The sequence below is a fragment of the Amblyomma maculatum genome, chromosome 9, assembly GCF_055883805.1.
Source record: "Amblyomma maculatum isolate TAMU_Amacu chromosome 9, ASM5588380v1, whole genome shotgun sequence".
Lineage (NCBI taxonomy): Eukaryota > Metazoa > Arthropoda > Arachnida > Ixodida > Ixodidae > Amblyomma > Amblyomma maculatum.
Genome location: NC_139352.1, coordinates 57,362,228 through 57,769,727, shown reverse-complemented (window position 1 = coordinate 57,769,727; position 407,500 = coordinate 57,362,228). Strand labels below are relative to the sequence as shown.

The following is a 407,500-nucleotide window of genomic DNA, read 5'->3' as shown; positions in this document are numbered from 1 at the left end:
TCCCTTCTGTCAAATATGCTTAGAAATGTGTCCTCCTTCAAACATACTAAATTAATATGTCTAGCTTTTCGGGAGACAAGTATGTGCTAACTTCGTGATTATTCTTGAGCACAAGAAGAGGTCAATTAAAACACTGCGCTTTGAAGTAGCAAGAAATGCAGTGTTTGATTAAAATGCGCAAGCTTCACTTGTCCCCGGACGTCACTATATAGCACGTTTGCTACTTACTAGCTGAAGAGATTTTTCAGACTACAATCTATTTATCTCATTTAAGAGAGGAGCAGATTACCATTTTCCTTTTTCCCGTCTGAAAAACCTTAGAACGCGTGAGCTCCGAAAGCCACGAGTGCCATGAAAGCCACCTTGCGCGTTCTCGAACACCACGACAATAATTCACAGACCGCAGATTATTGAAAATAACTGGGTTCGTCCCTTGCAGACACCACCAGATACTGCAGAAAAGGAATACTTGCTGTGTAAGCAGACTATTACACGTATTTTGAAAGCTACAGCTGACACACCAGCAAAAATTCCACACATTTCCTGATTGCCCATGTAATGAGGTAACGAAGACATCAGACCTCAACTCTTAATATATCCCCAGCAAGCCATCTTAAAGAAAGCTCAAAGCGATGTGAGCACTCAGTTCACCCGAATCAGGTAACAGTCCATAATATATTTTCGGTTGCAATGCTTTGAAAATGGCTATACTTTCTCCTAACCTCACCTCGTGACTGTCATGAGTGACAAAGTTACAAAAGCAGCTCACACAGAATTTTTACCCCTCTACGCAACTGTTCCTTATGAAGCGATAAATGCTGCTACGAATAAAGTGCGGACTTATGTTTCACATTCTGCTAGTGCGTTGAGCTGTCAAGTGGTGACGAGTTTCGAGAATGTCCCAAGCCTTGTCTACACGACGTCTAGAAACGTCAGTTTAAATCAATATTCTTTCATTAATTAGACATAAATAAATGTGTTAGTCATTAATTAGTAATTGAGTATTAGGCATGAATAAATATAATTAGGCGTTATTTATTCAATTATTTGATTAGTCATTAGGTCAGTAATTAGTCATTATTTACATTATAAAGTCTTATTTTGGTAATTATAGCGGCCATTAGATAATAATTCGCCATTAATTATCCATTCGTTACTAGTCATTGTTAATTAATAATTAGTCACTGATTCAACTCATCAGTCATTAATTACTAATTGATCATTGATTGGCATATGGTCATATAAGACACGCATTCGCGCATACTGTGCGGGTGCTTTGTGATTGTTCGAGACCTCCATAATGTCATCCCGTCTCGACCAATCAGAGCCACCGCAAAAGCGGGACACATTTTGTCCACGACAGTATGAGCCATTCAAGTTTTTCGCCTTAAAAGTCTCATGTGCATTTAAGTAACCTCCCTGAGTGCTCTTTCGTATTTCTGTTGCCTCCAACGTCGAACGCCGCTTTTTGGGTGCACGTGGCAGCTGCTTCCTCGACGGAAGCACTCGGGAATCCGATATTGCTCGCCGGCCATAAACTTCCGTGGGCTTCCGCGAATACCACGGCCTGCATCCGGCTTACAACGAGCCGAAGCCTCATCTGCGTCGCTAAAAGCCCTCTTCTCGCGTTAGAGCCAAACAACTTCGGGAAGCAAAGCAAGTGCGCTCCTTTCTACTAAACGCCTGCAACATGGGTGGTGGCAGGAAACTTGTTGACAGAGCTCCTGCTATTTTTTTTCAAAGGGGAGGATAGTGTAGATGCAATAAAAAAAACTAGGCAAAAATCGGCAATATTTATCGCACGAATAAAAGGCATATGACTACATGCTATGAGGAGTAACAAAAAAAAAGTGTGATTTAAAATTCGTCAAGTATCAACACGTGAACTTGCTTGCACAAATATGTTTAACATAATAATTGCAATGCTTTAAAAGGCAAGATAGGATCATCACCGCAAAATAGAAATGTTCTCACATCTGCAAAAAACACCGTGTAATTCAAAGAAATTAAAGATAAAAAATGGGTACCAAATTCCTTCTTGAAGGAAGCCCTTCAATAAAAATATGCCTTTTAGAGCTCGCGAAAAATTCGGTGATCGCAGGCAGGAGCTGATGTTACCAGACCATAAATGAATACTATGCGTTTCAATGTTTTAATTCGTCCGCATGGCCACTTCTACAAACCTTCGTAGAAATGCTTCCCATACGCGTATCTTTATTTAAAACTCTTGAAGCAAATCGTGCCGCCAAAAATCTGGATAGGATCAGATGAGCAATCATTTTAGGAATTGTGAACTTCTATGACGCTCGATAGCCGGAGCGAATAATACTGCTTAGGATGCAGCCACTCTAATTATTAAGGCGGGGTAATTAAGAACCTAGAATGAAAAAGGATATTGTCTTGGGACAGAAAATCTGGTCATTGGCTGAAGGGAAGTGACATCAGAAGACCAGAAGTGGAGGCCACATATGCGGAAGGATTTAAATTAAAAAAGACGACCCTTAGAGGTACGTAGTTGTCTACAGACAGAAGCGAATACAGGGGCCGAAAGTGCAACCGCGAAGGAATGACAGGAACTATAGATGCAAAGACATTCGCAGCTTCAAATGCTATTGCACATCCAAAACATAACGAAAACAAGTATCCTTGTTCATTTTAGCAGTAACAACTGTAATAAAGACTTTCTTCTTGGTACGCGCATGGGCAGCGCATTGGTAAGCTGCAATCGAAAGCCTATGTGTTCACCCTCTAGCTGGCTAAAATATGATTCAGGTAATTTAATTCAATAATTATGCTAACAACGTTCATATCTATACCACATTTCTCATAAACTATTAATTTTAATGGCTAGATTAAGAGTGTAAAGTACAGGTGCTCCAGCACTACATATCCCTCTGTTATTGACGTCAAAGATTTTTTATTTGTGCCACATTCATTCAGTCTGTTGGTATTTTTCTTAAACCAAGCTCTTTTAACAAAAACTGTAAAAACAAACTTGTTAATTTATCGGGCCTTAAGCTTGTATGCCCTAGCGATATGTGAACTATTTATTCGGTAAAATTAGAGCAGTCATCGAGTGCAAAGCGAGCCTCAAACTGACCTGCATATCCAGGCAGGCACTGGCAGGTGTATTTGATGTCTGATTCGTTGATACATCGGGCGCCGTGCAGGCAGGGAGAGGAGAAGCACGGGTCGTACTGGTGGCACGTCTTCCCGTAGTACCCGTTCACGCACAAGCAGGTGAAGGTGTGCGAGGCGTTCGACCGGCATACGCCGTTGTGGAGGCAGGCCGAGGGCTTCAGTAGGCACGGGTTAAAGTCTGAGCAGTTGCGGCCCGAGAAGCCCGTGAAGCAGTCGCAGCGGTACTCTCCGTGGCTCGTGTTTACACACGTGCCGAACGTCTTGCATGGCTGCTCAGAGCATGGGTCGAAGTGCTCGCAGGCCTCGCCGTAGTAGCCCGGCTCGCACAGGCACCGGTACCCGGGACGTTCATCCATGGTCTCGCACGAACCGTGCTTGCACACGTTCTGCAGGCAGTCTGGGAGAACGGGGAATCATGTAGAGGGAGGGAGAAATTAAACGCACTTCGCTGTGGTGCTTAGACATTTGTAATCAAAGATGAGAACACTTGGGAGAGGAATATTTAGCTCAATTGAAACGCTTTTACTATGAAAATCCACTACAACCGCGTACGTAAGATTATTTCTGGGATCTACATGGTTAAAAAACAATATAAACGGATTATGAACAGTCTACATCGCTTTAAACTTCCCACAAAAAGCATCTGTTCGTATACAGGAACTAAATATATATGTATGGAATGGGACTGCAGTATGGTTAAAGGAAAAGAACGTCACGGGCTTGTCATCCGTTTCGCACTTTCTCAAGCTTAGTATTATCCAATAACTTCCACTAAATATTACCAAAACACCACCTATTCGGAAAGGTTCTGTCTTCACACGCCTTCAGTTTGGAAAGGAAAATGCACCATATTCGATGTGTGTGTGTGTGGCGTGTGCGTGTGCGTGTGCGTGTGCGTGCGTGCGTGTGTGTGTGTGTGTGTGTGTGTGTGTGTGTGTGTGTGTGTGTGTGTGTGTGTGTGTGTGTGTGTGTGTGTGTGTGTGTGTGTGTGTGTGTGTGTGTGTGTGTGTGTGTGTGTGTGTGTGTGTGTGTGTGTGTGTGTGTGTGTGTGTGTGTGTGTGTGTGTGTGTGTGTGTGTGTGTGTGTGTGTGTGTGCGTGTGCGTGCATGCGTGCGCGTGTGTGTGTGTGTGTGTTATCTCCTGCATTGAATTCTGAGCAAGAAAAAGTAGCGAGGGACGCGCTATTGGGACGCGCGATCTAATCCTCGTACCGCACGACTGTAAAAACATATACCAAGCAGCCGCCCACTGTCGAGCGGGTCTAAATGGGTCTAGATATGTTATCTCTGCCATCTCCGTGGAACAAACTGATATGGAAATGCCAATTTTATTCACCCAGAGCGCTAGGCTGATTGTCGATGAATAGCCCTTTCACAAATCAGTCGTCCGCTCAACGACTACCGCTATGTCCACTCGCACAAGGACGTTGCAGAGTAGTCCACACTTATCTGAACTACACGCGCGGGCATCATGCAACTCCTGTCAGTATCCTACAGACATTTCATGTTGCTCCTATCTCCGATGTGGGCTGTAATAGCAAGCAGTGCACTGTTCACTATATGAATGACACCATACGTGCCACAATTGTTTAGCGATCAGTTAACATACAGCTAGACTGAACGTGGTAGCTGTATTTTGATTAACGTCTCATACTTGTTAAATAAAAGAGAGCAGTTTCAGTTTCAGAGCACGGCCGACACAAAATAGTTTTTCAGGCATCTGAATGCTAAAGGACATCCGGTTGACTGACGCTAGCTGGGCTGAGCTGGCAAGACAGAGTTTTGTTAGTATCTCGTTACTGATAATTTACCTGTTACTGATAGAAGGAATGAGAACTCAGTAATTGAATCACAGTGCTTTGATTCAATAATCGATTAATCAATGAATAAATCTTCTTAGTGCATGAGACAGTAATTTATTTATGTACCGTCTTTGCCAAAAGTAACCAGGCTGCGGGTTGCAGTTCTCGGACGAGTTGGAGAGAATTCGTACCCCGTATGAAGCTAGAAATATGTGAAAAGTAAAGGTGAGCTCCTGTCCTCACTTATTAACAATTTGTGATCCTCTGAAATTAAATGTTGGCTTCAAAATACAAGCGAGAAGCAAAACATGCAGCCTGGTTACTTTTGGCAAAGACGGTACGTAGTGCTTGGCTGAGGAAAGGAACAGGTCAACTAAAATCAACTAATATAAATATTTCCTTATATCAAATACATATAAATCATTAATGATTTATTGATTGGTCCTCACAGTCGATGCGCGTGGCGAACCGGTCCACGGGACTTCCGATGCCCTCCTCTCGGCCGTTCCAAGCGTACACGCGGTACTCGTAGTCGGTCCAGGGTCTGAGGCCGTGCACCGGTACGCATTTGTCGGTGGCACCCGTGGTGACGTTGACAAAGGAGGTGACGTTCGCGGTCACCGCTCTGTACTTTACCACGTAGCCGGACACGTTGCCATACAGGGGCCGCTGCCAGCAGATGCGCACAGTCGTGTCGTTCACTACGACGGCACGGGGATTCTGAGGGTCTGCGATGAGAAAGAAAAAGAGAAGAGAAAAACGAAGAGACATCTGGGCGAGTTGGTACGGTGACATGATGAATAAACAGCGCTACAGACTAGGACGGAGGTCAAGAACAAGCAGGACGCGCGCCGACATTCGCAACTGAAGTTTATTGAAAAAACACAGTATAAATATCCCATCCAAGCCGCACCAAACCACACATGAAACAAAAACAAAATCATGATGACCCCACACACACCACGTTCAAGAAAACCAATCTCATTATCTCAGAAACCCAACCTCAGATAATGAGGTTGGGTTGCTTGAACGTGGTGTGTGTGTGGGATCATCATGGTTTGGGTTTTGTTTAATGTGTGGTTTGGTGCTGCTTGGCTGGAATATTTATATTGTGTTTTTTCAATAAGCTTCTGTTGCGAATGTCAGCGCGCGTCCTGTTTGTTCTTGACCTCCGTCCTAGTCTGTAGCGCTGTTTATTCATCATGTCCAAGAGAAAAAATGAGAGAGAGAGATATTGCTCCAATAGGTTCAGTACCATAGCTTTCATCACCCTTCCAAAGACATTCACAAGAGAAAGGGCTGTGCTAATAGCCTATTAGATCGCTGGAGTTTGGATGGACGTCGTACAGAAAACGGAGTAATCCATTGCCATCGCTGCCGTCTTCAGGTTTTCCAGGCAATTTGAGGTACGGCTGTATTCGCAGCAGTTACCGTGCTTACCGTATGACGGTGTCAGCGCGCTTTAATAAAGAGAAACCTGAACGTCGCACATGCTGGGAAACTGATTGACGTGCTTTAAAAGGAAATAGTAATAGCGGTAAGGCATTCGCTGTAAATGTTTTGTACTAAGCAGAAAATGAAACAACTATTATGCGTAACGATCCCTGAAATCTGGTCACATAAAACACGACGTCATGAGTTTCTAATGTGCACCGGGTTGTTGCAGTTGTATAACAGCAGAACAGCAACTCAGTGATAATTCTAAGCGACAAACAATACTGTGAGACCTCGCCATTCTAAAACCATGATATTAAGCTGTGCAGGGGTTTGGGAGCCGGCTCTGGTCATTTAGCTCAACAAACTGTACTGGCGTGGGAAGAGAGAGAGATAGAGGATCACTTTAATAAAATATGAAAATTTTGCCGCTGTTTAGAATTTGCTTAGAATTTGCTCTGAGTAGTAAAGGGAATTGGGGATAGAAAGGCGGAATGAGAGATGTGTGAAAAAAATAATTAAAGTAGCAATAATAGAATGTGGCCATTAAGTGCGCAGTGAGATGCGTCGTTGAGAAATATTAAACCATGAAGTGATCAGACGCGTAGTCTGACAGATTGGCTCACTAAAGGCTCACAACGTTAAACATGCCTGAGTGGCATGCACATGTACAAATTTTACAGCGTGAAAATGCATGAGGGTGGCGAGAAATATAAAATTATCAAGATGTCCAAGGTTTTCTTTTCTTTTTTTTTTTTAAATACGCAAATAAGAAGTTCATGCAAGACTCTGTTGCCTAGGGCAGGCTAAATGACTTCAAAGACTGTCTAGTGTTAAAGGCAATAGGGAGATGTTCCTCACGCGAAGTTCATAGTAAACGCGTTCGTAAGCATATACAGGATATTCAAGCAGATTATGTTCAACAGTTTAGATCGCGCTACACGTGCCACAGTCCAAATTGTTGCTTGGTCAAAACGCTATCGTAAGTCGTTTGTAAATGCAGAGTACAGGCGAAGTCTATGATATAGAGTTTCCAGACGGCGAGGAAATATGGGAAGGATCCTTGATCTTATAGATGCAGGTCTACTGTGTCAGGAAATTAGTAGTGATGTGTCATCAAGCTCCAGAGCCAACACAGAATACGTTGGGCCTGGTGTGGGAAAATAACTACACATCTGTGCTTAGCGCTTTAGTCGAAAGCCCATCCATCATTAATTTTCTGCATTGCAGTAAATGTGAGATTGAGTGAGTCAAATAATGAGTAGTGATGATAATAATGATGTGAGGGGGGTGCATGTAGGAAGTTATGTGTCATATGGTTTTCAAATCAAGGTAGACTTGAAATATACCTTTTTCATTCTTCTCAGTGTCGCAAGTAGTATAAAAGAGAATCTTCATCATTATCATCATCTTCAGCCTGACTATACACACTGCAGGGCGAAGGCCTCTCCCATATTTCTCCAATTTACCCGGTCCTGTGCGAGCTGCATACACTTGACCCCTCAAAGAGCATACCTGTTTTTGTTTTTTTCCGGTCTTTGCATCTTCGAGTTCTATATAAAGCACAGCAAACAATCTAAGAAGAGTACCCAGCCATTTGGTTTGGTTTCAGGCCTTTAACGTTCCTAAGCAACGTGGGCTATGCAGCACCCGCAATGGAGGCCTCCGGATAATTTCTCTAACATAGGGTTCGTTATGCATACTAATATTACACAGTACACGGGCGACTTGAGTTTCGCCAACATCAATTCGAGGCTTCTTGTGCCGGTATACAAACAGTGCCTGCCGGCCATTTCCAGTGCCCTGTTAACACTGAGTTACCTCGGCATAGCCTAAGCAGCAATTATCTCTTTTCGTTCAAGTCGAAAGGTGTACGAAAGTGTATTGTAACAGTAATTTGTTTGCGGTATTGAGAACAGAACTTTGACATATAACGGACTTGATTATAATAATACATGCTTTTTTTTCTCCCTTTGATCATATCAAACAGATAATAACAGTATCTGTTTGACAAGCTTTTAAAATTAATATAGCGCCAAACTTTCTCTTCATTCACCTGTACACAAGTTTCTCATTATTCACTTTTCTAAAGAGAGTTGTACTTGGCGCCTGATAGCCATATATACTAAGTACCATGAAACCCCCTATAAATAACTAAGATAAGCACAGATTAAATGAAGGAAATAAGTTATAGCCAGGCATAAATTTCTTATTCCCACAAACTAGTGATATTCCTAAACAGGCTTTAAATAGAGCCTAGGAAGAGACAACTGGCGCGTTGGTTGACCCTGCACATTTCGCTCGAGTGTCTTGAGCTTCAGCTGCTGGCTCCCTGCTCTTCTGCTATGTCCGCCGCTCATGCCCGGGTCATTTTAGAAAATCGGCTGAGATGAAGCATCTGTTGCTCCCGTTATTGCAGTGGTGTGTTCAGGAAACGTATGGACTGGCTTTCCATGGGGCATGCATATTCTGTGATATGGCCAAATACTTGTCTTCTTTTTTTTTGCATGCTTTCTCGCCGCATAGAAAGACATTTTACTTTAAGATTGGTTGCAGCACTACTTTCAAGTTCTATGTTCGACAGGTCCCATGGGACGCACGAAGCAAACATTTTTATAAATTTATAAATTTGAAGAGCTCATTTATTCTCATCTGCCACCTGATCGCAGGAGCCGCATTAAAATATTTTATGTTCCTAATATTTGGGACGATGCATAAAAAAATATTGAAATTCTATAATGCATATGTTCGAACGACATCAATATTGCAGGAGGGGGAGCTCAATCCGCTGAAACATTTGTAACCCATACGTCGTGAAGATGACTCAGAAAACAAAGGTTATAATTGCAATCACGTGGCAATCCTGGCAAAAGTGTGTCTTTAGAATGTGATTTGATTATTTAAGGCACACTCAAAAGAAATGGTGACTTAAAACGAGGCTCCCATGTGCTGTGCAATGTCACTGCATTTAAAGAACCTCACGCGGTCGCAATTTCCGGAGCCCTCCACTACGGCGTATTTCTCATAGCCTGAGTAGCTTGGGACGTTAAACCGCATGAGCGAAACCAAACCAAACTAAAGTTTACTGTGCTATTGCATATTCTTACAATTTGTTTACTTATTATATGCGCCGTTTGGACCAATGCCTCCCCGAAGAAAATGTGACTTTATGCTAAAGAAAAATGTAAACTTCCTCCGCCCCGGCCATGTCAATGACTTTGCTAATTACGACCACTTTTCTGACAAGAGCCCTGCACTTTTTTCTCCAATTGCCGTTGAGGACACTCCACACAATTCAGGAAACGTGAAGTACCACCTGTTTTGAAGATTGCGCCCGCCTCATGCACCGTAAAAGTTGAATAACCGGCGGCAAGATTCGGGGGGAAGTTTTCTGCTAATTAACCTAGTAGGAAAGTTGTCCTGAGTACAGGACTGCCACGATTACTGAAATAGTGAAATAATACAAAGACAGAGTTTTATAAATGCGCAGCGGTTAATAAATGCGGCCGCAATTAATTTCAAGATTGCGAACTTCCACACTGTTCATGGGCTGTGGGGAAGAGCTGTTTTAATGTATTTCTTTCAAAATTCAATGCGCGTTTTTTAAATCTCGAGGGAATTCACAAAACAAGGAGCATTGTTGCCAGATTTGCTCTGCTTCGAAATGTGGTACGGGAGAATTTTTTACCCAGCAAAAAAAAAAAAACCGCCTTATTAAGGTGAGAAAGTTGCTTTTGCGGAAGAGGCTTTATACTACAGTATTCTAGAAAGTAAAGGCAAAACTGTTTACAGCTTTCCAATACGCCAATATGTAGGGATGACATCGTTGAAAACCATGAAATATGTAAAATAAAAAAAGACGTCACGAAAGCGCGTTGCATTTCTCAACATCATTTATGCTGCTCGTTATTGCTACGCTGTTTCCTTCTTTGCTGCTTAAAGCCTTACTTAGTTTTCAATTATTCGAATCAAACCCAAAATTTCCTCCAACCACCATTGCACCATTTCGACTTTGCAGTTTGGAGGTACCATAAGTAAACGTTTTTCTTCAGCCGTTGTTGTAAGAGAAAGTGTCTCCAAAAAATTTTGTGATCCTGTTTTTCACATTGTTTAAACATAGTTCTAAACAAAATATCCACCGGAAGGGACATATTTGTTGCGCAACTTAACTGTCAGAATTATGAGGTTCTCATTATTGTTTTTGTTCTTTATTCTTCGTGCCTTCTTCCTTCATACTTTCCCCAACGCGATTTTGCAAAGTGAGATTCTTCAAAAGAAGTTTTGGCTATTAATGGCCTGGAAACAGAACGTTAGAAAAATTCTATACATTGGCAGCGGAATTCTAGTAGAAGAAAAATCTTTCGAACGTTTTAGAAAGCCTGACATGCCCGCCGCGCGTTCCGTATGCCAACGCTATATATGTGGCCAGCAAGTATGCTTAGATCTACAGCCTTCGTGTCATCAATAATCTGGTCAATCTCGCTGAACATATATGCTGTCATTGGGACAAAAATAAAAATCTGCAGTAAATCTGCAATCTGCAGGTTACCCCTCAATGGCTCGTTTTCTGATTCGGCATTCCTTAAATTTGTAATAAGAAGCCTACATCTTAAAATCTATAGTCAATCCCTATAAGCGAACTCACTATCCGTCTGCCCCATCCCTTTGCTTTTTTTTTTTACTTTTCAGATTCCACGCCTCAGCAAGCGGAGCTGGATGTGAATGCTGCATAGGCATAAACGACGGCCATATTGATGAGTATTATCCCAAGACAGTGGCATAATAGCTTCGTAATGTGTGCCGATTCCAATGGAAAAAACTTCTGAACTGTGACAAAAATGCGACAATTATTTAGTTTTGTCATAACGATATAAATTATCTGTAGTGTTGTAGTACTTTCCTGTAGTTCTTAATTTTTTTCTGTCGTACTTTTTTGTAGTCTGTAGTTCTGTAGTACTTTCCTGCAGTTCTTTAGTTTTTCTGTCGTACTTTTCTGTAGTCTGTAGTACTTTGATATTGTAAATACAGAAAATTCTGCCGTTATCAAAAAATTTGCTGTCACAACAAGTTTTCTTTTTAAAGCCATATAGAAATTCTGTTGTCGCAAATTAAAATTAGTTTTTTTCCGACTGGGTTGTGTCATGCTAATATTACTTGACGCGTGTGTGTGTTCTTTGCTGTATAGAAGTCCATAACTATGGCATCAATAACAGCTTTGCTGTGCAAATGCTGTCCGTTAACAGCAACCAAAGCTATCATCGAAACATTAGCACGCAGTGAAGCAGCCCCGCGCACGCTCTTGCACCTTTAACTATCGTTGGCAGAAAAAAAAAAGCTGTCATTTCAGAAATCGCAATGAACCAACGAACCGGACAAAGCGGACAATTTTGCCGCCGCACGCACGGCCGCTGCCGTTAAAGCTCTCAGCCAACATTAGCCACTTCCACACAATGGCGGAGGCAGGCTGAAAGACCATTCCCTACTGATAAATTCTGAAACGCAGATCCATCTAATACAGAAGGATAGGCAATTAGGCAGCTTTACCTAAGCTTTGGCAAGGACACACAGTAGCATTTTTATTACTAGCGAACACCAACACAAGCATTACTTAGCGGGTCCATACAAACAGACAGGCATGATCATTCGCGCTTTGGGCGCTTTTCTAGAGCGCATTGTTGCTGGTGTGCTGTTCTAAGGCCATTGCGAGATGTACGCAAAGTACGAAGCACAAAACATATATTTATACGGCCCTGTTAAGGTAGGAACAGTCGTACTCGAAATGCCGCGCGTTTTCACAGCATTTCCTCTAGTGCAGGCAATTATCACAGCAATCAGATGTACAAATCTGTAAACTAGTACTTCCGTATCAAATGAGAGAACTTCAAAACAAGTATTATCAAAGAAGGTATTGTGCGCCAATTCAAAAATAACACCAGGCATTCCAGAATTTCCAAGGATGAGAACGGGGCAAGCTAATCAATAGACGAGTTGCAAAACCTACGAGTCAGTTTTCCTGTGAGGCAGGAATTCATGCACAACAGCGACAGACCCTGACTCAGGGATAATAGTTAGGTGCAGTGCATGCATCTACTACAGTCCAGGCTGCCTCGGATGCAGTTCCCATCGCACACGCCATTGTGAGAGAACAGGCTTTTGGGCATTCTTGACGCGGGAATAAAGGGGGGAGCACTGTCACCCTGGAGGTGAAGAAAGAAAACTTAGAATATTGACCCTATTGCAACAAGTTATTAGTGGGGCGACAGTGAGCGCGCGCGGAATGCTGCGACGAATGGGCGAGGGGTGCGGTTATTACCCTACCCGCCAGGCGATGTGCCAGCACTGTACCCAACTATTACCCCAAATTAAGGCTGTACCCCCATTGTGCAGGAATTTCTGCCAAACAGGGAAGCTGATTTGTAGGTTTTGCAACTGGTTTATGACAAAATGTTTTTGCAGTAATGAAGACTAATGCTTGCAGATATGAACCTGTGCTAGGTTTAGCCCGCACGGAGATTTCATATTTGGAATAAATGTAACACATCATTTGGTTTGGTTGGTTTGGTTTGTGGGGTTTAACGTCCCAAAGCAACTCAGGCTATGAGAGACGCCGTAGTGGAGAACTCCGGAAATTTCGACCACCTGGGGTTCTTTAACGTGCACTGACATCGCACAGCACACGGGCGCCTTGCTTTTCGCCTCCATCGAAAAGCTGCCGCCGAGGCCGGGATTCGATCCCGCGTCCTTGGGAACAGTAGTCGAGCGCCGTAACCACTGCGCCACCCCGGCGGGGTGTAACACATCGTGATGCGTGTTTTGGACCTAGTCTTTTCTTCAGAACCTAACAAGCCACCTACGGCGCATGGAGACGCCAAGCATGGCACTTGTATGTCGACGTGTGCCAAGTTTGCATCGATCCTGTCGTGTAATATTAACACCAACAGAAGTACCTTACACGCATTCTGATATGTACACAGGCGTTTAAATAGACTGACTTGCCGGAGGGCGCCAACATAATCTTAACCCGTAAGCCCATAAGCCGCAAGCGGTCACTGCGATTGTGATATCTTAAGGCGAAAGCCTTTCTTAGGTTCATGGAACGAAATGCCGTCCGCGAGAGTTGTGCGCGCGAAGTCTGTCAATCCTTCCTATCAGGAAGCGTTGGATCTCTGCGCAAGATTCTGCGAGATGTGTTCTTGTATAGTGTTCCTGTCATCTGCAATTACAAACTTGAACACGCGCCAGAGAACACATTCGACAGGAGTGATAGTGTGTCATGTAAACTAACACTTTTTGGAGAAAGTGTGACTGATACTGCGCCTTTATTTTCCTGTACACAAATTATATAATTCTATGTAGCACTGCAACGAACACCGATAAGAGTAAAACGATGAGAGGCAAGGCTTTCGCCATTTTCCTCTTAAGAGACATCGAAGAGACCCTCCAAGTTCTATCGCTTGCTTGCCCGTAGAAGAAAAATGGGCGTCTGCGGAATACAGTGTCCCCGATAGCCATTTTTGGTTAGCAGACTGCAACACAGCAGTAGAGTTTCAAATGACATCAAAAGCACAAAATGTGCAATTCACACAGTGATGTCCTTCATGGGACCTGAATCACTGAATAATACCTGTCTCGGAGTTCATGCAGCTCCTCTACATGCGCACACCTGACCAAAAAAAAATTAAAACCGCATGATAGCTTTAATTTCAAGCTTGTATATTCGAGTGATTTAGAGAAAAGTGCGCCACGTGCAAGATTCTGACCGGCAGGAATCCCCCAGACTTCAATACATTTGCGCAAATACATCTTCTTACCCTCCTGACGAAGTTGCAATTACAGTAGGCAAACGCGCTCCTTCCCATCTAGTGTCGTTAAGGGGGAGAGTAACATTAAAAGAAAGACAGTATCTGTCATATTTCTCGCTGGACGCCTTAACCACATTATAAGGGAAATGAAGGAGGGGGATGACCTAAAGGGTCTGCGAGACGCCCTTTACTCGGCGTGGAAAGGCACTCCCGCTCCATGGCACTCCGTGGCCTCCTGCTGCTGATATCTCCAACTCATATATCAACTTATCAAGGCTCAGTACCCCCACATGTTGTGCGCCTGTCAGATGACGAGCGCAGCCGTTCCGTGCGCAAATTCCAAATATATTATGCATGGGTAGGGTAAAAACGCACTTAGTGATATATATTATCACACTCCGAGGCTATATATCGCTGGCAGGCGAGAGGAACAGTTGTTTTCGTTAAAATCACGAATGTTCTATTGTAACGTAAAGAGCACTAGCTGTCAAACTATTTAACTTTGAGTCATCTCTCCTGACACTGACAGCTTGAAAACCGAGTAAATTGGTCAGATTTATCAAGTCTAACAATATATTGAGGACATTTTCACGATTATCCCATTCATGGTTTGATTACAGCTAGCAACATAAATATTTTCATTAAAAGCGTGTTACAAAGAGGCCATTGACTCAGGAGTTACTTCTATATAAACTTTCGGCCGGAAAAACTAGTCTGGGGAGATTTGTTTGCAAGATATCAGGTTCCGGGCAGTCATAATATTGTGTTCCATCTCCTCCTAATTGTAACGAATGATGTGAATTCCGTTACAGATAACGAGTGTTCTTGTACATTATATTATATTATATTATATTATATTATATTATATTATATTATATTATATTATATTATATTATATTATATTATATTATATTATATTATATTATATTAAACTATATTATTAGTATATTACATTATATTATATTATATTATATTATATTATATTATATTATATTATATTATATTATATTATATTATATTATATTATATTATATTATATTATATTATATTATATTATATTTAAGCAGTGTTTTCAAGCCATTATTTTGAGCAACTTCTCCAGGTTGAGTCCAGCTATATCGCCAGTGGCATACGGGCACAATAAATACAAGAGAGACATGCGGGCTGCTTTCCATATCTTACCGATGTTTATTTGAATGAGTCAGAGGAAATCAAAGCTGAGCAGTTATGTGGCTATTCAACATTCAGATGTGTTCCATCTAGGGGGGCCCTTATTTGTTGCAGCTTCAGCATCCGCGCACAGATCTAGGTCACTATAAACAATAAATCGCGTGAGCGTGCCGTTGAACAATTCTATAGAACTGGCTATTGTCAAACGTTATCAGAACTCGAGTGAGGGAACGAAACCTATTTCAAGCCACAGAGCCAACCATTCGGCGTCATATCTGTACCATGTTTTTTTTTTCCTTACGACTCGAAAGGGAAGCAAGAGCGCTTGTCCTATACATTGCGTGCCGAGGAGCGGCGCTTACCTGTAAGTTACTCTATATAGATAACGATCATTCTGAGAGTCTATGTAGGTTATATACGCCTAAGGGTAAGGCTGAAGGATTTGATGGTAGCACATTAGGCAAGTCGCGTGTATCATTGCAATATGCAGCCAGTATGCTAGACCATACAGTGAATCAGTAGAGTCTCCTTCAAATAAGGACATTGTATATAACTTCATATACGTAGCCACGTCGTAATTGATGAATAAAACTCTTTCCGGTTCTGCATTCAAATCGTTGGCACACATACACGGCCACCGGACTATGTTGATATGTATGCGGCCCTTAATAACGATAAGTGTCAGTAAAATGTGTAAAACAACCTATAGCACTAAGTACAAAACGACAGCGGCTGCGTCTACAAAAATCACACGAGCACCTGCACACATACGCAAAAATACGAACTACGATAACGTATGAATTGTCACACAAGCGATAAGAGGACCAATTCAACTTCACCTGGTAAACGCCCGATTTTTTTAAATATGGTTAAATATGGATGTTTTACGTACAGATGAAGCGCCATGCCTGATACAAACATATAGTACATGAAATACTAAAACTTCCAAATTCTTTGAGCGATTCTGATAACAGTGTCAGCGAAGGCCTCGGTTCCCTGAAAATCGATAGTTACGGGTATACGTAGTCTGAGCACATTTCATAACTACCTCGCAATTCAGTGCAGTGTACGCCTGTGGAGAGCAGTGCATGCAGTGTTGTGCAGAGGAATACACTTCCCACATGACTGCAGTGATACTGTCGTAATAATAAATGTTGTGAGCTCCATTCATGCCTGTTCAACACTGTAGACATGCCTCCCAAGTCGATTTTAGTTTTCAAGGCTGGTCCCAGGCTTGTTCTAAATGTAAACCTCAGGTACGATTACAAGCCCTTTTCATTGTGGTTATTCTAAACGCTGCTCCGGCGATGAAGTAATGAAGGCAGGGCTGCTGGAGGGGCTCGTGCAGCGTGGTATTATTCAGCTCAGTTCAGTCGTTCAGTCGTGTCCAAATCTTCGTGACCCTATGGACCATATCACACCACGCTTTCCGGCGGTCTCTCACAATCTTTCGTATTATTATTATATACCCTCAAATGCGAGCGCAATACCCCCTCTAGTTGTATCTCAAGCAAATATGCAAGCGAGTGAGCGGTCTATAAACTCATACGTCGCTTAATATTTTGTTTTCTATTTATTTATTTTTTGCTGTTCGGACTTTAAAACTTGACAAGTTGTAACCATCTAGAAGAAGCGAGTTTTTTATGTGTCATTTATGGAGATCAGAGCTCAAGAATCGGTCGACACTAGGGGGCTAGGGGAGTTTGTGCGTTCGACTAGGAAAGTCCGCGTTGAGGATTCAGTCGTAAGAAATCGAAATTGCTTTTTGATGCGGTCAGAGAAACGTAAAACAAAAAATAAAAAGATTCCTGACTAGGGTTTCGTACCGCATATATTTTCTGCTGCCACACTTCTCATTTCCCCCAAGAGGCGGGCCCTTTTCGCTCTCCCCGTACGTGTCCCAATTTTGCGGCTGAAATAACGGCAAATACAGCGGGAAAAACTTTCTCTGGAAAACAGAGACCCTCCTGCTTAAGAAATCGAATGGGCCAGAAGCTTGTTCCACGGACGGTTGTGTGAAGCGTGGAATTTTGTAAGGCAAAGCGAGCGCTGGTGCGTATGATTAAGGGGAAAAGAAGCGACCCCCTGGCTTTTCGTCAGTTGCATTGCGAGCACCTATTTTCTCGCAGGCAGTTCTGCAATGACTAGCTAAACTAAAGAGCACGCTAGTAAATATTATGCGCGTTCGGTACTGAGCAATAACAATCAATTGCTACATAAAACTGAGCATAACTGAGTTATTTGCATTGACAGGAAATATGCAATCACCTTTGGACAGGGCAGCGTGCGTAAAAGGTAATGGAGGACGTCGCCTAAAATTACCAGAAGCATTTTGTTAGTAGGAAAGCATGACATACACAGACATTTTGGAGCTCACAGCCGACATATTTAGCCGAGAACAGCCCGTGGGTAAAGCTTAAGTAGTCTCGAAGAAATGTTTTGGAACAAGGAAAGGAGCTGCATGTGCTCTAATCGATGGAAAAAAATGGCGGAGGTTTAAGCATGGCTTTGATCTAGTCATAATAGCGAAAGCTCGCAAGTTTGTCTGGATTAGGTTCTATTTGCTTCGCCAAAGCAGCTTCTCGACTGGCTAAATCAGCTGGATAGTAAGACGCAGTAAGACGCGTTAGGTTTTTGCTAACTGCTGTAGTGTAAGGTTGAGGCAACGCTTCAACATTATCCTCATTCATGGCTACAAGCGGTGTGAGTACGAGCGCGCAGCGAGCTCCGTTTTATAGCACAGACCACATGGTATCAACGTTGCATGTGGCGTCACCAATGACGTCAAAGGTCATGTACGTGTCAAGACCAGGGTGCCCATTGGTCATATGACTATTATGGCAATCCTACACTACGCCAAATATTAATGCTAAACCAGACATATTATGGCTAGACATCGCGAAACAAATTTTCATTATGACATGCATGGCTTGCATGGCTGACGGTCGTTTGAGAAATGACCAGCAAAATCCGATGTTGTACCCTTAGTACTAGAACTCTCGCTCAAAAAATACAAACAAACGCAAGCAGCACAGATTAACGCGCACGCTAGATTTAATAATCCTTCAGTTGAGTATGAGGAAAGAAAACTAGCCTAAAGCGGGCATGTTGTGCCCAGGTTGGATGATCACTGTTACGACAGACAGGCAGTCGATTCACAAACGACGACGATATCTACGTTGACAGTGAGTAGGCACAAGGTAGCAAAGTTTCCTTGAAAAATGGAGGTAGCTGTCAGAGTATTTGGAGGCAGTGAAAAGAAACATTTAATTGAAGCAGTCACAATTTCAATGAGCATAATAAGGGTGACAAAAAGGGTGATGTTCATAGTTTTTAACTGTTACAACGGATAGACATTCGCTCAAAAATTATTTGAACCTTAAGATATGTCCGTCTCGCACACATGCCTACTATAAAATCCCCATCAATTATGTCTGGCACATGGAGCCCTAAAACCGGCTCACTAATTTACTCCGACGGCAGTGTGTGAATTATTCACATTCAAATCAATTCAATTCAGTTTTATTATATCCGTTCAATACATTCCAGCTTATACATACAGAAGGAGGTCCCAGAGTTAGCGACTGTATTGGGACCTCCAATAAATGACTGATAAAGATTAATATATATTGTTTATTACGGCTAAAATATGCTCTATAACTGCGCAAGCACTTTTGAGGCCCCTGTTATATACTTTGCTCGTCCCGAACTGACTCAGCAGTTGAATACGTGATCGAAAGGCAGTACGAAATAACTAATTTTTAAGGATTCCCTAAAAGCTATTCTGGAATACCCGTAATTTGGCTTGATGATTTCACTGTCTAGCAGAATCCCAGGACTTCAGAGCCCTCAAGTAAAGCGAGATCTATGTACCTGAACTCAATATATCGTCGTATTAGATGTTTAGAGCATACATGTCACTCGATAAAACTTCATATTTTACACCTCACCTCATTTCTTTTGTTTAAGATGTTAACTTTAAGGAAACAAAAACTTATTTCATTTCACTAAACCGTTAATCTCCCAATGAAGGAAAAAAGTCATGATAAGGCTTTTTTGTTCGCATTCCTTCTAGACAGCTACATAATGTCATGAATTACATTGAAAATAGAAGCATTCGTTTCACTTCGATTTCAAGCACAGTTCTTCAACGTCTCTCATAGCGTGAGCCGCTTTGGGACGTTAAACCCCACAAACCAAACAAAACCATCTTCGCTCCGCTACCTATCACACAAAAAAGAACACACATACCTTAAAGCAGGACACGCATATCTCGCAAAGTCCAATCTCGCTGCAGCTAAAATTTTCCTGATGAAATGCACACCAAGGGAGGAGTGGATATAGTGTAAAGATTACTCGAGGGTATCAACAGGCAGAAGCAAGAATTCAAAGAACTTATTGAACCTTGAAGAGGAGAAAAGGGGAAGCAAGGCGTAAAAAAAAAAGTAATTCACGAGGAAGATAATGAGAAAGGAAATTTACCAAAAGCCGATGAGACAGTGCTGATCAATTGAAACGAAGTAAAATCAACAACCTACTACTTGACGATAGAAAAAGAACTCGACAAACAATCATAGCAATGAGCAACATAGGACAAGGGAGAAAAGCAGGAACAGAAGAGAGAGCACCCATCTACCCTTCCTCCTACACACTTCACCGTCCAGTACACGCACGAGCAACTTCTCCCGGGGCGCAGGACGTCAAACCGTCTCTGTAAACAACATATTTTAGCGATCGGTACTCTGGAAAGGCGTAAAATGGCAGTCGGATTCGCCGTGGAAAACGCTTGGGGCTCAACGCGTTTCGTCTCCTCGATCGTTCCACGAAAACGCCGGCGTTTGAATTCTCGTTTGCGTTGCACGTTCGATACGCTGTGAGTACTTCGCCAAGCCTGTTCGTTTTCGGTTTACCTTTTTGCCGATGCTGTTGTTCCTCTTGCTACGTGTCTTAAACAAACAAACAAACTGCTGCAAGTTCTGCACTGTCAGTCACAGAAGCCCTCCGTCTGCTTCTGTTCTTTCCCGTACAGTTTTCAGTCAGTGCTTGCGTACGTGCTTCGTTTTCGATTATCTCGCTTCGTATTCAGCAGCGTAGAGTATACGTTGCTGCTGCTGTCATTTTCATTTGGTGGCAGACAGTGCTGTGAGCACCCCCTCGCACGAAGCTCTGACGCTGTTTTTCTTAAGGCTGAAACACGCCTGGTGAATATTCGATCTCTATCCCCTATCGTACAGCGGGTATTCTTTGTTTCAGCGTCCTCGCTGGTTCTTTTCTCATTTACATTCCCGTTTCCGTTTTGGACACTGTCATGCTTCCTTTCAAGGTGGAGTGTAGTGTTCCTTTTTCAAATCAGCATGCCAGAAACGGATATTTCCGGTTCGATACCTATGTTTCTGGAACCGTGAACGCCAGTATGACACAACAACAAAAATTAAAACTGCAAGATAAATTTTATACAGGAAGGTGGCAGCTTTAAATAAGTTGTCCACAAAAGAAATAAAACAGGAAAACACAGAGGGAAGGAATGACGTGATTTTATTTGGCCTTGCAGACGCCACTGTGCATGAATAGAGGCTGCGTGCGCTCAGCTAAGAAGCTGAATTTTACCATTGTTTCTTCATACTGAGCTTCATTGTGAAACCTCAGGCGAATACTAAATAATAAGCAAATCGAACGTGAAAGCGTGCAGGCACGGATTCGTGAAATATTCAGGCCTACTGACTACTTTGAGCATACGTAGCGAATCAATGCCGAACATAAAATCAAACAAGACAGTGAGTCTGGGACACTGCCGGACGATAGAATAATTGTTTTCGTCGGAATGGGACAGGTAAAAAGAACGGTCCCACATCTCAAGTCCAACGAATTCGTGCAATGGTGAAAGCACATAAAACAGCTTCGTTTAGGCTTTTCGATGTCTTGATTGATTGACTGATTGATTGATTGATTGATTGATTGATTGATTGATTGATTGATTGATTGATTGATTGATTGATTGATCGATTGATTGATCGATTGATTGATTGAAACTTTCAGTTCAGTTCAGTCGTTCAGTCGTGTCCGACTCTTCGACCATGTCACGCCACGCTTTCCGGTCTCTCACTATCTTCCTTACATCACATAACTTCATCTGCAGTGCCTCGAGGATGCCATCTAATCATCGCGTCCGCAGCCTACCCCTTCTCCGGCGACCTTCAACCCTTCCTAACATCAGATCTTTCTCCAGCGACTCCTCTCTTCTCATCAGATGACCAAAGTAGCTGAGCTTTAACTTTAGAATTTGACCCTCCAATGAGCCGTCAGGGTTTATGGTCGACAATATTGACTGATTTGATCTTCTGGCAGTCCTAGGAACTCTCAAGAGTCTTCGCCAGCACCACAATTCAAACTCATCAATTCTTCGGCGGTCAGCCTTTTTCACAGTCCAACTCTCGCATCCATACAACACAACTGGAAAGACCATAGCACGAGTTATACGGATCTTGGTTGGCAGACTAATGTCTCTGCTCTTTACTAGGCGGTCAAGGCTAACCATTGCTCTCTTTCCCAGAAGCAGGCGTCTCCTAATTTCATGGCTGCAGTCTCCTTCCGAGGTAATCTTGGAGCCCAAGAAGAGAAAATCTGTCACAGCTTCCACTTCTTGTCTCTTGATGCTCCAGGACTTGATAGGGCAAGACGCCATGATCTTTGTCTTTTTAATGTTCAGTTTAAGCCCAAACTTCTCACTCTCTTCTTGTAAGAGCATCAGAAGTCTCTTGAGTTCCGCTTCACTTTCTGCCATTAAAGTGGTATCATCCGCATATCTAAGGTTGTTGATACGTTTTCCAGCAATCTTCACTCCAGCTGAAGACTCGTCCAGACCGGCCTTCCTCATGATGCACTCTGCATATAGGTTAAATAGGCAGGGCGACAGTATGCAGCCTTGCCTCACTCCTTTCTCAATCGGAAACCAATCAGTAAGACCATGCCCAGTTCTGACTGTGGCCTCTTGCCCTTCATACAGGTTCCTGAGGAGACAGATGAAGTGAATTCGAACTCCCATCTCTTGGAGAGCTTGCCACAATCTGCTTTATTTTCCACCAATTTAGGAGCCCCCTACTCCCCGCTCCTGGCACGCAGGCCAGCAGGACGTCACTGAAGGATCTGGCGCTGTTTCAGCAGGAGGCCTCACACCATCATTTTTGTTTGTCTTTTTTATATATTTTTCAAGCATTCGTTTTCTTCTGGCAATATTCCAGGTGCTTGTACAGCTGTCGCCTTGTCATTACATTGGAGCCGAATTAGCCTAAGGTTAGAAAATGTCGTCCATGTCGTAATTCGGTAATCGCAAATGGGCCTATGTAAAGCACTCGGATAATTATATGTCGTCATAAATTTTTTACTTTCTGAATTAACGATATTCATAATTAATTATTTATTATTATTTAGTTATGAAAGGAGTGGTAACCACACTTGTTAGGGAAGAAAGCTACGACGAACCAATCACGTAGGACTTGCAAGGGAGGAACGCGCGGAAAAGCTTTTCAGAGCCCTTTGGAGCAGGTGATCACGTTGCATTAAGAAGGACAGGAATACTTGGGAATAAATTCCAATGGTAAATTCCAACAGGAATATTTGATTTATTAATGACATCGCCTAGCCACGTGATTCAGTGGCCAAATAAGAAAGTATGCTTGAGTACCTGTACAGACCAAGCAGAACGATTGGCCGAAAAATATGCACCACAGAATGTTGAACTTCTCCGAAAAATAAGGGCAGTTCCGGATAATCAGCGAAGCCATTGTTGTGTAAAGAAATATCTGCATAGGACAGGTAGCTGTCACAGGTGCGTACTACAACAAGGAAATAATTTAGAGATTAAGCACGTGGAGAAGCGCCTTGGTGAGCACTGTAAAGTTATGAACAGCCGTTTAGCAATATCCCTCAAAAACAATATATATACCAGCCTTGTCTAATTGGTACTAAAGCATGGTGCCTAAATGTGAGGAGGTCGAAAACAGCTGAAAAAAGAACTTCCGACAGCGCAGTGAGCCGTGAAAGGTTAAATTGCTCGGTGCAGTGTTATGAAAGAGGCAGAGAGGCCGAATGATCTAGGAAACAGATGCGACCTAATGCTGTCCTTGTCTAAATGATCCAGAAATAGGCGTTAGCTGATATTTTAATGCAAAAACAAGCTACCCATTGGCCCCTTAAGGTAATGGAGTAGATTCCAAGAGAAACCTGATTTAACAGAGGGTGGAGGAGAGTTAGGCAGGCGCCTGAGATGAAGTCTGCAGCGGTAAGGTGGTCACAGACAACTCTGTACATGGTTACTTGGAGTATTAATTGGAACAGAGCTTTTTCCTTCACCGAGTGCAGTTATTTCGTTAACGGTGATTATTAATAATTATAGTGCAATATTAATTAATGAAAGCTTAGTGCCCTTACGGAAGGTATGAGTTTAAAAACATAAATTAGGGCCTACGTTCTTCTAGTGGGCTGCATTATTAGCTTCAGAGTTCAAGACATCGCTCATAAACCCGAACAAACATTGAAAGACTATGACTCACCAATACGGATTTAATCAAGAGTTCGACAAAACATCGCCTGATCAGATGGTGACAGAAGGAGAATTATAGGATCACTGGCCAAGTCAAAGTTTAATGAAACCGTAATGACATTTTGGAAGCCTACGGCTTCCTTTTTCAGAATCTGTTGTTCACAATGTGAACAAGGAAGCCGTGGAGCTTCCGAAACTTCATTACGTTTTCATTAAACTTTGACTTGGTCAGTGACCCTATAATTTTCTTTATCAATACGGGTGTAGTTTTTGATTTCTATTCCTGTTTCTTTGAAGGCGTTCTGGACATCACTTACCTACTTTTACCAAGCCACAACATTTACAGCCGAAAAAAATCCGGCTCGGAAAGCTCGTAACGGCGTCTTCCACCAAGCGGCCGCGACGTTGAATAGCCGAAAAGAAAAGAAAATGCAGTACAAAGGATGCTTGAAAAAACGAAAACCTTAAGCGAACGAAAAGTGTCACCTTCACTTGCTTACGGAATTAGAGGTCCGAGTCCACAAAATGATGAACACTACATCTTGAAGCCAGTTTTGTCAAGCCTGCTTTAGCACTATGCACACGCATGCTCACAGACGTGTGTAACAGCAGGAGCGGACGACAATGAAACAAATGTGAAGTAGTGCTGCGTGCTCATATAAACTTAGATCGGGGCGGTGACTGCAGAAGTTAATGTTTAGGCCTCGAATCTATCGAGGCCCCGTACTGAATGTTTGCAGTTTTGAAAGAAGGTACGCTGACGTGAAGACGAATAAGAAGACAGGGATGCAATGGAGGAGCAAAAGGGGCCAGACGGTAAAAAAGATGTGATGTGCGGAAACGAATAACCAGAAATGGCGCTTGGAACGGAGCTCGTTGGGGACTGATATTGTAAAGGAAATGCCCTCGCCAAGTGAGAGGAACCCCGAACAACACTCTCGAGAGGAAAGAAAGGGGGGGAAGTGTGAGAAACGATAGATGCCTAAACGGAAAGGTTACAAACGAATGTACGAAAAGAGTGCTTTAGACAGACTTCCGGGAGGGGGAGTTCTTGAAATGCTCCTTATCGTGACGGAAACTGACGGAATAGCTATACGAAGAAGGAAACAAAGCGCCTCGCATCAAAACCGTTTTTCAAAATGCAACAGGAGCCTGGCAGGAGGAACGACGCAAAAGCAATGCAAATGGTTTGAGGCTTCATGTCGGGGACAGCAATACATTTGGCTGGGAAGGGGAGAGCAGGACTGATGCAGCATGCTATGTTATGTCCTTTGATGCTGAACATCGAGACAACAAAATTAAACGATACGTATAAGTAAAAGTTCTGAAGTTCAAAACGCATTTCGGCAAAGGTGGAAATGGAGAAGGTGTCACGTAGTATTCCCTTCTAGTCTGCATACCGACAAAGATGAGTTGTGGTGCCGTGCCCGAAAGGATTCATTGCTTTCCGATGGAAGGGTACCCAAAATTTATTGATGAAAGACTTCGTTGAAAGCTAGCGCTAGCTACTGCTTTTTCAGCTAGTAGTTGTTACGAAGCATTTTCATCAGCGATCGAAAGACGGACCAATATTCCTCCTCACCCCCCCTCCAAAACACACACACACACACACACACACACACACACACACACACACACACACACACACACACACACACACACACACACACACACACACACACACACACACACACACACACACACACACACACACACACACACGCACACGCACACGCACACGCACACGCACACGCACACACACACACACACACACACAAACACACACACACACACCTTCGATCCACAACCGGCTGTCGCATGCAACTAGGAAGCCGCTCGGCACAAACGATGTTCACACTTGCAAAGTCGACTCGTAAGTCGCTTTTCCAACTCGGGCTTGTTCGGAGCGAGATTCGCCGATCTTGACTGTTCGCCAGCAACAAAACTAACCTCCGTTCGCTTCAGCTGCGCCGCTGATTGGTTAACGGTTTACGATCAGTGGTTGCAGGGTTGAAAAGCCGAACAGTGCTCAACTAGCCGGCGACAGCTGCTTTTCGACCAATGGGACCATTTGCGACAGTCGCTTGTCAACCAAATTATCGTACAACGTCCGCGAGTCGCAAGTGTGAACAGGCTTTTAGCAGCCTGCATCGCGAATGTTAAACAGCCACTAGTTCTCGCGCTACGTGTGGCAGTTTTTATGAGCTTCCATTTGAGCGCAAGGCAATCCCAATACTCAAACACGCTGGAAATTGTACGTGAAAACCAGTATTTTAAAGTGTGCCGCATCGGCATCGGCAGCGCTAACGAATTGTTTTTATTTTTATTTTATTTTATTTATTTCAAATACAACAAAACCAACACATGGAACATTGCAACAAGCATCTGGATCCCTAGCTCGCAGGCTAGTTGGGATTCATGCACAAAATGTTCAAAATAAATTATTTAGTAGACAGCACCGACATTTGACAAAATTTCAAAAGGAGTAAGAGAGTTACAACCTACTGTAATAGTACGACTTTAGTAGTGCAGAGATGTTGGCAGTTTGCTTTATATTTATAGGGATTTCATTCCATATTGTAATCCCTACAGACAGAAGAGTTCTTTTTCCATACACATGTTTGCTAATAGGAATGAGAAAAGTGTTTCTCGCTGCGCTTCGTGATCTGTATTGTGAGGAGACCAAGTGAGATGAGGGTAAAGGATAGTTGCTGGTGATCGAACGGTGCACCATTATCGCAGTTTTATGCTGAATTATTAGATGAAGAGGAAGAATCTTTAAAGATTTGAAGAGAGGCGTCGTATGGGCACGGTTAACTGGAATATGATATGAACCGAATTGCTCTTTTTTGAATTTTGAAAAGTGATTCTAAATATGTCGGATAGGTATGGCCCCAAGATTCAACACAATATAACAGGTGACTGTGAAATAAAGAAAAGTATATTGTTCTTAGAGTCACAGAATCGAAGTACTGTTGACATTTTAACAGTGTGAAGCAGACACGGGATAACTTTTTGCAGAGAGATTCAATGTGAGGTTGCCAGTGTAATTGCTCATTAAGTATAATTCCTAAGTAAGTGATCTGATCTACTTGTTTAATGACAAAGCCTTGAATGTTAATATGCAGGTTCTGAGTTGGTGGCGGCTTGCATGAGGACATGAATAGAACGTACTTTGTTTTAGCAGAGTTAAGAGCCAACTTATGACTAGCAAACTAATGCGAGATAGAGTTAAGTTCAAGATTTGCACTTTCGATCACATCCTCATATCATTCACTAGCGCAAATCAAAGCAGTGTCGTCAGCATACATGAATGCTGTAAATTTATTTAATATTTTGGGGAGGTCATTTATGTACATGGAAAATAGAATAGGCCCAAGGACTGACCCCTGTGGCACGCCAGCACCAACAACCTTGTACTCTGATTTTAGATGCAGCAATTCAACACACTGTCTTCTTTTTCTTAAATAACTGCGAAAAAATTCGAGTGCTATACCGCGAAAGCCATAGCACTCTAATGTGCGAAGCAGGATGTCGTGATCCACCGAATCAAAGGTCTTTTTATTGTCTAACAACACGCCCAAAACAAATTTGTTATCGTTTAATAGCTGATTTATGAGGTTCGAAATTAGGAGGACCGCTGTGCCAGTTGATCGATTGCTTCTAAAGCCATGCTGACAGGTGGAGAGTATAGCTTCGCGTTCCACAAAAGCTGTTACTCGCGCCGCTAAAAGTTCCTCAAATAGAGTATTAATACTGCTGAGGATGGAAATGGGGCGATAATTTTCAAAAGCATTATGATCCCCACTTTTAAATATGGTTACACTAAGTCGTTTTTATGGGAACAAGCACGGGTAGGAGCCATGGCTGCCGTATACACTTCCGGCCCATATGCGGAGCTTTCAACTGATTCAGACATTTTTCCGCGGAAGATTAAAATCATCTAACGCCCACTGATGTGCTAAGCCACTAATCGCAGGTCCATTAGGTTTTATTTTCTTTTTCCTCTCTATCTCTTCCTTCATTTTGTTTATGATGGCGTCGCTTCATTTTGTTCCTCTATTTCCCATCTCCCTCTTATAACCGGCCGAATTTGACAGTGAACTCGCTGTCACATTTAAAAAAGGTTATTGAGAATGAAATTATTTATGTTTTTGACAGTGAAAAAAAAAATAAATTCCTTGCGATAACAACTTCACTCTCCCAAACCACCTAGAAAATTTGTTGTGACAATAGAAACTTCTTTGTTAAGATCAGAATTTTGTGTAGTTCGAACAGAAGAGTACTACAGAACTAGACTATGCAAATGTAGTACACAAAATCTACAGAACTCCAAAAAAGTATTACAGAAGTATAGAAAGGTTAGGTGTTGTACGACTGGGCTAAACAATATTTTTTGTCGTATTTTTGGCACTGTTATGCAGAATGTTTCGACTAGGTATTGTCCCAAATTTGGTAAACAAAGGCTCACTCAGGAGGACCTAATGGATAAAAATAAACATCCAGCAGTACTTTGTGAAGCGATTTAAAATTTAACGTGGCCCCGCCATGGTGGCTGAGTGGCTGAAATGGTCGACTAGTAAGGCGCTGGGCCCGAGTTAGAATTTGGCTGCGATACCCACATTTAGACGGCGGTAAAATACAAGGTGCGGATGTTCTGTGCAATGTCTTGCACTTCAAGATCTGCACCAATCCACAATGGCATCCCTCAATGTCTGAGTTAATTTGATACATCAAATCTCATACAAACCAATGCAAGAGTTCAGAATAAAGAAAAAAAAACTATCTTGAATACTTAATTCTTGCGTAAATATTTCAAAAGCTAATACGGTTTATATTATTTATTTTAGTCCACTAAAGATGATAAAGAGACCTTCTATAAAACTTTTTTTTTTTGTAAACAGGAGCGGATAGTTTGCATAGAATAACGTATGTTGGTATTGTGTTGAAAAGAAAAGGTCAACCGTTGTAGTCAAAATGGAGTTCCCTTATGTGCTATTGCAGAGGGCATGAAGTACTAAATATAGAAGGGATGAGACATAGAACTACGCTTTTAGCTTGTACAGGTGCCGTCAACGAAAGGGCAGAGCTGAGGGATGCTGTGTCAGGTTACGCAAGAAAAAAATTGATATTCTGAACGTAGAAGTCATTAGTGAGAATTACGTTCCACAGACAAAAAAACTATACAGTTTTTGGATTCAGACTTCAGCGTGCGTGCTTTTCCCGGGAGGTCTAGTGGCCTCAGATTCATGTCCAGCATTCATTAATGGCGTTAGTTCATTTTAGTTGGCTTCCTATTCCACAGCCCACATCTTCGGCGTCCGAAAAACACTGCAGCGATAAGCATATCGACCTACAACATCTATATAAATTTGTTAGAAACAGCTGTAAAAAAGGCTCGAAAGGTTTTAATAAGTAGTGCAATTCACTATGGCAGAAACAATAGCACTCATAAAATATTCTGTTGTAAACGGTGGATGGCGGTCGGTGTAGCATACACAGCTTCTGACGATATTTTCGCGCTAGCTAACGCTTGAGTTGGGACGTCATCACATAACAGATACACAGACAACAACATCATGATAAAAGACGCCCTGAACAGACTTAGCGGCCCCATCCTTGGCAATATAAGCTTTCACTGTTGTCATCGCACCAACAACCTTGCCAGTTCTCGCAAAGGTGCTCCTTCGTGGATTCATTCAAGCATTGCACGCTTTCTAATAGTTTACTATAAACAAAAACGAAAGTGAGAACTAACTAGTAAAAGCGAACGCAGGGACAGAAAAAAGTTTTAGGAGGTTGCGAGCACTCAGGAGAATATCAAATTCGTTTCTCTGTAGTGCTTAAACAACAGTAAAAGAGTTCATCATCTCCTTGGTGTTCTTTGCGAGAAAATAAACCAGGCTTTCGAAAAAACGCAAGAGAATTGCCAAGCTATGATGGCTGATTGCGTGTTTGAGCATGTCTCTGGGGGATTGATTACGCGTCGTCCAACGGAGAAGCATCAATCATGACTCTTCACTCGGCCGCCTCTCTACGCTCTGCGCTGACAGTGAAGGGTAGTGCGGAACTGCCCGGGCAACCGCGCTGCTTGCAAAGATGCTTGAGTCGAGGTGCAGAATTCTGACTCACGTGCAGCACATCGGCAGCGTTACTGCGTAGTCGATCGTTGTGTGTATATATATATATATATATATATATATATATATATATATGCATGCTCAATAGGCGGCGATGAACTCCGACTTATTACTTTTCCTACCATTATTACGGCGCTTGTTTCTTTCGCTGTTCTATGTTGCTGACAAAGCCTTTTTGGCACATGACGGTACTGTTATGGTTCTTTCTACACTTAGCTTCTGCTGTCGTTCCGTAATTACTCTTTTATTACGTTAGCGCAAGTTGAGTGTTCTGAAAACTTTGTAGACCACGGCGCAGTGCACAGACGTACAGCACCTTTCTGCCATTGAACAGGTCTAAGAACTAAGCTCACTTAAGTCTCGTCGTCATCAACATTGTGCTTGTGTATATCCGCATCCTCGACCAATTAAGGCATTTTAGTTCGGAAACACTACTTGACGATACCTAACCAGCTCACCACTCCCTGCGTTGTCGAAATGGCTGGCGCTGCAACTCGGACTTCACCACTGAGATGAAGGGGTGAGATCCGAATTCAGTTTTCCAGGACCCTTAAATTTTGAGTTCTACACTCTGCCCATAGCTTACGCAGGAAAGTTCATATGGCACAGTTAAAGCGCCGATGTATATCCATGTTGCACGTAACAATTTGACCAACTCACGTTAAGGTCAGCCTCAAGAACCTGTCTTAGGCTGTTGATGACGCATCAGTCACAACTACCATCTACCGAGATGAACTTCGCAAACTTACTGCTTTCGCTCTTTGTACTAGGTCTAGGTATGTTAAATATTCAGCGTTTTTGTTTTTACTTTTACATACGGTAAGCAAACTGTGTTTTATGCTCTCATTGATGCACTGTTCTCACATTTATATTTGTACTGCTGTATTTTTTATTTCTTAAGCATTTTCTAACAGTGTTGCTGCGGTACCGTATTTAAATACTTGTGTTTTCTTGCTTGAAGCCCGGAGCCTCGTACGGCAGAAATATCTTCCTTTAGTTCCGAGCTACAGGATGTTTCATCATCCGAAAAAGCAAAATTCCACTTCCAATTTAAATTTATTCACTTTAAATTCCTATTGGATATGTCCACGTGGATGTTCCTCCTAAGGGTGGTAGTCTGCAAAGCAGGTGTCCCGAGGTGCGCTGAATAATCAGCTTGTAATGTCACAAGACTGACCGCCTTGAGTGTCATAGCATACTGACTGCAATTACGAGCGCTGCGACGCAGAACAACAACGAGGGAGCAATGACAAGGACAGGACAGCGAAAGCGCCTCTCCTTTTCATTACTCTCCCGTTGTTGTTCTCCGTCGCAGCGCTCGTAATTTGCAATCATGTACCAACTAGCTCAACTTTCCGTATTACAGCATATTGACATGTAACTGAATCTGTTTTTCGAAAGCGAGGATTGCGACTGTGGGCTCGAAGGAGGCATATGTCTGTAGTCAAATGGAGTTGAACTTTAGAGCGCGCTCCACAAAACATGCAACGCTCATTAACGCGTCGACTCCGAACTTATTTAATTGTGGACGTTTACAAGAAATAACCGGGTATGAGAGTTCATTTCACACAGAGGGTTTCATTAATACAGACTCAATTTCACAGGCATACCTGGGGAAGGAAATTGTCCACACTTTCTATCAGTTTAGAGTTCATATCTGATCGTCACTTAAATTTTAAACTGATTGAGCAACTGTGAAACGGCTTACGGCGACAAAACTGTTTGCCAAAAAAAACGAATGGTAAGCGCCTGCATCCACGTATGACTTTTTAAGGGCTGTTAGGTACTCGTGACTATTTGGACTGCCCTATTTTTTTACGTCGATATTTTGTAGGTCTTCTCGACGATGGAATAAACAAACCAAAAGAGAGAAAGAGAGAAAGAGGCTGGGGCCCCACACGTAGGGTGCACTTGCTTTGGTGTCACAAGCATGAGGCTGCACAATCAGCCCCTCAGCTTATTTGGCGCATCTACTTTTTCCTCTACGCTTCTAAAGCTCTCTACATGCCCGTGGTGACTACTTGCATTAACTTGCACTGTACCTGTTCGTGCGTGTGCGTTGGTCATGTGTTCGGGAACAGCCGATGTGTACTTGCACGTAAAAAGACAAGGCATTGACAGCCGTTCCCGTCGCCCTGAAAACTGTGTTTCTCGCTTTCTATCCCCTCTGATTGTCGCACAAAAAGGCTCGCGAAGAGGCGTGAATGCCACTCGAGGCTACGGGAGTAGCGTGGGGTCGCTATAGAACAAGCTGAAGGCTAGATGAAAGTATTAGTTTAGTAAAAGGGAGTTAGTGCAAAGAAAAAAAAAATAAAATTCAGTGTACTGCGCGACGGTCGATTCAGCAAACGAAACCTGGACGCCCGCCAAGCCCAAACGCTTTATCCCCCAACCCACGCGTCTGCAACAGCCTACGGTGCCTTTGTTTCTTGTTACACTTTTACTCAACCATCTCTTCTCACCTTCAAACCGCTCGCCAACATCGTAACGCTCTCTCTTTACCTCGGGCATTTCCGCTTTGCTGCAGCTTTTCCACTCCTGCAGCACTTACGTGGGCTTGGGCGTGGAGGCGTGACCACTTGTTTGCTCTCCTGCTTCCACCTTTTTCATGCCCTATGCGCAGTAGTCCAAGCGCATTCTTATCAGGTGTTGCGTGAATGCTTCCCACGACTTCTTTTTTTTTTGCATTTTTCCTTCAAACGGTTTACCTCAAACATCGCAACCAGCGGGTTTCCACGGCAGCACAGTAAATCGTAGTATTGCAGCCTCACAGTAATCTAAGGTCAATTTTGGAGAGGAATGGAGGAGAGAAAAAGAAACGAGAAAATAAAGAAGCTGTGTGCGTGACACCTCCCCCTCCTCCCCCCCCCCCCAAAAAAAAAAAGAGAAACGCACTTCATTGCCGTGCAACAGATGTCCCGACAGGGGGCGTTCACGATGCGTACGACTGCGTGCTTAGAGCATCATCACTATGTTCGCCGGATGTCTGCAACGGGCCTTGTTGTAACGCGATTGTATTCATTTTTACATCGGGTTTAAGTCATTCGAGACTACCTGTTTGGAAAAATGGAGGTCATGTTTTGACTGCTTTATTTAAAGCATAGACCCATCACATTTTTCTTGCTGGAATTCTAAAACATTCTAAAAAATAAATTCAGTGAGAAAACTTTAATGTCCCTACACCAATAAAGAACGCCAAGTATATGATCTGATAAACCCTTCCATGGAAGCCAGCCTCCCCCTGAACCCAGGACCACTACTTTTCTGGGGCAGTCGCTCTTCAAACTGAAGAAACAATGACGTGCTGCAGGTGAGGTAGTAGGACGAGAGCGGATTGCTCAATAAATTTAAGCGCAAATGATGCTGGCCGAATATTTAGATAATCTTCCAAAGTGAAGTGACTTTTAGTAAAGGAGTAATTAGTCATTTACTTCCACCCAAGCACAGCCATCAGGCTACAAAGGAAATCTATACAGCTTTCTTAGCAACTTTGTAAAGAGAAAGTTGTCCTGGATCCGGGAGAGGAGGGAATCTACTTTGGGGGACTCCTGTAATATTCCACCGACATCAATCCCGCTTCGTGTTACTGAGCAATACGCTCTCGTCCTACCATATGATCTGCTGATCGTCCTGGTTGGCTCAGTTGGAATGACTGCCCCGGAAAGATGGTGACCCCGGTTGCGAACACCGGATCATAACAAATTTTATTTAACTTCGAAGTTTCTCAGAAAGCTTGACAGTTTTCCTTTGTAGCCGTTGTTATGATCGGCATTCCAGACGAGGTTCGCGCAGCTTCTGAAGCGGTAGAAGACTGAAGCTGAGTGGGTGCCGGCGAACATCTGACGCCCCTTGAGAAGTCCCGGTGCTGCACCGCATGGCACCAGCGCAATGAACCGAAGCATTGGCGCCGGGCAAGTCAGAACAAGCCCCAGATAGACTGGCGCCAATTCATACAGCTGGCGCTTTAGGGATGCCCCCTCCTTTCTCCATCTCGCGGCAGCCTATTCGAAACGAGGGACCGGCGAGCTCGCTACTGGACCTTTTAGGCCACTGCCTACTACTAACTCCAGATTGGACAATTCAAATGACAACAGGTTCCTGGCCAATATAAGAAAGAGCGTAGCCACTCGGAAGAGAGACCGTCGAGAGCGTTCGCCTAGTGTTGCGCGGCTCGCCTGGAGGGGATGTGACAGAATCTTCCTGGCCGTCGCTGTTCGAAGACAGTCGTGTTTAACCAGTAGCTTTCAGCCCCCGTGCCTATGTTGTTCTGTAATATACCATGACTGTAAAAAAACATAATCGCGTGGCATCGAAGCCTTAATACCTGGACCGGAATCGCGACAAAGTATGGCAGAGGTTGGGTGGATGCCGATGAGTTATTGCTCCCTTATTACTAATCTAGGTACTGAGCATGCGCGACATTCACTTCAGTACAGCTGCACCGGGCACTCGCTCCTTCGACTAGCAGAACCACAAGTGACGTCATTCTCGCAATCACGTGACCATCAGCTGCGCCGTACGATTATCCTCCGCCTCTCCACTGGTTACAACCGCTGCTCTCGCAGCGTCATGACAGCTGCTCAGAGAGGGCATTTAAGCTTCTTAACTGCGGCTCGCAAGTGTCAGGCTGAATCGAGCAATCCTGCTGATGTTGGCCAGCGCGACACCTACCTCGCTAGCCATGGAAAACTCAGTCGTGGTGGTTTGCAGCCGAGACTCTCATACAGTGATAACTCCGCCTGGCATGTGCTCGTTAACTAGGTTCAGCCTCGTTGAACAACACCAAATTTGTGTCTTTTTTTTTTTTTTGACAGAAACATGCTTCAGCCAGAACACTTCTATCTGTCTGGATATCATAAATGCAAAGCACTTAGGCTAGCTCTTAAGTTTGCACTAATTAAAACACCGAGTTTCAATGCATACACTATGTTCACCTTTTGCTATTAGTTGACGATCACAACGTTAGCGCAATAACGAATGACGAAGGAATAGGAACAATTGCGACGCTGAGGCGCGGCTAATCGGATGTCGCTTATGGAGGCCTTTCTCTTCAGTGACTATACATATGCCTATGTGATGAATAGGAGAACAATTTATACAAAAAGCAGGGTCGACATTTGCGGGAACAATAAAGCGATGAATGGGCTTGTCTCACACTTCTTTAGCTCAGATATCAATTAAGTCAAGGTTTGTGGACCTCGACGAATAGCAGGCTTTGGATATCTTAAGGCAGAATGGAGGGCAGTGCCGACTAAGCGGCTCAGAGGGTTCAGGCGGCCCGTTTGGAAGACTGCTAATTACACGACTTGACAGAAGAATGGCCTCGCCTGTTCCACCACAGAAGTGAGTGCGAACCAAAGAAGGAACGATGAGTCTCTAAGACAGAAACAGAAAATAATTACCCCGTGCTGAAAAGAAAACAAAACGAAGTAGAAAGAGTAATTCTTGGCAATCTACCTTCCCTAATTACGAACGGAGGGCGATGACAGTGGTCGCTCTCTCTTGTTGGGCCAAGGTGGTGGTCCTAATTTTATTTTGGCTGTTTGTTTTAAGTATTTTCCAGCACTTTATTTACCCATTACATGTGTTGTTGACAAAAATACTGGCCCCCTAAGGCCCACAAAAAGATTCTTCAGTCCCCCACCCCCTCTTCTTTTCCACTCTCTCTTAGCTTGGAAGCCCTGGTAACGGTACTGCCTCGTTTGGTTGCTGGTCTTGCGGTTGTGAGATGCCCTGTCCGCTTTGTTGTGAAGGGATTGCCTGTTCTAGCTAGTTCTGACTTAGAAGCTCATTACTGCCTGTCCAAAAATATTAAATAAAATAAAGTGCCCGTGAAGGGCAATGACCGCGAGCTGTTCCTTATGGCGAGTCTAGTCAATGTTTCTTTTCTGCGTGACATTGCAAACTTATGTATACTTCTGGATTTTATGGGTTACATTGGCCGATACTCTGTGACGTATCACAATATCATTAATGTCATTCTGAAAAATAATGAAAGTTTTGCTCGCGTTTAAACTAAACGATTTAAACAAGCTTCCAGCCGCATTGCAAGACGCTATGTGTCAAGTGGAGGACGTGAAAAACAAACCTTCGAGAATGAATTCTCATATCATTCTCGATGGAATGAGAATATCGCTAATCATTGAATTCAAAAGATCTCGAAATATATATTCTCAGACAAGTATTAAATTGAAGAAAATTGCAGGTAATTGGACGCATTTTGATATAGGGGTGTCCTTTAGACGCGGTACTGAAACAATCTTCTTCGACGCACACAGCCATCATTTGAACGAATGGCTGCCAGTAAAAGAGAAGCGCTTAAGCATTGGCACAATACGGGGAATAGGGACGAAGGCGGAGGTTTATGCGGAAGAGACGAAAGAGAAGGGAAAGTAAATGCTCCACCCAATGTATAATATTAGGGCGCAATACGCACAAACCATGAAAAAGCAAACTGCTGCTCATGAATTTCATAAAAGCAATAAATGTTCAGCACAAGAACAGACAAATAGCGGCCACATATGCGTAGGCTCTAAGATGCACTGAGAAGGCCGAAGCAGAGGGCAGTTAAAATAATTTACCGTTTCTGGTTTTTGTTACATAATTTGTGCTTAGTTATGGGGCTTGTGCACAAGCACTGATTTCAGATTGAATGACTTATGTCATCGTAAGCTTACTGGCTCATGTACAGTTTTGAGTACGCTAAGACTTAATTGTATTGCACAGTACGGACTCCCAAGTACATACCCGCCTTCATCACTTTAGTCTATACCCAGCGCATAATTTTGAGGCCTCGCACCAACGCATTGCATTGTGTGTTTTTGATGCCTCTCAATTGCTTCGCTTCGGCCTCCTGTGCCATCCTTGAGTTGTTTCTTCTTTTTTTTTTTTTTTTTTTTGCTCGCGCGTTCTATCACCCTGTCTTTACACTACCCAACAATGACGCTTTCGTTTGCAGCAGCGAGAGTGCATTTTCTCTTCACTCTCCGTGTGTTCGTACATAGAAGGGAGATTTAGAATAGGACGACCCTACTGGTTAGACGCATACGGTGAATGCAGGGTGACAATGAGCACGCGCGAAATGCTACGATTAATGAGTGGGAGGCGTGGTAATCACTCTTAGCACGCCCACTCGCCTCCCGCTAGTACACCATTCAAACTCCGTTCCCTAACCAATAGGTTCCTCTTATCTATTTTATCATTCTACCATCTCAAGTGCACCCTCCATTTAGGTGTGCCATTCTCAATGTTTTAAAGCGAAAGCATTACCCGCCCCAATGATGGAGAGCCCCGTCGGCGGTCTGCCACTTTTACCACTCGATCAGCAGCAGTACGATGGCAGCGGGTGTACGTGCAAAGGAGAATGCTCTCTTGGAAGTATGAGTGTGAGAGGAGTAGTGGCGAGACTGCAAGGTGTTCCTCCGGCGCTTGTGCGAAGGACGCCCTTTACAGGCGTGCTTGTGTGTCCGCCCTAAACCTCAAGAGTGTGTCTACATTGTGCAAGCAAAAACCTTTGGGAAACGTCAGCGATCAGACGCGGCTGATTATGATTCCGTGTTTGAATACTACTGCATCGATTATGCTGCAGGCCAGATATGCGAGCCGTCTCATGATATACACAATATGCTATGCTGAAAAAAGAGTAAATGCCAAACAGGAAGTTTATAGAGCACTGCATTACCAGTTACCGCATGACCATCAGGCCTTTGAGAATACGATCTGTATCATTCCAGCACGGTTCGTTTGAAACGCAGGAAAAAGCAAACCATGTGCTTGTTCATTCGCCGCAATGTAAGTGAATGTACGCGCATACCCGTAGAAATATGCTGACACAAAAGTATATTAATATGCCGTCAACGCACGAGGTATCTCTTCGTTTTTTGCAAGGCCTCAAAACCAATTTGAGCAACTTTAAAAGCGCAGGAAACCAGTGCTGCTGTCTTTTTTTACTTTCCAGGTGCGCTAATTATTTGGGAACACTATCCCTATCGTCCCAGATACCAACAGGCTCAGCCTATCTATCTGGCCGTGCAGATTTTTTTGTTTATTGATGCCTTATCATTCATACTGCATTGTTTGTTGCAAGATGGAATTGTACATGTTGACGCGTAAAATTAAATGCCATGATGTCCTCGGTGCCGCGGCCACGCACCACGGCGGCGTGGAAGTTGCCACCCTTTTTAATGTAACGAAGTCTTTTTTTATAAAGTGCGGAATGAAAAATGAGTGCTGTGGCGCCGTCGGGACAACAGTGGCAAAAGGATAAAAAACACAGTCAGTGATTAGATGGCTACGACGCTCCATCACTAAAGGTAGAGGTGCTCAACCTCAGGTAACCCTCGTTCTTTTATTGCCCATGTGGAGCCTTGGTTGCGTCGATGTAATGCAGTGCCTTAAGACTGTTGTATGGACATATTCGCAACAGTTCTTATTCCTAGACAAACTTCTAAAATTTCGTGCGCGAATGAAGCCGGCTACATTTATTGGTTCCAGTGTCTATGCGTGCGCTCCAACCGCCCTCTTACTATCGCCAAGGCAGATTATTTACAGGCGACGAGAACTTACTGCGGTGGAGGCGCTGCAATGACAACAAATGTGCATGAATCTCAGGAAACTGGTACACAGAGGCCCTCTGTGGTAGAATGATTTGGCTCAGAAGAACCACTGATTTGCAAAATAGTTCTACATTTTGCACTCAGTTTGCGTTTTCTGGACGGTACAATGCTAGTGACCTTTCAGGGTCCCCTTGTTACGTGTACGCGAGTAATACTGATCGCCGACTTCATACAGATAACAGTCCTGCTCTATCAAAGTTGATCCGTGTTATGGTCCTTTCAGGCAAAGTATAGAGCAGTGCAGCATCAAATTTAGGCAGAAGCTCGACGATCAGCAGAAAAGCATAATGGACGGCTCTAATGCCGTATTCGTTCAGATAGGCCTACCTATGTACCCGCATAATGCAATTTTGTTAGAGTTAGAGGCTTCAAGGCAGACTCAACCCAAAGGCATCCTGTCAAGTCGGATTGACTTCGAAGCTGTTTAAGCAAGAAAGCGCAGATTAAATATTCTGCATAAGCAAAGTTGTGAAATACATTTTCATACTCAGTCTGCGTCAGAAAGCCAAAGAATGGCTAGCCACACTCATTGCAACCCCTGTTGCATGGCACCTGCATTTTACGATGCCTAAATCGCGAAGGCGAATCAATATGCGCTAAACTCGATTTGCCCTCTCCAATGCGCCGCTCACATTAGAAGCCCGACATAGGATAGGCAAGCTGAGAAGCACTCACCTAAAGCGGATCAATAACTCTAAGCGAATTCAATTTCCTGCACCATTTTACATAAAGCCGCGCGCATACCTGGCTCTTCTCTTTTTTCGCACAGCAACGTGCATATAACCCGTGCCGCCGAAATCCAATTCGGAAATTCCCCAAGGCATAAAAATGTAAATCACGGTTTGAAAACAGACTGCAGCTTTGGAGGTTAGCATCCCACGTGCCGCTAGTGATAGCAGCAAATTGCTGAGCTTTGAATCAACACAGAGTGGTTATTTGATGGAACGTGACGCGAGAAGTGGCCTATCACCGTCTGAAAGCATCCTAGACTATCTAAAGTAGGACGGTATTTCGGGGTAGCTTTTATAAAATGGGCCGAGCTTGGTATATATATATTTTTTTTATATTCTACCTGCTTGCACTTTCGCCCATCAACTTCTTACTATCTCTCGCTGTTTCTCTCTGGATATAGTTTACCGACGGGGGAGAAACGACGCGGAAAATACGGAAGAAAATCCGATAAACGGCCTTTACACGTGCTTGAACTGCTCAGCGAAGGCCCAGTGGGGCTATGGCTTAAAGGGTGCCTGAATGTTTTCCAGACATGCAACATACGGTACAAAATGGTAAACATGCGGAAGGCAATATTTATAGCGTTTTACATCGTATTAAACATTCTGAACCGCACAACCTTCGGGGATGCCAGCAGATACTAGTATGCGTGCCCTTATTATTAAATTGTCCGAAATATACCGTGCGAAGGTGGCAAAGTGGAGCGAAGAGGGTGAAACGTCTAGATGAAAGGCAAAACCAGTAAAGAACTTTAAAGGTTACTTCATGATGGTGGATTCCGTCTTTAAGCTTTCTTCCGCAAGGACATTTCTTCAGTTCTTTCAAGCAAGCAGTCCCCGTGCGCTCAGTTTTTTCATCCAGTTCTTTTGATGTTGATAGTTCTGTTCGACCTTAATGCTGACGCACGCTCAACTACATGCAGCCTAAATGCTGCTGAGAAAGCTGTTCGTAATCTTAGAGCCATCGCAACCGCTCTAGCTATGCTAGCCCTGGCATTACATAAACGTTTATGCGTTCACGAACTCATCATGTATTGGCATTCATGACATGTTGCGCATGTGCTCAAAGATATAACCAGCGAAAATCAGCCAATCTTCGCTGCCGCGACAGCATCTTCTTGCATATTGGAGTCCATTCGCTTCGTTACTTATCCCGGTAAGATGTAGTATGCAGCCATTGTGAGAGTTGTTTCTTTCATAGCAAATATTAGGCTTTCTCAGCTCTGGAAATAGGTAAGGAAAATTAAAACCATGTGTAGTCCGCACACAAAATTCCAGATTTAAAGCATGACGCAAAATATCAGGTTCTGAACATATAAAGTCTGCTATATCCGGTAAATTAAGGTACCATAATCTCACTGCTATGCACTTTGCACGCTCCTTAGCTGCTGACGTTGGTTTATTGGTAATAATTTCAGCTAGTATATAACGCTTTTCACTGGGCCTCTAATACTTGATCATTATGTCATTTGCAACACGACCCTTCAACAATTTCTTTTCCATAGATTGCCTGGCTGTCTTTAGGTTGAAGTTTGATTCTTTCAGTTAGTCTGAGCTTGGGCAACGTAATCACAGACAAGGTGCACAGGATGGGTGATTTCTCTTTGGGGAATACTTCCCTGTCTCAACGTGGCAGTGCACGAGGACCAATATTGGCTTTATTATTTATACCGATCTAATTATTTACGCTATAGGGTTAACAGCCCCGTTAACCAGAAAGTCGGGTGTCGGTGTTGTGAGCGGAAAATCACAAGCATGGTATTAGCAGTAAATATACATCACGTGTCCGGGCACTGATTCTTTGATGTTTTGTGGTGCTTTGGAATACACGATATAAGAAAGTTGCGAGGAGCTGCCAACTCGGTTGTTTATTTGCGATGGGAAGTTGGAATAAAAATCAACCTTGAAATGCTCTTCGAGGCCGAATCAGGCACGCTACACCTAGGCTACGGAGGCATGTTGATACGGCTTGGATAAAGCGGGGCTTTACTAGCGTTGTAAGGTAAGCTATCGCGTCACACCTTTCAAGGAGGGGATGAAGTGTCCTCCATATCTTTTTCTCTTTAATTGGCTCAACACTCCTAGTATTACAGTGTGAAAGCGATGGCCATTGTGCGTTTCTCTGCAGCATTAGAGAGTGAAGTTTTCCTCTCGTAGACGCACCAGCCACCATTTACCTCCACTGCATCGTCATGTTAGACCGCCCACCTAAACGTCGCCTTGACAACGCGTAAGTTTGCGTGGCGTCACTAAGGGAGTGTCATAAATCAAAGCACGAAATCGAAGCCTAGTTTGTAACGCATTCCACTACACATCAATCGAATTGATCGCACCTGAATGTTTGAAAGGTATTGTATTCTGTACAAAGTAAGCGGTTTTGCAGGCAGGTTTAGTTATGAGGTAGTTGCGAATGAATGCGTTTAATTTCATAGCCATTTCTTTACTTGTTTGTTAGGCATTTTTGACATGATTCCTGCATGGCATTGTTACGGGGGTAGTTCAGTTTGAGGTTGCAGAGAGCGGAGACGGGAGACAAGGCTTTCACACAACAGACATTTCCTGCAAGCACCGGCCGACATTGCTCGAACGTCGTCGTCGTCTTCGCCAAAACTGCTTGATTCTTCTTTTTCCTTCTGATGCGCATATCAGCGCATGCATCGCCTAAAGTAACAATATTATATTTACTTTGCTTCTGTCTCTTGAAACCAGATTAAAAACCTCATTACTTTCGTCAGACGTACCGTCGCTACCACGTCCCGTTTTTTAGCTATTTACAGAGCTACAATTAAATCAACGTAACACTGAGTGCGTCTAATTTCGAGACGATTATGACTAAGTATCTATGGAGAGTATTCGATTTAAATGGCTTCAGAAAACTAATCTCATCAGTCTTATCTGCGGCGGTCCTGCCCTGCATGGACACGTCCATCAGGCTCTATTTTCGGCCTTCAGGCTGGTAAAAAGAGAAGTACAATTCTTATTTTAGCTAGAGAGACTCAGGTTTCGCGAATGTTTTTTTATGAAGGATTTGTTTCATTCCGTCGTGCCTAATCTATAGATGTTCCGCAATATGAAGATATTCGTTAGTGCCGCTCTTGCGGTATCCGAGTAGGGCGCATCAGGGACGTTTTGGGGGAACAATGTCAGTGCTAAGATAACAGTGCAATTAAAATAGAAGAGATGGCTATAACAGCACAAAAAAGCAGTGGCCAAGCGCTTAAGTTTCATCTAAAACAGACCTTGGAGAATACAACTGACCTATTGTATTCGGAGACAGCGTCGTTTAGTATTAATTGAAAAGCTACAGGAGTGGTGCGTCCGTAACTGTAATTCAGACAAAACAGTTTGGCCACACGTTGGTGACTATCGTCGCTCAGTAGTTAAGCCTCTGAGGGCTTTACTTACTAGCATAGAAGCAATAGAGAGGTTTAGCTTGCTGGAGAGGTATTATTTTTGAAGTATAACGGTTGATCGGATCCCTCTCACGCCGGCGCAGTAGCCGCGATTGCACCCACCCCTGTCAAGCGCATGTACACGAGGGGTACGCCCATGCTAGTACGTCTCCGGCAAGCTAAATCTATGGAATATAACCACAGAACATTCTGCAGAACCTTCACACAGTCACGTGGAAAGCTGGCACCGTCTATGTAGTTCTTTTTTTTTTGCATCTAGACGGGCTTAACAAAATTTATTTCGTCAAGAACACCATTTTCTCCATGACTTATATTCAAAGTTGACACTTGTGCCAGAAACACGCGTCAAACATTCTAAATTACAAACTTATGTTGTATGTTTCAAAAGAAGTCTAGTAACTGCAAGTAAAGACTGTATTGAGCTGCATAAAAAATTGCTTGTTTTGTGTCCGTAGCTTCCACTGCACTGCCAAGAAAAACAAAGTTTTCGTGTTGTACATTGACCGTCTTTTATATGCTATTTCGGCGCGTCTTGTGTTCTGTGTTGAATCGTGCCTTTGGGAACATGCCAGCTGATGAGTATTTCCCTTGTAAAAGATATCGCAATTGGTAGTGCAGGAAGGTTGAATGTGGGGCCGACAGGAGTGGAAATGCATCCCACACCGCAATTTGAACCGAGGGTAGCTGTAAGAAAATGCAATCTCTCCAAGCGCGGTATATCAAACCTAGGCTCGAACTATATAAACAAGTACAGTCGCCAACAAATTACAATCCTTCTTGCATCTAAACTATAGTTTTGCTGCGTTAAATCCGATATAATTCAACCTCGGTTGAAGCCTTTACAGCACTGCATAGATTTATTGAAACGAAGCTGAGGCCACAACTGTAGCGGCCATCCTTATTTTTCGTCTCGCCTCTTTCTTCCAGCGGAACTGAGGTGTGAGCCGTAGCCATGCATCCACGGAGCGCGTACATTACTCGTTGCTATAATACTCGCCGCATTTATTGGGTAACCGCGAAAGGAAAACGACAGTTAGCTATGTTTTGGGTGTTGCGGTTTTGTTTTTTGTTTTTTTTTTTGTGCCTAAATGTGGATAGTTTTGGTCTTACGTTTACGAAATGCACCCGGTCAAAAGACGGGGTTGCTGGAAGGAACGTTATGTCCCTGTACAGGGGTAGAAATAGATTCCTGAATTATAGATGACCGCGTACCCGTGCATAATCCACGGGGACGGCGAACTATTACGGGCGTTACCGCACGGCTTCCTCTATTAGGGCGCACCGCCTTGTGGGCCGTTTTATGTATGATATTACGAGTGGTTAGTTTGGTAATTAGGTCCGCCCGTGCGTGCAGCACAAACATGACATTTTAGTTTGGAACCTAGGCCTGTGAGAACGTGCATTTGTATCATTTAGAGTATTGGCCAACGTCCTTCACACGACATTGTATCGGTTTAGACAATGTGGCTGGAGCTATACCTTTGCATGCTGAGCCAATCCCTGCTACTATCGTTCGTCTATCTTGTCTGTTCCATGTAAATGTTTCAAAAGCAAATCAAGTCCCGTGAACACTACCGATAAAAGCTGTATTGTATGCGCACGAGGATACAACTGCGTTTGCGGTACTAAGCAGACAGCGGAATATTTAGGATGGAAATTAATCTATGCAATGACTTAGATGTTCATATCAAGGTGTCTATGTCAGTCGTATCATAGAATTCCTCATGTACTAGCTCTTAATTGCTGCTTTAATTTGACTAACGACGATACATCCTCAGGGCTTACCCAGAAGAATAAATTTCTCCCTGACAACAGTGATGGTTTCCAGTTTCTTTTGCATTATTGCTGCTTTTGTTCAGCGTGCGGTTGGAAATCGAAGTGTTGATATAGTCTACCCCCGTTATTATACAACTAAGAAAAGCGAAACAATGATAAGCATCTTGGTGCATCTTGCATGCCGGTGCCTAGTGCAGCAATCTGTGGATGCACATTATATTTTTCTATGTAGTAGAAATGGCGTTATGCCATTGCACAATATAATATAGACATATTGAACTGTACACGAGGTGCAGTTTGCAAAACAACATTTACGCCATTATTTTCATTCCTAATTAGGGTAGACGCTGGACTACACGTAGTATGCTTGCACTGAATATCCGGTGCTTAGAGCGTATCTTGAGCGATGGGCTAATTTCACGGAATAGATAGAGCACAATCTCTCCGTGAACAGTTCTACTCACCCGAGATGGTCTTGACGAGGATTTCGACTCTTGCTCTGGCCTCTTTCTTGGGCGACCCTCCATCTTCGGCGATAACGGTGAAGGCGATCGTGGAGTCGGCGACATCTGCCAGACTGCGGTTCAACATCACCTCCCCTGTGATGCCGTCCAAAGTGAGGTACCTAGAAGAAGGAAGCAGGGTAGGGTTACTGAAAGCCTACCGCAATGTATGGTTAATTCTAGACATATTTCAGACACATGAGCGGCGTTGAAGGTTAACGTTGACCTGCACTCACGCAAACAGAACGAGAAATTTTCGAAGCCAAGTGTATAGATAAAGAAGGCACAAACTGTGTCGGCACTTCATCTATAAGTCCATCTAAAAAAGAGATATCGTACTTTAGGCGTGGCATCCCCATTACACATGAGTGATTGGCAGCCCATTGAAAAGGCTTATATCCCATGTTTTTCTGAAAAAAAAAAAACAAACGGCCGGTGAAGGCTTTCCTGGAATTTCCATTGCACATGAGGGATAGCCAGCCCACTAAAAAGTCTTATATCCCACGTTTTTCTAAAGAAACGACAGTTGAAGGTTTCCTGGCCGTGTGTAGGTTCTTTTTTGCACTTGAGTTTTAAAGCGCTAGCAAATACGATTTGATAAAACGAAAAACGGCACGATTTACCTTAGTGCTCTGGCTGACTCCGGTCCTGCCTCTAGGCGGTAATAGACCTCTGCATTGTAGGGCACCGGGTCCGGGTCGTGGGCTCGCAACTGCAGCACCCGGTATCCGGGTCGCGTGCGTGTCTGGTGCACTTCGGCGCGGTACACCGGGTGCTCGAAATAGGGTGGATACTCGTTGGGCACAGTCACCTCGATCTGCATCGTCTTAACCTCGGTCACACCCTGGCTCACGGCGGCCACGATCACCTGCGCGACAATGAGAACAGAAATAAACGTGGATGTGATAAACATGCAACGCTGTTTTCTTTATTTTGCTCCTGAGCTTGTTACTTATTTCCAAAAATACTGTCTGGCATAGTTAAGTCGTTTATTACTTTCTTTACGTATTTATTAGGTTTTGAGATAGCCAATGTTCCTCAGAAAACGCATTTTAAAAGGAATTCATACTGAACTGACAAATAGTTTGGATAATCCACTTTTCAGCATGAACAGTAAAACAGTGTTCATTCCCGAGATAACAAAATATTGGTCAATATTTAAGGAAAAATCCCCAAGGCGGAGTAGATTTTTAAAAAGGGAGTAATTACCCGTTTACGTCCACCCAAGCGCAGCCATACGGCTGCAAAGGAAGGCTATATACAGCTTTCTCTTTCTTGGGTGGACTTCAACGAGTAATTCTTCGCTTATTAGATAACAAAATATTGAGGGAATAAATAAAGAATTTGAATCTGAGTCAAATAAGGCTCCCCTGCAAGCGTGTATTTTGATCCCATTGCTTTATCACTTTTTCATATTCCATTTTTGCATGGTATATTTTTTTAAAGAGTAGACAATAACTTCGTAACATATGCACTCAGTATCAAATTCGTATCGCATCAATATAATCCATTGCAAATGGTTAAAGAAACGTTGCCAGTATAACTGCACATTCTGCAAGACACACACTTGCGTAGCGGACGTACTGAAACAGAGGGCGTCGATCGAATCGAACGCATGGGCTTATGGTTACACGCAGTGCTACACCCTGCTGGAAAAAGAATAAAAAAATACCCGAACAAGTTGCCTCTCATCCTCCGAGCAATAGAACTAATTTCGAGAAGAAGTGAAGTGAACACGACGCCGAAAAAACAAGGGAAGGACAGCAATAGATCGTGGGCCATTCCGGCAAATAACGTACGCGGAAAGAAATTCCTGAAAACAAAATGCGCCGAATAAAGCATTCCCAACTGCCAAATAGAAACAAAGTCCACAATGGATGTTATAAAGAGTCCCGTAACCACTCTACAATCAAAGCCGATTGTCTCATGAGACATTATTGGTGAGCTAATTCTGCAATAGCTGGCTGCAGCATTATGTTTACATTTTTTTTTTCATTCTGTGCGCTTTCTAGCAGGAACTTTCAATTAGTACTGCTTGGTTTGCCTCAGTCGATAAGTGTAACTAAGGGTGCTAATGGGGCTCGGTAAAGAGTGCCTTTGAAAAAGGCGTACCGCAGAGGCATACTACTTCCTTTTGGACCAGAGCCTGTGGCGAACAGTTTAACATGTCTGTGTGCTGGACATTTTCGGGCGAGACGAACAATTTAGTATTTTTGTGGGAAAGCTCATCAAATACTATAACTGTTCGCCAAAACCTGCGTTGAAAGAATTCATGATCATTCGTTTAGAAGTCTCGCATAACGGCTGCCATAAATCAAGCAGCATTAACAAAACATAACTCGAAAACACATCAGATAAGATCATTTAAAGACTACTTAAAGCCAATGTTGCTGACAGAAATCGCAAATACAGCTGACCAACATCTAACACCAGACAGTGATGTTTGTTTATATTCTGGTTATAGGGAGAGTAAATGGCTTCTGTTTGGTTGTTCTTCTTTTATTTTGCAAATGGGAACAATTCTGCCTATTCCGCTTTTTTTACGGGGCCATTTTCCCCCAGAATATCCTTCCGTGGACATGATTTTCGGAACAACTTGACCTGTTCCTTTTTTTCTTTCGCTTTCTTTCCTTTTTTTTTTTTTGCCATCCTGTGTATTTCGGTGAATAGCTTTCATCTTGCACATTGTTTTCCCTTCTCGTAGTTATTTCCCTCTGGCGATGGAACAAAACTTGCTAAGGTATCATTGTTTAGGGTGATTCTTTTTCCTAGTAAGCTGTCGCGTCGAAGGAAAGTATAATCGCGCATAACCAATTTAGCTACCTCTATTTTATTCTGCCCAACATGTAAGTGTCTATCTTTCAGAATGTGTGGTCATAAAAAACACGAAAACTTCTATGAGCACAGCACTGCATCCTTATATGTTTCGCAAGGCTCTTTAGCTGCAATACTATATCAAATCTAAAGAAAGATGCCAGTGGCTTCTTCATTCGCAATTTGTTTTCTCCTAGCTCTCAGGTAAAATTCGAGATTTCGCTGGGAAAGACTAGGCGTTTTTATTTTTGTCTCCTTTTTAATGCGCACAGTGACATCTCTTGGCACTTTACGACGTAATAGAATGCATACTTGTACTGAAAGGCATGTCAAAATCTGTCTGAGGATCACTAGACTGTTTTGGTACAGCTTATGTTTCCATTAACAGAGCAGAGAAAACAGGAACAAAATCATGACAATTCTGCAGCGAATGCTTTCAACTACTTTTCCTGCAAGATCGAACGTCCAATGGACATTATAGTTCAAGTTATTAAACAAAGAAGGTATGTGCGACCTCTATAAATAATGGTCCTTAAAAGCGGCTGTGAGAGGGCAAGTGCTCACAGCTGCTTTTTCCAGTGGACACTTTTATGACATGAAGTGCACTGCATGAGCGCAATATGTATTCAAAACAAGGAAAGAAACGAGACCAGCTATATGGCCGCGTTGCCACTCGTGCGAATCAACTCTGCGCAATGTTCGTTGGGGCGTGCTTCAGAAACGCGGACCTTCGTGATTATATTCAACAGTGTGATCTGACAGTGCAAAATTTTTCTTGTGTACACGTATTTCTTTTTTCAATACAGGCCAATAAATAGCGCAAGATTGGTCAGGTGGGTCCCCTGAGAGTTCATTCTTTGAGGTTTTTTTTTTTTTTTTTTTTACTTGACGCCCTTTTGTGGCAGAAAACCCCTTTCTCGGGGACGCTTTTTGTGAGGACGCTTTTTCCTGGACAATACCTGCTTAGGACATTGTTCCCGGGGACGTATTATTTTCTTACAGCCAAAATTAAGGTATCTACCGACATTTTCATATGCCTCCTAAACACATGGTCACCCATCCCGGCCCCTTTATTCCTCTTCCCCCTTTCCCTACCGCAGAGCATGAGGCCAAATATTCATCTTACGGCCGGCTTTTTTTTTCTATCGAATAATAGAATCTACCTGTAACTGTGGGTGAGCCAAAATTAAAATCTATATATACAGCTGCGCCATCGCGAAAATACGCTGGCTTTTATCGACCTCCGCCGTAATCGCCTAGTCGTAAAGCACAAAACAATACCTCTAATACGTGTTCCGATTTCCCAGTACACCTAGCCACCAGATTATAAGGACATGTGTACCATTTTTGTTCCTTGATTTTTGCCCATATTAAAATTCTTGCAAATTTTGTTACCAAGCAGAAAGCTACATTCTTCTTTTCCCATGAGCGACAGTTTCGTATTCATGCATAGGCTAGTACCAAATCAACAAAACAATTGGACTGCGCAGAGGGCAGCACAGCACACAAAAGATGGGAAAGAGTAAGAACAAGATGAGGAATGCGAAACTAATTGGCTATCGCCAACTTCCCTCTGTTCTTACAATTGCGCACGGTCATCAAAGTCCATCAACGCCGCTCCCCGTAACCACGTTGTGGCGTGCGCAAGATGTAAATGAATGAGCAATGGAAGCAATGGTAAAAGTATTAGGTGCTGATTTGATTTGATAGTTGAGTCTGAATTAGAAAAAAAAAGCAATGACGCCAACGGGGTCAAAAAAACGCTTAACTAATCAAACCCAGTAAAGAATTTTGATCACAAGAGCAAAGCTTGGCTATAGCATGGCTTGAATTACTTTGTGTCGACAAGAGAATGAGTTGAGAATTCGAAAGAAGAGCCGAAGGGCGAAAACCTCCAGAAAAAAGAATTGCGCTGGAGAAGGAATTGTAGCAGCGAAATGGACACGGTGTCAATCAAGAAAGGACAAGATACAATAAAATAGGAAGCTACGATCAAAATCAGAATAGCTAAAACGCTGACGGCGTTTGAAAGAACAACTTGACTTGGGCTTTGCTAGGTTCCGCTCACTGAGGTGAAATGAAACTCTCAGGTGAAGCTATAAGATGGCAGGAGAGAACTTAGGGAGAAAAAGGTCGCGTAACCGTCTAAAAAAGGTATTTCTTGGGAGGAACCCCGCAAGGAGATTAGGTACACCTGTGGCGTCGAGGGGGAAAAGGCGGACAGAGCAGCTGGAGAATAAAAGACCTACGCCGGCGTGTGCCCTCAGTTCTGCGGCACTTCTTTCTTTGCTTAGTTTTCCATTCTTGTTCTGCTTGAAGTTTACGAAAAAATGACAAATGGACAAAGGAGAATAATAAAAACGACGAAATGGCACTGTGCCCAAGTTTAGAGAAATAGAGCATAAATGGCAGGACATGACAGAACGGGCTAAAAGGAGTGTAGAGTGTACAAAGCGTCCCAAGCGAAAAGAGCCGCAAGAATCACAAACCAAGAGGTGTCGCACGTTCATACAAGCTCCTCTGCGCGATGTAACTTCTTTAACTAACTGTCCATAAGAAGAAGAAACTTACAGGGCGCTGAAAAAACTGGGATTTGGTATTTATAACCAATTCTTTTTTTACGTTGTGGGCCACACGGTTAGCGCACGGTATTACCTAAGTCTTTATTGGTCCTGTTTTCACTTCCTTCCTTACCTACTGCGTTTACTTAAACGTTTTCTTGTCCTTACGTTTTTACTGACACTTTACTTAAACGTTTTCTTGAAAGTTAAAAGTTACGTAAAACGAGAGGCAGTGATGAGTTATCGTGGGTGTTGATTGAAGCGTTTCACATCAGAAAGGAGGGGTATGATTGTGTCAGTAGCCCTTCAATGAAACTGTACTGTAACGATTACAAGTTTTTACATAGGCTAATTTAACGAGAATGTGATCGAAAGCGCTTTGGCATGTGCGTATGTGCGCAGTCTCTGGAATGTGTGCAGCGTCAGTGTATAAAATGACTGTTTCTTCTGCTAATAAAGTTTAGTTGACAGTAGTGCTCTTTCGTGACTATGTGTTCTGACCTCGCCCTTTCATAGCTGTTTAAGGCTGAAGGTATCCCATTTCCTCGCAGAACGCAATGTTCCTGGACCGTTTTCTTGCCTAAAACCTCCCCCTGAAATGAGAACACCGAGTTAGCAGCCCCTACCAAATAGGCTGTCACATAGTCTCATGAGCTCGCATAATCGTACTGATAGTCACATTTCATGTCAGCTGTCAGCGCCACCTTCCTGAGGTGATTTTTCGCTCAATAGGTCGATGCTATCAACGAACACCGACACCTACGACGTCGCATTTCTAGAGAATGAGGCATTTAAAGTTACCCTCCTAAAGATCTAGTGTAAAGAAAGGAAACGCACGAACAACGCCTGCCCGCGTCCTCGTCTACGTCAATCGCGTTCTATTCACGCTGCAGTGGAATGAGACAGCAGAGGCTACCGGGGATTGATGGACACTATACCTCGAGTGTATGCTTTACGACAAGCATAGCTATGTGTTATTGTACAGCCTTTTAATGAAAGGAGTTTGGTGTAATGATCCTGTCGAGTGCATGATGGTGCACTCGACAGGATAATATCTCGAAATGCTTATATCTGCATTGCACGCGCAAAGAATGAGAGTTTATGCAATATCGCAGAGAAACAGCAACAGTAGCGGCGGTTTGGCATCAATCCTTCCAATGGACCTTTTTCCAGTAGCACACCCCTCTCGCGGCCGCTAGACGAATTACGATTGACGGGACGGGGTACCGAGAATTTGTGCAGAGTACTGGGCTTATTTTTCATACAAAAGTTGAGTGTAGAGTTTGTCTTGCCTAGTCTATGAAGAGATGCTTGAGTCATCTTTGAACATACCAAACATACCTTGATGCACTAACCCTTCTCCCCCCACCCCCTGTTAAACCATGACAATGACAACAGGAAGCTGGCGAACCTGGGCCTTTCTGTCCCGTTGAGGCAAGCTGGGGAGGTGGGGACAATATAATGCGTCCGTTCCGAAGGCCTAGACGATGCTAGCCCTCCACGGAATTATTGTGCAGCAGTTCGTGGCGTCGTTGAAGCGAGGGGTATCGTTTCCTGGAAAAGCACGTGCACTAAGTCCTCTCCCTATTTCCGCGTGGCATCCCGGCGAAAATGGTGGCCGAGGAGGCTTCACGCACGCGCAGTAGCACTACTGGAAAAAGGTCCATAGAAATGCGGCATGCCACAGAAAAAAAAATACCTGTCCTGACACACGGAACGGTTAAGGGAGTCAGCATCAGTCTAACTACCCGCACTGCAGAACGAAGGTCGCTCCCATGCTTCCCGGCGCAACAATGGTCTCAGGATTTATGTAAATTTGTTAATATATTCAGCCAATCTCACCCTCTGATTCACTGCCACGTTTCTCCTTTCTTGGAATCGAATCTGCTACCGTGATTCATTATTAATCACACCCAACAGAGTATCTTCGTATGCTACCGTGATAACACCATGGGCATCGATTCTAAACTTGATCAATGATTCATGTTTGTTGCCCGTCGCGGTGGCTTGTTGGTTAAGCCGCTCAACTACTGAACTCACAGACGCCCGCTCGATCTTAGCCATTGAGGTCATTTTCGATGAAGGTGTAAAGCCGGGCGACCATGCACTATGCGATATCAGTATACGTAGGAACATTAAGTCGTGGAAACTTCATGTACCTTCCACAGCGCTGTGCTTCATAGCATGAGTCACTTTGATCATTAAACCCTCTAAAGCAGTTAAACAAACTTTATTTCATTTTACTTTTTTTGCTTCTTTACGTCCCATGAGGTTTTCACGGTATGCGTAGTCGTGTGGTATAACTTCGACCGCAACAATTATGCTTTCATGTCTAGACTTCACAATGTCACTTTGAAAAAAACGTATGCATAAAGAGAAACAAAGGGCATCGGTTTTTGCTATTATCCATTAATGTTATTTTTTTTTGCAGACATGTAGGCCAACGAAGACGCACGAGGAGGCTGTTATCTCGAAACAAATTTGACATCACTGTAACTCAGCCTCAAGGCACTCTTGCAGCAGTTTCTTGATACTGCCCTGGGCACCTTTGGGCTGCTTTGTGCTGCGCGTCTCTGCCGCTGACAGGGAGCTGTTGTAAGCCGCGGGTCGACGTCAAGCGACCTTCGCTTACTTCTACGCACGTCGCGCCGCTGCGCACTAAGAAGAGCATGCAAATCTAAAACTAAAGAAGGTAGAAGATGCGTACACCTCGCCCTGATACATCGAAATAGGAGCATCTCTGCGGTTTGAATGACAAAGTAAAAAAATGCATCAAAGTACATAAACAGATGGTAATCAACAACCGCGGATGCATGAAAGAGCCCTGAGGTAACTGTCAAAAGATTGCATGTGTAGCAAAGAGCAAAGAACGCGGCGAACTTGCTGGTTCTTCCGGTCTTAGGGTTTACAATTCATTTGCCTATAGGCAACGGCACAGCTCTCGAAAAAATAATTGCTCTTTTCCGGCATGCACCACCAGTAAGAAATTTTACGACAGGAGCACAGATTTGAGCTCGGTGAACGCAGCTTCTGTTTCTCAATATTTTTTCCAAGTTTTCCATTCATCCCTTCGGTGATTTTGTCGTGTACTGCTTGTCACTGACAGGTAGGTGGGACTCGAGCAAAGAAATAAAAAAAGATGGAAATATATTCGGAACCTCACATTCGATCATTAAATTGTCGCCTGACATTTGTTTCATGCTTAACACTTTGACACGCATCGTGAACTCGCAGCTTAATCTGATAATCTCTGCACCTTGCACTGATTCTTTGTATTAGGAAAATTTCGCATTCTTAGTGTCGGAAAGAGTTCATTTATGGTCATTTAGCGAAAAGAGTAATGGTATTTTACAAAACATTCAGAGGGTACCACCTCATCCTCCTTTTTTCGCAGATATATTTAGTGACCAGCAGTGACGTTACCTTTTTTTGCAAGCTCTTGATTAAATTTGACTTCAAAATCTATCTCATTTGCACTATTATTACCATGTTGTATTATTGGTCTTGGCATTTTGATATTGCCACTGCACTAATTACGAAACGTTGTAGAAATATTGCACATCCCTGTAAAAAGGTAAACGTTACAATGGTGAGCTAGCAAACTAGCAAAAGGCTTTGTTTAGTCTAAATGTAGTATTTAAACTGAAAGCATTTACCTTGGATGGACATTAAAAGAAGCAAGCGCGTGAAAAAGCGTTATTGGGAAGTTTGAGAGCATCGTTCGTGGTATTCGCTTAAAACCTGTGCAGAAATGACGAAAACAGGGTTCAGTACTTGCACACGCTATCCTGAATAATTATTTACTTACAATTAGCATTACTTGCATATTGTCATAGCGCGCCCACTACAACGTTTTGCAACTTCCCCTTTAACAGTGATCGTTGTGCCGCATATTTCAAGATGTGAAAGTAGTTAGCTTATCTACAATATCCTTAACAATTTAGGAACAAGTCAAACATGTTCGGGCTGAAAGATAAACTAACACTTGCACCAGGTCCACTAGCAAGGTAATGAAAGGTTCATCGCATCTAAATTTCCTGGGAAGCAAATGACTTCTACACACTTTTACTTTATAGTATCTTTTTTAAGTTCAAGCTAAGTTAAAGAAATGCACGAACCGCCCACGGTCAACAGTGGCGGATGTAGAACCATGGCAGCAGAACTTTTGACAGCTGTCATACCTCCGCTGCTAGAGCACCGTGTACTTCAAAAAGAGGTTGCGGGCTCAGATCACTTTGACAGCATATGACTTGCTTCATATTGTCACCAAGTACCTTCCCAATGAGAAAATATGGAATCAGCATTCGCGCTTTGAAAAATACCACAAATATGTATGCTTCCCTTAGTTTAGATCACTATTCGCTTTCTTCAGATATATGCTATAAAGAGCCCCTCGTCGGGCAAGACTTGTCTTCTCAGTAAGGTATGGAGAAGAATTTTGGAAACGTTTCACGGAATCATACATGAGCTTAAGGCCAAATGAAAAAGACATGACGACGTTCGTAGACTGGGCAGTCATTGCGTAATAGCTGTGGCTTGAGAATATAAAATCCGAAATGTCACACAGAACAAGACGAGAACAGGCGATGAGGACCAATGAAAGGATATAAACCAGATGGGTGGAAAGAATGAAGGAGAGCTGAAAATTATAAAACACGCGTAAAGATAAATAGGGAAATATAAAGAGAGCTGGAAACTTTGTCAGGCCCTTGATGCCTTTAGTTTCAGTCTCTAGCAGTTATCTCCGCTGTGACAAAAAATAAGAATCAACCAATCAGTCAGTCAATCAATCAATGAATTATTTAATAAATACATAATAATAGTGTCTTCAAAGAATGAAGATAGAAAAAATAAAATCGCCGTAATTGTACTGATTCATCTATCCCATCACGCTATCGGGAACAAGCGATCACAGTTCAGGTCTCCCTCTGTTTGCCTTCGCGTTCACGCCCCTCGTTAGCGTTGAAGTCTCGGCCGTCCACTGGGACTATAATATTATAAGGCGTAAAATTATTAGGTCAACATCTAAAACTCTCTACCCTACTCCGGCTCTGATGCTAAACACAAGAAGACATGAACAAAAAACTATAATGTTCGCCTCTGCGCCAAACGAGGGAGCAACATTGCCTCGAACCTTCAGTTCTGTCGAGAATCTTGCAATCAGTGCGAGAACAAACTGTATTTTAATTGCAGCAAATGCGCCGAAGTTCAATGGCATTGCGATCTACAAAAGGCTTTTGGGGGACCGGAGAGTTTACTTATCAGTTTAGCTCATTTCGCGTTGCCCGGAGAAAAGTGTTTACCCACCACTTTGAAAGCGAAACCTCGGCTGCACTTCAGAAATACGCCGATGCCGAAAAAAGCGAGCTCTTAAGAGCGCTTAGTGCTGGGCTACGAACGACTAAATGTTCCGCGGATTTTCCGGAAAATGGCACAGCTCGGAAGAGATTGCAGAACTCTCACCAGCCGTCACCCAGCAGTCTTTCTCGGCACCGACGCCACGGCTTGCTGCACTCCGCGATAAGTTGAGCGAATGGTCGAGCTCTGATGCCAAATGCGGGCTATAGTGAAGCCTGTCGCAAACAGCTGGCGCGTAAAAGGATTCGGCAATGAGAAAGTGATAATACGCCGCCCTTATTTTGTAACTCCAAACTTCTCGAACTCAGCAGAAGTCTACGGCCCTGATAACGGCTGCGACTTGATCAATAAAGCTATAATTGAAGTGTTAAAGCATTAATCAAATACACATGCAATGTCTCCAGGGCTATTCAGCGCTTCCTCAGAGAGAATATTGAGAGAACTGAATATAGAACTGTTAAGAATGCAGGTGAATGGAAAATACTTTTCAAGTCTAGAGTTCGCTGATAATACCTTCCTGTATAACTAAGGGGACGAAATGCTAAGGACGATTAATTAGTTAAGCAAGCAAGACAGAGCGGCATGCCTAAAATTATTATTAAAAGTAACGCTCACCAGCTTTAAAAATGAACAGCAGTTTACGATAGGTAGGGAGGCCAGTACCGAAAATTTGAATAACTGGAAAACTAATATAAGAAGATAACAGATTCAGGAACATTTTTTAACTCATAAATGACAGCTTACTAGTATGCAGAGAGAGGTAAAGAATGTAATAGCTGCATTCAACCGATACTCGTTGGCAGGAACGTGGATCCTAACAAGAATTCAACTTTAGTTGAAGACAACACAGAAATCCATGCAATGCAAATTGAGAGATGTAACGTTAATATGTGGGATGCGTGCTGGGCAGGTCAGATAACCAACCCGATTTACCAATATTTTACTGGAAATCAAGAGCATTAAATTGGCATGAGCAGGTAACGTAATCTGCAAGGTAGCTAATGGTTGCTATGGGTACCAGAATGAATGTAAAGGGTAGGCAAGCGTAGCAAGGAGAGCTATAAAGTAATGTTGGTGCAGTAAATAACATTTGCTGAGATCAACTATATGCAGCTGGCAGGGGAAAGGATAAATTTGAGTGGTATGGGAGAGGCCTTTGCCGTGCGGCTGGTGTAGTTAGGCTGATTATGATGATATAGTTTTGTGGTGGCTTTTACGACATCCGATTCAGTATCTTATCGACAAATGGAACCAGCGAAAAACAAAGTAGGATCCAAAAAGGCGGCCCAAAGTACCACCGCCGGTTCGGCGTTTCAGCGATGACGCGCATGCTATAGTGTCAGCTACTATTGAATAGACCCAGCAGTTAAACCCCTTCTGAACGTTTTTCGTGGAATTGGCATAACAGTGACAGAGCACTCTTTTCATCTCAAGTACGTACAGTGCAAATCATAAAGTATTAATAATGATTAAGGGCCGTCTTTTTTGCACCATAGTTAACAATTTGCTTCTTCACTATTATTTCACTACTCTTTTGACATCAAGCCCGCCATTTTTTGTGCATTGACGGCTAACATTTTGGTAGAGTACCAGACTGTGACATTGATTACGAGATGAGCAAGCAATGGTTGGCGATGCCCGAGTGCAACTCTTTCCACCGTGTGCCTGTGTTTTTAAACTGCTTGCAGAAGGTCACCAGGATTACAGAAGCGGCATGAGAATGCGATAACCTTCAAGTTCTGTGCCACCCGCAGAGGCAGAATTTTATTCCTGAATCGTAAAGAAAGGTTCGGAAGTGAACTAAGTCCTCTGAAAAATTTATACGCCATGGCATCCGCTGATATCACATGCATCACGTGAACACCATGCATCACTCACCTTGTACTTGTCACCGACCTTCCGGGTGATGGGTCGCGCGGTCGTCATGTCCCCTGTAATGTGGTTCAGGTGGAAGTGGTTGGAGTCTTTCACGTCCAGCAGGCTGTAGGCGACCGGCTTTCCAGGCGCCGACTCGTCCATGGCGCGCACGGTGGTCACGAGCACACCCACCGGCGCACCCTCGTGGACGCGCGGATCGTGGAATGGGGACCAGAACACCAGCACGCCTGTGCGGCTCAATAGTAAGGGAAAGGGAAGAAGGTAGAAGAGAAAAGAAAAAAAAACGTGGTTGTTAGTTCGTTATTGTGACGCTTCGCATGCTGGTAATCCTTCTGCCCTGCTTCCAAAAATGACAATAACATCTAAAAATATTATTGCGAAGCATACTTGTAACCACACATCCTCTTTAGGAGTTCACGACTCTTTCTGTGGGATGTCGTTATATATGCGGTGTCTTTGATGTCGTTGTCGAATGTTTGTTTGCGCACATTCCCCACCGTAGCTGGATGGATCCTGAAACGCTTCTTGGAAACACGTCTTATTACGCTTCGCCAGACAGTCCTAACATTTCTTTTTTCTTTTTCTTCAGTTGTAAAATTTGTTACCCTGAGAGGTTACGAAGGAGCCCACAAGGGCGCAGTTCTTCATAGGAAATCGAAAGTGCTGAGTTGAGTGTTTCGCCTGTTCCATTGCTTCTCCTTATATACTTATTTTATATACTTACTTTATATGGAGATAAAGATTAAAATAACAAAAGACTGCAGGCGCAGCACATTAGACTCGGCTCAACAGTTATGCAAGACGCTTAGAAAAGCAGCGGGAAAGCAGCAGAACAAAGCAGAAGCCGACAGATGGGTCTCACTAGACGGAAAGTTCCCGAGGAAATAGACAAACGTTAAGGAACACAATACGTACACCACGAATATTTCTGCGGGCGGAAAGCAGAGGAAAAAAAAGCAGGACTAAACAGAGGAGAGAGCAAGTGTCGCAGATGATTAACAAAAAAAGTTACCAAGGAATCCAGAGTACAATTACAGCAGACACCCAGTGAAATAATGCGGGCTGAGCCGTTGCTAGGGACCACGACAGCAACATGTTCATTAGTTCGGCTCAAGCGTTGCTTGCGAGCGGAAAATGCAGGCAACTCTGCACAAAGGATGGGTCACAGCCCTTCTCTTCGTACCTTTGCACGCAGTTTCTGCTCACAAAGAAACTCTGCAGTTCGTTGAACGGACGCCCTCGTTTGTTACAAGGGCTCGTTATCATGGCAGCGCCCAGGTCTGCTAATAACGCCACCCATCAAAGGAACTGGGGCCAATATTTTCCTTTTTCTTATTTAGCGCAATAAACAACGGTACCAGTATGGCGAAGAACCTCCATCTAGTGCGCGATAAGAATAGTACCGACTAGACTTAAGGTAAAAAGTAAATACTCATGGCCAAACTGATATGAAGGTCATTCCGTTGGCATCTATGACCGGTACGCGTGAAGCTTTTAGCTGTTTTATACATTTCAATTTGTTTACGTTTCGGCTTTTTGCTTTGTACTGTGCCGATAAATAATCCCTGGTGAGCTTTTTTTTCTTACTGTGTCGCTGACAGAAGGTAGTTTGCTTTACTGACGCACGTTAACCAAACTAACTGACTTCGACGCCTGACCTCTAGTGAACAACACATGCCCAGTGAAGGCATATACTGCATAACAGTGACCTGCTCAAGTTATAGTAAGCAATAATCTTACAGCTTCGCGATAGAGTTCTGTGAGGCCGCACACAAACTTCCACCGCTAAAGCAAGCCTTGAAAACGTACATTGATTCTAGCAGGAATGCTGCGTTGAGGCACCACTTCAAGTAGCACTGCACGCTTTTAGAGAAACCTAACATAACCAAGTCGTTGTGCAAGCGTATAAGCGAACGACCTTTTTGTGTCTCATTGATCCAACGCCAAAGAGACCAAAAGCTTTTGTGTGAGACGTCACTGGACAGAGTAGTAAGGCCGTGCCGCATTGCCTCAAAGGCGTCAGCCCGATAAGGGGACAGAAAATATGCCACGTGCGGTGACAGATTGCGTTGATTGATAAAGCGCGGCGAAAAGAACGCTATGTGATCGTCTCGTTTTGAGTTATGCATTTAGCAGGAAAAATGAGGTCACATACAGATTGAGGTGTAGCTTTAGGAAAGCTCAGGGTAATTTGGCGACTTTTGTGTGGTTGATTTGCTCTAACGTTGTAGTGTTTGTACTAGCGTTGTAGTGGCGTACGCCAGACATTACAGTGAGAAGCAACAGTGGTGATGGTTTTTTAAATTGTGGTATTCAATTCAAGAAATGTTTCCTTTTTGGCGGAAGACATCAAAGTAGAGAAAGAACAGGAAGAGTAATGGTCCTTGCCATTGAAAGGTTTGCTCGCTACGGAATGCCATATATGTTATGATGTCGATTTTTCTCATCCTTCCTGCCCCTTTTTTACGAGAAATACAATTTTTGCTCGAAGCACGCACGGTATTTCCGGTAGCGGCAAATTTTTGGCAAGCCACATCACGAAGTCCGGTTTGAACGTCTCATATCCTTTCAAAAGAAGAGTCAAGTATACTTATGCTAGTGTCAACGTTACCATGAGCAACAAATGCAGTGTTTAGAGAAATGTTTGCTTTCTTAATTTCTTCCTTGCATTGTTTTTTGTAAGCACCTGGTAAAAAAGGAGGTGGATCCCGTGGATCACCCGTCTGCTCGTGCTGATTTGCTACGGAAACCGCTTTTTACTTTCTTCATCATCATCATCATCAGCCTGACTATACCCACTGCAGGGCGAATGCCTCTCCCATATTTCTCCACTCAACCCGGTTCTGTGCTAGCTGCATCCACTTGACCCCTGCGAACTTCTTAATCTCATCCGCCCACCTAACTTTCTGCCGCCCCCTGCTACGCTTTCCTTACCTTCGAATCCAGTTTGTTACCCTAAGCAACCATCGGTTATCCTCTCTTCGCACTACATGCCCTGCCCATGCCCATTTCTTCTTCTTAATTTCCACTAGAATGTCGGTAACTTGAGTTTTTTCTCTGACCCACTCTGCACGCTTCCTATCTCTTAATGTTACCCCTACCATTTTTCGTTCCATAGCCCTCTGGGTTGTTTACTTTCTTAATTAGGGCGAACGACTATAGAACTTCATACTTGCTCCACCCGGAAATTACTTACAGTAATCATAACGTTTTTAGGCGTAAAGGTTAAGTGTTCTATGAAATATACTTGAGTAAAATAAGGTACAAGTTGGTAACATTCTTTATTTATACCGGCAGCGATGAAACACAAACACAAAGTGTTTTGTGTGTTCCTTCTCTGTGTGTTCGTGCTTCTTCGCTGCCGGTATGAATCAGGAGTTTCATGAAACTTCTTTAACATCTCTTTCGAACACTAAACCATCTGCTTAAGTTTGGTTGTAAGTGACTAGTGAATTCTGTCTGGCAAGAACTGGATAGCACGTCACAAGCAATGATGTGGGCCGGTGTCGTATAAATAGGCCTATTAAATAAAACAACGCAAACGTTTTTCTTCACAATGGTGTTGAAAGAGGAAGCATTTCGTCGAGGATAACAAATATTACGGATAGCGATGATGAATGTTAAGCGCGACGACACCAACTTTTCTGTGCTCCTTTGCCGCAATAAATAAAGAAATACTAACAGCACTACCCCTTAGTTATTAGTGTTATTAGTTATTAGTTAGTTATTAGTTAGTTATTAGTTAATATTAGTGTTCGCGCCCCGGTTTTGCGAGTGCGATGTTTTACTCATAGGCAACAGTCATGTATGTGAGAAAGTAAGCCTTCCTTTCAACTAGCAACCATCTTCGCTTGAACAACGTGCCGTTCAAGGTCTACCTTCCGCATTATTGGTTATAACGAATAATAAAAATAAGGAATGCGCCTAAGCTTCGTTTTATGAAAAGATACAATACAGTGTGCACTCATTGTCTCAACTGTTGCTACTCCGATCATATCCGCTTTTTTTCCGAAATGAAACGACGTATGATCGTACCTCTGCATTTCGCCCTCGCTTCGAACGCGTAGCTCTCTCATATCGAGCGTTCTCCTCCGCCCTGTCTGCGTAGGTCTTCGAATTATCCCTGGGTGTCGAGAACCACGATCACGAGAAGACATATCCTCAAACTGAGTCACAGGAACCCATTCTACACCATTCATCATGCAAGATGGACTCAATTACAAAAAGAATTACTCGGCTGTTGGGGCAGGCGTGCTTTTGGTCGTCCCGTAAAATCTCCGCAATCATGGGCTGCACGCTATGCATGACGACCTCACGTCGGGTCACATTGGGTTCTCCCGTACATTGCACAGACTTCGCCAGCGCTTTTGCTGGCCGAAAATTATAAGACCACGAAACAATACTTCTCCAGCTGTGACCAATGTCAGCGCCTCAGGTCTCGCACCCCTTCCCCTACAGGCCTTCTGCAGACGGTAAGGCCACCATCGGTGCCTTTTGCAAAAGTTGGCATCAGTTTACTCGGCCCATTTCACAAATCTGCAGAAGGACGCCGCTGGGTTATAGTCTGCGTGGATTATTTGACACGGTATGTGGAGGCTGCAGCACTTGTATCCGCCAAGACAAGTGATGTATCGGCGCTTATGCTGCACTCTATTGTTCTCCGTCATGGTGCTCCCCGTGTTATCATCAGCGACCGCGGACGACAGTCCATTGCTGACCCCGCAGAGGAATTACTTCGCATGTGCGGCTCTATATACTGCCATTCCACGCCTTACCACCAACAGACCAACGGTCTTACTGAACGCCCAAACCGCACCCTCACCAACATGCTGCCCGCGTGTATGTCGCATCGCACCACCGGAACGACGACACCGTGTTGCCATTTGTGACATACGCCTACGATAACGCGAAGCATGAGATCATGTATTCCCCGTTCTATTTACTCTACGTCAGGATGCCACGCACATTTTTAGATACCATGTTCTCCGTCTCACCTTACGAAGATCCTTCTTTCTATCAGGTGGTATGTCGTGCTGAGGAAGCCTGTTGCCTAGCCCGCTTGCGCACTTTGTCCTCACAGCAGCACTCCAAAGACCACTATGACAAGCGCCATGTTGAGGCCACATATATGCTCCTGTGGATTTGGTGTGGCTTTGGACGCCCTTACGCTAGCGAGGCCAGAAGGTTTTGTTTTGGTACACTGGCCCCTTCATTGTGGTTACTCTGTTAAGCGAAGTAAGGTATGTAATCGCTAAAGTTACCGCTCCCAGTCGCCACTCCCGCACCACACAAGCAGCACATGTGGCTCGTCTAAACGCTGCGTGCGTCGTCCAATGTGATTTGTTCGAGAACGAGCTTCATCTGCAGCGGGGGAAATTGTCTCGCGCTATGCAGCGACTGACGGAAAAAAGTAAACGTGACGTGGTGCGAAGAAGAAGCTGACGAAGCGCGAGGGACGTTGGCCTGGCGACCTATTCTTCCTAGAGTTCACCCCGATAATCACTTTCACCTGTGAATAAACGCATCCCATTCGTAAAAATATTATACACATCCGGTACAATGGCAGATGACGTTACTGCGCTAGTACCAGCCCTAGGATCCATTACTCGTGTTCAAGCTCAGCAACACATGCGAAATTATTCGCCTACACATCGCGGGTTTCATTCACTAATCACCACTCACTAATCAATCAGTCAACCAATAGCACTATCAACTACCCCCAATCAATCAAACGCATGTATCATATGCACACAACAAGACATCCATCATTTTTCCGGCGTGTTTTTCGACTCGTTCTTGAAGGGTACGCGCAGTTTCCACTAGAACCCAGAGGCGACATCGATCTTGGCAAAAACGCCACTGGTCTGGACTTCCGGTGGGCACTGCATGACGGCGCCACTCAAAATGTTTTCGCTTAGAAGTTGCGCCGCGGCGCGGTGCAACACGTAGGCTCCCTAGCTTTCGCCGGCAGCTTCCTAAATCGCCCTTGAAAGCTCCCTTTCAAACCAGGATACTGAGGCGGCTTTGGTGCAGGACGAGCCCAGTTCACTTCGCGCAGAGTTGTAGACCTTTAATGTATATCAACTGAATAAGACGTACGAAAACTTTTACGCACAGACGGAAGATGATGGAGACGACGACATGAAATGCACAGCGCAAAAATGTGTTGCAGTGCTGCGAGCGGGGCTATCGGCAGCAGCGATATCAACGACCTTTCGTACTCGCTTCCAGCGGGAAATTCCTGGCTTCGAATCTGTACCCCCCCCCCCCCCCCCCCAACGTCTCTTTCTTTCGTACAAGATCGGTATATGCAAGCCGCAACATTCTAGGTCGAGTTTACCGTGTGAAGTAGCGCTTTATGGCTAAACTCATCCGTAATTTTACCGGGTTAGACCGGTCATATCCCTATAAGGAATACATAATATCGTTATAATTCAAAACATGGTTTGAATTACTCGCGCCAGGACACGTGGGCACTGACGTCACGATCTGACGGGCCAGTTAGGAGTGAGGCATAAGCAAGATTGTTAGGCGGCTTCGACGATCGTATCAGTGCTTTCTTGCTAAAACCAGCGAGCGTGCTTAGTTGCAATCTGGGCGGCCAGAAAAAGCGATTAGTGAACTCAATGTGAGGGCTGTCACAGTTTGCAGTTTTGTGCACTGGGAAACCAGGTGATCGAGTAGGTCGCCATTTTTTTTAATCTTGAAGATTTAATAAATAGAAGAGAAACCTAACATGCATTCCGTTGTCCATAGTAGAAAGAGGAAGAGAGATGGCATGCTTTACAAGCACTAGAAGAGATTGGCTTTCGTTCCACTTTTGTCACCGTGCTTTGTGACGCATCCTGAAAGATTTCTTCTTAATTTTCAACTGTAATCGTTTAGTGAAACGAAGCAAAGTTACGATGGCACCAAAAGAGGAAATATGAAGCAGTGGAACGTGCGTCGTTTTACAGCTATGAAGTAAACAAAGGGCCGGCAATTTGGCCCAAAAAGTCTTGTCAGGTAGAAAAAAAGACAAAAAAAACGGATTCGATACGGAAAGCAGACGAGGTGAAGTTACGGGCACGTCCCTAGCAGAATGTCCTTAGGTACCGAGGAATAAAGTTCATTAGGCACTACCAATGCACGGAAAAAGGGTGATCCCCAAGTATTTTACTTTGCGGCCTAGGCATTCCAGGAAATATAAAATAAAAGCAAAACGCAGGGCAATAATCGGCAATGAAAGTACAATTAGTTTGCCCTCTAGCGCATGATGCTTCGCATCTTTCTGCTCCCGAAAAAAATTTCTTGTACATGAAAGGACTGATATACATGCATGTCTACCAAAAGGATGAGGAAACATCTTGTTTTCGTTCATTCCTTTCAATTTCTTACACCTAACCAACCTACCACCATCAGTACGGACAGCATTCAGGTAAAAACGATTGGCATTTTGAGAAGTATAGAAGTATCCTTCTTTTAGATTTTTCGCTCCTCTAAATGATAGAAAGAATGGTTTGGAGGAAGGGTGGCTTTGCGATAGCACATTCTCCTGCGGGCCTACTCGGAGCGCCTCCCTAAATAGCGAGGGCTTAATAAGCAAGGAGAGCTAGGAAAAGAGACAGAACCAATGAAGAAGATGCTGTGTTTTTTCTTGCAGTTCTAAGGAGCCTAAGTTGGTCGAAGTGGGTGCCGCTCATCGGTATTGTACTCTCGCCCTCTTTAGTCGCGAATGCTGATCGCGGTGCGCATAATTCATGGCAGGGCCCAGTGCCTTCCGTCAGTGTTTGAATAAATAAGAAAGAGTGTCTCACTCTCGCTTACACAGCACGAAAACAAACAGTTGAGTATGTAGGCGGAGCGCCGTGCTGCCACCATGATGCTTCCTTCCGTTCATTGTTTTTTGTACGCAATTCCTTTCCTCCGCTCTCACTTCCTTTCAAGTTATTACACAATTACTGTTTTCTCCTTTTCCCCATTCTTGTCGTCTTCCCGACTGAGCCAGTCCTGGCCCGCCTGCATGCATCGGTTCAACAAAAAAAAAAAAAAAAACAGTTTCGGGAAACTAGCGCCTTATAACTCCCGCGCCGACCCTCTCCCTTTGTTTCTCTCGACACCAATACTTTTATGCTACCTTTTAGCATGTTGTGCCTTCTCCGCTGCCACGCGTTAGGGATTCTGAGTGCACGTTTGTCAGACGCGAGCGGGATGGAAACAGCAGCGATTCCTGAACGCAATGGTGAGCTTGCTTCGGCGCCACTGGTGTTTGTGACTTTCATGCTTGGAGGTTGACGCGATCTCGCGCCTTTCTTCAAGTGCTGCACGCGTCATTTGCTTGCCACCTCGAGATGCTTTTAAATCATGCTCGATACATTTTCGTTCCTGCGTTCTAGGACGACGAAACGCCTTCTTGTCTGATATGGTTCTATTTTCTCTAAGGAGCACAGGATGCAAACGAAACCAGAATATGTAAACAACCGAGAGTACGTAAGAGGGGGGGGGGGGGGGGGGGGGCAGACGCAGACTGCCCAGACCAGGTACAAATGGCGGCTACGAAGACGTGGGTGTGGCGCTGCCATGTTTTCGGCAAAGGTAGCATCTACAGAATTGTATATTCGCTGCATTCCTTTTGGGTTCGCAGGCTTACGCTCTCAGAACGAAAAGAAAACAAATAATAGTGTATGTGGGGTGGCAAGCGCCCTTCTTTCAGTGGAATCGATATGTTCTGTTTCGATTTTTTATTTTTGCAAGTCCGGGTGGTGTCTTCATTTCCAAGTCAGTGGGAAACGCCGTTATCTTGAGGCAGCGATAGTCAAGATAGGGTGCCTCAGGGTGTGAAAATAGCACACCGTCCTCCCTAATGTGCATGCGAAGGCGTGTTGAGTCGTTGCACCGTGTTGTATAGCCGCGGCGCTTCTTGGATGATCAGGAAACCAATGCGTTCAAGATCCAATTGCTGAAACTATCGCTCCAAAATATTTTTGTCATGTTCACCTTTATCCGCTTATATGTTTTTCTTTCTTTTAGTCGTTTCTTCAACATTATTTTCTACAATTCTATTCTGGCAACAAAGAGGCGACTTATTATGTAAAGAACATTTTATCCTTTAATTACATTCCCATCTCAAAGGCAGGAAAGCGACGAATGAATCTTAAGTTTAAGAAGCCGAGAAACGAGTTAAGCGTATTCGGGAGGTTGACGATGAAGGATACGGTTCCGTCAAGTTTGCATTTTAGAGATCCGAGTGATTTGTCACGGGTATTTGGCCACGACAGCCTGAGCTCAGCTTTTGGCGTCGGCCGTTTAAAGCACTGAGAGTTCCGCCGAGCACTCTCCTTCTCTGTCGTCATTTTCTGTCTTTCTTGTATAGTTTTGTTTCCTTTTTGACATCTTCGATATGTCACGGAAGGCGCTACGCCACATTTCGTCAAGGAATGCTCCATTAACTTTTCGGCTCAGTTAGCGCCTAGTTCGATGTTCAAAGCGACTCCCCAAATATTTGGTTGCATGTTTATGAGGAGAAACATAAGAGCAAATATGTTAAAATAAAAAAATTTTTTTTTGCAGTAGTTTGGCTATGAAATGCTGGTGGAACAAGAATATTTGGTTTAAAGCCTTCATTTTGAAGTGGTGCTGTCTTTTTTCTTGGTGGAACAATTAGGACCCAAATGTTAAGGATTTTGATGTAGTTAAGCCGGGTAAGACGTGTTAAATCTTTTCCGCCACGATGAAAGTTAATGGAGACTACGACGAACAACACCCATATCCAGACAGTGTCGCAGTTTACCACGCGGGTTGATCTGCTGTGGCAATACCCGCGAACGTCAGTACTGCTATTATTGGCAAGGTTCTAACTTTACTTTTTTGTTGGTGTGCTTAGTAACCTTTGACGCCATTAACAGCGGTAAAAAAAGTACTTGAAAATGCGATTTCATTTTGCAGGCTGTCCTATCTGAACCATTGTGTAAAATAACAATGCAGCCGGTGTGACGTAATCTTCCGGGCCATACCACGCTCCTTACCACACATCTTGCTTGAAGGGTGAATATGCAGATATGTTTCGAAAATGAGCTCAGCAGCTGCTGCAGCTCATTTTGCATAAGAGATTGAACCCTATGGTATCGGCAAGTCGACGTTAGCAAAGACCCGACTGAGCGACACTTGCAAAAGGGCACTCTTTATTTTTTTTTCTTTTCGCTTACCAGATTATTAACTCTGGTGATCAACGCGGGACGAATTTACCTTCCACGTATATAGTTCTATTCGTTCAAATTGTGCATATTTGTTTTCATTAAAATATTTTATTTATTCCAGCCTAGGAAACGTGGCTTAATTTATCGCTATTTTGGGTCAAGTTTAACCCACATATTGCGTCCACGTGCTTCTTAGTTCGCGCCAATGCGTGTGAACTCCATTCAAACATACTTCCCTCCCTCCAAACACCTTTTCATATGCATGCACAGTTCGAAGGATTATAAAAGGGAACGCGTTCTATACCATCCAGCCAATTATGTTGGTGCGCGAGCATTCAATTTGACATTTGTCATTTCAGAGCTCTGTCTTCCGTAAGTGTAGACACATGGTTCACCGCACGTTTTTTTTCAGCATTGATCCAGAAGAAAAAATAAGTTTGTCTCTTCAGTGCGGACTAGCTACCTGTTCTTTTTTTAAGGCAAAAAAAAATTTCTTCGTTCATTGGTGGTGCAGGGAAAGAAAGCGTGTCTGCAGAAAATGTTAACATGAACTGACACAAGGAAACAAAATTGATCTCAACCAGGAATCGAACCACTATCTATACTATCCCCAGTCAAGCGCACACGCCAGTACTCCACCCTGGGCATTTTGTTTTGCTTTACTTCGTGTGAAAACGCCTGAGGAAGAGAAACTAGAGCAGCTCATGCCTCAAATCATCAGCCTCAATAATGCAAGCCCGCTATAACCCCACGCAATAATACCCCACCATAACAAATTTCAAATTTCAGAGAGGCACGCAGAAGCATCGAGATGGGGTAGGCAACTAGGTTCAGTAGTACTTGCGAGCGGGCTAGTTGGCTATACGACTCCGAAGACCTCCAGCGCTGCATGGTTATACACACAAAAAAAAATACACACACAAGAGAATTGAACCAGGACGTTAACACAGATGATGCGCTCTTCTGTGTTAACGTCCTGGTTCAATTCTTGTGTGTGTGTGTGTGTGTGTGTGTGTACTGTTTTTTTTTGTGTGTATAACCATGCAGCGCCGGAGGTCTTCGGAGGCAACTAGGCTAGGCTAGGGTGTGTCTTTCTCTGACATTTATTTATTTTTTGTCATTTTGAGAGTTTACAATAAAGTAACTAGGCAGCTTTTTCGGGGCAGCATCCACTCTTCACACCAAAGCTCTCGAATGCAGACTTTTTTCATCGTGGTTAGCGAGCATGACGGTCAATCATTCGGCTTTTCCATAAACTAGACCGATAAATATAAATTAATCATAATGCACCAATACAAAAATGATTGAAATAATGCACTGCGTGCGAAAAAAGACAGACTAAAGACGTAAGGAACAGGACTAGCGCTCCTGTTGATTACGTGTTTAGTCTTCGTCTTTTTTATCGCGCATTGCGGTATTTTATTCAAGAGCGTTTTTAGACAGTCTACAACTTCTTTACCAACTTTCGGCAAATAATAGTCCTACGAGCGTACTTGATGGGCGACTGGGGAGAGACTGGTATGAGACTGAAGTGCACATGTGGCTACTGTAGCATTTAAGTTAAATATATTCTAAGGCCCACTTCACCACTGTATGAGCAATTAACGAAAATATCTAGTCACCAGCTGGCGGTGTACTCCCTTGAACTGCATATGGCGAATGTAGGAAGTGAATTACCATTAAATCCGGCTTTTCGCGAAAATCTAATTTTGTGTCGTAGAGCACGCCTCCAATTAAAGCTAACTCAAGGCTAAATGGAAATGTAATCCACAATCTGCTGCCGAATTTCTGCTTCGGAAAGGCTAAAAAAAGCTGGAAGCATTAGAAAGCCAACAGCAAAATCTTGAATAGACGATTACAAACGCATTAAGAGAAAACAAGTTGTATCTTCCGCTAAATACGATCGCGTCATTTACATCATCACGCTAAAAGCCCTGAACCAAACGCTAGCAGATCCGCAAAGTAAATGACAAATAACCAAAAGCGATTTTGCTGAATGTTCCGCCCAAAAGCCAGCGTTACTATCGCAGAGTTTGCGCTTTGTCTCAGTGTCTTTCATCAGATGAAATTGGAGCTGAGGAAGCAACATGGCTTCAGGCAAATAAAAAGGCAGAACCAAGAGAGTGAGATGTGAACACCGAGGGATGCAAATCGAGATCTCGCTCAAGCAGAGATTTCCGCTTTCTAGTCCGTCTGTAAGCGCTGCTTCGATGGAAAAGCTTTGGAAGCATAGTCATAGCGCTTTGCGAGAATGGTTGAAAGGAAAACTGCAGGAAGTGAAGAAGAGAATTAAGGAAAGCAGTCGAGGAATAAGCGCTGATGACTGTAAAGCAGGAACGGCAGCTGACGTTATTGAAGGAGCAAACAGAGCATTTGCGGCTGTCATTACCATTATAAAAGCGTCTCCCCAAATGAAGCTATACACAAAGCGTATATAAGAAGAAACAAAAGATAGTCATTCTCTTATAAATGAAAAGCTTCGGTGGTTAGAGGTAGAAGGAGCGAAAGTGTGAAACTAGGGGGGGGGGGGGGGGGGATCTGCAGGGCACGTTTTTGTTTTAAAACCCACTTAGTTTGTGTGTTTCTTCCACAGTTGCCGTTGCTCCGTCATCGACGTCGGCAGGGAAGCTGCACAACGACGGCACACGACGATTGTCACAGCAACGGACATCAAACAAATAAATAATCAAAATTAGAGTGACAGACACCTGTCGAGATAGGTTGCCTGGAAGGAAAGAGTAAACTGAAGGTAGTATAAATGAGAGTGAAGGGAGAGGGAAAAAAGGCGGATAATCATTACCGCTCTCAGTTTCTTTCATTCGGAGGTAATGGAGTCCTTCAGATAGAGCTCCAAATCGAGCCAATGCGGGAGTCGACACGGACATAAATGCGCCAATCATTCTCCCCTCTCTTTCCCTCAGACCTCTGCAGCCAGACAATGCAAGTATTTGGAGCGAATACGAGGACAATGCTAACTGTTGCCGTACGACTTGGATCTGCGTTTAAAGCGAAAGTTCTGTATACGGCCAGCAGCCGAGTAAGCGGCAAGGCAAGACCACCGAACACAGACGGAAAGTACGTTTTGCTTGAAGTAAAAGCCGGTGCCGCCTCTCTCTCTCTCTCTCTCTATGTCTTGTATAAGGGCGTGTCTAGAGCACTTATGCCGTCCTTTTGTCAGCCGAAAAGCTTTTAGGTGCTAGAGACAGCGGGGTACGACTCTTCCGCGGCTGTCCCAATGTCGTGTGGCGGACAGGCACACTGCGAGAATTGGGATGGACAGCAGCATCTTTTCGAGTTCGTGTTTGGTCGGCCGCCGCGCCGTGAAACACCGCCTGAGAAAAGGAAGGCGGCTTGCGGATGACTCTTTGAGAGGAGAGGAACCGTTAGTGCGACACCGATTCTTCTTTATTCAGTGCCGGTTTTTGTGGTTGGTCAGTGCAGTTGTTCAAGTCATTGGTTTACTTTAACTGTACTGATTCAGTTGCTGGAGCGTACTATTTTGGCACAGGAGTAGGACAGTAGACTATATTGCTGCTGCATGGAAAAAATAACTGTGCCGCAAGCGCCGAGTCAGTTGCATTGATGGCAGTGTGTTTATCATTTTCAACATGGTTTCCCTCGCTTTCTTCTCCCTTTCTTCGTCTATCTCAAGATACCTACTGGTGTTAGGATGATGGCCGCTGATATAAGAAACTGATGCCGTAAAACTGCTTTCTCTTTTCTTGTACCAAAGTCTCAAGACCCTTGTGGTGAAGACGACTTAAACCGTTCCTTCTTTAGAATGCTTTCACTGCTCAGGCTTTAAGATTTCTGTCGTTCTAGCAGAATGAAGTGGCTAAATTGCCTGCCCAAGGTTTTATAGCATGGACACTACCAGGGTGAGGGAGTAGAAATATTTTAGTGGGAGCTGCAAGCCTGCATTTCTTTCATCAATATAGCGTGCGAGAGAACTATGCCTGTTTTCGGCTTACTTTCGTCACGAACACCACTGCAACCTTTCGCACCACAAAAGCGATGAGACGCTCTTTTTTTTTTCGCTTTCTGTATACTTGTTCATCTTACGTCATAGGTTGCATTACATTAGTTAGTGTCATGCAGCCTACGCCTCTACTCCAACCGTTTATAAAGCGCTTTGAACGTCTTGCAGCCTTTGCTTAGCACGATACCCAACCACGGCAGCAAGAAGCCATCACGCTAAACGAAAGCCACTCACCGCAACACTGATGTATAAAAGAGAGGAACTGCGTAAAAATTGCTTTGATTAGTGAAACCTTCTTCCTCACCCTGGCTCTAAATTCTATCTGCTTCCACGCAGCCAAATTTTAAGGCATTGTGAAGCTGGCCCCAATAGGCCGCCTAACTACAGGGAATGCTGTTAGCGCAGTGTCTGTAACGTTTCTGAGGGCTGTGGAGAACGAGACATGGGTCTTCAAGGTGCGGGATGATGGGAATAACGTAGCTTAAGAGACACAGATAGGAGCTCAGTTTGTGCCAACTGTACGCGCCGCCATGTGTGCAGCTAGGTAACGTCACTCCCAAAGCTCGCACAAACGAAACCCCCAACACCATGTGCAAGCAAGAAAGATTGAAGATTCATAAGGCGAGCAAAGTCTGTAAATGAATGAACCGTATCTAGGAAAAACCAGCACCAAGAAGTAAACAAAAACATGGTATAAAAAGCTAGTCAACGCGCAAAAAACTCACAGTAGCAAAAGCAGTGTCGAGAGAATGAAATGTAAAAAAAAAAAACACACAAAATCAAAACCGCCAGGCAACAATGTTTCCGTGAGGCAAGTTAAGGATCCCACTGTGTTACGCAGCTTCTAGACACGTAATTGATATACGCCAGCGCGCGCATTTTCTAACTGAACTATGCGGGCGTGCAAACATCCACCCTTCGCAAATGCCCGTCATGTTTCACGGATTAAAATTCCTTTTTCTAAGTATTTTTACGAGGTTAAATGAATTTATCTGATTACTATATAATACCATATCAGATCCACGCTGCAGACATAGGCACAGTGTGTACACACAGCGATCACTTATTCACAATAATACATTGAAATACAAATTCGATCCCCGAGAGCAATTAATGAGTGAAATTCATTCCCAGATTTAGCCGCAACTTCTTCCTCCGTAAGCACTTTACATATTGTTTGGAAAGTGGTCTCTTTTCTGCTAACCTGGTTCCTTATAATGCATATTTCTTTGTGATTGATTGAAACACGTGTTTCAACCAATCGCAAGCGCATAAAGGTTTTGCGCCATCGCATATTTTCACACATCACATATTCTTCAAACCAGATTTTTCCAGCCCTAGTTTTTCCGCAGCAGACACACACTACCGGCTTTTCTCCTAGTGGTACTACTAACGCTTTGCCCGAAAAAAATCTGATTACCGAGCGATTTGGGTAGAATAATAGCTTTGCAACAGTGTTCTGGTCGTAGCTGCAGCTAAGGCAAAACAGGGGACTAGTTGGTCCTTACCCTTGGAGATATTGCTCCAAACTAAATAATATACAGGATATGAGGGAAACGACAGTCAAATGAATTGCGTATTTTACACTTTAGCAATAGCAGCAAGGGTTGTATTACATTTTCACTGCTTCTATTTCGCATATACGTGTGAATGACATTATGAGGGGAGTCTATGAGGGGCGTAAAGTGTCACTGTGTTGGGCTACTTGAAATGAGGAAGAAGCTAGTAATGATTAAAACCTGGCACTTGCTTCCTCCTGCCTAACATGCAGGGGCAGAAAAGCCAGTCGGGTAAATGGAAACATCGGCCTCAGAGAAATCTCGACTCCTGCTTTTGTGTGCCGTTATGACTTAGGTTGTGCGGGCCTTCGTATACAGTAAAAGGCCGACTGTCTTACGTTTTTCTTTTCATCGGCTCTTCACTCCGTGTTTCCTCTCCTCCTCGTGAGTATCTACATCGCAATACACATGTCTAGCATCCTGTCACGCTCTTGTTCCCTGTTTGATTTTCATTTCATGACTCCTTTCTCATAGGCAACAGATAGCCTCTTGTCTACACCACTCCTGAAAAATTTGCATCTAGACTGCTGTCTTCCAACTGCGCACTCAAAAGCGTGACGCGCTTACCTCGGGAGCAATGCAGAGAAAGAAAAACGCTGTCCATCTCCGGTATCACACACTCCTGTCTTCCTTTCCCCGTTCTCTGCATTCCCTTGTGGCCCCTTGTCCTCTGTGACAGCTGTCACAAAGTCTACCAAAGGAAGTCGGACCATCCGGACAGCTTTCCTCTTTTTCCCCAATTGTTTCCCTGTTAGGGAGGGACGAGAGACTCGCCATTCTTCCTTCCATTGATGCTATGTGATCTCTGAGAAAAAGTCTTCTTCACCAGTGACATCGCTCGTGATTGTGCGACCGTCTTTGTCGTTACACGATCGGCCGAGAGTCAAATTGGCCCTCGCAGCTTCTTGTTCGTGCGGTCCGCCCTTTTATTCCATATTCGTTCTTCCTCACTTTTCAACTTTAATCACCCCTCTAACATTTCCATCTCACTGTTTCTGCCATCTTTACTTGCATGTGTTTTGTTCACTCATTCGATTCTCTCCCAATAAAATATCCGTCAGGAAAACGCGTGGCGAAAGTTATATATGTTCCATACGCTATCCTTATTTGCTTCCCCGTTGTACGCATGCTGCGTTATATCTTATATGCCTTCTTTTTGTTTTCTTATATTTTTCTCTGGTAGCTAGGCGCCTTGTTCTGTGCATCTGGTAATAGTGACAGCATTTCATTATTACTTCAAGAAAGAGCTCGTCATCTTCAAGAAAGCTCATCGAAAAAAAAAAAAAAAACACGCAGTTCTTTCTTCAGTGCGATTATTTCAAAGAGGAACACAAGAGAGGAATGGCAAAATTAAATTGAAGCGATGTTCAGCAAATTGCATTGCCTTGGACTTACGGCATTGAAAAGAACTCTACAACAACAGTCTTTTCCGACAAAGTGTTTCTATAAGAAAAAAAGAGAGCAGTGTCGCTGTCGTATATATACTTGTAGCTTGCGCTAGTCATGGACGAACTTTTGCGGAAGAGGTGGTGGTGGTGGTGACTATGGTTTATTTTTGGGGAGGGGGTACTGGTCACGTCTTATGTTGGCCATCTTTGTGGCATCACTCTTGGTGACCAGGGGGAAGGGGAAGTTGGGTTTAGGGGAAGGTTGGGGAGGGGAAGGTTCCTGACGCCGCCTATGTCGCCGCCATTTCCGCACGAAGCACTATGGGCCCATGCAGGCCTACAGAACAGAGCTGAGGCCAGACTCCTCCAGATAAATCAGGAGGAGCCGGTGAGCAGAAAGTTGGTTCCGAGATGGGAAGAGCAATTGCCCTTCGGTATCAGCAGGGAGACCAAGATTCCGATAGCCATTCAGAAGTTTCTGGCGATGGCCAGCGGAGGCTGGACACACGAGGAGCAAGTGTCCCAGTGTGCCAGTATTGCCGCAAGAGGGACAGGCTGGGCTGGGAGCTCGGCCACAGGCATACATGCGGGACGGAGTCCACGTGCAGCCTATTCGAAGTCGTAGGAGGAGGGATTTGTCCTTCCGTGAAAGTTTGTCAGAGAGCCGTTGGAGATGTTCACCAGCGGCAATACGACGGTCAGGATGGAAAGACCTTATCGACCTTCTCAAGAGGGGTCTTGAAAAGTCAAAAGGTGTGACAGCCTCAGTGACTGGGGCGCCGTTGTCATGCGCCGCTTTGGCCAAGGCATCCGCCTCTTCATTGCCCTGGACTCCAGTATGTCCTGGAACCCAATGTAGGGCCAGTTGATACCCCGAGTCCTGAAGGGCTAGGAGACGGGCTCGGAGAATGTTCACCGAGAGGTTGGTGCCGTGGTAGATAGTCAGGAGCTGCAGAGCAGATCTGGAGTCGCACAGAACATTCACAGGTCCAGGAGGGACACTGGAAGCGATGAACTGTGCGGCTAGGTGTAGACCGGCCAGCTCAGCAGCTGTTGAACTGGCAGGGAATGACAGGCGGCAGGACCTAGACTGGTCTAGCTGCGGTGCTGTCATAGCAGCAGCTGCTTGGAAGGTAGCGGGTCGAACCGAGCCATCCGTAAATAGGAGTGTAGATTCTCTACACTCCTCAAGGAGGGCTGCAGTTGTCTGCTGGAAGGCAGCTACAGGGGTGTGACGTTTGGTGTGACCATCCGTATCCAAAAAGACAGGAATTGGGGGTCGATTGGGTGGAGGGGGTAGGACTGAGAAACCTGGGACAGGACCGATGATTTCTCTGTACACTGTATACAGCTTACCCATACGAGAATGGGATTTGCTGTGCAGCCGTGCTAGGAGTGAGGCACCATCTGGAGCATGGCTGAGACGATCAATGTGGGTCAGTCCCCTCTGGGCAAGGAGAAGATCCAGAGGGTAGATACCAGCTTCCGCAAGGGTAGCGGGAATCTGTGAGGATTGAGGGACTCCGAGGAATCTTCTAATCCAACGCCTTCGAATCGTGTCGAGACGAATGACTCGAGTCGACCGAAGGGAAACGAAGGGAAGGGCATATAGGATGACCGAAGTCGCCGCTGCCTCGAAGAGCTTGATTGCCCAAGTGGAGGAGCAACCATTGCCATTAGCAAGGAGACGCTGGACTGCTCTTCCCACACGATCGAGATGGGGAATGAGGGCTTTGTCAGCTGGGATCCAGGTGAGACGGTCGTCAATTGTGAGACCTAGGTATCTCACCTGGCGTTTCCATGGAAGAGGGGTTCCTTCGATATGCAAAGTTGCAAGACGGCGGGAACTCCGTGCTCCTCTGGGATGGTAGACGAGGGCCTCAGACTTAGTAGCCGAGAGGGTCAATCCTTTAGATGATAGGAAGTACTGGACGCCGTCCAGTGCCTGTTGCATAGCCTTCCTAGCGGAGACAATACGTCTCTTTGGAGCTCGGATCCAGAGGGCTATGTCATCTGCATAGATGGAGCAGGAAACTTTGTGGATTCTGATCTGCTGAACGAACTTCGGCAGGCCAGCTAGGACGAGGTTGAACAGCCAAGGACTGAGGACTGATCCTTGGGGAACCCCAGATGTAACAGGACGAGGAGAGCTAAGTGTTTGCCCAACTCGAACTTGGAAGGTGCGATTGGAGAGGAACGCCGAGACAAAGCTACGCAGTTTCCCAGTCACTCCAAGGGCATCCAGAGCCTGCTCAATGATGGTATGGGGCAGGTTGTCAAAAGCGGACTGGACATCCAGAAGGACCAGGAAGACAATATCGCCCGCATATTTGGCTTCCTCAAGGGTGGAGACCACATCTGCTATAGAGTCTGCAGTGCAGCGGTGCTTCCGAAATCCTGTCTGCATCTCTGGAAGGAAGTTGGATGCTCTGGCGATCCATGTAAGTCGTTCCAGGGCAATGAACTCCATGGTCTTGCAGGCTGCAGATGTAAGAGATACAGGACGGTAGGAGGATAGTTGTTTAGCCGGCTTACGGGGCTTAAGGATGGGAACAACGATGGCATTTCTCCAGTTGTCCGGTAGTATGCTGCTGTCCCATGTGTCGTTGAAGACTGCGAGGAGGCGCTTCTTCTCCGGGGCATAGAAGCGCCTCCTCGCAGTCTTCAACGACACATGGGACAGCAGCCGTCGGGACATCACCGGTACCTGCCGGGGAATTACCTGTAGCAGAGTAAGTCCGAGAGGAGTTATTCAATCCATTGTTAATGTTTAAAGCAATGCTTAGCTAGAAGCAAATGAAGATACTTTACACAAAATTACCGCTTTAAATAGAACACTGCACCAAAAGTCATACAATGATACCTAATACCTGAATGTTTGTTAAGGTTAGGGATTTCTGAAAATATTTTACCGTATTTAACAGGCGTTGTGAACAAGCAGATTATTTTAACACTAAAAGCCGTCAAGTTAATGCTAAGCAAGCAGCAATTGTCAAAAACTCGATTGCCAGAATGCACAGTTCTTTTCTATATATCTTGGAATGCTACCTTTTGTACTTAGGACCCCGATATTTGAACATATTTAATAACAACTAAAATTAACACTGCCGCTTTTACCATTATCTCACAGCAGGTACCGTAAAGCTATAATTATTTTGTGGCCATACGTGCCGATGTAACTCTTAGGCTACTATAAACTGACTTAAAGAGCTGAGACGCAGCGCATAATCAAATAAAAAAGCAGGTATAGATATGAAATATAGCCTACATAGCTATAGTTAATTCGGAGGACAGTTCCCGCGACTTAACCCGCGACTGAATTAGCATCCGCTGAATTTGTAACGATGCCAAAGATAGGTTGAGCGAACATAATTTACACCATATTCGCGCAAAAACTAGATTTTTTGGTGGCCCTTAGGAACACATATTTTTTCCGTCACATATTGCTTGTGGTGGCATACAAGGGACACTAAAACAAAAGTGGCTTTGAAACGCAGCAGGCAAATTTCGGCCATTCATGCATTTTTTTTTTTTAGATATGATATCACCATTGACACTCTATCTGTCTCCTCCTGATATAAGAGGAACGTTTAAGAATTCAGGGAGTAGCGGGCAATGTTCAGAAACAATGAAGTAAATGGAGAGCGGTTGGAAGGGAGGGTTTGTTGTAATATTGGGCGGCGGAAATGGCAGCATATCAACAGTTTCGGCCGCGTCCATGACTGATATCATCGCAGATAAATACGTATCCTTTTAGTGACACTACTGTTTGTTGCTATTAGCTCACTTTGTAAAAAGGATGCTTCGGCGCGAAGTATGCTTGCGCGTACGTATACGCCACGTGGAGCCACGGGTACCAGTCGTCTGTTACCTTTCATCTTCTAATCTCTACCAGCTTTTCTGAGCTTCTTTATCGATAGCAAAGTTTGTTTCCTCGCAAATGCACTCTCTTGTGTTCAGCGCATCATTCTGAGCGGCTAGATAGGACAAGCAGCGCGAAGCGTAAGGCCGGGCATGGAGCGCCTTTGGTAGCCCCTTCACACGCATTTCATAAGGCACGCACGAACATGAGGTAATCAACATCATTGAGGTTGAGTCAAGGGCGAGAATACGATCTTCCCACTCAAAAGGGGTCACAGCCGAAGCTTGAGAATCCGTCATAGAAACCTCAAGGCACTCGGCTAAAAAAATGGCCTAACAACGCAGGTATATATACTTCACCCCAACCTCTGTTAAGGACATTAGGAGGACTTTTAACGAAACAAAATGATGCGCATTAGTCCAGTTATGTTCACGCCCCTTTGTATGCGGTATGAGGCATCTTTGCACCACTACGAAAAGTATCGCAGATCTGAACTATCATGTTGAGTGCGCACAGCACGATTGTGTCCCTAGCGTAGCCCTACACATTAGTCGACAGGCGTTAAGGACATAATAATGCAGTTCATGTATTCCTAAATGGCCCAAGTCATCTTTAATGTTCGCGGTGCTGCAATGAACATAGAAAACAGAGAACTGACATTATGGTCCCACTTAGTTTTATGAGTGCGAGTGCGACGTGTGGTCCCAGGGCTGGCGTTCCAAGAGACAACGCTCCAATTTTCTCACTCAATTACAATGCAAATGACCGCTGCTTCATAGCTTAATAAGAAATGGGCAGTGCCAGTTGGTCAGCGCGAACTACTCGCATGCCTCGGCTCAACAGTGCTTATTGACTCGTTTGGCCAGCTTGCTCGGAGCTGTCGCATCTCCATGAAAGCAAGCATACTACCCTACTCCCATTTCTCCTTCTTTCCTCCACATCACGCGGTCTCTGAATACACCAGGTAATAACCTCGAAACCCTCTTCTCCACTGGGAGGTGATTACTCGCTAAGCAATGCCGCCTGTTGGGATCACCAAATGCATGGCTTAATCTTCCTGCCCAACCTGATCCCTAAATCAGCCTGAGGTGTTTTTTCGCACTACTTGTACTTGACGAGGTAAATGCCTTTCGCTTTGCAGAAGCTGCCATTTGCACTACGACCTTACGCGTCTAATTTCGAAATGTATCCTCTTCGCAGCCATATTCGAGCACCAGTTAAATAAAAAATATTCACAGGAGGAGAAAGGCGCAGTATCTGTCACATTTGTTTTTCTGGACAATTGAACAGCGTCGTAAGAGAAGGGAGGAAGCTGTAATTGATTGTTTTCCATTCCCATTATACGGATCGCATATCCTGAATAGTGCCACGCAGAGGCATCTACGAATCTGCTTTGGAGGCAGGAAAAACATATTAGCCCAGTTCGGTCGGTTGACATATATATATAACACTACAGAAAACAAAATGGCACAACACAGAACGAGCTGTGAAGCTGAGCTAAACCGGAGTGTAAATCTGTTTGTTGCATTATTTCGACCACTTAGTCGCTTATTTTATTCACACTCTGTTTCTAATAATGTCAACAAGTTGCCCTCTTGAAGCCTTCATTTTTGCAGCCTGTAGATGATAAAATCTGTCGCAGAAATTTAAAAGGCCACTAGAGTCACGAAGAACAAATAACTGTGCTATTCACAGGACTGCTCAGCGAATAGTTTTCTAACTCCTTCCGGCAAGGGCTTAGCTGAGATCGCAGATTAGCGAGATGTGCGAACCAAAAGCATAATTCTTTGCAGAAATCTTTACAACGCTATCCATAGCTGAAGTGAATAAGTACAAGGTACCAACAGCAGATATGGTCCGTACAGAAAATCGCTTTTCAAGTCTTAGAACGGCATGTTCAATCACAGAGCATGCACGTATTATGTATTTAAGGACGCGATATCGTGTTACAAGGCAGCCGAAAACGTTGTGTTGACGCGGCCGTACCTGCTTTCTGTGGCTTGTGAGAAACCATCGTGGCCGCATCAATTCATCCAGAAGCGCCGTGTATCAAGTAAGCAAGTAATAAAGCAACGAATTCTGAAAGATGTTTTATCGAATGTCTATTTCCATTTACAAGGGATGCTCAAAATTTATTTCATCTTGCTTTTTTTTTTTTTTTACAAGTATCGGCCCGCTGCCTTTCCTTTAAGTAAGTCTTACTTCTCCGAAAGTTGAGTCGCAGCCTGATAACAAAGGTGAATCGAGCGAACAAATAGAATGTTGAGTTCGTTTCTTGTTGGCTACTTCTCCGTCCCTGTTCATTCAGACTTAGTCTCTAGTCTCTGTTCGCTTTCTCTGTTGTCTCCTGTTTTTCATGTATTAAAAAAAGAATCACAGCCCATCATAAGAGAATCTCTTTGAGCATTAAACCTTATTCCAGTAGTTTTGCAGATCATTTATTCCAAGAATTAGACTATCTCTCCTACCCTCTCTGCACACAATAGGCTTCTCAGGAAAACTGTCATTAAAGGAGGCGGAGAAGTTTGTGAGCCTTTCACTGTCTTCGTCTCGCTTTTCCGATTCACGGAGATCGTCTGTAGCGATGAAATCTGAATTGAAGGCAGCTCAGAGTGGCATTGGACCTCCTTCCAATTAAAGGAAAGGCGAAGAACTTGGGTATTTGGTGGAAAGACCATCACAACCGCTTCAGAAGAAAAGGCGGAAGGCAAACGCTATGGTGAAAGGTAGCAGTCAGAAAAGTCCAAAACGTGAACTGTCTCGAGACAATTAGGGGAAATAAAGCGCTTTCTTAGAGCCCTGAGGTAGGCGAAACGCCGAAAGAAAAAGAGTTTCTTGCAATCTCCAGTACAACCTGTATTCAGCTGTTTTTTACATTTAATTCACAAAAACACGCCGAAATGAGAATAAACAAATCTCTTTGCGAATAAGAAGCAATTAAAAGCAATTAAGCAATTAAGGCGTTAACTAGAAGTGACTATTTTGTCTTCTAAACTGCGAGTTATCAGATATAGGAGGGAGGTTCAAGGGCCCAGTTCGCAAGATGGGAAGGGCTAATTGGATTAGTTTGAGAAAGAGAGCTTTAATTGCCCATTTTGTCTTACACGAGTGCTTCTGTGTCGGAGTCTGCATCAAAGGATTTTGCTTTATTGGATCAACTTTATCTGATCACTCACGGTGACCTCTTCCGCTTGACCCGTTTCCCAGCCCGTATAGGCTGCACAGCGTCCTTTGCAGCATCGCAATTCCTTTGTCACCACTGACCGTTTTCGTTCGACTTAGGTGCAGTTACTTGTTTCCTTTTTTTCCTTGCGTGCGCGCTCAGCCGACCGACTAATGACATCCGAAAAGATACGGGCACAAACGTCCAGATTAGGCCAGACTAGAGACTCGATTACTCGAGGAATCTCCATAATTGGTTATTTAGAAGGAAAGACAGAGGGGATTAAAGGCTGGTAACAAACCGAAATACTGTTAGTCGTAATTGCGTGAAAATGTCGAAACACTGCGTGTAAATTTTGTACGTCCTGGAAAGGTCGAAAAGGAAGGAAAGAAGTTTCAAAGTAACGCAGTATCCACGGCGTAATTGGATAACTAAGTCACTTTTGAGAGAATTTAAACTCGCAACAATCGTATTTGAAATGGCGGGCCGGTTTCAATAAACGGCATTATTCTCCCTCGGTATAACCAGCAAGTATATGCCTTTGAGTGAAACAAACTTGAAAAATTGACATTCTTTGAGCATACCCACAACTGTGACGTTAGAACTTTTCATGTGGCAAAATTCAATAGCAGAATAACCGCGTAAGCATTATCTATCTCTTATATCTGCGAGCGTTATTTCTATCTATATATACTGGTAAATGCATTACAGACAGTCATCTTAGGTTTTATTTAATGCTATTTGTTAGTGAAAACTTACGACGTAGCCACTGTCCACATAGCCTTTGAATATAGCCTGTCCACTGCTTGGTTGTAGACGCAAAAATTGAATGTTCTTCAAACGAGTCCTTACTGCGTTTTCAGCGAAATAATAAGTAACCATTCTTAGGCAGTGTTCACCGTCATGACTCCTCAACACGGTCTGCACGGGCGACTCACACATTGCCCTTGAGAGAAGAAAATATGATCTGAATTTTGTCCGCTTACTTTAAACTACTTTTTCACAGCGCATTTCGTTTTTTATGATGGATGTCCACGCAGTTTTTTGGCAAGACCGTTTCCGCCTTCTATTTTGTCTCTGCCACCTATCGCCTTCCGCTCAGGCGCGCAAAGCGGAAATGTAATTCTTTTTAACGCAAATAACGGGACAGTAAATTGACTGCGAACTCTTCATCGTATAAGGGCATTACAACCGGCGTGAACTCCGAAACACTGTTTGTTGATCCTTAAGGCTCATTTAGCTTGCACTTCACGTTTCTACGATGCTGTTATTTAGTTAACTAATTTCTGCGTGATGTGCCTTTCGACCCAAGAGATCAAAGCTCCGGCAATACTTTCTTCTTAAGGGCAGAGATTAAACCGAAGAGAACTGATCCTTGAAGGTCCTTGAAGGTAGACAATTTGCAATACACCTTCGTGGCGATGCCATAAGATCATTTGTCCCTCTTCGCGGCGTACCTTAGGGACCAGTATTGTCACCAACAATGTTTAATACCGCGTTTATCTCCTTTGCATGGCGGTTACATGAAATTTCTGAAGTTAAATTCTTAATATAAGCTCATGACATCACGGTTTGGAGCACACACAACGACCTACTGACTCAATCCGCTGCTCCGCAATCAGCTGTAGCTATTAAGTGTACATATGCATCTTCCATTGGGCTTGAACTAATTGAACCTTATTAGAACTCCTTGGAAATTATTGTATCGAGTGCTGGAACTAGCGTAAACAAATCCAAATTGTCAGTCATGGAACCGATCACGCACTGTCAGGTATGCGTTCGCCATCCATTAAATGCGGGGTCGCCCAGGCTGGAGTTCTGATGGTAGCTCAAATCAGTGGCAATGAAATCTGAAGCTGGCGCCATTAGATTCCTTTTCCCCCAATAAAACCATAGTTTTCAATCTTTAGAAGAAGCTTTGGAGCCGATTAACCTATTTCGTGCGCAAGGTATTTCATGCGCATATGTTTCTTTCTGGACACTGTCGAAAAGTTTCTTTATCTTTCAAGTCCCAGTTATCCTTTCTGCGTAAGAGTGTGAGTATGTTTTGAACGTTCAGGGGTATAAGCGAGACAACTAGTGACGTTTTTGATATTGGCTGATATAAATTTTGCATAGGGAGAAGCCCAATGTGAAGACGCGTCAGTGATACTTCGCTCGGTGCTTGTCAGTCGCATTTGTCGGTACTAACACTGCTCTCACAGTGGGCAGTAAATCTGCAGGAAACCTCAAACCGTTATTTTGAGCCAGAACTATGGTACGAAAAAAAAAACGAACCAGCGTTGTTCTTCAATAAGTGAGTCATAGTAATTATGTTGTTGTTGTTGTTGTGGCTATAGGAAGAAAGAAAAGAAAATGCACGAGCCTGCTACTGGCCCTGTACCAGAGCCATCTCCGCTGCCTCGTGCGGGCAGAAGAGAAAATAGACAAGAAAGAAAAAAAAAACAGGGAGAGAAAGATGCGCGCCGCAACCGCCATCATCCACCAGCGAAGAATGAGTGCAATGACGACCTACAACAGATAAAAATTCAGTGGCAGGCTGGCCCTCGCGGCAAGCGGCGGTAACCTACCTGTCCCAGTCTCATCAGGGCTGGGACATTTCTTGTCAACGTTGTCTCATTTCGGCGTTCAGTGAGGATATTTGGCAACATCAACCTCCATTTACAACTGCGTGCTTTCTAATGCGTGAGCATTGTATGACTCTGTTTGCGGTTTCGTGTCATCACGCGCTTGTGCGCCCAATTACGTTCGAACGAATGAGCTCACAAGAAAAAGAAAGGTTTCAACAGATAGAGCATCAAAAAGTCGGGTATTGGAAATCTGGAAGTGCATATGAGTTAGAGCCACTTAGGTAACTCAAACGTCGAAATCGCCGAGAGGGGTAATATCGACGTTCAAATGGCGTCACGTGGTACTCAACTTCCGGTGACGTAAGCCTAACTGCCGGTGGCGGGACATTTGGTGCCTTTAAAAGTCTACAAGCTAGAAAGGGCGTGATTTGCCTACACAAACGGGTGGAAATTGATAAAAAGTGTGTAAAAGGAGTTAATTAACCAACTGAAGTCTGGCAAATTTCAAGAGTGCAGAAATGCGAAAGTCGCTTGAGGTTGCTGCTGTACTTGGTACATCGCGCGCGCCTTGTCGAACACAACCATCGTTCCGTTGAACGCTGTTTTATAATCGATTTACAGGAAAGGAAAGGCGATGTATCTGCCACTCACGGAATCCCGCTGGCACATTTCGCGGAAACAAAGCAGTGCCTGAGCCTACGCATTTTTTCAGTGCAGATTCTGCAGTGATCTCGGAAACTTTCGTTATGAACGTCAACAGTTCCATTGGGTTATGCATCGGGTCATCGGTTCTTGCTAAGACCTCTCGCAGTGTCTTGATGTGGTCTAACGTGCGAATATAAAAATCAATTCTGATAACTCTTTCTATATTTCTTTGTTTCTTTCTTTGCTTTTTTTCTTGTTTGCATACAGACGCGGTTTCATTTTTAGCCTTCCTTTGTTGTTGCATCTTCTATATAAAACTTTTGAAAGGGGATCAGATTTCTTTTTGGATGTTAAAGCTAAAGCCTGAATCAAACATTTCACCAATTGATGCCAATATAGAGATGCACAAAGGACAGCAAAGTTAAATTGAGTATTATATGCCACAAGTCTTTGGTTTTGTAACCTGGTTTCTAGAAGCGAAGTCGAGCCTACGGGTCAGTAATTCTTTCTGCCATCGCTCGGTAGAAGCCACATCGCTAGAAGCCACACTGTAGAAGTCCACATCGCTCGGTAGAAGCCCATATGTGTTTTTTTTTCTTTGGTCCATGATCCTTTCTCCAAGCATTTCACCCCTGAAGAGACGAGCACCAGGCCAGGACAAATCATGTACTCATTGAAAACTGCGGTTAGTGCCCGGCGGCATCGGGCATCAAACCTGGTACCTCTCGAATGCGAGATGGGCGCTTTACCACAAGGCAACCAGCTTGTTCACCAGCTTGTCAATGGAACTATATTGACAAAGAGGTTAAATTAATTTTTACAGCATGGGTTCAGTCACGTTATTTATACTAGGATCGGTTCCCACGGAGAGCGAAAATCGCCATTTAAAATCGGATTTCCTTCCTAATTTACCCCTAATTGCTAACTGTCTTGAAGCTTCCTCCCTTATCGCATTGGTTTGATTTTTCTTTCGTCTTCTGAAAATTCCGCATGTCATTCACCTTCACTCACTGAGCGACGACTTCATACAGAACCCTGCGCTCATTACCCTATTTGCTTGCTGGTTCGCATTACCACTGCTCGCTCCATGAACGACGACACTTGTCCCGTTCCCCTTTCTTCGGCCACTCCCAACCCCTTCCACTCCAACTTCTTTTCCTTTAAGTGAGATATGTACGGAAATGGAAAACGGACGAGCGAAAGTAGCTGTCAGGTCAAGTTAGACGACGACCACCAGAACGATACTAACAGGAAACCAACACCGCCCAGGGGCCCCTTCTAACGCTCAGATAGAGAGTGTCGGCTCGGCTTAACATCCTGCCTTCTTCCGTGTTCCTCTTATGTCAGGCAGCGATCACCGAAAGTACGCGTCCACAGAAATGGGGGGAAAAGGGGAAGTGGTTCCGTAATGGGGACGGACATGGCGACATGCTCTTTTTTCATTTTCCTCTCACTTATTCACCATTTCTGTTGTCTGATGCAGCGTTCTGCTCTGTCGTCTAGGGAAACGAAAGTGAACCCCCCCCCCCCCCCCCTTCCCCTCTTCTTGCCTGAGGAGTCTTTGGGCCCGAGTTCTTGATGGGCTATACAGTACAAGATTTTCAATTCAGTTTCTTATATCCAGTTTCGCAAGTCCAAATGACTTTGACTGTGAAGCTTCTAGCCACGGCATGATTTCTAAGCCGGTAGGTAGGTGGGTAAGCTGCAGAAGCATGGTACAACTGCTCGAATGACGCAGGTCGTCCAGCTTTCATAGACATCTGGTTCGAGCGAACATTACCGCACATAACGAATCCAGGCTGTCATATATCGACATGCTTGGTGTTTGTGTGTGTGTGCTTCAGTGTGATGACAGAGAACATTGCAATTAAACAGCGCATCATCGTTCCCATAGATCCTGTAGTTTCGGATTTCTGCCCCAACAAAAGCGCAAAGCACTCAACCACCATTTCATTTTCAGATTTGAGTTGCATTTGAAGAATGCTTTGAGCAGCTCTATTTTATTTTGCCACTACGTTCAGATGGTCTGTCTGATTACAATTGGATGTAATCATAATTCAGTCTTTACAAAACCTTTGTCTTTATTTTTTTTCGTCTGCATGTGAAGCCTTTCAATCTTTGGAGAATTATTTCTTTGTGCGTTTTGAATAGTTTGGTCAATCGTTCCTCTAAAGCCTCATAATATGTGAACAGCCCAAGTGATGTTCCATATGTAGTTCCATTACGCAAGCTGAACTCCTTTTAGTACTCTTGACTTAAAGGCACTTTCAGCGGAACATTTTCGGCGGAGACAGTGGGTTACCTAGATTCCGCTCAATCCACTGAATTTAATTTATAATTTACGCATTTAGTTTATAAAGATCACTAGTAATAATAGAAGACATACGAGTAAAATACTAAATATACAAAAAATAGAAGAAAATGCTACTCATCGTATCGCCTGCTGTTATCGCAAGAGGCCATTTCAGATTATATGTCTTTAATCATTTCCGTGGTCGAAACCAAGACACAGTGCTTTAGCCACGAGGCAGTGCACGTGGTTCTACGGTAAATTTAAATCACGCTTCGCAGGCCTAAAGGAAAAAAGAAACCCGCATCAAATTTACGTCATAATGGCGAAGTAGCCTCAGTGTTAACCACACCGGCACGAGACCGCGAAGCCAAACAGCCTTCATTCAGTCCTTTATATGTTTGTGTAGCTCTTCGAACTCGGCCTCATATTCCATATGGCGTCGTCTCTATTATTCCGAAACGCTTCACGCAATCATTGAGAAATAATACAAGGCGAACATCGAAATGGTAGCCTAGGCAGCAGATATATCATCATTATTTTCAATCACAATTCTCTAGCTGCGTCAATGTTCGTGCTCTTGGCAATGACTGAGTTAAATTAAAATTGAATTTCAACCAACACGGAAGGCAAAAACAGAGAATGGCACTGTGACTGGAGTAAACTATACTGGCAATAAGAGAAACATCTAACTGGCTAAGCTATTACCGCAACCCGGAGTAATTAAACAATATAAACTACAGCTGAGAGATATTTGCACTTTTCGAACAAAGCCCACTGTAAGCAATTTTCTTGCTCCATGCCTCAAGGAAGGACTTAAACTGATTAAATGTGTTAGGGGACTCCAGATTATTTCAGCCATCTGCTCTTATAACAGATTATTTGCGCGGCTGTATTTAATGACAGATCCTAGCACTACTACTGCGCATTTATCGCCGTTCTCACCCTTAATTCGTGCCCATTTTAAAGGCGACGAGGGGGAGACCTCCGACCAATAAAACAAAATCGTGCGGGCTTGCCGAGGTGGTCACCGCCGAGGGGCGTAGCTAGGGAACGGCAATGGCAAAGAAATTAAAATGGCTCATTGATGCGCGCCTCTGGGGAGGAGCGGTATGCTTATTTCTCTCAGTAAATGACGTGTACTGACGGTGACACCTACCACAACTTTGGTGGCAGGGGAAGGAAAGAAAGTCTTAGCATTGGAAGATCCGAAGGTAAGAAAAAGAGAGTGAAAAAGCCACGGGAAAGGAGAGAGCAGGACGTACCAATTGGTGCGGATAAAGTAAATGAAAACAAACCCCCACAAAATATATACTCTGGCAGTGCTTTAGCGTACGTTGGGACAGAAACGAGGGTGTTTTTCGAGGTCGCCAGCGCAGATTAATATGGGCGTTTGCGACCGACGGAGCCACGCCCAGGAGAACCGCAGGAGTGAGGCTCATCATGGTAGGTTTTTACGTGCAAGAGCCGATGTATTAAATCTCGTGGGGTCGCGAAAGAAAGCTGTAATAGGACAAAAGTCGGTAACCGCACACGCAAAATCTCAGTGGCTTCGAGAAAGCAGCTAGGAAAAGAAATAATTTAGACGCATTCAAAGGCCGCCGGACATTCATGTTATTTATTACCTAGCAGGGAGGCTTTAAATATTCCAGAAGCGCAGGTGTCATTTCAAGGCCGTCTGTCGGCTGATGTCCACCCTTTAAAATATGGGGGCAAGAATATGTAGAGGGCCGATGAGCGTCACGTCATTTTGAAAATAGCCCGTTCTCGGCTAAGCCACGTGGCAGATATGTTCGTGGTTTCTCTCTTGTTTTATATCACTTTTGTAGAAAATGTGTTATGAGAAAATACGGCTGCCCTCCGGTAGAGTGCGGAGAGTCGAAGGTCTGATCTTAAACTCTGGAGTACGCTGCAGATATATAACGTTGCTTGCGTAATTCAGAAAGCTAACACGTGAAAAGCATAGTTGATATAAGAGGCGTCAAAAATGCACAGAATACGCATATAAAGAGAGTAAAATCGGCCATAGATCGGATGGGTAAAATCTCTAAGGCTGTTTGCAAGACGGTGCGACGTTCTCTAGAGACAAAGAAAATCCATGTCCCCGTCCCTCCAAACGTATAGAGCCCGGTTGTCAGAGAAGCCATCCTGAGTTAGCTGCATCTATTTGACCTCTGCAAACACCTCAACCTTACCCTTCCAAATAATCTTTTTCCGCCCCTGCCATGCTTTTCTTCCCTTGATATAGAATTTGTTACCATTAGCGATCATCGGTTATCCTCTTTTAGCGCTACAAGCCCTGACCATGCCGATTTCTTGTTTCACACCAGAATGTCATTACCTCGAGTCATTCCTGTGACCCATTCTGCACGCTTCCTATTTCTTAACTTTACAGCTACCATTTGCCATTCCATAGCTATCTGCGTTGTGCGGACCTAGAGCGTTTGCGCTAAGTCCGCCAACTTTCATGAAACGTCATCTACCATCGCCATCGGTCATGTTCTGTCTCCTTTCTTCACCGCCTTGCCGCCTTGTAACGTTTTCGTTGGAGGCGCGGGGTACGTCATCATCACTTGTCATCCAGGCCCGGAGCTTCGGCGCCCTGTGTCTTCTTGCGCCGTCGGCAGCGTGTTCCTGGGACGACGCATCGCCTGACAATTCTCCAGCCTGCCAGACCAGATATGACATCGCCGTTCTCCACCTCCCACTCAGTCCCCCGACCTGACCACAAGAGACGAAGACAGACAAGCAGTCCTAAGTTAAGACCCTACCGACCCGAGACGCCACGAACACGTGAGGACACATCACAAGACACAATGCATGAAAGGCCTGACCAAAGAGTCCGACCGACCCGAGAGGCCAACCAGACGAATCCACCGACCCGGTACAACACTAAAAATGAGGACATCACCTCCGCCTAAGCCGTTTGATGCGTGCCTGGGACCCAGCCGTCAAATCCTATCAACCGGCTCAGCGAAAGTTCCTGTCCTAGGCTTCGTCGGTTATCATGGCGGCCAGCCGCTACCTTATTTCACTTCCGAATTCACAAATCCACACTAGATCATTGTCTTGCCATAAATCTGATCAACTTTGACTTCTTCTTTGTTCACCGATCAGGACGATCGCTCGATGGCCCCAGGTAGTGTTATGGGCGAGGAAGAAGAAGCAGGCACTGGCGTGGGCAGGTGTGCTCGGGCTAGGTCCGCCATCTTTCATTAAACGTCATCTACCATCGCCAAACGGTCATGTTCTGTCCCCTATTTTCATCGACTTGCCGCCTCGTAACAATATCTCTGATCCAAAAGGCCTTTGAGGGTGAAAAATAAATATTTGCGCGCTAACTTGGCATTTCACTACAAGGTTTGTTTGACTATCCGATAGGCACTTACCCTGCACTGACCATGAAAAAAAAAAAAAAACTGAAAAGCACCGCTAATCCCATTCAACAGAGAAATACGCCTAACGGTGTCTATGGGCTATCGTAGCCGGACGTGAGGTATTTTTGCAATCATTCTCGCAGGAACTGCTTTTCGGACGGTTTTTTAACACGGACATGATCAGTCAAGCTGTCTTTCAACTCTCCGCTGAGATGACGTTTTACAAAGCCAGTTCGAAAACTACTAACCGACGCCACTTCACATGTGGGGACCATGAATCCCTTTCGCATAAAAGATGAATCGGTGACATAACTGAAAACCCTACTGAATCACTGTAAGAGACAGCGATCGCTGAGCACAAGTAGAAAAAGTGAAGTACATCAGGTGGCTGAGCGAAAACGCAGACAGCGGCTGGGCAGGCATAGAGTTCCTTACACTAACTAGAGGAAAAGCTGAGGGCGCCGCACTTCAGCCACCATGGGCGCGCTAAGAATCATGGGCCGGTGTGCTACTTGTTGCGGGACAGTCGGTTTCTCTCGAGTACGTGGAGTGGCGTTACTGCGATGTTTCTTTTTCGTCATCATCATCATTTGAAGGTGCGTACATAGACCGCGAAAGCTATAGTAGCGAAGGCGCAAAAGCAGACGTCGCCAATAAATGGTTTCTGTTTTCCGAAATGCCACTAAAAACTTCCTTAATTGATTGCACAACGATAAATAGTTTCATAACATTTTTTTTTATTTCCAAGTTTGCCTATTAAGTGCGAAATATTGGTATTTGTGCTGCTCAAAACTAAGCCAGTAGGAGAAAGAGCCATGTCTCATATTGGATAAATCTCACACTGGCATTCTGTTTCTCTCTCTTTTTGTAATTTATAGTCACAATATTCAATCTTAGGACACTATTTACGGTAGAACAATGTTTATCTTTGCATTAGTTTTGGCCAAAAGTTGTAGTTCTGCACTCTGTAGCTCTCCGACCCATGATGCTTTGAGCGCCCATGGTGGCTGAACTGGCCGTCTGGAAACTCCATGTAAACTCCCATAGACGGCAGCACAGCTTTCCCTCTAGGTAAGAGTAAGAAACTCTATGGGGGCAGGCTACATGCTACGTGAACAGAGCGTTGCCAAATGCAGTGCAGGCACTCGAAGTTAGCCGCCCTCTCGTTTTATGTAGGAAGAAAGCCAGCTGCAGTATTTCGCAACGTTGCGAATCCCATGAACAGTAAGAGCGCCTTTCGCAAGATGCCGACTGACCCTATTTCTTTTCTGCAAGCCCCTGCATTGGCGGACCGCTTTTCTTCTCAGCGGCGTGTAAAAGGACAGCGTGGAAACAAGGGCAAAAAACTGGATAGTTTTATGTTCCGATGCCCAGCTATAAAAAGCTGTCCATCCCGACCAGTCAGGGGCGTTCTCTATAGCCCTGTTGCTTCAAGGGCATGGCAGGGGTTTGTCGTCATTATGCCGCGATTCTTGTTTCTTAAGAAAACACTGCTTAAATATTACAGGATTTTACTTAACTTCACTTCAGAGAATATTAGCGAAAGCCATTCCTTTTGCATCTCTTATTTTTCTCAGTCTACCTGCTCTCTTCTTTCTCTACCTTCCATATTTGCGTACTTATAATTTCTTTACCTTCTTTTCTTTGGCTTCATTGTAAGAACCCACAGCGACGTCTTTACCGGGGAAATTATGTTGACGTCAGAAACTATACTGCGATGTTTCGCTAACACATCCTGCGCATTCTCGCAGAATCTCGCTGATACATTTCGCGAACACATCTCGCGGGATCTCGCGGACACAAATCGCAGACGCGAGATGTCCACTATGTGCCTAGAAAAGCTTTCACCCCAAAAAAAGTAGACCTGGCGTAGATGCGCTTTTTATCGACATACATTTCTACAGGGTCAGGATTCTTGGAGAACATTTAATACTGAGGCAACAGTGTGAAACTAAACAATGATGTTATTCTTTTCTGTAAACTTTTTCATTTTTTTCCTACACTCGCATCGAGTGCTATTCTTTCCTATGTGTGAAAAAGCTTGCTTTTGAATTTTTTTCCTGCCTTCGTATTAAGGCGTTAAAACTGTCACGTAAAACAACGAGTCACGTTTTTAAGTTATGTTTACTTAAGTGCGAATTATAGTAAGACGCATTCAAGAATATATTCACAGAAATCCCCCAAAAGTCGGATTCATCACAAAGCTTTGAGTCCTAAGTTAGCCTAACGCTCACAAGGAAACATTAAAAATATATTTAAAAACCAATGAGCCGCATTTGTGAAAACTGATATAAACAAGATGGCTCCGATGGGAGAACCATGGTTCAACCCGATCGAGGGAAAATCATTGAGGTCATCATTTTATAACTGTCTTAACAATCTCTCATGCGATGCCCTATGCCCGGGGTTTTTGAGATACAATATATAAAATAATATATTGATTATTACTACTAGGTTAAGAAATATGCTGTAGAAAAATTGTGCTTGAAAACTGCTTTTCAGAAAACTTCCGAAGTGTTTGGGTGTGAAGAAATACGTTGAAAGTTGTTTCCTGTCCTACCTGAGCAGGGATCTGACGACAAAAGTTCAAAAATGTAAAAGCAAGGCCACTTTTCAAAGACCTGTACACTGACACGTCCTGCGCGCGTGTGACATATACCTACCTGGTCTGCTCGTTTCGTATCGAGAAGTTCCAGGTTTTCGCAACATTTCAACTTTTAAAAGAACCAAGAAGGGCATTGTGTAATTACGTTAAATACATAGCGTTGCTCGGCAATAAGTTAGGCTTGTACCTGTCGCATCCAGCTTTCATATCAGCAGACCGGTCGGGCTGTTTTCGACCTATATACAAAATCGTCGTGCATGCGCTTTCACCAGGCAGGAAAAAGAGAATAATGATCAAGAAAAACGCCGTTCGACGTAGAAAGCTACTCTGTCGGTTAAGCTGCAAGCACATTAGCTACTATCATATGGACTATCCAAATGCATGTGGCTACTATTGATGTGAAATACAAATATACCGACGACATTGCGTGCCCGTTACCTGGACAGCCTCCTATGCGTCGCTCGACTTTGCTCGCTGTTGCAACGACGCAATATCAAGTAAGCCCATGCATCGACATACACGGGCGGGTAATTTAACGTTCTGGCAACGGTTTTGTGTGCTCGGGCGACCGCGATAAGTCGCAAAGTCGCAAGATCACCTCGAATGTGTGCTCCATAAGGGCACCAAAGGAAGTGGGGGCACCATATGGGCACCATTAGGGCACCAAGTGAACAGTAAAGTTTTACCTTCAGGATTATGGTTTTTGTTCATTTTGCATATTACTTTGTGCCACGGACCTTAACTTGTATTTCCTGCTCTTCTCTTTTTTTTGTTTTAGTAGATAAACGGACCTCGGTAGCCTATAGGGGTAGCGCGAGCGATTCGCAACCCAAACGTCCTGATTCGGCTTTTATGTCAACCAGATTTCGATCGTTTCTTTGCTTAAGTGATGAACCGATATACGCTCTTTTTCAACTTTGCATGTGGGGTGCGCCATCAGGGACGGTGACGTTGCTGCGGATGTAACTTCCACGAGAGGAGCCCAAGCCTGAGAGGGTATAGCGAATACTGGGCTACAGAAGGCTGCGGAAGAAACTGAAGCTTTATACAAGTAAGATTTCTAATATTCACTGCAGAGATACAGGATTCAACTGGCTAACAAATAAATATTCCCTTCTCGGCATAGCTTCAGATGTAAAGCATATAGAAGGGCAGAGTTGTCTCTTGGACTTTATTTTAAGACGAAAGACTTTGTCGGCACATGGGGTATAAAAATATCCGCACGAATTTCCCTCAGCAAATGTTCGCTGGAATTGTTCGCACAAAGTAACCGTTAACAAGGTCGATCTCTACTAGGAATCAAACCACTATCCCTCCGAACCACCACCGAGCGCACAAATGACTACACCACGCCGTGATCGTGAGAAACATATCGTTATTCCTCTTGTCTAGCGTGAGGATAGTATTAGCGATGACGATGCAGTCGTTGAGAACGATAACAATACTGCGATAGAAATTACGCTGCTTTCAGTTGATAATGATAACAGTAGCGATAGTGAGGATGATGGTGATGGTAGAAGGGATTACAATGACGATGCAGTTAGCGAAAGTTCTGTAAAGTGGATTTGACATTTCCGCTCAGACGTAACCGCAGTGCTGTAATATTTAAGCCCACGAGGTCCGGCTCTCATTTGAATAACGTCGAATTACCATGAACGTGAACAGGATTGAGTGGTGCCTGTTTACAGCTTCCCCTTCAAATTTAACAGTGCTAGGCCCTGTCGCCAGAGAACACACACACTCATAAAATAATAAAATGATTATAAAACTTGTCAAATATGAAGAACATTTAGCTAGTCATAGGACTGCCAAAACGCGAACCCCGTTCGTGTCTTCGGCGGTATAAATGAAACCTTCTGCCGAAAGAGGAAAGAAAAGAACACTAAGACGAAACGTCACAGGCTGCTCAGATTCAACTGTATCCTTTGGAACCTCAGAGTACCTGAGTGGAATCATTTCCCATGGGGAACCACCGCTGTATCGAACCCCTCACATCCCGAGAACATTTAAAGTTCGTGACCTCTTGCTAAGCGGTGTCGGGAAGAAATAAGCGGTCAAGTGGCCCTACCGCACTCGCCTGTCAATGCAAGCGCATCGCGTTTCCCCTCTGCCCGCCCACCGCTTCCCGCGGCTGTGCACGACTCCCGTTTGTCTAGACGCGGCTCTTGCTTGATTATACGTCCCACCTGCGTCGTTGTTTGCGCTCTGGCAGGCCGATGTACCGAAAGCCGCCAACATCGAGGATTCATTAACTGTCAGTCGGTAAGTAGCTCTCATCAGCTTGTACTCGACCTATCACTTTCCTGCCTGACAATTGTCACTTCCATTCGTACTAAAGAAAAAACTGACATGAAGTTCTTACTTTTCCAAGGCACCCGCGCTAGTCCACTGTGCCCTTCGGTCCCATACATTTTACCGTACCTAAAGTTTCATAGTTCGTAATGACCTTTCAGTAAAAGTGCAACCTTATATTCACAATCTGTCTTGCGTTTACTGTGACGTCACGGCCCTCTTCCGCATTCTGGATCTTTTTTCGAGACGGCGCTGCTGGCGGTTTCTCTGCTGTTGAGAACACTTCATTATCTGGCTTTTGAATTTTCACTTGACATTAGTGGGAATTTAGAGCCCCCCTACTTGTAGAGCCCGGATATTTGTCTGTTATAATTTTTTTTTATCTCTCTATCTCCTTTTGGCCTTTTCATCGCAGTCGCACGCACCATGGTGCGGCGCATGAGCTTCACTATACGGTTGGGCTTTCAGAGTACACACAGAAAAACATTCTTCTGGGTCCAGAGTAGTCGCAGTCATTGGAGCAGATTAGTCTCCCCTCGGATTCATAGTGTTTTAAAAAATTGTCGATAAATAAAGTTATCCTTTTTTTTTTTTTCGCGCTGCGCCTTCCTCTGTGTTCCTATACTGAGCCGTTTGGAATAGGGCTGTAGTACACAATCCGCACAGCGAGCTTTTTCCTCTTGATGTAAACACGGCGTATTCTCATCGGCCCGGCCCATCCCGTACTGAGGGGGGGGGGGGGGGTGTACGCACGCAATAGCTGTGGCGCCGTTCATATGTGAAAGCTCGACAGGTGCGTGAGAAACTTTCCTGTATGCTTCAACGCATCTGGACGCACCGCATGTTACTTGTCTCAAGGCCCTGTATGAACAGCAATAAATGCACGAAACAACAATTCTTTGACAGCACGCGATTTTTAAACCGGTTCTGTGTCCTGCTCAGAAGAATGAGACTGTAACGGAATACACGAAGAAGTGAGCGAAACACAACATGACCAAAAGAAATGGCATCGTATAAAACTCCGCTTGTAGGTTGTCACTTCTTTGTAAGTAATTAACATTCTAGGCATGAGCGTGGGAACCTTGATTATTAGAATCTATTTGTACCATTTATACTAAACTCCTACGAGCACGTATCCTCCGCAGACCTTCAAACAATACACGTATCTTCTTTTATCGCACCAGCGGTGAGGATACAAATATAACCAAGTTTCCACTTTGCTTCTTATCACCGAACCGAGGCTTAGAAATACGGCTCCGGCAAACCGAATGTACATTTCCACATTCTGTAAAAAACGATAAAATATACAAAGGCATCGTGTTACATCTAAAAATGAGTGAACAGAAAACTGTAGCTGTGCATCTTTAGCATTGGCTGAAGTCACACGTAAACGATGTTGATATTGAATTTTGGCCACCAACCACATGAGGTCCGAGTGTTTTTCCTTTCTGGTACTTTAAGTAGGGTTGCCTATTGTGCATAAAATCCCCCATTAACACTTATTTTCGCTTCGGTCATTCGCAGCCTCTTACATAGTCATTATGCTTGCTTCAGAACAACGTAACGCTATGCAAAATGCCAGTGTTATAAATCAGTTTTGGTTTTCTATAATTTATAGCTCGCGTGAATTGAAAATCGATTTTCGAATTCCCCCTTTCTCTAGCGCTAATTCTTTCAAGGTGAAACATGTTATTCTTTTGGCAATGGAAGCCGGTGCAGAAAGATTTAGTTTGTACTAATAACATGGAATTTGTCCGAGTACGCAATTACTAACCTGTAACCATGCGTCTGTGCTGGAACAATAGCCAGACCACATTTATTAAATTTTATAATAATAGCTCCTATTAAAAGCAGGAGCACAACATAAAGACGAAATTATGCAAGCGAACTGACTGCCTTTAATATACACTTCCTTCCTTTCTTTTGTGCTATCTCATCCGAGCATAACATGTTTTCGGACGCAGCATACATATTTTTTTTGCGTGTACATTTTGGAGAAAAAACATTTAGGAGGACATCCATACTTTACCTTCAGATGATGAGTCAATAGCAACCGCTGGCCCTCTTTATTACACACATAGCTATTAGCACACAGACGTAAGACACTACTTTACATGAGAGACCCCGCGACATCTACAAAACCCCTTTTCACCAAGCGTTATGAGCTTGCTTTTTGTAGTCAGGTGAAAGACGAAGGCGATGACCCGATATGGAGTCTCCCTGCGGTAATAGTTACTGTTGAGTTCTTACCCATCTGTTTGTTACGAAAATTGGTTTTAACTCCGTTGTTCTGCATGCCAAATCTGCAGGCGGTTCCTGTCATGCCTCAGACTTCGGAGAAGCCTTATGAGGCATGTTCGACCTAAGTGAAATGAGTTCTATTGCGCAGTCACGTGTTCGATGCTTGAGTGGTAACGAGGCCGAGGCTAAAGCGGCATTGATGACGTTCATGGCGACGGTCCGGCGCTGTGCGTGGGCCGGAAAAAGAAGAGGATGGTACCCCGGCTACGGTGTCGAATGGCGTCAGTACTGAAGTTCCTGACGTCACCGTAATGTGTACCATAAAGGGACATAATTGCCTATCTGGCAGCTCAGTCTCAGAGATCAACTTCAGATATGCCAGGTCGCAGCGTAGACTCGGAACCTGTTACGTTGCCGAATTCTACTTCCTCCGAAGAGGGCATCGTTCCTGCCAAGCATAAGTGCCACCTAAAGTATAACGAGGAAATATCTGCCTACTCTAGATCAGGGAAAAAGGCTGCCAGCTCTAGGAAAGCGTCACGTACCTGATTGGCGCCAGATATCACGGATACTTCGCTTGTTTGTAAGTTGCAATGGAGAGCGTCCAGCAGCTGATCGTCGCGTCCTTCAACGTACGTGCGTTCCGGTCTATGCAGAAACAACTACACCTGCGTCAGTTGTTTTCAGGCAGTCGACTATGCACTGTCGCTGTTCAATACACCAGATAGGAATTGAATTTGCACGGAAGCAGCCCTGCCGCCCTTCTTAACAAGCTGCAATTTTCTTATGTTGCACACGATGGCCTTTTTCGCAAGTTGCTTCATCTTAATTTTTTTTAATCGAGTCTTTCTTTTTCTAACTGTACCAGGTTCACACAGAAAGGCGCTTTGCATGTTGTGACTTTCGATTTTATGGTGAATTGTGGAGGTCCATCATCGTTCATACCTGAATGACTGAATAACTGGACGCAGTGAGTAACTTTTTCAACACTATTACAAATCTTTTGGACTGGTCGGTATGCGGCATTCATGAATGACTGCTTGTACGACTCATACAATCATACGGAGTCTGCTGGTAAGAGCCCTGGGATTTTATTAGCTGTCACTGAAAGCCAGAGTTTGGTTGATTTCAGACTGACATCCATCATCCCATATCTTCAAAGATCCTCACATTCTAGACAGATCAGGTATACTATATCAATCCCCGTATCGGATCCCCGGTCCGCCGAGCCCGTCTTTACAATATTGACACTTTTAAGGTAAGTTAAATAATTTGAGATATGCGGTGAGATTTATATTACTGTACAGATGTCTGAGTTTTGTCCCACGCGTGACGCCCCATTTCACTCAAGCGTGGCGGGCTATTTGAATTGCCCACTTGAGGTGGTGTGACTGGTACGTCAAAACTCTGTCGACAAATCGAGAGTTTCTTTCGAGGACGTCGGATATTGTGGCACAGTGCCGGATTTTACGCTCTGTCCGAGCCTTTAAGCCGTCGCTTTGAAAAGAAGAGAAGTTAAAATTGGGGAACAACACCGGCACCATTCACCGAAAACAGACGTTGAAGAAAAGTGCTTGCTTCAGCGCGTCTGAGCAAGCAATTTTCTTATTCTTCGTAATTGGTTTACGACAGCCAGACTTTTCGCACCAACTCTCACCAGAAAACCACAAATGGGCTCACGAAAACGCAAAGGCACTCACCTGCAGAAATATATCTCTATAAGTGGAAAAGGATACCGCAGTTAGAGAGCTTGCGATATAAAAAAAAGGAAAACTTTTTAAAGCTGCTGAAATGGCAGAACCTGTTTCTGAATGTATGGTTGAGCGCTTTGTTCTTTTTCGCAATAAAAAAAAACTAAGGTGTTAGTTCTTTTCCTCTTTCGCAATGAACAAAATTAGGTTCTTCGTTTCAAACCTCTGTCTTTTTTTAGTGCGGCGCACTTGTAAAGAAAAGTAACTTCTACGCCTAGTTGAGCAACTTGTTCCTGCCTGACGCTATTTTAGACCTACACAATATTTGTATTCTTTTATCTGGCATTCTTAGGGCCCTTTAGTTTTTTACTGCATTCTTGAGCACGTCGGAGTCTTTTTGCTGCGTTATTCTTGCATCCTGGCTGCCGTCCAATGACATGAGATAAATTTTCCGGACTAAATAAACAAGGCAAAAGTTATTGAAAAGGTGTTGAAATTCGCAGATTGTTCGCATGTTTCATTAAGCCCTATATAACGCAACACTTCACGTCTGGAATTCGCGAAAACATGTCACAATTTTCATTCTGTTTCGACATATCGTGGGATATTGGATGTGCGCGGCCTCAGTTCGCAGAGGAAATTTCGAATTCCCTGACGTCGGCTTTTTTTTAATCGGCGATTGGATTTAGTGTGCTTTTGGGAAATCGTTTTTCATCGCAATCTATTTCACAATGTTTAGCTTCGATAGCAAGTTCCACCCCGATGTAAAGTCTGGCAATTACAGTGTCTTAAATTTAGAACACTTGAGGTATGGCATGAAATGAGATTGGTGAGAAAAAAAGGAAAGATTGTGGAACCTAACACCTTTTAAAGTTAGCAAAAATTATTTGCTACCCAATTCTTGGCCGATCACCCTCTGTGGGTATGTGCCATAAGTTATTTGGACAACAACAACAACAACAGGCTCCAGTACATGGCAATCTGATTATTCGCTCTCTTTTTTAAGCGCGATGTGGATACTAGCAATTCTTAAGTTACTGCCATTTGCGTTCATCTCATGTTTGCTCACACCCTTTCGTTATATAATCAACTTCCGATATTTTTATCTGCCGAGGTAGCCTTTTGTGCAGGGTTCAGTAAGCAGCTCTACTTCCTCAAGAAAATGTTTTTCCTTCTCACAACAAAAATGTTTTCATGAGACAAGTGCTCTCATAAATATAATACGATCTAATGTCACTGGGAACTACAGCAGCGCTTCTGACCTCTCTCCATCGAAGGACATGCCGTTTGAATAAGGTTATTCTGAAAATATGTTTCAACGCAAATGATTGACTCAGAAGCAACGAAAGCGTAACCATTATGTCCACCTCAGAATAATGAACCGCCCAATGGTCCTATGAGACCATTTTATCGCTGGTACTGTATTGACGAAGAATGGTAACAGTAAAATGAAAAGTTAAGCCGGCAACAGACAAGCAACGGACAAAAAGCAATGAACAAGCAAGAAGACGAAATAAACATTTGTGTTCTGCGCTGTTCAACGAACCTAGAGAAAACATAAGTCTAATAATTTTTTTCAAGATCTGAAATTATGGTCAAAAACTGCTGGAGACAAAAGCCCTTGGAATGGTGCTGTAAGAATATTATGCAGAATCAAACCGACGGGTCTCATGCTAAGATATCGCAGAAGTGGCAAACCAAGGGTTGTGACTTGAGCAGCGCCGCATCTATTCTAGTTATTTTCCTACTAGAAAGACCGACCCCAAACCTGAAAGCTCGAAACGATAAAACACGAAAGAAACAAGTGGTGGATCAAAACTAATACACGGTATAAACGCCGAAACAGATTGATGAAGAACACATATATCAAGAACTTTGAGAAACTAAACCCACAGAATCTGGTAATCTGCACAGATTAACGCGCCGTAATCACATGCAACAGCCATGAAAGGAAACATTCCCCACAAAAAAAAAAAAAAAAACTAGCGGTGTGCGCTAAATGAACTATGAGCAAATGAACAAAATAGCCACGCGAGTTCGCTCACGCTGGGCGTTACAGCAATTAGTGGAACCATTAATGCGGATAATCACTCGCCGTGCATGTACATTTGTTCGGTCCCTCTCGACATGTCTCTCACATTCTTCTTGCGTTCGTTATAGCTTAGCTGTTAGCGCTCATTTTGCTTTGTCTCTCGCGTCTAATGCTTTTCTCCACATCGGCTTTAATGCTGCTTTGACTCTTGAGCTCCACCACGGCCTTAATGAAGCTGGCGAGCTCTGCCGAGGCTGCCACTGCCAATGCAACGAGGCTCGCGCCGACTTTTTCGTCAGATGACGTGTATGTGGAAGCCACCAAGTTTGAAAGAATTATGACTTTAGAAGGAAGCAAACGGGTACGGGGTGAGGAGGAGTGAAGAAAGAGTGCCAGCGCTGCGGAGGTCACCGATGGAAAGCGTGATACAACAGTACTATGTTTGAGAATTTATGATTTACACAGTTTACTACTTTCTGACAAAAACAAAAAAACTATACTATTAGGGGTTTTGTCACTTCACAATCATTTTACCGACATAAAAAGTTAACTGGTAAGGAAAAAAGTTGAAGAGAATTAGTGATAGAATGGTAACGTATGGAGAACGGACACAGTTCAGCTAATTTGGAGGAGATACAAACAAAGTGTGAACCTAAACGACTGTTGGAATAATGGCCTACTGAAGATATGTTTGTGAATGTGAGACGAACTCAGAGGTGAGTGTGAACTGCAGAAACTCATTGAAGCTAAGAAGTGTTCACTGGAACTATGCAATGATTATCTCAAACGCGCAAAGCGTTTCGCTAGGCATGTATAAAATATATTGCGTTTTATTCGGCCATTTTATTTAAAACAAAAGATAGAAGATGCACGACAAATACTGGATGTATGTAGGGAAACAGCCAAAATGCAGTTTCTAGCAAATGTTTGTTTCTACTTGAGGGCCTGGCTATTGAGTTCATTTAGTGCATGAGTGTTCTTAATTCGCTCAAACTCCTTAGCACTTATAACATTATAATCACTACAAGAAACAACTGCAACAAATGAATTCCGCCATATACTTGGAATTGTCTGAGAATAGCTGTCTTTCAACAATGTGTGAAAAGAACGATGCAACAAAGTCGGTCATTGAGAAGGTTCTTTTAGAGTACACATCAGGGTACAGGTTGAAGAGAGAGCCAACGATATACCTAAACCACGTTTGATACTTTTGACCTCGGAAAAAAGAAGCGGTCGATATTCAAACCACTTTTACAGAGAAAGTGAGTGTGATTCCACTTAGATACACTCTCCCCATTTAACTCCGGATCTAAAAAAATGAAAATTATGTTAACTTGTCGACCACCCTTCCAACTCACCTCCGCTATTTGTACATTTAATTTTATGCTACTTTCATCGGGGCTGATCTGCCAGCAGGCTAGCTGCTACATTATTTGTAGTCACATCCAATCCAAGCTCCCTGTTTGCCATGCTTTGCACACCAGGTGGATTACGCTCAGCAGTGCTAAAATAATGCTAGAGTAATGGCTCCGCTAGAGTGGGCTTCCCAGCGGGCTCAAAAGTCACTCTGTAAACCCGATTGCCGCCTCAGCGCTCTGCGCATGCGCAACGTCTTCCCGCTCACCCGCTCATATCTGTTGGCGGTAAACACGTTCAGCTAAAACTCTCTGATAATATAATACTTGGTTTATAGGAACGTCCGGCGCAGTATATCTGCCACTTTCTCTGTGGACACCTGAGCAGAGCTGTAAGGGAAGGGGGGAGTGAAAGTGCAAAGAAAAAACGAACTGCCGTAGTGTAGGGTTGTGAAGTAATTTTGACCACCTGGATACGTTACCATGCACTGATATCGTTACGCACACGGACGCCTCTCCGTTTCGCCACCATCAAAACAAAGCCAAAGGCGGTCACTATCGAACTCGGGTACTCGGTACAGTAAACTCGGTACTCGGTACACCACTGAACCTCCGCAGCTAAGGTTGAAGAACAAGGCAAATGTAGCGCAAACTCGGGGTCAATAATGCGAAAGGAAACATACAAAGAATGCAGCCAACCCGGGAGGAAGGACGTGGAGGGTGCGGAGTGACGAGTCATAAAACATACAAAAGACGAATGGCTCGGCGGGGGGGGGGGGGGGGGGACGCAGGCGTTGCGATGGTGACGCAGGGTATATTTAATCGATGGTTTTTGCATACTAATAGCAGCTAGTGTTGTGTTTTAGCCAGGCCCGAGCCAGTTAACTCACTAATGCATTTGTGGGTTTCAGGAGAATAATTTATCAGCCCACCCTCTGGCCTAGACTGCCATGTTCCTCTCACTCACCCTCCCTTACCCCATTGTCCTTCTTGACGGTGTTCTCCTGCACGAGCTCGCGCTTCTCGTCGCCGCGTCGTTTAGTGTTACGAAAGGCTCGCTCATCATCGGGTACATTTTGCTTAGATTTGTCGCATCGGCATCGCACAGAAACCAAAACACAGACAGTGCGGATGCGACGAGGTGGTGGTGGTGGCGGTTGTAGTAACGTATTTAGAGAATAATAATTTTAGAAAGATTTTAGAATGAAAAGAAAAGGATATTACCGACCGAGGCAATAGCTATCTACTATATTGATACGTGGCAAGGTAAGTCCACGAAGGTTAATCCAGGATAACATAGCACACAAAACACAAGCACAGCAGCGTCGACCTTCTTCCAGCTTCTCCTTCTTCTTCTTCTTCCTTGATATTTGGCACATACCCACGAAGGGGGATTGGCCAGGGTTCAGTGTGGACTGCTAAATGTCCTACACAAACTGAATTAGTGCATTAAAGTAATTGTCAACTAAACAAAAGCAAAAGATTTAAGATCACAAAAGTTATTGAATGAAAAATATGAAGCAAACATTTGGAGTTTTGTAAATTTGGAATGCAATTAGCAAGGGAATCTGTCCGTAGCTGTGATGTAGTTATGTAAGGAAGGTATGTAAGCTTCAACCGTTGCTACCTCTTTCTCTTTTTCTGTGTCACTGTTGCTGATCGTTGTCTTCCTCAATGTCCAGCGATGCAGGGAATATATGTCACAATATTATGCACCCGAGCTGAGGCTAGCGGAAAGAAAAGGGACACGTAGAGGATAGCGAGGAGGATTACAGATGGACGCGATCGCAAGGGGAAATGTCTACGTTATTTACAAAGGTAGACGAGATCTAGTCGCTTGTGCGCAAAGCTCAATTCAAAGTGGTGGAGAACCTTTAAGAAAACATTAGCCATCAAAATGGGCGGCCAACAAAGATCATAAGAGGGTATGCCGAGTCGAATTGGTGACCGTCGAGAGGTAGCGAATGGCGGCTGGTTGCAGGATATGAAGGAAAGGAAGATTTGTTAATTATCGCGTCTGTTTCTGTAATTACCATTTCTCGTCGCGATGTTGAAATGTCCATGGTAAGGTTGTGTGCAATTTGGTAGATAGTAGAAAGCAAGGTTCGAGTACTTCGGTCGGTTTTCACAGGAACTTTGACTTCCGACTCCGTTAAGACCACGCAGCTCCTGCCCGAATGAAGGGAGTCGTCCGCAGGTTTGCTTTCCAGCCACCTTCATAGTTGTTGTGTCCACAAATATCTTTTGGCTGGTAATCGACCAAGTATTCGGCGCAGCGAAGGATAAGTAAGGTGGCAAGGTTTGTAAATCTATGATCAAATATAACTCGCCTCACGTGTTTCTTTGCCAGCTCTTGAGAGTTGTACGTTGAAGATGCTGCGGCACGAGTAAGGGACGCATAAATTTGGTGATGCTTGGGTGATATCAGAACTGATAAATCGAAAATCCTTTGTCTTGAGCGAGAGTTTCTTGAAGTTGTGCTAGAGAGCTCATATGTTTTGCGTGATGCGTCGAGAATCTTGATGACCAAATCTGCAATTCTACGTCGGTATTTCTGAATCGCATACATAAACCCGAATATTGTTCAGGGAGAGGCAAAATTTACGCCAGCATGAAAGCTCTAAGCTGCATGACCGTATTTAATAAAAAGGCAATCATGCTTCACCGTTTCCAGCGTAAATATTAGGCGCATTTCATGGAAAGAAAGAAACTAATGACGAAAACGCTACTAATTAAGATGGTAAAGATCGAATAATTCTGGAAACATTAAGGTAACATAATTTAAATTTTATAATTAATACCAAAGAGAGAAAACGATTAGATGCTTTTGTGGTCAATCCGTACCTGAAAAGAGGAAACTTTCGTGACCTCTCCATCAGCGTACCTACTCTAATAAGACCGCAGTTGTGGCGCTGTAGTGATGAAATAAATTAGAAATGTTTTGCCAAATATTTTGTATTCCAATCCAGGTTACAGCCCATAATAAAGCTCTCGGCATTATGTGGTTTCGTTACGCGGTTTAAAGTAACACTATCGCTACAATTTTTGTACTCATTTATACAAGACTCTGCAGAAACACATTGGCAGACAAGATTTAATGTGGGTGCGATTTGAACATTTGCGACTGAGGAAATGATTCCGGATTGCAGTTTTATGGTTCAGCACGTGAGACGTTACCGCCGCATTTGGTCTCGTTTTTAGCTTTATTTTCTTTGCGCACGGTATAATTTTGGGTGAGATAAACGTTGCCCATATTCCAACCACGGTCGAAAACGACGGAAAGGGCATGTTTCAACACCCTCCTATTGCAGCCAGATAAAAATTGCATGTGAAGGAGCAAGAGCTTTCGTCATGTCATCTACAATCCTCCACTCTTCTATCGACTCCCCTTTATATAAATTCCGAAGCCCTACTTTAAGACCTATCTACAGGGTCTTGAATATTTGGGGGCTGGGATTTAAAAAATTCCTATGCAAAATCTAGTACACCATTCGAGCTGAAATAACGTTCACAAAGTAGAAAAATATAGTCTACGTTATCTGATAAGTGATTCAACATCGGCACTTGCCTAGACTTCCCGAAATCGAGAAAAAACTGCTCTCGGTGGCGTGCACAATTTTCACAGAAGAGAGTCGAAAAGATATTTTGACATGATACGTTATCTGTCGAGCAGTGAGACAAGCTCCATCCCGGCCGTTGGCGCGCTTGCCTCGCTGCCCGACAGAACGCACCATGTCAAAATAGCTTTCCGACTCTCTTCCGCGAAAATTGTGCACGCCTCCGAGAGCAGTTTTTTCTCGATTTCGGAAAATATAGGCAAATATCGATGTTGAATCACTTATCAGATAACGTAGACGATATTTTGCTACTTTGTGAACGTTATTTCAGCTCGAATGGAGTAGTAGATTTTGCATAGGAATTTTTTAAATCCCAGCTCCCAAATATTCAAGACCCTGTATAATGAAATGGCCACAAGGAAGCGGCTTGCGAGAACTGGCATTTGTGACTGCGAGGTTCGGAACGCAGCATACAGCGGCGTAGCCAAAATTCAGATACTCTCCTACACAGCCACACCTACAACAAGTCTCAGATGTGAGTCAAATAAACGGCACTAAACTGAATTAGTTTAGTGCCCTATAATTATGAGTTCCCATTGTATAACTGCAACTACCAGATATAATATATATCAAAATATATATAGGAAGGGTAGAGGAACGGCCAGAAAGTTGAGTATCTGGCCTGCTACCTTGCACCAGGTAAGGTAAAAATTAGACAAAAGAGTGTCGTGATGGTGGACCATAGGATAAGAAGAATGAAACAATAGGCAAAGTAAAGTTTCTCGCGGGCGCTTGTCAAGTCCCGTCCCACTCAAGAAAAATTAGATGGAAGGACTAGCAGCTTTTCCACAATAACCACGTAGCGAGTCATTTCACTGAATTTAGAGTCCGTGGGAACAAGCTGAATTCTTAATATTGAAGAGAGGTCGTTTTGTGCTGTTTTAAGGGAGTGGGGGTAATGGCAGGTGTCGCAGGGCTGGTAGGTGAAGGACGAATTTTTGTTGATGAAGATTTTGTGTATTTCACGGTAATAAAGACTTTTTTAGATATGTATGAAAGCAACAAAAACGAACCATAAGTCCGAATAAATGCTGTGAAGGTCATAAGGCTCGTGACAAGATGATGGTCGTGATCTGAGCTTGAGAGAGAGAGATCATAATTTCATTATCAGTAAGAACCGATGACCTATCCTCAAACCAGTGCATAGAAATAAAATAAAAGATTCGCCTCCATCATTACACGTCGTAAACCCAAGTAAGAAATGACAAAGAACGAGTTAAAGCGTTAAGTCATGGGCAAAAACCGAACATCGCCCTAGCACTTTACATATCGTTTGATGTCATCAGCGCTGCTTCGTTTTTGATCACATTATGACAAGGCAGACCTTATTTCAGCAACATTCGTATCCAACTTCGCGATGGTCAGCAAGAATGAAGCTGCCTAAGCTAAATGAATTTAATTGAAAAGACAAAAACAGTCAAATTTGACAAAGAAATAGTGGAAATGGCGTCTGTCGCATTGGGAATTAAAAATACGCAATTAAATAAACATATCTTGTGTGGATAGCCATCACGATAGCAAGAACCCAAACAGCTTTGAGTTCTTTGAATTGCCCAATAGACGTGTTGATCTCGCTTCGAAGGCCGCGCGAAACAGCCCTCAAAAAGCGTTCAAAAAAAAAAGTAATTAATACACCATAGATAGTTTGACAGAAAACAGGAGTGCCAGAAAATGACAGCAAAAGCCGAGACAGAAAAAAATAAGAAGTTTCAAAAAAGGAGAAAAGCAGGGAGAAAAGGGGAACGCGAAGGGCGGACTATACCCAGAACGGCTCCCGCAGTGTGACCGCAAACACAGCGCTCGCAGAGCTTGCGGGGTCGATGAAAGCTATTTCTTGCTGTTCGACGAGACGGAAGCAATTATGCAAAGCGCGTGGCGCTTTTCCTGCCGAGCTAGGCTGAGAAAAGGAAGGAAGCTGAGACCCTCCCTCCTCTCCGCACAAAAAAGGGATAAAGGGAGCATCCCGCCTAACCCCTCATTTAGTATTCTAGCTTATGTTTGTTTTTGTGGCACCCTGGGTCTGTTTTCGTTTGCAAGGGTTATATTTGCTTTTCTACTCTTCTTTCTATAACCAAATTAGTGCGAGGGAAGGCTGAAAGGTAAAAAAAAAAGAACTGGCAGAAAAGCAGACAGATAAGGGAGCGCGAAAGGGCCATTCCCGAGGGTGCATTCGCGCTAAAGGCAGCAAAAATACCACAACGCACCGACAAAATCGGAACGCCAGCAGTAGTACAGCCTTGCAGTGGCTTTCACACAGTTCGCGTTGCGTTGCTTTTTTCGGCCTCTTCGGCAAGCGGCATCATTATAAGGTCAATATGATTGAAACCTAAACTTTCAGAGACTGCATGTTGGAGCATTCCAGTCATAATTGGCTTCTGAACCGGTACCTAAAATTGCCATTAGCATCACCTGTATTCTACTGCAGCCTCGTAAGCATTCAGCACAAAGGGCGCTTCAAATTTATGAAATGAAATCTGCAAGAAATAACTGAGAGGAAAAACATGAAGTAATAAGTTCCACAAAAAATGCAGCCAGCACCTATGCAGTATACAAATTTCTTTCGTTTCAATGCACGCCTGTTGTTCAAACGTCTTTGAATGGTTTTAGAAGGGACGCTGAACCTGGCTTCAAGACGCTGCGGCCTTCTGTGTCCAGTACAGGTCAACCTGAATCTGAATACTGAAAAAAAAAAACAACTCAGTTTTCTGCTTGTTCGATTAGTCGTGCAAAATTAAACGTTACCTTTGTCATTGAAATTACAGAGGCGACAAGCTTTATCGAAGCAGCCGTTGTTAGGGCACTCACTCACTCAAGCTAAGAAACAAAAGTACAGAACTGCGCTTAAGTCAGCTTAAGAGCGCAAACGGCGGAAGCCACTTTACAGGATGGTTTTCACTAACTACATCATCATTGTCATCCCTACTATCATCACTATTACTATCCTAACAATCAATTAAATGCGTCAATATTGTCGTCGTTACTGCCATATCAATATCATTATCATTATGACTAACTGCAGCATCACTGCCATCGCTAATATCATCATTATCATCATCACTAACAGCATCGTCATTATCATCGCCACTATCATCCTCACTCTAGACAAGAAATACGATCTTCGAATTACAATTTCGAGCCCGCCGTGGTGTAGTGGTCAGCGCACTCTGCTGGAGATCCGAGGGATTGTGGTTCGATTCCCTATGAAGACAAAGTTTTTCTTTAAAGTGTTTAATGCAGTGGGCCCCCCGGCGACACAAGGCTGCATTCCAACCTCACCCAAGCATCTCAAACACAAAGTCCGGGTTAATAATGGCCACCAACTCGACTAGTGCACTGGTCTCGTGATGTGCGACAACCCGACGACGAATCAGTGCATGACCATGTGACCTACCAACTACTAGTTTCCACACCCATGACGACAACGTCAACGGCTGATTTTCTGGAGAGTGGTCAAAATGACGCTATTGCGTTAGAAAGGGAGCTTCTGTAAAAATAGACAATAAATAAACAAAGTCGACAAGATTCAACAGCAGAATTATATTGAGTTCATTATGCAAAGCGTTGAAAATAGACTGGGCTTTCGGGCGTGATGGAACTAGCTCCGAAAGCCATCCCGACATGCTTACGAAAGCTCATGGTACTGATAAAAATAAAATAAGGGAGAAATTTAGGAGGTCACCGAAAAGTGCCCCAAAGCCGTGAGCTCGCACATAACGAAAGTAAAGAAAGCAGGCAATAAATTCGACCGTCTCAGAAAGAAAAAAGCACTCCCGGCGAAGGGGGCCAATCCATGGAGCGAGAAAGGAGCCCGCTGTTGATTCTCTTGCCCCGAATAGTAAATGCAGATTCGAGCCTGCATTCGTAAGCGATAAGCAGCAGTCCCAAAAATGGTGGCACTGAACGCGAGGATGCACTGCTTCGCGACGCAAAAGAAAAAGCAACAAAAAATAAGACGCAGAAAAGAACAGGAAATGGTGGAAAGCTATGCAGATTCAGAGATTGGCTACCCTATAAGGCCTGTTGAATATACCGGAAAGCGCATCAGCTGCTGGCGTGTCGATACTGTTTGAGACCGCTGCTATCGCTTCCCGGTGACCCCTGCCACTTCCTCGATCCTCGCAACGTCTTCGCTGCCTTCCTTTTTTTTTTCCCCTAAACATGTCGGCTTGCTTGATTTCGAGTGCCAGAAGAGGCAACACTAGGTACAATTTTCGCCTTCGATGCTTCGTTACATTTTTAGCACTCTTTCTCCTCATCCTTGCTAGTTTCCATGGTTACGCCCTTAGGTTGACCTCAGGACCTAGTACCTTTTCCACTTCAATTTTTGAAGGTGGGCGAGTGAAGGGACGATTTGCCTCAATATGATTCCACGGATAGCGTCAGAAGTGGTTTACACTGGCTTCTTAGAAAGCAATGTCTCGATCGACATCGTATTATACGTGCAGTGGAAAATGTGACCACACAGAATCTGTGCTAAGGGCATTGAGCACTGCGATGTCAAGAAATGAATGTGACCACCAACACAACCAGGGTATTGTCATGAAACAAATATAAATTTTGCCGCAATGACAACTTCTTCGAATATGCGTGGACTAGAATTACGAGCTCATGGAACTCTCATGGAATTGGCACAAGCGCCTGCAAAGGAAATTTTGAGGTATGATCTATAGACATTAAGGTATTCATTAGAAGAACCTAGGAGGTGCAACGGAGCTGGAAGAGTATACGAATCAAACACAAAACGAAAAGTGAAAATTTCAACTGCTTTCGTTTTTTGTTAACGACAGTTAAAAGATCACGTCCCGTCAAATAGAGTAACATGTGATTTAGTCCGTAAAAAATATTTATAGACAAAGAATTTATTCGGATCCTCCCTTAGCCATCGATAACGCTGAATGGGGCGCGTGCAGAGACTATACCAAACCCCTGACCATTGCCGTCCAAACATTTCATCCACAATAAGTCAGCGCAGCACCGCAAAGGAAGGAAAAGACTATCTAACAGAGAGCGATACACCATCATTTCCTGCGGCTGACAAAGGCTGCATAGTAGCAGTGAAAGGCCGTGCGGTTACAATGTGAAGAGAGTGCACCTGGGCGACGTTCGTAACACGAGGACCGCGCAGCGCCTACACCGTAGGAAGTGTCGGCGCGAAGCAACCTTATTCATCACCAACACGTAACAACTAACAAGTTGTCGAATTAAGTAACGAGCTGGGCCGATTGTCTATTTTACTGGTAAATGTATCAAAGATAGGCACTGCTAGCATAAGCTGTCAGTAAGGAATGGTGCAAACATGCATCTTGTAGAACAGTGTAAGAATTGGTAACACTGCTTTGCAAAGTTTACAGATATAAATGTATTAGGGAGGAGTGGTGATCCGGCGCATAAGCTCATAGAAGCAATTCTATCCCAAGAGGGTACATAAATGCATCAGCGACACGTCAGTGTCCCTTGAAAAAGTAGGATAAATTTTCTCAATATGTGTGTAAGGTTCCTTTCTGCTTTATTGAGTGATTTATGAGACGTACATGCGTTCTTTTTGAATCAACACTCTTGAGTTAGTGCTTGCCTCGTCTATATTTAAGCTTTGTATGATGTCTTATAAAGTAACCGATTTAATTAAATCAAGGACGCACGAAAATAATGAAATCAATATACCTGAGAGGTAGGCCCCGCCTATGCGAGTCACAATCTCAATCAATTGGACACCTCGTTTAGTTTCCCCGTTGCTCTTCTCCCCAAATTCTGGTTGTATGCCGTTTGTGTAACTAGTAACGAGCTGAAAGACGAACCTCTACACCGGGCACCTGCAATTTCCTAACTATAACCATTATCCGGACCGGAGGGCTTTGATTATCAGAAACAAATCAATATACAGTACAACTTTCTAAAAAACAGACACACTTCTGTCACCGCACAACAGTTTTCTATTTGATCCAATCGTCTACTGCTCAAAATTCAACATGTTTTATGCACAAGGTTAGCATATCTGTACCATCACCGCGGCACATTTTGATTTTCCAACAGTAAAAAACACCACGCCAACTTATTTTACTGTCTGTTTGAATGTTTATCATTAAGGCAATCACCACATGGAGTGCCTGGCTCGCGTCGGACCAGTTACAAGGCCAGCTCGCTCTCTTACGGAAAGCCCGATGATAACACGGCGGCTAAAAAGCACCCGATAAAGTTTGTTCTCTCTCTTTTTTTATTCTGCTATTGCCTTTTCGCATCGAAAGTTCTCTTTCAAACCTTAAACAGCGCTTTCCGCGCGAAATTTTTTGTTCTTCTAAGAAATTATCATAACACTTGCATCCTCAAACTGCCGCAATATCAATCCGCTAAATTCCGTCTACCGCTACTCTCCGCCTTCCCAACAGTACATACATAAGCTACCGTCATGCACATCATATCGCCCTCTTCTTTGCCTCCTCAATATCTTAAGGAGCAATCTTCCCAGTGTTCATGTCAGGGCCCTCTCAACTTAAGGTACCGCTCTGTTCTGAACCACTCAGTCAGTTCCCTGCCATCGTTTATACCCTCCCCAAAACCCCTTCGCACTTGCGCATCCTACCGACTCCCCGCTTTTCGCAGATTTCTAAATCGATAGTCGGATGGATAGCCATCTTCCGTATGCATGGAATACCTTCAAAAATGCAAAATGATAACATCTCGAGGCATTTCCAATGCATCATCTCATTACCCCGGAGTCTGTGCTTTCTGAAAGGGCCTGTTTGCTTTTTAACAACGTAGGTTTGGTTTGCACTTCTTTATTTTACATACTCCCTTCTTTGTTGTGTTCCTTTTCCTTCCCTCTTATGCTTGCTATTTCCGCAGCGCGGGTTGTCTGCTATTTTGTGCTCAGCCAGCAAAAGCTTAACTTCCCGGTACGCCGATGGATGGGATCGCTGATCTAGAGGCGATTGGCTATTTGGGCAAGTGTTGGAATTAGGAAATATAGCTGTACAAAAATTACAAAAGCATAAGTGTTCGGACGTGACAATCTCCGTCTCCACGATCGGAACGTAGAAGCCTGAGTGTGAGCAAAGTCAGCACGTACTGAACAATGACCTATCCAGTTCAGATAACAGGCTACCACCATTTCACGGCGAAACCTGCACAGTAGCGAGTTGCACTTCCCTTTTCTTGGTTTGGGAAGGAATTAAGGAACGAAATAACTTCGGCCGACTAAGCACTGGCTTGGCGGCAATGGCTTCGAGGCTTGACGAGCGTTTTATCGGCGAATAACGTTCAAAGTGTAGCAACTACACGTGTATGAAACGGCCACGAGAATTGATATTCACGTGCAAATACTGCGTCATGCTTAAATATTTTGCAATTCCTTCATAATAACAACGATCATGATATGCCGCATAAACTGAGTTTCGCGTTACAACCCACTACTCGTGTACTGCTTTAAATGTTAAGAGCCCCCCCCCCCCCCCTTTCCAATATACTGTGTCGAAAAAAAATTGCACGCGCCATTTCGTGCTTAAAAGGCTTGTATAACAGCTGTTATGAATGTTAGACTTCTGAAAATACTTATCTGCCAGAATACAATGCGGAGTAACTCATTTATATAGAACTGAGGATATTTGTATTCTTAAGGATATCTGTATAAAAATGCATTGTATTCCGGAAATCTAACATGCGTGACTGAACCATAAGTGGGCTGTACTGACAGCCTGCTTCAGTTTACCCTAGTTCAAATGAGGCGCAAGACAGCCAATCACTTAAAAGGGTGCACGTTACTGCTAAATCAATTTTTCCTGTTGTGCAGGCTCAGTTATCATAAAATCATTTAAGCCATGATGTTGTTAACGGCACATGGTTTTTACAAGCATTGTTTTCGCGAAAAGGAGGTGTGCAACGGGGCATGCTTATGAGCCGGGCTGGTGACTACTTTCGCCAATCCTTAAGTTTGCTAAATTTGCTAGCTTCAAAAAAGCCTTTGTCCACACATTTGAATCTTCAGAATATTGTAAAGGCTCTACACTGCAGTTAAGAACTGCATATCGTTGCTTGGTTATTTCTGCCAAGGACCCTACTCACAAAACGAATTCATCAACTCTTTTTTTTTTGTTACCGTCGCACATAAAAATGATTCCACCCTAAAGAACTCACAAACTCCAGATCAAGGCTGCTCGGCAGCTTGGAATCCTTATCGACCAGGCGTACTTCCTGTGATCTGCGAACCTTTTTTTTTCTTTTTTTGTTTTTGCTTTTGCATGGTCGATGGTGCAAATTTACGAACAATGACTTCACCCGTTTTCATCGCTTTTTTTTTATTTGGTCCCTTGTGACCAGTGCTATGTTTAATGATGCAGCAAAGCTGAAGCGTGCAGTCTGAAGTATTTCTGAATTAAAATCTAGTAGCTGATGAGGCCAGGCGAACCTCCTTCCACCACAGCACTTTTCTTAATTTCTCGCCGTTTTTAGGTTTTCTTTTTCTGAATTTCCTATTACTTGACGTAACTAAAGTATCAGTGGGCTGGTTAGCCAAGTATCACTACTTGTAGATTAAAGTAATGATATCGTTTCACTCGTAGGAATGCCCAAATTTATTCCGAGGTCTGACTAAACATAGCCTAAAATGAATGCGCGAGAAGCTGGCATCAACCTGGCCAAAATAAAGTGAATAAATAAGGAAAGGGGGCCTGACCACTGTGCTGACGCATATCCTCTTGTCTTTATTTTTTGTGCTCTTATCACCCTTCCAAAAGAGTACAAAACCCCATTTTCAGTCTGCGTCACTTTAAAACGTTTAGCGCCCATGCTAAATCACCTTCCAAACACGCCTCGTGACTCGCTTCTACAGGTACTTTATTCCACCATAAATACAAGCTCAGTCGTGGTAGAGAAAGTAGGCTGTGATAAACTTCCTGAACGCACAAAGTTTGGACGCTGAGATACGGCTACCAAAAAAGGAATGCAATTCTGCCAATACGTTAGGGATAGCACGGCCGAATGATACACTGGGACGGACAGGGTGGTCTTCTGCTACGGCTCCACCGATTTAAGCAACGGTGTTGCGTCTAAGGAGGTGGGCGCACGCTTGTGTGTGTGCGCCCGCCTGCATCCGCTTAGAACTGGGTGGTGCCGCGACCAGCTTCCGCTTCCGGTTTTCCCTTCCGGAAGACGGAAGCCAGAAAAATATTGCTCTCATTGCTCGCATCATAAGGGAAGTCTGTAATACAAAAAAAGCCATTCACCGATTTCAAAAATGAAAGAAAAGCGCCCTGCACTCCAAATAGAACGTCGACACTGTCGTTTTTGTTTTGTTTTTTTTTTTTTGCTTTTGCTTTCGGTGGGTGCTGCAAGTTGCTTTTCAATCGCTATCGCAATGACTACGGGGAACTTATCAATCGATCGGAAAGCCTCCAGCATACGAAGAGCGTGTGAGAAAAAAGACCAGGAGAGCACAACAGAGAGTGAAAAATAACTGGGAAATGTTGGGGAAGAGTTGGTTGCTAACCGAGAGGAGGACACTAATGCTTGGGAACAGTGGCGAGGAGCTACTTTTCCAGCAACGTGGAAACGCAGTGGGGATGCTCCCGCATCCCGCTGTTGCGCCTCTCTTATTCGGGAGACAGGAAAAAAAGAAATAAGAAGAACATTCCCCTGCTTCTTAGCATCAATGGTTGCCATTGATGCATGTGGTCTCACTTTCTCTCATAGCTGATCTAAAATTACTCATTTCTCTATTAAGTCAATAGACATGCCCGATACTGCGATCTTATTGTGATACGTTAATATTGTAGTAAACATTGATTAAAATTTGGCATTGAAGCTAAGGTTGAGGAAATATGTTGAGTTGTTTTTGCAGACTGCACACTCTTTGCAAAAAAAAAATATTTAGAAGTTACTAAGAGCTTTTCGTCTTATACAACTGTGTCCAAAATATGGCGCCATTTGAATTCATTTTTGCGCAAATAACTCTAAACATCCAAAATGTATTAAAGTTTAGCACCATCTGTCCACCTGTAATCAATGCTATCTTTAGCAACGAAACAAGTTTTTGTTTCTTCATTTCTTCCAGAAGGCGTACAGATGTTTCGACTGACTTACTACAACTCCTTCATACAATGTAGACACTATTAGAAAGTTGCGGAAATATTGAGCCAGTCTGATCATCTTCATTGAATGTTACTACCATTAAAGAACCAGAAACCTTACCACAGTTGGGAATTGCACATTTCAAGAAGCACAGCTCTTGATTGCCCATCATCAGCATTCTTCAACCAGCCCTCATTATTATTTCGATCTTGGCATGGCATGCATTTAGGACACATGGCAGAAAGGAAGGTTATATATAAGGGAACAAAAATAAAAAGAGGTTGACATGATTGCAGTGAAGTTCTGACGCTCTAAACCTCGCTCTCGTAATCGCGCGCCAACCGAAATCAGTTAGCGTTGAGTGCCTTGGTCTTCAGCGCCCAAACACTGCAGTCCAGCGCGGCCACGAAGAAAGGGAATAAGCCTCATCGGCCTCGTCTACAAAACGACCACAGTTAAGGAACTAACCCATAAAGTGTAACGGCTGCGGATGCTCTCCCACTTTACACAAATCCATACAACAATAACAAAAAGCACTATACGATTACCAAGTGCTGGTACACTACCGAAATTTCTCGATTGTTACTCCTTATTGAAAGTGCATGCAGATTATCTTAAAATAAATATCTACATATAAGAAAGGATGCCACAAACCCCAAATAAAATGAAGAAGTACAGGTCTCCTCTTTTCTCTTTCAGTTCCCTTCAAGAACAAGATCGAGAATATTGACCGCAAAACAGTGCATGGTCACGCACCATTTCGACCTCCCAGAAATCACGAATACGGGACACGACAAGCCGCAACAGCCATGTCCCCTCCTCCTTGTGCTTTACAGCAACACACGACGCCACCTCTGTGTAGCCAGCTTCTCAGTCGCGGGTCTTCGAAACGCAACGCCTCCTTGGCTGCCCGAAACGCGGAACTCGATGCGTCTACCCCCCCCCCCCCCCCCCCCCTGCCTGGGTGTTCTTAGCCTATTTTCGCTTTGCAGATCGAAGGAATGAAGCGCGATCTACCTTTGATTCTATCGACCCACTAAATGGGGAAAGGTTCTTTCCAGAAAAACTGTTTAATGTCCTTTTGCGGGCATGGTTCGCGGGCACTGGGCAGTTGTCGTGCTTGTCGCGGTTTACGCACGTACACACACGGCATAAGCTCTCGCGGTGGAAAAGAAAAGCTCCTCGGTAATGAAAGTGTCGCAGGCTTAAAATTAAACCAGAAAATAATCATGAATTATTATTATAACACTGCGAAGAACACATGGATTCTTCTCCTTTTCCTACCTGTTCTATGTAGTTCATGGGAGAAGCAGGATCGAACCCCAATTTCAAGAACTGTCCTCCTCGTCAGATCACGTATCATGTGCACTTTTTATACTTTCTTGATTACTGCTTTGTATCCCTGGGCCTGAGTGGTGTCGCATGCTGTTTAGCTTGCGTGAAAATTGAAGTGAGGAGGTCAAACATATGGGATCAGTAGAAACAGGCCTACGTCGCTGACAGGCCCGACGTGTTTCCTCTTCTGTAACGCTTATCGCTGATGCATTTTCCAGTACATATTTGCTATTCATTTCAGTCTTATATCATGTCCTAAATGCCTCAACTTGACAAAATCAAGAAATGACTCCTAACTCTTAGTTGACTGGCCTCTTGCCGTCCATCTGCTACCGCTAGACACTGCCGTAGATAATGCTCCGTATATTACATCTCCCCTCACGTGTAGGGTGTCTCGGTTTCCTTTCTTCTCGTGGTGCAGCTATGGTGAAGCTCCAATGATTGCGAATGCAATTTAAGATGTGGCATAGTATCGGATTTATTGACCTGCCATTATATTTCACTCGTGCAGTGCAATTTATACACGACTACATCCAGACCTGTAACATTCCCATTGAAAAAAAAAATCCAGATCTGCTGTTCACTACTTCCTTTACCGATTTTTCTTTTTGTGTGTGTGTTACAGGAATGCTCTCCTCAATGTGCAGATAACTGAGCGGTTGAACCAAATGCAAGGGAGGCGTAGAGCCGGTAAAGACAAAATGGGAGAGAATTAAAATGCATTCTTCATTTTTACTTCCGCTAGGTACGTATAGCTGTAAGCAAACATCACAGCAGGTGATCCCATTTACTCAGTGAAATATGCGCTAGCAAGGTTCTTATGCTGCGTGTAAAGGGAGAGATTATTGAGCTTGCGGGAACAAATAACGTCGTTATCATAAACTGCTTTCGTTTCCCCATCCGCCCCAATCTTTCTTGGTCTTCCTGATTTTAGAGACGATCAATTTGATTTATGCGAGTTTTTCACTATATCAGAAATTTAGTAATATCGGGTTGTTCTGTACATTTGCACCTTAGACTACATAAATCTCCTTCCTTTTACCCAAGTCTTTTGCCTATCCCGCCCCTCCCCAACAAGAGGAAAGCGGAGATTGCTCTCAATATATTTGTCATGTGTAAACAATGACAGTAACCAGGATACGCTTCCCGTGTACCAACCGTAGCAAGCAGCTCCTTCCGCCGGCCAGGTGCCCAATAGCAGAAGCCTGAGTACGACAACGCTGATTTTTGATAGCAGACAGGTGCTCTAGAATCACGCCGATGTTCCGGTGGCCGTGAGATTCTTATATCTAGCGCGATAGAAAAAGGAAGCAGGAATTCTCCCTTCATCAAGTAGCAGCTGCAGCTCCAGACATTAAAGAGAAGCGCTTTGCCCCGGAGGCACCTAAATATGCAACGCCTACAATATTAGTACGTGGGGACGAACGCGCATCGAAGGAACGAAGATGAACGGTGCTCGCGTTGAGTCAGAGACAAGCCTCTAATGCGAAAAGCACGTCGGGTTAAATGTGTTTTCCGTCGCGCAAGGAGAAGCAGCGAACGAGCCCCCTTGTCCATTATAAATGTAGTGGACTAGCGAGCGACTCGGACGGTGCCATTGCTGCAGCTAATAATTAAATAAATAGCTCGCACACCACCGAGGCGTTGCTTACAGAAGGAGCCATAGCGCAAAGTGAACAGGGCCGCGGGAGCTTAGCGCTTTCTCATCCTAACAAGAGATTGAATGTGCTGATTAAGTTCTAAAATAAAAGCCTTCGCACGTCAAACAGACAAATATGAAGCAGACTAAGACCTTTGCTGCGTTAGTAAGACGGTACTGACTAGCTGCGTTGAATACCTCAAGACAAGAATTTAGTATTAGCAGGGACATAGAACAGGTAATGTGCTTGAATATACAAGACAATGTCTGTGTCCAGCCCTACAAATATAATATGGTGCACTGAAGAACAGGACAAGTGTTACGTTGCTGCAGTGCATGGAGCTAGGTTTCGACTTACAGCCAGGGTGTGGGCTTTCAGTGTTTTGCAAATGGCTATCCTCTCTCGTTTTAGACTGCATTGATAGTCGTTTTACTTAGTTTATTTGAACAGGTATGGCAAACCGGGAGCATGGTACTATATATAAACCGCCGGAGATTCGTAGGCTGCATGTCACAATCCTCGAATAATCTTTAAACACGACTAGCAAGTACGCAGCGCGGGGGATCTCACGCGCCGTCCTGAAGTAGAGGAATTTCGTCTGGCTGATATATAGTGCACCGGTATGCAACCCTCCAGCAAGAAAGAAGATGCAACAATTTTATCAAAAAAAAAAAGCGAAAACGTCTACTTTGAATGTGGCCTGCTGCAGTTCACGCAGTTCCTAATAAGCACTTACATTTTGGTTTTTATTCGAGTGTTCACGCCTTGCAAGACCCTATAAAACTGCGTTCGCGATACAAATGTGCCATTTGACTCAATACACTAAGCCTGAAATAAGCAGGAAATATGGCACTGGCGACTCAGAATAGCAGATGTCTGTAATATATCGGACATTGCGTGGTCGACATTGTAGTTCCTTATTTTTGTCACTGCGATAAATAAGAATTTCGGGACACCTACCGATAGTGTCGTCATGTACCCTCACGCCGGACTCTTTATGTTCGCGCGGCATTTTGTGTCGCATTATTAAAAGAGGCGCCCACATTCAACTGCGACAAGAAATATCTGCTTCTTTTCTAGGACATTCAGCATAACGCAATCAAAAATAGATCAAAACTGTAGCTTTCGCGTTTGTGAAACTGTATTGAACAAAGCGCATTATCGGCGATGGGCTTCTGCAACGAAAACACGTGTAACAAAAAGGAACAAGCAAGACAACCCCACCGCCAGAGCCATGAAACGTAGGCCCGATTTGTTTCGTTACACGGTGCTATCTCGAACTCGTCCTTAGGGAATATTGGACCACGGAAGACACGGAGGGTAAAAGGGAAACCTGAGCAATGAGTATTACAGCCAGGTCACGTAGGACGTTTCTCTAGGGAGAGAAGAAAAGAAACGTTAGCGATTAGCAGAGGAAGCGACCTGTTGTCATTGTCGTTCGGCTGACCCTGATGTGACTTTCGGAAGGCGTTCTTATGTGTACAGGGAAGAGAAAGGAACGCCTCGCCCTTCTCTGCCTCCTGTCTTCCTAGCCTCTTCGTCGTTACCACATCGCGTAAATCCCGCTTAGTGCCGGACAGCTCTTCCTACGAGTATCCTGCTTCCAGGAGATTCCCGAGCTGATTGTACGAGAAAAAGTAAAAGAAAATAAAGGTGGAAAAAGAAAAGAAGCTTTCTTCGATGAACCCTGAAGAAGGTTCGATTCGGTTGTGCAGGCTGGTCCATAGCAGTGCGGGTTTCACTCTGGTATCGCTTTGTTTTTCGCTCACTTTCGCAGGTTTTCGGAAGAGGCGTCTGGGGAGCTTAGAGCAGCTTGCCCAGAACCAATTAGTTTAAACAACGACCGATAGGGGCTCTCATTAATTCGTCTGCTTTCGTTTCGTATTGAATATTTATGGTGCACGTAGCGTAAGACCCGGACACTGGTGAGCGTTATCCAGAAAGCATAGTTACAAAGCAAAAACAACAGTCGACTCAAGCGATTATTTCACCAAGTTACCGTATGTGTCAGAGAAAGACAGACTACTGCAATTGCAGCAACTTACCGTGCGATGTGCCATGTCGACTATGGAAAGTACTAAGGCTACCGTCCTCTTACACAATATTTATTTCTCTGCACATGAAGCATTAATTCCGCTCAAAGGACGCTTTGCTCGAAAGGCTGTGCAGCCGAGCATTTCTATTGAGCCAGCACTAGTAAATGCTTTGGCTTGTCTATTTTTACAGCTCGCAACAAAAATTATATAAAAACCCTAGGTCGACAGAATTCTGTTCCAACTCCAGAAAAAACTACTGGTATCTATTGCGTTGATAAAAGGATAGCATATATACATAATATTGTTACGATGCGGCAAGCCGATGAAGACAGGAGACAGAACATGACCGATGACGATGGTAGATGACGTTTAATGAATGTTCGCAGGCCTAGCGCGAGCGCTCCTGCACGCGCCACTGCCCGCTTCTTCCTTGTCGTCCGTAACATGACCCGGGGCCACCGAGCGATCGCCCCGATCGTGGACGAGGAAGTTTAGCGATGTTAATGATTTTATGGCATGATGATGGGCGTGTCTGGATGCTTGAAGAAGAAGAGGAAGAAGGAAGAATAGAACGGCTTGCCGGTACGATGTCTGATGCGTGGGTGATCCGCCTCCCTTGGAGCTGTCAACCATCCCTCACCAGAGCCCATGGGACCGATGACTCGAGGTCACGTCAGGCAGCTTGGGCAGGGGTTGTGTGTTCGTGTCCATCGGTTCCTTCGGGTCTTTCGGGTCCTTCATCTCGGTTCTGATTGGTATGTCTGTTCTCCTTGTCTTCAGGTCCGGGCTGGGGGCTGGGCGGTGGTAGCTGTTCAGATCTGGGCTTCAAGGGCTGGGGCAAAGCTGCTCGGCGATGTCCTTGGGCCCTCGGTGATGGTCCCGGCTTGAAGATGGCGTCGAGGCTCCAAGGCGAGGATGGGCATGCCGTACGCCGCACCTCCAACCAAATGTTACGAGGCGGCAAGCCGATGAAGACAGGAGACAGAACATGACCGATGACGATGGTAGATGACGTTTAATGAATGTTCGCAGGCCTAGCGCGAGCGCTCCTGCACGCGCCACTGCCCGCTTCTTCCTTGTCGTCCGTAACATGACCCGGGGCCACCGAGCGATCGCCCCGATCGTGGACGAGGAAGTTTAGCGATGTTAATGATTTTATGGCATGATGATGGGCGTGTCTGGATGCTTGAAGAAGAAGAGGAAGAAGGAAGAATAGAACGGCTTGCCGGTACGATGTCTGATGCGTGGGTGATCCGCCTCCCTTGGAGCTGTCAACCATCCCTCACCAGAGCCCATGGGACCGATGACTCGAGGTCACGTCAGGCAGCTTGGGCAGGGGTTGTGTGTTCGTGTCCATCGGTTCCTTCGGGTCTTTCGGGTCCTTCATCTCGGTTCTGATTGGTATGTCTGTTCTCCTTGTCTTCAGGTCCGGGCTGGGGGCTGGGCGGTGGTAGCTGTTCAGATCTGGGCTTCAAGGGCTGGGGCAAAGCTGCTCGGCGATGTCCTTGGGCCCTCGGTGATGGTCCCGGCTTGAAGATGGCGTCGAGGCTCCAAGGCGAGGATGGGCATGCCGTACGCCGCACCTCCAACCAAATGTTACGAGGCGGCAAGCCGATGAAGACAGGAGACAGAACATGACCGATGACGATGGTAGATGACGTTTAATGAATGTTCGCAGGCCTAGCGCGAGCGCTCCTGCACGCGCCACTGCCCGCTTCTTCCTTGTCGTCCGTAACATGACCCGGGGCCACCGAGCGATCGCCCCGATCGTGGACGAGGAAGTTTAGCGATGTTAATGATTTTATGGCATGATGATGGGCGTGTCTGGATGCTTGAAGAAGAAGAGGAAGAAGGAAGAATAGAACGGCTTGCCGGTACGATGTCTGATGCGTGGGTGATCCGCCTCCCTTGGAGCTGTCAACCATCCCTCACCAGAGCCCATGGGACCGATGACTCGAGGTCACGTCAGGCAGCTTGGGCAGGGGTTGTGTGTTCGTGTCCATCGGTTCCTTCGGGTCTTTCGGGTCCTTCATCTCGGTTCTGATTGGTATGTCTGTTCTCCTTGTCTTCAGGTCCGGGCTGGGGGCTGGGCGGTGGTAGCTGTTCAGATCTGGGCTTCAAGGGCTGGGGCAAAGCTGCTCGGCGATGTCCTTGGGCCCTCGGTGATGGTCCCGGCTTGAAGATGGCGTCGAGGCTCCAAGGCGAGGATGGGCATGCCGTACGCCGCACCTCCAACCAAATGTTACGAGGCGGCAAGCCGATGAAGACAGGAGACAGAACATGACCGATGACGATGGTAGATGACGTTTAATGAATGTTCGCAGGCCTAGCGCGAGCACTCCTGCACGCGCCACTGCCCGCTTCTTCTTCCGTGTCGTCCGTAACAATATTTCGACAAACGTTTATTAGAAAATAAACTTTTCTGTTTACCTGAAGCTCTCTCTAATTTGCCCTAAGCCACAGAATTGAAGAATCTCGCAATTTTGTCTGAATTTGTCATTCATTCTTTTGAACACCTTCTATAGCACAGAGTACACCTGTCACCACGAAGTAATGGGGGACCCACAGGAGCACCTAATTCTACTTTTTTCGTTTGGCAACGGGATTCAGACATGACAGTAAGGCGACATGTGACTATACGCCAAAGAAATGCTTTCCCACGCACCACACAGTAATGGGGGACGCACAGGAGCCCCCAATTCTCGTTTTTCATTTCGTAACGGGATTCAGACATGACAGTAAGGCGACATGTTACTATGCGCAGAAGAAATCGTGCAAACCGCAAGCGTGCACGTCCAGGCGCAGGACGCAGACGTTTCTCCGTCCAGCATTTAAAGCGGCAAAGCTACTTTCGCAATGTTTCCACACAGCACAAACTCATTTTGCGACATGACGAAGTCTGATAACCGCATACTCTTTCGAAGCCTGTGTCGCGACGCTGAAGGAAAGTGCGTAGACAGTGGTGGGCAGTCGAAATGTGTAATGGTCCCGGTGATTTAAACCTCCCGACAAGAGTTTGTTTCCTAACGCCCTTCATAAAGCTTGTAATCTACACTAAACTTCAGGAAATATTATGTGGAAGACAGAAAAGCTAAGTTCTCTACATGTCGTCCTAAAAGTTTCAGCTTCTGTGCGTTGTACGTGTATGCTGTTAACAATTACTAGACGTTGAGACTGGCACAAGTATTTGATAATTTAAAGGATAGCCTGGGCATAAAAAACGTATCTTCTAGTTAAGTCCTGCGGACGTTCGCGCATTTGTATGCCTAAACTGACCACATGTGGGTTAAAATTGGTTGACTACTAAATATGTTAAAATGGCCTGTTTGGTTCTGACGGTTTAATAATGGAACTATTCATCAGGTAGGTCCCGCCGCTACATCGCACAGCGTCTCATTTGCTAAACATAGTGTAAAAAATATACCAATATTTTTAACGTACGATTTATTCCTGTTACTGTATTAATATGGAGTATGTAATGCCGTAGCAGTGAAGGTAACGATGATGCCTCTTACTAAGGATTGCATTGTTGTTTTTATGCTTCGGGTAGGTCCCCAAAGCGGAAAAAATTATTTGCTGGCATTATTCAGAGACAATAGAGGCACGCCGTGTTCACACAAATGCGAAGTTTATCACAGTGGTGTAACAATATAAAATTGCAGCAAGTTATAATAACAGATTCAGATGGAGAAGAGAAATAAAGTAAGAGAGGTTGAAAGAAGCACAGCTTCGACAAGGTGCAAGAATAACTGGAAGAGGGCAAAACATGATCGCATCCTTGGTGCCTCATTTGCTGAAAGCGAAAGAAAATAAGCTGAGACAGAGTGCAGGAGAAGTGAAAATAAAAAAGTGGCGTCAACATAATTAACTATTACTCTTCTATGCAGATCCGTATAAGCCTCCTTCGCTTCCTTTTCGTCCCCATGTACCTCTCCCAGAAACAAGTGCAAGCCGATGGAGGCAACCTCCCGGCCTCAAGCCTAGTCTGACCAGCCTTCATCACCTCCTCCCAACTTCTCCCCTTCTAATATATATAATGCCTGGTCCTCTTATATCCATTCCTACCTGCACGACAACGAAAGGCCGAGTGTTAAAGCCGGCGCGTCTTAATGAGGTATTCATTAGGAAGTGGAGTACCATCTATACAGGGTTGGGTCTCCTTCTATAGCACCGCTAAAATATTTCACTTTGCCTTTGATCGTGCTCGCTGGAGCTAGTATCACAGCTCACCTCCTTTTTTTTTTTTCTTCCGCTCTTGGTGCCTCGTCCTCCCCTCTGCGTGCTTTAAGACCTCCCATCATCTTTCCAAAGTCCACTCTTCCCCCTTTACATCCTCTCCTCTTGGCTGCTAAGCCAGTCTCGCGTGTATTCTCGGCGTCAGCGGTTAATAGATGACCCCCCATCGATGGCACGAACACCGAGGTGGGCGCGTAGGAGAGCTCTCCTGCGCCGAGACAGTGACCGGCCGAAAAATGAAAGCGGCCTCTCTATGCGGTGACAACTCAGTCATGGCGATACGGGTAAACACTAAATAACCTGTACTTTCCAAAAGCTAAAGCGAAGGGGAAATTGCTGACCTATGATTTCTTTTTCTTTCTTCCTTTTTTCCTTCTTTCTTTCTTTCTTTCTTTCTTTCTTTCTTTCTTTCTTTCTTTCTTTCTTTCTTTCTTTCTTTCTTTCTTTCTTTCTTTCTTTCTTTCTTTCTTTCTTTCTTTTTCTTGAAAATACAATAAAGATGTGTACTCAAAACAATCCCGGTAGACACGAGAAAGTTATATTTTCCAGTAGAAGCAGACATCTCGAAATAAATTAATTGCCGGAAAGAAGCGAGGACGACGTAATCAAGGTTTCCTTTTTCATCTTCTGGAAAAACTTCAAACTTTGAAGAAGGAAAAAAAAATTATCTGAAAACAATTGACGCAAGAATGAAAACAGTAAATTTGTACGAAGTTTACTTTCCTTTCGTGGGTTCTCTGCTTCCGCATCTTTCCTTCTCTAAAGTGTCCTAGAAACGAGCGTTCCAATGTGACCATTATGTCCACCGTGTGAACTCCGGATGTGTACCCAGGCAATGCGTTTGCAATGAGGTGTTGCCTCCATCTTCTCGCCTTTGGTAGTTTCTTCTTATATAATTACAACTTTCTTTGTTCCCCTTCGGCGCAGTGCTGCCCTTGTGTTTTTATAATGAGCCCCTTGCCGTCAGATGCTCCCGACGTCGCCATTGTTCCAGATCTCCGCGATTCTTCTGCTTGCTTTCTAAATATTTTTACCTCTCCTTTTATATCCTGAAACATCTGCCCGTACCTTACGTACCCATTGGCTATAGATTCATTTTTTCTTCCAAGAACTTTATGATATGTTGACCTCAATGGCAAAGTTCGTGTGGTCTTACGTTTTTTATTCCGCGTCTGGCGCAATTAGGAGGCATTCATTACATCTGGGTCGTGGTTATATCTGTACCATTTTGTGTCTAATCTTCCCCAGTGGTTCGTGCACACACCTTAACTACTTTGCAGCGTGAATAGCAAAACACAATATGATCTACAAAGATACATTTAAAGAAGGTGAATTTCTTTTTCGAACTCTGCAGTCCGCATTATTGCCATGAAACATAAAACTTTGCACCAAGAAATCTCTAAACGTTTATTGGATATGCTGATTTGGCAGCCTATGATAGAGATATTGAAAACAAAAAAAACGTTCAAGCAGTAAAACTGAGATCAAATGCAGACTTGGGAAGTAAATTGTTTATTTTGTAAAGTCACGTTCTAAATGAAGCTGAGCTTACTCGTAAGCACAGTATTTGCGCTTGATAACATAGTAAAAGTGATGTTAAAATACATTCTTACGCACAACCCGTACAACAACCCGCAAAGCTGCACAGAGGGAACACAACAACAATTTGTTGTCGCACAGCTCGAAGCTTGGCTACAGTAAATCACGAAAGCATACTAACGGAGCAAGCGTGGTTTTTATTCTCGGACTTTGCGCAAAACGCTTTTATTAGATTTTTGTTCCTCAGAGTGAGCTGCATATACGTACGTATAGAGTAGATTTGATATTCGATAGAGAAGGCTTTGCAAAATTGTGCGATTGTTTTATCTTTAAGAAGAGAGGATCTACTATATTGAACATTATAATTTGCAGCTTTCGTTTGAGAAATAAGTGGTGCGTTTAATATTATTGCGGAGGAAACTATAATTGAGTATGTCGAAGTAAGGTGGTTCATATATTAAAACCAAGTTTATCAAATTCTGTTCGCTATTGACCTAATAAAAGCAGCTATCATTAACTTTCGCAAACAGGAACTAAGCAACACTCAAGTTGTATCATATTTTTATTGAGATCAGTGGTGCTTCCTTCTGTCTAAGGCTGAAAAAAAAAAAGACCTTATTCCCGTTTACGGTAGCATCCGTCGAATAACCCGATGACATGTTACGTAACAACCTCTGCTTCTTATTCCAGTCCGACAGCTTTTAAAGAACCCTTCCCTAGGGCACAGGAAGCCGACATATTCCATCTTAAACCCAAATTCGAAATGCGAAATGGTGGCGATGGCTGTGAAACGAACGGAGCCTGACGTTTCCTCCTACGACTGACACAGAACCTGGCCGTGCTTGAAACTAAGGCACAGTCGCTTGGGAGACGATTCAGAGCAGAAGTCGAGTGTAGCTATGCTGAATGGGGCAAAAGTAGGCGTTCTTCTCGCCGGCGTTTCCAGAAGCATCGCTTCATCATTCATGTATGCGGCACGCAGCGGTCCCAGTCTGTGCAATCGTCACCGGTCGGGATTCGCTTTGCTAAGAAGTTACTCAAAGAGCAAGCATGAGAGACCAAGGAAAAAAAAAAACAGGAAATAAAAAAGGAAAGGCGTCCTTAAGTTTAGAAAAGGGGAAAAAGAAAAGGAGGTGACGTCTGAAAATCGTTTTTTTACGGAAATAAAAGCAAACATTTCTACCTGAGGCTGAAATAAGCAAGTGCGAAAGGGGATATATGGCTCCAGCAAGGTGATGCCGAGGCGTACCGCTCCCACGCCTGCATTTCCGAATAGGTATGCTCCTGGTAAAGGTCACGAATGTAAACAGAAAAGAAGAAAACGTCGCTTAGCGGAGGCAGCCAGGGTACGCATAGGCAAGAGGCCAGGGATGCAAACCGGAACGAGCGCTCGCACTTGCCCCCGCCTGCCTCACAGCAGCGGCACTATGAGGGCTAGCGCGTGCAGCATGCGCGATGGGAGTTTCTTCACGAAAGGGGCCGTTGCGCTCCCATCGCAGAGAAGAGAAATGGGCCGTTAGACCCAGCGGCCACCAGCTGTGAATGCTGAGAGGCGGTCGATTTGGCGGCCTAGGAAAGCCTGTCTAGTCGGCCGCTTGCGCATTTGCCGCTCTCTCTCCCTTTCTGAAGAAAAACCGAAAACGTGCCCCATGCGCGAGGCAGTGAGAGAAAAGTGCACTTGGTCTAAGCTCATTCCCTTAGGTCATAGCCTCTGTGCACTTTGTGTACTTGCCGAAAACGAAAAATGATTGAAGAAAAACCCAAACACTCTTACATAAAACTTCCCAAGCAGAAAAACATGCAGACAAGCATTAACTAGCCAAGAATACATTTGCAACCTATGAGCGTAGTCATTTCGCGCTGACTATTTCCCGCCTTGGCGTTTATGTTTACTAAGCTGCGCCAGTGGTGCGTTTACCCCTATTAACTACCTGTAGCATACTATGGCGGTAAGGTTTCGTTGAGTGTGCGGTTCTACTAGCGGATCTTCACATTTCGGCCGAGGGCTGCCGAAAACTCACCCTTCACCCAAGCTATTACGGCGGAACCAAATTCTCGGCCTATTGCATTAGAGATTTGGGATTTGGTTTAGGATTCTATGCGCTCTGCTCTAACTAGACTACTTCTTAGGGTACCTGTTTTTTATACTCGCAGGCATTCACTTATTGCAGTGGAAGGTCGGTCACCGGCATATTGGTAGCAGCAGAGCAGCACGTCTAATAAAGCAATAGTTGGGATATAAGCGAGCGACCAAAAAAGAATCCTTCCTTATTCGCTTCACGCCTTTGTAGGACAGAGTGGTAAGGGCTAAAAATTCGCCACCTACTCGAATGAAACGCGCTTGGAGATGACAGAGAATTAGAGATCAATGAGATTTGCCCTGACTGCCGACCCCCTTTGGTCACCTATACTTGGCAGTTTTTCTCTTGTGATAGATTGGTGAATATATTACTGAAAGGTTAGAAATGGCGGCCGGATAGATGAATCTCTGGCCTGCAAGTCTTCGCTAAGAAAGGGAATGAAAAAGAAAGAGGATCGTGATGAGTGAGGTTGTGGCGAGAAGAGAAATGAAAGAATCTGCAGGTACATCAGTGGGTATCAAAATCGCAAATCTAGACGCATGTATTTTACCATGTGATTTCCCTGTATTTCTCAGCTTCCGAATTTAAAAATTCTGAACGCCCTGCAGATTTGGCGCTGGAGATATGCGAAAGCCAAAGCGTTGCTGCTGTACGCGGTAATATCGCGTCCCATTGTAAAGCATTTGCTAGCATGGAAAGGGCTCGTGGCAAACAGTGGAAATTGCATTTCCTTGGCGCGCATTCGCTGCAGTGCTCCTGAAAGTGTGGAATTCCCGGTACGGCGTCGCTCGTAGCCGCGCCCCCTACGTTGCCATGGAGACGGCAGGAAGGCTAGAAAAGAAGAACCGATCTCGCGGAGTCTCGCGGACAGATTGCTCGCACAGATCTCGCTCACGCAAGATTTTCACGATGAGCAGAGCCAAGAACGTCTTTCGCCTTAAAAACGTGGGCGTGAAGTTCTTTCATCGACACATCCCAACTGGACTCCCACATAGGATCAGCAGAAGGCTTCATGTATAGATATAGGGAAGAAAAAGCAGCGACAACCGTGCATGAACGCACTTCAGGACAGGGAGGACTCTCCCGAGCAAAGAACTTCAGAACGAATCGGTCCGCTTGCAAAATATACGTCGAGTACGTGAGCAGTCGAACATCACTTGCGGAAAGGCATTCCAGGGGAAGAAGAAGGAAAAGCCGGCCGCGTAAAAGAAAATTGAGGAAATGGGGAAGTTGCTGGAACAGAAGGAAATATTGCCCCACAGAAGTGAAATGCGGCCGAGCAGTCACCCACAGTGGCAGCAATAGCCGGAAGCTCTTCGCGTTGGTAAGTGCAGAATGCGTTGCGGCAGGGGAGTGGGGAAAAGGAAACTTTTCATCCATTGTTGGAGAAACGTCATGTGCAGTAACAGCCTTGGCAGTAACGAAAGCAAGAACAAGGAGGCGGAGACGTAGAGAGCAGTTACGAAAAATTGATAGAAGGGCGCCTAGGGGGGAATCACGTGGAATGGCAACGACTGGCAACCACTGCTGCTGCCACAGGGAAAGCGGGGAATTAAGTCCTCCCTGACGCACAGTTGTCCCTAGGAATGGGCAGGCGAATTGGCATTTGCTGCTCCTTGGAGTGCCTGTGCATAGTCAGGTAATAATGTGCAACCGTTTTATTGTGGCGGCAACATTGAAAGGGTGCACAGTCACTCGCATGCAGTTCTTTGGCTCCAACACACTTTGCAGTGCGTTGACGTGCATGCGGCGAACTGTGCGTGTAAAGGGGCGAATATTACCGGTGCGTCTACGGTTGAATGCATTAGAGCAAAGGAATTAAACAGTGATTCCCGAAAAATACCGGGTTGAGCTGAGCCGGCGGTCGTCTCTGACGTGGAAAGGGTATGTATTGGGCACTGAAGCATGTCGGGTGGCTGTGCGAATCGCTCGTGAAACGAAGGTGTAAATAAGCATAACGTATGCATTCGGAAAGGCAGACTTAGATGTAGGCTGCGCTCCAAAAAATAGCGAGTTTCAGGCCTTCGTTGATTAGCAACAATATTGCACAGGTCGGAGCACTAGAGGAAGTGCTTTCCGACCGTTTGCCTAATAAAAGCAGACATAATTTAGTATTTAAAAAAGAGAAACACCAAACCATTGCACGAAATAAAAAAAGATTTTTAAGGGAGCCTTCAGTGACAGCATAGGCAAAATGCAGTGATTTTTGGGAGATCATTATTTGTATATCTATTTGCGCACTTGGCAAGGAGTCAACTGCTGATGCACAAGCTATTTTGGTGTCAGGGACTGAGCACGAAGCACAAAAAGGCCCTAACAGCACTACTGTGCAGGGGAGACATGCGAAAAGGAGTGGGCCGTTTTCATTTATGCCAGTCTAAAATAGTTCGAACTACAGTTGACGAAGACGCCACAAACAAGATTAGCTGTACATTATTCTTAACTAACTCCGTAAGAAAAGGGGTAATTCCAGGAAGCATGACGAAACGTTTGCAGACAGCTTTACCAAAAAAGCTATGACAACGTATACACGCAATTATTTCGCGTTCATAGAAACCACACCGGTCTATCTGGAAACGTTTCTTTCCACATTTTATATTTAAGCAGGTTACAATAAAAGCAGATCAATAAAGGAGCCTTACCTTCCACAGCTGACATATACTTATATGATACATATACTTATGTATAGTAACTTATATATTGTCCAAGACAGGCCCTAGGCGGTATTTCGCCTCTACAAAACAATAATTCAAGCATTAGAAAACAACACATATTGTGCGCATGTGGCCGAAGCTGATGGCTAAAATGCATATTCCTCACTCCACGAAGAACACCACAGAGAAGCACAAAGTACAGATGCTAAAGCTATTGAGACAGCCGTGGCGTCTTGCCAATTTTAATAACAATAAAGGGAAAGAAGATACTTATGTTTGACGCTGCCAGGAAAGTGAGACCTTCAATAGAATTACGAACGCTATAGTAATATCAACAGTTGCATACAATACATGAATGCATCTGGGGTTTAAAGTGGCGGAAGGAGGAGGGGGCGGCTTTTTATGCAGTGAAGATCAAGCTATGTATGCATCGGTTGAGATGCAGGGGATACTTTCGAAAACAGAAGAACAACATGTGACGTTGTGGCAGTATAACAACGCCAATGTGAATGACAACCAAGACCTTTGATTTTGTTTTGGTTTAGTTTTGTGGAGTAACTTCCCAAAGCAACTCAGGATATGGAAGACACCGTAGTGAAGAACTCTGGAAGTTTCGACCACCTGGGGTTCTGTAACGTGTACTGATATCGCACAGCACATGGGCGCCTTAACTTTCGCCTCCATCAAAAAGCGGCCGCGGCAGACGGGATTCAATCACGCAACCTTGGACACGGCAGACTAGCACCTTAAATACTGCACCGCCGCCGCGGGTTATTAAGACTTTCCAGAGCATGCTCAAGAATGATAGGAGGAATATTTGGAACAAAATTACGCGTGAATACGTAGGAAGTCGCGTTTTTGAGAGCATTAATATTAAATGTCACAAAAAAGTCGAACGCTACATAAAGGAGCAAAGGATCCCTGGCAAAAAGCCAAGTACCGCTTTTAATCAGATTGCACACATTTCTTGACATCAGTGGTACATTGGCCTCGATAAGAAAATTCTCCAATACGTACAAAAGTGTAATCTGATCTAGTGAAATGGTTCCAGTTGTTCTATAAACGTAGTAATTCTGAATTATAATTTTCCCGAGGCCAACTGTACGGCATTAAACGAAACCTTTCATTCGCACACGAAAGGACGCGCTGGACAAATGACAGTAGTGAATATCCACTTAAGAGTACATTAAAATTCTAGGCTTCTGGCAAAGTTCATGTTAGAAATTGCTTTATTCGTGCAGCTTTCTTGTTACTAAACATCTGGAGGCGATAGTACAAGACGAACCAAGCAGTGGTCAGATGGTGACAGCTGACATTAATCTTGTGCAGGACAAGCCATTACAGCGGTGACAGCAGAACGTGAGACACGCAAGTCTCAGCAAGGTGAAGGCGCGAATGGATAGGGAGAAGGAGGAAAATGGCGGAGGTGGTGGGACGGAAGGAGGAGTGACGAGCTAGCCCCACCTGAATCTTTGATGGCGATTCAGCGAGGCGTGGTCCACAAAATGGTTCCCAGAGGAGCGGCGGGTGAGAGGGTTGCGGGATGCCGGCGGTGAAGAAGACAAAGGATTCCTTTCCAACGACACGCCTCCACATACGATTGGGTCCGAGTAGCAGTTTCCGCGTTTCTGGGAAGCTGGCCGCCGCTTTCCCTTTTTCTATTATTTCGGGAAAGGGCTGTCAAGGAAATGGGGAATCGGAGAGTTCAAGCACCGCCATGCATGTGAACGGCGCGGAAAACCGTAACGCTGCTGCTGATCACAAACGTCGTTACTAAGTGCACGCTACGCAACCACATAGTCACCTTCGAAGGGAAACAATAGAAGGATTAGGGATAGTACGGCGGGAAAGCTCCCGAATACGAAATCGGAGCAAGATATTCTGCACGCCGATTGCGAATTTTTTTCCAGGAACACCCAGCATTGCTTCCACATAACTGCGTGATTCCTGGTAAAGTGGAGAAGATTGAAACTTCGTAAGCTCGTGAATTAGGAGTCTACTTTGCTCCCATTCTTCCCGTTTTACCGCAGTCTCCCAGGTTGTCGTCATTATTTTTCTTGTGGCTGTCTGAAGCTTCCTCGCAGCGTTGGAGCCAATAGGGATAAAGAAGAAATTAAAGCGGAGGACAAAGGAGAACGGAAAAGTGGGTCAGAAAATGCAACTCATTTTAGCAACGGCAGCATGCACCGTCCATGTTATTATGTCTGCTTTATCCGTGGTTAACGCTCAAAACAGCGTTAACCACGCATAAAGCCCTTTATTGTCTACGCTGCCCTATGAATGCATTGACAGTCTTGAAGTAAACGCACTGAGTCTTTTTTACTTGTCTTTTTATATTTCGTGCGAATATTATCTATCTACATCTATCCCCTTCAACCACATGAGCACATTTGACAGCTTTTTGTGATGGAGCTGCAATCGGACATGCTCAGAAAAATAGTAAGAGCCTTCGCGTAAAGCTCAGCACAGCTGAAGTAGCCGAAGCCTGAGACAGACTGGAAGCAAAGAAACTATCATGCCTTTTCTCTTTATTTACTTTTATGTTTTCTTTAGTTTTCTTTGAGAACATTTCGCGTCCAGTAAAATCACCGTCGCTAAAATATGAAGGCATAATCCCTGCGAGCGACAGGAGTTTCACAAATACATAATTATTCCGTAAATTCAACAACAATAATAGAAGGAAGAACCAGCAAGGGTTGTAAGAGGGTTCAAAACGCCTAAGCATGCTTTCAGCGGAAAAGTTTTCTTCTCCCTGCATCTACCTTTCTCGTTTGAGTTTTATAAAGAACAATAACCAAAGCCCTCGCTGCATTCCACATCACTCCAAGAAGCTGACGTTCAATAAAAAACTTATTAGAGAAATAAAAGGGCATACAGCAAAAGGAATAATTTACACTGGCTGACAGCGTAGCAGCAGAAACGCGAAAGAATGCAAGTATGTCAAAATACCGAGAGCGTTGCGTGCAATTCGTCTGTACTAAGTGGAAATTAATAGCGGTAACAAGGGTATTTTCTCCTTTGTTTCAAGCTTTCCATAGTCACAGTTGGGCTTTGAACGACGAGAAAGAAGAGCTTACTACCCATATTTATGGCTGCACAGGAAGTTTTATACCCACACCACGTCCGAAACATAAAACCGCCCAACTGACAGCTTAATGTATATCTGCCAGCCAAAGTAGTATTACTCCTTGTAAACCAAGTCCGTTCTTATTTTTTTGTTTGTTCGGAGTAATCTTTGGTAGAGTGCTAACCTATAATACCCCCTTGTAAGAAGTTGGTCGTGAAAACTTTACTGGTCAAAATAGTCGCTAAGTTTAAACTGCCTATTTGGCCAGATGATAGTTATATAACCCGGTGTCCTCTAAGCAGTCCCTTGAGGATGCCTGTCTCTGAAACAGGGGGACCTCATCAGCATGGGATCATACGTTGATCGTAATCTGGCCAGTCTAAAAATATATTGAGAACGTTCGGTTCTTGCAGCAAAAGTACTGTGCGGGGTTTGACATTGTACCTGTTGTAGAAGCAGCACTTCTGTAGTAACGTGAGATATTTTTTGTAGTTACGACGCAAATGTACTACAAAAGTATAGACTACAAAACGGTAAAACAAAAACTACGATAAAACTACCGAAAACGCATGATGTTACGGCAGAAGTATAGAATATTGTCTTATTTTGACATGCTTCTGTAGCTGTTTTCCACACAGACGTAGCGATGTCAACTTTACAAATTTCCATGCAAATATGAATGTGATTTTTTTATCCGCTGCTTTCTTCACCCAAGCAACCAGATTTACGTCGGTGGCTAATTTTTGCACTCAGACATAACTTCACACTGCGGTCGGGTTCCCTTGAGCCTGAACCTATAGCTAGTACTCCTAAAAGGAGATATGGAAAAAGGGGAGCTTAAGGAGAAACACGCAGCTATTTCCTTCTTTCCTGACACGGATATCAATCCGATGTAGAAAAGAAAATTAAGGCAAGAACCGGAACCTAGTTCCAAAATGTCACAAATATGAGTGAATGATCACCACAGATGGTGCAGGCGACAAGACTTTGGCAATCGGTGCAGAGCTTCTTCGCTAATAAAAGCAGTATATGAAAGTAAAAAAAAAATAAAGATACAAACCACCGGAAAGCTGTTTATAACGCTTTCTCTTCAGTGCTGTCTCCCTGTTTGCATTTGCAAAATGCAATTTCCGGTATTCTAGGACGGCGAGAGGCTTGTCTCCGAATTTCTACAAAACAAGTGCACCGAATTACAGCATGCTATCAACCACGAACCAGGCTTCTGCACGCTATAATCCCCGCTTTAAGATTTATGTTTGTTACTTATTCATTTCCTCACGCAAATCAAGATCTAGACAAAAGATTCTGGCTTCTATCCATGTACACCTTTGTACAGCCCAAGATATAGATAAAAATCCAAGGCCTTTCCGCGAAACCAGGTAATACGCATCCAGTGAAACGCGGCAAGCAGTGGCAGCGGAATCCGCAGCAGAGGATGCAACCGCAGCAGACTGACTAGAGACAAAAATGCCGGGTCATTTTCGCCCTGCCGTAGCCTCGCTATGCTTACTGCCGTCGTCTTCGGTCGACGGCAGTCTTCTAAGCCGATTACAGCCGCCAACAGTGCGGTCATATACGAACTAACCTCTGTGAGCCCCTTTTTAGGCTTATCTCATCTCTCCATTCTGCCTCAAACACACCTAGCACGTGTCGCTCCAAAAGCTGAAACACGCAGCTAAAGCGGTTGTCACACACGGGAAACGACGCTGTTATCGGACAGAACACACGATTATGTAGGTGAAGGAAAACTGAAAGACTGACTTGTGAAGGGGGGGGGGGGGGGGTTATGTCGTGAGCAGGCAGATCAGATGAAGCAAACATGCGGAAAACGTGCGCCGCGACATGGAAATACGAGTCGAATTCTTCGGCAGAAAACATATATTTAGCGTGCAATTATGACCTTTATCAAACTGGTTTGTCGTTTTATTTTGAATGTTGCTCGAAGCCAGTTCCACAATACTCTGCTCCCTTCCCCCTCCCCCCCTCCCCCCTCCCTATATAAAAGAAGTATATAGATTCCCTGTGTGCACACGTTGTTTCATCAGACTAACTTGTGTCATCACAACAAGTCATTAAATAGGTCGCCAAGATGTTAAACAGCTGCATAAACCAAGAATTAGTTTGTGTGCATTATATTTCGTTCGCTATTCACCAGCCTTCAGTAAACGAAGATTTGCATTTAACCTCAAGTGACAAACAGCACGAAACGTTAACGAATACATAATATTCAAAAATCAGCCCCCGTAATAAAAACATTGTAGCGTTCTTTTTTCTTGAAGGGCCCCCGGTTATACTAATTAACAGCTGAGCCCTTGCGTGGTGGTGCAGTTGCTTAAGGCGCTAGACTGCCTTGCCCAAGTTTGCGGGATTGACTTCCTGCCGCGGTGGCCCCTTTTTGATGGAGGCAAAAAGCAAGGCAGCCGTGTCCTGTTCGATATCAGTGCACGTTGAAGAACCCCAGATAACCAAAATTTCTGGAGCCCTCTTCTACAGCGTCTCTCACAGCCTGAGCCGCTTCGGGACGTTAAACTCCCCATACCAAACCAAGCCTCATCAACGTTTGCGTCAGACAACCATTTTCAAAGTTTGCTTGGCATTTGAAAATTGCATTTCATGCGAGCTGATAAGAGCTGATAAGAATTGAGCAGTGATTATTACAACAACTACAACCGATCTTTTTTATAAAATTTTAAACGTACAGGAACGGAATATAGCGGAACAAGAGCTCGGTAGCTTTATATTTACGGGTAAACTTTGAACACCACTGCGCATCAACAGCATGGTCTAGACTGCGGGAGTTAGTTAAATCGCATTTAAGGATTTGCAAAAGCTCCTGAATATCAAAGGTGACTAAATATTATGAGCTATTAGCGAACAATTATATGAGAGGAGTGCACAGCGACGTCATAATAGTTTGTTAACTCAATAACCTGCAGCTTACTTGGCATTCTTTTGAATTGTCTTCTAGTGCTTTGTTGATTGATCGAATACCCCCTTTAATGCGTCAGAATTTTCAGCCTATGGCTTGGGAATAATGAATTCCTAGAGGTTATCAGCAGCATTGATATTTAAATTCAGTATCTTCTGCATGCCAGCATCGCTTTCTTTCCTTCTTTTTTTTTAGCACATGGTAAAGTGCAGGGACTGTAAATGAAGCGCCCTGCGTTTCATTCACTCGGACAGAGTCTCGATTTCAGCGCTTGTCCATGCGTCACTTCTATTGCTGGAATGTCTTGGATGTAATTTAGGAAACCGTTTAATTAGTAAACGTTATCTGCTGGAGTTATTTTTTGCGTCTGCAATAGAACATCGGCGGATGAAGCTATATTCTTATCTATTCGGCCATGACTATTAACCGCCTAAATAACCGCAAAACCTGAATGTGCAGAATATTTCTCTTCAAAATTGAACAAGTCTAGGCGTACTGTCAGTTAAGGATAGGAAAGGGCGTAAACAGGTTCTGTGTTCGAGCAACAAAGTTCAATGCAGCCATGCGTGAAAAATGCGTGACTTCCTTTTCTCTGTGAAACGTCGACCGCGTGCAAATCATTTCCGCGACCAGCCAACCGAAACGGGTATACGTCAGGTGTATATCGCGAAAAACAACAAGCCAGTGAAAACTTCCCTCAGCTTCGGGAAAGCGGTCGCGCTAAATATTCATACCGCTCCTCTTCATTACGAACCAGGACGCTTTGGAAAACAAGGAAAACGAAACCATCGGTCACGTGATCTCTATTTAGGAACACGTAGAAAATACAAAATATCGCCCCCTCTCACTTCCGTACTCCCTACTCCTGTAATGAAATCACCTGACGTGATCGATGTTCCAAGAAGCGCTCACAAATGTGTGAGAGTGAGATGCTCATCATCAACTGTCTAAGAAGAGAGCGCAAACACGACAACTGAGGTGGACGTAGTAATTCGGCATACGAGCGACGGAGCAGAAAAAGTATGACACAGAGGAAGAAAAATTAATGTAAAGGAGAACTGATGCCGAATGTGTTGTCACGGCGTGTATCCTTGGCGAAAGCCACAGAACGAATTTGCTGTCGGTTCCAGCGTGGTAACATCCAAACCCGCATACGTGCCTGGGCGGTCTGTCGCCCGACGTATTACTCTGCACCCTCTTTGTTGTATTCCCTCCCCTTCCGAAACTGCATTCGTGTTTGACATGGGACGGCGCTCAAAACTCCGCGATCCGTGGAAGGCCGCAGCAGCCGTGACCACGAAAAATTGCTAATAGTTCCCCTTTCATGTTTTCGCAATATTTCCTTCGCCGTTTTTCTTTTCGTGTCTGTCGCCTTCGTTGTTTCTGTCTTTTCTGTCTCGGAGAATGGCACAGTTGCATAGCGTGGTCGATGTCATTAATCTGGGTCGGAACCATGGCCGCGTAGGTTTGCCTGCGTTTTCGTTTTTGGATCCCCTGTGAAAAGCGCGCGTGGCAACGCTCCTGCTGGTTTCTTGACGAGCTTTGACGGTCGGCTGGTGTTGTGCGTGTGCCACTGCGGAAGGTCGTTAATGATTCAGACAGGAGTTAAGCACTTGGTGCTGGCGAGCACGGACGGCTTGCACGGTTGGAGACGCGAAGGCTGTTTAGTGCACACGGCTCGAGCTCCGGAGACAGGTTGTAAAATCCAGTCGATTAAGGAAACTTGAGCACGTGGCATTAGTGCGACGGCCTATTTTGTTGATTAGGGGCCTTCCCCACTTGTATGCACAATGGCAATGGCAGACATATTTTGGCAGTCACAGGGATAACGAAAAAACAAAGGAACAACCAAGTTCCCGGTCATTAACAAAAAAACTGAAAAATATATAAATGTATGGAAGCTAAAGCAGGCACACGAGAGAAAGGTAGAAAGAACACAAATTTTTGTAACACGCTAAGGAAGCCTTTGAAAGCAAATAAAAACAAAGAGAGGTAATTGTGTAACACTTGGGTGCACACAGAATGAAAGTTAAAAATTCTTATTGTGGCAGCTATAAATGCAGGAAATAAAAATGGTGAACACGACTGGCTAGGTGCAATATATTCAAGGCAAGTCTTTGTCTGCATAGTAAAGCATGGGGGGGGGGGGGGGGAGGAGGGGGGGAATTATTAGAGGATTACACTTAGCTTCGCTTAGGAGCTGAATAACGAAAGCCGTTCCTCCTCTTTCTTTTCTTCCTCCTCAGTCTGCCTTCTTTCTTTTTACTCTATCTTGCGTGTGTATGTACTCGCTATAATTTCATTCTTTTCTTTTCTTTGCCTCCGCCGTCAAAACCTATTGCGATGTCTTTGCCGGGGAAATTAAACTGACGTCAGAACCTATTCCGACGTCTCGCTGACACATTTCGCGGAATCTCGTAAAATCTCGCGAATACATCTCGCGAATACATCTCGCGAATACATCTCGCGGACACATCGCGCAGATACGACATATTCCCCATGAGACTAATAAAGTGTTCGCCTTAATATTAAGCAACGAGTATTAAGTTTCACGCGTCAATATCATCTCATACCCGCTAAAATAATGCCAACTAGAGCACCTCAGCGGTCATAACTTAAATGAACGTGAGACTAGACATCGTCGCAACAGACAGTAGAGTAACACGCAAAGTACTCTCTAACCTGTCTCCCTTTATGACATTTTTTTCTTGCCAGTGTTGCCTTGAACATGTTTATATCTGGGGTATCGTAAACTGACAATATGATTGAATTCGCGAACTTCCTTTTCACATCATTATTTGGATTGCTATGGTATTAGTATGGTGTCGCCTGTAAAGCTACCTGTAGATCAGCTTGGAAAGTTGGTACTCAAGCCACTAACCTTACTCGTAGTATAAAATCGTATGTTAAGACAACGATTTCGCACAGAACCTTTTTAAACGTTACACTAGGTTTAACGTAGCCTTATCACCGTTTTCAGTGAAAAGAGGAACGTATTTTTTCCTTTGTGCAATGAGCACACTGATTTCATTCGAAGCGAGAACCGCTGATAACACACAGAAAGCTAGCAGATGCTCTTTTTGACTTAGTAAGAAAATAAAGATAATATATAATGCCCCGTCTGTTAAATGTAGGCTTGAATGTAGCTTCACCCGAAGCTGAGAAAGCAAATACGATGTTCGGCAAGGAATTAGACAACCAATAGAGATCATGGCTCTTCACAAGAAATGCCCCTCTACTAAGTCTGTCATGTCAAAAGTTATAGCCATTTTTCGCGGTTAGGCTTCGCGCCTGACGATGGCAGTTGTGCTAATGTGAACTATACACGTGCTCCCTATGGAGAGAATCCTATAGAGAGAATTGAAAAGGAGAGGTGCTTACATATGCAAGGGGAAACTGAAAATGGTGCCCTATGCTCTCGAGCACGGACTGATTTAGTTTTACTTTTTCCAATCAAGTAATACGGAATAAATGATTTATTCCACCAGTAGGTTTTATCCTATGTTTCTGCTTCAGGGTTACTGAATATTTTACTAGAAAAATTGGCACATTTCGTGGCATTTTTAGAAATTCTTTTTCAAAGAAGTAGAAGTGCCTTCTTTATCACTAAATATAAGGTCAGCAACATAGAACTGGGTAGTAAAGATGGAGCATTGCCTACTCCAAAAGACGTTAGTCGGCTTGCTTGTGTATCTCACCAATCTGCTTACTTGTGTATCTCATCCTCCTTACGTTGAAGTTAAATTATGATAAGGTTTAGTTTTAAAGCTTAAGAAACTGCAATTTTTTTTAGTTTCTTTCCGTTAGTATAAATACTCGCCAGCTCAGGTATTCTCAGAAAACCTAGTTTAAAATTAGAATTTCGCTCCGCGCAATAAATTGCGAAGAACACGGTGCATATACCTGAAATGTTTACGAATGTGAGACCCGTTTGTGCTTTTTCATGCCTCCCGCTAAGACTCGCAAAATGGCAGCTTAATATCGAGATGCCTATAGGGCAGAAGGAATGGTTGGTTGGTTTCTGGGGTTTAACGTCCCAAAGCAACTCAGGCTATGAGAGACGCCGTAGTGGAGGACTCCGGAAATTCCGACCACCTGGGGTTCTTTAACGTGCACTGACATCGCACAGCACACGGGCGCCTTGCTTTTCGCCTCCATCGAAAAGCTGCCGCCGAGGCCGGGATTCGATCCCGCGCCCTTGGGAACAGTAGTCGAGCGCCGTAACCACTGCGCCACCCCGGCGGGGTGCAGAAGGAATGCTTACTAAAAAGTATACAAGTTTTGGGATGTGACTAAGGGCGGAATTTCACGGAATACTCCTCCCTGCTTCAGAAAGAATAAAAGAGAGGAGAGGACGAAGTAGCACTTGAGTCGTGACCGGGTAAACACTAACGCAAACTGTTTCAGCAAATGTGTTATCACGACTACCAGAAAACGCTTTTTAGCCACTGCTCTCTATATGTATGTGACCTTACCGTCCATGGTAGCTTCGTCCGCAGAATAGTATGCACCTAAGAAGAATCAGTTATCGGTCTTAACGCAAGGGTAGGATGAACGCGCTGGATGAATTGCTGACTGACGTGTAACATAAGGTCATAATGTAGCTGTGCGAAAATTTGTCCGATCATCGCATGCTCGTGTCACGTCTACCTACACCCCTATGTCGCAAAACAAAATCATATGGTGCACGGAAGTAGAAAAATCGAGCTGAGACAGCCCTAAATTCAGCATCATCTGTTTTAAGATAGGAATATACACTGCTTCTAGCACTTAAAAAGCGGCTCGCGATTGGCAGGCGATATAGTGTTTTATGTGATCACATTAGCCAGTGATATCAGCCTTATGTTAAAGGCATCATAATAACGTGATGCTCATAATAATCTAAATTTACCGTTTCGCAGGAGTGGAAACGTTTACTGCCAATGGTGCCATGTTAAAATGGAAGTTCGCCATTTTTCATCTAACACATGCGATAAGTGGCAAAAGTAGCACACACGATCTTTAGAACATTCCTTCTGCTGGAGGAATGAAACAAGGGCTACGTTGATTGCAGTGAGTGCGTGCACAAGAATAAAGTTTTGTGGAGATGACGAGACGGCGCCTGGACTGGGATCGTTGTTGCCGCAGTAAGGTAAGATCAGTCCAGGGGCTGGTGCAAGGAATGCAATCGTGAAATGCCGGGTCATGAGAGCGTCTGTTCTGCCTCCATGTGAAGTATGAAGTATTTACTAGGAAAATAAAACTGGGATGCAACGCAATTGGAAAGTTCTCGCAGATGTTGAATAATAGCTCTGGAGGAAAGCATATAACAGTTGCATCTTACCGGTACTCACCTATGGGGCTGAAACATGAGAGCTAACGGAAAGGGTTCTACCGATGCTCCGGACAACGCGGAGAGCTATATAGAACGGAAAATGGCCGATGTAACGTTAAGAGATACGAAGCCCGCAGAGGGGGTCAGTGAAGTAACTCGAGTTTATGACATTCTAAGGCAAGTCAAGAAGAAGGAATAGGCGTAGGCAGGGCACATAACGTGAAGAAAGAATAACCGTTGGTCGCTAATGGTAACAAATTTGATTTTAGGGGAAAGAAAGCATAACATGGAGCGGCAGAAAATTAGGTAGAAGGACGAGGTTAGGAAGTCTGCAGGGATGAACTGGATGCAGCTTGCACAGAGACGGGTTAATTAGAGGAATATAGAAGTGGCCTACGCCTTACAGTAAGTATGGTCTGGATGATGATTATGGTCATCAAAGCCTCCCGCTAGTGCCGCGCAGAACGACGCTCACTATCCTTATTAAAGCAGACTGAATTCACCCGCCGTATAACGTCAGCTTGTACCGTTAAACCACGTGGTACATATGCCAGTACTGATGTCATACACTCGTTTAATGTAAGCAAACACAAGGAAAAGTAACTTTATCCAGGCCACGTCGCAGAAACCACCGACCAATGAGTGCACGCCCTCGTCTCCTAAGAACTACTAATTGCCAGACTAATCCTAAAATGTCGAAGGCTGCGGCTTCCGACATAGCTGAGATTTTTCTCATTTACACCGGAAATTAGTGCTCCGCAATAAAAGAAAAACAACTGACGAAATTGATGTTTTTCATCTATTGAATCCATGATTCATAAACAGGTCATAGGAAGAACAGAAAAAGTGGGGAAAATATAATAAAGGGCATAAAAAAATGAAATAAAACTTTGAATAGACGAGGGCTGCGCGAAGATGGCGCTTCTGGTATCCGGAAGCGGCAAGATATAGAAGCCCGTAGACAGTGTCATCATCATCATCAGCCTGATTATACCCACTGCAGGGCGAAGGCCTCTCCCATATTTCTCCACTTAACCCGGTTCTGTGCTAGCTGCATCCACTTGACCCATGCGAACTTCTTAATCTCATCCGCCCACCTAACTTTCTGCCGCCCCCTGCTACGCTTTCTTTCCCTTGGAATCCAGTTAGTTACCCTAAGCGGCCATCGGTTATCCTCTCTTCGCACTACTGCCCATGTCCATTTCTTCTTCTTTATTTCTACTAGAATGTCGGTAACTTGAGTTATTTCTCTGACCCACTCTGCACGCTTTCTATCCCTTAGAAAGACAGTGTATTCAAATGTTAAAGAATAGTACCCCGGTATGTGCTAAACAGTTTGGAGCGGAGTCAACTTTATTAGCAGAGCAGGCTGCGTGGGGAGCAACACCTCCTGCATTCGAAATTTCCCTTCGTCTCATTTGTTGGCCTTCCGTCAATGTTCGTCCGTAGACTGCTCTATTTGTTTCTGTGCTGTCTGCAGCAAGAGCCGCGTCGCTTCGATTCTTGCTTGCGCTTTAAAATATGGCAGCCATCGCGGTTTCTCAGAGCCTCCACCTCTCTCACTGCTCTTCGCTCTTAATCCATCTGCTCCTGCTATTCTGTTTCTTTCTTCACCCTCTTCTTGCGTAGTCATGTCACTACGCATTCTTCCTGGACTCCTGCTTCGAGATGCGCAATGGATCTGGACAGGCCTGGCAATACGTAGCTCGAGAAACATCAGCTGCTCAATTGACTTGACACCAAATAGAAGTGAAGGAGCTCTTGTACAGGCGTCCAAATGTTTCACCAGAGTGCGCGACGGTCGCCTTCTGTGTGCCCCTGCACCTTGGCGAGGATACAACTTAAGGAGAGGTGAATATAAGGCAAGACCTTGGCGACCCTCTGCTTAGATTTCATCTTTATGAAGGTTGTTCCGGTTCAACCCACAGAAAAAGAGGAACGGCGTCCTTTGTGTAACCTAGTTAAATATTTCGGCGGCTGTACATGGGGCTCTATTATGAGGAGATGTTCTTATCCTACCACGAGGCATAAGGCGGCTATGTCGTAAGTTCTAGCGCAGATTTCGCGTTTTCGCACAGCAATGCATATTCTGCTTCCGGAGCTCGCTGTTTACCTGGTTGAGTATACTTTAGATGTTAGATTATTCCCATGCACACTTATATCAGTTCGCTTGTTAGCGTTTTTTCTAAACGTATTTATTCAAATCTAAAAGAGACTTCAAAGCTGAAATGGCGCATAGAAAGGATAAGCCTGTGTTTCCAATTTATGCTTGTGATTACATTGATAATCGTGCCTGTAATCGGATGGTAGCTAAGGTAGTCAACCGTTAATACGCATTTGTCCCCAGCATTGCGGTTACTGCCCTTTGACTGACTAACCAAGATACCATCTTGTGAAGATTTCTATTTAGTTATCCGTATGACTGTAATAAAACTGAATTCATTTATTCATTGTGATTCTGACACCAAACACAAAATCAGGCGCAATATTTTTATAGACTTGCGGTGATTGGTATTAGTGCAGAAAATCTTAACATGCTGACTAGGTAACTGCACGAGACGCGACACGTACATTGGGAATACCACACCGCCTACAACAGCCTTGATATTTTATTTGGCCCTGAAAGTCATTGACAGCGGCGTTTGATTTAATCTTTACTGTTGTAACTCTGTGACGTATTGGCCTAAGAGATTGCGAGAAGTGGGCATGACAGCTGGTTAAATCTGATTAGTTGGATTTCTCGGTAGCAAATACTATTTAAGGAGTGACTTTGCAAAAGACGAGGGAATACAACAATGACATCGGTGTGGCTAAACACGCTTCTTTTTCATTCCAATTTTATTTACTCTTCTTAACTTAGTTATTTTCAAAACTAAACGTTAACTTTATCTTGCGACGCATAAAAGCCTCGTTTTCATGTGACAAAGAAAGTCTTACAATGCAAATTCAGTCTTTCTACTTATTCCAACTTTTAACATAATGAATACAGCTGCAAATGTGTGCCATTAACTTTCCATTACAAATTTAGGCTTCTGACCGTCTTGCTACTTCCAAAATATTTGATGTATCCACAAATTATTGCAACAATAAAATAAACACATTCCAGTCATTTGGACCTCTTCGAAAAAGGGATGGTATTGCGACAGTTGCAAGTCAAAGTCTCATACGATCTTTTCTGAGGACTAAACCTGCCGTGTGTCCTTAACTATCTCTTAAACAGGCCTTAAGGTCTTAAACGACGAACAGTCTTACGTAACCGCCTGCTGACACATGTCCGCTATCCATCATCTTTCCTCCAGCTCCGGCCTCCTCTGCGACCAAGGTATGATTAATTACATTTCATAATGCTTAACAGAACAATCGACACTGTCTATTTAAGGACACCGCTGGCGAGAGCTCAGAGAATTTCGACCACCTGTCGTTTTTCACGTGCACTGATATCGTACAGCAGGCGGATGCCTTGCATTCGGCTAGTACTGAAACGCGCTCGCACGGCTGGAATCTAACGCGCGTTACCTGGTTCAGGGGACGAATGCCCTGCCCGCTGAGGAAGCAGGCGGGGCCCAAGGTATCAGAGTAACATGTTTTTATTGATCTCGGGTCATTTAGAATACAAACAGAAACCATAGTATATGGCCAAAGGACTAATTCCTGCAACAATATTGTTATGTCAGAACAACGCAATGTTTTGTACTTGACACGCTACCTGTATTTGCAGGCAAAACTCAAAAAGAGGTCTCTACTTTTATGCTTTCGCTAGACGAAGAAAAAAAATAGCGTACTATTTTATGTATTCAAAAACATCAATTCAACACTTTCAAAAAATCCGCACCAATTTTTTAGATTAACAGAATAATTGTTAGAAAAACGCCTACATAATATTAACATCCAGAAATAGGCTTCGCTTCGATAAGCAACGGTACACAATAACTGGTATTCGGCTAAATCAAGGTTCATATCAGCCGATCATGGACTCTCAAAAGGAAGCCTCCAAAAGACGACCCCCTGGTTGCGTACGTACAGTCGACGTCACCCTTGTGTAGAGTGCTCAGGCAATGCTACTTCCAGCAATAAAAACTGAAATTAAAAATCAGCCCACCATTTGCGGACGAAGTGCTCATGCCCATCTTCTTCACATATCTGTGCGGATCTACTTCCGTACAAGCATTGCCTGTAAAAAGCAGAAACTGCAACGAGGTATCGATTTTTATGCAGGGAAGTGTGCCGATCGAGCGCTCTACACAAGGTTCATGTCGTATGTACATTGTTTTGTATACATAACAAAAAAACAAACACTAGCGGTACCTGAAATCTGGTTTTATTTTTTTTTTGTCTCATTCACAAAAAAAAAAAAAAAACAAGAAATCTTTTTCATATTTTTGGTCCCCAAGAAGGCACACGAGCGGAAGGCGACTGCGCACCATGGAAACGGATATAGCTCGTGCAAACCTCATCTTTATGCCAGAGCGCGCCGCAGACACCACCGCAGAGACTATAAAGCCCGAAGCCGCGTGCAGTCACCGTCGTTTTCGTCGTTGTTGTACGCTTCGCGCTCCTGCCATGCATAAGTCCACGTCATTTTAGCCGCGAGGACATATTGCCTCGGATCGCTTCGTTGGGCGCCTTCCGCCTTGGAGTCAATTGCGCGTGAGTCGTTGCGACACTCCTAGGAGACTCACTCTGGGCTCGTAACTCAATTCCCAAGAAGTATTTTTCTTAGGAACAAGCAGCCATTATAAGATGGCTGATACCCTTACGGTTGTTGGGTATGGTGGCAGATACCCTCGCCTTCCATGAATTCCCCGCTTCTCTTCTTAACCAGCTTCACCTCCCCTATAGTGTCGTCTTGTGCCGTGCCTATGCACATTTAAACACCTATTTCCAGATGTATATAAACGCGATGTTGCGGTGTGGCATTCTTACCCTTGTTGAGGCGTAGATGTTTATAATGTTAGTTTTTTTATTAGCTGACATTGAATAGCGCATTTTCTGAAAGACTGTGACCATAATACGCAATGGATTGGGAATACTGTCCCCTTCTTTTTAGAATAAATAAATTTACTGCAATACAAACAATGGGAGAGTATGTTCGGTATAGAGGTACACAAACCTAAACGGATTGCTTCTCGTCGTCGGTCCCTAAGAGAGCTATTTGGAACCGCTCTTATCAATTTCTTTATATATCGTGCTTATGTAAGCCCGGTATGAAAGAGCACTGAACAAGGGTAGGGGGAAGCGGGATCGAAGTTTTAGTTCGCAGGTCGAGCCAACGTTTTGCCAAATGGGCTTGTTTACTTCTAGGCGATATTTTTAGGTTTCTTTTTCGGTCTGCCTGATGTACGTTGCTAATCTGTTTACCTCGTAAGTGGACACCTAAAGTGTAGCCGAGAAATAGAGCCTCAAGCGAATGATTGGTATTCAGCTCTGCACACCTGTTAGAGTTGCTCTCGCACCACCTGTGGCGCTGAGTAAAAATCAACGTGCAGCTTGTCCAATGAGGGAACAAAATCTGCAACCAATATCTTTAATGAGAAACGGACGTATTGCGCACGCCCATCATCAAGTGAACGGATTCTTCCCCGCCTTCTTAGGAAATATACCCCAAAAACGTTAACTGTTGAGCTAGTTGGTGATAGTCCTAAAATTCATCTTGTTTAGTGCAAAAGGACAGGACACACGGTAATAAGACACGTACACTGCAAGCACTTACTCACAACTGATTTATTGAAGCCTAAAATAGTGCCTGTGGTGTTTGTGTTTTCTTACTGTGTGTCCTGTCCTTTTGCGCTAAAAGAAGATTAATTTTAAGACTACTTAAGAGCTTCGCTGGAGTCTTCTAAGATTCTCAATAAATCCTTCTTACTTTATTTCCAAGTCTGCCTCTCTCAACAACACCAAACAGAAGCCGAACAGTTCCGTCTGCTCTTCTGAATGTCGAATGTTGACTTTCAAGTGTTGCATAGAGTCTTGAAAATAAATTGAATTACTCAGAATACCTGGATTTCTTTCAAACGCATTAAAACATCAATACTCGAGAGACCTTACGTTTTTGCGTCCATTGGAATGCGATCACAGCGGCAAGGTTCCTCACAAGTTAGAATTTCTAATGGTAAAAGTTATTCTAAAACTATTCACTATACCACATCTATGGACGATCCAGGGGTTAGTTTTGCGCGTAAAAACTAACTGCGCGAAGCACGGCAGCTCGAGGTTTTTGTAGGGATTTTTATTCTACTTTGAAACGACGTGGAATGTCGTCTCAATTTAGAACAGAAACCACGTTGGCAGGTCATCGCTCCTATTGCAAGACCCAGGTCGGATACCAGTCAAACTCAAAGCCCGCCCTTCTCGCGTTCAACTAGCTCCGCGCGTGTACTGCAAAATAAACACCAGAAGCAGGTTGTGCGATGAATTTACGATATCGCTTTCGAAAGAAAACGCCCCGGACTGACTCGCAAACAGCGGCTGCCCCCCCGGTGTCTAAGAAGCCTGAGAGGGAAAAAATGCGCATCTGTTTACAGCCCGCAGTTCAAGTTGATAACCGCGAGAGCAGCGCGCGCAGCGGAAGTTGGTTCGAGCCGCCGAGTCCAGATGGGGCTTGAAGAGCGGAATTACTCCGGCGCCGGTCTGGTTGTAAACACGTGGCTGCTTCTTAGCATAAACCTGTTCATGACGGCTGCTAGGTGCTATAGGTTAGGCTGCGGGGCTTTTCCTTCGTCTTTGAGTTTTGTTTTCTGCTTCTGGGCTAAGCCGACCGCAGAATATTACGTGCAACTGTACCGTGCCCAAATTACAAAGTGGTCAGTGTGTACAGTCCCCGTAACTTATCGCTATATATGACACGTAGAGGTAAGAGAAGCAAAAGGTGACCGCGTACTTTAATAGGTGCTCGTTCGTTGTGTTTGCACAGAATATGACCGTTACGGCAGCGGCTGCGAGAGCAGTCTAATTTGTTTACCTGCAGGCAGAGACGACGGCTAAGTTGTCGCTGCTTACTTCTTTTGTTTATCAATGTTTTTTTTTTTTTTTTATAGTAACGCCTCTTGCTAACACTATAGCGAAGAAACGTTGGAGTAGCGCTAGCGCGTACAAACGTGCTAGAAATGAAACTAGAGAGAATGTTTTATTGAAGGTTGAATTTCAAAGCAACAAGCAATTTGAGAGCATTGCCACCCAAATTTTATTTGAAGACGCATACCTGCTCAGTCTCAACATCTACAGTTAGGTTAAGACACAACTGCTCTAAATGCTGGCAACAACGCCACTGTGAGATGAGTTATTTTATATTATTCTGTACTTTTTTGCTTTTCGTTTTGCTTTTCGAATACTGACGTCGCAGTAAGCACGACTAAGAGTATGTCAGATGCCACTGCGTCCTTGACTGACAAGCATTCCTTATATCGCAATATGCCGATATAAGGAGTAGTTTTTTATATTCTTTGCCGCAACATAGCTACCTATACGTGTCATGCCGACTAAAGCATTCTGTATTCACCGCGACACGAAGTCAATGGATTGGGGCATTAATTCTCTCTGGCATCCCAAGAATACATCAGCATTCCTCAACATCGTTGTTATTATCAGCATGTCAGGAGACTTGCCAACAAAACGTCTCTTCGCAGGACTAATAGTTACTGGCTTTACACCAGAAACCACTAAATGTTCCCAGTTTTTTCCTTCCCCCTAGATAAGTGGTGAACCGAAATTATGTTCGAATCGATCTCTTCTTGGCGCGGTACAAGGTTTGCGCCATGCAATGACTCTTTTTTGATTTCGAAAACATTTTTGCGGCGAATGTCTCCACGTATCCTGTGACGAAATGTACTTTCCCCACGCCTGAGAAAGTGCAGGTCCTGCAGCTTTGACATCTGCCTTGAAAAGCCCTCTGTGTAAAACTGCAAACTTCTAGGTTGTTGTTGTGGGAACGGTGTAGAAATCAGCTCAAAAGCACTATTTCTCAGTTAAACTAGAAATTATAGTGCTCTCGGCAAAATATAAACAAAACCAGCCCCGCACTTCTTGATGTACTTTTGTAATAAACTCGATTGCTTCAGCTTGCAGCGCCACGGATGGTCAACGCGTGGCCCTTCAACATTCACTCTTAATTTGGTTCCACATACGCGTTAAAAACCTTCTAGTTATAAGTGAATCTTCCACATAAGCAAGTGGAACTTCCACTTAAATAAGCGGAAGAAGTTCCACTTATAACTTCAACTTTTGACACTTAAGTGAAACGAGATTAAGTACGTTGTCTGGGTAACCACTGAAAGATGAATATATATAAAAATCCGAGAACCTTAAGGATAGTTATTAACAAAATACAGACATTCAAAACAGGTTGATTAGAAATCACAAGAAACTGCGTAGTCTAAGGAAACCGAACAAGTGCTGAGGGGGAACCATTGTTCGGTTTGCTTTCACTGTGTAACCAACTACACTTCAACACGCTCTGCCCAAGAAATTGCCAACTGACAAGAAATAATACTGCTGGACAACAACGTAAAACTATTTTTGTGTTTGTGCTTTCTATTGCGAATAATTAAACAATGGTCTCTCGAGAATGACTAACTCTAACTGCAGTCTTTTATACCGCTCTCCAGAAACGATGAGAATTCGTAAGGCGAACGTTTCCATTTAAGTGTTTTTTTTTTTTCCAAACGCAGGTTTTGTAACTTAGAAAGTCATTCCTACGCGCGTTTTTGAGGCAATAAATGCTAGTTGAAGTTTATACCTAGTACTTCTAAGGAGAGGGATTTCGTAATTACCTTGTTCAAGTTCTTTCACTAGAGTGTGGGAACTTGCACTGTCCTTATTGCGTCACAAAAATCACCGCGCAAATGAAGTAATTTGGAATACATAAAAAAAATGTTTTATTGGTTCCGTTAGAAAAGCCCAGTACGTGAGAGTCCATTTAATATTTCTAAAACAAACTACCATCTAGGTTAACTATGAAACAAAAACTGTCGACAAATACCATATGGATAAATCAGCTAGATAGGCAGCCGTGGTTTATCATACCATATCGCGTGCGCTATTGTTTTACGTCAGAATATGTCGGTAGATGCGCTCTCTAGTCGAAACCTTTGGTGATTTCACATTGTTTACGCCCGCATGTACGTACGTTTCGGTGGCATCTTATGCTACATTATCGTTTACCTCAATACGCTTCCAACAACCATTTGTTATACTGTTTACGTCCTTGATAACTGTAGGTAGCCAAGGTCCAGTCAGGTTAGATTGGCTGTCAAAATTGCCAATGCGGGCCTCGAATAAAGAAACTAAACTCATTCGCTTTCACGGATCGTGTTCCTAGATATGCAGTCATGCGTGCGAGAGATAACACAAAAGGATGACAGAGCCAGACATATAAGCAGCGAAGGAGTTGTGAAGAAAGCGCAGAAACAAAGAGAAAATAAAAAAGGCTTCCTTGGTGTCGAGTTCTCACCAGGCCTGCCATGACGCATCATCCTTAGGATTTCTCGTCGCGAAGGCATCGAGAAAGGCGGGGGTTGAATTGGACCCGCCAGGTCTCTCACAGACCTTCTGTGGTGCAGGTGGTCGACAAAATGGTGTGGCGGCAGTGGTAGCCCTAAGGAAGTAACGGTGGAAACGGAGCCAAGGAGTTGAGACCCTCGTAGCCACCATTGAAATGTTAGAACCTCAAACGTAAGGCACTCATTTTGTTTACCTAATAAAAATCTAATAAAACACGGCTCCTTCGGTTTGTTCTGGAGGCATGACGCTATTTTTTATATTCAGACCTACAGTAACTCCTTTCTTACCACTCTAAACGCACCTAGATTTCGTGTGCTGTAAAAATGTTTGATTCCGCAGTAATATTCATTTAAGTCTAAGTGGCGCATTAGAATTTCCCTGAAGAATATTCGGTAGGGGCTGTCATAATAGGGTTAATCAGCCAGCTGTGCCCCGCCATTTATCTGCCCCCAAAAATCTTATCAGTGAGTGACAAAGCTAAGTTCAAGAATCAATTTGCTGTCATAACTCAGCCCACCGGCTACGATAAACAACAACAAAAAAAAGCGTTTACGTAAGGAAACAGATAATCCTGTATGTCGTGACGTCTCCAAGATAAGTGTCTCTTCACAGACCTGCTTTTAACAGTTGGTCATTCTGTAAGAGAATCATCGCGAACAGATCAAGCATAGTAAAACATGTGAACAGAAAAGAAAGTACCTGTAGCGGGAGAGCTGGAAAATCGTCTCGCATGTTAGGATGGTAATGACGGAATCTTGATGAGTGTAAGCTAAGGTAGAGCAGCAAGTACCGTGTTTATGCAAGCAATAAAAATTCCAAGCCCCATCTCTCGACGACAATCGTTTGTAAGTAGTGCCACTCACCTCTTCTCGATAGGGCATTTCTGCACAGCAGCAGCAGCACGACGATCCGTAGCGTTGTCGTAAATCCAAATGGCAGCCACTTAACGCACGAAGACTCAGTCGTTACGTTCATTACAAGTTTGAATGGCAGGCAGCTTTCGTAGGATCAGATATCAAATAAAATAGTTGTTCGCAACAAGAGATCTTGCCGAAAATAGCCGGGCAAAGTTCACAGACAGGGGACCACACCAGCGAGGGATTCACATTATCAACAATTACACGGCCTTGCAAAACAAAAACTCACAGAGAACAAAAATGAACTTGAGGAGAGCACTCTCGGAATGAAGAGACGAATGAAGCCAGTCGTCACTAAGGGGATAACTGAACACGACCGCGACAGCGACCGCAGACGAGAACAAATAAGCTTCACAAGACGTCCACTTTGGCCTCCAGCGATGTCGTTGCCAAGCTGCAATCCAGGAACAGGAAAAAAAAGAACACGAGATAGTGAGGAGAAAAAAAAACGACCTGTAGCCAATCCAGTTGACGAGGAGTAATTTTTTCCAGAGCTTGTATGCTTTCTTTATCCGCCAGGAACACACACACCGTGTCTTTTTACGACCACGAGTAGTAGTGGCAATGCCGGCGCGAAGGAGGCGCGGACGCAAACACGAGCAGGAGTGAGAGACAAGGCGTGCGAGAGCGTGGCCGCACGGTTCGGACGCTCTTGCACTAAGGAGCAACACGACTGTGCCAGACGAGAACGGAGCGCGCTCTCCGATTGCGCCGGGCGAGCTTTTCGAGTTTGATGGCGGTGAGCGTGTGGGCGGGGATATTGAACGAAGGGTGAGAGAAAGTGAGAGAGAAGGCGAGAAAGCTCCGCCGTTGGAGCATGCGCACATCGATCCCTGCTGCGAGCGCTGGACGGATAAGTGAAGTAGCAGGGTGGAGAGTCTGGGCAAGCATGCGAACTCAGCGTCGACATGACGGTTCGGTCGGTTCGGGTTAGCAGTAATGGAAATAAGGAAAAAATTAAAGAAGGCTATGATATGAGCTCGCAGAAAAAAAAAAGGCGTGAGCATGCACCAATTAGTGATGGGCAGTGATTGATTGCGTATTAAGATCAACGCGAAGCAGTCGAAATAAACAAAACAAACGGATATGAATACAGAAGAATAGCGACAACTATGAACAAAACTGAGGGGGTAAATGTGGGAAAAAAAATGGAATCGAAGAAGAGAATAACAATACTCGGCCGATGAGTAAAGCACACACGAGCGCAAGATGGTGCTGCTTAAGGAAAATAAAAGGCGCGTGCGATTTCCGAAACGTCTTCTCGCTTTTTCCTGCTTTCTATATTATTCTCCTCTCGTTCGCTCTCTTCCTCTAAGAATTTCGGGTTTTCTGTTTCTGTCATTCAATCACCTCGGCGGCTGCGTCTGCTCCAGCCGTAGCAGTCTTTCATGTCGTGTTTTCTACCCTAAGGTACGTGTTTCATTACGAAATAACGTTTCCTCTTCAGCTCGCTGTAGGCAAGATATAAAATGGTTGTAATGAGAGGGCGAGAAGGAAGTGTATGTGGCGTACAGCCTTTTTTTTATATCAGAAAAAGAGCTCGATCGCCGTGCCGCCTTGACGTACATTTGGAGCAGATGAACACTGCCTTTACTTTCGAGCTTTTGCCAATAAACTTTCACGCATGTGAGCTTTGCTACGAACACGGAGGTTTCTTACGTCTTTAGTCTGGCACTTATCCGATCATCAAAATTTTAAAGCTCCATCTTTAGAAGCCCCATTGATATAAAGACCCGCGAGCGCCGTCCCACTTTCACTGTACCGTCGGGAGCTGTACGAAGAGAGCGGACGCATATTGAAAGAGAGGGATAGGGCTATGGTGACTAGTCACCATAATAGGGCCCTTCGAAGCAAGCGTAGGAAAGAGGTAGTGGCGAAAGTGTGAGGACATCATCCGGCGCTCGCTGCATGGGACACACTATATGCCTCTGATTGTGCGTTCCTCCGCACATTCACACGTCAGTGTGATTACGCGGATGTGGGTGGTCCGCATGGGAGCAACTATACAGCAAACGAGGCCTAGCCCACCATAAAAGCTGCTGCAAAACGCAGGTTCCATACAGTCTCATGGTGTAGTGCTTTCAGTTTCTGTCCAGCTATAGTCCCACCTCGCCCCAAAAGCGCAGCGTTCAACTCATGTACTTTTTAGAGTGATTTTGGGGGCGTTGAAGAGCCATTTGAACTCCAAGATGCTCGGGAAAGCGGCGTTGCAAAATAAATAAAATAACCTTAGAAAAGAAAGCTTTTGTGCTCTTTCGTCTACAGCCTCATTAAAAATGGATTATTTCTCAGGCAAATGCTCGTTTCAAGGCAATGTTCGTTTTGATGTCTCCTTGGCGTTTCAAAAATGACCTATTCCTTAAATGATTTCTCTTTCAAAGGTTCAGCTGCTAGAAGCACACTGGTACTGACTTCTCTCCAGCGCTTGCCAAATATCATGTGTCAGACAGAAAGAGAAAAAGTTTCTAAACTCATTCCTTCCTTCCCCTTCCTCCTCTTTCTTTGCGATGAGTGCATTTACCTTGTTCACAGGGTTATCAATGACACATATCAGGTGAACATGAAGATTTCAGGATGAGACATTCACAGACCTTGAAAGGACAGCGTTGCTGTGCGGATCTTATGTTTGCACTGTAAGGAAGGTGGTAAGTGTCTTGGGCGAGTTAGACCATTATGAGTAATTGCGTGCCATTTTCTCGTCACGATATGCCATTTTCCCGTCATTATATACTTGCGCAAAAGATTTTTGGAACGTTTTCAATTGAACCTCATACAGCCGATAAGTTGCCACATCTTCCCGGATATGACGGCTCCTTTATGTTTGAACATCATTCTATTCTTCCCTCTAGCATGGATTTGATCTTACAGGCGTGGAAACCCGTGTGACCTCCTTCTTTACTGAGTATCCGGTTTTCGCTCTCCTCCTGTTCCTTGTATCTCTCTCTTTATCGTAGCCCAGCCCTAGTTAGCGTTACACATTTGGAAAATAGATGTAATATAAAAGGAAGATCACCTGTGATGTGAATTAGGCGGGGAGGAATAAGCCTGTTTTGGTGAAGGCGTCCAAGCCCCGCGGCTGACCACATGTTATGTCTTTATTAACGCCAATTGGCGTAAGGAGATTCTGCCACAACGCGTCTAACTTTCGATACAGTGCAGAATTACACGGTTCGGTATCCCAAGCGAAAAGCGAAGCAATAAGTTATTTTGGATTCTCGTAATAACAATTTGGAGTGAAAAACTAGTTATAACACAGCGCGTTCATCTCGAAAGTTTGAGAATGAGTTTGCACACTAAATACTCCGCGGCGGGTACGAATTTCGGGTACAGATGCCGCGTTTTCATACCAGCTGTGAAGGCACCTGTATTTCTCAATGAGGTATAATGCGAGCAGTAAAGAACAGAGAATATCGTTTTGTTGAACCTATCCAGCATTGTCTCAAGTTTTAGGAATTAAAACACCACGAAGCATCAAATCAATAAATATCAAGGTCCGTGAATATAATAGACATCGTTTATTATCAAGTCTCCGCTCCTAAAGAAGGAGCAACATAAGATGCTAGGATACCCAAAAGGACATAAAGATGATGTATCACAGCGCCCGGAACTGATTCCAACCGACGGGATGACGCAACAAGTTTTTATAACACAACGAAGTGCTAAGGAAAGCAAACACAGAGGCGTAATATAGCAGGCAAAAAAGAACAACCTCAAGCACTATAAATGTTTATGTATTTCTGTTTTATTTTTTATTTACAGTGGGAGACGTTGAGAGCCGTATCTTACGATAGCAATGAGCCACCATCCAAATAGCGTTCTTTCAAATGGATTTGCGAACATGGCGTTTACATTTAGTAACCGCACATACTAGTTTGCGCGGAAACCTATTTCGTTGACGTTCCTTTATAATTCTTCATTGCGGTGCACCAGCGACGCTCCAGAAGAAAACAATAGGCTGGGGACCATTGCTCCTTTCTTAATAGCTCCTTTTTTTTTTTCAAAAAATGGTCTTCTTTGTACTTGTTTTTGACGTCACAAGAAGGTTTGCGCTTCTCGGCTTTTGCCCTCGACTGCTTTCATGCTCAGAGGGGTGGCATCGCTTAAGCTCAGGATGGTCTTATTGCGCTCGTACACAACCAACAAGCTGACCTCTAGTATGTAATGACCTACACCTTCCCTTCAGTTCCTTCCCCCCTTGCTATCTGTATTCTCTGCACCCTCTCTTTCAAGAAGTATCCCTTGATTAATTCAGACGTGCATAACAGGTAGGCACGTGTAAAATCGCCTATATATTAATACCGGCCACTACTGCTAACATTTTTACGTTTGCTCTTCGGTATCAGCTCTGTTTAATAAACCTTCCTAAATTTTCAGCCCTCTCAATTATTTTCTGGCCTGCTATTCTTCTTCTCACGTCCAAATTGTGAGCAAGCGCTTTTTGTAATGCCCATTATAAATTATTAACGGTTTTCTAGTTCAATAAGGACTGCCATACTGACCCACTCTTGTATTTTTTTTTACTTAATCGTTCGATTGATAATTGGAAACAGAACTTCAAATATTGTCTGACATTTTTATGTGTTCTGTTCCGTGACTAAAAATCCTACCGGGAATCGACAGCATTTTCAAATAAATAATGAAATAACTTAATTACAGCATAACATCAGCTGTGCAAGTATATGGTTTCTCTTTTTACTCTTTGTTCTTCCCCGTTTATGACGTATTTTTAATTTGCTTTTTTTTTGGGGGGGGGGGTACTTAAGGGTCGGACTCGTTCGTAATATATTCATTTTCTGACTCAACTGTCCCCCGTATAGCTTAGCGCTTCTCTTCTCTCAGCTCGTCGAAGCAGTCTTCGTAACTCTGCTGGTGCGTGGAGTAAATAATAGATTGAGAAACCTCCCCGAACGGCGGAAGAAAATGTTCTTAGTAATTAACTAACTTAATAGAGCAGTATTAAGGAAAGCTTTGCTCACTGAGTGCTTGCATGCGTTCCCACAGCCAACATACTCCATGTGTAGCTCCCATTAGTTGTATTTTCACATTTATGACTTTTTTTTTATAAATATGAACGCATTAGGAATCATAAAAGCCTATATAAAATTAAATATGCGTCATTTGAAATTACCAGGACAAATTCGGTGTCCTGGTCAGCAAGTGAACATCTTTTCCCCTTGGTGGATTTTGCATTAAGCACTGTGTCGAAAGGTTGAGCTCAGATGAGCAATAAACTGAGCTAGCTGCAATAGTGTTTCGAATTATTATGACAAAAATCAGAGGATTTGACTTTTTTCCACCCTTCAGAAATATCTAGAAACGTTCTTGTCAAAGTGTATATTTGCAGAAAGCATTGTGCAGAAATTTAGGTTTCCCGTTTCGTCATCGTTATTATCAGCCGGAATATACTCACTTCAAGTAAAATGCCTCTCCAATATACCTTCAATTTACCAGGTCCTGTGCTAGCTTCATTCACTTAATTGACCTGCGCGAACTTGTTATTCTCATCTACTCACCTAATGTTCTACCGTCCACTGCTACGCTTTCCTTCCATTGGAATTCAAATTGTTACCCTTAGCGACAACCAGCCTTCTTTCTTTCGCACTACAAGCCCTACCTATGACCATTCCTTCATAATTTAGACTATAATTTTATAAGCTCGAGTTGGTTCCCTGGCCCACTCTGCACGCTTCCTATCTCTTAACGTTACACGTGCGATTTTCTGTACCACAGCTCTCCGCCCTCAATTTAAGCAGAACTTAAACTAATCTATAGATATATATACAACTGGTATTCACGATCCTGTCTAGCGATACCAGTAAGCTGCAGTCAAGATCTGCTTGTACATTCCAAATGCTCTCATCCCTTATATGATTCTCCTAGTTATTTTCTTCTGTAACATGAATCTTTATAGACATATTTCCTTATCAGTTCCAGCGCCTCGCTACCTATTGTAAACTGTTTTTCCTTTCCAAAGCTGATGAAAATTGTTGCAGTCTTCTGCAAAGTATTTTTAGGCCTAGATTAATCTTTTACCTGTCTAGATAATTAATAAATTCTAGCAATTCGTTCCCTGAATTACTTAACAAGCCAATATCATCAGCAAATCTCCGATTACTGAGATATTCAGAATCTATTTTTTACCTGCGCTGTTCCCATTCCATGTCTCTGAATACTTCGTCTAATAAAACGGTCAAAGGCACCGGAGAGATACTCTCCAGAGCATTTCTCGTTCTCTCCTTTACTATGCAATTACCGAAGCGAAGCGCCAATTGTTTACCAAGGTTTCGGCCAACAATTTGCAATTTATTGAGGTTGAAAACGTCTATAACAATAAGAGGAGGACATTGGTTAAGCTAGAGCGATGTTCCAGGGAAACAATCTATATATACCCACATGCCAATTTTGATCATGCGATCAATTAAACCAGTGCAAATGCCAGCGGCAGGCACATTCTTGGTCTGTGGCCTAACAATGTTTTTCGGACTAGTGGAGATGAGGCTCGGCTTAGCGATGTATAAAGTATCACTGCAGAGTGAATGGCAGGAAGATTTGTCTTGTCTGTTATAATTAACAAGTACGGTACCTCCGATTGAGACGTAATTGGAATGTAATAGACCATTGACTACTAGTTGTGCAAAACGAGCGGGTACTCTAGAAAAATGGTGAGATAACTATAGGAAATTGTATACCAGCCTCATCCCTTTGCAGGACACTCGATTTGAAAATAGGCATTTCACGGTCTTTCCAGTATGCTTGATTCTGTATAATTTTTGACATTGAGATGATAAGTGCAAAATCTATCATCTAATTAAATCTTCAAGAAACAGAATCACCACTCTTCGACTTCACTTATTGCCGCTTACCGCCCTAAGTGTCCCGAACTAAGCTTTGCGCCTATATTTTGCCCTACTCTACCACGCTGCATTTTCTTGCGCAATTCTATTTTGTACCATAATAATCCATATTACACCACATGTTTTCCTCAACTGGATTGTCTAGTCGAGGATCTGAATATTATAAATATCCACTTTAAAATTAGGTGTTTTCAATGTGCTTTAGTAGGTCCTACCAGGCTATATAGTATATTGCTTCGCATACAAACACAAAAACAACGTTTGCAACCAGCGTCATATATCAGTAGACTATAGCTCGAAGAGGTGCTATACGTAACATAGGTCTTCATCCCATTTTATCACCTGACATCACGGGCAGAATTTCAAGGTGCAGCACACAGCCTCAGCAATGGAAATGTGAAGTGGTAGAGATAAGGAAATTAGATATGCACTGAGCCTTTAGCCGTTCTGCATGAACTACAGAATGACCACCCCTGCGACGTTGGTGCATAGCACTGGAGGGACCACTTTCTGCTTAAACTACCCCAGGCTACCCTGAGTCTGGCTGTGACAGCTGAAAGCGAGTCATCAGCCACACTTGAATTTGAGGTGCTTTAAGCTTAGTTTGTTGGACTTAAATTCGGTAAACAACTCAGGCGATGAAAGATGCCATAGTGGAGGCCTCCACAAATTGTGGCCACCTGGGTTTCTTTAACATGCACTGACATCGTACTGAGCTATGGAATGAATAATGGTGAGTGTAATGTTAAAAGATAAGAAGCGTGCAGTGTAGGTCAGATGAATAACTAGAGTTAATAATATTAAAGTGGAAACCAAAAAGAAGAAATGGGCATGACGAAGGCATGTAGTGTGAAAAGATGATAACCGATGGTCGCTAAGGGTAACAAACTGGATTCGAATGGAAAGAAAGTGCAGCAGGGGGCGACAGAAAGTTAGGTGGGCGGATGAGGTTAACAATATTGCAGGGGTCAAGTGGATGTAGCTAGCACATGACCTGGTTAACTGGAATGATATGGGTGTGGCCTTCGTCGTGCAGTGTAGTTCGGCTGATTATCATGGAGATGACAATGCTGACATCGTACAGCAGTCGGGCGTCTTGCTTTTCGCCTCCATCAAAGAGCGGCCGCCGCGGCCGCGATTTGCAGCCACATCCTTAGGCTCAGCAGTCTAGACGCCTAACCAAAGCACCACCACTGTGGGGCTTTTAGACGCTCTAGTAACCTTGATTTAAATTTGTGACCACCGACCGACATTTCCCTTTAAGACCAGCCAACATGCTTAACACGGTACTGGGCTCGCAGATAATGGTATAAGGCGGTCGTAATACATGATAAAAAAACAATGAAAGAAGAGCCTGCTATCTCTTGGCGGGTTTAACTTAACGCGCGAAAGATGTTTACTCAAAATACTCACGAGTGCCAGCTGTGCGCCAACATTCCACAGGGCTTGAAATAAAAATGTCTAACAATGCATATATAGCTGGTCAACCTGTCCCGTATTCACTGAAATAATATGGGACACCAAGAGAAAGTAGATAGATAGTGATACCTACTTACGCCAGCGCTTGCAAGGAAGGCTGTACCCGATAAGAAGCAGATGCCGGCCATTGCCAGTGGCCTGGTGTTAATAAAGCATACGAGGTCAGCAGTTAAAGGCAACGATCAGGCATTATGACATCTTCAGTGCAATGCCTGTCATCGCCGAAAGGTCATCGTGTGGCGCTAATCAGAGCTAATCATTCCCTCGACTTACTTGTGGGCGTGATCGCATGATGTCATCGCAATCTTCCAAGCAATCTCCCACAACACATTTCATGCAGAAAGTATATCACGATAGTGTACGCCGTATAGACGTCATAACAGATGCATTGTGTACATTCTGCAGCCCATCAGGTAGACAGCCTGCTTTTCCGCAAATGTGCCGGCCTATCCTCAACTCTGTAACTTGTTCCCCGTCGACAAATCAGTTTACGACCAGCTGTGCCAGGTGGCGCTGACTGCCTTGCGACCACCGCGCCACGTAGTGACTACGTCTTCGCTCTGGGAGCAGAGTTTTGATGCCGTGCAAGTTTTTTGTTTTTATACTTGGCGTTTTCTCCCCAGCGTTCATGTTAGATAAATGCGAAGCCATGTATCCCCTAACAGGTAAGTAAACAAACACCAGACCGGCTGTTCTGCTCATGTATCGTGTACGCGTGCCTGTTTGTGCCAGTGGGCGGGTGAGAAAGGAGGCTGCGTTCCTGCAGAGTGTTCGATAGTACGAGGCTCTTGCTTGCCCGCTAATAGCACAGCTTAGCCTACGCGACGCCCATAAATAACGGAAGGAAGGTCATTGTATGTTGTTGGGGCTGTGTGTCGCGGTTGTGGCAGCTAATCCTGAAAAAGAACAGCAACTAAAAGGCAGCGTAGAGGCTTCCGGGCTTCTACGTAAAGTGGTTGAGTGCTCTTAGCGAAAGTAACGGGCAGTGAACAATGCAAAAAAAAAAAAAAAAAAAACTCCTTGCATTTTGCGCCGACGTTCCCAGGGGATGACGTATATTTGGAAGTTGAAATGATTAAAATAATTCATTATGAATTAAGACGACAAGATGGCAATGTCGAAGCTAAAGATATAATTTAACTTCTACATTCTTTTCTTCTGTTTTGCTGCGCATGACGCGTTTAGCTTTGCAATAGAGCTCGAGTTCTAATCTGCGCACCTGCGCAAAGCTATCTCTAAAGCTCGGAATTTTCTACCACATATGTCAAGGCACCCGGAAGAGATGTGTCTTCAAAGAGGCATGCGGAATCAAGCGAATGTATTTCTTCACATTCAAGTCATGTCAAGTGACAGTCAAGTGATGATTTTCATCATTAACGGAAGCTTCTTATCATGGGCGCAACAAAATCATTTCCGTTACTGTTGACTTCTGAAACGCCATTCTGACTGACCAGGGTTCACTTAAGGCCGAAGTCATCTGTTGCTTCGCTCCCTGAAGCATTAAAATTTTCAGGGTTGCATTGAATCCTCCTTACGTGCGGAAGTGCCAAATCATTGCGAATCGCGTTGCTAGTGCTCTTATGGGCTCGTTCTGCGTTTCGTTATTGCTCATCCGACGTCTACAAATTTACTTGTACCTTACATACTTCTTTTATTTGTTTTTATGACTTTTTTCCTCTTTATTATTTGTCATTCGTTCTGTTCTGTTTGTTTTATTATTTATTTACCTTTATTCTTGTTTTTCTTTTTGTTCTATATTGTTGATGTTATTTTTTTCCCTAGTGCAGACGTTGACCTTTTCCTCAGTCTTCTCCAGTGTCCTCAGGCTACCCAAAGAGAATTATAGACACACTAAGGAATTCAGCGCATTCGGCAGGGAAACGAAAGGACGGTGTTTCGGATCCTGAAGTGCATGCAATTTACTTAATTTTTTTATTGAAAGCTCGCGAGGACCCGTCGTGGTGGCAAATCGTGTGCACGGTACTCATGAGGCAAGAGATTCTTTTGATTTTATAATGGCAGCCTTTGGCAGGTGAATAACGCAGGCAGCCATTTCAGCCTATACCCGCCTACACTCATTCAGGTGTCCTGTGAGACGCTTTGAAACCTTTTCGGTATCGCCTCACAGAGTTTTCATTCTAGTAATAAAGCGCAAGTATTTAATAACTTTTATAATACTATTTCATCAAAGCTATAGTTATTATACGGTGGGCACTTCTTGGCTAGGATAATTGCGATGGTTGATAAAGAGGTCTTCCCGCTACTTGCAGGCATTGAAATATTCTGTGTATACACGAGATAAGATTCGAGGAAGTCTTATTGCAGAATGGTTCGTGATACCTTAAATTATACAGGTTATGACATTGTGAGTTCAAAAAGTGATCGAATAGTTTCCCTAAAATGTCCTACCTCAAGGCAACTTCATGACGAACAGTTATTAAAAGGAGGCCAAGGACAACAAACACGCTGCACAAGCTGCAATAACTGTGAACATTCTTATAGAGACCCTCGCACAAACATACAGTGAGTGTTTCGTTCAACTCTCAGCCTATTATTTGAAAGTGTACGAAATTGAAATCGAAGACTCCGTAGATTTAAAGCAGAATGTTGGCAAACAAGAATAATTGATCTCCAAATAATTCAAACACTCTCTGTGGATAAAAGGCTAGTGGACATAAAATTAGCCGATTGCTTATCAATTCCGAACGTTTCCCCCATTACCATCTCTGAACACTTCGTGAAATTCCATCACGCTTATCTACTAAAAAACGGTAAGTCCTCCGCCAAATCAGACATCGAAGGGTGAACGCGTCTACCAAACACTCCAGCACCAAGCATTCAAAAAGCAATCCGTAATTTGTAATTGATTGTGTTCAGGTCAGGCATGTTCTCCGATTAGAAGCTTCACTTGGATTTCATGCGCAGACAGTACCGCTAGCGTACCGGTGCACTGCAGTTGACAGTACTCTAGCGTTCTCCCAGGCAGCTCTGATTGCATGACATTTATTCGCCGTGTCGGCTACAAGGCAACGAGCGGAAGTGCCGGCGTCGGAATGCAGCAGCCTCCCTCTCCTCACAGAGCTTTCGGATTGGATTGGCTAGCGAGCAATCCAGGGAAAGCAGTTACCGCCGGAAGCCAAGGCAATCGTCATGATTACTGCACCCATCGCGACGACAACGGCAATTGCCATTTTGCCTCTTAATGGCAGACGGAACACGGAACATTTTCTCTGCTCATTTTCGCCAAACCCACGTGCAGTACTGGAGAAACTGCGAAAGAGAGAAATGGCATTGAGAGTGCTCGTCATATGAGCACAGGGTGACACACACAATGCGGCACAGGCGTTAGAACACGTTCGAATGCTACTATGCATTGCTGCTGGTTGTTGAAGAAAAACTAATTACTGTATCACATTCAATACATAAAGATTTTTTTTACAATATTTATTGCCCCAGGGCATCAGTAGGGTATGAGATGAATAATGAGCTAATGATTAAATGAATGGAAAAAGGTTGGCTGATATTATGAAGTCCAAGAGTGAGCGATGATGTGGTCCCTGCGTCCAAGCGAGATACGAGGCAGGATACTTAGAGATAAGTAGACATTGTCTAAAGGATTGCAGGAAACGAAGGATTATGATGTGTACGTCGCATTAGGCGGCCGAACGTAACAAATAGATCTGCGTACTACATGCTGCTACCATGATAAAACTCGGTGCTCAATGCTAGGCATTTTCCACAGCGAGAATTTAGAGTTTCAAACTGACCACACTATTTATTCAAAATGATAAGATTTATAACATTTGCAGAGAGTTAAGATTATTCGGTTAGGAACATGTTACAGACACCGCGGAAGAAAATCGAAACCATGATACCTTAAAACTGATAATATTACTAGGATCGTTTCTCTCATAATTGGACAAAGCATGCGAAATGCTACATGTCAGTCTTAGGGAGGATTTTTCGTTAGCTAACATCGCCTGCAGCACCCGAATTATATTCGGCTTAGACATACCAACTGCAACTGCATCACTGCTGAAATTTCAGATTTTTGCCACAAACCTCTGGCACACAAAGCTGTTTTCATGTTTGCGGCTTCGTAAATTCCGGATTTTGATGCATAAATAAAATGCCTGCTTCATGAGAAATAAGAGTGCTATTTTTGCTGCCATCTTAAATTTCATCATAAAGACGGCTACGAATTTGCTGTTACTTTACGTGATATGACTGTGACGTGATGTGATGTGACATGTCTGTGATGTGACAGTACTAACTTCACCCATCCCCCTCTTACAACTTTTATATTCACCCACCCATTTACCCCAGTGCAGGGCAGCAAACCGGTTTCTTTTATGGGTTAACCTCCCTGCCTTCCCTCCTCATCTTCCTCCTCCTCCTCCTCCTTTCGATTTACATTTTTTTTAGACTACTCTTATTTAGATAAATCGAACCATCCCGTTAAGTTAAGGGTAATTATCGTAGGTAATTATTATCGCAGCTAATTTAAATGGTGTTTTTGTGGATTCCAAAGGGTAAATCTAAAAGCCTCTGTACACTCTTGATTAAATAACAACAGAGTCCGCAGAAAAGTGCAAATGCAGCTGAATGGAAACCACAAGCTTACACAATATCCGTCCGGTATGCTCGAAACACACGCAGATAAGAGCAGCAATGCGGTGGGAGTTCTCAACCATCATTAGCAAAAAATACTATGGCAAGGCACGATATCTGTTTTGTTACCATGCACTATAGGAAGGAGCACTCGGTGTAACAGAAGGTGCCACGTGAGAAGATAGTAATATGGTGGCACAACTATTTAATGATCCGTTTCGCTTAACCATAGTCAAAACAAAGTCACAGCTTGAAGCGTGGGTCAAGAGTACATAAGGCACATAAAGAAGACTTCTGGCTCCAATTCAACGCTTTTTTTTTTTGTAATTTGTGGACTTAACCTTGCACTGGCCCCTAGATTTCCTTCTGTTTCGGTGTTGTCGCAGCGAATAATATCTGAGGTATTCATGTTTGCAAAGAAGTTGGTCTACATCGAGCTTTGCAACTACATGTTCTTAAACTATCAGATAAATTTATTATATATAACCATTTGGTGGTCTGAGGTCTTTCATTATTTCAATTCACTTCAGTTCATCATTTTTCATCCTTCTATCATGTCAGTGAATATGATGAAGGCTGCGTCTCAGGTGACGTCAGTGAAGGAAAGAGCCTTTGTCTTAAGCTAAGGCCATGCACTCGTCGAACATTGATTAACGCGAAAGGCCTCTTTTTGGAGAAAATCTCCCATTCGACACAATCGAGCGGCCCAATATTGGAGAATGTTGGCAGTCCACTGGCTCTATGCAGACCCGGGCATTCCTAACACGCCCCCAATATCGAGCCAATTATTTCTGCTGCTTGGGCCAACGTCGGCCTTCTCAGCGTAGGCCTCTGCGTTGTAAGCAGAAAAAAATCGCGTACATGGCTCCAGCAGGTACCACTTGCCAGGTGGATTGATCGAGCGCTGACTGCTATTCGAGTAGGGTGGCGTCATAGGTCCACTTGACATGGCCGCGTTGGTGGCGTTGTAAACTGAGGGTTCGCTTTCAGAACAGAGGGTGAGATAAGAATGCAACGATTTATGACCCTTGGATCCGTATTTAGAAACGCTACCGTTTGACCACACAGGCACGGTAGTATGGATCAGTGAAAGCTGAGATATATACCTATGTAGGTGCATAGCCCTTCACATATTGTGGTATGTTACGACATCACGTTCATCAATATTCTTAAGATAACTGAGGGGCGTACAAAAGACATGAGTAAACGAGGCAAAGTGAATGAATGCGAACTAGGATCTGTTAGGAAAGGAGCCACACGAGAACCTTTAATAATCATTAGCTGAAAGGCGAAGTTACGTTGTCCTGAATTTATTAACGCGAAAGCAATTTTTGGCACGTGAGCTATATCCCTCCTATCCGCAGCCATATACGCTACCACTGCTTATCGCCGGTCTCGTGAGAAACCGGTCGTATTCAGCTGGTCTAGCGTGAGGATGATAGTAGCGATGGCAATGACGGTGAATTTAAATAATAATAATGAAAGGAGCGATGGTGATGATAATGGTGATGACAATGACAGCATTTAGTCGAAACAGACCTGGAAAGAGGCTTTCGCCATTTCTGCTCCTGTTTACAAACAAGAGAAATATTCGGTGAAGGTTTGGAGCACATTAGAATTGTTCTGGCCAACAAGTATTATTTTCTTTGAGGTTGTTAACAAGAAAAGAGTTAACGAAAGAGAGAAAAAAACGCAGAAGGCGTTCTGTTCTTTTTTTCTCGACCTAGGCGCGAAAACATTAAGGTGCAAGGGGTAAGCCAATGCGACCATCTCACGAAAAACATTCTTATAGAAGCACACTAGACACAAAACATGTAATGCTAGATTTGCATCATTAAGCACGGTCCCACTAACATGACCTATATTAGACAGGGGACAGCAATGAGTAAACTAGCTTTAGGGTTAACTTGGTAATGAGGAATTTTTTTGTCAAGCTGATGCACACAAGAGAGAGACAGGGAGATAAAACTTTATTTGTCAGCTATTTTAATTGTGTTTGCCTTGGGTTGTATTCAGCTGCACCAGGTGGCTGACAGTTTAACTCTGTCAGCGACCTTTTGCGCTCTTGCCGAGTCCCGGCACTAGACGTTTGGGTCCCGGCTGGCGAGAACAGCTTCCCAGTGTTCCAGCGAGGGAGATGGTACTAGATCTGCCGGAGGCGGATCCTCCGCGCAGTCTCAGATTATATGGTCTAAGGAGGCCGGCTCGCCGCACAGTTGGCAGTACGGATTTACTATGTTGGGAACGATTTTGGCATACGTCCAGGGGTTTGGCTGTGACCGCGTTTGCGGCCGCCGCCACGTGGTTGCCTGGTCTCGGCTGAGCGAAGCGTGCGGAGGAGGCCGCCTCGCCCTGAGCTCCTTGTAATAAGTGGTAATGGCCTGAAACGCATCTAGTGACTCACCCCGTCGAACTTAAGATACAAGTTTCTTAAAATACCACGCTCTCACTTGATTACAAGTACTTTAACGCGCCAAGTACCGGCGCTGTAATAACATGCAGTGACAGCACGACCAAGGATGTCTCAAAAAAACATGCTACTTACTGAATATATACAGTAGACAAGTCAAGCGCTTACCTGCAAATAGAAAAGAAAAAACAATATTACAAAACGCTATATATCCTATTCTTGTCAAAATACCTTGCGAAACCACATTTCCAATCAGCTTGTGCCGAAGCTGCATAATAAAATCCAGCTTATGATAGTATTGATCGGTTAGCAAGTTGGCCACTCATAAGCCACCGCCGGCTTCCACTTTATCACACAGTAAAATTTTCAATATAGGAAGAGACACAAGTATCAATATTACCGCAGATCTTTAGGGGCGCATTTTGACTGAATTATATCTGAAATGTAAGCCCCAAGTTTCTTTTCGATGATTTTTTTTTTTGTACGCAAACTTGCCATAAGGCATATTATATAAACTCATGTAAATGGTTTTCCATGAGGAACCGGAGCAGGCTCCCGCTCTTAGCGTTGTCGGTGATTATCGCAAAGCACAAATAAGCATCGCCACTCAAAGATTATCATACCTGGTCATTGCCATCGCATAGTTATCAGTAATTTAGAGTTAATGAACTTAAAGAGAACTTTTTATTGCCCAAAGGTACGCTTTTCTTTTAAAACGCATACCAGTCTGGTGTACTGAATCTGGCGGGCAATCCGCAAGGCTGTATTTTCACAACAGCCCCACGTGCCTTTTCTCGTTATCTTTCCCTTCTGGTCGTTGCACAAAGCAATGGCAAGAATTTACTTATCTTCAGTGGAATGCACCGGAAACACCAAGAGCAATTAACGATAAGCTGGAACCCACATTTCTTCAAATAATGCGCAACAAAAGCCCCCGCCAGGAGTCGAAGGAGTTTGCGCGAGCCCGCATGTATCGTAGAGGATGATATTACCTAATATAATGGTTGCTCTTATCGCAGTTAATTGGTTATTCTGCAATGTCAATAACACATCGTTTGCTTAAAAGCTAAATTCACAACAAGATTTGAAAGCGAGCAGCAATTCCGGACGTAAAAGCGAAGGATTGGTGGATTAGGAAGAAATCGAGAGAGAAAAAAATCAATCACTAACTTCATTTCTGCATTTGAAACGCGTCCTTTCCTCTACCCCTCAAATCATTTTTTTATGCAAGATACTTAAAAAAAAAGAAGAAATGATTAAAAAAAAAGAAAAAAACATTCTTTGCTTCCCAGTTCTTGGCTGATCCCCCGCTGTGGGTATGTGCCATAAGTTATTTGGGCAAAAACAACAACAACAACAACAAACGCGTAAAGGAAGCAATCCCAACAGTTTTCTTAACAAAGCACGTAAGAACTTTCTATGCGTGAGAAACATAAAAAGATAGTTAATACCTGTACGCATTCTAGCACTCGAAGGCCCACAAATTCAGTTTTGATTTATCTTCGAAAATCTCAGCGAATGCTTTCTTCTACTTTTTTTTTTTTCATGTAACTGAAGAGCACAATTTCGGCGTACATGCAAGCGCTTGGCGTTTATCCTGTGAAACAATTTCTGTTAACCATTTTTTGTTAACCCCTGGAATAAAATTGGTGCGTTGGAATTTATAATCATTTCTTGTCGTTTGTATTTACAACTTCGTTCTAGGGAGCATCGCACGTGGAAAAATTACATACTCTTCTCTTCGCATCCGCCCCTGTTGAGTGTAAAGGAAGCTTCGAGAAAAAGGAGCCAAGATTTTGTTTTTATTTCGGAATAGTCATTCTACAGATCTTTTAGCTCTAAAGCCGAATTCTAGAAACTAAGAATAAAAATAAGGCCTTCCATATTGTTCCTCAATGCTGCTCACGTAAGATCAAACATGAGTTCAAACACAAGAAAGAGAGAGAGAGTTCACGCATGCGCGGGAAAGAGAACGTGAGCCGCAAACGTTAACGCTGATTTTGTTAACGTGCACATGTCCCATATATCGTCCTAGATTCGCCCCTTGTTCTGCACGAAAGCAAATTGCGAGGCTTTCCATCCACGGCTTTGCATCCAGCTATCTCCTTCCCATCTGAACGCTGCCGAGAGATTACTTTAAAGTAGAGCCCTGTGGCTGCTCTGCGGATTCGTCGATGCATTAGTTTTACGCAGAACATGTGCTTTCCCTGTCGTGATTCTCAGCCTTTTAAGGAATGACAGATCGACTGATCTTTGTGTTCGTCCTTTTTATCTACTAAGCTCTATTGCAAGTATAATATGAATGATATGATGATATGAAGGATTGTCCAAAGTACTCTACAGCATTACGCGGCAAACTTGGCCTCAAGCATTGGGACACAGACCGAGATGCTTGTATCAGTCATGGAACAGCCTGCTGGTTTCATGCGTTTTCTTCGCATTGCCGTTTTCATTCCTAAAATGCAGTACATGTTAAAGGCAGTGTCTGCTGTCTGCCTATGTAACCAACGAGTACGTGTTTGCACTGTCCGTGCACGAACCGCTCTCATACGGTTAGTGGTGAGACTGACTAAACAACCTGCGTCTAGCGGCATAGGTTCTCCAGGAGTAAATGGCATTACTAGCAAGTAGGGCCATACCTGTGTGGTGTGACTGTCGCATTTGGAAGAACGCGGAGCTGTCGTGCCATGGCAACATGACTGCAAAGCAGACTGGAAGCTAGGCAAGTCGCAGCAGGTGTCGAATACTTCTGTTGAAGTATTCAGAACCTCGCTTCATGGTATATAATCACTCTCTTATCGCTCCTTTTGTTCTTTAAATAAAGTCTTGATTTGGAATATGGCCTCGTTGTTTACGCCCGTTGTGACAGCCGTAGGGGTGGGCTAGGCTCTTTTATTCTTCTTTATTTCCCCCGCATAGTCTAATGTGTGTCTCCCTTTTTTCTTCAACTGAGGTTCATTGAGGCGTTCCTGAATAAGACTACAAATAAAAATGCCTGTTGGACGCCAAATAGGTTTTTTCGTCCTTTTGTTTAGTTTAAAAAAATGATAGGAAAAATGCTAAAAAATGCGAATAGTAAGGAAACGGAGAGAGCACGAAAAGCAGATTGAAAGAAAGAAAGAAAGAAAGAAAGAAAGAAAGAAAGAAAGAAAGAAAGAAAGAAAGAAAGAAAGAAAGAAAGAAAGAAAGAAAGAAAGAAAGAAAGAAAGAAAGAAAGAAAGAAAGAAAGAAAGAAAGAAAGAAAGAAAGAAAGAAAGAAAGAAAGAAAGAAAGAAAGAAAGCTGCTGAGCTTGCACCTCGCGTTACTCTTAAAACAAGTCATTAACCTCTACTCGGTCGAAAAGTCATAATAGTAAACGCAGCATAGTATTTCTCCAAATCTGCAAGAACGGCCATCTAGCAAGTTTAAAATCTGCAGACCGCAATCACGCTACCAGGAATGGGACATACTGTCAGCTAAATATGGACAAATCATGTGTGGTGTCCTAACCAGTCACAATATTATCGCCTCCGTGTTGAGCATTGTTTGCTCGTGCTCAGATTTATAAGAGTGTAAAATAGTATTAGTAATGCTATTGGTGCTACCTGGTGGGAAATATAAACATGAAAAGCCTCCGTGATAAAGCAATTGCTAGAAAGCTTTCCAGCATTGTCCCACCTGAACGTAAAGCCAAAGTCGACGTGTAAAGGGCAGTGTTCACCAGGTGCCGTCCACCTGGATCTGGTATTTTTTCCTCCTTTTACTTACCGAAAGATTCTTAGCGCGTAAATTACAATTATTTCTAAATTTAACGTGTTTTAAATTCATGTGTTTAATTATCCGCCTCCATCACCACACTTAAATCGTCGACCGTCATATCCCTGGTTCACGTATACATGTTGCGATTAGGAAGTTTTTAGCTTCTGGAATAAAAAGACAAACGAAATATTTGTATCAAATTTAGCTTCAATCAAAATACCGTTTATTCGTGACTTCTTAACAGGTCGTAACATTTAATGAGGCAGATTGCATCGATATAACGTTCGTGAGTATAATCATAAACAACAGCGCCCGAAAAAATATCTTGATTATCCCTGGAAACAAAATATTGTTTGCAATGTTCTGCGTTTTGTATGTGAACTACAGCGATGTATATATTTGTAATTAACGCTTCTATTGTGAAAAATTGGATTTAGGCGTTGCTGTTGGTGGTTGCTTCTACAGGCGCATAAACACAAAATGATGTGCGCTATGGCATATTTGATTTTTAAAATATTTTAGCACTTTATCTACAGATGTGTTTTACACGTTTGACATTCTGGTATCGGAACTAATACGGGCATGTAAAAATACGCCACTGCTTAAGTTACCATTACTGCAGGCGTGAGAGCAGCTAGGCTTCACAACGTGTTTAGTTTACTTTATTTCGCCAATACATGTATTTACATTTACATCGTTGTAGGGCAAATACTTGAAATACGTTACTGACGCCCCATTTATTTTGTATGACTTTAATAAAGGTCTTTGCGAAACTGTGTGGAAATCTTTCGGGTTTGATCTAAGTAGAAACACATCAATAAAAGTGTGCAATAGTTCTATGTGATTTGTTGCTGGACCTGATTAAGACCGGATCGCTAAGCTATGAATGTGATTTGCGCTGAATTTCTTACGTTTCTATTTTGTGTTTTCTTAACTACGGATTTGAGTACGACTGTGTGCGAGACCATTACGTCGGATCATGACCCTTTCTCTTAATTCCAAATTTTGATAAGAGCCTATGAAGAGAAGTTCGGGTCGGAGACCCCGGAGTAAAAGACGAGTAAAGCGACATTTAAAATGGAAATAAGCTCCTATAGCAATGCTCACACACACTGAACAGCGATAACCAAACCACGCCGCGAGATAAATGTGAAGGAGAAAGCTGTTAGTCAAAGTTGGGTAATACTTATGGCAACAAACCAAGTAAAAATAAATTGCCGGTACAAAAAACGCAGCAAATCGTGCTAATATAAGGCCAGCTTAAATCAATGCGATTTGCGGTATCTTGAACCCAGCCGCCAGTGCTTGAATTATATCAGGAGAGTTTTCTCTTGTTTTCATTTTTTGCGGCCGACATGTGCGGACTTTCTTTTTTCTGTTTAAGTTATGCAACACAAAACACGCTGTATTTGCATGCGTCATTCAGGTTCATGGAGTTTTCAGTCAGAAAAAGAAAAAAGGTATTTAAGTTGTTTACCTATTGTCCTAACGGGGGTCATCATCATCATCATCATCAGCCTGAATATACCCACTGCAGGGCGAAGGCCTCTCTCATATTTCTCCACTTAACCCGGTTCGGTGCTAGCTACATCCACGTGACCCCTGCGAACTTCTTAATCTCATCCACCCACCTAACTTTCTGCCGCCCCCTGCTACGCTTTCCTTCCCTTGGAATCCAGTTTGTTACACTCAGCGACCATCGGTTATCCTCTCTTCGCACTACATGTCCTGCCCAAGTCCATTTCTTCTTCTTAATTTCTACTAGAATGTCGGTAACTTGAGTTATTTCTCTGACTCACTCTGCACGCTTTCTATCTCTTAATGTTACCTCTACCATTTTTCGTTCCATAGCCCTCTGGGTTGTCCTCCGGGGTAACCAAGTTTTTCTTTTATTTCAACCCGCACACACTCTCGACCTATCCATCGGAGTGTAAGTATGCGACGGCATTCTTCCAAAGACGACGTGATTAGACTTTCATCTACCAGTACTAGCTACAGAAAGAGCGTTCTTCATTTTGCGCAGCCAAGGCCCACTAATCACTGTTAACTTTCAAGGAGAGGTGGCCTATTAATTTTCGCACTGACACCCAGAGCTCCTACTGTGCGCTACATTGAACGTCCGGGTTAATTATCTAGAGTGACTTTATCACATTGGAATGGCGATGTTGTTAGCTCAGAACGTGTGTCTGGTTTCTTCATGAACACAAATTTTTAATTGATTTCTCTTTTTTATCGCTCTCCTTCGAATAGTTATAGAAGGAAAGCCAATTAATAAGGCACGTTAACGAGTTAACGCTTGAACGCAAGGAACCTAATTTAATTGTGTTCAGCAATGAGCACTCAGCCTAAGTAATTATGTCCAGCCAATGAGAAACTCAGCCAAATGAGCCGCGTTTTGAAGAGAAGCGAAGCAGCCGTGATTAAATTGGTTTTCACTAACTCACCGCTTAACTCGCGGCTTACTGAAAGGTGTATGCTTTCGAATCTGGAAATATCGACGCCTATTATAGTTTACCGCCTTCAACAAAAATGGGCAAGCAATTAGTTTTGTTACTTGGCCATGCGGCGTAGCACTTGAAGTCTTTCCAGGACCTTAAATGTTGTCATTTCAGTCGTTCAGTCGTGTCCGACTCTTCGTGACCCTATGGACCATGTCACGCCACGCTTTCCGGTCTCTCACTATTTTTCTAACATCACATAACTTCATCTGCAGCGCATCGAAGATGTCATCTAACTATCGCGTTCGCTGCCTACCCCTTCTCCGGCGACCCTCAACCTTTCCCAAAATCAAATCTTTCTCCAGCGACTCCTCTCTTCTCATCAGATGACCAAAGTAGCTGAGCTTTAACTTTAGAATTTGACCCTCCAATGAGCAGTCAGGGTTTATGGTCGACGATATCGACTAATTTGATCTTCTGGCAGTCCAAGGAACTCTCAAGAGTCTCCGCCAGCACCACAATTCAAACGCGTCAATTCTTCGGCGCTCAGCCTTCTTCACAGTCCAACTCTCGCATCCATACATCACAACTGGAAAGACCGTAGCACGAGTTATACGGATCTTGGTTGGCAAACTAATGTCGCTGCTCTTCACTAGGCGGTCAAGGCTAACCATGGCTCTCTTTCCCAGAAGCAGGCGTCTGCTAATTTCATGGCTGCAGTCTTCTTCCGGGGTCGTCTTGGAGCCCAAGAAGAGAAAATCTGTCACAGCTTCCACTTCTTGTCCATTGATGCTCCAGGACTTGATAGGGCAAGAAGCCATGATCTTTGTCTTTTTAATGTTCAGTTTAAGCCCAAACTTCTCACTCTCTTCTTGTACGTGCATCAGAAGTCTCTTGAGTTCCACTTCACTTTCTGCCATTAAAGTGGTATCATCCGCATATCTATGGTTGTTGATACGTTTTCCAGCAATCTTCACTCCAACTGAAGACTCGTCCAGACCGGCCTTCCTCATGATGCACTCTGCATATAGGTTAAATAGGCAGGGCGACAGTATGCAGCCTTGCCTCACTCCTTTCTCAGTCGGAAACCAATCATTAAAACCATGCCCAGTTCTGACTGTGGCCTCTTGCCCTTCATACACGTTCCTGAGGAAACAGATGAGGTGAATTGGAACTCCCATCTCTTGAAGAGCTTGCCACAATCTGCTGTGATCTACGCAGTCAAACGCTTTCGCATAATCAATAAAGCAGACGTAGATGGGTTTCTGGAACTCTCTTGCTTTTTCCATGATCCAGTGAAGGTTGGCAATTTGGTCTCTAGTTGCTCTGCCCTTGCGAAGCCCAGCTTGCACGTCCGGACGCTCCCGATCCACATACTGTTGCAGCCTACCTTGGAGGATTTTCAACATCACCTTGCTAGCATGCGAAATAAGCGCGATCGTGCGGTGGTTGGAACAATCTTTGGCACTGCCTTTCTTTGGGATAGGGATGTAAACTGACCTCCTCCAATCCTGTGGCCACTGCAGGGTTGTCCAAATCTTCTGACATAATGTATGCATAGTGCTAACAGCGTCATGGTTGAGGTTTTGAAGCAACTCAGCTGAAATGCCAACAATTCCGCTAGCTTTGCTCTTAGCAAGGCTGGCTAAGGCCCATTAAACTTCACTCTTCAGGATGCCCGGCTCGAGATCAGTAATCACAACAGTCTTATGTTGGGTTTGCACATCCGGGTCCTTCTTGTACAGTTCTTCTGTGTATTCCTGCCACATCTTCTCTACCTCTGAGGCTTCAGTGAGGTCCTTGCCTCGTTTGTCCTTTATCACGTCCAGCTTAGCACAGAAGCTTCCTTTGATATCTTTGATTGTCTTATACAGAGCTCTTGTGTTCCTTAATTGGCTGTTGTCCTCAACTGCTTGGCACTGCATGTTCAGGAAGGTATTCTTATCTCTCCTTGTTATTTTCTGAAAATGCGCATTGAGAACCTTGTATCTTTCTCTTTCCCCCATAACTTATGCCATCTTCCTTTCCTCAGCTATATGCAAAGTCTCTTCAGATAGCCAGTTTGATTTCTTGCATTTCTTTTGCTTTGGAACTACCTTGGTAGCAACTTCTTGTAATATATCACGAACATCAGTCCACATCTCTTCAGCTCTCTGTCGTCTAGATCTAATTCTTGAAATCGATTCCTCACTTCCACAGCATATTCTGATGGAATTTGATCCAGATCATACCTGAAAGGCCTTCTAGTTTTCTACGTTTTCCTCAATCGAAGGATAAATTTGGCAACAAGAAGCTGATGATCGGTGCCACAATCGGCCCAAGGCCTTGTTTTTATTGGTTGTATAGCGCTTCTCCTCCTTTGCCGGCAAAGACTATAATCGATCTGATTCCTGTAGAGACCGTCCGGTGAAGTCCATTTGTACAGGCGCCTCTTGTGCTGTTGAAAATGAGTATTCGCTACGGTCAGGTTGTTTTCTTGACAAAACTCTACTAGCCTCTGCCCAGCTTCATTTGACTCACCAAGACCGAACTTGCCTGTAATTCCGGATATTTCTTCACTCCCGACCTTAGCATTCCAGTCTCCTATGAGAAAAACGACGTCTGATGATGGAGTGTGGTCTAAAAGGCATTGCTGGGCCGCATAAAATCTCTCAACGTCAGCTTCTTCAGCAGTAGTGGTTGGTGCATAGACTTGGATAACTTATGTTGAAAGGGTGACCTTGGATCCGAAGTGAAATCATTCGGTCGTTTTTGGGGTTGTACCCTAGCACTATTTTGCCTATTCTTCTGTTTACTATGAGAGCGACCCCATTCCTTCTCTTGGTGGATTCGTGCCCACAATAAAAGACATAATGGTTGCCGGAGTTAAATTCTCCCATTCCGGTCCACTTGAGCTCGCTGATACCCAAGATATCAATGTTCAATCTGTCCATTTCTCGATTGACGACATCCAGTTTACCTTGCGTCATAGATCTTACATTTCTTGTTGCTATGTGATATATCTCCTTGCAACATCGGACTTTCCGGTCGCTTCCCGACACATCCACAACTGAGCGTCCTTTTGGCTTTAGCCCAGCCGCTTCATTCGTCCTGGAGCTACTAGGAATCGCCCTTTGTTCATCCCCAGTAACATGTGGGACGCCTTCCAACCTGGGGGGCTCATCTTCCGGCGCCATATCATTAATGGTATTGTTGCTGGCCATAGGGTTTTCTTGGCAGGAAATACTGGAGTGGGTTGCCATTACCTTCTCCAGTGAATCACATTTTGTCAGAACTCTCTGCCGTGACCTGTCTATCTTGGGTGGCCCTACACAGCAGAGCTCACGACTTCATCGAGTTTCGCAAGCCCCTCCACCACGCCAAGGCAGTGATCCATGAAGGAGCTTACGGTATAGAAAATTATTCTATTCTTTGCTTCGACACCTTTTACTCTTCAGAGCTACCATTTGCAATACCCTATACGTACCCAAGAGTAGTAAGTTTTGCGAAAAATGTACTTTGTATGCCGAAAAATGTTTTGCAGAGTGCAGTTTGAGGCAATACATCGGGTACTCATCAGAGCCAGTTTTTAACCAAGGATACACATTTCTGCACTGGAAACAACGAGCAAAGAAGAGAAAGAGACGTGCAAGAACGAAATCAATTCTGAATTCTGTGTTCGCTGTGTTCAACTTTAGGTTATTGCCCTTCCTCTACGTAATGAGCATAAGCGGCCCTTAGGGTAAATGAGTAACACTAAAATAATAAATAACCAAACAAGGAAACGCCCTAGCACGCCACTCTAGCGCACATTTCGACTGATAAAGCAATTTTGAAAGATGAATGCCCGCCCTCGATTCATTGTCTCCAGATGCGTGGTTGATGCGCTGTCGTTTCTCGGCACAACTCGGCCTTGCTGTGCCAATGGTGACGTGCGCGACGAGTGTCCTACACATCACCCTTAGAGCTGACACGCTTCCGCTGCTGCGTCATCAGCGCCGCACAGCAGACGTTCAATAAAACTCCTCCTCTTCGGTCGCTCATTGGCTGGGATACTCGACAAAAGACCCAGAGGATCGGGCTTCAAACCCAGCCGCTGCAGTCCCTTTTCGTTGGAGGCGATACGCAAGGCGCGAGAGTGCTGTGCGATGCTAGTGCATCTTAAAGATCCCTAGGTCATCAAAATCATCTGAAGGCCTCTATTATTACGTCCATGAAATTGTCGATCGCTTTCTGACACGGAACCCCACAAATTAGGCCGTTATCGATTATGGGAATTGCGCTTAAAAACATCGTTTGTGAAGAATATTCAAGATAACCAAGCAAAGAAGAGGACACAAGAAAACACAGACTGGCGACAAGTCAAATATGAAATAAAATAAATAAATGATCGGGTTAATTTTTTGAACGAAATTACGAGAATTAGCAGCATATAGAATTATGGTTCGGAAATGGAGAATATTTTAAAGAAATGAGAAAACCATGGCCTTTCGGCAGTGATCGCAGTCTCGCGGCTCCATATCCTTCTCGAAAAACATTGTTCTTATGCTTCATTTATGTACATGTGCCTTATACTCTCCTCGCTCAGGTAATACTTTCGCCGCGCTTTTCTCCAAAAACCACTTCTATACATATGTAAAATTGCTAGTTGAAGGTCCATCCCATTAAAAGGTGTTGAACTAATTACTTATCGCCGGGCCTGCCCCCCAATCTCGTGAAACGGGGGCAGAATGATGGACTGCGCATTTAGTCTGTCTTTGCAAGCGGTGCGGGCTGTGTGACGCGACGTTCTGGAAGGCGCCAGATGTATTCCTGTCGTACAGTAGCTGTTTACTCCCACTGATTCCGTGAAATAGCGTCAAAAAATTCTACTTTTTTTCCGGGATTGAACGACTTCGAGCTTTATCACCTGAAGAGCCTGCTTAATTAGCCGTGGGAGCTAGTAATTAGACAAAAATACAGCATAATGACAATTAAGGAGAAGTGAAGAACGCTGCGAGACATTCGCCCTGTGAGATCTGCCTCCATCGTTTCTTTTACAGCGGACACATAGAAAACAATTTAAGCGAAGGCGCGGCATTTGCTAAATTTAGCCGAAAACTACAAGGTTGCAGAAAAGGAATGGGATCAGGGTGAAATGCCGGAGGCGGGGTTTGGACAAGGATCAAGAAAGGAATGTGTCCTTGATTTACCGATGAAAGGCCGTCGGTAAAACGGCACCCCCCGCTGTTTTTGCTGTTTCGCTTCTAAAGCTGGGTCAGCGTGCGTTTCATATGCACGAGCATGGCACTAACATGCAGTAGCTGTCAGCTGACATGGCCGCCCACTTGCTGGCCGTAGGGTTGGTTGCCTCTCCTTCTATATGGGAGGGCGATATCAGAATCACCCTGCCAGGAACCCTGGATTCACGTTAGCCCTGGGACACGCAGGCACGCTAATACAGTGTGGTTAAAGCGGGTTTCATACGCGGGATGGTAGCCTGCACTTTAGTGTCAAACCTTTAAAAACCCCGGTGCTCTCTTCTTCTTATTCTAATGCTTCGATTCTTTTTCTTCTGTCTCTTAATCTTCTGCTTCCTCTTCTTGTTCTTCCTCTCCCTCTTCCTCTTCTTGTTGTCCGTCTTCTACTTCTTCATACACCAGGAACTTCCCTTATACAGCGTCAGCAATGGCTGCTTGATCTGAACGAAGCTGCTTAACGGCAAATAGCTACGCGTACCCTCCCCCTTGAAAATTTTTCTGACATCCCTTCGTGTCGTCTAGACCTGGCTGGATGTCCTTGAGGCTCGCGGACTTTCATAAAAAAGTAACGCGTTTTTGCTTCGCTTTTTAAATTTGGCCGTGTTGAACATTTCCTTCAACATTTTCAACCATTTCTTTTTCTATCTGGTCAAGGCTCCTCTTCTTCATTTAGGTGTCGTCACCTCCCCCATCGCCAGACATTTTATATTTCTTCCTTTCTGCCTTTAAATTTTTTCTTCTGGCCCTGTATTCCGAAAACAAACGATTCCACCCTTTTGCGACAGATTGTTGTGGTAAGAATTTCGATCGCCGTCACATGATCCGGAACGCTGAATTCTCCCCTGACGTTCTGAGCGGATGGCTGGACTCGTTCGTTTTCCAGTTCCGGCTCGCGCTTCGGATTTGGCTTGTACTAGAACGCTCCAAGCTTGAGCTGATATTAGAAAATCGCAAGAACGCCTGTCTAGTCTGAACAGGTGCAGATATACGAGGAAAATAGAAACAGAAGGAAAGAGACGCAAGGCATTGTGGAAAGGAGGAAAGACATACTGAGATAAAAAAGGCAGTTAGAGTTAGACCTATCGCTTGCGCTTTTTATATTCTGTTCTAGCCTGGGCTGAAGACGTGGCTGCAATTTCTTCTGGCTCGCTTCAAGCGCGTTTGTTACACAACGACAGGGAGAAATATGCGCGTGTATTACACCGCGGGGGCACAGCGATCCCGGCAAAGAAGGCGTGAAAAGAAAGTTGCGAAATGAGTTTTCAGGCTAGAGCACACAAAGTAGTGGCCTTTGACTCCTTCTCACCGCTTAGTACGCGTTCGTCTTCTGCAGAGAAAGTTTACTTTCCCCGTACTGTGTGACGCAACATTAAGAAGAATAGACCCGGGATAACTGATGGGTGGTATGAAGGGAGAGTGTACAAAAGAGTAAATTATGTGGGTGCCAGCGACTTTTGGAGCGTAAGGTATTCGGTCTGACAGGCGGTTGCGCTGAGGCTGCGATAGCCCGTTTCAAGAAAAATACATAGCTAGCTCGCGCTTGCTTCACCAAGCATGTAATAACGCGTCGTTTTCAGAGACCAAATATGCTTAGCTATTCGAAGAACTTTGTTCTTGGAAAAGAGAGCAACGAACTATTCAACTGTGTCAAGCGGCTGTGTTACCATTAATTTGCATAACTACTAATTTGTTAGAGAATTATATATATATATATATATATATATATATATATATATATATATATATATATATATATATATATATATATATGACTGTGTTGATCTGGCATATGAATACTTAGTAGCGATTTTCCAAAATAATTTACTCATTTTATGACATTTTATTAATACAAACACGTTCATTGCGTTGTCAGCTCTCCTTATATGTGGAAGCAAATAATGCAGCTACCCACCCATAAACAATTGTATCGGCTTGCCCACTAATCATCCTACCAACGAAAGAAACTGTGGTTTACATTCACATATCCTGTCATTGGAAACAATCTACTTTCCTTTGTAGCCGTGTATGGCTGCGTTTGGGTGGATGTCAATATGTAATTACTTCCTTATGCAGAATCTACTCCAGCTTGGGGGACTCCCCTAAATATTAGACCAAAAACCATTCCCACTTCACGTTATTGATAACTTCGCTCTCGTCCTCCCATCTGTTCTGCTGACCATCCTGGTTAGCTTAGTTGGTAGGGCTACTGCCCCGGAAAAGCGGTGGTCCTTGGTTTGATCCCCTGACTAGGAAAAAATTTTTTTTAACTACGAAATTTCCGAGAAAGCTGTATAGCTTTCCTCTGTAGCCGTGCATGGCTGCGCTTGGGTGGGTGTCAATGAGTAATTACTCCCTTATGATGTTACCGAATACTGTTAGCACAGTAAACCTTTTATCCTTCAAATGCTTCGAAGAATCCATACTTAAGATGTAACAAAATTATAAACACTCACTGGAAGAATATTATGCACCTGATCAGTGTACAGTATTCTAGACAATTAGTGTTTTCACTTTTATTTCTGTGCAGGAGATAATGGAGGACAGGTTTAGTTTTTTAATGTACAGAGAATTCGCAGGACTCGTAAGCTAAGGTTCAGCACATGTACTAAATCTAGTATTATTCACTTTAAGAGAAACAGTGGTAGCGGACAAGCGAGGAATGTCATGCCTTTGTAAGTCAAGGCCGCCATTGGATGCTCTAACCACGGTTAGAAAACAGGCAAAGAAATATTCCGGAGAAAGGACGAAAAAGAGAAAAACAGAAGAGAGGTACTACGCATCGAAATATAATACCCAAGAATATACTTTTCGCCGGAGAACGGAAGGGCAGAAGCGTATGTGTCGTGTAGGCGTAGTGGTAGCTGTTGTTCATCGGTAGGTATAATAATTTATAATGGCATATGTCAGGGAAGTCTAGCATTTCGTTTCTAGTGTATTTAGGTATATTTTAAAATGATGTCCGACTCATCTCCAGGCTTACAAGAGAGTGTGTTCTACAGTTTTCTGCAGGCAGACAGTGCTTGGGGATGCGCCTTAAAGTCACAATAACAACTGAAAATAATAAAATATTGCCAGGGGGCGCTCGGAGCGAAAGACGTTGAAGTGGCGCTCGGAGAAAAAGGACAAAGTGAATCGGCTCCCGTCTCGCAGGACGTACCAAAAGCTTGGACCATGTAATTCCACCTGCACTGGCTCTGATAACCTAGCCTTAGTCGCCAATACCGTGACAATATAGGCAAGCGAACAAGCAGGATGCGACAGTAGTACACTGGTAAATATTCTTACAAACACGAAATAAGATGTCTAGTAATTATTGAATGCGTTACGCTGTCAAGGCCTCCAAATCTTGTTGGCGCTACTGCCACTTCGTTATATGTTTAGCCGCGCCCGTTGCCTCGGTGTAACGGCATTTAGCGGACGATTCTGCATCCGTTAAATTCGACTATTACAGCATGCGGACTCCATCAATGCTGCAACTAGAGCTAGGAACGACGCTTCGTCTCAAAAGTGAACTGCTACCACCGTGTCAAAACGGAGAACTCAGAAACAAATTGGGACGTCAAAATAGTTTGAATTAATTTGGTGAGTTCTTCGTGATGTTAGGCTGCGCTGTTTTAAGAGCTCGCTCCAGGACACGTGTAGTGTGACGTCACCATCTGACTGACCAATATGGAGTAAGACGCAATCAAGGTTGTTGCTTAGGCTCCATGCGGTTCGTGTGAAAGTTTTCGCACTAAAATCGCTTGCTCTAATAGTTGCTGCACAGAAGTATTCGAAGCCGTAGAACGTATTCGCTGTCTTGTATTCCTACTAGTGTGATAACGCCGAGCTGCTTAAGAAGGTACAAACAAATGCCGAACGATCATAAAACGTCTTGCATGCGGAAAAAAATGAATACAAAAAAACGAACACATTAAGTTCGGCTTGGCAATTCCCTCGTTCTGTGTGGTAAGTTCGAACCTTCAGCCTGTATGAATGGCAGCTTCCCGGAGGAATGCTTCTGTGAATATCTCCTCCTGTCATTTTACCAAAGCTCTCACTCTCATCTACGCACAGTCCTCTTAGCACGGCTTCTCAATATGAGTGAACCCTGTACGAATCCGGGCAATGCATGCAACGCTGTACCCTGACAGCGACCAATCAGCGAACGTTTACTGCGAACGAGGCCGCGTGAACAAGTGATTCTCACGGCCAGAGTGGCTCCCCCACCGAAATATCTTACTACGCGGTGTTCCCACTTGGCACCAGCATACTGAAAAAGAACAATAAGCCACCCTGCGATTTTTCCCCTATTAACATGTGAGCCGCACAGCAACAGGAATCTTCACTACTGCCGTTTTCTGGGCGGTAGGGAGTCAGGACAACAAACAATAGGAATGAAAACTAAACCCAGATGTGATAATATAGTTTCAGCGGAATGAATACGCTTTACATTTCGGCGTCCACAGCTATCTTACCACCACCCCCGAATGCTTTTCGCAAGCATGCATTTTTAGTCCACAGTACTTCACGTCCCATTTGAACACTAACTGGATCTTTTCTCTAACGGCGTGAGAAGCTTGAAGAATATGCAGTGTGTCAAGTTTCATTACAACCAAACTACAAGTAATCGTTAAAAATAAGATGTGTCTAACAACGACTTGAAACAATACAATTGATTAGAAATGACTAAATGCTTAGTAATGACCCATATGTCTAACATTATACGCTTTGGGCGTGTAATAAATTTTTCTTGCAATCGAGAATCGTATCTAGAAGGAATGCTGCTTTCTGATGACTGATTAAAAAGGTGTATAGTTGAAAAAGGTTTCAAATTCTCTAACCCCTAGTATTCCCCGAATAGCTCTCATCAGGTCATACTACGCTCATTAATAAATGTGGAAGGACGTTTGGGTAATTGATTAGCACAATGTTAAGCGACCTACTTAAGGCGCCGCTCCATGGGGTGGACGAGCGACACGCCTACACGCACGAACGTATGCCGCAGTCGGCCTGCGCATTCGGGAGGCGCCAGGCGTGAGATAGGGCATGCACATCATGTGTTACAGTGTCTGTTAGGCTTTGTAGGAATTTAGGTGTTGCAGTTTGTTTTAACCACTATGTGCGAGCTTGAATCGCAGTTCTGTCCTTAAAAAATGCTCGGATTAAGGATAGGAACAGAATTGTAGTTGGAGTGACGCGGAAAGATTACAGCAATAGTCATTCTACACAATTGGGTCTCATGCTTCTTTCTCTACATAACACCGAAAGACAGCAACTGTTATTTAATGTTATCAATGTTGTATCGCAAGACTTTGCTAGTATGATGTCCAAGAGAAATTAATGATGTCCGGGGATCGTTCAGGCTATTTGCTAAACTTTATATGCTTGTATTTAATGATGGTCACGTCGTTATAAGCGGAACGCTCATTTGCTTTTTGTCTTTTTTTCTTTTCCAACGATCTTTTGCACGAAGTTGTCACTGACAACTTTCAATGTCGCTTCGTTGAGACGTCAGAAGCAGAAAACCATGTTGCGCCTGTCAACTTTGAACAGAGCGCACAATGAGCGGAAATAAAATAACTAGCTTACATGAAATGGCAAGAATAACTCATGCTCTCAAAACTAGGGTGGATAGCATTTGACCGTGTTTCACACCGAAAACGTATTAATAAATTAGAATGCACACTAAGCAGCAGCCACGTTGTTAAATGGATTAAAGACTATTTGACAGATCGGTCACAATATGTTGAGATTAACAATCAGTGCTCTAAAATTGAACGAGTAACATCAGGAGTGCCTCAGGGCAGCGTCCTGGCTCCAATTTTATTTCTAATTCTTATTAATGATCTACCCTCTTATGTCAATGTCAATATTAAACTTTTTGTAGATGATTCTATAATTTACCAGGAAATTAGTACTCCCGATGACCATATTGCCCTACATCGCGCTGCAGAAGCCGTATCCAAGTGGTGTGTTGACTCTAAAATGAACCTTGATATTAGTAAGTCTGCACTTTTAACAATAACGAGAAAAAAAAGTCAGTCTTCATATTCCTATATTGTGAATCATATCCCCCTGACGCGAGTTAACAATTATAAATACCTCTGTGTTATAATATCACATGATCTTAGATGGAAGTCGCATGTCAACTATGTGACATCAGCCGCATTAAAACGGCTCCTGTTTCTCAGAAGACACCTCCGTCAAGCCCCGCCTTCAACAAAACAACTTGCATATAACACTTTTGTTCGATCGGTTCTGGAATATGCGACTGTCGCTTGGTTTCCTCACACGAAATGGCTCATAAGTAAATTAGAATCCATCCAAAGAAAGGCAGTTAGGGTTGTGTTTGACAGGTACAGGTATACTGACTCACCGACTCAACTACTAATTGACGCCGGCTTTCTCACTCTGGAAAATAGAGCCAAACTTGCACGTCTTAAGCTGCTTTATCAATTGCTGCATAACCAACTAAACCTTGATAAAACTAAGTACATCACGACCTCAGAGGCGAGACCAACTAGGCATAAACATAGCCAAACACTAAAAGAATATTCTTTCCGCACTGACTGCCTGAAATATTCCTTTTCCTCCCTTGCAGTAAGAGAGTGGAATAACCTTCATCATAACATCACTAATAGGACATCACTAGATAATTTTGCAAAACTTGTTGAAAATCACCTCCTGTCATTATCACATATTCCAAATGTCATCCTAAATAGTTAACTTCATGTTTAGTGCTACATTTTTTGTTCATATTGTTTCTGTGTGATGCTATGTGGGCCATGCCTAACCTATCATTGTGATCATGCTTGCCAGGCGTCGGTGATCTTCCCTGTATAACTGTATAATGAAGTGTGACACTGTATTCCCATCGTTTCACATTTTAAGTTCCTTTTAAGACTACGCACTCTGCATCTGACATTTTTAGCCATGTAGTCCTTTTCACCCTAATATGCTTTGTACTAAATGCCCTTCCTATTAAAATCCCCAGTGGATTGACAGTATGTCTAAATAAATGAATAAATAAATAGTCGTTGCCGGTTAGGACTATTTCCAATGTGCTGTTCTACGAGCGAGCTCAAATTGGAAACGCGCATTACTCTACTCTGCCCCAATGCCATCTCCACTGCGAAAGCCCGTAACTGGCAATTTTGACTTTTTTTTTTTGTCCTTGCTGCCAACCTCCGGTAAAAACAGCTGTTGCGCAGTTTAGTAATACAGTATTGCCCGCAGCTCGCATGCAGCTCCGAATGTCCTGAAAACGCTAGCAGAGAGACAGCACTCGCAAGACTACGCGAGCCAAAGTGGAGGGGGCATGCCACTTCCTGTCTAGGTGACCGGAGGCACCGGCGCTTCGCGAAGCTATACAAGAAGCCAGGAATCCTGGACGAGCCTACATACATGCACAGATAGATGTAGTCAGGAAGTGGAGTCACGTGAACACTCATCAATCAACCTCGCCAAAGGCTCACGCGGACGGCCGCAACGAAGAGATGAGGCAACGCCACCATAAGCTCGAGATCGGACTAGTACGTCGCGACGGTCGCCTAGGCTCGCTCACGGCGCTAATGCACTTCGCCGCACCGGAAATCTCCCGTGCTCGCCCTTCGTAGGGAGATGCGTACAGTGGTAAGGAATGCGACGCCGGTTCCTAATTTGGCCACGCGATTTCAATGGAGGTCCCTGAAATGTAGCCGCCATCTTTGCGCGGTAGAAGTGAAGCTCTAATTAATGGGCTAGCCCAACCCAATATTCGACGCTTCCATTTGAGTAACCTCTCTCGTAGCTTATTAGAAGTAATTACACCAGGTTTTATTAAAAAAGATGTTGTTCGAAATATAAAATTTTACACAGTGATTTGTTAAGGGAGAAGTGGATAAAATGTTATGACTTCTCTAATGAAGACAATCATATGTGTGAGAGAAGGAGAGATGGTGAAGACAACCTTATGACTTCTGGTCTGCTGAAAACCATCGTAGTGTCTGTTTAAGAAAAATGTTTCCGAGTTTTGTAGGTGCACTGCATTGATCTAGCTACCCTTTTGGGCACTGTGCACAGGCTACCATCGGCGACGCGATTAATAGGGACGCAATGCGCAATCTATTCAGGTTACAAAACTACAAGTGCGGGTCAGTTGATAGTATCTGTGTTTAGAACAGAGCAACAGACACAAACGGAAACTACAGAGAAGACACACGAAACCATGTGTCTCTTCTCTGTAAGAAGGGACACATGAATTGCCCAAGAAGGTTAATTCTGATATTGAGACCCCACTACAATCTGACGAAAATATCGCACTTCGCTGCACAGAATTTCCACAAACGCGGCCAAATGTACCCTTAGTTTGTTTTCTCCCCGCCTCCCTGCGCATTAGCGCTTATAGATATAATGGCGGTGCGGACGTCACCCTCGCCGTCCGTGTATACTGGCGTGTCACCCACTAATCTCTCTGTTTTCTAGCTCCTTTCGTTGGCTCAGGCATACTTCCGGCCAGAGTTACAGCAGGCTAATGATAGCTTCCGGGGAGAACGTGGGCAAATGCGAATTCCAAGCCCGCACTTTTGCTGCGGCTATATAGTGTAGGCGGGTCCGTTGAAAGGCTAGCATGACGTGAGAGCTCTTTTTGTCTTGACTGTTTTGGTGTGAGCGAGACACTAATGGCCACCACCATCGGCCACTAGCCGATGACGTGAGTTATTGTCGTCGTCATCTGCTTCTCTTGCGCTGTCGGAATAGCAGCGTCTGACTTTGGCAGACATTGGGTGCTTTTATAGGATATCTAGAAGAATGTCGCCCTACTTTGCTATGTGCATTTACTTTCACTTCATCTTCTTATTTATTCTTAAGTTCCCTCATCTGCCAACGGTAAGCGAACCTCGCTGAGATGCTGATGAAAAACGTCCTGTTACCTGCGCTCACGGAAGCGTTACTTGTACTAGGGGTACAGGAAATGCGGAAAGCGGAATTCCAAAGTGAAATACAGAATTGTGGTTTATTCTATTTGATAGAGCCGATAAGTTTGCGCTGTTACTTATCGTCTGCGAAAATCACAAATGGATTTTGACAGTAATAACGTCATCTGTATTTTGTTGTCTATTTTGGCCTCCTGCCTATTGTTAAGCTCCCATTGTATGTTGTTGGAGAAGGGGCTTGGCGGCCCCTGCAAACGACGTACGAAAACTGCACGTCGTTCGTACGTACCTACCCAATACACAACGAAAAACCCAAAACAATATGGTTTTATGTCGCTAAATTCAGCAGGATGTTGCGAAAGCTCTTGCGCAAAGATGGGAATCGGAGACAACGACGTACAGCGCGAGAGAGTGTTACAGTTTGACATGCCTGCAGCTTTGGTTACGACCTGCCGTACTCGCTTGCTCCAAGAATCCTTGAGTTCGAATCCGCAGTGCTCTGGCCGCTTTCCTATACCCTTGCGTACCAGCCGCACATGCCAGGAAGACGCAGTTCCAACGGCAACTAGGCCAAAACAAAAGATTGAAGAAAATTTTCTTGCTTTAAGTAAGCAGAGCTACAATTGTGCTTTCGCACTTCAATTATGGTTTTCTTTCCGAAGTTTATTTCGCGTTGCTTTTTGTCGCGCTAAACTATTAACAGACTGATCTGGACACGGACAAAACAGAGCGCAAACTGACAACTGTTTATTAAAACAAACTTTGTTTGCACATTTATATAATGAATGACACGTACGAGGTTAGACGGATGTGCAATAAACCCAACCATAAGCAAAGAAGACAACCACAGATGAATAACAAAAATAAAAAAACATTATAAACAATAACGACTATTGATAGGCTAATCCAGCGCCTTTAAGAACCAAACACCAGCAAATCATAAAAACACATCCCGCGATAGACATCTCAAATAATGAAGTGACACCTACTCAGCAGTCGGTGGGTTATCTCAAGAAGTTCGGTATTATGTCGCAGCGGAATGTATTTACACGATTTGCTCGTGCTTTGGTTCCCAGGGGCGCTAGACTGACCTATCAGTGGTTGTTGCTGTTTTGTATTTTTTTTTTCACTTCATAGTTCAGTTGTCATCCTTCGGTGGTGTATGTTTTTTGTACATTCATCTGACCATGTTCAACGTGTAATTCTGTGCGAAAATGTACAGAAAAGTTTCTTGTAATAAACTGTCGTCCGTTCGCGCTTCGTGTAGTGGACGTCCAGTTCATTTCTGGCAATAGTTCAGCTCGGCAATAAAGCAACCTGTGCAAGTAGGTGAAGTTCTCACTCTCTCATAAATCGTATATTTTGTGGTTCTTACGTCATTTAAAGTTGGTCGTCCATGGGCCACAGGAGAGCATCGCTGAAGGCATACCACGTGTGAAAGAAGGTAAACAATAGAGAACAGATCGGTTACGTGCAAACCACTGGGACGACAGTTACCTCTGTTGGTTAGTTGGTTAATGGGATTGAACGTCCCAAAGCAACTCAAGCTATAAGAAACGCCGTCACGGAGGCCTCCGGAAATTTTGGCCACCTGAGGTTCTTTAACGTGCACCAACATAGCACAGCTCACGGGCGCCTAACTTTTTGCCTCCATCGGAACGGAGCCGCAGCTAGATACCGGGATTCCGTCGTGCATTACAGGGTAGTAGCAGTCGAGCACCCTAACAACTGCGCCACCATGGTGGGTGTTAATTGTTTTATCCATTCAGTCCGTTGCAAGCCTTTATGGCTCGGAATATGAGATTTGCCTCACCTCTTTCGGATCGGAATATCTCGCTGAACACTTGAGCATACCACCTATCTACATATTGGTAATAGTTAAGAAATGTTCTGGAAAAAAAATCTACTTTCATGTGTGTCGTAGCAACCATCGACAGACCTTTCCACTGCAATGTTTTTTTGGGTATTCACACAAGATCAGTCACTTATCATTCAATCATTTATCATTGTTTATCCGTTGTTTGAACTGTTTCCCTTTATTTACTCACTCGTTGGCGTACGCATGTGAGTCAGCCCGGCCAACTGTAAATGACAGCGTTTTGCTTCGTGCTTGGCCCTATTTCATAATAAGCGCTTTCTTTGAGCTACTCATACGCCTAGATCAAAAAAGCTAATCTGGTTTTCCTGGCGAGTTTCAAGAATTGGTCATTTACACCTGCCGAAACAGATTATATTCAATTTCGCTCAAAAACAGCATAAAGAAAGGGAAAGTGAGAAGCTCGCAATTTAATTAGAGAAAGGCGCGTGGTGCGGAAGAGGCCATAAAAGAAACAGGTCGATGCCATCGCGTGCGAGCACTTCGCACGGTCCTGCAGCCCTACGCTTGGAGTTGATAAAAATTTCATACGCAAAGCATGAGGCTTCTTGATTATGTCCTACTTTTTTATTACGGTTTTCTTGTCTTTTTGCCTAATTATGTTTTCCACAAACGCCACACGTACGTATTTTTGTGCCACTTGTAGCTGCCTTCCTAATACTCTTACTTCCGTGCTACTGCTATTTCCACCTGCGTTTTGTCAATAATAAGTTAATCAAGAAATTAATGCGATAAGTGCACAAACAGCAGAAAAAACAACATTGAAGAATCAAAGTCCTCTTTGGTGGCCTGATGAGAGACTGCACCTCCCGTTGTCTCAGTGTAGATAGCGCTTTACGGGCTTATGAAAATTCCTTTGTCATTTCTCTGAGGGTTTCGCTACAGACATCGATCATAGAAACGAATTGAGCTTAGTTCCACGGATGAAATCATTCAGCTCACCTGAGGGGTCAAAATTTCATTACACAAATGCTACACAACTTTGACAGTAATAAACACAGCGCAGTTCTGTTAAGGAGCATAGGTCGAGATATTAAATTCCAGTTCGCAGAATGATATCAGTGCGTCGCCTTCCTTTTTCGGGAACCGTGAGCGCTCGGCGTTCGCGATGGTTGCGACGGCACTCATAAAAATATTTTTTAGTTCAGAACATATCGCTCTAGCTCTCTCATCTCGTGTACAACAAGAAATGGCATGGCCTTTCCTCTTTTTTTATGTTTATTTGGCTTCATTTCTTTGTTTTTGTACTTATTCATCTCCCCATTATCTCCCCAGTTGTTGTTTTTCCAGCCTGCGGCTATTAGCTTTTTGGGGATTGCTTTTCTTTTTTCGCAAAAAGAGATAATCTTTTCCAGGGCTGGCCTGGTGTCACTTGCGCTGTCAAAATTAATGTGGTCACTAGTCGCGAAGCAGAGGACGGGCAGAAAATGCGAACAATGGCGCAAAAAAGACAAAGAGAAATATGAAAAGGCTCAAAGGTTTAAAACTAAGAACTACATAGTGGAGCCACCGCCATTAGCAGGCAGCAGTTTGTAGCCATCAATCAAAGTGGCACATAGCTTTAACAGAAACTTCTCCTGGCTGTAACGGTTAGGGTATAAAACGAAGATAAAGCCACTCTGAGAAAGGGCGCCTGTACGTACGCTTGACACGGACGGACCATGTCGGCGCTTGGTCGCGGCTTTATATTTCTGGACGAAGTGTGTTTTGTTTCCTGGAAATTGAAGAACATGATCATGCTTCGCCTGTTTTATAAGCTCCTTTCTTTTTTTCGTGTCGAAATGCTTCTCTGACATAGAAACTAAGAACAAAACTTGTGATATCTTTTTTTTTTTTTTTGCATCAGCGCTACTTTCAATGCTCCCAACCTATTTCGTAACGCCCTACTACACGACACACTACTGTACATATAAAAATAATAGTTATGCAGGCCTGTCTGCCAGAAGTACTTCAAGTTGAGGAGATGGATGACACACCTAAAGGTCCGGGGAGAACTGCTTATTTATAAAATAATTTGCTATGACAACCTGTCACGTTGGAAAGCAGGACGTTCCTTTTGAGTCCATTAAAATAATTTTCCTTTTTTTTTTAGTTTTACCAAGTAGTGTTATATATCAGGGAGAGAAGCACATGACCTCGTTATATTATTTATCGGTAATGTTGATGGTTCACAAGCAATACCACGAAATTACTGAAGAACCTCAGAGAACACACGAGTTTTTAAATGATGCATAATAAACACGTTTCTCTCATATATTAAGAAATTAACGTGGGCGTTACTAGTATTTATCAACGCCTTTAAAGCAAATGCATATACTTAGGTAGGAAAACATTAACTCCGCGGTTCATAGCAACTTTTCTACTTTACTTTGTGCACCAGAGGCAAACACGAGGAAAAATCAAAACTCAAATCAAAAATCAGCATGCGGAGAAAGACCTCGCACTAACTAAAGATGGTACCTCGGGAATTTGCTTTCAAGCAGTCATTGGATTGAACCGCAGTTTACGTACTCGGGAGCCGCGACGAACCAATGAGGAAACATAACATAGCTTGGCCATTTGTCGGAACACTGGCTGTATGCCGCAAAGTAGATCTCTTAGCCCGGTTCGCTTGACCCTTCACTAATAAAAAAGCAGAGTGAATTAATTGCCAGTGGGTGAAACAAACAAGAATACAACAAGAATTAACGAGAATACAATGGTACCCATGCCAGTAATCGAACCACCATCCTTCCGTTCCCAACCGAGCGGGCAACCGAGAACTATTCCGTAATTCTTTTTGTGTAACTTAAGGACTCCGAAGAGTGCTGGAGGAAACGATAACAACTGCAGCAAGAAAAGGAAAGATAAAAATGGACGATGATTTAAAAACGATCCCCGAGTATATGGAAGGCAACGAAAGTGTTTCAAAATGTGCACATTCAAAATGCCCAAGAAAACGAAGACAATGCATCTCCCGCTAAAACTAGTTAAGACTAGACTGAGTTCAATGGATGGATGGATGGAATATAGGAGCATCCCCTTTTAAACGGGGTGGTAGTACTAGCTATCATGCTCATTGTTCTCCCTATTAAGTTAAGGCAGACGCATGGCGCCATCTAGCGATGTTCACAAAAAACAATACAGCACATCAGTCGCGTGCGGATCTCGCCGGAAAGCCGCAGATGAGATTAAGAATCAAATTAGCCTTGATTTACCCGCATCATAGACTGTGCATTTTAATGTAAAAGCATTAAAAGTAAAACAAAATTAAGTTCTCTAAGTAAGAAAAGAAACGAAACACAGAATGAGCTCATAACGAACGTGGGCCCGTAGTCGCAAGCATCTTTTATTTCGGCGCTTAAGGAGTGAAGTGCATACCACGGTCAACTGTTTTATGTCAATATTTTACAAGACAGAAACAAGAGGGCACATAAAATATATACAGAGTAAATAAAGGGAAGGTTCGATGAGAAAGCTAGGACCACTTTCACTGAGAGGGGCGGTGTCTAAAGAGAAACACACGGGAATTCATTTGCGCCTTTATTTATTGCGAAAAGCGAGAAGAAAGTAGCAGAAAGTGAAAGTTTTGTCCCTATGAGCTCATTCTCGCACTCGGCAAGCGCCTCCCGTTTCTCAGCACAAAACGATGAAAAGGTGCAAGTACCAGACAAAGCAGCCAGTCAAATAGATGCAATGCAACTTTACGTTGCGCAAGTCTGGAAATGTTTTCTTCCGACATGCTGGCTTCCTGGTCTCAAAGGAAAGATAAAAGGTGAAAGTACACTCTCACCAGGAACCGCACTATTTGCGGACTTCGATCAAGAATCAGAGAAAGGTAGCTACACATGGATAAACGTGAAACGGAGGCAGCAGTCGCGACTTGTCTCTCAGAGACACTTGTATACCTAAAGCAATCCAGACGGCGCTCAAATAAAGTATTTGCGCCATCGGAGTTGGTAAAATACTTCCCCCCTCAGTTCACTTCCGTGTACACATACCGACCAGGACATGCACGCACACAAAAGAGATAAGTACAAACAAGCAAGTATCGCTGCGTTTCCCTGACTCTGTCAAAAGAAAAACTATGTTTTCTAAGACTGCTTGCCTATTAGAGTGAGCACTGACCATCGTGCTGAGGATCAAGACGACGTACCCCACCTCTTCAACTGGTGCGGAACTGGCTGCCTTACGTGCAGCTATTGAATACATCGGCCAGGACCTTCCAGGTGTCTGGTCCATTTTTACGAACTCGAAAGCAGCGCTTCAAGGCGTTCAAGCTGCGCTATGTCGTGGATCACATGAACAACTAACTGCAGAGATCCGCGTGCTATACCACGACGCTACATCAAAAGGTCATGATATAATTTTCCAGTGGCTACCTGGACATTGCGGCATTGAGGGAAACCACCAGGTAGACCAAGTTGCCCGTTCTGCACACAACGACGGAACTACAGTGAACATTCCTATATCTAGAGTTGACGCAGCTTGTCGACTTCGTTCCTTAGCTGCGGAGCTAACGCTTTCAGCCTGGAACAAAGGAGAATTTTCCAATCGACGCCTCAGGGAACTAGACCCTGGGCTGCGCCTTCGTGTTCCCCCTAACAAAGGGCGGCGCGAAACAACACTGATGTGCTGTATGTGGCTCGGTGTTGCATTCACCAAAAAATACGCTTATGTGATGAGAATGGCGGATAGCCCTAACTGTGAAAGATGCGGCTGCGAAGAGACCACACAGCATCTCCTTGGCGAGTGCCCTGCTTTTTCAAGCGAAAGATATGCGCTGCGTTCGGCTCTGGACCATCTTAACAGCCGTCCTTTCACAGAGGAGAAATTCCTCGGCCCATGGCCACAGAAGGCGTCTAACGGCAAAGCCTTCAAAGCACTTATGTGTTTTATGAGAGACACAAACTAGATTGAGAAACTGTGACTGTGCTCCTCGCCGCCTTACCTTTCCTATCATTCTCTTCTATCTTTCTCCTTTAAACTCCTCATTCCCCTTCCCCAGTGCAGGGTAGCAAACCGGAAGCTTTCCTGGTTAACCTCTCTGCCTTCTCTCTCTTTCTCTCTCTCTCTCCGATCGGAAAAGCACAGGCTGCAAAACGAGTCAGACTTATTGGTCTTGGATTTCTGCGGGGGTTCCATGCTCTTACATTTACTGAGGTGCCGTTGTGCACAAGAGTGTAGGACGTTCAAAACCTTGCGAATATGGCCATGGAACACCGGTGTCACTGTCGTACTTCCTTAAACTTCATCGTTCGCAACGAAACAGGGTAGGTTTCCAGCTACGAGTTATTACGTTCAACTCAGTACGTCAGTGTGTTCTCCGCAAGCGGGGTTATCTTGTTTTCTGTGTGTGTTGATGGTGTTTGTGGGGAGGGAGGATGGAATGGAAGGTGCTTCCCGCAGTCATTACCATAGCGAACGCGAAGAGCGCAATGTGTCTCTGATTTATTCGTCGGTGTTCATGTGGCATGTTTAAAAATATTGACGCTGTGCAATGCAGGCAGTGAGGTGCGTTATATAGTACATTATAAACACTTCTAGGCTCTGATAACAAACTCTTTCGCTCCTCTGCTACATTTGAGTTTCTTTCACAGCGTAGAAGCAATGATTTGTTCTAAGGGAAGACGGCGGCGAAAACAGGGGGCAGAAGTAAACCATCTCTTCGTCGTTTGCATGCTAAAGCAAAAACTAGAAACCGAAAACGAACGAAAAGCTCGAAAATCTGGCTAACTCGCAGCATTACGCCGAAAAAGAACTCTTCTACCACCTCTTTCAGTCATCATCAGAGCAGGCGTCATGATGTGCGTCAGCTCCATACGAACTGGTTTACCCACCTTCCACACCAACACATCCTCTTTCCTTCACAACGCAACATGTATTGACCCTTATCAAAACTCGCCATCATCATCAAATAAATAAAATATTCTTAAATGCTGAACTATAAGACGCCTCATCCACCGCTTAGATTGTTTTCGACATCTGGCTGCTGTCCTCAAGAACACAGAATGGAGCCTCTATTGTTGAGCTTGATGAAGACGGAAATCAAAGTGTCCGTAACCTTTATGAAGCTTGACTAATGCACAGAACACCACTGCACCCTGCCTTGAGGCATGTATTTCCCTTAAGGACGTTAAGCTCCACATGCCACGCAGCACTTCAAAGACACCCCAGCTTTTAGACTACATCGAACTAAAGAACGAACGAAAGGACGAACTACACATAGTCAAGTTGCATTGCGCTATGTGGTTTTTTTTTTCCTTTATGATATTTTATAAATGTGATTTTTAAAGCAAGCTGCTAAATTTATCGACCGAACACAGTTTGTTCCGTGGCTGGCATATATTGATGCTGTTTATATTATACGGCTTTACATTTATGTATATCATTTTCAAACACATGATATGGGAAAGCATGAAAAAAACAATGTCACCTCCTCGCGACGTAGTTTTGAGGGAACATGACTTGATCTCTTCCACTATGCCTTTTGGAAGCGGCAAAATGATGTGCGGCGCCACACAACACCACCAACGCAGTCGAAGTTTCACATCCTGGGAAACGAAGAATGGTGAGTAGGGGTTGAGAGGGAATGCGTGGGGGCCATGGTTTACTAATAAGTACAATGAAATGCAGTAAACGCATACTCTTCTGGTACATTACGAAAAATATTTCCCACAGATTGGTCTCCTTGTAGAATATGATGCCAGCCATATATCTGCATTTATTGGCGTAATCTGCATTTCCTTTAAATAGCCTTTTTTTAGCCTAGTACAGAATATGGGTAACATAGTAAGCGAGCTGTTATAGAAAGATGAATAGAGTCAACAAATGTAATTTTCTTCCCTGTGTAATGTTTCCATGACACCTAGTTTTTATTTAATTATTGACCACTACAAATACAGGCTTCAAAAGCTCTGTTCTATGCAAAAGGCTCTAGAGACGCTAGTAATTACTTATATATAATAGAATTGCAGCTATTAGTGTCAAATATGTTCGCTGAATGTCGACAAATAATGAAGGCCAACACTGTCGATATGTGACCAGTTAGCGTGTATGAGCTCTGGTACCCGCGAAAGCTAACAGACATCCTAGTTCGTAGCTGAAAGGTAACGTCTGCTTTGCATCTGCTGGTTTATTTATTCAACAGCCATACCTTCTCATGTTTGATAAGTTCGAGAAGCGCGACACCCAGGTGAGAGGTCAGATTTTATTTACTTGTTCGTATAGGAATTAAGTCCGCGTTGAAAACATGGCGTTTATCGGCAGGTAACTCGGGAAAGTTATTTCTGTAATGTCCACGCTCAACTGCTTTACCTCCATGATATGAAAACTATGAAAATGTAAAATGTTAATTTCATATATCTACTATCAATTTTTCGTTTAGAATCGTAGGCAGCGATTTCAAAATACGACCATATACCGACTTTGCAGATCAAAATAATCGATATTATTGATTAAAGGTGCACAATGTAGCTAACGTAGAGCACTAATTGAGAAAAAATATTAGGCCCCTCTCTTTCGCCGGAACGCGTGTGCTGAAATATCATCCAAACCCCTGTTCCGAAGCAAAGCTTCAGCTCAGGTAAAAATCCCTAAAGTGAAGCGAAACAACCGGTCAGAACAATAAAATCTGTTACGTGGTAACGCCGAACACAAAGACATCGTAGGAGCAGGCCTCTCTACTTCAGAGTGAAAATTCATCGTAAACACAAGCAATCAGTGCGAAATTTCTCCACTGCACAACACCTGTATTGTGCAGCGCCAAGCGAAAGTGGTCTAAGATGCGTCGGGGTCACCATAAGTCAAGAAGCAATTAGTGGCGCTTCTTGCTCACGTGTTGGCGGCAAGCCTTTTACAAGCGTTAAAATTGCAGCAGCATAATATTTTTTTAATGAGGGTGGTGGGAGGGGGGAAGGGGAGCTTAAACAGCTTACGAAATACCCACGAAATTGTCAAGCATGCCGTATATTTCGCGTCTTGGGACCGATTCGGGTGGCTCACTCGGCGCTGATGAGGGAGCGCCTGGAGGTCCCATTGTGTGTGTGTTCCCCCTCAGGACGGTAGCAATTAGACTAAACGTGGCCAGTGTGCCGCCTCATGCGCACGAGGGCTCCGTTGTGACAAGAGGATCACGCAGACGCGTAGTCGTTTTCTTAAAGAACTTGTGAAAGAAGAAGCATTCGAGCTTAGTTATTGTTAAAGAAGTATAATTCTTGTATTATTTGTTTTTCATTGAAACAGTTAAATGGTATAGTCGAGTTCACACCAGAAACAAAGCCATACATATCGATCTTGTCGTTCAGGTACCAGGTTTTTATTACTATTATTTTTTACCTTCACTTTTATTACATTTATGGCAATAAAGCTAGTATAAATTGCATTATACTTTTAGGTTCAGTTCTTGTCTAATCATTCTACCACGCGCTATCCCCTTACATAGAACTGGTAACTTGAGCGAGATATTAAAATGGAAAAACTTCAAAGCCTGTTCGAGAGCGCAAGAAGACAATTAGAAAATACATAACTAAAAAAATAAAGTGTGTCACGCCAAATAGTTGTATACTTCTTGGCTATATTCGAATAATTGTAGAGTCGGAATCCACACATTTTACGTAGAAATAAATTAAATTTTGTCCTAGCTTCATTTTGTACAAAACTGTTCTCATAAAATTAAACTCATTTCTTGCAACCTAAAGATATTAGGGAGTTTTAGAATAGGGGGACCCAAGGCTTGGGACCCCCAAGGAAATAGCGTGCGGCGGCGCAACGTGCTAGCCGAGCGGCGAGTTTTAGAATAGGGGTTTTCCCGACGCAGCGGAGCCGGGCTTGCGTTCGTAGGGTACCTCGATGTCAACGACGGCGCTGACATCGAGGCACCCTATGCGTTCGTCGATTGCAGCGCCACGACGGTAAACCAAGAAAAAGCATTTAAATAAATAAGAGCCAACAACGCTATTTTGTTCATCAAAAAGTGCTACTATTGCACAAAACTGTATTAAAACTACCAGTGATATAAACTGTTTTTTCATACAAGACGAAATCGGCCTATTGTCAATCCAGGCCGAGGCCGGGAAAACTCATTTGAACCTTCCGCGCTTTCCGCCGTCTGGTCCCCATGGCAACCGAACGAGGCGAACTCGCTAGGCCTAGCAGCTCGGTAAATCCGGAAGCAATCACAAAATATAGGGCGTTTTATTGCTAAAATTTGGTGGTGCGGGCATCATGAGACATAGCATAAGCTTCTTTGGCCTTTCGTTTGCCATGAACGCGTGACACCATGGAGCGGTGACGACGAATGTGTGCCGAGGCGAGCGGCCGCCGCTTGGCCGGACGCCGCCATGTTGCCGTAACCCAAGCGACCCAACGGCGGCTTGGGGCGAACGCTATTTCCGAAAAATAGGGGCCGCCCCTAGCGTTAACCCAAGACCCCAAGCGCGCCTTACGTTCTGCGCATGCGCATTTCGACGCCCCAAGCTCCTTGGGGGCCCCAAAGCTTGGGGCCCCCTATTCTAAAACTCTCTATTGATTTGCAGCCCACCTTGTTCATTATCACCGCACTAACAATTAACAATAAGATAATTTTGGTAATGTGTGTGCATAGTCAGTCCCTGAGTTGATAAAGAACCGAGAAAATTTCAAGTTTAAGCGACAAGGGATATATAGACGTACGATTCCCACATAGGTTAAGCGTTATAGCCAACACACAACTCGATTCCCTACCGCGTGACCCCAACGATTGAATATGCACGCGGGTTTTAATTTTTTATTACAAATCGATTAATATATTCCTTTGAAGCAAACATATTTTCTTTGTAATAAAGAAAAAAGCTGCCCCTGGCAGCTTTCCGGATATGGACAGGACGGAGTTTGGAGTTCTACAAGACTTTCAAATGCAGCGCTTTCATTTCTATGCACGCTACAAACGCTAATTACGGTGCATACACCTTTCAGTGCACGCACTGCCATATACATGCACGCTTGTATATGGCGGAACATACACAAAAAAATAGTTCCTTTGCAACCTTAGACCTTGTAAAGAGCTGATCACTGAAGTTTTCGCTCTATACACACAGTGTACCGGTGCGGACAAAAGTAAACAGAGCACGCTATTCCCTTCTAAATGTTTTCACATGTTGCCTAATTGAAACTGGCAGTCGTGGTATTTTCGAACCGGCAGTACATGCCAGTGCCATTTCACTTGGAGAAAAAATGTTTTCTTATTTCCAGTGCAGGAAGCGTGATTTCAGTTTGAGGGGGAAAGTCTGCTCCGTTTGCTTATGTCCGCGCGTGTACGTTCGTTCAGGGACATCAGTATTAAGAATGAATCAGTTCGGCGGGCTCTGCTGTAAACATTAGCACAACTATGTCTAAGTTGAAAAGATAGTTTAGTTTAATAATGTTTTCGATGTATGTTCTGCTGTGTCAATTGAAAGCATGTGTCAATTAAAAACGATGAGAATCAGAACAGAACAATTTAAAACCTTATTGTTTTATTCCTTGCGTCCTCAACTGTAGAGAGTGTCTGCAAACCCCGAAATTAGGGCCAAGATATAAAGTGAGTACTCTCAATGCGGCTGTATAGATACCAGGACTTCCCTTACGCTTAAGTGACGTGCAGTGTCAGTGGCAATGTTTAGCATAACATTAACTAAGAGGCATAAATTCTTTTAAAGCTATAACTCAGAGCATGAAAGTAGTTTGAAAGAAAATGAAAATAACGACATAATTATATAAAACTTCGGATATCTACCACAGGCACCAACAAGACCTTGCCTGTAGCAGCATCATCAGTTTTGTGATATCATTCGAAAGCCTCGGAAAAGGGAATCAAATAGGAATAGTTAATAAAAGTATATCTGCAAAAGTTTTAAGAGAAAGCGAACAAGGTTGATGTATGCTAATGCCAACAAAAGTAACTGTCTGAATGAAGCTGTGGCACAGTCATGAAGTATACTATTATAACCTCATATAGTCCAGGCGGCTGCCACATTACCTGTAGCTAGAAATAGGCATCAAGCACTGCCATATTTGCCGAAACCTGACGTTCTTCACTAATTTAAAATATTAACTTCGACCTAAACTGCAGCTTCCCACCTGGTACCTGCCGCCAACAGATTCTTTGACCAGAATATGGCAATATATTTTACTCGTCTCCGACAGCACATTCTTTAAGTGTTGTTTTTGATTATCATCAAGCATTGTTTTCTACGTACACACGTATGCACTAGGATTTCCTAGCCCTTTTTTGCTTGTATACATTTATTTTTTTTGTGATCATATCTTCTCAGAGGTAACAGTATGCACGGGTTATAGAGTTTTTAACCCAGCTTGCAAAATATGAAAGAGTGCGGGTCCCTTAACTTGGTCTTGGGCTTAACGTCGCTTCCTGAATGTGTTTTTTTTTTATTGATGAACTGCAAGTAAGGGCTCTTCCTTTGCATTAGGTTTCTAATAGCTGTCATCGCCTTGCGGTGCAGGCAGGCCTCATTGCCATAAAAAGCAATCAATTACTTTGTGCACTGCAGAGGCCCTTTCGACTCAAAGAAAAACTGCATGGGCATGTTTGATGGATGCTCATTAAGTCTCGCTTGTTTTGTTTTTGCTTTCTTTTTTCTTAAATGGAGTGAAAACAGAATTCGGAACAATAAAACTGTCACTGCCGAGAAAGCTTCCTGTCCTGAGCGGATCGTAGTGGGCAAGAATATTCTGTCTTGTGCCGTGCGAAATCTGTTTGCAGACATACTTGAAATACAGTCCTACAAAAACCCAAAGCTTGAAGTCCAGAATTACATTGTCTCACAGCACCGTACTGAAGAAGTCCGGTATGCCTGCCATACTGCATCTTTGGGGCTCCTGGCCGAGGCTCGACGCCACCTCGCTTGGGGTAGCGTCAGCGACTCCTGTGCACAGTGCATGCTGGAAACCAATTTGAGTCTGAATACCTGGCATTCGTAGCCCCTAAGCCGAGAAAATTGGGCCTCGGGAGGGCTTTATCTTTAAGGCTGCGAAATATTCCCGCTTCGATACTCAGAGACCACAATAACGAGCATGGGCTTCCTTTTCCGTCAGGTAATTCCACTTATTCTGCGGGGCCGCAGATTTCAAGACTGTCATCCACTGGTTCTTACTCCGAGATGCGTTCACTGACAAATCTCTATAAAAAAACGAAAATAAATCCCAACCAGTTCCCTTTATATCCCCTCTAATCGTCTAAATCTGCTCTTTCATTACAGGTGGAGGTGATATCCTTCCCTCTAAATTTTATTTAACCAACTGCTCTTCAAATGATGCAAGTGACGGAGCTTTGATGACTGCAAACTCTCTCTTACGTTTGCGACCAAATCAGTTTCCTTATATAGCCGTTATATACTTTCACCATCCGCATCTCTCCACAAATCTCTCTGAGCCCTCCTATCTCAGTAAGCTTTATTCGCTTCGTATTCTTCCTTATAAGGTACTAAAGTGGTAAAGGTTTTTGGGTGCAGACGTAGTGTAGAGTCGGACAGCACGTCGTTTTTCTTCGGAATAAAGAGTAAAATGAAACATGGCGTCGATGTTTTCTCTTTCTATTCACAGACATGCGTTCATTCGGTACAATAGTCTAGTACGCATCTATTCCCGGCTCTTTATTTGTGTCTTATTTTCAAAAGCCACCCTTTGACTGTAGATGAGGGCTTCTCCGTACATAGAGAATATGTGAGGCAGAGCACGCTTTACAGGTACATGGAAAAACAACTAGGTAGTAGGCCATAGCATTAAAAGCCGCGTCATCCAGAAAATCCCTCGGTGCTCGGAGCGGAAACTTGTGGCCATGTCTCCCGCAAGTGTCAAGCTACACAGCCGGGCGCATATTGGTCGTACGATTGTATGACGCCACGCATCTAGGTGTCAATACCGTGTGACATCACGCATCCACGTGTCAATGCCTTGCGACGTCACACGTCTAAGTGTCGATGCCGTGCGATGCCACATGTCCACGTGTCAATGCCGTGTGGCGTCACATGTCCACGAGTCAATACCGTATGACGTCACACGTCCCCGTGAAAATGCCACTGGGCAGGAAAATCCAACTAGGGCTCCTCATTTGAGATGGGAAGCAGGGGTAATGGAATCATCTGGTACCCTTGCATTCTGAGTCAGGCATGCTGCGAATAGTCACGCAGGTACTCTCAGCGCCGCTTTGCTCAAAGCGGGGCTTCATGTGCATGTTGGATTGTTTTTCGCATAATGTGGTAATCAGTATGCTAATGAGTGCGTGTCCTAAACATAGACACAAATTACAACATCAGACAAGAAGCGAGTTGCAAGGCACTGCAGGGGACAAAAAGGTTCCAGGACGTATCAGGAATCGAAGCCATTAGCGATGCCAGGAGGGCCTGAACGTCCGTCTCTCAGGTTGTGACCTCAACTGGTCCAATAAAAAGATCCCCAAATAATGTGGCACTTGTACCCCAAATTTATTTTTCCCGTGATCTACAAGGGGTTCTGCGTACAAAACCCGTAAACTTTGGACGACACGTCCAAAAAGATGGAGCTTAAGTTGCCTCTCCCCAGTTTTTTTACAAAATCTAGCCAAAAGAATTAAAAAAAAAATCTATACCTAGTGTGAATGTACCAGCATGGCATAATGCCCCGTGCAGAAAATGCAGCCTCCTTGGACTGTGAGTGACGTCAAACGTGGAACACTCGAAGCGACAGATATCTACTGTGGCAATCGTGCTAGGATTGTAGACCTAGGGGGGGTATTCAACCGTATGCCTCAAAGCTTATCACAGACGCCACGAGACCAAATGACATGGTTTGAGTTCTAACCGCTATCGATTACTCTCATGTTGAAGAGTGGAATGGGATTGGAACACTAGACTCTTGCACGTCCGTTTGAAGCTCCGTCACTGCAAAAAAACGGAACCATGCCTCAGGTAGGTGGTAATAATGGGCAGATGACAAAGCCGGTCACTTAGTGGTTGGCGGTAAAAAGACGTCACGAAGCCATATTGCACAACTGAATATGCAGAAGCTGCCATGTTGGACAGCACATATGAGATAGAAATCGAAGCCGCCTCGACCCTGGGAACGCTTCAAATGCCTTACTGATACTCCATGCATGCGCTAGCGTATGCTTGGTTAAAGCGAGGCGTTCTATCTTTGCCGCTCCTGCTAACTTGGGCAGTATGCATGACGCCCTTCCATACAAGTAACGTCCCTGGTAGGTGGTAACCGTCTGATGGCATACATGAGCACTGGTTGATCATTGCGTTGAGCACGTTTCAAAGTAACATAATATAAAGCTTCCAGTTTATCAAACGACTCAGTCATTATTCAAGTAGCGTGTGTCTTACGCAATTATTTGTATTCTATCCTGTCAGCATTTTTAATGTATCTGCTAATCCATTTTATACATATGAAACTTGCATCACACAAAGTATATGCTCGTTAAGTCCATCACAATTCTCGGAGTGTTGAAGGAGCCTGACACATTAATGAAGATAAGCCAATATGTCGATGCCGTTGTTTGTTCTCAATGTTGCCTAACATCTGGATGAAAACGCGTAGGTCTAGCATCCCAACGCTGGGCATGAAACAATACTAGCAGAAATAGCGCCCGTAAATAAACTTCATGAAATCTCAACGAGATATTTTTGAAACCAGAATAAAAAGAGCCCCGAGATGGAAATTTTTTATGAAGCCTCTGCTAAGAAGCCGTGGCACGTATAAAAATTAGTGTGAAAGAAAATCCCCTTAGAGAGCCAAATAAAAAGGGAGATAACTGTAGATGTTATTTATAAATCAAAATATTTACTGCGAAATTGCAATTTCTAGGCACGTAGTGAAGGAAAGGTTGGATTTTAAGTACACTGACTGCTTCGCTGCTGATAACGGAGATATTGTGAAATTAGAATTTGCTCTAGGAGTGAGAAAAAATTTGTAACGAATTCCAATTAAATTATTGTTTTAATATTTAGCAAAAAGCACAATAAAGATATACGTTTTGCTTCAAAAATTTTTGAAATTAGCGTCTTTTGCGCGCCCTTCGTGCAAGGTGTTTGAAATGAGTAGATAAATAACTGTTCACACTTTGCGCGAATATAAGAATAGCGAAGTGAAATATGTAATTATGCACAAGAGGTGCCTTTGGTTCTTTGTAATTATTTCCTGATAACCGCCATTTAGGTTAGAAAAATAGGCGGTCTGTTATAAACAGAAAGCAAAGGTAGGGAGAAATAGTGCTGAGAAGGGAAGTGGAATAGAATAGGAGTGCCACCAGCCTCGCGGATGACCTCGTGCGGCTCAGTGCTGGTTCTTCCTATTGCCCTTAATATTCAACCGGACACATCACAGAGGCCTCGAACAGGCAACGAGTGACCGCATTCAGTTCGTCAAAATCTATTGATGTCAGTTTCAATGCTGCCTTTAAGAAAGATGGAAGTGAGAATATAGAATACAGATATGGTGAAGCAGTTCTTCGCGATTCACTTCCTCCGAAGCGCGCTAATGAGACGCACGTTTTAAGCAACCGCCGTTCTTTGTCGGGAGAATTTTAAAATTCGGTCTTTCGGGGCCATTCATTCCTGTAGTCTCTGCCGTGAAAACTTAATTTCTTTTTTGTTACAGCTCCTTTATGCGAAGAAAACATTTTTCGCTTGATGCTACATCTCGCCTAGAAATGTTTATTACTGTAAGAGAAAGTAAGAATAGATGCAGGCAACAAGTTATTGCGGGGAAAAAAAGCTTGCAGGAGCGCCTTGTCTGTCAGTCCTTCAAACAACAAAATTCATATGGCATGAGGGCTTCCCTTGTACTCAGTAGATATTCACAAGCCTCCGAATTTCTTAAAATCAGCAAACATGCCTGCGACGTAATTAATTTTGATGTGAGCAGACCATGTTGGAAAGGACATTTTTATTGCCCCAAACATATAAAGCAAATATTACAAACAAAAACATCTCCTAGTATGGTCCTTTATCCTATATGAGGTACGGTATTGCGAATACTAGACCAATGCTCTAAAAGGAAACGCTATAGACAAAGAACTGAATGTGCGGATCGAGAATCTGGTCGAATTGAAAGCGATTGCGGTGGGAATGCTTGTCTCGACAAGCTCTCTCTGAGTGGAGTCAGACCTCTCTGGAAGTTAAAGCACTCTGCACTATGACAATAGCTCCGTTCTGAAATTTCACATTACTCCATTTTAGACACACTGCCCTACATCAAATATATAAATTTAATGGCAGTTGCTGTTTTCAGGAATAAAATTTGTTTCAATAAAAAGCCTGCTCGCAACAGCCTGTTTAATTTATCGATCACAAAAAAATGTTGCAGCTCCGAAACACTGAGGGCAAAGTTTTAGCAGAGGAAAGTTCTGCAAATAAGCGCACGCTTGTTTATTGCCTCGTGTGCACTGCCAAGCAACGAGCAAAATAGCGTCATTCCGCGTTGCCGCTAGCAACAGTGTTTCGCATGGAACCATCGCTTCACACACTCACGCGCAAAACGATCCGAGACGCTTTGCCAGCTAGGCTTACGAGAAAGCGAGCGTGATCATTATAACGTCATTGCAGATCGCAATTTCACAGGCACGTCAGCCGTAATCAGCTTAACGGCGCACAAATCAGGATTTTCCGGCTTCGGGAAAGAAAAAAGAGTTTGCTTCCCAGCGAATGTTTTCTTTTCATTAACTTTTCTTCATGTCGTGTGTCTTAAAGTTACAGCAGCCTCACAATGTGCAAACAATTTGTCCCCGTGCGTAGATTTCTATTTTTGAAGCTGGCCGCTATTGTTGGTGCAGGATATATAACAAGGAGCTCGGATACTTCAGTGGGGCTCTAGGTACGCAAGGACGAATGGAAAGATGTTTAGTTAGATATGGTCGTCATGTTTATTGCCACATATCCGCTAATAAATGTGTAAAATAATTTTTGCAGGCAAGCTTTCTGAATTCACGCTCCGTGACCAGGCGACGTTTGCCTGTCAGTTAAATACTCATTTTTTAACCTGACCCGTGACTCAATTGGTAAGTGTGGTTTGTTTGGCCTAACCGCGCTTCCTTTTTGTCAATCCATAAGCAAAATCCTAGTTAAGCTTATAACTTGGTGCATTAATTACCGTAAGCGGACTGTCACTAGCGGCCTCAACGCCTCAACGCCGGAATTCTCCGGTGCGGCTGTCCGATGATTATCCGCGTCGAGGACTGTGATAGCGAATGGGTGCATTCCGCAGTGAAGTTGAGCGCTCGCAGTCCCCTGAGTGCCCCCAAATTGCTCGTGCTAAGGAGGACTCGCCTGGCGGCTCCAAAGGCCTCCATGCGGTTGACTGCCGCCCCTATCCGGCCCACAAGCAGGTAATGCTTCTCCACTTCCCTGCCGCCACCGCAGCCAAGAGAGGGTAGGCAAAGAAGCGCGCTCGCAAACTCTTTTACGTCCGAGTAGCCACTGCAACGCGGTTGTTTAATGGATTTGGAATACGCGGGAGGAGGGGAAATACGGGAAGGATGGGAAGGACGGGAAGAAGGCTTTAACGCTGCAGTGTAAACACCCGAGAGGGCTCAGCTTTAACGCACCGGCAGCATTGAAAAACCTTTCTCGCATTCCTCGAAATCTCATGAGAGCTTTGGTTGTGGGGAGGCCTGAGTTAAACTCTGTTCCCCCGCGTCACGTTCGTTTCACATGCTGCAACTTTCATCTCCCGACTCTGTGATTTACGTTGGTCTGCGACCAAAGAGAGCATCGTTGTAGCCGCAGGCGGCGTGAGGCAGGTTTCCAAACTGTTGAAATTCAATTACAGTTCGGCGCGATCGGTCTGCGGCTGAATAGTACGGAGTGCCGGAACAGATTCCAACTTCCGTCAGTTCGGTCATTTCGAGGTAGTCAGCCAAAGCAGCGAACTTAGGGGTGGCTGATAAGAGGAACGTAAAGTAGAGGACTTCCCTTAAATATCAGCAGAGACGGCTTGTGCTGCAAAAAGAAAGAAAATTGAGAAATGAGCGGGCCTCATACCTTGCGCTTGCTAGACTGGTTCCTTTGGATACGATTTATACAGAGTCGAAAAGCGCTAATACTTCCCACAATAGTGGCGTAGGGTTCCCATTTGATTTAGGTGGGATCGCCGGCATTTTAATGCAGAATCTTTAGAATGCTCAGTTAAATGCATTCTTGTATTTAACTGAGGTGGCTGCGAAGTCTCCTGCGATCAATAGAGCAAAAAAAAAAAAAAAAAAAAACCCACAAGAACACTGGGCTTTGAACTAAGACCCTGCCAAAGACATATTCGCACGTCACTGTGTTATACCTCTGCGCCACCTCTGTGTAGTCCGTTTTTTGACAGGCCGAGCTGCTAGTCTGACGCTGCGCTTCGGATTCCATCTCCTTCATTTCCTTCATCTTCTTTGAAGACGTTCCGATGAAGTCCTCAGCTAGACCTCCTTCATCCCGATAAAAGCCTAAAGTACAATTTAAAGCGAGTGGTAACTGTTCCTCTACTTGTATATCCGTGTTTAGCTAAGCTAAAATGTTTCTTAATGGTTTAGATCCATATCTGTAAAATTACACTTTCCACATGAAATGAGGAAGAATCCCTTCCGATATTCTTGATCCGTATGTGACATACGCGGACTCTATTAGGGGAGAAAGCTCAATGAGTTCGTACATATTTCAGACACATAAAACCAGCGAATGAAAGCAGGGACAGCAACGCACGCAAGACGACGCAATAAGCACAGTGAACAGCTCAGGTCTTACAGAAGTCCATGGCTTATCAAATAAGGACAAAGAACGGTACTTTTATGCTGTTATTCCTCTTGATAACATGTTGAAGTATGTTCGGTCCTTGTTAGGAGGTACGCGACTAATGAGGGCATTTTATATTTAGTGATACAGCGTATGCGATTCTTGAGAAGCCTGGCCTGTTAGGCAAGTTGTCTCATATAGAAAACTTGTGTATGGGAAAGTGGGCAAGTAATAAACTAATTGTTACTTTCATGACGTAAGCATATACAAAACGAACAATGCTACTTAGTCATGGAATAAAGTTTTGACACAATTCGCCTGTGAAGGGAGCATTTTTGTCTTTTGTTTAAAGCATTCAGAGACTTGCAAAACATTCAGATACAGGTGTTTCTGTCCTTTCATTTGTGCTCGTTAGGTGGCTTTCCCGAATATACCTTTACGACAGAGCGGGAGAGAGAAATGTTCTGACCAGATTAGACTGAGATATGTTAATCAATGAACACTTTAGCATTTATAATTTCTGCAAAGTCTGTTCTTCGAAAAAAATCTTAACAATGTGGTGCTATAGTAGCGTTATATTATTTATTATAATTTATATACTATGTTCCAACCGTGCATTAGCGATGTGCTAGGACTTACAAGGATGCTTAATACTATAACACGTAGCCAAAAGATCAAATGATTGTGGCTTGATAATTTTGCGTTTAGTTGACTTTAAATTTCGTTTTCCTAGGCACTTTGGGACATTATTCATAACTTTCTGAAAACAGAAGTAAGGTAAGAGCATTTACTGGAAGTACAGATGCACGGCGCGTGATTCAAAGATAAGCTCGGCTTTTTAATAAAAGTCTGATGTGAAGAATGCAATACTTTTAGAGAATGACCCAGGCGTGCACTGAGAAAGACGCACTAAAATATATGGCTGAGCTCAAAAATATTTCATCAAGCAATTTTGTTCTCCCGATAGGTAGTGGCTTTTATCAAGTTCCTCTATGATTGGCTCTGAATGATATGGGCGACGGTTGACGATACAAGTAGTCATAGATTAAACAAACTGGGATGTCGCAAAGAACGCTGTAGTATACTGAATAAAAGATGAACATGTCATCATTTTCACTAATTCTCCAGCGGCGTTCAATTACGCTGCCATGCCGCCGCACGCCACGTAAGGAATTCAGGGCACACCCTTCTGACAGGAAACCAAACTACTTAACCTGAGTCCGAAGGTAGCACCACAGCCTAAGATTTTGGAAAAGCATCAATATACCCCCCATATTATATATATATATATATATATATATATATATATATATATATATATATATATATATATATATATATATATATATATATACTGACACCTCTTGCAGTAAAGTGGTGATAGAAGAACAGACACAGTATCCCATCCAAAATTAACAAGACAGGAACCAGTCACCCTCCGATAAATACAAACCAACATTAACGCACACAGCACGCTAGTGCGCAGGATCCGCCCACGACGTGAAGCTATCAATGCACATCCTGCAAAGGGCGAAACACGCTGTCACATTTGCTATGTGAATATAAAAACACGCTTCGAAGCATTAGCACCACGGACCTAACTGAACAGCCCCGGGATGTTCAGCTGTCAAGCTTCAGCCTAGATGCGTAGTCTGGTTTATCGGGCGCGAAACGTGGCTCGAGTTCACTGATTGCTAGATTGAGGAGGCTTCTCACATAAAGAAAAGACATCTCTGCTTCTCTGAAGGAAAGCATGTAGCGACAATATCTGTCTTTAATTTCTTTTATACATTTTAATGGTGAAGAACACGATCACAGTGGAGACAAGCGGGACAGTCTAAAGGGAAATAAAAAAAAATAAAATGCCCCACGGCAAGTATGTCAATCGATTCTTTTCTTCTTTCTGCCCACGATGGCTTAAATTTTTATTCAGTTTTAATATTTTCAAGAAGTTTGCTGCAGCTCTAGACGCGCCTTGTCTCAATCACATGGTGGTTTTTGCAATCCTGTACAAAAGGTGAGATTGATTACGTGAGAAGAACAATACGGGTAACAATGTCACGATTTCCAGTAGCGCCGCTGGCGAACTTGCCTCCACATCTATCACTGCTGGCTGCCCTTCTATTATAATATGGTTGCCCTTCTATTATGTAGGCTCGAGGTCACGCAGAAAAGCTCTCGAAAGAGCCCGACCACATCTCTTGCCCCCATTGTCCCACGCTGCTGTCTTTTTTCACATGTTTGCTTTCATTTCACTTCCTACTTCTATAAGATTGGGAGCCGTGTGAAAATGGCGTCCGTGCGGTAACCAGAAAAGCTGTATAAAATTGTCCTGCTGATTGCTTTTACTGATACAGAATCTGCCTCTCGTGCCTGAGAAAGTTCGAATGCTGTTGCTGATAGGACTAACTACTGAAAATGTAATTTGTAAAAATATAAAACCATTAGCACACCGGTACTAAGAAAAAAAGAGGCAAGCTTGCATCTGTGAAACAAACCGACTGTGAATAAAATAGGAAATTTGTCTTCGCGGCTCCTTGACACGGTAAATAGCACTGATAGCAAGTGAAGTTATATTAGTAAAAATAGAAATGCATATACTCTACAACTGCACTGAACAAGCAGCAGAAAAAAATATCCCCTGTGTTTTATATCTTAGGCTTCTGACTTCAGAGAAACGGTCTATTCCCTCCACCTACAGTTCTCAGGACAAAATTTTCCCACGGTACCTTACTACACACGATCTCGCCCACAACTTACAAATATGAATGCGCATTTTTAACGTACGAAACATCCTACAGCATATGGTGTGGAGATGCCAGGGACTACATGGTATCATAACCACCAAGGGATTAACCGAAGAGCAGTAGAAGACTCAGCTGTCAATTCCCAGCATGGATGATACCACGTAGTTTGTTCGACCGAACTCGGGAGATGGGCCAGGTTCCCGGCTTGCTAGACTGTGGAGGCTACCCGCCTAGGGCGAATATTTCACTCTTGCTCCGAATAAATGTTTGTCTCTCTCTCTCTGCCGGTTTATATTAACGTTCCTTAGAGCGTAAAAATTTGTCGTCTCTTGATCCGAAATCATACCTTATATAGAAAGTACGCTTACACCATTTGGGGATGAGTGGACGTGTGTTGGTTTTTCATTGCCGGCGAAAGGTGCGCTTTGGAGTAAAATTGTATAGTTTTGATAATAACGTGCGTGGCACCATATGGGTAAAAATCAGCCTCACTTACTTCTTGACGTACCTTTAAGTAAGTTCTTTGGCCATCTCTATTGCAGAAGATCATGCTGACACTCTTTCCATCTCCGAAAAAATGGAAGGCACCCAAAGCTTTTTGAAGTGCATACATCTTACATGGGTCACAGGACCTTCGACAAAGCATACCTAACATTACCTTTCCTGGGAATATCGCAGAATACACGTTCCATTTGTACGTTTATCCGTGCTCGGTTATCTCTCCCATGATTCCATCACTTCGTGACGAAAGATGATCAGTCTTGCCGCGTGCTGATTCTCGGCTCACGTGAACGAATGACTAGCACACGGCACATCACGTTAAGCAACATGCAGCTGCTGTACGTCACCCTTCCGACGGCTGCACGTGTATCTAGTTCTCATTGATGGCAAGTGACAACTACGTTATGACAGAGATGATAAAATCCTCCTTGTGTATTGCTACAAATTCTGGCGCACACTCGTCATAGAAGGGTTGTACAGCCTTTCATTTGTCATTGTGAAGCGTAGATGGATTTTCACACTCCTCGTTTTCCTGAACGAGCGCTGTACAGTGCTCGTGCAAGCTAGCAAGACCTGAGTTACCTCAATGGCTTACGCGACAGTTCGGAAGAGTGTCTTGTCTTGAAGCAGAATTAAGAGTAAATTATTACGAGGCTCCATGTTTGTACCAGCCCATCTCGTACCACGGAATTCCCTTTTTCTTGAAGTTTGGATGTTGTGAAAGCGCTTCAGTTGTTCAGCGAGGGCAACAAACTCCGCACAAGCTTAAGTGCTTCATTTTAGCCTGACGCAGGTGGAGAAGTTGGAAGCAGTTGGCATTGCTTTCAGATAAGCGGCGAGACAAAGTAGGGCACATATATTTTAACGCAATCGCATTCCTTCTGAGACTGAATCCCGTTGTTGTCTCGATGGACTTGACGACAGACATGGAACTGATATCGACGCGCCTATGTATTTGGCTGCCTCACTTGCAGTGCTCTAGATGTTATAGAGCTATGGCCATCTAATACCCCGAGAAAATCTTAATTTAGCTGTATTTTGTAGAACATCTTGTTTCGCACAGCACCAATAGATAGGCACTGATTACATGGACAGCGCTCTCAGGAAAGTAGCTTATCGTTTGTTTGATGATCCTTACTGTGCTTCAAATTTCAAAACATTCGTTGAAATTGTTGTTCCCGAGATGCAGTGGGGTGACGCGCAGCAGAAGAACATTGCCTTTGGGAGCTATTTCCGTATTTTTTTTTTGTTCACTCCAGCTTCTTTTTCATCCATTCGAGAGCATTCATCTTAATACTGTACAACGAGATCTGAAATAGTCAGCCCGAAATCACTTAAAAACGTCAATATCGCAGCAGCTGTCAAATGACAGGTGAGTTGCTCTAGGTCAACAGATCACAAAAACTGCAATATATGCACATTCATACGCAGGGCGGAAAACAAGAATGTTGGGTTATCTTCGGTTTCTATTTTAACTTTCACGATGCCTCCACAGACTGTGATGATCTCGTTGGGGGTGCGGGCGGAAAAGCACTAAGCATTATTGTGGAAGAAGCGAAGCATTCTTGAAGTCTAGTAGAGTGTCTACAAGTTTCTACGCGGAAGTCAAAGAGATCCTCGGACTCCTCTCCAACGCTGCTTCCAGCAAATTCGCAATGCATGCTTTGCGCAAACGACAATGGTAGAAACTATGAGGAGTGCCCCCTCGGGGTTTCCTTGAACTTGGTCATGCAATGTCCTGCTCAGCTGCTTTAAAACTTGCAGCTGCTTGCCTGTAAACACATCCATAACGTTTTGTTTGACTGCCATTGTCTTCTGGTGTAATTGTGATTTTGCTGGTAATATAGTTCATCACTCGTAGTAACTTCGGGACCGAATCCACAATAGCCTGTCCCCCCCCCCCCTCCCCCCTGGCTGCACGCCGTGCTTTACTTGAGTTTTTAAAACTTGTTAAATGCTGGTGTGGCACGTTACCGTTGGCCGCCCTGCTAAAAAAAAAAAATGATAACCGCGGTAGAGAGAAAACAGTGCATATTTTACATAATTTTACTGGCTCGTTCTTCCATTTTTTTTATTAGCTCCCAAATTACAACGCAAGTTTACGTTAGAGTATTTCCCTCTGCACAGATATAAATGCGTTCCGACACACTTCAGGTATTAAGTTTATCTGCAACGTCACACTTGCATTTCCAGTAAACCATTGTCTGCATATTGAGTTGATGCAATACACGTACAATCATTCTGTGCAGTGCAGGGGCATAGAATGCACTTACCTTAATAAAAAAAAAGTATATAAAATTACATGGTAAAGACACCTCTCTGATCTAAGGACCTTCACTGTATTTAGTAATATATATATATATATATATATATATATATATATATATATATATATATATATATATATATATATATATATATACATACATACACTGTTGGAATAAAATAGATAATCGGGAAAGTTGTGAGACATCCTGTTTGAATTTAACTCTTCTGGCCCATTAGTAACAAGCAAACCGTAAATATATATATATATATATATATATATATATATATATATATATATATATATATATATATATATATATATATATATATATATATATATATATATATATATATCGGTATTGAAAACGTAAAGCAATTTTATTTCCAGTAATATACAGAGTTCAGTTAGCAAATCGGCCTCATACGTCACTTGGACGCAGGGACCTCATCATCGCTCACTTCTGGACTTCATAAAATCAGCCAACCTTTTTCCATTCATTTAATCATTTATTCATCCTTCATCTCATAACCTACTGATGCCCTGAGGCAATAAATATCGACTTAAAAAAAAAAAAAAAAAAAAAAAAAATCGGTTCCCGCGATATGCCGACTGTTCTGCGAACCAAACATGACGCCAGTTTCGTCAACAGCAGTGACTTAATCGTATTAATAGCGTGCGACGTGCAAAGTTAGCTCGCAGTCCTTAATGGCGTTTTCTATGGTGATTCGGGATATGAGCGTGAAAAATCAAGCTGTATAGCATTTCCTTCTAGTGCGTAAAAATTATCCCAAATTTAAAATGGGAGATGGGGAAGCAGCCGCCGTCTTTCCACTCCCTTCCCCCACTTCCCGAAGCCCTTGTCCAGACTGCAAATTTCTTGACCCATCCTACCCCACTCTTTATTCCTTGAAGCACGCTGCCTGTAACAAACGTTTTCAAGCATATAACGTTATTCACTTATTATTACTCTCCGAAACTTTATGTTAGCAGTGGTTATTCCACATTTCCACTGAAAAACATGCCCTTCAGAAAGCGAGAAACCATTTTTCAAAGTTCTCATGTAAAACCCGCAAAAAAAATGGTTCCATTAATTAATGATGTTTAGGCAGCTGGTGCAGCTGATAAAGCAGCTGCTGTCCACTTCCCTAGCTGGTGTTTTGTTATCTATTATACTGTACGCCTTTCCCAGCTCAAGTACAGCCAAACGTAGCTCCCGCCATCCCCCCAAAAAGCGTCCACACAGGTACGTACTTAGAAAATATTCAAAACCGGCTGATCGTGTTTGCGCACATATTGTCCTGTGTTGGTCCCAGCTGTCTACAGAATGTTCTTTGTTTCTGCAGTCGTAAGGTCTCACCATCCGAAGACATCGTTGTGGGCATTCATAATTATCCCTAAACACTATATTAACGGTGAAAAGAGAGACAACCAGTTCACTTTGGAATTCGTAGACACGTTTATGAACTTCTGAATATCTGTACTGGGGAAGCATCCTAATCAAAAGAAACACTGAACGCTTCATTTCTAAGTTGGGCTGAAATCCCGACGTGCGTAACAACAGATACAAACCAAAAGACAACGAGGTCAAAAACAATAGCAACAAAACGACATAGAATCACTCAAAAAACATTCCGAACAATAATTTGGAGTAGGTGGTCTCAGGAAACAGACGGCAATAAACTATTATAAGAAATTTGTTCCGGAAGAAAACGAGAATGACAGGGATAATGAACGACGTAAACGGATAATACGCCCTCTAAACTATATTGGATCCGACGCGGACTGCGGCCTGGCGTAGACGAAGATCCCACAAAAGCCACCCTGAGTGTTCCGAACTGCGACGCTAGAGTAAGCGTTCCGGGAAGCGATGGTGAAGAGAGGGTGGGCGTTCGTTCGAGAAAAATGCGCATGGAGAGGAGACTATTTAATCACCCGGATCCATTTGCATGCATTAGTATTCCTTCGCAGTGCTGGTGTAAATATTTACAAAAGGAATAAATGATAAAAAACATATGCTAACTGTTTCTAAAAGCAGCTCAGCTCTCGTGCAGGGCAGAAGTGAGCGAAGGTAGAAAATACGAAAAAGGAAGAGAAAAAAAGTAAGAGTGCAGGACGTGAAGCGGACTAGTGGAACTCAGAAAGAAAGGGGGGAGGAGGGACTCGCCTCATTAATACCCCGCGCATCGAGCTGTTGCCGTGCATGCTCCCGGTTTTCTGCAGCGTTGTCACGGTGCCACTACCGCTACTGCAGTAAGCAAGAAGGTTCCACCTCTATGGAGCGCTTTTGCATGATCTACAGCACTTTCTCTTCGTGTTCCCTACTTGCCTTCGTCACTCTTGCACGCTGCATCAGACCACTCTGGTCTCGGAGGAAAGCGTGCAGGCGACGGTCAGCTCGAACTCTATGGTTTACCGTAGGTTCTTGAATATTCATCACCGAGTACTATGGCAAAACATCAGCTCTCCAAATGTGTCTTTACTACACACGGGTGTGTTCGGTTTGGCCGCCTGAACGGTGAGTTTTCAATGTCGTGAGTGGGGAGTGACATGTATATACATTAGGTGTATATACGTGTTTCCGTTCGTGCAAGTGCATGCAAGTGCGTTAGTGCAAGCTTTGAATTTGTTCTGAGATTTTCACTAGTTTACAACTACTGGCATCAGCTTTAACGCAGTAGCGTTGGTAGCGCTATTATGCTCAGAATCCGGCGTCAGAGTTGGCGTCGGCTTTGATAGTTAAAACTAACAGGCGGAATTCAGGCAGCTGGTAGTTGATGGCCGACATGGACGGCCGATGACTAGTCCTAGAGTTGCCTGACGTCATACGACCACGTGCTTTAGCCTAATTGAAAGGAGCTCCAAACTAGAATTCTCTAGGGTCTTTGGTTCCCCAGTTAGGCTGCCTTTAAACAATGCAGAAACGTTCGTACGGCTCGGTAAAACGGTGCTTTATATATATGTCAGCAGGCCTTACACATGCGACTGTATCTTAAAAAGCGTGAGTAAAATATTAGAAAAAACAATTAAGTGATGTCCATGAACGCGAAGTAGCAACAACAAGGTTAATTGGGAAATGGTAGCCGTTTGAGCGGTCTCGTCATACCCTTGAAGGTGGAACTTGTGTCCCCCATGTTTGTTTGTTATTTTAATCGAGTTATGTAAATGTCTGGTGATCGTTCACATCACATGGTAGCATACTACTCTCTGGCAATGGTTTAGCTTGATTAATAGGATTTAACTACTCAAAGAAACTCGGCCATAAAGGAAACCGCATACCAATAAACAGATGTGAGACAAAAGGTGAATATATTCGGGGATTAGTGGCTATGCACCTAGCAAAGTGCATGTACGCGAACTAAAATTCGCAAAGAAAGCGCATCCGGGAGCCACACTAATGCTGCGTGGCCATACCTTTAAATACGGAGTGCCCACAAATTTATTTGTTTCGTTTTGAACGCGTTATTTACATAATTGTGCCTCGTGTTTGAATATAGGCAGCATCTGCGGGTTCTGCCCATCGCTGTAGCTCAGCGAATTCGCCGTTCCACAGCTGATGCACATGTAGCGAGTTCGATCTCGGCAAGGTCTGCACGAAGTAGATGGAAGCGAAACTTGAGAAGCAACTGTGTTGTTCGAGATAATACCGCACGCTGAAGAAACCAAGACTGCGTACATCATTCCGCAGCACTTCATTTCAGACCCTTTTAATACTCATGGATTGCTCCAAGTCCTGAAGCCTTACAATTACCATCTTAAATGCAGGTTTCTGCACTCAATAAATAAATAAATAAGCCGACTCATTATCATGCCCATAATTAACTATATACAGAGACTCGTAATTCGGTATATTTTTATTTATATCTCAGCGAAGATATTGTTACACTAATGTTTAATTAGCATTGTCATCCTAACTCTACATGCCTCAATCAATTAGTTGACTTAATGAAATAACGGTGGTACAGAAGCGAGGTATTTCTTGCATGGGTTACGTTTTACGTTCTGGTATGGTATGGTTTTACTAATAAGGCTGCTGTTCCTTCTCACTGTCATGAAGGACTTGCCAAAGACTCTACCTCGACCTTCCCTGTCACGTCCTGTTCAGCCACGACTTCTTTGAAGGAGACATAATGAAGTACTCAGAGGCAGGAAGAAAAGAGGTGTTGTGGCGAGCAAACGTCAGTAATTGTTCTTGGCTCAGCGTATTTCTCGTAACTGATGCCACTCTGTTTCATCCATGCAAAACAACGCATGTCCATCGTTCTGACAAGCACCTAGGGACTCTTGGAATATATTACATCTGTTCGTACTTAGGAGGTGGCCCTTTTCATGAAGCAGAAACACAGTAGCCTTTAGATAGGTCAGGAAGGACTGGGAAGTAGAACCAAAAGGGGTTTCGAATCTGTATCATATAACCCAGACATAACTTCGAAACAGTACTTAGTGGCTGCTCCGTGAAAAGTGCATACAAACGTGCATCTCACCTTAAAAACTACAGTGGCTAAAAAAAGTACAAAGCACTTGGCCAGTGGCTACTCTGGCTTACAGTAGCGCACGTATTTCGTCGATATCACTAAGCACGGCATAACCGGTGACGTCTAAGGAAACAATTCATGGCATAACTGAAGGCATACAAGCAGTCGTACGTATGTCCTACCTGATCCAGACATGCAATGCAATCGCTGTGATAATAGCATTCATATGTTATTAATCGTGCTTAGTCATCTCTTATCACAGAGGACCGCGCATTTTCCCGTTACAGTTTTCACGCACAATCATACAGAATACGTGTCGTGATTGCTATCGCATGCACACTATTGCATATACCACCTAGACGCCGCTGTGACACAACCTGCTAATGCAAAACTTGTCGATGATATCCGTAATAGGCGTTTGTGCCTACGTCACAGTGGCAGCCGTTTTGTGGCACATGTAGCACGGCGAAAGACTGCAAGCATATCCTTTCGGCTCATCGTTATTTATTCGGCTTGCGCTCCTGAGCACTTCAAAACGGCGCGCGTGACGTCACCTAAATACCTCCTATATACTGGTTGTATAATAAAGCTGTTATCAATCAAGCAATCAATCAATCAATCAATCAATATATATATATATATATATATATATATATATATATATATATATATATGCTGCTCCGACACAAACAACATGCGGTGGCCACAGTAATAAAAAAAGTGAGTTAAAAACGAAAGTGACGTCAAGCGCTTTAAATTGCTGAAAGACAACACACGAACGCAGAAAATGCGATTGCTTATATTTCTTTACGGAACTGTTTTTATGTTTGATCTGCTCTGTTTGCTTGAAATAATGTTTACATAAACACTTGATATTAAAGAGTTCTAATAAGGCTATGAAATTCCTTTGAGGTAGAACAAAAAAATTTGATATAGGTATTCGCTGAATGGATAGTATATCATATTGATGTGAACTTTCGCTATCACGCGAAAACGATATTTAAACCGAGTGCTTTTAGGAAGACAGTACTCTAGGCATAAAAATGATTTGAAAAAAGCCATCAATTTAGAGGAGGCACTCGGCAAACATTACAATTTGTTTCAAACAGCAGCGACACTAGACGCCAGTATGAGCACTGTAAAATTTTATTCCTTCTAAATCACCACAAGTAACGGCACTACCATACAGATCTCAATCCATACAAAGCCATGTACCGAATCATAGACGAATCGCAGTCACGAATGAGCCGCACCGATACGCCAACCATAATCACACAGCTGCATTCAATATGGACTCATATACCACGCATAAATCACGCACGCACGCACACAATCCAGCACGCACCTTAGCTCACACCACATGCATATGTATATGCCAAAAATAGTACTTATGCGAATACTAATGATCATTGGCCCCGGAGTAACAGGGTAGGTTTACAACGAAGCGAAGTCAGCGCAAAAAGACGTGGCGCGCTGCGCCTGTCGGCGGAATTGGTAATCAGGGGCATTTCCCCGTCGAAGTAGGACTGCACAGTTAACGGAGAACACTGAGTAGACTGGCTTGCTGTCGCCACCACCTGTCCTTCGCTACCCCATTACCGTACTACCTAGAATGCGCTGCCATGCGAGCCGATGCCAGAGCGAGAATTCCTGTGCCGTAGTTTTTAGGAAAACGCGCTCCCTCGCCGCTCATTCTCCGGCACACCCCGCCCTTAGCACACGCTCAAAGTCGGAGCGTGACAGGGCGCTACAGAGCGTCGGGGCTGTAGAGAGCATCGTCGTGCTCAGGTGGAATGTCGGGGACAGCGGTGTAGCGCTGCAAATGCGTTTTGTTTCGCGGAGGCAGAAAATATGCACCAGTCGTACTTTTGATTCTCCAAAACAGCTCTCGAGCACATCTTGGTCGTGCTCGCAAGGGACAAATCACACACATGAAAGTAAAGTATCTAATTATGCACCCCGGTGCTTGTGCAATCCAGGTAGTAATGATATCTTGGATCAAAGACGAAGAGCGCATATCAGTGTACGCTGTTGTAACAGTTAACGTTGCAGGATCTGTAACCTTTTACCACCTTACACGTTTCGGAGGCAAATGGGAATCAGCTCACGCTGATTGGTGGACTCTGCTAAAATATTACCTTGGTCATTTTTTTCTCTCTTAGTGGCTGCTTTTTGGGAGCAGAAAACAGCTAAAAACATATAAAAGGCTCACTGCTGTGTATTGTGGGTTTGTAGCGGTGTCTAGCACTCTCTCCACACATGCAATTTTCGTCCCGCAGCCCTTTTGGGTATTGGGTTCGGCTTCTCCTCACTATGCATCTAGTGACAACACAGCACCCTTTATAGGGAGTTAGCAGAACTGAGTATATCAGAACTGCTCATACAAAAATGCTACTTTTAGAGCGCAGCTCTTTGGCACCCGTTCCTGGGTTACCAGCTCCGCCCCGCGCTTGGCAACCGGAGCCTCGAAGGAAGAGGGGGGGGGGGGGGGGGGGGGGGGAGGAGACACTCAGCGCGGCGAACGACGGGGCACGAGCGCGCGCAACAACCAGACAACACGAGGAAAGGAATGGGGGGGGGGGGGGGGGGGGGTCGCCTGAGGCGGCGCTAGCAGCTACTTACTGATGCCGCTAGCGAGTCAGGACAACGTGACTGCGTAGAACACCGTCGCCGCCATGCAGAAAGAGGAGGAGGGGGTCCCCCCCTCTTAATGCTTGGCGGCGAGGGTGCTCTCCGGTTGCCGAAACGCCGGCTCGCTTTCAGCGGATCACGGTGCGTGCATCCCGTTCTCAATCGCTTCACTCGCTAGCGGCGTCAGCGGCATCAATCATTCGCTGCTATCGGTTCGTCGCGCAACGTTCCTATGGGCCCACGCGCTGCTTCCCGCAACCTCCCGATAACTCAATTGCTCTCTTCATTTCCCCGACCACTAAGCTTCTTTCATGAAAGCCAAGAACTATTAGTGGAATGTTTCTCGGAGGAATATATATAAATATTTAAAACAACAGTTGCCTGTAATTGTGCATACATGTCTTGCTCGAAATCTGCCTCAATCTATCGAAAACGTGAAACAGCTGATGAGCCGCGCTCAAATTTAGAATTAGGAAGTAACGTAATCATGGGTTATTTTTGTAAGCAACTTTAACATTCACGCTTTTTCCTAACATCTTCGATGAAGCTACCTGCTCCAGAAGTGAATAATAATTAGCTTTCTATAACATTAGCTTTCTATAACCATGCTTTCAATATTTCTTTCCGGCATCTGGCTCAGAGCTATTGAGTGAGACCAATGTCACCAAGTATGTGCAAGGTATCCTCAGTAAATAGGACCAATACAAATAGCGTCATTGTACTATGACATCATCCCCCTTCATTCGCCCCCTAACGCTATTTTACTTCCTTTTTTCTCCTTCCCCAGTACGAAGTAGCCGGCCATGGTCTATACCGCCGGCCGACCTCATTTCCTTTGCACATTTCGGCGCTATAAAACTTCAGTTATATTTACAAATTTCTATACAAAATTATGTGCCAAATGATGACAAAATCAAAATCCCATACAGTTAATATTATAATCTCTATTACGCACTCAAAGTTCTTAAATAGATGCGTATAAGGCTTCCGTGAAATACCCGTGGCTAATGCAGAAAGTTTTCAGTGTTTCATTATTTCAGTATTTCAAGTTTCCGTCAGATGAGGACGAAAATTTCATTAACTTGGAGCTCTTTAGAACAATTGTTTTTGCAACAACACTGTTAGGGCATCACACAAATCCCCTTTTGGAACCTGGACTTTTATCAGAAGTTTTTAGTAAACATCAAATCATCGAACAATCGTCAAAGGTTTCGTATCATGAAAAATCACCCCTTGAAAATAACGGCTATCTTTCCTTGCGAGCTCTAATATGGCTAAAATGAAAGTTTTGAAAATACGGTTTTTATATGATTCGTTCATAAAATTAGAGAGGCACATCGAATAGCATATCGTATTCATGAGTTGACAAATATTATTTTATCAGATATGCTCACTTTTTTTAGCAATCGCCCTGTGGAAAGAACAGAATTTGATTTAAATTTTGGACAGGCACTGACGCCAAGCTTTCAAAAGCGAAAAGTAAGACAGCACATTAAATAATGTCGCTACCATTGCCTAGAGTTTTATTCCATATATTAATTTCACAACGCACGATTTTGTTGCAGAGCTTAGTGGAAATTTTGACACTAACCTGCGATTGAGCTATTATTACACTGAGTTCTACTGAACCACTGCTAATTTCAAGCTTGTGCTCAAATAATCCTGTGCAATACCTTCAAACCTTATTCGCAGTTTAATGAAACTCCCTGCATTTAGTACTCTTGGAGCTTTGGTGCGTATCATTAATTAGGCGCATTTTACTCAATCCTTAAACCATACGGCGAATTTTTGCAAGCTCTATGAAAAAAAAAAGCAAAAGCTTAATTTTGCTATTTTGTCTCTGTGTTATCGAGGTTAATTATTTTTTATTACTATTGTTGAAACTTAAGCTGTGAATTGTTTTCTTACAGTAAGACATTAATGAGGCGTCATATACTCACAAGTTCTTTCTAACGCAGATGCGTCAACTGGCAGCCAGCTGCTCCCAAATACGCAACACAGCTGAAGTCACGTAACGAAGCCAACCTTATGACAAGGAGCTCAGCCATTTGGCCGCTATCAGCAATGACCTAATGAGCTGAAAATGTCACCACATTTAGCAAAGCTCTGAGGCAGGCGGTTTGGTAAATGTGGATACTGCCAATAAAACAGCGCCAAAAAATACGGGTTCGTCCCGCCTCCTTTTTTTTTCTGGTCCTTAGTTTTTCGTGTGTTAAGTTCTTCCAATAGGAGCCACCAGGTGGGCAATTTTCACACAAGTGCTCCCACAGATTACTGCATCCCCTTTCCTTGACAATTTCGGGTATTTTATTACACCCTTTCTGGCTGTTTGGCAACCGGCTAACTCCAAAATTCGGCAGACGTTCACTGACTTCCAGTGCTCTATTTTTACCTTAGGGCGACGCTGCTCAAAACGAATGCCCGAAACAAACTAGCTATGACAAAAAATCGAATGAATGAATAAAGTATATAGCAAGGAGAAATAATAAATCTTGTTGGCTCAAGCTGAAAGATAAACAGGCCGGCGTACGTCACAGTTGCGGAGAACGTCGCCTCAGGAAGAAAATGACGCAGAGATAACCCGCACAATGATGATATCGTGCTAAGCTTGATGGCTGTTGCGGAGGCAGAGTGGCCGTGGGAGACCAAGTCGAATGAAAAGAATTAGAACAACTTACTTAGAAACAGAAAATTACCGTAGAAAAGAAATTGACCGGCTGGCTTGAAAGAAAAAGAAGACGAAACAGCGGATACTCATGTTAAGCAGCCGGCAAAGAAGCCTGAAAACGTCATTGATAGGAAATAAATAAGCAGAGCATCAAAAAAAACATGGTAAGAGGGCCTTGAGAATAGTTTTATCACTGTTTTTTTTTTTTTTTTTTTTAGCATATTGCCTAACGGCTTCAATCCGTCTGCATGGCAGTGTCGCAGCGAAAAGTTTGAGATGAGATGAGCAGGCTGCAGATATGATCGCATCTTCATAAAATGCTTTACGGTTTCTGTTTTTAATTCTACCTAATATTTATTTCTTCTAGAATCTGAGTAGTGCCGCTAAATTCTAGACATACACGCGCCACGAATCAAAACAAGAGGCATTGTGCAGGTTGCGGAAAAATATGAAAAGAGTTTGTACGCGTGCGTAATACTCACGACTGTTTTAAATTATTCATGATCTGTATCGACCTCAGGCATTTGCTATAACACGTATACATGATCCATAACGCTAACTGGGAGCTCGTGCTTACATATATAGCGATGTGCTCCTTAAACGTAGCTTGAGAGCACTAGCGTCACTTAACGATGGTAAGCCCTAGAAATACGTTATTTCGCGCTCCTCAAAAAAACTCTTAAGATATTTGGTGAAGGTTCATGAATGCGTGAATATTTGGCAAAATGGAACAGGTATTTCTCTTTCAAAATAGTCATTAAATCATGTATTTCGAGCACGCGCTGAACTCTGAGCAACGATAAGGAGCTCATTTTGTTGCCGAATGCAGAGACTGCGGCTGCCAGTGTCTCGTGTTTTTTTTGTGTGTGTTATGTTGCAACCATTTTGCCAATACTAGGAACCAGAAAGCTATCACGGTTATATCCCTGTAAACAAAGAACATTTTTCGCTTGGTTTCTTTCACGAAGTCACTGAGGAAACTACGCAAGAAACAAAACAGACGCGCTGCAGAAAAACCACAAGGAATATCTAACCAGTAATAACGGTGGAAACTATTCAGACAACAGAAAACCTCGCCGCACACAACAGGTCTGCGTTTCAGCCGGCGCTCAAAGCGCTACTTCTGAATGGAGCGGGTAACAACCGGTTTTTTTTTTTTCCTCGCAGCCGAGCCCTTAATTAACCTTTTTGTAAGCATCGCATGCCGGGCGTGGCTTAGCGTGAAATTAGACATGACATAGCTGTGTGTACCATTTATCCCCGCCAAAATGTGCCACGAGTAAAGAAGCCTACATTTTTTTAAACAACTATTTTCTCCAGCACAAGCCTAAGATTCACTTGACAGAAAAAAAGCTGGATTTCAACATGTCTGCGGCTGAGTTTAAGTTTTTCACCCTCGTCGCAGGCTGCACAAACGTTTGGGGCGAGCGCGGCTATACTTAAGCTTGTGTCTGCAAATGCCCATACTCTGTGCTGTAAGATAACCATTGATTTAAGTTGTTTGTCCAAGCTAAGGATCGCCTAATTTTCACATATAAGCACTGGCACTGCGAATGTTTATCCATTACGGGTATTCCCGAAAAGCCGGTCAATGCTGCCTCTTTAGCAGTCCAGTACTAAGTGATCGAAAAAATCATTGGTACAATAAATTATGGTTTGTCTCTTTTTGAATAATTTGAGAACATTGCCCTCCAAAGTTTAAAAGACGCTTCAGGCTTTCAGAGGTTTAATGATGTAGAAGAGCAAAACACATAGACAGGCGTGCTCATTTTTTCGCTCACGGAAACCCGTTGGTCAACAACACGTTCATCAAAGCAAGTGTACCGTGGCTGGCGCCCATCTCTTTTTCGAAATGCTTATCTTTAATACTGGAGACTTTAACTACTTCCCAAAATATTGTCACGAGTAGAGCCACAGGGAGCCGTGAAGGTACACGGATATGAATACCCGAGAATAAGATCGGCTTCTAGCTCTGATACCAGTGTCCAACCTCAGCGCGCCTCTCGAGCTAACAAACGCTTCATCGTCATTAATAATATAAACAGCGCGAATAAGAACACAAAGGACAAGATAAAAGAAAGCCACAGTACAAGCGCTGACTCACAACTATGTCTAAGCCCTTTACTCCAAGGCCCAAACAAAAAAACGTGAAGAAAACGAAACAATCACGTGAAACAACCCCTGGGTTCACCTGCTGCACAAAAAGTCACTCAAAAAAGACACCTCTTTGTTTGAAAGAGCAAGAGAAGTCTTGCTGACACACTTATTGTCCGTTGAAATAAAATATGATTCCACTATCTCTCTCGTTATCTTTTCTTCGTGTTCATTTTTCTGTACCAAGCGAGTACCAACTCATTTCATCGTCGTCGGCACCAAGCACCAGGCACGTGCCATTATTATGGTCGCCGAATCCCGACCTTGGATGATACGCATGCAATCACAGAACCGCAGGTAAACGACATGAGCATGTCGCTATCTCCGAATAAAAACAAGTATTGCCCAAACATATCGTTTCACTCAAAACATGAGATAATTGTCAGTTCTATCGTTACACCAAACTCTTAATACTTGGTTTACAAACAATGAGCGCCATTTTTTCGAGAAATATTAAGAATAATTAGCTAAATTTCTGCTGAGGTTTCGTGATACCTGTGCTTTAAAATTGTGTAATAGGAAATGAAACACCCGGTACAATATTTACGCACTGTGCGTCCTGTGTGTTTCATCCCTGACACGTTTAGAATATCTCTGCAGTGGCTTTCCTGTTCTCTGTACCAATATCTTTGCTTGACTTTATCTGTAAAAGGTGGCGAAATAAGAGGTGAAAAGCAAGTTGTATTTGCCTTTCCCAACCTGTTATTGTGTTCGAGCTGCGCATTGTTATAATATTTTACTCGCGTACTTGGGAAGGGTATTTTGATGTCTGAGACTGGCGCCGCCTGCTGCAGCAATGGTTACGCAATACGCGTTCGAACAGGTATGAGGCTTCGCTCTTTTCTACTTGCCGATTGTGCAACACGCGACACTGCGTCAACAATCCGAAATTTTAATATCTCATGCAGCTTGAAGAGAGGGAGGTTACGTACCTGCAAGAATAAAAGAGAGAGATAAGAATTGCATCTGCTCTGTCAAAAAATAAATTAATCTAAACATTACTACAAACATACATGCGGCAGCACATTAGGCAAAAATGGCGTGAATAGACTAATCGCGCAAAGACAGTGTTACTCCACTAAGCGAAAAACATCACACAATGTGTATGTAACTGGTTTGGTTTATAGGGTTTAACGTCCAAAAGAGACTCAGGCTATGAGAGCTGCTGTAGTAGAGTGTTCCGAGAATTTCGAACACTTGGGGTTTTCTAACCCGCACTGATGTCACACATCGCACGGGCGCCTTGATTTTTACCTCCATTGAAAATTGACCGCCACGACGGCAGCAGCCGAGTGCCCTAAATACAGCACCATCATAGTGGGGCTGTATTTACCTGTTCGAAGATAAGATTCAATGGTGGACCAGGCAACAAGATAGAGTGTTTGAATTTATTTTTAAGTTTATATCATTCCCTTTTGACTTTACTTTCGTCGTTATTTTTTTTTTTTTTCACGTGATATGTCTTGTCTGTTTGAATCGTGGTCATAGCGACCGCTTTCCGATTGACGCAAGAAACAAATACAAATCGAGTACTGAAGTTTCCATACCAGTTAAAAACCCTCAGCAGATCGAACATAACCAGGAGCGCTCCACTGTATTCTGGCACAGTAGTACGCCTAAAAGGTAAGAATTCAACTCTCGCTCTCTAATAGAGGCGACTTCGTGCCCGGTGGTGTGGTCAGTGACGGCCCACCTGTCTTGCACCGAATTCAGTTTGACCTGTTGTGAGCTCCTCCAAATAATGCGTTTTATAAGCAAGCACTCCTTGCTTCTGTCATCTTTCACGCAAGGAGTACACATCTCGTTCGATCAAAAAGGCGTAGCGGTCACCATTGTCGTCGCCGCAAATAAAACGAAACTAAACGCGTAATTTCGGATTAAATTGTCACGCAACCGCTTTTTGTGCAACTTTGCGCAGGTGGCGGATGTTCGAACTTCGTGCACATTAAAACAACAATACAAGGTAATTTTTCATCAAAATTATTTCACAGTCGTTCCTTCATTGTGCAGCGTTTAGGGTGGTGTCTCGTCACTTCGCTTGCTAATTATCCTACACCTGCTAGTCCAATTAGAGCTTAAGTTGTGTCTAAGAATTTAAGTCGTCGTCATCATCACCAAACGAAATATTTATATTTATTTACCAAACTGTATGGCAGTCCCTGAATGCTTAAGAGTTGCGGAGTAACATGGTGATGTTAAAGGCGCTATCGCATTTGCTCAAGCCGAGCCTAAAGCGTCCTCCTGGTTGTTGTTTTTTTTTCTCCTTTCGTATGTCTGAACGTTGTTTACGCGAAAATATAAAGCGCGTAATGTTTATTTATGCTACCGAGCTCTACAACCAAGGCAGTTCTTGCAATTTTTTTTTTTCATAATGCCCGCCTCTTCTCGTTTTCTTTGAAGGAGCTAACCAAATTGTCTTTTGTGAGGTGAAATGCAAAATGCACTCCGGGTTGTTCAATTTCAGCGCAAAATAAAGATTACGAGGTACTCAAAATCATTTGTAAGCCTTCGGAGTGCGCGACTTCTTCACAGTTCCTTCTTTTACGGCGGCCATGTTTTAAAGAAGAAAAGATGCAAAATGACGTCCTATACTCTACGAATCGCATGATCAAAAACTGAAAAAACTGCTGTTTAGCTTAGCTTGCCGCCGTATAAATTTAAAAAAAAATGAATTTAGTAACCACGTTGCTAAGTTTTGCATCGTTTAGGCTTTGCGCTGCTCCACCTTGCCAAGTTTAATTATGCATTTACGTGTCCATGATGCTTGCGTTGAATTGAAAGAGGCCAAATTAAGGCATTAAGCGCAACGTTCCCTGGAGGGATCAAGACGGGGAAGATGGTATTTGAAGAGACGCGAAAAGGACTAGCAGCACTGCGCTTCTATTCACCGGCGACCGAGGTAGTGCGGTGCTTTATTAAAGTCCCCTGCAAGATGTCCCAGAGAAATGCTGCGTCCCAACATTCAAGAAAAATTTGGTCCTTGTTTTTCTGTTAATAGTAAATCAAGCATTCTACCGTATACAGTAATAAGAAGCCTTTCACTCGCAACAATGGTTTAACATGCAATGCACCCTCGTGTAAGGAAAGAAGAAACCTTTGGCTGACAATCGTACTTTTTTGACGGCCCAATTACTTTGCATGATACACAATTCCTGCCACTTCCTAATCAGGAGAATGTGACATGGCTTATTCGTATAGCTTTGCCTCCACAGTATATAAAGAAAGATAATGGTTTTGAAGCAGGCTAACATAGATGCAGGGGGCGGCAGAAAGTTAGGTGGGCGGATGAGGTTAAGAAGTACGTAGGGGTCAAGTGGATGCAGCTAGCACAGAACCGGGTTAATTGGAGAAATATGGGAGAGACCTTCGCCCTGCAATGGGTATAGTCAGGCTGATGATAATGATGATGAACATAAATGCTCGATCAGGGAGGGAGTATATTATTGATGATGTGAATAAAGCAAGCTACAATGCCCAGAGTGCGAAACCTGAATGTATACAGATTTTTATTGAGTGGGCTAACCTAAATTGTTTTTGAATCCTAGTGCACCATTAACTTTCGCTTGGCCCTCTTAGTGGTACTGCCCTATGAGACATTTCTTGCCACATGAATGACGTCATCAGAGCGTGTCCCCTGATGTTGTAGACAAGATTTATGGACAGAGCGTGTCCCCATCCTGCCTGCCAATCACTGCTAAGAAAAGAGAAATCTTGTAAACATCTCATGTATCATCCGAGCGTGCCATTTCCTACGCTACGCCGACGCGTATTACCGTTCCCCGAAAACTCCATTCGGGTATGTCACTAAAATATAAAACACAAAAAAGGCAAGTCAATAAAGCTTTACGCATTGTTCGAGTATTTTGTTCCCAAACTGAAATACACAATTAAAAAATAATTTTCTGAAATAAAATTACTTATATTAGAGCGGTTAAAAGATCTGTTGCGTCTGTCGCGTCATCTCTGCCACGTTGAATAAATTAATTTGAAATATCGAGGCGGCGTAGTTCTGTTTTCTCAACTGTAGGGTCCCGCAACTTCTTTCTCCTCATTGGTTGTCTCTCAGAGAGTTAAACGGCGATTGTTGCTGAGAAATGTCTCTGAACGCAACTTAAAGGTAGCATACGCTCACAGAAGGGAGGAACTGATTACTGTGAAGGTAATTGCACAGTGTAACCGTTGTCATACCGTCATCTCCTGACTGTGTTCACGGCTTGCTTTGTTGCTAATAAAAATAAAGAAAATCCCACTATGCAACCTAAAGGGGAACACACCCCAGAAAAGATGTTAGTAATTTATTTGATTGTTGTGAATTTAAAAAATAATAATTGAAATGGCACTCCCTTGATTTGAACGCATGTTTTAGTGCTGAGGTAAGTAGTTATAATTCATTGCGTCAAAGAAGCTTTTTCTTTATTACATAAAACAACTTCTATAAAAAAAGAAAAAACTCCATTTAATCAAACAATTGTTCATGTATTCATGAATAGTCTCGCTCGAAGGGCACGTTTTTCCTCGATATGATTCAAGCGCATATGTGCCTCTCAAACAATGGGATGCACGTAATGTTACTTGTCCTCCGGGTAAATGATTTGTGGGGATATTATGTGTGCTGGTTTATCAAGGGTAAAGTCTTTCTTGGCTCATGTGAGCGCTACCACGAAACGTCCATCGTACTGGCACTTAAAGAAAGAAACCTGTATATATCGTCCCCTCTCTGAACCAAACCACTTTGGATTGCGCTAATCGATCTCCAGCAGAGCACGCAAAGCACGACACCACACTCATAAAAAAATCATAATCATCCTTGTCTAACGTAAGGACATTCAGTTCAGTTCAGTCGTGTCCGACTCTTCGTGACCCTATGGACCATGTCACGCCACGCTTTCCGGTCTCTCACTATCATCCTAACATCACATTACTTCCTAAGGACGTTAGTAAGAGCGGAAATGAGGCTGCAGTTATTGCTAACGATAATGACAGTAGCGATGACAATGACAATAAAGGTAATGAAAACAGTCCTGTAAAGTGACTTTCGCTGTTTATGTTCCTAAATAGACTTAAGCTTAGTCTGCTACCTTTTTGGGATTGGATCCCTGTGTGATGGACACCGACTATATATCTGTCCAAACTGTCCACCACCATCACCATCATCACCAGCCGGACTATATCCACTGCAGAGCGAAGGCCTCTCCCCATTCCTCCAACCAACCCGGTCGTGTGCTAGCTGCATATATTTGACCTTGCAACATCACCTCTCAATTAATATTCAGCCGCCCCCTGGTATGCTTTCCTTCCCGTGGAATAGAATTTATTATCCTTATCGACCATCAGTTATCCTCTCTTTGCACTACTTGTCCTGCCCATGCCCATTTGTTCATCTTGATTCCCACTTAAATGGCACTAACTAGAGGTATTTGTTTGGCTCTTTACGTTACCCCTACCATTTTCCTTCCCATATCTCTTTGCGTTATCTTCAGCTTAAGTACAACTTTTTTCGTTAAAATGACGAGAATTGGGCCTAGTTGGTTATTCATATTAGTTTCACCCCGCTAACACATTGAACGACAGAAAAGACAAACACCACGGAGCGCGAACTAACAATTGGTTTTAATGGATGAAACGGATGTCATTTTATACACAAAACGTGATCGTCATCAAACAAACATAAGCAACGAGGAAACATGAGGAAACAATCATCGCAGGGAACAAAGGCATACAGCTAGACACACTCATCGCGATAATCTAAGCAAATCAACTTATTTCGCAGACAACGACAGTGATACGTTGCTGATACACATATCGGCCCTGACGGATTTTATTTCAAACGCTTCTGTGATCTCTCTTTCGGTTTTATTATCAGAATGCGAAATAACAGCGGTTTTTTCAAATTGAGGCTTACATTTGCAGTGCTGGCAATGCGTAGCCAGCTTCCCTGGATGCGCGATTGATTTGCAATTGTTAGCATGCTCATTTAGCCTTTTGTTTATGCACCGACCCGTTTGGCCGACATACTTCAATCCGCATGAGAGGGGGATGGAATAAACCACGCCTGTATCGCATTCGACGTGTTTCCTCTCATGGTTGGTGGTGCAACGTAGTTTGGGTGTTTCATCGAGTCTGTTTATTTTTGCGCACAACCCCGATAGCTTTTTGGGTGCCGTGAACACCACAGGAACTTCGTGCCTGCCTGCAATCTTTTTTATAGACCGTGCGATACTCCGTGTACATACGGGATGACAATCGGACGCGTGATCTTCTTGGAACCTTCAGGGTCATTTTTTTCTTTATTTTTTGCGGTCAATGTTTTTAGGATTTTTTCTGAAATCGAGGCCAGGAGAATATCAGGGTACCCGCTATCTTTTAACCTTGCAACCTGCTGGATAATTCCTTGCTCTACCTTATGCACGCATGACTTCCTGATGCTCTGAATTATACATGTATTAGCGATGGACCGTTTGATTAACTTTGAGTTTCCGGAATCATACCTTAAAATCGCCTCCACGTTTCAGCCTTATAGATGAGTACAGGTTAGATGCAACTGTTGTATGATTTCTTCTAGAGCGATATCAATAAGCTGCTAGCCATAATCTGCGAATACTTGTCAAAGCGCTCCATCTTAATCTTATTCTCCTAGTATGTACAGCCTTTATCAAAAGTTTACAATCCAGAAGGTTTGCTTTTAAGCCGTATAATATGACTTCTGTAATAATCGTGGAAGTCCTAGCCATTGAAAAGGATAGGACAGAAACTCTTCTTGCCTTCAGCAAGTATGGAAATATGGGAATGCATTACGAGCCACATAGTATGGCTCAGAAGTAGACCTCCTGGGCTGTTAACTTTTGATAAAAGCTGTACCTTCCGTGGTCCGTATCAGCGGTTGCTGTCTGTCCTAAATAGACCTACTCGCCAACTACTTCCACTGCTTCGCCATTTATTGGAAACTGTTGTTCCTTTCCGAGGCTATAAACCTTACCATAACCTTCTAAATATTAATTTTAGGCGTATACGTATCTGCCCGTTCTGTGTTGATCATGAATCATTTTTTGCAATTATTCTCATCAGTAACTTAGCAAGACAATGTCATCAGAAAATTTACAGATTATTGACCTACTCTCCACCGACCCTTACTCTTAACTGCTACCGCTCTAAGTCTATGAATAATACTTACCTCTATTGCGCAGTATAGATCTGGGATTTGCATATATGTGGCTCACATGTGCATATAAGTTAAGGAGCCTGGTAAGCATTACTTGTGGGATCTGAGAAGATACTTGCCTCCATAAACTTCAAATTGGATTGCGCAAATTTTTCACACATTTTCCGAGCTACATATCAGTCCTTTAAGATGCCAGGGAAAGGCCTTCATCAAAGTCGCAATAATCTTAAATTTATTCCTGTTTGAAACATCATATATTTGATCCCGTGTACCCACCACTTCTATAACTTCAAAGGGCCTGGAGGGTAAATAAAGAAACATTTGCGAGTTAAATTGGCATTTCACTACAAGCATAGTTCGACTATCTCAACGGTTCTCAATATTCACCTATCATAAGAAAAAAAAAGCTTCAGAAGCACAGCTAATCCCATTCGATGGAGAAATACGCTCAACGTCATCGATGCGCTCTGGTAGCGGAAGGTCGAGATATTGTTGCAACCATTCCCACGGGAAGAGTTTTCGGGGTGCTGCTGTAACACCGACATAATTAGTATTGCTGTCTTTCAACCCTCTGCTTAAATGAGCTTTTACAAAGCCAGTTCAAAAAAGCTACTAGTAGTCTAAGGAACGCATAAAGCTGTAGCCATATCACGTAAAGTCCCTTCGCATAAAAGGAATAGCAGACACATAACTTAAAACCCCCTTGAACCATTGTCAGAGACAATGACCGCTGAACACAAGTGGGAAAAGCGCTGTACATTTGGAGACTGAGTGAAAACAGAGAAAGTAGGGGAGCAAGTTACAGGATACGTCAACAGAGCGTTGACCAACACAGCGGAGGCAGTGCGGTTGGCCGTCCTTTCGTTTTATTTGGCAAGAAAGCAAGGTGGAGTATTTCGCAACGCAGCGAATCCCTTGAACAGTAAGCGCGCCTTTCGCAAGGGGCCGACTGAACCATTTTTGTTTTCTGAGGGCACCTGCAGCGGCCGACTCGATTTTATTTCAGCGGTGTGTAAAAGGCAAGCGTAGAAACGGGAAAAAAAGGAAAGTGTAATGTTCCGCTGGACAGCTATATATACTGTCTATTCCGAGCTGTCAGGGGTGTTTTCTATCGCCCTGTGGCTTGAAGTGCATGGCAGGAGGTCTGTCGTCATTATGCCGCGATTCTTGTTTGTTTAGAAATTATAGCTCAAACAGTACATACCTGGTGCAGATGAGCATTCTATCGACATACTGTTGTACGGGTACAGGATTCTTGAACAATTTTTAGTGCTGAGGCAACAGTGTGAGATTAAGCGATTTTATTATTCATACATTGATTGTAAGCAGCTTCCTATGTCTGACAAAAGATTGCTTTCTAATTTTTTTCCTACGCTCAAATCGAGTTATAACTGACACATAAAGCAACGGGATGTGCTCTTTAAAATAATGTTTACGCAAGTGCGGATTATTGTGAGATGTATTTAGGAACACACAGAAGAAATTGTTGAAAAGGCTAATTCGTATCAAATCTTCTAGTCTTAAGTTAACCTAGTGTTCGCAACAAAACATCAAAAATGTCTTTGAAAACAAAAGGCCTGCATTTTTTCAAGCTGTTATAAGCTACAATCCTGCGAGGAAAGAACCGCGGTTCAACCCCTTCAAAATTGAAAAAAACATCAGGGTCGTCATTTCATAACTGCCATTCCCGTCTCTCATGTAATGCCCTATGCCCGGCGCCTTTGAGGTACTAAAAACCAAATAATAAATTGATTGTTACTGCAACGATATGCAATATATACATAAAATTGCACTGGAAAACTGTTTCTCAGAACATTTCCGAAGTTTTTGGCTATAAACAAATACGTTGAAAGCAGTTCCCTGTCCTGCCAGGCTAGGGATCGGATTATGAAAGTTCTAAAATTTAAAAAAGCTCGCTTTGACCGGCACACTGATACGTCCCGAATGCTTGTAATGTACGTACTTGATCTGTTCGTTTCATATCGCGGTATTTCAGGTTTGTCTAACATTTCAGCTACTGAAGAGACCAATAAGGGCATTGTGTAATTGTGTTAAATATATAGTTTTGCCGGTAATAAATTTGCCTTGTACCTGTCTCATCCAGCTGTCTTATCAACAGTCCGGTCGGCCTGTTTTCGACGTATTTTGGAAAGCGTCGTGTATGCGCTTTCACCACGCAGCAAAAAGATTAATGATGGAGCTAAAAGCCGTTGTGCGATGTAGAAAGCTATTCTGCCAGTTAAGCTGCCAGCACATTAGCTACTCTCATATCTACTATTTATATGCATTGCGTGCCCGTTTGGGCGGACTCCTGTGCGTCGCTCGACTTTTCCGCAGCATGCAATGCAAGTAAGCATGTGCACAGATCTGGAAGCGCGATTCGTTTCAGCGCTCCGGAAATAGTTTCTCATGTTTTGTCGGCTATTATAAGGCAGCGTTGAAAGATTACCTGGAAGGTGTGCTCCATTACTGCACCAAATCAGGTGGGATGTAGTTAAGCACCAAATTAAAGGTATCAGAGGTCAGGGTTAATGGCTCCGCTTCAGCCGTATACGATTGCTTTTATTTATATATGCATTATATTTTGTGCAGTGGACATTCACGTTTATTTTATTTACATTAATTTACAACCTAACACTCAAGTATTTTGTTAACCAAGTAAAGAAAATGGACCTCGGTGGTTTATACGAGTCACGTGTGCGACTGCTGACCCAAACGTCCTTGATGCGACTTTTGCTTGAACCAGATTTCCTTTCATTGTTTAGGTGATGTTCCGAATCTGGTATCGGTTCTTTTAAACTTTGCAGCTGAGCTGTATCTTCAAAGACTGTGATCGTTGCTGCGGATATACCTTGCACCAGAGGCACCATCAATGAGACGGTACAGCGAAGATTTCGCTGCAAAGGCTACGCGCAGAAACTGAAGCTTTATACAAAGGAGGCTTGGAATATTTATTGCAGAGATACAAATTTGAACTGGCTAACAGGGAAATATTCCCTCCGCGGCATAACCTAAGATGCAGAGCATCTAAACCAGCCGATAACGGCAGACTGGTCGCTAGGGCTTGGTTTTAAGGCGAAAGCCATTCTAGGCTCTAGGGCAGCAGAAATTTTCGCACGAGTTGCCCTGAGCAAATGTTCGCAAGAAATGCTCCCACTAAGTGAAAGTTAAAGTTAGTCTCCACAGGGAGTCGAACAACTGTCCCTCCGAGCATCAGCAGAGCGTGCCAACCACTAGGCCACTAGGAGAAATCGATCGTTAGCGGATAATAGTAGCGATGACAGTGACGATGCAGTCGTTGACAATGATAACAATGGTAGTAGTCTTGACAATGACATTTGCCGTGCTTTTAGTTGATAATGATAATGATGTTGATAGTAGGGATGACAATGACAATGCAGTTAGTGAAAACAGTCCTGTAAAGTGGCTTTCCATATTTCTGCCCGTAAGCAGAGCCTTCTATCCAGAAAACAGACACACATAAAATCATAAAATTGATTATAAAAATTGTCAAATATGGAGAAAGTTTACCAGATGATAGGACTGTCAAAAGGTGCGCCCCGCTCGTGCATTCATCAGTATGAGCAAAACCTGCTCTCCCAAATGAGAAAAGAAAAGAACACAAAAAATGAAACTTCACATACTGCTCATATTGAACTGTTATCTTTTGGGATCCACGGAGTAACTAAGTGGAGTCGTTTCCCATGGGAGATCACCATTGTGTAGCACCTCTCACATTGCGAGAGCATTTAAAGTTCGTGACATCTGGCTTAGCCGTCGAGAAGAAAAGATTGGCTAAGCGGTCCTACACACGCGCCTGTCACCACGAGTGCATCGCGTTTAACGCCTCTCATTCCTGCCCGCGCAACGTTGTTTCCATTCATAGGGTAGACAAATATGTCACGAAGCGCTAGACTCATAGCCGCCTACTTTTCTAAGGCTTCCAGGCTAATCCATAGCGCCCATCAATACCTTACGTTTTACCTATCCTAAATATTCGCGAATCACGATGACATTTCATTCCTGCTGCGACCTTATAATCACAATGCGTTGTCCGTTTTTATGAATTTCAATTTAGTGTGACCTCACGAACCTCTCTAGCATTACGGAGTTTTTTTTTTTTTGACACGGCGCTGTTAGCGTTTTGGGCGCTGTTGAGGACACTTCATTAGGGTTTAAATTTTTCACTTGATGGTAGCAAGCCTGTAGGGCAATCCACCCAATAAAACGCGAAAATTGTTTTGACACAAAAATTATTTAATTTTTACCTCTCTCTCCTTTTGGCTGTGTCATCGCAGTCTCACGCAGTGCGGTGCAATGATTAAGCTACATCATTTAGGTGTACGTTAAGAAACATAATGTAGTGGTTCTAGAGTAATCAGCCAAGGTGCAGGTTACTCTCCACTCGAGATCTCAGTGGTTTAAAGAAACGTGTCGATAACTAAGGTATTTTTTTCGCAGTGCCCGTTCCTCTCTGTTTCTGCTGAGCCGTTCTGATATGAGCCGTTCTACACAATCTGCAGAGCAACATTTTTTTAAACACCACGCATTATCATCGGCCCATTCCGTCTAGAGTCGATTGCACGCACGCAACACCCGAGGCACAGACCACATGTGAACGCTCTACCCCAAGTAGCACAAAGTGGGCTATGACGTGGGGGCCCGCGTTGGGCCCGTGAGGACAGCCCATACGGGCCCCACGCGGGATTTGCAACACGTACCCAGAGGGGCCCCGTGTGGGCTGCCCAATTTCGCGGCGATCGGTCCCAAACTGTATCCGCGTGGCCAGCCCAAATGGGGCTGCCCGCATTCAGCCCAGGTAGACGAATGTGGGCAGCACACCAGAACCATTAATGGGTCCCACGTTTGTGCAGGCAGTGACACTTCACTATTGAAGTTCCTGACGCCACTGCCCAGTGCACCATACAGGCACCTAATTGCCTACACTGGCAGCTAAGTCTCTGACACCAACTTTGGTTCGCATACGCAAAATCCTAGCCCGCTCTCGAAACGTGGTGTGTCTCCGAATTCTGCTTCCTCCGAGTAGGGCGTCTTTTCCGCCAAGCATAAATCCCGCCATCGAAAGCCTAATGACGAAATATCTCACTGCTCTAGATCGAGGAGATAGGCAACCGGCATTAGGAAGGTGTCAGATTCTTGATCGACGCCAGATATCGCGGATACTTCGCTTAATTGTGAGTTGCCATTGAGAGCGTTCATCAGCTGATCGTAGCCACCCTCAACTATGTGGGCTCCGGTCCTAGCAGGAACAGGTAAAACTGCGTAAGTTGTTTTCAGGTTCTCAGCTATGCACTGTCGCTGTTCAGTACACCAGATAGGAATTGAATTGCGCACGGAAGCAGCCGTGCGGCCATGCTTAACAAGCTACAATATTCTTATGTTGCACACGGTGGCCCTTTTCGCAAGTTCCTTCATCTTTGTTTTGTTTTTAAACAAGTCTCTCTTTTTCTGAGTGTACCAGGTTCACACAGAAAGGCGTTTTGCATGTTGTGACTTTCGACGTTATGACAAAATGTGAAGGTCCACTAACGTCTATACATCTATAACTGAATAACTAGGTGCAGTGAGTAACATTTTCTACACTTAGAAAATATTTTGGAATGGTTGGTATGTGGCATTCATGGATGACTGCATGTGCGACCCATACAATCATACGGGGTAGCCAAATGCTGGTAAGGGTCCTGGTATTTTATCAGCTGTCATTGAAAACCACGATTTAATTAATGCCGGACTGACATCCACTGTGCCACATTTTCAAAGAGCCTCACATTCGTGGCTGATCGGGTATCTGTCTCCCTAAACTTTCTTAAATAGCGCATTTCGTGTGATATCAAGCCGGTTTTCTTATTTGATCATTGTAAGTCTATTGTATCCTTCATAAGCTGCACATTGAAACATTGGCTGTTAAAACGTTGTTAATAAATTATATATTTGTATTTACAGCACATCGCTGCCAATTTGATGCTTTGGAAATCACTGAGCTCCCTTTCATAGATTGTGGAGATGCAATGCACTTCAGAGAAACTTCACATAGGGCATTTAAATAAACGGGATTTTTAACACGGTGGTCTGCCAAATATTTCACTGCACCACATTTAGTTGATGAGCCCCTCGACATGTTCTTAATGATTAGATTACACAGCCTATGGGAAATACCCATCGTTGACCAACACTGCGAATCTGCTGTTTCAGCAAAATCCACTTCAGAAGTATGCTTGTTCATTCAACGGAACTGCATGAGAATAGAACCAATTTTAAAGTCATATTGCTATGCGCAGCAATACTTTTTGTCTACTGCCTTATTAACTGGGTGCGTCCCATTGCGCTTCACGTTTATCGGATACTATTTTCCTAATAGTTTGTAGTATTCCATGTTCACAGAAGATTGTTTTCATTGTAATAAACATCATGGGGAAAGAAGTCATGTGCCAGGGTCGATAGTATCTTAGGCTCGCTAACTGAAGATAATGGGCTCCAATCCCACTGGGAATTAGAAATATTGACAATTGTAAGGCAAGTTAGATAATTTGAGACACGTTGTGACATATTTATCTCCAAACACATGTTTTAATCACTTCTGTTCCGCATGTGATGCCACATTTCACGCAAGCGCTGTGGACTGTTTGAAATGCCCGTGTGAGGTGATGTGAGTGTGACGTCATAACTCTCTCGACAAATCGTGAGCTTCTTACGAGAACGGCGAGTGCCGACGGAACAAAGCCTTTTTTTTTCGCTCTAGAGAAGCCTTTAGGCAGACGCCTTAAAAAGAAGAAAAGTTCCAAATTATGGATACAAAACAGGCGCTGAAGAAAAGTGCTTGCTTCAGCGCGTCTAAGCAGGCGCTTTTATTATTCTTCGTAATTGGTTTACGACAGCAAGACTTTTCCCGTCGACTCGTACAAGAAAACCACAAATGCACTTACGAAGACGCAAAGGCACGCACCTGCAGAAACATGTCTTTACGTGAAAAAGGATACCGCAATTGGAGTTGGCGGTTTAAAAAAATGAAAACGATATAAAGCCGCTGAAATTGCAGGCGCTCTTTCTTAATGTATGATAGAGCGCTTCGTTCTCTTTTGCAACAAAAGAAAAATCTAAATTGTAGTTTTTCTTTTTCGCAATCAAGAAAAACACTAAGTTGTTCGTTCCAAAACTAAATTTGTTGGTTCAGGGCAGCGCACGTGCAAAGAAAAGCAATAACACCCACGCCTTGTTGCGTAAGTTGCTCCTGCCTGACGTTATTTTAGACCTACACAGTATTAGCAGTCTTTTCTTTCTCCTTTTTAAGGCCCTTTGCTTTTCAACTGCATTCTTCAGCACGTCGGGGCATTCTTGATTTGTTATTCTTGCATCCTCATCGCAGTTCAATGACATTTAATTTTAATTTTTCGGACGAAATAACCACGGCCAATTTATTGAAAAGGTGGCGTTGAAATTCACAGATTGTTCGCGTGTTTTGTTAAGCCCTATATGGCGCAACGCTTCTCGTGTAACATACGTGAAAAAAAAAGAAAATACTTTTCATTCTGTTTCGACATATTGTAGGATATTGGATGTGCGCAGCCTTGGTTTGCAGAGGAAATTTCAAATTCGCTGACATCAGTTTTCTTTTTTTGTATCGGTGGTTGTATGTAGAGCGCTCTTGACAAAGCGATTTTGAGTGAAACCTATTTCACAATGCTGAGCTTCGGTAGAAAATGCTACCAAGATATAGAACCTCAGTGTCTTCAATTTAGAAGACTTGCGATATGGCATGAAATGAAGCTGCTGGTAAGGGACGGAGTTTGTGGAGCCTATAATCCTCTAAATGCCGGGACAGGCTCCGGTACATAGCGATCTAATTATCCGCTTTTTTTTTTCTTTATATGCCATGTTGAGCTCGCTGGATGCTAGCACGCCTACAGCCACTACCCTTTTTTTGTTTATCTAATGCTTTTTGTCACCCTTAGTTAGATAATCACTTCTGATTTTTTTAGTTTACACGGTAGTCTCTTTGAACAGGGTGCCGTAAGCAGCTTACTTTCCCAAGCAAATTTTTTCCTCCTCTAAAAAAAAAAAAACGCGTACAAAAATATCACTGTGAACTATAGCAGCGCTTGTGACTTCTTATCTTCACCGCACGTAACATTCAAATGAGGATATTACATAAAAATGTTTCAACGAAAACGACGAATATTGAAGCCAGTCAGAACCTGCTCATTACGCATACCTCAGAAAAATCGAACGCCAAGTACACCCACGAGACCACTTTATCGCGAGTAATGTATTAAGGGAAGGTGAAAGCAGTAAAATAAAAAGTTAAGCTGGCTCACACTTCATGCTGGGGCACATTGCAAAAAAGTAACAGACAAGCAAGAAGGCGGGACGGGCATTCGTGGTCTCCGCTTAACAACAAACATAAAAGAAAGCATTAGTTTAGTTACATTTACAAGAAAGAAACTTATGGTCAAAAGCTGCACGAAACAAAAACGGCTTGGAATTGTGGTGTACAAATAATAAAGGTTACATATAGAGGGCCGCGATCAAAGTGACGGGGCGGAAGCTACAAACCGAGGAAGTGGCAAGTCGACGCTTGTAACTTGAACAGCGCCGCATCTATTACGGTTATTTTTCTATCAAAAAGCCCGACCCCAAACCTGAAAGCCGGAAAGGCAAAGCATAAAAGAAACAGCTGGTGGGCAAATGCTGATTACGCGACATAAACACCGAAACAAGTTGGAGACAAACACGCATATTAAGAAGCCTGAGAAAATATATACATAGAATCCGGTAATCTGCACAGATTTATGCGCTATACCCTTATGCGCCAGCCAGGAAAGGACACATTTGCCACAAAGCTAGCTGCGTTCGCTAACAGAAAGGCGGACAAATGAACAAAAAGCCACACGAGGTCCCTCACTCTAGGCGTTGCAGCAATTAGTGGAACCATTAACGCGAATAATCACTCGCTGTACATGCACGCTTATTCGGCCCCTCTCGACATGTTTTTTCCCATTCTTCTTGCATTCGTTATAGTTTTGCACGTAACGCTCACTAACGCTCTCTTGTGTCTAATGCTTCTCTCCGCACCTGCCTTTGTACTCCTTTGACGCTCGTGCTCCACCCCGACCTCAATGAAGCTGGCGACGTCTGCCGAGGTTACCTCTGCCGAAGCAACGAGTCTGGTGCCGACACTGTCGTCCGATGTGGAAGCGATCAAGTCTAAAGAATTCTGATTTCAAAAGGCGGCTAACGGAAACTAGTGCAGAGGAGAGAAGAGAACTTCGAGGACTGAAGAAAGAGTGCCAGTGCTGCGGTAATCATGGTAGCAAGTGCTATAAAACAGTGCAACATTTTGGGCATTTACACTGAATACAGTTTATCACGTAGCGGATGAAGAAATGACACCGTACAATGGGTCCATGTCACGTTGTAAGCATTTTAATAACATGAAAAGTAAACTGGTAAAGAAACAAAATGAAAAAGAATTAGTGAGAGAACAGAAAAAATAGGAAAACCGATTCAGTTCAGCTAATTTGATGTAAACTAACAAAATGTGATCCTGAACGACTACCCGAAAAATGATCTACTGAAGGTGTTTGCGAATGTGCGACGAACTTAGAGGTGAGTGTTTAACTGCAGAAACTTATTGAAGCTAAGCAGTGTTGATTGAAACTATGCACTCAGTCTCTGAAACGTACAAAGCGTTTCGCTAGGCATGCATAAAAAACATTAGTTTTGAATCAGTAAATTTATTTAAAAAATAAAGAGACAGAAGATGTACCAAAATTATGAATACATGTGCGTAAGCGACGAAAAATATGTTTCTGGAGAATTTTTGTTTTTATTTGAGCGACTGGTTATTGAGTTCATTCCGTATATAAGTGTTCGTAATTTGCTCAAATGCCTCAGTACATATCATATTTCAAACACTACGAGAGATAATGCGACAAAAAAATTCCTCCATATTGGTCGAATCGTCTGAGAGGAGCTTCCCTAACCTGCGGCGAATAATGCGGCTAAGTCACGCATATTGCTGAGGATGTTATAGAGAACAGATACTCTCCTACAGAGCCATATCTACAATAAGCCTCAGATGTGAGTGCAATATACGGCACTAAACTGAATTAGTGTGAGCTTCTATTGTATAACTCCTACTACCAGATAAAAAAAAAATTTATATATATATATATATATATATTGAGTCTGCACCAAACAAGGTAAAAAGGAGAAAAAAAGAGGGTCGTGATGACTGAGGATATGATGAGAAGAGGCATGAAACACAAATACAGTAAAGTGTCTCACGGGCGCTAGTCAAATTCCATCCCGCTCAAGTAAAACCAGATAAAAAGACTGGCAGCTTTCACACAATAATCACGTAGCGAGTCATTTTACTGAATCTAGAGTCTGTGTGGACAACCAGAATCTTTAATATTGAAGAGAGATCGTTTTTCGTTGTTTTAAGGCAGGGAGAATAATGGCAGGTGTCGAGGGGCTGGTAGGTGAAGGACGCACTTTTGTTGACGATTTTGTGTATGTGACGTTACTAAAGATTAGAAAAGACCGTATTCCGCATAGCTGTACCTTTTAGCGATGTAAGGAAGCAAGAAAAACGAACCATAAGTCTGAAGAAATGTTGCGAAGATTATAAGGCTCGCGACAAGATGATTGTCGTGATCTGAGCGTGAGGGAGAGATTACAATTGCATTATAAGCAAGAAGCGATGACCTACCCGTGCGTAGCAATAAAAGAAAAAGGTTCGCCTCCCGCAATACATGTCGTAGACCCAAGTAAGAAAAGGCAGAGAACGAGTTAAAGCGATAAGTCATTGTGCAAAAACCGAAAATCGCCCTGAGCATTGTAAATATCGCTTGATGTCATAAGCGCCGCTTCTTTTTGAGTTAAATTATGCCAAGGCAAACCTTATTTTAGCAACTCTCATATCCAACTTCGCGATGGTCCAGAAACATGAAGCTGCCTAAGCTCAATGAATTTAATCGAAAATACATAAACAGTCAAATCTGACAGAGAAATAATAGAAATGGCATGAGTCGCAGTGCGAATAAAAAAAACGCAATTAAGTAAACATTTTGTGTAGATAGCCATCATCATAATAAGAATAGAAATAGCTATAAGTTATTTGAATTGCCCTATAAACGTGTACATCTTGTTTTGAGGGCCATGAGGAACAGCTAGAAAAAAGCGTTCCGAAAAAAAAAATTATGAACACACCCTAGATAGTTTGACCGCAAACGGGAGTGCCAGAAAATGACAGCAAAACCAGAGGCAAAAAACAAACGTTTCAAAAAGGACAATGGCAGGAAAAACAGGGGAACGCGAGGGGCGAAACTATACCCAGGACGGCTCCCGCAGTGTGACCGCAAACACAGCGCTTCCAGAGCTTGCGGGGTCGGTGAAAGCTATTTCTTGCTATTGGACGAGACGGAATCAGCTATGCAAAGCGCGCAGGGCCATTCCTGCCGAGCCAGGCTGAGGAAAAGAAGGAAGCTGGGACCCTCCCCACTCTCCGCACAGAGAAGGGATATAGGGAGCGTCACGTATAACCCCTCATTTGGTACTCTAAATTATGTTTTTATTTGCGGCACTTTGGGTCTGTTTTCATGGGCAAGGTTTGCAATTGTTTTTCTATTCTTATTTCTATAACCAAATTTTGGGCTGGGGAATACTGAAGCGTAAAAGAAAGCACTGGAAGAAAAGAAGGCAAACAAGGAAACGTGAAAGCGCAATTCCCGAGGGAGCATTCGCGCTAAAGGGAGCAAACGTACCACAACGCACCGACAAAATCGGAATGTCGGCCGTGGTACAGCCTTGCAGTGGCTTTTACACAGTGCGCGTTGCGTTGCTTTTCGATCACTTTGGCAAGTGCCATTAATATAAAGTCAATGTGGTTGAAACCTATAGTTTCAGAGACTACGTTTTGGAGCATTTCGGTCACACTTGACTTCACAAACGGAACTTGCCAATAACCATTAACATTACTGGCATTGTAGCTGCAACTTCGTAAGCATTCGGCGGAAAGGGCACTTCAACATTTATGAAACGCAATGTACAAGGAATAACATAGAGCAAAAACATGATGCCATAAACTCCACAAAACTTCAAGCCTTACATCCACGGGATACAAATATCTTCGTTTTCATGCACGCCTACTGTTCAAACGTCATTGGATGGCTTTTAAATGAGCGCTAAATTATGCTTCAGGATGCTGATACCTTCTATGTGCGTGGGAGGTCAACCTGAATCTGAGTACTGAGGAAAAACTAAGTCTGTTGCTTGTGCGATTAGTTGTATAAAATGAAACGTTGCCTTTGGCATTGAATTTATAGAGGCCTGGATTCGATCCTGCATCCTTGGGAACAGTATTCGAGTGCAGTGGTTATGGCGCTCGACTGCTGTTCCCAAGGATGCGGAACTGAATCCCGGCTTCGGCGGCCACTTTTCGATGGAGGCGAAAAGCACCGCGCATGTGCGTTGTGCTATGTAAGTACACGTTAAAGAATCCCAGGGGGTCGAACTTTCCGGATTCCTCCACTACAGCGTCTCTCATAGCCTGAGTCGCTTTGGGACGTTAAATCCCACAAACCAAACCAAATCAAGGTTTAGCGACGCTGCCGTTGCTAGGGCACTTACTCCAGCTAAGAAAAAAAAAAGTTACAGAACGGTGATTCAATCCGCTTAAGAGTGACAATGGTGGAAGTCAATTTACGGGACGGTTTTCTCTACGTATACCATAATTGTCCTGCTATTATTATCATCGCTATCACTATCCTAATTACAAACTATATGCGCCATCATTGTCATCGCTACTAGCATATCATTATCACTATGACTAACTGCAGCATCATTATCATCGCTATTATTATCATCACCATTTCCCTGGCCTGATCCAGAACTTTGTGATCCCCCGATACAAAGGGGAATGGCCGCATCACCATCAGCATCATCATCTTAATCATCATCAACCTCACCTAAGCATCTCAAGCAAAAACGTTCAGGTTAATATCGGCCACCCACTCGACTAGGTCACGTGATCTCGTGATGTCCAGCAACCCGACGACCATTCAGCGCAGGGCTACGCCAGCTTCCAGCTACCAAGGTCCACAGCCATGAAGACAACGCTAGCGACGGATTTTCTGTAGAATTGTGATAATGACGTTATCATGATACCATAGAAAGCTCCTGTGAATAACACTAAGTAAGGAAATATGGTTGGCAGGCATTTTATTGCGTTCGATATGCACAGCGCTGAAAACAGACTGGGCTTTCAAGCGTAACAGAATGTAGCTGCGAAATCTACCCCGATATGATTTTGAGAGTTCATGCTACTGATAAGGACGGATAAGGAAGAAATTGAGGAGGTAATCGATAAGCGTCCGATGCACTGAGCTTGTACAGAACGAAAGTTAAGAAAGCGAGGCAATAAATCCGGCGTCTCAGAAAGAAAAAAAACAGTTCCGGTGAAGGTGGGCAATCCATGGAGCCAGAAAGGAGCCCGCTGTTGATTCTCTGCCTGGTGTTGATTCTCTGCCCGCTGTTGATTCTCTGGGCCGGAATAGTAAATGCAGGCTCGAGCCTGCATTTGTATGCGAAAAGCAGCAGTCCCGAAAATGGTGGCACTGGATGCGAGAGTGCACTGCTTCACGGCGCAAACGAAAAAGACGCAAAAAATAAAACCGTGAAAAGAGCAGGAAAAGGCGGAAAGCTAGGCAGATTCAGAGATTGACGACGCTATAGGGCTGCGTGTTGAATATTCTGGAAACCGCATCGGCTGCTGGCATGTTGATACTATTTGAGTCTCCTGCTATCGCTTCCAGGTGACCCACGCCACTCTTCGATCCTCTCCCCCAACACTTCACTGCTTCCCCTTAATTCCCTAAACCTATTGAATGCGTAGTTTCGGGTGCCAGAATAGGCAACACAAGGTACAATTCTCGCCTTCGATGATCGTTACATTTATCGCACTCTTTCTCCTCGCCTTTTTCTGGTTTCCGTGGTTACGCCCTTAGGTTACGCCAGTGGATATCCAGGACTTCGTACCATTGTCACTTCAGCCGTTGAAGGTCAGCGAGTGAAGGGACGAACTGCCTCAATACGATTCCACGGATAGCATCAGAAGTGGTTTACACTGGCTCCTTAGAAAGTAATGTCCCGATCCTTATCTTTTTATACGTAAGGTGGAAACTGACCACACGGAAGCTGTGCTCAGGACATATTTAACTGCGATGTCAAGAAATGAATGTGACCACCAACACAACCAGGGTATTGACATGACACAAATACAACTTTTACCGCAATGATAATTTCTTCAAATATGTGCGGACTAGAATTACGAGCTCACGGAACTCTCATGAAATTTGCACAAGCTCCTGCAAAGGGAATATTGATGCATGATCTATTGACATTAAGACATTCATAGGAGAACCTGGGAGGCGCAAGAGGATGGTACACAACCGGAAGAGTATAAATATCAGACACAGAACAAAAAGTGGAAATCTCAACTGATTTTTTTTTTGTTTTCTAAACAACAGTGAAAACATGACGTCTCGACAAATAGGATAACATAAAATGTATTCCGTGGGAAATATTTCGTGGGCAAAGAATTTAAGGGAAGCCTCGCATAGGCATCGATAAAGCTGAATCCAGTACACGCAGAGACTATAACAAACCCCTGACCGGTGCCAGGCAATAATTCTATCCAGAATATGTCAGCTCAGTGCCGCAGCGGATGGCAAAGACCAGCTAACAGTGAGCGATGCGCGATTTCTGGCGGCTGAGAAAGGCTCCATAGTCGCAGCGAAATACGGTGCGGTGACAATGTGGAAAGAGTGGACTATACCGTAGGAAGTGCCGGTGTGAAGCAGCCGCCATCATCACCAACATCTAAGAACTAACAAGTTGTCAAATGAAGTAACGAGCTGGGTCGAATGTCTAGTTTACTGATAAATGTATCAACGATAGGCACTGCTGATAAGATAAGCTGTCAGTAGGGAATGGCGAAAACAAGCATCTTCTAAAACAGTGCAAGAACTGGAAAGACTGTGTTGCACAGTTAACAGATATAAATATAATAGGGAGGTGGAATGACCTGGCACCTAAGCTCCTATAAGCAATTCTATAAGAAAGAGGGCACATAATGCGCCAGCGACAGGTCAGTGGCTCCAGAAAAACAAAGGTAAACTTCCTCAAAAAGTGTGGAAGGTTCCTTTTGTCTGCTTTAATGAGCAATTTATGATACGTACCTGCGTTCTCTCCGAATCAACAGTCTTGATTTAGCGCTTGCCCCCTCTATCTTTAAGTGTTTTGTGTTGTCTTATAAATTGACCCGTTTAATTAAATCAAGGACGCACGAAAATAATAAAACCACAGTACCTGAGAAGAAGGCATCGCCTATACGAGTGATAATCTCAATTGGACACCTTGTTTAGGTTCCTTGTTGCTCTTCTCCCCAAATTGTGGTCGTATGCCGTTTTTGTAACTGGGAACGAGCTGAAACATCACCTCGCCTGAGAAACTCTTCACTGGGCACCTGCGATTCCCTAACTATTATCATTACCCGGATCGGAGGACCTTGATTATCAGAAACAAATCAATATACAGTACAACAACTTTCTATAACAAACACAGGCTTCCATCACCACAAGACAATTGTAAATTTGTAAAATCGTCTACTGCGCAAAATTCAACATAACATGTTTTATGCACAAGGTTAGCATATCTGTACCATCACTGAGCCACATTTTGGTTTCCCAAATGTCAAATATGCCACGCTCACTTCTTTCATTGTCTGTCTGAATGTTCATCCGGATAATCCCCACATGGAGCGCCTGGCTATCGTCGGACCAGCTGCAAGACCAGATCCCTCTCTTGCGGAAATAAAATTATAACCCTTGCATCCTCAAACTGCCGCAACATATCTTCGCAAAATTTTGGCATCCGCTGCACTCCACCCTTCCCAACAGTACGTACATAAGCCATCGTCATGTATATCGCATCGCCCTCTTCTTTGCCTCCCTAATATATTAAGAGGCAATCTTCCCAGTGTTCATATCAGTACCCTCTCAATTTAAGGTACCGCTCAGTTCTGAACCGCTCAATCAGTCCACCGCCACCGTTAATATCCTCCCCAAACGTTTGTACACTCTGAAAATGGTGGCTTGCTTTCTAACTACATAGGCTTGGTTTGAATTTATTTATTTTACATATTTTTTCTTAGTGCTCTTTTCCCTTTCCTCTTATGCTTTCTTATTTCCGCATGCAGCAGGTGTTGTCTGCTAGTTTGTGCTCGGCCAGCAAAAGAATAACTTCGCGGGACGCTCTGGGATCAGGTCGCTGATCTGGTTGGGATTGGCTATTTGGGCAAGTGTTGCAATTGGAAAATATAGCAGTACAGAAATAGCGAAAGTGATAGTGTTCCCACGTGACAGTCTCCGTCTCCTTGATCGGAACATAGAAGCCTCAATGTGAGCAAAGTCAGCAGGTACTGAACACGTTTAATTCAGATGATAGAATACTAACGTTTCATAACAAATCCTGCACAGTAGCGAGGTGCACCTCTCTTTTCTTGGTTTAGGAAGGAATCAAGAAAGGAAATAACTCTGGCAGGCTATGCACTGGCTTGACGGCAATGGCTTCGAGGCTTGACTAGCGTATTAGCTGCGAATGACGTTCAAAGTGTGGCGTCTTAACGTGGATGAAACTGCCGTGAGAATGGATATTCACTTCCGCGTACTAAATCATGCCAACATAATTTGAAACTGCTTCAGGATGTCACATATCCTTATAGGCTGTATAAATTGAGTTTCGCGTTACAGCCCACTACTCGAGTGCTGCTTTAGATGTTAAGATGCAATATATTGTCTCGAAAAATCAAGGGCTGTTTTGTTCCTAAAAGGCTTTTATAAAACCTGTTCGAGAATGCTACACATCTGGAAATACTTGATTGTCAGCAAACAATGCGAAAGGAGTCGTTTATACACAATTTAGAGAATTTTTGTATGCTCGAGGATATTTGTATGAGTATATATTGCATTCCAGATTTCTAAAACAGGTAACTGAGCCATCTGTGGGCTGTAATGACAGCCTGTTTCAGTTTAACTTACTTCAAATGTGCCCCAAGACAGCCAATCGCTTAAAAAGGGGCGCACGTTACTGCTGAATCAATTTTGCCTGTGTTGTTAACCATGGTGTTGTTAGCCATGGTTTTGTTAACGGCACCTGGTTCATACAGGCATCGTTTTCGCGAAGAGTAAGCAAGCAACAGGGCTTGCTTATCAGCCAGGCTGGGGACTACTTCCGCCGCTCCTTAAGTTTGCTAAATCCGCTAGCTTCAAGGAAATCTTTATCCTCACTTTTGGAGGCACTTTAATCTTTAGAGTACAGTAGAGGCTTTACAGTGCCGTTAAGAAATCCATATCGTTGCTTGGTTATTTCTGCCAAGCACCCTACTTCCAGACTGAATTCATCCACCCCCTTTCCTGTCACCAGACACATTGACATAACTCACAGCAGCCAGATCATGGCAGCTCGACTGCTTGGAATCCTTATCAGCCATGCGTACTTCCTGTGATCTATGAATCTTTTTTTTTTTTTGCTTTTCCATGTTCGAAGGTGCCCGTTTCCGTACAATAGCTTCACCCCAGTTTGATTGATTTTTTTTTTATTTTGTCCCTTGTAACCTGCGCAATGTCTAATGATGCAGCAAAGTTGACGTGTCCAGTCTGAAGTATTTCCAAAGTTAAAATCTGGAGCTTATTAGGTCAGGTGAAACTCCTAATACCATTCAACTTTTCATAATTTCTCGCCGTATTTAGGTTTTTTTTCTGAATTAATTATTACTTGCCGTAACAAAAATGTCGATGGGCAGCTTAGCCAAGCTTCGCTACTTGTAGATTAAAGCGATTACATCTTTTCACTCGTAGGAATACCCAAATTTCTTCCGAGGCCTGACTAAACATAGCTTAAAATGAATGTGCCAAAAGCTGGCATCTACCTGAACAAAATAAAGTCTATAAATTAGGACAGGGGAACTGACCGTTGTGCTGATGCATATCCTCTCGTCTTTATTTTTCGTGCTCTTATCACTCTTTCAAAGGACTACAAATCCCCCACACCTTCAGCCTAGATCAATTTGCAACGTTTAGCGCCCATTCCAAACAGCCTTCCAAACACGCCTGGTGACCTTCCTCTACAGACACTTCATTCCACCATAAATACAAGTGCAGTAATGGTAGAGAAACGAAGCTGTGATATATCTCCTGAACGCACAACGTTTGGAGGTTGAGATACGGAAGCCAACAAAGAAATGAAATCTAGCTAATACTTTATAATCGCTTTAATCTACAAGTAGCGAAACTTGGCTAAGCTGCCCACCGACATTTTTGTTACGGCAAGTAATAATTAATTAAGGAAAAAAAAAACCTAAATACGGCGAGAAATTATTAAAAGTTGAATGGTATTAGGAGTTTAACCTGACCTAATAAGCTCCAGATTTTAATTTTGGAAATACTTCAGACTGGACACGTCAACTTTGCTGCATCATTAGACATTGCGTAGGTTACAAGGGACAAAATAAAAAAAGCGATGAGAACGGGGTGAAGCTATTGTACGGAAACGGGCACCTTCCAACATGGAAAACAAAAAAAAGATTCATAGATAACAGGAAGTACGCATGGCTGGTGACAGGAAAGGGGGTTGATGAATTCGGTCTGGAAGTAGGGTGCTTGGCAGAAATAACCATGTGTGTGTGTGTGTGTGGAGGGGGGGGGGGGGTCCTCTCCTACGGCTTCACCGATTTAAGGAACGGTGGTGCGTTTAAGGAGGAGGGTGCGCTTGTGTGTGTGTGCCCACCCGCATCCGCTTAGGACTTGGTGGTGCCACCACCAGTTTCCGCTTCCGGCTTTCCCTTGCGGAAGACTAGAAGCCAGAGAAAATATTGATCTCATCGCTCGGCGTCATAGAGGAATTCCATAATACAAAGCACTCACTGATTTCAAAAGGGAAGAAAACGCACCATGTGCATCAAAGAGAATGTTGCCACTAACGTTTTTTTTTTTTGCTTTTTTTTTTTGCTCTCTTTTCGGTGAGGGCTGCAAGTCGCTCTTCCATCGCTATCGCAGGGACTACGGGGAGCTTATGATTTAATCGAAAAGCCTCCAGCATACGAAGAGCGAGTGAGGATAAAGACCAGGGATGCAAAACGGACAGAGAGGGGAAGATAATGGTGAAATGTTGGGGAACAGTTGCTAGGGAAAGGAAGTCAGTATTGTTTGGGAACAGTGGCGAGGAGCTACTTTTCTAGTAACATGGAAGCGTAGATGGTATGCTCCGGCACTGAGCTGTTGCATCTCTGTTAGTCTTGAGACGGAAAAAAAGAGGGATAAGAAGTAAGCAAACTCCGCTGCTTCTTAGCATCAACGTTTGCCATTGAAGCATGTGGTCTCACTTTGCCTTATAGCTGATTTAAAATTACTGGTTTCTCTGTCAAGTCGGTAGACGTGCCCAGTGCTGTGATCTTATTTTGATGCGTTTTGATTGTAGTAAAAATACAATAAAATTTGGCATTGGAGCTAAGGTTGATGAAATACGTTGTGCAGACTGCACACTCTTTGCATAAAAATTATTTAAAAGATACACAAAGCTTTTCGTCTTATACAAATCTGTCCAAAATGTGGGACCATTTTAATTTATTTTTACGCAAATAATTTAAACATCCAACAAGTATTAAAGCTTGGCACCATCTATCCACGGTTAATCGATGCTGGCTTTAGTAAAGAAACACATTTTTGTTCATTTCTTTTAGAAGGCATCCAGATGTTTCGCCTGACTTACTACAAATCCTTCATACAATGTGCACACTATTAGCAAGTTGCAGACATACTGAGCCAGCCTGATCATCTTCATTGAATGTTACTACCACTAAAGAACCAGAAACCTTATCACGGTTGGGAATTGCACATTTCAAGGAGCACAGCTCTTGATTATCCATCATCAGCATTCGTCAACCAGCCCTTAATATTATTGCGACCTTGGCAGGGTATGCATTTAGGACACATGACCGAAAGGAAGGTTACATATCAGGCTACAAAAATAAAAAAGGCTGACATGATTGCAGTGAAGTTCTGACGCTAATAACCTTACTCTCGCAATCGCGCGCCATCCGAAATTATTTAGCCTTGATGACCTTGGTCTTCAGCGTCCAAAGACTGCCGTCCAGCGCGGCCACGAAGAAAGTTAATAAGCCTCATCGGCCTCGCCTACAAAAAGACCACAGCCAAGGAACTAACCTTAAAGGTGCAAGGGCTGCGGATGCTCTTCCCATTTACATAAATCCATACAACAATAACAAAAAGCACTATACGATTGCCAAGAGCTAGTACGCTACCAGCATTTCTCAAATATTGAACCTTATTGAAAGTGCATGCAGATTATCTTGAAATAAGTATCAACATATAAGTAAGGATGTCACAAACTCCAAATAAAATGAAGGAGAGCAGGTCTTCTCTTTTTTCTTTCAGTTCTCTTCAAGAACAAGATCGTGAATATTGACCAAAATACAGTGCATGGTCACGCACCATTTCGACCTCCAAGAAATCACGAAGAGAGGACACGTCAAGCCGCAACAGCCAAGTCCGCTCCTCCTTGCGCTTTACAGCAAGACACGACGACACCCGTATTTAGCCAGCTTCTTGATCGTGGGTCTTCGAAACGCAACGCCTCCTTGGCTGCCCGAAACCCGGAACTCGATGCATCCCCACCCCTGCCTGGGCGTTCTTAGCCTACTTCCGTTCTGCAGATCGAAGGAAAGAAGCGCGATCTACCTTTGATTCTATCGATCCGCCAAATGGAGAACGTTTCGTGCCCGACTAACTGTGTCACCGCCTTTCATAGGCATAGTTACGAGAGCATGAACTGCGCCGTTCTCCTGCTTGTCGGGGTTTACACGCTTGCACACACGGGATAAGCTATCTCGGTGGAATCAAAGGCTCGCCGGTTATGAAAGTGCCGCAAAATTAAGATAAAGCACGCAAATAATCATAAACAGGCTCAGAAAGCTTATACACAGCCGTTCTTGCCTTCATTGAGCTGCAGCGGCCGCGCTTGGGATCAAGCATGCAAACAATTTCTGAAACTCACGAAGAAACTTTGGTTGCTGAAAGCGCACACAGTCCCGTTGGCTGGTGAGAGTATTGTTTCTTAAACCTGTCATTCACGCGAACACCTGCCCTTGTCAATGTCATGGTATAGAAGCAAGGCGTCAGTACAGCACAAACACTTTAAATACGGTAATTAGTCGATATTATAACACTGCGAAGAACACGTGGGTCCTTCGTCTTTTCCTATCTGTTCTATGTAAATCTTGGGAGAAGCAGGATCGAACCACAATTTCAGGAGCTGTCTTTGTCGTCAGATAACGTACCCTGTGCACATTTGACGCTTACCTTGATTATTGCTTGGTGTCCATGGGTCTGACAGGTGTCGCACGGTGTTTAGCGTACGGGAAAATCAAGGTGAGATGGTCGAACATTGGGTCAATAGAAACAATCCTATGCCCCTGACAGCCCCGTTGAGTTTCCTTTAAAGAAACGCTGACAGCTGGCATTTTCTAATACATATTTGCTATTAATTTCAGTCTTGTATCATGTTCTGAATGCCTTGACTTGACAGAATCAAGAAGTGACTCCTAACTCTTAGTTGACTAGCTCCTTGCAGTCCATCAGCAACCGCTAGCCACTGCCGTAAATAATGCTCCGTATATTACGCCTCCTTTCACATGTAGAGTGTCTTGGTTTCCTTTCTTCTCGTGGTACACATATGTTGAAGCTATAATGAATAGTAATGCAAGTTAAGATGGGGAATAGTATCGGCCTTATTGACCTGCCATTATATTTCATTCGTGCAGTGCAATTTATACACGAGTACATTCAGCTCTGTAACAACCCACAGAAGAAGAATCCAGACCTTCTGTTCACTACTTCCTTTATTTTTTTCTTTTTTTTGTGCGCGTGTGTGCGTGCGCGTGTGTGCGTGTGCGCGTGTGTGCGCGTGCGCGTGTGTGCGCGTGCGCGTGTGTGCGCGTGTGTGCGCGTGCGCGTGTGTGCGCGTGCGCGTGTGTGCGCGTGCGCGTGCGCGTGCGCGTGCGCGTGCGCGTGCGCGTGTGTGTGCGCGTGCGCGTGCGCGTGTGTGTGTGTGTGTGTGTGTGTGTGTGTGTGTGTGTGTGTGTGTGTGTGTGTGTGTGTGTGTGTGTGTGTGTGTGTGTGTGTGTGTGTGTGTGTGTGTGTGTGTGTGTGTGTGCGCGTGCGCGTGCGCGTGCGCGTGCGCGTGCGCGTGCGCGTGCGCGTGCGCGTGCGCGTGCGCGTGTGCGTGCGCGTGTGCGTGTGTGTGTGTGTGTGTGTGTGTGTGTGTGTGTGTGTGTGTGTGTGTGTGTGTGTGTGTGTGTGTGTGTGTGTGTGTGTGTGTGTGTGTGTGTGTGTGTGTGTGTGTGTGTGTGTGTGTGTGTGTGTGTGTGTGTGTGTGTGTGTGTGTGTGTGTGTCTGTGTGTGTGTGTGTGTGTGTGTGTGTGAAAGGAACGCTCTCTTTTAATGTAAAGATAACTGAGCAGTCGAAATAACTGCGAGAATGGTGAGCCAGTAAAAATAAAATGAAGCAGAATTAAAATATATTCTCCGTTTTTATTTCCGCTAGGTACATCAAAAGCTGTGAGCAAACTTAACAGCAGGTGATCTCATTTACTCGGTGAGATATGCGTTAACAATGTACTTATGCTACGTGTAAAGGGAGATATTATTCAGCGTGTGTAGACAAATAACCTTCTGATTATGTAATGCTTTCGTTTTCTCATCCGCCACAATCTTACTTCTTGATTTGAGGGACGATCAATTTGATTTATGCGAGTTTTGCGCTATATCAGACATTTAGGTATATCGGGTTGTTCCGTATATTTGCATCTTACGCTTATAAACCTCCGTCCTTTTAACCATGTATTTTGCCTATCCCGCTCCTACCCAACACGAAAGCGGAGTTTGCTATCTTATTTGTAGGCCTCGACAGAGACAATGCCTTGTATATTCAAGCACATTACCTGTCTAAGTCCCTGATAATACTAAATCCTCAAGTCTTGAGGTATTCACCGCAGCTTGTCAGTATCGTCTATATAACGCAGCAGAGGTCTCAGTCTGTTTCAGATTTGTCTGCTTGACGCGCGACAACTTTGATATTAGTACCTAACCAGCACATTCGATTTATCATGGGCAAACAATGACAGTGACCAGGGTACGTTTCCCGTGTACTAACCGTAGCAGGCAGCTCTTTCCACCGGCCAGTTGGCCAATGCCAGAAGCTTGAGTATGACAGCGCTGATTTTTGACATCAGACAGGTGCTCAAGAATCACGGTGATTTTCCGGTAACTGTGAGCTTTTTATATCTAGCGCGATAGAAAAAGGAAGCAGGAATTCTCCCTCCGTCAAGTAGCAACTGCCGCCCCAGACATTAAAGAGAAGCGCTTTGCCCCGGAGGTACAGAGATATGCAACGCCTACAGTATTACTGCGTGGGGATGAACGCGCTTGGAAGGAACGAAGACAAACGGCGCTCGCGTTGAGTCAGAGACGCGCCTCTCATGCGGAAAGCACGTAGGGATAAACGTGTTTTCTGTCCCGCAAGGCGAAGCAGCGAGCGAGCCCCTTTGTGCATTAGGGATGTGGTAGGTAGCGAGTGACTCGGAGGGGTCATTGCTGCAGCAAATAATTAAACAAATAACTCACACACCGCCGAGGTGTTGCTTCTAGAAGGAGCCATAGCGCAAAGTGAAAAGGGCCGCGGAAGCTTTGAGCTTTCTCAACCCAACAAGAGATCGAATGTGCTGGTTAGGTACTAATATCAAAGCTGTCGCACGTCAAGCAGACAAATCTGAAACAGGCTAAGACCTCTGCGGCGTTATTTAGACGGTACTGACAAGCTCCGGTGAATACCTCAAGACTTGAGGATTTGGTATTATCAGGGACTTAGGTAATGTGCTTGAATATACAAGGCATTGTCTCTGTCGAGGCCTACAAATAATATATGGTGTCCTGAAGAACAGAACAAGTGTTAAGTTATCGCCATACATGGAGCTAGGTTTCGACTTACGGCCAGGGAGTGGGCTTTCGGTGTTTTTCTCTATTTTGTTTCGTGCTGCATTGACAGTCGTTTTACTTTGTTCATTTGTAAAGGTACGGCCAACCGGAAGCCTGGTGGCGTTTATAAACTCCAATAGATCCGCAGGCTGCATGGCATAATCCTCGGATAATATTAAAACAGGACTAGCAAGTACGCAGCGCGTGGGGTCTCACGCGCCATCCTGAAATAGAGGAATTTTATCGGGCTGATTTTCATTGCACCATGCAACCCTCCAGCAAACAAGAAGCAACAATTTCATCAAGAAAACGTCCGCATTTCGTATGGCCTGCTGCATTTCTAGCAGTCCCTAATAAGTGCTTAAATTTCGGCTTCTATTCGCGTATTCACGCCTTGTAAGACGCTATGAAATTGCATTCGAGGTGCAAATGTGTCGTTTGCTTCACCGCACTAAGCCTGCAACAAGCAGTAATCATGGCACTGGCGCCTCACTGCTAAGCACATATCTGTAAAATATCGGACATTGCATTGTAGACAATGTAGTTCCTTATTTTTGTCACTGCGATAAATGAGAATTTCAAGTCATCTACCAGTATTGTCTTCCTGTACCCTCACGCCTGACGTTTTATGTTCGCACGGCGTATTATATCGCCAGAATTGAAGCGGCACACCCATTCAACGGCGACAAGAAATATCTGCTTCATTTCTAAGATATTCATGATAACGCAATCAAAAGCAGATCAAAACTGTAACCCTCGCATTTGTGAAGCCGTATTGAACCAAGCGCAAAATTGGCGGTGAACTTCTGCAACGAAACCACGTGTACATGAAAGAAGCAAGCAAGACACCACCACCGCCAGAGCCATGAAACGTAGGCCCGATTTGTTTCGTTACACGGTACTATCTCGAACTCGTCCCCAGGGAAGATGAGGCCAGGGAAGACACGGAGGGTAAAAGGGAAACCTGTGCATTGAGTATTACAGCGAAGTCACGCAGGAACTTTCTCTAGGGAAAGGGGAAGAGAAACGTTTGCGATTAGCAGGGGAAGTGACCTGTTGTCGTTGTCGTTCGGCTGCCCTGATGTGACTTTCGGAAGGAATTCTTTTGTGCAGAGGGAAGAAAAAGGAACGCCTCGCCCATCCTTGCCTCCCGTCTCCCTAGTCTCTTAGTCGCTACCCCTACGCGTAAATCCCGCTTAGTTCCGGACAGCTCTCGTCACGGGTATCCTGCCTCCTAGGAGATTCCCGAGCTGCTTGTACGTAAATGGTAAAAGAAAATAAAGGTGGAAAAAGAAAAGAAGCTTTCTTCGATGGACTCTGAAGGAGGTTCGATTCGGTCGTGCAGGCTGGTTGATCTCAGCGCGGGTTTCACTCTGGTATCGCTTTGTTTTTTGCTCACTTGCCCGGGTCTTCGGAAGAAACGTCTGGGGAGCTTAGAGCAGTTTGCTCAGAACCAATTAGTTTAAACAGAGAGCGGTAGTGGCTCTCATTAATTCGTCTGCTTTCGTTTTCTGCCCTATTATTTTATATTTAGGGTTCACGTAGCCTAAGACATGCGCACTGTCCAGCGTTATCCAGAAAACCCAGTGGCAAAGCAACAACAACAGTCAGTCCAAGCGAGTATTCCATCATGTCACCGCATGTGTCAGAGAAAGACAGACTACAGCAATTACAGGAATGTACCGTGTGCCATGTCGACTATGTAAGGTACTGGGGCTACCGTCCTCTTACACTATTTTGATTTCTGTGAAGCATTAATTCCGCTCAAAGGGCATTTTGTTCAACAAGCTGTAGAGCAGCGCATTTCTATTGATCCAGGACTAGTAGATGCTTTCACATGTCTATTATTGCAGCTCCTAACAAAAATAATATAAAAAAAACTTTCTCGACGACATTATATTCCAACTGCACGGCAAAACTACTGGAATTCATGGCGTTGTTAAAAGGAGCCCATATATACATAATATTGCGGCGAACTTTTATTACAAAATAAAATATTTCTGTTTAGCGAGCCTCCCTAAAATGTACCCTAAGCCACAAAATTGAATGCTTGCACAATTTTTGTCTGAATTCGTCATTTATTCTTCAGAACACCTTCTATAGGACAGCACACACGTGTGCTTTCTCACGCACCACAAAGTAATGGGGGACCCAAAGGGGCACTCAATTCTCCTTTTTCGTTTCGCAACGGGATTCAGACATAACAGTAAGGTGACATGTGACTATACACTGATTAAATGCTTTCCCACACACCACACAGTAATGGAGGACCCAAAGGGGCACTCAATTCTCCTTTTTCGTTTCGCAACGGGATTCAGACATGACCGTAAGGAGACATGTGACTATACAGTGAATAAATGCTTTCCCACACACCCCACTGTAATGGAGGACGCAAAGGAGCGCCCAATTCTCCTCTTTTCATTTCACAACGGGATTCAGACATGGCAGTAAGGCGATATGTGACTATACGCTGTAAAATGCTTTCCCACACGCCACACAGTAATGGGAGACACACAGGGGCCCCTAATTCTCCTTTTGTTTCGTTTAGCAACAGGATTCAGATATGACATTAAGGCGACATGTGAATAGTATACGCTGAAGAAATCGTGCAAACTGCAGGCGTGCACATTGAGGCGTAGGATGCAGACGTTTTTCCGTCCAGCATTTAAAGCGGCGAAGCTGCTTTCACAACGTTTCAACTCAAACTCAGTTTACGACAGGAAGAAGTCTCATAACCGCGTACTCTTTCGAAACCTGTGTTGCGACGCTGAATCAAAGCGCGGAGACAGCGGTGAGCGGTCGAAATGTGCAATGGTTCTGGCGATTTAAACCTCCCGACAAGAGTTTGTTGCCTAACGCTCTTCACAGAGCTTGTAAGCTGCACTAAACTTCGGGAAATATTATGTGAAAGACAGAAAAGCTAAGTTCTCTATATGCCGGCCTAAAAGTTTCAGCTTCTGTGCGTTGTACGTGTACGCTGTTAATAACAATTACTAGTCGTTGAGGCTGGCACAAGTATTTGATAATTTAAAGGATGTCTGGCGACACAAAACGTATTTTCTAGTTAAGTTCTGCGGACGTTCGCGAATTTGTATACCGAAACGAATCACATGTGCGTTAAAATTTGCTAACTAATAAATATCTCAAAATGGCCAATTTGGTTCTGACGGTTTAGTAATGGGACCATTTGTCGGGTAGGTTCCGCCGCTACATCGTACAGGGTCACATTTGCTAAACATAATATAAAAAATATAGCAATATTTTTAACGTATCATTTGTTTTTGTTACTACCGGTACGGAGTATATAATGCCGCAGCAGCGAAGTTAACGATGCTCTCTTAATAAGGATTGCATTATTGTTTTTTATGTTTTGGGTAGATCCCCATAGCGCGAAAACTTATTTGCTGGCATTATTCAAGGACAATAGAGGCACGCTGTCTTCGCCCAAATGCGAAGTTTATCACAGTTGTGCAACAATTTAAGCTTGGAGCAAGTTATAATAACAGAAACAAATGGAGAAGAAAAATAAAGACCGGATGAAAGGGGCACAGCTTAAACAGGATAGAAGAATAACTGGTATATTACACAACGTGATCGCGTCCTTGTTGCTTTATGTGCTGAAAGGCGAACGAAAATAACGCTGAGACAGAATTTAGGAGAAGTGAAAATAAAAAGCTTGGCGTCAACATAATAACCTATTACTCTTCCATGAAGCTTCGTATAAGCCTCCTTCACTTCCTTTTCGTCCCCATGTACCTCTCCCAGAAACCAGTACAAGCCGAAGGAGGTAACCGCCGGCCTCGATCCCAGTCTGATCAGCCTTCATCACCTTCTCCTAGATTTTTCTCCTCTAGTATATACAATGCCTGGTCCTCTTATATCCATCCCTACCTGCACGGCCACGAAGGGCCGGATGATAAAGCCGGCGTGTCTTAATGAGGTGTTCATTAGGAGGTGGAGTGCCACCTTTACAGGGTTGGATCTCCTTCTATAGCACCGCCAATATATTTCACTTCGTCTTTGATCGTGCTCGCTGGAGCTATTATCACAGCTCACCTCCTTTTTTTTTTCTTCCGCTCTTGGTGCCTCGTCCTCCCCTCTGCGTGCTTTAAGACCTCCCATCTTCTTTCCAAAGTCCACTCTTCCCCCTTCACATCCTTTCCTCTTGGCTGCTAAGCCAGTCCCTGCGTCAGCGGTTAATAGATGACCTCCCATCGATGGCCCGTAGACCGAGGTGGGCGCGTAGGAGAGCTCTCCTGCGCAGAGACAGTGACCGGCCGAACAATGAAAGCGGCCTCTCTGGGCGGCGACACCTCAGTCATGGCGATACCGTTAACACTAAATAACCTGTACTTTCGCGAACCGAAGGCGAAAGCGAAATTGCTAACCTTAGATTTTTCAGGCTCTTTATTTCCCTTCGTGTACTCAAGGGAATCCCGGCAGACACGAGAAAATTTTATTTCCCAGCAGAGGCAGACATCTAGAAATAAACAAATTGCCGGAAAGAAGCTAGGAAGACGCAATCAAAGTCTCCTTTCTCATCTTCTGGCAAACTTCCAAACTTCGAAGAAGGAAACAAAATTTATCTGAAAACAATTGACACAAGAACGAAAAAAAAAAAAAAAAGCTCAACAAAATTAACTTTTCTTTCATGGGTTTTCTGCTTCCGTCTCCTTTCTTCTTTAAGGGGGGATGCGGGGCTAAAATCGCGATTTTAAAAGAAAAAACGTGTTTTTTATTTCTTGCTATTTTGGATCCTGCATTTATCAAAGAAGCTTCTCACCAATTTTGGTAGTCATCAGCGCCGTAGAAAATAATAAGATGAATTTTTTTCACGAGGTGGTGGAGCGCGTTCGCTGCCGAAAGCGCCTATGAACGCTGCTTTCAACGCGCGGCCGCAAAGCTGGCAGGAAACCGAACGCGGAGTGGAACGCCACATTAGAAAGTTTGTTTTTCGCACTTTCTAGCCAAAGATGACCTGCTATCGAGAGTACAGCGCACAACTAAAAAAAAAAAAAAAAAAAAGACGGAAAGCCTCATTTTGGGCCGGGCAATTGCGGATTGGCTGGAAAACCGAAACTGAAGCTTGGATTGGCCGAAACAAGACAAGTGACCTTTAAACGCTGTTTTTGTGCCAAAAGTAGCCTGGCTAACCAGACTGCTTTAGTAAGTCTATGAATAGTAAGAATGTGGAACCCAGATAAAGAGGTACGCCCAGCAGGCAACAATGGAGAGCATTTCACGAGCGCAGACAAGGGCGCTGGACAGCTGTAAAGCTGAAAAAAAGAGAAGGCGACTCGAAGCAATCGCCACAGGGCAGCGTCGAGTTGAAGAGGAGGGCCCTATGTATGCAGCAGGACACTTCGATTAATTATTTTTGGTCCGAAAATTAAACAGCATGTTCCGAAATGTTTGAACTCATTTTTCTAAGTTCGCACTTTTTGCGAAAACACAACCTTAGGAAAACTATCATTTCCAAATCTTTAGCTATAAGCGGCTTTCAAGGTGGTTTCTGGACTATATTTTTGTCGGGAACAAGATAAGGCACTTTTTAGATCACTAATTACTTTCCAAGTTAAAAAAAATTGAGATATCTGACATACAATGACAACAAAAAAAATGAAGTTTGTTTTCCAAATGCAGAAATTTTTACAAAAATGCCGTAAAAAGCCAGCAATTCTCCTTATCCTGCACGATGAACTATCTAGAAGGTATTCAATCACAAAAAATTAGTATATCTTCATTGTTTTTGAAATGATAGTTTTCCTAAGCTGACACACTTCTTTGTTCAGTATAGCAGCTACAAGTTATTACCTATTTGTGCTAGGGCAATGAAATTTAGAATATATTCTAATAAGAGGAAGGTAAGCCACTCCAGAAAATTTTATGAAAATTGGTACAGCCGTTCAAGAGTTGACCCTTTAGCCTAGCATCCCCCACGAAAAAAAAAAAAAGCTCAACAAAATTAACTTTTCTTTCATGGGTTTTCTGCTTCCGTCTCCTTTCTTCTTTAAAGGTTCCTTGAAGAAACGAGTGCTCCAATGTGACCATTATGTCCACCATGTTAACTCCGGAAGTGCACCCAGGCAACGGGCTTGCAATGAGGTGTTGCCTCCATCTTCTCGCCTTTGGCAATTTATTCTTATATAATTGCACCTTCCTTTGTTACCCTTCGGCGCAGTGCTGCCCTTGTGTTTTCCTAATCAGCACCTTGCCGTCAGGTGCTCCCGACGCCGTCATTGTTCCAGATCCCCGCCGTTTTTTTTCTTCTTGCTTTCTAAAGATTTTATTTACGTCTCCTTTTATATCCAGAAACATTTGCCCGTACCTTACGTGTACCCATAGTCTATAAATTCATTTTTGCTTCCAAGAAATTTGGCATATGTTGAACTCAATGACAAAGTTCGTGTGGCCTTAGGTTTTTGATTCCGCTTTTGGCGCAATTAGGAAGCAGTCATTACACCTGGGTCATGAGTATATCTGAGACGTTTTGTTTTTAATCTTCACCAGTGGTTCGTGGACAAACCTGAACTACTTTGCAGTGTGAATCGCAAAAGACAATATGATCTACAAAAATATATTTAAAGATGCCTTATTTCCTTTTCGAACTCTGCAGTCCGCGTTGCCTAGAAAAAATAAACTTCTCTCCGAGCAATCTCTAAACGTTTAAGAGAGCTGCTAATTAGGCGGGCTATGATTGTAAAATTAGAAACAAAAAGAAAGTTCACGCTGCAAAACTAAGATGAAATTTAAACTTGGGGTTTAAATTATTCATCTCGTAAATTCGCGCACTAAATGAACTTAAATTACTCGTAAGCATGGAATTTTCGCTTGATAATATAGTAAACAAAAGTTAAACTAAATTCTCCCGCACAACCCATACAGCGAGCCGTAAAGCTGCCCAAAGGGAATACGACTACAATTCACTGTCGCACAAACCCAAGCTTGGCTACCGTAAACCGAAAAGAGTCCGAAAGGAACAAGCGTAGTTTTTATTCTCGGACTCTGCGTGGAACGTTTGTATTGGCTCTTCGTTCCGCAGAGTGAGCTGCGTACGTACAGCCTTTATCAAACGTTTACAGCCCAGGGGGTCTACTTCTGAGCGATACTATGTGGCTCCTAATGTATTATTAGGTTTCCATACTTGCTAAAGGCAAGAAGGGTTTTCTTCCTACCCTCTGCAATGGGACCTCCACGATTATTACTGAAGTCATATTATACGGCTTGAAAGCGAACCTTCTGGGCAGCAAACTTTTGATAAAGGCTGTACGTATACAGTAGTTTTGATATTCGATGGAGATGGCTTTGTAATATTGCGCGATTCTTTAGGTTTTAGGAAGACAGGGCCTACTAAATTTATTATTATTAGCAGATGTGGTCACCGAAATCAGCGGTGCCTTTATTATTATTTTGGAGAACATACTACAACAGTCTAAGTCAAGTGGTTCGTTTATTAAAACCATGTTTATTCTTTGTTTTTGCTATTGATTTATTAAAAGCATCTATCATTAACTTCCACAAACAGAAAGTAAGCAACGATCAAGTTGCATCATTTTTCCTTTAACTGAGAACACTGGTTCTTCCTTCAGTCTTAGGATGCAAAAAACAAATCCTGATTCGTGCTTACGTTAGCAGCCTATCGGATAAAACGACGACATGTTACGTACCCACCTCCGCCTCTTATTTTACTGCGCCAGCTTCTACAGAGCGTTTCCCTGGCGCATAGGAAGCCGACACATTTCAGCTGGAACCTAAATTCGAAATTCAGAATGGTGCCGATGTCCGTGAAACGAACGGATCCTAACGTTTCCTCCAATGACTTACACCAAACCTGGCGGTTCCTGAAACAGCCACAGCCAGCTGAGAGGAGATTCAGAGCAGGAGTCGAGTGTAGCGATGCTAAGTGGGGCAAACGTAGGCGTTCTTCCCATCTCTCGCCGACGTTTGCAGAAGCCTCGCTTTAACATTCATGTATGCGGCGGGCAGCGGTCTCTGTCTGTGTCATCGTCGCCCGTCGAGATTCGCTCTGCCTCGAAGTTACTCAAAGAGCAAGCGTGAGAAACCGGAGCAAAGACCAGGGAGTAGAAAGGGGAAGGTATCTTTAAGTTTGAAAAGTGGAAAAAAAGGAAAGGTGTGCCGTCCGAAAATCTCTCTCTACGGACGAAAAGCAAGCCTTCTATTTGAGTGCGAAATAAACGAATGCAAATGGAATAAATATATGGCGACTGGCAAGGTGTGGGCTAGGCGTAACGCACCGCTTCCCGTATTCCCGAATAGGTATACTCCTGGAAAAGGTGACGGATATAAAGAGAAAAAAAGAAAAACCGGACGGTGCTTCGCGGTATATGCAGCCACGTTCCGCACAGGCAATAAGCCAGGGAGGCAACCAGGAACGAACGCTCGCACTTGCCCTCACCTGCCTCACAGCAGCGGCACTAACAGTGCTAGCTCGCACAGCATACGCGATGGGATTTTCTTCACGAAGGGGGCCTTTGGGCTTCCATCGCAGGGAAGAGCAATGGGCCGTTAGACCCAGCGGCCACCAGCTGGGGATGCACAAGAGATGCGGTCGATTTGGCCGCACAGGAAATCCCGTCTAGACGGCCGCTGGCGTATACGCGCCACTCTGCCATAAGAAAAAAACGAAAACGTGCTCCGAGCGTAAGGCAGGGGAATATAGTGCATTTGGTATAAGTGCATTCCTTGAGGTCACAGCTATGTTAACCTTGCTTACTTGACGAAAGAGGAAGGTGGTATCTAACGAACCTATGTACACTTATATCAAACTTCTCTAGCAGGAAAAAATGCAGACGAGCATTAACCAGCAACTCATATATTTGCAGTCTACGAGCGTAGTCATTTCGCGCTTATTCTTTCTGCCCTGAAGTTGATATGAACTAAGCTGCGTCAGTGCTGCGCTTACCACTATTAACTTAACCCGTACCATACCTTAGCGGTAAAGTTTCGTTGACAGTGCGGTTGTACTAGCCGATTTTCAAACCCGGGCCCAGGACTGCCGAAAACCCGCAATGCACCCAAGCTATTACGACAAAGCCAAGACCTCGGCCCGTTGTATTGAGATTCGGGCTTTGGTTTGGACTTCTATGCGCTCTACAGTGACTAGACGACTTTTTAGGGTACTTGTTTTTCATACTCGCGGGCATTCACTTATTGCAATAGAAGGTCGATCACCTGCCTATTAATAGCAGCAGAGGAGTACGTTAAATAAAGCACTGGTGCGGAGATAAGTAAACGACGAAAAATAATTCCTACCTCATTCACTTTACGCTTGTAAAGGGCAGCGTGAAAAGGGCTAAAGATTCGTCCCATAATCCAATGAAAGGGGCTAGGAGATGACCGAGAACTGGAGATCAATGAGAGTTGGCCTGAATGCCAACCCCCTTTGGTCGCCTATACTTGACAGTTTTTCCCATGTGATAAATCGGTGAATATTATACAGTAAGGGTAGAAATGGCGGCCGGAGAGGTTAATGTCTAGCCTCCTACTCCGTGCTGCGAAATGGGAACGAAAAAGAAATAGGATCCTGATAAGTCATGTTTTGGAGAAAAGAGAAATGAAAGCATCTGCAGGTACAGGGTGATCCCCTTCTAGCTTTAACACGGTCACTGCTTTCAAAGCAGCATTGCGTCGGATGCAGGCGCTTATCGAAGCAAACGATATATGCACAGGGGGATGCGGAGGGGATGCTTCGCAAGTCCTGCCGCCTAGATTTATGGAATGGCCTGTTCGGACGCAATGATGCTTTGAGAGCAGTACCGTGTTATAGCTAGAAGTGGATCACTCTGTACATCAGTAGGCATAAACAGCGCAAGTCTACACGCACATGTTTTACCGTGGGATATCCCTGAGCGTCTCAGCTTCCGAATTTGAAAATTCATAAAGCCCTGCAGGATCGGCACTGAACAAATTCGAAAGCCTCAGAGTTACTGCTGTACACGGTAAATTTCGCGTCCCCCCTGTATAGCTTTTGTTAGCATGGCCAGGGCTCGTGGCACACCGTAGCAATTACATTTCCTTGCCACGCGTTCGTTTGAGTGCTACTGCAAGTGCGAAATTCCCAGACAATTACGGACTGGGACAAATTTAGAAAACTGAGGGAACAAACCGCCCCCTCCAACATAACCGACCTTAAATACTGGACAAGCGCACTTATTAATGACTTTCACAGCACCACAGCCGAAATACAATCCGCAGGTCAGGACAACACAACCACGGACGCGCGGCTACTGCACATGTGGGAGGCTCACGCTAGTTTACTTTGCCATTGGAAAAAGCAGCGTTTCAACAGAACGCTGCGACGGCGCATTGCACAACTAGAGAGGCAGATCGAGGCACATGCCAGCGACCTGGAGAAACAACAGTGGGGGCAAATCTGCGATGGAATGAACGGACAGCTCGGCAGTAAGAAAACCTGGCTCTTGCTCCAACACTTGCTCGACCCAACGCAAACAGAATCTGCTGCGCGGGATCACCTCGCACAAATTATACAAAAGTATGAAGGTACGGACGCGGAGCTACCAAATGCACTATGTCAAATGTACCTGAACACGACACCTAGCACTAGCCCGCTCCCTATGCATGGAGGACTCCCCAATGAACAGTTGGACGAGGACTTTACGGAAGCGGAGACGTTGTACGCGATAGGACAACTCAGGACGACCTCGGCTGCGGGACCAGACGGCGTATCAAACAAAATCCTCAGGAACCTAGATATCGGCTCAGTTTCGGCTCTAACTGACCTCATGAACACCTACTGGAGGAAAGGAGAGGTACCGCAAGAATGGAATCATGGCAAAGTGACATTCATACCGAAACCAGGGAAGAAGCTTAACATAGAAAACCTAAGACCCATTTCGTTAACGTCGTGCCTAGGCAAATTAATGGAACACATCGTTCTCAACAGGCTGCAGGGTTATGTAGAAGACAACGACCTCATCCCCTCAACCGTGATAGGATTCAGACCCAACCTCTCCACGCAGGATGTCATGACCCAGCTGTCGAGGGATGTTATGGATCGCAGATACTGTCATGGAACGAGGGCAATACTTGGCCTTGATCTCTCTAAAGCCTTCGATAACGTCTCGCACGAGGCGATATTAGAAAACCTCTCGCTTTTGAATACTGGAGAGAGAGTCTTCGGGTACGTCCGGTCCTTCCTTACGAACAGGACGGCCGAGCTCACTCTCGACGCAATCATATCAGACCCCATATCTCTGGGCGGAAAGGGAACACCACAAGGCTCTGTGATGTCGCCGTTCCTCTTCAACATTGCACTGATAACACTGCCCCCCAGACTCGCCGCCATCGAGGGGCTACAGCATACGTTTTACGCGGACGACATTACCCTGTGGGTGAACAGGGGAAGTGATGCCCAAATAGAAAGTGTGCTTCAGGAAGCAGTCGACACCATTGAGACTTACGCTCTAAGGGCGGGTCTTGAATGTTCCCACTCTAAGTCCGAACTCCTTGTAGTTCGAGAAGGCCCCAATCGAAAGAACAGACCTCCGCCTCCTGCAACCAGGGTAGAGCTCAAAGGACTGCCAGTCAAACAAGTAGACACCATCAGAATCCTAGGCACGTTCATTCGGAGTAACCACAGAAATTTAGGAACATTAGATAAACTGACCACAACAGTCATCCAAACAGCCAGACTAATCAAGCGAATAGCCAACAAGAGGAGGGGCATGAAAGAACGCGACACCTGTCAACTCATTCACGCTTTCGTCATCACCAGGCTAGTCTACACCCTGCCCTATCTGCACCTTTACCAAGACGAAAAGCAAAAGGCTGAATGTCTTATCCGGCAAGCTTACAAGACAGCACTAGGACTATCGAGAAACACCTCAATCGATAGGCTCTTAGCTCTTGGAATGCACAATACACTTGATGAACTCAAGGAAGCGCATTTAATAGCGCAGTACTCCAGACTGGCGCGCACCAAAGCCGGGAGGCTTGTCTTGCTGAGGCTAGGCATCAATGCCGAACCCATGGCGGACGATCCCAGGCAAATACCCACAGCAATCAGGAAAGAGCTTGTTATCAAGCCCCTCCCTAAGAATATGCACCCCATTCACCACGAAGGCAGGCGACTAGCACGCGCACGTGCATTGCACACCAAATACAAAGGAAACCATTCGGTTGCTTACGTAGATGCGGCCGAATATGAAGAGACGGACCGCGGTTTCGCGATTTGTGCGGTGACTGGGGCCCGTGAGTCCACGCCTACCAAAATCTTAGCTTCAGCTACTGTACGCAATAGAACCTCCGAGGCTGCAGAGGAAGCAGCCATCGCGCTGGCTATTGCTTCTACCGAAGCAGATGTTATAGTCAGTGATTCCAAAACAGCCATACGGAATTTCGGTAGGGGCCGTCTGTCGGCTGCCGCCAGGAATATCCTTAAAAGCTACCGTCCAGTCCCTGGTAGGACGATAGAACTGGTATGGGTTCCGGCTCACTCGGGCGATCCCGGGAACGAGAAGGCTCACGAATATGCCCGAGGTTTCGTCGGCCGGGCGGTGAGCACCTCGTTTCCCGCGGGCGCGAGGGAGGGCTTGCTCTCGTTCCATGATATAACTCGCCATTTTAGCCTGGGAAGGCGCATCTTCCCTCCACCGCACAATTCATTAAGCAAGGCCCAGGAGATACTCTGGCGCCAGCTACAAACCCGCTCCTTCCCCTGCACCAAAGTTTATTCATATATATTCAAAGAGCAGGTTGACCCTGAATGCAAAGAGTGTGGCGTCAACGCTACTTTAGACCACAGTACATGGGGGTGCGCGGCCTATCCGCCACCCGCCGATTTGCTGCCAGCTCCATCTCCGGAGGAGTGGGAGGCCGTGCTGCGCTGCTCGGACCCGGCCATCCAGGCTCGGGTGACTGAGTGGGCCGAAGAGATCGCCGACAGGACGCAACGGCGGCCATCTGGTGCGGCCAGCAATCAAACTGAACCACTTAAAGCCGATGAAATAAATTTTTTCCCATCCATCCACCCCGGTACGGCGTCGCTCGTCGCCGTGCCCCCTACGTTTCCATGGAGACGGCAGGAACGCTAGAAAAGAATACCCATCTCGCGCAATCTCGCGAACAGATCTTGCGAACAGTTCTCGCACACGCAAGATTTTCACGATGAGCCAAAATAGGCTTCCGCCTTAAAAACGTGGCCACGAAGTTTCTTCCTCGACACATTCCAACAGGACTCCCACATGGGATAGAGAAAGAGAAAAAATGCGGCGTCAGCCGCACACGAACGCGCTTCCGAGCAGGGAGAACTTTCCCGGGCCAAGAACATCAAAACGCACCGGCCCGCTAGCAAAATATACGTCGAGTACGTGACGAGTCGAACATCGCTGGCGGGAAGCACAGCATTGCAGGGGAAGGGAAGAAAAAGCCGGCTGCGTAAAGAAATTGAGGAAATGGGGAAGTTGCTGGAACAGATGAAAACATTTCCCCGCAGGACTGAAATGCGGCCGAGCAGTGCCCCACAGTGGCAGCAATAGCCGGAAGCTCTTTGCGTTGGGAAGTGCAGAATGCATTGAAACAGCGTAGAGGCGAGGAAAAAAACTTTTCCTTCTTTGTTGGAGAAGCATCATGTGCAGTAAACAAAACAAAAACTAGGAGGCGGAGACGTAGAGAGCCGTTACGGAAAATTAATGGCAGAGGTCCTAGGCGCGAATCACTTGAAAGGGCGACAGCTGGCTATCGATGATGCTGCTGCTGCTTCAGGGAATCCTTAGAGTTAATTCTTCTCTGACGCGCAGTTGTCTCTACGAACGCGAACCACGGGAGGCGAATTTGCATTTGCTGCTCCATGGAGTATCTGTGCATGGTCAGATAATAATGTGCAACTGTTTATTGTGGCCGCTACATTGAAAGGGAGCGGTATTACGTATGCTGCATGTTCTTTGGCTACAGACGGGGAATCTTTCTCGCCCAACTTTGCAGTGCGTTGACGAGTATGTGGCGATGTGTGATTATAAAGGGGCAAAAATCACCGATGCTGCTACCGTTGCATGCATTTAAAAGAAAGGAATTGAACACTGGTTGCCGAAAATATTGCGGTGCGCCAGGCATGCTGTCGTCTCTGACGTGGAACGGGAACGCACTGGAGGTGTAGCATGTCGAGTGCGTGTACGAATCGCCCGTGAAGCGAAAGACTAAATAAGCGTCACGTAAGCATTTGGAAATGCAGCATTAGATATAGGCAGAGCTCCGAAGCTGAGGGTGTTTCAGGCCCTGGTTCATTAGCAACAACAATGCACAGGCCGGAGCGCTACAGGGAGCTCTTTCCGAGTGTTCGCCTCATAGAGCCAGACATAAAAGTAGAATTTGAAAAAAAGAAACACCAACCCAGTGCACGAAAATAAAAAAAAAGGTTTTTTAAAGCAGGCTTCTGTGACATCACATGCAAAATGCAGTGATTTGTAAAGGCTCATTTATTTATATGTCTATTTTCGCGTTTTGCAATGAGTCAACTGCTGAAGCACATGCTATTTGCCCTCAAGGACTCAGCACGAAGCACGAATAAGCGAATAAGCGTAGCATTTAGACGTCATTTCACAACTGTGAATAGGGGGGGGCGAGGGGGGAGGGGGGCGCGAAATAGAGCATGCCCTTCACATTTATGCCAGTCGAAAACAGTTGGCACTAATGTTGCTGAACAAACCGCCAGGACGGTTAAGTGCGCATTATTGGAAACTTTATATCCATATGAAGAGGAATTTTTTCAAGAACCGAGAGAAAAACATTTGCAGATAGTTTTACAAAGAAGCCATGACAACATGCACAATCAATTCGCGCGAGAACAAACCATCATAGCATTATCGGAAACGTTTCTTTTTGTTGTCTCTTTCTTTCTGCTACACTGTGATACGCCAAGCAATGTTTTGCTTTAGCATAGAACATACATGCGAAAAATTTCTACCGTTTATACTTTCTTCACCAGGAGTAAATGTTAATAAAAGGGTCTTATCTTCCATACTGGCTGAAATGGTAACTTATTGTATATTTCGTACCCCGGGTGATATTTCGGCGTTAGAAAACAACCATTCGAGCATTAAAAACAAGATATATTGTGCACATGTGGCTGAAGCTGATGGCGAAATGCGTATTGCTCACTTCCCGAAAAACACCACTGAGAAGACACAGAACACGAATGCTAAATTTAACTACTGAGATAGCTGCGGCGTCTTGCCAATTATATTTACAATAACAGCAAAGAATAGAGCTCTTTTTAATTCCGGCAGGAAAGGGATAACGTGAATATAATTAGAACTAGTAATAGCAACAGTTTACGGAAGGGGGAAAGAGGGAGGTGTTAGAAGCAGTGGAAGTTCAAGCTATGTATGCACCTTGGTTGAGACCTAAAACGGAGCAGCAGCACATGAGCGTTGTAGCAGTAATAACGTCAACGTGAATGACAACCAAAGCGTTCGATTTGGCTGGTTTGGTGTTTTTAAGTTTACAATGCCAAAATAACTCAGGCTATGGAGACACCGTAGTATAAGACTCCGGAAATTTAGACTACCTAAGATCTTTAATGTTGCGCTTCCATCACACAGCCCACGCGCTCCTTACTTTTCGCCTCCATCGAAAAGTGGCTGCCAATGCCGGGATTTGATCCCGCATCCTTGGGAACGTCAGATGCGCGCCCTAACCACTGCACCACCGCCGCAGGTTACCAAGTCTTTCTAGAGCATTCTGAAGAATAATAGGACCAATGTTAAATAATAAATTGAATATTAAATGGCACAATACGCACACGAGCAACGGACCCCTTGCAATTAATAAAGCACAATTTTTAGTCAGCCTGCACATGCTTCTTGACATCAGCGGTACACTGGCTTCGATAAGAAAATTCTCCAATATGTACAAAAGTGTAATCTGATCTGGCGAAGTGGTTCCAGTGGTTCGATAAACGTAGTAATTATAAATTATAATTTGCCCGAGGCCAAGCGTGCGGCATCAAACGAAAGCTTCAATTCGCACACGAATGGACGCGCTAGACAAATGACAGTAGTGATTACTCCCTTAAGAGTACACTCAAATCAAATCCTAGACTTCTGGCAAAGTTCATGTTAGAAGTTACTTTATTCGTGCAGTTTTCTCGTTACTAAACGTCTGGAGGCGACACTACAAGACAAACCGAGCAGGTGTCAGATGGTGACAGCTGACATTAATCTTGTGCAGCACAAGCCATTAGAACGGTGACAGCAGAATGTGAGACACGCAAGTCTAGGCAAGGTGAAGGCGCGAATGAATCGGGAGAAGGAGGAAAATGCGGAGGTGGTGGGGCGGGAGGGGGAGTGAAGCGCTAGCCCCACCTGAATCCTTTATCGCGATTCAGCGAGGCGTGGTCCACAAAATGGTTCCTAGGGGGAGCGGTGAGAGAGACGGTTGCGGGATGTCGGCGGCGAAGAAGACAAAGGATTCCTTTCCAGCGACGCGCCTGTACATCCGATTGGATCCGGTTAGCAGTTTCCGCGTTTCTGGGCAGCTGGTCGCCGCTTTCCCCTTTTTTTATTTCAGGAAAGGGCGAGTCAGAAAATGGGGAATCGGAGAGTTCGAGCATCGGCGTGTGAGAGGTCCGGAAGATCGTAACACTGCTACTGACTACAAGCGCCGTTATTAAGTGCGCTCTACGCAACCACATAGTGACCTTCGAAGGGAAACACAGTGGAGGGATTAGGAATAGTACGGCAGAAAATTTCCCGAATACGAAATCGGAGCGAGACATTCAGCACACCGATTACGAATGCTTTTCAGGAACTCCCTGAGGCCCATCGCATTGTTTCCACATAAATGCGTGATTTCTGGTAATGTGTAGAACCTAGAAACCTCATAAGCTCGCGCCGTTGGAGTCTGTTTTACCCCAGGCTCCGAGGTTGCAGTCATTATTTTCCTTGTGGTTGTCTGAATCTTCCTCCAGCGTTGGAGGCCATAGCTATAACGGAGAAATTAAGGCAAGGACAAGAAAGAACGGAAGGGCGGTGCAGAAAATGCACGTCATTCCTTGCATTAGCCCCGGCATTGAGTAGAAACGGCAGCATGCGTCGTCCATGTTAATATGGCTGCTTTATCCGTGGTTAAGGCTCAAAAGAGCTTTAACCACGCATAACGCGCGCGCCCTTTAATCTCTACGCTGCCCCATGGATGCATTGAGTCAGTCTGCTAGTAAACGCACTCGTGCGATCAATACTCATCTAGCTCTATCCCCTTCGATCGAGCGAGTACAATCTTGTTAAATCACGTTTAGGCGAAGAGGAAAAATCCGGCATTCAATACTCTAACACGCCTTCTAAAAACAGAATTTTTTTTTGTGATCATTTCATTTTGTTTGTGTTCTATTTTGACCTGAATTTTGTGTGTCTGTCTCATTTGCTTGTGCGTGTTTTAATAGGGAAATCGGCTAAGGTCATCCTCGGGAGAAGACAGCTTCTTGTGCCTCTATTTATCGAGCCGTACAGCAGTCGAGGAGCTGAAAGAAAAAAACGAGAACGTGAATAATAATAAGGGAACCGGAAGCAAAAGAAGAATCGATGAGATGAATGCACAACCTAAAGAAAGGAGCTTCTAGAAATGAGCAAACGTAGGGCGTGCTAGAAATACAATATATTGTTCAACTATGGATAAATACGCAATTTGGCGCTTGAAGTGAGTGATTGTAAATAAGGCGAGTTTTAACCCCGAGCTTTAGTTTTTGTGTAACGTCTTTGTTTGTGAAACTGGGAGGTGCAAATCCTTTCGTAATTTCGCAAGCGGCAGAAGATGCGAATCAGGCTGCCTCTCTATGATCAGTATTTTAAAGTACGAAGTAAACTCATATCATATATGGCGAAAAGGAATCTTTGTTATGTAATTTTGAGTGTTTTTTCCACTGTTGTAATCATGTGCAACTATCGTATGAGCCGTTTATCGCATTTTGCACAACTGGGCTAGCGCTTGGTATGTTTCAATACGACGAATAGTAAACTCTTTGTACAGTTATCACAGCAGTAATATTGAATTTCGGATTCACTCCGCTTTAAGGTTGAAATGCGAGGCTGACTCTGGCACGGTCTAGCGAGAGGTTCGTCCTAAAGCATTAATAAATTTGCAGGCCATAACCAGTGCCCCAGAAAAACAATACGACATCGCACATGCAAATGTATGCCTTTGCAGTGTTTTGCAGCAATTCTTTTTTCTTTCTTAACGCAGTGATATCATGCAGCATGCGGCTAAATTGAGCTATCAAAATTCTGAGACTGTTAATATTACAAAATACAAGTCTGGCGCTTCCAGTAACTAATTATAGGCAGAAAATTCCACACATGCGCATTGCGAATGACGAAAGTTTTTATACGCACATTTTTTTTTAACATATCGCAAGAATGCGCTTATAACAATCCATATTCCGCTAAGCACCCTGTGGGGCGCTTGTGTGTTTCCTGTATTTCTTTCCCAAACCACATCAGATAGCCTTTATACGGTGGTGTTAACTCTCTGTACAAGCTTTCAATCGAAGATAAACTTTAAAATCGCAAGACCAGCATTAAACCAAAGAGATTGCTTTACGGTGGAAGACTGCACAATTGCTATCGACATGATCGTAACAGTACCTTGCACTGTTCTACAATTGCCTCACAGGTGCTGTCAAAGTCTCTCCTCTCCCCAACCCAAATTGGCGTTCTATGGCCGTCCTAACTACTTTATGCTTCCCGTAAAAAACTTACGGAATATGATTTCGCTAAGCTTCCAAAGGTTGGACCACACTCATAATATTCTTCATAACAGGAACCTAAAATCTCAAACCGCTGCACACAATTTAAATCGACGGCGAATAAAGCTGTCTTTGTTCTACCATCCTTATTTAAATACTCCAACATTATCCACAGAGATGCCGTTAGTCCGTTATTGGCCGTTTGGACCAGTGACCTGCACATGGGCAAGGGAGCAATAGTGTCTCCATGGCTTCTAATCCTGAAATGCCGATTAACAAACAGTTTATCCCGAAAATGTAAGGACAAAGCAGTGTCGCTATATAAAGCAAATAAGCAAGAATAGGCGCATTATGATAATACGAATCACCACCCGCAATTATGTGAAATATGTTATTATTCGGGTAAAGCTAACGCTGTCTGTACAATCCCCTTCAGGAAAATTCTTCAGGCAATTTATTTTGAACGGACTATTATTTCGCGACGTTTTCTAGCTTAAATTAATAGCGTGGTATGCTTTATTCGGCACTACTCCGGACGATGTCGTTAGCCGGATCCTTAGGCACTGCGCACGAAACTAGACATTAGACGAATTTGAGTAGCAAAACTATTCCACCTCCAAAGGCCTGTTGCACGTCTGTAATTACTGGGTCAGAATGCATACAGTGCCGTACAGGAATACACAGATGCGCGAAGAAAGTATTCTTACGTATAATGGGAATAGGGCGAGCACTAACATGCAGCAGCTTTTCTTTAAAAAACAGATGAGCGCTGTTAGCCAAATAAATCTTGTTGCAAGATAGCGCTTGTCCCGTTCACTTTCTACGTCCGTGCACCTTTTTCGCGCGCCTATGCATTCCTATATATGCACCAACACGTGCAAGTACAAGTACTTCTCAGCGGTGTGCAGTTCATGAAAAGGGCATTGTATAGTTAAAGTAATACCTGCACGCCACAGTGAGGTCAGTATGGACACGAAACTGCTGTAATGAGCGTAAACTATCACACTTTCGTTGCCAGACACCCATTCAGAAAAGTGAAGTTAACTATAAGTCTTCTAACTTTTAGTGCATTTGGATAGATAGAGAGAGATGAAGAGGAACAGAATTCTTTTATGTCAATTTCAATTATGGATATTTATTTATACTTTAAGAATTGTTTGTTCATTCAAAGAAAACAATCTACAAATGTTCGCGCAATAAACACCGCGTTTATAAAGTGTCATTGAAGGGAACCATATGACTCAAACAAACTAGGGTGTGCAGGCAGCTCTTCATGTTCGAGCAAGTTCTTCTGCGAAGGAGAGCCTCAGTGATGGTATAAAAGACTCATTATAGTTTCTTCGCTCATACTAGATGAATCAGGTTACTTGATAAAGTTTTCTCAGTTGCTAATATTCGCAGAGGAATAATAAAATTTGAGGTGACTGGGATACATGAAGGGCAGCTGAAACGGTTTTAGAATTCAACTGCATTAAACGAATGCTATTTGTGACGCCTGGTGGTAAATAATGCAAGTCGTTTTGCGTTAGCATATAAATTGATAATATAATCGCTGAATAAATTAATTTAGGCTATAAGGCTTCTCCGTAGCGCAAGGTGAAGAGTAGGGACACCGATGATGATGTCATCTGTAGGGGTGATGAATTTGCATAATATACACGCTTCCACTAGAAAGAATACCTGTCATGCAGAACAGTTGAGAATAAACACATTGGAAGCCCTATTGTGATGGGGCTGCAATCGAACATGCGCAGAAAAAGAGTAAGAGCCCTCATGTAAAGCTCAGCAAAGCTGATGTAGCCGAAGCGTTAGACAGACTGGAAGCAAAGAAACTAGCATGTCTTTTCTCTTTATTTATTTTTATGCTTCCTTTAGTGTTCTCTAAGAACATTTCGCATCCCGTCGCTAAACTATGAAGGCACAACCACTGTGAGGGGCGGGATGTATACAAAGTCATGATTTTTCCGTAAATTCAAAAACAATAATAAAAAGAAGCACCGTCAAAGGTCGTAAGAGTGTTGAAGACGCCGAAGCAAGCTTTTGGTAGAAACGTTTTCGTCTCCCTGCGTCTACCCTGCTCTTTCGAGTTATATAATGAATAATAATCGAAGCCCCTGGTGCATTCCACACCCCTCCAAAAAGCTCGTGTTCAATAAAAAATATATTAGAGAAATAACAGGGCATACACCGCCAGGAATCACTTGATTTACATTGGCTGACAGCGTAGCAGAAGCAACGCGAAAGGATCCACGTATATCAAAGTGCCGAAAGCGTAGCGTGCACATCTTCAGCATTAAGTGTAAATAGCGGTAACAAAAGTATTTTCTCCTTTGTTTCAAGCAAACCGCGTTCCATGTTCACAGTTGAGATCTTGAACGAGGAGAAAGAACAGCTTAATGCCCGTATTTATGGCTGCATAGGAAGTTTTATACCCACCCCACGGCCCAAACATAAAACCGCGCCACTGACAGCTTAATGTATATCTGCCAGCCAAAGCAGTATGACTCCTTGTAAACGAAGTTCATTCTTATTTATTTTTCTTTTTTGGTTTGAAGTAGTGTTTGATAGAGTGATAAGCTATAATACCCCTTTGTAAGAAGTTGGTCGCGAACGCTTTGCTGGTTGAAATAGTCTCTCAGTAGGAACTGCGTAGTTGGCCGGATGATAGTTATATAACCAGGTGACCTCTAAGCAGTCTCTCTGGGATGCCTATATCTCGAATAGGTTGACCTCATCAGCATGGGATCATAAGTTGATAGTAGGACTTGCCAGTCTAAAACTCTACTGAAAACTTTCGGTTCTCTCATCAGAATTGTTGTACGGAGTTTGACATTGAACCTGTCGTAGTAGTAGGAACTTGTGTAGTAGCATGCGAATATTTTTTGCAGCTACAACACAAGTGTACTACAAAACCACAGACTACAAAAAAAAAGTATTAAAAAAAAATAACAGACCTACAAAAAATACGACAAAACTACCGAACATGCGCGATGTTAAGGCAGAAGTATGGAATATTTAGTCTTATTTTGACATGCTGCTGTAGCTTTTTTCCACGGAGATGTAGCGATATCAAGTTTACAAATTGCCACGCGCTTATAAATATGATTTCTTCTCCGCTGCTTTCTTCACCCAACAACCAACCAGATTTAGGTCAGCGGATAATTTTTGCACTCAAACATCACACCATTTGGCGATCGGGTTCACTTGAGCCTGAACACATAGCTAGAACTCCGAAGAGGAGATATGGAAAAGAAGGAGCTTAAAAGAGACAAGCAGCTTTATCCTTATTTCCTGACACGGACATCATTCCTATTTAGAAAAGTACAGCAGGGCAAGAACCGGATCGAAGCTCCGAAATGTCACATATAGGAGGGAAATAACGCCAGTGATGGTGGAAAACACAAGATTTTGCCAACAGTTGTAAGGATCTTCGCTTGTAAAGCAATATAATAATAATAATAATAATAATAATAATAATAATAATAATAATAATAATAATAATAATAATAATAATAATAATAATAATAATAATAATAATAATAATAATAATAATAATAATAATAATAATTGCCGGTATTCTCGGATGGCGAAAGGCTTGTCTCCGAATTTGTACAAAACAAGTGCACCGAATTCCAGCGTGAGATCATCCAGGAAGTAAGGCTCTGCACGCTATATTCCCCGCTTTAGGCTCTATTTTCATCATCATCATCATCATCAACATCATCATCATCACCATCATCATCATCATCAGCCTGATTATACACACTGCAGGGCGAAGGCATCTCCCATATTTCTCCACTTAACCCGGTTCTGTGCTAGCTGCATCCACTTGACCCCTGCGAACTTCTTAATCTCCTCCGCCCACCTAACTTTCTGCCACCCCCTGCTACGCTTTCCTTCCCTTGGAATCCAGTTTGTTACCCTCAGCGACCATCGGTTATGCTCTCTTCGCACTACATGTCCTGCCCATGCCAATTTCTTCTTAATTTCCACTAGAATGTCGGTAACTTGAGTTATTTCTCTGACCCACTCTGCACGCTTTCTATCTCTTAATGTTACGCCTACCATTTTTCGTTCAATAGCCCTCTGGGGTGTCCTCAACTTAAGTAGAACTCTCTTGGTTATCCTCCACGTTTCAGCCCCATAGGTGAGTACAGGCAAGATGCAACTGTTGTACACTTTCCTCTTGAGCGATACCGGTAAGCTGCTAGTCATAATCTGCGAGTGCTTGCCAAATGCACTCCATCCCAATCTTATTCTTCTTGTTATTTCCTTTTCGTGGTCCGGATCTGCTGTTACTACCTGTCCTAAGTAGACATATTCGCCTACTACTTCCAGTATTTCGCTACCCAATGTAAACTGCTGTTCCTTCCCGAGGCTGTTGAACATTACCTTAGTCTTCTGCATATTGATTTTCAAGCCTACCTTTCTACTTTTTCTGTCTAGGTCATCAATCATTATTTGCAGTTCATCCCCCGAGTTGCTTAGCAAGGCAATGTCATCAGCAAATCGCAGATTACTGAGGTATTCTCCATCTACCCTTATCCCTAACTGCTCCCATTCCAAGTCTCTGAATACTTCCTCTAAACAAGCTGTGAATAGTACTGGGGAGATTGTGTCTCCTTGCCTAACACCTTTCTTTCTGAAAATTTTGTTACTTTCTTTATGCAGAACTATGGTTGCTGTGCAGCCACTATGTATATATCTTCCAGCACTTTCACGTACGGCTCGTCTACCCCCTGATTTCGCAATGCCTGCATCACCGCCGAGGTTTCAACCAAGTCAAATGCTTTTTCGTAATCAATGAATGCTACATATAAGGGCTGGTTATATTCTGAGCATTTTTCTATCACCTGATTGATGGTATGGATATGATTGATTGTAGAGTACCGTTTCCTTGATCCTCTGCTTGATTGCAGTGTAAGGTTGTCCTGATTCTATTAGCGATTATCTTAGTAAATACTTTATACGTAACAGACAGTAAGCTGATTGGTCTAATTTTTAAGGTCCTTAGAGTCCCCTTTCTTGTGAATGAAGATAATGTTTGCATTCTTCCATGGTTCCGGTGCCATCGATGACACCAGGCACTGCGTATACAAGGTGGCCAGTTTTTCTAGCAAGATATCCCCCCCGTCCTTCAGCAAATCTGTAGTTATCTGATCCTCTCCAGCTGATTTCCCCCTTTTCATAGTTTCTAGTGCTTTCTTGACCTCGTCCTTAGTCACTGGTGGAACGTCTGACTGTTTTTCCCTACCGCAAATCTCAATACGGTCCTGACTACTTTGGCTACTGTAGAGATCTGTATAGAACTCCTCGGCTACTTTGACTATCTTGTCCATATTAGTGTTGACATTGCCCGCCTTGTCCCTTATCGCATACATCTGGTTTTTGCCTATGCCCAATTTCTTCTTTACCGCTTTAAGGCTTCACCTGTTCTTTAGAGCATGCTCAATTTTCTCCATGTTATACTTCCTTATATCGGCCACCTTGCGCTTATTGATTAGCTTTGATATCTCGGCCAATTCGATCTGGTCTGTTGGATTGAAAGCTTTCATACTCTGGCGTTTCTTAATCTAATATTTCGTCTCCTTAGACAGCTTAACCGGTATCCTCTCTAACTATCCTACCGCCTACTTCTACCGCGCACTTAGTAATGACATCTCTGAAATTATTGTTCCTTGCCTCTAGGGTAACGTCGCCATCCTCAGTTAGAGCTGAATACCTATTCTGTAGCGAGATCCTGAACTCTATTTTACTTATTCGTTTCCTCATGAAAATCAAGATCTAGATAAAAGATGATGGCTTCTATCCATGTACACCTTTGTACAGCCCGAGATATAGAGAAAAATTCAAGCCCTTTCCGCAAAACCATGGTAAGACGCAGCCAGGGAAAGGCCGCAAACAGTGGCAGAGGATTCAGCAGCAGAGGAAGCAACATCAGCAGAATGACTTGAGACAAATATGCCGGGTAATTGTTCTCCCTGCCGTAGCCTCGCTGTGCTTACTGACGTTGTCTTCAGTCGACGGCAGTCTTCTAAGCCGATTACAGCCCCCAACAGTGTGGTCGTATACGGACTAACCTCTCTCCGAGCCCCTTGACACTCCGCCTTTCTTTTCTTATCTCATCCCATTCCGCCTCAGACGCACCTAGCATGTGTCACACCACAAGCTTAAACACGCAGCTAAAGCGGTTGTCGTACGACGCTGTTATCGGACAGAACACACGATTATGTAGGTGACGGAAAGCTGAAAGACAGGCGGTTGGCGAACATGTCGTGAGCAGGGAGATAAGATGAAACAAACATGCGGAAAACTTGCGCCACGACATGGAAATACGAGCTGATTTCTTCGGCGGAAAACATATTTGACGTGAATGCGTGACCTTTTTCAAACTGGTTTAAGCTTTAATTTAAACGTTGCTCAAAGCCAATTTCATAATAATCCCCCCCCCCCCCCCCCCCCATGCAGTGTTTAGGGTGATGCAATGTTTAGGGTGCTTGACAGCCTTGCCCAAATTTGCGGGGTCGACACCCTGCCGGCGGCCCTTTCCGATGGCGGCGAAAAGCAAGGTGCCCTTGTCATTTCGATGTCAGTGCGCGTTAAAGAACCCCAGGTGGTCGAAATTTCTGGACCCCTCTCCTACAGCGTCTCTCATAGCCTGAACCACTTTGGGACGTTAAACTCCATAGACCAAATCAAGCTTAATCAACGTTTGCGTCAGACAACCATTTCCAAAGTTTGCTTGGCATTTGAAAATTTCATTTCATGCGAGCTGATAAGAGCTGATTAGAGGTGATAAGAATTGAGTGGTGATTATAGCTACAAACACAACCTATCTTTTTTATAAAATTTTAAAACGTAGAGGAACAGAACATAGCGGAACAAGAGTTCGGTAGCTCTTTATTTAGGGGTAAACTTTGAACACCACTGGGCATCCATGGTCTATACGGCAGGAGTTAGTTAAATCGCATTTAAGGATTTGCAAGATCTACTTTATATAAAAGGTGACTGAATATTATTAGCTATTAGCGAAACATTATGTGAGAGGAGTGGACAGCGACGTCATAATAGTTTGTTAACTCATAACCTGCAACTTGCTTGGAATTCTCTTGAATTGTCTTCTAGTGCTTTGTTGATTGATCGAATATCACCATTAATACTTTAGAATGTTTAGACTATGGCTAGCGAATAATGAATTCCTAAAGATTACCAGTACCATAGATATTAAAATTCAGTACCTTCTGCATTCCAGATGGATCGACAAGCATCGTTGTCTTTCTTTCTTTCTTTTAGCGCATCGTAAGTACATGCACTGTGAATGAAGTGCCCTACACTGCATGCATTCGGACAGTCTCGATTATAGTGCTTGTCGTTGCGTCACTTCTCTTGCTGGAATCTTTTGGGTGCAATTTAGGAAACAGCTTAATTCCTAAATGTTAATCAGCTAGATTTATTTGTTGCGTCTGCAATAGAACATCGGCGAATGAAGTTAAATTATTTTTAACTATTCGGTCATGACTATTAAACGCTTAAATAACAAGGAAATCAGAATGTGCATAATCTTTGTCTTGAAAATTGAGCAAGTCCTGGCGTGCTGTCAGTTAAGAATAGAAGAGGGCGTAAACAGATTCTGTGCTCGAGCAACAAAGTTCAATGCAGCCATGCGTGAAAAATGCGTGACTTCTTTTTCCCTGTGAAACATCGATCGCGTGCAAATTATTTTCGCAACCAGCCAACCGAAGCGGGTATACATTTGGTGTACATCTCGAAAAATAGCAAGCCAGTGAAGTCGCCTCAGCTTCGGCAAAATGGTAGTGCTAAATATTCATACCGCTCGTATTCATTACCAAGCACGCAGCTTTGGAAAACAAGGAAAACAAAAACCAGCGGTCACGTGATCTCTATTTAGAAACACGTATAAATTACGAAAATTCGCCCCCTCTCGCTCCCGTTTCCCTAATCGTATAATGAAACAGCCTCACGTGATTGATGTTCCAAGAAGGGCTCACAAATGTGTGAGAACCAGATGCTCATTATCAATTGACTAAAAAGAGAGTACAAACGAGGCAACTGAGATGAACGGAGTAATTCTACATACGAGCAATGGAGCAGAAAAAGTGTGACACAGAAAGGACAAATTAACGCAAAGGATAAATGATGCCGAATGTGTTGTTACAGCGTTTAACCTTCGCTTAGCCACAGAAAGACTCTGCTCTTGCTTCCAGCGTGGTAACATCCAAAACCGCATGCGTTCCTGAGCGTTCTGTCGCCCGGTGTGTTACTCTGCACCAGGCTATCTCTTGTATTCCCTCCCCTTCCGAAACCGCATTCGTGTTTGACATGGGACGGCGCTCAAAACTCCGCGAACCATGGAAGGCCGCAGGAGCCGTGACCACAAAGAATTCCTAATCGTTCGCCTTTCCTGTTTTCGCATGGTTTCCTTCGTTTTTTTTTTTTTTCCTTTCGTGCATTTCGCCTTCATTGTTTCTCTTTTTTCTGTCGTGGACTTGTCACATATTTAACTGCATAGCGTGGTCGATGTCATTAATCTAGGTCGGAACAAGGCCGCACAGGTTTGCCTGCGTTTTCGTTTTCGGATTCCCTGTGAAAAGCGCACGTGGCAACGCGCCTTTGGTTCCTTGACGAGCTTCGACGGTCGGCTGGTGTTGTGTGTGTGTCACTGCGGGAGGTCGTTAATGATTCAGTCAGGAGTGAAGCGCTTGGTGCTGGCGAACACGGACGGCTTGCACGGTTGGAGACGCGAAGGCTGTTTAGTGCACGCAGGTCGAGCTCCGGAGACAGGTTGTAAAACCCAGTCGATTAAGGCAACTTGAGCACGTCGGACTAGTGTGACCCTATTTTATTGACTACGGACCTTCCCCACTTTCATGTGCAACGACTCTGGCAGACATTTTTTGGCGGCCATGAGGATAATGAACAAACAAAAAAGCAACCAAGTGCCCTTCATTAATGAAAAGGCTGAAAAATATATACATATTTGGAAGCTAAAGCTGGCAACACAGAGAAAGGTTAAAAGTGCACTAAAGTTTTGTTGTGTGCAAAGTACGCCATTGAAAGCGATTCAAAACAGAGAAAGCTAAATGCGCATACTTGTGTGCACACAGAGTGCAAGTTAAAAAATCCTATTGTCACAGCTAAAATTCCAGGAAATAAATGTAGTGAATACGACAGCCTAGGTGCAACGCGTTAAAAGCAACTCTTCGTCTGCGTAATTCAGCACGGAAAAATGTCAGGGATACAATTATCTTGGCGTAAGAGCTTAATGGTTTCTTCTTTGACCTTGCGTGTTCATGATGAATGGATGGATGGATGAATGGACGGACTAAACTTTAATGTCTAACATATAAGGTGATCTACCCATCCCCCGACATGACGGTCAGGGGGCCGGTGTTCATGTACTCGTTATAACTTCGTAGCCTTCTTTTATTTCGTTCAGTCGTAAGAACCTACTACGTCATCCTCACTGAGAAAATGGTGTGGACGTCAGACCCTTTTGCGACGTTTCGCTGTCACATCTCACGCAATCACGCAGAATCTCGCTGACACATCTCGCGGACACATTTCGCAGACGCGAGATATTCACCAAGAGCCTAAAAAAGGATTTCACCTTAATATTAAGGAACAAGTATAAAGAGTTGGCGTTGATATCATCGTGATGCGAACTCGAGCGCCTCAGTGGTCATAAATGAAACGAACATGAGACTAAAAATGATCCAAATAGAGTTTAGAGTAAAATTTGCAGTAGTCTTTAACCTGTATGCGTTTATTTCTGTTATTCTTTCTTGTCAGTGTTGCCTTGAACATGTTTATATCTGTGACATCGTAAATTGACAATATCGCTGAACTGGTGCAGTTCTTTTTCAATCAATCAATCAATCAATCAATCAATCAATCAATCAATCATTTCACATTCACAGCGTTATTCGGATTTCTATGGCGCCACCTATAAAGCTGGATGCAGATCAGCTTGGAAAGTTCGTATTCTAGCCACTGACAATGCTCGAAGCATGAAATCGTATTTTAAGACAATTTCGCTCACAGAGCTGCCAAAGTGCACAACGTACATAATGAGAACCACCAAATCACGTATAATCATATACTGCAACGCATAATAAAAAGAAAATGAAGGAACTACACGTCTGACTGCACAATTCATTATTTTGTCAAACCAAGAGCTAGCTAATTGGGTAGTGACGAAAAAATAAAGGGCACATATATGCAATGCCTCGCTAAGATGTCTTCTAAAGAACAGAATGTACTATTTTCTCGTTGAATTATTCTTATGCAGTATAGACAGCAAAGAACGCTTCGCGGTTTGGGTAACAAAACGCGATGTCTCCAAAACACAGACCAACCTTTCCCACGAGAGAAGCAGCAAATCAAACGTATGTGCTTAACACTTCAACCCGCACCTGCGGAAATGAAACTGCTTATAATAAACCTGCAGGCTACCAAGTAACGCGTTCGTTCCAGATAACACAGGTTTGACAACATTGTAGCGGGCATTCGAAAAGATAAAGTCATGCCTCTTTCGGCTTGTACATTCTGACGTTGCTTTCTAGAGGCATCTGGACGTTGCGACAAACAATGCAGGCCTTAATCGCCGACAGCTTTATCTGGTGATAGATTGGACAGTGCACGAGTGGCGGTACTCTGCTCCTACACTTAATTTTATTCAGCCAAGTAAGGCGCACTATTAACGGCTGTTTCAACATCCAGCAAACAACTAGGGTCGTCTGGAAGGTAACAAATGATTGTATTGCTTCTTTGTTTAGCCTCGTTTCACGGATTGTCAATCTTCGTTGAAAAACAGCCTAGGTGCCGTTTAAAGCGATGCGGTTTTCTTCTTTGCCGGAGGACGCGTCATGGGTGGCCTACGCAAGTTTGTCCGCTACCGGTTTATACCAGCAGCCACTGGGTCACTACCAAAAGTTTTCTTTTCTTTAACTGCGGAGAGAGATATAGCACCGCAGGTTTAAAGAGAAAACATCGTGACGCAGGAACGCGAACGTCTATCGATTACGGTTGATATATTCCTCATTGGAGCGTATGCTGTGCCGATCGCGGAGAAACAAAAAGAAGCCCGAAGAAAAAGCAAACAACTACGAGACGCGCGAGGATCCACTCACACATAACAGATGAAAAGAAGACACAGAAAAGAAATTCAAAAGGACGGACAGCCTTTGTCACCAAATGCCTCATTGACCCATCAGATCGTGACGTCACGGTCCCCGTTCTATTGCGGAGGCAAATCAAACAGTGCTTTCACAAGGTATCTTCTGTCAAGTCCTCTTAAAGCACGGATAATTTTAGCGCGAAATCAGTATAACTAGGTAAAACCTAACCTAGACTGTTGTGCCTTGCATATGCCGAGCTTTAACGAAAACAAAAATCTCGAAGCGGAACGGATTCAAACCCAGAAATTCTTCGTGGGAAGCGACTATGGAAAGTCGTAGCTATCGCCAGTTTCATCTGTGCGACGAAGCTTTCAAGCGTCACACTAGGTTTAACGTAGCCTTAAAATTGTTTCCACTGAAAAGGGGAACATATAAAGAGCACACTCATCTCATTCGAAATGAAAACCGCTGATAACACGCAGAAAGTTAGCAGATGTCCTTTTTGACTGATAAAGCGAATAAAAATAATATAATGCCAGGTCTGCTGAACGTAAGCCTGAGTGTATACCTCCACCCTAAGCTTGATTCACGCTTGTAAAGCAAGCTACTATATATATTTCATTATCTTTCTCCCACATCGTCACACATCATGATCTTCTTTTCCCCTTCCCTAGCGCAGAGTAGCAGTCCAGTTTTGAATTACTCCGGCAAACCTCTCTGCCTTTCCTTTCAATAAATTCATCTATCTATCTATCTATCTATCTATCTATCTATCTATCTATCTATCTATCTATCTATCTATCTATCTATCTATCTATCTATCTATCTATCTATCTATCTATCTATCTATCTATCTATCTATCTATCTATCTATCTATCTATCTATCTATCTATCTATCTATCTATCTATCTATCTATCTATCTATCTATCTATCTATCTATCTATCTATCTATCTATCTATCTATCTATCTATCTATCTATCTATCTATCTATCTATCTATCTATCTATCTATCTATCTATCTATCTATCTATCTATCTATCTATCTATCTATCTATCTATCTATCTATCTATCTATCTATCTATCTATCTATCTATCTATCTATCTATCTATCTATCTATCTATCTATCTATCTATCTATCTATCTATCTATCTATCTATCTATCTATCTATCTATCTATCTATCTATCTATCTATCTATCTATCTATCTATCTATCTATCTATCTATCTATCTATCTATCTATCTATCTATCTATCTATCTATCTATCTATCTATCTATCTATCTATCTATCTATCTATCTATCTATCTATCTATCTATCTATCTATCTATCTATCTATCTATCTATCTATCTATCTATCTATCTATCTATCTATCTATCTATCTATCTATCTATCTATCTATCTATCTATCTATCTATCTACGATATTCGGCAAGGAATTACACAACCAAGAGAAATATGCCTCTTCACAAGAAGTGCCTCTCTTCTAAGTCTGTCATGGCAAACGTTTTAGCCTTTTTTCCCGGTTAGGCTTCGTGTCTAACGCTGGGAATTGGGTTAATGTGAACTATACACGTGCTCCTTATGGCCAAAATGGACCAGGAGAGATGCGTACATATGTGAGGTAAAGCTGAAATTGTGCACTATGCTCTCGAGCACGGACTGATTGCGTTATTGCGGTTTACATTTTACCAGTCGAGCACTACCGAATAAATACTTTATTCCACGAAAAACGAAGATGCACGAAGATCAGCAAGGCAAGGTATTGAATTTCGCAGATAAAGAGATACCTCTAGATATTGATAAGATGCTGAAGCTGGGTCCTAAGCATGCTTTTGAGCCTAGAGTTGATGAGGATGAACAAGTGACCGTGTCACGCTGTATTGCAAATATAGTTCAAGATTCGTATAGGTCGCGGTGCATCCATGAATGCTTGGAAGTGTTAGAGCACACAAAAGAAAGATTAAAGGGGAAACAGTGTCCTATTAATTATATTGCCAAATGGATGACCTCGAGAGACCTCAGAGTTATACTATCAGATAAAGAAGGGTATTTTACTATTTTTTTATGAGAATCAGTTTCAAGAAAAAGCGGAGGCTGCTGTTGAGAAGAATTTCAAAAGGTTTCCTATGAAAGCGACCATGGTAAAAGAGAAGGCTATTGCTCTACTTGGTGATCTTGGGCTTGAACGGATACGCAAACAGGTGAAACAATGCAAGCAATTACATTTGGAAGTATTCTTCTCGGCAAAACCCCATAAACGAGATGTTCCGTTCAGAGCCATCGTATCTGAGAAAAGCACGTGGCAGCACCTGGTCTTCAAATATTTGCAGAAACACCTTTCCTTGTTGACTTTATCAGACCCCCAAAGGCTACCCAACTCTGAAGTCCTTGTTAAATTCCTCAAAGAACACAACCCAAGCAAATGTGTTGGCTTCAGCATGGATGTCAAGGATTTATATTATAGCCTCCCCCAAGACTGCCTCCTTAAGCGTGTTCAAATGTGCATTACTGAAGACTATAATGAATGTGACTTCACTGACGCCTCAGGTGTAAGTGTTTAAAGTTTCCTTGAACTTTTGAGGTTCTACCTGGAGTCCACCTTCATAGGCAGCAAGGACAAGCTGTATACGCAGAAGGCTGGAGTATGCATTGGGTCGAGTGTTGCACCGGTCTTGAGTGACATCATCTTAATGTACGTGGACAGACACCTGAAGGATAACTTGGAGGGCCTACATCATTCCACCTTCAGGTATGTGGACGACCTTTTAGTATTCACAGACCGTGAAGGATTCAATCAACAAATTAGGGACATTATTGATGTTTTTACTGAGTGTGGATCTGGGATGGAATTTACTGTTGAAGAACCAGTTGACGATTGGTAACAGTTTTTAGATTTATTGATTCAGTTCGGGGAGGATCACGTTTGTTGGGAATACAACCCGAGATTGGTGAAGCCCTTGATAAGTTCCAATTCGGAGCATTCCAAATTAGTGAAGAATGGGATGATCAACACATACTTGTTAAATGTGTTGAAGAAATCGTGCTATCACGGCATGGGCAAGAGTTTTGAAAGACAATTGATAAGAATTGCAAAGGCCGGTTATCGGGAGTAGGTTATTAATGAGGCCAGTTGCCGGGTACTGAAGAGCCTTAAAGGAACGCCTAGACAGAAATCCCTGCCCAGCATGGGTGAGAAGAAAGGGAACGTTGCGGTGGTACCGTATGTGCACAGAATTTCACATGGCCTCGAAAATGTAGGCAAGAGCTATGGTGTTGACGTCGCATTGACCGCCCCGCTCAAGATGAAGAAGATTTGCCCGGCTATTCAAAGGGAAAGAGAATCGAAGAAGCAAGAATGTGGGGAGAAATATAGAGACTGGTGTTGTTTACAGGCCTCCACACTCTTGTGGAGCCTGTTATATAGGACAAACAGGCAGCTGTATTAACAAGAGACTACTGGAACTGGAGAGGGCTATGGAACGAAAAATGGTAGGGGTAACATTATGAGATAGAAAGCGTGCAGAGTGGGTCAGAGAAATAACTCAAGTTACCGACATTCTAGTGGAAATTAAGAAGAAATGGGCAGGACATGTAGTGCGAAGAGAAGGATAACCGATGGTCGCTGAGGGTAACAAACTGGATTCCAAGGGAAGGAAAGCGTAGCAGGGGGCGGCAGAAAGTTAGGTGGGCGGATGAGATTAAGAAGTTCGCAGGGGTCAAGTGGATGCAGCTAGCACAGAACCGGGTTAAGTGGAGAAATATGGGAGAGGCCTTCGCCCTGCAGTGGGTATAATCAGGCTGATGATGATGACTGGAACACCGGATCAACTTGGAAAGTGGCAAGGACAAAACATTTCTGGTCTCACATTGCCATTCATGTGAAACAATGAAGAAGGAGAAGGAGAAGTCTACTCCTATCTTTGACCAGGCTAGAATTTTGTATCGCCACGAACAAAAGATGACTAGAAAGATAGATAAATCATATTTTATTAATACGTGTGTCAGCAAGACTTCTCTTGCTCTTTCAAGCAAAGAGATGTCTTTTTTGAATGACTTTTTGTACAGCAGGTGAACCCAGGGGTTTTTTCATGTGATTGTTTCGTTTTCGGCATATCTGTTTTTATCTGGGCCTTGGAGTTACGGCTTAGGCATAGTTGTAAGTCAGCGCTTGTACTGTGGCTTCCTTTTATCTTGTCCTGCGTCTTCTAGTTCGTGCTGTTTAAATTAATAATGGATGTTTATCAACTCGCCCAACAAAGTATATTGGTAATCCACTTGACACCCGCGAACTTCTTTACCTCATCCGCCCACCTAACTTTCTGCCGCCCCGCTACGCTTTCCTTCCCTTGGAATCCCGTTTGTTACCCTAAGCGACCATCGGTTATCCTCTCTTCGCATTACATGTCCTGCCCATGCCCATTTCATCCTCTTAATTTCGACTAGAATGTCGGTAACTTGAGTTATTTCTCTGACCCACTCTGCACGCTTCCTATCTCTTAATGTTACCCCTACTATTTTTCGTTCCATAGCCCTCTGGGTTGTCCTCAACTTAAGTAGAACCCTCTTGGTTAGCCTCCACGTTTCAGCCCCATAGGTGAGCACAGGTAAGATGCAACTGTTGTATACTTTCCTCTTGAGCGATACCGGTAAGCTGCTAGTCATAATCTGCGAGTGCTTGCCAAATGCGCTCCATCCCAATTTTATTCTTCTTGTTATTTCCTTTTCATGGTCTGTATCTGCGGTTACTACCTGTCCTAAGCAGACATATTCGCCTACTACTTCCAGTGCTTCGCTACATAACGTAAACTGCTGTTCCTTCCCGAGGTTGTTGAACATTACCTTTGTCTTTCTTCTGCATATTGATTTTCAAGCCTAACTTTCTACTTTTTCGGTCTAGGTCATCAATCATTGTTTGCAATTCATCCCCCGAGTTGTTTAGCAAGGCAATGTCATCAGCAAATCGCAGATTACTGAGGTATTCTCCATCTACCATTATCCCTAGCTGCTCCCATTCCAAGTCTCTGAATACTTCCTCTAAGTAAGCTGTGAATAGTACTGGGGAGATTGTGTCTCCTTGCCTAACACCTTCCTTTACGGGAATTTTGTTACTTTCTTTATGCAGAACTATGGTTGCTGTGCAGCCACTATATATATCTTCCAGCACTTTCACGTACGGCTCGTCTACCCCCTGATTTCGCAATGCCTGCATCACCGCCTCGGCGGTGATGAAGGCATTCTGAGACAACATAGTTTTAAGATAAAATTTCGCTCCGTGCAATAAGCTGTGAAGAACACTGTGCATCTAGTGAAAGCTTTTTGAATGCGAGACCCGTTTGTGTTTTGTCATGCCTCCCGCTACGACTCGCAAAATGGCAGCTTCATATCTAGACGGCTATAGTGCAGAAGGAATGCTTCGTAAAAAATATACTAGTCTCGGGATGTCAATAAGAGCGGTATTGCACTGAACGCTCATCTCTGTTCAGAAAGAACAGGAAAAAGAGGGGACGAATCAGAGGCTGAATCGTGAACGGGTAAACACTGGAGAAAACTATTTCAGCAAATGTGTTGTCCTGAATATCAGAAAAATACATATTAGCCGCTGCTCTCTGTATGCATGTGACCTTGCCGTCCATGGTAGCTTCGTCTACAGAATAGTGTGCAACTCAGAAGTTTCAGTTATCGCTCTTAACGAAAGGGTAGGATGAACGCGCTGGATGAGTCGCCGACTGACGTGTGACATAAGGTCGGAATGTAGCTGTGCAAAATTTTGCCCGATCATCGCATATTCGTATCACGTCTTCCGACAATCCTGTGTCGCAAAAGAAAGTCATATGGTGCACGGAAGTAGAAAAATAGAACTGAGGCAGCTGACAATTTAACGTCACCTGTTTTAAGGTAGAAATATACACTGCGTATAGAACTTAAAAACCGGCTCGCGATAGGCAGGCGATATATTGTTTTATCTTACCACATTATCCAGTGATATCAGCCTTATGTTAAAGGCATCATAATAACGTGATCCTCATAATAATCTAAATTTACGGTTTCGCAGAGGTGGAAAAGTTTACTGCCAGTGGTGCCGCACTTAATGTAGAATTTTCCCATTTTTCATCGAACACATGAGAGACGTGGAAAAAGTAGCACACACGATCTTTCCGATATTCCTTCGGCTGGAGGGATGAAACAAGGTCTAGGTTGATTGCAGTGATTGCATGCACAAGAATAAAGTCTCGTGGTGATGACGAGACTGTGCACATGGACTGAGATTGTTGCCGCAGCGTAAACGGTTAGATTCGCCCACAAAAAGGGTTCTACAGAAGTTGTGGACAACGATCAGAGCTATGGAACGGAAATTGGCAGATTTAACGTCAAGAGATACGAAGCGCGCAGATTGGGTCAGGTAAATAACTTGAGTTTATGATATTCTAGGGGAAGTCAAGAAGCAGGAATAGGCGTAGACAGGGCATATAATGTGAAAAGAGGATAGCTGTTGGTCGCTAATGGTAACAAATTGGGTTTTAAGGGAAGGAAAGCGTAGCATAAGGCGGCAGAAAATTAGGCACAAGGGTGAGGTTAGGAAGTTTGCAGGGGTGAACTGGATGCAACTTGCACAAGATCAGGTTAATTAGAGGAGCATATAAGTGGTCTGCGCCCTCCAGTGGGTATAGTCTCGATGATGATGATGGTCATTACATTCTCCGACTACTGCCATGCAAGGCGACACTCGCTATCCTTATCAAAGCAGACCGAATGCATCGGCCTCATAACATCAGTATGTACCGTTAAACCACGTGGTCCATATGTGCGTGTTGATGCCACACACTCGTTTAATGTAAGAAAATACAAGGACAAGTAACTTCATCCAGGCCATGTCGCAGAAACCGTCAACCAATGCGTGCCCGCCCGTGTCACCTACGAGCCAGACTCATCCTAAAAGGTCGAATTCTGCGGCTTCAGACATAGCTGATTTTTTTTTTTATTACTCCGGGCACTAGTATTTCGCAATAAAAGAAAAACAGTTAACGAAATCGATATTCTCCTTTATCGACTGAATCAATGATTCATAAGGAGGTCACAGGAAGAACAGCAAAAATGGGCAAAATTAAAAGGAAGACACACGAATAAAAAAAAAGGAATACAACTGTGACTGAATAGAGATGGGCTGCGCAAAGATGGCGCTTCTGGTATTCGGAAGCTACAAAATATGGAAGTCCGTAGACTGAGCACTGCAGTAATGAAGAACAGAACACCGGTGTGTGCAGTTAAAGAGTTTAGAGCGGAGTCTCAACTCTGTTAGGAGAGCAGGCTTCGTAGGAAGCAACACCTCCTGCATTCGAAATTTGGCTTCGTCTCCTTTTTTGGCCTTCCGTCAATGTTCGAGCCTAGACAAATCTATTTCCGTGCTGTCTGCCCCAAGAACCGGATCACTTCGATTCTCGCTTGGGCTTTGGAAAAGGGCAGCCATCGTGGTTTCTCAGAACCTCCACTTCTCTCGCTGCCCTTCGCTCTTAATCGATCTGCTCCTGCTATTCTGTTTTCCCTTTTTCCACAAAAATTTCTTTTCAGATTTGTTTTACGTCGCGTTATAGCCTCGTTTTATGTGGCAAAGAAAGTCTTACATTACAAATTCAGGCTTCCTACTTCTTTCGACTTTGAACATAATTAATATAACTGCAAATATGTGCAGCAGTAACTCTCCGTTAAAAACTTAGGCTTCTGACTTTTTGATACTTCAAACGTACTCGATGTATTCATAAATTAGTGCAACAATAAAAATTAAAATATCGCAGTCCTTTTGGACCTCTTCATAGAAGGGATTGCGGCAGTTGAAGTCAGTATCATACGAGCTTTTCCTGAAGACTAAACCTGTCCCGTGAATCCGCAACTAAATCTGAAAGCACGCTTTAAGGGCTTGAACGGGGAACAGCATTAAGCATTACACAACCGCCTGCTGACACCTGTCCTTATCCACCCTCTTTTCCTACCAGCTCAGTCTCCTCTGCGGCAAAGGTATGGCTTGGTTCGATTTCATAACGTTGAACTTCCCAAACCGGCATTGCATATTTAAGGGCACTGCTGACAAGGTCTTGAACGGGGAGCAGGGAACAGGAGAGCTTTGATAATTGCGACTAAATGTGGTTTTTCACGTGCGCTAATACATTACAGAAGGAGGATGCCTTGCATTCCTCCAATATTGAAACGCAACCAGCGCGGCTGAAATCCAACGCGAGTTAGCGGGTTCAGCAGACGAATGCCCTGATCACTGAGCAAGAGCAGCAATGCCCAAGGTATCAATGAAACGTGTATTTATTGATAGCGCTTTGAAAATGACAACAAAAAACTCAGCATATGTCGAAAATACCAGTATTGTGTAAATGATATTATGTGAAAACAATGCAGTGTTTTATACTTAACTACTCCAAAGTTGTCTTGATGTACTGCCTGTATTTGCAGGAAACACTCAGAAAGAAATGTCCCTGTTTGCATGCTTTCACTAGATGAAGAAAAAAAAAAAGCACACTATTTTATGTATCCAACGACATCAATTCAGCCCTTTCGAGAAAGCTGCAGCAAGCTTTAGACTAACGAACTAATTGTACGTAAAATACAATATATTCACATCAACAAATAGGTTCCGCTTCGATAAGCAACGCTACAAAATAACTTATCTGCGCCTAATCTAAGGCTCATGTCAGCCTATCCTAGATTTTCAGAGCGAAACCCCCGAAAGGCGACCACCTGGTTACGTACATACCGTCTCCAACAAAAGTAGCAAGGCTGCATGGCTTGCTTCTCACTTGTATTATAAAATAAACAAGGATTTCAAGAATATCACAATGTCTTAAGAAATGGGAAAAGGGGCTCGCATCTACTGTGCAGAGATTTACAGCTTCAGAAGTGGTATAAATTCTCTAAATGATGACTCAGAAGCAGACCCTGCAGCCTGGTCAATTTGGGCAAAGACGGTACATTGTTTTCTACACATAACAAAGAAACAAATATTTGAGGTATCTGAACTCTGTTTTTCTTTTTTCTCTCATTTACAGAAAAGAAGCCATCTTTTTTATTTCCGAAGGAGGCATACAAGCGGAAGGCGAATGCACACCATGGAAACGGAAATAGCTCGTGCAAACCCCATTTTTATGCCAGAGCACGCCGCAAACAGTGCCGCGGAGACTATAAAGCCCGAAGCCGTGCAGTCGCCGTCGTTTTCGTCGTGGTTGTACAGCCTGCTCCTGCCATGCATAAGTCCACGTCGTTTTAGCCGCGAGGACATATTGCCTTGGATCGCTTCGTTGGGCGCCTTCCGCCTTCGAGTCAATTGCACGTGAGTCGTTGCGACACTCCTAGGAGACTCACTCTGGGCTCGTAACTCATTGCACAAAAGTTTTTTTTTTCTAGGAACAAACAGCCATTGCAAGATGGCAAGTGCTCTCATGGTCGTTGGTTATGGTGGCAGATACCCTCGCCTTCCCTGCATGCCCCGCTCCTCTTCTTTCCCAGTTTCTCCTCTGTCGCTTGGTCTTGTTACGAGGCGATGCACATTTAAACCCCCTGTTTCGAGATATATAAAAACGCGATTTTGCAGCGTGGTCATCCTTATCCCCATTCAGGCGTACAAGATTTTCAGACTTTTTTTTTTATATTACCCTACGAGAAGTAGCGCATTTTCTAGAAGACTGTGGCCATAATACGCAAGGGATTCGTAATACCGTCACCTTCAGTTTAGGAGAAAGAAATTTACTTCCGTCTCTGTACGTTGCTTTGAATATACTGAATAAAGGTTATTATTATTATTACCCACGTATAAACAATGGGAGGTTATATTCGGCATCGAGGCATACAAACACAAATACATATTGCTTCTCTCGTCGGTCCCTGCAAGAGCTATTTGGAACCGCTCTCTTCTAGTGCTTTATATTTTGTGCTTATAGAAGTCCGATGTGTTTACCTTTCTATTTCTATCTGCCTGAAACGCGTTGCTAACCTCTCTAGATGGTTAACGGACAGCTAAAGTGCACTTGAGAAGCGGAGCCTCCATCGAACGATCTCACGAACAGGTCTTCAGCTCTGCACACCTATTCGAGTTGAGCTCGCACTACCTGTGGCGCTGAGTAGAAATACACGTGGCGCTTGTCAAAGGAGTGAACAAAATCCGCAGCCCACGGTTTTGACAGAAAACAGAAGTAATTGCGCAAGCCACTCGTCAAGCGAACGGATTCTTCCCTGCCTACTTAAGAGCGTCGCTGGGGTCTCATCTGTCTCATTAAATTCCTGTCACTTTATTTCCTAGTCTGCCTCTCTCAACAACACCAAAGTAGGAGCCCAACAGTTTCGCCTGGTCTTGTAAACGTCGAATGTTGGCTTTCAAGTGTTGCATGCAGCCTTGGAAAGAAATTGAATAACTCAGACTACCTGGATTTTCTTCAAACGCATTGAAACATCAATACGCAAGAGACCTTACGTTTTTGTGCCCATTGTAATGCGATCGCGGCGGCAAGGTGCCGCATAATATAGAACGATCGTTAAGGACTTTTTTTTTTAAACATAAGCGACGCTACGGTGGAACAATTGCCGGCAGAACAAGCAAGGCTAATCCCACCTGTAGCATACAACTCAACTGAACTAACTCAACTAACTCAACTAAAGCTATTCACTATACCCCATGTATGGATGACCCAGGTGTTTGGTTTGCGAATAAAAACTAACAGCCGAAGCACGGCAGCTAGAGTTTTTGCAGGGGTTTCGTTCTGCTTTGAAACGACATGAGATGTCGTCCCGATTTGTAACAAAACCCACGTGGGCAGAACATCGCTCATGTTGCAAAACCCAGGTCAAACACCAGTCAAACTCAAAGCCCCCCCTTCCCGCGTTCAACTAGCTCATCGCCTGTGCTGCCAAATAAACACCAGAAGCAGTTTGTGCGATGAATTTACGATATTGCTTTCGAAACTAAACATCCCCGGACTGGCTCGCAAACTGCGGCTGCCCACCGGTGTCTAAGAAGCCTGAGAGGAAAAAATGCGTATCTGTTTACAGCCCGCAGTTCAAGTTGATAACCGCGTGAACTGCGCGCGCAGCGGAAGTTGGTTCGAGCCGCCGAGTCCAGATGGGGCTTGAAGAGCGGAATTACTCCGGCGCCGGTCTGGTTGTAAACACTTGGCTGCTTCTTAGCATAATTGTGTTCATGACGGCTGCTAGGTGCTATAGGTTAGGCTGCGGGGCTTTTCCTTCGTCTTTGAGTTTTGTTTTCTGCTTCTGGGTTAAGCTGACCGCAGGATATTACGTGCAACTGTACCATGCCCATATTCTTAAGTGGTCAGTGTGTACCATCTCCGCAACCTGTCGCCATATATATGACGCGTGGAGGCAAGAGCAGCAAAAAGTGACCGTACTTTAATAGAGGCTCGTTCATTGTGCTAGCACAGAATATGACCGTTACGACAGCGGCTGCGAAGGCAGCCTAATTTGTTTACCTGCAGGCAGAAACGACTGCTAACCTGTCGCTGCTTATTACTTTTGTTTTCTTTCAACTTTTTTTGCAGTAAAGTTTCTTGCTACTACTAGCGAAAAAACGTGGGGGAATGCTAGCACGTACAAAATTGTTAGAACTGCAACCAGAGAAATTGTTTTATTTAAGATTGAATTTTAAAGCGACAAGCAATTTGAGTGCATTGCCACCAAAATTCCCTTTGAGGACGTACCCATTCAGTCTAAGCCCTCACAGATAGGTTAAGGCACAACTGCTATAAATGCTGGCGACGACGCCACAATGAGATGTGTTGAGTTGTTGCAGTTACGTTTATCTTATAATATTCAGTACTTCCTTACTCTACTTTTGGAATACTGAAGCACGAGTAAGAATATGTCATCTGCCACTGCGTCCTTGACTGACAAGCATTCCTTATAATGCAGTAGGACGATAGAAGTAGTTTTTTTTTTCACATTTTTCGCGGCAATAAAGCTACCTATACGTGTAATGCCGACTAAAGCATTCTGTTTTCACAGCGACACGAAGTCAATGGATCAGGGCAATCGTTCTCTTCGGCATCCCAAGAATACATCAGCATTCTTCAGCATCGCTGTTATTGTCAGCATATCAAGAGACTTGCCAACAAAACGTCTCTTCGCAGGACTAATAGTTCCTAGCTTTACACCAGCAACGAGGAAATGTGACAAAATGTACTGTTCACTCGTCTCAGAAATTGCAGGTCCTGCTGTTTCGACATCTGCCTTGAAACGCCCTCTTTGTGTAAGCCTACACACTTGTAAGTTGTTCTGGGAACGGTGTAGAAATCAGCTCAAAAGCACTTGTTCGCAATTACGCTAGACATTTAGGGTGCTCTCCGCAAAATATAGACTAAGCCATCACCGCACTTCTTGATGTAATTTTGTAATAAACTCGATTGCTTTAGCCTACAGCGCCAAAGACGGTCCACGCGTTATCCTTCAGCATTTACTAATATGGTTCCACAGACGCGTCAAAAACGTTCCAATTATAAGTGGAACTTTCACTTTAATACATGCAAGTTACACTTATAATGTGAACTTTTTTGACATGTATGTGAAACCAGAACAATAGTGTTGCCGCGATAACCACTGGAAGATGAATAATATTAAAATCCAAAAACGTTCAGGAGAGTAAAAAAAAAAGACAGCAAATCTAAAAACGTGAATTCTGAATCACTATAAAGTGCGTTGTCTAAGAAAACCGAACAAGGGTTGAGGGGAAGCCGTTGTTTGGTTTCCTTTGACTGGGCAACCAAATCCTTCAACCCGCTCTGCCCTAGAAATTGAGCAGGGACAAGAAATAATACAGGTCGAGAACAACGTAAAACTATATCTTTTTGCTTTTCTATAACGGATAAATAAACAATGGCCACTTGACCATGAGTAACTCTCAATCATTGGTTATTGCAATTCAGAAATGATAAGAATTCGTAAGCGCCCGTTAATAAATCTTGTGCAGTTTTGTCACGAATGTTTTCATTTAAGAATAGAGGTTTTTCAAGTGCAGGTTTTGGAAAGTCATTCCTACGCATGTGTTTGGGTGAATAAATATTTGCTGCTGAAGTCTACTGAGTAGTTCTAGGGGTTATATTTACTAATGTCCATGTTCAAGTTCCCAGGTAGAGCGTAGGAACTTGTACTGTCATTATCGCGTCCAAGTCTTTTAAGGAGGTTAGATTTAATAACGCCCATGTTCAAGTACTCAGGTAGAGCGTAGGAACTTAAACTGTCATTATCGCGTGAGAGTAATTATAGGGGGTTAGGTTTAGTTAGACTTATTAATGCCCATGTTGAAGCACTCATGTAGAGCGTGGGAACTTGCACTGTCATTATCGCGTGCGAGTAATTATAGGGGGTTAGATTTAGTTAGACTTAATAACGCCCATGTTCAAGCACTCAGGTAGAGCGTGGGAACTTGCACTGTCATTATCGCGTGCGAGTAATTATAGGGGGTTAGATTTAGTTAGACTTAATAATGCCCATGTTCAAGCACTCAGGTAGAGCGTGGGAACTTGCACTGTCATTATCGCGTGCGAGTAATTATAGGGGGTTAGATTTAGTTAGACTTAATAATGCCCATGTTCAAACACTCAGGTAGAGCGTGGGAAATTGCACTGTCATTATCGCGTGCGAGTAATTATAGGGGGTTAGATTTAGTTAGACTTAATAAGGCCCATGTTCAAGCACTCAGGTAGAGCGTGGGAAATTGCACTGTCATTATCGCGTGCGAGTAATTATAGGGGGTTAGATTTAGTTAGACATAATAATGCCCCTGTTCAAGCACTCAGGTAGAGCGTGGGAACTTGCACTGTCATTATCGCGTGCGAGTAATTATAGGGGGTTAGATTTAGTTAGACTTAATAATGCCCATGTTCAAGCACTCAGGTAGAGCGTGGGAACTTGCACTGTCATTATCGCGTGCGAGTAATTATAGGGGGTTAGATTTAGTTAGACTTAATAATGCCCATGTTCAAGCACTCAGGTAGAGCGTGGGAACTTGCACTGTCATTATCGCGTGCGAGTAATTATAGGGGGTTAGATTTAGTTAGACTTAATAATGCCCATGTTCAAACACTCAGGTAGAGCGTGGGAAATTGCACTGTCATTATCGCGTGCGAGTAATTATAGGGGGTTAGATTTAGTTAGACTTAATAATGCCCATGTTCAAGCACTCAGGTAGAGCGTGGGAAATTGCACTGTCATTATCGCGTGCGAGTATTTATAGGGGGTTAGGTTTAGTTAGACTTAATAATGCCCATGTTCAAGCACTCAGGTAGAGCATGGGAAATTGCACTGTCATTATCGCGTGCGAGTAATTATAGGGGGTTAGATTTAGTTAGACTTAATAATGCCCATGTTCAAGCACTCAGGTAGAGCGTGGGAACTTGCACTGTCATTATCGCGTGCGAGTAATTATAGGGGGTTAGATTTAGTTAGACTTAATAATGCCCATGTTCAAGCACTCAGGTAGAGCGTGGGAACTTGCACTGTCATTATCGCGCGCGAGTAATTGTAGGGGGTTAGATTTAGTTAGACTTAATAATGCCCATGTTCAAGCACTCAGGTAGAGCGTGGGAACTTGCACTGTCATTATCGCGTGCGAGTAATTATAGGGGGTTAGATTTAGTTAGACTTAATAATGCCCATGTTCAAGCCCTCAGGTAGATCGTGGGAACTTGCACTGTCATTATCGCGTGCGAGTAATTATAGGGGGTTAGATTTAGTTAGACTTAATAATGCCCATGTTCAAGCACTCAGGTAGAGCGTGGGAAATTGCACTGTCATTATCGCGTGCGAGTAATTATAGGGGGTTAGATTTAGTTAGATTTAATAATGCCCATGTTCAAGCACTCAGGTAGAGCGTGGGAACTTGCACTGTCATTATCGCGTGCGAGTAATTATAGGGGGTTAGATTTAGTAATGTCCACGTCCAACGTCTCAGGTAGAGCGTCGGAACTTGCACTGTCATTATCGCGTGCGAGTAGATTTAGTAATTTCTACGTTCACGTTATCCGGTAGGGCGTGGGAACTTGCACTCTCATTATCGCGTCACAGAGATTACTGAGCAAATGAACGAATTTGGAATACGTAAAAGATGTCGCATTGTTCCCGTAAGAAAAGACCAGTACATGCCTGTCGATTGAACTTTTCTTAAAGTAAATGCCTTCAAGCTTAACAAAATTAAACAGAAACACGACAAAAACCATATCGATAAACCAGCTAGATAGGCAGCCTCGGTCTATCATACGATATCGCGTACGCTATTGCATTTCCGTCAGAATATGTCGGTAGATGAGCGCTCTAGTCGAAACTTTTGGTGATTTTCCATTGTTTATGTCCGCATGTACGTGCAATTGTGTGCTATTTTATGCTACATTATCGTTTACCTTAATACTATTCAAACATCCATTTATTATACTGTGCACGTCCTTGACAACTGTAGACAGCCGAGGTCCAGTCAGGTTACATCGGCGGTCAAAAATTGCCTCCGCGTACTTCGAACAAAGAAACTAAACTCATTCAGGTGCACGGGTCGTATTCCTAGATAGGCAGTCATCCGTGCAAGAGTAACACATACCGATGACAAATTCAGAAATGTAAGCAGCGAAGTAGTAATGAAGAAAGCGAAAAACAAATATAAAATAAAAAGTGCTTCCTAGGTGCAGTGTTCTCACCGGGCCTGCCATGACGCATCATCCTTATGATGTCTCGCCGCGAAGGAATCGAAAAAGGCGGTGGTTGAACTGGACTGGCCAGGTCTCTCACAGACCTTCTGTGGTGCTGGTGGTCGACAAAATGACGGTGTGGCGGTAGTTGTAGCCCTAAGGAAGTAATAGTGGAAACGAACCCAAAGTATTGCGACCCTCGTAACTATCAGTGAAATGTTAGAAGCTCAAAACTAAGGCATTCAGTGTATTTATTTTATAAAATATCATAAAATATGGCTCCTTCTTTTTGTTCTGTAGATAATGCAATTATTTTTTTTTTATTCACGCCCACAGCAACTCCCTTCTCGACCACTCACAGACGCATGTAGACTGAGTCGTACTCTAAGTACATTTGATGCCGCAGTTAATATTCATTTAAGTCTAAATGGCGCATTAGAATTTCTCTGAAGAATATTGGGTAGCTGATTATCAGTACGGTTAATCAGTCAGTTATGCCGCGTCATATACTTTGCCCGCGAGATATTATCTGGGAGTGCCAAACCAAAGTTCAAGAAGGAATTTCCCTTCGTAACTCAGCCCGCCAACTACGATATACAACAACAGAAAAAGCGTTTACGTAAGAAAACAGATAATCTAGTGTGTTATGACATCTCCAAGATAAGTGTCTCTTCACAGGCGTGCTTTTAACAGCTGCTCATTATTTAACAGAATCTTTACAAACAGATCAGGCATGATAAAAAATGTGAATATGTGAATAGAGAGGAAAGGACATGTTCCGAGAGCTGGAAAATCGTCTCGCATATTCTGATGACTATGACAGAATTTTGAAGAGTGTAAGCTAAGGCAGAGCAGCAATTCTCGTGCTTATACAAGCATTCAATATTATAAGCCCATCTCTCGACGACATCGTTTGTAAGTATTACCACTCACCTCTTCTCGATAGGGCATTTCTGCACAGCAACAGCAGCACGACGATCCGAAGCGTAGTCGTAAATCCAAATGGCAGCCACTTCACGCACGAAGACTGCGTCGTTGCGTTCATTGGAAGATGGGATGGCAGACAGCTCGCAGTTTTTGTAGGATCAGAAGTCAAAGAAACTAGTACTCCACTAGCAAGAGATCTTGCAGAAAACAGCCCGGCAAAGTTCACAGACAGGGGGACACAGCTCCGAGTGATTCACATTATCAGCAATTGCAACAGCGTCGCGAAATAAAGCTTCTCTAAATCATCGCTGGTGAAACATGTTCGACTATTCACCTAGTATAACTCACAGAGGAAAAAAGTATGCTTGAGGCAAGCACTCTTGGAGGGAAGAAACGAATGAGGCCAGTCGTCACCAAGCTGACGACAGCTGAACACGGCGGCGACAGCAATACAATCGACAAAAAAAAAGCTTCACAAGACGTCCGCTTTGTCCTCCTGCGATGCCGTTGCCAAGCTGCAATCCAGGAACAAAAATAAAAAGAACAAGGGATAGTGACGAGAGAAAAAAAAAAAAACGACCTGTAGCCAATCCAGTTAACGACGCTTCTCCTTCTAACCGGAGTAATTATTTGCAGCGCTTGTTTGCTTTCTTTTGTCGCCAGGAACACACACACACCGTGTCTTTTTACGACCACGAGTAGTTGTGGCAATGCCGGTGCAAAGGCGGCGCAGACACAAACACGAGCAGGAGTGAGAGACAAGGAGCGCGAGAGCGCCGCCGCACGGTTGGGACGCGGTCGCAACGAGGAGCAACACGACTGCGCCAGACGAGAACGGAGCGCGCTCTCCGATTGCGCTGGGCGAGCTTGTCGAGTTTGATGGCGGTGAGCGTGTGGGCGGGGATATTGAACGAAGGGCGAGAGAAAGGGAGAGAGAAGGCGCGAAAGCTCCGCTGTTGGAGCATGCGCACATCGATCCCTGCTGCGAGCGCTGGACGGATAAGTGAAGTAGCAGGGTAGAGAGTCTGGACAAGCACGTGAATTCGGCGTGGAGATGCCCGTTCGGTCGGTGTGGCTCAGCAGTAATGGGAATAAAGAAGAAATAAAAGACTGCTATAATTTGAGCTCGCAGAAAAAATGGCGTCCACATGCTCCAATTAGTGATGGCGCAGTCATTGAATGGATATTAAGGTCAACGCGAAGCAGCCGAAGTAAATAAAACGAACGGGTGAAATGCGAAAGGAGAATAGTGATAGCTATGAACAAAATTGAGGGTGTAAATGTAGAATCAAAAATGGAATCGAAGGATTAGAGGAATAGAAGCGATAGCGGAATCTAAACGGCCATCCTTATGAGGCTTCGAATCCCGGTTTCAGGGGAATAACAGTAATCGGTCGATGAGTAAAGTACAACCGAGCACAAGTTGGCGCTGCTTAAAGAAAATGAATGGTGCGCCTGATTTCTGAAACGTCTTTTTGCTTTTTCCTGCTTTCCATATCGTTCTCTCATTCACTCTTTTTGTAAGACTTTCGCGTTTTCTGTGCCTTTCATTCAACCACCTCAGCGGCTGCGGCTGCTCCAACCGTAGCAGCCTTTCATGTCGCTTTTTATCCTCTAACGTACTAGTTGCATTACGAAATAACGTTGCCTCTTCAGCTGGCTGTAGGAAAAATGTAAAATGGTTGGAATGAGAGGGCTGGAGAGAAGGGTATGCTGCATAGTCTTTTGTTTATATCAGGTAAAGAGCTATATCGCCCTACCGCTTTGATGTAAACTGCGCTGCCTGCCACGTTAGAGATTTAAAGGAGACGAATGCGGCCTTTACTTTTGGGCTTTTGCCAATACACTTTCACGCATGAGGACTTCGCTACGAACGGGCAGATGTCGTATGTCTTCGGCTTGGCGCTTATTTCGATCATCAAAATTTTAAAGCTCCATACTTACAAGCACCACTGATATAAAGGCCGGTAAGCGGCGTCCCACTTTCACGGTACCGTAGGCAGCTGCACGAACAGAGTGGGTGCATATGGAAAGAGAAGGATGGGGGCTATCGTGGAGGACTAGTTACCACAATGGGGCCCTTCGAAGCAAGCGTACGAAGGCAGTAGTGGCGAAAGTGGGAGGACTTAATCCGGCGCTCGCTGCTAGGATACTCTCTATGTCTGTGATTGTGCGTTCCTCAGCACATTCACACTGACGTGTGAATTCGCGGATGTGGATGGTCCGCATGGAGAGCGGACCATCCACATCGGCTTGATGTGCAAGCAGGCATCTTTTCCACGTTCTCTGCAGGCTGTGACACTTCTGCGGCGTCCGCTACAGCCGCAACGTTGGAATGGCATGTGTGTTGGTTTCAAGAAAGAAACATGTGCGTTCTTAGAGTGAGTCTCGTTTCCGTTGGCAAAACGACAGCAACCGCTGAAGTCAGGTTCGCGGTATCTTTGAATAAGTAACCCCAGCGTCAGGCGCTGACGAAAGAGCTTTGCGTGTGAATTCGAGCCTGTGAGTACAGTCATGAGACCAGGTGTGGCAGCAGTGCCGGTGCTGTGCAGTACAATGTGAAGACGCTCCTGTGGTCTTTTCGGTCATGTTCATGTTTCGCATTATTTCATGTAAGCATGTATCTACGAAATTTTGGTTTCACTCCGCAAACTATGATGCACTCAGCGCACTGCTTGAGGGAAGCGCTAGTATTCAAACTAAGGAGACAGGCAAAGATTAGAGGGTAGCGGGTTCACTTTGTAGGAATCGCTGGCGTAATTGTCATTCGTTTTATGACGTTATGTGCGCGTTCTTGATCGCCGTAACCGTTAAATTAAAACGTTGTAGTCAGACGTAACGAATAAAGTTCCTCGATACTTGACTTCCATTGCATCGGTAGGCACTGTGTTATGCAAAAACCAGCGCCATAAACAAATACAGTGGGCAGGTGATACGCGTCTAAAGACCTGGCAGTTCAATGAGTAGAGCAACAATGACGATGAAAAAAAAAATGTTTTTTTTTTCTTTTTGCATTAGTGAAGTATGATATAGTTTTTCTTTACATATATATGTAACATAGTCGCGGTCAGCCCTCTCGCCGTCGCATGGATTAACTTTTTTCTTACTACCTGGCGGACTCCACAAGCTGATATGCACTAAACAGAAATACAATGAGAAATAAACACGCCGGCAAGAAAATACTAGAATGCGAATCGTGGTAAGAAGTCACGAGTAGGAATATAGGACACTCGCTACGATATGGGCACAGGATTTCTCACGAGGACTCTCACTTATAAAACAAGCACTAGCTTTCCTTTGTTTCAAGAAATATTAGGGACGGATAGGTTAATATCTAATGTGTACTTTGATTAGGGAGTAAGTGTAGGTTTTTCGATATCAGCGAACCAATTTACCTATTTTTTTATTAGACAACAGACGCCAGCCTTAAAAAATCCTACACAAGTCAACAGGAGGTAGAGCTCAGGGATCATACTATGCGGAAGAAATACAATATAAGAGGTTTTTGAGGGAAACCCCGAGAATTTCAAGGTAACGGCAGCGTAAACGGATAGTTAAGAAAGTCGGAAAGAGGGGAAGGGGTTGCTATATAAAGGTCGCAGTTTAAGAAGACAGTGGCTTGCCAAAAACAGAACTAACGCAATATCATTTAGCTGTGGCATTAGTGGTGCAGTGTAAATACTGTGCTTGATGGCGATAATAATGGTTTTGACCGTCATACAATTTTGCATGCCTTTCTAAATCACTTCTTCGTGGTGACCAACTAAGAGATTTTTTTAGCCGTAATGAAATAATAAACGATACAACAAACGAGGCCTAGGTCCTTAAACTGCTGCAAAATGAAGTTTCCATACAGTTTCATGGTGTACTTGGTGCTTTCAGTTTCTATCCAGTCCCACATCGCCCCATAAGCGCAGCGTTCAAACTCATGTACTTTTTCGAGTTATTTTGGGGCGTTGAAGAGCCATTTCATCTTTCAGACTCACGAGAAAGCGTTGCAAAATAAAACTTAAAAAAAAAAAGCTTAGAATAGAAAGCTTATATGCTCTCTCCACTAGAGCTTCATTGAAAGAAATTGAGTATTTCTCAGGCAAATACTCCTAAGCTTGGAGTTCGCAAATGACCCATTCCCTAAATTATTTCCCTCTCAATGGTTCAATAGCCACAAACACACTGGTACTGACCTCTCTCTAGCACTTGCGAAAGATCACATGTCACACAGAAAGAGAAAAAGTTTCCCAACTAGTTCCCTTCTCTCCCCCCCCCCCTCCTCTCTCTTCGCGATAAGTGCATTTGCCTTGTTCACATGGTTATCAATGACACATATTAGGCGAACATGAGGATTTCTGGAGGTGACATCCACTGACCTTAAAATAACAGCGTTGCTGTGCGGATCTTGTTTTGCACTTTAAGTAAGGTAGTGTGTTGGCCGAGTTCGGCCATTTGGAGTAATTGCGTGCCATTTTCCCTTCAAAATAAGTTTGTCCATTATATCCTTGCGCAAGAGCTCTTAGGTCCGTTTTCACTTGAACCTCATACCGCCGTTAAGTTGAAACATCTTTCCAGATATCAAGGCTCACTTATGTTTGAACATCACTATATCCTTCCTTCTAGCATAGATCTGAACTTACAGGCGTGGGAACCCATGTGACCTACTTCTTCACTGAGTATCCGGTTTTCGCTCTCCTCCTGCTCCTATTATCTCTCTCTTCCTCGTCACCCAGTTCCATTTAGCGTTGCTCATTCAAAAAAAAAAGTAATATAAAATAGGCCACCAATGATGTGAATTAGGCCGGGAGGAACAAGCCTGTTTTGATGAACGCGTCCAAGCCGCGAGGCTGACCACATGTTAAGCCTTTATTAACCGTCAGTTGGCGTAAGGTGATTCTACCACAACGCGTCAAACTTTCTAAACAGTGCACAATTACACGGTTCAGTGTCCCAAGCGAAATGCATAAGATTAAGTTAGTTTGGCTTCTCGTAATAATATTGTCGGGTCAACAGCTGGTTATGACACAGCGCGTTCTACTCAAACATTTGACAGTCAAGTAGCAGACTTAAATCTGTGCGGTGGGTACGAATTTTAGCTACAGACTCGGGACTCAGCTTTTTCATACCAGCTGTGAAGGCGCCTGTATTAGTCAATGAGGTATCATGCGAGCAGTAAAGAACAGAGAATATTGTAGCTTTGAACCGATCAAGCATTGTTGCAAGTTTTGGGATGTAAACACACTTTCCACGAAGCATCGAAACAATAAATATCAAAGTTCGTGAATATAAGGGACATCCTTCAAAATCATGTTCAGCCGCTAAAGAAGGAACAAAATAGGATGCTAGGATACCCAAAATGGCGTAAAGATGCTGTATCATGGCGTCCGGAACTGCTCCCACCCGACGGGATGACGCAACAAGTTTTTAGAACACAACGAACTGCTAAGGAAAAAAAACGCAGAGGCGTAATACACGAGACAAAGATAAACAACCTCAAGCCCTATAGTTCTTTATATATTTTTGTTTTATTTTTATTTGCAGTAGGAGAAGTTGAGAGCCGTATCTTATGATTGCAATGAGCTACCATCCAAATAACGCTCTTTAAATAGATTTGCGAACATGACGTTTACATTTAGTAACCGCACATACTAGTTTGCGCGAAAACCTATTTCGCTGACTTTCCTTTATAATTCTTCATTGCGGTGCACCAGCGACGCTCCAGAAGAAACCAATAAACTGGGGACCATTTCTCCTTTCTTAATAGCTCCTTTTCTCAAAAAATGACCGTCTTTGTAGTTGTTTCTGACGTCACAAGAAGGTTCGTGCTTCTCGGCTGTTGCCTTAGACTGCTTTCATGCTCAGAGGGGCGACACCGGTTAAGCTCAGGATGGTCATATTGCGCTCGTACGCATGCCGGCAGGCTGACCTCTCATGTGTGCTGACCTCCACCTTCCCTTCAGTTCCTTCCATTGCTATCTGTATTCTCCGCACGCTCTCTTTCAGGAAGAATCAATGATTCATTGAGACGTTCATAACATGTACGCACGCGTACAATAGTCTATATTTTAATGCCGGCCACTACTGCTTGCTGTTTTACGTTTGCTCTTCGGTATCAGCTCTGTCTAATAAACTTACCCTAACCTTTCAGCCCTCTCACTAATTTTCCGGCTGGCTATTCTTTTCCTCACGTACGAATCATTGTGAGGCAGTGCTTTTTGAATTGCCCCATTATAAATTCTTGACGGTTTTGTAATTCATCAACGGCTGCCATACTGACCCACTTTTGTATTTTTGACCTTATCGTTCGGTTGACTGGAAACAGGACTTCAAATATTGTCTGACATTTTTATGTGCTTTGTGCCATGCCTGTAAAATTCCCACTGTTAATTGACAATATTTGTAAATAAATAATTAAATATCTAAATTACAGCGTACCATCAGCGGCACAGGTATATATATGGCTTCTCTTTTTATTCTCTGTTCTTCCACGTTTACGACGTATCTTTATTTTGCTTTTTTGGAGGTACTTTAGGATCGGACTCGTTCGTAATATATATTCATTTTCCGGCTCAACTATCCCCCATATAGCTTAGCGCTTCTTTTGACGAGATCTTCGTATCTCTGCTCTTTCATGGAGTAAATAATAGATTAAGATATCTCCCCGAACGGCGGAAGAAAATATGCTTAATAATTTACTAACTTAATAAAACGGTATTAAGGGAAGCTTTGCTCACGGAGTGCTTGTATGCGTTCCTACAGTCAACATACTCTATGTGCAGCTCCCATTAGTTGTATCATCACATTTATGTCTATTGTTTCCACCGATATGAACTAATTATAGGAATCATAAAAGTCTATATAAAGGAAAACAAGATTCATATCCGTCATTTGAAATTACCAGGAAAGCTTCGGTGTCCTGGTCAGCAAGGGAACATATTTTCCCCTTGGTGGATTTTGCATTAAGCACTATGTCAAAAGACTGAGATCAGTTGAACTATAGGCTGAGCTTAGAGGCAAAGCTATGAGGCTGAGCTATAAACTGCAATAGTGTTTCGAATTATGACAAAAATCGTTCCTGTAGCAAAGCATTTGACTTTCCTCCACCCTTTTCAAACGTTTAGAGACCTTGTCAAAGTGGATATTTGTAGAAGCCATTGTGCACAAATACAGGTTTCCAGTTTCGTCATCGTCATTTTCAGCCGGAATATACTCACTGCATGTCAAATGCTTCTCCAATGCCCCTTCAATTAACCCGGTCCTGTGCTAGCTTCAATCACTTATTTGACCTCCGCGAACTTCTTCTTATCATCTGCCCAACTAAAGTTCTACCATCCACTGCTACGCTTTTCTTCCTTTGGAATCCAAATTGTTACCCTTAGCGACAACCAGCATTCCTTCCTTCGCACTACATGCCCTGCCAATGGCCATTTCTTCTTAATTTAGACTACAATTTCATTAGCTCGACTTGGTTCTCTCGCCCACTCTGCACGCTACCTCTCTCCTAACGTTAGACGTACAATTTTCTGTTCCACAGCTCTCTGCCGTCACAATTTAAGTAGACCTTTCTTTAGCACCCCGCTTCTACCACATAGATATCTATACAGCTGATACTCACATTCGTATTGAGAGATACCAGTAAGCTGCCAGTCATGATCTGCGAGTACATGCCAAATTCTCTCAATTCTAATCTGATTCTTCTGGTTATTTCCCTCTGTAGTATGGATCTGCATAGACGTATTCCCTTAGCCATCCCAGCACCTCGCTACCTATTGTATATGTTGATCCTTTCCTGGGCTGTTGAAGATTGTTGTAGTCTTCTCTACAATAATCTTAGGCCTAGAATTCTTTTTTACCTGTCTATATAATTGTTAATTTCTTGCAGTTCGTTCCCTGAATTACTTAGCAAGCCACTGTCATCAGCGAATCGCGGATTACAGAAGTATTCAGAACCAATTCTTCCTTCCGCTGTTCCCATTCCATGCCTCTGAATAATTCGTCTAATAATACGGTGAAAGGCACCAGAGAGACAATCCCCAGAGCAATTCTCGTTTCCTCGTTTATTACGGAGCTACTGAAGAAAGCGCCAATAGTTTACGAATGTTTCGCTCAAGACTTTGCAATTTCGTGAGATTGAAAATGTCTCTTACATTAAGAGGACATTGTTTAAGCTAGAGCGGTGTTCCAGCAAAACGATCTATATATACCCACATGCCAATTTTCATCATGCGATCATTTAAATCGGTGGGAATGTCATCGGCAGGCGCATTCTTGGTTTTTGGCCTAATATTATTTTTCGAGCTAGTCGGGACGACGTTCGTTTTAGCGACCTATCAAGCCTTATTGTTGAGTAAATAGCAGCCAGATTTGCTTTGTTCGTTACTAATAAAAAGTTTGGTACCTCTGATGGAAGCGTAGTCAGGATTTCATTGATTACTAGATTTGCAAAGCAAGTGGGAGCTCTAGAGCAGTGTTTAATATTATAGGAATTAGTATATCAGCCTCATCCCATTTGCAGGACACTCCAGCCAAACAATTACAGATATTGGCTACAACTCACGGAGCCATTCTTATTTCTCGTATTTCTGGTATGCTTCGTTTTGTCTAATAATTGCCGTTAAGATTAAATGTGCAAAATCTACCATTTAATTAAATCGTCAAGAAACAGAATCACCACTCTTCGACTTCGCTTATTGCCGCCAACGGCACTAAGTGCCCCGAACTAAGCTTTGCGCGTATATTTTGCGGTAGTCTACCACGCTGCATTTTCTTGCATAATTCTATTGTGTATACCATATTCATCCATATTATAGCAAATGTTTTCCTCAACTGCTTTGTGCAGTCGAGGAACCGAATATTACAAATATCTAACCTGCAATTACAATCTGAGGTGTTTTCAGAAAAATATGCTTTAGTAGGCCCTGCCAGGTTATATCGTTTATTTCTGCGCAAAAAAAAAAATGCAACCAGCATCATTATACCAGCAGCCCGACGAGGGGCTAAGTTGGTCTTCATCCGTGTTTATCACCTAACATCACGGGCAGAAGTTTATGGTGCAGCACACAGTATCATCAATGCAAATGGAAGGTTGTGGGGATAAGGAGATTAGGTATGCTCTGAGCCTTTAGCCGTTCAGCATGCACTACAAAAAGAACGCCACTGCGACATCGCTGCACTGGAGTGATCACTTTCTGCTTAAACTAGCTCAGGCTACCCTGAGTCTGGCTTTGACGGCCGAAAGCGAGTCATCAACTACCCTTGAGTATGAGACGCTTTAAGTTTAGTTTCTTGGGCTTAATTTCAGAAAACGACTCAGGCGATGAAAGATGCCAGAGTGAAGGGCTCCACAAATTTTGACCACCTGGGCTTCTTTAACGTACACTGACATCGTATGGAGCTATGGAATGAATAATGGCGAGTGTAACGTTAAAAAATAAGAAGCGTGCAGTGTAGGTCCGAGAAATAATGAGTGAATGACATTAAAGTGGAAACCAAGAAAAAGAAATGGGCATGGAGAGGGCATGTAGTGCGAACAGATGATAACCGATGGTCGCTAAGGGTAACAAACTGGATTCGAATGAAAAGAAACTGTAGCAGGGGGCGGCAGAAACTTAGGTGGGCAGATGAGGTTGAGTATATCGATCGCAGGGGTCAAGTGGATGTCGAAAGCACAGGACCGGGTTAACTGGCATTATATAGGTGTGGCCTTTGTCCTGCAGTGTAGCCTGTCTGATGGTGATAAAGATGATGACATCGTACAGCACGGGCGTTTTACTTTCCGCCCCCGTCAAAAAGCAGCCGCCGCGGCCACGATTAGGTACCACATCCTTAGGCTCAGCGGTCGAGCCGCCCAACCCCTACACCACCATGGAGGGGGTTTCATACGCTTTAGTAACCTAGATTTAAATTTGTGACCACCGGCCGACATTTCACTTTAGGACCAGTCAACATGCGTAACACGGTACTGGGCTCGCAGAAAATGGTATAAGGCGGCCGTAATACATGGTAAAGAACAACGAAAGATGAGCGTGCTATTTCTTGGCGAGTTTACCTTAACGCGCGAAAGATGTTTGCTCAAAATACTCACGAGTGCCAGCTGTGCGCCAACATTCCACAGGGCTTAAAAAAATGTTTAACAATAGATATATCGCTTGCCAACCTTGCCCGGTTTCACAGAAATAATACGGGAATCCAAGGACACCAAGTGAAAGTAGATAGATAGTGGTACCTTATTACGCCAAAGCATGCAAGGAAGGCTGTACCCGATAAGCTGACGCCGGCCGTTGTCGGGCCCCGGTATTAATAAAAGCATTGAATGTCAGCAGGTTAAGTCATAAGCAGCGAACGCGATGGTTAGATGGCATCCTCGAGGCACTGCAGATGAAGTTATGTGATGTTAGGAAGATAGTGAGAGACCGGAAAGCGTGGCGTGACATGGTCCATAGGGTCACGAAGAGTCGGACACGACTGAACGACTGAACTGAACTGAGGTTAAGTCAACATTCAGGCATCATCACGTGTTCAGCGCCCTGCCTGTGGTTACTGAAATGTCACCGTGTGGCGCTAATCAAAGCTAGTCATTCCCTCGACTTGCTTGTGGGCGTTATCGCATGATCTCATCACAATCTTCCAAGCAATTTCCCACAAGAAATGGATATAGTCGGTGCCACTCATTTGATGCAGGAGCAATATCACGATAGTTTACGTCGTATAGACGTCATAACCGGTGCACTGTGGGTATACTGCATCCCATCAGTTAGGCAGCGTGCTTTTCCGTAAATGTGTCGGCCTATCCTCAACCATGGAACTTGTTTGCCGCCGACAAATCAGTTTACGGCCAGCTGTCCCAGTTGGCGCTGACTTCCGTGCGACCACCATGCCGCGTAGCGGCTACGCCCTCGGTCAGCGAGCAGAGGTTTGATGTCGTGAAAGTGTTTTCATTTTATACTTGGCGTTTTCTCCCCAGCGCTGATGCTAGATAAATGCGAAGCCATGTATCCGCCTAACAGGTCAGTAAACAAACACCACACCGGCTGTTCTGCTCATGTATCGTGAACGCGTGCCAGTTTGTGCCGGTGTTCGGGCGAGAAGGGGAGCTGCGTTGCTGCAGAGTGTTCGATAGTACGAGAGTTCTTGCTTGCTCGCTAGTAGCACCGCTAAGCGTAAGCGACGCCGATAAATCTCGGAAGGGAGGTCATCGTATGGTGTTGGGGGTGTGCAGCGCTGGTGGCAACTAATCCTGAAAGAGAACAACTAAAAGGCAGCTACAAGCTTCCGGGCTTCTACGTAAAGTAGCTGAGTGCTCTTAGCAAAAGTAACAGGCAGGGAACAGGAATAAAAAGCATTGCATTATTCAACTTCGCTGCCAACGTATGACGTAGATTTAGAGGTTGAAGGGATTAAAATAATTCAGTATGAATCAAAAGGAGAAGAGGGTCATATTGAAGCTAAAGATATTGTTTAACGTCTGCATTCTTGTCTTCGGTTTTGCTACGCATGACGCTTTTAGCCTTTCGATAGAGCTCAAGGTTTGAATTGCGCAATTGCACATTTTTATTTTTAAAGCTGGGAAATTTCTACGATATATGTCAGAGCACCTTGACGAGATGTATTGTCTCCAAAGAGGCATCTGGAATGAAGAGAATGTATTTGCCCGCTGTCAAGCGTCTCTGATGAAAGGCAGTATCAATGGACGCTCCTTATCACAGCCGCAGCAAAATTATTCCCCATTACTGATAAAAACTGCAACGCCAGTCTGACTGACCAGAGAGGGATCTCTTAAGGCAGAAGTCATCTATTGCCTTTTTATTAGGCATTTTCTTCTTTATTATTTGTCATACATTGTTTTTTTTTAATATTTATTGAACTTTATTCCTATTTTCTTTTTGGCTGTTATTTTTAATGTTTCTTTTTTTTTCTACTGTCTATGTTGCCTTTCCTGCTATCTTCTCCATCGTCCTTAGGCTACCCAAGGAGAATTATCGACAGCCTCTCGGGAATACAGCAAGTCCGACCAGGCAACGGAAGGGTGGTGGCTTGGGTTCTGACGTGCACACGATTTAATTATTTTTCTCTATTTACAGCTCGCGAGGACCTATCGAGGTGACAACTCATGGACACGGCACTCTTGAGGTAAGATGCTCTTTCGAATTAATAAGACAGCATTTCGTAGGTCAATAACGAAGGCAGCCATTTCAGCTTGTACCCGCCTACACTCATTCAGGTGTCCTTTGGGTCAGTTTGGAGGCTTTTTGGTGTCACCTCATAGCGTTTTCATTCCAGTAATAAAGCGCAAGTATTTAATAATTTCTTTAATATTCTGCCATCAAAGCTGTAGTTATTGGACAGTGGGCATTTCTTGACTAGGATAATTATTGTGGTTGATAAAGAGGCCTTTCTACTCCTTGCAGGCAGGGAAAGAGTGTATATGAGAGATTAGATTGGAGGAAATCTGAACATGCAATCGTGCGTCCTATGTCAAATTATAAAGGTTTTGACATTATGAGTTCAGAACGCGGTAAAATTATTTCCCTAAAGTGCCATATGCCCAGGTGATTTTATGATGAACAGTTATTGAAAGAATGACAAGGACAACACGATGCACAAGTTGCAATAACTGTGAACTTTCTTATAGAGACCCTTGCATAAACGTACAGTGAGACTTTTGTTAAACCCTCAGCCTATTATTGAAAGTGGACAAAATCGAAATCGACGGCTTTATACTTTTGAAGCAGAATGTTGGAAAACAAAAATAATTTATCTCCAAAATATTCAAATATTCTCAATAAGATTGTCTGACAGTTTATCAATTCCGTAATTTTCCCCCATTACCATAGCTGAACGTAAGTCTTCTGCCAAATCAGACATAGAAAGGCGAACGCGTCTACCAAACACTCCAGCAACAAGCCTTCATAAAGCAATCCGTAATGTCTAATTGATTGTTTTATGGTCAGACTTGTTGTCCGATTAGAAGCTTCATTTCCATTTTATGCGCACACAGTTCCGCTGCCGGACCGGTGCACTGCAGGTGACATTACTCTGCCGTTCTCCCAGGAAGCTCAGATTGCTTGACATTTATTCGCCGTGTCGGCTACAGGCAACGAGCGTAAGCCCCGGCGTCGGAATGCAGCAGCTTCCCTCTCCTCACAGAGCTTCCGGATCGGAGTACCTAGCGAGCAATCTAGGGAAAGCAGTTACCACCGAAAGCCACGGCAATCGCCATGATTACTGCCCCCATCGCAACGACGACGGCAACTGCCACATCCCCCTTTGATGGCAGACGGAGCGCGGAAACTTGTCTCTACTCATTTTCGCCAAAACCGTGCAGTACTGGAGAAACGGCGCGCCATAGAAACAGCACTGAAAATGCTATTCATATCTGCATCGGGTGACACGCGCAATATGGCACAGGGGTTAGAAAATGGGACTCCTAAACGCTACAACACGTTCGAATGCTACTGCACATTGCTGGTGGTTGACAGAAAAACCTAGCACCTAATCATATTCAATACTTAGGCATAAGTAGACAACCTGCAAAGGATTGCAGTAAACCATGAATTATAATGGATACGTTGCATTAGGTGACACAGCTTAACAAATACCTGTGTCTACTACAAGCTGCTAACAGAATAAAACTAGGTTCACAATACTAGGCGTTGACAGCGAGCAGTTATAGTTTCAGACTTACTACATTATTTATTCAAAGTAATAAGATTTACAACAACATTTGCATGGAATTGGGATTATTCAATTACGAAATGTGTCAGACACCACCGAAAGAAACTGAAATCATGTTACCTTAAAACTAATTGTGAGTGGTACAGTTCGAAGACAGGAAGGACAAAGAAAAAAATACAATTCTTTGTCCTTTTGTCTTCGCGCTGTACCACCCACTATGAACTATCACCAACTCGCCCAACTGTCCATCATACTTTAAAATTGATAACATTACTACGATCGTGTCCCTCGTATTGGACAAAGCAAGCTAAATGCTACATATCAGTCGCAGGGAGTACTTTTCGCTAGCTAACATCACCTGCAGCGCCCGCATAATTTTTGGTTTAGCCGCACAAGCTTTAAGTGCTGGGGTCTTTTCGAGCTTTTCAGGTTGTTCTGCAAACGCTTGGCACACAAAATTATTTTCATGTTTGCAGCTTCGTAAATTCTGGTGTTCTGAGGCATAAAAAAAAAAGCCAACCTAATGCGAAATAAGACTGGTATTTTAGCTGCTGTTTTGAATTCCATCGCATCAACTTATTTTTAGGCTTCTGTTCGGATTCATGGTTGGTTTGTGGGGTTTAACGTCCCAAAGCGACTCAGGCTATGAGAGACGCCTGTTCGGATTCATGATACCTCTTTTAAATAAATGGAAACACCCCGTTCAGTTACGGGAGATCTTATTATCAGAGCTAATTTTTAATCTATCTTTGGATTTCATGCGGTAAATCTAAAAGTCACTGCGCACTTCTGAATTAATAACAAATGAGTCTGTAGAAAAATGCAAATGCAGTAGAAAAGCAGCCACAAGCGTGCAAAATAAGCATCTGTTATGCTCAAAACGCACGCAGATAAGAGGCCCAAGGCGGTGAAAGTTGTAAACTCTCGTAAGCAAAAAATATTATGGCAAGGCACGATGTTTGCTACCGCACGCTATAGGAAGGAACACTCCCTGTAACAGAAGGTGCCATGTGGGAAGATGGAAACATATTATCCTAAATATTTAACAGTCCCTTAACTAAGTCACGTGCACGTTGAAGCGTGTGTCACAAGGCACATAAAAAGGAATTCTGGCTCCGATTCAACGCATTTTTTTCTCACATCTGGACTTAACCTTGTACCGTCCCCTCGATTTTTTCATGTTTTGCAGTTGTCGCAGCAAATAAGAACTTCGGTCTTCATTTTTACTTAGAAGTTGGTCTACATCCACCTTTGCAGCTACCTGTTCTTAAACTGAATAGATTTGGTAATATAATTATTTCGGTTGCCCGAGGTGCTTATTAATTTAATTTAACTTCAGTTCATCATTTTGCTTCATCTTATCCCTGCACTGAGTATGTATGAGGCTGCGTCTCGGATGAGGTCAATGAAGGAAAGGGCCTATCACTCGTTTTAAAAAGTTAAGACCATACACACATCAAACATTTATAACGCGAGGGCGTTAAAGGCCCCGTTTCGGAGAAATTCCCCCATTCGGCCCAATCTGTCGACCCAATATTGGATAGCATTGGTAGTGCACTGGCCCTATGTAGACCCGGGCGTTGCTAACGCAGTACCAATATTGGCCCCATTGTTTGTGCTGCTTCGGCCAACGTCGGCGTTCGCAGCGTAGGCCTTGGCGTTGTACACAAAAAATCACAGGCATAGTTCCGGCAGATGCTAGTTGGCAGGTGACATGACCGAGCACCGACTGCTATTCGAGTTGGGTGACGTCAAGTGTCCACGTGACATGACCGTGTTGGTGGCGCTGTCAACTGAGACTTCGCTTTCATATCAGAGGGTGAGACGAGAATCCATCCATTTAGGACCCTTGGATCCGGATTTAGATATGCTGCCGTTAGGCCGCGCAGGCACGATAGTAGAGATCAGTTAAAGCGGAGATTTATATCTATGCAGATGCATTGCCTTTCGCATATTATTTTGTGTTAAGACAGCACGCTAATCTGTAGGCTCTGGATAACTGGGGGTGTGCAAAAAACTACTGAATAAGTAAGGCAGTGGGAGTTGACGCGAACAAATATCCGTTAGGAAAGGCACCACACGGGAGGCAATAACAATCATAACCATAAAGGCGGAGTTTACGGTTTCCTCAATTAATTAACGCGGACGCATTTTAAGGTGAAAGCTTTTATTGCCTCATCGTTGTCGTCAGCAATTGTAACATGCTTTTGCAGTGGCTCTGATTGGTCGAGACGGGATGACGTCATGGAGGTCTCGACCAATCACAGAGCACCCCCACAGTATGCGCGAATGCGTGCCTTATATGACATATGTCAATCAATGAGCAATCAATAATTAATGGCTAAGTAATTAATTACTATTCAATTACCAATGACTAATAATTAGCAATGACTAATTAGTAACAGTTGTGTCAATAATTATATGCCGATTAATGCAGACTTGCATTAATCAGCAAGCAGACTTGAGAGCAGTGCTGTAATTTTTTTCTCCATATTTTTTTTTACTATTTATAAATAAGAAACAGGCGGTAAAGGTTTGGAGCGCATTCGAATTGTTCTGACCCTCACGTTTTTTGTTTTTTTTTTATTCGCGGTTGTTAACAAGGAAAGGGTTAACAAGAGAGAGGGAAAAAAGGACACCGAAGATGTTCTGTTCTTTTTTTCTTGCAATAGGCGGCAAAAAATTAGGCTTAAGGAGTAACGCAACACGATCATATCGCGAAAAGACATTATTATAGAAACGCACTAGACAGGAAACATGTAATGACAAATTTGCATCATCAAGCGCGGCCCAACAAAGCGGACCTACATTAGATAGGGCACAGCAATGAATAAACTAGCTATAAAGTTAACTCGGTGATGGCAGTCATTTTTTTCAAGCTGCTGCATACAAAACGCAGTTTTTAAGGTGAGAAGTTCTCACTTGAATACCAAGTGGATTTATTGCACCAAGTAATGGCGCTGTAATAACATGCAGTGTCAGCACAAGCAAAGACGTCTCAAAAAACATACTACTTACTAAATATCTACAGTAGACATGGCAAGGGCTCACCTGTAAATAGAAAAGAAAAAAAGCAATTTTAGCAAACTTTTACATCCTATTCTTGTCAAACTTTCTTGCAAAACCAAGTCTCCAATTATCATGTGCGGAGGCTGCATATTAAAATGCAGGTTATCTTTTTTATTGATTGCATAGGAAGGTGGCCACTCGTAGGCGACCGTCCGCTTCCACCTTATCATACAGTAAAATTTTCAATAATGGAAGCAACACAAGTAGCAATACAACCGAAGATCACTCAACACTACAGGCGAGTGAAGCGGCGGCCTTGGGTATGCATTCTGCTTGAATAATGTGTGGCATGTGAGTCTCACGTTTCTTTTCGCATACCGCAAACCACGGTTAAGCACCTCCTAATAAAGATTGTCATACGTGGTCATGGTCATCGCATTGTTATCACTAATGTTTAATCACCGATCTTAAAGTGAACCTTTTATTGTCCAAAGCAAGCTGAGGTGACGTTTTGTTCTAAAATGCATGACAGATTGGTCTGCTGAATCTCGCTCACAGTCCACAAGGTTGTATTTTAACAACAGTGCCTCGTGGTTTTCGTCGTTATCTTTCCCTTCTGGTCGTAGCACAGAGCAATGGCAAGACTCTACTTATCTTTAGCGAAATGCACCGGAAATACCAAGGGCAATTAACGATAAGCTGGAACCGACATTTCTTCGAATAATACGCAACAAAAGCCGCTGCCTGGAATCAAAGGATTGTTTTATTTATTTTTTTGTGCGGGGTTTAACGTCAGGCTATGAGAGACGCCTTAGTGGAGGACTACGGAAATTTCAACCACCTGGGGTTCTTCAACGTGCACTGACATCGCACAGCACACGGGCGCCTTGCTTTTCGCCTCCATCGAAATGTGGCTGCCGAGGCCGGGATTCGATCCCGCGTCCTGGAATGGAAGGAGTTTGCGAGAGCGCGCGTTTGTATCGTATAGCATTGTATTACCTAACTTAATTCACCTTCTTATTGCAGTTAATTAGTTCATCTTTTACAACAGTGACATGTCGTTTGCTTAAAGGCTATATTCACACCAATAATACAATGTGAGCCGCAATTTCTGATGTAAAGGTGAAGGATTGATGACAAAGGAAGAAAAAGAGGATAGTTTCATTTCTTCTTTTGGAGCATGTAAAGGAGGCAGTCCCAAAAGTTTTTCCTAACAATTAAAGCAAGTAAGTACTGTATATGCGTGAGAAACACAAAAAAAAAATTATAGACGCATTCCAGCACTCGATAGGCATAACTTCAGCTTTCTTTTAGCTTCCTGGATAATTTCCGCGAATGCTTTATTTTACTTTTTAAAATAACGAAAAAACGTAATTTCTACGTGCATGCAAGTGCTTGCCATTTATCGTGTGAAACAATTTAGATCTGTAGGCATGCGTGCCCAAAATTTATGAGCTGGAATAAGATAGGCGGGCAGCAATTTAAAATCAGTGCTCGGCATTTCCATTTGCAATTTCGTACTAGGGAACATATCGCCCATGGAAAGAGCACATACAACACTCCTCGCATCCGTCCCCTGTTGAAGATAACAAAAACCTTGAGAAAGAGGATCCAACAATATTTTATTTCGGAGGACCCATTCTACCAATATAATAGCTACAAAGCTGAATTAGAGCAAAGCTGAAGAGAGCAACAAAGAAAATTAGAGCAGAGTTTAAGCATGCACGGGAAAGAGGACGTGAGCCGCAAACAATGACGCGGATTTCCTTATCGTGCAAATGTGCCACATCGTCCTATAATCACCCTTTGGTCTGCACGAAAGCAAACTACGAGGTTTTCCCTCCACAGCCTCAGCGGAACACTGTCTAGAGGTTATTTTAAAGTACAGTAGTGTTCGCCAGGGGCCGTCTACTTGGATCAGTTTATTGTTTCCACTTTTTACTGACTGAAATATTCTTCGCGCGTAAATTACAATTCTTTTTAAGTTTTATGTGTTTTAAATCTCTGTTATCAATTATCGACATCCATCACCACACTTGAATCGTCGAAACTAAGAGACACTTCATATCCTTGGTTCATGTATGCATGTTGCGATTAGGAAGTTTTTAGCTTCTAAAAAGACAAACGAAATCTTTGTATCAAATTTTGTTTCACGCAAATTACCGTTTATTCGCGACGTTTTAACGGATGGGAACATTTAATGAGGCAGAACGCATCGATAAAACTTCCGTGAGTGTATTCACATATAACAGTACCCGAGACAATATCCTGATGCTGATTCCTGGAAACAATATTGTTTGCAATGTGCTTCGTGTTGTAGATGAACTGCAGCAATGTATTTATGTGTATTTTTCGATTCTATAGTAAAAAATAGGCTTAGTAGTTGCTGTTCGCGTTTTCTTCTACAGGCGCATAAACTCAAAATGATTCACGCTATGGCATGCTTATTTTTTAAAATATTGTTGCTCATTATCTAGAGTTGTGTTTTACACATGGGGAGGGTATACATTCTGGCATAGAAACTAATAGCAGCATATAAAAATATATTTTTACGCCACCGCTTAACGTTACCATTACTGCAGACATGAGAGCAGCTAGAATTCATGACGTGTTTAGTTTAATTTATTTAGCCTCTGCATACGTTTACATTTACATAGTTGTTGGGCAAACACTTGGAATTCGTTTCTGACACCGCATTTATTTTGTATGACTTTATTAAACATCTTTGCCAAACTGTGTGGAAATCAATCGGGTTTGATTTAAGTAGGAACACATAAATGAAAATGTGCAATGCCTCTATGTGATTTGTTCCTGGAGCTGATAAAGACCGGATTGCTAAACTATGAATGTGATTTGCGGTGAATATCTTACGTTTCTATTTTGTGTTTCTTTAACTACGGATTTGGGCACGACTGTGTGCGAGACCATTACGTCGGATCATGACCCTTTCTCTTAATTCCAAATTTTGAAAAGGGCTTACGAAGAGAAGTTTGGGTCATAAACCCCGGAGTAAACGACGAGCAAAGCGTCATTTAAAAGTGAAATAAGCTCCAACAGCGACGCTCGCAAGTGGTAAACAGCGATAACCAAACCACGCCGTGAGTTAAATGTGTAGAAGAAAGCTGCTTGTCAACGTAGGGTGAAAATCAAGACAACAAACTAAGTATAATTACATTGCCGGTACAAAAAAAAACGCAGCAATTCGTGCTAAAACGAGGCCAGCTTTACTAAATCTGATTTGCGCTATCTTGACCCAAGTCGGTGCTCGAATTATATTAGGAGAGTTTTCTCTTGTTTTCTTTTTAGCGGCCCACATGTGCGGACTTTCTTTTTTTCTCTTTCAGTTATGCAACACAGACACGCTGTATTTGCATGCGTCGTTCTGGTTCATGGAGATTTCAGTCAGAAAAGGAAAAGGAAAAAGGCACGTTTTTTGCCCATGTCCCTAACCGGGGTAGCCAAGTCGTTCGTTAAATTAAACCCGCACACACTATCGACCTATCCATCGGCGTGAAAGTATGCGACGGCATTCTTCCAAAGACGAGGTGATCAGACTTTCATCTGCAGTACTATCGACAGAAAGAGCGTTCTTCATTGTGCGCAGCCAAGGCCCACTAATCACTGTTGACTTTCAAATACCTGAAGGCCAATTAATTTTAGCATTGAAGCCCAGCGCCTCTACTGTGCGCTACATTTAACGTCCGGGTTAAGAATCTAGAGTGGCTTTATTACATTGGATTGGCGAAGTTGTTAACTCTGATGGCGTGTTTAGTCTCTTCATGAACACAATTTTTTTTATCGCTTTAATTCGAATAGTCATAGAAGGAAAACCAATTAATAAGGCACGTTAACGAGTTGCGATTAAAAACAAGCCACTTAATTTAAATGTGTTCAACAATGAGCATTCAGCCTATGTAATTATGTCCAGCCAACGAGAAACTAAGCCGACTCAGCCGCATCTTGTAGAGACGCGAGTCCAACCGTGAATAAATTGCCTCTGACTAACCCACGGCTTTATTCACGGCTATGTTCACACCACACTGAAACATGTATGCATTCGAAGGTGAAGATGGCGACCGACATTCGCCTACCGCTTTCGCCAAAAATGGGCAAGCAATGAGTTTGGTTAGTAGCCGTGCTGTGGAGGTCTCGCAGTCCTTTGTTTTTAAATGGCGTACGATGATGCAAAGAAGTGTAATCTTTCTTTCGACATCATTTAGTCTTCAGAGGTGTCATTGGCGGTACCCTTTACTGCAGATTAACACGCACCCATGTGTGTGAACCTTTTGGCGAAAACTGCACAGCACACCGAAAACCACCTTTGCAGAATGCCGTTTGGGGGAATATCTGGGTATTCATCAGGGCCAATATTTAAACTAAAGGCACTAAAGATTCAGCACCGGAAACAGCCGGCCGGAAAGAGAGAGAAACATGCAAGAAAACTTTCAGTGCTTACTTTTCTGCTCACTGTGTTCAATAATATTTAATCACCCTTCTTTTACGTAATGAGCAGAACGGCCCTTAGCGTAAATGATTACAAACAATTAACAATTGTCTAAACTAGGAAACAAACTAGCGTGCCCCCCTAGCGCAAACTTCAACTGAGATATCATTTCTAAAAGATGAAGGCCCGCCCTTGATTCATTATCGCCAGATGCGTTGATGATGCGTTGTCCCCTCCCAGCACAACTCGGCCTGGTGATCACGTTCATAACGAGTGTCCTCCACATCACCCTCAGAGCTGCGGCACGGCAAATCCTGCGCCATCAGCGCCGTACAGCAACAGTTCATCAAACCTCCTCCACTATGGCGTCTTATTGCCTAGGATACTCAACTAAAGACCCAGAGGATCGGGCTTCAAAGTAAGCAGCAGCAGCCCCATTTCGGTGGAGGCGAAACGCAAGGCGCTCATGTGCTGTCCGATGTCAGTGCGTTTTAAAGATCCCTAAGTGATCTAAATTTTCTGAGCACATCCATCCACTACTGCGTCCGTGTAATCCTCGGCCGCTTTCAGACCTGGAAACCCTAATTTAATCGTTACAAATTACGAACATTTTTTTTTTCAAGATTGCGTTTGTGAAGAATGTGCAAGATAATCGAGAGAATTGGACGCAAAAACCACAGACTCACGACTATTCATTTACCCAATAAATAAAAAAATTATCAGATTTAAATAAGATTATAAGAGTAATCGTCACGACATTATGGTTAGGAAATAAAGAGTGTTTTAAAGTAATGAGAAAAACTGGGTCTTTTGGGAGTGATCACAATCTCGCGGCTACATGACTTCTTCGAAAAACACTGTTTCTTATGTTTCGATAATGTACATTTCCCTTATTCCTCCTCGCTCAGGGAATACATTACTCGCAGTCATTCATAAAGGAGTCACTCATTTCCTCTTGCCTACTTATATTTAGCCATGTTAAAACTTTCTTTACTCTCTTTCTGCTCAAGGCTCCTCTGCTTCATCTATGACTTTTCATCTCCCACATCCCACATCCTACATTTTTTTTTAATTTGTTCCTTTCTCTCTTCATAATAGTTTTTTTTCTTAATGTGCACACGGAAAACAAACGACGCCACCGTTTGTGACATATTGTCTGGTAAGAATTTCAATCGCCGACAAATGTTTCTCAACGGTGAATTCTCCCCTGGCATTCGGGGCGGATGACGGCCCGTTCGTTTTCCAGCTTCGACTCGCTCTTCGGATTTGACTTGTTCTAGTACGCTCCAAGCTTGACCTGATATTAGAGAATCTCAAGAACGCTGGTCTAATCTGAACAGGGGCAGATAGATAAGAATATTAGAAAAGAAAAAGGAAAGAGACGCGAGAGATTATGGAAATTGTGAAAGGAGGAAAAATATTGAGATAAGAAAGCAGCAATGTCAGGCCTATCATTTTCACCTTTTGTACTCCGCCCTATAGCCTCGGCCCTAGACGTGGCTGCAATTTCTTCTGGCCCAACTTCGAGCGCGTTAGTTACACAACGACAGGAAGAAATATGCGCGTGTATTACACCGCGGGAGTACATCGATGCGGGGAGAGGAGGCGTGGAAAGAAGGTTGCGAAATGAGTTTCTGGCCGAAGCCCACAAAAAAAATGTCCTGGCCTTCGACTGCTTCACACCATCCAGTATGCCTTCGTCTTCTGCAGAGAAAGTTTACTTTCTCGCTACTGTGTGACGCAACACTCAGAAGAATAGAACCGGGATAACTGATGGGTGGTATGAAGGGAGAGCGTAAAAGAAGAGTGAATTATGTGGGTGCCAGCGACTTTTGGAGCGTAAGGTATTCAGTTTAACAGGCGATTGCACGGGGGCTGTGATAGCCCGCTTCAAGAAAAATAACAGCTAGCCCACGCTTGCTTCACCAAGCATATAATAACGCGTCGTCTTCAGATACCTAATATGCTCTGCTTTTCGAGACATTTTGTCCAGGGAACTGAAATAAATACACTATTACTTCTCTTTCACCTGTTCCAAGAGGTTGTGTTACCATTAATTTGCACTAATTCCCAATGTAATTGAGAATATTTATATGGCTGTGTTGAATTGGCATATGAACAATTAGTATGGATTTTCAAAAATAATTTACTGATTTACTGAGAATATCTGCTGAACTTGTTACCGAATACTGTTAGCACAATAAGCATTTTATTCTTCAAATGCTTCGAAGAATCCCTACCTAAAATTTAACAAAATTATAAAGACCAATTGGCACATTATCATGCAGCTGATCAATGTACAATATTCTAGACCATTATTACATTTTCGCATTCATTTATATGCAAGAGATAACGGAGGAAGGGTTAGTTTTTAATTTGCAAGTTATTAACCAGACTCATAGCCTAAGTTGGAGCACATGTACTAAATCTAGTAATAGTCATTTTAGAAAAAAACAGTGGTTGCCTGCAAGCAAGGAATATGTCATGCTGTTATAAGCAAAGGCCGCCATTGGATGTTCCGACCATGGTTAGAAATCGCGCAATAAAATAGTCCTGAGAAAGGGCGAAAAAGATAAAAACAAAAGAGAAGTACTACGCATCGAAATAATACCCAAGATTATACTTTTCGAAGAAGAATGCAAGAACAGCGGCGTATGTGTCGTGTACGCGTACTGGTGACTGCTGTTCATCGGTAGGTAGAGTAATTTCATATGGCATATGTCAGAGAAGTCTAGTGTTTGCTTTTTTTTTGTTTATTTAGGGATATTTAAAATGATGCCCGCCTTATCTCCAGGCTAACAAAGGAGTGGGTTGTACAGTTTTGTGCAAGAAAACAGTTCTTTTTGCCGCGTCGTAAAGCCACAATGACAACTAACACTAAATGCATATAGGCAATAGATCAGGCAGGATTAGAAAAAAGTACACGCTAGATATTCTAACAAACAATAAACAAAATGTTTACTAGTTATTTTAAGGGGCTTCGTTGAATGCGTTACGTTTTGAAGGCGGCCAAATCTTGTTGGCTCTACTGCCACTTCGTTATATGTTTAAGGGCGCCCGTTGTCTCGAAGAAACGGCTTTTAGCGGACGATTGTGCATCTGTTCATGCCGATGATCACCGCATCCGGACTCCGTTATGGCTGCAACTGGAGCGATGTGCGACGCATCATCTCTTACAAAAGCGAACAGCTACCACCGCCTCCAAACAGTGAACGCAGAAGCAAATGGACAAGTCAAGTCATAGACAGTGCGAATGATTTTAGTCAGTTCACCATAATGTAAAGCTGCACTATTTTATGAACCCGCTCGAGTACACAAGTGATGTGACGTAACGATCTGGCGGGCCAATAGGGAGTAAGACGCAATCAAGATTGTTGATTACGCTCCATGCTGTTCTTGTGAGAGTTTTTGCACTAAAACCTTTTGCTCTGACACAGTTGTACATTTGCTACACTGAAGTACTCGAAGCTGTCGAAATTAATTCGCCGTCTTTTACTGCTAGTAGTATGATTACTCCGTATTGCTTAAGACAGTAAAATCATAAATGCCGATAGATACTAAAACGCCTTACAGGCCCAAAAAAGAAAGACATAAAAGCACGAATACATTAAGTTTGGTTTGACATTTCCCTTGCTTTTGCGGAATGTTCGAAACCTCGATTTGTATCAAAGGCAGCTGCTCGAAGAAATGCTTCTGTTTATATCTCCTTCTGTTATTTTGCCAAAGCTCTTACTCAGTTCTACGCACAATCCTCATATGGCGGCTTCCAAATGTTGGGGCTCCGTGTGCGCATCCAGGTACTGCAATGGTGCACCCAAACACAGACGCTTCAGCAAAAGTTTACTGTGAACAGAACTGCGTGATCAATTGACTAATAGAGCCTGAGGTTTCCCTCACAGACATCACTTACTATGCCGAGTTCCCACTTGGCATGCACAAATCGGAAAAGATCTACAGTAACCAGCCCTTTGCTTTTGCCCCTATTAATCTGTTAAGTGCATCAGCCACAGGTAGTCTCACTGCGTCCTTTGCCATGGCGGTGGGGAATCAGCACAATAAAAAATGAGAATTACAGCACTAAGCCCAGATGTGACAATCCAGCTTGAGCAGACTTAATACGCTATACGCTTCTACTTCCTCTAATATCTTAAAATTGTCCCCAAATGCTTTTGGCGAACATACTTGCGATACATTGTTTTTAGTACGCTTTACTTCTGGCCCCGTTTGAAAACTAAATTGATCGTTTCTATGCTCGAATGAATTATATAATGGGGAGAGCAGTTCAATTTCCGTAAAATTTGGATTAGTACTTGGTTCTTCACATAACACTGAAAAATGGCAACTGTTCATTGCGGTTAATAATGTTGTGTCGCAAGCTTTTGCTATTATGCTGCCAAATAGAAAGCAATAATGTCCGGGCATCATTCAGGCTCTTTGCTAAGTTTTATATTCTTGTATTTAACAATGGTCAGGTCTTTAGAGCGGAATGCTCATTTGCGTTTTGTCTTTACTTCTTTGCCAACAATATTTGCGCGAAGTTGTCACTGACAACGAATAATCTCGCCCCGTTGAGACGTCAGAAGCAGAAAATTATGCTGCGTCTGTGAACTTTGTACAAAGCAAGTACCAGGCAGTGAACGGAAATAAAAAAAATACAAGGGTTCAACGCTGCTGAACCAAATATTGAGCAAACTCATTAGCAGCGTGTGACCGAGCGTTCTTCTCTTTTTCTTCTTCCTCAGGCCACATATAAAGCACCGCTTTAACCAACCTATATGAACGTGCTTTAGTGGCCTATAGGGGTAACGTGAATACCAGGGTCCTAGCAGGCTGATTCTGACATAACCGTCCCATGTGAAATGAGGGACCTAAGTTGGCAGCTCCTGCCAGCTTGGGGTCGTCTACGGGGGTCGTCTAAAGGTCAAAGGTCAAGCGTGGTTACCGCCGGGACCACGCTGACGACTTGAAAGTGCGAGTAGTATAATAACTAGCTTGCACAAATTGGCAAGAATAACTCATGCTCGCGAAACCAGGGTGGATAGTCGTTGCCGGTAAGGACGGTTTGCAATGTGTCGTCCTACGAGCGAGCTCGTATAGATAACGCGCTTTACTCTGCTCTGCATCAGTGCCATCTCCAGTGTGAAAGCTACTATCTGGCCATCTTGACTTCTTTTGTCTCCTTGTAGCAAGAATCCCGTATCAAAAGCTGTTGGGCAGTTTAGAAATGCAGCATCGTACGCAGCGCGCATGCAGCTCCGAATGTCCTGCCAACGTTGACAGAGAAAAAGCAGGAAAAAATCGCAAGACTGCGCGAGCCAAAGTGGAGGGGGCGTGTCACTTGCTGCCTAGGTGACCAGAGGCACCGGCAGTTCGCGAAGCCGTACATGAAGCCACGAACCCCAGACGAGCCTACATACATGCACAGATAGACGTAGTCAGGAAGTGGGGTCACGTGAACACTCATCAATCAACCTCGCTAAAGGCTCACGCGGATGGCCGGAACGACGAGATGAGGCAACGCCACCATAAGCTTGCGATCTGACTAGTACGTCGCGACGGTCGCCTAGGCTCGCTCACGGCGCTAATGCACTTCGCCGCGCAGGAGGTCTCCCGTGCTCGCCCTCCGTAGGGAGATGCGTACAGTGCTAAGGAATGCGGCGCCGGTCCCTAATTTGGCTATGTGGTTTCAATGGGGGTTCCTAAGATATGCCCGCCATCCTTGCGCGGTAGAGGTGAAGCTCTAATTAACGGGCTAGCACAAATCAATCTTCGACGTATTCATTTGAGTATCCTCTCTCGTAGCTTATTACAAGTAATTATAGCAGGTTATATTAAACGAAATGTTGTTGTTTGAAGCATAAAATAATTTTACACGGTGATTGGTGCAAGGGAAAAGTGGGTAAAATGCTATTACTTCTTCCCTATTGAAGACCACAATATCTGACAGAGAAGGATAGAGGGTGAAATCAACCTCATGACTTCTGGTCTACAGAAAATCATCGTAGTGCCTGTTTAAGAAGAAAGTATCCAAATTTTGTAGGTGCGCTACATTGAACCAGCTATTTTTTTTTAACATCGTGCGTATGTGACCTGTGGCGACCCAATTAATAGTGACTTATTGCACAACCTACAGAGGTTACAAGAATACAAGTGCGGGTTAGTTGGTTGTACATGTTTGTTAGAACAGAGCAACAGGCATGAATGAAAACTAATCAGGGGACACACAATACCATGTGTTCTTCTCTATCTGTTCACAAGAAGGATACTTTTATTATTCGAGACCCTAATACTATCTGACGAAATTATCGCTCTCCAGTGCACAGAATTTCTACAAACGCGGCCCAATGTACCGCGGTTAGTTTATTTTCTCCCCGAATCCCTGCACATTCGCGCTTATAGATATGGCGGTGGTGCGTACATCACCCTCGTCTTCCCCGAATTCTGGCGTGTCAGGCACTAATCTCTGTTTTCTAGCTCGTTTCGCTTGCTCAGGCGTACTTCCGGCCAGAGTTATAGCAGGCTAATGCTAGCTTCCGCGGAGAACATGGCAAAATGCGAATTCCAAGCCCGCACTGTTGCTGCGGCTATATAATGTAGGCGGGTCCGTTGAAAGGCTAGCATGACGTGAGAGCTCTTTTTGTCTTGAACTGTTTTGGTGGGAGCGAGACACTAACGGCCACCACCATCGGCCACTTGCAGATGGCGTGAGTTATTGTCGTCGTCGTCTGCTTCTCTCGTGCTGTCGGAACAGCAGCATCTGACTTTGGCAGACATTGGGTGCTTTTATAGGATATCACGAAGAATGCCCTATCATACTTTGCGCCATTTATTTTCAATTCATCCTTTTATTTATTCTTAGCATTTCCTATTCGGCAAACAGTAAGCGAAACTAGCTGAGATGCTGCTGGAAAGTGTGCTGTTGTCTGCGCAGACGGAAACGTTAATTGTGCATAGGAGTAGAGGATATGCGTAAAGCGGAATTCCAACGTGAAATACAGAATTCTAGATTATTTTCTTTGAGAGATGCGAGATGCGTTTGATGTTACTTGTCGTTTGCGAAATTAACAAGTGGATTTCGATAGTAATAACGTCATCTGTATTTTGTTCCCTATGTTGGCTTCCTCGCCTTTTTTATGCTCACATTTCGTGTTGTAAAAGAAGAGGCTTGGCGGTCTTTGGAAGCGACGTACGAAAACTGCGCGTCTATTTTACGCAATAGCCCAATAAAAACAACAATCCTAAAGTAATATGGTTTTTGTCGCTAAATTGAGTACGATGTGCGAAAGCTCTTGCGCAAAGATGGGAATCAAAGGCAACGACGTACTGAGCGAGAAGAGAGTGCTACAGTTTTTCACGCTTGCAGTGTTAGATACGGCCTGTCGTACTCACTTTCTCGAGAAACTCTTGAGTTCGAATTCGCAGCGCTCCGGCGATTTGTCTATCCTCGGGTACCAATCGCACATGCTAGAAACACACAGTTGCTATGGCAACTACGTCGAAACAGAAAATTGTCCAAAATTTTATTGCTTTAGGTATGCAGAGCTGTAATTGAGCTTTTGCACTACAATTATGAATTTCATACCTGAAGTGTATTTCCTGTTGCGTTTTGTCGCTCTAATCTATCAACGGATTGACATGGACACGTGCGGGACGAAGCGCAAACTGACAACTGTTTATTACAACCACGTTTGTTCCTGCATTTATATAATGAATGACACGTATGAGATTAGGCGGATGTGCAAAAAAAAAACAACATAAGCAAAGGAGACAACCACCGGTGAATATTAAAAATAAAAAAAAAACTGCTATAAACAATAACGACTATTGATAGGTTAATCCCGCGCTCAACCAAACACCAAAAAATAATGAAAACACATCCCACGATACACATCTAAGATAAAGAAGTCGCACCTATTCAGCAGTCGATGGGTTATCTGACAAACTTCGGTATTATGTCGTTGCGGAATGTATTTACTCGATTTGCTGGTGCTTTGGTTCCTGAGGCGCAGGATTGACCTATGAGTGGTTGTTGTTGTTTTTATTTTATTTTTTCACTTTATTGTTCTGTTGTCAATCTTCGCTTATGTGTGTTTTTTGTACATCCATCTGACCTTGTTCAACGCCTCACTCGTTGCTTAAATGTACAGCAAAGTTTCTTGTAAGAAACGTTCGTCAGTTCGAGCTTCATCTAGTGCGCGTTCAGTTCATTTCAGGTAAGAGTTCAGCTCGGCAAAAAAGCAGCCTGTGCAAATAGACTAATTTCTCATTCTCTCATAATTCGTATGTCAAATTTTTCGGTCCTTAAGTCGTTTAAGGTTGGTTGTCCATAGGCCACAGAAGAGCATCTCTGAAGGCATAACACGTGTGAAAGAAGGTAAACTATAGAGGACATATCGATTACGTCCAAACCATTGCGACGTTAGTTTCTTCTGATGGTTAGGTGGTTAACGGGATTGAACGTCCCAAAGCTACTCAAGCTATGAGAGATACCATCGCGGAGGCCTTCGAAAATTTTGACCATATGGGATTCTTTAACGTTCACCGACATCACACAGCACACGGGTGCCTTGTTAATTTAATCCATATAAAAGCTGCCGCCGCTTCCGGAATTCAATCTTGCATTACCGGATAATATCAGTCGAGCGCCATAACCACTGCAACACCACCTCAGTTGTCAATTATTTTGTCCACTCAATAAACTGCATGCCTTGACGGCGTGGAATGTGGTGTTTTCCTGATTTCTTTCTGGTTAGTATTTCAAGCTGGACACTTAAACATACCACTTATCTATATAGGTAGTACATGAGAAATCTAAACAAAACAAAAATGTATTTTCATGAGAACCATCACCAGTTTTTTCCACAAGGTTTTTGGACATTCACACAAAATCAGTCACTTAACATGCAATTTTGTTTATTCCTCGTTCGATCTGTTGCCCTATTTCCCTTAATTCGCTCGATCATTGGCGTACGCATGTGAGTCAGCCTGGCCTACTGTAGACGACAGCGCTATCTTCGTACTTGGCCCTACTTCATAACATAGCGCTTTCCATGAGCTACGCATACGCCTAGATTAAAAAAACTAATCTCGTTTTCCTCGCGAGTTTCAAGAATTGATTATTTATACCTCCCGAAGTAGATTTAATACAATTTCGCTCAGAAAACAGCAATTACGGAAAGGCGCGTGGCGTGGAAGAGGCCATAAAAGAAACAGGTCGATGCCATCTCGTGCGAGCACTTCACGCGGTCCTGCAGCTCGACGCTTAGAGCTCATAAAAATTTCACATGCAAAGCGTGATGAGTAATCTCATCAGGCTTCTTGATTATGTCCCACTTTTTTTATTACGATTTTCTTGTCTTTTTGTTAATTATGTTTTCCACAAAGCCACACGTATGTGTTTTATGCCACTTGTAGCTGCCCACCTAATACTTTACATCCGTGCTACTGCTATTTCCGAATGCTTTTCGTCAATAATGAGTGAATCAAAGTTGGTAAGTGCGCAAACAGCAGAACACAACATTGAAGAATGAAACTTCTTTAAGTAGGCCTGATGAGAGACTGCACCTCTCATTGCCTCGGTGTAAATAACGCTTTACAAGCTTAGAAAAATTTATTGTTTTTTCTCTGAGGGTTTCGCTTCTTACATAGGAAATAGAAAGGAATTGAGCCGAGTTTTACAGGCGAAATCATTCAGCAAACTTGAGGGGCCGAAATTTCATTAACACAAATGCTACGCAAGTTTGACAATAATAAACACAGCGCAGTTCTGTTAATGAGCATAGGTCCAGATATTAAATTCCAGTTTGCGGAATGCTATCACTGCGTATTGACGCAGTCTATTCGTCGCCCTCCTTCTCTGGGAACCGCGAGCGCTCGGCTTTCGCGATGATTGCGACGGCGCTGACGAAAATATATTTTTTTTCTTTGTTCAGAACATATCGCTTTAGCTCTCTTTGCTCATGTACAATAAGAAATGGCATGGTCTTTTCTCTTTTTTATGCTCTCCTTGCTTTGTTTGATTGTTTGTGTACTTATTTCCCTCCCTAGCGTTTTTCCAGCCTGTGTCTATATGCTCTATTGGCCACTGCTTTTTGTTTTTCGCAAAAATTGATCGTCTTCTCCAGGGCCCACCGGGTGTCGCTTTCGCTGTCAAAATAACGCGGTCACAAGTCGCGAAGCAGACGACGAGCACGAAATACGACCGACGGCGCAAAAAAGACGGAATTATGAAAAGTCACAAAGATTTAAAAATAAGAACTACATAGTGGAGCCACCGCCATTAGCAGGCAGCAGTTTGTAGCCATCAATCAGAATGACACATAGCTTTGACAGAAACTCCTCCTTGCTTTATAGGTTAACGTATAAAACAAAAATAAAGCCTCTCTGATAAAGGGCGCCTGTACGTACGCTCGACACGGCCGGACCATGTCGGTGCTTGATCGTGGCTTTATAAATCAGAACGAAGTGTGTTTGGTTTTCTGGAAATTGAAGAACATGATTACGCTTTGCGTGTTTTACAAGCTCCTTTGTTTTCTTCGTGCCGAAATGATTTTCTGACATTGAAACGAAAAACACAACATCTCATATCGTTTTGTTTTTCGTTTTTATCACCACTTCTTTCAATGGGCCCAACCTGTTTTTAACAATCCTACTCCACAACAGACGACTTACCTATAAAGAATTAGTTATCCAGGCCTGCTGGCTAGAGGTACTTCAAGCTGAGGATACGGATGACACACCTAAGGACCGGGCGAGAATTGCTTATTTAGAGTATAATTTGCAATGACAATCTGTCACGTTGGAAAGCAGGACGTTACTTTTGAGCTACATTTGAATAATTTTGAATTTTGTTGGAGCTTTACCGAGTAGTGCGATATATCAGGGAGAGGAGCGCTTGACGTCGTTACATCCTCTAGCGGTAACGTTGATGGTTCACAAGCAATGCCTCAAAACTACTTCAGACCCTCACAGAATAGACGAGTTTTGAAATGATGCATAATAAACACATGTTTTCCTTATATATTATGAGATTACCGTGAGGGTGCTGGTAATTATCAACGATTTTAAAGCAAATGCATATACTTAAGTAGAAAAACGTTAACTCCGCGGTTCATGGAAGCTCTGCTACTGTACTTTGCGCACCAGACGTAAACGCGAAAAAAAATGTAAACTCTATCCGCAGGCGCAGAAGGACCTTACACAAACTAGAGATGGCGACTCGGGCATTGACCTTCAAGCGGTCATCGAGTTGAGTTGCTGTTCGCGAACTCAGGAGCCGCGGCTAATTCACTGAGGGAACATAGCTTGCCCTCTTTCGGAACACTGGCTGAATGCGGCAAAGTAGATCTCTTTGCTCGGCTCGCTGGTACCTTAACTTGTAAAAAAACAGCACGAATTAATTGCCAGTAGTCGAAACGAAAAGGGAAAGTACGTTCTTTTCTCTCCCGTTTTCATTTCCCTTTCAGACACTTCTTTCTCACTGCATTTTTAAGGTTAAAGCATTTCTTACATCATGAGAAGGGTGGACACACGAATCAACACAGAGTGTCACCAAGGATGTGATGACAGAGCATGTCTGCACAAACTGTCAATCACTAACAAGAATACAATGTTGTCCACGTCAGTAATCGAGCCACTATCCTTCCGTTCTCAGCCGAGCGTGCAAACCACAACTGTACTTGGATTTCCCGAGAACTATACCGTAATTTTCCTTGTGTAGCGTAGGTGCGCCGGGCAGCGCTACAGGAAACGACAACAACGGCAGCAAGAAAAAAAAAAGATAAAAATTAACAATGATTTAAAACCAATCCCCAAGTATATTGTATAGAGGGCAACGAAAGCATGCAAATTACAAAAGAAATCGAAGACAATGCATTTCCTGTTAAAACTAGGGCACCGTGATGTCAGCGCCGCCATTAAGGGTAGTGCCATTCTTTCACCGGTCTTCCCATTCTTTCAAGAGGAAGGTTGCGGTGGTACCGTATGTGCACCGAATTTCACATGGCCTCAAAAATGTAGGCAAGAGATATGGTGTTGATGTCGCATTGACCGCCCCGCTTAAGATGAAGAGGATTTGCCCGGCTATTCAAAGGGAAAGAGAATTGCGGAAGCAAGAATGTGGGCTGAAACATAGAGACCCATTTGTTGAATGCAAGACAGGTGTTGTGTACAGGCTTTCACTCTCTTGTGGAGCCTGTTATATAGAACAAGCAGGACGCTGTATTAGCAAGAGACTACTGGAACACCGGAACAACTTGGAAAGTGGCAAGGACAAAACGTTTCTGGTATCACATTCCCATTCATGTGAAACAATGAAGAAGGAGAAGAAGTGTACTCCCATGTTTGACCAGGTTAGGATTTTGTATCGCCACAAAGAAAAGATGACGAGAGAGATAGTTGAATTATATTTTATTTCAAGGGACAATAAGTGTGTCAGTAAGACTTCTCTTGCTCTTTCAAGCAAAGAGATGTCTTTTTTGACTGACTTTTTGTGCAGCAGGTGAACCCAGGGTTGTTTCACGTGATTGTTTTGTTTTCGTCATATTTGTTTTTATCTGGGCCTTGGAGTAAAGGCTTAGGCCGAGTTGTGAGTCAGCGCTTGTACTGTGGCTTCCTTTTATCTTGTCCTGTGTCTTCTTGTTCGCGCTGTTTAAATTAACAACGGATGTTTACCAACTCGCCCAACAAAGTATCTTGGTATCAACCTAAAGTGGTCTAAGATGCGTCGGAGTCACCATTAGCGAAGACGTAATTAGCTCCGCTTCATGTTCACGCGTCGACGGCATGCCTTTTACATGAGTAAATAATTCAGCTGGGTAATGTTTCTATTTCTTTTTAGTACGGGTCCGAGGAGGGGGCAGTTAGCTTTGAAAGCTTACGAAGGAGTCAAGTGCATTCTATATTTCGTGCCTGGAGTCTGATTTCGCTCGCTCACGCGGCGTTGATGGAGGAGTGCATGAAGACCCTTTTTTGTGTCATTTCTCCCTGAGGATGTTAGCAGTTAGAGTAAAGTTGTCCCGTGTGCCGCCTCCTGTGAGCGGGGGCACCGCTGTGACAAGAGGGTCACGCGGGCGTATAGGCTTTTTCTAAGTGAACTTGTGAAAGAAGAATCTGTTGAGTTTACTTACATTTATTGTTAAAAAAGTATCTTTCTTCTATTAGTTTGTTCCCGCTGAAGCACTGAAAAAGTGTAGCCATGTTTACACCGAACACAAAGCCATACATTGGATCTTGGCGTACAGGTTGCCGGCCTTGACTATTATATTGTGCTTTCATTTTCGTTACTTTAATGGCAGTGTAGCTACCGTAAAGCCCTTAATGGCTTTCAAGTTCACTTCGCGTCTACTCAAGCTATCAAGCGCTAGCAACCTGCACAGAATTGGTAACATGACCGGAATAATAAAATGGAAAAAATTCTAAGCCTGTTCGAGGAAGCAAGAAGCCAGCTAGAAAATATATCAGTAAAAAATAAAGTGCGTCAACACAGAAAACGGTCAGACTGCCTGGCTACATTCGGATAACCATAGGCTCGGAATGCCTCCATTTTGCATACAAATATATTCCATTTTACTAGCTTCATTTTGTACAAAGCTGTTCTCCTAGAATTACACTAATTTCTTGAGACCGTAAGATATTGTCTTCCAGCCCATTTCACATTTTTCTGCCGCGCTAGCAATTAAAAATTGGGCGAATATTTAGAATATGCTTGCAGAGTCAGTCCATGAGTCGATCAGGAATAGGGAAAAAGCAAGTTTAAGCGACAAGGAGTGTAGAGACGCACAATGTGCACATACGTTAAGCCTGATAGCTAATATATAGCTCGAATTCTTACCGCCGGTTTTAAATAATTGAATATGTGCACGCCACTCGGTGATTTCTTGTAATCGATAATTATATTCTGTTGAAGCGGACACATTTTCTCTGTAATTAAGAAACAAGTGTCCTCTGGCAGATTTAGGCATATGGCCGTGACGGAGTTCTGAAACAGCGACCAGCTGTAGAAGACTTTCAAAGCAGCGCTTTTATTTCTGTGCACGCTGAAAATGCTAAATACTCTGGCCTGTACCTTTCATTCAACTTGTATATGGCGTAAAATGGTTCATTTGTAATCTTAGGCCTTGTAAAAGGGCTGATCATTGTTGACATTTTCGCTCCGACACACAGTGCACGCCCGTTCAGTGATATCAGTATTAGGAATGAATCAGTTCAACGGACTGTGCTGTAAATATTAGCACGACGTTTTATTTGAAATGACAGTTTAGTTCAACAATTTTTTCGACAAATTTTTTCGTGTGCCAGTTGAAATCGTCTTTCCCGAAGCAACGAACAGCAGCAGGCTGTGAAGCTGAGAATCAGAACAGAAGAGTGTAAAACTTCAATTTTCTATTCGATAGCCTTGTTTCCTCAAAGCTGGACAGCATCTGGAACCTCCGACATTGGGGAAGAGATACGCAGTCAGTAATCTTTATAAGCCTTTACAGATATGAGGATTGCCCTCCTTCTAGGTTAGATGCAGTGGAAATATTGAACATCACATCAATTAGGATGTACAAATTATTTTAATACTAGAACTCAAAGCACTAAGCTAGTTTGAAAGAAAAACGCGATTAAAGATCGAACTATATATACTTCTTTCAATGTATAACACAGATATCAACAACACTTTACGGTTGGAGCAGCGTCTTCAGCTGTGTGATTTCATCCTGAAAGCCCAGACACAGGGCGGGAACAAAAATTATAAAGTATGTCGACCGCAGTATTGAAAAAAAGTGAACAAGGCTAGTTCTACATTTATATTACATAACAGTCGCAGTTTTCATACGCTGTTGGTTGAACATAATCATTTTTGTTTTGCATGCTTGTAAAGGAGGTCCCCTGTGCAGCCATTGGCTTTGGGGCCTCCTCCTGTATTAGCAAGGAGAGATAAGAATGCCTTCCTGAACATACAGTGTCAAGCAGTTGAGGACAACAGCCAATTAAGAAACACAAGAGCTCTGTATAAGACAATCAAAGATATCAAAGGAAGCTTCTGTGCTAAGCTGGGCGTGATAAAGGACAAACGAGGCAAGGACCTCACTGAAGCTTCAGAGATAAAGAAGAGGTGGCAGGAATACACAGAAGAACTGTACAAGAAGGACCCGGATGTGCAATCCCAACATAGGACGGTTGTGATTACTGATCTCGAGCCGGGCATCCTGAAGAGTGAAGTTGAATGGGCCTTAGCCAGCCTTGCTAAGAACAAAGCAAGCGGAATTGATGGTATTCCAGCTGAGTTGCTTCAAAACCTCAACCACGACGCTGTTAACACACTGCATACATTATGTCAAAAGATTTGGACAACCCTGCAGTGGCCACAGGATTGGAGGAGGTCAGTTTACATCCCCATTCCAAAGAAAGGCAGTGCCAAAGATTGTTCCAACTACCGCACTATCGCGCTTATTTCGCATGCTAGCAAGGTGATGTTAAAAATCCTGCAAGGTAGGCTGCAGCAGTATGTGGATCGGGAGCTTCCGGACGTGCAAGCTGGGTTTCGCAAGGGCAGAGGAACTAGAGACCAAATTGCCAACCTTCGCTGGATCATGGAAAAAGCAAGAGAGTTCCAGAAACCCATTTACTTCTGCTTTATTGATTATGCGAAAGCGTTTGACTGCGTAGATCACAGCAGATTGTGGCAAGCTCTCCGAGAGATGGGAGTTCCAATTCACCTCATCTGTCTCCTCAGGAACCTTTATGAAAGGCAAGAGGCCACAGTCAAAACTGGGCATGGTCTTACTGATTGGTTTCCGATTGAGAAAGGGGTGAGGCAAGGCTGCATACTGTCGCCCTGCCTATTTAACCTATATGCAGAGTGCATCATGAGGAAGGCCGGTCTGGACGAGTCTTCAGCTGGAGTGAAGATTGCTGGAAAACGTATCAACAACCTTAGATATGCGGATGATACCACTTTAATGGCAGAAAGTGAAGTGGAACTCAAGAGACTTTTGATGCGCGTACAAAAAGAGAGTGAGAAGTTTGGGCTTAAACTGAACATTAAAAAGACGAAGATCATGGCGTCTTGCCCTATCAAGTCCTGGAGCATCAATGGACAAGAAGTGGAAGCTGTGACAGATTTTCTGTTCTTGGGCGCCAAGATTACCTCGGAAGGAGACTGCAGCCATGAAATTAGGAGACGCCTGCTTCTGGGAAAGAGAGCAATGGTTAGCCTTGACCGCCTAGTAAAGAGCAGAGACATTAGTCTGCCAACCAAGATCCGTATAACCCGTGCTATGGTCTTTCCAGTTGTGATGTATGGATGCGAGAGTTGGACTGTGAAAAAGGCTGACCGCCGAAGAATTGACGCGTTTGAATTGTGGTGCTGGCGAAGACTCTTAAGAGTTCCTTGGACTGCCAGAAGATCAAATCAGTCGATATTGTCGACCATAAACCCTGACTGCTCATTGGAGGGTCAAATTCTAAAGTTAAAGCTCAGCTACTTTGGTCATCTGATGAGAAGAGAGGAGTCGCTGGAGAAAGATTTGATGTTGGGAAAGGTTGAGGGTCGCCGGAGAAGGGGTAGGCAGCGAACGCGATGGTTAGATGGCATTCTCGAGGCATTGCAGATGAAGCTATGTGATGTTAAGAAGATAGTGAGAGACCGGTAAGCGTGGCGTGACATGGTCCATAGGGTCACGAAGAGTCGGACACGACTGAACGCCTGAACTGAACTGAACCTGTATTAACAAATATCTTTGTATTCAATCACTGCTCGTTGAATAAATTCTCATTCTGATTCTTAAAGCGGACGCCTCCTACATACAAGGCTGACCTGACGTATGTAGGAGGCTGCCATGTAACAAGTAGCTGGAAAAATAATGACACTACCATCTGCCAAGACTTCGCATTCTTGACCAATGCAAAAGATTAAATTTGGCCTAAACTGTAGCTTCCTTCATGGTAGCTGCCACCAAGAGAGGCTTTGTACCAGAATAGGCCGATATCTTATACTCGTCTCCGACCGCACACTAAGTGCTGTTTATCAGCCTGTATTTTCTTTTTGTACGTACACACATAAGCACTAAAATTCAACAGCCATTGCTTGCTTGTAAACATTAATTTTTGGGACCATATTTCATCAGAGATAAGAAAGAAGAATAAATGGTTTAGGAAGTCCATTATATGAAAGCTTACAAAGTAAATATGACAGTGCGGGACCCTTAACGCGGTCTTGGGCTTAACGTTGTTTTCTGAATGGGTGTCTGTCGTTTTAGTGATGAACTACAAAGAGGGCCCTGTATTTAGATTATATTTCTAATAGCTCACGTCGTCTTGCGGCTCAGGCAAGCCCCATTGCCACAAAAAATACTTAAGTTCTTTGTGCATAGTATAGGCCCCTATGGCTTATAGAAAAACGTCGTGGGCAAGTTCTGTGCCTATTCGCTAAGTCTCGCTAGTTCCAGTTTCAGGGATTTTTGTTCAGAGAAGACAAAACGGAATTCCGGAACAACAGAACGGGCATGACCGAGAAAGCTCCCTGTTCTCCGCGGATTGTAGGGGGTCAGAATATTCTGCCCGGTGTAGCGCCAAGACTGCCTTGAGCCATGCAAAGCCTATTAGCAGCCATACTTGAAATGCAGTCATGCACAAAACCAAAATTTGAAGTCCAGAAGTACATTAAGACTCATACCAACATAGTGAAGTATTCGGATATACCTGCCACACTGCAGATTTGGGCCTCCTGGAAGAGGCACAATGGCACCTCGCTTGGTGTAGTGTCAGTGACTGCTATGCAAATTATATGCAGAAAACCAATTTGAGTCGGAATACCCGGCATACGTTGCCCCTAAGCCGAGAAAATTGGGCCACAGGACGGCTTTATTTGTAAGGCTGCGAAATTTTCCAGCTTCGGTGCTCCGAACCCACAATAACAGTCGTGGGCTTCCTTTCCTTCAGGTAATCCCACTTATTGTGCGGGATCGCAGGCTTCAAAATAATGTCATCCACTTGGTCTTACTGTGAGATGCATTCGCTGACAAATCTCTCCAAACCAATCGAAAATAAATCCCAACCCCTTATCTCTGTACTCCCCTCGTCGTCTAAATCTGCTCTTTGATTACAGGTGGAGCTCTAATATCCTTCCCTGTAAATAATTTTACCAACTGCTGTTCAAATGAAGCGAGTGACGGAGCTTTGACGACTGCAAACTCTCTCTTACGTTTGCGACCAAATCGGTTTCCTTATATAGCCGTTTCCTCTTTTCACCATCCGCATCTCCCCACAAATCTCTCTGAGCCCTCCAATCTCAGTAACTTTTATTCGCTTCGTATTCTTCCTTATAAGGTACTAAAGTGGTAAAGGTTTCTGGGTCCAGATGCCGTGTACAGTTGAACAGCACGTCGTTTTTCTTGGGAGCACAAAGTAAAATGAAACACAGCTTCGATGTTATCATTTTGCATTCACAGACATGCCTTCATTCGGAACAAGAGCTTAAAGTACAATAGTCTCGTGCGCACCTATTCCGGACTCTTTATTTGTGTCTTATTTGCAAAAGCCCCCCTTCCACTTTATAAGAGTGCTTCTCCGTAGATAAGGTGTTCTTGAGTCAGAGCACGCTTTACAGGTACCGAGAAACAAAACTAGGTTGTAAGCCATAGCGTTAAAAGCCGCGTCCTCCGGAAAATCCGTCGTCGGCACTGGGAGAGGAAAATCGTGGTCATGGCTACAGCAGGGGTCCCCTTACATTGCCGAGCGCATATTAATCGTATGATTGTATGACGTCACGCATAAGCGTGTCAATGAAGCGCGATATCACGCGTTCACATGTCAATACCGTGCGACATCGCGCATCCAGGTGTCAATCCTCTGCGACGCCACGCGTCCACGTGTCAATCCCGTGCGACGTCACGCATTCACGTGAAAATGCCACTGGGCAGAAACATCCAACTAGGACTTCTCATTTCAGATTGAAAGCAGGGGTAATCGAATCCAATGGGACCCTTGCATTCTGAGTCAGGCATGCTGCCTCTAGTCAACGCAGGGACGCTGAGCGCACTCTTTGGTCGAGTTGGGGCTTTATATACATGTTGGATTGTCTTTCACATAATGTGATATTACGCCTGTATGCTAAAGAGTGCGTGTGCTATAACATAGGCAGAAAGTACGAAATTAGAGATGAAGCGAGTTGCAAGGCACTGCTGGGGACAACAATGTTCCAGGACGCATCAACAGGAATCGAAGCGAATAGCTCTGTTGTGAGGCAATGTCCGGAGTCCAGACTTAACGGTCTGAAAGTCGGGATCTTAGGTTGTGGCTTCAGCTAGTGAAATCAACAGATCAGCAATTAATGTGGCACTTGTACCACAAACTTACTTTTCCCGTGCCCTACAAAATTTTGTCCCCATTAGTTCATGCACGCGAACTTTGAACTACAAGAGGCTCTGCGGACAGGAGCGGTTAACTTTGACATGTCCTTCAGGAAAGGTTTAAGTTGCCTCTTCCCAGTTTTTCACACGATTTAACCAGAAGAATGGTAAAAAAAAAAAAGCTTCACTTGGTCGGAATATACCAGCATTGCATCATGCTCCGCGCATAAAATGCAGCAACTTTGACTCTGAGTGACGTCAAACCTGAAATACTCGCAGAGACGGCTGTTTATTCTGTCAAGAAAAAGTGGCAATTCAGTCAGGATTTTATGCCTAGTGGGGAATTCAGCCGTCTGTCTCGAAAAGCAGCTCATCACAGACACTACGAGACCAAATGATATGGTTGAGATTAGGAGTTAACTATTACTCTCATGTGTAAGAGTGGAATGGGAATCGAACACAACTGGAATCTTGCACGTCCGTTTGAAGCTCCGTCAACACCTCCCCCCCCCCCCCCTTTAAGAAAAAAACACGAAACCATGCTTCTAGTAGGTGTTAATAATGGGCAGATGACACAGTCGGTCACTGATGGTTTGGCGGGAATTATGACGTCACGAAGCCACATTGCACAGCTTAATATGCAGAAGCTGTCACGTTGGGCCACACATGAGAGAGAAATCGAACCCGCCTCGATACTGGGACCTCGTCAGATGCGTTACTGATACTCTATGCACGCGTTAGCGTATGCTTGGCTAAATCGGGGCGTTGTATCTATACCGCTCCTGCTAACTAGGGCAGTATACATGACGCCCTTCCATACAAGTAACGTCCCCGACAGGTGGTAACCGGCTGATGGCATACATGAGCACTGGTTGACCATTGCATGGAGCGGTTTCGCAGTAACATAATTTAAGGTGCCCGATTTATCAAATGTCTTAGTCGTTGTTCAAGTGGCATGCGTCTTACGTAATTATTTCTATTATATCATGTCAGCATTTTAAGTCTATCTGCCCATATACTGTATACACATGAAACTCGCACCAACAAAAATGATATTCTCGGAAGCCCATCACAATTCTTGGAGGGCTGAAGGAGCTTGACACAATAATAAAGGTAAGCCAATTATTCGATGATATTGTTGGTATTCAATATGTTACAAAACATCTGGATGAAAGCGTGCATATCTAACATGCTAACGCTGGTCATGAAACGATACTGGCACAAATAGAGCACGTAAAAAGGCTTCATGAAGTTTCAACAAGATATTCTTGAAACCAGAATAAAAAAAGCCCGAAGGCTGAAACTTTTAAGGATGCCTCTGCTAAGGAGCCGTGCCAAGACTACAAATTAGTGGGAAAGGAATTCATCGAGAGCCAAATAAAAAGAGAGATGACTAGAGATTCTATAAAAATGGAATACTTAGGGCGATATAGCTACTTTTAAGCACATAGGAGATGTTTCATTTAAAGGATACCGACTGCTTCGCTTATTATTACGAAGATAGCGTTGAATTAGAATTTGATCTAGGAGTGAGAAATATTTATAACAAATTTAAAATTAAATTTTTGTTTTAAGTTTTTTTTTAAATCTCTAAAACAACAACTATATCTATTGCTCCAAAATTTGGGAGCTTAGCGCCCTTTGCGCGCTGTTCATCCACGCTGCTTGAAATGAGGAAATAAATAACTGTTCACTATTTTGGTGAATATCAGAATTTTGAAGTGAAGTACTCATGCAGGCATAAGCGCAAAGAATATGTACTTATTCATAAAAGGTGCCTTTGGTTCTCAGTAATTATTTCTTGATACCAGCCAATTACGTAAAAGGGAAAGTAGAGGTAGGGAGGGGTAGGGCTGAAAAGGAATTGGAATGGAATAGGAGTTTCATCAGCCTCGCCGACAACCTCATGCGACTCAGTGCTGATTCTCTCAATGGCACTTAATTCCACCGGCCACATAGTAGGGTCATTGAGCAGGCAACGAGTTACCGCATTCGATTAGTCAAAATCTGTTTATGTCAGTTTCAGTGCTGCCTTTAAGAAAAAGGGGAGCGAGAACATAGAATACAAAAAAAAGGGAAGCAGTTTATCATGATTCACTACCTCCGAAGCCCGCTGATGAGCCGCACGTTCTAAGCAATTGGAGGTCTTTGCCGGGCGAATTTCAAACCACGATCATTCGGGGCCATTCGTCCCCGTAGTCATCCCCGTTAAAACGTGATATTACAAGTCCTTGATGCGAAGGTTATATTTTTCGATCGATGCCACACCTCGCCTAGAAATGTTTATTACTATACGAGGTACTAAGAATAGATGGAGCCAGCAAGTTATTGCGGGGAAGCAAAATAGCCAAAGGTGCAAAAACGGTTGCTGGAGCGCTTTTTCTGCCAGTCCTTCAAACAACAATAACAAAATGGCTTGCCCGCGTGCATATACTTTGACGTCACGGAAGCGCTACATATTTAGTTGGTTTCATTTACAACCTTTAAGGCCCCTAAGTTACTAGGGCCATGAAGAACGCCGTATTGGAGAGTTTATAAATTTCAGTCTCTCTTTCGAGTCTACCCCCCCCCCCCCCCCACACACACACACACGCGCGCGCGCGTACCAGCGCACGTAGTAAGCTGCCGTGGACTTATATAGCGTGCAGAATAGCTCGAAACATACCACTCTATAGGCTGCTACTTTAAATCCAGTCTGACAACATTATGGACTAATGGATGCAATAAACCAGACCTGTTCATAACGCGCTCGTGCTTAGCGAGAAGTTTTTTATTTATATTAGTTCAAAAGAAGACCGCGCGCCTGGTAATACTATGCGGTCCTAATCGGTTTTATGAGCATTAACACCACTGACACAGCCGGAATAACGAGAAAAGTACTGCTCAGAGAGTGGTAAACAGGCTTTTTGAGTGGCTGGCTTAAAGAGGTTTGGAGTTAAGGAACATTTGGTGTTGCTCCCAACATAAGCCAACTTTTATTGAATGCGAAAGAGCGACGCGCTCCAGCGCACGCGGCAATTATCACGCGTGCGAGGCAAATCCTTCGCCAGAGATTAGGAATTGGGTTCCGGGCAGACGCGAATGCTCCTTGCCTTGCTTACCTTACATCGCGCTTCACGCTTTATTGCTGCCCTAAGGACAGGAGTACCGATTGAGAGAACTCTGTGTTCATGTTCGTTTTTGTTTTCTTATATGACACTTTAAGATGCGGGCACATTGACAGAAACTTATACAGCATTAGACACAGCTCCAAGTTTTGAAAATCTTAAAAGGCAGCCCTCGTTGTTTACGTCAATTCTAAAATGCTTTTTCTCGCAAAAAAATGACATGAGGTTGTGGTTGGGGCATTCTGGTCGGAGCATGCATATAATTAACCGTCTGCTATTAGAAAGATTCTCAAACAGGTAAAATTGATGGGGTTTGATAGCGCATCACGCACACACTTACTCACGGAATTATGAAATTTTTTTATGGAATGCTCATTGGAAAGAAAGGAAAACCCGGGCAATGGTTGCGGGAAAGCCTCGGTTCGATAGCCAACGTATCAAAAAGTGGATTTGTATTCGTTGTTCTTCACATCGCCCTCATCATCATAACCACTTAGACGTCAGTTAGCAATGTCCATCGAGTACGTTGTCATACTGCAAGCAGTGATTTGTTACTACGCTAGTTTTTTTTCTATTCTTAGCTTAATTTTGCTTTAGATTGCTATGTGCATATTAAACAGGCCGAGGCAAACACAAACTTGCTTTTACTGCAGTAGACCACTAAAATGCCTCCTCAAGATATCTGTACAATAAACTTCATGTAGCTAAAATGAGCTGACCAAGACTTGAATGCGCATGTGAGCAGCCTCCGGCAACAAAGTTATTAAGTTATTGCTGCTGTAGAAGTCAGTAGTGCTCAACATTCTGCGAGAGAGGGGAATAGTTGTTAAAAAAGGAAACTTTTCAGACTAGAGCCCGACCTATTTATATTGCTCAGTTAAAAGTATGAAATCTGAAATTATAGGACTGCACTATTTTGAGACTCAGGTTAAAATTTGCTTTCCTTTCTTTAAAAGCATTGCTTTCCTTGCTCCGCGGGAAAGTCAGGCAAGGAGAATAAGTATGGGGTGTGAGAAGAGTGCATTGCTGAAATAATAAAAATACTGATTATGTAAACAAATATATTTGCCTTAAAATGTCGGAAAAAGCAACCGCTTACAAGCGAATACACTTCTCAAGGGAGGCACTTGAGGTCTTTGCTCGGCAGCATATTCCGATCAGCATGGTCTGCAAGTGAAGAGCATGTTGAACTGCTGCTTGTTGCGACACTGCAGAGCTCTTATTGTCATCAGAACGCAGCTAGCACAAAATAACCATTGGATAATGTTTTTTGGGTGTGGTTCACGAGGAATATAAAATAAGTCGAGAGACTGGCGGTGGTGGCAAAAGTTTGTTGCTTGTAAGAAAGCTTACATTGACGTCTGCGGAGCCCTTCTTTCCAGCCGACCTAACAGCGCAAGCAATGTCGCCGCGGCGTTCTAGGACTGGTGTTTAGGCTTACGACACAAAACCAAAAGCAAAAAGAGAAGTTATTCCCAGTCATTTCCAACGTGTGCGAATAAAAGATCTCTCTCTCTCTCTCTCTCTCTCTCTCTCTCTCTCTCTCTGAATAAAAAAGGCTGCGGGCTATTTAAGGAAGACCACATAATGTCGTTAGAAATCTTTCTAGTGCCTGGTACTGTGTTTAATGTATATTGCAAATTTGGCGAATCACTACCGCATATATGATAAGAATATGTGAATACATATGTGAATATAGTGCTATAAATGTAAGCCAGCATTCCAATCCAAATGCCTTAAAGAATAGCATCTTTTTATGCTCAACAGATCGTTTGTCTCTATCTGGACTCAGCCGTCGCTGATCGGCAATGTTGTTAGGGGAAATCACATTTTACTGGATGGCGGCAGCTTTCAGGTAAATGAAGAGTTGAAAAGGGATCGCAAGGAAACGTAAGTTTCGTCTACAGTTTCTAGTGTAGATTTTTCGCCCTGAGCTGTTCGAATCGTGCATAGATACAGACAAATGTATTACACATACATCGTCATCATCAGCAGCAACTTCACCTATGTCATCTAATCTCGTCTTAAGATAGCGGCGGCAACCCAATCTCTACAAAGCTCCCAACTTCATCCGCCAACTTTCGCTTCTATTCTCTGCCTATCCGCTCTGTTACCCGTAAAGATCATTCGTTTTCTTGAATTCGAATTACATGTCCTGCCCATGCCGAACTATTTTAGATTTAGATTATGCCATAAGCTCGCGTTTTGTTCCATCACTTACTTTCTTTTCTCTTGAAGTGACACCTGACATTTCACTTTCCATAACTCGCTGCGTTGTCTTGAAGGTAAATTAAACCATTTTAATTAGCCTCCATAATACTGCTGCTCGATAGAGGAATACCTGTATGTATACTTTCCTATACTCCCAATGTCTCTTTTAGTGGAATTAACAAACACCGCTGCTGTAGGAAGAGGAAAACACAAATGCAGCATACCACGAAAGGCTGAAAAAAATTATTGAATTTGGTTAGAGTATACAAATGGAGAATTAGGAACAATAAAAATCAGGGGGGCGGTCAAGATTCGCCTTAGGAGTAGACTCGGAGCGCCTTTCACACCGCCTTTTTCTTTCGAGAACAATTTTTATTTTTAAGTTCTATTGAGGGGGGGGGGGGGGGGGGTGCAGCATCATACTTTTCAGTGGATATTGACCTTTACAGAGGTGCATATCTCGTAGCCATAATTTCTAGCAAAGTAATCTATAGTTTTACTACAAGATGAATGATAAATTGGCAGCGAAATAATGACGTCACGCTGAATGCTCCGTAAAGAACGACCGAGTCCCACATTTCATGCGAGATCACGTGCCTATTTTCTCCGACGCGTTTTTCCCAATTTAGATTACCGGAAAGGCACTTCAACGGAATAAGCTGTGTATTTTCTTTTTGGAAGAGAAAATACCCTTCTCCACCAAGAACTTATCGTCCAGTGTTGGGAAACTCCTTCCTAGGTCACTGAATGCAGAGTTAGGAGGAAGGTTTAATGATAATATTCTTCGTCAACTTCTCAACCGCGTAACTCACTCTGCTTGCATCTATTCAAATAGTCAATGCGTATTGCTATGAGGTGACCTCAAAGAGACAATTTAATTCGGTCATGTAGCCTATGAGCAATTCATATCAATCAGTATCTGCATAACGACATTCCTGCAGGAAGTGCAACAGTTTTCCGCGCAGAGCCTGTGAGCGGCGTGACTGCCTTATGAAGGCCCGGTTGCGGTAACACCAATTATGCTTCCAGACTGCATGCGTTCATCTTGAAGAATATATCTCGCCATAGCTACGATTCTTCGAGTTTGTGATTACGTTCGTGTGGCTATTGTGAGGCAGACTCGTACATCCCTCTGATGCAGATGACGGGCTGACCATGACGAGGTGTGCCATTCTGAGTGCGTGCGTGGAAGGTAAGCTCAGTTTTACTGGGATGAAGTTTGCAACTGTGCTTTGCGCTCGTGCAATTGTGTGGCGTTGAGCGAAAAGATTATACATGAGGGTTTCCATTGTACTCAGTAGATATCCATATGCCTGCTGTGACGAAATTAATTTTGATATGAGCAGACTGTGTTGGAAAGGTCGCTATTATTGTTCAACACATATAAAGCATGCTATAACAAAAAACAAACATCACCTAGTACGGACGTTTTTTTTCTATATCAGGTGCGTTTTTGTGAATACCAGACCAATGCTCTAAAAGGAAACGCTATAATAATAATAATAATAATAATAATAATAATAATAATAATAATAATAATAATAATAATAATAATAATAATAATAATAATAATAATAATAATAATAATAATAATAATAATAATAATAATAATAACAATAACAATAACAATAACAGTAATAATAATAATAATAATAATAATTGGTTCAAAGGAAGGGAAAGGCGCAGCATTTGTCACACTCGTGTCTGTGAACACCTGCACCGCGCCGTAAGGGAAGGGAGGAAGATGGGAGTTAAAGTGGAAAGAGAGAAAGAGGAGCCGTAGTGGAGGGCTACGGAGTGATTTCGACCATCTGGGAATCTTTAACAAAGAAGTGAATGTGCGTACCGCAAATCTGGTCGAAATGAAAGCGATTGGGATGAGAAGGCTGGTCTCGATAAGCTCGCTCTGAGTAAAGTCGGACCTCTCTGGAAGCTAAAGCACTCTACACTATGACAACCGCTCCGTTCTGTGATTTTGCATCACTTCAATTTTAGGCACACTGCTCTAAATAAAATATATAAATTTAATGTGAGTTGCTGTTTTCAGTAATAAACTGTGTCAATAAAAAGTCTGCTCGCAACAGCCTGTTCATATTATCGATCACTGAAAAATGCTGCAGCTCAGAAACACTGAGGGCGAAGTTTCGGCAGCGGAAAGTTGTGCAAGTAAGCGCACGCTTGTTTATTGCCTCGTGTGCACTGCCAAGCAAGGAGCAAAACGACGTGATGCCACGTTGCCGCTGGCAACAGTATTTCGCTTAGAAACATGGCTTCACACACTCATGCACAAAACCATCCAAGCCGCTATGCCAGCTAGTTTTACGGGAAAGCGAGCGCGAGCATTATACTCTCATTGCAGATCGCAATTTCACAGGCACGTCAGCCGTAAGCAGCTTAACGGCGCACAAATCAGGATTTTCCGGGTTCGGGAAAGAAAAAAAAAATAGCTTATCTCCCAGCGAATGTTTTCTTTTCATTAACTTTTCTTCATGCCGTGTGTCTTTTTTTTTAAATTGAAAAAAAAATTATTTCCATTAATATACAGGAAATGGGCCTCGGGCGAAAAGCTACAGCGATAGCTTGAGAGATGCCCGAGGCCCAGTAATGGCAGAGCAACAGGACGTGTGACATTGAGGCGAAGATATACATATATAACATGAAAATTATGAAGCACAGAAAGAGCACATATATACAAATGAAACAGCAAGTTAAAAAACAGCAGAGTAAATTAACGACGCACAATAGTGTAACAATATGCACGAAATATGGCGAAACATAATGAAAATGAAGTGACTATTCTTGTAATAGTGTTTAAGGCAAGGAACGGAAAGTACAGAGAGACAGTGCGGAATTGATAAAATATAGCTTAAAGTCCTTAATTGATGCGGTAAAGATGTTTGGGTTGTGTATGCTATAATGATTTAATATGCATGGTAAAGTAAAACGAAGGCTCTGGTTACCGTATAACGTCCTCGTTCGAGGAACGTCCCATATTTGTTTACTTCTGGTGTGAAAGGGTTTCTCATAAGGCTTAAGTCCAGATATATTCTTCAAGAAGTCAGTTAAGCATTGAGGTGACAATTTAAGGCAGTGAAGTAGACGATACTCAAACATGGCATGCACACGATAAATCCTATATTTCGGAAATAATGTTTCTGTATGGGCAGTGTAGCATGCACCAGCGATCAGTCTAATTGCCTTCTTTTGGAGACCGAGTATGATGTTTAGATTTGTTTTGGATGTTGTACCCCAAACGAGGTGACAGTAGTTTATATGAGATTGAATTAAAGCGTGATAAATAAGGAGCTTATGCTTTGGGGAAAATTCGTTACGCAGTCTCGAGAGGAAACCAACAGGTCTAGTGAGCTTGCTTTCAATATACATTATATGATCAGACCACCTCATGCGAGAGTCGAATACGACACCGAGTGATTTGAACTTGTCTACAATTTCAATAATGTTATTTTCAAGATGCAGAGTACTGTTTACTGTAATATCCTGGCTAAGGGTACGAAAAAAGACTGCTTTGGTCTTGTTAGAGTTAACTATCAAACCATTAGCTGTGGACCATTTGTGGAGAGCACAAAGAACCAGATTTGCACTATTGATTAGTTCATCGGCAGAAGATCCCCTAAGAAAAAAACTTGTGTCGTCAGCGTACTGAATACAACTTGTATGATAAGCTATGCTCGGAAGGTCGTTAGCATATGCATTAAAGAGGAACGGTCCAAGAAGGCTACCTTGCGGGACACCACATTCAATGAGAAGGGAGCTAGACTTATGAACGACCTGCTGGCGCATGTTTAAATAAGAACGAAAGAGTTGCAGGGAAAGACCACGGACACCATAGCTTTCAAGTTTACAGAGTAGTATTTCACGATTAAGAAGATCGAAAGCTTTGGTAAAATCGATGAAAATACCAAGGGTCAAACTTTTAGCTTCGATATTATTTAAAATAATTTCCTTTTGCAAGAGTAAAGCAGATTCCGTGGACTTGCCCTTTCGAAATCCAAACTGACTGGCATTTATTAAGGCATGTTTAGAACAGAACCCATCGATTCTCTTGAGCATTACTTTTTCAGGAGCCTTTGAAAAAACAGGGAGAATAGAAATTGGCCTATAGATGGTCATCTTATTTCTATCGCCTCCTTTGAAAATAACAGTTACGTTTGCATATTTCATTCGTGCAGGAAAAATTCCTGATGTGAGCGACAAGTTAAAGATCTAGCTTAAGCATGGTGCTAAGAGATCCGAAACAAATTTAACTGGTTTAATTTGGAAGCCATCAAAATCGGTGCAACTTGTAGCTTTTAGGTTCATTATAACGCTAAAAACTTCCTCGCTGGTCGTTAAATGAAATGCAAAAGTCTCTAAACCTGTATTTTGGAGATACCGAAGGGCTTCGACCGCGGAACCACTCGGTCTAAAGCTTGTGAAGAAGTCACTGAATTTTTCTGCCAGCAAAGAGCGGGAATAGGGCAAGCCATCGATCACAAGCTGACCTGTTTAGAAACGATTCATTTAAAGCTTTCCAGAATGCTTTCGGACCTTCCCTGCTAGTGAGGATACGCGATTGATAGGTATATTTAGATCTTCGCAGTTCGTTGGTTAACTTGTTGCGGTTTTTTTGAAAGCTGTGAGGTGATCAGGGTTCCGAGAGGACATAAAGCTTAAAGTTACAGCAGCCTCACAATTTGCAAACTATTTATCTCCAGGCGTACATTTTTATTCTTGAAGCTTGCCGTGGTTGTTGGTGCAGGATATATAACAAGGAGCTAGGATAATTCAGTGATGCTCTTGGTACGCAAGGGCGAATGGAAAGATAGTTAGTTGGGTATGGGCGTCACGTTTATTGCCACATAATCTACTAAGTATTGTGAAAATCAATTTGTGCAGGCAGGCTTCGGCATCTGATTTCACACTCCGTGAGCAGGCGAAGTTTGCTTGTCGTTAAATACTCATCATTTTTAACCTGACTCGCTTCGCAGTTGAGAAGTGTGGCTTGTTTGGCCAAACTGCGCTTCCCTTTTGTCGATCCATAAAAAAATCATAGTTAAGCTTATAACTCGGTGCATTAATTACCGTGAGCGCACTGTCACTAGCAGCCTCAACTCCTCAACATCAGAATTCTCCGGTGCGGTTGTCCGATGGTTGTCCGCGTCAAGGACTGTGATAGCGAATGGGTGAATTCCGCAATGAAGTTGAGCGCTCGCGGTCCCGTGACTGCCCCCAAATAGCTCGGGCTAAGGACTCGGCTAGCGGCTCCAAAGGCCTCCATGCGGCTGACTGCCGCCCCTATCCGACGGACAAGCAGATAGTGCTTCCCTGCTTCCCTGCCGCCACCACAGCCAAGAGAGGTTAGGCAAAGAGGCACGCTCGCTAACTCTTTCACGTCCGAGAAGCCACTGCAACGCGGTTGTTTAATGAGTTTGGGATGAGCCGGAAGAGGGGAAAGACGGAAATGACGGGAAGAAGGCTTGAAAGGTGCAGTGCAAACATCCGAGAGGGCAGAGCTTTAACGGACCGGAAGCATTGAAAAACTTGTCTCGCATTCCTCGAAATCTCGTGGGAGCTTTGGTCGTGGGGAGGCCTGAGTTAAACTCTGGTCCCCCGTGTCACGTTCGTTTCACATGCGGCAACTCGCCCCTCCCGACGCTGCAATTTAAGTCAGTCTGCGACTGCAGAGGGCATCTTTGTAGCCGCAGACGACGTAAGGCAGGTTTACAACCTCTAGAAATTCAATTACAGTTTCGCCGTGATCAGTCTGCGGCTGAATAATACGGAGTGCAGTGAAAAATGCCGCGTGCAGTCAGTTCGATCATTTCGGGGTAATCAGCCGAAGCAGCTGACTCGGAGGTGGCTGACGAGAGGATCGTAGGTAGAATATAGGAGCGTATTCCCCCGCGTATTTACGTATTTGAAAGACATTGGAATCACTGACAAACTCTAAATTCACCTTACCTGTTCCCCTCAGGCATTTTTCAAGCTGTGAACTCTGGAAGCACATTTGTCGAATCATGCATTTAATCATTTCATTTTATACCATTACTCTACGAAGCACCTTAACACGTATTTATTGTCCGCATTTTATCTCCCCTTCCAGTTCTATTATTTTCCTCACCATTCTTTTTCAATCTGTCCCTCGCGAATTCCCCTTCCTGCACAGAGTAGCACACCAGCGAAATCTAAACGCCGGTAAAAGTCTGTTTTTCATTAAAGGGTCTCTCTCTTTCTCTCTCTCTCTCTCTCTCTCTCTCTCTCTCTCTCTCTCTATGAGTCTTCGAACGGCAAACATGAAATAACAACACGTGACAAGACGTCATGGCACTCCACTCCGATCTAATTCGCTGTGCATGTTTTGTTCATGACCGACCTCGTTGCAAATTGCGCAGCGGCATCGACGAACTTTTTCGTTCGTGTTCAGCACACATAGAACTCCCCCCCCCCTCCCGCCCCCCCCCCCCCCCCCCAGGTTCCTCCTCCTCTCTTTCGAGTGGCAAGGGCCTCGTTGTTTCATTTTCTGTTTCACTGGTTGCACAAAACGACATCCCTTAAACATCAGCAAATGGAACTTCTGCTGTAAGAAAAGAAAAGAAACAAACGTCCGGGCCTGAAATGTTGCGCTGGGGAGACTGGCTGCGTTGGATACAGTTTATGCTGGGCCGAAAACCGCTATTACTTCCCGCAATAGTGTTGTCGGATTGTCATTATATTTACGTGGGCTCGCCGGCATTCTAACGCAGAAGCATTATCACCCTGCATTCTTCCACTTACCATAGGTGTCTGCGAAATCTCCTTCGAGCAATAGAGGGAAAAGAAACCTCCCTGGACAACGGGTTTTGAACCAAGACCCAACCAAATACATCTGATTCGCTCGCCACTGTGTTATACCGCTGCGCCACCTCTGTGTAGTCAATTTTCTTACAGGCCAAACGGCTAGTCTCTCACACTGCGCTTCGGATTCCATCGCCTTCATTTCCTTCATCTTTGACGAAGTTCGTAAAAAGTCCACAGTTTGACCTCTTTCATCCCGATAACAGTACTATTTCGACACTTTACTAAGGATGGCAAGATGTGTCAAAGCGAAGCAAAGCTAATCAAAGCAATGAGGAAGAATTCCTCTCGATACTTTTTCCCGGTATGTGAAAGACGCTTACTCTGTTAGGGGAGAAAGCTTGGTGCGTTCTTAGATATTTCAGACGAATAAAACCAGCGAAAAGACGCTGGGTCAGAAAGGCGCCCAAGACGACTCAGGAGGCACAGATGGCAGCAAACGTCTTACTGAGGTCCATGGCTTATCAAATGATGACAAACAACAATATTGTCATGCTGTTATTATTTTTGGTAACACGTTGAAGTGCTCCTTTGCCTTGTTAGGAAGTATGAGACTAATCACGGAATTTTGTATAGCGATACCGCGTATGCGTTTCTTAACAAGCCTGTCTTATTAGGCAGGTTGTCTCACATGTGAGCTTCTGTTGGGTGAAATAGTGTTAGAAATAAACCAATACTTACTTTCACGACATAAAACTACAAAAGAAACAATGCTACCTAATCATTAATTAAATTTTCGACGTGATGTGTCTGATAATTTGAGCCTCTTTGTCTTTTCTTTAAAGCATTTCAACTGTTGCAGATTATTCCGAGGCGTTCCTGTCTTTTCATTTGTGCTCGCAAGGTTGCTTTCTCGAATATACCATTGTGACGGAGCAGGAGGCAAATGCGTTCTGACCAGTTAAAACTGCGATGTGGTCGCCAATGAACACCGCATCATTCCTGATTTCTGCAAAGCCTGTTTATAAAAATCTCAACAATATGGTGCTATATTACTCTTATATCGTTATCTCTCATTTAAAACTATTTTGCCAACTCTGCGTTAGGGATTTGCTAGGACCCACGTTGTGACGGGCATCGGACGTTCTAGCCTTACTGCGCATTTTTTTTTTTTTTTCAGGACGCCTTCAGCGACTGAAGTTAGGAGGCAGTGAGGGTACCCAGCGTTCAGCAGTCTTAGGGCTTGACGGTAAAATGCTGCTAATATAAGATACGGGCAAGTTTTTCCGACAGCGCTCTTGAGGCACGACATGGCAATAGCTCGTTTAACGAGCTTCGAGTGGGCAGATTTGAAAGGCAGAAGTGGCTTGTTTACTTGCGGTCCATAGCACCAGCAGACACCATCATCTTTAAAATGGAACCTAATATCTAGCAACCTAATTTGGCCATTGACTTTGAGTTCGTGTTTGAGGTCAAGAGGGTTCAAACCATTTCGAATGCAGCCAGTACATTAGCGCTAATGCACCGAATCGACTGCAAATCACCAGTCTAAAACAACTACAAAATTATCAACATGACGAAAACCCTTGGTAGCATTGCTGTCCATGAGGGAGGCGATAAGACGGCAATCGAAATGAGCCAGCCCAAACTCACTGGCTCTTATATATATATATATATATATATATATATATATATATATATATATATATATATATATATATATATATATATATATATATATATATATATATATATATATATATATATATATATAATGATTCCATATTTGGTTCCCACGAATTGGTGACTCTTCTGGGAACGAATCACTACACCTGCTTCATCAGCAGCAGTGACGTTTGCACGTTGGACACTATTAATATGAATTCATAGTGTCCAACGTGCAAAGTTGCCTCGCAGCCCTGAAGGGCATTTCATACGGTAATGCAGGGTATGAGCGTGAATGTCAAGCTGTGTAGCATTTTATACTCAAGCGTAGGAATTATCCTCAATTTGAAATGGGAGAATAGGGAGCAGCTGCCGCCTTCCCGCTCCCTCCAACACTCCCTTAAGCCTATGTTGACACCGTAAATTTATTACGCCATCACACCCCACTCCTTATACGTGAAAATACATTGCCTGAAAACTTGTCTTTACTCTCTGAAACTTTATGTTAGCAGAGGTTATTTCACATTTCCACTGAAAAACACGCCTTTCAGAGAACGAGAAACCACTTTACCAAGTTCTCGTGTAAAGCATTGAAAATAGGGTTTCATTAATTAATGAAATTTAGGGGGCTGGTGCGGCTGATCAAGCAGCTGCTGTCCGCTTCCCTAGCTGGTCTTTTGCTATCTATTATACTGTGCGAATTTATAGCTCAATTACACCCAGCGTAGCTGCCGCCATCCCAAAAAAGCCCTCACTGGAAAGCACTCTGAAAATATTCAAGCACTGCTGATCGTGTCTGCGCACATCCTGTCCTGTGTTGGTCCGAGCTGTCTAGACAGTGTATGTTTTTGTTTGTGCAGTCATATGGCCTCACCATCCGAATCCATCGTTGTGGTCATTCATAATTATCGCTAACGACTACATTACGGTGAAAAGAGAAATAACCAGTTCACTTTCTCATTCGTAGACACGTTTCTGAACTTCTGAAAAGCTGTACGATGGGCGCATTCTAATTGAAAGCAGCACTTAACGCTGCTTTTTTAAAGTTAGGCCTAAATCCTGTGTGCGCAAGTACATGAACAAACTGAATGACGACGAGGCCAACAGCAATAGAAAGGAAACAAAACGAAACGATTACACACAATACTTTGGAGTACGTTGGCTCAGGAAACTTAGACGGCAGCATACTATAGCGAGAAATTGGTTCCAGACATAAACGAGAACGACAGAAGAAACAGCATCAGCGGATAATACGCCCTCTAAACTATATTGTACCTAACCCGGATATGGGCCTAGCGTAGAGGAAGATCCCACAAAAGCCACCCTCCCGTGTTGCCCGCTGCGACGCTTGAGTAAGCCCTTCGGGAAGCGATGGTGAAGAGAGGGCGGGCGTTCGTTCGAGAAAAATGCGTATGGAGAGGAGACTATTTAATCACCCGGATCCATTTGCATGCATTAGTATTCCTTCGCAGTGCTGGTGTAAATATTTACAAAAGGAATAAATAATAAAAAAAACATATGCTAACCGCTTCGAAAAGCTGCTCAGCTCGCGTGCAGGGGAGATGAGAGCGAAGGTAGAAAAGACGACGAGGGAGAGATAGAAAGAGGGAGTATAGGACGTGAAATGGGCTAGAGGAACTCAGAAAGAAGGGGAAGGGGGACCGCCTCATTATGACCCCGCGTTAATGCATCGAGCTGTTTCCGTGCGTGCTCCTGGTTTTCTGCAGCGTTGTCACGGTGCCCCCACCCCTTCTGCCGTGAGGAAGAAGGTGCCACCTCTATGGCACGTTTTTGCATGATCTACACACCTTTCTCTTCGCGGTCTTTACTTCCCTTAGTCACTCATGCACGTCCCATGAGGCCACTCTGTTTTTGGAGGAAGGCGTGCAGGCGACCGACAATGCGAAGCCTATGTTTTACCGTAGGCTCTCGAATATTCACCACCCAGTGCTATAGCAAGGCATCTGCTCTCCAAATGTGTACTTAATTCACTCTGAGCACACGAGTGCGTTCAGTTTGGCTGGCTGAGCAGTGAGCTTTCAATTTCGTGAGTGGGGAGCGATGTGTACGTATATTAAGTGTAAAGGAGGTATTGTTTTTTATTTACGGGTTTATTTACGGGTTTCAGAGTTTTGGGGTTGTTTACAATTATTGGCATCAGATTTATATTGGTAGGGTTAGCAGTCTTCAGCCACATATCGCCGCCTTTACGGTCAACAGAAGCGCGGGAACCCCTTTATGGTTACCCGCCATCAATCTATAAGTCAGGCCGGTCAACCCTTGAAGTACGTGTGTCGATGAGTGATTGAAGAATAAGTTCAAAACAGTCACTTAAAAAAAATCAACAATTGGATATTTATTGCTAGTAGTCCAGTTTACACTGCATAATAATCGAACACAAAACGCCATGACATGATATTGATAAAAGACGACTGGGTAAATGATAAATGGAAACACGATAATGAACAAAAACTGAGATAAAAGAAGACTATCAAAATAACATAACAAATATACCACATGTCGTAAGTGGAGGCAAGAGTTACATAGAAAACACAGCGTCAAATACTAAACCAGACCAAAAGGTTTAAACAAAAGGCGAAAACAATTTTTAGTTAACCGACAGCCTGTGGCAAAAAGGAATTCTCACGGGTTTTTTGTTCGATGAGGCGTCGTAGTCACAGAATTGATCGCTAGCGGCGGACGTACAACAGGAGGAAGACCGATGAGTGGATCGCGGGCTCGGTAAAGAAAAATACCACTTTACCAGAGCGAGCGACCGCAAGAATTGCTCGAGAGACATCTCCCCAAAGCGCACTGCCGCGGGCGTGCTGCGGTCTGCCTTTTTTTACTCTCGGCTGGTTACGCTGCGGCCCATCGGCAAGGACGCGCGCTGGCTAGTCGCTGCCCTTGAGAGTCATGTCGAAGCATGCTCGGAAGGTCGGGGAGATCCACCTTATTGTGCGCAGAATCCTGCGTTAGTCTTGGCGTTGGTATTGTTAGTTAAAATTCATGGGCAGGGTTCAGGCCACTGGTAGTTGGTTGCAGACCTTAACGGACACTGACTAGTCGTAGAGTTGCCTGACATCATACCACCACGTGACTTTCGCTAATTGAAAGGCGCTCCCAACTAGGGCTTCTGCTTTAGGACGAGAGAATGGGATAAGAATCGGCATTTCAGTGTCCTTGGATCCCGTACGGCTCGGTAAAGCGGTGGTTTATATATATGTCGACATGCAGGCCTTACCCATGTGACGGTATGCCAAAGAGCGTGTGTAAGATATTAGAACGGCAAATTAACTGATTAAAGATTAGATGAGTACCGAAGTAAATGAATGCGAACAAGTATCAACAAGGTTAGTTGGCAAATAGGAGCCATTAAAGCTGCCTCGTCATATTCTTTAAGGTGGCACTTAAGTGTTCCCCAAGTTTGTTTATTTTTTAATCGAGGGATTATATAAATGTCCGGTGGTCTTTCACATAAAGTGGTCGCTTACTACTCTCTGCTAACGATTTGGTTCGATTAGTAAGCAAGCTTTAACAGCGCAAAGCAGCTAATGCTACAAGGGACGCCGTAGGCAAATAAGCATATGGGAGACGATAGAGAAGTACATTCAGGGATGAGTGGCCAAGTGCCTAGCAAAGTACACGTGCGCGAACCATGATTCGCAAAGAAAGCCAATTCGGGAGCTCTTCTAACACTGCGAGGTCATGCCTTTAAGAGCGAAGTATCCTCATTTCTTTTTGAGCGTGTTATTTGCATAATTGTGACCCCCTGTTTAAATATAGGCAGCATTCTTTGGTTCCCCCTATCACTGTAGCTCAGCGATTTTGCCTTTTCACCGCCGATGCACCTGTAGCGGGTTCGATCCGAGCTAAGGCGGCAAGAAGTAGATGGAAGCGAAAGGCGAAAAGCAATAAGTATTGACAATTTACTTGCAGGTTTCTGCACTCAATGAATAAATAAGCCGACTCATTACCATGCTCATAAGTAACTATATACTGAAGCTTGTAATTCGGTACATCTTTTATTTAATTCTCATTTAAGATATTATTGCATATAATTACCACTTAATTAGCAATTTAATTAGCACCGTCATCTTAACTATACATGCCTCAAATGATTTAGTTCGCCTAATGAGGTATTGGTGGTACAGGAGCAAGGTATTTCTTGCATGCGTTGCGCTTTACGTTCTGGTATGATTTTAACAATACGCCTGCTATTCCTTCTCATTGTCATGAAGGTATCGCCAACGTTTCCCCCTCAACCTTTCCTGTCAATATTCGTTCGAGCAAGACTTCTTTGAAAGAGACAGAAAGAATAATACAGAGAAGGGAAGAAAAGCGGTGTTGTGGGGAGCAAATATTTGTAATTGTTATTGGCTCAGTGTATTTCTTGCAATCGATGACACTCTGTTTCATTCATGAAAAATAACGTATGTTCGTCATTCTCACAAGCACTCAGCGACTCAGCACTCGGCGACCATTGTCATGACGTCTAAGCAGAAAGACAGTAATCTTTAGATAGGTCTGGATAGACCGGGAAGAACACCCAAAAGGGGTTTCGATCTTTATCATATCAACCAGACAGACCTTCGGAGCAGTACTTAGTGGCTGCTCCGTGAAAAGTGCATACAAACATGCATCTCATCTTAAAAACTACAGTGGATAAAAAAAAACGTTCAAAGCACTTGACCTGTGCCTAATCAGGATTACGGTGGCGGAAACAGTTCTTCGATATTAATAAGTATGGCCTCCGCGGTGGCGTCTAAAGAAACAAGTCATGGCATAAATTGAAGGAATACATACAGTGCATGCGTGTGTCAACACCTGCTCCAGACACAAAATGCAATCTTTGTGATAATAGCATTCATATATTCTTAATAGTGCTTAGTCATGTCGTATCACAGAGGGCCGCACATTTCTCCGTTACAGATATCACGCACAATCATATAGAGTACGTGTCGTGCTTGCTGTCGTATACACGCTATTGCATATACCACCTAGGCTTCGCTGGGATACCACACGGCGATGCAACACTTGCCGATGAGATTCGTAATAGGCGTATGCGCCTACGTCACAGTAGCGGCCGTTTTACGGCGTAAGTAGCACGGCGAAAAGCTGCAGGAATATCATATCGGCTTATCATTATTTCTTTCGGCTTGTACTCCTCAATCTGTGCTATGCCCCACAAAATGGCGCCCGTGACGTCACTTGAACACCTCCTATATGATGGTGGAATAATAAAGTTATCAATCACTCAATCAATCCTATATGCTACTCCAACGCAAACAACAACACGCGGTGGACACATAAGCGAGGAAATGAATAAAGAACGGAAGTGACGACATGCGCTTTCTGCCGCAATGCAACATGTGAATACAGAAATTGCTTTTATGCGTATTCCTTTTCAGACCTTTTTTTTTTAAGTTTTTCATCTGTTCTATTTGCTTGAAACAATGTTTACATAAACACCTGGTAATAAAGGGTCCTATAAAATTAAGCCTATTATATTCCTTTGAAGTAGAACAAGAAACCTTGATATATGTTTAGAAGAACTTCTTGTTGGGCGAGTTAGCGCATACGATTGTAGAAACCTGTGTGCCTACCTGCGTTTATTTTTCCTGTGTGTGTCCTTCTGTGCGCAACCTGTTTTTACAATATTTTGATATATGTATTCGCTGAATGAATAGTATATCATATTGGTGTTAAACTTCGTCATCATCCGAAAATGATATCAAAACTGAGTGCTTTTAGCCAGATGGTGGTCTAAGCATAAAGATATGAATTCCCAAAAGCCGTCCACTTTGTGGAGGTGTTCAGCTAATATTGTTACGGACGAACAAGGAAGAATAAGCGTGCAGTGGCGTGGGCAGGACCGCTCGCGCTAGGCCCGCTAACGTTTCATTAAACGTCATCTCATGGTCATAGAACATTCTCTCTCTATCCTCTATTCTGTTTTCATTGGCTTCCCGCCCTGTACTTCATCATCACCCCCTCATCCTAATCTGGAGCTTCGGCGCCCTGCGATTTTTTGCGCCGTCAGCTGAAGGTTAGGAGGCATCGCATGGCTGTTCCCCAGCCTGCCGGACCTAGCAAAACCTTGCCGTTCCTCCGCCCCATGCTCCCGCCCCGACCACAAGACACGACGAAGGAGAGACTGATCCGAGACGCCACACATCAGCACAAGACACAAGAAGAGACCCGAACGACCATATGTGACCCCACTGACCAGATGTGCTGACCAAAGACCCCACGACCGAAGACGCAGCTAAACTTGAATACACCCTCCCCTGTCTATGCCATGCGGTGTTGCCTTGGAGTCCGCCATCGAGTCGTGGCAACGTGTGACCAGAAGGTCTACTGGGCCAATGCTCATTGGGAATCCTCGTGCTGGCAAGTCGTTCAATTCTTACTTCTTCCTCTATCTTCAAGCATCAGGCACGCCCATCATTATGCCATGGAATCATTAACATCGGTAAACTTCCTCGTCCACGATCGGTACGATCACTCGGTTGCCCCGGGTCATGTTACGGACGAGCAAAGGAGAAGCAGGCAGTGGCGCGGGCAGGAGCGCTCGCACTAGGCCCGCTAACATTTCATTAAACGTCATCTCATGGTCATCGAACATCTTCTCTCTGTCCTATATTCCCCTGCTTTCATTGGCTTGCCGCCCCGTAACAATATTACTCTTTCTTTCAAACTGCAACGACACTGGACGTCAGTAAGACCACTTTAAAATTTTATTAACTCCTAAGCACCGCAAGCAACGGCACTATCATGCAGATCTCAATTAATACAAACCCATGCACTGAATCGCAGATGTAAAAAATGCGCCGCACCAATAAGCATACCATAATCAGCCAGTTGCACGCAATATGCGCGCATAGAGCTCACACCACATGCATATGTATACACCAAAAATAACACTTATGCGAACACTAATGCTTATTAATAGAGGAGCAACAGAATATGCTTACAACGAAGCGAAATCAGCGCACAAAGGCCCTGCGCGCTGCTCCTGCCTGTGGAATCGGTAATCAGACGCATTTCTTTATCAAAGTAAGAATGCGCAGTCAGCGGAGAACACGGAGTAGACTACCCTGCTGTCGCCGCCACCTGTCCCGCGTTAAACCCATTCAAGCACTACCCACGATACGCTGCCTTACAAGCCGACGCCAGAGCGAGAATTCCTGCGCCGCAGTTTTCAACAACGCACGCCCCCTCGTCGCTCCTACTCCGATACACCCCGCCCTTTGCATACGCGCAGAGTCGGAGCGTTACTGGGCACTGCACAACGGCGGGGCTTCAGAGAGCATCGACGCACTCAGGTAGAATGTCTGGGACAGCGCGGTGGTGCTGCAGATGCGTTTTGGTTGTTGGGGCAGAAAATATGCATCAGTAGTACTTTCTCGTCCCAAAAATAGCTCCCGAACACATCTTGGTCATGCTTGCAAGAGACAAATCAGATACATGTAAGCAGAGTTAATTATGTGCCCCGGTGCTTGTGCGATCCCGGTAGTGATGATCTCTTGAGCCAAATGTGGAGGGTGCATGTCGGCTTCCCTTGCTGTTGCATTAGGAGAGTAAGCCATCGCCGCATTCTGACATAGGATATGTTAAAAACCCACTTTCGCGCGCTGTACGTCATTATTATCGTCACCATTCATTTACGTGCAAGTCATGTCACAAAGCAGATCCACTCAGCCATTTTCTCACGGATGCCAACATTTGAACGCGCTTGGGCAGTCGTGCCACAGGCGCCAACAGGTTTTCATACTCGTCTACATCTTTGCTGCGGCAAAGAACAAATACAGAGGGCACAATCTGCAGTCTCCGTTCCTGGCCGAGGTCTGTAACCTGCTAAAACTCCACACATTTCGGTGGCAAATGCAAGTCAGCTCACGCCGACTGCTGAGCTGAGCCAAAAGCTTGTCACTGCCATTTTTTGTTTTCTCAGTGGCGGCTTTTTGGGAGTGGTGAACGGCTAAAAACATATTTCATGTGTTTATGTGGCGCATTGTTATGTGCGCTACATTTTTATGGGTTGGACTGTGCTTGTTGTGGACTTGCAGCAGTGTCTAGCGCTGTCTCCAGGCCCACAATGTTCGTCCCACAGCCTATTTGAGTATTGTGTTTGGCTTCTCAAGAAATGTGTACTGGCAACACAGCACCCTTTACAGGAAATATTATCAGAACAAGCCCATTTGGTTATTGTGTTCGGCTTCTCCTCAATAAAGGTGTACTCGTAACAGAGCACCCTTTACAGGAAACATTATCAGAATAGTGTATCTTTGGAGGATCAATGAAACCCACGTGCATCATCTATTTGTGGCTGGCATCTGAGGCTCAGATCTAAAGAGACAGTGCAACTACTTCAAAATTGCTTTTAACATTCACGTTTTTTGTTAACTTTTCTATGAAGCTGCCTGCATCAGAATTTAATAATAATGAGGTTTCTATAACCACGCTTATAATATTTCTTTCTGGGATCTGTGGCTCAGAGATACTAAATGAGATGTGTGTTGACGAGGTCTTCGCAGTAACTTGTACCAGCAAAAATAATTTCTCTGTGCTGTGACATCACCACTCTTCATTCACTACTTAACTCTCCTTTGCTTCCTTTTCTCCCTTCCACAGCCGCCCAAGGTTTCACCGCGGCTGACCTATCTACCTTTCCTTCAATTAAATCAATTTCTCTCTCTCTTTCTCCCTCTAATATGTGGATTTCAACCTGCGCATGTGTGCTTAGTTGCTGAAGCCTATAATTAAGATGTGCCCCTGTATGGTCAAGTGGTATTCTTGTAAACAGCAAGAAGACCTAACCAACGAGAATTGGAAAGAACGCACACCGCACCACCTTCAGAATCATAACTTTCGTCCTCATTTAGGAAAAGCAACGTAGTTTCACACAAACGTCTTGCTGCATTTGCATATCGATGTACAAGAGAAAATCTGAGCATCATTTAAATTATTGATTGGTTCGGTTTGGTTTGTAGGGCTTAACTTCCCAAAGATACTCGGGTTATCAGAGACGCCATAGAGGACTCCGGAAATTTCGACCACCTGGGTCTCTTTAACGTGTACTGATATCGCAAAGCGCACGAGCACCACTTCTTTTTGCCTCCATTGGCTGCGTTTCAATGCAGGCGAAACAAAGCAGTGCCCGTGCGCTGTGTGATATCAGTACACGATAAAGAGAGCCAGGTGGTTGAAATTTACAGAATTATTATTGTGTCTGTGAAAGAAGAGCTTAGCTGCAAAACTCAAAAACGCAAAGAAAAGAAACGTAGCCTCCATTTGACGATCGAGGTACTTATTTTGTAATAGAAATGGTTATTTGTCTATATCAAGCCAGAATGTTCTGACTGCTTTTAATGAATAACGAAAATTTCTATATTTCAAAATTATAAACCTCAGGTTCATATTCGCAAATTTTAAAATGATAAGAATCCTGCAAGTAATCCAAATAGTAAAATCGCATAGAGTTAATATTCTAATGTCTATTACGCGTTTAGCATTACTAAAGAAATGCGCATAAGGCTTCCGAGAAATGTCAGTGAGTAATTTAGAAAGTTTCCCGTGTTTCAGTGTTTCCAGTTTCCTGTAGATATGAATGATTTCGTTACCTTGTAGCTCTTTAGAACGATTGTTTCTTGCAACAACACCGTAAATACATCACACAAATTATCGCTTCAACATGAGCTCTTGTCAGAAGTTTTTAGTAACCTCTATCTAAAAAATGGCACAGGTTTTGTATTTGTACAAAATCATTCCTTGAAATTTTCAGTTCTTTTCCCCTGGGAATTTTAAAACGGTTAAAATGAAACTTGCTTTTGAACGTACGCTTTTTTTTTTTACAATCGTTCTCAAAGTTTGACAGGCTCTTCGAATGGAATATCATATACAACAGTTGACAAATAGTATTGTTTTATTAGATACTCATTTTTTTAGAGGGTGCCCTGTGAGAAAAACCGAATTTGTTCTACATTTCGGTCAGGCCCAGGCGTCAAGCTTTTAAAACAAAGCAATGAGAAAGCGCATTATATTATTCTGTACCATTTCACAGATTTTAAGTGTATATATTGATTTCACGACAGACGTTTCAGGTGTCGGAGTATTGGGGAATTATTGACATGGACCTGCGATTAGGCTAATTTTACTGAACCGCTGCTACTTCCAAGCCACTGATTAAATATTTCTGTGCAATATCTTCAACATTATTCGCAGCCTGATGAAACTCCCTGCTTTCAAATTTGTCGGAGATTTGCAGTGCATCCCGTATTAGGTGCATTTGACGCGATCGTTAAATCGTCCGGTCAATAGACGTAAAAGCAAAAGCTTCATTATTATTTTTGTCTGTGTTATCCAAGTTAAATATCTTTTTCTTATTACAGTTGTTAAACCTTAAGATGTCAATTTTCGTTCTTACACTGATGCATTAATGAAGCATCACACACTCACAATTCCTTTCAAGCGAAGATGTGCCGAGAGGTAGCCAGGCAGCCTTTCTCAAATGCTCAACGCAGCTGATGTCGCGTAACCAAGCCTACCTTATTATGAGGAGCTCAGTTGGCCGTTATCAGCAATGACCTAAGCTGGAGACATCAATAGCTTTAGCAGAGCGTTGAGGGAGGCGAGTTGGTAAATGTAGATGTTGAAAACAAAACAGTGCACAGAAGAGTAGGGTTCGTCCCGCCTCCCTTTTTTTTCTGGTCCTTAGTCTTTTGTGCGCCGAGTTCTTCCAATACGAGTTATCAGACTGCCAATTCTCGACACAAATGCCCCCATACAGTACTGCATTCCCTTTTTTACCGATTTTGGGAATTTTATTACAACCTTTCTGGCCGCCTACTAACCAGCAAGCTCCAAGAGTCGACAGACATTCTCGGACTGACAGTGTCCTGTTTGCTTTTACCTTAGGCCGGCGTAGCTCGGAAATCACTCAAAAACAAACCTCCTATGACTAAACAATACAATTAATGAATAAAAGACAAAACAAGGGAAAATAAGAAATCTTGTTGGCTCAAGCTGAAAGATAAACATTCCGGTAGACGTCACAGCTATTAGGAACGTCGCCTCAGCATGAGAACGGTGCAGAGATAGCAACCGGCAGAATTACGACATCCGTGCTACGTTTGATGGCTGTTTTGCGGCGGCAGAGCAGTTGTGAGAGACAAAGTAGAATGAAAGGAATTAGAACAACTTACTTGGGATCAGAAAATTATCATAGAAAAGGAATTTACCGGCTGGCTTGAAAGAAAGAAGAGACGAAAAACTAGGAACCCTTTCCCATGTAAAACAGCCGGCAAAGCCTTTAAAGGTCATGGAGAGTAAATTAATAAACAAAGCGTCGGAAAAAAACATGGTCGGAGATGCTTGAGAACAGTTTAAGTTTTGTGATGATTTTTTTTTTTTTTTTTGTGAGCATATTTTCTTACTGCTTCAATCCGTCTGCATGATAGTATGGCAGAGAAATGGGATGGGATGCGCGTCCATAAAACGCTGTACGGTTCGTGTTTTTAGTTCAGCCTATTATTATTTCTTCTGGTATCTGAGTAGCACCGCTAAGTTCTAGACATACACGAGCCACGGGGCAAAATAAGAGGCAATGTGCACTTTGCGAAAGAGTGTGTACTCTTGCGTACTAATCGCGACCCTTTCACTTACATTCATCTCCTGTATCAGCCTCAGACATTTGCTATAACACGAAGACATGATCCATACCGCTAACCAGAATATGCACTCACATGTATAGTTATGTGCCCCTGACACGGAGCTTGAGAGCAGTTGCTGCACTTATTGCTGGTAAGCCTTAGGAGGCAGAAACGCGAGGAGCTAAGGCTGGTGGAAGTAATGAATTTGGAAGGCCTACTGCGGGCATCCATCAAAAACGTGCGGGGCGATTGCGGATTTTTGGGGAGTATTTTTGTCTGCAAAAAGCCACAAAAGTGACATTCCTGTCAGTTGAATTGTTTCCGGGCGAAGAAACTGACCAGAGGCTACTCAAAGTATTTGCAAGGCAGTTTAAGCTCACTTACTGTAGAAGGCTCCTAACTTGTGCCTAATTCCGTGGCAGTTTTGGATTATTTGAATCCAGGTTTGTGGGGTATGTTAGTATAAATGTCAAACATTTTTTCTATTCATTACCGCAAAAGAGGCTCCTCCAGTGCTCAGAAATGTATACAAGAAGATAATGATGAAGAAGCATTCATTTCAAAGTATGGTGTCTCTGTGAGGAGGGTCGTTTTTGGAGCTTGTATTTTTTTATCTAATATCAACTTTTGTATAATGGGGTAGTAAACTGTATATTCAAAAAACAGGGGAATACGTTGGTTCAAAATTGGCGCCAGTTCTTAGTAACATTTTTTTCTCCTATGGAGATAGGACCATCAAAGATAATTTAGGCAATGAAGTAGAGAACGTCTTCAGATATGTAGATGATTATCTCGTTTTTGTACAAGCCGATGACTTCAAAAAACAGGTGGATGAAGTTTAAAAACTTTTACCGACAGTGGTTATGCTTTCAAATATATATTCGAAATACCAAAAAGAAGACAGCTCCGATTCATGGATATTACAATAGAATGGAGAGAGGGTCACATTTGTTGGTATTTTTACAACGATCGGAAAAGCCTTTACTTAGTTTTCATTCAGGACATTCGAATATGGTTAAGTGCGACATACCAGTGTCATGTTGAGGATCAGCATTTACAAAATCATGCGTCCACGCTATAGACAAGTTGAAAACAAATAATTCGGTGAAGGTTCATAAATGGGCGAATGTTTGGCCGAAAGGAACGGCTATTTATGTTTACAATAACCAGTAAAGCACGAATTTTGAGCAATGCTTAACTTTGAGTGACGCAAAGTAGCACATTTTGTTCCGGAATATACAGACGGTAGTCCACCAGCGTCTTGTGCTTTTATGAGTAATGCTGAAACAGTTTCACCAAGACTAGGAATCAGAAGAGGCTCACACTGGGCTCCCTCTAAACAAAAAAGAATCTTTCGTTTGGTTTCTCTCAAGGAGTCACCGAGGAAACTGCGCAAGAAACAGAAATACGCACGCTACAGAAACACCACAAAGAATACCGGTGAGAACTATTCAGGCAACAGAAAACCTCGCCGCACAAAACAGGTCGGCGTTTTAGCCGGCGCTCAAAGCACTGCTTCTGAATGTAGCAGGTAGCAGTAGGTTTTCTTTTCTTCGCAGCTGCGGAGTCTTTAATTAACCGTTTTGTAAGCGTCGCGTGCCTGGAGTTGCTTAGCGTGAAAGTAGGCAAGAGATAGCCATGCGTAGCGTGAAGAACCACGCATTTTTTTTTTATTTTCACCTAGTTTCTGTGAAGAAACAAGCAACTAAACAGCTATTTCCTTCAGCACAAGCCTAAAATTTTTTAGAGAAAGGAGCTGGATTTCAACTTGTCGGCGGTCATTTTGTTTGTGTTTTGAAAATCACCTAGGGGTCTTGCATAATTTATCAGCATGATATGCGCTTTCAACTAAAAGAAAACCTAGCAAACCTAAGACAAAGTTGATAACAAAAGAATAAAACACAATGTAAACAGATAAAAACAACGAGAGAGATGAGCTTGAAGTCAGGCGTTGAAAATGTCTACGCTTAGCGTTTTCTCTTTTGTTTGCTTCTTTTTACATAATGAACCACTTATGGAGCTCCTCCTTCGCAATACAAATTTTCCTTCGGTTGTCTGCAAGTTCTGCCATGAATTTGTTGCCTTTCCGCCAGTGTCTTGAGCTGTGAGGCATGAATAAGAATTCCAAACACCCTTTATGCTTCAGGCTTAAGAAAAAAGAAAAACTCGAAAGGCGCGTGTGTTGGTGCATCCTCAGCCTGCATGCTTTTCAGAGACAGTGAAGCAGAACCATGCGAAGAGCATAAAACAAAAATGAAAGCTGTAAACTGCAAGGAGGAGTCAGGAATATTAGACTCATAAAGCACGCGTCTTCTTTATCTCTCCAACCCCCACCTGTAAAGAGTCTATTAATTTTCCTCTTATTTCCAACTTGAGTCTGCAAGAAAGCCTTCATTTTCATCACAATGTTTCACAGTTAAGAAACTCAAGCTGATCAGCAGTACTACTAGTAATGAAGGTGGGCTATTGCAGGCAACGTAGAACGTCCGACGTTCTGCTGATTTGTATTTTAAACCTTGTACCAGCTCAAAGAACGCTGTCACATAGAAGAAGACAGGGCAATCACCATTCTTTTGTCCCACTCCCGGATGCCATGCTTAAACAAAATGCTGGAAAGGGTGCGAAGAAGGACTGTCACTACTTACAATAATATTCACATAACTTACAACTGCAGTAGTTGAAAGGAGACAATATTTGTAGCGGCAATATAACACCTATAGTAGTAAATATAGTTAGGCCTGAGTAGCAGCATAAGATGCATCTGGTACTCTTAACTAAAATTTAAATTCGAGCCTTTCCCCTCAGGGATATAAGAAGGATTTATGATCAAGCGTAAATAAAAAATTAAGTGGAGCGACCACAAGGAAACAACGAAAGCGAGAAAATTAAGGAGCCGAAAGCGTGGAAAATATTGGGCCGGCTGCACCAAAGCAATAAGGAAAGTGGGCACACCTCGCTTAAAACACAGACGTTCGCCACCGATCATTTCGGGCTGAGCAATGTTAGCAATTGAGTGGGTCAGAGAAATAACTCAAGTTACTGACATTCTAGTGGAAATTAATAAGAAGAAATGGGCATGGGTAGGACATGCAGTGGGAAGAGAAGATAACCGATGGTCGCTTAGGGTAAAAAACTGGATTCCAAGGGAAGGAAAGCAGAGGCCTTCGCCCTGCAGTGGGTATAGTCAGGCTGATGATGATGATGATGATGATAATGATGCTGGTGCTGCTGGTGCTGGGGATGATGATGATGATTATCATGAATGTTATACCGTGCCATGCCAACTTTTAAGGCGAAAACTTTTAATAGCTCCTACTCACGGCGTCCGACGCCCGGTCCCACTATAATTGTTAATCAAATGATGTCATCAAAACGAATGTTAAAAATAAATAAATCCTGTCCCCACCTGGAATCGATCCTCTATCTCTTGGATCCCCAGCCGAGTGCTTTACCCAAATGCGCCACGCCCGGGATCATGATAAGCGCATTGCAATTCTCCTTTTCTGCCTTCAGGATGATAGTAGCAAAGACAATGAAGCTGCAATTAGTGATAATGACAATGATGACATTAGCAATGATAATGACGGTGCATTTAGTTGATAATGATAATGAGAGCAAACGAGACGCATCAGCAAGGCTTAGGCTTTTGCATTTCTGCAGTGTAGATTCCACAGTGATCTCGAAATTTTCGATACTTCTAAATGAAAACGCAACTAAACATGCAATATGCCCCCGATATCTCTTGACGCTATGATGAAACATGCGCAGCACGCTTGAATTTAGTGCTTTTAGAGTACGTACCACACCTATATTCATTCAAACGTGGATCAACCAAAGGCACAAGACATGCGCGCAATAGACTCAACGCATTAGTCACGTGGCCATAGTCAGGAGATGGTACAATCTCCAAAAGTTCCTTCCCAGGTCTGTAAACGGCCGTAGTTCCTGTCCGCCCTCAGTGCTCTCTTGCTTATTCCCTGGAAGGAAACTACGAGCACGTCTCAATTGTTGCGTAATGTTCTACTGAGAGAATGTTGTGGCCTGATTAATGCGCTTACACGGACAGAGTTGAACGCTAAACAATTCGTTGTACGATCTAAGCCGCGAGGTGGATTGCACGTTCCGCAAAAGCGATAAATTGGCATGAGGAATTGGCATCGAGATAGGCCGCTGATAGGAAAGACATAGCAAAGTATTGCACAAACTTAGAAGCCTTTCTTCATTTGTAAATTCTGCTATGTGACTGAGCAGGCGAAATGCCACACATGTTTTTCATTCACTCAGGGTCGAAAATTAGTGCGCAAGAATTAGAAAAACTTAAGCGCTACCAGAAATGGCAGTGAAACTGATAAATGAGATTTAGTGCGTAACAACGAAGTCATTTATATTCCGGCAGAATTATTGATAAAAATCACGGAGGTTGAAATATGATATGAAGATATTACTGAAGGCAATTTTTTTTATTCATCGCAATGCCGCTTACTACATTAATCCAGGAAGCCCCGAACCTAGTTGCATGTACCTTCAGTGCCTTCAATGTGTTAATATGGATAGAAATCTCTGACCTATTGATACAATGGTGCTAGGTGCGATTCCTATCTCCTGTCACCTGCTGCCTTCCTGCAAATTAGGCGGCGTCATACGCTCTCATGACTTCACACAACGCATCGACAAATCCAGCGGAGTGATGCACCTGTTAAATACCAACTTCCAAAGGCATGCTCATGATGTTTCGCTCTCAAGATTCAACGCCATATCTTGAGGATGGCGGGGCTCATGAATTTTCCAAATGACATGCTGCGTCTCACGCTGCACATGCAGAAGCTGTTGCTGTGTTCTTGAGTGTCGTCGTTTTGATAATGCCCAAGGCCTCGAAAAGCATTTCAGTCGTACAAGTACGGCTTCTACGTAGGCTTTTGTCTTGAGACCATTCTCGACCTTCCCACACGAATCATCAGCTTCACACGAAAGTTGCGTGACGGGATGCTGATGATCTACGCAACGATTTTGTAATGGAAAGATAAAAATCTCTGAGCAAGCCTTGGTTGTCTTTTTTTTTAATTACTGCTCCCAACCCTGTCACATGCGCATTCGCACTACACCTTCACTTGGTTCCATTTCCACCAACCATTATCAAAAATGTCGACATGTCTGCCCGTGATGCGCGCCTTAAATGTGGGGTGTGTTTCTCGCTGGCTGGCATTACTTAGCTGTCGTCGATTACCCATGCATTACGGCCTTGTCTAAACATTAATTGATCGGACACAATCATTTGAACAAATTTAGCCCTTGTTGTCATAGACACGCAACTTATTCAAATTCTGAAATATGAAGATATGGTGCATATTGATGAAATTATTTGCGCTCAATGTAATGCAATGGCAGGACCTTGAGCTCCCCAGGGTTCCTTGAGTGTTATAGACATTCTAAAAAACTGGAAAACAAGGAAGCACGCAATTATGAGAGTAATATTGAAACAAGCTTCTATTGTAAATCATTATATTATGAGTTCTATAAGATATCTTAAGGGTCATTTGATTTATTCACTCCCAGGTGTGTGTCGCCAGCAAGAGGTGCACCGAGATGGAGGAATTTCCTGCTACTATTACATTAATACAAATTGATATGCCTTTTTTCGCGGCTTCTGCCTGCCATAATGGGTTAAAATAAGCTTTACAGATATCAAACATAAGAAACGTTCTCCCATATCAAAAGAGGAAAGATAACGAACCAAAATAAGTATTGACAGAAACGAAATAACACCGTGAAAATCAATAGGATCATTAAAACAAAACATAAATTCGCAAAGCATACCGACTGTTCAAATCGCGTGATTTAATGGCCCACAGAAGAAAACTAGACGTCGGGATAGTGGGTGACACATTATTGAAATAAAGCTAACTCAAAGGCGACAACACAGCGGAATATGATATGTTACCGTTGTTTGCTGTCATGCAGTATTCTGCTCTGTTGTAGTTTTTTGCGCCAGCTTCATTAAATAATGGCGTACCGTCATTATCAAACAGGCAACGGCATGAAAATGGCCAAACGCATATTTGGCGCGTGTCATGCCTTGCACAATCCCTTCATTCCTTTCTGCTTCAAATTACTCTCCCGGGTGTTTTGTGAAACGCTGGTGCGTCGTAATAAATACTGACTTTTTATGAACTGCAGGCATTACAAAATGCGAAATAAATTCTCTACAGCAAAAATGACAAAAAATATTCCATGAAAATATTGAACAGGTAGACATTAAGGAGACAGCTTGGCGCTGGCATCCAATGAGTAAAAGGGACTTAAAATCTACATTTTTTATAATTTTCCCAATTACAAATATTTGTATTTATATAAAATTCAAGGAAAGAAAAACAACCAAACAAGTAAAGAAAGAAAGGAAAACAACCAAACAAGTAAAGAAAGAAAGAAAAACAACCAAGCAAGTAAAGAAAGAAAGAAAAACAACCAAACAAGTAAAGAAAGAAAGAAAAATCACCAAACAAGTAAAGAAAGAAAGAAAGAAAGAAAGAGAGAGGAAAAATTTACTACCTTCGATGTTAACCGCGGTTGGTCAGGCCGAGAGTACGCTCTTTCCGAACAGCTAATAGCGAACGTTTTGCTGGACACGAAGCAGAGGAGCGCCTCTGCGGCTCCCTGGCGAGAGCCACACGAGGTCATAGCAGCGCCGTAATGTTTTGGAATCCCTTCGCTAGGCGGTGCTACTTATCTCTGCATGCTGGCGATTTTTCCACCCGTTTCAAAGTGGATGCTCCTAACTTATATCCACCCATCCAGCGTAAGGAACTCAAGCAAAGCGCTTCACGTTTAGCTTTGTTTTTATTTAGGCGCGCAGAAATCAACGCGCTCTTCTTGATTTCTTGGATTAATTCACTGCGGATGCCACACAAAATTTGGTGAGAGCGCTACTATACTTAGGTCTGCATCCGCAAATGCCGAAACTATGAAGCAGTAAGGTAACCATTGATTTAATTTGCGTCTGCAAGCTGAGAATTGCGTAATTTCCGCATCAGCACAGGAGCTGCGACTGTTCCTCCACTAAAGGTATTCTGGAAAGGGCTGTCGGTGCTACCTGTTTGTTTTCGAGTACTAAATGGCCGCAAAAAAACAAAAAACAAAACAAATTGGGACCAGGAATTATGGTTCGCGTCTTTTTGGATAAATTGAGATAATTGTCCTCCAAAGGCATGAAATATGCTTTAAATTTTCAAAGGTTTATACAATGTAAGAATAATTTGAGGAACATTATGTTCTCTTTGCAGGTAACATTACTTTCTATACTTTGCTTGCCCGAAGTGCTGCCGCAAGTATAAGTGAAGAGAAAAACCCCCGTTTTCAATCCATCACATGAGAAGCAAAAGCTAAGTTTATATACCTTCCATTTCCAATCATTCCTGTAATAATTGCAATTCTGTAGACGATCAAAACTCATAGAAAGTAGTGCTTCTTTCTCGCACACGGGGGCCCGTTGGTGAACAACATGCACATCAAAGCAAGTGTGTCAGGGCTCATCTCTCTTTCGTAATGCTTATCATTAAAACAGGAGACATTAACTGGCTTTGGAAAAAATTATGGTCGCACAATCTCGGCTTTGAGCGATACGCATGAAATTACAGAACCGCAGGTAATAGACCAGAGCATATCGTGATCTCCGAATAAAACACGTTTTGCTCAAACATACCGTTTCAGTGAAAACATGAGATAATAGCACTGTAGTTATCCCAACTCAAATTATTAGGTTTACAAAGAAAGACCTCCAGTTTTTCGAGAAATATTATGAAATAATTAGCTAAATTCTTTCTGAGCTAGTTTTGTGATAGTTGTAAGTTGAACACGTTTAACAGGAAACACATTTAACACTATTTTCGCACTCTGGTTCCTGTGTTTCATCACTGACATGTTTGGAATATCTCTGCAGTGACTTTCTCGGTATTCATCATAATACCTTCGCTTTACTTTATATGATAAAGAAGGACAAACTGAGAGGTGAAATGCAAATTGTATATGCCATCCCTAACGTGTCATTCTGTTCAAACTGCGCAGTGTCATATTATTATTTGTTTTTACTCAGATACTTGACAGGATTAAATTGGTGTCGGAGACTCGCACCGGCTGCGGTGCAGTGGTAAATGTAATAAGTATTCGAACCGGTAAGAAGCTTCGCTCCTTTTACTCACAGAGAGTTCAACTTGCGAGACGACGTCAACAATACGAAATTTTTGTATCTCATGCCGTTTGAAGAGGAGGAGGTTACGTACCTGCAAGAATAGAAGAGAGAGAGAGATCAGAATTACATCAGCACTGTTACAATAGAAATTATTTCGTTCATTTCCCGACCTTTGATGCTGCAGAACACATTAGGCACGAATTGCGTGCATAGCCCTACATCTCGTATCGGCAGCAATATTCCCCTAAAGCAAAAAAAAAAAAAAAAAAAGGAGAGGCAAAGTCCGTGTTATTGGTTTGGTTTATGATGTTTGACGTCCTAAAGTGACTAAGGGTCTTAGAGACACTGTAGTGGAGGGCTCTGCAAATTTACAACATATGAGGTTCTCTAACGTGTAATGACATCGTTTAGAAACGGGCGCCTCGCACTTCGCCACCATCAAAAAGAGGCCACCGCGGCTCGGACTCGAACTCGCATCCTTCGCCACAGCAGTCGAACGCCCTAATCACTGCACCACCATAGTGAGGCTGTGCGTAATTTGTCGAGGTAATATTCCTATGATGGACCCGGAAAACATATACGGTGTTTGTATCTTTCTTTGGCTTTATGCCTTTTCTTTCAACATTTACATTCGTCTTTTTTTTTTTTTTTGCTTTATACAATTTACTGGTTTTCATCGCGGCCATAGCGACCACATTTCGACGGACGCAAAAAGTAAATACAAATCGATAACTGAAGTTTCAGTAGCAGTTAAACACTCTCAGCGGGTCGAACAAAAACGGGAGCGCTCCGCTATAGTCTTCCCCAGCAGTACGCGTCAAATAAAATAATTCTTTTGTCTCTCTCTCTCTCTCTCTCTCTCTCTCTCTCTCTCTCTCTCTCTCTCTCTCTCTCTCTCTCTCTCTCTCTCTCTCTCTCTCTCTCTCTATCAGAGTCGACTACGTGGTTAGTATACTTCTATACTTCTTCGAAGGTACTAACCAACCACGTACAATTTGGTTAGTACCTTTTGCAAAATGCAAAATGCGCTCCTGGGGTGTTCGATGTCAGAGCAGATTAAAGGTTACCATGTGGTCAAAATCACTCGCGATTTTTGTCCTGTGCTCCCTCTTCTCAGTCCCTTCTTTTACGTCGGCCATGTTTTATGGGAGAAAACATGTAACATCAAGCCCTGCCTTCTGCTGTGCAATTCCGTGCTCTAATAATATAAAATAGCTGTTTAGCCAGGCTTAGCGCTGATATATATGCACACAAAGGATTTAGAAGCCAATTTGCTAACTTTTGCATCGTTTAGGTTTTGCGCTGCCGCATCTTGCCAGGTTTTAATATGTATGTTTTAATATGAAGTAGGCCAAATTATGATATCCAGAGCAACTTTCAAGGGAGGAATCAAGGCGGTGAAGAGGACATCTTAAGTGAAGCGTAAGGGACTAGCAGCACTGCACTTCTATTCACCGGCGACCGAGATGGTGCGGGGCATCAAAGTCCTCTGCAAGATGTCCCAAAGAACTACTGCGTCCCAACGGTCAAAGAAACCGATCTATGTTTTTCCCGTTAATGTCAAATAAAGCAGCCCGCCGTCCCGGAACCAAGAAACCTTTCTCTCACAACCATGACTCAACATGTAATGTACCCCTGTGTAAACACAGAATAAACGTTTTGCTGACGATCAAATTACGGCGTATGGTACACGGTTCTTGCCTACCTAAATCAAGAGATTCTGACATTCGACTTATTTATGTTGCTTTGCCTCCACAGTGTATAGAGAACGCGAATAGATGTGAGACAGGCGGGCATGAATGTTCGCTCAGGCAGGGAGGGTTTCACTAAATGTGTGACTTACCAGAAAGCAAGCTATACATTGCCCAAAGTGCGACACTTGAATGGGTTTGATCGAGCTCGCTAACCTGAATCGTTTTTGAATCACAGTGCAGCTTTAGTTTTCGCTTGGCCGTTTTAATGGCACTGGACGTTGAGACTTTTAATGTGCAAGCATTTCTGGCCTCATGAGTGACGTCATCAGAGAGTGTCACCAGGAGCTGTGGACAAGATGAGTGGTCAGAGCGTGTCGATATCGCGCCTGCCAATAACTGCTAAAAACAAATCGATGTCCACGTGAGATTGTCCGGCGAGCGCGCTAATATCTACACTGCGCCGACTTCGTGCCAACGTGTCCGTAATTCTCGTTGTCTAGCGTAAGGGCACATGGGGGCGTTGAGGTAGAGGAGAAAGCTAAGACTAATGACACAATTAAAGTAATTAAAGTGAATAAATCAAATAAAGACAAACAAAAAGTAAAAATAAATATCAGGCTGGTAAGAAAAGAAATAGATTCAAAGGACAAAAATAAGACAGAATTTAAACACAAAGCACAAATGAAAACAAAGTGTAGGATTAATTAGAAGGCTGATAAAAAGCATAGTAAGGAAAGTAAAATTTGTACACGTCGTAATAGCAACTAGTGCAGAACGATCACATAACGGAACTATGCACGAAACTAGGCACAAAACTCGAAATTCTTTGGCATTTTCACAATTTCAAGGGACTTGAGTGTACCGCTGTAATTTTACCCCACTGTATTCTTCACAGTGAACAAAAAAAAACAGGAAAAAGAACGAGATGGCGCAGGGCTCCAACCGGCAGTTATCGAAGCTGATTTTTCTGCCCTTGTGGGCCCGCGTTCGATGCCCACTGACGGCGAGTTTTTCTTTCGAGTGGTTGCCCAAATGAGGCTACGCAACCACCTCGGCGAAATTCAGTAATGAGGGCAGTAATGCGTCGCAATTCAGAGACACTGAAAAGGTCAAAAACAATACAGAGCGCTCCAATACGGCGCCCATCTATTTGTCCTTTCACTCCTCTCTTCATCCTTTCTCTACCAATGTGGTCGAGAACCGTACGGAGGGCGAAACAGTTATTGCGTCTTCCGCTGTCTCAAAACCAGTTTAACAAAACTTGAAGTTGGGCTAGATGGTGCATTGTAATTTGACTGAAGATAAAGCGCACGGGAAGACACACACAAGAAAAGAAGACACAGGACAGCGCGTGTCCTGTGTCTTCTTCTCTTGTGTGTGTCTTCCCGTGCGCTTTATCTTCAGTCAAATTCAAAACCAGTTATCTGTGGAATTTTTTAGCACGCAATATACGCTTCTCACATAAAACCTAATCATACCTCCGCAAATCAATCCTGCGTGGTAGATAAATATCTAAATTAGAGCTTATGTTGAAGCAGATCGCAAATCAGGGTTGTGAAGTTTTAGTACTTACGAGATGTTCGCGAGTGGCGAATTCCTCAGCCACAATTTGCAGTGATTGACAGTGCATGTCATAGAGAATGAAGAAAAGGTTAGATAACATTCGTGTAATTTTATTAGTTCATTACCTGAAAGATTTGACCTCATGAATGTGAATATCAGCTCGTACGCCGTCCTGGTAAATGAGATTGGAGCGTGCTAGCTACAGCTGGCCGGTGTGCCTAAACTCGGCTCCTGTATCATCTATGCGGCGGCTACGCTAAGGAACTCGCCAGGGGCAGTGATTCATTTGAGGAATTAAATATCGCCGAGGTAATAAATAGCTGCCTGCGGCCACTCAAGAAAGAGCACTGGGCTTCTTTCTGTACCGCAGACGAAAAGTTGTCACAGGCTGATTCATCAATTTGCCTGACTCTTTCGTGTGCTTCCGCGGAAGAAGGGCGGTCATGTATGTCGCAACAAAACAAAGCAGGAAAGCTCAATTCTTTCTCACTAAAACGTTTGGATAGCCGCTCAAGGTTGGGCAACACGAAAGAATATGTATAACCCCTAAATACTTTTAGAGTTCTACACATGGAGAAGATGCATAAAGTCAACAGCATATTCCTGAAGTAAAAGTGTTATCCTTTACGCACGAAATTATGAAACAGGACAAAGGCTCGATATGCGGGGCAGTTTTCTAATGTTGCTGCGGCAAGAGACGAGGTGAAGGCTATTTCTGATGCGCTGGATTTTATTTTTTTATCTCCATCCAACAAACGTTATAAATGGCCAACAAAAGGCTCATCTGAATGTCATATGTGATGCGACAGTGAACTAGTCCGCGCGTATCAGACGACTCGAACACCATACGCTCATTGCTATAGTACAGGAAGATGTTTACGAATATGAAGGTAAAAATAATGTTCTTATCATCGAAGCTTTCCAAGGAGGAGTTTCGTCGGAAAAGGCGGTTCCTTACATTGAAACGTAACACAGACTTGTAAACGTCAATGTCAAAATTCATGATTTCAACAAGTTTCTCCTCAGTTTTACAATTAGCACTGCATCAAGATAACGGCTGTGTCATCCGCGCATTTTTGAGTGTGGTTATTAGCGCTGAAACCTTAACTAATGCATGTTAAAGAACCCCAGGTGCTGGAAATTTCCAGAGCCTTCCCCTACGGCTTATCTCGTAGCCTGAGTTTATTTGGCACGTTGACCCTATAAACCAAATCAATTACGAGAAACACCGGTGGCGTCGGTGGTGTTTTCTTAGTCATTCCAGAAATATGTCAATCTATTAACACAGGCCCATCAGCAAATAAGAGCCCGTCGCCCTTTCCGACAATTTTATATCTCTCTATGCATATTTCGTTCGTCTATATATACTCGCCACTGGCGAATGGCGTATATAGCAGCAGTTTTTCAGAGTTTCGATCATGACTGCGATGAAATCGGACAGTGTTTCCAGGGGGTGTCCTACAACTTTTGTTGTATTATCGGTTATAATCAATTTGAAGGCGAGCTCGTGATGATTCGAAATCAGGACTTAGATACATATAATTTGGTGCGTTCAGACCGACATTTAGGCACGTATGGCTACACAGTGTGCAAACACATGCACTGAGTACAATAAAAATAGCAATTACTGTATTACATGTAAAACATTTCTTCGAAACATATTTCACCAGAGGATTTTAGATTTCTGCTCGTAAGCAGTCTTAAAAGTCTCTCCCATATTCTGCAGTTTTCTGGGCGCTTGCAGAGAGGTTCTTGGCTCAGTTCTTTCCCGGCAAGCGCTTAAGCCTCTGAAGCGCAGTAACTTGCTCGGGTTATGAAGGAATAACCGATTAATTTGTTAAGTTTTATGGAACAATGAATAGATTAGGGCAGAAAGCTGGGAGCTAGGTGCGGTACTCGTGTTGGAAAAAGCATTGATAATAGATAATTTTTATTTGAGTGTGCCTCAACAGCCAAGTGGCCTAAAGGAGCGCACACTAGGTGAGATACATCAGAATTATCACTTAAAAACATTTAAAACCAGGCATGAAGACAACAATTAGGCAAATATATCCGTGTCGATAAATGTTTTGTTATACAAGATTTGTATACGAGTCATTGGACAGTTGGCGTGCAAAGCTGGATAAAATATGTCAAAACATTTTGCGGCCTTTTCATCCGGCACACTAAAATTCAGTGGCATCAGTAAGGTTCCTCAGTTAATGAAACCGCGCACAACTTTTTCCAGAAACTGCATGTCACGTATGAGTCGCCTGTCACCAAGAGTACACATATTGAGGTCTGCCAAGAGAGAATCGTAGTCGTAGAAACGACGACATCCAATATATCTATCATAAAAGATGCGTATGAACTTACGCTGGACATGTTCAATTTTTGTGCAATAGGTGGAAGACACGTTATCCCAGGCTACTGACGCAAACTCAAGACCGCCTAACAAGGGCACAGTATAGAGTGCGTAGACATTCGTGGCGTTGAAAATTTTTTGTTAGTCTAGAGATAAGACCAATATGTCTGAATGCGCGTAATACAATTGAATTTACATACAATCTAAAACCAAGCCTTGAATCAACAACAACACCAAGGTCTCGTACATGGGCCACACGAGAAATCTGACCCGCCAAAAGTGTATAACCAAGCACAACTGCGTCGCGTTTCCTAGTTAGAGACAAGACCGAAGTCGTCTTAATATTCAACTTTAAGCGATTCAACAAACACCATTTCTCGACGTTGTTAATGTCAGCTTGCAATTGGCGGCAGTCCTCAATATCTCCAATATTACGGAATAATTTGAAATCATCTGCGAAAAGCAAAATCCTGGAGTCCTTGACATGTAACGGCAAATCATTAACAAACACTAAAAACAACAGTGGCCCTAAGTTGGAGCCTTGAGGCACTCTCGAAGATGATAGAAATTCGTTGGACACGCAGCCGAAAAGTCGGACCATGTTACGGCGGCTGCCAAGGTAGCTTTTGAGCCACCTGCAGAACATGGGGCAAAGTCTGTATTTTTCCGTCTTCATCAGAAGTACCTCATGGGAAACCATACCGACAGCTTTAGTCATGTCAAAGTAGACTGCATCTACCTGACCGCGATTAAATACATGAGGGCCAGTATGATCAAGAAAGCTGCATAAATTTTTAAAAAAACGTTCTTCAGAATTGAGATCTTCTGCTTGAAGTATGAGCCCATGCTTTCGTACATAACCATTTCAAAAACTTTCGCAAAAGAACAAATCAATGACACAGGTCGAAAGTTGTTCACATCACAAATATCGCCAGACTTGAATACAGGATCAACTACTGACAATTTCCAATGACAAGAAAAAACACCATTTCGCAACGATAAGTTAATGAAATACGCTAAAACAGGGCCAAATATGTCAGCGCATCCTTCGATTACGAAGCTGGGAATTTCATCAACTCCTGTTGAAAGCTTCGGCTTAAGTTTCTGAATCGCCAAAAGAACCTCATGCACGGTAACATTATCATAAGCCAAACAGTTAACGCTGTTCAGAAGTGGTAATAGCAGTTGCGCTATCATGGCGCACAGAACAAGAGCTGAAGTGATCAGCAAAAGCTTGGCACACATCTTGAGGTTCAGAACAGATACCATCGCGCGTCTTTATCACAGCAGCCCTAACCTTATATCGTTGCTTGCGCACAAAATCGCAAAAACTGTTTGGTTCCTTTTTAAAGTTCTGTTCAGGAAGTTTGTGGTACTCGGCTTCATCACGTGCAATCAGTTTTTTTTTTTCACAATTTTCCTGCACAATGAATATCTTTGGTACCAATATTCACTTTCTGATTTCACGTAGAGTTTATGATACTTCAGTTTTTTAAGTACTGTCTCAAATCGCGCGAGAACCAGCAAGGAAATCTACACTTCTTCGATTTACGGCGTGGTATACATTTTATCATTATACCCTGTACAACTGATGTAAGTAGCTCAACGCATGTGTTTACATTCTCAGTCTCAAGCAATTCTGACCACTCGTAGGCCTGAAGACCATTGTACAGCCTAAGGTAATTGCCATACGCGTATTTAAGTTATTCGGGCACCATCTAACGCACTGGACGAAAAGGCAAAAAGAACGACAAGGTAAACGGGCAATGATGTTTGTCTATCAGAACAAGAGGATTGCGCACCGCTTGCAAGCCAAAAAAAGGCACACTAGATATAATTGGGTTTAAAATGTTTCCAGCACATTGAGTAAACCATGGAAATTACTAAAATCGATTAAACATTCGGCTTTTGCTCGAGTTGCTGTGCAGTCACTAGTGACCAAACGAGTGGACCAATCGACCTTAGGAAGATTAAAGTCCCCGTAGATGTGAACCATTGTATTTCGAGAAATCTGTTTTTTTCCTCAATATCCAAGAAATGATCGGTAAAAACGTTAGGAGCAGAATTTGGTGGAAAGTAGTAACAGCCGACTAGTTAGTGCGATTTTTCACACGTTGGAATTTCCAACCGCACACATTCTTCTTATGTCTCCAGATCTGGTCTCCTAAATGCATTTAGCACAAAATGGCAGACGATCAGAACTCCAGTCCCGTATTTAATCCTGTCAGAATAGACCTTGCCGGCCCCGATGACAGCATGCTCATCTGAGAAATAAGACGCACTTGAACATGAGTTTAGCCACGTTTCCGTCAGGCACATAATGTCATACTCACATTCGTATGGATTCGTGAAGAGAGCTTCCCTTTTAGTTCGCAGCCCTCTCGTATTTTGGTAATACAGCTTAATTTCCTGTGCTATTTTCGGATGCAGCTAGGGTCACCAAGGGTCATCTAGGGTCGTTATGGTCATCAAAACGCCGTGAGGACCACAGCTTTCTATAAAAACGGCGAAATACGCAACCCTCAGGCCACACTTCCGGATTGTTCACAAGTTCAAATAAATGCTCATCCAGAGAAAAGTGGAATGAGCAATATGTATCGTACTTAAGACGCCCGACTACTGTGCCGGAGTACCAGAGTTCGATCCCGACCTCGGCGGCTGCGTTTCGATGAAGACGAAACGGAGAGGCGCCCTAGTGCTGTGCGATGTCAGCGCACGTTGAAGATCCCCAGGTGGTCGAAATTACTCCAAAGCCCTCCCCTAAGGCTCCTCTTTCTCTCTTTCCATTTTCACTTCCACCTTCTTTTCTTCCTTTACGGCGCAGTTCAGGTGTCCACAGAAACAAGTGTGACAGATACTGTGCCTTTCCTTTCATGTGAACCAATTATTATTATTATTATTACGTATCGTACCTCGTTTTCAGTTTCGTGCAAGTAACAACCTTGTCACCTACTGTATCTGCTAAAAGTTTCTCTATGTCCGACGCCGTTGTTGTCGGATCCAGGCGAGAATAAAATAAGCTTTTCTTCGCGGTAGTTTAGGCATTACTTTAAACATGGATTGCTTAGCTGTGCTAAACATTGCTTGAGGCCGAGATGGTTGGCTCACCGCTTTCGACGGGCGTGGCAGATGTGTACTCCGGTCCTGAGCAGGAGGCTTCGGTGGAGGATCGGACATTCCAGCGGGAAGATTCACCGCCACAACTGAAGCGTAGTTGCGAGATTCCGAGCAGTCAGAATTCGAACACTCACACTGGCTGGCGGTACGAACAGATGCACTCAGGCCACTCAAAGATTCACACAGGAGCGCGTTTTCCGCACGAAGCCGTCGCACCTCATTCGTTAACGCATCCATTGAACTAGCCATTTCCCGTAGCATGAACATAACACACGAAGAAGCACTGACGGAATCTGAGTCTTGAAAATCCAGTGAAGAGCGTCGCGCTTCGGGGGGCGTTTCCGTGTCGCTAGTTCCGCAGATAAGCCCAGCCGCCGAAGGATCACGCCGCTTCACGCAATGAACACATTTTGTACTTGCTGGCCCCGGATTTCACGAGGATGTTGTATTCCTGGGCCTGTATGTTGATGCATTTGCAGTGAAAGTGTTGTTTGCAAGACGCGCACGGCAAAAATTGCTGCCTACCACGAATGGGCTGGGAGCAGCGCGCACATGCATCCGCATCGGGCGCCATGATGTGTTACGTGTCGTATCGCAGGAGAGTTCGACTCAGCGCCGACTGTGAGGGGCAAAAACGATAATACCGAAAACTACAGCGCCCGTTTGATTTTTTTTTTTCCTTCTGTGGTGCCTGTCGGTCAGATTATCCCCATTTCTTCTTGCATTTCTTTTTTCTTTCGCGTCACACATTCTTACTCCGATTTTTCTTTCCTGGCTGGATGGATCGATGACCTTGGGCGGACTTTATCCGCGCAGCGGCTCAGGTTACGCTCCAGTAATGACTATTGCCGTAGAAACGTTGTACTGTCTTTGTTGCGCCGAAAAGCTGCCGTCAAATCCTGGTTTGAGATGGCGCCTTCAATTAGAAATGAAAACCGCGCTGAGAAAGCATTTGGGAAGAGCTGAGACGGAGGCCACCGGAACTTCTACAAGATACGTCTCCGCCAATAGGGAACCTGCACTGCATAAGTGGGGCTGCAATTGTACAGCAGCGTGACTCAAAAACGCTGCTGTTAGCAGCTTGGTTCGTGATAAACGACCGAGCACACTGAGCATCATTAAAGATACGCGTGTGACAGATAGCGTTCTTGCCCAGGGGCTCTCAATGTAGCCCAGTTATTAGACACACGTAACGCAAAGCTTCGCCAGAGCGTGCGATATGATCCCTGTAAGCTCATACAGGTGCGTGAGAACGCCCTAAAAAGCCGCCTCAGAATTTTTTGCTCTTCTCGTTAGGATATGTGTTACGGCGTACACAGCAAACTTCATTCCAGGTTGCCTATATAGAAGAACAACCGCGTTCCAGTGTGCACAGCGCGTTTACTACAAGGACGAGCCGAAAAACGCGCCAGAAATATTGATGAACGCCTCTAATGGTGTGGACATCGCATATGTCGTGTTGGTTGATGCATAAAGGCTGGTTGATAATGACTGATTGATTAGTGGGTAGCGATCGGTGAATAGGAAATGAAATCTGCAGAGTGCATACGAATAACCTCGTACCTGTGTTGATGAGTTTAAACACGTGTGATAGAACCTGCGGCTGGTAATTCTACGGCAACGTCGCATGGCATTGTAGTACATGATGCGCGTTAGAGTGTAAGAACTTCGTTTCAGGATGGGCCCTCTAGTGATGGTAGAGCTCGACTACAAAGGAAACGCAATATTCTCGGTAAAAGGCAGCCAGATGGTTGAAGTGAAAGCAGGATGCTGAGGTTCGAGCACAGAAGTAAGGTTGTGAGTGCGCTCGCTATCGCGTCTATACTCTTAAAACAAAGCTTAAGCGTGCTAGTAATTTCCTTTATTACCATATAACTCGTCAAGCGTAAAGGAACTTACTAAGGTATTAATCTAAAGTCCGCTTACAAGCAGAGAGGGCGCTCGAAAAAATCGTAGGTGGTCGGGAGTATTGTCGACGCTTGATACATGCGTCATGTCACTTGAGAAATACCTTGGACATAGCGCTGTCAAGGCTGGCAAGACCGAAATTTTCTAGCTGCACGAAACGTACTGCACTCGAGAGCATGTCGGATAAGACGGTATGTCTGTGTGACCTGGAAAAACACACAATTGATTAAACGCCTACAGATGTTGTGGGAGTAAAGCCCGTATGTTATAATATTATACACTTGTCTTGAAGTTTTATTAAAGATGATAGCATTGATGTGCTGTTTTAGCCTTTTTAGTAGAATTTTAAAGCACCCCACGCATAATAATATAAGGCCACCTTTACATGTCCCTCTGAAATGATAAAATGATAAAGGTATCTTGAAGTACTTGTTTACATCTGTTTCTATGGGTCAATCTTCGTCAGTCGTTACCATGCGGCCTAATCCTGAATATCAGGTGAATACTTGACACATATTTTGGGGTTTTTTAAGTATACATTCGGTTTGAAATTGTGTTCCACAGTTTCGTGTTCTTTACACGGATGTTATCGACTTCCTTTTCCGCTTCGTGAAATCGGCACTCTATGATCAGGAATCTGCTGTGAAAGCTCTAGCCTGCAGCCGTTACTCCTATCCTCATACAGCGGTGGCATTAATTAATGCAGGCTGGACGAATGAGAAGAGCTGACCGAATAGACTTAGCCGCAGGAATCTTGCGCTCCTTAAGTATTTCCAACATATCACAGCACGGCACGCGGTCCCTATAGAGAAGCAGCCAATTGACCGCTGCTTGCAAAACAAAACAAGCTGCTCCGCCTCAAAAAAGACAAGAAGAACTTAAAACGAGAACAACAGCGGAAGAAGAATTACAGCGGAGCCTAGAGGGGAATGTCGCGAGTCAAGCTGCGCTCAGGAAGTGCTCTCCCATTTTTCAAGATTGCTTCACAGCTCCTGGTAATCTCTAGCTGTCTTCGTGGAGCAATCTCCTGCCTCACTCAGCAGCAGCGCCACAGAGCCGGGGTTCCGCGGTGCACCGGTTGGGTGGCTCCGGTCTCGGCTCTGTGCCCTAATGCAGTCATTATTTTCTCTTCAGTTCTAGTATATTTGCGTGCCCTTCCCTCCCCTCCCCCCCTCCCCGGACATCCTTCGTCACAGCTTGCTTATAATGTGTCTTTCTCTCTCCTCTCCCCCTTTCAGTCCTCTCTGGGAAACACCTTGTCGTGTCACCTTCGAGCATTTTTTTTTTTTTTGTGCATGCTTGTGACATTTACCAGAGTGTGTTTGCAGCTTTCGAGGCGTTAGCCGTTTCCTTCAATTCCTCCTGCACACTGCATTAAGCTTTATACCGCAAAGTAGTGCAATCTGAGGATTCTTTGGGGTCATATGGGAAACAAGAGATTTTAAGAAAGGCTGGATGGCTTTGTTTCTTTTTTACATAAAAACGTGATTTAGGGCTGATTTCAGCATTCTACAGCATGACCAAGTTTTAATTAATGAAGCCGCCAGCTTAGGATATCTCTTTAGGAGTAAGTTTGTATTTATTCGTACAATTAGACCACTAGAGGTCTCAACTTTATCTGCTGAGAACAACAAGTGGTGGTAATAAACAGGAAAAGGAGAAGGAAAGAGGTCGTCTGTAGTTGTCAACTGATGATATATATTTATTACATGTTTGTACAATGTAGTGGTTGTACGTAATACACATGCCCGAAGCTGGTAGATATTTTAAAACCGATGAACCAACTTTTATAAACACCATTCTTTCATCAACCACGGTTGGATGATGCAATGCTGCCCATTTTTATTATTTCGGGGTTTCGTTGAACTCGACCAGGTTACTGGAGCCATTGCAAGCGATATAGTTGAAGGAAGGAAAGTTACTCTTGATGTCACTGCACCTTTTCTCTTTTTCTGTCAAGCTCACAGCACGCCTTTATGAAACTTTCCTTCTTCTGTTGGTTCAATACCCCCCCCCCCCCCCCAACCTTGAACAGCACCTCGAAACATCAATTGCTCCAAACAGAAACTTAGCATTCTTCAAAATAAAAAAAATACTGGCTATTGAGCAAATAGGTTATCGATATCCTCGTTGAATTAGGGTGTATGCTGGACTCAGCCTATGTCCAAAACTTAAAGAGCTGACTGGAACAGTTTCCGCTCATTTAAGAAAACTAAATTCTTGGCAACATTAAATCAGCTCTCGCAAAGCGTCTACATATTAACAACGCGTATAAATTTTATAGTAATAGATATAGAAGTAAATATATATAATATAAATATATGCGACCATATGCATTTTTCGGTCAGTTCCCACATCCGGATGAGGCCGACAATAATATCTTTGCAGGCCAGGACTGTGTGGCCCCACAAATATGCCCACTGCTTTGATGTAGAATATGACTGGTGCCCTTTTGCTCAAACCCCTGTTAGAGAGTAGCATGAGTGCCTAAAGTATGAGTATAGGAGAGGCACTATGAATATTCGAAGAAACGATAGTACGAATTCATTGGCAGGCATAACGCCCTGTATGCACCACGATCGAAAAGAAACTGGTATGCATCAGTGGCAGCACACACGGTTATGCTTATAGTCCTGAAAAGCTGTCGACCGCAGGCAAACTTACGGCCGCCCTTCGAGGAAAGTGTTCGCCTGTTTATGCATGTTATGTCTTCGGTGTTGCTCGTACTTGTCCTGAAGCAATGCACATTGGACTTGCGGTTCCATCGAGCGTCAGCCTTTGAACATTTCCCAGAACAAGCGATGAATATAGAGTAATGATGCACAACGGCTGAATATCTCCGCGAGAGGTGTTGAAGCGTGGACGGGCGTTGGGCTAGCAGAAGTTCGACATAACCACGGCGCAACATGTCGACGTGTATCGCGCTTCGGCATGTTAGATAGACGTTAGAAACACCGCCCTGAATAGGCGCGTTAAGGAGGCAAGATAGAAATCATCATCTTATAAGGAAAAGTGCTTTCGTTCAATATTTGGTTCAGCAGCATTAAACCCTTATATTATTTAATTCGACGATGACGGTTCCTTGACCCTTGATTGTATAGACAAACTCATCGCTCTTTTGGTACCTCGCCGGGTGTCAGGGTAGCTGGGTTATGGCACTAATACATGTTTCTCTCGCTTGCTGTATTATCCGTAGGAAACTCTTCCGCGCATATTAAGTTATTTTCAGAACAAACACATGACAATGCTGGCTTGTTTCACATTAATTTTAACCTATATATTATTGAAATTTGTTATCGTATTTATTTTATTCGCCTAGTTACAGCAGATAACAGGTGTAATGGCACGAATCTGCTTTTCTTTTTCTGTAGTGGCAGCATAATTTTGAAGTTCAGTGTTTTGTATCCTTTATGTTTATGTGACTAGGTGGAGGATCACATCCGGGATGCATGCACACTTCAGGATTAGCAATAAAAGCAATAACGTCGGTAACATTGGTTTCTCTGAGCGAGCTTACTGCGCGAGCAGTACAGTCGGCTAAAAGTAAGAGCCTACCACAAGTACACAGGCCGTACTCGATTTAAACTGTGACAATGAAACACGCAGTATTGTGGCTGCAAAAAACTGCTCCGTGTTAATAAAATGATTTTCACCTGAATTATCCCCAAATTTAAAAAGAGTGGCATTATAATATTTATATAAATTTTTAGTTCACTTTTTATGCACCGAGATGGCGTAAAGCCCGTTTCACATGGTGCGACGCGCACGGCAAAATTCCGCCCGGTCGCACTGTTGCTGCGACGGCAATCGCAGCAGCCCGTTTCACATGCTTGACAGCGCCCTGCGATTTATGTCGGTGCGGCGTGAGCGGCCGATGATTCCGAAGAAATTATTTTCAGAAAATCGATGTCAAACATAATGTATTGTCTTTATTTTATTGCACGATATCTTTTAATTTATATGCGACCTACATTTAGGCAAAAAACTATTTTTGAAACTTTCGTCGGCTTCGACGATTCCGCTCCGTCGTTTCCTGTGATGTATACCTCGGAATCCTATTGGCTGACGGCTAGCCCCGTCGCAGCGGTCGCACCGGCCGTGCGGCAATGCGACCAACTCGTTGGAAGCCCGACGCGGCGAGCATTTCTGTCGCTGTCCGGCTGAAATCGCACTCTGTTGCGGCAATAATCGCATATGTGAAACGGCCCTAAGGCGTAGAGAAGTAAACGATTTTCAATACGTGAGCGTGTAGACGTCTGCTATGACGTCTAAGAAGCCGTCTTGCTAGACGTCTAAAGAACGGGAAGGCACCCTAAGTCGTGAGCTGTGCGTGCTTTCTTGATACTGGGGAAGATGTCGCGAGTATTGCAATTATAATCTTAAGAGCCACGTTTGAGAAGCAGAACTGCTTGCACTGCTCCTCATTCGCTGATCTGTGTCCTTTCTCGTCCTTTAATGAGATACAGCGTGCTTTCTACCACATCTACTGTTCCCTTTGATGTTTCGTTTTGACGATGGCAGGAAATGACACAGCGTGTGCTTAAAGAAAGCCTAACACTGGCTCACAATTCCCCCATTATCAACACAGTTAAATCTTAAGCGGTCAAAAGTTAGCCTGGTAAAGTAGTGAGCGGTTATTTTCCGCTGCACGCACGCATTTGCTGTCTAGAGCACCATCTCTGGCCCTTCATACTTTCGTGCCTCCTACAGTATCCGCGTGCACAGCCGTACGATTGTACTCAACCTTCGGTCAGCTAAAAGAATTGGCTGTGATTTGACCAAAGGTCATCCCGAGTAGAACTGCGGAAGCAACCAATTACGAAGATTTGCTCGCCTAAGGCGATCAGCCTCTGCTCGGCTCAACTTCTACATGGCTGACTGTATCGATAGCGGCGCGGGGCCACATATATGCATCCCGCGAATGTGCAGTGGCTCGGGCGTATTGGCGGATCCTTGGACGCGTTCAAGTCTCCCCCTGAATGCTGAAGGCACCCCAGACTGCTGCGCCCCGTTTGGCGCCAGCGGCTGTCACGCTCGGAGGGCCGCCCCTCTCTATAGAAAGCGCGCCGCGTTCATCACACCTCTTCTTCTAGTCACCCTACCGTAGTGAAGTGCTGCGGAGTACTTTCGACCACCCGGGGATCTTTAACGTCCACAGATATCGCACAGCACATGGACACCTCTCTATTTTGCGTCCATCGAAACGCACCCAAAACATCGACTACCCCAACTTGCAACCTACCTAACGATGGCAGGAAACCGCAAGGAAATTATATTGTGGCAGTGGAGAATTGCAGAAGTTTTCGCTCCAAGCGCAGCAACCTGCAACTCCACATTGAATCTCTGTCTAAGCCAGAAATACCTACAGTCATCGCACTACAAGAAACGTATGCTTCTGTTAAACTCCTCAACTACACCCCGCTCATAACAACAAACACAACCGTGGCTAAAGTTGCTACATTGGTACGCCGCAACTACACCGCTAAAGATCACCCGATAGAATTAGAAGACATCGACTGTCATCTCATTGAACTCCTGCCCCGAAATAGAATGAGCGCCAGTCTCTTTATCCTAAACTTACAGCCACCCTAAGGGTAAACCAGCTCCTCTCATGGCAGCACAACGAAAAACACTGCAGATCAGCTCACGCCATCCGCTGATTGTGGTAGGTGACTTCAACGCTCGACACGTCAGTTGGGGTTACACATCAACTTGCCGCAAGGGATCCCAACTCTGGACTCTCCTACAAAACGAGAGCTTAACACTTGTGAACGAACCGCAGCAACATACGCGTATTGGCAACAGTGTGCAGCGAAACGCTACACCTGATCTTACACTTACAAAAAGCTCACACAATGCCAGTGATCGAATACGCAGACATCATTAGGCAGCGACCACTACATTATCTAAACTTCCTTCTCACTAAGCTCCATCACCCCATATGTCAAAAGCCGCCTCAGAATAACAAACTGGGACAAGTTCCGACACCTCCGAAAAGATGCCCCCACTCCAATAGATCACCTCGTAAGTTGGGTCAACGACTTAACCGGCGACATAGCCACGGTCACCTCGGAGGTCCCGAACTCCGAAGAGTAGACGTCACCGATAGCCGCCTTCTAGATATGTGGGAGGCACACAACAGCTTGCAAAAGCGATGGCTCAAAAACAAGCATAACCGATCACTGAAAAGAAGGAGCTCAGCCTTAATTAAGGACATAAAATCACATGCAGCTCAGCTAATCCGACAACAGTAGGGACAGATTTGCGGCCGCATGGAATGCAACCTAGGACTGCGACACATGTGGAAGCTCCTAAGGTGCCTTCTGGAACCTAATCACACAAAAAGCTCTCAACATCGCAACGTACCTCGTCTCATCCACAACTTAAAGATGTATGATGACATTTTAATACAAACCCTAAAAGCCAAGTACCTCACAGCTACGCCACGAACTATCCTCCTTTCATACACGGGCACGACCAACCCCGATCATGGAAGGTTTGAGCAGCGATGCATAAACTCCGCGCTATGTCCGCCCCAGGAGTAGATGGGATAACAAACGAAGCTTTGCGCAACCTCGATGACAACTCTGTCCAAGCTGTGACAGACTTGTTCAACAAGCACTGGAAGGAAGGTACTCTTCCCCCGTATTGGACACACGCAAGCGTCACCTTCATTCCCAAACCAGGCAAACCACTTAACATAACCAACCTCCGGCCAATTTCTCTCACATCATGCATGGGCAAACTTTTCCAGCATGTAATCCTTAACAGATCACACAACCACGTGTATACTCCCAATCTCTTCCCACACACGATGCTGGGATTCAGAAGCCACTTGTCCACACAAGATATCATGCTTCTAATTTCCGAAGAAATTCTACATCCGCTGCATCTAAACCGCACGAGAGCCTTACTGGCTCTGGACCTCATCAAAGCATTTGATAATATACAACATGACTCAATCATTGACGCCCTCTCCAGCCTAGGGGCAGGAGAACGCACCCACTCATATATCGCAGCCTTTCACCGCGCCCACACCACGGAACTCAAACTCGGTCCTATATAATCCCCCACCTTCTCTCTAGGCAATCGCGGAACACCCCCGGGGGTCAGTTCTCTCCCCCCTTCTATTTAACATCACCTTAATCCCCATGGCCCACAAACTAACACAAATCTCAAACCTCTCCCACACCCTATATACGGATGACATTATCCTGTGAATAACCACGGGAAATTAGGAAACATAAAGGACACTCTTCAAGCAGGAGCGGCAGTGGTGGCAACGCACGCAGCATCCATCGGCCTAGCGTTCTTCCCCACCAAATCCGAACTCTTGTTGCTCCACCCAAACCGCCGCCTTACCAAGCAAAAACATGCCTCCATACACATCACCATAGATAGGCTCCAAGTACACGAGGTCAGCACACTTCGAGTTTTGGTAATGTTCCTGCAAAACAATGGACTCAACACAGAAATAATCCAGAAACTGACTATCACCACCCATCAAACTATCAGACGCATCAAACGAAAAGCAAACAGACGCAGAGGTATGCGAGAGCATGATCTCCGGGGCCTTGTACAGGCATTCGTCATCAGCCGAATGATCTATTCACTCCCGTGTCTCTATCTTACAAAGCAGAAACGGAGAAAGTGGACGCACTCATTCATGACGCATACAAAACAAGCACTTCACCTCCCGAGGCATACTTCTACCTAACGCCTCCAAAACATGGGAATACACAACACAATCCAAGAACTAGTGGAAACTCACCGTACTGCCCAATCAACACTTTCCTCCACAGAGACGGGCAGGTTCATCTCCCAAGCTAAAACTCCTACCAATTGGTCCACCCACTGAAAACAGCCACCTAGTCCCCCAACACATCCGGGACAACCTTACCGTACAAGCCCTACCTAAAAATATGCACCCTGCTCACAAGGCACGACGAGAAGCTCGAGCCAAGGCGTTACACAAAGCCCACGCGACTGACACCGAAGCGGCCTACGTAGACGCGACAAAATGTAGTCACCCCACAGTACATGTCATCAGTGTGATTTCTTATGACTTCAATCACATAGTTTCGGCCTCTGTGAAAGCAAAAACGTCGACAGAAGCCGAAGAGGCAAACATAGCGCTAGCCATCTCCTCTTTCACTGCCACTCATTTTCAGCGATTCTAAACCCGCCATTCAAAATTTCGCAAGAAAATACACCCAGTCGCCCATCAAATCTTAACCTCTGGCTCCACAGCTCCATGACCCATTCACATCGTTTGGGTACCAGGGGATGCAGGGAACCCCGGTAACGAGGCAGCCCACTGAACTGCTCGAGCGCACGTCAACCGAGCGGGACATATCGAAAACTGGGGAAGCACGCGGGACAGACTTCTCACCTATCATGATATAACACTTCACTACCGAGAAAAACGACTCTTATATGCTCCACCACATACCTCTCTCTCAAAACCCCATCAAATAACCTGGCGACAGCTACACGCCAAAACCTTTCGCTCCCCAGCTTGGTTCGCCTTGGCACACCCGGGCCAGTAGGACTCCACATGCTCTCTTTGTGGCGCACCTAGAGCCACCTTCAATCACATTATTTTTTTATGTGACGATTTCAAGCCACCGCTCCAATGGGGCCTCACAGGCCAAGAGGGTTGGGAGATCGCGGTCTCCAGCTCAGACCCAGCAGCGCGAAAGATGCTGGTTGACTGGGCTAAAGCGGTCGCTGCCAGGCACGGCTTGACAGACACCAGCCGGGACCGGGAACCACCTCAATCTTTGTAATGTACCCTGGTTTTCACAATAAATGTTTTACCACCACCCCCACCCGATGGTCGAAATTACCCTGGAGCCCTCCACTACGGCACGCCTTTCTCTCTTTCCGCTCCCACCTCTCCCCCCCCTTACAGCGCAGTTGAGGTGTCCACGGAACAGGTGTGAAAGATACTGCGCCTTTCTGTTCCAGTGAACAACTTTTATTGCCACGAAATGAAAGGAATTATTTCGGGCTGGAGCGAGTCTAGGGTGGCCTCCAGTCGGGAGCGACCTCTTGAGCTCGCGTGACGAGGGCCAGTTGCGTAGTTTTTATTGGGCTGACCAACAGCTTGTCCCATTCCTCCGCTGAGGGAGCTGGCAAGAGTGTCTTTGGAGGGGGATTGCTGGCGCATTCCCACAGTATATGGTCTTGAGTGGCCTGCGTCCCGTCACCGCAGTGCCGGCATGCAGGGTTGAATTCTCCGTTTGTAATTAACGATAGTCGGTAGGGGCTAAGAATGGCCTTTGTTTGTAGGCGTCTGAGTGTCGTGGCTTGCGCCCGGTCGAGGTCGGGGTGAAGGGCGGGGTACGTGCATCTTAGCTCGCGATAAAAATTTGTTACATCCGCGTATGTGCGCGGTGCCTCGACAGGCGCGTCCGTTCCCGATAGATCTCCCATCTCCCGGTTGGTTAAGCCTCGGGCAGACGGTCGACCCATTCGTTTCCGGAGTTACCCGCGTGAGCCGGAAACCATACGAGATTGATGTTGTGATTGAGAGATCGGTTGCGCAGAATTCGCGCCGCGAGGGCGCTTACAGAATTTTTGGCGAAATTTTGAACGGCGCTTTTTGAGTCGCTTAGAATAGTTTTGGTGCGGGGATCCGCGATGGCCAGTGCGATAGCTACTTCCTCTACTTCGCATATGGAGCTAGCATATGGCGTTAATGAAGGTTGACTTTGGAGTGGCCATACATGCCACGTATGCTCCGTTTTTGATGTGTTGAGCTGCATCCACGTACACTGCTTGTGGATCGTCCTCGTACTGTTTCTCAAAAGTCTGTGCCCTTGTTTTCCTGCGGGCATCATGTCTACCTGGTAGCATGTTTTTGACTATTGGTTTAACAACTAGTCTATTAGTTATGTCAGCCGATAAATGGGATGGTGCGCACACCTCCTCAGTGGGGTGTATGTGGAGCTTGTCGAGAACTACGCGTCCCGCAAGGCTACGTGACAAGCGGGTCACTTCTGCTGTCTTATGGGCTTCAATTAGTTCAGATAGCGTGTTAAAAATTCCTAACTGAAGTAGTCGATCTGAGTTAGCGTATACTGGTAAGCTAAGGGCCGCTTTGTATGCTGTTCTAATTATGCTATTAAGTGCATGTTCGTCCCTACGACGCAGATGGTAGTACGGGCAAGCGTACATGATTCTGTTTATCATAAAGGCTTGAATGATCCTGCACAGGTCGGCTTCTCTCATACCCCTGTGACGTGTGGCAATGCGTCTCACCAGCCCACCTATCTGGTGCGCCGTGACGCGTAGCCGGCGTATAGCTTCTGTGTTCTGCGTATTATTCTGAATCAGCATTCCGAGAACTCCGATCGTGGCTACCGGGGGCATCGGATGGTTGTCAACGAGTAACTGGATAGGTTCTCGAGAATCTGGTTTTACCTGTGAAGCATGTTTGTTCCTTATAACTAATAGTTCTGATTTAGCCGGTGAGCAGGTAAGGCCGTTTTTCTGCACATAAGACTGTACCGTGTCGATAGCTCGTTGTAATGACTGTAATATCTCCATCGGAGCCAGAATTGGTCCATATGGTGATGTCGTCGGCGTATATGGAATGATGTATGTGTGGGATATCATCTAACAGACGCGGGAGGCCGCTCATAACGATGTTGAAGAGAAAAGGTGAAAGTACGGCGCCTTGCGGTGTTCCTCTCGTCCCTAGTGTAATTTTGTCGCTAACTTTGTCAACGAAATGGAGCGTAGCCGTACGCGCATTCAGAAAGGCAGCGATGTAGTCGTATGTCCGTTTGCCTACGTTTAACTGTGAGAGGTGATTGAGGATGGAAGCGTGTGATACATTGTCGAAGGCCTTACTCACATCGAGTTCCAGGATGGTTCGCGTGGCTCTTATGCGATTTGTATCTAGAATGTCTTGTTGAATTTGCCACATAATGTCCGAATTATTATTGTTAATATTATTTTCTCTAACCCATGATGCCATTCTTTTTTCGGCAACCCAAATACTTCCGCGAGTGAGAGTTACTGAGCCTTTCCTCTCCTGTAAACCATTTGCCCTAAGGTTCGATGAAGGCGAAAAAAATTGATTGATTTATAGGAAATGAAAGGCGCGGTAACTGTCTCACTTGTTTTCTGTGGACACCTCAACCGCGCCGTAAAGGAAGGGAGGAAGGTGGGAGTGAAAGTGGAAAGGGAGAGAGAGAGAGGAGCCATAGTGGAGGGCTACGGAGTAATTTCGACCACCTGGGGATCTTTAACGTGCGCTGACATCGCACAGCACACGAACGCCTCGTCGTTTCGCCTCCATCGAAACGCAGCAACCGAGGTAGGGTTCGAACCCGTGTACTCCGAGGCTTTCGTATGTTGTGCGACATCAGTGCACTGCCCGTTAAAGATCCTCAGGTGATTGAAATGACCACGGAGCCCTCCATTACGGCACCTAATTCACTATTTCTGCTTTCAGTCCCATCTTCCCATCCTTTACGGTGCAGTAAAGGTGTCCACAGAACAAGTGCGGCATACATTGGTTTGGTTTGTGGGGTTTAATGTCGCAAAGCGACTAAGGCTATGAGATACGCCGTAAGGGAGGACTCTGGAAATTTCGACCACCTGAGGTTCTTTAAGGTGCACTGACATCGCACAGCACACGGACGCCACTCCGTTTCGCCTCCATCGAAACGCAGCCGCTGAGGTCGGGTTCGAACCTGGATACTCCGGCACAGTAGTCGGGTGTCTTACCACTGCACCACCCCGGCGGGGCGGCACACATTGGGCCTTTCCACGAATTTCCTGTGAACCAATTATTATTGTTGCTGCCAATTATTAATTAGCTATGTAAATCACATTAACCATTTCCCCCCATAGCACACCTTCCCTTGACTCTCAATCCTATAATATTGTTCTTATTCTGATATACCAACTAGTTTCTTTTTTCTCTTTTACAGGGCCGACAATATCATACCCTCGCGAAACCTACCAACATCCATACAATACTTACGCATTAATATTAATAACCTTTACCTTTGGTATGCGATGCACATCCGCTTTTCAACGTCACAGATAAGAGACCGGTGAGGTTGCTGTTGGTTTGTGCTGTTTAGCTTCAACAAAGAGAATTTATTGTGTACATACGTTCATACATACAAAAACGCACATTACACACAGACCAAATCACTATACAAAACACTATAGGGTACTTATACATAATAAACTCGAATACATGGTTCCCCAGAGAGGGGAAAACATTAGAAAGGGGGGAGGGGGGTTCTAATAAACTACGGCAGGCATCTCAAATCTGCTCCCCCGTACAACATAGAAGCGCGTGTGCCAGCGCCGCACCCCCATGTAGTCGAAATTTCCGGAGCCGTCCTCTAGGGCATCTCTCATAGCCTAAGTCGCTTTGGGACGTTAAACCCACAAGCCAAACCAAACCAAATCATAAACCGCACCTCGCCGTCTGTTTCTAACTGACCAGACAGATACTTCCAGATGACGAGGCGCAGTCCCTGCAAGGTTGGGTACATTGCGCGGGCTGGAGTGCGGCGTGCCTCAGCGAGGCGCCTGCGACGTCACAATACAAAAAGGAACCACAGTGAAAGCAAGATGTTCGAAAGGGTTGCGCCGGCGCTTGACGCCGGGGTTCATCCGGACGTTAAACATCCTAGATGCGAACCGCCACATTATTCTCGCAACTATCACATTCGAAAAAAACATGCGAGAGGCTCTCGAGAGCACCGCAGTTGGCACACTGTCAATGTATAGGATCTGGCAAGGCGCTGTCTCGTGCAAGGTCGACGCTCCAGCACCTAAACCAGTCAAAATCTCGCACTTCAGTTGGCAGTCAACAAGCTGCCTACGCTCGCCATTTGAGAACAGCGGTCTCATGTTGCTCATCAGCTGAAAGCTTGCGAACGGCAACTAGTTCGCTGATGCGTTAGGCTGGTAGGTCGCCTACATCAACATCTGAATTTATTGGGCACATAAATACATACAAAAATTGCTGAGGCTTAGCTAACGTTAAGCCTAGTCAGATGCGAAGCATATTGGTGGCTAGGCTTGGAAATGCATGGTTTTTCCTTGGTTAAACTCGGAAATACACGGTTTTCCTTGGTTAAACTCGGCAATAGCATGACTGGTTCATCTCGAAAATACGGTAGTATAATTGGAAGCATTGCTGACAAGTTCCTCGCTTTGTTCTTCAGTTGTTGTAGAACGTTGTCGCCGAGCCGCATATTGAGCACGCCGCTTGGCTAGACGTTTTTCACGCTCTTCTTCGTTTTCTGTAGCACGCCGCAGCTTTCGCTTCTCATTCCAACGGGTAGCCATGTCGTCAGGAGGCATCTCAACCCCGTGTGTGCCTAGCAGAAGTTGTTGTTGTTGTTGTGGCTGTAGGAAGAAGGAAAAGAAAATGCACGGGCCTGCTACTGGCTCTGTAGCTGAGCCACCTCCGCTGCCTCGTGCAGACAGAAGAGAAAATAGAGAAGAAAGAAAAAGAACAGGGAAAGAAAGACGCGCGCCGCAACAACAGCCGTCGTCCACCACCAGCGGTGGCGTGTGCAATGACGGCCTAGAACAGATAAAAATTCGGTGCCAGGCTAGCCTCCTGCCGCAAGCGGCGGTGACCCACCTGTACCAGCCCCATCAGGGGAAGCCCTAGCAGTTGTTGTTGTTGTTGTTGTGACTGTAGGAAGAAGAAAAAGAAAATGCACGGGCCTGCTCTGAAGCTGAGCCACCTCTGCTGCCTCGTGCAGACAGAAGAGAAAATAGAGGAGGAGGAAAAGGAACAGGGAAAGAAAGTCGCGCGACGCAACAACAACTTCTGCTAGAGCTCCCCTGAAGGGGCTGGGGCAGGTAGGTAGAGGTATAGAGATGAAAGAAAAGGAAGAGGGAAAGAAAAGGAAGAGGGAAAGAAAGACGCGCGCCGCAATAACAGCCGTCGTCCACCACCAGCGGTGGCGTGTACAATGACGGCCTGAACAGAAAAAAAATTCGGTGCCAGGCGAGCCCCCGCCGCAATCGGCGGTGACCTACCTGTACCAGCCCCATCAGGGGAGAGCTGCACCCGGAGGCGAGCGCAATAGACGCACCCCGCTTATATACTGCCGCTCCGGCATCACGTGTTCACTACAGCGCACCTAACGGTAGAAGTGGGAAGCGCATTGGTAGCGACGCCGCGCTCGACCGCGCGAGCCGGCGGCCCATCTCTCCTCTGCTCTAACGTCACGCATCACGTGGTACTCCTTGGTAGCGACGCCGCGCTCGACGGCGCGAGATGCAGCCCGGTCTCTCCTCTGTCGTGACGTCACGCATCACGTGGTAGGTCATGAAAGGTCAATGGTGGCGACACCGCCGCGCTCGAGGAGCTGAGGCATAGCTCTAGTAATATGCTTCGCATAAAACGCCCATTACTCGCAGACCAAAGCACTTCACTCTGCTCTAACGTCACGCATCACGTGGTACTCCTTGGTAGCGACGCCGCGCTCGACGGCGCGAGATGCAGACCGGTCTCTCCTCTGTAGTGACGTCACGCATCACGTGGTTCTCCTTGGTGGCGACGCCGCCCTCGACGGCGCGAGATGCAGCCTGGTCTCTCCTCTGTCGTGACGTCAAGCATCACGTGGTAGGTCATGAAAGGTCAATGGTGGCGACACCGCCGCGTTTGAGGAGCTGAGGCATAGCTCTAGTAATATGCTTCGCATAAAACGCCCATTACTCGCAGACCAAAGTACTTCACAAAACACTACAGGGTACATATACATAATAAACTCAAAAACATGTTTGCTCAGAGACTGGGCATAGCATATTGCTATCAAGGTTGGTATTGTTTCTTTGATTTCCTAGTTGTGATATTGTAGCGACGTTCCCTATACCAGGAAAAGTATTTGCTGCTTGGTTAAACCTTGTGTGCAGGTGGGAATTACGCACGATTTGGCGCCTTTCTACATTTAATTTGTTTGCTGTCACAGTTTTACAAAACGGGAATGGCTTGTTTGCTGCGGAGCGAGCTGTCGCAGCTTCCGCAAAATAACAAGACTGCAGGTCTTGAAGCATTTCCAGCACAATTTTATAATTTTAAAGGCCTTCTTCCGCGATATAAAAACGCCAAAAATTAGGGGGACGCCAAAGCTTCGCCTTAAGAATAGACGCGTAGCGTTGTTGTTGTTGAAGCTGTAGGAAGAAGGAAAAGAAAATGCACGGGCCTGCTACTGGCTCTGCAGCTGAGCCACCTCCGCTGCCTCGTGCGGACAGAAGAGAAAATAGAGAAGGAAAAAAAGAAGAGGGAGAGAAAGACGCGCTTCGCAACAACGGCCGTCGTCCACCACCACCGAAGCAGTGGCGGGTGCAATGACGGCCTACAACAGATAAACATTCGGTGGGTGGCTAGCCCCCGCCGCAAGCGGCGTTGACCTACCGCCCTAACCCCGTAGGGCCAGGAACTGCCACAAGGAACCCAAACCCTCCACCAACACCACCTTTTTATCGCGCGATTTTAGCTCTGTGGCGCCCGTTCCTGCGTTTCGCGGCGTCACCATCGACGTTGTTTCTCGTCACCAGATTCTGCATTGCGCATGCGCGTGCTTACATGGAATGACAACCGAGCGGAGTAGCAAAGCGTCTACCCGCATCGTATTCTCTCGGCATAAAAGTGCATTCTGCCTAGAACACCACTGAACTTTTATGCGTTCAACGTAACGCTGGTTGCATTCGATGCAGCGCTCGGTAACCCGCACTGCCCGAGCAGAAGCTCATAGTCACCGCCTTTCGCTACTGCGATCCGCCTGCCTATATGAATAGTTCTCTGCCAGTTATTTCTAAGCCACGAGCGTAGCAACCTGTGGAAGTACTTCATATGCCGCTACGCGCACAGTTACTCTGCTTAGTGCCCCCGCCGCCTTTTCTGTTGTTGCGCAGGCCACATGTACGTTTAGATGAACTGTTAGTGGAGGGTTTCTTAAAAAAGAAAGATGTGTGAAAAAAAAAACATTTTTTTTATTGTACACACGTCTTGCTCGAATTCTTCGCCTCAATCTATCGAAACTAAAGTAATGTTATCGTCGGCAGTTTTTAAATAAGCATTTCAGTGTGTTTATATCCGATCGGATAAATATGTTCTTCCGGAGAGTTAATAAGCATGCAAGTTGGCTCCTCTATTTTTTACATATAACAACTTACATAGTCTCTATTGTAATTTTATTGCGAAGGGCTAGTAAAGATAATGGAAAACCAGTGCAGGAAGTAAACGCTCTGAAATAGACGGCGCGTTTACACGTGACAGCTCGCCACACGTTTGGTGGAAGATTTATCGCGCACGATTTATGGTATCACGAGTAAAAAGTATTAAACGCAAGATTTTTACGGGTCTCGCTCCCACAAACATCGAAGAATTCTCGTAAAGTGCGTAACGCAGCGAAACGTTCCATCCGTGGAAATGTTTCACACGACGCGTAGCTGTGTTTATCCAGCGTAGGGCAGCGGTTTTGTTTTGTTTACCGAGCCAACATGGTGGGCGCATTTCTCCGAGCGCTAAGAGACCGCACTCCGCATTTCGCAAATCATTTATTGGTGTTGGAAAAATGAAAGATGCTGCATATTATTGAATGCGCGCCTATGCTGCTCACCCGACAGCAGATGAAGGACTGTACCGAACGTGACCACAATGCAAGGTCCGCTGGATATCAAATATGTATTACCAGCAGCTCATGACAACATCGGTCGATGCTTTACGAAAGCACACCACGAAGGTAACAGGAAATGAAGAAAGTATGAAATACATGCAGCTGAGCCCGCGTGAGAACACGCAGAGTCTCTACTACGCAAGTAAAAATAGAAAAAAGCCATCTGGAAGCCGGCATCAGTGATGAGTTTGCTGGATCAGAGCGTGAATCGGTTCGAATTATTTAGCAGCAGGCAGATGCACTATGCCTACGCATATAAGATTCCGCAATTCCGCAGCCACCACGGCATTCGTCAAAACCTGTGTGGATAACGCGAAGGTTGGGAGGGGGGCGGGGGGGGGGGGGGGGGGCAGTAGGCAATTCACAGGCACTAGATTGTAACTATGAAGATGCGTAGTATGCACGCGAAAGAATGTGCGATTGAGATGATGGTGTTTTGGACCACGTATAGGAATGCGCTCACAAAATAAGCGTAAAGGTTTCTCAGACAATATATGTACTCGCCATATAATAGATGGTAATACATTAGACATTTTTATGAACTTAAAATGCTGCATTGAGCCCTTAATACCGAATGTAATAGAAATCAAGACACATGCTGTACTAGAAGCTGTTATCGCACTGCGTAGAAGCTTTTTCAGAATAAAAAACTTATTTCGGCTTGGTATTGAACAAGTAATGGTCATCCTGTATTTTCGTTTGTTATTGGCAGGCTCAATTATATCGGGGCCATGTTAATATTGTTACGGACTAAGGAGGAAGACGAGGGCAGTGGCGCGGGCAGAAGTGCGCGCGCTAGGCCCGCACACAGATTCATTAAATGTCATCTCACGACCATCGAGCATCTTCTCTCTGTCCTCTGTTCTGTTGTCATCGCTTGCCGCCACGTAACAATATATTAAGGTT

At 43.7% G+C, this 407,500-nt stretch overlaps 2 protein-coding genes across 2 annotated transcripts in view; both read right to left on the bottom strand.

Moving 5' to 3' along the window:
* LOC146179121 (uncharacterized) overlaps positions 1–45,933 on the bottom strand; it is a 79,349-nt gene extending 33,416 nt beyond the window's left edge. Inside the window, exons 1-4 of the mRNA XM_084578809.1 lie at positions 45,689–45,933; positions 45,027–45,187; positions 5,392–5,670; positions 3,101–3,538 (exon numbers count right to left, since the gene is read on the bottom strand). Coding sequence (XP_084434935.1) covers positions 3,101–3,538; positions 5,392–5,670; positions 45,027–45,187; positions 45,689–45,888 — 1,078 coding nt within the window. The 5' untranslated portion in view covers positions 45,889–45,933. The remainder of the gene's footprint in view (positions 1–3,100; positions 3,539–5,391; positions 5,671–45,026; positions 45,188–45,688) is intronic.
* Positions 45,934–57,404: 11,471 nt separating this feature from the next.
* On the bottom strand, positions 57,405–305,669 carry LOC146179120 (uncharacterized). Its single transcript, XM_084580115.1, has 4 exons — positions 305,248–305,669; positions 304,324–304,470; positions 57,677–57,903; positions 57,405–57,476 (listed from the first exon to the last, which is right to left on the bottom strand). The coding sequence occupies exons 1-4, from the start codon at positions 305,357–305,359 to the stop codon at positions 57,405–57,407; spliced, it is 558 nt and encodes a 185-aa protein (XP_084436241.1). The 5' UTR covers positions 305,360–305,669.
* Positions 305,670–407,500: the final 101,831 nt, after the last annotated feature.

Bases quoted from the DNA above. Each gene is read 5' to 3' on its own strand.
- LOC146179120 (XM_084580115.1), bottom strand. From the start codon at position 305,359: ATGAACGCAACGACGCAGTCTTCGTGCGTGAAGTGGCTGCCATTTGGA. The intron at 304,471-305,247 runs GTGAGTGGTAAT...TTACTTCCTTAG, and splicing joins AAATGCCCTATCGAGAAGAG to GGCTACAACTACCGCCACAC. The intron at 57,904-304,323 runs GTGAGAACACTG...TGAGCCGCACAG, and splicing joins GATGCGTCATGGCAGGCCCG to GCGTGCTGGTGTTCTGGTCC.